Source organism: Pinus tabuliformis, chromosome 4_2 (assembly GCF_031772625.1).
Source record: "Pinus tabuliformis cultivar Carrire ecotype Pingquan chromosome 4_2, CPIR1, whole genome shotgun sequence".
In the NCBI taxonomy this organism is placed as follows: domain Eukaryota; kingdom Viridiplantae; phylum Streptophyta; class Pinopsida; order Pinales; family Pinaceae; genus Pinus; species Pinus tabuliformis.
The window spans coordinates 426893193-427469908 of record NC_142304.1 but is presented as its reverse complement, the minus strand read 5'-3'; the positions used below and the strand labels follow the sequence as shown (position 1 = coordinate 427469908).

Here is a 576716-nt window from a genome sequence, read left to right as displayed (position 1 = left end):
CCTCTCCATTTTCACAAACCTACATCATTTCTCATCGCTCCCATATAGTTAGAAGACTTTGAAGGAAGAAGGAATGACTACTATAGGAAGGCAAAATGCTGCTACAAGAAGGAAGAAAGAAAAAATTGTGCTAAAACCCAAAATGAATGTGCCTAAGAGAGACCTAATCAAAACAGAGAACTCTAAGGCCATTAGGCAACCATCTAGGCCACAAGAGAAAAGAAGAAGGTAACAAAAGGAAATGAGGCATCCACCATCAAAACAAAACTCAAACTGCAGTGATGAAAAGAGACTTTCCAAGAGGTCTCTAATATCTTTCTAGCTTTTGTCCAAGGCCTAAAAGATGTTATAGAAATGGGAGAAAGGAATGAGAGTCAAGTTAAGGGCCTGCCCTAACCTCAGACTATCATTTATGCTCAAATCGAGTTTCATATAGTTTTAACAGGGTTTCATGCAGGTTTCCAAATGGTGGAACAAGGTAGCAAAAGGTTGATAAGGATGTGGAAGACCTTGCCAAACTGAAAAATATTCAAGAACCCATCTAGAATAAGGGGAAGAAAGCAAGCTAATGGTCTCAAGAAATAGTGATTTTTCTATGCACAAATAGAATTTTGGGCTTGTCCTTGCAAAACTTGTAGTCAAGATTCTTAATGCACAAGAGAGAGGCCACTAGGGCCATGAATGAGGCACAATGAGGTCACTATGTTGCTCAAAGGATGAGCAACACTTTCAGCAGGGGGGTATGATGGGCCTCTAAATTAGACATAAATTCTGGCCCATTCCTCTGAATTAAACATAAATTAAGGCCTATGACCATCCTTCAGAACATTAAATCTCTCTTTTTGCATTAGATAATGTATTTTTAACTTTAATATATTCATTAGGAAGGTTTATGAATAATTGCATATTTGTGCCTAATATTATTTATTTTTGTGGAATATTATGAGAATGTTGGGCAGTTTATGTGATCCAAATGGATCCAAGAACACTCTCTAAGTCTTGAAATCTCTCAAAAAACATGCCATAGATCAAAACCATCGTATGATAAGAGCACTTTGAATGGATGACCAGCACTAACGGGAGGTAAAATACCAGAGAAAACCATGAATAAAATAGAGTTTGGAGGCATAGAACCATGGATGCACAGCAACCATTGGATCTGGCCGTTCAACGATCCAGATTTGATCGGCAATCGCAATCGGCATAGGCAGACATCAGGTATCGGCGCAGACCACATGACACTTGCGACAACGATTGGCAGAGTTAATCTAGACCTTCGATCAAGCGCGCAAATCGACGACCCATATTACATCACATGATTGCCATCGAGGAAGGCAGGAGCACATACAACAGCCCAGGGGTTATTGCGATGAGCGATTGCGATATCGCAATTGGAGCAACCATGATGTGCGATTCGATGAACCGGACCTGACGCGTTTATTGGTAATATTCATAAGATCTGAGGTCCGCGGAAAAAGCCAGTTTTAATGTATTTTCACGATTTTTAACACATTTCAAAAATACAATGGGGAACTTTGGAGCAAGGCCGTTGCGACATGCGAGGGCGACTTACAAGCAGAACCGATAGAAGAATAGGGTGGATTTAAGGAATTTTGAAGTCCGATACATTGAGTTTTGGCAGATTTTCTCTATCAAAATACATTTTCACTGTGTAAATAGAGTGTGGCTGTTTCAGGAGTTCCAGAGGCCCGAGACACTCTTAAGTTACGAAATAGGTGGCCACCTCCCCTTTTGCCGTTAAGCAATGATTGTATAATGTTGGAATATGGATTCGAAGAAGATAGAGGCCGAGGAGACCGAGAGACAAGAATCTAAAATGAACAGGTAGCGCAACTTTGGCTTTAAAACCACAGACCGAGAGCGAAGAAAAGGAAGCAGTATTAAAGGCAGTGCCAAGATAGAGTTGAGACAGAGACAAAGAGTGATTTAGAGGGTCTGTGTACTCAGATAAATCTTGAGAGGTTCAAGAAAACTCTTACTATTCCATCTGTTGTGTATTGAGTCTCAAACTGAGCTCACACTATTGTAAAAACTCTGCTTGAAGACATAATAGAGAAGCCACCACTGAAGGCTAGACCAGGAGATGTAGCCCAGAAGTATTGGGTGAACTCCTTATTAAATTTGTTATGTTATGTGTTGTCTACTATGTTTTGTTTATTGCTTCATTTTTTGTGTGTTTCGCAATCTTATCGATCCATTGTATAAAATAACATAGACAAATCCATGCACATGAGTATGTAAAACCTTATTAATTGTCTTAGATCTCATTATCAGATCATTATGAAGATTTGGAGGAGGAGATAATTTAGGGACTTGCTCCCTACTATAGGAAGATCAATATTAAATAATAAATAAACAAAATATTATGGAATTATGGCACAGATTGTGGAACTCCAATGATTGAGAAAATCTAGGAATATGTTCCCTGTCATTTAATGCAGATCCCTAATATGGGAACTAGATCCACTAATCAAGGGATTTTGGTGGGGAAAGCTTCCTTCTTTCACGGGGAATGATTCATATTCATTTTGTGTAAGTACCAAGTCGAATTTTCCTCTAGGGATAGATTTTCATTGGTGTTCTTGTGGAGAGAACTCATATTTCTGTAGTTCCATTGTATTTTCTTGCAGGGATGTAATTGTATTGAAGAAAATAATGAAGATTGGTGTCATGTTCAACTTCTAAATCTTGTTCTCATCCATAGGTCTCTGATTTTACTTAGGCTTGGCCATCCTAGGAACCTCAGATCCCTTTTGTATCATTTTATTTCCTTCTTTTCACTTCTTATTCACATGCATCTCTTATTTTTATTTCTTTCTATTTTTGCATTTAGTATTAATGATTTATTATTGTAGGATTGAGTTAAATGGTTGATGTATGTTCTTTTGCAGGATCACAAGCATCATTTCATCCTTGGAAAATATTTGGAAGGTCATAGTAATCATTGAGCTACTTGGATTAGTCTTCATATTCCCAAATCTAGATTTCTGAACTCCTTTGTGGCAACTAGCAGTAAATTTCTGCTATTTTTTAGAGCATGCTAACGAGTTTCAATCAAGTTGATTCCACTTGTATTAGATCACAAAAACATTCTATTTAATAACAAATTTACCCATTGCATTTTCACTTGATTAGGTTAGGCATTTTATGGATTTACTAGCTCACTAGTTCTCAAACTTTTTATTTTTAGACTAGTAATTTTCTGTTATTTTTTAGCATGGGTTAACAGAGGTATTTTTGAGTGATTCCACATGGAATGGAGACCTAAGACATCCTATTCAATAAATAAAAAATTTCCCACCCAATTTGGATTTTATTTTCTTAGTCATTTGATGAATTATAATTGTGTATAATAAATCTATAACATCCTATAGTAAAACATGGGATCTTGTAGGAGAACTAGGGGATCTTGTAGCAACCTGTTTTAAGCCCGAATTGAGAAAAATCATCATTGAAAATGGGATTAGGCCTCTACTTTACCTCCATCCCATCAAGACCATTTTAACCCTCTTCCTCCATGCCTGTCTCCCCTTCCAAAGAACAAGGAAAGATTAGCATTTGCATTTATAAAGCAAAAAGATTAAAAAATGGGTTCTTTTATATTTACACATGCACACAGAAGTTAGTACTCTCTAAATCATTTCATGATTAGATTAGTTAAAACATCACATGTGAAAAATAGGGTTAAAATAGGGTTCTTTTGCAAGAAAAGTGTGTTAATAAGTAGATAGAGGATTTCATGTTACTTTACAAGCATTTTTAAATTCAGTCTTTCATTCCTACAAATAGGCAACATTTCTTTTCTTTCATGACAACAAAGGAAGGACACATTGTATGCTGCACATATAGTGTCGATACCTCTTAAGTTTGTACAAACCCCGGGATGATAATTAAAGTTGCTAGCCTTGGGAGTTGCAACATTCTTGTTGCAATACCGAGGCTCATCACCTGGGTGCCTTGCCTTTGTGCAAGCATGCCTAAGGAACTTGCATCCATGTTGTGCACACACCACTCCCATGGTTGCACTTCGGTTCATACTTCTGTTTTTCGCCACATTAAGTCAACAAAAATCATTAGCTCATCAGTGAAAACAAAATATTATCATCCGTTAGTATCATGTTGCATAATCAATCAATTATAAAACTACTTTTAACACCTAAACATTAATTTAGTCAATTTTCTAAAAACCATTATGAGACCCCCTTGTGGGAACTGTTCATAGGAAGTTATGGGTTGACCTTGCTTCTTTTGTGTGAGCGTCGCTTGCCAAGTTAGGTTAACCCACCAACTCGTCACATGGGTACCCATGTTGGGCAGGCACCCTAGCATGTCTAGCATGCAACACCCCCATGGGTGCTTGGGTGCCCCACCTTCATGTGATCACACCTAGGGTGCAAGTGTTTTCCCTTCTATGCAAATCAGACAACACAAATCAGTAGCTCATCAATGCCAACAAAATATTATCATTTTCTAGTACCATGATGCATAATCAATCAAATATAAACCATATTACAACACCTAAACATTAATTTAGTCATTTTTCTAAAAATAATTATGAGACCCCCTTGTGGGAGCTATGTGCATGGGAAGTCATGGGCCTACCTTACCTCTTTTGTGCAGTCTCCCCTTGCCAAGTCGAGCTAACCCACAACCTCATTGCATGGGCGCCCCTGCTGGGGGGTCCCTGGCGTGCAACACGCAACATTGCCATGGGCGCCTGGGCACCCCACCTTCATATAGGCGTGCCTAGGGTGCAAGCATTTTCTTTGCCATGCAAATCAATCAACATGAATCATTAGCTCATCAATGAAAACAAAATATTATCATTTGTTAGTAGCATTTAGATTTTAACACCTAAACATTAATTTAGTCAATTTTCTAAAAATCATTATGAGACCCCCTTGTGGGAACTCTTTTTATGGGTAGTCATGGGCCTACCTTACTTATTTTGTGTGGGCACCCCTTGTCAAGTCAGGCTGACCCACTAACTCATCGCACAGGCTTGCCTAATTATCTTTAATTAAACCATATGCTAAATCAATTTCCCTTTTTGTAAGATTGGTATCTCCACTACCTTGAGCTTCTTTGACCAATGTAGACACACCATACCATGATAACCTACCATTATTAGCTTCTTTGCATCGTTCAATCCATACCTTCATCCAATCAAGATTATTTGCAGTGTATAAATGTATTGCATCCCACTCTCGGCTAACTGTATTAAAATAAAACAATTCATATGTATCTATATATATATATATATATATATATATATATATATATATATATATATATATATATATATATATATATATATACCATGTTATACCTTCATAACAATGGATTATGCACAAAGACTAAAAATTAGTACGATATACCTAAAAACAAAAAGGTCAAATGTGCTATAAATATCAACTATCTACTTACATCTCACTTTCCTCATTCTACCTTTCCCTAATAGGTTATCCCCTTCAAACTTTTTCATGGAGTTGACATCTCAAATGTGATCCAATATATTAATACTTTTTCCTATTGCATGACTATATTGATGAATATAGACCATGGTTTGATATACCATTTATGCATATACCATGGAACTCTCAAGACGTGCTATTTTTTTGACCAATGTCTTCATTGATTTCAATTTCCTCTCAACCATCCACATTGATCTTGTGTGTACAAGTCCACACTTTTCAATCTCCTCAACTTGGTGTATGAGGTAGTGTTGTTGTGCATTGAAAAATGCCAGAGGTAGATAATTTTGCATTTCACACATTAGATGAGGAATTTGCTTCTTCCAATATTTTATATCTTCTTTATTGATTTATTTAGATGACAACCATCTACAAATGGAGCAAACAAATCATAGGTTTCAGCAAAGAAATTATATAGTACATGATGACAAATAAAACACATGCAATAAAAAATATACAACAAAACAACTTATTGAACAAATCAAACTTTGCACATAAATCTCCACTTACCTCACTTATTTTCCAAGATCATATATCACTTGTTTGAAATTGTTGTCAAAGTTTTCTGGGAGAGATACAGGTAGAACATATTATAAAAAAAAATAATGATTGATCATTAATTTTTCCCAAATTAATAGAAAAAAAACATCAATTAATAAGATGTTTCACTAATGTATAAATATATACACCAAAATAATTACCTTAATGAATGTATGCCAATCATGAGTTTTTACCCCACCTAATTCACATTTCTTTGTTAGGATATTCTTTATGTTTGAAGAAAATCCAGTTGGAAATTCAATGTTTTCAATAACCTCTTTAACATCCTTACTTTGCTGCTCTATCAATAACCATGGAAGGGCACTTATATTTTGGTCGTCTCCATTGCTATTTGAATGATTTGTACTTTGCAATGCATGGTTGGCCTCCTTAATGTCATTACAAATCATGACAATTTTTTGTTTATCTCTCCTTCCATCTAAGATTTGTCATAAAGTCTTTGTTACATTCTTCCTGATGTGCATTGTATCAAACAAATGAATAAGTTCTATGTCCTCATGGTAGGGAGTAGGGAGTCTATTGAATTTCTCAGGATAAATTTTCATTACTTGTGGAAGTGCCATGGTATTAATGCCTTGATGACCTACATCATGAATCATAATTAAAGATATTATAACAACAATATAACCTCTCAATTAATACAATGAATAAAATTCCATAAAAATATAAAATAATCCAAACATATAATATATATTGATACATAGACAATTCAATCCATACATTGAGAGACACTATTATATTGCAACTTCCTTGCACGAGGTGTCATTGTCTGTGGTCTTAATCCGGTCTCTTCTTTCCCATTGAAAAGATGATTTTGGTACTTTGGTACCTATGGTTCTTAGAAAGGAAGTGCATATACTCATCAAACACCTCCTTTACTAAGCTTCTTGAATGATGAGATTTCATCTTAGGACCACAAACTGGACAAGCAAATTTACCCTTTGTTTGAAGACCTAAAGAGATGTAATAATTTTTATATCAATTATTTTAAGTCTGTACAATGAAGTAACTATTTAAAAAACATACATGAAATGAACTTCATAAAATTAAACACTATTAAATGTGAAAATTACATCTACTGAAATCCTATTGCAACAACAAGAATTATTTCTTCTAATTGTTAATTAATTTAACAATTTATTTTCTACAAAAAATATCTAATAAATCACACTACAATATTCACAAACAAAACGAAGGAAAATAATAGTGTTTGAAACTGAGAAATATTCTATCGCACACATAAAAAAATTAACACAGTTATTTTGGACAAATGTCCCTAGAAAAACCCAACTTGGGAAACCTGGTCCAACAACTGAGGTTTTTTATTTTTAAGCAATAATGAAATAATCTGAGTACAATCTAGATGTCAAAAACTATCAATCCTGCAAAGAAAATAATGGAAAAAATTATCTTAGGGAAATTACCCTCACTCCGAGAAATCCCTGCACTATTTGACCTCTAAAAAGCTAGTTGTCCCGCTTGGCATGCATAGTCTCTGCATCACCTTAGAGCTACCTACCATGCATGCTGCCTAAATCGAATGCCAATCTAGCCATCCTTCTTGTTGCTGACTGGGAAAGTGCTTCTCCAGCCCTATGGAAACACTTCCTAGTCTCTGGAACTAGAAACAGTTTCCCCTCTAGTGAAATTAAACTTCTCTTTTGAGGCTTTGTGCTACCTTTATGCAATCTCCTAGAGAAAACCTCGGCCTCTCTGCAAAGAACTCATGGGATCTAGAAAATATTCCTTTGGCCTCACTGTCCTTGCCCCTCTCTGTCTTTTCTTCCCTTCTAAATCTCAAACTCTTCCAACAACTATTGTTTCTCTCAGGAAATTGAACTACCCAAGGAAACCGATCTCAAGTGTGTGTCTCACAAGTGCGTTCTCCATCTATCCATCAACTTCTTCTTATAATCTTCTGTTAAACCTCCAACAACCAAGATTAAAACTTAATCAAGGGCCCAGATTAATTCCCCATTGATATGTGTGAGTCTCTAGATTATTCACACCTTATCTCAATTAATTCTAATTAATTAATCCATTTTCCTAAGTATGGACTTAGGAAATAATTAAAATAAGCTAATAATATAATTGAGACCCTTCTAGGTGGAATTTCCAAAAATGATTTCTAGGTTATGGAGAGCTCTTGTATTTTAGCCTCTCCACAAAGTTTTGATACTAGAAAACCTCTGATGCTATAGAAACAAACATTAAAGTGCAGGGTAAAATTATAACATACCATAGAAATGTGTTAGTCCCAGGGCATTGTGAATTGTCCATAAAATCATTGCATAGAATCCAAATTCCCTTTGTGCATCTATTGGTATAGAGATATCATAAATAGTGACATTGTTCCATAACTCCACTAATTCATCAATAAGAGGCTCTCTATATACATTCATATTTTTGACCTAGTACTTACCTAATTGATTGAACATACAATACATAATTACTACATATATGAGTAAATTTAAAAAAATATAAGACATAATTGAACATATATGAGTAAACAAATTAATACTTGGAATAACCATTTCCAACATTATGCGCTTCCTCTTTATTGACTTCCATGGAGGAATGTTATTGCTAATAACATAAACAAACCACACTGAGTAAGTAGATATGAGCTCTTCAAATGGATTAACACTGTCAACTACTAATGAAAGTCTAAGATTACGAGGTTCTTCTTTAAACTTTGGCCACCTTTCCTCTATATTCCTAAATGCAGATCCATTTGCAGGCATTCAAATAACACCATATTCACTTCTATTTGTTGCATGTTAATCCATAAGTTGTGTTATGATTTTGCACCTGAACAATTGTAGCAGACGTGGAATTATGGGAATATAACGAAGAAACTTGTGAGGCACTTTTTTGTTACTTTATCGGTTTGATATCTACTCTCATCACATTTTGGGAATTTTTCTTTCGACGCATGTTCTTTATAATAGAGAATATCATCATTAGGACATGCATGAATAGCTTGATACTCCATTCCAATATCTTTCATAATGACATGTAAATATCAATACGTATGAGGTAAAACATTTGATGGTGGTAACAAAAATTCACCTAATAATCTACAACATAATAAAAAGTAGCGCTCGTTAATGTACTAAACAATATTAATCGTACATATTGAATCCAAATGTTACAAATTAATTAAATGATGATTAACATACTAACATTAAAAACAAAGGAAAAAATAATTGCTTTATCATGTATATAGTACTAAATGTCACAAAATATATTACATACCTTACGAGTTGTGTCACACATGTGTTTGATAAATCATTCAGCGCCTTTAAGTTGACTAACAACAATACAACAGAGAGAAGAGATGTTTCCGAGTCTTAAAAGTGACACACTCTAGAGCAAAGATAACATGAAAATTCCACTTATTAAAGTGAAAGCAAGAAAAATCAATAACAGCAAATGTGAAAGCGACACTTGTGAAATAAAAAGTGTGCAAAATACGACAATTGAGAAAACTCACTAAAATAGAAGTACAAACGTAACCAAAGTGAGGAAGGTTGTTAAAAAATGTGCACACTAACTGTTGACATGAGTTGAACATAACATAATCACTGTCTTGATGAATGGTGCTATGCTTGTTTAAGGTCTCATAAAGGAAGTGCACTTTTTTCTTTAGGAAAGGGGTGGGGAACCCACTATATATTGTTTTATAGGAAACCCTTTTTCACTGAGGCATGACGTCAAATATCTCTCCTTCTACATAAAATGGGATATTCTTTCTTTTTGACTACTTATTTGATTTGACCAAAATGTCAAAAACTCACTCCTTTGTACTTAGAAGTAAGCCAATGTTATATAATAAAAACATTGCGCCTACTTCAAAGGACATTCAAAATGGAATGTTCTACCTTGGATGAGTGATAATAAGTAAGATAAAATTGAAAAAAATAATCATTGATGATTTATCAAATATTTCGTTAATCTACCCTTTTCCTAGAAATATTATTGATTTGATATTACTTCAATTAGTTTTCTCACAATTTACAACAAATGAGACCCTTTACTTATCACAAAAAGATACTTTATATAGAGAATTCTTCACTCTATATCACTTGAGCTTAAAAAGTTCATTGTCACCTAAAACATTTTGAAACACCAAGTGTAAGGCTTGTGTCCCATACTTTTTTCCTTAAAAAATGAGAGTCTCTTTTATGAGTGAAATAGATTGTGGTTAGGAACGTAACATTTTAATAAATTGTTGTTTATAAATTTAATCTTTTTAATAAATAAAGTAATTTCTTTATTTATATCATTTTTCATAAAAAATGGTTTTTTATTAATTATCATCTTACCTAAATTAATAAAATGGACTCCTTTTATCTTTATCCAATCATCTTTCTTTATAATAATTTTATTTTTAATCAAATTTTTATTTAATTAATTTTTTAATGATATTTATATTTTATTATTTTGTCTTATAAATTTTATTACAATATATTATATAATTATTTTCTTCTTTCCTATAAAAATGTATTCACTATACCTAACTTTTAAATTATGTGCATAATATACTTTAAAAACTTATTAATAATGCTTCATAAAAACCCATGATTAACCTCTAAATCCTCTAGGTCCTAATTAACCCCCTAACACCTTAACCCCATTCCCCTAAGCCCTTAAACCTCTAACCCCTAAGCCCTTAACCCCTAACCCATAAACCCTTAAACAATAACCCCTTATCCCTAAGCCCATAAAGTAATTAACCCCTAACTCAACCTAACCTCTTGATCAACCCTAATGAAAATAATCAAATAATATTTCTCCACATCAAGATGACAACATAGGTCAACCACCTCCTAAAAGAATATAAAATAAATTTATAATAGAAAGACAATACAAATACATACAATCTAAAATACAATATACATATTAACATTTACAAAAAGAATCTACAATACAAAGACATATAATGAATAACTTACTAATAAATGATATTCATGTCTACCTTCAGCGTGTTCATAGTCTCTACAATGCTTTTTAGCTGATTTGATTAAAATTCTCCTTGAACTCAAGCCCTTGCAATTTCTACAAGGTAAATAACATCTTTGATCCTCATAAGCCCTTGATGTCGATCCCAGGTATCGTTGGTCTCCTTAAAGAATGTTATGTGACATTTTTTGTCACCAAACTTTGAGTGATGATTTTGTTCAAAGGTTAACCTCAAAATAAGCCTACAACCTTTCAAAGAAATTACAATTAATATAGCAACTATGTTATAATCATATAATGTCTGCTTGAGTAGCTAAATTGGCAATGATTGTGAAAATGAAGTCTCACCGAACCGGAAGTCTTGGGTTCAAATCTTGTGCTATCCCCCTCGATCAGGATGAGAAGTTAGACATGATGAAGATGTAGTCCTACCAGGCTTGCAAAAAAAATATTATAACCATATAATATTATATCAATATTAATATATTATTGATATTAATATTAATATATATTAATAATATTATATAAAATTATAATATGGATGTTATATTTATTATATTTAGTTAAACTCGACGTAAAGCGATCACATATTAGACATTGTCAACGGAAAAAATTATTAATGGTGGAATTGAACGTTATACAATGACTAATTTCCATTTGTTAGATATTAGACAACAAAAAATTATTATAATCATATAATATTATATTAATATTAATATATTATTGATATTAATTAATATATATATTAATAATATTATATAAAATTATAATATGGATGTTATATTTATTATAGTTAGTTAAACTCAACGTAAAGCAATCACATATTAGATATTGTCAACAGAAAAAATCTATTAATGGTGGAATTGAATGTTATACAATGACTAATTTCCATTTGTCAAATATTAGACAACACATCGTACATTTTCATATTGGAAAAAACATCGGATATTCAAAGGTAAAAGAACTCCTTTCAGATATTCAACGATTGTCGAGATTATAAAAAAAATACAAAACATCAGATATTCGAGAGGAAAAGAACATCCGTTAGATATTCGATAGTTAAAGAACTCACGTCAAATATTCGATGACTGTCAAGATTTTAAAAAAATACATTTAGCTTCCGACAATTTTTTTGATTTTATCCATTTTGTTGGATTCCATTGCTGGAATTTCACCCAAATGTAGTAGTGACTAGAGAGGATATCCCTATTCCCTTTTGATTGGGGAATAGATCCTTTTTCATGTTCAAGGAGACTGCTTTACTCTCTCTCAAAATTTGAGGAGATTCCATGCTTCCTTTCTATTTTGGAAGTCAACACCACAAGCCTTATAGCTTGTCTCCATAAGAGTGGCTCCCTCTTTCCTTCGCATCTCGTTGTATCGAGCCTTATTCCTTCCTTGATATCATGGAGCCATCTTCATTCTTCAATCTTGTGACATGATCTATGTCATCTATTTTGCACATCACTTTCATCTTATCATCATCGATGAAGGAATTATATTGAGCCTTTTCAAACCTCAAGATGATCATAGCTTCCTCATGAAAGTGATATCCTTATTGTTGTACCAACTTTGCCTTCAAGTTATATTCTCACACTACTACCTCTCAATCCCAAGATGAAAACATCTTCTTCATAATTGCCATATGTCATATGTTGATCTTGTCTTAATATCCTTCATATATACCTACAATATCCTTCCACGTAGCAAAACAAACGTTAACTAGATAACCAATAAAATAAATATTAGACTCACCTCATCATGATGACCTTATCATCCAAGCATCAACATCCTCATGGTTCATCTCCTCTCAAATCTTCCTTTATGCATCAAAGTGCCCAAGGATCAAACTTGATTACCAAGTTATAAGTTTCTTTCGGAAATTACACTGGATGTTAGTCATTATTCTACATAATCTAGGGAAAGTCTTAATTATTTATTCATCCTGAGTAAGTCAAGTTATTTTCTTTAAGCATCACATAATCATACTAAGCATATTACAAGATTTTTTACATATTATCCAAGAGTTACTTTCAGTATGCATTCATATGGTCTTATTCCATCTTATAGCTATATGACCTATAATGAGCCTGCAAACTGACCAATTGCTTGTTTCCATACTATATGGAATGTATCCTAACCTTGTCATAATGTTTATTCCAAGAACCTTCTAATATGATGGTTCTAACAAGATCATGATGATCCAATTTTAGCAAAATGACTACCTCTCACATCATGTTAGATAGTACTTGGATGAATATTATGCAAAAATGGTCCCAATCTTCTCAATTTTTGAAAGACGAGATGATTCCTACAAAGAAACTCAAAGATACTGTCACATGCATTTATCTATGATGCCATATAAAACAAAAACTCTTCTATAGTAAAAAATAATGCATTATATCCTAAAGGAAAGACCAACTTTGTAAATAACCTTTAAGAGAGGATGTCTTCCTTAATAATAAATATCTTTGACATCTTCTTTCTTCGGCTTCTTCTCAGGTTCTCCCATTTCTTCCACTGTGTGAGATTCGCTTCTTTCCTTTCTTTTGTTGTTCTACTCGTTTGGACAGTCCCTCTTAAAGTTTCCATATTCATTGCATCTAAATCATTGAACCTTAAACATATTAGGCTTCTTCTTGGACTTTCCAAACTTTCCCTTCTTAAGCTTATTGATTATAGCAATGAAGGCTTGAGATTGTTCATCTGATTCAATGTCATACTTTGCCTTGATCTTAGTCTCTTCCAATATTCATTGAGCCCACAAATCATCAAAAAGAGTTGAGTATTTTTTAGAGTAGATGCTCATTGAAAAACTACTCCATTCTAGTGGCAAAGCATTTAGTACACATATGGTCATTCCAAAGTTAGAAATTGTCTCCCTAAGCCCCTACAAATGATCTCTTATTTGAGAAATATTAATTAGAAAGGCGGCCATTTACTCATCCTTTTATTTATTCATCTTATATAGTTTATTCCTCAAAGGCATATTTTGCCCCAATGTACCTATAGAGTACGAATTCACTAGCTTATCATACACAGCCTTAGAAGTATTCAAATTAGCAACAAATGGAACAAGCTAATCCTTGATGGAATCAACAATGATCCTTTGTGCCCTTACTCCCCCTTCTTTTATTTTTCTAGTTCTTGAGTCTTGTCTTTTCTAGGATAAGAAATTTCAACACGAACATATTTCATTACTTCATGCTCTATAAGTGCCAGACCAATCCTTTTCTTCCATGCCAAGAAATTTGTTGAGCCAATGAGCTTATTGCTTTCCTTAAAGAAAAAATCCATATGACCTGTAGATTCAGACATAGAGTAACAATATGATACTTGATAACCAAGAGTCTTCTCTTCTCTAGTGAAGTCTCCAACTATCTCGAGGTTTTCAAGATTTTCAAGGAGACTTCAATAATAGCTTCCAAAAGTGATGATACCAAAACCCTTTGATGCTTGCTTTAAAGATGTCTTCTAGTGAGGCTTTGAAAAACCTTCTTGTAATATTCCTCTTCAGACTTTATTTTGATGAGGACTTGACATAGTCTTCTGCAAGTGATTCACCTTAGAAAACCCTTCTTGTGTCCACAGGATGATCCTTCCAGCTACCTTCTCTAGTTCACCTTAGCTCTGATACCATGTTGGAAAATGCAATGTGGCAACTATCAATTCAAATTTTCCTTAATCTTAATATTTTTTTGTGAACTTTATTATTCTTCTTGTGTTTCTTTATTAAATATTTATCATCAAAAAAGTATCAAGAGAAAAATGGTAAAGACAGTGGACATAGATATTAGGTTCCAAGCCAGAGAAAAACCCCTCCAAGGGGAAAACCTAGAAGAACTCTTCTCTTCTTATAGAATCTACTTCAAATGAGACAAAAAAGACCCAAACCCTAGACCAAGTCCTCCTCCAAGTACCAAGTCAGCCCTTACAATACAATTATATCACCACAACTCAATCCTGCATCAACCAATTTTTAGCTACAATTTCAACCACAATTTTGACCCTGCAACTTCGACCCTATAGCTATTCCAAAAACCCTAATTCAACTTCTTCAAGAGATCCTTCTTTGAGCAGGACAAATCCTCCCAAAGTTAATGAGATCAAAACAATATTTCCTCTCCTAGCAACTTGATACTGCAACTCATCCTACCACAATTGGGACCTACAATTTTGCCCTTCTTGGAAGCTGCATAAACCCTAATTCTTCACACATGTGAGAGATATAGAGCCCCAAAAACAAGTTTTCTTCTTTCTTTTCTCCTTCCATATCTTCGCTCTTCTTTTCTTCTTGCTTTCTAGCTATAGATCGAAATTCCTTTCTTGAGATTGAACTTGTGAGTGAGTGAGTGCCAAATGAGGTTGAATATGATCCTTTATATAGCCTTTCCAAGGGGTCAAATTCCCTCCTTTAAGTTGACTTGAAGTTACCACAACCGACTTGTAATTTTGAGGTTTTCACGACCTTCTAGACTCAAAATAAATTCTTTTGCAAGATATATTTTTGCCCGAAAGGGTCTTATAAATATGATGTTGACTCTCTTGACTCATGATGATAAATCTTATGACCTAACAAACCCTAGAAGCACGAAGAACATGCTTTTACCTAGAGGACCATCAATAAATAGCATGAAACCCATGCTTTAAAATAATAAATTTTTCTTTTTTATTCTTTTATTTGTTACATAAGATACATATTGAAATGAGTACATCAACAATTACGAAGACTGAAACTAGTTACATTTCCAACACCCTTTTGCTAAATCTCTTGCAAAAACTTGTTTATTTGCTTGGTTGAGAAAAGCCTTTTCGTCAATTTCCCCTTTAGGGGGACTATTTGTGCAATTGATGTCACTTCCATTATTCTTAGTTCCCCCATATCCTATTCTCTCATAAACAAATCTAGACCATTCTCAATTGTAAGGGAAATCCTCATCATTCATAATAATTTGCAAATCCTTACACCATCAACTATCTTGATCATCACAAATCCATATGAGTCATGATTGGTTCTTTGCAAGGGGTGATTTTAGATGTTCATGGGAATTGTGGATCTTTGGTCATTGACAATTCCTATCCCTAAAATGGATTAAGAACTCATGATCTATTTTTTTTGGGGGCAATCCTAGTCTTAAATGTGGTTTTTCTTAAAAAACACTTGTTTTTCCACAAACTTCAACAATGGTTTTACTTCATGGATTTTTTTGTGGAAATTTCTCCGTTACTTATAAGAATATCATTTTGAATGAGGAACAATGAGCTTAATAGATTCAGTTATATTTTCTTAGGCAAGTCTCAGGCATTTTAGATAAGGAGAAAAACATTAAACTTATATAGGGATCCCACCACAAATTTTAACAAATCCAAAAGTCACAAAATTGGGACAAAAAGTCTTTTTGAAAAAACACACATAAAAGAATCAAAATTTATATAAATATTAAATTAATTAAATTTTTTCTTAATTATATAATTAATTCTAAACCCTTTTATAATAAAATATATTTATAACCATATATTAAAAATAAAAATAATAATGATACTATTTAATCAAATTCAAATTAATAATAATAACTTATACATAATAATATAATCATAATCATATTAATCATTGTTAATATTAATTAATAATTAGTAATTATATATTTTAAAATATATCTAAAAAATTCTTATTCCTTTTAATTTTTACTTTCTATTTATGTCCATAGGTGTTTTGAAATAGGGTTGGAACAAAGTTTCCAAAATTTTAATTTAATTATCAATAATTATTAGATGGATGATAGTGATTTAACAGTGATATACTATTTTGAATATTTTTGGTAGTATTAAGTGGTTATCCTCTTTTTACCTTTTTATTTAAATTTATTAATTAAACAAAAGGTAATATAGAAAAGTATTATGAAAAATAAGAAAACTTTCAGTAAAAATCACATCATCAAAATTTTGTCTACGCGTTTCAAACCATCTAGTGTGATACGTTGTCATTTTTCATAATATGGATCATATAAGCCTAAATTCAAATATGGAAAAGTATTATATGAAATGAATTATGGTTTTTTTGGACATATGGTACTAATAAACTATGATATTGACTTTTTACAAACTATGGTAAAGTAAATAAGTATATATTTCAATCTCATTTTTATTATCTTTTTAATCTTTAACAATTTGATATGTATTTTAAAATAAGTGTTTTGATACTTTTACAGCACTGTTTAAATTTTCATAATATAAGTATTTATCAACCATTTAATTTATATAAATAAAACAGTGTTTAAATTTTCATAGCGTATATATTTTTAAAAAGCTCTATAAATTTTTATATTGTTATATTTATATTATTTTCTGTGTCAGCCTGTGAAAATGCTGATAACGGTTTTAACCCTCACATTTTATGCTTTAAAATGCTGATAACTGTTAACCCTCACATTTTATGATTGTTAAACTTGACATTTTAGAACAGAGATTGAGAATTTCGCGATTGTTAAAGACTTCTGTGACGTATGGATTCGACATCTCGACTTTGAATCCTGTGAATCTTCGTGCATATATCCAACGTAGCGGAGTTGTGTTGGCTGCTGGACTGTCAAATTTCCGTGGGACTTTTATCTGCTCTTTAGTGTTACATGTTTGCAAATTCTTCCGCAGTCAATGAAGATTGAGTTGCAGGTTAGTTTTATTCAAACCTAAATTACACAATGACTTTCTGGACAGTTTGCATCTCTGGTTGTCATGACTCATCAGTTTCATATAGAACTTTCACATTTTCTATTTAATCGACTATGATGTTATATTTTTTAGAAGAAGAATGAATTGTTTGGATGGTCAAAAATGGTTGGAATCTGGATAAAAAAATTCAATTTTTATTTTTTATGGTAAAAGCCATTGAATCATGTTTTTGATCATAAAAATAGATTCAGCACCATCAAAAACCTTTAAAACACTCAAAATAAAAAATCACTAACAAATAATTGATTCAATACTTTTTACTATTAACTTATATCACTAGTAAGAATTGTGTATCTTGAAAAGCTTCTGCTTATTGTAAATGTTGTTGGTAATTACATTTTCTATATGTATTAACAAAACTTTACTTTTTTGTACTTGCATCCATTTTCCATATAGAGAAAGAGAATATAGTGACCTCACCTTCCAAGTTGGTTTTCTCTCAAAAGGGTTTCTTAAGATATATCTTGTGTCAACTGTGATTTGTGAGTTTTTATTTCACTGTTCTCTATTTTACACATAATTATAATTTATATTTGTACACAATAAATGGTAATTAACAGATCTAGAAATCCAGGGAAAAATAAACTCTCATAGTGTAGATTCAGATTTTCTAATGTGTTTTTGTAGATATGTTGTGACAAATTGTATAATGGAATATCCACCGAAGTTTACAAATCATATTGGTATGAAAATAGATTTCTTTGTATATATTATGGGGAGCTATAGAGGATCCATATCAGTTAAGATGAAGTCACAAATCCCCATTCATGTCCGACAAATCTATGAATAACACTCTTGAGCCCTTAGAGAAGACGTTTTCACAGCTAGAAACAAAAGTTCTAGATAAACACTGTATTGTAAGCCTCCTCATGGTGGCCTTGACTAATAAGCTCGGGATATTTGGAGAAGATGGGGGTTTTGACACAGAGGTCCAATTTGAGAGGAGATCAAGAGATCAAAAAAATTCAAAGAATGAGCAAAAGAAAGAACTCGAAAATGATCAACCCAGTTGAAGTGTTGTGAACCATTCACGGTCCCTGTTCAAAATGGAAGAAAAATTCACATCAATTTGTATTAAGGTGAGATCGACACTTTGAAGCTAAATCACTGGTTGCAACAATTAGAGGTTTATTTCAATGTTCATCATTTAGAGGAACAATAGAATATTTCATTTGTGGGACTGAAACTAGAGGGTCATGCCTTGACCTAGTGGGAAAGCTAAATGGAGACCTTGAGGTTGGAAGGAGATCCAACAATTACTAAGTGGAAGAAATTTAAAACCCTCATAAAGCCACGAATTTACCCTATCGGGTATGTATAGGACGAGTGGAGCCGATGTCACTACTTCAAGAGAACACCACATAATTTAGAAAGATGGTCATAATGTTGGGTATATCCCAAAAAATCTAGATATGAGGGTCTACACAATTATCTATGAAAGCAATTGATATTGTTTAAGCCCGGATCAATGGACAAGACTTGCATTAAGGGAATTTTAATGTAAAAATGAGTCTCGAAATAAAAGATGTACTATTCAAATTAACTTTAAAAGAACCAATAGGATTCAAGAAGATGATTTCATCCCTAGGGGAAAATATTTTAGAGGGAAAAGAAGAAAACTATTTTTTTATTGTATTTTTGGGTTATCTCCTTGTAGGTTTTTTCAAATGTCAAGTGTAGACACTTGTTGGATGTGGAATTTCTTCAACATCCAATGGGTGTCTACACTTGACATTTGAAAAAACCTACAAAGAGATAAGCCAAAAATACAATAAAAAAAGTAGTTTCAAATTTTTATTTTTTAAATCTTATTTTATGATTTTCATTATTATTTTATTATTTTCCTTAGAAGGCCCATTTTAGACCTCAAAATTACCCTAATTTGCACATGCATAGTCCCTATAGAACTTAGGCGAAAAGAAAGGGAAATCGAGCAGATCGAAATAGGAGCACTGGGGTGCTTATAAGGAGGGGAAAAAGAAGTGGAAAGGGGAAAATATAAAAAGATGATAACCACAATACACTAGTGCAAAGATCCCAATAACCACTGTAGCATAATGGTCTTATAGAGGAGAAGTGTTAGAAGTTGCATCTGGAGCTTAACTTGGAGAACAAAATAAAAGATTATAAGAAAAAGAATACAATGGCCACATATTCGAGCAGTTGGGTTGAAAGTAGCTTAGAAGTGGATGAAAAGATCATATGTACATCAGTGCAAAAGGTCATGAATCTGAGTAACCTTCAACAATAGGAAGAGAAAGAAAAAATTAGATCCTTGCATATAAAGATACAAGTTAAAAGACCAAGATTGATGTTCAGTTCGACTCAGGATCATGGAAAAATCTCATTACAACAAAGCTAGTCAACAAACTGGAATGAGATGTTCATAATCATCCAAGCCCATATTTGTTGGGATGGGTAAATAAAGATGCAAAGATAAAGATAACAAAACAATGCAAAATTAGATTTGCTATCAGTGTTTATTTTATCGATGAAGTATAACTAGATGTAATTCCCCTTTATGCATGTGGAGTGGTGTTTGGAAGTCCCTATAGGTACATGTGGGATGAAATATTCATGTGGAGATCCAATTAGTACCACCTTATCAAGGATGGAAAATCATTCACCATTAACACATACAAAGGCAAGCCCAAAATTTCACTAGTAAGTGCCAACCAAGCCAAGAAATTGATTAGTTCAAGAAAGAAGTATGTTTTACTATTTTTAAGAGAAAATCAACCTATGGAAGAGTTAGTAAGAGAAAAGTCATCCTTGGGAAGGTGTACTAAGAAACAAGAACAACAAATGAAAGAGTTTCTATAGACATACAGGGGTGTGTTCCAAGACCCTAAAGGATCTACCACCCAAGGGGGGAGTGGAGCATGAGATCCAACTATTGCTGGACTCCCCATTTCCAAGCATTGGATTGTATATAAAGTCTATTATAGAAGCAAGTGAGGTGAAGAAATAGTTGCAATAGCTACTAGAATAGAGTGTCATTTGACCGAGTACACCACCATGTGGGTCACCTATCATCATTATGCCAGAGAAGGATGGGATGTTAATGTGTATATATTACAAGGCATTGAACAAAATTACACTCAAGATCAGGTACCCCTTGCCCAAAATAGATGATATGTTGGACCAATTACAACAAGCCAAATACTTCATCAAGTTGGACTGGAAGTTTGGATAGCACTAGGTTCGAGTAAGAGAAGAAGATGCACGGAAGATTGCCTTCAAAACTAGGCAAGGCATGTATGAGTGGCTAGTCATGTCATTTGGCCTATGAAATGCACTAACTACGTTTATGAAGTTAATGAATGATATACTGTTCCATTTTATAGATTTATTTGTTATTGTCTATTCGAATGATATACTAGTATATAGTGCTACATGGGAGTAGCACATCTCAAATTTGAAACAAGTACTGGAGACATTAAAGAACCACGAACTGTTAGCAAATCTCAAGAGGTTTGAGTTTGCATAACAATCTTTGGTGTATTTGAGGTATGTGATAGGTGGAGAGCTGAAGACAAATCCTACCAAGATGGAGGCCGTCATGAAATGGCTAGTGCTTATTAATGTCTTAGACATCAGGAGTTTCGATGGGGCAACACATTATCTGAGGATTTTCATAGCCTCATTTTCAACAGTAACAACACCACTCCATTTCATAACAACAAGGTGAGAGTGTCTAGTGGGGAAAGGATTAGTAGAGGGCCTTTAAGGAGTTAATGATCCGGATTTAAATAGGAACACAAAAAATTACAGATATAACCATAAATACAAACATGCAGTAGAAATAAAACTTCATTTCATTAATATCAAATACTGAAATATGCTTACAAACAGAATGGAAATAATACTAGCTCGGGCGATGGTAGCTTATCTATGAGAAGAGATGTGATGGCTACATGACTTTGAATTGTGTTACAATGAGGCTCTAAGGCCTATTTATTGTTGAGAAACAATGGAAAACCCTAAACATCCAAAAACCTAACCCTAGGAGATGAAGTGCCAAACTATGGGCCCCATTTGAGTAAATTGGTACATCAACTTCCCGGGGTCGTAACTTTGGCATACGATCTCTGTTTAATGCGCACAATACCTCATTAGAAATATCTATCCAAGGAATACAACTTTTGAGTGAGCAACATCAATTTTTGACTCTTGTTGCTCCCGGTTTTCCCAAAAAACGTCGTTTAGGGCCTCAAAACGGCGCTGAAAGTTCAGGACCCAAAAAACTGCAAAAAATAGTAAATTGTGCTACAATTAAGGAAACTAAAAAACTGAAATAAACAATGGTGGGGGTCCAAGTGGAAAAGGTGGGTGGCCACCAATATCCACCTGGATCATTCCTCCCCCCTTAGGAAGCAATGGTCCCCATTGTGTTGAGTTCCTCCATGAGATGAGGAAACTTCTGTTGAACTTGGTCCCTAGTGAGACACTTGCCCTGGCCCTGATGAAGGAGTTGGCCTACTTTGATAACTCGATATAGTTGGATCCTTTGTTGTTAGGTGTTCTTGATATATGTGTCCATGATCCAATTAGTTTTGGCTTGTTCCATGCAATCTAGATTTAACTCTGTAAGTGTGAGCTGTTTTGCAATGTTTTATGTGTCTAGAAATGGTAGGAAGTATGGTCGAAGGTAGTCCACATTGAACACTGGGTGAAGGCCAAAGAATGGGGGAATGATGAGTTCAAATGCATTTTCTCCCACAACATTGGTAATGGTGTAAGGACCATATCAGAGTGGTCTGAGTTTCAGATAGGCTTCGGTAAGGCGTTCCTTTTGCAAATGCAACCAGACTTCGTCGCCCACCTGAAAGTTGTGTGGCACTTGATGTTGATCATGTTGCTGCTTGTACATGGCATTTGATTTCTCTAGAATGTCGTGGACCTACTAGCAGATATGTTGGATGTTTTCAATGAAGTTGTTTTCCTTATCGGTTTCAAATTGGACATGAGCTGAATATGCATGAGTCGCTGCAAATGGCATGGCCACATCAATGGGATATAGTGGCTGGAATCCCAAGCCCACCTAAAAAGGGTTGTGTCCAGTCGAGCTGTGGAGAGCCCCGGTGATAGTTGTGTTGGACATAGGGGAGGCTCTCATCCCATGTGTGTGGATGCTTTGAGTTGTACATGCGCAAAATGTGTATGATCATCCTATTGACGACCTCTATCTGACCATCAATTTGGGGTGGAAAGTTGTGGACTTAGTGAGCTTGGTGTCCAGCATCGACTAGAGATTGGACCAAAATGTACTGAGGAACATGTTGTCCTGATCTGAGATGATAGACTATGGGATCCCAAAATGTACCCACACTTGTTCAAAGAATATTTTAGCAGTGGCTTCCGCTGTGATATTCTTCTTGCAGGCCACCATAATGGCCATCTTCGAGAATTTGTCGACGACTACAAAACATAGTCATTGCCATGCTTAGTAGAGGGAAGGCCCGGCATGTAATCCATGGAGATGGATTCCCAAGGTCAAATAGGGGTAGGCAGGGGAGCATAGAGGCCTTGCTTCTTAATGGTCAGTTTGGCAATGGCGTAGGCAGTGTAGGATCTGATGTACTTCCCGACATTCTGTCGAAGATTCGACCAATAGAAATACTTTTCCAGTACTGCCACCTTTTTCTCGACCCCAAAATGCCCAACAGACCGATTGTAGTGTGCTCCCAAATCATCTTGGCACACTCTCTTGAAGGAACACAAAGGTGTCCCAGGTGACATAATAGGGCATCCTGGAGGTGAAAATCTGGAACTTGTTGACCCTCCAAGAGCATCTGGTATGTGTGGCAGAATTCTGGGTTTCTTTTGTAGAAGTGGCCAATCAGAAGTCTCATGCCCACAAGAGTTGAGCACGGTGGTAAATGCCATGATTGGTGGTCGGTTGAGGCAATCTGCAACATTATTGATGCTTCCCTTCTTATACTTGATATTCAAATGGAACTATTGCAGGTATGTGGACCACTTTTGGTGACGATCATTCTGCAACCTTCCTTGCATCTATATGAACTTCAGGGGTCGATGGTCTGTGTGGATGACAGTTTCCTTCCCCAAAATGTAATGCTTCCATTGTCGACAGGCCTGCACAATGGAATACATCTCTTTGTCACAAGTGGGATACTTCTAGACTATGTCTGAAAGTGTCTCACTGTGATATGCCACTGGATGCCCCTATTGAGTAAGGACTACCCCAATAGCATAGTCAGAGGCATCTGTCTGGATCTCAAATGGTTGCAAGTCTGGTAATGTGAGCACTAATGCAGAGCAGAGGCAATGTTTCAAATCTGTGAGTTCCTTCTATTGAGATTCAAACCAAAAGAATTTTGCTTTCGTTCCTCCCTTGGTGACTTGACTCAAGGGCCAAGTGATATGATAGAATCCCAACACAAACTTGCAGTAGAAATTGGCAAGACCCAGAAAACTGCGGAGCTCTATCAAACTGGTTGGAGCTGGCTAATCCCGAATGACTTGGATCTTGGTTAGATCCACACGCACCCCTCGTTCATCAATAATGTATCCCAGATACTGAACCTAGGTCATGCCAAAAGTGCATTTCTCCAAATTAGCACATAACTTGTGTTGTCGCAGTGTTTGGAGAACTTGTCAGATGTGGTGGAGGTGCTCTTCCCGACTCTGGTTGAAGTTCAGGATGTCATCCAAGTATACCACTACAAATGAGTTGGTGAATGGACGCAAGATGTCATCCATCAGCCTCATGAAGGTTGTAGGAGCATTCGTCAACCCGAAAGGCGTAACCAACCATTCGAAAAGGTCCTCCTTGGCTTTGAAGGTAGTCTTCCACACATCGGAGGGTTTGATTGGTACCTGGTAATATCCTAACTTCGAGTCGATCTTGATGAAATATTTTGCCCCCTTTTGTTGGTCCAAAAGGTCATCAATCCATGGGATCGGGTACCTATTCTGGACAATGATCTTGTTCAACGCCCGATAGTCAATACAGAGTCTCCAAGTCCCATCCTTCTTCTGTACCAACACGATCGGGCTCCCACAGGGCAATGAACTCTGCCGAATGTGACCTTTTTGCAAAAGCTCCTAAATTTGCCTCTTGATTTTGTTGTTCTCTGGAACAGAGTGCCGATAGATTGGTCCATTAGGCAGCGACGCACCTGGGGTCAGATCGATGGAGTGCTTGACCTGACAATGCAGAGGCACCCCTACGGGGGAGGTGAAGATGTCCTCGTACTCCTCCATGACGTTGTCCATTTGTTGTTGTCGTACAGAGGGGCCCTGTCTGGAGGTCGTGGCCACTGTCTTCTTCTTTCCCTTAGGGCGTATCATCAGGAAAACAAATTTCCCGGTTTTGGAAATGAGCTTACTACATTGTTTTTGAGTAACCAAAGAAATGGTAGTAGGCAGTGCTACCTTCGATATCCTGTACAACTTATTTCCCAAAGTAACAATAACAACACAAGGCCTTGACTCATACATAGCATGTCGCTTCCATAAGTATGGTTGGCCTAATAATACATCACAAACATCAAAGGGATCAAAGTCACATAATACTTCATCTGTGAAGGGCTTGATGTTGTATGGAAGGTAGCTTTGTTGGCTCACGCGAAGATCCCATCCTTGGTGAAGCCACCGATGGTGTACAGTTGTCGATGTGTTGTGGTCAGTAAGCCCAGCCACTTCATGACCTCTGTTGAATGAGGTTCTTTTGGCTCCCGTTGTCAACAATGAACTGTAGCGGGGAACCATTTACCCACATTGAGAGTGGAAGATGCGCTCCTCCTCCTTTGGATCTTCGGGTTCCTCCTTCTGGATCTTCGTGGTGGAAACGGTAGTGTTGGGTTCCGCATCAATAATCTGATTCCCTTTGTCATTCCCCTTGTTAGGTTCTGACTCAGAGTTGGAACATGCATATGATTTCGAAGCCTTTAGCTCGGCCACCAGTGACTGCTTGGCCCAACACTCACTTGTGTTGTGAGTGGAGCTCTTATGGAACTCACACCACTTTCCCGTGTCCTTCTTCGGCTTTGTGGTGTTGTTCTTTGCTTGTGGCTTTGTTGGGTTTTCCTAGGCCGCCCCACCTTGGCTTTGTCCTTTATTCTATGGTTTGGGGGTACCTTTCCCTTGCTTCGGATTCGCAAATCCAAAGTCTCACTTCTTCTGTTTAAACTTTTGCTTGATCTTGACAGCATATCAGTATGCCATGTCGAGCGAGGAGATGTTCAGGAACTCCATCTCGTCCAAGATGTACCTATGTAGGAAGCCAAAATAGTTGAGAACCAAATGATTCTAATAATCCTTGATACCAACTTAGTGCGAAGGGTATGAAAAACATTGGTAAATTCTGGTACATCTTGGTCCCTTCCCTGTCGCAACGTTGTCCACTTTATGTATTTATCCTCATAGATCTCGATAGGGTAGTACTGCTCCTTGATGGCATCCTAGAATGAGTTCCAAGTGGGTGTGACTAAAAACAGTGAGTTCGTACTTTCATCCTTCTGCTCACAGTAGGTTTCCCACCAGTCCTTGATGTGGGGTGCTGCTTTGAGAAGTGAAAAAGTGATCTTTTCCCGACTAGAAAAATCATGAATGGAAAAATATCCTTCTATCATATTTAACCATTTATCTACATCATCTGCATCTATCTAACCCTTAAATATGGGAATGTCAAAGTTAACTTGTACCTTAAAGGGTGTGGCGCTTCTAGAGTAGCTATTGGAAGTAGATGTGTCGCCCTTGGGTAGCCGTTGAAGGATCTAAGTAAAGTTGTCCATCATCGCATTCCTTTGTCGCTCAAGGGATTCTTTGAGAACGATTTTGATAGGATCACCTGCCCCCTCATCTTTATTTTCATCCACTATGGGAGGATGTCAGGATTTGCGAGGCTCGTCTTACAAAGGTTCGACCAGTTCAAGCCCTAACTCCTTATATCCCAACCTCGTTGGCGACATGCAAAGAAAAACAAAGAAAGAGCAAACCGCTCTGATACCACTAATCTGGACTTAAATAGGAATGCAAAAAATTACAGATATAACCATAAATACAAAGATGCAGTAGAAATAACACTTCATTTCATTAATATCAAACACTGAAATATGCTTACAAACAGAATGGAAATAAGACTAGCTTGGGCAATGGTAGCTTATCTCTGAGAAGAGATGTGGCGGCTACATGCCTCTAAACTGTGTTACAATGAGGCTCGAAGGCCTATTTATTGTTGCGAAACAATGGAAAAACCTAAACATCCAAAAACCTAACCCTAGGAGATAAAGCACCAAACTATGGGCCCCGTTTGGGTAAATTGGTACATCAACTTCCTCGAGTCGTAACTTTGGCATACGATCTTCGTTTGACATGCATAATACTCGTTAGAAAGATCTATCTGAGGAATACAACTTTTGAGTGACCAATTACTCTCATTTTTCCCCAAAAAAATGTCATTTAGGTCCTCAAAACGACTCCGAAAGTTCAGGACCCGAAAACTTCCAAAAATAGTAAATTGTGCTATAATTAAGGAATCTGAAAAATTGAAATAAATAATGGTGGGGGTCCAAGTGGAATAGGCGAGTGTTCACCAATATCCACCTGGATCAGTTAAAGAAGAAAATTAGTCAAACATTAGTTATGGCATCATCAAAATTACAGTAGCCCTTCGAATTGGAGAGAAATGTGAGTGGATAACCTATGGGAGACCCCTTGATGTAGGGAGGAAGGCCTGTATACTACCATTTTGAAGTATTTCATGGCGCGGTTCTCAATTACTCTACCTACAACAAGGAGTTCTATGCCTTAGTGCAAGATGTGAAGAAGTGGAATGGGACATGACTACCTATTCGTTGTAGTTAACAAGTTCAACAATATGCGTGATTTGATGCCTTGTAAAAAGACCAACAGTGGAATGGGTACACTTTGGGATACCAAGGAGCATCATTTCAGACAAGGACATAATATTTCTCAGTGCATTTTGGACTACATTGTGAGAGAATATGGACATGAAGTTAGAGGTCTATAACATTACATCCATAGACAAATGGACAAACATAAGTAGTCAACAGGACTTTGTTGCAACTTTTGAGGGGTTATAGTGAAAAACACTCAAGATATGGGATGGAAATATGGTACATATAGAACAATCTTATAATAGAGTAGTCCAAACTTCTACTAATATATCCACATGTGCAACTTGTTTTGGATATTTTCCACCTTCACCTTTGGATATTACATACATGGAACAAGGAGGGGTGAGGGAGGGATCTTATAAGGGATGTGTTAAGTGTAAAAATATTTCTAGAAAAGATTAGGAAAATCCATATATAGATACAGGAGACACTGTAAAAGTCACAGGAAAAATATAAGGCTAAGTATGGTATGATCAACAAAGAATACATAAGTCGTGTGTTGAGAAACCATTAGGCTAGCAAATTAGGGTTGATTTCTATTTCATGATAATTAGTTGTGAGTGTTTGTTGGCTTATCATCATTATGTTATGTTCTTCTTCATCAAGTAAATACCAAAATGTACATGAAGATCACAACAAAACAAAATAACACAATATGTAGGCTCTCCAAGCCAGGTTCAAAACCCCATAAGGGGGAAAACCCATAAAATTTCCTCTTCTTATAGAATCGGATCAAAGTGATATATCCAAGACCCAACATCAAGACCAAGACCTCCACAGATACCCCAATTAATTCCTCCTTCAATCTTTCTTCTTGTTAGTTAAAGCCAACAAAGTCAACACTAGTCAAACCTCTGAATTCTAGCCAATCCCTGAGTTTTTGACCTCCCTAAAATATCAGGCCTATAATTTTGGGCTTCTAATACCATAAAAGCTACCTCAGAAACTCACACATGTGGACAAAAAACTAGGGCAGAAAAATGTAGTATCCCTGATTTTGTGAGCATGGGAATTTTGCCCAATTTTTGTAGTATTAATTAAAAGGGGCAACTAGTATTTTGGATAATGGTGGCAAGTATCATTTTATTGTAGATTGGCAGAAAATTATTATTTTATTAAAATGGTGGAAAAAGTAACTAAGTGGAAAATGGCCCCCACCAATAAAATAATATTAAAAGGAGTCTAGAAGGATGGAGAGAAAATATAAAAGGAGGAGGGACTCATTTTGTGGATCATCTTTTGACTATTACACTTCTGATATTTCATTGTCTCTTGGAGTTGTTTAAAACAAGGGCCAGAGTGATGTTTAGCACCAGGAATTCCAAGCAGAATTCCACTCTCATTTCAAAGAACTTCGAGTGTCTCCCTAGTTAGGAAATTTGGGGAGCTCAATTCAGAGCTTTCATTGCACATCATTGCAGGAGTTTATTTAGTAATGCATTTTTCTTGGGCACAAAGCTATTTTGCAAAGCACATTGTGGGAGAAAGCGTGGGTTAGAGGCTCCAAGATTTTGTTGGGAATTTTCTTATTGTTATACTAGAGTTGGGATAGCGATTTGTCGAGCTAGATTGGAGGCTATTACTTGGGTCAATTTTTCTATCTTTTGGAAAGGGCGTAGAAACTATTGACCAAGTTCTACACAAGGGTTTAGAGAAGTGGAGTCGGAAGAGATAAGGGATGGAGATAGGATGTTTTTATTCAATGGAGAATTTAACCGGAGCTAGAAGAAATTTCCAGTGGTAGATTTGGGCATAATGCAGTAGTATCAAAACTGTGGGACGTTTTTTGGCCAGATTGGGCAATTCACACTTGTTGCGGGTCACGGGGGTTGGAGGATTCAACCCAAACCCTTTATTTTTTTGTGGGTTTATTGAGAGTATCTATGACTAATTTGAAAAAAAATATGGGCGATATTTGGGCCCGAAATCCTCATTCTTATAGTAGGGTGTATTGGTGATTAACTGTTAAATTTGCATCACTTTGTGGGTTCAGTTTTGGCTTGGATTTGGGCCAAACCATTTCTGGGTATTTTTGGGTATGAGGAGTGGAGCTCGTGGCTGAAATTTTAGGGTAATCAAGGCATTATTCGAAGCAAAAAATTTAGTCCCATTATAACAACAACAATAGTAATTTCTTGGGTAGTATGTAGTACCAATTTGGGCTAGTATTTCCTCTAGATCAGAGTTGTCTCACCTAGATTTTGCACAGCTTGCAGTAGCAAGCACAAGTTCCATTTTCCTTACTCACTGTACTCATCATTCTCAAGATTAATAAAATGGATCAGTTGTTCTATTTTATTTTTGTGGTGTTTTGATATGCATGTGCGATATATGTTTATGGTTGTTATTCCTTGTACATGTTTATGTTATTTACTTTAAATTTTCAATTTAGAATATTACAGTGGTATCAAAGCCATGATATTGGCCATATGTGGGCCTTAAGACAAATGATGACAAGAATAAAAAGCTAAGAAATCATGGGATCCAAAGAAAGGTACAACATGGCAGTAACCTTGAATGAGGTGATTGGGATGCAACAAATGGTGATTGATGTGGGGGAACAAATTATTCATTCCACAAGTGGGAATCATGACCATTCTCAATTATACAACAAATCCACTATGCCCAAAGTTATGGATAATGCATCAAGATGACAAGACATGATTGTGACTGATGTGGAGTTGTTGGAAGCAAATTGGAGGGCATACCAATCATTGGGACATGACAATCAGGCACCCCTCTCCTTTTCAAGGTTCGGTGAACTAAGAGACACACAAAATAAATGGGAATTTAGTGGAATTATGCAGGGATGATGAGGAGGGTCAAGGCAGAAGATGAAAAATTAGTTGAAGGGGCCATGGTTGGCAAGGAGAGAGTTGAGCATACACTCGTTGATGAGATGCTGGAATTTGACGAGGTACCGAGTGTTGTAACCGAGTTTTTAGGTGATAACAACACACCACAAGTTGATGAGGTGTCAGTAGACATCTCCACCATTGATGATGAGCTGATAAGTACAATGGTATCTAGATCTATGATAGAGTTTCCATACTAGTGAGGATTTTCTATATGATGGGTTGTCGATGGAGGAGCAGTTGGAGGCTTAAGTTGAGGCTGTGATGGAGGAGGATGTGCAGCCGTCCTTAGGGCTAGACAATGACGAGGAGCAGTGCAGAGAGCACACATTGGGATTTCAGCACAGTTTGCTTCAGAGGCACGCTAATGAGGTCCACAATGTTATTATCTCAACCTTATGCATTGGATTGAGAGAGGCAGAGTTGTCAAGACAGATCATAGGGGATGATTGGGTCAATAGGGGCCAACAACTTGAGTTGAGTATGGCACAACATCAGTATGGAGGGCCTATCCCATACACATGAGATTGTACATTCGATCCCTCCTTTGAGATTAGATTGTAAGAGGTACTGAGCTAGTACCCAATGAAGCAGGTTAGGCAGTTGGGTACATCCATGGCCGCATTTCAACAGAGGTCGTGGATTACTAGAGGAGTATGCATGCCAGATTGTTGTTGGGATCTAGGTGGGATTCCCCGTCACAACATGGGCCTGGTTAGTGATGGTATTAGCAGTGTGATGGATCCAGTGAATGAGTGCCCACACACTTTCTACTCTCCATCAGCACTAGTGTCGGGTTGGATTGGTAGGGGGCAGGTAGACTCCACAAGTTGTTCGGGGATGTTGGGCGTATATGGGACTGTAGGATGTTCAACATACTCTGGCGGGGGCTCGTCGAAGGAGGTGGCATCAATAGGCTATCAGGTAGGGCATTGTATGGAGACAATGCTCTCTTATTGGCATATTGGACACAGGAGCTACTAAGGCTAGGCAAAGTAGTATCATTCTCGTTAACATGTGAGGAGGTAGACTGCTTAGGTCTATCAAGGAAGATGAGGATGTGTAACCCACATCATGGTGGATTCACTAGTAGATTGGATGTATTGACTCATGTGGGATGGTCGAGGATGTAGGGTTGTTCGGTCATTGGTGTAGGTGTTCAGTGGTGCACAGAGTCATGCCACAAAGTTCAGTGTTTTGCAGAGGAGAACATAGATGCATGGAGGAGTGTCATGTTGTGCAGGCTTGCACTATGGAATAGGAGCAGAAATTCACACCACCTCGAAGTTTCGCATGGAATGACAAGTATTTCATCATAAGAGGGATACCAAATGATTTAGGATGATATGGTGGTTGGTAGTGGTGTCAAGAAGTGCAGAGAGGCGTTCAACTGGGTGCAGTTGTGTGCCAAGGGGCACATAGATACATGTTCTTACGCAGGGGAGTGCAGGGATGATTGGCCATATGTAGTGATGTGTGGTTCTTACCATTGGGATTTTAGAGCGTTACCATCAAAGATACCCCCTGATAGAGATGACAAGCATGCCATTGGGTATAGTCCACCTAGGATTGATGAGGACACAAATGGGCACCATTTGATGATATCCATGGGGACTCACGTGCCTCTCTCACTTCTACATTATTTGTAGGCACAGAAGAGTTGGATGTTGTCCCTTGATACCTTCATCATGAGCAAAAAGACACAAGATGCCCACTCGAGACAGTTAGTTGGGACATAAAGTATCCATGGAGAGACTTCTCGATGGTGGCATTTGGTCTGGGCATGAGCTGACGGGTGCAGGCTTGGGGAGGTGACCATGAGTGATATGCAAGGTGCACTATCAACAAGACAACCCGAGGTTTTATGTGAGCATGAGGTACATTGAATGGTAGTCTTCATTGGCAAGAGGATTCCTAGGCTCTAGGCAGTATCCAGGTACATCATCGAGAACTGGGATAGTAGATTTCGTTGTGTGGTCTAGCAAGATCAAAGAAGTTTGTCTTACATGGGAAAGATTCTTGATGCTTGATTCCCATCTATTATATACATACATGGGTCAGAGACGAGGCACAAAGGAGTCCCAATAGCTAGCTACATGTCATTGCAGCAGGCAGTGAGGATTAGGAGTTGTGGACCTCTAGTATGGCTATGGGATCTAGGGATGTAGCTGATTGGTGGGACACTCCATTTATTAGTGATTATGGTCAGGATAGAAGGTGATTTGTTTCATTCTCAGGTTGACACATGGGGGATCATTGACGTATTCATGATATGGCGAGGCATTTTGTTGCTCAGGATTGGGGCCAACCATGGAGTGATAGGCTCTAACATTGCTGAGTCGCTTAGGAAGGTTGGGCATAACCTTGATTGTCACATATTTTATGGTAGAAAGTTATAGGACAAGAGGCTCTGGTACATGTATGCTGGGCATGGGAACTTGGCATCATATTACTTGACAATTAAACTACCCTTAGGGATGAGCTGGTTCCGATAGGGAAAGATCATCCCAATCTTCCATTGGATTTTAGTGATTCATTATTGGCATGGTGGATTTAACCAGTATGGAGGGATGATTAATAAGAGGAGATTAGGGGAAGCTCATGCGAGAGAAGATTCATCTCCAATAGTTTTGTATTGTATTTTCAAGAGTCCACCCATGGAGTGCATGAAATGGATGACGTAGTAGAGTAGTTTCACGATGATTTGATCAAGACTTTATATTATCATGATGCTCTACTTACTGATAGTATGCATAGGGTTTCTAGTGCATGTACCAGGTTGGATAGTGAGTGGAGCAAGGGATGCTTCACATTGATTAAGATGGCTCGGGACCCTATTATCGAGGGAATCCTTCATGACAGGATAGTGTTGGGGATAGGGATGACTCGATGGGACATTTGGGACCCTGAAATCATTTGCAGTAGCCATTTGTGTCAATTGATAGAGAGTGTGCTTGTTCGAGCATTGCTTGAGGACAATAAATCTTTGACAGGGAGGACTGTAATATCCCCAATTGTGTGAGCATGATAATTTTATGGAATTTTTGTAACATTAATTAAAAGGGGCAACTAGTATTTTGGATAAAGGTGGTAAGAATTATTTTATTATAGATTGGTGACAAATTATTATTTTATTAAAATGGTGGAAAAAGTAACTAAGTGGAAAATCGCGCCCACCAATAAAATAATATTAAAAGGAGTCTAGAAGGATGGAGAGAAAATATAAAAGGAGGTGGGACTCATTTTTTGCATCATCTTTTGACTATTACACTTCATATTTCATTGTCTCTTGGAGTTGTTTAGCACAAGGGCCATAATGTTTTTTAGCACTAGGAGTTCCAAGCAGAATTCCACCCTCATTTCGATGAACTTCAAGTGTCTTCCTAGTGAGGCAATTTGGGGAGTTCAATACAGAGCTTCCATTGGACAATCATTGCAAGGGTTTATTTAATAGTGTGTTTTTCTTGGGCACAGAGGTATTTTGTGGAACACATTGTGGGAGCAAGCGTGGGTTAGAGGCTCTGAGATTTTGCGGGAATTTTCTTATTGTTAGACAGGAGTATGGATAGTGGTTTTCCGAGCTATATTGAAGGCTATTACCTAGGTCAATTTTTCTATCTTTTGGCAAGGGCACAAAAGCTATTGACCAAGCGTTGTGCAAAGGTTTAGAGAAGTGGAGTCAGGAGAGATAATGGCTGGATATAGGAGGTATTTATCAGTGGAGAATTTATCCGGAGTGGGGAGAAGTTTCCCATGGTAGATTTGGGTATAATTCAGTAGTATCAAAATTGTGGGGTGTTTTTTGGCCAAATTGGGCAATTCACACTTGTTGGGGGTCACAGGGGGTCAGTAGATTCAACCCAAATCCTTTCTGGGTTTTTGCAGGTTTATTGAGAGGATTTTATGACTAATATTCCATAATTTTCCGGGTGAAATTCAGGCCCGAAATTCTCATTCTTATAGCAAGGCGTATTAGTGATTAATTGATAAATTTGCATCACCTCGTGGGTTTAGTATTGGCTTGGAGTTGGGCCAAACTATTTCTAGGTATTTTTGGGTATGAAGAGTGGAGCTTGTGGCTACAATTTCAGGGTGATCAAGGAATTCTTCAAAGAAAAATATTTAGCCCCATTCTAGCAACATTGGTAGTAATTTCCTGGGTAGTGCATAGTACTCATTTGGGATAGTATTTCCTCTATATCAGAGTTGTCTCACTTGGTTTTTGCATAGTTTGTAGTAGCAAGCCCATGTTCCATTTTCCTTACTCATTTTACTCATCATTCTCGAGATTAAAAAATGACTCAGTTGTTCTGCTTTATTTTCCTGGTGTTTTAATATGCATGTGCGATATTTGTTTATGGTTTTTGTTCCTTGTACATGTTTTGGTTATTTGCTGTAAATTTTCAATTTGGAATATTACAAAAATTGAATTTTCTCTCTCCTTTGACTTCTCTTTTTCTCTTCTTTTAATTTGTTGAAATTTTCCTTCCACATAGAAATCAAAGTGGATGATGGATAATCAAATGATGTCAAATTCTCTTGTATACATAGTTGTCCAAATGGTCAAATGCATGCCTCTTCTAAGCCGAAAGGTCCTGGAGGGCCAACTTAGTCTTGTGGAGACAATTTGACTCTTTTGACTTGATAAAAAATAAATATTTATTTTTCTTACAAAAAGTCCAAATGGAGTTTAACTCAATTACATTTTCTTCTTGACTCAAATGACCCTAAGATCATGAAGAACATGCTTTTACTAGGAAATAGTAATCAAAATAATAATTTTCCTTTTTCTTATTTTATTTTATTTATGAAATATATAGTGATACAAGTACAATGATAATTATGAAGACCAAACCTAGTGACATTTTTCAACACTCTCTCTTAACTAGGGAGACATTCATAATTACACAATAGGATACAATGATACTCTCAAATTAAAATATTCTCATAATAAGAGTTCATATTGATAAGCATCATAATCATAACTAGCATTGCCAATTACAAAATAGCAAGGCTTGACTGATAAGCTCTAACTCTCCACTAATTAGAGAATAATGCTAGGAGGCATACATTTGGAGACCACCACAACCACCTCTCAAGGCACATACCCCATCTAAATGTTCACCAGGTATGTCCTTAAAGGACTATTCTTATCTTGGATTCCTAATCCTCAATAAATATTGATCCTCTTTGAGACTACTCTTGTCTTGGATACCCTCCACTATCCTCAAAAAGTATCGATCATCGGGATTAATCCTATATTGGGTTCCCAATTCTCTAGGAGTATCGGTCCTAGATTCTTATCCAATCCTTCATTCTCCCTACCAGCTCCTTCACTAGACTTATGATTGTCACTCCTTGCTTGGTGCATGACACATGGAGAATACGGTGTCCACCATCACCCCCTCTCAACCCGGGAGACATAATCATAAGTTTCAACTTGTCTTATTCATCAACTACTTATTCTTTTTTGAATATCTTAGTAGTAGCTTGCAAATCTTCTCGACTCCTAATAGCATCACATCATCTCGAACTTCAACCTTCCTGGATCTTGACTATCTTCATGTAACTTTTTCATCAAATGATTTATCTACATTAGGGGATTTTGAGGTCTAAAATGGGCCTCCTGAGGAAATGATAAAATAATAGCGGAAATAATAAAATAAGATTAGGTTACATCATCAAATTTTAGAGGGAAAAAATAAATAATTATTTTTTCAACTTATCTCCCTATGGGTTTATTCAATTTTTGAGTGGGAACACTCGTTGAATGCATAATTTGATTCCTCATCCAATGAGTACCCATGTTGCATAATTTCAATGGACCCTACTACACAAAAAATGAGAAATACATTAAAAACGTGATTGCAATCACATTTTTTCATGTATTTCTCATTTTTCGTGCAGTAGGGTCCATTAGAAGTATGCAACATGGGTACTCCTTGGATGAGGAATTAAATTTTGTGTCCAATGAGTACTCCCACTTGAAATTTGAGTTAAACCTTACGGAGGTAAGTTGAAAATACGAGTCAAAAAAGTAGTTTTATTATTTTATTATTTTTTAATCTTTCTACTTTTTTACTCCGAAAATGGTGAATCATCCCATATGGTTGACATCATCATATTGAATCCTATTTGTTCTTAAAAAAATTGTTTTGGTTGTACATTTTTCTTAGGAGGCCCATTTTAGACCTCAAAATTCCCCTAATGATCATCTTCAAGTAGCCAAACATCACGACTACTAGCACATGCCTTCTTCCTTACATAACAAAATTATGATTGCACGCTCTTCTAAGACATCATCAATGTTTTCGACTCAATCCATGTGCCCCCATATCAAATTAAGCAATTGCTAGTACAATATCATCAAACAAGTTATCTCAACTTCTATCTTTCTAGCTTCTTCACATACTTCTGCAATATGTCCTTTTAGGAAAGCAAACCATCTCCCATCATTATCAGAGTTGCCAAATCACAATAGCTTCTAGTCAAGGTGTAGAATTCTTCAAATTCTTTCTACCTTCTCCCTCTGAGGTCAACATTCCTTTGCATGGTCTATCTTCATATTGTAATAGAGTTTTGCTTCATTCTCTTCAACTTTCAATCATCAATCAATGTACTGTTCCTGGAAAAAACCAATTAGTTGCTGGTACAACAACATCATAACTCTTCAACTTCTTTGCTTAAAGACATTGCCCTAGATCAAATGTCATCTCTTTTTGTCACCAACTTCTTAGGGTTTTCCACCAAGATTTAAATATAATATCGACTAGGGTCTTTACAACTCCCTCTTCCCATCTGAGGTAAGTGAACTTCTTTCCCTCTAATAGACTTCTTTGATGCAAGCTTCAAGTTTCTCCCTTCAGCTTAACCCTTTGCCACATTCTTCCACTTCTTCCTTCTACTAGTCAAGCTTTAGATAAACCTTGTCTTGAACTGCAACCTTTATTAGAAGACAATGAAATTACAAAAAAGACAAGGCACAAGGATGATAAACAAGGAAATATAAATTACCTTTTTTTTTAAAGGATTAGTTCCGTCTTAATCTTGGACATGTTCACCAACCTTGCTCTCACCTTAAACATTGAGGGTTAGATCTATATTAAATAATGAACATGATTAGATAAGTTGTGGCTCTTAGGGTTCTTCTTGATCCAAACTATGAAAGAATTCACAAACTCTAAATTCCAAAATTCTTCACAAACTGCAACTTCTACAAACCCTAGATTCTCAAGGTATTCAAACGATCCAAAAGGATCAACTGCAAAACCCTAGTGACACTATTTCATTTCTTGATCTCAAGACTTAACCTTCACATTCAACTAAATACTTGGAGTTCTACCATATCAAAAATTATATGTCAATGTCTATGTTCTATATTTATGCAAACACTTTTACTATCTTTCAAATGAGCATCATGATCTAGTGAACTTGACACATATAATGAAATGCACACAAAAACTATACATACCTTTACAACCTTACCTTATCTTTTCTTTGCAAATATCTAGTTTTACTTCAAGTGCTGACATTCTTCAACAAATGTTTATCTTCAACAAAGGTGCCTTAGTTCTTTGTCCTTCAAGCTGGGGTATGATCAACAAAGTTCTTTGTTTCTTACAAGATATTGGTCTCTAATGATGTTCTACATAGTTCTGGTCCCTTCCTCAAGTTATATATCACAACAAGGCGACTCAAATTCATTTTGTTTGCAACTATGTTTTATTTATTTCAGGTCACATACAAAGTGAGATCCAATCTTCTATTATGTATGGGACTCGAGACCGTTTCATGTGCCAAATCTACTCAAATATCTTGATATGGTCCTTGATGTTACATGTATTGGTGTTTCAGAGATAAACTTCATAGTTCTGAAACAAGTATCATCACCTTTGCCCAATGCTTCAAAATAAAGTTTAGACCTGCTTTAGGATGTATAATAGAATTCATCCTATACTTAGAGATGATTGTCCATTCTTCTGCCTAGAATTACTTGACCAACCTTAACTTGTATTAGATTCCTCTAGTCTTTCAAATTGATGTAGACTTTCCAAATAAGACTATAGTGTTGTAGAAAATCTCGGATGTATATGATTGACATCATTATGAATGCTTGTTTTGTAGCCTATATTTGCATCAAATTATCTCTCCACAATGAATATTGAAATTATCATAGATAGTTCAAATGTCTCAAAGAGGGCTCAGATACTTCTTATCCACCACATTCTCGACCTTGTCACACGGAATAAGTCGATCTTGCAGACAAGATAGACCTTCCTAGAATCTAAAGAAGACCTAATGACAAGCAAACCAAGCTGGCCTGTAAGTGCGGTCATCATAACATTTTGAAAATGATGCCCATGATCAATGATTATCGCTTGCGGGACACCAAACCTTGCAATTATATGATTGAACACGAAAATTGCAGCTGTCTTGCCGTCTGCCTCAAATGTAGGCATCGCCTCGACCCACTTGGTAAAATAATCTACCGCAAGGATGATATACACATGCCCCTCGGCCGAGTGAGGGTTACATGTAATAAAATCGATACCCCATTTGGAAAAAGGACCAACGGCAGTTATAGGGTGGAGAGGAGCAGGTGGAGCGCGCATCTTTCGATCAAATATTTGGCAGTTGTGGCATTTTCAGACCGTAGTAATACAATCTTTAAATAAAGACGGCCAGAAGTAGCCAGCGCGCAATATCTTTTGGGCTGTGGCATACCCAGACATATGACCGCCACACGCTCCAGAGTGACAGTCATTTAGAACCCTTTCAGCTTCCTCGTGAGTTATGCAACGTCGAAAAACAGAGTCCGCCCCACGGTGATAAAGAGTATCTCCAATAATCCTGTATTGTTGGGACTGGAATCAAATTTTCCGATGTTCTGACCTTGAAATTTCTGGCCGAAAGGATTGGTTCTGGAGATAAACGATGATATCCCCATACCACGGATCTAAAGTACTGATTAGAAACAAGGATTCGTCTGCAATGGGCTCCTCCGCCACAGTTTCCGTATCAGTACGCGGGAAATCTCACATTAACTCCGCAAAGACTAAAGATTTCTTAGACTTAGATTTCTCAAATTCCAAGTTGAACTCGTGCAGGATAACAATCCATTTAGAGTACTTCCCCCTAGCAATTGCTTGGTCAAAATGTAGATCATAGGGTTGCAATCCAAAATTACTTTAGTTTTACGTAGTAAAATGTAGTGATGAAAACATTGGACAGCTTGAACAGCTGCCAATGCCAATTTCTCCACATGTGAGTATTTTAGCTCAGTTGGATTTAAGGTTCGACTAAGGTAATATATCACATGCTCAATTCCAAATTCATCTTCCTGAACTAAGACCATTCCAATGGTGGAATGAGAGGCGGCGAGATACAAGAAGTAATCCTGGTTGTAGTTGGGAGGATTCAATAACGATGCATGGGTCAACGCGTGTTTGAGTGCATCAAAAGATTTCTGAGCTATCTCATCCCAATAGAATGGAGTATTATGTTTCAATAACCGGGTAAAACCCTTTGTAACCTCGATGTAGTTAGGAATGAATCGTCATAAAAAATTTGCTTTCCCTTGCAAACTTTGGAGTTGGCAAAGACTCGAAGGAGGAGGCAATTTGACAATAGCTTCGACCTTCGAGGGATCGACGCGAATGCCGGCTTTCGAAACTACAAACCCTAGCAATCGACCCGTTTCTATACAAAAGACACATTTGTGTGGGTTCAACCGAATCCGATAATGCCTACACCTCATAAATATTGCTCGTAAATGGACGAGGTGATCAGCTTGATCTAATGAATGAGCAGGCAAGTCATCGAGATAGGGTTGCACAATGTGCTTGATGTCATGAAACGCATAAGACATGGCCCTTTGAAAAGTTTCTCTAGCATTCTTGAGCCCAAAAGGTAACTTGCAATAAGAAAATGTCCCCCATGGAAAAATGAAAGCCGTTTTTGGTTGATCGGCAGGTAGAATGTTGATTTGATTGTATCCGAAAAAACCATCCATGAAGGAGAATATTTCGCTGTCGGCACAATCATCAATGATTTGATCGATATAGGGAGTTGGGTAATTGTCCTTTGGATAGGCTCGATTGATGTCCCTATAATTGATGCATATTCTTATTGTTCCCTGCTTTTTGTTAACCGGAACAATATTCGATACCCAATCCGTTAACGGGATCGGATAAATGAAACCTGCTTTGAGTAATTTTTCAACTTCTGCTTTCATTGCAACAGCTTTTCTTGGGTGAATCTAACGCAAACGTTGCCGCACGGGTTTAGCGTCCGGGTAAGTCTTGATCTCATGAACAACAATCGCGAGATCAATTCCTGGCATTTCCTCATAGGATCAGGAAAACACGTTGCCGAATTCTTGAAATAGGGCTTTATATATTTGAATTTCGTCATCTGTACACAAGGCACCTATATGAATGTTCTCAACAATTCCAGGCTTAACCGAAATGTCAATAGGAATAGTTCGAGAGATGTTTCCCAAATTTAACTCTGAATCTAGATGTTTCATTGGATTCTGAGGTTACTTGACATATTCAGTTGTAAAAATTGATGAAAAATCATTTTCAAAATGATCATTCTCGGGTAAAAACGAAGATCTATGATGGAGATCTTCCCATGGTAAATCATCTACACATAGGATTTCACAAATTTTCTCATCAGAGTGAACAAGTTTAGAAAACGTGATCGAATCCGAGCTTGATGTGAAAAGTGATTCTTCACGGACCACATTCATTAGGTCAATTTCGGTTGAAAATGGGTCGGTAAATGATTGCACAGCCTCATATGCAATTTCATATGGACTCAAAGGCATGACATCATCAAATGAGTCTATCTCAGATTCAGAAGGAATGATCCAAGAATCATCATAAGCAACGGTGTCTGACGTAATCATATGAATGGTTGCAAATGAAGATGATGTGTTGATCGGAGGAAAAGGAAAAGTTCCCAGTAAACCGGCATCTTTAACTAGTCCTACTCCAACATCCTTATACGGGATAGTCGTTTTACCGACATGATGAATACTTTCAGAAGAGGCTGGGTCGGATGAAAAGTAAGCCAGTTGGTCTATTGTTACGATCTTTCCATTATGAGGAAATTTTATAACCCGAAAGACCAACGAAACGACCGCTGTCATAGCGTAAGACCAACTTCGACCCAAGAGAAGGTTGTAATCTAGAGGGGCATCAACCACCTCCACATCTAGATTAACGGTTTTTCCTTCAACCCCTATAGGCAAATCCTGTAGAATGCCAAAAGGATGAAACCCACGGCCATCAAAGGCCTTTAGAATTGTCGGGGATTGATTTAGCGAAGGAGAACCAAGCGATCTCCAACACTGTATCGACATAATACACGTTGAGGCTCCCTCATCAATTACAGTCCGATGAATAGGCCTGTTTTTTACTATCACTGGAATTTGGAAAGCCATTTGATGAGGTAAACGCGGTGTACTATTTTCTAGATCGAAAATTATTAGGTTCGAGTCCTGAACGTCAACAGCTCCTATAGCCGACAAAAGTAATTTGCGCTATGCTGGACATGATTGCAGCACCTCCAAAGCCGACATTGCTGAGGGTGAAATAGCTAAATCCTCAACAATGTTATAGTTCTGAGCCGCTCTCGCATGTGGATTGAAAGCTGATTTTCGAAGTATACCCTTGGCGGGCGGTTTGATTACCAAGTCTGGATTAGGTTTCTCGATCTATAGTGGATCGGAACCGGGAGCTGAGGTTGATGGATTAGAATGAGAAGATTCTGCTTCTTTACCATCAACAGGACTTTTACTACCATAATCTTGTGATCGAGTCACAATCCTAACATGGGACATCATCAGTATGGGTTCTTCATTGGCACTCGAGGAAGAACCTATCATCTTACTGTCTTGAGCTGGAAAAGGATCCTTCAAAACAGCAGGAGCTTGGGAACCTTTGACAATCTTCGCAACCTCTGCACGATGAGGGCAGTCTCTTGTAAAATGTTCATCGTCACAAATGAGACAAGGATAACGAGGTTTGCGTTTTTCATCATTGGATTCCGATTTTTCAGGTTTCTCCTTTGAATTTTTGTCCGTTTTATTCTTCTTCTTTCCTTTCTTCTTCCCACCGGATTTTGATTTGGCTGTAGATGACTCTACAACGTGGATATCGGCGGAAATCTCTGCAAAAGAATCTCCTGTTGGGGAATCAGGCAAGGTTATGATAGGAGAAGATCCTTGGAAGACTTCTTCTTACTTTTAGTGTTAACGTACCAATCATACCATCGGCAGCATGAGATCCCGAAGGAGCTACAACGATTTGATTTTGCTTGGGCAGATCAAGGATTTTCTCGTGTAATGTACCTGACTGAGTATAGACCAAGTCAAGGTACTGTGCTTGAGCAATTACTTTCTCTTCAGTAACAACTCCGGCTTTAGCTACATCTTCAGTGATCTTTGGCAACAAAGATTTTACAAACCACTCAGCCAAGATCTGATCCGGAATAAAAACCTTCACTAAACGCCATCGACGTCTCCACTCATGAATATGATCTGAAATGTAAGTGGACGTCGATTGTTTTAACAAAGTTAACAATTCCGTGCCATTGTCATATCGTACTGGCAACTGAAAATGAGTTAAAAACGAGGTAGCTAACTGACTAAAATTATAAAAAATGCCTCGCGGTAACTCAATGTACCACTTGGCTGCGAGACCAATTAGAGTGCGCTGGAAAAGTCTTAGACGGATTGAATCATCTGAAATGGAGTTAGACGCACACCAGAGGTGGTAAGTCATCACATGGTTCGATGGGTCCTCTCCTGATTTACCTTCGAACTTAGGAATGTCACTAGGCAACTTATTCGACATTGGCGGCCAAAATGGAAGATAATTAATGGGATCATTTGTTAGGCGCGACAAGTCAGGCAAGTCCAAAGTTGCAATAAATGGTAACTGACGATTAGGGTCCCTAAAACTCTGGGTCATGAGACCAGCCCCAGGAGGAGTATATCCGAGATAACTAGGAATAGGAATTGCATTTGGGATATTGTATCCTCCCAGAAAACTAGGATTAACCGGACCATACTGGGGTTGCTGAGGTTGTTGATAAGTGTACCCAGGGTACGTTTGATACTGATAGACTGGCTGCTGCACAGCAGGACCGAATTGGTACTATCCCCGGTATGGTTGATAAGTAAATTGTGGTTGACTTGTGACAACCGTACTTGAACCTGGTTGTCCTACAGGCATCTGAACCGAAGTTTGAATCGTAGATCTAGATGGTGGTAAAGATGTCTGAGGAGTAGATACAGGAACAGTAGAAACCGGAGCTGTCGATACTCCGAAAGTAGGTGGGGTATATTGAACAGATGTTGCGGCAGTTGTAGCAGTCGTTTGAGGTGGAGTACGAGGCGTACTAGGCCCAGGCTGAGAAACTACCGAAGGTACAGAAGTTTGAATGTTAGACTAGACTGGTTGCTGGGGTGTACCAGAAACTAAGGGTTGTCCAGTTTGAGATGACAACTGTACATTTGGCTGCAACACCTGTTGAGTTTACGATGGATCCCACACTATATTCATCCCGGGGTACGGACCCATAACAGGTTGAGAATATTGAGGACCATAACCGGGTTGAGGGTAGGATTGATAATTTAAAGGTACATTTCCCGTTCCTTGAACATACGTTTGACCAGAGGGTGGTTGGAAACCTTGGTTCGAGTACTGACCTTGGGGTTGATACCCTTGAGGCACGTACTGATACTGGGGTTGACCTTGAGGTATAAATTGATACTGGGGTTGACCTTGGGGTACATATTGAGTCTGGGGTTGACCTTGAGGAACGTACTGTCCCGTAGGTATATACTGTCCTTGAGGTTGCCCCCCAGACACAAATTGGGTACCTTGAGGTTGCCCCCCAGGCGATAATTGAGGCTGTCCCCCAGGCGGTAACTGGCCACCTTGAGGTTGAGGATTGGGAATAGAACCTGACATATGAAAATGTCTTCTACGCTCAATGGCTTAGTACCATTGCTTCCAGTTAATAACCCTTACTCAATGGGTTGAGGAGATGCTCCCAAAAAAGTACCAGAGATTGACTGATACCCAGAGGGAACAGAAGGACCGTCGTACAAAAAGGATTCAGGCAATTGAGTAAACATGGACAACTGTCTTGACATATTTAATGGAGGATAATAGCCTCTAGGTGTTGGGTGATAAGGAACACGAGTTGGTGAAAAACTTAACCCTGGGTTTTCTAAGAAATTAGTCAAAGAAAGATACCAAGTACTGCTCCTAGGTGGACTGTAAAAAATTGATTCACGCTCCCTTAGTTCAATAACAGGTTGATTTTCAGGGATAGGGATGCCTACTTCTTCTTCCGGAGTAGCAAGTTCTTCAATAGCTATAAGTCCAGAAGGAAGATCTTGGGTGATTACTCTTTCTACCCTAGGTGAACCAGGACCACTAGAAGCTGGAGAAGCAAACCCCGATGTCGGAGTAGCAGCAAATTCACTTTCAGGCTCAGATATTTCAGGTTCCTCACCTATATCACTAGTAGATGAAAAGCTACCAGTAATTTCGGAAACAGACACTGACTGAGGATTATAGTCTGCTACTAACGCTTGAAAATCAGGATGTACTACCAAAGAAGATTGTCCTTCTTCAAGTGACCCAACTCTACTGTCTCTAGGAGTTACGAGGACTTTCAAGCCTTCAAGCTGGCTCCGTGAAAACTCAGGAGGTTGGCCCCGAAGTCTACGGGACTTCCTCGGTAATTCAGCCACAGTTTAAAACTTTTAACTACTTCACACGCAAACAAAGTAAAATCTCAATGAAAACCACCTAAAGCCTCTAAAGAACCAAACAAATTTGAATCACACGCCTAAAGAATCTAGGAGATCAAACACACACAAACAGTAACTTTCCGTACTAAAAACACTAGTTGGTGATGAAATCCAACATCGTAGAGTTCAATATAGAAATGGCGGTTGGAACAGTTACCCCGGCAACCTGCTTAATGAATAGACTAGCACAAGTTCCTCCACTTAACCGTCTCGAGTGAAGAGAACCCCCCAGAAAATCCAAGTGAGTCTAGCCGACGTCTGCTCCAGGTACAGTGGGATCTTCCCACCACTATCACCTCAGGAAGAATCCTAAAGAATATGGCCACTAAGGTTACCAACTGAAACAAATATACTTGGGGGAACAGTCTACGATCTGATACGCACACAAGGGCAGAGTAGCAAGCTCAATCCCCTTGAAGGCTCTTTGACATAATCCAAGGTTTACCAACAAGTGACCCCAGGTTCCTCGACAATGGTTAATCCGAGGTTTACTGTTTTTAATACATGAATATCTGGCGTTGTTCCCAATGAGGAAGGATTGATTCCCACACTGGTTCGGACACGATCTCGTGCTTCTCCTTTAAGAGGAGCTTTCCCAGAGCATAAATGCAACAATTGGATTTCTTCCTTACCACAAGATACAACTACTTGTTTGTTTTTACTGTCTTGGAGAGTTAATTACTCTCCTACTCCAAGACAGTAGCCTAAGCTAAGTTGGTGTATCAGAGCCCTAGAAATAAAAACGTTGCTAGATGAATTTTACTTTAAGCGTTATTTTTATTGGTTTTTGTTTAAGTCAAAAGGGTGCGGAGATGAAACTCGTGGTATGAAGACTCGACTCAAAATCACTAAAAATGCACCTAAGATGATTTAAACAATCTTTTCTCTTCGATGAACTTCTAAACTAAGAAAGAGTTTGAGAATGCAAATACTTTGTAAACACAAATCCTTCTTAACAAACAACTTAAAAGAAGAGCTTTTGTCCTTTCCAATGCACTCAAAACGAGACAACTAGTTATTTCACAAAAATTTCCCTTTTTCGTTTCAAAGCACTCAACCACTACAAAAAACAAACTTTTTCCCAAAAGAGATTTTTTTTTATTTTTTATAAAACACTCAAAACTATGGAAATGACTAACTTTGAGATCTATAAATTATAAAAACCTATTTTAAATCAAAGCCTACAAGATGTATTTTTTAAGGATGTTTTACTTAGCTAGATGTAAGCTAAGGACCAATTTATGCAGAATCACAAATCAATCAAGAACAACCAATTTTGTTTTCTTTTTAAAAATGAAAATCCAAACTTTTAAACACAAGATTTTTGAAGTTTTGTAAAGAGAAAACACAAAGCGGATTCCTCAACAAGGGGAGATTTCATAAATGGTCAGACTCATAAGAAGGTTGGTAGACACCAAGGTGATCTGAGGTCCCTACAACTTCTAAGCTCAGAGCCACTACAAGACAAAAATGAAAAACAAGCCCAACAAGCAAAACTCCTAGGAATTTCACCTAAAACCCTAACACTAATGAAATCAACCTAAGGAAAGCTTCTGACAAGTTATATGCAGGTCTAGGCAGTAGATAATAAATTCTAAACAAAAACTAAGCTGACTAACAGAGGAAATCTTAGGTTTTTCAAAATTTTGACAAGGTCCACATGCCCACAGTTAACACAGGTGCGGTCTCGCTCTGTGCTAAAAGCAAAGGTGCGGATAGGTACGCACTGTGTCAAAAGGCTAGGGTGTGGTCCTCTCCCAAAGCTATGAAAAACAAAAAATAACCCTGGATCTACAAACTCTACCCAATTTTACACACAACAAGCCAAAAACATAAACAAAAACACAGTTTCTCAGGTCAAAGTAAAAACAAGGAAAAAAATCAAGTCCCCAGCGGAGTCGCCATTTTGTCACACGGAATAAGTCGATCTTGCGGACAAGATAGACCTTCCTAGAATCTAAAGAAGACCTAATGACAAGCAAATCAACCAGACACTATCTTTCTCTAAATATGCTTTTATAAATGAAGGCAAATAAGTGTTTTAGGGCCTACCTTAGGTCCAACGCAAGTTTGTGGATGCCCTCGCTCCTTCGATCCAAATAAGCTCCTTGTCGTGAATCTGCAAGCACAAACAAGCAAACAAATTAAATAGCACCTGAAAAGCCAATATCATAAAACATATTTAACATGAAAGTCAAGGAGTTCATGAAACAAATAACGTGAGATACTTGTTGAGAAAAATGAGTTTGATTGTATTAATTCAAAAGAAGAAGAACTTTACAACCTGTGCCTTGACGCTGTACAAGCTCCTCCCAGGGTCCAGCAAGAAGTCTCCTCTACTTTGACAAGTTTATCCTTGAGCTTGGACTTTAAACAAATGATAATAGCAGGTTTATGTAGTAATTTCCTTTGGACCTCTTGAAGTCATCTTATTTATCTTTGAGAGAGAGAGAGAGATGCCTATTGTAATAATGTACTCAAATGTAATTGTTGCAAAAGATTTAATTGTTGTAGGAGAGTCTTCAAATATTCCAACAACATTTGATCTTTAGATCGCCTTCCTTCCACCATAGCTCTAATACCACGTTGAGAAACTATTAGGCAAGAAAACTAGGGTTGATTTATCTTTCATGATAATTGCTTGAGTGTTTCTTGGCTTATTATCATTATGTTATGTTCTTCTTCATCGAGCAATTACCAAAATATACATGAAGATCACAAAAGAAGAAATAAACACAATATGTAGGCTCTTCAAGCAAAGGCCAAAACTCCACAAGGGGGAAAACCTAGAAAATTCCCTCTTATTATAGAGTCACATCAAAGTGAGATATCCAAGACCTAACATCAAGACCAAGGCCTCCAAAGGTGCCCCAAGTCATCCCTCCTTTAGTCGTTATTCTTGCTAGTTAAAGTTAATAATGTCAACACTAGTAAAAAAATATGATTTTTGGAATATCCCCGAATTTTTGGCCTCCTTAAAATATCAACCTTATAAATTCGGGCCTATAAGATGCCTCAAAAAATCGCACATATGGACAAAAACCTAGCGCATAAAAATAAACTTTCTCTCTCCTTTGACTTCTCTTTTTCTCTCCTTTTACTTCATTGAAATTCTCCTCCTCCTGCACAAATATTGAAGTGGGTGACGCATAATCAAATGAGGTCAAAGTCTCTTGTATGTATAGTTGTCCATATGGACAAATGGGTGCCTCTTCGAGGAAAACATGTCTTGGAGAGACGTCTTGGTCTTGTGGGGAAAATTTGACTCTTTTGACTCAATAAATTTGTTTCCTTTCTTTTCCTTACAAAGAGTCCAATTGGAATTTAACTCAATTACATTTTCCTCTTGACTCAAACAACCCTAAGAGCATGAAGAACATGCTTTGACTACGGAATAATAATCAAAATAATTTTTTTTTTTTTCATGAAATACATAATGATACAAGTACAATGATAATAATGAAGACTAAAGGTTGAAGTCTGATTGATTTTCCATGTAAATAAAATAATACCAAGGTCATGGGACACATATTATAAGTTGAATGGTGGTTAAACATTATGGTGGGAATCACCTGTGGATTAATTAATGGCTATGGAATTTGGCAAAGACATTAGCAAGGAAAAGAGGTAGTAAATGACATTTAATTATGAAAATAAAGGAAAATAGGAGGAAAGGAAGGTGAAGAGACACAAATTTTCATGCAAGGGAAGTTAGAGGAAAAATGAATGAAAATGAAGAAAAATGAGACATCAATATTAAAAATGAACCAAAGAATCAGTTGCTATATTTTGATAGCTTTTGGCTTGGATTTTATTAGTTTAGTTTTCGTTCTCTCCTTTCACACTCTCATTCTTCCATACTCTTGCACAATTAGAGTATTCTTGGAGCACTCTAGCATTCACTTGGATTTGGAGAAAGCAATCAAAGGAAAGCAAGGAAGCACAGGGAGACAGTTGGATCAACAACTACAACATACTTACTTTGTAGGTAACGGGTTGAATGTGTGATCTCCTTGCTAGTTTTTTTTATGCATGGTATATGCATGTGGTTCCATGGTTATGTGTTGTCACTAGCATGGAGATTTTTATGGATTGACAGTGGTTTCAACCTTGCCTTGCCATTTCCTAGATATCCATGGTGTAGTGGATTCCTCATTTGTTTTTTCTAATTGGTTCTCATTTTTCTTATCACTGTGGGTTGGAAGAAATTCTCTGGAGCCCTAAAACAAATTGGGTTCCTTGGAGGTTGTGGGTTGTGTTAGTAGTCCCTGGAACCTACAGTTTGGGACAAATGCTTTGGAGCCCTAAACAACTTGGGTTTCCTGGAGGCTATGGGTTGAGATACTAGTTCCTCGATCCCTAGACATCTTGGATAAAGACCGATCTAGTTTGGTATTAGTGATTTCTGGATCGATTAGGTGAAATAACTGTGATTGAGGGTTGAGGTGGTGTGGCCTCTAGAAGCCCTGGTTAGTTTTATTTTGGTTTAAAAAGTATGATCCCACATTCATGATTGGAATATGGCATGGGGGTGATTGGCTGAAAGAGAGATTTGGTTCAACCTAATTTATGGTCGGTTGGTACGTGGAAGTCCATGACTTGGTTGGAATTTTCATATGTGAATATGAGCTATTTTTCTATTGTGATCTATGAGAGCTTGTATTGGTTATTATGGTGATCTTATGGATGATTTTTCATAGTTTCGATTCTAGTTATATGTTGGTTATATGCATGGTATTATGATATGATTTAACTATGACTCTTGTTCATGATTTGATATGTTACTAGTTGGTGGATGAATGCATGGGCTAACAAGTGTTATTATAGCTAGCTTGAGAGGGAATTAAGCCTTCTTGGTGATTCTTATATGAAGTTCAAAATTTTATGACCACATATGCATTCATGACTTGTAGCTTATATGTTTACTATCTATTTGAAAAAATGTATTTCATGCATTAGGCATGTACTGGTCAAGATCTTGCTCAAGTTTTGATTATTTAGCATTGTTATCCTCATTGTTATGATTCTGGAAAGTTACAGGCAGTTATGGGAAGTGGTATGGAGGCTAGCTTGAAAAAGTGGCATAGATCTCATGACAACATGAACAAAACTAGGGATTTTGGGTCATAACCGCATGTAGACAAGCTTATGGGTGCAGTTGGAGCCTCATAACTGCATGCATAGTGTGTCAAAGGTGTGGTTGGAGTGTAAACCTAATGAAAAATAGTTCCATCTCAGGGATTGATCGCTTGGGGTGGTTGGTAGGCTCCTAATTTATTTGTAGTCTCTCAGGGATGTCAATTTGTTTCAGTTTTATAGGCCCCACTTCCATAACTGGAACTTGGAGGTTAGGTCATGGCATAATGACACTCAACTCATGTTTTCCCTAGAGAGTTTGTAAAAGTAGGTAAATGTGGGAGGGGTAGTTACAGATGGTTATTAGAGCGAGCTTACAACACTAGAACTTGGGGTAGATGTGATTGTTATGCATGCATGTCAGTTGTTTATGAATTTATCATGTAAGCATGTTAGCTAATTACTATTATGGATATCATGACCTTATTTATGTATGAGTTGATATGCTTCTGATATTATATCATGCTAATCTGAACTAACTTGTGCAGATGAGATAGCCTCCCCTCAGATACAATGAACTTTGTTTTTTATTGTGATTTCTATATGCTTTATCTAACATGACATGTTTGCAGGAGATAGGATATTAGAGATGAAGAGAAGAATGGTGGACTACAATTCACACGACTCCCCTTATAGGCCTAATGTGAATTCAACATAATGGGACAGGTTAGTTGAGAAACAAGGAGAAGAGTACTCTCCTGATATAGAGGATACACTAAGAATTTTGAAGGTGAAAATCAGAATTTGTATAACAAACAATAGCATGTTGATTGAGGAATAGGAAAGACTTGCTAGAGCTCAAGAAAATCAAGAAAAAGTTAATGTAGAAATCTTTTAGAGTCTTTCCAATTTCCAGAAGCAGTGATAGTTGATGATCAGTCATGGACAGGAGGAAAAGATAAATAGGGCATATGCTAGTAGGTCTCAATCAGGATATACATTGGATAAAGATGATACAGTCAGAGGTGACAAATTTATGGATACACCTGACAGGTGGGCTAACACTCATGGATTTTATTCTGGTTCTGGTTCTAAGAGACATCATCATCATTACTGCCAACATGCTTATAGGAGGAGTGAGAAGCAATAATTTCTATAGGAGTTCAAGAAATCCAAGCCTCCTACTTTTGATGGGGAGTGAAGAAACCAGAAGATGCAAAAGCATGGCTATCTGGGATGAAGAAGTTCTTCAGATTGCACGATTATTCAGAGAGTATGAAAACCAAGATAGCTATATTCGGTCTCAAGGGAAGAGAAGATATTTGGTGGGAAGATGTGAAGCATGTCAGAGGCATCAGGGTAGAGGAGCTGAGTTGGCATGAATTTAAATATCACTCATATACATTCTTAACTTTTTAAAAATATTTGACTACAAAACTTAAATAAATTATTAATTTATTTAAATTTAAATTTCATATATATATATATCTATATATATATATATATATATATATATATATATATATAGATAGATAGATAGATATATATAAAGTTAGAAAAATAATTACTTTTTTTTTTTTTTCGTGAATTGATTTGTATTACTTCATACAAACTTTGAAACAATTACATCATTTATCTCTTCATCATAAACCATAATTAGAGAGGGTGGCCTCAACTTGTGCAAAAGGAAAATAAGTATTTTTGGCCACCTCCCTATCGAATGAGTGTTTTGATACTTAAACATATTTAGTAAAAAAAGAAAATACTACTAACAACAAATATGTCCTAAAACCTCATCCAAAAAACTAACATGATAAACCTTAAGAATAAGAAGAAGTACTTATCAAAGAGATATTATGATGGAATGTCGAAGGAGTTCTATGAGTTGAAGATGGGTTCCATGACAGATGAAGAGTGCATGACTAAGTTTCTTGAGCTATTAAGGTATGTTCCCTACCTCAAGGATGAGAAGACGAAGGTTCAAAGGTTCGTCAATGGATTTCCTTTATCATTTAAAGATCATATTGAGTATGATGAACCTCATTCATTGGAGGAATTCATTAAGAAGCTAAATCATTGTTATGAGCAGTATAAGTGCAAGTCTGAGCATAAGCGGGATTCGAAATGTAATGAGAAGACTAAAGGAAAGTGGGATAAGAAGAGAATACGAACTTAGGACACATGTGACAAGGAGAATGTTACACCTTATAAGAAGTTCAATGTAGTTTTGAGAGTACATGGATTCCAGCCCGAGGAGCAGAATAAAGACAATGGAAGGAAACCTTTGAGGTGTTGGACTTATGGTGGAGAGCATCGTATGAGTGAGTGCCCATCGCGCCAAGTTAGTAGGCCTCAATTTCATAATGCTCAAGAGGCACAAACAATTGGATATTTTAGTTAGAGTATTCCTTGAATTTTTGTAGCAATGGATAATAGGTAGGTTGATCATCAAGCATCCATTATTGAGATGGAAGGTAAGCTTTGTGATCAAGTTGTTTCCATTTTTATTGATATTGGATCAATTATAGTTATATCGATCCTGACCTAGTGGATAAGTGTTGTTTGAATTAAAAAGTGCATGCAGAATCTTGGTTGGTTCAGTTGGCTATAGGGACTAAGATAAGAGTTCATCATTGGGTGAGATCTCGTGAATTTGAGTTAAATGGTATGCTTACATCAACACATCTAAATGTGCTTTATTTGGGATCATATAGTATGATTTTGGGCATGGATTAGTTATTCATTTATAGGAATAAAGTGGAGTTTTATGATAAGGCTATTGAGTGTCTAGATGATGATGGGGAAATGATATTATTGAAGGGAAAGAAGAAATATATATCAATGAGAATGCTTACGGCTATGCACAAAAAGTGTAGTTGTCGAAAAGGATTTGTATTGTTTGTAGTTCATATTTCTAGTGACAAAGGGAAGGATGTTGAAGATGATGAAGTCCTAAAGAGGTATCCTATTTTGCAATAGTTTCAGGATGCGTTTCCTGCAAATATTCAAGAGTTACCACCTCATAGGGAAGTGAAATTTTCTATTGAATTGATGTCGGGAGTAACAATAGCATCTATGAAATCGTATAGGATAATTACTCCATAGTTGGTGGAATTGAAGTTACAACTTAAGGATATGCTTGATAAAAGATACATAAGGCAAGTGTGTTTCCTTGGAGTGCGCCAATATTGTTTGTAAATAAGGACGGTGCTCTCAAATTGTGCATTGATTATAGGAAGTTGAACAAGGTGACTATCAAGAACATGTATCCATTTCATAGGATTGATGACTTGTTTGATCAGCTAAAGAGAGCAATAATGCTTTCAAAGATTGATTTGAGATCAGGATATCATCATGTGCACATCAAAGAGGAAGACATCTACAAGATTGCATTCTGTACAAGGTATGGACATTATGAGTTGTGGTAGTTCCTTTTGGTCTTACCAATGCTCCAACCACTTTCATGTGTTTTATGAATAATGTGTTGTGTCCTTACCCGGACAAGCTTTTTTATTATGCTTATTGGTGATATATTGATATACTCCAAGAATGAGGAAGAACATGCAAATAACCTGACAACAACATTGAGATTTTTGAGAGAACTCCAGTTGTATGCCAAGTGTAGTTTGTTAATTTTTCTTAGGGGTATTTTGTTTTTTTCTTTAGATAATTTCATTTCATTATTTACATATTGAATTCACCCCACAACATCATAAAATTATTCAGAAACAACATCATCATCAATGAAAAAAAATCATCATCAATGTAATCGAACATAAAGGAACAATAGAATAAAAGCATTCACACATAGAGACACCAGGATTGGTCGAAGACTAGGGAAAACCCCCACAAAGGGGAAAACCCCCACAAAGGGGAAATCCCTTTCAAATTCTTCTTCTTATTAGATTATCATTGAATGTTTCAGCAAAAAGAGAGTACAATGATCTATACCTTCAACCACAAAACTATCAAGCAAAATCGACAAATCAATATCTAAGAGATGAACCCAACAATGATAATAACGAAAACCTTGATTTAGAAGCCTACATCAACTGTCGTCAACTGTTAGAATCTGTGATCAGCTGTCAAAACCAAACCCTAGGTTACAACCACATGGAAAGAGAGATGTGCGTTCAACTAAAACCCTCCAACCGCACTTATAAGCTTGTGTGCTTGTGGTTGCAACTGAAAATACCCTGTAGCATCCCTATGGTTGAGAACCCAAAACCCTAATCACACGTGCAAGCTTCAAACCCTGCAACTTTGGACTTGTGTGAACCAACTTTTGCAAACCAACAGACTTGTGTGAGCCAAAACAAAGAAAGAAGAATAATTAATGATCTCCAAATAAGGGTTACTTGACTTGTATTTATAGCCATCCAAGGGTGTCCAATTTCCTTTTGAGCGGACTTGTCCTTTTTGTGCACATGGGGATTTCCATATTAAAATATATTTTTCCTTTACCAAATTAAATTCTTCCAAGGGCTAGGATGGGACTTTCTTGATGAGAAAGACTATTCAAAGGAGGGAATTTGTCCCAAGATGCCAAAAATTAACACTCCCTCTTAGTTAGGGAGAAATTATCGACTGCAACATATATCTTGTCACAAATATTTCGTCATCATCAAATGTATTCTTTTCTCATCTCTGATCATCCCTGCTCATCTCTGCTCTTCTCATATGTTGAACACCCTTGAATCTAAAAGAAGAATCATTTGAAATAGGAGGGGAGCCCAATCTACCACCTTCTATCCAACTGGGAGCCACTTCTAGCACCCAGAATCACTACCAGCGGGAAGCTAACATTGCTACCTTGGAATCTCTACCAGCGTGGAGCCAATGCTATGACCCGAGAAGCTCTTCCAGTGGGGAACCAATGTTGCGACTGGGTAAACCTCTTCCAATGGGGAGCCAATGCTATGACCAAGGAAGCCACAGAAAATAGGATGGATGTCGCTTACCTTAGGAGGTAAGGATTGCACCTATCCCATTGCCTAGTTATAATAGGGGGGATACCACTTACAATAAATGGCAAGGATCACGCCTATCTGTTGATCTTCCTAAATTGTCCCCCAAGAGTCAATGGTATAACATTTGTATCTCTAGCTTAAGCAGGATGCCACTTACAATAAATGGTAAGGATCATACCTAATTCAAGCAGCCAACACCCATTGGCCAGATGGGTGGGAAAGACAAATGCCAACTGGGATATACTCTGCATACACAAGATAAGGGAGCTACATCTTCCACCCTATGGGTAACATATAGGTGTGATACCCTATTGTTCATAGATCTCTCAACCCCAAGAGCCCTACATCTCAATGCCTCACCCAAGGAGCTCATATAGGGGGGAAGAGTTGCCTCAGTGTCCTCGATCAAACCAGACCCTTACTCAGTAAGGTCACATCTATCAATCCATGCTGCTCTCTATAGATTAGAAACATATCAACGTGCTCACATCTGGTACCAACATAACCAACTCACTAAAGAGTTGCCTCAAACATCACCAAGAGAAGTATTCCTCTATTTTCCTATTCATGTAGGACATCAAAATCAAGTATTGTGTTAGAGAAAATATATGCCACAAAGGATACCTTATTCACCCTCCCTCTCATAGAGGCACTAACCACAAGCTTAAGCTTGTCTCATATAAGAACAACTATCTAAATCTATGAATATATTTCTATCCCAATTGGATCCCAGTCTTGTTGTCACAATATGCCACTGTAATATCCAAAACCTGCTCAAATAACTCTCCAAAGAGCTTCCTTAACCAAATTGGCCCACAACTAGCCATGCTAGCAAGAATGTACTTAACCTCGGTCATGCTTAAAGTAATGAAATTTTTTTTCCTTCTCATCCAACATATCATCAAAAATCCAAAGCTAAAGCAATGCCAAATGTGCTCTTCCAAGATCCTTCATCTTGAACTCAGAGTCTAGCTCCCTCTTACACTCGATCATCAGAGGCTCACTACCTTTCAAGAATAGATCGTTAATATATAAAACCAAAATCAAGGGCATACCTTGGAATAACTTAGAGGTTCAAATCAGAACTGCTTCTGTGCTTCACCAGGTAACTATCAATGCAGACATTCCAGGCTCAGGGAGCTTGTTTGAAACCATACAATGCTTTCTTCTCATATAACTATCCATCATCTGTTCCATGTTTATAGGTCTGTCATACTCCTAGTCTCATGAATACAGTTTTAGTTTTTGTATCCTACAGGCTCAACTGCACCGATAGACCTTATTCCATGTGTTTGGGAAGCTTATCACCACATTATTAATCCTTTCTCCCATCGGTTGGGGATTAGACTAGGAGAAACCTTCTCTTGCTCAGATCAAAACTTGCCAAAACCTATTCAACAACATTAGATGGTTATTCATGTCCAAAATCCTTCCTTCAACAAGTAAGTGTCTTCCTTCCAAATAATAATAGGTGTTAAAATCTCATGAAGAGTTTCTTCCTCTAAATGGGAAGCCACTTCATTAATTATCATTCAAAACATAAACCTGTCTAATATAATGCTATCATGCATCAATAGGACTATTAGATCATGAAATAAAACTATATCAGATTCTTAGACATATATGCATCATAGTCATAACATATTAGCATCAACTACTTCATCATCACATATGAACATGACATCAAAATATAATTAGGGCAACTAACAAGTTTATCATCATCATTCAAGGACCATAATCACAACGCCACTTTATCACATTGTTCAATCATCAAGTCAAGGAATCCAATTTTACCACATTGTCAATCTTATCAAAACCTAACAAAAATATCCTTAGTATCCATCTTATTGTTAGCCTTTTATCATCCATGCTTATCACAAGTAGTATCAAGTCACAATATAAAAAAAATGCATCTAGGAAATTCATCACGTATAAAGTGTAAAATACTTGCCAAATATCAAGAGCACCAATATATTACATGTGCCATAAATCAAACTTACTTTCATATGTATGCATGAGTCATTTATGAAGGTGATATTCCATCATACCTCAGGGCTTACCTTGCCATCTAATATTGCAGCTATAATATTGAAACAATGTACTATACATACCAGATACCTTTACAACTTGTAGTTCCTATTTGTCATTGGTAGTTGTAGCAATTTTATATTGTAATTTCCAGATACTACTTTGAAAACTCCCACAATTTTTTCCTCGGGTACTTCTTTCCTTTTCCAATGCCAACTCTTTTCTTCCTGCACTAGCTCTCTTTTCCTACACCTTAAATGATCCTTAAGAATAATCTTCTTATCACATCTCATCTAGAGGTTTGAATTATTCACACACTCAAATATTCATGCAGGAAGTATAAGAAAAACAATAAATCTAGTCAAGAAATAACATAAATCTAAATGGTACTTATCTTTCAACAATAAGTGATCATCTCCCTCTTGAATTAACCTTCAAGAGTCATTACTATCCATTGTCCATATAACAATTTTTCCTTAAAAATATCCAATCGTCTTCAACAACAACCAAGGCTCGATTGAGACTAGACCATCTAGGGGTATATCGAATTTGTCACATGTGCTTGAAAAAAAACTCACTGATTATGCTAGGGTTTCAAAACTGCAAAACTCAAGTCGTTATATTATCCCAGGGTTTCTTTCAGGACCTATCCATCAAACCCTAATAACCAAATTACCTAGGGTTTCCTTCAAACCCTAATATTCTTTTAAGTCTCCTCCATCTTCTCTTTCTCCCATCAATGGTGTCTTCATAGGGGTGATCTTGAACGACTTTTATTCAACCTAGCTCTAATACCATGGTAATTTTTCTTAGGTCTATATTGTTCTTTTCTTTAGATAATTGCATTTCGTTATTTTCATATTGAATTCACCCCACAACATCATAACATTATTCAACAACATATGCAACTATATAAAAAGAATGACATAATCATCAATGCAACGAAACATAAAGGAACAATAGAATCAAACCATTCACACACAGAGACACCAGGATTGGTCAAAGACTAGGGAAAAATCCACAAGGGGAGAAACCCTTTCAAAATATTCTTCTTATTATATTATCATTGAATTTTTCAACAAAGAGAGAGTATAATGATCCATATCTTCAACCACAAAACTATCAAGAAAAAACGACTAAATAACATCCAAGAGATGAACCCAACAATGCTAATAATTAAATTCTTGATTCAGAAGCCAACTGTCAAAATCTGTGATCAAAACTCAAAACCAAACCCTAGGTTCCAACCGCACAAAGAGAGATGTGCGTTCAGCTGAAACCCTCCAACCACACTCATAGGATTGCATGCTTGTGGTTGCAACCAAAAATATCCTATAGTGTCCTTGCAGCTAAGAACCAAAAACCCTAATCACATGTCCGAGTTTCAGAACCTATAAGTATGTACCTCTGCAAACCAATTTTTGTGAACCAACCCCAAACATGTGCGAGCCAAAATAAAGAAAGAAGAATAAATGATGATCTCTAAATGAGGGTCACTTGACTTGTATTTATAGCCATCCAAGTGTGTCCAATTTCCTTTTGGGCCGACCTGTCTTTTTTGTGCACATGGGGGTTTCCATATTAAAATATATTTTTCCTTAACCAAAATAAATTATTCCAAGGGCTAGGAAGTGTATTTCTTGATGAGGAAGACTATCCAAAAGAGGTAATTTGTACATGAGCTTCCAAAAATTAACACAATTTATTTTAGTCTCAGATTCATTACCTGGGACATGTTATTTCCAAGGAGGGGATAGTTGTGGACCCAGAAAATATTAAATCTATCTTGGAGCGGCCAACTCCTAGGAATGTGGATGACATCAGATCATTCATGGGAATAGAGGGTTACTACAGGAGGTTCATCAAAAAATTCTCATGGATTAGCTATCCTATTACATATTTGCAGAGGAAAGGCAAAAAGTTTGAATGGACTAAGGAGTGTGTAGCTAATTTTGAGCAGTTGAATCATTTGCTTACACATGACTCAGTTTTGAAGATTGCAGATCCTAATAAGGAGTTCGTGGTATGTACAGATGCTTGTAAGGAAGGATTTGGTAAAGTCCTAATGCAGGAAGGGCATGTGGTATGATATGATTCAAGGAAGCTGAATGAGCACGAACATAACTATGTGATTTGTGATCTTACTATCATTCATGCATTGAAGATGTGGAGACATTATCTTCTTGGCAGGAGGTTTGTCTTGATGAGTGATCATAGTCAACCGAGGTACTTGCTTGACCAATCCAATCCAAATTCCAAGAAATCTAGATGGTTGGCTACCCTCAGTGAGTTTGATTTTAAGATAAGGTACATCAAGGGCAAGGAGAACAAGGTTGTAGATGCTCTCAGTAGGATAGTTTAGGTGAATCACATTTCAGATGTGAGCTCTTATGGGACAAATTTACAGGAGTGAATCTTGTATGCAAGGCAACATGATGAGAGGTATCAACAACTGAAGTAGAGATTGCAACAACAGGGTGAAGGTGATGGGGATGAGGAGTATCACCTCACGACAAATGGCTTGTTGAGATTTAGGAATAAGATTTATGTGACAAATAATAGTGAGCACAAGAAGCTTATCTTGAGGGAGTTTCATGTCAAGCCGTATTTAGGCCACCCGAGATATCATAAAACTTTGACAGTTGTTAAGAAGTTTTATCATTGGAAAAAATTGAAGAAAGATATGGCTGAGTTTGTTGCAAGGTGTTTGTACTGTCAATAGGTGAAAGCAAAGTGTAAGCATCCAACTGGTCTATTACAGCCTATTCTAATTCTAGAATGGAAATGGGAGGTCATTTCCATGGAATTCATTATAGGTTTTCCAAGGACATTGAAGCAACATGATTCCATCATGGTTGTGGTTGACAGGTTGAGAAAGGTAGCTCACTTCATTACCATGAATTCTACTAATTTAGCTAGTGAGGTAGCTCAAATGTTCATCAGGGAGATAGTGAGGTTGCATGGTGTTCCCAAGAAGATTATGTCATACAGAGATGCCAAGTTCACTTCCATGTTTTGGAAGGAGTTGTTTGTAGGCTTAAGGATAGAGTTAGCCTTCAGTACAACTTATCAGCCACAAATATATGGACAGATAGAGACAGTTAACATAATTCTTGAAGACATGTTGAGGATGTATGTCACACGTTAGCAGAGGAAGTGGGATGAGTTTCTTCCACCGATGGAGTTTGGATATAACAATGGGTATCAAGAATCCTTGAAGATGAGTCCATTTGAGGCTCATTATGGGTGGATTTGTAATACTCCTATCAACTGGAGTGGTCTAGTGAACATAGTGTTTATTGGACCATATGTGTTGGATGAGATGGAGCATGAGATGCATGTTATCAAGAGGAATTTGAAGGAAACAAAAGACATGCAGAAGAGTTATGCAGATCATCATAGAGCATTCGAGGAGTTTTAGGTTGGGGAGCATGTGTACTTGCACATCAATCCCAACAAAGGCTCCTTGAAGATTGGATCATGTGCGAAGCTAGCACCTCGGTATTGTGAGCCTTTTGATATTCTTGAGAGGATTGGACCAATGGCCTATCGAATTTCACTGCTGCCAACAATGAAAGTCCATGATGTTTTCCATGTTTTATTACTTAAGAGATATGTCCAGGATGATGGCAATGTGATTGATTGGTCTGTAATGCAGGTGGAACCATAAGGAGAATTCCATCCAGATCCACAATGCATTTTGTAGTGCAAATCAACTCATGCTTCAAAACCAAACAATAGAGCAGTTTAAAGTGGAATGGAAGCAATTTGGGCTCAATGAAGCTACATGGGAGATGGCTGATCAGATTTAGGATTTGTATCCTTCTTTATTTGCTGGTTGAGTAGATGTATTGGTTTATGCATTTTGGTTATATATTTTTATATGAATGTGTATTGTAAATACTGCAATGATATGTGTTATAAATCTCCAATAAGCAGTATGTTGTAAATATTGCATCGAGATGTATTATAAAGATCCAGTAAGAAATATGATGTTCATGGTTTCAGTAGTTTGGTATGATGTAAATGTTGCATCGAGTTGTGTTATAAAGCTCCATAGTTAGTATTTTTTGCTAGTTATAAGCGTCATTGAACACCGAGGACGGTGTTCCCCCAAGGGGGAGGGGTATGTAAAAACCCCTGGTTTATTTTCCATGTAAATAAAATAAGACCAAGGTCACGAGACACATATTCCAAGTTGAATGGTGGGTAAACATTATAGTGGGCATCACCTGTGGATTCATTAATGGCTATCTAGTTTGGAAAAGGAATTAAGAAGGAAAAGAGGCAATAAATGACATTTAATTATGAAAATAAAATAAAATATGAGAAAAGGAAGGTGAAGAGACACAAATTTGCATGCAAAAGAAATTAGAGGAAAAATAAAGGAAAATGAAGAAAAATGAGACATCAATAATAAAAAGTCATCAGAGAATCAATTGCTATCTTTTGACATCTTTTGGCTTAACTTTTGTCAGTTCAATTTTAGTTCTCCTTTCCCACTTTCATTCTCTCATACTCTTGCACACCTAAGGTATTCTTGGAGCAGTCTAGAATTCACATAGATTTGGAGAAAGAAAGCAAAGTAAGGAAGTGCAAGGAGACAGTTGGATCAACAACTATAGTTGACTTACTTTGCCGGTAATAGGTTGCATATCTTGAAAATGTAACTAGCGTAGAAATTCATAATTGTACTTAAATAAAATTTATTATTAAAGAATAATGACTTATTAAAGCATGGGTTTCATGCTTGGGTCAATATTTTCTAGGTCAAAGCCCCAATTGAGGGTTTTTGTATCATGTAAAAAGAATTATTTTTGAGTCAAAAAAGGTAATTTGTCACCTCCACACCAAGTTGGACCTATCCCCAAGAAGTTGGCCTACATGAGGGAAATTCGACCTAGTAGAAATCCTATATAAGCAGAGGAAATTCGACCTATTTGTCACATTCACTCAACAAGTTTGATCTTCAAGCAAGAGAAGCCAAAAAAGAGTGTGAAGTAGCTAGAAGAGGATGAAGTTGTTGGAAAGACCTAAATCAAAGTTTCTAGGCCATCTATCCCTCACACGTGCGAAGTTTCTAGGCAGTTGCTGGGGTCGAAAATCTGTGTTTACTACATGTATGAAATTTTGTTGCTGAGGTCGAAAATTTGTGTTTACTACATGTCTAAAATTTTCTTGCTGGGGTTGAAGTTATTCTATTGGGGCGTCGAAATTTTGACATAAAGTTGTCACTTCGAGTATTTTGTGAAGATCATCTGTTTCAGGGAATGGCTAACTTGGTGGTTCGAGGAGCTCTTTGCCTAGGTCTAAGAAGTCTGTAAGTGTCTCATCTTGAATTGAATCTACTGAAAGAAGAGTTCTTGACTGGGTTTTCCCCTTATATGGGTTTTTCCCTGACTATGCACCTACATCTTGTGTCTCTTGTTCTTGTGATATTCATACACATATAATTTAGTAATTTCTTGATGAAATATAAACTAATTAAGAAGTAAAAGAGGCCAACATAATTCACATGTAATTATCAAGAAAGAGGAATCAAACCCTAAATCCTACTAGTATTGATTTCTCGACATGGAATCAGAGATAAGGTCAAAGAAGGTTGGAGATCACTTTGTTGTCTTGAAAGAAAAGGTTACTCCCTCTATGACAAGTTACTTGAATATGTGATTCAATATTATAAGAATTGCAGGAGGATGGATTGGAATGATCATATACAACTTATCTAAGAAAGTCAAAAGCGAAGGGTTCTTGGCTGCACTTACAGGTACTCTTGATGATGACAATGCATGGATCATTGATAGTGGAGCATCAAGACATATGAGAGGAGAAAGAGGAAAAATTCATACTCTATCAAAGGAACCACCATCTCATGCAGTGGAGCTAGGAGAAAACAACAGTTATGTAGTCGAGAGCCTTGGATCTACATCATTGAAGCTGGAAAATGGAGCAAAGCAACACCTCAACAATATACTCTATGTTTTAGGTTTGAAAAAGAGTTCACTTTCAGTTTCTCATTTAGAAGATAAAGGAGACAGGTTACCTTTGTAGATGTTAAATTTATAATTTCAGGAAAAGATTCAAGCATTAATAAGGAAAAAGTTATTGGAGTACGTGAAGGAAGGTTATAGAGTTATAACACCATATCCTCAAGCTTTATCTCACATGGAGATCAATCCTATCGAACTATGGCATAGAATATATGGGAATATACATTACAAGATCATTCCCTCTCTTAATCAAATGGTAAATGGAATCCCTAACATCAAGGAAGATCATGAAGGAGTATGTAAGGGATATGCTTTGGGAAAGAATACAAAAAATCCTTTTACAAGCAGTGATACAAGGTCTAAGGAAATATTAGACCTCATTCATTCCAATGTGTGTGGGCCTATGTCTAACAAATATCTTGGAGGCCATCTTTATTATGTGACATTCATTGATGATCACTCTAGAAAGACATGGCTCTACCTGCTCAAGACAAAGGAAAAAGTATTTGAAAATTTTAAGGAGTTTATATCTGAAGTGGAGACCTTAACCAAAAGAAAGATAAAGACTTTGAGATCTGAAAATGGTGGGGAATACACTTCAAAGGAACTAATTGCATATTGTAAAGAAGCAAGTATTAAGAGGGATCCCATTTTTCCCTATAATCTTGAGCAGAATGGAGTTGCAGAAAGAAAAAATAGAACAATTGAAGAATGTATACAAACTATCATATTTGATCAAGATCTACCAAAGTTTCTAAGTGGAGAAGCAACAATGACAACAATATATATACAAAATAGAAGTCTTCACAGAATCCTTGAGAATATGACACTTGTAGAAACATTCATAGGGGAAGAAGATATGCATGGACCATCTATGAATCTTTGGGTGTCCCACATACATCCATGTTCAAAGGACAAGAGAAAGAAATTAGATTCTACAAGCATTAAAGGGATATTTGTTGGCTATAACATTTCTTCAAAAAAAATATATAATCTACATCAAGGAAGGAAGAAAAATTGAAGTGAGTAGGGATGTGATATTTGATGAAAATCATGGCTACAAAAGATCCAAGTATATTTTGATCAATTCCGATTACGAATATATACCACTATTTGAAGAAGAGCATCATGATAAGACAACTACAAACCAAGAAGAAGGAGAAGAAGAAGGACCAAGTGAGCCTATTCAACCTATAATTGTTCCCCAAACAAGGAAGAGGCCAAATTGGTTAAAAGCTACACTTGAAGATGCCAAAGGACATGGAGCTACTAAAGGAACTTTTAGAGAAAGAAAAAGATCAAAGAGATATTCAAGATATGCAACATGTATGACAAAATTGATAGAAGCTGAACCAACTACATTTGAAGAAGCTACTCATCAGGAAGAATGGAAGAAGGCAATGTAAGAAGAATCCAATTCAAAATAAATAATGGAGTCTCAGAAATCGTTCCTAGGCCAAGTGACAAATTAGTTGTCACCTCAAAATGGATTTACAAAATCAAACATGATGTTGATGGAAGTATGGACAAATACAAAGCTAGATTTTTTGCAAGGGGTTTCTCTCAAAAGGAAGGTATACACTATGAAGAAACCTTTGCATCTACTACAAGATATACTAATATAAGATCTTTGGTTTCGCTAGTTGCTACAATGGAATGGAATATCTATCAAATGGACGTAAAAACAACATTTCTGAATGGAACATGTTGTCACCTACTACACCTTTTTGCAATTGTTTCAAATGATGAAAAATGGTGGCCAAAAAGGGATCCCAAGTGCAAAAATGCCAAAGAGGAGAGAAAATACCAGAGGCCGAAATCACGAGGAGGAAACCAAAATCAAAAGCCTAAGTCTCGTAGCCAAAAGGAAAGCTGAAATCCAAAGGGAGGCTGAAATATAAAGAGGAGTGCCGAAATTTGGGACCCGATCACATTAGAACCCTTTTAAATTACTTTACAAAAAAGTTTTGATGAGAGGGGCTTCAATATTATATGGCACCTAGTTATGGAAAACCAAAGGGACCAAGGGTGAAAAACTAGGCGGAGCACCTAAGTGCTAAGATGGAATTTCAGAGGATGGTGGCATTAGAACTTTTTTTTAATTCTTAATTGAAAAGCTTCTGATGAGAGGAGCTTCGATATCATGCAACAACTAGTCATTAAGACTCAAAAGAATCGAGGGTGTAGAGCGGGAAAAACACCTAAGTGCCAAGAAGGAATATCAGAGGTTTAAGGCATCTGAACTCTTTTTAATTCCTTTTTGAAAAACCTCCGATGAAGAGGGGGCTTTGATATAGATAGGCGCTTGGTCACAAAAATACAAAGGAAACCAGTGCAAAACCAAGGACCCTAGGGACCCTTTCTCTCTCCTCAAAACTAGACACATGGTAGCAGATAGTTGGTTTCGAGAAGCTGACATGGAAGATTATGTCAGCATGATGTGGTCGGACAAGGACATGTGGCAGGTGATTTTGGCATTTTGGAGGGCCTAAAGGGACAAATCTGGGTGACACGTGTCACCACTCAGGAGGCACCACGTGGAGATGATGACACCAACATGATGTCATTTCAGAGATCTATATTTCGAAGGTGAGAGAAATCAAAACTCTTTTATAATTAGATTTTGAAAAACTTCCGATGAAGAGGGATTCAATATTATATGGGAACTCTAGAGAACCAAGGGCACAGAGACGGGGCTGAGAACCAAGAGTTATGAGATCATCGGAAGTGCGAGTTTTCATAACTCCAATGTTAATTCTTAATTTTAAAACTTCTGATGAAGAGGGATTTGATATTATATGGAGCCCAGTCATGGGAACTCCAAAAAACCAAGGGAGCAGAGTTGGGGCCAAGCACCAAGAGCCATGATCTCTTTGGAAGTGGGAGTTTTTGTAACTTACATGTTAATTCTTAATTTTAAAACTTTTGATGAAGAGGGATTTCGATGTAGACTGGCACAAGGTCATGAGATATCCATGGAATGCAAAGCCAAGGGAAGATTTAGCACCTAAGTGTTATGGGCCATATTAGGGATGTGAATATCGTAACTCCTGTGTAAATTCTAATTTAGAAAAGTTTTGATGGTGAAGGGGCTCTGATATGTGGTGGCGCTTGGTCATGACCATCCAAAGAACCAAGGGTGAAGCACGAATTACAAAGGGAGATAGGCCCCTGATAGGGTCCCATGGGATAAACAAGAAGAGGGCCAATGGAAGAGGAACTTAAAGGCATTGGAACTTTATGTTTTCATAATGTTATTTCAAATGAAGTTATGAGGATAGAAGGCTCTAATATTGCAACACCTATGCATTAAGCCTTTGGTCATAGGCAGTGGTCCCATGGTTGATAAGTGATAAAGGAGCTTAAGCAAGAGGAGCCAAGGGTGATCAGAGTTATATGTTTTCATAACGATCTTTTATAAGAGTTACGAGATGTATTGGTTTTTGATAGTATAGCCTAGAGTGTATGCAGGTGGATGGGTCGGTAACTATGTCACAGAACATCTTCAACACCACCACACTTGATCATGGCTAGTTCCAAGAGGGGAGATTAAACAGTTATAGTGAGAAAGCGACAGGAATATTGGCTGGTAACCGCGAAGCAACACAGTGGCAGAGACGTGACCTAATCAGAGGCAATTACAAGAATTGGCATGGAGATTTTTTTGTTGTAGCCCTCATTTAGTTTTTCCATGTTTTGTTATTTTGTAATTTCTGCATTTTAAAGAAGGAATCAATCTTTTATGTAATCATTTGAATATGCACACGTTAACATAACTAGTCAATTAAACAACTATAAAATTAAAAGATATTTTATATCTCTTGATTGAAAGCTCCCCCTCTGCCCATAAATATAGGGAAGAAACTCATTTGAAAGGTTCCAAAATCCTGTTCCCAAAGGTCTGAAATCTGTCTTTACAAGTATTTTGAGTTCTATATATAGAAAGATGTTCCAACTCTTGATTTAATGTCTTGTTCATGAGGTGCCAATGCTTATAAAAATGTCAACTATGTTGGACCTATGATATGGACTCCATTTTCAAAGATTAATGAAGCATATCTGGTGATTCCAAGTGGAGTAATGTGTAGTATGTGTTCCCCTTTGATTGTCATTTCATGTATGTTTGTCTTCCTTTGAAATTGTGTAAAGAAGCTGTTGGTTGAACTCTCAAATTATGGATTTACTTATGTTACAGGGTAGCAATGGTACCTGTGTAATTATAGATTTATCGATGTTATATTATAGCCAACAGTACCTGTGAGATCACAGATTTACAAATGTTATTTTGTGACAAAATGTACCCACGAAAATATAGAGCTAGAAACTTTAAATGCACTCCACAATTTCTGCACTTTCATCTCTTTATTCTTCCATAGTTCTTCTCGGATTCGTTGCTTAGGATTATGTGTTATCCAACCCTCTGCGTTGAATTCCTTTCCTTATTTTCTCTCTCTCCATTTTTTTTACTACAACGACAAATATTAAGTTGCATTTTACTGTGTGTCAACCACCATATCAAGACATTTATCCTTGGGATGAGTGATATCTACCTACATATATGTGTGTGTGTGTGTGTGTGTGTGTGTGTATGTTTAAGTCTACCTTGGTGAAGGGTGATTGAACCAAGTTTTGAATCAATCTAATTCCAATTATATTAAATACACAGTGCAACACAAATCTCAGCGAATCCTCAAAACGATCATCTAAGATGTCCTAGGCACTGACCTTACCTCAACCTGGGGGTTGTCTCTAGGAGCTACAATAGAACCATTGATGATGAAGTAAAAAATGAGCAACTGAAAGGATTTCAAATAAATAGCAAGGACACACATGTTTGCAAACTTAAGAGAGCCCTATATGAATTGAAACAAGCTCCTAAGGTGTGGTATTCAATGATGGATGCATATCTCTTAAGAATTGGGTTCATCAAAAATTCTGCAGATCCAAACCTCTGCATCAAGGTGGTGAATGATGAACCATTCATTATACTACTATATGTGGATGATTTGTTTATTACACATGTGGAGCACAAAATACAAAAATGTAAGAAAATGCTAGCAACCCAATTCGAAATGAAAGATTTTGGACTTATGGATTATTATTTGGATTTGGAAGTTTGGCAGAAACCTGGAAATATATATATGGGTCAATGTAAATACATAATTGAGATATTGCATGGATTCAATACCGTGATGGATTCCAAGCCTATGACTACTCCCACGATCACTAATCTCAAGAAGTTGAGAAGCTCTAACTCTAGTCATGTCGATCCTACTAGCTATCGTAAGTTGGTCGGTTCTCTAATGTACCTGGTAAATAAAATACCTAATATATGTTTTGCCGTAAATTTTCTCAATCAATTTCAGTTGGAGACTCATCATAACCATTGGATGGTTGCCAAGCATATCTTGAGATATCTATGTGGCACAATACATCATTGCCTAAAGTATGATAGTAAGAAAGTTAAACTAACAAGTTTTACATATTCATATTGGGGTGGCCATGAGACTGATGGAAGAAGCACTACTGGTGGTTGTTTCAGTTTAGGATCTATAATGATTTCATGGATGAGTAGAAAACAAGATCATGTTGTGATAAGTAGTGCTAAAGCTGAATATGTTGTTGCATATGAAGTAGGAAAGGAAGTTGTTTGGTTAAGAAAACTCTTGTCAGATTTTATTTCGAAAGCCTCTAGATCCTACAATGATAAATTGTGATAATCAAAGTAGCATCAAGATTTCTGAAGACCTCATATTCCATACAAGGAAAAATCACATTAACAAGTACCACTACATTAGGAGCTTCGTACAAGATGGGGTCATGATGCTATGGTATATTCCAACATATGAACAAGTAGTTGTTGTGTCGATGAAGTCTCTTCCGAATAAGAAGTTTGAATATTTTAGAAGCATACTTGGGTTAGTTGATATTACAAATTTTATTCATGGGAAGAGATGAAGCATCCATTGGTGGATGCTTGGGAGCACATCTGGTCGATCTATGTGTTGATGTCTAGATCCCAAAGAGGGAGAGTGGTTTTGGTCAAGGAGCTTTGACCTTGTATACGCACCTAGATCTTTGGGTTGATGGTTAGCAAGTAAGCTTGATGGTACCTAGAGTGGCTGAAAGCTTTAGTCCATCTTGGTCCCACCCAGGTAGATTACCCTGGTCAGGAATCTAGTCCATAACACTGAGTGTGCTAGAACTCTTTGTAGTTCATTTCATTTTGAAAATATTTCATGTACTCATATATGTATGTTATTATGAACCTCTCTAGTAAAGAGGGAGCGTTGAAGAATGTAACTAGCTTCAGTCTTCAAAATTGCACTTAAAGAAAATTTATTATTAAAGAATAATTACTTAGTAAAGCATGGGTTTAATGCTTGGGTTAATATTTTCTAGGTCAACACCTCCATTGAGGGCTTCTAGGATTTGTCTTGAGTCATTAGGGTCATTGTCATTATTGTTACACCCTTCGTGGGCTTTTGTATCATGTAAAAAGAATTATTTTTGAGTCAAAAAAGGTAATTTATCACCTCCACACCAAGTACGCCTACATGAGGGAAATTCGACCCAGTAGAAAGGCTATATAAGGATAGGCAATTTGACATATTTATCACATACAATCAACAAGTTCAATCTTCAAGGAAGAGAATTAGAAAAAGAGTGCGAAGTAGCTGGAAGAAGACGAAGTTGCTGGGAAGACTTAAATCAAAGTTTTTTGGGCTATCTATCCCTCACATGTGTGAAGTTTTTGGGCAGTCGTTAGGGCCAAAAATATGTGTTTACTGCATGTTAGAAATTTTGTTGTTGGGGTTGAAGTTTTGCTGCTGGGGGGGCGAAATTTTGAATTGAAGATGTTGCTGGGGAGGCCAAAATTTTGAATTAAGATGCTGCCAAGGAGCTTTCACTTGGAGTATTTTGTGAAGATCATCTGTTTCAAGAAAGGGATGACTTGGTGGTTGGAGGAGGTCTTTGTCTAGATCTAAGAAGTCTGGAAGTGTCTCATCTTGAATTAAATCTATTGAAGGAAGAGTTCTTGACTGCGTTTTCCCCTTATAGGGGTTTTTGACTGGTGGGTTGGACCTCCTGAGTCAGAACGACAAGCAGTCATTACAACAAGACTTTCTACTCTCTAGGTACTACTAAAAACACAGTTTGTCCCCGAGCCAATAGATGAGAAGAAGCAAATCATTACAGACCTTGCTAGAATGGAACTGAAAGATTTAAAATATCTTGAAGCTTTTGGTCAAGATTTTATGGCCAAAGTTTACAAAGCAAATCTTTCAAATGATTCAGTTCAGAAAATTTATTTTCTTTCAAAATTACCAAGAAATCTAGGAGATTTGATTTCTAAAGATATTGAGCTTCAAAGCAAAACAATAGATCAAATTTACTGAACAAATCTTTTATTGAGGTGTTAAGAGAAAGTCAAATATCTGTGTTGGCAAAAACAGGCACATGATATAACTCCTAGTGCCAATGTTTGTCGTGTTGCTTTGCCATGGACACCATTTAAGAAAAGGAGAAAACATAAAAGGTATGGGAAATTCAAGACCAAGAAAATTGCAAATCCCAAATGACCTTTTAAAAATTTCAGATTTCTAAAGAAGAGGAAACAACCAAGAACCAAAAACAATTGTTGTTTCATATGCAAATAGGAAGGACACTATGCTCGTGCTTGTCCAAAAATCACATCCGGTAAATTGAAAGCATGTGTAGATATTGAAGAATTTTGTGATGATTGGTCTATTGTACAATCAGAAGAAGAACCATCAGATGTATATATGTTAACTTATGCTTCTTTTTCAAAAGACGAAGAATTAGTCAATTCCGTTCAGAAAATAAATATTTGTTATGATTGTTCTACTGATGAATTTTCAGTTGAAGATGAAGAAGAAGAACTTCATTACAGTGAATAATTTGAGACTAACACAGACAAAAAAGTGAAACAAAATCTGTATGTTGGTCTCTCCCACCACAGAAAGACAAAGGAAAATAGGTTATCCCTATTCTCCCTCAGTTAAACTCTTTTTGTCCATATCAGAAAAATATTGGACAAACATCTTCAATGCCAGTTCCTGAATTCGACCCACCAGCAGAACAAACTTTCTTGAAGAAAATGTTAAAAACAAATAATATTTTGTATATACCAGTGTCCGTGCAGGTTAAAAATAGTTGGATAGATCTTGATGCATTTATTGATATCGGTGGCTCAAACAATCTTGCCAGACCATCGTTCTTTAAAGGATTATGGAAACCTCTCCAGGATACCTTGATTTCAGAAACAATCGGAGGTATAGTTAATCATACTCACTATGTGGATAATATTTCTTTAAAAATAAGAGGGAAGATTGTCAAGATATATGTTATACAGCATTACGACCCATCTGCCAGTTTAATTCTGGGTATGCCATTTATCAATTCTGTTTTTCCCATGACTATTAGCGAAGATAAAGTTATCTTCAATTTCAAAAAACAAGCAATCTCTGTTCCAAGATTAAAATTTGCAGACTCTGAAGTAAGAAGAGAAAGCCAGAAGAAGACTAGCACAAGAAAGCCAAAAAATGATTCCAAAGATTGGCAGAAAGTACTGCAGATTTATGAAGAAAAGGGAGCTCTCAAAACAAAAACAAAAAAGCAGCAATAGATCCGCAATGGACTCAGGAACAAATCTCTATATATCAACGGTTATTTAAAAGCTACTCAGAAGACCCTCAGAAGTTTTGGGAAAAGGAGAGCCCCAAGCAAGAAATTGTGACCATGCATGATAATGGAGTAAAAGGTAAGTTAATTCCTTGTACTCCTTCTGATGAACAAGAAATCAAAAAACAGATTGAAGAATTGTTGAAGTTGAGATTGATTGAACCGAGTGTTTCCCATTATTCATGTTTTGCATTTTTGATTCGCAATCATTCCGAAATAGTTCGAGGTAAAGCAAGAATGGTGATTAATTACAAACCATTGAATGCAATCACTCAAAGCTTTCATTATCTCTTACCTCATCAAGAAGTAATAATGCAGAAAATTTAGAAGAGTAAAATCTTTAGTAAATTTGATATGAAATCTGGTTATTACCAAATTTAGATTGAAGAAGCAAACAAACATAAGACAACATTCACATGCCCTGCAGGATTTTACCAATGGAGAGTTGTTCCATTTGGATTAAAGAATGCTCCTGCTTTCTTCCAGAAGAGAATGGATTTTATATTTGGTAAGTATGATTTTATCATAACTTACATTGATGATAATTTAATCTATAGTCCAGATTTACAAACACATTTGGCTCATCTAGAAATATTTTTTCAAGAAGTTCAGGCTCATGTTATTTTCCTCTCAGAAACGAAAATGGTGTTATTCCAAAGTGATTGATTTCCTTGGAATTCATGTAATTGATGGACATATACAGATGCAACCACATGTGCTAACAAAGCTTGCTGAGTTCCCTAATGAACTCAAAGACACCAAAATGATTTAGAGATTTTTGGGTGTTTTAAATTACATCCATAAATACATTCCCAGGCTATTTGAAAAAACTACTCCCATTCGAAAGCATTTAAAATCAGGTTGGTCTAGTCAAGCCACTGACGCTGTCAAAAATCTCAAAGAAGAATGTAAGTCCCTGCCAAAATTGCAACCTCTAGGAGAAGGATTTTTAATTTTACAAAAAAATACCTCAGATGATTTTTGGGCAGCTATTCTTTTTGAAAGAAAGGAGGAAAACAAAGAAGAAGACTTATGCACCTATGCATCAGGAGAATTCCTCCCCAATCAGAAAAATTATTTTGCTGCTAAAAAAGAAACTCTTGCAATATTTAATGGCATTCAAAAATTTGAATTGTATCTTGCACTAAGAAAATTCTTGATTAGGACTAACTCAATTAATTTTAAATATTTTTTGTCAGAAAAATTATCAAGACAGATGGCAAGAGGAAGATTATTAGCATGGCAAATTTGGTTCCAGCAATATGATTTTGATGTAGAATGGATTCCTGGAAATTCTAACTATATTGCCGATGCTCTTACCAGGGAAATGAATAAAGCTCATAGAATTGGCCACAGTCGAATAGAAGTCAAAGGAAGTATTTTTGATATTCCAGATCAGCCGGAAAATCTTGTTACTATGGCAAAAGGATTCAAAATTCTCGAGAAGCATGTTGTAGATCTTTGTCTAGAAATAAAAAAGGTAGTTGGACTCAGGCTTCGAAGAAACCAGTGGATTCAAAAATGTCAAGCCTGGCAATCAAAAAATATTGGCACACTTCTTGCATTGGATTCTGAATTGGTAAAAGTATACTCTTTACCAAATATGAAAGTCAAATTATATTTCAGAACACTTGATGATTTATGGTCCATACAATATACTCAATCTATGATTTGGGTCTTGCAAATTTTAAATTATTATCAGATGATTGGTTGTATTGATTTTTCACTTGAAATTTTTACAAGTGCTAAGATGATGGACCTTGATGATGTTAACATCAAGATAGAAGTTGGTCAGTTTTTATAGACCTTAAGAATTCCAGATCTGTTCGAGGAAATGGAAGCATCATATCTACAAAGAAGAGATCCAAATTATATGCATTCAGATACTTTTCCTCAGTATGAAATCTTCGAGCCCTTTGCAGATTGGGAAATCAAGGACGGATACTGCAAGAAGAAATAGGTTGAAAGACAATCTCAATGTGTAGAAAGAACTCTACAGTATATTAAAATATTTTCAACACCATGGGATTTTAATAGCCCAGAAATAAGAAATGCTATTGAGCCAAATCCCTTTTCACAGGTTTTTGCAAATCAGTTTTCAGAAAGTTCCACATTTGCAGAAAATAAGGATGAAGTAAATAGAGTTTTGGGGTGGTTAAAAGAATTTCCCATGCAAAAGTTGGCTGAAAAAATTCATATTATCAAAAAATTGACCGAATCGCAAGGGAAGTATCCTGTTTTAAAGTTTTCAGTGAATCAAAAGGCACTAATCACAGTTGGAGTAAGTTCAGGAAATTGGACTGCAGATACTATATGTCTAATTAGTCTGTTATTATCAACCAGGGTATGCACAACATTCAATTTTGAGTTTGGATGGCAAGAAAAGGAAGGTGTTAGTGATCAATGCAAAATCTCGGTACAACACACCATCGAAACAACTACTAGTATGTTCCAGATTTTTAAATGGGAATTATTGGATGGAATAGAACTACCAGTGCAACAGATGACAACTTTCTCAAAAGCACATAAAGATTCTTTCTTAGATATTGAGATAAATCCTACATCTTACATCAATAGATGGAGAAAGAAAGATGACCCATTCAAGTTACCCTACCAAAGTCATCATCCCTACAAAGATCGAATAAAGTTGGAAGTAGGACAGTCCTCTAAAGCAGCTACAGCATCTACAACAACAACATCTTCAAAAGGAAAGGACATTTTGTTTTTAGATGTGTACCAAGATGCTCAAGACCCCACCGAGCCAGACTATGAAGAAAAATATATAAAGATAATGGAGGAAGCATATATGCAAGATAATCAATCTTCTGATGAATTCTATGATTATGACTCAAACCGCAGCCCTAAGGGACCATGGTGATAGTCCTTAGATTCCTTGTAAATAGTTGAAAGTTTGAATTATTGTACTGGAATATTGAGTAGACACCATCAGACTATGGCAATGCCGACAAGACCCTCAAATATTTCCACTTTGAATTATTGTCCTTAGTATGCTTTTGAATTATTGTACTGGAATATTGAGTAGACACCGTCAGACTATGGAAATGCTAACATGACCCTAAATTGTTTCCACTTTGTGTCATGTCTGAAAAAAAAAAAAAAAAAAAAAAAAAATCGGCAGAAGAGAAGCACACATTGTTGGACTGAGTGCTTCAAAACTCTGAGATTTCTTGTTTTCATATTGTAATGCTCTGTAAGTTTTCCTTTTGAGTTAATAAAAGCTTTGCGCACCTTTATACTCTAAGTTGAGTTTTTCACTTGATATCTTCTTCTAAGTATCAGTAAGGCTGCAAAGGAGGCATTAGTAAAGCTACTGAGAGAAGTGCCTGAGGGGAGGCCAAGGTGCAGAAGACGTGTGCAGCAAGTGCTAGAAGATGCCATCTCAAGGAACTACTTTTACTTAAGAGGTTGGTTCTCTCGATCTTTTATTTCTCTCTTAAGAAAATGCTTAACTTCAGGTATATACAATTCATTTGAAGATAACATAGGTTGACTAGAAGTGCTGGCTGTTTGGGTAGAGGATTCTGTAGATTCTGAGATTGGTAATGCATATTTTCTCGGATGAATGATGGGTCGCGGGATGGAAGGCTTTTCTTGAAGTATTCTTATTTTACTATTCAGCTATCCCTATTTTCCCTCAATTAAACTCTTTTTGTCCATATCAGAAAAATATTGGACAAACTAGGTTATCCCTATTCTCCCTCAGTTAAACTCTTTTTGTCCATATCAGAAAAATATTGGACAAACATCTTCAATGCCAGTTCCTGAATTCGACCCTCTAGTAGAACAAGCTTTCTTGAAGAAAATGTTAAAAACAAATAATATTTTGTATATACCAGTCTCCGTTCAGGGTAAAAATAGTTAGATAGATCTTGATGCATATATTGATACCGGTGGCTCAAACAATCTTGCCAGACCATCGTTGTTTAAAGGATTATGGAAACCTCTCCAGAATATCTTGATTTCAGAAACAATCGGAGCTACAGCTCATCTTACTCACTATGTGGATAATATTTCTTAAAAAATAAGAGGGAAGATTGTCAAGATATCTGCTATACAACATTACGACCCATCCGCTAGTTTAATTCTGGGTATGCCATTTATCAATTATGTTTTGCCCGTGACTATTAGCGAAGATAAAGTTATCTTCAATTTCAAAACACAAGCAATCTTTGTTCCAAGATTAAAATCTGCAGACTCTAAAGTAAGAAGAGAAAGCCAGAAGAAGACTAGCACAAGAAAGCCAAAAAATGATTCCAAAGATTGGCAGAAAGTACTAGTTTAATAAAATCCTTTTCAACTCTGGAAAGACTGTGGATTAAAATATCATCAATGTAAGTTATGATAAAATCATACTTACCAAATATAAAATCCATTCTCTTCTAGAAGAAAGCAGGAGTATTCTTTAATCCAAATGGAACAACTCTCCATTGGTAAAATCCTGCAGGGCATGTGAATGTTGTATTATGTTTGTCTGCTTCTTCAATCTGAATATGGTAATAACCAGATTTCATATCAAATTTACTGAATATTTTACTCTTCTAAATTTTCTGCATTATTACTTCTTGACGAGGTAAGGGATAATGAAAGCTTTGAGTGATTGCATCCAATGGTTTGTAATTAATCACCATTCTTGCTTTACCTCGAACTATTTCGGAATGATTGCGAACTAAAAATGCAGAACATGAATAATGGGAAACACTTGGTTCAATCAATCTCAACTTCAACAATTCTTCAATCTGTTTTTTGATTTTTTGTTCATCAGAAGGAGTACAAAGAATTAACTTACCTTTTACTCCGTTATCATGCATGGTCACAATTTCTTGCTTGGGGCTCTCCTTTTCCCAAAACTTCTGAGGGTCTTTTGAGTAGCTTTTAACTAACCGCTGATATATAGAGATTTGTTCCTGAGTCCATTGCGGATCTATTGCTGCTTTTTGTTTTGTTTTGAGAGCTTCATTTTCTTCATAAATCTGCAGTACTTTCTGCCAATCTTTGGAATCATTTTTTGGCTTTCTTGTGTTGGTCTTCTTCTGGCTTTCTCTTCTTACTTCAGAGTCTGCAAATTTTAATCTCGGAACAGAGATTGCTTGTTTTTTGAAATTGAAGATAACTTTATCTTCGCTAATAGTCACGGGCAAAACAAAATTGATAAATGGCATACCCAGAATTAAACTGGTAGATGGGTTGTAATGTTGTATAGCAGATATCTTGACAATCTTCCCACTTATTTTTAAAGAAATATTATCCACATAGTGAGTAATATTAACTGTACCTCTGATTGTTTCTGAAATCAGGATATTCTGGAGAGGTTTCCATAATCCTTTAAACAACGATGGTCTAGCAAGATTGTTTGAGCCACCAGTATCAATAAATGCATCAAGATCTATCCAACTATTTTTAACCTGCACGGAGACTGGTATATACAAAAGATTATTTGTTTTTAACATTTTCTTCAAGAAAGTTTGTTCTGTTGGTGGGTCGAATTCAGGAACTGGCATTGAAGATGTTTGTCCAATATTTTTCTGATATGGACAAAAAGAGTTTAACTGAGGGAGAATAGGGATAACCTGTTTTCCTTTGTCTTTCTCTGGTGGGAGAGACCAACATAAAGATTATGTTTCACTGTTTTCAACACTGTCTGTGTCAGTCTCAAATTCTTCACTATAATGAAGTTCTTCTTCTTCATCTTCAACTGAAAATTCATCAGTAGAACAATCATAACAAATATTCATTTTCTGAACAGAATTGACTAACTCTTCATCTTCTGAAAAAGAAGCATCAGTTAACATATATACATCTGATGGTTCTTCTTCTGATTGTACAACAGACCAATCATCACAAAATTCTTCAATATCTACACATGCTTTCAATTTACCGGATGTGCTTTTTGGACAAGCACGAGCATAGTGTCCTTCCTGTTTGCATATGAAACAACAATTATTTTTGGTTCTCGGTTGTTTCCTCTTCTTTAGAAATTTGAAATTTTTAAAAGGTCGTTTGGGATTTGCAATTTTCTTGGTCTTGAATTTCCCATACCTTTTATGTTTTCTCCTTTTCTTAAATGGTGTCCATGGCAAAGCAGCACGACAAACATTGGCACTAGGAGTTATATCATGTGCTTGTTTTTGCCAACAGAGATATTTGACTTTCTCTTGACACCTGAATAAAAGATCTATCCAGTAAATCTGATCTATTGTTTTGCTTTGAAGCTCAATATCTTTAGAAATTAGATCTCCTAGATTTCCTGGTAATTTTGACAGAAAAGAAATTTTCTGAACTGAATCATTTGAAAGATTTGCTTTGTAAACATTGGCCATAAAATCTTGACCAAAAGCTTCAAGATATTTTAAATCTTTCAGTTCCATTCTAGCAAGGTCTGTAATGATTTGCTTCTTCTCATCTATTGGCTCGGGGACAAACTGTGTTTTCAGTAGTACCTCTAGAGTAGAAAGTCCTGCTACAATGACTGCTTGTCGTTCTAACTCAGGAGGTCCAATCCACCAGTCATAAACTATTCCGACCATTCTTTTCTCTGCTAGAACAAATATGGACATATTATTGAGCTTTGTAGTTACTTGCATTTGGTATAACGCTCCGATCCATATTCGAATTGATTCAGCTGGATTTGTTGATTTATCCAAATCCAAAATATAACCGCTAGAATTAGAAGCAAACAGATCTTCTTCTATTCTAGGATATTTTTGGACTTCTTTAACAAAATTTTCTTTTTGGATTGATGGCATGATAAAAGATGGAAACTTAGAAGCTACTTTTCAAAAGTCACTATTTCTGCTTTTTCTTTTCTTGGCTATTCTGGAATAGACTCTATTTTCATTGGTCTAAAAGGTGTTTCAGAGGTGCTAGCTTCTGTTTCTTCTAAATCCCAAAAATTTGGGGTTGACATATCTATAGAAAATTTTGAGCTTTGAGCTGCTTTAGATTTTCTTCTTCTTTCCTTTTTTTGCATCCTTGCCTCTTTCTCGGCTCTTTCTTCTTGTTTTTCATCATGTAAGAGCTTGAGATTGGCTAGGATGAGCTCATTTTGTGCACCCAGATCATCTATAGCATTTTCAACATAAGAACACCATGTGGTAATATAATTACCAATTTGATACAACTGGTCTAAATCATTTGTATTTGAGGAGTTGTGTTCAACTAAAGGGGCACAATCAGCTCTTGTAGGAGGTTGCTTTGAGGAGGACGAAGTAGTACAAAATTTCGTCTTTGGTGGCCATTTGCCTCCTTTCACAAAGCGATGATTAGCATATTGCCATTCTTCAACTAGGGCTATCTGGGAATTAGAAATTCTAAACATCTTATTTACAGCAAGAAACGGCTTAAATTCAAGTATATACAATTCATTTGAAGATAACATTGGTTGACTAGAAGTGTTGGCTGTTTGGGCAGAGGATTCTGTAGATTCTGAGACTGGTAATGCATATTTTCTCGGATGAATGATGGGTCGCGGGATGGAAGGCTTTTCTTGAAGTATTCTTATTTTACCTTCTTGCAACGAAGCTCTTCTTGTCAGGCTTCCTGGTTTCTTTTCATCAACTAAAGACTTGTATTGAAAATACCAGTCGTTTGGTAAACCTATAGAATCATAAGACACTCCCTCTACTTGTGCATTGTTTAAACCAACTGACACACAATCTCTGAGCACTGGCTATTTTAATTTCGGATGGACTGTATTAGTCAACTGGAAGGATGTATGAATTATTACAGATAAAAATTCACTTTCATCAACCATCTGTAATCCTTGAACTCCTACCATAAGTTTCCAACAATCCTTCAGATGAGGATCCGTAAGACTAATAGAGTAATCAGGGAAAATTATTCCATATTGACAACCAGTAGATAGGTTACCAACAATGGTACCTATTCTAGCATGATCATAGTTCTGGTGTTGAGTATCAAAAACTTCAAACATGCACAGAGTATTTAAGCCATGTCTAAACAAAGGGGCCAAACCTATCCTTATACCTCCAAAATGTAAATAGGAATATTTTTTGTCTTTTGCATATTGGCGAATTTTTTTGATTTCTTCAATGGTAAACAAAGAGAGAGAGACACAATCTGTACAGAAGGACCTGAGATTTTGATTTTAACTTCCACTTCTTTTAGAAGCATTTTCTTCTGAAAGATATTAGAGAGAGGAGTTTTATAAACATCAGTTGCATGAAGAGTTGGAGGATTCCAACTTTCAGGATTCTCTACTATCTCTAATTCTTTTTCAGAATCGATTTCCTTTTCAAGAGATCTAGAATCTACTTCAGTAACAACACGTATTTCCAGAGTTGAAAAGGATATGATTAAACTAGCCATTACGAACGTTGCAGGGCTCTGATACCAGAGAGAAATAAAAGATTGAGAGAACCAACCTCTTATATATTGTGCATCCTTGCATATATATTGTGTCCCTTGTTCTTGTGATCTTCATACACATAATTTTGGTAATTTATTGATGAAAGATAAACATATTAAGAAGTAAAAGAGGTCAACATAATTCACAAGTAATTATCAAGAAAGAGAAATCAAACCCTAAATCCCACTAGTATTGATTTCTGAACATGTGTGATCTCCTTGCTAGTTTTTGGATGCATGGTATATGGATGTGGTTCCTTGGTTATGTGTTGTCATTGGCATAGAGATTTCACTGGATTGACAATGGTTTGAGCCTTGCCTTGCCATTTCCTGAATAATCATGGTGTAGTGGATTCCCCATTTGTTTTTTAATTAGTTCTCAGGTTTCCTACAACTGTGGGTTGAAACGAATTCTCTGGAGCCTTGAAACAACTTGGGTTCCTTGGAGGTTGTGGGTTGATTTATTAGTCCCTGGAGCCTATGAGTTGGGACAAATGCTCTGATGCCTTGAAACAACTTGGGTTACTTGGAGGTTGTGGGTTGAGTTACTAGTTCTTAGGGCCCTAGATAGTTTGGATAGAGACTAATTTGGTTTGGTATTAGTGATAATGCACCTGTTAGGTGAAATCACAGTGGTTGAGGGTTAAGGTGGTGTGGCTTCTAGAAGCCCCGGTTGGTTTTATTTTGGTTTCACCCATATGATCCTACATTCATGCTTGGAATATAGCGTGAGGGTGATTGACTGAAATAGAGATTTGATTCGGCGCAATATATGGTCGGGTGGTACGTGGAAGTCCCTGACTTGATTGGCATTTTTATATCTTAATATGGCTATTTTTCTATTGTGATCTATGAGCACTTGTATTGGTTATTGTGTCGATCTTATGGTTGATTTGTCATAGTTTCAATTTTGGTTATAAGCATGGAATTATGATGTGCTTTAGCTATGATTCTTTTTCATGATTTAATAAGTTATTCGTTAGTTGATGAATGCATGGGCTAACAAGTGGTATTGTAGCTAGTTTGAGGGGCTTTGAGCTTTATTGGTGATTCTCATATGAAGTTCATGAGTTTATGATTAGATATGCATTCATGACTTGCAGCTTATATGTTTATTATTTGTTTGACGAAATGTTTGTCATGCATTAAGCATGTATTGGTCAAGTATTTCTCAAGTTTTGATTGTTTATCATTGTTATCCTCATTGATATGCTTTTGGAAAGTTATAGGCAATTCTAGCCAATGGTATGGAGGCTAGCATGAAAAAGTGGCATAGATCTTGCGACTGCGTGCACATAATTGGGGATTTTGGGTCATAACCACATGCAAGCAGGCTTATGGGTGCATTTGAAGCCTCATAACTGCATGCATAGTGTGTCAAGGGTGTGGTTGGGGCATAAACCTAATGAAAAAGAGTTCCAACTTAGGGATTGATCACCTAGGGTGGTTGGTAAGCTCCTGAGTGATCTGTAGTCTTTGAGGGATGTCAGATTGTTTCAAGTTTGTAGGCCCCACTTCCATAACTAGAACTTGAAGGTCGAGTCATGTCATAGTAACACTCAGCTCATGTTTACCCCGGAGAGTTTGTAAAAGTGGGAGGGGGTAGTTACAATATGGTTACAATTAAACAAAGGGAGGCTACAAGGTCCTAGTAAGAAAATTCAAGCTCTACAATATGGTCCCTTTAAGATCTTGGAAAAGTGATGAGCCCCCAAATTGAGTAACTTATTGGGCTCATTTTCCCTAATTGTCCTTGTTCAATCCTCCATTTTTCATAGATTATGCACGTTTTTTAGTATGTTTGTGTTATTTGAACGAATAAGGGTGGTCACTCTACCAAGGAGGCTAATACCTGGTTATTTCAGGATTTTTGGACAAATTTTGGAGCAAAACCAAGCAATCATGGGTCAGCTGACAGCCAAGCTTGAGGGGAGGATTCGTAGGGAGGTTGTCTCTTCAATTAAATGGTCTTCCTCGAAATCTCCACCCTCAACTCCAAGCTCCACAGGCCACCAAAACGAGTTTCAAAGGCAGCCAAGCAGTTTTGGGAAGAGTGACTATTTACTAGCAGTTGGGACAGCCGAGTCCCTTGAATCTAGGAGGGCTGCTAGCCCCCTCATATTGTACAAATAGGAAGGCCTCAGCCTTCGTAGTTTACTTTTGGAACTATTGTTATTTTTGCACTATAGTGCTGTCATTTTGCTCAGCCTGTTTTCTTGTAGCTACTGCTGTACAACTTTCATATGATGGTTATTTTTTAATAATGAGAAGCAGCTTTACTTGGCCACAGATCTGAGTTCTTTATAGGAGCCTGCAGCTCTTGGGGTTGGGCCCAACCCGAGTGCTAAGGCCTCCTTTATGTATTGTTATTTGTTCTTTATGCATTTGCAAAAACATTTCTGTTAAGTAGATTAAAGTTTGTTGATTAACTAGGTCACTGTTATTGGTTAGAAAGACTTTTGAATGCTCAGATTTAGTTGATAGGTTGTTAACAGGAAAAAGCTTCAAGAAAAGGGCCATCAAACATCTCTGGTTTCACCTCTCCTTCAGTAGGATCAGGAGCTGGGATCAGGATAACTTTGCTGCCCACAAAAACACTGATTTTGCTTTGCCATGCAATCACTAGTGTTTGATTTTCATGTGTAGAAGTTGGTTACAAGTTCAGACTTTTGCTTGCTTAGTTGCATGAGTTAAAATACATGGTTTCATCACAAGTCACACTTCTTTTCATTCTCTTTACTGGCAGCTAGCAGATTAGGTCAACGTAATTAGTTTTTTGAATTTACAAGTCTTCGTGGGATCAGTTGGAAAAACGCCTTGCAGAGCGCCTGTACCACTCCTTCATCTGTTTATTCTCCATCAACACCATCCACTCCACCCTCTACTTAGAATCCTTGCCTCCCATTCACCATTTGATCCCATAACCCTAGTTTTGTGTGTAACATTGCCTCAGTCTTCTTTGAACCAAATCCAGCCATCTACACCTGTCCACGACTCCATCCACCGAGTCCTAGCCCATCTCCAACTCTCGCCCTACCTCCACACTCACTCCTTCACCTTTCCCTCTCCATTCATCCACCAAAAATCTCATTTCTGAACATCCTGTAGAAAGTTACAGACATCTTGTAGAAAATCATAGACATCCTGTAGAACCCCTGCAGACTTCCTGTAGAGGCTCACGAACGAGGTTTCATGATAGCCAAACTCGGTGAAACTCTATGGAAGGGTGTTAGGGACCCCTTAGGCCCTCTCTGAACCTTCTTGACCTCCTCCAAGCATTTCTTCTCGGCCATCCACCTCTGCACAGCCAAAAACAGTCAAATCATATGCATAATAGCTCTGGAAACTTATTCAAAAATACAAAATGATGTTTTTTCCAGATGTTACTGTAGAAGTAGCTTAGATGCATGTATTTACTTTTCTAGAAATAAATGGCATCTCCTTCAGTAGCTTACATACTCTTTCTTGCATCGGTAGGGTTAGCTGGTAAAATTAAGGTTTGCTAGGGTTTACGTTTCCTCTTAGCTTTCCAGTTTCTTTCTACAAATAGATCAGCCTTCTTTAAGTTAGATTTCATCCATCAGTTAAAAAGATTCTTCTCAGAGCTCATAGAAGTTGGCTTAAGCCCCTAGTGGACTTGTGCCCGCTGACCAAGTGACAGCTGTGGCAAGAGCTAGTACTTGTGCATACAACACCGTTGCTTCCAAGTCTGTTACGAACTACCGGGTTGATAAAAGTAAAGAAGGGATTCCCAGGAGTTGTAGCATTATTGCTGCAATACTGGAGCTCACCACTCTTTTTGGCGCTGTTGCCGGGGAAGCGTCAGAGTATTTGTGATTGCTGCTTTTCTTCTATTTTCCTGCTCTAACCTTCTGCTAAGTAGTTTATTTCAGTTCCATTTTGCAATTTCATTTCTGCAAAAGTAAATTAGACATTTCCTGCTTTCGTAGATTAACCTTTCAATTTTGCAAGCGTAAAATAGAATTTCAATTTTGCAAGCGTAGTCTAGTATTTCCTTCTCGCAATTTGATTTCAGCAAAATAGATTAGTCTTTTCCTGCTTTCATTTCAATTCCGCATTTTCATTTCTGCAAGATAGATTTTAGTTAGTTGCAATTCCATCTGTTTCAGTTTTGCAGGTACAAGTAGAGAAAAAAGCAAAAGCAACCAAAAATCCTTTCATGCCTCGTAGGAACAGAGATAATACCGGAAAATTCCTACCCAACACCCCCACCACTTCACTGAGTCACCCTTCTCTCTTCTTTGGTGGCAGTGATCCAGAAGAACCTATAGGTGAACCTCCTGAGATATACGAAGATCCTATAACAGAAGAAGAGCAAGAAAACATTCCTTTTTAGACCATGGCTGACAACAGAAATGGTAGAGACGATGACAAGAGAATAGAAGGTACCTTCCCCATCCGAGAGACTAACAGGGACATGAAAATGAAGAACATAAGTCCCTCAACGTTACCTCATTTCCATGGATTGACCATTCAAGACCCTGATACCTTCCTATTTGAGTTTTCTGTCCTTTGTCGAACTTATGACTATACAAAAGACAAGCAAAAGTTGAAACTCTTCCCCTCTACCCTCAAGGATGCAGCATTACGCTGGTTCATGAGGTTACCTGGAAACAGTATCACTACTTGGGCTCAAATGCAGCAAGCCTTTAACAACAAATACCGGGATTACTGTAGGTCGAAGGAACCAAGGGAGAAATCTTTCGGACGACCATGGGAAATGATGAGTCTTTAGAGGACTATGAGGAAAGGTTCCAACTTAGCTATAAACGGGCCAGGTGCACACTTGATCCTGAATCTCTAAAGCTGGTTCTGCTCCGAGGAGTCCCTGAAGACCTTCTAGATACCCTTCACATGCTAGCTGGAGGAGATATTTACCAACTACCTTATGAGGACATAAAGACTGTGTTTAGAAACCACTCTAGGGCAGCCCGGAAAAGAAGTAGGGGGAATCCACTTTTAGCTAGTACTACCTTCTCCAAGCATGAGTTTGCTAATCAGATGGAAGACCTCAAAAGTGAGATGAGACAAACCATTGCCATGCATCTTGATACTTTCCGAATCCAACAAAAGAAAGAGGAAGCTGAGAGGGCTTTGGCCATCTTCTGTCCCAGATGTACGAGGAAGCACCCTAAGAACGAGTGTCCATTGCACTCAGTAGAGGTATGTTTCATTTGTGAGGAGGACCACCCCACAAACCAATGCCCAAACTTGCCCGGATTCAAAGCCATGTACCAAGGGACTGAGGCACCCACTGAACCTCTCTACTTCCTCAACCAAGGGAGACCGCATGGACCCAGACCTTACCAGCAGGGGATGCAAGGGACATCCCAAGCTTATTATAGCCCCAACCAATCTGCTCACATGCCTTCTTGGGGTCCCCCTACTCATCCTTCCCAGTCTGCACCTCCTCCGTGGTCTTATCGACCTCAATACCATACTCAACCCACTACTCATTCGTTTCACTCACATGTCCAGCCACAGCCTCAGTGAAAATGCACCTCAACCAGGGTGGAGGCCCCAATACAACTTTCCTCCCGCCATTCTGCCTCCACCACTGGCTCAACCACAACCATTACCTGCTGCTCCTCCGAGACAACCCTAGATGCCTGCCCAAGCGAACCCGAACCCCAACAATCGACAGGCCCAGTAGGTATACACTGGGGAGACAACATGTCCTACATATGTTGTGGAGATCCAGGAGATCAACTTGCGATCTGGGAAGACCCTTCCAGATCGCCAACCTCCTCCCCCAGAGGATGAGGAAGAGAAACAGGAAAGTGAACCCAAATCCATTCCACCCTTTCCTAAGCGACTAACAGTAACCACACAACCAAACCCAGAGGAGACTGAACTTCTGGGAGAACTGAAACAGTTGTGTGAAAATACCCCTTCTCCAGGCCATCAAAGATGTACCAATATACAACAAATTGATTAAGGAGAAGTGTTTCAAGCACCCAAGTAGGAGGAAGAGAGATGCCTCGACTATCAATGTCATCGGACAACTGTCAGATCTAATGTTGGGGCAAGTAATCTGTCCAAAGTATTTGGACACTGGGAGTCCTGTAGTTGATGTCCACATCAATGGCACCATTATCCCCCATACCTTGATTGATCTAGGGGCTGCCATTAATGTGATGACCAGGAACACCATGCTTAAACTCAACCTTTAGAATTCCTTAAGGAATACCTCGACAGTCCTACAGTTGGCAGACTGCTCCACCGTGACTCCCGAGGGGATTGTGGAGGATGTCTTGGTCTCTGTTGACTCTTGGGAGTATCCTGCGGACTTCTTGGTCCTTCAACCAAAGGCAAAGCTTACTGGATACCCTCTCATTTTGGGAAGGCCTTGGTTAGCCACCGCGGATGCTTACATCAGTTGCCGAGCCGGAAACATGACCATCAAAAATGGTCCTATGTCCAAGCAGCCATTCCTATACCCTCCTGCCCAGCCTCTGCTAGAACATGACTTACCACTCTGGTTGGAAGAAGGAGATGAGAATGAGGTCTACTCCGCACCCTTGTGCACAATAGAAACCACTAGGGGAGGTCCTCAAACAGAGGATGATTTGATTGAGACCTTGATTCAAAATCCACCTCCCAGTGCACTGTCCTTAGAGGAATTGGTAGAGGATACCCAAGCCAGCACCTCAGTGGACCTCTGTGTGACTGATCCAACCTCTCCCAGAGTTAAGAATGTGGAGTTTGGTCCCGGAAGAACTTTAAAGATCAGCTCCTCCCTATCTCCTTCCCAAGAGAAGGAGCTGTGTAGCTTACTGAACAATCATTTAGATGCTTTCGCCTGGAGCTATAAGGAGATGAAAGGAGTCCATCCTTCGGTCTGTACCCATCACATCTACATTAAAGAAGATTGTAAACTGATCAGGCAATCTCAGAGGAGAATGAATCCAGCCCTTAAGGATATCGTCAGAGAAGAATTGCAAAAATTGTTGGATGCAGGATTCATCTATCCTATCTCCGATAGTGAGTGGGTTTCACCTCTAGTGCTTGTGCCAAAGAAGAACGGGAAGTGGAGAATCTATGTAGATTACCGAGAACTTAACAAAGCCACTAAGAAAGACCATTTCCCTTTTCCTTTCATAGATCAGGTGTTGGATGGACTGGCAGGGAAGAAGTTATTCTCTTTCCTAGATGGGTTCAGCGGGTATAACCAGATCCAAATAAGCACGGAAGACCAAGATAAAACCACCTTCACTTGTCCATGGGGTACCTTTGCCTATCGAGTCCTTCCCTTTAGGCTATGCAACGCTCCTGCCACTTTCCAGAGAGCAGTATTGAGCATCTTTTCTGAGTTGGTCCATGATTCGGTAGAAATCTATATGGATGACTTCACTCCTTATGGGTCCAACTTCCAAGAAGCATTGACCAATCTAGGAAAAGTTCTAACCAAGTGCATTGAGATGAACCTGTCCCTCGGTCCTGAAAAATGTGAATTCCTGATGACTGAAGGGACCGTGCTAGGTCATACCATTTCTCAGCAAGGATTACAGGTGGACCCTAATAAAATTGCTATCATCCAAAAGGTCCCACCTCCTCAAAAGATAAGAGATGTTCGGAGTTTCCTAGGCTTAGCAGGATATTATCAAAGATTCATTAAAGACTTCAGTAAGCTAGCCTCGCCTTTGTTTGGACTCTTAGGGAAAGATGTTGAGTTTAAATGGACCGACAACTGTCAAGGGGAACTGGATGAATTGAAAGATAAGTTGGTGTCCGCCCCGATCTTGAGAGGTCCAAACTGGGCCCTACCTTTCCACATCCACATTGATGCCTCGAACAAACCCATAAGGGCAACCTTAGGACAAATTGAGGAGAAACTCCCATATGCCATATACTTCGTCAGCAAAAACCTGTCCAAAGCAGAAATGAACTATACTGTAACCGAGAAAGAGTTCCTGGCCGTAGTCCATTCCCTAAACAAGCTCAGACACTACATCACCGATTATCAAACATTTGTACACACTGATCATGCTGCGATTAGATACTTAATGAATAAGCCTGATGTCAATGCTCGTATTATTAGATGGTTACTTTTGTTACAACAATTTGATTTGACGATTGTCGACAAGCCATGTAAGGAAAATGTTGTTGTTGACTTCTTGTCTAGATTGAACTTGCCTGCAGGTGAAGAAGGAACAGTGGATGACCAGATGCCAGATGAACATCTATTTGCTATCTCAGTACTCTCTGCATGGTTTTCCAATATAGCAAATTACTTGGTCTCAGCACAGTTCCCTCCGCATCTATCCTCAAAGGAGAAGAGCAGAATTATAAGGAAGAGTGCCCCGTTCACTTGGATTGGGGGAAACCTGTTTAAACTTGGCCCAGATCAGATCTTGAGACGTTGTGTTAGGGAGGAGGAAGTCTTTGACATCCTCCTAACCTGTCATGATGGACCTTGTGGAGGCCACTTTGCAGCAAAAAGGACCGCCTTCAAAATTCTATAGGCAGGCTACTATTGGCCTACTCTTCATCAAGATGTCAGAAGATACATCAGTGAGTGTGACCGATGTCAGAGGATGGGGAAACCGACTCCAAGAGATGAAATGCCTCTCCAACCTCAAGTGACCTTTGAGCCATTTGAGAAGTGGGGCATGGATTTTGTGGGTCCTATCAACCCTCCTTCAAAGCAATGATCTTACATCATTGTGTGCACCGACTATCTGACCAAGTGGGCAGAAACAAAGGCAATCAAAGCAACAACAGAAAAAAAGGTGGCTGAGTTTCTGAGGGAAAATATCTTCTACAAGTTTGGCTACCCGAGAGAGTTAGTCACAGATCAAGGAAGCTAGTTCACCTCCAACCTGATTGAAGATTTGCTCGCTCATCACAAGATCAAGCACAAGACTTCCGCCCCCTATCATCCTCAAGCAAATGGGCAGGTGGAAGTCACTAATCGAGCATTGGAAGGGATTTTGACTAAGGTTGTGAGCAGCAGCATAAAGGATTGGGCAGATCGCCTGGTTGAGGCCACCTGGGCCTACAACACCACTTGGAAGACCACAACCGGTTTCACCCCTTATGAGCTGGTCTACGGGAAGAAAGCTTTGCTGTCCATAGAGTTCGAGTACAATACATTGAGGGTGGCAGCTCAGCTGGACCTAGATCTCAGCCATGCTCAACGTGAAAGATTATTGCAGCCGAATGGATTAGATGAACAAAGGATGCAGGCCCTTCTCCACTCAGAGGTAGTTCAACTCCTGAGGAAGATATGGCATGACCGACACCTTAATGAGAAGCAATTCCAGCAGGAGATTAGGCGCTGTTGTATGACTCAAGATACAAGGATTTCAAAGGGAAGCTGAGGACGAGATGGTTAGGACCATATACAGTGGAGAAATGTAATGAAAATGGTTCAGTCCTTATTAGGACCATTGATGAAGAGGCCATCCCCATGCTTGTCAATGGGCATCGACTGAAAATCTACAAGAAACCCCTTTCAAGGCAGGAGTTCATTGAAATTGTGGAAAAATCAGTGCTGGTAATAGAGCAGGGTTCTGCCTCTGCTCCGGCCACACCTTGATCATCAAAGAAAAAAAAGAGGAATAAAAAGAACCCTGGACAAAAACCTCTCTGAGGCGGCCAGGGCAAGCAGTGAGGGTGCAAACCTCAGGGAGGCACCCCTGCTGTCTCTCAGAAAATAAAGAATTTGAATAAAAAGATCCTTGGGTGAAAACCTCTCTGAGGCGGCCAGGGCAGATAGTGGGGGTGAAAACCTCATAAAGGCACCCCTGCTGTCTTTCAAGGATGAGCAACCGATTTAGCAAGGGGGTGATCATGAGTCCCCAAATTGGGTAACTTATTGGGCTCATTTTGCCTAATTGTCCTTGTTTTTCATAGATTATGCATGTTTTTTAGTGTGTTTGTGTTATTTGAACATATAAGGGTGGTCACTCTACCTAGGAGGCTAATATGTGGTTATTTCAGGATTTTTGGACAAATTGTGGAGCAAAACCAAGCAATCATGGGTCAGCTGACTGCCAAGCTTGAGGGGAGGATTCGTAGGGAGGTTGTCTCTTGCATTAAATGGCCTTCCTCGAAATCTCCACCCTCAACTCCGAGCTCCACAGGCCACCAAAACGAGTTTCAAAGGCAGCCAAGCAGTTTTGGGAAGAGTGACTGTTTACTAGCAGTTGGGACAGCCGAGTCCCTTGAATCTAGGAGGGCTGCTAGCCACCTCGTATTGTACAAATAGGAAGGCCTTAACATTCGTAGTTTACTTTTGGAACTATTGTTATTTTTGCACTATAGTGCTGTCATTTTGCTCAGCCTATTTTCTTGTAGCTACTACTGTACAACTTTCATATGATGGTTATTTTTGAATAATGAGAAGTAGCTTTACTTGGTCACAGATCTGAGTTATTCATAGGAGCCTGCAGCTCTTGGGGTTGGGCCCAACCCGAGTGTTAAGGCCTCCTTTATGTATTGTTATTTGTTCTTTATGCATTTGTAAAAACATTTCTGTTAAGTAGATTAAAGTTTGTTGATTAACTAGGTCACTGTTATTGGTTAGAAAGACTTTTGAATGCTCAGATTTAGTTGATAGGTTGTTAACATGAAAAAGCTTTAAGAAAAGGGCCATCAAACATCTCTGGTTTCACCTCTCCTTCAGTAGGATCAGGAGCTGGGATCATGATAACTTTGTTGCCCACAAAAACACTGATTTTTCTTTGCCATGCAATCACTAGTGTTTGATTTTCATGTGTAGAAGTTAGTTACAAGTTCAGACTTTTGCTTGCTTAGTTGCATGAGTTAATATACATGGTTTCATCGCAGGTCACACTTCTGTTCATTCTCTTTACTGACAGCTAGTAGATTAGGTCAACGTAATTAGTTTTTTGAATTTACAAGTCTTCGTGGGATCAGTTGGAAAAACGCCTTGCAGAGCACCTGTACCACTCCTTCATCTGTTTATTCTCCATCAGCACCATCCACTCCACCCTCTACTTAGAATCCTTGCCTCCCGTTCGCCATTTGCTCCCATAACCCTAGTTTTGTGTGTAACATTGCCTCAGTCTTCTTTGAACCAAATCCAACCATCTACACCTGTCCACAACTCCATCCACCGAGTCCTAGCCCATCTCCAACTCTCGCCCTACCTCCACACTCACTCCTTCACCTTTCCCTCTCCATTCATCCACCAAAAACCTCATTTCTGAACATCCTGTAGAAAATTATAGACATCCTGTAGAAAATCACAGACATCCTGTAGAACCCCTGCAGACTTCCTGTAGAGGCTCACAAACGAGGTTTCCTGATAGCGAAACTCGGTGAAACTATATGGAAGGGTGTTAGGGACTCCTTCGGCCCTCTCTGAACCTTCTTGACCTCCTTCAAGTATTTCTTCTCGGCCATCCACCTCTGCACAGCCAAAAACAATCAAATCATATGCATAATAGCTTGGCAACTTATTCAAAAATACAAAAAGATGTTTTTTTCCAGATGTTACTATAGAAGTAGCTTGGATGCAAATATTTACCTTTCTAGAAATCAATGGCATCTCCTTCAGTAGCTTACATACTCTTTCTTGCATCGGTAGGGTTAGCTGGTAGAATTAGGTTTGCTAGGGTTTACGTTTCCTCTTAGCTTTCCAGTTTCTTTCTGAAAATAGATCAACCTTCTTTAAGTTAGCTTTCATCCATCAGTTAAAAAGCTTCTTCGCAGAGCTCATAGAAGTTGGCTTAAGCCCTTAGCGGACTTGTGCCAACTGACCAAGTGACAACTGCGGCAAGAGCTAGTACTTGTGCATACAGCACCGTCGCTTCCAAGTTTGTTACGAACTACCGGGTTGATAAAAGTAAAGAAGGGAGTCCCAGGAGTTGTAGCATTATTGTTGCAATACAGGAGCTCACCAAAAAGGTGGGAGATAATGGCTATAGAATCAATCTACCCTCATACACACACATTTACTCAATTGTGAATGCATAGAATCTAAAACTCTATGAGCCTTCCAAGCCAGATCAAGAAGAGAAATAGGTCTTACCTTCTGTAGAGGATATGGAACCATATGCTTAGGTAGAGATGACAAAATATATAGTTTTGCAGAAGAGATTAAGAACTACAATACATGGTATCATGAACTTTGGTAGATTGGGGTGAAAGGAAAACTTTTAGGCAAGGTTAAATGGTGCACCCAAGAGAAGGTGGGGAAATTTTTTTCTTACTTTATTTGGTAGAATATTTTGGGGACCAAAAGCCTCCCAAAATGAGGGGGTGTGATGCAGATTGGGGTATTATATTGTTTTCCATCCGTCTCGATGCTTTTAGAGTGGAAAAAGTAGAGGAATTAGCTCACAAGGCCATTTTTATCGGCAAGACCTAGTTTGGTAGATTGAGGTCTAAAACCTATCAAGAGTATTTTGAGACATCAAAATAATGTTTTTTAGGTAAAATTTTGCCACTCGTGCCTTTTTTCCTATTCTACACATATAAACCTTTCAAGTCGTGCAAAAATCATTTCAATTAGAGTCCGTATGCAAATGTTATGCCATTCGAAAGTTGACCACATTTTTCCCACCATAATTCAAGAGTATACCATGTCAACCTCCATTATTCATGGAAAATGAGCTAGCCACATGATCATGATGAAGAAGACTCTAGAAGAGTCCATATTGTAACTCTAGTTAAGAGTTGAGTCCGTAAAACTTAACCACTAGTGGGTTATCGAGTTGTGTTATAACTAAACGACTAGGAGAAAAAGGGGCTCCATTCTTTTTGAGTGCATTTTGTTCCATAGATGAGTAGAGTAGCAGAGAGGGTTAAGGAGAGATCACACATAGAGGATTTGTGCACTATAGTAGACCATGGGCCACAAACCTTACTTCTTTGTACTTGCATCCATTTTCTATGCAAAGAAAGAAAAGAGAGTGACTTCACTTTTTAATTGGGTTTTCTCCGAAAATAGTTTCCTAGGATATATCATATCAATTGTGATTTGCGAGTTTTTATTTCTTGGTTCTCCATGTTCTACATAATTATAATTTTCATGCATATGCAATAAATAGTAATTAACAAATCCAAAAATCTAAAGAGAAATAAGCTCTCATAACGTAGATTTTGGATTTTCTAATATATTTTAGTAGATTTATTGTGACAAATTGCCTAATGGAACATCCATGGTAGTTCACTTATCATTAAGTATAATCACTCTTTGAATGTAGAATTAACTTTTGCATTCAACAAGTATCCGTTTTACATAATTTTGAGTAGATCGACATTGAGGTAAAGAAAATATATGTTTTTTTCAATTTATCTTGATGTGGATTTACTTGAAAATTTGCGTAGTAGATGCTTTAAATAAACTCTTTTCACATATTTTCAATTTATCTCGATATTGTTCTACTAAAAAATATACAAAGTGGGTACTTGTTGGATATGGAATTGAATTCTACATCTAACTAGTCCCTACACTTGACATTTAAGTAAACATGTAAAAAAATAAATTGAAAATATAATTAAAATATAGGTTTTTTCCCCTCCAAAAATATTTACCCTTGAGAACGACATCATCATCCTGAATCATGCGACCTATTGGTTTTCTTAAAGTTGATTGATTTTGATAGTCATTTTTTATTACAAGGACCATCTGTATGTCAAAATTTTCCTAATAATGGATGAATTCAACTATGTATTCAACATTTTTCCTTTTATCTTATCTTTTGAAGTTGAAGCATGACACAATAAGCGTGCATGTTGGACTTTCTATTTCCTTCTACTGTAGACATGATCATCAATACTTTTAGATCATCTTTGATACTCATTTTAATCATAAGAATGTCTATTTTAAAGCATACAAATAAATTGTCTAACCAACCAGGTTTTTCTCAATCTATATTTTTCGGTTCTAAAATATGTAGTCTGTATATGTCAAATTATATAGGATTTGAACCATATATCGTAAGTGCTTTTTACGATAACAAGGTTTACACCTACTAATAGCACATGCATACTTGGTTACACTATATCAATACATAAATAATTGTTACTTAGAAAATTACCAAGCAAAGGGTTAGGTGTGAAAGCATTTACTTTAGAAAAACTCCCACTATGGCATCATTCTTCAAATTGGGTGCTTCTAATTTAGAATAACATCTATTATTCATGAAATACTTTGATGAGTAGTGACCTTTTGTTTGACTTTTGATATCATAGATGTACATACACAAAGGTTAATATTCATGAAGGCACTATTCTTTTTTCTTGAGGATACATTGCTATGAAATTAGGGACCTTCTCGTGCTTAAAGGTTTTACTTTTGAGGAATTTATGGAGATTGCAAATTCAATTTATTTGGATAGGGTGAATTTTCTATTGGATGGAAAAAATTACTTTGTCAACAAGAAATTTCCTAATTACAAAGTGAATGTGTACAAGTAAGGATTGAACATCTATTGTGATGTTGATGCAACTTTTTTAGACACTAGACATTTATTATATTCACTTTATTTCAAAATCGAATGAATGTGATATACACACTAGTTTTAATTGAATATCAATACTCCTAATAGTTATAGGGCTCAAGATGTATTATAAAGACTATGTGACTCTTTTTGAAACAAGACTTGAACTTTTGATCTATTTACTTTATTTCAAAATCTAGTGAATGTATTACACATGTTGTATATACAAGTTAATTGAATAATAAATGTGTACTTTTATAGCCATACAATGTGTACAAGTTTGAATACTGATTGTTATGTTGATGCAATTTTTTTAAACGCTAAATTTAAACTTTTATGAATATCTCAAAATCAAAGAATGGATGTGATATATATTATATATACATGCAAATTTTAATTGAATATTTATGCCTCTGATAATTACAGGGTTCATGTTGCACTACAAAGACACATTAAGAAGCATTTCTATCATATTATTTGGTTTAATAATTACAATTATTTTTTCGATAAACTAATTTAACATTCAAGCTCACCTCCACAATTTCCCTTACACCTACTGGACCCAAGCCAAGTAATACCCCTCCCTTGTGTGGCAAGAAAAATGTGCAAAATGCTCTTAATTAGAATTTGCCAATATGACAATGGGCTTATTTTAGCGAAGACTGTTGACTTGTCTCAAGGTTTTAAGAAACTTTGCTAGAGACATGTTTGTGGAATCATGCCCAAATTCCAAAAAAATAAATAATCATCAAGAATAATATAACAAATCGTTGCCACAATTTCTTGCATTGAAAGAACATAAATGCTGTTACAACTTGAGGGGAGAGATATCTTCATGTACAATTGGTGTATTATAAGAATTATATACTTGAAACTGATAGAAATAAAATGGGAAAAAAAAAATTAGTATAAAGTCTGATGTAAAAATAAATTAATGCAAAAAATTAGAAGTTAAAAAAATGAATTTGTATTCCTGCATGTGTGGCATAAATACGTATTTAAAATTAATAAAATAAAATGGAAAAAATTGGTATCTGAAGTCTGATGTCAAAATAAATTAATGCAAAAAAATGAATTTGTATTCCTGTCCGTGCTGCATAAGTATGTATTTAAAATTAATAAAATAAAATGGAAAAAATTGTGTCTGAAGTTTACTGTAAAAAAATCAATTAATATAAAAAGTAAAGATAAAAAAAATAAAAAATGAATTTCTATTAGATGTAGAAATAAGGTGGACCAATAACGTCTGGATATTTGAGTTTGCTTGCATATTTTTCACATTGAAGACAAACTAATTTACTATAAGACCAATATGATATTTCCAATTCCAATATTTACAAGATGTTAAATGGTCACAAGTTAAAAATAATGTTTCAGATCCATGATTTCACAATGGGAAAACGATTTCAGCGGTCACCTCAGTTGCTCAAACTATACATATGCAACTTCATCACTTACCCTTTCACCACTTACTTCGCTACCTTCATTACCACATAAATATTGTTGTATTTCATATAAATGTAGGATGGGAATTGCTCAAATCAAATAAAATCAATTGCACGTGATCTCGCACATCCACCACTATAAAGATCACAGGGGCTGCAACATTATGTAATTCCATGTCATGATCGTTGTTAAAACAGGAATTTGGAAATAATGCGAAGATACTACTCTCCTTAAATAAGAAGAATGTTACACTTGACCATCTATAGATTTCTCAACTTGGCTGGACACTTAGGTGAAAAGCCATGTCCACATAATACATGGGATTTTACAAGATGAACCTACACGAGAGAGTAGTGTATTAGCATGCTTTTAGAAGATCAATCCTGACCTTGGTGGACACTAAGGCTGAAACATCACGTCCACGTAATACATGGGATCTTTCCAGATGAACATGCACGAGAGAGTAGTGTATTACTCTGCTTATAGAAGGTCAATCTTATTTCCTACCAGTGAGAATACGTGAAATTTGCAAGCCTCTACTGAAGGCCTGGTTGAAGAGCAAACGACTCTGGAACTCCGATACAAATGGAAACCAAGCCAATATAGCAACTGGTGTGAAAAGATGGAGTCCCATTACATACTCATAACTACGAGCAAGGGCACGGACAGAATCCCAAAGTCCACAGCACTGAAATAGAGGCCTGCAGGCCAGTGCAATCTACACAAACAAAATCCAGATCTTGAACTCAGCATAAGCATAAACTACTACCAATTTCTATTCCCAACTAGAAATAACTGACGGATAAAGAGCACAACATCAATGCTAACTACCTGCAGGAAAGCCCATCCAGTAGGCATGAATGCAAGGAAACATACAAACAAGTCTGCTATGGTTAAGCCAAAGACAACTATGAGAATAATGAGAACTGATAAGAAACCAATGAAAAGAAGCCCCTTCAGAAGCCGGAACATGAGCTGAAAATCTGCACTGAACCTCCGCCTTCCCATGGATACAACCTGCGGATGCAAAAATTGAAATAAGTGGTATGCAAGAAAGATTTTCCAGAAGATATATTAAAACCCAATTCAAGCAATTTGGAACAAGGGCCATGGCTCATTAATTTATGGCAATGTTTTTTTGTAAATAAGGAAAATAAGAACACAGTCCATACAGAAAAATCAAATTTGGAAATTACTCTCTTCCCAACTTGTAAGATTAAACAAAAATGTTAAAAGCAGGAGGATTACCTTCAATACCAATAAAACGATTGCAATGACAAGCCAAGATAGCCCATATACCTGCAGTTTGTTGGTAAGGCAAACATTAGATTCTCAAAAAACATGTCCCATCATGCTCACTCCAATAAATGATGAAACATACTTTATCAATAATGGTAGCTTATAAGAGGATGTACAAACCATACCAGAACACTCCTGTGTTCATGTGCAATATTTAGGTGATAAACCAATCCATACTGATAGAGGAAAAATCTAAGTGATAACAATATCTCCAAAATCCGTCCCCGCAATCCTGAATGCTTGAGATGATCCTGTTCCTCATCCCACCAGGATTCCCAGCTCTTTTGCTGTAGCACACCAATACCTCCTCGATTGTTGATCCACTTGTTCCAATCTGTCCAGTCATCCACAATTTTTTGCCACTCGAATCCAGAAGGATTGAACAGGAAAGGAGCAAATAGCCATGCCCCAACCATAAACCACATGGAATAAGTGATTAAGATATAGAGAACAGTCTTACGATGTGACTGGCTATAGACAGTGTACACAATCAAGAGCAACATCAACTCGAGTCCTTTGACAAAGTGGCTGCGTGAATAGAAGCGGTAGTTATCTGCAAACTTAGCATGATAGACAACAAATCCACGCCCAGTAGCTCTGTATTTTGCTCCACCATGAAGTAATGTGCGGCCATAATAATGTACCTTTGTCCCAAGAGAGAAAGTAAAGAAAACTGATGCCATCTGCAGCTGCATGATCACAAAGTCACTTAAGGCTTTGCGGAATCCTCGTTCTAGGCCAATCTCCATCACCATAGGTAAGGCCATTAACAAACCAAGCTGGACAAATGATTGTGAAGCAAGGGCTGCTTCCAGAGCAGAATTGTGTTGTATAGCAGCTTCACGTAACATTGCCGTTTCAAGTCCACTCAAAACCAAATACAATCGACCATACAGAAAAATATACACTGTAAGTACAGTCACCTGCAATACATATACCAGAAGTTTTTTTCATGAGAGTGCTGAATCATGCTAATCTGCCAGATAATTCCTATTATTTAAACCACAAACCAATCAATGATGCATGCTCTTGAGATTTAAAATGAGGATGGAAAACCACACTCAAATGACAAAACAAAAACTTTTAGAAATAGGGGAAAAGAAGAGTGCAATTTATCCCTACCATGGAACTGAAATAAAACCCAACGGTAGTAAAATAGCAGGACATCATCCGGAAAAAGTCAAAGCGGTGACCAAGTCGATAAATATCACGACTCAAAGTCTGTTCACCATTCCCATTTGCCACCTTTGCCTCAAATTGTGATATTTGATTGAGTCCCACATCACGACCTTTACCAACTTGCATGTATTCATGATGAGTTATATTTCCTTGCCGTAACGTAGAATTGAATCCTATAAGGAAAAGGATAATGATAGTATTATATATATATTTATATATCTATACATCTGTTATTCAAAATTTAATGCAGCAATATATCAATGTAATAATAGGGAAGCCTTTCATACACATCCCTCCACATACAAATATGTAACTAAATCATAATACATAAATGTAAATAAATATCAAGGGCACAGTAAAAATTAAAAAATAACAGAATACCTACCTGCAAAAATGTCCTCACTTAAGTTGATAACTTTTGAAGCTTTGCTTATCCCACCTCTTGTGAGGTGAAACAATCTATCAAATACATCAGGATGTCCATAATGAAAGCGCACCCTAAACGGACAAAAAGAGGAAATGAGTAATAAAGAAAATATGAATAAGCGTGCATACAATCTCATCTAGCAGTTAGTTGCAATCCTATAATCGGTATGAACTAGCTCTCATCAAAGGAAGACGCATCGAGAATCCAGATTACAATGCTAATATGGTTTTGCAGGAGTCCATACTTGTGAAATTTGAAGACAGAGCAGTGGAAGGAGTGTAAAGGACAGGTGATATAGCAAGGACAGGTAGTCATAACAGCCCTACATGTTACAGAGGCCAGTGTCTGTGTAGCATAAATTTCGTACAACAGAATTGTACAGTATACAGCAGAATAGAGCATGTCAAAAAATGTAGGCTACACAGCAGAAAATACAGGCCAGAAAAGCAGGCATTGCAGTAGAAAAACAGGCCGTACAATAGAAAAACAGGCCAAAAAACAAGCCATACAGCAGAAAAAGTTAGGCTGTACAACCAAATTAGAACAAGAAAAGCCATATAACTAGTTGTATAGGAGAAGAAATGCACCAGCCTCATAAAAGAAGAAAAAGAGACTCAAATTGTATGAGTTGGCATTACAATAGCTATCCTATCATTTCCTCATTCAAGGCAAGATCATACAGAGAACATGTATCCAATAATGGTACTCAACAATTCAAGAAGCATTCCATACAAAGTAAATAGCATCACAAAGAAACACAATTACAGAGTGCAAACACACCCTTCAATTTTTTATTAGCTTCAAGTACAGTTACAACACCTAACTACATAATATTAGTTGAGACCTTACCATTTACACAGGTTGCTTGTAAGAAGATAAGAATGTCAGATGCAAAATTAATTACAATATACATCGGTTACATAGACATTTCATCTTCCAGCACTTCAACTTCCATTTTGACCTCTTCCACTACCTATACAAAATTTTTAAGTATGCTCATTTCATGGTCATAGATTGCACTGCTTCTGACCAATGTTACAAAAACTGACTGGGAAATAGTTCAGTAAGGATCAAAAGATAGGGCTCTGAAGAAAATTCAGACAAAGAAGAATTACTCAGCAAAAACATGGAAAATCAAAGTGGTCTTTCCTCGGAATGCTCCCTCCAAGGCACTATTGAACGATCCATCTTTACTCCCATGGGACTACAACATTGATGCAATCAGCATAAAAAACAAGTCCCACCAAATGCAAGAAAACTAAAAGAAAAGGACCCTTCCAAATCTCAACAGTATTAGAGAAATAAAACTTTTAACTGTCACCATCTCCTCCCTCTCCCACTTCTATATCCCTTCGCTTGATGTTCCCTAGCAATGTTTAGACAATGATATGAAAGAAAAAACATACATTACAATATCAAGAAAAAGATCACATTAATACCCACAAAATTCTAGTCGACCATCAGCAAACATGATAGCAAAACATTATAAGATGCTGTAACAAAATGCACTGTAATTCTCACTATATTCATTAACGTTTTACTTTATGAAGTATCATTTTCAAAAACAGTCAAATTGCTTTATCAGGTTGCGGATGAAACATTCAGTCCTCAACCTCTCATTAATAATAAAAAATTAAGGAATTAATCACAACAAATTTTTAGAGAGCTTACTTAAGCGGGCTTGCTAGCAATCGTTGTCCAATGGTAACAAAACTAGTTTCTTGATTTGACATGAACCAAGCAAGTGATGAAACACTGCACCAATCACAAGAAAGAGAACATATTATTGAATCTGGCAGGTTCTACAGAAAATCAATCGAGCAATTTCTAATTTAAGTTCCTAGCTATATAATTGTATTGTCTGATACAGTTAAATTGAATTGAGGAAATCCTCAACATACTGTGAAACAGATTCTATTGTTCCACATCCAGTTAAACTCCCTTCGATTTGAATCTTGAAATATAAAAAAAGCTTCAGCCTATGAAACTGTAATATTGACATCATAAGAGACTCACCTGCCCGTAAAAATATGTTCTCTAAGGCCAAGTATTGTTGGACATCGTACACCATGTTTCTTAAGAAATTCTTCCAGCAAGTTTCGCATTTTGAATGCTTCTTCTAGATAGTTGTCCTTCAATACGTTGAAGAATTAGAACTTAGTATCCATTGAGTAAGCAATAACATATTTAATATCTGATAATTATAGGGAAGCTAAGCATACCTGGTTCATATCAATTGTTTGAAGAGCTTCTCCACGAGTGAAAATAATGGCATGATTCTGATTTTCTGGCTTCCCCTCACCAAGAATAGGATTACCAGGCAGCTTGATACGGTATATTATCTGCATAACAGCCCCAAAAAAGGAAATAAATTGTAAGTTTGAAGAATCGAAATCTAATGATCTTGTGCATTTTTCCTTCACCAAGAATAGGATCACTAGGCAACTTGTTACGCTATATTATCTGCATACCAGCCCAAAAAAAGGAAATAAATTTTAAGTTTGAAGAATTAAAATATAATAATCTTATCATTTATGCATTGCCATTGGGTTTACTTGGAGACTGAAGTATCTTTTGTATCTTACTAATATGTCTTTAAAAATCAAATTTGAAGAAGACAATTTTTCAATGACATACCATAGTTTAATGGATATACTAGACAACCAAGTTTAGCATTTTCAAAAAAGAAAAAAGAAAAAAACTGCACCGCTTTATGTCCAGGGAAAACATAAAATAAGTGCACGATGGTGTGAAGCTGTCACATGGAGCTTGGTGATATGTTATCATCATTCCAAGCTATATTACCAAGAACTAAGAGTCCTATCTCTTGGAGACCCTACCACTGGAAGAGAAAGGTATCCCTATCTTGCACTTTGGTCCTCGTCCTATCTGTCAGAGACCCCACCACAGGGAGACAGAGGTATCCCTTGTGAAGTTTTCAACTCTATTGCAGCAACTGGAAATTATTCTTTTGACTGATTATTATTAAGTGCAGTTTATTTGCTATGGCAAATAACAAATAAAATCACAACTGCAATTTTCATCATAAAAAACGCTGTGGAAAATAAAATACTGGAACTATGAAATATAGAGCGAACACACAATAAAAATGACACTGTTATTTTTGGACAAATGTCCCCGGAAAAAACCAATGTGGGAAAACTGGTGCAACAGATGAGGGTTTTATTATTATTATTCAACAGGGAAAATTCTGAGTACAAATCTGGACGCCAAACTCGCAATCCTCTCTTGAGAAATCACTGGAAAAATTATCTGAGAGAATTTCTCTCTCCACAAGCAATCTGGCAACCACTCGAGCTTGGCTCTCTAGGACCCCTGCACAGGCCTCTACGCAGCCTGTAACTCGCACTCTTGAAATTTGCCTATGATAAAGATGTCCTGTCTGCTGCTGCCTCTGGAAATGACTCGCTTGGCCTCCTGATGAAAATCCCGACCTCCAACAACTCAATCGATTTCCTCCTTGGCTTAATCGAACTGCCTCCTGTGGAATAACTTTGACCTCCTCTGGTTGACTCTTTTGGCACTGGAAACCTCCTCCGGAATCTCTCTACTACTGCTCCTCAACCTCTACTACTGATCACTGGCTCAAATTCTTCTCTAGCTACTCTCTACTCTCTGACAAATTCAGTCTGCCTTAATCACTGGTGTATCTTCTCCATCCCCATCAAGTTGCACTTATAAGCTCTCGTTGATGAACGAATGGCCATGATTAGATCCCCATCAACGACTAAGATCATCTCTAACTTGATCCATGTGAGTTTCTGGAGAATACTCATCTTTCTCAATTAATTGTTGTTAATTAATTTATGTTCCTAAGTTAGACTTAGGAAACATTTAATTATTGATTAATTAACTTAATTGAGCCATCTCTAGGTGTTTTCTCCTGAAACGTTTTTTGGATTTTGGAGATCTTGTGTTCCTTAGCCTCTCAGACCAAAGTCGAGACTAGAGCATCTGTTTGATGCTACAAAAACTAAAACTCCCTCTTGGCGATGAAGGTGTTCTCTCACTCTATCTCCATAACATTTTCCACACATGCTGTTGATGTCTGACAACTGTGAAAATCTACCACTGTCCACCGTGCCACTGCGAAACTTTGATTCATCTGCCACTCTGAGCTAAACCAACCCTGCATCTATGTTGTTGCTAACACTGCACTGCACAATCTGTACTACTGCCAACATTGCTTTGCGTTGCAACCGATCTCATGCTGCTACTACAACTATTGCAACTGAGAACAAACTCTGAATCAACTGTGTCTCTGCACTGGCTCTGCAACTATCTCTTGAGTCTCTGACTGCTACTAGTCTCCACTGAGTAAATGCCTGCACTACAACTGCTCTACGCTCCTCAGCATCTGACTACAACTAGTACTGTAACTCTCCCTCAAGATCTAACTACACTAACTGACACTAAACCATCTACTACTGTATACTGTGGGCACTTGTAGCCAAGGTAACGATCTAAGAAGAAACACCTATCCCATGCAACCTTCCTTGGACCCTGCCCAAATCTCTGCAACTCTGAGAACTCTAACCTACAAATATTGTTGCTACTACTATCTTTGCACTATTGCAATAACGAGTCTGATCTCCCCAAATCTTGAAGCGCTAGCTTCCACAGGGCTACTCCCTCTGGGTTTCAATCTCCCTATGGGAAATCTCTTTGCAACCTCCTGGCAACTCGTGTTGTCCTCATGCACTAGAATTGGATTGCATAGTTTTGCGTTGGGAATCTTCTGGCTAGAATTGCACCTACATCTTGCAACTGGGCAATTCACACTGCCCATGTCACTACAACTATCTTTCGAGTACTGAATACAACTAGTTATGCAAATGTCTTGATTGCATCCTGCTAACACTAAACCTGCTACTATGATACTGTGGACTGCCGTAGGAAAGGTGATGGTCCTGTCGCAACAACTAGAATTGATCTAATTGGTCTCCTTGCTGCATTTGCATTGAACCCTGCTCATCTTGACACACTGAAGTATCAAGCTCCACCTCCACGTGATCTAGTGCCTTATTATCTCCTATTGAGCCTTTTCCCTTATTGGGAAACTGCTTCGCTATTCAACTCGTACTTGAAAGCTTGCACATCCTCCGACACCTGTCCCAGAAAACTGGAAGTCGATATGCTGCCTAGATCTGCGTTATGGCTAACTCACACGACCTATTCTAGCAATCTCGTACGACCATCTCTAGAAAGCTGCAAAATCTGAGAAACTCAAATAAGCTTGAGACTAGATCTGGAAATCTCCTTCTCTTTCCTACTTGGCCTTCCTTCTGCTACTCACACTCCCTTCTGGAATGCGCAAATCTACCTCTGTCTGCTTGCAAAAGTCCCTTCTCCAGTATTCACTCTGCCTGCTACCTCAACTAGGTAACTCGTTCAACCTTCCGAAAGTCCTTCGGAACCTGACACACAATTTGCTGCTCCTGAAGCTCGCACTGGCTAACTAGCAAAACTGCTACGACCTACTATAACTAAAAATCATGGATTTCCTCTTAACAACTAGATTTGGAAACCCTCTGAGAAATTCCTTTGTGTGTGTCGTTCTCTTCCTTGCCCAACGCCGATTCTGCTACTGCAAAACTGTTGCAAAATCACTACATCCAGATCTTCTCAACAAACTGACTGATCTGCTCACCGGAATTGCTTCCCGGCAACACCACTGCCTACTGGAATTGTTGTTGGCTTGTTCGAACTTTTCTTGCACCTGCAACTGAAAACCGAACCCTCTTCCCAACAATTCAAATTGCCTGCCTGGCCCTCTACACAGACCCAAAAATTGTGCTGTAGAACTCCCTCTGAACTTGCACAAATTTCCTTCTCGATTTTGTGCTTCTAATCTGTCTTAACCACTGCTTTGATACCATGTGAAATTTTCAACTCTATTGCAGCAACTATAAATTATTCTTATAACTAATTATTATTAAGCGCAGTTTATTTTCTATGACAAATAACGAATAAAATCACAACTGCAATTTTCACCATAAAAACGTTGTGGAAAATAAAATACTGAAACCAATAAATACAGAGCCCACACAATAAAAATGACACCGTTATTTTTGGACAAATGTCCCTGGAAAAACCCAATGTGGGAAAACTAGTGCAACGCATGAAGGTTTCATTGAGTACAAATCTAGATGCCAAACTGGCAATCCTCTCCTAAGAAATCACTAGCAAAATCATATGAAAGAATTTCTCTCTCCACAAGAAGTATGGAAACAATCTGGCCACTTGAGATTGGCTCTCAGGACCCCTGAGTAGGCCTTCAGACTGCCTCTACGCAGTCTGTAACTCGCACTACTGAAATTTTCCTCTGATCAACACGTTTTGCCTACTGTTGCTTCCGGAAATTGCTTGCTTGGCCTCCTGATGAAAATCTCAACGTCCAACAACTGAATCGACCTCCTCCTCAGCCTCCTTGAGGCTCTGTGCAAGCCTTGACGTAGCCTCTTGTGGAATAACTTTAACCTCCTCTGGCTGACTCTTCTAACACTAGAAACCTCCTTCGGAATCTCTCTACCGCTGCTCCTCAATCTCTGCTACTGATCACTAGCTTGAATTCTTCTCTTGCTGTTCTCTGCTCTCTGAGAAATTCGATTTGCCTTGATCATTGGTGTATCTTCTCCATCCTCATCGAGTTGCTCTTATAATCTCCCATTGGTGAACCAACAACCATGATTAGATCCCCATCAACAGATAAGATCATCTCTAACTCGATCCATGTAAGTTTGTAGAGAATTCTCACCTTTCGCAATTAATTGTTGTTAATTAATCACTTTTCCTAGGTTAGACTTAGGAAACAATTAATTATTGATTAATTAACTTAATTGAGCCATCTCTAGGTGTTTTATCGTAAAACTTTCTCTGCGTTTTGGATATCTTGTGTTCCTTAGCCTCTTTGACCAAAGTTGAGACTAGAAAACTTGTCCGATGGTACAAAAACTAACATCCCTATCTTGCACTTTGGTCCTCGAAGGCCCTTGCTCTAGATCCTTCTTTAGGTTGGACACAAGGTTGGTTCTCAGAGGCATCTCAACTTCTTCAGTCGATATATCTCTTTCCAGAGAGCTTTCACCCATTCAAATTCTCCCTTGATGTGCCATGCTATCTCTTATTGATTAGACAGGGATTGAACCAGGTTATCAAAGAGGGTATCTACAGATTATACATTCAGGTCACCTAGACCTCCCCCCCAATAGACCTGAGCCCAAAGATGTCCTACTTAGAGAACTTTCTGTATTTGTGAAATAGCATCATTGTCTACCTCCCATATACGTGCAAATATTAGATGCACTCACTCATCTACACTTTGGGACAACTCTAGGTTGTCTCCCATCAACTTCACATAGATAGAGCATGATATACCACGATCTAATAGGATCTGCCACGGGTGCCACCTTCAAGAGCTAGAGATGGAGATGCACCTCATCTTTCGATGTCCCCTATGCTATAAGATCTGAGGACACTATCATTACCTTTATAAGCACTTAGGAGGCTCCCTCTATTTTCTTTTGATAGAAGGACCAAAGATGCTTAGCCCTTTTCATCAGGAATATTTTCAGCCACATATCTAAACTCTTGCACACAATGGCCTGGTTTAGGATGACCAAGTCGATTACCTCATTCTTCCCTATTGATCCTTCATATCATAGAGTCCCAGAATGAATAAGCGAATAGTATGGTGAGGCTTCGGTTTTCTCCTCAGCCTCTCCCTTTGGGAGTCAACCCATTCTCATCAAGACCAATTCGAAGCCAAAATTTCATACATTAAGCCACACATTCTCATATTATCAGAGAGATAAGCTCCAAACGATTCCAACATAGGGCGCCTAACACCCATTAGGCTACCCCCGCAAATCTAGAGGAGCAACCCAAGATCCATGTAGAGTTTCCTTCTTTTGACATTGGATGCTAGGAGTATTCCTCGCTCATACACCCCTTCCAGGTTCACGCAATCAGGCTCTCTGTAGGTTTTAAGCAACTCTGATAACAAGCCAATGCCCATTACAACCCCCATACCCTCATCCATCAGACTTGGGAGTGTGAAAATTCTATCACTGCAGTAACTGATTTACTTTTCCTACTTATTCCACCACAAGTTATTCATAAAATCACTTCAATAAACATTAAAATAAATACTGCTGCAGATATCACATTGTAATACAAAAACAAATATATGAACAAGAATTAACACATTGACACAGATATTTTGGACTAATGTCCCCGGAAAAACCCAAGGGAGGATTTTATTATTCAGCAATTTTTTAGTATAACAGGGTGCCAAACTGGTTTACCCATATATAGACAAATTCTCCAACACTTCTTCTAAACCCAGCATCATCCATGCTGACCTCTGTGTGGCCCGCGTCAGCCTGTTGAGACTCTGCGTAGCCTCTCTGGCCTTCTGCATCACTCCTGCAACCTCTGCGTGGATAATGCTGGCTCTGCGCAATCTCTGTTGCCTCTGCGTGGCTTCCTCTGGCCCTGCGTATGCCTTTTCTGCCTCTGTGTTGATCTCCCGTCTCTCTGTTCCGTACTTGCTGTCTCCTGACTGCTCTCCAGACCACTGGTTCAATTTCTCAGCCTACCCCGCTCCAAAAATTGAACTGATTGGTCTCCCTCAGTATATTCTCCAAGTGACCCTCAAGCCTCCTCTTATACTTTTCTCGTTGACAAATCAAAGGCCGAGATTAAGTTCCTAATCAATGGCTAAGATTAAATTTGGCTTGATCCACGACTTTTGGATCATTCTAACACAGTTTTATATTAATACACATTAATATTTTAATATTTTATTTTCCCGAAGTTTAGACTTAGGGTCATCCTCCTCTACCTCCTTTTCCGCCTTCGTTGGCACTGCCTTGGAGTCAGACACCTCTCCCTTATTCTTCTTCCTCGAACACTGGTTCGCATAATGACCCAGTTCCCCACAGTTGAAGCACCTAATCTTGGAGAGGTCCTTTTTCTTCCACTTCTACTGCTTCCCCGCAGATGCCAAAGTTGCATCCTCTTCCTCTTCCTTCTTGATCTAGACTCCTTTGTTGCTACTTCCCGTCTTGCTTAGTCGTCTGATCTCTTCTTGGCGAAGCACTGCCCCCAATTTTTCCCAGTCTGAAAGATTCGCCTGCCTAAAATGCTCTGGAAAAATGTCTCCCACTCCTCGAGGACTGCATTTAGAGCGGTCCTCACCATCAACTCCTAATCTGACATGGCCCCTATGGAAGTCAATTGGTTCTAGATCTCCTTCAACCTACCGAGAAAGTGATCTATTTTCTCCCCCTTCTGCATCTGGTATAAACGCAGTTGACTCTCAAGTAACATCTTTCTCTGCACAGAAGTATTCTGGGACAACGTCTTCAAGATGTCCCACATTTCCTTTGCCGTATCCTTCTAGGCAATATGCTGGACCACATGATCCTTGACGCCATCAAGGATGATGCATTTCGCCTTGGCCATTGCCTCCTCGTACTTTTCATTATCAACCAGGTCAATTGGGATAGCCACTGTTCTCAAGGCAAAGGCCTTAATGTGATGTCTATCTAGAATGCACAGGATCCTAGCCTTCCAGACCACAAAGTTGGATGCTTCATCCAGCTTGTCCTGATCCCTTAGTCCATTCATGGCCATCTCTCTACTCTTCCTTTCGACTCCTCCAAGTCTCTACTTCCCTCTCGAAGTTCTCTCTCCGACTCCCTCTGAGTCTCGATTTCCCTCCTAGAAATATGCCTACCAATCGTCGAGTCGCACCTCTCCAATCTCCTACGCACCTGCAACACTGATCTGCATTTCTTGGCTAGTTATTTGCCTAGGTAGCGACTGCCTCTACCTTGGTTTTGCCTCGTTAGGTACTGTTCTGTCTCAGCAGCAACAACACCCCACCAGCTTCACTCCCCGCAATCTGCCCACAGCTTCCTATGCCCCAGCAACTAAAGGACTGAGCCTCTAGGCTCTGCGCAATCCTGGCACTGGCTGAAATGCTCCGTTGGCCAATTGTGTCAACCCTCCTGGTCTCTGCGTGGCTCTTCATGAGCCTTTTCTGCCCTCCTCAGCCTCTGCGCTAGCCTCTCTCTAGCCCTAATTGATGACATAGTCCCTCTACGTCAACCCTTCTCTATCGCTTTTTGCAAGGAACATCTTCTGTCACTTGGGACAGTTGTTTCTGCTGCAAATGCTTTGCTTCAGCTGGTGCCTTCAGCTCTCTCGTGATCTGCAACCACACTCTGATACCATGTTGACATTTCTAAGTATTACCCATTAGAAATTTTATCTGTATTCTTTGGTTTATTTCTCCTACTTGTTAATTACGAACAAGTTATTTAAACACATAAATATCGAAATAAACACAACATAGTCTCAGCCATCTATAGATCAACAACTGCAAGAAATAGCAAACACACAAGTGACACCGTTATTTTTGGTCAACTTGTCCCTGGAAAAACCCAACTTGGGAAAACCGGTGTAACAATTTTGAGGGTTATTTTATTATGCAGTCTATCTGAGTACAACTGGGTGCCAAACCGGCTCACCCGACAGAGAAAATAATCCAGCAGTAATGCCTCTCTATTCGGAAGCAAATATTCAGAAAATCTGCCCCACGAAACCCTCTCCACCACAACTGAAGCACTACGTCAGCCCTCCTAGCCTCTGTGTCAACCTGAAAACACCCTATGTCAGCTCTCTGAGGCTCTGCGCAGCATCTCTGGCTCTCTGCATCCAGCAGCCTCTGCGTGGATGAGGCAGGCCCTCCCAACCTCTGCACTGTCTTTGTTGCCTTCTGTGTCTGCCTCTCTTTGCTTTTGTGTTGGTCTCTCGGCACTATCTCTGCTCTGTCTCGTACTCACTGCCCGTCGCTGCAACTGATCACTGATTCAATTTCTCTTAGCAAACCCTACTCTAGAAAATCGAATGACTGATCACTTTAGTGTATCTCCAATTGACACTCAAGCCTCCTCTTATACATTTTTTGTTGGTCCTTCAACGACCCAGATTACATCTCTAATCAATGGCTAGGATTAGATTTGGCTTAATCCATGTCTAAAACTTTTTAACCCAGTTTTATATTAATTACCCATTAATATTTTATTTTTCCTAAGTTTAGACTTAGGAACTCCATTAAAAATATTAGGAACGCCATTGCCTCTTCGTACTTTTCATTATCAGCCGGGTCAACTGGGATAACCACTGTTCTCAAGACGAAGGCCTTGATGCGATGTCTATCTAGAATGGGTAGGATCCTGGCCTTCCAAACCACAAATTTGGACGCCCCTAACAGCCTGTCCTGATCCCTCAGTCCATTCATGGCCATCTCTCTGATCTTCCTTTCGACTCCTCCGAGTCTCTACTTCCTTCTCGAAGTTCTCTCTTCGACTCCCTCTGAGTCTCGATTTCCCTCCTAGAAATCTGCCTGCCAATTGTCGAGTTGCACCTCTTCAATCTCCTATGCACCTGCAATACTAATATGGATTTCTTGGCTAGAAATCTGCCTAGGTAGTGGCTCCTTCTACCTTGGTTTTGCCCCGTTAGGTACTGTTTTGTCTCGGCAGCAACAACACCCCACCAACTTCACTCCTCGCAATCTGCCCACAGCTTCCTACACCCCAACAACTGAAGGACTGAGCCTCCAGGCTCTACTCAATCCCGTCACTGGTTAAAATGCTCCCCTAGCCAACTGCGTCAACCCTCTAGGTCCCTGCGTGGATCTTGTTGGCCTGTTTTGCCCTCCTCAGCCTCTGTGCTGGCCTCTCTCTGGCCCTAACTAATGACGCAGTCCCTCTCTGTCAACCCTTCTCTGCCGCTTTTTGCAAGGAACAGGTTCTGTCACTTGCGACAGTTGTTTCTGCTGCAAATTCTCTGCTTTAGTTGGTGCCTTTAGCTCCCCTGTGATCTGCAGCTGCGCTCTAATACCATGTTGAAATTTCTAAGTATTACCCATTAACAATTTTATCTGTATTCTTTGGTTTATTTCTCCTACTTGTTAATTATGAATAAGTTATTTAAACACATAAATATCGAAATAAACACAATACAATCTCAACCATCCACAAAGCAATAACTAAAATAAATAGCAAACACACAAGTGACACCGTTATTTTTGGACAACTTGTCCCCGGAAAAACCCAACTTGGGAAAACCGGTGTAGCAATTCTGAAGGTTATTTTATTATGCAATCTATTTGAGTACAACTGGGTTGCCAAATCAGCTCACTCGACAGAGAAAATAATCCGACAGTAATACCTCTCTATTCGGAAGCATATATTCAGAAAATCTGCCCCACGAAACCCTCTCTAGCACAACTGAAGCACTGGGTCAGCCCTCTTGGCCTCTGCCTTAGCCGGGAAACCCCCTGCGTCAGCTCTCTAAGGCTCTATGCAACCTCTCTACCTCTCTGCGTCACTCCATCAACCTCTCGTGGATGGCGCAGGTCTTCCTGGCCTCTGCACTCTATGTTGGCCTCTGCGCTATCTCTATTGGCTTTTGCGTCTGCCTCTCTCTGCTTCTGCGCTAGTCTCTCGACACTATCTCTGCCTCTCTGTCTTGTACTCACTGCCCCTCGTTGCAACTGATCATTGATTCGATTCTCTTAGCAAACCCCACTCTAGAAAATCGAATGACTGATCACTTTGGTGTATCTCCAACTGACCCTCAAGCCTCCTCTTATAATTTTCCTATTGGTCTTCAACAGTCGAGATTACATTTCTAATCAACGACTAAGATTAGATTTGGCTTGATCCATGTCCTTTGGAACTTTCTAACCCAGTTTTATATTAATACCCATTAATATTTTTTTCCTAAGTTTAGACTTAGGAACTCCATTAAAAATATTAATTATTTTAATATCTCCTTAACCGAGTAGGATCTGCCCAAACCATTTCTGGGTCTTGGAGATCTCATGTGCTTTAGCCTCTCCACAAATTTTCATGGCTAGAGCACATCCAATGCTACACCAAATCAACAAGAGGAAGGTTTATGTCCTAGTTTTTTGAGTTTCTAGATTTTTGCAGCTCTGCAGGGATGACCGTATGAGCTCACCAGAAGAGGTCGCGTGAGTTAGCCAAAATGAAAATCTGGGCAGCAAATCGACTTCCAGTTGCCAAAAGAAGTGTGAGTTGCAAAGAAAGGAAGGTTCCCAACCACAAACTAGGATTGAAATGAGATAGTGGGGCACCAGATCGAGGAGGAGTATGAGACTCTAGTGTGTCAGATGGGGAAGGTCCAACACAGTTTCAACAAGGAGATCAGTAAAATCAGTTACAGATTGTTGCAATGGGACCATCACCTTTGCTAAGGAGCCCACAGTATCATACTAGCAGATTCAATGTCAGCAAATGTCGTCAATAACTTAGATTATAGCTGCAAATCTAGTTGCAGTTAGTACGCATGAGACAGTTGCAGAGCTAGTTGCAATGACACAGGTAGTATGAATTGCCCAGTTGTAGTATGCAGTGGCAATCTCAGCTAGAAGATTCTCAGTGCAGAGCATTGTAGTCCAATTTCCAGTGCAGGAGGACACTGTGAGTTGCCAAGAGGGAGCAGAGATATTTCCCATAGGGAATCGAGACTCACAGGGAGTGTAGATTCAGAGGGAGCAGCTCTATGGAAGCTAGCGCTTCAGGATCTGGGGAGATCAAACTCATTATTGTAGGAATTGAAGTAGTAGTGTGGAAGTATTAGTAGAGCAGTAGTAGTAGCAATATGATTAGATCTGAGTTTCCTATGTTCGTAGACATACCTCCAGGAGTGAGGTGGGGTGACTTGGTGCTGTAGCCCCAAAGAGCTACAGAGATTGGGCAGGGTCCTTGCGAAGTCCACCTCATGGATCATTACTTGACTACGGGGGCTCACAGTGTTCAGTAGTAGGATGGATCAGTGGCAGTTGATGTAATCAATACCAGAGTGACAGTTGCAGACTAGTAGCAATCAGATGCTGAGGAGCGCAGAGCAGTGTTGACAACAGAGCAGGTGGCTCAATGCAAAGTTGGCAGTAGCGAAGATTCTTTAGAGACAGTGCAGATACTTGTAGCAGTCAAGACTCGGGAGACAGATGCATCACACTGAACACAGTTGAATCAATATTTCGAATGCTTCTTAGTTGCAGTAGTTGCAGTTGCAATAACAACAGATGAGAGGGAGTTGCAATGCAGATGCGGTGTTGGCAGCAGTATGGTAGTGTCAGCAGCAACACAGATGCAACATCAAAGTTGCGCAGTGGTTGGCGGGTAGCAGTAGCTAGACATTAGCAGCGTGACATGAGATGACACTGAGACAAATTGTTGTGACAAGCTATGCAGGACCAGAACATAGTCCTCACTAAGAGGGAGTGTTAGTTTTTGTAGCATCGTATGTGTTCTAGCCATGAAATTTGGTGGATTTGTAGAATGCATGAGATCTCCAAAACCCAGAAATTGTTTCTAGGAATTCCACCTAGAGATGATTGAATTAGATTATTAACCTATTTTTTTAATGTTTCCTAAGTCTAAACTTTGGAAAATTAGTTAATTAATCATAATTAATTAAGTCAAGGTGAAAATAGTCTAGAAACTCACACAGATCGACTTCATGATCATCTTAGCCCTTGATTAAGTTTTAATCTTGCTCGTTGGTGCTCCAACAGAGGAATATAAGAAGTCGATGGGAAATTGGAGAACACACCAAAGACACTTGAGAAATTTGATTTCCTTGGCAGATCGATTTCCAGAGGGCAACAACAGTTGTCAGAGAGCTAGAGATTAACGCAGAGACAGTGACTGGCAGGGACAGTGATCCAGAGGAAGATTTCCAGATCCGGAGAGGCAGCAACAAGAGGTCGAGTTATTCCCAATGCAGGCAACTCGAGTGTGAGTGAAGGCAGAAGCCTAAGTACAGGCTTTCGTGGGAGTATAGGCAGAAGCTCAAGTACGGGCAACTGCGCGAGTATAGGTAGAAACCCAAGTATGAGAAAACATGCGAGTATGGGCAGAAGCGTGAGGACAGGAAGTTACGCGAGTGCAAGCAACGGGATTGCCAAGGTTACTTGTGGAGGAAGGGAAATTCCCTTAGAAAATTTCGGCCATATTTTCCTGCTGTGGACTTCTAGTTTCAGGCATCTAGATTGTACTCAGAATTTCACTATTGCATAATAATAAAAACCCTCAGCTACTGCACCGGTTTTCCCAAGTTGGGCTTTTCCAGGGTCATTTGTGCAAAAATAATTGTGTTAATTTTTTGTGTGTGCTAGATTTTATCAGATTCCAACACTATTATTTTCCACAGAATTTTATTTGTGAAGGTTGCAGTGTGTTTAATTCAATGTTGTCGTAGCAATAAACTATATAATTAATTTATCAATTAGAAAAATTAACACTAGTTGCTGAAATAGGATTTCAGTGGTGAAATTTTCACATTCTCCAAGCTATCCAAAGATGCAAGAGTGAGGAAAAGAGATCAGGGAATGACATTTATCCCCATCTATTCTATCCCTAACTCACCTTAAAACCACCCCAACTCAAGTTAAAGCCACAAAAAGTAAAAATTAAAATTAAAAAGAAGTCGACCTTCGTCATACAGCCCGTCAGCCCTCGAATCCATGCCCGATCCGCCATAAATCTGAGGCAGATTATTGTCTGAAACTGTGGTTTGAAAATCTAGAACCGCAGATCGGGCATGCGCAGTTCCAGATTTCCAGGAACCGATCCATTCACGTGGAACAGTGGACCCAATTTTCGAATCTGTGTTTCTACTAGAGGATTCCCCACAGATCCCTACGGGACGCAATCCTGCACTTGGAACCTTGGTGGGGGGGAAGGATCGTGCAACACTAGTTCGAATTGCTAGGTAGGAGGGTTCGATTTCTTGTTGCAGGTGCAAGAAAAGTTCAAACAAGCAGTGTAGCAGGTAGTGGTATTGCCAGGAAGCGATTCCGATGAGAAAATCAAAGAGTTGATTGAGTAGATCTAGGCACAGTTGTTTTTGTAGCACAAAAATCAGCGCCTAGTGGAGGAGAATAGCACACAAAGAAAGAAATTTCCAGAATTTCTCATAAAGGTTTCCAGATCCAGTTTCTAGGAGGAAATATGAGATTTCTAGTTGTAGTAGGTCGTAGCAGTTTTGCCAGACAACCAGTGCGAGCTTCAAGAGCAACAAATCTTGTGCCAGATTCTAGAGGACTTTCGGAAGGTTGAATGAGTTGTCCAATTGAGGTAGCAAGTAGTGTGAGAGCCAAAGGAAAACAAGAGCAGATCTGCAAATTCCTCTAGGAGTGCAAGTAGCAGAGAGAAAACCCAGCAGGTAATGGAGGGATATTTCCAACAGTAGTCTCTAGATTATTTTAGTTTCGCAAATTTTTCAGCTTTCTAGAGATGGTCATACAAGATTGCCAGAGGAGTTCGTGTGAGTTAGCCAAATGGAGATCTTGGCAACAGATCGAATTCCAGTTGCTAGAGACAGAGGTCAAAGGAAGTATGACTTATCAATTGCGACTTGCAAAGCAAAGAAGGGTTCCAACCAGGGACAAAGCTCGAAAGGAGATAGTGGGACACCAAATTCAAGAGGTGGAGTTTGATTCTCCTGCATATCAGGAGGGGCAGCGTTCAGTGCAAATAAAGCAAGGAGATCAGTCAGATCAGTTCCAATTGTTGTAGCAAGTTTTTGTAGCATCAAAAGTGTTCTAGTCTCGAAACTTTGTGGGAAGGAAAACACAAGAGTTCTCCATAACCCAAAAATCATTTATGGAAATTCCACCTAGAAGTGTCTCAATTAGATTATTAGCCTATTTTTAATTATTTCGTAAGTCTAAACATAGGAAAAGGGGTTAATTAATCAGAATTAATTGAGATAAGGTGTGAATCATCTAGAAACTCACGCAGACCGACTGGGAAATAGTCTGGGCACTTCATTAAGTTTTAATCTTGGCTCTTGGAGGTCCAACATAAGATTATAAGAAGTCAATGGGTAGATGGAGAACACACCAGTTAGACACACACAAAGATCGATTTCCTTGGAGAGTTCGATTTTCCAGAGGCAGTAGCCGGAAGAGTTCGAACTTCAGAAGGGAAGCAGAGACATAGAAGGGCAAGGATAGTGAAGCTAGAGGAATACTTTACAGATCTAGTGAGTACATCAGAGAGAGGCAGAGATAGCCACAAAGAGGTTGCACAAGGGCTACGCACAAGCCTCTAAGAGGCAATTTGATTTTGGTGGGGAAAAGCAAAGTTTCAGTTCCAAATGTAGGAAAGTCATTTCAAAGGCCAAGAGAGACAGTTTCTCAGTGAGCAGTAGACTAGACGGCTTGAGGAGCAGCTGATTTAGGTAGAGCATGGAAGGCATTGTGCAACGGTGACACAAGGCAGTGCAAAGGTTGTTTGGACGACTCACTTGGAGCTGCAATCAGAGCCCAGTTTGTTTGTGGGGGTGAGGAAAATTCCTCACTAGATTTTTGTCAATATTTTCTCTACAGGATTGCCAAATTTAGGCATCCAGATTGTACTTAGATTATTTTACTACTACTTAATAATATAAAACCCTCAACTACTATACCAGTTTTCCCAAGTTGGGTTTTTTCAGGGACTTTTATCCAAAAATATTTGTGTCAAATTTTATGTGTGTGCTAGAATATTTCTTAGTTTCCAACGTTATTATATTCCACAGTGTTATTTGTGAAAGTTGTAGTGTGACTTGATATTTATCATAGCAAATAAATTGTTAATTAACTAACAATTAGAAGAATTAATTCCAGTTGCTGCAATAGTATTTCAGACTTGAAATTTTCACATGGTATCAGAGTGATTTTGATTAGACGAGGAAGCTCAGAACTCGAAGTAGAAAAAATCGTTGTTCAAAGGGAGCAACGGGGCATTTTTCTAGGCGCTGCACAGTGCCTAGCTAGGCAATGCGAATTGCTTGAGCAACTCGATTTTTTAGTGCAGGGTTGCAAAAAAAATTGGCTTCCCAGATTGAGTGATTTCAGCATGCAGAGGGAGCAGCAATCCAGTATTTTAGCTGAGCAGATTCCTTTTTGAGCACAAAAGGGTTATGTAGTAGTTGCTAGAGCAGAGTCAACACCGGGTGGAAGAGAAAAGTGCACCCACAGAGGGAGGAATTTCCTAATTTTTCCTAGATGGTTTCTAGTTCCAATTTTCTATAGGAGATCCATAATTTTACAGTTGCAAAAGGTAGTGCAAATTTGATAGAAGCAGCTAGTTCGAGTTGTTGGGGCTACAGTTCGTGTGCCAGTTTTCTAGAGAAGGGCATTCAGAAAGGCTGAGCGAGTAGTTCGAGAAAGCACCTGAAGGCAGAGTGAAGCAGAAAGAGAAGTTATGTGTATTCCGGGAGAGAGTGTGAGTTTCCGAAAAGGTAACCAAGCAAGAAAAAAAGAAGAGATTCCAGTGTAATTTTCCAAATTTTGAGTGTTGCAAATTTTGTAGCTTTCCAGAGATGGCCATACGAGATTGCCATAGGAGGTTGTGCGAGTTAGACAGAATGCCGATATGGGCATCAGATCAACTTCCAGTTACCGCAAATAAGTTTAAAAGGAAGTATGATTTATCCAGTGTGAGTTGCAAAGCAAAGGGTCCCAACCAAGGACTAGGCTTGAAAGGAGATAGTTGGGCACCAATTCCAGGTGGAGGAGGAGTATGAGATGTTTATTGTGGGTAGCAATGGATGTGCTCTAGCTCTGAAATTTTGTGGAGGGTCTAGAACACATGATATCTCCAAGACCCAAAAATCGTTTAGAGAAATTCCACCCGTATGAGGAGTTATTAAAATAATTAATATTTTTTATGGGTTCCTAAGTCTAAACTTAGGAAAATAAAAATATTAATGAGTATTAATAAAGATATGGGTGAGAAGCTTCTAAGAGACGAGGATCAGGTTTGTTTCAATCTTAGCGCTTGATTAGAAACATAATCTCGGTCGTTGATTCATCAACAGGAAAAGTATAAGAGAAGACTTGATAGTCAGTTGGAGAAACACTAAGCAAATACTCAGTAACCCAAAGGAAATCGATTCTCAAGGCGAAGGAGCTCGATTTTAGAGGGAGAGTTGCAGGATGAAGGAAGAGGAGGGCATCAGCAACAGTCAGAGACTGAGGATGAGGTGACACAGGGCATTCGAGAGATAGCGCAGAGGGAAGAGCAGGGAGACAACACCATTGGTGACACAGTCCTCACGCAGAGTGACGCAGAAGTGAGTGAAGGGTCTCCAGGGTGAAAGAAATTCTCCAGGAGGAGGATAAACTTTGTCTCAAGTGTTTCTCTCAGAAGTGTCTCATTTTTTTGTACAGTCATCCTTGTAAAGCGATTGTTGTTGAAGATTAATAAATAAATTCTCATCTGTTGCACCGGTTTTCCCGCATTGGGTTTTTTCTAGGGACAATTGTCCAAAAACAACTGTGTTGATGTGATTGATTCTTGTGCTTGTATATCACTGTTATTGTCTCTATGTAATTATGTGATAACTGTAGTAGAATTTATTTTAATGTTTACTGAAAGGTTTTGTAAATAACTTATTGTGAGAGATAAGTAGATGAAATAAATCAGTTAGATAAGTAGGTGAAATAAATCAGTTATTGTAGTAGAATTTCGTGTTAGAATTTTTCACATGGTATCGAAGCAGAGATCGGGAAACAGGATTGAAGAATCTGCTGAGTCAGGATCATGATGCTGGGGCATCAACTCAAGGGACCCACGCAAATATCCAGAGAAAGAAGAGAGCACGAAGAACATGGATCACGATTATTCTATGTTAGCTTCCAGACTGGAAGAAGAAGTCGCTTGCCTAGCGAGTTCTGCCTCCTCTGATGTTTGGTATATAGATAGTGGAGCTTCCTGGCATATGACAGGAATACAATAATGTTTTTCGAATTATCAAGAAGATAGGATGAATTTCCAGAGCACCACGGGAAATAAGGTAAAGTGTATCCCCGTAGGAAGAGGTATTGTAGTCTTTCAAACAGAAGGGGATCGGCATCAAGCAACCAATGTGTTGCATGTGATAGGATTGGGGATGAACTTACTCTCTGTATCTCAGCTTCAAAACAAGGGCTATGACTTTTTCTTCATTAAGGAGAAAGTATATGTCAAACACCCAAGTTGGAAAAAGAAGGGACAAATTGGAGTCAGAAGTAACAGGTTGTATAGATTACAGATAGAATCTCCAATGGCACTGATAAGCAGGAGTGGGGAAAAGGATTTGAATGAACTATGGCACACGAGGATGGGACACTTACACCATGGGCCTCTAAGAATTATCGGGAAAACAGTATCAAGAGTTCCAGAATTAAGTACCAAAGGAGATGATGTATGTAGAGGATACGCACTAGGCAAGTATGCCAACGCAACATTTTCCAGAAGCAACAATAAGGCTAAGAGTGTTCTGGGATTGATACACTTAGATATCTGCGGACTCATGTCCACAAAAGCTCTTAGTGGTGCCAAATATTTCATCACCTTCATTAATGATTGTTCAAGAAAGACTTGGATCTACTTTCTAAAAACCAAGGATAAGGTTTTTGGTCGATTCAAAGAGTTCAAGGCTCTAGTTGAGAATTTGACAGGAAAGAAGATAAAGATATTGCGCTCAGACAATGATGGAGAATACATCGACAAGGAATTCACTGATTTTTGCTCAAAGGAAGGAGTGGATAACCCTCTATAATCCGGTGAAGAAGGAGACAGCATCTTGGCACACATTCCCCTGCCATATGCTTCATCGCACCACTGTCCACATACCATCCATCCTCATTGACAGTACCCTCAGAGAAAAGAGAGATCATAGCAAAGTCCTTCTCTTCCAATCTCCTGGCAAGATCATCTATCTTAGTTGAAATGGCAATGCTGGTAGCTTGCATTCTTACTCAAGTCCTTCTTCTGCTTACCCTTCATTCGCACTGCAAGTGCCACATCATCATCAAAAGTCTTCTTCTCTGAATGAAAATCCTCATTTTGCAACTCTTCCTTAACGAAGTCATCCCACAGCCTATTCTAGTATGGCAACTTCTCTCTGAAAACAATCCCTTTGATGAAAGGCTTATATTCCTCGACGAACCCTCTCAAAGCAATCTTCACAATATCTACATCCGAAATAGTCACACTAACGGCAGCAAGCTCATCTTTGACCTGAGACAATCTCGTCAAATACGAAGTCATGCCTTCACCCTTTATCCTCTTGGTGGACTTCAACTTATCCTTGAAGAAATTTCTGTTTTCCCACCCCGGTTTTCAATTTCTCCTTATTTCTCCCATATAGTTAAATGCCCTTTCCCATAACCATACATTTAACAAGCTGAAAAAATAAATTTGCTGAAAACACAAATTCTGGAAATTTTACAGAATGCTGGAAATTGCAGAAATAAAAATCAGCAGTAATAAACAGCCATTAAAACACATTTAAACACTGAGATTTTTGGTCAATGTGACTCTGGAAAAACCCCCTACAACTCTTGGGGAAAACCAGTTTGAGAGTTCTTCTTTATTTCTGAAAATTGCCTTTTACAGTGAGAAATTTTTAGCAAAAAAATCAGCAAGCAAATTTACAACTTATCTCTTTTCACATGCTTCACAACAAACTCGAAATTACAGCAAATAGGACAGCAATAAATGCTGTACGGTCTCCTCGATTTTTGTGCCCACTTTCAGCATTAAATGTTGTTGTATAGCCCTCGTTTTGCGTGAAGAAAAACCAGCAAACTACTCCTCGATTTTTGTGCAAACCTCTCCTCGAAAATCGTGCCAAAATCTGCCTTTCACTGTGTGCTGAATCAGCTGTACAAATCTGCTCAACTGCTGCCTTGGAATGTGTGCCAAGCTGCTGTCTCTTCTCCTCCCTGCTCAGAAATCTCTCTTGCTCTCTTGCTCTCCTTCTCCCAATCTGCTCATGAAAGAATTGAATCGAATGTGATCTTTTCCTCCTTTTCCTCCCTTAATATAACTCCAAATGACTTTTGGGTGACCCAAGTGACTTTTGGGTGATCTCTAAATCCAATGGTTGAAATAGATTTAGATCAATGGCTGAGATTAAATGCTCATTTAAATCTCACTTTTTATTTTTTAATTCACCCCACTTTAATAAAGACCCACTTAGTCATTTATTTCCAAAGTCACTTTTCCTTTCTAATTTTTCATTGACTTTATAAAAGTCACTTTAAAATTAGACTTAGTAACTTTATCACTTAAAGTCACTTTTAAATTAGATTTAACTTTATAAAATTATAAAGTCACTTTAGGAGAAAAATTAAATTCTTTTGGACACTTTTCCCTAGGCCAAAGATCAAAAGCCTAAGGGAACCACCTGTCCTCCGGTACCAAATTCAACACTCCCTCTTACCGAGGAAGGTGTTCCTCACCACACCCATCTTGTCTCTGAAGTACACATGCTTGCCCCGTGGTAAGGCTTTGGTAAGGATATCTGCAATCTGCTCATCAGTGGAAATATACTCAAGCTTCACAACTCCCTTCTGAACATAGTCTCTGATGAAATGATATCTGATCCCGATATGCTTTGACCTGTCATGAAATACTGGATTCTTCGTGAGTTTAATGCAACTCTGATTATCACAGTGAATCACTGAAGGTCTCAACGGCTGACCAAATAAGCCAAACAACATCTTGCGAAGCCAAATAGCCTCACAACTAGCTAGACTGGTTGCCATATACTCTGCTTCCGCTGAACTCAGTGCTACTGACTGCTGCTTCCGGCTGAACCATGACACTACTGCTGAACCCAACCCAAAACAGCACCCTGAAGTGCTCTTCCTATCAGAAGCACAACCTGCCCAATCAGAATCAGTGTATCCTGCCAATCTCACTCCATCTCCCTGCCTGTAGTCCAGACCATAATCCACTGTCCCCTGCAAGTATCACAAAATGTGTTTTGCAGCCACCCAGTGAACCTTCCTAGGCTCACACATAAACTGACTCATCGTGTTGATGGCAAAACAGATATCTGGTCTAGTGTTGACCAAATACATCAAGGAACCAATCAGCTGCCTGTACAATGTGGGATCCACCAACTCGGAATCCGAAGCATGAAGCTTCTTCCAGTTGGTGATCATTGGTGTCGACATGGGTCTACAATCCTCCATGTGGAATCTGCTAAGGATGTCCACAATATACTTCCCCTGCCCCAGGAAGAAATGCCCCTCCTCCTGCCACACCTCCAAACCCAAAAAGTAATGCATCAAGCCGATGTCCTTCATCTCAAACTACGTCGCAAGATCTCTCTTGCAGTGCTCTATGAGTCTCTCTGCACCTGTAATGATCAAGTCATCCACATACAGCACCAGAATGAGAGGCTCCTCACCAATCACAATAAAGTAAAGGTTCGGATCTGCCTCACTCTTTGTGAAACCCATCCCCTGCAAATATGTATATATCCTGGAGTACCAAGCTCTGGGAGCTTGCTTCAGGCCATAAAGGGCCTTCTTCAGTCTGCACACATGGGACTCCTTCCCATGCACCTCAAAGCCTTGTGGCTGCTCAATGTACACCTCCTCCTGTATGAAGCCATTGAGAAATGTGGTCTTCACATCCATCTGGTGGATCTTCCAACCCATCTCTGCTGCTATCGATATAATGGAGCGGATTGAAGTATATCGAGCCACGGGAGCGAAGGTCTCCTCATAATCAACTCCCTCTACCTGGGAGAACCCTCTAGCCACAAACCTCGCTTTGAATTTCTCAATGCTGCCATCTGCAGCATGCTTTACCTTGTAAAGCCATCTGGAAGTAACCACGGATTTGCCCTCAGGCCTCGGCACCACCTCCCAAACATCATTCTTCATGATAGAAGAATACTCCTCCTGCATGGCCTCTCTCCAGACCTGCTGGCTAGCTGCCTCCTCATAGCTAGAAGGCTCAGAGTCAAGGATGTTGGTAACCATCGCCATATAGCTACAAAACCTCTCAGGTGGTCTACTCTCTCTGACCGGCCTCTTTGGCTCAGCAACAGATGTGGCATCTCTCAAGGTGTCCTGAAGCCACTTGGGCTTTCTCTTCCCTGAGCATGCTTCTCCCATAGGAGAATGAAACTCCTCCTCCTCATCACCATCAGTAGCCTGAACTCCTGACTGATTGTCTGCTGTCCTCCTGCCTGCACCTGAACCTGTAGAAGCTGAGGCACCGTGTGAACTGTCATCAATGGACTCCCTAGTGAACTGCTCTGTGAACTGCTCTGCATGCTGCCCAGAGCACCACCCCTCTGGCTCGGCGAGCCATTGCTCACTGACGGACTTGACATCCTCATAGATGTACCTCTGGATCCTCCTGATCCCTGCCCACTGGATCCCTGCGAATGACTCAATTGCTGCTGAGGGTCTGGCTGATCCAGATACTCTAACTCCCGTGACCTCCTAAAGTCCCTGTCCTCCTCGAACTTCACATCCCGTCTGACAACAACTCTCCTCTGTGCAGGAATGTAAATCCGAAAGGCCTTTGAGGTCTCACTGTAGCCCACAAAGATACCCTTCTCTGCGGTGGGCTCTAGTTTGGTCCTCTTCTCCTTGGGTATATAGGAGTATGTAATGCATCCAAAGATATGAAGATGACCAATATCAGGCCTCTTCCCAGAGAAAGCCTCCTCCGGAGTCATGTGCCCCAAGGCACGATGCGGACTCCTGTTCTGCAAGTAAACAGCTGTGTTGCAGGCCTCTGCCCACAAGAACAATGGCAACCCCTGATCATGTAACATGGCTTTGGAAGCCCCTATGATGGATTTGTTCTTCCTCTCCGCAACCCCGTTCTGCTGGGGGTTGTAAGGAACAGTGAACTCCCTCCTAATGCCTGCCTCCGCACAATAGTCAACAAACTCTCCAAGGGTGTACTCTCCTCCATTGTCCGACCTCAAGGACTTGATCTTTCGACCTGTCTGAGTCTCCACAAGAGCTCTGAACTCCTGAAACCGCTTGAAGACCTCACTCTTGGTCTTCAAAAAATAAATCCAGGTCCTCCTGGAGTGATCATCGATGAATAAAACATAGTACTCATATCCACTCAAGGAAACATGAGACGTCCGACTGCTCACATCGGAATGAATCAAATCAAGTATCCCCGTCGCTCTGCTGTCACTGCTGGGAAAAGGGGATTTGGCAAACTTGCCCATCGCACAACCTCTGCAAGTATCAAAGTGATCAGTACTGAAATCTGGCACACCTGTAGTGATCTCCCGCAATGTCCTCAAGGCTCCATGATACATATGTCCCATCCTGCGGTGCCAAATCTCACACAACTCAGAACTGCTAGCTCTGCTGTCGGTACTACTGCTCAATGCCAAAAGGGGCTGGAATGCAAACTTGTACACCTTTGCATGGCGTACACCTATCACTCTAGCTGAATCAATTGGAGTGCCCCTGGGATACATCAACACCTGTCCTCCCCTGAACAATACTTCATATCCTCTATCCTCCAAAGCTGAGACGGATATGAGGTTCTTCCTCATCCCTGGCACATAAAGAACCTCTGACACCTTCAAGGGAGGTTTGGACTCCCTCTGAAATGTCACTGTCCCCACCCCGACTGCTCTAACAACTCTGTCATCACCGAGTACTACCTCAATATCAGTGCCACTCTCTGAAAGCTCTGAGAAGTACTCACGGACTCCTGTCATATGACGTGAAGCCCCACTGTCCACATACCAGATACCTGAAGATGCTCCGCTAATCGAGGGAAAAGCATGCTCCCTCTGAACCTGTGTGGCAGGTGATCCTACACTAGAGGACTCACACGTAGTGAACGCAAACTCTCGGTCAAAACGACCAGCAAAGTCCTCAATCTCTGCTGAAGCTGCCACGTCCTGGTTCTTCCCCTTCTTCTTCTTCTTCTTCGGACACACAACTGCATAGTGTCCCATCTTTTGACAATTCCAACACTTCACCTTGGAATAGTCCTTCTGGGTGTTCCCCTGTTTACCTTTACCTTTGCCTTTGCCCCCACCACTGCTTGTGGAAGCCTGCTTCTTCCCTTTGCCTTTCTTGCCTCCTGCCACCAGTGCTACATCCTCATCCTGCTCAACTAGCTTGGCTGCCCCAAGCTGACCTTTCCTGATCTCTGTTTGAATGCAATCATCCCAAAACCTCTCCCATGTGGGAAGGGTTTGTGCACAAACCCCATCAGCAAAGTTCAACCATGAACGGGGGAGGCCATTCACTGCAATCCACACCAACTCAGTGGGTGGAATGGCCTCTCCAATCGCTGCCAACTCGTCTCTCACATTCGTAATCTTTGTGAGATATCCAGCTGCACTATCATTACCCATCTTAATGTTCTTCAGCTTCTCTTTCAGGACCATCTTCCGGTTCTCATTGGTACTCTGGTAGAGATTGGACAATGCTATCCACATCTCATGGGCATTGCTCTTTCCTCTCACATGAGGAATGCAATGGTCTTTGATTCCGTCTAGAATCAGCCTCTTACCCTTGTTGTTCTTTTTATTATAAGCTGTCAACTGAGTAGCATCAGTAGGCACAACAACAGGGTTCTGTGTGGTATGCACCATGATATCCCAGACTTCTGCCTCCTCAAAGATACTTTGCATTCTCTCCTTCCAAACGCTGTAATTTATATGCCCATCCAGCCTATCCTCCACCCTCAATCCCAATGACATCCTGTTGTCCTAAAACTGAAAAATAACACTGTTGTAGTAAAGATAAAACTACTGTTTATGAAAAATCAGCTTGCTGGAATTTTCTGAGTGAAAAATCAGCAACTGTAATTTTTCCTTTTGCTGTTCCAAACTGCCCTTCAGCACTCAAGCTCTAATACCATGAAGAAATTTCTGTTTTCCCACCCCGGTTTTCAGTTTCTCCTTATTTCTCCCATATAGTTAAATGCCCTTTCCCATAACCATACATTTAACAGGCTGAAAAAAATAAATTTGCTGAAAACACAAATTCTGGAAATTTTATAGAATGTTGGAAATTGCAGAAATAAAAATCAGCAGTAATAAACAGCCATTAAAACACATTTAAACACTAAGATTTTTGGTCAATGTGACCCTGGAAAAACCCCCTACAACTCTTGGGGAAAACCAGTTTGAGAGCTCTTCTTTATTTCTGAAAATTGCCTTTTACGGTGAGAAATTTTCAGCAAAAAAATCAGCAAGCAAATTTACAACTTATCTCTTTTCCCATGTTTCACAACAAACTCGAAATTACAGCAAACAGGACAGCAATAAATGTTGTACGGTCTCCTCGATTTTCGTGCCCACTTTCAGCATTAAATGCTGCTGTATGGCTTTCGTTTTGCGTGCAAAAAAACCAGCAAACTGCTCCTCAATTTTTGTGCAAACCTCTCCTCGAAAATCGTGCCAAAATCTGCCTTTCACTGTGTGTTGAATCAGCTGTACAAATCTGCTCAACTGCTGCCTTGGAATGTGTGCCAAGTTGTTGTCTCCTTCTCCTCCCTGCTCAGAAATCTCTCTTGCTCTCTTGCTCTCCTTCTCTCAATCTGCTCATGAAAGAATTGAATCAAATGTGATCTTTTCCTCCCTTAATATAACTCCAAATGACTTTTGGGTGACCCAAGTGACTTTTGGGTGATCTCTAAATCCAATGGCTGAAATAGATTTAGATCAATGGTTGAGATTAAATGCTCATTTAAATCTCACTTTTTATTTTTTAATTCACCCCACTTTAATAAAGACCCACTTAGTCATTTATTTCCAAAGTCACTTTTCCTTTCTAATTTTTCATTGACTTTATAAAAGTCACTTTAAAATTAGACTTAGTAATTTTATCACTTAAAGTCACTTTTAAATTAGATTTAACTTTATAAAATTATAAAGTCACTTTAAGAGAAAAATTAAATTCTTTTGGACACTTTTCCCTAGGCCAAAGATCAAAGCCTAAGGGAACCACTTGTCCTCCGGTACCAAATTTCAACAATCCTCCAATACCAATACTCGGTTCTCGTTCTTATTCTGGAACAAATTCTGAAGAGCCATCCGCATGTCATGTGCGGTGTTCTTCCCGAACAAATGAGGTATTAGGGCATCCTTCACACCATCTAGGATGATTAATCTCACCCCCGTATCCAAATCTTCGTACACTTCCAGCTCCTTTGGGTCAGTTGGCTTCCTAATGGCTTTCTTGGCGAAATCTTAGATATTGTTGACCTGCAAGACCAACTTGATCATTTCCTACAATGGACTATAGCTGGACAACGCCTCCAACCTGTCCTCATACCAGATACCAGCCCGCAACTTCGACATTGTCACCTACAATGTGACCAATTCCCTCTTACATTGTACTTAGTTGTGCACAACTCTCATTCACTAACTTCCACAGTAGCTCAAACACACTCTAATACCATGTTGATGTTCCACGATCTTGGGTCTAGGAATCTTAAAATCTCTAGCACTACCAAACCAAGAATCTCAACCAGAACTACTTTACAAAGTGGAAAATATAAAGCAGTAGATCACATGTACACAAGTATACACAATTTTAAACAAGTATTGCACAATAATGTACAACCCAATCTTAGTTATATTAAACCAAATCTGAATAATAGAACAGTCTATGGTATACAAGATAAAATGACAAACTTCGTCGCAACTTTGATGTTGTATCTTGACCTATTGGTCCTTCACTCTCGTACTGCTCACTAGTTGCCCCTTAGTCCTTCAAGGAACAACACATTGAGACTTCAAGAGGGCTGCCACCTAACATTGTTGCACGTCAATTCTGTAGCATGTACACAGGCTGATCCAATCTACTCTCTGGTTAGGCCTAATCTTGAGGTCCAATCTTCCAGGTTAGCAATCACCTATGTTCACCAAGGTGCTGCACTTCGGCACCAATCTTCACCCAACCTTCAACTCCCCTTCGTCACTTCAAGATAGCTAGTCTACGGCTATTCTGGCATATCAACACGTTGCCCTCCACTAGACTAATGATGCCCAATCCTTCACTACAGAATCTGCTGCTAATTGAAGTCTTCTTTCCACCCAAGTCAACTCCAATACACGGCTTCCCCACGCTGCAATATCGATCCCAATCTGGTCAACAAACTATGAACCAACATCAAACACAAATGTTGCTCCAACTCACTGTTTAAGGGTCTTCTTGACTACTGCAACTCTGGGTCTGGTTAGGGCACTAAATGCAGTCCTAACAACCCTCATAAAATTGCTGCAACAGACCTCCTTTTGTGTGGATTCCCTTCTCTAGCAAGCCCTTAGCTCCACGCTGCCTGATCTCTGCTACAACACCCTTGAACAGTGTTACTTGGGAGCGGGTGTGAAAGCGGGGAGCAGGAGCAGGAGGGAGTGCGATATTTTCAAAAGCTCCTCGTTTGCGAGCGAATCCAAGAGCGATATATATATATATATATATATATATATATATTATATATATTTGATTTTATATATTTCAACAAATACATGTACAATGATGAATTAAACATAAAAAACATAGATTGATCATTGAACCATCAACCATATAACATCAATCATCTAGAAGTTATAATCTTCATCAACCACGTCCACAAGTTAGTCACATACAACATATTGAGTCTCGTGAATCATGATTCATCAATCTTAAAGTTTCAACTTCAATTTTTCAAAATTGAAGATTCAATATATAACATCTATCATCATTGATCACCAAAGTTGTAATTGTAAGCTAAGTTTAAACTTTAAACTTTAACCATTACAAGAAATAATATCTAACATGAAATGAAATGTTATAAAATGAATTATGAAATGAAATGAAACAACTTTCACGAAGCATCATATTCATAATTCAGAATCATTACCAATAAGTTATAATTGCCAACTTCAAACTTCAAACTTAAATTGTCACAGTCATATATTATTTACAAAAAATATCATTATGATATGAAAGAGTCAAGACTCAACAGTGATGAAAACTAATAGAAACTAGAAAAGACAAGTAAACTGTAAATCTATTATCTACTACTACAAGTGGCCCTTTCCACGAGAAGTGTCTAATGTATGAGCAAGTCTTGGTGGTCTTCTAGGAGACCCCACACAGACCGATGACCAAAACCAGAAGGCACATGCCCTCCACGTGAGGGTGTAGATGGAGGCAGCGACAACAAAGGAACAAGGCTCGGAACTCGAGCACTGCTACTGGATGGTCAAGGTGGCATGGTTGTTGCTTCATCTTCCTCTCTTATAAGTTTTGCTTCCAGTTCTTCAAGATGTATAGTGCCATCCTCCAAATTATCATTCTCTGGGTGGTTGTCCCAAATTTTATATGTTGGATCGTCATAAGCCTGATCACGGTACTGACTCAACAACCTCAAGTTGTAGTGCACATAAACCAAGCTTTCTGCCTGCTTTTCATTGAGTTTGTTTCTTTTCACATTATGTATGAAGCTATAGGTGCTCCAACACCTCTCTGTAGAAGAAGTATTTACAACTTGTGAGAGAACTTTTTTTGCCAATTTTGGCAAAAGTCCATGGCCGCCATATGATTCCCACCATGTGAGAGCATCAAATCTATCTCTATCTTCCATTGCATGAAAGGTACCAAACAAACCAGTGCAATTGAAGTATCTGCCTATTTCAAGATGCACACTAGCACATTCCTCCCTGTCAGGTATCAACTTTTCTAATGCTTGCAAATATCTTGTAGATACCTCTTCATCTATATGGGGTTTGCCCCAACCCCACCCCTTGGTGCAGGTTGGCCCAACCAAGATGTAGAGTAGTATTTTGGTGTAAGGATATACACCAAGCAATGTAGTGGAACATTAAGTTTATCCCACCGTATACACACACAATCATGAATCAATTTGTACAAGTTGGGATCATTGTTATGAAAAATATCTTTTATTTACCCCAACATGGTATCTATCTGCTCATACACCTCACCAATCACTGGTTTATCTATATCTGCAAACCGAATCATGTGATAAATGGACTTGGTGAAATCCAATACTTGCCTCACACATGCCCAAAACATACCATCAAGAGCGGCCTCCTCCACTAGTTCAAAACCTTGCCTGTCAGCTGCATTTGTAGCCCTTTCCTTTACTAACTACCAGTGTGGACTTGATACCATGCTAGCCAATGACTCTCTTACCTTCAAAAGGTGCCTCAAGGTGAGGTAATAGCTACCAAATCTAGTCCTCGCAATCTCCAACAACTCCAATCTTGAGTGACTGCGGAAAAGGCCATGGGTATTGCTATGATTTGTAATAAATTTTATCATTTGTTTGCCTTTCTTGTACAAATCACCAATCCATTTGTATTGTTCGTTTTTGTTCTTAACAATATCATGCATAAAAAGGTTCATTGTGTGAACCAAACACCCAGACCAAAATATGTTGGGGTATTTATCCTCAATAATTGCTCCCGCTGTCTTACAATTTGGAGCATTATCAGTGATGACTTGGATGACATTGTATGGCCCAATACGGTCAATTGTTTCAAGTAATGGTTCTGCAATGTTGATGGCAGTCTTGAACTTGTCTGAGTAATCATATTTTGAAAGAAAGATGGCACCACTAACAGACACAACAAGAACATTTATCAATGGCTTGCCTTTTACATTTGTCCATCCATCAGATACAATGGACACCCCATGGCCAGTCCAAGAACTTCTCATTCTATTCAAAGAATGTGATATTTTTTCTCTTTCATGATCAAGTCCAATGGTTCTTGCCTTGTCATACCTAGGGCTCTTGTATCCTTTAGGGGCATCATTTATGGCAGAAACCATTTTGTGCCAATAAGGTGAACGAAGAACATTGAATGGGATCCCACATGCATAAAGAAACCTGTAAACTTTTGAATCCACATCATTCCTACACCCTTCATCAAGGAAATCTGATATGGTTCTATGCCTTATACCTGGTGACCCTGTGGCTCCATATCCACTGCCTTGGGAGGATGCTAAAAGAGTTCTTTGTGCATGTCAGATCAGATGAGGAGATCTTTTGGTCTACGTAGATCAGATGAGGAGATCTTTTGGTCCACGAAGGTCAAACTTTGGATCTGCAGTTGCAGCTTCAGTTTCAGCAGCTTGCGGCTTCACATGTGTGAGAGAGAGACCCTTTTCTACGCAGTAGAGAAGAGACTCTTTTTTGCGCAGTAGAGAGAGAGAGATGTGATGAGATGAGTGAGTGCAAATGAGAAAAAGTCCTCCTATATTTATACACAACTGTTGATGTTTGAATAGATGCGATTGTTGGGCTTATCGGAATTGGATGATCTTTAGATCAATCCTACACCTCTCGACGAGAGGAATTTAATGAACATATTATCAGCCATGAATAAGATGACCCACATGAAGTTTGGCCCTAGTTGCCAATTTTAACACTCCCTCTCAACTAGGGAGAACTTCATCTGCAATCTGTGTATCGGTTGCTACTATTCATCCATCAAATGCACTGCCCCGTACAACCTGCCCCTTGCCTTGCTCTGCTCTATTTTCCCTGTTCTGCTTTGTCTTGTTCCGCCCTGTACTGATCTGTATGGCTCTATTCTATTATGCTCTGCTCTGCTTTATTCTATTATGCTCTGCTTTTGTCCAAATTCTAAAGAAGAAGAAATGATCGAGGATGTATCATACTGACTCAAAGTCAGTCAGAGTATGTACCACTGGTTCCAGACCAGTGTCAACCAACCCGAAGTCAGCGTCATAGTGAGTACAACTCCTACCACTGGTCCCAGACCAATAACATCCTCCACTGACTAAAAGTCAGTCTCAGAGTGCGTACCATTGGTCCCAGACCAGTAACAACCGACCCGAAGTCAATGTCATAAAATGTACCACTCCTACCACTGGTCCCAGACTAGTATCATTGATCCCAAATCAATGGAGGTCATCCTAGCGTAGGGAGTATGGTAGATACAACAATGTGTCCATCGGTACTACTATGGTCCCTAACTTCATTTCCCTGCTCATTGAACAGATGAGAGGTACTTCCCATGAGTCCCAAACTGCATGGGTAGGATGCCTCGATAGGAGAACTAATCAATCCTGTCCTCACAGGAGAATGCATCAATCCTGCTACAATCTCCATGGAGAACACATCAATCCAGGCCTCATAGGAGAACACATCAATCCTGCTACAATCGCCATGGAGAACACATCAATCCAGGCCTCATAGGAGAACACATCAATCTTGCTACAATTTCCATGGAGAACACATCAATCCAGGCCTCACAGGAGAACACATCAATCTTGCTACAATCGCCATGGAGAACACATCAATCCAGGCCTCACAGGAGAACACATCAATCCTGCTACAATCGCCATGTAGAACACATCAATCCAGGCCTCACAGGAGAACTAATCTTCCTGCTACACAGGAGAGCGAATCATGCTATTCCACAAGAGAGCGAAGCATCTTGTCCCACAAGAGAGCGAATCATCTTGTTCCATTGCGCACCACCAGGGGAGGGTGAGTCACCCTGTGGTCGTATGTTGCTCCAGTAAGAACCCCAAGCCCTCAGAGCTCCCAGAGCTCAATGTATGTAACATGCAAGACCCTTATACAAGGGTTTCTTGACGAATCCAAGTCATTTGGGAAAATCACAGATTAGATCTTTCCTCAGGGCTTTGACAAGGTGTATCGACTTGTACATCATCTTAATGTGATGAAGCCTCCTTGCTCATCAACTTACCATATCCCAGATGATGTCTATCTACTAGAGCAATCGACGAATATGAGATTACTCAATAATCGAATCCCACCTCTGGTCTTTACAGAGAATCATAGTGGTATGTGTTCAAAGAACTCACTGAAGAGCTTCCCTAACCAGGCAGCTTCATACGAGATCATACTCATATATATGTATCTGGTCTCAGCGGTGCTTATGGCAACCGTCTTCTACTTCCTGCTCATCCATTATATCGAAGCAGAATCCAAAGAGAAACAACACTATAAGTGCTCCAATGATCCTCCACACTACCTGCCTAATCAGCATTCGAATAATCATGCAGTTTCATATGTCCGGCAGTGCATCTCAATCCATGAGAGATTGTATCCTGAAGACATCTCAGAAGATTCTTGGCACCAATCTAGTGAGGCTCAAACAAATATGAGCTCACAATGGTAACTGCAAAACATATGTTCGGACGGAGGTTCACCAAGAACAACGATGCGAATGAGTTTTTGAAACTCAGAGGCATTTCCCAAATTTGGTTCGACATCACTACCATATAACTTCTGAAAGTTAATATCCCTGAGGTAGTCAGAGGCTTGCAGTCTGCCATACCAAATCTTTTCAGAATCTTCACCACATATTTTCCTTGAGATAAGAAAATTTCCGTTGGCTTCTGCCACACTTCAAGTCCTTGGTTCTTCATTTCAAATTCAGAAGCCAACTCCCTCTTACATTTGTGAATGAGAGGGTATGCACCTGTTAAAAAGAGGTCATCCACATACAACACCAGTATGAGAAGCTTGTCATCTTCAACCTTAAGGTAAAGGTTAGGATTGGCTTCACTCCTAGTGAATCCCAGCTTCATCAAGTAGCTATCGATCCTCTCATAAACATAACCAAGTTATATGGTAACTGCAAAACATATGTTCGGACGGAGGTTCACCAAGAACAACGACGCGAATGAGTTTTTGAAACTCAGAGGCATTTCCCAAATTTGGTTCGACATCACTACCATATAACTTCTGAAAGTTAATATCCCTGAGGTAGTCAGAGGCTTGCAGTCTACCATACCAAATCTTTTCAGAATCTTCACCACATATTTTCCTTGAGATAAGAAAATTTATTTTGGCTTCTGCCACACTTCAAGTCCTTGGTTCTTCATTTCAAATTCAGAAGCCAACTCCCTCTTACATTTGTGAATGAGAGGGTATGCACCTGTTAAAAAGAGGTCATCCACATACAACACCAGTATGAGAAGCTTGTCATCTTCAACCTTAAGGTAAAGGTTAGGATTGGCTTCACTCCTAGTGAATCCCAGCTTCATCAAGTAGCTATCGATCCTCTCATACCATGTTCGGGGTGCTTGCCTCAGCCCATAGAGAGCCTTCTTCAACCTACATATATGAGATTTTCAATCATAAATCTCAAATCCTTCGAGTTGCTCCACATAGACCTCTTCTCTGATCAAACCATGCAAAAACGCGGTCTTGACATCCATCTGATGTAGGCTCCATCCTTATGAAGCCACAAGCGCTATGATCAAGCGAATGGTCGTATATCTGGCAACAGGTGAAAATATCACGTCATAGTCTATACCTTCCTTTTAGGAGAAACCACGAGCAACAAAACGAGCCTTATACTATTTCATACTTCCATCTGTTGTAGCTTTATCTTGTAAAGCCATTTTGAAGTAACAATTGTCTTGTCCTGTGGTCTGGGAACTACTTCCCAGACATCATTCTCCATAATGGTCATAGCATCTTTCCATACTTGATGCTTGACGACACCTAAGAATGATGAAGGCTCATTTTGTATGATTGTGCTCATATTGGTCAGGTATCCCTGATACTTTTTGGGTTTCTTACTTTCACGGAAGGTTCCTCGGGGTGCAGCATGTCTTTTAGCATCATCAAGTATCCCCCTAAGCCATGAAGGCCTCTTCCTAGAAGAGGCAGGCTCAGGTGGATAAATAGGATCCATCAGTTCTTCCAGATCAGACATTGTTACATCATCTACTCATAGAGACAGCTTCCACAATCGTACGGTGCCACACCATTCTGCTATGGAGCATGTGGTGTAGTAGTCTCCCTCTTAATGCCAACCTCAGGTATGTCTGAGTGAACCAACTGTAATATATCGAAGGTCTTTCTTTAGGCTTCAGGTAGATTTTTGTAATGAAGGTGGGCAAACCTCCAATGCCAAAGTTCAGACTGAAGAGATGTGTCATAAGACATGACACCTACCTGACTTTCATTGACCTGATATAATGAATCAACACGAAACCCAAGAGTAAAGGCATCTTTAACATTATTTTTCGATACACGTACATTGCCATCGCTAAAGGTTACCTTGTCGCCTTTGTCATCCAAAGCCGAGATGGACACCAGTTCTTTCGGAGGTCAGGTGCATTTAATACATCCTGGAATTTCTAGCCTTATTGAATGGTTGTACTCTTCCTTGATTCCTAGGTCTCCTCTTACCTTTACTATTGAATTTGTCATTCCTTTGATTGCCATCAGAGTGATTTTGATCATCGTCCCGATGTGAGTCCTTTCTATCAGGGCACTCCCTTGCATAGTGACCTGCTTTATCGCAGATGTAACATCGTCCTTTTCTTCCACCCTTAGGTCCAGCCTTCCTTTTGATTTAGTCCCAGAATTATTTCTTTTCTTAGCATGAGAAGAAAAGGCAGTAGGAGGACCTTTAGGCATGGGCATTTCTTGCTCTTCTACCCTTGTTTCTTCTTGAATGCAATTGGCCATTAATTCCTCAAAACCAGGAATTATATTATTGTTCAGAAGAGTAGTCCTGAACACGTACCATTCGGATAGTAATCCTCCAAGAGTCGTGAGTGCCATTTCTCTGCCAATAATAGTCTCCCCAATAGATAGCAGATCGTTCTTGATCTCGGTGATTCTTAAGAAGTATGCTTGCATACTCTCATCTTTACCCTTCTTGATTTCCCTAAGTTTATTTCTAAGAAACAAAACTTGATTTGCATCATTAACTTTAAATATACTCACCAGTCTATCGTAGATTTCCTTGGAGGTGTCTAGTTCAGATGAGGAGATCTTCTGGTCCACGCAGGTCAAACTTCAATTTTGCAGTTGCAACTTCAGTGTCAGCAGCTTCCTTCAAACTAGGGGAGTCAATATCTCGCAAACCGTTCGTTGGATCGACTTGATTCCACCACCAAAAGTTGCAGCCTTCAGAGGAGGTTTAGATAAACCTATAGCGCAGATTAGATGAGGAGATCTTCTGGTCCATGCAGGTCAAACTTTGGATCTACAATTGCAGCTTTAGTTTCAGCAGCTTCTGGCTTCACATGTGTGAGAGAGAGACCCTTTTCTGCGCAGTCGAGAGAGAGAGATGTGATGAGATGAGCGAGTGCAAATGAGGAAAAGTCCTCCTATATTTATACACAACTGTTGATGTTTGAATAGATGCGACTGTTGGGCTTCTAAGCCTACATGAGTTGTACGTCAACTTGATAATAATTCCATAATCAACATAAATTCATATCTCCATGAATACTTATCGGAATCGGATGATATTTAGATCAATCCTACACCTCTCGACGAGAGGAATCTAATGAACATATTATCAGCCATGAATAAGATGACCCACATGAAGTTTGGCCCTAGTTGCCAATTTTAACAGAATGGGAAATAGAGAAAAATTTATTTATTTATTTAGGAATAAACATTAAAAAAAATTACTAGACAGTTTATTCAATATTGTAGAGCCTACCTCTTTGGCGTCCAATCTCCCCTTGAAAGCTCTTCAATCTCTCCTTGCTCCTTGCTTTCTCACTCTCTTGCTCCTTGCTCTCTCTTGCTCTCTCCTTGCTCCTCACTCTCTCCTTGCTCTCTCTCACTCTCTCCTTGCTCCTCACTCTCACCCTCTCTCAATCTCCCTCTCTCAATCTCAATCTCATTCTCACTCTCACAATGATGAAATGAAACCCTCCTTCCCTCCCTCCCTCACATTATTTCCAAAAAAAAACAATTCTTTTTCCACGTGTTCCGCTCCCGTCAGTCGCTCTCGTCGCTCCGGGAACCATTTTTATAACCCGGGAGCGGTCAAGAGCACTCGCTCCTTGACCGCTCCCGGGTTATTAAAATCGCTCGTGGAGCGATGCTCCCTGCTTCGCTCCAGAAATAGGCAAGGAGCGCAATTTTTTTTACGAGAGTGTGCTCCCAACCTGCTCCTGAGTCGCTCCTGTCGGGAGCACGAATTGGGATCGGGATCAAGGGGGAGGGTGCTCCCCCGCAACATTGCCCTTGAATAGGCCTTACGACCCTTCTGTCTTGCCCAGAACAGGCCTGCGGTGGCTCTAGAGCTTGCAGCCTCCCAAAACAGGGATCTCCACCCTCAAAACATCCCTTAAAACATTCCCTAAGGCTGTGACTTCTCCAACAAGGGTACTCGACCCTTCTCCAACTCTCAGTCACCCTAAAACAGGCTTCAAACAGCCTCCTCCCACGCTAGTGCTGCCTCTTCCTTGGTACGGCTAACCCAGAAAATACCTTGCCTTCACCGAGTTCTTCACTTGTGCTTTTGTGGCACAAAGGATGATCTAAGTCCTTACATCCACCTTCTATTTATATGCTAAATGAAGGGCTCCACAAATTGATGAAGAGACATGTCTCTTGGACCAAGCCTACATGACTTGACTGTCCATAATTAATTGTCATCTTCAAAATTCATATCTTCATTTCTAGAGCTCTGATTTGAGTGATCTTTGGAGTGTTGAAATCAGAACGCCAAGCTCTATCACCTCAAATTTTCGCATGCTCAAAGTCTTCATGGTTTTGGCCCAAATCCCAATGGGTGCAAAACTCCTACCTTGGGTTCCAAGCCCAAAAGTGACTCTTGCGATGCTTTGTCCTCCAACCCCTGAACCCTAGGGCTTGGAGTACCTCCCAAGCTACTAAAAAATCAACATGATGTAGGCCTATGTAGAGGCTGTTTGGACGGATCACTTGGAGCTGCAGTCAGACCCCAGATTGTTTCTCAGGGTGAGGAAAATTTCTCACTAGATTTTTGCCAGTGTTTTCTCTACAAGATTGCCAATTCCAGGGATCTAGATCATACTTAGACTATTTCACTGTTGCTTAATAAATAAAACCCTCAATTGCTGCATCGGTTTTCCCAAGTTGTGTTTTTCTAGAGACATTCGTCGAAAAATAATTGTCAAATTCAATGTGTGCTAGAATATTTATCAACTGCTAATGCTATTATTTTATGCAGTTTTATTTGTGAAGGTTGCAATGTGATTTATTCAATATTGGTCATAGCAAATAGATTGTTAATTAATTAACAATTAAAAGAATTAATTCTAGTTGCTACAATAGGATTTTAGACTTGAAATTTTCACACATTACCCTTGCTACAGGGGCCCACAGTTTTTGGTAGCGTTGGATCGCATTATTCAAAATGACGCAGTTAGATCTTGAGGGAGAGTTGCAGAGCTAGTTGCAATTAGATTTTGAGGGGTGCATAGGAGTTGCAGCGCAAACAATTACTTAGTGGACAAAGCAGAGCTAGTTGCAGTCAGAGACTTAGGAGATAGTTGCAGAGCTAGTTCAGGGACATCATTGATTCTGAATTCATTTCTCAGTTGCAGTAGTTGCAGCAGTAGCAGCAACATGAGATCGGCAACAATGTAGTGCAGAGTTGGCAGTAGTACAGGTGGTACAGTGGAGTGTCAACAGCAACACAGATGTAGGGTGATTCAACTACAGAGTGGCAAATGAATCAGAGTATGCGCAGTAATTGGTGGGCAATGATAAGTTGTCACAATTGTCAGACATCAGCAATGTGTATGGGAGAATGTTATGAGACAGAGAAAACACCTTCCTCGCTAAGAGGGAGTGTTAGCTTTTGTAGCATTGGGCAGGTTTTCTAGTCTCGACTTTGGTCAAAGAGGTTACGGAACACTAGATCTCCAAAACCCAGAAAAAGTTTTAGGAGAAAACACCTAGAGATGGCTCAATTAAGTTAATTGATCAATAATTAAATATTTCCCAAGTCTAACTTAGGAAAAGTGATTAATTAACAACAATTAATTGAGAAAAGTGAGAATTCTCTAGAAACTCACATATATCGAGTAGAGATGATCTTAGTCATTGATGGGGATCTAATCATGGTCATTAGTTCGCCAACAAGAGATTATAAGAGCAACTCGATTGAAATGGAGAAGATACACCAGTAGAGCGAGTTCCTTGGCAGATCAAGCTACCTAGTTACGAAGATTGAGCAAGGGAGAGAAGTTCGAGCCAGAAGGGACGCAGAGATAGAGAGGGAGCATAGCCAGCTTCAGTGAGGTAGTTTGATTGGGTTGGGCAAGACGTCGATTCAGTTGTCGGAGGCCAAGATAATTTTCCAAAGGATCGGAGAATCACTTCTAGTGGTAGCAACAGGCAGGATGACTTGATCAAAGGTAGATTTCAGTTGTGCGTGTGCGGGTCTGCGCAAGCATTGTGTACAGGCCTGCACAAGGGTTCTTGGAAAGAGAGAAATTTCTCTCTAATAACTTCTGCCAGATTATTTGTTGAGGATTGCCAGCTTAGCATCCAAATTGTACTCTAAAATTTCACTATTGTATAATAATAATAAAACCCTCATCTGTTGCACCGATTTTCCCACATTTGGTTTTCTGAAGACATGTGTCCAATAATAACGGTGTCAATTTTATTGTGTGCTCTATTTCTTAGTGTTACCTCCCTGGGTAGGAGTGGTTAATGAACGACCCTATTAGGTGCTTTCAACATCTAAGGGAATGACAAGTCCAAGGTACACCCTTCAAATGGCAGGTGTCATGTGAAATAATGATGGAACGGAATGGGGACAAAGGGAGGGCTCCAAGCCACATGCCATGGTACAAGGGTAGCTATGATGAGGAGGGCCCATACCTTGGGTATATGAATATAGGAGGGAGAAATCGTGGTACATGAGTTACTCTAACCTTTGTTTTTCCACCCTTCTTCATATGGCTTTTGCGTTTTATTGAATTTTTTTTATTTTACTGCTAGGGGCTCAAGATGATGAGAGCATGATATGTAAGATATAGTAGTGATTACCCCTTATGGTGGGGCAATACATCACCCACCAGGGATTGGGACATTCATGGGTTCCTTAATGATGCAAGGGGCACTCATAGGGGCCCTAGGAACTAGGTTGATGGCCATAATGATAGGGGGTAGAGCCCATGTTTGGCATTTTCCCACGTGCTAAAATTTTATTGTCATGGCCAACTTTTGCATTTTGTGGTACATTTCCTGTTGTATGTGGCCATATTTTATGTTTTATCTTTTTTTAGTTGCATCAACCTCCAGGGCGTCGTTTCAAGCCTGACCCAAGGTGTGGGCAAGGGGCAGGGGAGGCTAACACCTTGTGGACCCGATGGGAAAATGTGGACCCAGATAGGGAGAATGTGAAAAGGGCTTGTAATGAGCGGAGGGGAGTGAGCTATATGGTATGGGGAAGCGGGACCATATAACCAAAATCGGGACTTCCCATGTGGTGTCATTCCTAAAGCTAATAGCCAATAAATGAAATCCCACGGAACTAGAATTCATGATTAACCCCCCGCCCATTAAGGTAAGGGAACAAGAGTTTAGTCAAAACCCTTCCTTCTTCCAAGTCTTCCTGTAATCCTTGCCCAAGTGTACCGAAGAAAAACAAGCATAAACACCCAATTACATAATGAAAAATCATACATTTGGGATTGGATGGCCCACCTTCAAACATACGATCATGACAAATGAGCAAGGGTACACAATGGTCGGCTGAGGCGACGAAGAAAAGTAGCACATCAAAGCTATCAGGTGGCTGGCACAGGCTGCTCGCGGTCGGTTGAAGACAAATCTAGGAGAAAATATCTCCTATGGAGTCACCCATTGGTGATGGGTAACAAGTTCTACACTTGCTCAAATATGAACTAATGCCTAATTGAGACTTGAAATGAAATGAAATTACAATAATGTCCACTAATGACAAAAGTAAGGTCAATAGGACTCAAGACTACAATGATACAAATAGCTTTATAAGGAGTTCCTAGTGCATTTTTTTAAATAGTAACACTTCTAGGCTAACAAAAATGAACAAATATAAGTGAAGGAAAAAGAGAAGGGTTTTTAAAACAACATCCAAAACCCTATATTATGTTGATTTGAGGTAGCATTAGATGTGATCTAGCCATGACAATTGGTGGATAGGCTAAAGCACATGAGATCTCCAAGACCCATAAATGGTTCGGAGAAATTCAACCCAGTGAAGGAGATATTAAAATAATTAATATTTTTAAAGGGTTCCTAAGTCTAAACTTAGGAAAATAAAAATATTATGAGTATTAATATAAAACTGGGTCAGAAGGTTCTAAATGACATGGATCAAGCCAAATCTAATCTTACCCATTGATTAGAGATGTAATCTCGGTCGTTGAAGACTTAACAGAAAAAGTATAAGAGGAGGCTTGACGGTCAGTTGGAGAGACACCAGAGTGATCAGTAATTTCAACTTTCTAGAGCGAGGTTTGCTAAGAGAAATTGAACCAGTGATTAGAGTTGCAGTGAGGGGCAATGAGTGCAAGGCAGAGAGGTAGAGACAGTGTCAGAATACTAGCGCAGAGGCAGAGCAGCAGACACAGAGCCAGAGGGAGCCATGCAAAGGCTAGTAGTGACTGCGCAAAGGCCCAGAGGGCCTGCGTGATTGACGCAGAGGCTGCAGAAGTGACGCAGAGGGCCAGAGAGGATGCGTAGAGCCTTAGAGGGCTGACACAGAGGGTTTCAAGCTGACGCTGAGGCCAGGAGGGTTGCCGCAGTGCCTCAGAGAAGTGTTGGAGAGGGTTTTGTGGAGCAGCCTTTCAAAATATGTGCTTCCAAAGAGAGGTATTATTGCCAAATCGAGTGAACCAGTTTGGCACCCAGTGTACTCAAGAAACGCTGCTTAATAATAAAACCCTCAGAACTACAGCACCGATTTTCCCAAGTTGGGTTTTTCCGGGGACAATTGTCCAAAAATAACAGTGTCCCTTGTGTGTTTGTCTATTTCTTTCAGTTGTTGATCTGTAGATGGTTGAGACTGTATTGCGTTTATTTCAATTTTTATATGGTTAAACAACTTGTTAGTAATTAAACAAGTAGAGAATATAGAAATATTTATAACAGGTAATACTTAGAAATTTCAACATGGTATCAAAGCGTTGCAGTTCACGGGAGAGCTGAAGGAACCAGCTGAAACAGAGAATTTGCAGCAGAAACAACTGTCTCAAGTGACAGAAGTTGTTCCTAAATAGAAAGCAGTAGAGAAGGGTTGATGCAGAGGACCTACATCATCAGTTCGAGCCAAAGAGAGGTCAGCACAGAGGTAGAACAAGGCAGAAGAGGCTTACGAAGAACCACGCAGAGACTAGGAGGGTTGACGCAGTTGGCCAAGGGAGAAAATCAGCCTTCCCGAGATTGCACAAAGCCTACAGGCTCAGTTCTTTTGTTGCTAGGGCATGGGAAGCTGTGGGCAGATTGCGGAGAGTGAAGCTGGTGGGGTGTTGTTGTTGTCAACGCAGAAAAGTACCCAACGGGACAGAACCAAGGTAGAAGGGGAGTCGCTACCTAGCGGATTTCTAGCCAAGAAATCCATATCAGTGTTGCCGGAGCATAGGAGACCAGAGAGGTATGACTCGACTATTGGCAAGAGGATTTCAAAGAGGGAAATGGAGACTCAGAGGGAGTCTAGCAGAGAACTTCTAGGAGGGAAGTAGAGACTCAAAAGGAGCCGAATAGAGATCTTCTAGGAGAGAAGTAGAGACTCAGAGGAGTCGAAAAGAAGAGGAGAGAGATGGCCATGAATGGACTGAGGGATCAGGACACACTAGACGGGGCGTCCAACTTTGTCATTGGGAAGGCTAGGATCCTGTCCGTTCTAGATAGACATCACATCAAGGCCTTCGCCTTGAGAACTGTGGCTATCCCAGTCAACCCAGCTGACAATAATGTAAACTTTGAAACGGGAACTATAAATTCAAAACGGGAACTCTGGCCCAAAAACCCCGAAAAAAACATCAAAAACAGTGCTAAAAACGAAAAGTGTGTATACTAGAACCATGGTTTCTTTTTTTTAGGGTCAATTTTGAACATGTTTTAAAAATGGCAGTGAAAATGAAAATTTTGTGCAAAAAACACCCTGAAAACGAAAAGTGTTGATATTGGAACCAAAGTTTTTAAAACCGCTCACAAAAACCGGTTACCGGTCCAACCGGCCGGTTAGCTGGCCTGCCGGTCGGAACCGGCCTAAAAACCTGGTTAACCCTGCCTTGTGACCGAAATTTAGCCCTAACCGGTCAAAACCGGCCGGTTTAGGACGGAACTGGCCGGTTCCGTCCTAAACCGGCCGGTTTATGGCAAGCCCATCGTAACTTATGAAAAAGCGGAGGCAGTTTGTGGTTTAGGGGTTTTGGGGGGGAGGGAAAGGTATTTTCCCTCCAAAAAGGCCCTCTCCAAGCTATAAGAGACCCCTCTCACTCTCATTTGTCTCACACAACTGATTTGGAGTGTTTGTGAGTGTTTGTGAGTTTGTTTGTGAGCTTGGAGAGTGTGGAGTTTATGCTGAAGTAGTCATCTTGGAGTTGGAGTTGGAGCTATTTTGGAGAAAGTGTGTAGCTGTCAGTGGAGTTGTCATCTTCAAGAGGAGGCTAAGGGAGCTAGTTTGCATTTCCAGGTAAGGATTTGCACTTGATAATTCCTCATTTGAGTCTGTTGTCCATGATTTTTTTTTTTGTGTTATAAACTTCTCACTTCTATCACTATGACCTACCATCCAGGGAGTCATCATGCCTCCAAAAGCCGAAGATACTGCATGGGCTCATTGTGATATGATTGATGGCAAAATGATCTGCAAATATTGCCAAAAATCCATTCAAGGAGGGGGCATTAACAGGTTCAAGCAACACTTGGCTGGGATAGGAGGCCATGTAAAGCCATGTGGAGCACCAAATGAAATAATAGGGCATATTAGGGCAGAATACCTTCAGAAGTTTGAGACTCAAGTCACTGAACCAATAGAGAAGTTTGTGGCTACACAGTTTGGGAGTCGAGACTCAACCAACTGAGTTTGATCATGATGACTGAGACTCATGAGAAGTTTCAACTTCAAGTGATAATGTTGATCACTATTATAGTATTACTATTATCATATATGTAGAGTCTAGACTGAAGTCTTGTAGTAGGCCACTGGCCCCATAGTTTGTAGGCTTTATTTTTGCACTCTAGTGGCCATTTAGAGCCTCATTGCTTATGTATTTTGTCGATGATATGTATTGCACTCGGTGCCATTTTGATATATTCACCTTTAAGGCTTTACATGGTATATCAATGAGCAATCTTTGCATATTTTGTCTCTATTGGCTTGGAATCATGGTTTTAAATCTTAAAAATAGTTTTTTTCATTAAAAAATAATTATTTAATGTATTTTTCTAAAACCGGTTCATTTAGACCAAACCAGTCCCGGTTAGACCGGTTCCGGTCAGTAAACCGGTTCATTAGGTGGACCGGTCCGGTCACCGGTTCCGGTTTTAAAAACTATGATTGGAACGATGGTTTTTTTTAGGGTCGATTTTCAACATTTTTAAAAAATGTTAGTAAAACCGAAGTTTTATGTGCAAAAACACAATTGTTTACGAGGAAAAAACACACTAAAGTTTTTGGTAGAATAACATTTTTCTTTCCTAAGTATCAATTCAACATGTTTTAATAATGACCATAAAGATAAAATAATGGGATCTAAAATACATTAAAATTCTATTAGCATAGGAATCACCCTGCCCTCCACACCACCCTAGCGGCCCAATGACCCGCGTGGGTGGTGGGGTGATTCCGGGAATCACCCCGCCCTCTGCCCCACCCAGGCGGCCCAATGGCCCATGGGGGTGGTGGGGTGATTCCGAGAATCACCCCGCCCTCTACCCAACCCAGGCGGGAATCACCGCCACCCGTGCGAGTCATTCGGCCGCCAGGGTGGGGCGAAGGCTAGGGGTGGTGGGGTGATTCCCAGAATCACCCTGCCACCCCCGCAGGCCGTTGCGCTACCAAGGTGGGGCGGAGGCTGCCCACCTTGGCGGCCAAACGACATGCGGGGATGGCGACGTGAATCCGAGAATCACCCTGCCTCTGCCCCACCCCGACGGCCAAACGTCTCGCTGGGGTGATTCTGAGAATCACCTCGCCCTCCGCCCCACCCCGGCGGCCCAATGGCCCGCAGGGGTGGCGAGGTGATTTCGGGAATCACCACGTCGTCTGCCCCACCTCGGCGGCACAACGGCCCGCGAGGGTGGCGAGGTTATTCCGGTAATCAACATGCCGTCCGCCCCACCTTGGCGGACCAATGGCTCGTGGGGGTCAATCACCCCGCCCTCCACCCCACCTCGGTGGCCCAACGGCTCGTGGGGGTGGTCGGGTGACTTCGTGACTCAACCCGCCCTCCGCCCCACCCTGGCACCCCAACGGCCCATGGGGGCGCGAGGTGATTCCGGGAATCACCACACCCTCCGGCCCACCCCAATGGCCCAACACCCTGTGTGGGCGGTAGGGTGATTCCGGGAATCACCTCGCCCTCCACCCCACCTCGGTGGCCAAAAGGCCCACGGGGGTAGCGGGGTGATTCCAGGAACCACCCCGCCCTCTGCCCCACCCCGGCAACCCAACAGCCTGCGGTGGTGGCGGGGTGATTCCGGGAATCACCCCGCCCTCCTTCCCAACCCAGCAGTCCAACGACCTGCAGGGGTGGTGGGGCAATTCTGGGAATCATCCCGCTACCCCAGCGAGCCATTGGGCCGTCGGGGTGGGGCGGAGGACTGCAGACAGCCTCTGCCCCACCCCGGCAGCCAAACAGCCAGTGAGGGTTGCGGGGTGATTCCAGGAATCACTCGCCCTCCGCCCCACCCCAGAGAGGGTGGCAGGGTGATTCCGGGAATCACCCTGCCCTTTGCCCCAACCGGGCAGCCCAATGGCCCGGGCGGTGGCATGCTGATTTTGGGAATCACCCCGCCCTTCGCCCCACCCCAGTGGCTCAATGACCCGTGGGGGTGGCGAGGTGATTCCGGGAATCACCACGCCCTCCACCCCACCCTAGTGGCCCAACGGCTCGCGTGAGTGGCGGGGTGATTCTGAGAATCACCCTACTCTCCACCCCACCCTGGTGGCCCAACGACTCGCGGGGGTGGCGGGATGATTCCAGGAATCACTCCACCCTCCGACCCACCCCGACAACCCAACGACTCGCGGGGATGGTGGGGTGATTCCGGGAATCACCCTACACTCTGCCCCACCCCGGTGGCCCAACGGCCTGCGAGGGTGGCGCGGTGATTCTGGGAATCACCCTACACTCTGCCCCACCCCGGCGGCCCAATGACCTGAGGGGGTAGCGGGGTGATTCCAGGAATCACCTCGCCCCCTGCCCCAACCCTGGCCGCCCAACGGCTTGCGGGGTGGCAGGGTGATTCCGAGAATCACCCCGCCCTCCGCCCCAACCTGACAGCCCAACGACTCGCGGGGGTGGCGAGGTGATTTCGGGAATCACCCCGCCCTCCGCCCCACCCCGGCGACGCAACGGCTAGCGAGGGTGGCGAGGTGATTTCGGGAATCACCCCACCCTTTTCCCCACCCCGGCAACCCAAGGGTGGTAGGGTGATTCCGGGAATCGCCCCACCCAGGCAACCCAACGACTCGCCGCGGTCACGGGGTGATTCGGGAATCACCCCGTCCTCCGCCCCACCGGGGCGGACCAACGGCCCGCAGGGCTGTCAAGGTGATTCCGGGAATCACCCCACCGCGGTGGCCCAACGACCCACGGGCTGGCGAGGTGATTCCGGGAATCACCCCGCCCTCCGCCCCACCTGGGCAGGCGAAAGACACGCAGGGGTGGCGGGGTGATTCTAGGAATCACCCCGCCCTCCACCCCCCTGGGCGACCCAACGGCCCGCACCCCGACGGCCCAATGGCCTACGGGGGCGGGGTGATTCCAAGAATCACCCCGCCCTTCGCCCCCACCCCAGTGGCCCAACGGCCCGCGAGGTTGGCGAAGTAATTTCGGGAATCACCTCGCCCTCCGCCCCACTGCGGTGGCCCAACGGCCCACGGGGGTGGCAGGGTGGTTCCGGGAATCACCCTGCCCTCCGCCCCACCGAGGTGGCCCAATGACCCGCGGGGGTGGCAGGATGATTCCAGGAATCACCAGCTATCTGCCCCACCCCAGCAGCCCAACGGCCCACGTGGGTGGCAGGGTGATTCCAGGAGTCACCCCGCCCTCCGCCCCAACCCGGTGGCCCAGCGCTCGCGGGAGGGTGGGGTGATTCCAAGAATCACCCTGCCCTCCACCCCACACTGGCGGCCAAACAAATTGTGGGGGTGGCGGTGTGATTCTGAGAATCACCCTGCCCTCTGCCTCACCTTGGTGGCCCAACGGCCAGCGGGGTTGGCAGGGTGATTCTGGGAATCATCTCGCCCTTTGCCCCACCCCGGCGTCCTAACGGCCTGTGGTGGTGGCAGGCTAATTCCAGGAATCACCCCACCCTCCACCCCAAGCCTATGGCCCAATGGCTATCGTTGGTGACGAGGTGATTCCGGGAATCACCATGCCCTCCACCCCACCCCGATGGCCCACGACCCGTAGGGGTGGCAAGGTGATTATGTGCTTTCGAAGAGAGGTAATATTGCCAAATTATTTTCTCTATCAGGTGAACCAATTTGGCACCCAGTGTACTCAAGAAAAGCTGCTTAATAATAAAACCCTCAGAACTGCAGCAACGATTTTCCCAAGTTGGGATTTTCAGGGGACAATTGTCCAAAAATAACAGTGTCCCTTGTCTGTGTGTATTTCTTTCATTTGTTGATCTGTAGATGGTTGAGACTGTATTGTGTTTATTTCAGTTTTTATATGGTTAAACAACTTGTTAGTAATTAAACAAGTAGGCGAAATAAACCAGAGAATATAGAAATATTATATAACAAGTAATACTTAGAAATTTCAACATGGTATCAAAGCGTTGCAGTTCACGGGAGAGCTGAAGGAACCAGCTGAAACAGAGAATTTGCAGCAGAAACAACTGTCTCAGGTGACAGAAGTTGTTCCTAAATAGAAAGCAGTAGAGAAGGGTTGATGCAGAGGACCTACATCATCAGTGCGAGCCAAAGAGAGGTCAACACATAGGTAGAACAAGGCAGAAGAGGCTTACGAAGAGCCACGCAGAGACTAGGAGGGTTGACGCAGTTGGCCAAGGGAGAAAATTAGCCTTCCCGAGATTGCACAAAGCCTAGAGGCTCAGTTCTTCTGTTGCTGGGGCAAAGGAAGCTGTGGCCAGATTACGGAGAGTGAAGCTGGTGGGGTGTTGTTGTTGTCGACGCAGAAAAGTACCTAACGGGACAGAACCAAGATAGAAGGGGAGTCGCTACCTAGGCGGATTTCTAGCCAAGAAGTCCATATCAGTGTTGCAGGAGCATAGGAGACCGAAGAGGTACGACTTGACTATTGGCAAGAGGATTTCCAAGAGGGAAATGGAGACTCAAAGGGAGTCTAGCAGAGAACTTCCAGGAGGGAATTAGAGACTCAGAAGGAGCCAAACCTAGAACTTCCAGGAGAGAAGTAGAGACTTAGAGGAGTCGAAAAGAGGAGCAGAGAGATGGCCATGAATGGACTGAGGGAGCAGGACAGGCTAGATGTGGCGTCCAACTTTATCATTTGGAAAGCCAGGATCCTGTCCGTTCTAGATAGACATCACATCGAGGCCTTCGCCCTGAGAACCGTAGCTATCCCAGTCAACCTAGCTGACAGCAATGTAAACTTTGAAACGGGAACTATAAACTCAAAACGGGAACTCTAGCCAAAACACCCCGAAAAAACATCAAAAACAGTGCTAAAAACGAAAATCATGTACACTAGAACGATGGTTTTTTTCTTTTAGGGTCAATTTTGAACATGTTTTAAAAATGGCAGTGAAAATGAAAATTTTGTGCAAAAAAACCATGAAAACAAACAGTGTTGATACCACTGTTTTACAAACCGGCCGTTTCGAAACTGACTCGGCCGAGTCGAACCGTTTCAATAGCCTGAGGGCTGACCCGGCCAAGTAACCGGTCCGGTTGACCGAGTCACACATGACTCGGCCAAGTCATCTAATGACTCGGCCGAGTCATCCAATGACTCGGTCGAGTCATGTGTGACTCGGTCAACCTGGCCGGGTCCGATATGACTTGGCCGAGTCACAAGGGGACGGCTGGGCAGCGTAAAAACATAAAAAAATTCATTTTTTTGGTATTTTTTCAAATGTTTAATGCAGTTTTCAAGTTTTCATGTTGTCTAAGGTAGGAAATCTACTCTCTAGCCATATATTTTCTTAGAAAACTGACCAGACATTGCCCAGTAAATGAATGTATGTGTGTTTGTTGCGTAATTGTTGTGAAAATGCCCGCGTGTTATTGTTCTATGTCTGAGATATTTTGAAAGATAAGGGTTTTTATGTAATGCATTGATATATGTCCAACATCACCAATCAGACAAAATTTAAGTTAGTTTGACCTAATTTCCTTTCTATATGCCCACATTTCCAATTTGGCATGTGAAAAGGGTTGTCAAAGCAATGGATATTTCCCAAAACCCAAAAGTCATTAAAACTTTATGAAAAACATGTTAGTTAGATCTATTTATCGCGCTTTCACCCCACTTCATTGTGTTATTATTTCTTTAATTGTACTATCCAGTGTTGCACGAAGCGCCCCCCCACCCCCCCCCCCCCGGTTCCAAGCCCCGAAGCGCGTCCCGTACGGAAGCGCCTAGGAAGCTTGGCCGGAAGCGCGCTTCCGAAATTTTTAGACGCTTCCTGGAAATTTGGAAGCTTTGGCGCTTCCGAAGCGCGCTTCGTACGGCGCTTCCTAGACGCTTCCCAGACGCTTCCCAGGCGCTTCCCAGACGCTTCCAGAAAAGCTTCCAGAAAAGCTTCCGGAAAAGCATTTAGAAAATCGTTTTTTTTTCAATTTTTTTTTTAAATTTTAGGTGAGTTTGCTTGTTGGGGGTGGGTCCACCTTGGGTTAGGGTGACAAATGAAAGCAAAAAAAAATATAAATATAGCAGATGCTCCATCATGGTAATGTTAAATTCTTAAAGTAAAAGTGACATTCTCCTTTATTTTTCATTTTCATCCTTTTACTTAAATTTTTAACATTACCATGAAATGACTCAGAATGTTTGAGAGTGGTTCCAGCCTCATTGGACTTCATATGGAGAAAATAGAATTTCATATCCTATTCAAAATTCAGCAGACTTAACAGTTTTCATGTATTCAGGATCAATGGGATTGTGGCATTTCATTAGATTATATCAAGTATGAAGGTATGCGATTAGCATTTAATCAAGAGCACCAAGCCCTATATGTACCCTGGTGTTGGTGGTGTTAATTGTTGAACTCCTTTGTCACGCGGCACACCCTTAGCAAAAAATTACCTTTCAATCAAGTCAAAATCATCGATCAAACATGTTAAGCTTTTTCTACCATATTTTAAGTCTTGAATTAGGTAGTTTGATCAAAATTGGGCAATGTTGACTAATATCCCTAGACAATCGAGGTAGAGGCAAAGGCTAGACAAGAGGAGAAGAATCTAGATTCTAGATCATTAATGTACAATGGATGTTATATCTATCTTGATTTATGCAAAAATATGCATGTTTTCATGTCTTCTACAATTAATTTGGTATTTGGAATGTTTGTTTTGAGTATAAATGCAAAAAAATATAAAAATATATATATATATATAGCAGACGCTTCCGCGGACGCTTCGCTTCCTAGATTTTTGGAAAATGACGCTTCCACGCTTTCGCTTCCGCTTCCGCTTCGCTCCCGCTTCGTGCAACATTGGTACTATCATTCAACAACTTTTCCACATACCTAGTGTAGGCACAAGATCAAAGTTGAAAGGTTGTGTTGCACCTTATATAATCAGATGGAAATCCCAGGGAGAAAATGAAAAACCAAGGGAGGAGAGGTGGTTCGTTTTGAGACTAGAAGTTTAGAGATGGTAAATGCTGACCCTACAATCTAACTAGCATTCAAACATACAGGATGCATAGCTTTATGTGGAAAATTCAAACACATGGCCACCACTTTCAGCTTGCCAGTTTGTTTTCCCTCAGTTGTAAAGGTGACAAGGTCAAGGTCTCTATTTATACACAATTTGTTGCTTGATTAAAGGGACACGTCTCTGGAGGTCGCCGACTATGTATTGCCATTGGGTACCATTTTGATATAGTGGATTGGTTCATGAGCCTACTTTGATCATATGTTGTCTTCGATCTATATTATAATGTTGTGTGTTTGGAAACATGAATGAAAATCTTTAAAATTATGTTTAAAATATTTAAAATTATGTTTTTTAATAAAAATAAATAAATATTTAATGTATTTTTTACAACGACCGAGTCATTGAAATCGAGCCGGCCGAGTCATTACCGTTTCGGAGTCGGAGTCGGAGTCGATCCTCGGCCGAGTCGGAGTCGGAGTCGGAGTCGGAGTTTTAAAACATTGGTTGATACTGGAACGATGGTTTTTTTGTAGGGTCAATTTTCAACATTTTTAAAAAATGTAAGTAAAACCAAATTTTTATGTTCAAAAAAACAATTGTTTATGAGGAAAAAAACGCACTAAAGTTTTTGGTAGAACAACATTTTTCTTTCCTAAGTATAAAATTCAACATGTTTTATAATGACCATAAAGATAAAATAATGGGATCTAAAATACATTAAAATTCTATTACCATAGGAATCACCCCGCCCTCCTCACCACCCCAACAGCCCAACGACCTGTGTGGGTGGTAGGGTGATTCCAGGATTCACCCCGCCCTCTGCCCCACCCAGGTGGCCCAATGGCCTACGGGGGTGGTTGGGTGATTTCGAGAATCACCCCACCCTCTACCCAACCTAGGCGGGAATCACTGCCACCCGTGCGAGTCATTAGGCCGGCGAGGTGGGTGGAGGCTGGCGGTGGCGAGGTGATTTCCAGAATCACCCCGCCACCCCTGCAGGCCGTTGCGCTGCCAGGGTGGGGCGGAGGCTGCCCACCCCGGCAGCCCAACGGCATGCAGGGATGACAGTGTGATTCTGGGAATCACCCTGCCCTCTACCCCACCCCGGCGGCCCAACAGCTCTCGGGGGTGTCAGGGTGATTCCGAGAATCACCTTGCCCTCCGCCCCACCCCGGCGGCCCAACAACCCACGGGGGTGGCGGGGTGATTCTGGGAATCACCATGCCATCCGCCCCACGCCAGCGGACCAATGGCCCATGGGAGTCAATCACCCCGCCCTCAGCCCCACCTCGGTGGCCCAACGGCTCATGGGGGTGGTGGGGTGACTCTACGACTCAACCCACTCTCCGCCCCACCCTGGTAGCCCAACGTCCCGTGTGGGTGGCAGTTTGATTCCGGGAAACACCTCGCCCTCCACCCCACCTCGGCGGCCAAAAGGCCCGCGGGGGTGGCGGGGTGATTCCAGGAACCACCCCGCCCTCTGCCCCACCCCGGCAACCCAACGGACCGCTGGGGGTGTCGAGGTGATTCCGGGAATCACCCTGCCCTCCTTCCCAACCCGGCGGTCCAACGACCCGCGGGGGTGGCGGGGTGATTCCGGGAATCATCCCGCTACCCCCGCGAGTCATTGGGCCGCCGGGGTGGGGCAGAAGGCTTCAGACAACCTTTGCCCCACCCCGGCGGCCAAACGGCCTACGAGGGTTGCGGGGATATTCCGAGAATCAACCCGCCGTCCACCCCACCCCGGCAGGGGTGGCGAGATGATTCCGGGAATCAACCCGCACTTTGCCCCACCCCGGCGACCCAACGGCCCGGGGGGTGGCGTGCTGATTCTGGGAATCACCTTGCGCTTCGCCCCACCCCAGTGGCCCAACGGCCCGGGGGGGTGGCGGCATGATTCCAGGAATCACCATGCCCTCCACCCCACCCCGGTGGCCCAACAGCCCGCGGGGGTGGGGAGGTGATTCCGGGAATCACCCTACTCTTCGCCCCACCCCAGCGGCCCAACAACTCACGGGGGTGGTGGGGTGATTCTTGGCCCCACCCCGGCAACCCAATGACTCACGGGGATGTTGGGGTCATTCCGGGAATCACCCTGCCCTCCGCCCCACCCCAGCGGCCCAACAGCCCACGGGGCTGGCGCGGTGATTCTGGGAATCACCCTACACTCTGCCCCACCCTAACGACCCAATGACCTGAGGGGGTGGTGGGGTGATTCCGGGAATCACCTCGCCCTCCACCCCAACCCCGGCTGCCCAAAGGCTCGCGGGGCCCTCCGTCCCAACCCGACAACCCAACGGCTCGCGGGGGTGGCAGGGTGATTTCGGGAATCACCCTGCCCTCCGCCCCAGCCCGGCGAACCAATAGCTCGCGGGGGTGGCGGGGTGATTTCGGGAATCACCCCGCCCTTCACCCCACCCCGGCAGCCAACGGCTCGCAGGGGTGGTAGGGTGATTCCCGGAATCGCCCCACCCTTCAACCCACCCACGCGGCCCAATGACCCGTGGGGGTGGTGGGGTGATTTGGGAATCACCCCGTCCTTCGCCCCACCCGGGTGGACGAACGGCCCGCGGGGCTGGCAGGTTCGCCCCACCTCGGTGGCCCAATGACCCGCAGGGGTGGCGAGCTGATTCCGGGAATCACCCCGCCCTCCGCCCCACCTGGGCAGGCTAAAGACACAGGCGTGGCCGGGTGATTCCAAGAATCACCCCGCCCTCCGCCCCACCCAAGCGACCCAACGGCCTGCGGGGGTGGCGGGGTGATTCCTGGAACCACCCCGCCCTCTGCCCCACCCCGGGCACCTGACGGCTCACGGGGGTGGCGAGGTGATTCCAGGGGTCACCCATCCCTTCGGCCCACCCCGGCGACCCAACAGCCTGCAGGGGTGGCAGGGTGATTCCAAGAATCACCCCGCCCTATGCCCCACCCCGATCCTGGAACCACCCCGCCCTCTGCCCCACCCCGGGCACCTGACGGCTCACGGGGGTGGCGAGGTGATTCCAGGGGTCACCCATCCCTTCGGCCCACCCCGGCGACCCAACAGCCTGCAGGGGTGGCAGGGTGATTCCAAGAATCACCCCGCCCTATGCCCCACCCCGATGGCCCAACAACCTACGGCGGTGGCGGGGTGATTCCCAGAATCACCCCGCCCTTTGCCCCACCCCAGCGGTCCAATGGCCCATGGGGGTGGCGGGCTGATTCCGGGAATCACCTCGCCCTCCGCCCCACCGCGGCAGCCCAATGGCCCGCGGGGGTGGCGGGGTGATTCCGGGAATCACCCCACCCTCCGCCCCACCGAGATGGCCCAACGACCCGCAGGGGTGGTGGGGTGATTCCGGGAATCACCCTACTATCCGCCCCACCCCGGCAGCCCAACGGCCCACGTGGGTCGCGGGGTGATTCGAAGAATCACCCCGCCCTCTGCCCCTACCCCAGTGGACCAGCGCTTGCGGGGGGAAGCGGGCTGATTCCAGGAATCACCCTACCCTCCGCCCTACCTTGGCGGCCCAACAAATTGCGGGGTGGCAGTGTGATTCCGGGAATCACCTTACCCTCCGCCCCACCTTAGCAGTCGAACGGCCGGCGAGGTTGGCAGTGTGATTCTGGGAATCACCTCGCCCTCTATCCCACTCCAGTGGCCCAATGGCCCGCGGTGGTGGCGGGGCTCGACCCCACCCCAGTGGCCCAACGACTATCGCTATTGACGAGCTGATTCCGGGAATCGCCATGCCCTCCACCCCACCCCGGTGGCCCAACAGCCCGCAAGGGTGGAGGGGTGATTCTGGTAATCGCCCTACCCTCCGCCCCACCTCGGCAGCCCAACGGCTCACATGATTGGCCGGGTGATTCCGAGAATCACCCAATTCTCCTCCCCGCCCCGACAGTCCAACAACCCGTGGAGGTGGCAGGGCGATTCCGAGAATCGCCCGGCCACCCCCATGGGTCGTTGGGCGGTCAAGGTTATTGTTATTGTCAAGCTTCAAGGGGAAAACAAATTCAAGGATGCAGCTTACATGGTAAGACTTTTAAAATGTATATTTGATTAATGTTAAAAATTCATTTATGTACAAGTTAATTGAACTTTTACTATTTCATATTACAGGCAAAAGTCAAATCTTCTTAATTGTGAAGATCAACTATTTATAAATGATTTTGAGTTCATCCATATTGATAGTTGGGCAAAAGATGATAGCTATATGTCTATGATTTTTAATCGGATAGATGGAAAGAGTCATAGCCAAATATTGACTTACGAAGTTGTTGTGAGAAAACTAACATATGAAGACAAAAAAACAAAAGGAGAGATAGTTAACATTTATCAAGAATCACAGTTATTGATCAGCTATCTTATAGATAGATGTTCAAATGAAGGAGACTGGGTTTTGTATTTATTTTCTGGCTCAGGTAAGTTTTATTATATGGAATTGAATTTCAATATGTTATTTTTTAATTTATATGTCATTATAATAATTTACTTCATTATTTATTTTGTGCTTGATAATTAAGTACAACACTAGCATGTTGCCTTCACAAAGGAAGAAATTACATTGCCATTGGAAAAAGATCCAATACAGTGCAATTTATTCAGCAAAGAATTAATTCTCTTCAATTTGTTCCAGATGCAATGCAAGAAATTGGGTTGAAGAAAGGGGACTTTGGTGAATCACGTGTGGCAAAAAAGGCAAAGGAACCCCAACCACCATTACACGGAATGATTGGAAAGGCATACATTGGGAGATTCGTAGACCTCAAAGATCCATTAGAAGAGGAAAATGAGCAAAATGAGCAAAAAATATTGTGGAAGAAGACAATGATGAAACTCTAGACGACTAAGAGTTTGGATTACGTGACATTGTTGATTAAATTTAAGATATGCTTGGAAATCAAGCTCAATTTTTGTAACTATTAATTAGCTATACTTGTAATGTTTTCACTTTGACATTTTATGAGAAGAATAAGCATTCAATTAAGGTTGTTATGCATTCAATATTTGTATTATGTGATTTTCGTACTAATTTTTATTTTGATCATTATTTTTTGAAAAAAAACAGTGGTTATTATTATACTTTTACATGAAATTCATCAAATATATATATATATATATATATATATATATATAACCATTTTTAGTTAAAATTTTCCTATAAAAATTGTGATTTTGACATGTCATTTCTAGCAAAAAATTACAAAAAATTATCAAAACGTGTAGTTTTTTAGTTATATTTATGTTAAAAATGGTTATTTTTATGTCAATTGTTAAAAATTATTGTTTTTTAGAGACAATTATTTCATGTGGATTGAAAAATTAATTAACGATGTATAAATATGTAGAATATCGAAAATTCAAAATATCGATCTTCTTTAAATATGCAAAACAATAAAAACCTCACTACAAAAAAAAAATTAAAAATAAAAAAATAAAAAATAAAAATAAGAAAATATGAAGAAGAAGACCACTTCAAAAATTATCAAATTTAGAAAATAATTAGTTACTTTTCATATATTAGAAAATTTAATATCAAAAAAAAGAGCCTGATGCAGAATTACCACTTTTTTAAATCAGCATGAAAATCACTACCATTTTAAAATGCAATGTACATAAAAAAATTTAAAGTGCCAAAATCTATGCTCTAAAAAAAACGTGTGTTTGGCATCACCCCTTTTCAAAATCGGGTCACTTTTTTGCTATCTCTACGAAACTGGGAACAATATTAGTTCCTGTTTCAAAGTTTACATTGTTTGACAATGAAAAGAATGAGGATGCGATGGCCAAGGCGAAATGCATAATTCTTCATAGAGTCAAGGGTCATTGGTCCAACATATTGTCGAGAAGAATACGACAAAGGAGATGTCGGACACCTTGATGACATTGTATCAGGGCACTTTCGTGCAAAGGAAGATGCTACTCGAGAATCAGTTGCAGTCGTATCGGATGTAGAAGGGGGAGCAGGTAGATCACTTCCTCAGCAGAATGAAGGAGATTCAAGACCAACTGCCTTCCATAGGGGCCACGCCATATCAGGAATTAATAGTGAGGACCGCCTTGAATGTAGTCTCCGAGTAGTGGAAGACATTTGCCCAAAGCATTTTGGGCAAAGAGCATCTTCCAAATTGGGAAGAACTATGGGCGGCTCTTCGTCAAGAAGAGATCAAACGGCTAACCAAGGTGTGAAGTAGTAACAAAGGAGCTCGGGTCAAGGAAGAGGAGAAAGAGGATGCAGCTCTGGCATCTACAGGACAGCAGGGGAAGAGGAAGAAAAAGGACCTCTCCAAGATAAAGTGCTTCAACTGTGGGGAACTGGGCCATTATGCAAACCAGTGTCTGAGGAAGAGGAATAAGGGAGAGGTGTCCAACTCCAAGGCAGCACCAGCACCAGCAAAGGCGGAAAAGGAGGTAGACGATGATGACGATTGTGCCATGAGTGCTCATGTACCTCTAGAGAAGAGGTGGGGAGACATCGAGCTGTAGTCAGGAGGTCTACAGACGATGAGGGGAAGGATCCCTGAGGTATGCAAAATCTTCGATCATACCTGGCTACGGGAGCCATAAAGTGACAGTAGCAGGATGGCAAATTTTGGTAGAAGTGGATGCAGATGGAGCGGCAGAAGAGTGCTAGAGTGCAGTGGTCCCTGGCAGCGCAGAGAGGCTTGTAGCAGTGCAAGAGGCACAGAGGAGGTTGCAGCAGTGCAGGAAGGCACAAAGGTGCTTGCAGCAATGTGAGAGGCACAAAAGTGTTGCAGCAGCGCAAAGGCAACAGAGGGAGAATAGGATAGCGACAGAGAGAGGTTCAGCATCGGGAGGATTCCTAGCCTGACAAGGATGTTAGTAGTTGGGTGGATCAGTTACTTACTTCCCAGTAAATGAGTTGTAGTGTAGCAGTAGCAGTAGTAGTCCTATGGGCAGCACGATGTAGCATGATGAGAGAGAACTACAGTGCAAATGCATTGTTGGGAGAAAGGACCAACAACAGCACAGATGCAAAGGGAGTTGACGTATAGATGTAGCAGTGGAAGAGGTAGGGCCATGGGCAGCGGTACAGGATGCAGTGCTGCAGAGGATGTTGGGCAAGAAGGCCTAGCATCAGCACAGGTACTGGTGTCGTATAATCAGGGCAATTCTCAGTGGTGGAGTATTACTAGAGCACATTCCACGCTAAGAGGGAGTGTTGATTTGAGGTAGCATCGGATGTGCTCTAGCCATGAAAATTGGTGGAGAGGCTAAAGCACATGAGATCTCCAAGACCCGTAAATTGTTTGGGGAAATTATACACGGTGAAGGAGATATTAAAATAATTAATATCTTTAATGGGTTCCTAAGTCTAAACTTAGGAAAATAAAAATATTAATGGGTATTAATATAAAACTGGGCTAGAAGGTTCTAAATGACATGGATCAAGCCAAATTTAATCTTAGTCGTTGATTAGAGATGTAATCTCTGTCATTGAAGACTCAACAGAAAAAAGTATAAGAGGAGACTTGAAGGTTAGTTGGAGAGACACCAGAGTGATCAGTCAGTTCGGTTTTCTAGAGCAGGGTTTGCTAAGAGAAATCGAACCAGTGCTTAGAGTTGCAGCAAGGGGCAGTGAGTGCAAGGGAGAGAGGCAGAGATAGTGCCAGAAAACTAGCGCAGAGGCAGAGAGGCAAACGGAGAGCCAGAGGGAGCCACGTTGAGGCCAACAGTGATTGTGCAGAGGCCCCGAGGGCCTGCGTGATTGACGCAAACGCTACAAAAGTGACACGGAGCTAGAGGGAGCCACGTAGAGGCCAACAGTGACTGCGCAGAGGCCCAGAGGGCCTGCGTGATTGACACAGAGGCTGAAGAAGTGACACAGAGGGCCAAAGAAGTTGCGCAGAGCATCAGAGGCTGACGCAGAGGGTTTCAAGCTGACATTGAGGCCAAGAGGGCTGACGCAGTGCCTCAGGGAGGTGTTGGAGAGGGTTTCATGGAGCAGACTTTTAGAATATCTGCTTCCGAAGAGAGGTATTACTGTAAAATTATTTTCTCTATCGAGTGAACCAATTTGGCATCCAGTGTACTCAAGAAAAGCTGCTTAATAATAAAACCCTCAGAACTATTGCACCAGTTTTCGCAAGTTGGGTTTTTCCGGGGACAATTGTCCAAAAATAACGGTGTCCCTTGTGTGTTTGTCTATTTCTTTCAGCTGTTGATATGTAGATGGTTGAGACTGTATTGTGTTTATTTCAGTGTTTATATGGTTAAATAACTTGTTAGTAATTAAACTAGTAGGCGAAATAAAGTAGAGAATATAGAAAATTTTCTAACAGGTAATACTTAGAAATTTCAACATATTATGTATAAGAGAATAGTTAGGAAGAATAGGAATGCATTGAAGAAAACAGACTAGTCTTGGAATGACCCACTAGAAAAATCTGTAACATTGTGCATCAGTCGCTAGATGAATACCCATTTCTCGTAGATATTTAACAGAATACTCCCTACCCCTTCCTACTTCATGATAGTTGAATATGGTTTTGCTACCTACTTAAAAAGTTAAACATAATAGCCCAAAATATAAAATGCATGATTACATGCAACAAGAATAGTTGGAACAAAAAATGATTCCATAGAAATTCATAATAAAGGTCCTCAAGAAGAAGAATAGGCAAACAATCATGAGAAAAAGCAATATTTCGTACCATTGTCAGATATAGGATTGAACTTGGATAATTGCCTAGGCAGAAGCAACTCAAGGCCCCAAATCATGGCATCTAAAGAAATTATATTTCATTGCAATCAAGACTTTCCTTGGTAAATTTATATCTAACTTGTATGTGAAATATATCACGTTTCTAACAGGATCCAGCTAAATAGAGGCTTCAAAGTCAGGAGGAAGAAGCGATAACTGAATTTAAAGTCAAGTACCAAGCCAATGACAATAAAGAAGGCCCCCACCCTAAATGTGAACAATAAACAATTATTCTCCATTACGGTAAAGGGAGTCCCTAAATAACCAGGAATGCTGGATGGAAAAAAATAATTAACAAGAAAGGAGAGTTTTAAATGTTCTCTGCAGTGTTACCATTCTATGGAAGTATGAGACATCTTATCAAATTCAAGACTGGTAGAATGCCAGTCATGATCAAGTCATATCCTTGCACACACCAGGATAAGATGAAGTTGTTTGGACTTGAGATCAGATGCAAACATTCCCACTAAAATATTTTTGGCTGCTTAAGTAATCCTGGTACAAAAAAAGGATGCTTCCCTTTTGAGTTTGGATCAATTATCAAGTGCTATAGAAAGTCGCTACAAAAATAGTTATCCAATACCAATAATTCCTGATCATCTCTGAAAAATAAATAGGCTGCCTTCTCCAATATTATCTACGATCCAGATAACATCAAAAAAAGAAAGGAAGAACACATCCAGAAACAAACACAACAACAACAACATTATAAGTTCAACGTCAACTCATTTAGTTTGACAAAAGCTTCAAAACATCTCAAGCAAACCCGAAACAAACTCTTAGCACCATTCTTACTAAAATCACTGTTATTGTTCAAAGATGATATTATACACTATGAAAAAAAAGGAAAGAATGCCACCAGAAGGTAGATAAAGTAGTTCTAAAGTGGTTCAATTTTAGACCAAAATGTCCAAATGTAATTTTTTCCAAAAACTAACCACACATCATTTTGAAGGAAGGACTATAATTGTATGCTAAGAAAATTTCCAGTCACCAAATAGCTGGCACCAAAAAATCTTAAAATTTATAATGATCCCTCAGACTCACAAATGCCTTGTTATTCTCATTGAGGATCATAAGTTAGAACAAATCTGCATGAAGGTAAATTACCTGATCAAGGCCATTATATGCTTTGACGAGGATAGAGTAATAAACCCTGAGAGTTTTATCCTTCTCTCTCTCATCTACTTGATCAATGTAGGCCACGCGTAAAGATGGGTATCTATAAAAACCATCAGGTATTTTAACCAACCAATGATTCAAATTAAATACACTACAAAAGATGTCCTAAAGCCAATTAGAATCCAAAGAATGGAGATATTCCGACTTACGTAACCATAAGATTTAAAATATCAGATGCAAGTGGATCACCACGTATCTTTTGTGTACCATACAGTTGGCAAGAGATGACATATGTAAATTTCATGTCAGCGATAGCCTGCAATTGTGCAGCCAATGATCGCTGGCTCCTCCTCTGCTCATCAGTCATTGATTCAACCACTGATCTGTAGCCCTCCAAAATTTCTGCAGAACCAGAGCAAATTCACAAAAAACAAGTGCCGAAGAAATATTTTAAAAGCATGAGATGCAATTTTGCATAACAGAACCAGATAAGATGACTACAGTATCACTTTCATTCCTGGGAACAGTTATCAAGCAAATGTTATTTCAAACCTATCAATTAACACAAGATTCCACAGCTTCAAAAACATTTGTGTACCTTCTTCTTTGGCCATATCTAGAAAGGATTGGAGTTCCAATGCTTTTCTATAATACATCATTCCTCTAACTGCCAAAACAAGAGTATAAATAACCATATATGCATTCAGGAAGCAGCAAATAGACTGCATCTACCATATTATTCAAGACTATATATAATACCAACTATAATTTCAAATTTTCAACTTCACTAAAAATTTGTTCATGTTCATCTCCCAAACCTGTCCTGGTCAGGGTTTGCCCTCGATAAGATGCCCAGTGACGAAGTTCCTTCTCTTGGGATCGCAGGACCTCGTCCTCAAGATGTTTCTCATGTGCTCGCAAGACCTGGTCTTCAGTATCAAAGACACGTTGCAGAAAATTTTTCCATTCATCTGTTTAACAAGAAAAATAAATAAATAAATGTGAGACACTTGATCTGCATATGAAAGGGTCAAAATCAAATAACTTTCCAAAAAATGAAAAGTATAGTAGATACCCACCTGGATAAATTTTCTGCAAGTAGAAAAGAATAGAAACCCCATCTTCATTCGGTTCCTGAAGTTCTTTCATTGAATAAAGAACATCTTCTTTATAATAAGGAGTCATCACACTGCGGGAAAATAGTCGAACAGAAATTATTATGTCCAATTTTCAGACAGAAAAGACTCATTACAACTGGCAAAAATTCATTTCACCAGAGATGCATCTTCTTTACTCTTTTGGATAAATTCACTTGTCATAGAAAGATAACCATGTATTACAAGGCTATGTTAGTTATCATACGCTTTATCATAAAGACCTGAGCATAACCAGCTTTACTAGTGAAAATACACAGTACACAAATTTGGATTATTAGATGGTCATAACAACCCAATAAACCATAAACTCTATAACAATGCATTATTCAACAAGAGAGAAAGAAATAAAGAAAATATATTAATAACTTGAAATGACCAAAAGAGGAAATTGGACTCAAAAGCACTACCCCACCATAGTACCAATGCAAGAGTTACAAAGGCGTCACTTCAACAAACAAGAAAAACATGACATAATAAATTATACGAAGTGTTAAAGCCTGTAATAGATGTTGGGATTGATTCTTTGTAAAAACACAGACAGTAGTCTGCCATCATCAACAAAAGTGAAGGTACCAATGCAGTGCTGAGAAATCTAGGGGCAGCTACATTAGGTGATTTCTCTTGCTTTGATAATTGCTTTTTATGTATATTTACTTAACTTGATTAGCTTTTTATTTCACTTGATTATTATTAGTATTCTCTTCATTAAACAGCTACCAAACCATAAAGAATAATAAGACAAGAGGACACAAGCAGTAGGCGAACAGCCAGGGCCAAAACCTCTCCAACTGATGAAAACCCACAAGAATTTTTCTCTTCTTATAGAACTTCAATTGATGAATTCCAATACCTATGACCCTTGACCAAGACCCCTCCAAGACCAAGTCAAACCTTTCTTTGATGAGTTTTCCTTCCAGCAACTTTGTCCTCAGCAACTTGTGCAATTTCGATCCCCAACAAATTCTTCTGCAACTCCGACCCAGCGGTTTCTTCTAGAACTTCGACCCAGCAGTTTCTTCCCAGCACTTTGAATTGCCCAACAATTGTAGAAACCCTAACACGAGAAAGAGAGAGGCCCAAAACTTTGATCTTCTTCTTCTTCTTTTTCGTTCTTTTTCAGCTTCTATCTTGAGGAGATCGAACTTGCTTGAGTGTGTGCCTATATGAGGTTGAGTTCCTTCTTATATATAAACTTTTGAGGGGTACGGATTGCTATCATTAGGCTGACTTGTCCCTTCATGTAGGCCGACTTGATCATTGCATCATGACGAGGTCTTGGAGGGTCTTTCGACTCAACTTTGACTCAAATAAATACTTTTCACAATATGTAACATGCCCAAATGGGTCTTTCATACATGACAATGAATTTCTTGACTTGTAGACTCAATGACAAACCCTAGAAGCTCTCAATGGGAGCTTGACCTATAAAATAAATTTCCTTGAGCATGAAACCCATGCCTCAAGAATAACAATAATAAATTTATTTTTCTCATTACATCAAATACATAAAATTATGATTACATATATCACCATGAAGACTGAACCTAGTTACATATTTCAACATGCAGAGCCTGAGAGTCATCTAGGGAAAGCGCTAGCCTAAAAGGGCCACAATGGATTATCTTGGGGAAAGTCAGGTGCCCCTGGTTGAAGCTATCCTAACATCCAAGACCCATGAGTCCCTAGGAGAGCATAAGAACATGTTAATGGAAACTTATCTGCTCTACATAAAACCCTATATTATGATAATCAAAAGAAATGAAGCAATGTTCACTTGCCTCTTAAGGTGGGGCAACCTTTCATTGAGCAAAGCTCCAAATACAACATACAACAAAACATTCCATAGCCCCATATCTATTTAAATAGATTCTCAATAGGAAAACACTAACTACTTGTTCTTCCATCACTAATGGATACCAACTACCTAGTGAGCCTTATAAAGTGGACCCTTTTACATTAAATGACCATCCACTACTATCTAATAGGTCTTATTCAAAGAGGATGCCCACATACATTAATTGACTAACTCTTGGGCAGCCTAAACTAAGGAGGTTAGGGAAAGACCCTAACATGCCCTTCCCCGCTTCAAAAATAGTGTTGTCCTCAAGGATGAAGATGAGGAAACTACTACAGAACCACAACTGGTATCCATGTGGCATCTTTGAGCTGCATATCTTTCCACTAGATGAGTACTTCACAGACCATGCATTGGCACAATTGACGCTCTCTGCTATACAATACCAGTTCCGACAGCAGCCAAATGGAGTTCTCTTCATCCAGTTCTAATATGTCCAATTGCACCTTGCACGTCGATCCCACAACCTTCTCCAGACAAGACACATGAAATACTAGATGAATTTTGGAGTGGGCTAGAAGAGCCAACTTCTAGGTGACTTGTCCGATATGTTGGATGATCTCATATGGTTCATAAAAATTTGGTGCTAATTTTTGTGTTTTGTCTTTGAGTGATATTACATATAGGGATGAAAACGAAGAAACACCTAATCCCTACTACATAAATATGATCAAGGCAATGTTGTTCTACTTGTCGATTCATTCTATTTTGGGCCATAACCAACTAGTCCTTAAATCTATGAAGAGTGGCATCTCTAGTGTGAAGTGCGTTATCCACTTCTTGAACATTGGAGGTGCCTAGTAAATAGGAAGTGACAAGGGTTTTGGGCAATAGACAACTCCATAAAGAGTCTTTCTAGTAGCTAGATGATAATAAATATTGTACCATCACATCGAAGGGAAGCAATTGTTCCCATTGGTGAGGTTCTTCAAAAGCAAAGCATCACAAATAGGTTTCTATGCACTTGTTGAACAATGTATTTCGACCATCTATTTGGGGATGATATGCAATGCTCGTGTTTAGCTAGGTACCCTCATGTAGTGACCCATCATTAATATAGAGAGCACGAGAATATTAGCATGCATACGATGCATGCATATGATAGCTACATATGCATGTATCGCATGCACTGCACTAGTAACTATATTCTAAATTACCTAAAATATTAAATATCCTGACACTCCTTCAAATAGAAAAGTCACATTCACCCATCAGCGCATATTACTTAATGCCTCATGATTAATGAGCGATTACCAATGATATTAAGTTTAAAAGTATAAAGTAAAAGGGTTATAAAGAAAATAGATGTAAAGAATTATGTGAATTCTTAAAAATCAAGTTATATAATTATCTATCTCAGAATTTTAATAAAGTATGTCAATAAATTATTAAAGGGATAAATTAAATCAAAATAAAGTTCCTATGTATGAACTTAGGACATTTTAATTAAACAAATAAAATTTTAATCAAAGCAAAATCACACATGTCAGTATATCCTTAAAAGAAAGATACGACTCAGGACATTGAGGAGGTGTCGCTGAGAAAGGAAGCGGTGGGCTCGTAGGTGGAGAGAGCGACCACCGCTAATGAACAGTACATAAGGAGAGGCCGAAGCGGAAGACGGGGGCAGGAGGAAGGAGAGGAAATTTATACATACTGCTTATAATTCGGAACTATTGAGCCTTGCTTGTTTTGAAGTTTCTGGGCACGGGGGAACGGTATGCATCGGTTGAGAAGCATACTGGATTGAGTATCTAGGTATACTCGGTTTGGCTGGGTGGTTTTTGGTCATTCGGTAACGAGAGCGCTGGAGAAGTTCTGAAGCATCCTCATCGCAACATCCGTAGCAGACCAGGTAAGTACTTCATCAAATCAATTAATACAATTTCAAACTCTTTCAGTAATCTTTACAGTTTCACAGTTTCAGTAATCTTTACAGTTTCAGTAATGGCTCTTTAACTTAGTACGGTCTCTACACCTCATGTTTAAACCACTCCTACCTATTACCCCTCATGTGAACAAGGGTACATCTCAACACTTTCAAGTATTTATCAACACCATTGTAAGCCGAAGGTCACAAGTCAAAAACAATGTAAAAAATCATGTGAGGCCCTGTATTAGGTATCCTAAACATCTTTATTGAATTTGTATCTTGTTTTCTTGGTCGAACCATGGCTTTGGTCCCTTGAATTTTTGCTTCGGGTTATTCTTATCCTATATAGGATTGGACGTTCCTAGGTCAAATTTCTTTAGGACTCATGGTTTTATGGGAGACTACCTTTGTACGGGTAATCACTAGTGTATGGGCTAGTCCAACTCATGTCAAGGTGCACCTAAGTCATTCCACATGGTCATGGTCTATGGAGTCTGAATGTGGACTTGGCTTTCGTGTAGTATTCTTCAGATAGCTCTCAAAGCATGGCAATCTCATTTAACAACTTTTCACGTTCCCTGAGCTAGTTCACAATTCCCAATGCAAAGTGGTCCTGATGATCAAAAAGTAAACATGGTCTCAAATTATACAGTTTGATGAGAGGATTCCAGACCAAGTTCCAGTTTTCGAATTAGAGGTGGCAGTGGCTAGTTACAATTTGGTCAAACTTGGTCAATAGATCAAGCAGGTTTCCAAGTAGCAAAAGAGGGGGAGCGTTGTGTAGAATTATACGTGTGTTGCCACACAATCTAACAGGGCCATAGGAGGGGAACCTATAAGACAACTACTAGACCAAATGACAACAATGGGACAAAGATCCACTGTCACCTCAGTCAATGCCCCCTTCTCTTTACGGACTTTCATCGAGAGAGGGATCCCAGTATGAGGAAATCACTTGTAATGATAATGTCAATGACACACTGTGAAGCGATTCCCAAGGACCATTCAAGGAGAGAGTCAATTAGGGCTCAATGCTTCAAAGAAGCTAACGATTCTCTAGGAAAGACCTAGGAGGGAAATCTAAACTTAGGGCTTGAGATAGTAAACGATGATGAGTATGCCTAAGGTCAAGACTTTAAATATGACATAGGACCTCTCAAGATGCTATGAAAGGTGATTGGATACCTTAAATGGGCTTTCGCTCTCCTTGAGAGACCTAATTTAGGGCTTACGCTAGACCTGGGGTTTTTAGGATATAAATGGGAAGAAATTCCCCCAAAGTATTTACTAGGTCAAGGTAAGACATAGGAAAGGGTCTCTTAGGGTTTATTCCACTGAATGCAAAGTTCATAAGATGCTCAAGAAAGCCACTTATCCAAGATATTCAAACTAGGTTTCCCTTCTAGGGCACACCAAGAGTATCAAAATTTATTAACAATCTCTAGAGAAAACACCAAGGAAGAATCCTATCCAAACAGATTCCCAAAATTCCTTCTCCAATGAATTTCACAGGATGCCCTAGCTAGCCATCTAAAGGAGAGGGGCTAGAAATTTAGAGGAGAGAATAGAAAGAGAAATGAGGAGGTGATCACCAATGTTCATAGACCAGTGCCTAATTTCCTTGGCTAGGGAATCTATGATGATTTAAGATTTGCCAAATTCATCCTTAGGGAGGCTAAATATGGATGCCCTAGCAACTAAGCTTTAGCATTTACCCACCCAAGATCTATGGACTTTCATCGAAGAAAACAAATTTGAATCCACTAGGAACATTCATCTAATTGTCATACAATGAGTAACATCTGCAATTTACAACCAAACAGCCTTTTACATTGATATTCAACAAATTAGGCCACAATAGATTTCGCTAGTTGCAATAATTCCACACATTAAACAATATTCCAAGAAAAATCTTCAATAAAATAGCACTTACAAGATGACAAGAGATATATCCAACATAGATCAAAGAAGTAGCTCCAAGAAAGATAAAGATCTAGCTTCCAAAGATATCGAAATGCATCAAAGTTTTTCCAATTCATCCAAGAAAAGAAGTGAGAAATTCTTTTTTACAAGAGAAGTCCAAGTGATGATGATGCTCACTCACAATGAGAACAATCTCTATTTATATAAGTCCATCCTAATTTGAAGTAGCCTAATTAGCCCCAATAATTATAAAATAATGTGCAAATAACAAATCTTGGAGACAAGCCCACCAAGTAGCTAATAAAGTAATGAAGGAGCCAACCATAAGTAATTTGAAATGATGAAGTCATGATGTAGAAGGGCCATTGAAGGGCCTCATTGAGTCCTCAAGGTGCCATGATGAGGGAGAGTGCTCCAAGAACAATGGACAAGAGGGTGGCCCCTAAATCTATATGTAAATCATCATGTGGTGCTCCAAAGTGGCTCTGTGGCAGAACTATTGGTCTCATGGGTCTCTTGACGAAAAATAAGCCTATAAATTGTTTCAAAATGAGGGCACTAATGTTGATGCTTGCCCTCCCATGTCTCAAGGATGAGACAAACCTCCTCTAGCCCTTGGATCAGCTACCAATCCATGTGTACACTACTAAGCACGCAAGGGGCAATGTTGGTAACTTGGTCCAAGTCAATGTTGCACGACTCATACTCGTATAAGACTCATCTGGCTATTGACTTGGCGACCCGTATAAGACACGGGAATGACTCGTACAAGACTCGGCACAATATAAAAAGAAAAGTTAAAATATGTTAAATTTTAAGCACAAAAAACAAAAAAGAAAAAAAAAGTCAAATTTTGAGGGTCTCCGCGGATGTTATTTGAGTCATATGCGGTTCTTCACGGGTTCAATGCATGTAGCTGAGTTTTATGCGGTTTTGGCGGGTAGCAATAGAAACCACGGGTACTCGTGGGTCTTATGAGAGTTGTGCTACACTATTCCAAGTGCATCATCTCGTGAATAGTGTGGGACAATGAACAAGTTGTTGAAGGCACTATTTTAAGATCCGACCGACTCGGATCCGACTCGGCTGAATTGGTCCAAGCAGGAAAAAAAAATGACCCGGCAGAAAAAACCGGTTCGGGAGGCCAAGTCATCACTGACTCAGTCAACCCAGCCGGATCCGCATTTACTCGGCCGAGTCAATAAATGCGTCTAGTCACCCAAAAAAAACTGTGATTTTTCTAATTTTTATTTTTTTAACATTTAGCTAATTGTTGGGGACTCCAAGGTGTTTTATAAATTGGTTAAGTGTTATTTGGGGTCCATTCCCCTCTCCCAAACCCTATTTAACCCACTCAAATGCTCTCATTCTCTCAAAGCCATCTCAGGCATTTGAGCAGCAGTGAGGAGTCTTGGGCAAGCATTATAGTTGGAGTGAGGAGCTTCTTGGGCAGCCATTTGGAGCAGCATTGAGGAGTTGATTCTTGGAGCAAGCTTGAGGAGACAGTTTGTGCCTGGAGGTATTTTTTTTCACTTGTACAAATCTATTTTTGCTTATTAAATTTTAGGTGCATATTTAGAAAGCCTAGAGAGTGTTTTTTGTGAAAGAAATGAACATTGAATGTTTTTAAAATGGCACCTAGAGTGAGAGATCCTGCTTGGGCATATGTTGAAATGGTTGATAGTCAAATGCATTGCAAATTTTGCCAAAGGAAAATTAAGGAAGGTCCTGGGACCATTAACAGGCTGAAACAACACTTGGCGGGGATTAGAGGCCAAATTACTCCATGTACCTCACCAATAATTGGGGAGATTAGGAAGTAATTGTTAACTAGCTTTGAGAAGTTTACGGAAGATAAGGCTAGGCAAAAAGAGTTAGAGGCTAAAATTGGGAGGAAGAGGGAGATACAAAAAATGATGGCTACCAACCCCCATTATGATTTTGAGGGTTCTTCCTCTATCCCTCATATTGATGCATCCAACCCTTTCCGATATGTTCCTCCCTCTTTTGGTTCTGTTCAAGATAAGGGAAAGGGTAGAATGAAAAAGGGTGATATGACTATCAAAAGTTATTTCACTCCCTCCTCTCCATCAGATGCACATGGTCCTCAAGCTAATAAAAGTCAAATGCAACCCACTTTAGATGACCATTGGAAGAAAGAATTGAGGGAGACTGCTTGTGATTACATAGCTAGATGGTGGTATGATGCTGATATCCCCTTCAATGCTTCCTGTTCACCATATTATGAGCCTATGTTTGATGCCATACATGCTGCTAGAAAAGGCTTCAAAGGCCCTACTATGCATGAGCTAAGGGGGTATCGTTTGCATAAAAAAATTGACTCCATTAATGAGTATTTGAAAGATTTCAAGGGCTCATGGGCAAGAACAAGATGTAGCATCATGTCAGATGGATGGATTGATCAAAGAAATCGTACCATCATAAACTTTCTTGTCTTCTTCCCACGGGGAACCATGTTTTTAAAATCGGTTGATGCATCTAATAAGGTAAAAGATGGGCAATTGTTGTTTCAGCGATTGGATCAGGCTGTTGAGGAGGTGGGGGTGGCTAATGTTGTTCAAGTCATCACAGATAATGCCTCTAACTATGTTCTTGTTGGTAAACTGTTAGAGGAAAAACACAAGACCATCTTTTGGACCCCATGTGCTGCACATTGCATAGACCTCATGCTTGAGGATATTGGAAAAATAGATTGGGTCAAAAACACTATAGATCATGCCAAAAGCATAACAAAATTTATCTACAATCATTCATTGATTTTGAGCCTCATGAGGAAACACACTGGGGGCAGGGATATTATTAGGCCTGCCATCACTAGATTTGCTACTCACTTTTTGACATTGCAATCTATGCTTTCCCAAAATAGAAACTTGCAAAAGATGTTTTCCAGTGATGAATGGAATCAAAGCAATTGGTCTAACATACCGGACGGCAAAGAATTGAAAAAGAAAGTTAACGAAGAAACTTTTTGGAGAAAGGCAACAGAGATTGTGAAGCTTGCTGAGCCACTGGTTAAGGTGTTGTGGTTGGTGGATGGGGAAACGTTGGCTATGGGCTTCATTTATGAGGCTATGGATCAAGCAAAGGAGCAAATAAAGAGGGCATACAAGGATAGAGTGGCTAATTATGGGCCCATTTGGGCAATCATTGATGAAAGATGGAACAATCAACTCCATCGCCCTATACATGCAGCTGGGTATTTTTTGAACCCATGGTATCATTATAAAGCTAAGGAGTCAAGAGCTTTGAGGGGGGAGGTCAGAGATGGATTGATTCACTGCATTGATCACATGATCCCATTGGAATCTGATCAGCAGGAGATACACTGACAGGTCACGACCTTCAGCAATGCCTCGGGTACCTTTGGAAAGAACCTAGCAAAGATTGCAAAAGAAGCAGATGAGCCAGGTAAACAAAAATTTCAATTTTCAAATTCTTAATAGTTTAATTTTTTTTTAATTTTGTTAAATCATTTATAATTTGAAAATTGGATATAATTTGTAATTTTGTTGAGCTAACTCATTACACTCCTATATTTTTTGCAACACAATGGTGGGAGGCTTTTGGTGGCCATTGTCCTGAATTGCAGAAGTTTGCAATTCGTATTTTGTGTCAAACTCGCAGTGCTACTAGGTGTGAGCGCAATTGGTTTGTCTTTGAGAGGATTCACACAAAGAAAAGAAATCGTTTGGATCAAAAACGGTCAAATGATCTAGTCTATATCCAATACAACCTCCGGCTCAGACGAAACCAATTGCTGAACAAAAGCCCTGATTCAGATCCCATTGTGTTGGAAGACATTGATCCAACATCAGATTGAGTAGTGGAGAGTCATCCAGTAGAGTTTGATCTTGATGAGGATCTTGATTTAGATTTAGATATCGAGGCATCAGTCGAACATGATGTTCAGTTGAATGCAGATCCCGATCCACCTGTACTACCAGCCTTAGTCTCACAGCCAGCAAGGACTCCAGTTGCAGGCACTTCCTCTGCTCAGCCACGACAAAAGTGCAGCCGCATATCTTCTCTATCTCAGCTTGCATCTGCTACAGTTGCACATCTTGCTAGTGGTACCACTTCTACAGTTGCAGTTGGAGATGATGATGAGGAGGAGGAGCCATGGGGCCCCCTGTCTGACTCTGATGATGATCCAGAGATTGATCGACATGATCTTGGCTCCTCTGGCAGTAGCTACTAGCCAGTAGTAATAGAGTTTGGTCACAGTTTACTTTTGTTGTAGAGGCCATTTCTATCCTCCTTGGTTATGTGCTTTTTGTTTTGAATCTTTGATCATGTATGTATTGCCATTGGACAGTGCACTAGGTGCCATTTTGATATAATGGATATATTCATGAGCCTACTTTGATCATATGTTGTCTTCCATCTATATTATAATCCTGTGTGTTTGGAAACATGAATGAAAATCTTTAAAATTATGTTTTTTTTATAAAAAAATAAATATTTAATGTATTTTTTACAACGACCGAGTCACTGAAATCGAGCCGGCCGAGTCGATACCGAGTCGGAGTCGGAGTCGATCCTCGGCCGAGTCGAAGTCCAAGTCGGAGTTTTAAAACATTGGTGGCATGGCATTCATAATTGGTTGTGGTCATTGAATAGTCAATAATTAATAATATTTTTTTTCTTCTAAAATCCCTCCAATGTTCACTTGTTTAGGACCCTCTCAACTCAAGACATTCATATAAATAATGACCCTCATATCCTCCTCTAGTAGGGATTTTGTGGCTTCAAACATGGCATTGTGGCGATTTCTCTATAACCTTTTTTTCTGTGAAACTTCACAAGCTAAAGTTAAAATCCATTTGAGCTGAAACCTTGATGAACATCGTGACCGAATTTCAAATCTTGGTTCGCTTTATTTTCAGAGATACGATCTTAGGAAGTTATGGTTTTTGCAGGCTCTCGAATTCCATGTCAAACACGTGACGTTGGGAAAATCGTCATAAATTTCTCTCTAAGCATTGGATTTGAATTTTGTAAATAGTCACAGAAAGAGAACAAACTGTGGTTTGTTCAGTAGCATTTTTAGGGCCAAAGGTCGCAATAGTGACACGTGGCACTTCGTACAAGTTCTCTCTACTGAACCAGTCTATAATCAGGTCATCATGGGAGATTGGGCATAACTCTTTCTTGAAGAATCCAATCTTGATTAGACTAGTGGGGTTGAAAAGAAGACTCAGAGGGCTACCATAGGACGAAATTTCAGACCCTGGAGATCCGAAATTACATAGATACAACATATTCAATATCGAGCTCCTAGAAGGCAAGAAAAAGCATGCATTCAAGGATCACTGCAGTAAGGACCACACATCAACAGTCGAGGGTAAGTCTCCTACAGCAAGGTATGTATGATTAATGTTTACATTTGAAATATGAGTATCATCTCTAACATATGTTTTTGCAGGATATATGTAAGTACATACAAGGTCTCAGTTATATCTCTATGACTCTATATGTTACAGTTAGCTTTGATACCACATTTCGGATGTCCCATTCTTGATACTACACATTTGATGTTGCATATTCTTGATGCTACACCAAGACTGCTAAATCTATATGATGTTGTAAGTTCATGTTACTTGTCTTGTCATAGTTGATAGAATGGTCTCTATTGTTGTACTTAGACCTTGGTCCATCACAAGCGTAGGGCTTGTCATTAGTTTTTATTGTATATATCTTTAGGTCAGTTTTGGATATAGTCTTGCAAAGAGTCCAGGCCTATATCAAGAGTGGGAGTCTTTGTCTACTGCTGCAACAAGTCAACAACAAAAGTGACAAGCACACTTCAGGTACGCATTGTAATTTTAATTTGTATTTATTCATTATTATGCACTTACATGTGTTTTGCAGACAGAGGTAAGTTGAAGGGTATTTTGTTTTGTTTTGGGATTGGTTTCACCGGGAAAATTTTGCATGCATTTAGAAGAAGATTCAAGTACAAATTCAAGCAAGAATTCAAGAGCAAAAGTGTCAAATCAAAGGAAGCATTGTAGCGGGACATCCTTTGAAGACATGACAACCATCTGTGTATACTGAAGAAGTGTCAAGGCCAAGAGTCATCATTGCAAAGTTGTAAAAGAGTCATTTGTAAAAGTGTCATCAATTGAAGAGTCATTATTGTAAAAGAGTCAATCTGCCAAGAGTCGAAAAGGGATTATTGGGAGGTATAAGAGTCTCTGTTGGGATGATGTCATGGTTGGGTTGCAGGTCATAGTCTGATTGGGTGTTCAGTCAAAATCATTGTAAATCATATTGTATCGTGGATCGTTTTCCCTGATACGGGAATCCACACTCTTGTCTCATTTTAGTCATTATAGGGTGACAGGGAGGGGCTAGGCTAGTGCATGAAGTCGCCTACAAGTTGGAGCCTGTGAACACTTCAGGGTGGTAGGTTGGTCTAGGATGTCGGGGCATCCATTCAGTTGACTACTGAAGAAACCAAGGCATTGGGGCGTCCTTCCAGTGGGCGCTGGAGAAGAATGCTTTTCTAGAATTATAGGAAGTTTTTGCTTTCATTTCAGTTGGGGCTGAAGATTAAAGAATTTATTAGAAAAGCGTTCGGTGGTTTTTGACCCGGAGGGGGTTTTCCACCTAAAATTCTTGTGTCTATTGTGTCCTTTTATTTACTGTTATTATTGCATAAACAGTAATAATAATTGAAGCCAAACTAATGCTCTAAAAAGATTTGAAAGTGCTAATTGCTAAGCAATACTAATTCACTCCCCCCCTAGTGTTTCCAACAGCATTGACTATTGTTGACTTTGACTGAAAATTGCATAATTGTTTGACCAAATTTGACTTTTATGCTCAAAATTGACTAGATATTGGTTGGTTGACTTGGTTGGTCCAGTCGTTGACCTTTGACTAGTTGTTGATGTACTTGGACTATGTATGTCTTTTTTGAGCATTTAATGACAATCTAATAGAGGAAGAATTTAGGAAGGGTTCCCCCCTTGCGGGGTTTCTCCCTAGTCTTTGATCAAAAATCTCGGTGTCCCTATTGTTCCTAGTTGTCTTTTGTTGTGCATATGGTTTTATGTTCTATCTACAATTGTTTATTATATTGGGTGATTGAAAATTTATTGGATAATTGATTGCTATTGGAAGAAGAATTGTTATAAGTGATTGTTACATGTTAGATAGAAACATTAACACTAGGAAGACATGGGCCTACTTCATGAAGACCAAGGATGAGGTCTTCAATCGAATTCGGGAGTTCAAAGCTCTTGTAGAAAACCAGATTGGGAAGAAGATCAAAGTCCTTACATTGGCCAACAGGGATGAGTACACATCTAATGACTCAATGAGTTTAGGGACTTTTGCAAAGAGGTTGTAATGTCCCTATTTTCAGTTTCCCTTATGATGCAGCCAGGATGGACTTCTAAGTAGTGGCATCGAATTTACAATAGTGAGATTACATCAGCAAAGGACTTGGAGGGATTTGGAGGAGTTTTATAGGATATAATGGAGTTCACTTGTTGTATTTCACCATCGGGGGAAGTTCTGCACAGTTCGTTCTTGGTTCCAATGTATTTTAATGAATCCCATAAAACTGGATTATTATCAGAGTATATTAATTAAAAACACTAAAGGTGTTGTGAGGAGGGGATTATTTGGAAAAACACCTTACTGTAATAGCTCGTTGAGACCAAAATCAAGAGATCTAAAGGATGGGATGGTGAGAAGCAATTTCTAGTGGTCAGAGAAAGTATGGTGGCCAATTAATCATTTCACAGGGTTACAAGTGTGAAAACTCCAAACAGGAATCCTATTGCAGCAACTGACATTATTTCTCCTAATTGTTGATTAATTAACAATTTATCTGCTACGACAAATATTGAAATAAATGCATTGCAACCTTCACAAAAAAATCATTGCAGAAAAATAATGTGCTATGCTAGCGCACACATAAAAATAACATAGTTATTTTTGGACAATTGTCCCCGGAAAAATCCAACTTGGGAAAACCAGTGCAGCAAATGAGGGTTTTATTATTAATTTTCAGCAGGGTTTTATTATTAATTCTCATCTGTTGTCACTGCAACTGAAAAGCATCCAAAATATTGATTCAACTATGATCAGTATAATGCATCTGTCACCAGAGTCTCTAACTATTGCTAGTATTTGCACTATCACTGAAGAATCTGCATTTTGCCAACTATAGTGTTGCCAACTTTACACTGCGCTTCCCAGCATCTGACTGTAACTAGTCTCTGCAACTGTCCCTCTGGCATGTGATTGCATCAACTGTCACTAATCCATCTTGCTACTGAATATTGTGGGCCCTTGTAGCAATTTATTGATCCGTGAGGTGGAATCCTCAAGGATCATGCCCATCTGTAGCACTTTGAGGCTACAACACTAAGTCACCCACCTCACTCCTAGAGGTATATCAGCAAACATGGCGAAATCTTCCTCCAACCTGGAGGAAAGCCTATTGATCTCTGCTGAAGCTGCCTGTTGGTCCTGCTTCTCCTCCTTGTCCTTTTTCCTAAGAGGACACTAAGTATTCTAGTGACCGAGTTCACCACACCTAAAACAGTTGACCTTCGACAGGTCCTTCTTCTTCTTCCTTTGCTCCCCCTGTCCCTGACATGGACCCTTAAATGTGAGGACCACATTCTCCTCCTCCTTCACCTGCTTCTGTCCACTGTTGCTGCCACTGATGGAGCTCTTCAGAAGAGCTCGCCTCAATTCCTCTTGCTGCAAGTCAGCCCACATCATGTCGAAGTTTGGTAACTTGTCTCTGCTCAATATGCTTTGGACAAAGACCTGCCAATCCTTGGAGACATTGTTGAGTGCCAATCACACAAGCTCTGTGGGTTGAGGCATTGCCCCAACAGCTTACAACTGGTCCCGAACCTCCTGAATCCTGGTGAAGAAAGGGTTTATGCCTTCCCCTTTCTGCATCTAGATGAGTCTCATCTTCTCCTCTAGGTACATCTTCTGCAGCTCGAAAGTACCCTGATACAACGTGGCTAGAGCATCCCACATCTGCTTGGTAGTGTCTTTGCCAACTATATGTGAAACAACATGATCTCGGACTCCATCTAGGATCAATTTTTTCGTCTGTGCCATCTCCTTTTCGTACTCCTTCAGCTGATCTGCATCCTGGAAAACTGCTACGACTGCATCAATATATGTTTTCAAGCCAAACTCATCTAGAAGGAACGGCATCCTTGCCTTCCAGATGACATATTTGAAAGCCCCATCCAACCTATCCTGATCATGATGCCCAGCAGTGGCCATCTCAACAAAATGTCGAAAATCTCCTCTTTCCTTCTGCTTAGCTACTACTCGCTATTCACACTCCCTTCTAAAGGGAGAAAATATGCTCACAACGACTGTTGATCTGCAATGAAAAATTGAACTTCTTGAGACTAGAAGTTCCCCGAGGAAAATTTTCCCTCTGTGTGTGCTCTTCTTCCTTCCATCCGACATTGGCTCTGCTCTAGCATACTGTTGCAAAACTTCTGCATCCAGCTAGAGATCTACTCCACAAAAAAATTGGAGTTTCTCCCTCTCCCTCTGGAATAACTCGATCTAGAAAGATCGAATTTTTCTATCCCCCACTCAGAAAAATTGAACCTCCACTAGTAATTCAGCCTTCTCGCAGAATGGTTGCACTGCCCTTGGGAATTTCAGCCTGTTGCCCACAAAGAGCACCGAAATTCCTTCTCTCTTTAGCTCTGAGCTCTCCGACTGATTAACTACACTCTGATACCATGTGAAAATCCCAAACTGGAATCCTCTTGCAGCAAATGATATTATTTCTCCTAATTGTTAATTAATTAAAAATTAATCTGCTACGGCAAATATCGAAATAAATACATTGCAACCTTCATAAATAAAATATTGTGGAAAAATAACGCGCTGGAAACTGAGAAATGCTAGCACAAACATAAAACTAACACACATATTTTTGGACAATTGTCCCCAAAAAAACCCAACTTGGGAAAATTGTTCCAGCAGATGAGGGTTTTATTATTAATCTTCAGCAGCAATTCTGAGTACAATAATTTAGATGCCCAATTGGCAATATATCTGAGGAAAATACTGGCAAAAATATCGTGAGAATTTTCTCTCACCCCGCAGCTATTTTTAGCCTCTGAAATTGCCTCCCTAGCCTCTGTGTTGAATTCCCTGCGTAGAGCTTACGTTGGCCCTCTGCAAATTTCGGCCTTCCTTCCTTTGCCTCATCTGGGGATTGGAAATCTTCCTCCCGGAATGTTGCTTCCCTCCTCTTCCACCTGCTACTCACCCTTTGGCTCTATCTTCTCTGTTGAGCTGCTACTATTGAGAAAAACGAACTGCCCAGGCAACTGAGTATTTGCACTAGTGTTTTCTCCATCAACACATTGACCTCCTCTTATAATCCTTTGTTGGAGCACCAATGGCCAAGATTAAAACTTAATCAATGGAAAATATCATCTCTAGATTGATCCGTGTGAGTTTCTAAATGATTCTCGCCTTGACTTAATTATTATTGATTAATTAACCATATTCCCTAAGTTTAGACTTAGGAAATATTTAAAAACTGGTTAATAATCTAATTAAGTCATTTCTAGGCGGAATTTCCAAAAATGATTTAAGGGTTTTGGATATCTCATGTATTCTAGCCTCTCCACAAAATTTGAAGGCTAGAACACATCTGATGCTACAAAAACTAACAAGAAGTGATTTTAATTAGTCACTTTATTAAATTAGAAGAAAAGGGGAAAGATGCTTAATAGGAGAAAAATGCCTAAAAGGGGAAAGTGACTAGAATAAAATAAAAAGTCACTTAAAAAACAATAAGCGGGAGAAGCTTCTAGAGTGGCAATAAAATATGAAAATAAATACTTCTAGAAGGTTGGAGAGCCATCCATCAAGTCTTTAAAAGGAGGGGAAGCAAATCACTTTGGGACATCTTGGATTGGAGTATTCTTTGTGGAGAGGTTTTGCGAACGTAGTTCTCAATTTGAATAAAGCCCCAAAACGAAAACCCTTGGGTTTCTTTGTGTGAGTTGGATGAAAACCACACCCACTGTTCAGTGATTTCATCCAAAAATTTCACGGAGCCTCACCGTTATCAGAGGATTGGATTGGGAATCATTCAAATCTCCAATTTGGGCATATTTCTAGTTCAGAATCCAGACTCGAGGAGGCCAGATTCAATATTGTAGCAGATATTTTGGGAGGTCAGATAAAGTTCGCAATAGTTCAGAGGATTCTATCTTAGCTACTCTCTAACTACTTGTATGGGCATGTAAATCAGTTTTTATATTACTATAATAACGTTGATATAAATAATGTTGATAATAACATGTATTTATGGAGATATGAATTTATTTGTGTTATTGACAATTTGTCAAGGTCGGCCAGCAAGCAAATTACCCCCAGCTCAACCTCAACGTTGCATTATAAATAGAGGTGACCTCAATTCATTTGAGGCACTCATCTCTCATGGTCTCTCTCCACTCATTTGAGTTTGGTGGAAAGAGAGGTCAAGAGGGAGACCTTGGATCTAGGTGGAGTCCTTGAGTGAAGCCCTAGTCGCTGCCATTATGAAGCCTAGCCGCAGTTGAAAGAAAGATCTAGCAGCAGTCTTGTGAGGAGGTCTGGCCATAGTTAAAGGGAGACATCTGGCCGCAGTCAAGGAGGCCTAATATGCAGCAAAGGGAAGGCTCCATTCTGCAACAAGGAGACCCTATACGCAGCAAAAAAGGGATGCCCTAGCTGCAGTTAAGAGAGGTTCCTTATCCGCAGCAAAAGCAAGATGTAGCCGCAGATTGAAGGGAGATCTATTCACTGTCTAGGGGAGCTTCAACACCCAGCAAGGAAGCCGTAATCCGCTGACATGAGGAGGCCTAAATCCACAGTCAAGGAGCCCTAGCCACAGCAAGAAGGAACCCTATAACAGCGTGAAGAAGCCTAGAAAGAGCAGTGTGGAAATCTCTATGACAGCGTGGTAAATAATGTTGTTCTAGGGCATGGTTTAGGTATATTTGGAAGCCGCAGCCACAAGGTTAGTAAGCGTTGAAGACAGGGCTAAATATGAATGTGTTTGGGTGCTGGCAAGTACAGTTAGCTAGGCCGAGTTTATGAAGAAGGCAACGCCGCTGGTTAGGATTGTTTGGGTATCATTTGAGAAGGCCTAAAGCTACAGTAAGTTGTTGTGCTAGGCCGCAGGCCATAGCACACAGCTGAAGGTTGTATTAAGGGATGTCAAGCGTGGACAGCACCTTTAGAAGGCAGCATCATATAAGAGAAAGGTCTCCAAGGTAAACCTCAGTCCTAAAAGGACTTATCTCCTGATTGCGTGGTGGATCTAAGGCTACAGGACAGCTAACCACTGTACTAACATGTTGCAGCAGTATTATGTTTAAGGCTTCTAGATTGATGATCTCCAAAAAGGGTATGCATCAGCACTCTTAGTGATTGGTTGAAGACTGTCATGAGAATTCAGGGCTGCATCTTTGAACAGTCATCATTAGCAGAATGGACTTTCTTCTGCTGTCATAAATATCAGTTTGTATCTTTGTACTATATCTCTCTCTGCTGAACTATTGAAGAATATAAGAAGAATTGATCAAGGGTTTCCCCACATTGGGGTTTGTCCCTGGCTGGTGCCACATCTTGTGCCCTCTTGTCTTGGCTTGTCTTCTACTATCTATGTTTATATTCTATCTGCATTTTACTATCATGATAATGTGATTGCTAAATTGAACATTGATATTGGGCTAACTAAGAAATTGAAGTAAATTGCTCTTAAGCATAGAACACACCAAAAATTAACAATCTTATTGGGATAAATTTATTTTAGTAGGCCGAAATTATTTTGATGAACTAAAATTATCTTGCTGGGCCAAATTTATCTTGTTGAGTTGAATTTTTCTTGGAGGGCCAAAATTATTTTTCTAGGCCAAGTTTATCTTGTTTTGCCGAAATTAATCTGTTGGGCTGAATTTATCTTGTCGTGCCAAATTTCTCTTACCAAGCTGAATTTCTCTTGTTGGGTTGAATTACTTTGCAGCAGTTGAATTTATTGGTGTAGTAGCTGATTAAATTTTCCAAGTCAACAAAAGAGAGAGAGACAGAGACAGAGATTCTTCCTCAGTAATACTAAGAAATTTGGTTGGTTTTTTCTTGTTGTGGCATTTTTCAATAAAAAAAATCGTGATTCATCGACTGTCCAATTTTTGCTAGAATTTATTAAAATTTCGGCAAAATTACTTCCGAAGATTTTTTGAAGAAATTTTATTTGTTGAGGCTGTATTATTGTTCCATTTATTGTAATTTATTTACCAGAAACATATTTATCTAGTGGGGATGAGTTTATTTGTTGGGCTCAATTGATTTGCCAAAGCCCAGTTTATTTGTCGGAGTCAGATTTATCTAATGGGGGCGATTTTATTTGTTGGGCTCAGTTTACTTGTCGGAGCCAAATTTATTTGTTGAAACCCGAATTTTACTGGACCGAGCTTATCTGTTGGGCTGAGTTACTTCTTGAGACGTGTTATCACTTCATAAGGCCGAATCGGACTACTATATTGCTAGAGTTTTGTCAGATTCCTCAAACTCATTTGAGCATTGTAATTCTCTCAAGCATTTGCCTCTCATATTTTTTTGTCTTATAAGTGTTTCCACTTTATCTGCAAAGTGTTTGACGAAATTACTACTTGATAATTGTTTGTTAAATTCCAAAAAGAATTGAGGTAAGGAATTGGCTCTTTCCACTTGGGTCAGATTTTAAGAACATGAAAATGTCCAAACACTCTCCTTAATATGGAGAGACTAGATTCACACCTTTCTAATGTGATCCAATCAAATTTGAGGGTTCTAAAATTGGGCACTAAAACCAACAATGCTTGCCTTGATCTAGCAAAGATTCTTGGACCACCCTTGTGAAGGGGTCAGACTTATAGTTGCCTCTTGTCTCGGTGAGATTATCAGAATAACTTCACCTATGCTTCTTTAAAATGATGACTTTGTTAATCAAAGTTGTCATTCATGTCAATATGGCATTGTCGAGATGGAAAATATTCTTGTAATAAATAACCCTAACCCTAGACTATTTTACCCTAACCCTAAAACTATGAAACCCGAACCCTAGACTATGTTACCCTAACCCTAAAACTATGAAACCCTAACCCTAGCCTTGTTGGCAAACCCAAACCCTAGATCCTAAGCACGTGAAACCCTAGCTAATACCCTAACCCTAATTTGGCATTTGAGGGATGACCAAAATGAAGGAATATACCAAAGACTTAAAAAAGGGGGCCAGAAGTCACTAGACATATATATACATATATTTATATCAAATATAAATATATATGTTATATTTATATGATATACAATATATAACATAAAAATGTATTTAACATATATATACCTGCTCTTTGTTGAATGAGATGGTCCCCACTCCTCTTCAATTTACCATATATATATATATATATATATGGGACATTAACAGGTATATATATGATGTTCATCTAGGTCCCTACCTATCAACGACTCTCATCAAAATTGTATGGGTTAAAATCACGCACAAGTTTTTTTCACTACAGCTAGGTCCACTTCAGCGTCTTTAATGTTGGCTCCATACATGACAATTTGAACCAATATACACACACACACACACACACACACACATGAAGATCATCTCATTAGACCATTAGAGATATTATATATTAGCATTGTCTTTTTAGTGAGGAGATTGTTGGAAGGTTGGATTAGCTCATCATCAATTTGAATCGAAAAAGGACTGAATTGGAAAGAGTGAAAAACAGGGAACTAATGGTCTCATAGACTATTTTTAGTCTCGTGGACCTTAGAATATCATTTCATTTCATTTATAACAAATAAAGTTCACATCTCAGAAAAGCGTGAAGGGATTCAGTTGTCATGTAAATTTCTATGAGAATCCACAGTACATTTGGTGAAGCGTAGAAGTTCACATCTCGTGAACTAGTTGAAGGAAAAATATCATTTGCAAGAAACCACCTTGCGGATCTGTGGAAGTCGAGGAGGACAGAAAATCTCAAACCTGTGAGTGGAAAAAATTGTGGAGCACGGACTTAGCATTCTTCTCGGACCTGTAGCATTAAACACCTTGGATCTATGGCATAGAAACTACAAAACTGTAAACAATCACCTGTGCTGACTCAGATTTGCAAGTCTGTGGAGCTCGGACTACAGTACAGACTTGGGGAAGAGTCACATTACAGCTCGGACCTATCATTTCCTCAGATCCGAAGCTTGAGGGACCAGACTCACTTGAAGGATTATATCACAGTAAAAAAGTTGAGTGTATTGCTCGATCTATTAACCAGTGAGAAGCTCATCGACTTGTGGTGAATTGTTTTTAAGCTCAAATTGCAAAATTTCTTAAGGTCAGATTATATATCAATTTCTGGAGGAATTGTAGCACAAATATGTGGCTTCAGGGCTGGAACTTCAGATCAGAGTCTAGTATCTTGAGGAGGCTCAGAGTTACAGTCTTCTGGATGCTCAGCTATTGAACTCGAACCTATGGTCAGTCACTCGGATTTAGGAGCTTGGACCTTTACCTCAGAACTGTGATTATAAACTCTTACCAGTAATGAATTTGGAGGTGTGAATAGTAAAGGACCAATGAAGGATTTGAAGGCTTGAGCAATACACTTGAAGAAGCATTGATTTCGAAGATCTTGAGCATCATTTGAAGATCTCCATGAGCAGTCATATAGTAGCACTTTTTAGAACAATTTGAGGGTTGATTGAGTTGAACTAGTATCATACATTGGAGCATTTCTGGATAGCAAAGAATTGGAAACCTAGAACAGTGATCTTGGAGGCTTGCACAAGTAAAAAGCTTGAAAATTTGGACAGTGGGCATATTGGAAATCTGAAGAAATCTTTGGAGAATCATTGAAGTAGTACCTTGGTCAAGCAACAGGTCTCTAGACAACAGATAGTTCACATACCTTGAAGCAATAAAAGTATTTGCACAGTGGAGGAGATCTTGGGGTAGCATATTAGAGACACTTTGAAGATATCTTGAAGACAATTTGAAGACACCATTGAAGACCATGATGCATCACTAATGTCATCATGAGGTGACTTGGAGAATTTCATTGGGTACCATAAAGGACAGCGGAGACACCTTCATGTGAAGAGATCAAGGTTGTCATTGATGATGTAACGTAGAGACCAAAGTGAAGACTAAGCGAAGATTGACAGGACTTGTTGAAGAAGACATTGGGAGTCGTGAAGTATAACCAAATACATCTTGAAGAACTAAAGTGAGGGTTGGAGCCTCAAAAAGACAAGGTTGGTGCCTTGGAAGATAGGGTTGTAGCACTAGAGGATCAGAGTCCTCAAGAAACCAGGTCGGAGCCTGAACCAAATATAGGGTTGGAGACCTTGAGGTTGGTGCCTCAAAATTTACAATGTTGGAGCCTTGGAAATCCAAGTCGGTGCTTGGCAAATACAGGTTGGAGCCTGGAAGATTGAAGAACGGTGTCTTCAACTAGGGTTGGAGCCCTACATATATAATACTTAATTTATTGAAGAAATTAATAAAAGCATTTATTCTTATTGATCATTTTGTGTTCTAAATATAAGTGATCTAACTGGTAAGAGTAACAATTGAAAAGAAATATTGATTCACCCCCCTCTCAGTATTTCCAATAGTTTTGCCGAAATTATTTAGATGGGCCAAAACCATTTTTCTAGGCCAAATTTATCTTGATGGGTTGAATTTACCTTTTTAGGTTGAAATTATTCTATTGGGCTGAAATTATCTTGTCATGCCAAATTTCTCTTACTAGGCTAAATTTCTCTTGTTGGGTTGAATTACTTTGTAGCAGTTGAATTTATTGGTGTAGTAGCCGATTAAATCTTCCAAGTCAACAAAAGAGAGAGAGAGAGAGAGAGATTCTTCCTCAATATTATTAATAAATTTGGTTGGTGTTTTTCCTGTTGTAGCATTGTTCAATAAAAAAATTGTGATTCACTGACTGTCCAATTTTCAATGGAATTTATAAAAATTTCAGCAAAATTACTTCCGAAGATTTTCTGAAGAAATTTTATTTGTTGAGGTTGTCTTATTGTTCCATTTATCGTAATTTATTTACCGAAGACAGATTTATCTATTAGGGTTGAGCAGAGTTGCAGGGGAGTGCTCCCCCCCCCTTCGAACCCGCTCCCAATCCGCGCTCTGGGCGGGAGCGGGTCGGGAGCGCACTCCCGATAAAAAATTTTCCGCTCCCTGCGAAAATTGGGAGCGATATCGGGAGCGTCGCTCCCGGAGCGAAAATTACAGCTCAGGAGCGATCAGCGAGCGATTGCTCCCAAGCATTAAAATTTCGCTTCGGGAGCAATTCGAGTGACGCCGAGAGCGTTCCGCGCGGAAAAAAAAATCGCAGACGCGAAAAAAAAAATAATTTAAAAAAAATTATGTTTTAAAATCACATTGGGGCAAAAAAAATTTCATTATCACTTGAATGAGTTGAGTTTCACTGGAGAGCAAGAGCAAAGGAGCGAGGAGAAGCGAGGAGCAAGCGCTAAGGGGCAAGGAGCAAGCCTGCAAAGAGGTTAGTAACTTAGTAATTTAGTATTTTAAACCTTAGTTAGGTAGTAATTTAGTTTAGTTTAGTTAGTTAGTTTAATTTAGTTTAGTTTAGTTTATTAACTTTATTTAGTAAAAAAATCACGAATCTAAATTAAATTAATTAATCTAAATAAATTAAATTAATTTTTTCATTCATATTCCCATTCCCATTAAATTTTGCAGATTCAGAAGCCTACAAATATCAAACATCATGGACCTGGTATATTTCTTGTCATTTTCCTCTTCTTGGTCCCTTTTATGGTTATTATGGTGTTGGAGAGTAGGAAACGAAGGGGCCAAAATGAAGAGGGGGATCAAGAAGCTGGAGAAAGTGGATTTGATGAAAACGTCAGTGAGGAGGAGCTGGAGGAGGGTGAACGTGACTCTCAAAAAACTAAACAAGACCAAACCCCATTGTAGAAATATGTTAACAAGCCTGAAGCAAGAAGAGGGGGTGGAACCACTAAATTTCATTGCCCCCATTGCAACAATAATTATACAGGTTCATACACCCGTGCCAGAAAACACCTTTGCGGGAAAAGGCCATGGGATGGAGATATACAAATAGGTATCAAAACTTGTCCAGCGGTGTCAGCAGCAAATAGAGCCAAATACGAATCTAAAAAATCAAGGGGTTTCTTTGAACCAAGCTCACAATCACAAGCACCTCCTTCAGCATCCGCCCAAGGCAGTGGATATGGAGGCACAGGGTCATCAGCTTTAAGGTGTAGAACCATATCAGATTTCCTTGATGAGGGGTGTAGGAATGATGTGGATTCAAAGGTTTACAGGTTTCTCTATGCATGTGGGATACCATTCAATGTTCTTCGCTCACCTTATTGGCACGAAATGGTTTCTGCCATAAATGATGCCCCTAAAGGATACAAGAGCCCTGGGTATGACAAGGCAAGAACCGTTGGACTTGATCATGAAAAAGCAAAAATATCACATTCTTTGAATAGAATGACAAGTTCTTGGACTGACCATGGGGTGTCCATTGTATCTGATGGATGGACAAATGTAAGAGGCAAGCCATTGATAAGTGTTCTCGCTGTGTCTGTTCGTGGTACCATCTTTCTAACTGCACATGATTACTCAGACAAGTTCAAGACCGCCATCAACATTGCAGAAGCATTACTTGAAACAATTGACCGTATTGGGCCATACAATGTCATCCAAGACATCACTAATAATGCTCCAAACTGTAAGGCAGCAGGAGCAATTATTGAGGATAAATACCCCAACATATTTTGGTCTGGATGTTTGGTTCACACATTGAACCTTCTGATGCATGATGTTGTCAAGAACAAAAATGCACAATACAAATGGATTGGTGATTTGTCCAAGAAAGGCAAACAAATGATAAAATTTATTACAAATCATAGCAATACCCATGGCCTTTTCCGTAGTCACTCGAGATTGGAGTTGTTGAAGATTGCGAAGACTAGATTTGGTAGCTATTACCTCACCTTCAAGTGCCTTTTGAAGGTAAGAGAGTCAGTGGCTAGCATGGTATCAAGTCCACATTGGCAGGTATTAAAGGAAAGGGCTACAAATGCAGCTGACAGGCGAGATTTTGAACTGGTGGAGGAGGCTGCTCTTGATGGTCAGTTTTGGACAAGTGTGAGGCAAGTATTGGATTTCACCAAGCCCATTTATCACATGATTCGGTTTGCTGATACAGACAAACCAGTGATTGGCGAGGTGTATGAGCAGATGGATACCATGTTGGGCAAAAAAAAGATATTGTTCATAACAGAGATCCCGACTTGTACAAACTGATTCACGATTGTGTGTGTGAACGGTGCAATAGACTTAATCTTCCACTACATTGTTTGGCGTATATCCTTACGCCAAAATACTACTCTACATCTTGGTTGGGCCAACCTGCACCAGGGGGTGGGATTAGGACCAAACCCCATTTAGATGCAGAGGTAACTAGTGGATATTTGCAAGCATTAGAAAAGTTGATACCTGACAGAGAGGAATGTGCAGCTGTGCACCTTGAAATAGGCAAATACTTCAGTGGCACTGGTTTGTTTGGTAACATCCATGCAATGGAAGACAGAGATAGATTTGATTCTCTCACATGGTGGGAAACATATGGCGGCCAGGGACTTTTGCCAAAATTGGCAAAAAAAGTTCTTTCACAGGTTGTAAATACTTCTTCTGCAGAGAGGTGTTGGAGCACCTACAGCTTCATACATAATGTGGAAAGAAACAGACTCAATGAAAACCGAGCAGAAAGCTTGGTTTATGTGCACTACAACTTGAGGTTGTTGAGTCATTATTGTGATCGGGCTTATGAGGATCCCACATATAAAATTTGGGACAATCACCCAGAGGATGACAATTTGGAGGATGGCACTATACATCTTGAAGAACTGGAAGAGGAACTTATAAGGGATGAAGATGAAGCAACTGCAGCAGCCATGCCACCTCCACCATCCAGTACCAGTGCTCGAGTTCCGAGTCTTGTTCCTTTGTTGTAGCCACCTCCATCTACACCCTCACGTGGAGGGCATGTGCCTTCTACTTCTGGTTGTCGGTCTGTGTGGGAGACTCCTAGAAGACCACCACGACCTGCTTATACTCCTGGAGACTCTCGTGGCAAGGGCCACATGTAGATTTACAGTTTACTTGTCTTTTCTAGTTTCTATTAGTTTTCATAATTGTTGAGTCTTGATTCCTTGACTCTTGACTCTTGACTCTTTCATATCATAATGATATTTTTTGTAAACAATATATGACTGTGACAATGAAAATTTGAAGTTTGAAGTTTGAAGTTGGCAATCATAACTCATTGGTAATGATTGTGAATTATGAATATGATGCTTCGTGAAAGACTAAAGTTGTTTCATTTCATTTCATTATTCATGTTTCATTTTATAACATTTCATTTCATGTTAACATTTAGAAGTTAGGACTTAGAAATATCTAAGATATTATTTCTTGTAATGGTTAAACTTAGCTTGCAAGTACAACTTTGGTGATCAATGATGATAAATGTTATATATTGAATTTTCAATTTTGAAAGCTTGAAGTTGAAACTTTAAGATTGAATTTGATGAATCATGATTCACGAGACTCAATATGTTGCAGTTGTAATATGTATTTTACTAACTTGTGGACATGGTTGATGAAGATTATAACTTCTAGATGATTGATGTGATATGGTTCAATGATCAATCTATGTTTTTTTATGTTTTTTATATCTAATTCATCATTCTACATGTTTTTGTTGACATATATGCATCAAAAATTAAAAAATATAAAATATATATATATTTTTAAAAAATCGCTCCAGGATTCGCTCCGGGATTCGCTCCAGGCAGTCTGAGGCATCATCTTGCAACAAAATAAAAGAATTAGAGGGCTTAAAGTGGTATGTGTTGAGTCAGCGACCAAGCTGTCTAGTGTTGAGGAACGACTAAAGTCCCTAACAAGGCAACAAGAGCAAAGTATTTGGGAGTTTAAACTTTAAAGGCATCCCTCTTCATGCGTACATTAATAGGGCTTGCAATGGCCCATCTGTATACATTGAAGAGAAAGGGGCAAAGATTTCTAGATAGATTTTATTGGTTGATCGAGCGGAGCAACATGAGTTGAGCATCGAGCAGCATCGACATGGCGAACTTATTCTATGTGTAGGTATTCATGCATTTGATCCTTCCCATGGGACGGATTGGTGGGAGATTATGAGTTGGTATTCTATTGATGGGAGGATTGTTAGGAAGATATTTTTGTTTGGGGATATAGCACACCAAGAGCCCATAGGCATGGGCAATGATGATTACCATGGTGCCATTAGGATCCAAGTGGATCTATTGAAAGCAGGATGAATCAGAGATTGGTTTGGGGTCAAGGCATTGAGGGATCCATTCATGGTTGGTTGGCACGGAGACATGGTGTAGCACAATGGTTTGTACGGGATCCTAGTATCGGTGTATAAATGCCTCTACAGTGGTCATATGTAGATTGCTTGAGGGAAAGCAATCTTGGGGCGAGAGAATTTGTAATATCCCCATTTTCAGTTTCCCTTAAGATGTAGTCAGGATCAGTGTTACGGGGGAGCACCCCCCTCCCTCGCTCCCGCTCCTGATCCGCGCTCCGGGCGGGAGCGACTCGGGAGCGGGTCGGGAGCGCGCTCCCTAAAAAAAATTTCGCTCCCTGCGTTTTCGGGAGCGTTTTGCCTTTTTTGCATTTTTTTTTTTGTAGTAATGTTCGAAATGCAATTTTTTTTGAAAGAAACAAATAGTTTTTGAGTGGGGCAACTTAATGATCAAGTCTAGGCCCTAGTATTGATATGCTATTCATGGTAATGTTAAATTCTTAAAGTAAAAGTGACATTTTCTTTAATTTTCATTTTCATCCTTTTACTTAAATTTTTAACATTACCATGAAATGACTCAGGATGTTTGAGAGTGGTTTTGTCCTCATTGGATTTCATATGGAGAAAGTAGAATTTTAGATTTCATTCAAAATCCAGCAGACTTATCAGTTTTTCAGGATTTCAGGATTGGGGGATTGCAATATTTCCATTGAATTTTGTCATGTATTAGGGTATGGAACTCATATTTAATCAAGAGTACCAATCCCTCTATGTACCTTGATGTTAGTGACATTGGTTGTCGAACTCCTCTATCATGACCCTTCTAAAAATGTACGCATCACTCAAACAAAATCTTGACTTGACATGCTATGCTTTTTCTATCTTATGTTAATGCTTAGAGGGTGATATTAATGACAAAGATCCCTATACAGATACAAAGGTAATGACAAAGATACCTATGGATATTAATGCTTGGAGGGTGATATTAATGACAAAGATCCTGATTTTGCAACAAGACTAAAAAATTAGACATTTCTCGTGGTGGCAAGAGGCCCAAGCATAAGAAATAGATAATAGATTTACTTCTCTTTAGCTTTTATAACTATTGACTCTTTCATATTTATTATGATATTTTTTTAAACAATATATGACAATTTAAGTTTGAAGTTGGCAATTATAACTCATTAGTAATGAATTATGAATATGATGCTTCATGAAAGTTGAAAGTTGTTTCATTTCATTTCATTTTATAACATTTCATTTCATGTTAGATATTATTTGTTGTAATGGTTACACTTAGCTTACAAGTACAACTTTGGTGATCAATGATGATAAATGTTATATATTGAATTTTGAAAGCTTGAAACTTTAAGATTGATGAATCATGAGACTCAATATGTTGTATATTACTATGTTACTAACTTGCGGACGTGGTTGATGAAGATTATGACTTCTAGATGATTGTTGTTATATGGTTCAATCTATGCTTTTTTATGTTTTTTATATCTAATTCATCATTCTACATGTTTTGGTTGACATATATGTATAAAAAATTAAAAAATATAAAATATATATATATTTTTAAAAAATCGCTCCGGGATTCGCTCCCAAACCGGGAGCTTCTGAAAATGGTCGCTCCCGCTCCCGCTTCCGCTCCCGCTCCCCGCTTCCGCTCTCGCTCCCAAGTAACATTGGTCAGGATGGACTTCCAAGGTTGGTGGCAGCCAGTTTATAGGAGTGATATTACATCAGCAGAGGGCCTGGAAGGTTTTGGATGAGTTTTATGGCATCCAATGGATTTCGCTTGCTGTATTTCACCATCGGGGATAGTTTTGCACAATTCATTCTTGGTTTGTTTGCATTCTGATGAATCTCGTAAAATGGAGTTATTATTAGCATAATTTAATTAAAAAAGTTAAAAGTGTTCTGTGGAGGGGAGTATTTGGAGAAACACCTCAGTATAATAACTTGCTGGAACCAGAAGGAAGAGATCTACAGGATGGGATGGTGAGAAGTTGTTTCCAGTGGTTGGAAAACATATGGTGGCCAATTAATCATTTCCCAGGATTAAAAGTGATTTTAATTAGTCACTTTAATAAATAAAAAAGGGAAAAGATCCATTTTATTTTGAACTTACAGACGAAGAGAGGAGAGAAGAGGCGGAGCGGGAATGGAGCAGGTGTGGGTTTCAATCCTTGGTCTGATAACGGAACCCCGAATAGGGTTTGGATAGGCAGATGAGATCTGTGGCCCTGCACAGTTGCCGTCACAGGAGCTTTTCCTTCAGCTGATGCAACTGGCAGATGTAGGTTAACCGGGCTCTGGCATTTTATATTACTCGGTAAGGTAAAATATCATTACCGTCAACTGTTTGTTTGTTTCCGTTCACATTGGTCTGTCGGTGGTCATATACGTTGGAAGTTTTCAACCATGGTAAAACCTGCCGAATTTCTAGCACTGGACCCAGACGTTGAAGATATTCTTTCCATGTGGGGGAAGGAAATAAATTCACAGAATGTGGATTTTTATTTTGGGTCTGTAGAAAGTCCGCGACTGGAGTCTATATCGCAGGTGAAAACCCTTCAGGTATCATCCCCAGACAAGGGTCCGGACAATGATATACAGAACGATGGTTCAGAGGATGGCGCTTTTCATATAGAGAAAGAACCCGAATCGAGAGGGACAAATACGACCAGTTTGCCCACGGTCCCACAGGGCAATGCTCTGAAAACCAGGTTATCAAACCCAAAAGGGCTCGAAGAAATAACCCAGTTAGGGCTTCCTACAGACATTGAGAATCCTAGATTCCCAGGAGTTTCTACCTCGCTTTCAAGGATTACCCGGCCAAGAGAGAACCAGGGCCAACTCGAGACCAATACAATCGAGTTAGGCGACTTTTCAACAGGCGGGCAGGAAGGAATTGATGGATTGGATGCGGGAAATTTGTTATCTGGAAAAGACGCTTTGGGAATATCAGGACAGATCCCGTCTTTGTGGGAATCAGAAACCCTATTGGGCTCAGCACAGATAACTCCAGATAATAACGAGGTTTGTGAAGGAAGCAGACCGGCGGTGGAAAACTTAAGACAAATAGGAGCGACAAGAAAACAGAAACGGCCCATTGGTACACAGGTCATAGCGGACAATTTGGTTTTGGGGATGGAGGTGTCCATGATAGAAGCTATAGCGGTTGCTGAATGTACTTTGGTAGGCAGAGTCAGAGGTAAGCCATACACATCTGAATTTCTTCAAGAATGGGGTGAAAAAAGTTTCACGGCAGAGAGACCGGTGCATTTCGAAGCCCTTGTTCTAGCAAAAGGATGGTTCAAACTCAGATTTGATGACAAAGAATCGGCGGATTGGGTCTTGCAGCGTATATGGCATATTGATAACATACCTGTTCTGTTAAAAAAATGGTCCCCTTTATTTGACGCTATCAAGGAACGCACGGATGTTTTTCCTGTTTGGGTGCGTGCTCCGGGGTTACCATTTTTTCTATGGACTGAGGATGTATTCAAAACCATCGGTAACAGGTTGGGGGCATATATGGATGCGGATAGGTCCTTCCTAACAAAGAAAAATAGGGCAATTGCACGAATTCTTGTCATGCTCAAACCGAGTGGGGGTTTGGCACAAAAAATTAATCTTCAGTTCCATGAATATGTTTATGAACAGATTTTAGACTACGAATATTTACCTTTCAGATGCCATTGGTGCCACGAGTATGGGCATATGGCAAAAGTTTGTCCACATAAGAGAAGGAGAAGACATTTTCGTAGGACAACAACTCACAGAGTAAATGAACAAGAAGATGTTCAGATGTCGACGGAGCAGGACATGACGGAGACGCTTGACCCTATGAATCTGGAGGCAGAGGAGACAGAGAAAGGGCCAGCGGAGGGAAGCGATCATTATAAGGAGCCGGCGGAGGAAGCGGGCAAAGATCAAGAAGCTGTAGAAGGGGTCGTTGAGGAGATAGCAAAAGACAAGGAAGCTGTGAAAGGGATCGCTGAGGAAGCAACCCATGAACAATCCGTCGAAGCTGAGAAGGGTAAGTGCTCAGGGACTTCTATTTCCTCATTAATCTCTCCTGAGCATCCATATATAAATCATAATATTACTTCTTCGTCATATAAAGAGCATGAAAATTGTAATGATGATAAGATGGAACAAACAATGTTAAATCTGGATGTGGAAACATTAGCTGAAACCTTACCACTTCTGGATATAAATTGTGAAGATAAATGGCCTCCTCTCACTCACCCTGTGTCCCGGACTCCTTGTCCTTACAATCTGAGATCTTTGGGTGGGAACCAAGTGACTCAAGGGTCTTTAGGTGGGTTGGGGCTGATACATCCATTGATCAAATCCAAAAACAAGCGTGGCCGGAAATCTGATATGTCTAAAGCAAAACTTAAAGCGAAGATGGATGTTGCAGACGGTAAACAATTTTCCATTCCGGGGGTTCTTAGAGCAGCTCATCCCCCTGAGGGAGTAATCAAATGATCCTGACGTCTTGGAATTGCAGAGGTTTGGCCAGCAAACCTAAAAAACTGGCCTTAAAAGAATGGATTTTCAACTCGAAAGCAGATGTTATTTTTTTGCAAGAAACATTGGGGAAGGCTTATGAGATAGAAAATATGCTTAATACCCTTCTGCCTGGGTGGTCTTTCAGTGCTATGGATGTCTTTGGACATTCGGGGGGAATTGCTATTGGGTACAAAAAAGGGAGGATAAAAGTTCTCAATAATTGGGGGATGAAGAATGTTATGGGAATGGAGATCACATCCCCTGATTTCAGTTTTCCCATCAACATAGTAAATATCTATGGACCATGTCAAGGCAGGGAATCTTTTTGGGATGAATTGATGTCAAAATCTGTTATGAAAGCTCCTGTGATGATTTTGGGAGGCGATTTAAATTTTACTTTGGGTAGGTTGGAAGCTTGGGGCCCATCGGCTAGAGAAGATCCTCTTACAGATTTTTTCCATAATCTTATCACAGAGAATAACTTTATTGATCCTCGACCGATCAAGCTAAAGCCTACTTGGAGGAATCGAAGGATAGGAGCAGACAGGATTGCCAAAAGACTAGATCGATTCCTGCTGACGGACTCTTTGTCTTCCAAAGCTCCCTTGATCAGACAGTGGGTTGAGGAAGTTGGGAACTCGGATCACTTCCCGATTTTCTTAGACATATCAATCTCTCCTCATAAACCCCCTGCACCCTTCAAATTTAATCCTGCATGGCTACAAGATCCAACGTTCAGCAAGTTGTTTAAAGAAACTTGGATTCATCCTGAACACAATGCAGGTGAGGAGAAAAGTTATCTGTTCATGGACAATTTAAAAAGATTGAAATCAGCTACAATTTCCTGGGCAAAGGATAGGAAATTGAAACAAAATGAGGAAATGAACATCATAAGGGAGGAGTTGAAACAGATGGAGGGTTTGGATTCAGATGGTTACTCATCTCAAGAATCTAAAGATAGAATCCTTCTATTGGAGAAAAAGCAAACAAAAATACTTTTGGAAAGGGAAGAAGAATGGAGAATCAAGAGCAGGGCAATTTGGCTTAAGTCTGGGGATGAGAACACAAAATTTTTTCAAAATTATGCAAAAGGAAGGAAATCTATAAACACTATCTGGCACCTTAAAGATGAAGAAGGAAGAGATGTCAGGTCTTTTCCAGAGCTTTCTGGTTTAGGGAAAAGACACTTTCAAAACATTTTTGCAGATCAGGGAGAGGCTACTATAGCAGAAGTCTTTAAAACTGTACAATGTTTTCCTAGATTCATTGAGGAAGATGAAGATGAAGATCTTACAATTCCGGTCACAAAGGGGGAGATTGAAGCAGCTATGAAGCTAATGGGTAAAGACAAGAGTCCAGGCCCTGATGGCTGGACAATAGAATTGTTTCTATATTTTTTTTATCAAATTGGAGATGAGATAACTGAAGTTGTTGAAGAGTCTAGGTTGAAAGGAGAAATATATAGACCTTTTAATTCAACATTCATTGCTCTCATTCCAAAAAAGGATGAACCGGAAAGTTTTGAAGATTTCAGACCAATTTCTTTGTGTAATTGTATATACAAGATTATTTCAAAGGTTATAGCCCTCAGATTAAATCCGATCTTGTCCAGGAACATCTCTATGGAACAATTTGGGTTCCTGGATGGTAGACAAATCCATGAAGCTATAGGGGTCACTCAGGAGGTAATTCATAGTGTCAAAACAAAGAAAAAGAAGGGTGCTGTTCTTAAAATAGACCTTTCCAAAGCTTATGATAGGATCAGCTGGCTCTATCTTCGAATGATTCTTACTCATGTGGGATTCAGCTATCCTTTTGTCAGCTGGATTATGGGGTGCATAACAAACGTCAGCTTTGCAGTATTTGTCAATGGAGCGGCATCCCCATTTTTTACTAGTCAGAGAGGCCTCAGACAAGGGTGTCCCTTATCCCCTCTCCTATTTCTCCTTGTGGCAGAAGGGCTAAGTAGACTGATACATAAAGCCAGAAGTGAGAATAAGGTAAAAGGTATTGAGGTAGCAATAAATCTCTACATCACCCACCTGCTTTTCGTTGATGATATATTAATTTTTTCTAATGGTAATTACAGCGAATTAAAGGAGATAAGATGCATTTTTGATCTTTTTCTAAAAGCAACTGGAATGCAGATAAATTCTGGGAAATCTCAGGTTTGTTTGGCAGCTGTAGACAGGAGGGAAAGAAATCAATTGATTGATCTTTTTCCGTTTCCGTGTCAACCTCTGGATATTCCCTTTAAATACCTGGGGTTTTGGTTAAAACCAGTTGCTTACAGAAAAGAAGACTGGAATTGGATCATAGCAAAAATTGAAGCAAGAATTTCACATTGGAGTTATAGATGGCTGTCCCGAGCAGGTAGGTTGACTCTTATTAAATCAGTCTTGTTAGCCATCCCAGTTTACTGGGCTGCCCTAACCTGGTTTCCTAAAGGTGTAATAGAGAAAATTAGAAGGATATGTTGCAGATTTTTATGGGCAGGCTCTAAGGAATCCTCCGGATTACCATGGGTGGCCTGGGATAAAGTGGCCAGACCAAAAGAGTGGGGAGGTTGGGGGATTAAAAGACTCCCTGAGTTCAGCACCTCGTTAGCAGCAAAGTCAGGATGGAGGCTTATAACTATTGAAAATCTGTGGACAAGGGTGGTTAAAAGGAAGTACATTGATCCAATGCCTTTGGATGATTGGATTCGGAGTCAGAATAAGAAGGCAAAAAACTCTTCTGTAATTTGGAAGGCAACGGTGGAGGCTTTCTCAGTAATTGAGCAAGGGTTAGCATGGAAAGTGGGAGATGGCAGACAAATCAGGATTGGCAGGGACCCTTGGGTTGGGTGTAATGAAGCATATGCTTTATCACCAGGACTTCTTCGACATCTTGAGTCCAAAGGTATCTCCTATATATATCAGGTTGAAAGAGTAGGGCAGTCTACTATTTGGGGACAGGCTTGGAAGGACGATGAAGAGTTAGGACTAAATGCTAGATGGAAGAATGAATGGACAGGCTACATCAAAGAACTTAATCGATCCAATGTTAGGATAAAAGAGGAACCTGATAGATTAATGTGGGCTCACAGCAAAACTGGGGGGTATACACCAAAAGAAGGATATTCTTATCTAATGGGAAAGATAGGTTGGGGAGAACCGGAATGGTGGGCCAAAGATATATGGAAACTTAAAAGTCCTGCCAAATCCAAACTCTTTCTCTGGTGTATTTTAAATAGGAAGGCACCAACGTGGGAAAATCTTCAATCAAGATTTTTAGCTGGTCCAGGGCGATGTCCTTTGTGCAAATCTGAGGAGGAAACTACAAACCATCTTTTCACCACATGTTCTTTCTCGAGGAAATTATGGGAGGAGGTCATCGGTTTTCTTAAGGTGACTGCACAGTGGGGAAATGAATTGCTGGGTGATACTTGGAGGAAATGGTGGCAAACATATTCGGTTGGGAATATGAGGAACTTGCCAATTATCTACTGCTGGGGTGTGTGGCTTGCGAGAAACAAGAGTTTGTTCCAAGATCAAAATACACCGATTTCTGTTATTGCATCTAATATTATTGCCATTTACTCTGCTCTACCTCCCCCTGAGGAAAAAAAATCCAGACCTAAACAAAACAACATCATCATACAGGAGGATATCCCTTGTGGTTATTTTGACGGGGCATCACAAAACAATAGGGCTGGTGCAGGCATGTGCATACATATCAACTCAGAACATACTCTAAAAGCCTCGGTTGGGTTGGGTACAGGAACTAATAATTTTGCGGAACTCTCTTCCTTACGTCTCCTATTATGCTGGCTACAACACAAAAACATCAACACCATTCAGATTTTTGGGGATTCTCTTAATGTTATAAATTGGATCAATGGTTTAGCTGCTTGTCAAAATCAAATTTTGATGACAATTGTTGAAGAGATTCTATATCTGAAGACATACTTTAACAGGTTCTCACTATGCCATATCTACAGGGAGAAGAACGAAGAAGCAGATCAGTTATCTAAGGCTGGTCTTCAACAGGATTCGAGCAGCTGGGCGATAGAAGAGATATATCAGGGACAGTCTCACCGAACAGAACAGCCTCCTTATGAGCAGCAACAGTAATGACAGATCTTGATTGGCTCCATTTTTGTCGGCAAATATTACAGTTTTTCTATATTTTCTGTTTACTTTTTGTACATATTTATCCATAGCAGGGTGAACTTTCGGCATTTAGATCATAGCTTACAGACCTCTATATTTTTTTTTTTTGGCTCTAAAATGACTGGTGGACATACTTGACAGAATGGGGTTGTTTTCTTTCTTTGAAGGAGACCCCGGGTATCACATGTATTAGTGTACTTTTGTTTTATGGTTTTAATTCCTCCTTCCGGGAGGAAGACATATACAGGACAGACTCCGCAGAAAGCTCCCTGAGGGTTGAGCTGTGATTGTAAAAATGAGCCCAGCATGGCTTAAGAACAATTGTGTAAAAACTTTTTATCACCATAATAGAAAGTTTTGCTTTTTTCCCCGGAAAAATAAAAATAAAAAAGGGAAAAGTGCTTAATAGGAGAAAAAGGCCAAAAGGGGGAAGTGACTAAAATAAAATAAAATAAGGAGGAGAAGCTTCTAGAATGGCAATAAAATAATAAAATAAATACTTCTAGAAGGTTGGAGAGCCATCCATCAAGTCTTTAAAAGTAGGGGAAGCAAATCATTTTGGAACATCTTGGATTGGAGTATTCTTTGTCCAGAGGTTTTGGGAATGTAGTTCTCAACTTCAGTAAGCCCCAGGAAGAAAACCCTTGGGTTTCCTTGTGTGAGTTGGACAAAAACCCAACCCAGTGTTGAGGGGATTTCATCCAGAAATCTCACAGAGCTTCAGCGTTATCAGCAGATTGAAGTGGGGATCATTCAGATCTCCAATCTAGGCATACTTCGAATTCATATTCGAGGAGGCCAAATTCAACATTTTAGCATATATTTTGGGAGGTTGTATTATCCCTAGTGGGAAGTATTAAGTGATAACAACCAACAAAGCATAAACATGTAACCATAAAACTAACACACTAGAATAATGACAAATTGCACCATAAATTGTATCGGGAGCTAAGCCATTTTATTAACTGAGAAAACAAGGTACATATAAATGAAGAAGAGAAACCCAGGCTTGCTACAACAAGCTATACAAGTCCCAAGTGATAATGGAGTTGCTCAAGTGCTGGAAACCGCTCTCCCCAAGTCTCTGCACTGACCCAATAAATTCTGCTACTGCTGGTTGCTGACTAGAACACTAATTTCTACCAGAAATACTACCTAGAAAATTCTATGAAATTAATCTCGGACCCCTCTCACCAAACCCACAAAAACCTAGAAAGGTTTTGGGCTAAATCCACCGACCCTCGATAGCCCCCAACAAGCGCAAATTGCTAAATCTGGCCAGAAAACACCCCAAAGTTTGATATTACAGAATTATGCCCAAATCTACCACTAGCCAAATTCTCCCTTAGGGTTTACTTCCAATCTTCTACCCTTATCTCTCCACTATACTTCTCCCTTCTTCCCTTGGGCAAGCTAAGCCAGAAACCCCTACGCACTTCCAAATGAAGAGAATTTCATCCCACAGATTTGTTGCTCTCTATTCCTGCAAAATTACCACAAAATTCTCAACTCCACTAGGAAAATATTCCTGCAAATAACCTAGATTCCAACTCGCTATATGTTGAACCACAATGAATAACTCGAATTGCCTCTATGCCCGGAAAATAGGAGAGTTGGAAATATTGTCGTCAATGAAGCTCTATGAAGCCCAACAATGGACTCTCTGAATTCCCAACAAGGGTGGCACTCGAAGTCCTTCGAAGATGAGGTGGAATCCTGCCTGGAATTCCTATGCTAAACAACACTCTACCCTTGCGCTAAACAACTCCAAGAGGAGATCAAGTGTTAACTGTAATAGTCAAAAGATGATCCACAAAATGAGTCCCTCCTCCTTTTATATTTTCACTCGATCCTTCTAGACTCCTTTTAATATTTTTTTATTGGTGGGGGTCATTTCCAATTTAGTTACTTTTTCCACCATTTTAATAAAATAATTATTTTCCGCTAATCTGCAACAAAATAATACTTGCCATTTTAATAAAATACTAGTTGCCCCTTTTAATTAATGTGACCAAAATTGAGCATAACTCCTGTTGACCACTACCGGTCAACTACCCATGCAGTACACCCCCTCTTTTCTTGGCAGAAAAGGGTAGCACCTGAACGACGTGTCCGTGCCAGCCTACAGTCATTAGCAGCTTGATCAGCTTAATTGTAAACCCAGTCTGCATGTATGAAATGTAAATAATCTTAGCAGATCAGAGTCATGTATGTAAAGTTGCCTAGGTGGACCTGACTTTCTAATGATAATCTACGTCCCGGAAGGTTTTTCGTCTCACCGATCCATGATCGACAGAGTTTTCCTTCAACCTGACCCCAAAGCCGGGATGGATTTTGTCATTAGAACTTTAGGAGAATCCTAGTGTGTTAATCTGCTAGATTATAGTTGTGTCGCAGAAACTGGATGATTTGTGAGGGTCTGTATTAAGTGGGTTTGTCCCCTTGAGATGTAATTTGTAAAAGTCATGATGTAATGTGTCTTGAGGGTTAGAAATGTTTTAATCCCCCTCATGAGTCCTAAGTCCTAGGTCCTAGGTGATGTTTCCAAAGGCTTAGTTCGATGATCCATTTAAAAAACGAATTAAAAAATTAAAAAATAAATAAAAATAATAAAATAAATAAAAATTAAAAAATTAAAAAAATGAAATAAATAAAAAAGCAAAAACCCTAAAATAATAAAATAATAATATTTTAAGTGAATGCATGCAAAATATTATTTTTTAATAATTCGACGGATGAGATCAAGAGACGTCTTGATCCTCATCAACGGTCGAGATCATTTCGCCATGGATCACTCGAACTAGCCGTTGGGATCATTTCCTTTATATAGGGTCTTAGGGGGTCATTTCAGATCATCTGATCTGTGAGTCTTGTATTGAAGAAGCTCTCTTGTAAATCTGTTTCTGGTTAATAAAAGAAGACTTTGGGGTCCATATCTTGCTGGTGTTACTCTCTTGAAATGCTGTGAGATTGTTTAATTTTCTGCATATTTTATTTTCAGCCATTATTTTTGAGACCTAGCAGCATTTTTGCCCTCTTTACTGATGGTTGTTCTGAGCTGTGCAGAAAACCCTTATCGAAGAAGATTTGTGGGCATTAGGGGAAGTTCTCGGCTGAACCAGCCAACTCCCGCCAGCATTTTTTGCTGAGCCCAGTTGGATTGGATCCTGGGTCTATCATTCGGTTTATTTTTTCTAAGTTGCATCAGAGATTTTCTGAAGTTCTTCACAGTGAAAACCTTAAAATTTTATTCTTTTAAATATTTTTGTGCTCATTGCTGAATCTGGCTGTTAAGGGGCCAAAATCTGTAAATTAAATTAGCTGTTCTAGGGTTTTAATTTTTTGCTTTATGCAATTTTCATTAGGGTTTTGTTTTCTTTTTTGTTTGCAGGCATAGGGTTTTGATAAATTTCTCAGTTTTTCTGGAGCGAAATGAAACTGAAAATTTTTTGAGCTCTTCATTTGTCGAAAACTGATACATCGAAAGTCTGTGCAGGCAGCTCATCGGTCTAAAACAGTGGCGCATGTGTACACAGGCATAAGAGATAAACGCGTGTGCATCCATCAGCGTATTCTCAGAATCGATCCACGATCGCCACGACTTGGACAGCAGCTTTCAAAGCCCTGATTCAGCATAATCATCTGCGTGCTGGATTAATTTCGCTTGGTATCATTGATCTGTACAGCATAAAAAACTGTTACGGTTTTGTATGAATTGGGTCATCAGCCTGAAACTCGCCCACGCAGAGTGTCGCTGTCACCCGTGTTTACTTAGAATATTCTTCATGTGTCCAACTTTTCCTTTGCCGTTGAGACTGGGTCACGATATTGCCTTCCTACGTTGGTGATGATTTTATCTTGCAGTATATGCATTTACGTAAGATTCGATTTAGAAAGGCGATCTAAACCTGCTGATGTCAAGGGTATCGCAGTCCTCAGTATGAGTCAGTTTCCAGGTTTGATGGTGTGTTCAAAGTCGTAGAGCTCAAATCGAAAACGCCAGGGTCACGTTTTCAGGTAAATCACGCTCAGGTGTATGGTTTCCGCGTCAACTCCGATCTATCAACACGCAGAAATCAGGATTTCTAAAAGCATGAGCGTATGCATCGCCGGGGTGATGGTTCTTTCTTTCTCCATTGAGCATCATTGCAGCCGTGCACCAACTGTATAAAAGGGTTACTCCACATCGTCTTCAAGCCGCCGACAGCATCAGAGGAAGCGTGCTCAATCCAGACGAGGATACCCTTCAGCGTAAGCGTAAGCTAAATTTCTGTCGTTACACGATTTTCTTCCACGCAGAGGTGTGAAATCATTCATGCATTCAGGTAAATTTAACACAGTTGCATTTCATGTTTGGTTAGGGTTACGACTGGCAGCTCGAAATCCTTTTGCAGTTTACGTTTATTTTTTTTAGTTTTAGATTTAATAATTTCAATCATATGAAAATTAAAATGCGATTTGCCTTTTAACGTAGATTTTAAATTCATATAGTTTGTTTTATATTTTAATTAATGTTTAGATTTAGCTTTTCTTAGATTTTAATTTATGTTTTAGATTTTTGTTTTAATTAGATTTTATTTTGTTTATTTAGATTTGTTTTAATTAATTTTTAATGTGTTAGCCTTAGTTTTATTTTATAGTTAGAATTCAGATTTATAATGTTTTAATTAGATTTGTACAAATTTTAATTTTAAATTTTTTTTCATAATATAAAAAATAAAAAATAAATTTTTTTTTTAAAAAAGAATTTTATAAATTTTTAGGTTTTTAGTTTAGATTCTTTTAGGGTTTAAATTTTTTTTATTTTATTTAAAAAAAAAATTGAAAAAATATAAAAATATTGTGGAAATTTTCAGATCCAGTTATTTTCAGGAATTTTCATGTTATATCTTTCATGCTGAGATCTAAATTTTCAAGTCGAGATACGAAATATGATATCTGGTTAATGATTTATGATTCTCGTGGTGGTTTAAAGCATTCATCTCTTTAAAATTCTCGGTTGCTGGATATCGTTTTGATCATTCTATGAGCATTGTGATTTAGCTGATTCCTTTGATGACAAATGATTGCTGTTCTCGGTTTATGTTTCTATATCATCAAACAAGTAATCGTTTTAAAAACAATCTCTTAAGGCACTGGTCTGCTAAATTAATCAAATCCATCTAGTGCTTATCATATCGTGTCTCGTGTCTCCCAACCAACTGGTCGACAGTTGGTCTTCATCATCTCACAGGGTCTACCCCCCTTAGCCGCGGGAGACAGGCTTAAACGGAGGGATCGGGGATTAGGGTGACAACCCCCGGTCTGAGGGTTGTCGTGTCAATCCGCGCGACAACAACTCCCATGCTCACAAAATTGGGGATATTACAATCCTTCATGCCAAAAATTGCTTGTCCTCAAGCAGTGCCCGAACAAGCACTCTCTCTATCAACTGACCCCAAATGGCTACTACAAACGATATCGGGGTCCCAAATGTGCCACTGAGTCATCCCTATCCCTAGCACTATCGTGGCATGGAGTCCCTAGATGCCAGGGTCTCAAGCAATCTTGATCAACGTGTAGCACCCCTTGCTTCACTCAATTGTCCAACCTGGTACAGGCACTTGAAGCCCTCTGCATATTGTTAGTAAGTAGGGCATCATGATAATATAAAGTTATGATCAACTTGTTGTGCATATGCTCTACTAAGTCATCCATCTCATGCACTCCAAGGGTGGACTCCTGAAGACACAATCCAACCCCAATGGAGACGAATCCTCGCCCCCATGAGCTTCCCCTGATCTCCTCCTATTGATCATCCCTCCATGTTGGTGAAATCCCCCACGCCAATAGTGAATCACTGTGGAGCCCTAATTTGGGAAATTAACCAATTTTAACAAAAAAATTGATGCTCAAAATTCAGACAGGATAGTGATATTTTAAGGCAGAGTTTAAAAATTAATTACACAGATACATACCTGCCTTCCACGTTTGAAGTCAATCTCGAGCTGTCGTAGCTCCAATTTTGCCCCATTACCAAAATGACCAAATCATCCTTGCCAAACTGGGCACAAATTCAATACCCAGATCGAGAATACTTCACAATTGAAGTACTCTAGCCCGCATTCCCAAAAGCTTCAAGAACAATGAAGCTCAATCTTCCTCTGTGGATCTCTCTTGTAAATTCCTCCTCTGTCTCCCTATGTGAAAATTCCTCCTCTATCTCCCCGTGTAAAATTCCTCCTTTGTCTCCTTGTGTAAAAGGTCTTCCCCTGCTTGTGTGTTTCACCTTCTTATACATCTTTATACCACCGTCTCAATTTCCCGCCAAGCCATCTATCTCCTTTTCCTTCCAGTACATGGATATCCAGCTTAGTCATTTGCCTTCTCCATGGCTCTAAAGAGGCAGTTCCCTTTTATAAGGTTATAGAATAGTAATATATATAGAATTTTTTTTACTCCTTGAATTATTCACAGTTTCAAATTAAACTTTTATAAAGTAACTTAAGATTTTAATTTAATTTTTATTTGTTTAATTTACACTTTTAATAAGTTTTTAATTTAACCCTTATTTTAGAGTTTAATTTAATTATTATTTATTTATATTTAATTTTATAAATTTATTTGTCCACGAGGTCTTGGATAGACGGTGATTAGGTACTTTGTTAAGACACTCCTTAATGTGAAGTAACCAGTTCAATTCCCCACCTCAATCGGGGTGATATATTGGACATGATGAAGATGTAGTCCTACCAAGCCTACCAAAAAAAAAACTATAAATTTATTTTATTTATAAAATTAATTTAGTTCACAATCTTGTATATCTACTTTATTATTAAATAATGTATTAATTATATTTTATGATGGTGGTATACATATTAAGTATCTCGCTCGACATATTATTCATACTTTGGTGAGTTTAGCTATTTACTTCACAAATCAATCCATTACCCTATACCTATACATGTTCAATATTGGTTAGTAGGTATACTAGTGTAGTAAATGTGTTGCATGCATATGTAGTTATCATATGCATGCCTTGTATGCATATTAATATTCACATTCTGTTTGTAATTGTAGGTGGGTCATTACACACACCATCCTTCTGAAAACTTTGTCTCGAAGTGAAGGTTTATATAGTATATCAACAATTATTTAGTGATTAGTATCATTACTTAAGAATTGTGTTTCAAAATTGAATTTTTGTTTAACATGAGGGCACTTTAAAATTTGTTTTGAACATTTAAAATTTTACAACCATAATAGTCAGACTGTCCTTGTCGAGTTCCCAAGCTATTCTAGAATCATCATATCTTTCATAATCTCTTCCACTCCTATCCTATCCGTTCTCTACTAGAGTATGCCATGGCATCACCTATACTCGCTTGACCACTCATAGACCCTCAGGATGACAGTGTCGACTATATCAACCTTATTTCCCAATAGGCATCCGGCAGTCAGCATCACACGTCTAGGGGAGTGTGACTCGCACAGTCCTCCCATGAATCCGGGTTTTGGAGGAAAAACGATGGGAAGTACTGACAGGACCGTAAAACAGATGTAAAAACAATAAAGGATATTTTATGCTGAACCTGTAATTATTTCCCTGAACTCTTACAAAATTAATTAAAAGATTATCTAACAGCGCTGTTGAGGGTACCTACCTGCGCCCTTGCAGTTGATGATGCCTCCAACTCCCTGCTTCGATTACCAAAGGACCAAATCCACCCAGCCAAACTGAGCAGAACCTGGCTACTCAATCCAGTAAGCTTCTTAGTTGAAGCCGACTGTTCCCCCATGACCAAAACCTCAGAACAATTCAGGCTCTTCCTGTGGATGATTTCCCGTAGATGATGTTCCTCCTTCCAATTTTCTTCCATCTGTCCCCCGTAAACTTCTGCTCAGTGGCCTTTATCTGATTTTTTGGCGGTGGCCGCTCTTCCACCAACAGGCCACCGCTTAGTCTCCTCGTGACGCCCTCCCATGTCATGTATCACCTTCTTTATCTCTTTTTATGGTCACGTATAGATATATATATATATATATATATATATATATATATATGCTTTATGATTTAGTAAATGGCATTTCTTTATGTTTTTATTAAAGTAATTTTTTTTTAAATATTAAAATTATAACATTATTTTAAGTACTTTTTTAATTAATTTCTTATATATATTTTTAATCATTTAATTAATTTATTAATATAACTTTTATTAATAATCTGAGATATATAATTTATTAGCCATCTTTTAATATTTATCCATACATTACGCAATATGGGTGTTGATAGATGAGTAGAACCTCTATTCGAAGAAGTGTCATGGTATTTAGTACTTATAGTTAATTTAGTATATAAATACTAGTGCGGTGTATGCGACACATGCATATGTAGCTATCATATGCATGCATCGTATGCCTGCTATTATTCTTGCTTTTCATCCCGAAGTTAGAATTTTTATTTTTTATGATTACTTGTGATAGCAATTAGTTCATTCCTCTTAGGATTGTGCATTGAGGTTGAATTATTATTTAATGTTAAGACACTATAAAATTGGTGTTTTTTTTTAATACTTTTAGGTTTACAACTTTAATGAACATGTCTTACTTCAATTAGGTCCCCAAGCTATGACAAAATCACCCTATCCTTCCTAATCTCTTCCGCTCCCATCCTATCCGTCCTCTACTGGAGTATGTCATGGCGTCAGTTTTACTGACCTAACCATTTATAAACTCTAAGGATGACAGCGTCGGTTATACCGACCTGATTCCCAGTAGGCATCTAGCAGTCATCATCACACGTCTAGGGCAGCGTGATTCGCACAGTCCTCCGATGACTCCAGGGTTCAGAGCAATGTTGCACGAAGCGGGAGCGAAGCGGAAGCGCGGAGCGCGGAAGCGTCATTTTCCAAAAATCTAGGAAGCGAAGCGTCCGCGGAAGCGTCTGCTATATATATATATATATTTTTATATTTTTTTGCATTTATACTCAAAACAAACATCCCAAATACCAAATTAATTGTAGAAGACATGAAAACATGCATATTTTTGCATAAATCAAGATAGATATGGCATCCATGATTCCATTGTAGTTACTAGTATGTAGTAATGTACAACAATCATCTATATTCTAGCTATTACAAACATACATCAAATTTTTAAGCATATTATAAAACATAAAACATTTAAGCATATTATAAAACATAAAACATAGAGCATATTATGATTTATCTAGCAAGTGAGCAACTGTCAACATTTGTCATGTCCAAAATTCAAATAATAATGTTTACAAAATATGTCACTTGAAACTAAGGCAAAGTTATATGGTATGTTTATAAACCATATCATAAAAATGTGAAGTCGGAATTATTTCAAAAAAAAAAAACCTTAGTGCAAAGGTTGAAATGGATGTCGCATTTAAAAAAAATCATATTCAAAGTTTATATGACAAACTACATGTTGCTAAGGTGGGCGCATTTGTAAACCTTGGTGGCAAATGTATTCAATACATTTTAATATGGCATATAAAGTGTATGCTATAGAATTTTATTATGTCGCATTTAAAAAAAATCATATTCAAAGTTTACATGGCAAACTACATGTTGGTAAGGTGGGTGCATATGTAAACCTTGGAAGCAAATGTATTCGATATATTTTAATATGGCATATAAAGTATATGCTATAGAATTTTATTATGTCGCATATAAAAGCCATTGTAATGAAGGCAACTTGAAGGTTATGTAAATATATGCAACGGTTATCAACGGAACAGTTATTGGTCCACGACAGCCCATTCAGCGTCAGTCAACATTGCCATCGGGGACGGCCATTGTTACGTCTACATCAACAGGATTGCAACGCAATCCACAGAAGGTTTTCCACGTAACATGGCATCGTTGTTTATGTGGAAACCAACGCAGAAAAATCCAACGCTGCACAGTTTTGGTTATGTGGAAGCCAACACAGAAAAATCCGTTGCAAATCCAGTCGTATCACGGAGATTTACGAAATAGATCAGTCGAATCAACAATCCATGCAGGAACAACGAAGCCAAGGTGGCTACAGAGCAAAGATAAATCCAACAAGATTGCATATGCATCCATCCACAAAATGAAGCTCGATCATCGAGGAAGTACGAATTACAATTAGCAATTTAGGTTCCAATTCCAGGAATCGTTTAAAAAAACCGGAATCGCGCCACCTCAATTTCGGAATCGCGATTCCTGTGGAGATTCCGGAACGCTTCCGCACAGGTCGCGGTTCCGGGTTAGGATCCGGGGGGGGGGCGATTCCTGCAACCCTGGTTCAGAGGATAAACGATGGGCAACACCTCCACCCCTCCCACTAGAATTAGGGTTAATAACCTATCATAGAATCTCTTCGAGCCTTAATTGTTCTGAGGTTCTGTCATCACGTGGTCATTTTGGTAACAGATATTATTTGCAATCATACACTTGTCCATGCATTTATAAAATGTGCATTAACATATTCAAAATAACTTACGTATAATTCACATATGTCAACTACAGTATAACATATTTTGCCATATTCTATTCATGTCATTGACTTTCATTTAAAACGTAATTATTCTTTGATTTCTATCCCTTCAATCATATTGATATGCATAAATAAAACAGAATTATAATATCTTAATTCCCATTAGAAGTAAAATCATTTAAATGTCTTAAACTTTACTTTGACAACTATAATTTAGTAAGATCAATAACATATTCCGTCTTGGTATCCATGTACCAACGAAATTTAAACAGAATTTGTCATAAAAATTCACGTTTATATATGATCATTCAAAATGGTTCTGAGTCTCTGATTTGCAATAAGTAAATCTATACAAAAAATAGTTTAACATTCTTCAAAATTGACACAGATTAGGGTATTTTTGACATATGTCCTCTGTATCTTGCCAAGTAGCTGATCCAGGACTATACTTGTCCCACTGGACCTTAACTTGGTCTACCAGACGATTCTTGAGCTATCGAACCCTACATTCCAGTATACGTAATGGTTCAACCGATATGATTCCCTTGTCTGATACCTGCAGTTCCTTCCATTGAAGGTTATGAGATTGATCAGCTATATAATGTCTTAATACAGATACATGAAATACATTATGAATTTTATGCAAGTGAGTTGGCAGTGCAAGACGATAGGCGACAGGTCCAACTCTTTCTATGACTTTAAATGGTCCAATAAATCGGGGTGACAACTTTGTCCATTTTCTGAATGAAAACCTGATCCCCTACTTCATACTTCCTATCAGTTTTGTGAGCATCAACATAACTCTTTTGTCTATCTTGTGCTTCCTTTAATCGTTGTCTAATTTGTCTTACCTGCTCTTCCATTTCTTGGATTAATTCTGGTCCTATTATCACTCGATCTTCTAACATGTCCCAATTTAACGGTGTTCTGCAAACTCTGCCGTATAATGCTTCAAATGGAGGCATTCCAATCGAACTGTGGTAACTGTTATTGTATGCGAATTCGACTAAGGGTAAGTACTTTACCTTAGTGTGATTGTTGATCCATAACATACATTCTCAACATGTCTTCAAGTACTTGATTTACCCATTCTGTTTGCCCATCAATCTCAGGATGGTAAACGGTGCTCAAATTTAGTTGAGTTCCTAAGGTTCACTGCATGCAAGTCCAGAATCTTGACGTGAATCGTGAATCTCTATCGGATATAATCTTCTTAGGTACTCCATGAAATCTGATAATTTCATTTATGAATACTTGCGCTATGTCAACGACTTCATAAGTATCTCTTACGGGAATGAAATGGGCGCTTTTTGTTAATTTATCCACCACTACCAAAATGGCATTGTGTCTTTGAGAAGTAAGAGGTAGCTCAGTGATAAAATCCATAGAAATAATCTCCCATTTGGTCATAGGAATGTCGTGAGGTTGTAAGAGACCTGCTGGATGACAATGATCTGCTTTTACTTGTTGACATTCCAAACATTTTGCAACAAATTGAACGATATCACGTTTCATTCCCGACCAAAAGAAGAGTTTCTTCGTATCGGTATACATTTTCTTTACTCCGGGATGTGCACAATATACTGCTCTGTGGGCTTCCTTAAGGATAGTGTCTTGAAGATCCTTATTACCAGGAATATACATCCTTCCTTGGAATCGTAAGATTCCATCATCTTCTAGTTCATATCTTTCCAACTTAGATTTTTTTGGCTTTTTACCCCCAAGACTACATCTCACCTTTAAATACCTTTTATCAGATATTCTAGTACTTGTTGCCTTAAGTCTACTTTGATAGGTATGAGAGAGAATATCCGAGGTCTTCTGCTTAAAGCATCTGCTACTACATTTTTGTAATATCCCTAACCTGGAATATTCCTCAAACCCCAGCAAAACTCTAACCAAATACGTGCAAATCATATAATAACCAGGAAGCTCAAAATGACAAAATAACAATGGTGCAGCATATAATAATGTAAACAGGAAATATAAGAAGATACTCAAGAAATGCAGCGAGAAATGCTAAGTCGTTTTATTATACTGAGCAATAAAATGAGTACAGGAGGTGATCAGAAAGATGGCACCTCCACTTACACAAGGCAAGTGAAGAAATACACTCAGAATAGCAAAGAATGGCCTCACTCAGAACTGCGTGGAAGCTGCTGGAGAACTCGTGCTATTGTTGCTGCTATAAAACAAATAATGATTTGGGGCTACTCCCCTCATCGGAAAATGTTGAAACTCTGGAATCAGAATCTACTCAAGAAACTTAGAAAAACCCAGAAAGCTTTCCTGGAATAGCCGACACCCGAAAATCACCTCCTTGGGGTTCTGCGCAGTTCCTCAAGGCTTTGCACTGCCACTGAAGAAACCCCTATAGAACTCTGCCTGAAACTCAGCCAAAATCCTCCAATAGGCAAGGGCTAGTTCCTTGCTCAACTACCAGCATAAATCCTCCTGCAAAACCCCAATCCAAAACTGCTGCCAGAAAGAACTGCGTCATCCCTCTCAAGACTGCGCAGTCATCTATAGTGCTCAATCCTCCTGCCAACTACCAACGAAACTGCTGCAAAAATACTGATGGAACTACCTTGCCCGAGCAGGCACTCGAAGTCCCCCGGGGCTAAGGGTGAGATCTCCGAACGGAGACACTCAATGCACTAAACAGTGTTGCAGACTAGCTAAACAGCCAGCGTGCTCATAAGTCGAAACGACTAGCTCAAATGCACATAACTGAATGATCCAAATGAGGGGACTCCTCTCTCTTTTATAGCCTTTGCCTCTCTCAATCCCAAGGCTCACCTCCTCCTGCGTGATTCCCCTCTTGCCACGTGTTTCTCCCCTCCTGCGCAGTCTCTCCATGTGTCTGCGTGGGCTCCATTTCTGCGTCCCCCTTTGGCCCCCCTTGGCTCCACTTTAAGTCACAACATTGTGCTACTAGGGAAAGACTTTTTATTCTAAAAAGTGAGTTATGTCCCCCGTCCTCACTTTTTTATTTACAAATAACTATAGAAGGAAAAAATTGAACAAAATCGAATATTCCAATTAGCCATGGCTAATTAGGAATATTACAATTTTCTTTTCCCTTAATATATGATATTGCAAAGTCATATTCACTTAAGAATTCACTCCATCGTCTTTGTCTGGCATTTAAGTCTCTTTGGGTGAACAAATATTGTAAACTTTGATGGTCGCTTTGAAGTGTAAAACTTCGTCCCACTAGATAATGTCTCCAGATCTTTAAAGCTAGTACTACAGCGGCTAACTCTAAATCGTGAGTAGCATAGAGTTCTTCATGAGGTTTTAACTTTCTAGAGGCATATGCTATCACTCCTCTATCCTGCATCAATACTGCACCCAACCCTTGTTTGGATGCATCAGTACATATCGTAAAATCTATGTCCATATCAGGGACTTTTAGGATTGGTGCACTGGTGAGTAGACTATTGAGTTCAGAGAATGCTTTATTACATTCCTCAGTCCATTCATACTTAACACCTTTACGCTGAAGGGTTGTAATCGGCTTTGCAATTTCTGAGAATCCCTCCACAAATCTTTGGTAGTAACCGGCTAAACCCATAAAGCTTTGTACTTCATGTGCGTTTTTCGATATTGGCCATTCCATGATTTCTTTTACCTTCTCAGGGTCCACTGAAATCCCTTCACCTGATATGATATGACCTAAGTAATGAATCTTTTCCTGAAAGAATGAACACTTGGATAATTTTCCATACAACTGATGTTTTCTAAGGCAGGACAATACTATCTGTAAATGATCTTCATGTTCGTGCTTATTCTTGAAATAGATGAGAATATCATCTAAAAAGACTTGTACAAATTGATCAAGATATTCGCGAAAAACATTGTTCATAAGATTCATGAATACTGTTGGTGCATTTGTTAATCCAAATGGTACAACAGTAAATTCATAATGTCCAAAACGTGTCTGGAATGCAGTCTTAGAAATATCGTTTTCAGAAATCCTTAGCTGATGATAGCCCGATCGAAGATCAATTTTTGAAAAGACAATAGCTCCTTTCACTTGATCAAAAATATCATCGATTCGAGGTATATGATATCGATTCTTTACTGTAGCTCGATTCAAGTCTCGATAATCTATGCATAATCTTAAGGATCCATCTTTCTTCTTGACAAAAATTACAGGAGCGCCCCAAGGTGATATACTGGGTCGAACACGTCCTATATCTAGTAGTTCCTCCAATTGAATTTGCAATTCTTGAAGTTCTGGAGCTGTCATTCTATAAGGCGTTTTAGAGATTGGTTGAGTACCAGGTTTCAATTCAATAGTGAGATCTAGCTCTCTTACAGGGGGTAAACCTGGTAGTTCCTTTGGAAATACATCCGAAAATTTGGTTAACACCGGATATTGTTCCAAGGATGGCGTTTTTTCTTTACTTACTTCTTGAATTACATATGCTTGACAACATTTTCTTAAGCAACGCTTCATTTTCATTGTGGATATATAACGTAAAGATACTTTTCTTTTGATTCCTTGAATTTGGATTGCTTTTCCTTCATCATTTATACCTCGAATTCTTTTCCCATAAGAGTCTACCCAAGCTTGATGAGCTTCTAGCCAATCCATACCTATGACAAGATCATAAGTTCTTAAAGCTGTGACATAAACTTTCAGTTTAGTCGTACAGACCCCTAGGTCAATTTTGCATTGATCCACACTTAAGTCTACGGATTGGAGTTTTCTTGAGGCCATTTCTACCTGTCTGAAATCATTTTGTCTGCGAGCTGCCAACCCACATTTGTTTAATGCATATGACGAAATGAAACTATTTGTGGCACCAGTATCAAATAAGATTTTGAGTTTTATACCATTAATAATACCTAAAGATTCCACTACAGTGGATTGATGTGCTGCTTTGTCATTGTTGATTAATGCATGAATTCTATGATTGCCTTGGTTGTTTGATATTGGTTCCTTTCCAGTCCTATGCAACATATTTGATGAAGTTTCAGGGCAATCACGTTGAAAATGCGGTCCTCCACATCCCCAACAATTAACCTGTGTTGGTCCTCTTGAATCAAGACGTGAATCTCTAGATAAAGAGCTTCGTCCTCTCATGTTGCTTCCTCTCAAATTTCTTCCTCTATTAGCAGTTCCACAAGATTTCCATGGGTTGGTGTTTGATGATTCAGCAGCTATAGTGTTAACTGCCATGGGAGCTCTTGTTCCTACATTTCTTCGGGTAAATCTATTACCATAGGGTGGCCTTGAGCTACCTCCTCTGAAGAGATTTCCGGGAGTCTTTCGTGGAAATCCTGATTGTAAAGGTTCTACTGGCCCTACATCTTTTTTGATTCCTAGATGTTCTTTTGCATAACGACCACATTCTACCGCCTCAGCTACTGATGATGGTTTCCACATGCTCACCAAGGCCCTGATGCGAGGATTTAACCCAAATATGAAGCGTTCAGCTTGACGTTCATCAGAATCTAAGTAGTGAATGTATTTTACAAGCTCCATAAATCTTATCTCATATTCTTCCACTATTTTATTACCTTTAACTAATGTATGGAAGGCTCTGGCTTGCTGTTGTTGAAAGTATGGAGGTAAATACTTTGCGCGGAATCTTTCCTCGAACAATTCCCAAGGGACATTATCTGATGTAAGGTGCAGTTGCTTTTCCAAATTTCCCCACCAAATCAAGGCACTTTCATTTAATTGAAATACAACAACTTTTGTTTTTGCAGAAAAAAAATATTCTCTTAATCTAAAGCATCTACTCATTCCTTCTAACCATGCCTCAGCGCGTTCAGCTGCTCAATCTCCTGAAAATTCTAGGAGTTTAATTTTCTGAAGCTCCCTAGAAATATCTTCTTTTGATCTTTTGTGCTCAAAATTCTTTGGTTCCGCTGAATTGGTAGCTAAGGGTTGAAGTTCTTCTTTGGTCTTAGCCATAGTTGATTCTTTTAATGTTTCCAATAAGGCTTCCAGTGAGTTCACTATTACGGTCAACTCCAGTGCTGGAGTGATTGGTGTTGATAATGGTCTCAGTGGAGACGATAATGATGGTGGTCGGCATCGCTCATATGTCCTTAACATTGTAATGTTTCCTGTACACATAATAAAATTTTGTAAAAATATGAGGTAGACATTCGGTTTTAATATACAGTTTCTTTCTTCTTCTTTTTTCTTATTTTTTTGCAATTTCACATTTATAAACGGGTATAGCTTTTTTTGTTATTTTTATCTACTAAGCAAATCTTGTTGGTACCGAGGTCAAGGAGGGTGGTCTCGCAACCTCCCTGTCCTAATGCAAGGTATTCTATCCTAATATGAAATAATGCAGAAGCGTATGGTTATTAAATCCTAAGGTAGATCATCAAAAATTAATTACTAAGTAACATTCAAAAAAATTAAAATATTAAATGCCTCGTTATAATGAACATCAGCAACATACCCATCATACCTCAAATTGACTATTACTTCTAAAGAAGGGCACACATAGCTATAATGTTGAATATGTTACTTAGATGTATACTATCAAAATTTCAATTATAACTATAACATATTCATTGCAATTTCATAAAAGAACTTTAAATTATTTTCATAAAGATTATGGTAGGCTGGTAGTTTATATATTTCTATAAAATAAATATAAGGGTCAAATTCTAGTAGAACCAAGTAACTTAGATGATACCGATTAAACAATCTAAATATCATTTCTATTTGTCCAACATAATATTTACATTATCTTATTCTTCTATCAAATTTTGAATTATAATTGATTAAATAATTTGTAACGTAATTTTTTTTTCAATCTAACCTTGTTATTCATTCATGTGGTTACTTCGGCCTTCTTATTCAATCATGTGGTTACTTCGGCCTTTCGACCCATAGTTTCAAACGCACTATTATATGTTTGGAAACTCACACGGGGTAATTGTGATATTTCCTTCTAAATGTATATACCATGATTGTATCTCTTATGTCATGAATTCAATTACGTCCACCATATGTATTAGCAGATCAGCATATCATTTTAATTAGAATTTCGAATTATTATAACTATAACTATAACTATTACGCATGTTGATTAGAGTTTCAAATTCAAAACAAAACTTATGGTCATAATAAGGTGATGTATCACTATTTTCTTTTAATTATTATTATTTTTTTCAACCCAAAAGAAGATTTGCATGCAAACATGCGTGAGTGTGTAGAGTCAAAGTTCAAGGGGTTGTAACTGCGCCGGCGAAAGAGAGCACGCAAGCTAGGCATCCAACGTCCGCGATCAGGCATTCATGTGGGCGATGATGAGAAATAGCACCAAAAGGAGGTTTCAAGTTACCTTGAAAGTCAGTGCGATGTTAAAACTGATATCCGTGTGTCTGAGTCCATGAATAAAGTATAGATATAAGGCCATCCTATTTATAAATAATTTATAATTATTATTATTTGTAAACATTTTAAAGTCGTTCAGGCATTTTTTATAAGATTAAAATGAAATAATGTTACATTCACACACCCATATTTATCAGGCATTACGCGGGCACAAATATAGCAATAATATTGACACGATAACACTAGCAACTAAGACGCCCGACACGCGGGTCGTAGGTTCGAAACTCGAGGCGGGGATCCCTTCTCCTCCCACTCCAGCTGGAAGTGACCTTTGAAAAGAAACATCACCAGGACAGTGTCGTGTCGAGGATTTGCACCCTTGCTTTCTTCCAGGGCTTTTTTCATATCTGCAGTCATCGTGGGTAAGAAGCGGAAGGAGGGTTCTCCTCCCAGCAGAGGTCGTCCCATCTTGGTGAGTTGGAGTTTTGAACGAGCTTCGTCTGTGCCTGATTTCAGTTGAGAGCATAGTTTTAAAACTCTGACTCGGCCGAGGATCGACTCCGACTCCGACTCGGCCGAGGATCGACTCCGACTCCGACTCGACCGAGGATCGACTCCGACTCCGACTCCGACTCGGTAATGACTTGGCCGGCTCAATTTCAATGACTCGGTCGTTGTAAAAAATACATTAAATATTTATTTATTTTATAAAAAAACATAATTTTAAAGATTTTAAACATAATTTTAAAGATTTTCATTCATGTTTCCAAACACACAGTATTATAATATAGATGGAAGTCAACATATGATCAAAGTAGGCTCATGAACCAATCCATTATATCAAAATGGTACCCAATGGCAATACATAGTCAACTGTCATACATGATCAAAGACTCAAAACAAAAAACACATAACCAAGGAGGCTAGAAATGGCCTCTACAACAAAAGTAAATTGTGACCAGACTCCAGTACTAGTACTACAGCTACTGGCTAGTAGCTACTGCCAAAGGAGCCAAGATCATGTCGATCAATCTTTGGATCATCATCAGAGTTAGATAGGGGGCCCCATGGCTCCTCCTCCTCGTCATCATCTCCAACTGCAGCTGTAGAAGTGGTACCACTAGCAGGCTGTGCAACTACAGCAGATGCAAGCTGAGATAGAGTAGATATGCGACTGTGCTTTTGTCGTGGCTGAGCAGAGGAAGCACCTACAACTGGAGTCCTTGCTGGCTGTGAGACTAAGTCTGGTGGATTGGGATCTACATTCAACTGAACAGCATGTTCAAGTTCAATTGATGTCTTGATATCTAAATCTAAATCAAGATCCTCATCAGGATCAAACTATGTTGGACGACTCTCCACTACCCAATCTGATGTTGGATCAATGTCTTCCAACACAGTGGGATCTTAATCAGTTCTTTTGTTCAGCAAATGGTTTCGTCTGAGCCGGAGGTTGTATTGGACATAAACTAGATCATTTAACCATTTTTGGTCCAAACGGTTTCTCTTCTTTGTGTTACTTGGGAGCAGGAGCAAAAACGGGAACGAGAGCGACATTTTCAGAAGCTCCTGGTTTGGGAGCGAATCCCAAAGGAGTTCTACAACCAATGTCACTAACATCAAGGTACATAGAGGGATTGGTGCTCTTGATTAAATACGAGTTCCATACCCTAATACATGACAAAATTCAATGGAAAGATTGCAATCCTCCAATCCTGAAATCCTGAAAAACTGATAAGTCTGCTGGATTTTGAATGAAATCTAAAATTCTACTTTCTCCATATGAAATCCAATGAGGCCGAAACCACTCTCAAACATCCTGAGTCATTTCATGATAATGTTAAAAATTTAAGTAAAAGGATGAAAATGAAGATTAAGGAGAATGTCATTTTTACTTTAAGAATTTAACATTACCATGAAATTTGAATAGCATATCAATAGTAGAGAGCATTTGAGTGTGTTAAATAGGGTTTGGGAGGGGGAAATGGACCCCAAATAACATTTAGCTAATTCATAAAACACCTTGAAGTCCAAACCAATCAGCAAACCCCTTAAAATTTCATTAAAATAATGTTAAATCGTTGTTTTAGTGGGTTACAGGCCGCTGTTTGTGACTCGGCCGAATCAGTACAGGAAACGGCCGAGTTGGCCGAGTCAGCCATGACTCGGTTTGAATGACTCGGCCGAGTCATGGCTGACTCAGCCAACCGAGCCGTTTTTTGTACCGAGTCACTCCGGAGGGCAATGGAACGGACCAACTCGGCCGTTTCCGTTTCGAAACGGCCGTTTTTTAAAACTATGGAACTTGAGAGATACCCCTTAAACAAATTGTTATATAAGACCCCCAAGTGGCCTCGCAGGCGAAGATCTCGCAGGAGAAGCCTTAGATTTTATAGTTATAGTTGTTCAATGAGCCTTATATTTAAAAGGGCTTTGATGGCAGTGAAGTTAAATTCTATATCTTCATCTTCTGATGATTCTCTTGCAAAGAGAGCCTCTACTACTTCTTTTGCTTCTCCTTTAGATCCAGTTAAGGATCAACGAAACCTTCTAAGAAGAATGAGTTGTCCCAAAAGCATACTGGAAGAAAGGTTCCAAATAGTAAAAAAAAAATGGAATTTGAGGCAAGGTCTGCAAGAGATCAAGCATGGTATGATGTTCCTGGTTTCCTTACACATGAATGTTGGAACTAGATGATCCAAAAATCAACAAAGGTAGCCAATCTCTATAACATGGGCATCGAAGTTGCACTGCGTCTGAACGGAGAAGGGGTTTAAAGGTCAAGAAATTCAGTGGATTCAAAACTATGGAGCATCCATGAATAAAATACCGGAGAAACCCCATCAAAGCAAGGGCATGGAGAATAGCGTATTGGATGAATTACCAGTTCATAGTGAATTACCCGTTTAAATACAGTGAAGTTTCTCCTAACTTAAAGAGTTCTCTCGAAAGAAAGAAAATGACTCCTAAAAATTTTACGCAGCAGTTCAACAGAAAATTACACGATGCGTAGGGCCTGTGAGGTCAAAAGGGTTTAAACTGGCTCTGATACCAAATGATAGGACCGTAAAATAGATGTAAAAACAGGAAAGGAGATTTTATGCTGAACCTGTAATTATTTTCCTTTCCTGAACTCTTACAAAATTACTTAACAGATTATCTAACAGCACTGTTGAGGGTACCTACCTGTGCCCTCGCGGTTAATGATGCCTCCAACTCCCTGCTTTGGTTACCAAAAGACTGAATCCACCCAGCCAAACTGAGCAGAACCTAGCTACTCAATCCAGTAAGATTCTTAGTTGAAGCCGACTGTTCCCCCATGCCCAGAACCTCAGAACAAATCAGGCTCTTCCTGTGGATGACTTCCTGTAGATGATGTTCCTCCTGCTTCCGATTTTCTTCCCTCTGTCCCCCGTAAACTTCTGCTTAGTGGCCTTTATCTAATTTCTTGGCGGTGGCCACTCTTCCACCAGCAGGCCAGCGCTTAATCTCCTGGTGACACCCTCCCATGTCACATATCACCTTCTTTATCTCTTTTTATGGTCACATATAAATAACTATATATATATATATATATATATGCTTTATGATTTAGTAAATGGCATTTCTTTATGTTTTTATTAAAGTACCTTTTTTTTTAAATATTAAAATTATAACATTATTTTAAGTACCCTTTTAATTAATTTCTTATATGTATTTTTAATCATTTTATTAATTTATTAATATAACTTTTATTAATAATCTGAGATATATAATTTATTAGCCCTCTTTTAATATTTACCCATACATTACGCAATATGCGTGTTGATGGATGAGTAGAACCTCTATTTGAAGAAGTGTCATGGTATTTAGTACTTATAGTTAATTTCGTATATATATACTAGTGTGGTGTATGCAACACATGCATATGTAGCTATCATATGCATGCATCGTATGCCTGCTATTATTCTTGTTCTCTATATTTATAGATAGGTCGTTACAAGTACCTCCACCCCTCCTAGTAAGACTGGGGTTCATAACCTATCATGGAATCTCATTGAGCTTCAATTTTTCTTGGAGCTTTTGTCATCACGTGGTCATCTTAGAAATGATGTTATCTGCAATGTAAGCACTTGTCCATACATTATAACATATGCATCAATATATTCAAAACAATTTGTATTTTAATAACAATTTCTGTGTAATTCATATATGTTTCTATATACGATACAACATACTTGGCCATGTTTAGCTTTCATTATTAAGTAGTCATCTAGTTATTTCCATCTTAGCAATCATGTTGATATGCGAAATAAAATAAAAATATAGATATCTCATCCATAATTTAGATTTCATAGCAAGGTTAATCAAATACTAAATTTCGTATTGGTATCCATATTACAACAATGTTAATTAAATAACACATTTCATATTGGTATTTGCATACCAGCAGAGTTAAGAAAATAGCATATACCATGTACCAGCAAAATAAAAATTCATTTTTACATGTGATAGTTCAAAATGATAGTCTTAACTATCTAACTAAAATAAAATATTCATATGCAAAATAAGGTTTTAATTTCGTCAAAATCAACACAAGTTGGGGTACTTTTGACATATGGTCACTGTGTCTTCCCAAGTAGCCAATCCTGGGCTACACTTGTCCCACTGGACCTTAACTTGGTCTACCAGGAAGTTCCTGAACTGTCGAACCCTACGTTCCGATATACGTAATGGTTTGACTAAAATGGTTCCCTCGTCTGATACCTGCAATTCCTTCGATTGAAGGTTATGAGGTTTGTCAACTATGTACTTTCTTATTACAGATGCATGAAATACAGTATGAACTTTATGCAAGTGGGGTGGCAGTGCAAGACAATAGGCGACAGGTCCAACTTTTTCCAAAACTTTGAATGGCCCAATAAATCGGAGTGATAACTTTGTTCCTTTTCCAAACCAGATGGTTTTTTTGTTGGGTCTAATGCGCACGAAAACTTGATCTCCTACTTCATAATTCATATTTGTCCTATGAGCATCAACATAACTCTTTTGTCTATCTTCTGCCTCCTTTAACAATTGTCTAATTTGTTTTACTTGTTCTTCCATTTCATGAATTAATTCTAGCCCCATTATCACTCGGTCCTCTAATATATCCCAACTCAACGGTGTTCTGCAAAGTTTGCCATATTGTTGAAAAATCTAGGGCAATCAGAATTAATGAGATTCTTCTTAGCATGATAATGATTTGTGAAGTAATTTTTCAATTTTATCTTAGCTTGATCTTCTTCTTATTATTAGTATGTGTGTTTGCTTCATCAAACTGCTTTCAAAAACAAAGAGACAAGAACACAAGATATTTGGATTTTTGCCAAGGCCAAAACCTCTCCCTCTTGGAGAGGAAAACCCGCACAAAATTCTTCTTATAGAGATTCCAATTGACGAATACCAAGACCATGACCCTTGACCACCTAGGCCACTCCAAGACCAAGACATCCATCCTCTTCTTCATCACTGCTGAGATCATCATCACTGCCATTGAAGTTTGAGGTCATTACTACTGCAACATTGAGGCCTTCACTACAGTACCACTAAGATCATTTACTATTGCATCTTTGTTGCACCTTCTTCTACCGAGATCATTGCTACACCACCAAGACAATGAGATCTCTACACTGAGATATGAGAGTTATACCAGGATCAAGATCATGACCTTATAACTACCATGATTACATCTATGCCAAGATCAAGACTGCATCTAGAATGTATGCCGAGAACATATCACAGAGATCCTCTTCATCACAAGTGTATCAAGACTGTGACTATGGTTAATATGTTGAGACGGTGATCACCAAGTATGTGATTGCATCTAGAATGAATGCCGATATAGTATGCTATTGTGAGATCATCGAGATACATATATGCTGAGGCTGCTAGGAGACAAGTCTGAATCCTTTTCACTATGATATCCACCAAGACTTTACTTTTCACAACTATGCCGAGACTGTACCTCTACGGTACCATCTGAAAGAGCATAGATATTAGGGATTTGCGAAGTCTTGGGACTGTGGTTACTTACTGTAATCACCACCGTCATGTCGAGACTATTTTGCCCTCCTTTAATACAGATCTCGGACCTTGTACCCATCCGAAAACTTGAGAGAAGTGTGAGTTCTCGTTCTTACTTTTTGCGTTGACACTGACTAGGTATTTACAGTGGTTTGCCCATGTATGCAAGCCGACTTGAAAGTGTGAAATGATGTGTCTATTTACTGAGCCGACGTGACTGTCCTTTAATTATTTAATTCAATTTGAGGCCAACATGACTGCATTCTTCAATGTTTTGCCTGCTTCCTTCTTCAAGAGGATTGTGCTTGTGTTTGGAGGGTTTCTACACATTTTTGTAGACTTGTATACATTACACATAGGCTCAAGAAGAGTCGCTTCATACATGAGTTGACTCTTTGACATTATGAAAAATCCTAAAGACATCAAGAAGAAGTCTTTGACCTATGAATGACACTTCTTTCTCATGAAACCCATGCAACAAGGCATACAAAATAAACTTATTCTCTTTTATTACATTATTTACAAAGATCATGTCATTATGAAGACTGAACCTAGTTACACTTTCTTCAACACATATAATGCTTCAAATGGAGGCATTACGATTGCACTGTGGTAATTGTTATTGTATGCAAATTCAACTAAGGGAAATTACTTTTCCCAGTGCGTTTGTTGATCCATAACGTGTTATGAAACTAGCTCAAGAAAAGATAGAAAAGATAGATCAACGCCTTAGAATTCAGCCTCTTCGAGGGGGAAACTTCCTTTACATTACATAAACGAACAATTCTTCGATGATACAAATGAAAAGACCTCCTTTCTATATATACGAGTCTAAGGGGTCATAACATAATGAGAGCCGACATAGCAATAATAATGTAAGGTCACAATAATAACAATAGTGGGCTCCTATGTGGCACAATAGTAACGACATGGGCACTACATGGGTACATCAATATAATAAGTGGGTTGTACTAATAACAATAAGGGGTTACACTAGTAGTATAGGGGCCTAACATGCCCCTCATTCAAAAAGAGTTGTCCTCAACACTTGAGTAGTTCTTGATGCTTCTATATAAAATTCTTGTCCTCCCATGTGGAATCTTCAGCGGGTAAGTTCTTCCACTTGATGAGATACTCTGAAATTGATCGATTTCGTAGCTGTCAGGTTCTTGTTTCTGTGACTGCTCCAGGTTCCAATATGATTTTTCCTTCCTCTTCAATTTCTGGCAATATTGTTTGAATTGGGATCTTTTGCAACTTTTGAATAAGTGGCCATACTTCTTCGTCCTTCTTCCATTCATTACTTGCTTCGTTTATCCAATCTGGTTGGATAATAGAAATAGCACAAAACAATGCTTCCACATCCTCATCCTTGAAGAGTCTTCCCATTCGGTAAGGTCGCCATTTTTTAAGTTCATGTAGTATTGCCAACATTTCCTTCTCGTAAATATCTTGCTTGAGATGTAGCAGCAAAAATACCCAATCACCTACATCAAAACATTTTTCACTACGATGTTGATCTACCTGTTGTTTCGTTTGATTTTTCACTGAAATGGCTTTATCCTTTAAAAGTTGGAGAACTTGTTGTTGATGCTTGATGTGATCTTTCTCTGCTTGAACCTTTTTCTTCTTGATATATCCTTCTATCTCTAGAGTTTGAGGAGTGGTAATTTCGACCAATGAATTACAAGATATGGTTGGATTCATTTCTTCTTTCTCGATGTGATCTTTCACTTCTTGCACCTTTTTCTTCTTGATATGTCCTTCTATCTTGAGAGTTTGAGGAGTGGTAATTCTTGCCACTGCTTTACAAGATATGGTCTGATTCATTTCTTCTTTCTCTGGGGTGGGGTCCTGGCGTATATCCTCTTCTTTTGATGTTTCTTGATACTTTTCTTCCTCCTCTTCGTATTCTATGTAAAATAATTTCTTCTCAACACACTTATGACCTTTGGTGCATTTGCTATCACAATTGTAACAAATCCCTTTTTCTCTTTTTTCTTCCAATTGTTGTGGTGTAATCCTTGTAGGTTGTGGAAGGCTGGGAGAAACAACACTTCCATCTTTATAGTTGTGAGGGGTATGCTTCCTGGTTTCCATAATTTTGCTTTCCAGTATGTCACAAAGCCCTTTTACTCTTTCCAATTGTTGTGGTGTTGCTCTAAAGAAGGTGTTGCTCTTTGTATCCTCATAATGTGCTATCATTTCCTCCGTGAAAATTGACCACGTAACAAGTTGTTTACGAGAACAAAGCCCTTCATACAATAAAAATTGATCCGGTTCTAAATATGAAGATGCAATACATACCTTTTGTAACAGTGGTACACCATGTAGATCAAAATATTGCTCCATCTGAAGTATCCAATTTACCGGATCCTTGCCATCAAACTTCTTCATCTTTCTTTTTCTTGATTTTAGGAGCTTGATCTTGAAACAACTATAACTCTGTACTTTCAGATCTTTAAGTTCTGAAATTACGACCTGTAGTAGCCCTCTGCGTCCTCTTTCCAATGCCACCAGTCTGATCCAAATTAGATTTTCCAAGAAAGAGATATGCACAATCTCCCAAGATGACCTGATTATAGACCTTTTCAAAACAGTGAACTTTTATGAAGTGCCACGTGTCACTGTTTCAACCTTTGGCTCTGAAAAATATATACAATAAACTACAGTCCGTCCTCTTTCTGTACCTTCTTACGAAATTTCAATCCAATGCTCAGAGAGAAAGTTATGACGATTTTCCCCAGGTCACCTGTTTAGAATGTAATTCAAGAGTCTGCAAAAAGACCAACTTCCTCAGATCATATCTCCGCAAATATAGCGCGAAAAACTCTGAAATTTGGACCCAAACTTCAGCGCAATGTCTTCTCAAATGGGTTTTTTTTTTTAGCTTCTGAAACATCGTAGAAAATAAGTTATAGCGAAAACGCCACGATGACCTGTTTGGAGCAGCGAAACCTTAGAATCCAAAGCTCTGATACCAAATGTTATGAAACCAGCTCAAGAAAAGATAGAATAGATAGATCAACGCCTTAGAATTGAGCCTCTTCGAGGGGGCAACTTCCTTTACATTAAATAAATGAACAATTCTTCGATGATACAAATGAAAAGACCTCCTTTCTATATATACGAGTCTAAGGGGTCATAACATAATGAGAGCCGACATAACAATAATAATGTAAGGGCACAATAATAACAATAGTGGGCTTCTATGTGGCACAATAGTAACGATATGGGCACTACATGGGTACATCAATATAATAAGTGGGTTGTACTAATAAAAATAAGGGGTTACACTAGTAGTATAGGGGCCTAACATAACGTACATCCTCAGCATATATTCTATTACTTCGTTCACCCTTTTTGTTTGTCCATCAGTGTTAGGATGATAAGTTGTGCTTAAATTTAATTGAGTTCCCAAGGTTGATTGCATACAAGTCCAAAATCTTGAAGTGAATCGTGAGTCCCTATCTGATATGAGCTTCTTAGGTACTCCATGAAATCTAATAATTTCATTTATAAATATCCGAGCTACGTCAACAACTTCGTAAGTATCTATTACAGGAATAAAATGGGCCCTTCTCATTAATTTATCCACCGAAACCGGAATGGCATTCTGCCTTTGTGGAGAAAGAGGTAGCCCGACAATAATATCCATAGAAATCACCTCCCATTTGGTCATAAGAATGTTGTGAGGTTGTAGGAGACCTACTAGATGACAATGGTCAACCTTCACTTGCCGACATTCGAGATATTTTGCAACAAATTGGACAATATCGCATTTCATGTCTGCCCAAAAAAAGAGTTTCTTTGTATTAGCATATATTTTCTTTACACCAAGATGTGCACAATACAATTCTTTGTGAGCTTCCTTAAGTATGGTGTTTCAAAGATCTCCACTATTAGGAATATACATTCTTCCATGTAATCATAACAATCCATCATCCTCTACTTCATATCCCTCAAACTTAGGTTCTTTTGGATTTTTACTATCAAGCCCGGATCTCACTTTTAAATACCAACTGTCTTCTAAGAGATGTCCTAGTACTTGCTTCCTCAAGTCCACCTTGATAGGTATGAGAGAAAAGATCTTTGGTCTTCTATTTAGAGCATCTGCCACTACATTTTCCTTCCCTTTAATGTACGAAACTCCAAAGTCATATTCACCTAAGAATTCACTCCATCGTCTTTGACTAGCATTCAGGTCCGTTTGGGTAAAACAAATATTGCAAACTTTGGTGGTCGCTTTTAAGCATAAAGCTTCTCCCTACAAGATATTGTCTCCATATCTTTAGCGCTAGTACCACAGCAACCAATTCTAAGTCATGTGCGGCATAGAGTTCTTCAAGAGGCTTCAATTTTCTGGAGGCATACGCTATTACGCCTCTACCTTGCATTAATACCGCACCTAATCTTTTCTTGGATGCATCAGTACATACCATAAAATCTTTGTCCATATCAAGTACCGCAAGATTGGTGCACATAGTTAACAATCTTTCAAGTTCAGAGAATGCTCTGTAACATTCCTTGGCCCAATCATACCTAACTCCTTTACCCTGGAGGGTTGTGATAGGCATTGCAATTTTAGAGAATCCTTCTACAAACCTTCCATAGTAGCCTACTAAACCCATAAAACTTCGCACTTCATGTGCATTCTTTGGTATCGGCCATTCCATGATTGCTTTTACTTTCTCATGATCTGCTAAGATCCCTTCACCAGATATAATATGACCTAGGTAATGAATCTTCTTCTAAAAGAAGGAACACTTGGATAACTTTCCACATCACTGGTGTTCCCTGAGGCAAAATAATACTATCTGCAAATGTTTTTCATGCTTTTTCTCATTTTTGAAGTAGATGAGAATATCATCTAAGAAGATTTGTACAAATTGGTCGAGATATTTGCGGAAAACACTATTCATAAAGTTCATGAACATTGCTAGTGCATTGTGTTAGCGCTTGAATTTGGCCTCAGGCTGAAAAAGACAAAATCCAAGGCAACATCAAACCACTTAGCCTCGTAGCTAGCCCTACGGGGCAGGAGAGGGCTCTCTCCGGGTCTATCTCGGCAAAAGGTCTTCAAAGGGCGGAGATGACCAATAAAGAACACTGATTTTAGGCTAGTAAACTGATAGGGAAAGTTTGATTTTAAATTTTTAGAGTTTTGGTGGAAAACTGAGCACAGCAATTTTGGGTGCGGGGATGAGACACAGTTTTTGCAGAGGTCTTTTTGGGGCAAGGTAGGAGATTGTCTTGATGCCTTTGAATTAAGTGAATGGATAGAAATGACCGGTGAGGAGCTAAAGAGAGCAAGAAACTTTTGACAATTCTCTTTAGACAGAGGAAAACATAGATATTAAGCAAACTTAAAGGCAGAGCATATAAATTATGAATTCTACCTTAACACTTCATTTACTTAATGTGCAGAAAAGAGAAGTAGGAAAATGATACACATAACACACTTACAAGTACATGAGAGAAGCACACCATCAACACAAATAACCACAGGAATCCCAAATAGTGTTGCAAAACCCTGGTCTTTCCTTTGCCAAAATTGCAGAGATACAAAGAGTAATACAGTCTAAGCTTATCCCTCAAGAGTCCAACCATGAAAATGACTAAGCAAATACATAATATAGGCAAGCTAACACACTTCCTTGCCTCTAGGGGTCGAGCTCATCATCCTAGGAGCTGTTTCAACCAATTCTAAACTGAGCACTACAATCTAGGCAATCAAAACAACTTGCCTCTATAAGTTAGGAAACCAATTCATTCATTAATTTTTTGCCATTTTATGAATGAATCTTCTAGAATAAGTAAAAGGTGTCATGTCAATCATCAAATTACATCAAATACATCAAGGGGGATGAAAAATCCAACCAAAAAGTCAAAACTAGTCACTGCTGCGTTTTCCTGTGCTGAAGATGCAAAACTGGCCAATTTCCCCAACGCGTAGCGCGCCATTTCTCAACGCGTAGCGCGCCTTTCAGGCCACTTTTGAGGCACTTCCCGGCATCCAAATGAGGCACAAGTGGGCTTGTTGGAAAGGTCTGGATGTCTACTCTCCAGCCCAAGTGGAATTTCTCAATTTGGTGGCCATTTGCCCCTCCAAAATTGCAATCTCCCAAGACTGCTTCTTGTGTGTCCAAAAAGTGGCAGAAGGTCATTTTTTACTTGTTTTTTTACCTTTTGGGGGCTCAAATCTTCATGAAATTTCTTGGCAGTGGCTAAGCAAGTGTATTTTGCCATGACAAATACAAAAATGTTGAGTTTTCCTGAAATGGACCTCCCCAACTTAAGGGTAGCGCGCGGCGCGCTACGTGTTGAGGGCAAAAACCTGTGTGTGGCACAAAAACGTCAAAATTGACCAAAATTGCTCAAAATTTCCTGAAATTTGAGCTGGAATTGTGTCATTGAGCACCATGCTCCCCCAAGGTGGCTTCAACCAAAATTTGAAGCGGATCGGACCTTTTCCTCCGTTTTATTGCCTTGGCCAAGCGTGCTTTAAGTACCTTCATTTTTGCTTTGCACACGTGCATGCGGGCCCAATAATGGTTCTTCATGTGGCGGAGCATGTCTTTGTCCCTGTTTGCCTTTGCTATCAACCTCTCTAAATGTGTGTTCACCTGAATGAGCATAGAGCTTTGCTCCTTAGGTGTCAAATCACCAGGTCTCTTGCGAGCCAAGTTCCGGTCTTCTCGGATCCTCCGCAACTCATCAAGAGAGTGTTCATCCTCTAATTGCTTGTTGCGCTGCTCTAAATATGTAATTGTCCAGTTTGCCATCTCCAACTTTTGCTGCAACAAGTCATTTTCAGCCCTTAGTTGTTGGATGATCTCCTTTGACTCTAGGCTAAGAGAAATGATATCAAGGTCAACAACATCTATGCCTGGAACACCTGATGGCCCCTCATCAATCTTGGGCTGCTTGCCTCTCTCTTGTACCTGTGCTCCTGTCGAAAGCGAGACCCCTTCCACCTGGTGTGGAGATCATACTCGCCATGCAAATGCAAATAAGACCCTGTGGCCTCTCTGATATGTAACATATGCTGGAGGAATGCTGACATGCTCTGGCTCAGGAATATCAAACCGCTGTGAAGGCCCTCCCTCATCACGGACAACCTCGGGAGGTGGTTGTGGCACCATGAAGAAATCACGAGAAATGAAATCCTCCCAAGCAATACCCTGCTGTGCCAACTGATGCATCACTATGATCTCAATCAATGCATAATGATATATACTTTTGAGCTGCTGTGCGGGATTCTTCCTTTACACTACGGACACCATCTTCTCTATATTTCGGCACATGAAAAATGGAATGTTCATCATTCGTACCCGGGTGAAATGCATCAACAAACGGATATGGTACGAATATAAACGTGAAAATCTGCCCTCACAAGTGAAATAGCGCATAATGAGCCTCATCAAGGGTGCATACTCATCCCTTAGGAATCTGAAAGGAAAGACAGCAGTAAGGTGCCTCATGCATCCAAGTTTGATGTATGGTTGATAATGAAATTTGTCTAGCATCTTGCGCTTGGTCCACTCTTCCCCAACATTTGGTATCCCGATGGCTTGAGCAACCATTTCAGGTGATAAGGTGAAATCTACTCCTGCAAGGTTCACATGGCCATTGTGCAAATGTAGGACAAACAGGCGGACCAACTCTCTATGGTGTTGAATTTGTGAGATCCTCTCACAATATCCAAAGCATGATTGATATCGAAAACATGACATTGCAAGTGGACAAGCTTGCAAATGAGCCAATGAAGTGGGCTCCTCTCTGACATGCCGACCACCCTTACCACCCTTATGATGCCTCCTTGGCACTTCTACCTCTGGTGATGTATCACTGTCATAGCTCTGCTCATAATCTGACTCTGTTTCTGACATGGTTATGAAGGCAAGATGACTGAAATATATTGCTGACTTGGCACCCAATTAACTGCTCTTTGACTTTTCAAATGCTGTCACCAAGGGGACATAAATACAAGGGAACTTGTTAGGGATAGGGGAACATGTGGGAATTAGGGAGAATAAACACAAAGGAGGAATTTAGGGAAAACAAACATGGGAAATTACCAAATTATGGGATTTTAAAGTGAAGTAGGGTTTTAGGAATTAAATATGCTTTTAGGAATTTTAAAGAGGAGAATGATGAAATTTCAAGGAAAATTTGAGGGAGAAAAGTGATGAAAATTAGGGAAAAAGGAATTTACAAAGGACAACCTTGGACAGCAAGAGAAATGTAAAACCCTAGTGCCATTGAAACTTTAAATTTTCCATAACAAGAGAGGGTTTTGATTTGTCATTTACATAGCATTTGAACACATTAATTCTCTTTTTCATTGTGCAAAACCAAATTTAGGCATAGAGGAGAAGCCTACCTGCACTTTGCCTGAGAGAAAAGTCGTTTTGATGACTTGCTGGCAGGTTTTTTGAGCTGAATCCCCAACGCGTAGCGCGCCCTGCCCAACGCGTAGCGCGCCTCCAACGCGTAGCGCACTTGTAAATTAACACTGGAAAAGTCTGCCTGACGCGTAGCGCGCCCCTGACGCGTAGCGCGCCTCTCCTGACGCGTAGCGCGCCCCTGACGCGTAGCGCGCCTCTCCTGACGCGTAGCGCGCCCCTGAAACTGCTCAACTTGCTCAAGAACTCCTAAAATCGCCTTTGCAAGATTACACTTAGCTTGTGAGAGGCAGATGAGTTTGCAAATGAGGAGTGACATGCTTTTATAGGCTTCCTTTTAATTTTTACTTGCCCAAAACCCACTTTGTAATGTTTTGAATGTTGACACTTTTTTATTTAATTGGCTCTGACCTTTAATTTCATTTCTTTGAAAAATTGGTTGAAATGATGATTTCTTCTGAAAATTTTTGCAGGGATAGCTTCTAGGATGCTCTGGCAAAGGAGACCAAGGCTGCACTTCGACGTTTGAAGAATTTGAAATTTTGAGAATTTTTACAAAATGAGATAATGACCTTTCTTTTCAAAAATAGAGTTTTTGAGAACAAAGTGAAAATTTAGTTGTACAATGATAAGAAATGTTTAATGAAGGACATCCCTCCGGCCTGCTGGTCCTTTATGACCTCTCAAGACAAAAATAGACTCAACCCTAGACCTAAGACCTTAAAACCTAAAGCAAAATGAATGACCCTTTTGAGGATTTTATTTATTTGAACAAACCTGAACCAGCAGTACCAAACAAGAGGGGAATAAAGACACAAACCCCCTCCACCAAGATTATGGCATGCCTAACGGAATGCAACATGATCACACTGATGGGACACCTAATCATGAAATGCAAAAAGCTTTGATCTCCGGTGGAGGGCTACTAGACCGACTCTAACACATTGGTCAACCCAAATGGTACTACTGTGAACTCATAAAGCCCAAAGCACATTCGGAATGTAGTCTTAGAGATATTATTTTCCTTAATTCTTAGTTGATGATAACCTAATCGTAGATCGATTTTTGAAAAAACAGAAGCTCCTTTCATTTGGTCGAAGAGGTCATCAATTCGAGGCATTAGATATCATTTCTTTAGTATAGCTCGATTTAAATCTCGATAGTTTATGCATAGCCACAATGAACCATCCTTCTTGACAAAAATTACAGGTGCACCCCAAGGCGAGGTACTAGGTCGGATATGTCTTATTTCCAGTAGTTCCTTCAACTGGATTTGTAACTCTTAAACTTCAAGAGTCGTCATTTTGTACGGTGTTTTAGAGATTGGTTCTGTACTAGGCTTCAATTCTATTGTAAGATCAAACTCCCTTTCCAAGTATTGCTCTAAACATGGTCCTTTCTCATTGTTTACTTCCCGGGCTGCATATACCCGACATCCTTTCCTTAAGCAACGCTTCAGTTGCATTGTTCAGATGAAGCGTAAAGATACCTTCCTCTTAATACCTTGGATCTGGATCGTCTCTCCATCATTTATGTAGAGAATTCTTCTCTCGTAACAGTCTACCCAAGCTTGATGAGTTTCTAACCAATCCATCCCTACGATGAGGTCATAAATTCCTAGGGTTATGACATAAACTTTTAATTTAGACGAATAGACCCCTAGATCAACTTTGCATTCATCAACACTTAAATCTACGGATTGAAGTTGTCCCAAAGCCATTTCCACCTGTTTGAAATTGTTTTGCTTGCAAACTGCAAACCCACATTTTTTTAATGCATATGATGAAATGAAACTATCATTCGTACTAGTATCAAATAAGATTTTGAGTTTTATGCCGTTAATAGTACCTGAGGATTCCACTACAATGGATTGATGTTCTACCTGGTTGTTATTGACTACTGCATGGATTCTATGATTGCTTGGGTGTTTGATGATGCTCTTTTCCTGCTCCATACATTACACTTGACGAAGCTTCCGAACAATCACGTTGAAAATGCAGTCCTCCACATCCCCAACAATTAACCTGGGGTGATCCCCTTGAGTCAGATTGTGAGTTTCTAGAAAAGGAGCTTTGTCCTCTTGTGCTACTTCCTCTCGCGCTTCTTCCTCTATTAGTAGTTCCTCGAGATTTCCACTAACTTGTGTTTGATGATTCAGCAACTACAGTATTAACTGCCATGGGAGCTCTTGCTCTTACTCCTCTTGGGGTAAATCTATTACCATAAGAAGGTGGTCTCGAGCTACTCCCCCTGAATGTGAAAATTCGGAAACCCTGAATCTTATTGCAGCAACTGATTAAGTTTCTTCTAGTTTTCAAATAACTTGAACAAATTATTTACTGCGTTCTACAGTAAATATCGAAACTAATACACTGCAGCCTTCACAAATACAGTATTGCGGAAAAAATTGTGTTGGAAGAATAGAATCACACACACATAAATAACACTGTTATTTTTGGACCAATGTCCATGGAAAAACCCAACTTGGCAAAACCGATGCAATAGCTAAGGGTTTTATTTATTATGCAGTGGTAAATCTGAGTACAAATCTATGGAAGCACAAACCTATCTTTCCATACAGAGAAATAATTGCCAGGAGATCTAGTGAGAAAAATCTCATCCCACCGATGATCTGACACTGACCTTGGCTCAAGATGACTTGCCCCTTGCTGCCTCTGCGCTACCTTTGCGTCAGCCTACGCAAATTTGCGTCCAACAACTCGGACCATCATCTCTCTCGACTTCTCCTCAGAAAAATACGGATCTCCCTCTGAAGCCCTGTGTTGCCTCTCTTCTCTACGCTGCCTCTCTATGGCACTCACTGCCTCTCTGCTATGCACTCACCGGAATGGACAAACTTTCTTCCGGCCTTACTATCCCTGCCCTTCTCTCACTACTTCAACTTTATTGAATCACCTCTGGCAACTCACAGTTGCTACTCTGTAAATCGATTTCCCAGCAAAATCGAATTTCTGGTGGCTCTAAGTGTGTTCTCCAACCCCCATCGAATTTCTTCTTATAACCTCTCGTTGAGGCATCGACGGCCAAGATTAAAACATAATCGATGGCTAACATTAACTAGAACTCGATCCATGTCTTCTTCTACAAGATTTTCACCATGACTTAATTAATACCCTTTAATTAATTAGTTTTCTTAAGTTTAGACTTAGGCACCATTAAAAAAACATTAATTATTTTAATTTAGTTGTCTCTAAGCGAAATTTCCAGAAATGATTTATGAGTTTTGGAAAACACACATAGTAACACGGGTACCACTCCCAAGCATTGGAGAGAACGTACCCCACACTCCCACGCTCCTAGGATCTTGGGAGCTGGTAGGAAACTTTCCAAAATCACCAGGAGCTTCAAAGAGTACTTTGGAGCTTTTCAGGAGCTACACTACAATTGATTTTAACATTTTGGGTACCTATTTTGAGCAAATTTTCACCTTTCAGGTACCTATTCTGAGAGAAAGTACCATTCGTTTATTTTCTAAGTGATACATGACAGGTCAGGGGGCTGGACTGCATGGGCTCTATAAAGTGACAAAGACGTGGAGATGTAGCAAAGGTTTCAACAAAATATAGACAGTTGTCAGTCATTCCTTGGCAATGTCTATTGCAAATCTTGAAGTTCAACAATTGCAAATAAGTCTACTTTCTTGAAGTCTATCTTGAAGCTTTAATGATAAGATTCAACAAATTACAGTGATGGTCAGAAAGAGAAAGAGTAGCGTGTTAGTCAGTTTCATTTTATAAATTTCCAAACTTGAATTTCGAAGTTGAATATAATATAGCATTGCATGAAATCACATAATAATCAAGTAATAATAGCCTTTTTCTTGCGTTTGGGAGTTCCGCATGTTTCTTTGCCGGAAAGGAATTTCATTGGCAAATTATTGATGGATTAATATTTTTATTTTTTCTGGCAGTGTTTCAAAGTTCAATCTTTTACATATTTCATTGCAAGATGGAAATTAATTGGCAAGTTTTTGATGGAAATAAATTAAATATTTCTTTATTTATTTTTAATATATATTAAATTTTAATATATTATATTATTGTCGCTACCAATTTAACATTTCCTGTAAATTTAGGCAAAACTTCTAGCAGTACCGGATATTTTTTCCCTCGTACCCGAAGTACCTGTGTACCAGAAACTTGTGCAACATAGAGAATACATGTATTCTAGCCCCTCCAACAAATTTCGTCGCTAGAACACAAGCGATGGTACAAAAATTAACACTCCCGCTTAGCAAGGAATGTGTTCTAACGTCTAATGTTGCAACCTACTAAAATAACACCCTGTCTCTGCACCACCTCCTGTTACGTTGTTGATGTCTGGTTGTTGTTGCCCCTGCTACAAGGCCCATCTATGTATATCTGAAGAGGGTTGCTTTGATGCTCTAAAGTGCACTCTAGTTGTACCATTAGGGAATCCAACTGTTCCCCAAAGAAAGTCAATTTGCCCATTGACTAGGAACAAACCAATCTCATGCCCTCCAACTCCTTGTTTTGTTGTAGAATGGTCTCTTGTGTGCTATCGTGGCCTTCTCTCTCAATGCTATAAGGTCGGCCTAGAATTGATGAAACTGCAGTGGGTATCTATCACCTGCAAATTCGGTCACAGCTCTCGATATCTCAGCAACTATCGGCATCTCAACCATGGGTGGCACCTCCTTAACAAATGGCTCTATGTGTGTAGGCTCTATCCTCTCCACCAAGGTGTCAACTGGGGCTATCAAAGTGGTCTTGAATAATGGTGACTCTTGCGCCACACCGAATAGATCGATGTGCATCCTGTGGGCTCTTAGCATCATGCTCAACCCAATGTTACAGTAATCGTTATCGGAATAATATGAGCGAGGGAAAAAGTCGGAAAAAATCGTAAAAATCGGGAAATAATCGAAAAATACAAAAATATTCATTTTTTCACTTTTTTTAATATCTAAAGCATCTACAACATAAAATAAATACATTGACACATAAATATGATAAAATAACTAACATATAAGATGTGCAATATCATTTCTAGTGCTACATTACACATAACAGAGAATCATGTCCTGAATAGTCAGTCCTGACTCTTGAGTCCCACCTCAGCCTCAAAATATCAACAAAAAATATAATAATGTATCTCATATCCTGAGTCATAATGTCATATACAATGAAATGAACCAAATAACTAATACCATTGATTTCCTCTGCCCCTCTTGAGAGAAAATGCAATAGCTTTCCCTCTAGATGTAAATGCCGGTGGAATTGGCAGTGGACTCTACTATGCTTTAGAAGTTGAAGAACTAGGAGCTACAGGAGGTAGACCACGTCCTCTAGTGGTGACAGGGGTATCCTGGGTAGGTTGTGTCACCTCCTCCTCCTATTGCTCCTCCTCCTCCTCCTCATCAAAAAATTGGCAAAATTTGAAAAAAAAAATCAAGATTTTTTCATAATAATCGCGATAGTTTCAAGTTATCGCGATTATTTCGTGATTTTTTGCGAATATAAAGAAAAAAAATCACGTAATAATCGGGCAATAATATCGTCATTTTCAAAAAACCGCGATTTTTCAATATTATCATGATTTTCGCAACACTGGCTCAACCTCCTCCTTAGGCTCCTGATATCTAAAGCCAAGTCTCCGCCAACAAAAGCGACCCCTGGTCTCACCTTCTAACTGTCCCTGTCTTGCCTACTCCTTTTCAAGAGATCTTGTGACCTAATTCTGTCGACTTTCCCCACCTGATGTAGATGGTTGCACCCCCATAGCCTCCTGCTCACCTCTAGCATCTTTGTTGCAAGGGAGAGAGTGGGTCTGGTCTGTCACCCTCCTCAACTGGGCCAACCACTCATCGTCCCAACGAATTCCACCCCAAAATTTCTGCATACTAGATTTCCCTTGAGCCATGGGTTTGTCTCTAGTTTCACCTATCACTGGGCACTCATACCCAAATCTCCCATGCTCTTGTCGGCTACACACAACTGGGCCAAGATCAAGGCTCTGATACCATTGTAATGTTCCAAACTAGGAAAAATAGTGTTATGCAAAGAAAACAATAAAAACAACACCATAAAATTGAAACATTCAATGCACACCCATAAAAAGTCCAGGAATAACCATTAGTTGAGCCATTTTATTATCATCTAGGAGCAAAGTACAATAATGTGGAAGAGGCCTAGGCTTCCCTCAATGGAAAGTGTGATCAAGCCCAGGTGGTAATATGTCAAGCCCAGATGGCACAATTAGCTGCTGTAATGATGCCCTGCGCTACCCTTGCAAAACTGTGTTGTCTGTTGCCAAGATGTTGTTGGAAACCCCACCATTCAGTGCTCAAAAAATTCCGGAAAATTAACTTCGGCCTCTCCACCAAATACCTAGAATAACCCATGAAGGAATTGGCCAAATGTTGACCTTCAAATTTCGGCCCAAATTCCCCGAAGCTCCTCTAGTTGTTGGATGTGATGGGAACCTTATTTAACCCCTCAGATCTGCCTAGAAAATTCTACAAAATTAGCCCCAAGCTACTCAACGAAAACCCACCAAAACCCAGAAAGGGTTTGGCCTAGTTCTAACCTCCAAAATTTAGCCCCCAAATACCACATCCTCCTCCAAGTGTTGGCAAATAAAGCCTACCTGTAGCTCTCTGGAAAAGCCCCGCCACTCTCAAAGGCTGAGATTCTCCTCCCCAAGGTTTCCCTTATTTGTCCAGCAGTCTCCAGCTCTTCAACTCATCCCTCAAGCTCCCACGTGTGCCCATTGAAACCTCTCTTGGCAGGCCCCAGGAAGCTACAAATCGTGTTGCCCACTAGCAGCAATATCCTACTCCGAAACTCCTCCAAAATGTTGATCCTCCACTAAAATTCCAACGCCGAAATTCTCCCGGCAAATGTTGCCCGGAAGATTCCCAAAACAACCCTTGCATGCTCCCTTCCTATATCCTCCAAAAACACACACTAGCTGAGCCAAACGCTGAAAGATGAGCTCTAAAATCCCTCCAGCTCTCCTCCAAGGTCGTACGATTTGCCCTCCTATGGTGGCACTTGAAGTCCCCCGAAGAAAGGTTGAGTTCTCCACTTGGAAAACTCAGTGCTAAACATCAAATAACCCCGCTAAGCAGTTCGAGCAACTAAGATTGAGTTCAATATGTCAAAAGATGCCAAATGAGGCTGAGCCTCCTCTATTTATAATTCATGGGCCTCTTTTCCCATGTGGGCCCCCTCCAACTAGCAATTTGACTTTCCCTCCTTAGCCATTCGAACTTCCCTCTAAGGTGGTGTGTATTTCTTCATGTGGGTGGCCCCCACGCTATGCCAACAAAACATTTCAGCCCCTTTTTCCTTCCTAAGTCTTTTCCAAAAATCACATGGGTCCCATGGCCTCCAAAATTGTCAAAATTGTAGAATAGATAAACATGTAACAATTTAATTTAGGAAGGGGCATTACATTCTCAGAGCCTAAATTGGGCAGACGGCTTGATAAGTTGTAGTTCCAGGCAAAGCGTCCTAGTCTCTGTGCAGATTTTATGTAGAGGTTGACGTAGGGGTTTTGTGGAGCCCATTTAGAGCCTATTTCAGAGTTAGATCAATGCCGAGTGAGACAAAATTTGTCTCACTAAATTTTGTGGCCAATTTTCCTGTAGTGGATTGCCAATTTGTGCATCCAAATAGTACTCAGATAATTTCACTATTGCATAATAATTAAAACCCTCAATCACCACACCGGTTTTCCCAAGTTGGGTTTTTCAGGGACTTTTGTCCAAAAATAATGGTGTCATTTTTATGTGTGTGCTAGCATTTATCAGTTTACAGTATTTTTATTTGTGAAGATTGCAGTGTGATTAATCCGTTGTTGCCATAGCAATAAACTGCATAATTTAATTAACAATTAGATGAATTAATTCTAGTTGTTGCAATAGGATTTCAATAGGTGAAATTTTCAAATTCATCAGGGAGATATTCAGACGCAAATCTCAGAATCAGATCCTACATACGCCACCTCATTCAGGGACAATTGAGACGATCACATCATACCTTCAAGTTGATCCAACTGATAGGAGTAACAAGTGGTGCGCTTTCTAGAGTATTTCAGAGAGTAGAACAATGAGACCTTGGGTCTGCCCTAAGCCCCCCCATTTTTGGAGGCCAACTGGTATCCTCAAGACTGTTGTGGAAGTGTCCAACAACACATCAATTCAATCACACCCAGATTGTCAAAGGGATTAGTTCCAGACGGTTCTCAAGCAAGGTCCACAAGGGGAAACCACATCTCTAGGAAGATTTATACCATAGTTGGAGAACTAATCAATGACCCCATTTTACCAACCAACCAAACCCTTGCTGACATATACCTAATGAATTTTGCAAATTTTTATTTCAATTTTACATTTATTTCATTTTTTTTCAGTTTCTTCCTTGTATAAAAATTATCCTCCAAATTCAACCATCATGCAATACTTAGCCAACAATATACATTGTCTACATTGTATACCTAGAAATACAAAAACTGGAAAACTTTGGTATCAACATATGAAATTGAAATTGATTACTCTCTTCACATAATTCCATTTGAAATAGAATTGTTCCCACAAACTCACCATTTTCGTCATACGTGCCATTTTTCTTACAAAAAAATCCCCCTGTTCTTATTGAAAACTGAGTTTTCTTGAAGAAGAATGTTTAATGAAAATAAATTCAAAGGCTGAAAAAAGGATAAATTTCAGCATCAAGAATGTAGTGAAACAAAGAGATGCTATTTATCCCTTCTCTACTAAGGTATGTCTCTCTTTGGCCATGGGTTGTAGGTATAACAAGTAGATAGTTATTTCATAAACAGGCAATCAATATAGAGTCTAGACAGCTAGGCAACCAGAAATAGTTATTACCTGAATGGCAGCATATTTCGGACTTTAGGAGCATTGGGCATATCCATAAACAGAGAATTCGTAAAGAAGGCAATACGGCGCCGTGCTTCTAAGTTGGATGGAACATCCATAGCAGATTCCTTGACTGTTAGTAGCAAATGAAGCCTCTTGATCTGTCAAAATATACAATTGCCATTCTTTTAGGGATGAATTCCTCCTATGTGTTCAACATTAACCAGTCAAAAATAGTTACCTGCTCTTCCCATGCATCATCAGGCGGGAAAGGATAGCGTACAGCAGATGCAAATAACTGGGGCCTTTGATTTTGATTCATTGTGGTTACCTCTTCTTGCACTGAATCCACAATTCTGTATTGTACAATCATATGAGAATTGATAAAAATACATGCATGGTTTCTAACCATTTAAAGAGAAATGATTGGTGGGTAACTCGCCTATAGCCATCTATCATAATATCTTCAGTAACCACCTCTAGCATATCTTGAAGAAGAAGAATAACTTTGTCTCTCGCGGTTTGTTCAGCATCTTTTTTCAACTGCAATGTGCAAATGGCCGAATAAAAATTTTGAAATCAACTGTTCAACTTAGTTATAAGTATGATATGAATAAATGTGATGCAATATAAAATGAAATCACATATACCAGATAATCTACAAGCTCCACAAACTTGTTGTACAGCAAAGGAAGCCCGCTCATCTTGAAATTCTCCAGCAGGGTTCCCGCTTTAATATTATCATCAACTTCTTTAATTATGTCATTGATGACCCTGAGAAGATAATGCAAATCATGTGGGTAACTAAACTATGTCCATAAACGTTAAAGAAACAAAGTCACAGCATACTGCAAGCCATAGACATTTAAGAAAAATCTACCTGCATTCAAAAGAAAAGAAGTAACAATTTTTAAGAAAGAAAAATCTATTTTATGAAAGGAAGCAGGCTCAAATCATCAAGAAAGCATCAAAAGAAGAGTATGATGATCTTTTCATGCAAAATCATTAGATGCCCATACCTTTTCTCTCTGTTACCATCGACAATGCTTCTAAGAACATGTTTGAATGACTGGTAGCATTCTTTTACAGCACATTGCATGTATTCATCAGCATTGATCTTTTTCTCCAGAGCTGCATCCTTTCCTCTGAAATCTTTGGCCATGTCCAATGCTATAGGTATCTGAATTTGCATAGGGAAAAGGCATAAGAAGAATGAAAATGATAGGAAAGAAATGTTTTCAGTAAGAAAAACACTGAGGAAACAAAGTTACCTTGCTAGCAAGTAAAAATGGTGGCCACTGAACAAGATGTAAACTGGGATCTGAAGAATATGGTACAACCAAGAGATCCATCTCCCTGAACAAGTAAAATGTAATCTGGTCAACTCCTTATCAATTTTGGTTACTAACTCTTAATTCTAAATTCTAGAAACAGGATGTCACCTATTGTTTATCAAATCCTCTTCACGAAAACTAGCAATAACTTGATTCCATAGCTGGGCAAACTTTGCAGCCTCTTCCCTTTTCCCTGGCTCGACCTGCAACAACCAGAATGTAATTCATCATAAAAATAATATCAATAATCCAGTTGATGTCGAGCACATATAATTCCTTTATATATACATATATAAAAAAATACTGATGCAACAGCCTATTTGCAGGGAATCTCAGAGGTTCTTCAAAATTCTCCTTTTCTTTCCTGGCAATAATGACCAGGCCAGATCTGATTCAAACCTGTGAAACATTCACAAGATAATTGATGAGGAAGCTAATTCACTGATTCAGCCAACATAGTGTCAATTTTAACATATACTAATCAGGTCTGCACTCTGTAAAAATAAGATTCTATGGCAGTGTTGACCACTGAAGTGACACCTAATGATTATATGAAGACTTCATGCCCAAGGATGTACCAAAGGACATTTGTACCAACAGATGTATCCAAAATACCAGATTTTTTAAACTCTACTTTTTCTTATCATTTTCTTCTTCAGTCCTCAGATTCCGCAGCCCTACGAGGATATTATATAAATGTCACTAGCATTATAAATAAAGCCATGTAACAGGACTAGGGTGTCAGGACTCGATCAGCAAGCGAGTACACGTTGGAGTGCATTTTTTACTTAGTTAATTATTCTTGTTTTTTGGCGGCGAATTATTTTCTAAGTTTTTTCACTCATTGCATTACCCCAAAGCCGGAGTGAAAGCTTGAAGGTTGAGCCCCTAATGCATCTTAGTGCCTAGAGTCAATGTATATTACAATGCTATGTCATCTCCGAAATTTCGCAGAATTTGATTAGGTCTGAGTAGAATTTTTTAATAATAAAAAATTTCCCGCAAAACGGGAATTTTTAATTATTTTCTATGTAATGATGTGAACAAGTGGCCTTGGAAAATGTTTGAGGCGTGTGACTACTCGAAATTTATCCTCAAAGACCTAGCATTATCTTAGGACCCACGTTGGATGTCAAAAAACGACTTCTAGTCCCTCAAAAGCCGATTTTCCTAATGACAGTAGCAAAAATGAGGAAAAATCCAAAAAAATGAATAATTGAAAAAATTTAGAAATTTTTCCAAAATCAAAATAAGTCAAAAAATGGACATGGAAAGTAAGTGGCAGTTTAAATGATGATTGGGCAGCCTAGGGTGCACCAATCCAAATGGCAAGTGAGCCAACTCAACAAGCAGCTAGGTGGGCCCACAAATTTTCAAGTCATGAGGCAAAGTGGAAGCACATGAAATTTATATCAAGTTGAATTAATTTAAAGTACAAGCCATATTAGAAGGTGGAAAGTATAAATTAAAATGAGTGGGAAATGGACCCACCTCACCTCTCCATAGTGTACGCATAGTTATCGAGATCTACACACATGCTAAAATGAAATATCCATGTTGGCCTAGTGAATGCAGCATCTACAGCAGCACATTGGAAATCAGTTTTACGTGGAAGATAGTTAACAACTCCTATGCATACCCAGCTAGAGAAACCTCCACACAACAAAGATGTCTCCTAGACACACACACCTCTAGTTGGCAGCTTCCACACAGTCTACTTGAGCTTGTACATAGAACTGATTGATAGCTCACACGTGGATCATGTATAGAAATTGTTAGCAGTCTGTTGTACTTATTTTTCAGAGGTGTCAACAGCAGTTTTAGACTCAGTTTTACGTGGGAGTTGGGACGCAGTGTTATGTGGGAGTTTGCTCCCCCATGCACCTACCATCAATCACACATGGAAACTCACAGATGTATGCACAATGGAAAGATATATATGCTAGCCTGAACAGGAGAAAACACTACCACATTTCAGATTTAATCTCACATATATTTTGGTCTATCATACACTTGGAGTTCAATTTGGCTTTGTGATCTCCACCATTTTTACACTTGTCACTTACATTTTCACTGGGCTTTCCTCCCAAATTTGTATAAAGAGACGCATTGGGCTCTCATTCTAAATCATGTAAGACGAGCTTTTGGACTTGAAGAGACGCTGCAGAATTGTATTCACTACTTGCAATATAACACAACAGTCTTTGGGATAACTGGTGATGGTGTTCTTCTCCTTGCATATGTTGTAAATTCTTGACTTGTTGTTATGCTTTTATTTATTTCTTCATGCTATTTATTTATTCATACTAATTCCAAGTTAGTTAGTATACAGCTATCTCATAATAGCATAAGAATTACTTAATTGCTTTAGGAAAAGAAATTTTCTAGTTGATGTCAAATATATCTCAAGGAATTCCTTCCATTGCACATATTTAATTTCATGTGGATCTAATGAGTTGTGGTGAAGCTTATAGAGGAATCATTTTTTGGTCAAGCTTTCAAGCATGAGGGGAAATTCTCGAATGAACCAACTCATTCTAATATTCAAAGAAAACCCACATGCATTAAATTTTAAAGTTTCATCTATTTCAATTTGTCTTGTAGGCTTGTTTTTAAGTTTTAGGCTCTTATTTACTGTATCAAAATTACATTAAAAAAATTATTTTTCATATGTTGTGCTTCATTTATCATATCTAGCTATTTCAAAGAGCTATGTCATGGCTACTCAAACAGGAGAGTTTGCGCATACTCTTTGGCCTAGCCTCTTGTAGATTATTTTGTAACATACTTTGTAGTTTCTTGAGCTAACATTTGTTGTTGTAGATTATCTCTAACTTGTTGTCTTGCAGCCACTTGCAGGGTTTATCTTCAAAAAACTACTTACAAGTTTGCATGCAAGACCTTAGGGCTCCAACTTCTAGATCATTTTTCTCCCTTGATCATGACCATTAGAGGACATTTCTTTGACAAAACTGAGTTCTTCTTAGGGGAGGCCAAGTTCATTTTGGGCATCTATTTCTCTCTCTTGGCCGTGGACATCAAAGAGGTTTTGCCTCTCTTCTCCTCCCTCGAAAAATCTGCATTTTGTTGAAACTTTGTGGGCTTCAAATTGCAGAAATTTTCAACAAGGAAAGGTCTATGGCTCAACCCTAAATTGTGAAGACTTTCCTTGGATTCTAGATAAGACTTCATAGTTTTTGTTTTCCTGTAATAACTAATAAAATTCTTGATTTTGTGAGCATGGGTTTTACCTATTAGTATCCCTATCTCTCCATCTTTTGGAGAGGATTGGTGTTGTGATTTTGTTGGTTTATTTTATTTTGCATGCATATCATCTAATTGGGAAATTAACACAACATGCATCACACTCATTTTGCATGCACTTTAATTTAATTTGCTACAAGTTTCAAGTCTTTTCACTTTCATAGCAAGTTCAAACTTTTGCATGCAAGAATTTTTAACTTGAATCTAATTTGTCATGAATTTTGTTCCAAGTCTACTTAGGCTTCACCTTTAAGTACATCTCACATGCAATCAAGTTTTTGGGCAAAATCTAAAGCAACATTTTACTTCATGTCAAACAAATAGCTTTCAAGTTAAAAGTTAGATTTCCATTTTCTTGTTAGTTTACTTTTATTGTACAGGCCCCAAGCCTCACTAAAATTTACCTCCAACTTAAATTGGTTGAATAGACATTTTTAGGGACCCTCTACCTCTATGGACTCCTCACTGTGAGACCCAAATCTTTGGGCGAGGGTGAGGTCTGAAGATTAAGAGTTCAATTGCAATCTTGCTTTAGAGTTTAATTAATAAAATAAACCAAGAACATTTTTCATCACATTTACCTTACTTGCAAGTTTCAAATTTTTGTTTTCTTGATGGTTTAGAGTCTCACATGCAACATCATTTCCTATTTTCAAGAAGCATTTCCTTTCATGAAAGTATTGTAATCTCCTTTGCAACAAATTAATTTTCTTGTACTTGAAATATTGTCTACTTTAGCAAGCTCCATTTCATGTTTAATGATTGTCATGTTCATGAATGGTTGATGAATCTCATTTCCTTTTCAAGTACTCTTATTTCATGTTGCAAGGCTAATTGCATGTTGGTTTAACCTTCAAGTCTTTCTATCATCTTGTTTATATTTAGATCACTAATTGTGAGTATTTTAGCAAGATATCTTCACATGCTTTGATTCATCAATTTGTTTATTTTAAAACATTTGTGTGTTTTGCATCTTGTGCTAACAGTTCTTGTTTCATTTTTCAGGATTACTTTTGCTTTTCATTTCATTTAAGCAATTTTCATTTTAAAGCAATATTTTGAAGGCACTAGTTGTTTACATGTTTCATGCTTATCTCATATATTGATGGTTATTGCTCACATTCATTTTGCTTATAAATCTCAAGAAGTAATCTATCTCACTTTAACAATTCTCCTAGAACCTCACATTTTTAACTTAGTTTTTCTTTAGGGACCACACCCCATAGTTAACATAGGAGATAGCTTAAACAGAGAGAGTTGGGATTAATGTGGAGGTCCCTTCTCTGAGTTCCCTGCCACCAACCACACCTCGCGAGGTTGAAAGCTTTTCTCACTAACCTATAGGTAGGTGTAGGCAGTAAGTGATAACAGACAGAACTAAACAGATAGCTACACACCTATTAAAACTGCCAGATCTGCACCTACAGAATTTGAGATTCGATTGTTCAAAAGTGAAGACACAGCATATCATGCGTTTGATTCAAAACAGTAACCAACTAGCAGTTGGTTCTAATAGAGACGAAGTCAAGGAATAAAAAAGCATGTTATAAATCTTACAACAATAACATCTTACCATTTAACTACAAAAAAAAAGGAATACTATATCAGTAGTTGATATGACACACAAGTACCCACTAACACCCACTCAGCTCAGAGTTAGAAGAAAACACCCACTAACAGTGTTTAACAGCAATGCACCCTCCCCTCCTTATAGAGTGAGAGAGGAGGGTTTGCAAAATGCAAGCTAAGACTAGCAAAGAGGTGTGTCTCACTCCTTATCAATGCTGTCAGAAATTTCCCTCTATGTTGCCAAGAGTAGGGTGTAACTCCCACCATCACTATATAGAGACCAGTGCACCTTACTTGGCAAGTGTAACCTCTATGATAAATGCACCTTGTTTGGCACAACTCCCAACGTAATAAGTGTGTGCTCCTCTAAATGGAATCTTCGTAACCACTCATTGTTACCCAATATGACGCATAACCATGCTTCTAAACACTTTACATTGCAGATAGTTACAAGTGTTCAAGAATCCAGATAGTTGATTGATGTTATATAGGTATATATTATGGAAGTACACATTTTTCTTAGCATTACTCTTAGGGTTACGAGGCTCATGAACTGACCACCGTTCAAAGGTTGGTTACTTTGATGTTTAGAGAAAAGTGCTTATTGCAAAATGACTGGTTCATGTCCCTATGTACCTATGTTATGTTCAATTCTTTCAGATTCAGCATTCCGATGATGGTTTTATTGGTCATTGTTTAGGAAGGAACATATCACATTGTCCCCTTTCTACTATATCATCCGGCATAATGGTCGTTCACTGCAATGTTTGATGTAGGTTTAGACCTCGTTCATAAGTGCCCTAGCCTATTTCATGTGTATATGTATATGCATCTATTCACTTGACTATCATGAGTACTACCATTTTAGAGGAGCGCTCCCCTTGTGCACACATGTTGAGGGTGATTTTGTTGATTTAATAGTTATCTTCACATCACTTTATTGGGTTGAGACCTCTTACCTTGTAAACCCTGTTCCCAATGTGGTATCTCACACTTACTATGGTGCATCATGATGATTGAGGAAGTTATTATGTGGAGCGCTCCCTTCTTGCACACATGCTGAGGTGCGCAACAGTTTTTGTGACTATTTTATTGCTAGTCCACAACACCATTCCCTCTTATTCACATATGATTTCATTCCTAACGACTTTTGCACATGTACTCGTATGGTTATCACCCCTCCTCCCTTGGATATAGCCAATGGCAAATTTTGAGGAGGTTTGCTAGATTGGAGACCATGCCATTGAGTTGGTCATGAGGTTGACTTGGCTTTGGAGGTTATCTTTAGCATGGATCTACACTTGGCATCATATTTCTCTCTCGTTTTGGAGGTTGACTTGCTTTATGAAGACTTTTTCCACACCAGTGGGTGTTTTGGAGGCCCACACATGCCACATGGGGATTGTTTTAGCACATTTTTCCATAGATCAACTTCTTTGAAGAAGCATAAGAACATTGGAGCCTTTTGGTTATTTCTCACATGATTGGGGAATTTGCCCCACTTCCTTGGGACCCATCTAGATGGAGATTTGTAGATGTAGCATAGCAAAACTCATATTTTAGTCCTTCTATGATTTGTTCAAGGAGTTACATGATTAATATTACATGTTTACGTTAATGTTTTCACGACAGCGAACAGACATTCTCCCATGGGATCATGTTGATTTCACCAGGGTAGGATGATACATTCACCCATGGGGCCATGTCGATTTGGCTAGGCATGAATGGCCCAAGGGCAATCTTTCTCTCATGGGGCCATGCTAATTTGGCTAGGGCAAATTGGTCCACAATTCTCACAATGTTTGTTCCAAGATTGAGATGATATATTTTTTATAGAGCAGGTTTGACTTTTTTAATTAATGGGAGGAATAAACAATTCTAGTCTTTAAGTTGTAATGTAGGCTCCGTAAGTGAAGGGGTTTCTTGTGATGAGGTGCCTCTTTTGTTGGAATTTCTATGTTTAATCCGTTAGAAATTATTCCTGTACTATCTGATTTATTTCTTCCTACCTGTTCAATTACTTAACAAGTTATTTACCATGTAATCACTAAAAATAAATACAAGTACAATATCAACATCTATAGATCATCAACTGAAAGCGAACAAGCACACAAGTGACATCATTATTTTTGAACTAATGTCCTCAGAAAAACCCAATGCGGGAAAACTGGTGCAGCTATTTAGAGGGTTTTATTATTATGCAGTTTTCAAAATACAACCAGGGTGCCAAAAATGGCTCACCCAACAGAGAATGCCCATGGCAGTAGTACCTCTCACTCGGAGACAGATATTTCGGCTGATAAATCACCGGATGAATGATCCCACAGCAATAATTGCAGCATTTGCTACTCTACGTCACTCTAATAGGGACTGTGTCACCCTATCCAGCTCACCAGCTCCCGGTCTGTCCCACGAAATCCTCCTAGCGCTGCCTCTAGGCCTTGTGTCAACTCTGCTAGCCTCTGTGTCAGCTTCTAGAGCTCTGCGTCAGCGCCTAGACCCTCTGCGTCAAACATACAACGTCTCTGGTTCTGCGCAGCACCTAGCTGCCTTTGCGAAGCCTCCAGCTACCTCTACGTCAACCTCGCTGGGCTCTGCGCTGCCTCTTTGGCACCAACTCTACCACTTTGCTATGTATTCACTGCCCCTCAACTACAACTCAAATAACTCATTCGATTTCCTCATCAAACCTTGCCCCAGAAAATCGAATTTTTTATCTCTTGGTGTGTTCTCCAACTGAGCCTCAAGCCTCCTCTTATACTTTTCTCGTTGGTCCATCAACGGCCAAGATTAAATCTCTAATCAACGGCTAAGATTAGACTTGGCTTCATCCATGACTTTTGGACCCTTCTAACCCAGTTCTATAATAATACCCATTAATATTTTATTTTTCTTAAGTTTAGACTTAGGAACTCCATTAAAAATATTAATTATTTTAATATCTCCTAAACCGGTTAGAATCTACCCAAACCATTTCTGGGTCTTGGAGATCTCATGTGTTTTAGCCTCTCCACCAATTTCCATGGCTAGAGCACATCTGATGCTACCCCAAATCAACATCTTTATGGGTCTCCACTCAACATTAGTTCTATATAAATGGACAAGCATGTGGGGAGACAAATCATCAACATAGCAAGCTCATTGAATCTTTTCTAGTAGAGGTGAAATTCAGCCAAGGAGAAATATGTTTGTCAAGGATCAACTTTCATATGTCCTCAACATACTATCTCTCTCTTGGAGGTTGTATGTGTGAGGAGGACAAGTTTAACCACCATTTTAGTCGTAGCCGCATGTGTGAATTGTTGACCGTAGTTTACCAAGTTTGACCGTGGTTGTTTGATCAAGTTTGACCACAAGACCACACATGCGAGTTGACCTCAAGGTTGCATGTGCAGGTTGACCGCAAACAATTTGACCACAAGGCTAAGCTTGAGACTTCTAATATTTTACTGGTCTAACCAATGTTGACTAGCAGCAGTTTGACAAGGTTTGACTAGTGATTTAACTTCAAAATTTGACTAAGATATCTAAACAAATTTCTGATTTGTAAACCTTACTAAAAAGACAATTTCTCCTCAAGAAAAGATTGTTGGGTTCTCTCCCAAGGTTAGGTTTCCCATGGCAAACAAAATTGCATCTACTGTGCATGGTTGTCTTTCTATTATCTTTAATGTTTTTGGTGCATTTACTGTTGAGATTTTCTATGTGTAATAATTCAATGATATCAATGACTTGAGAAATACTGTTTGAAAATCATTAGGAAGTAATTATCAGATCATAAAATTGTATTCTACTGCGCATGCTATATAATTTCGACATGGGATCAAACCTTTGTTGAAGCTTGGCCATTGATTTCAGCCTTAGATTTCAGTAGGTAGTGCAGAATTCAGATCTCTTATCAAGATGTTGCCCAGTCTCAGACTAGAAGACAAATTGGATTGTGCTACAAATTTCAGATCTTGGAAGACGGAGATATTCCTTCTCTTGGATGAAAATGAGAATGAGAATTATGTAAAAGAAAATGTCTCAAAACTACAAGATGTTGAGGAGAAAGCCAAGTATAAGAAGGATTAAGCAAAGGCTAAGAGGATCTTGATAGATTCCATAAAGGACCATTTGATCCCACACATTGTTGAGTTGAAGATTGCCAAAGAAATGTATGATTCCCTGGTGGGATACTTCGAGAGTAAGAACATTAACAGGAAATTAGCCTTAAGGCATTAGCGTTGTAGTATCATGATGTCCAAATCAGATTCAATTGCCACTAATGTCATGAGAGTCTCCTAGATAAGATATCAACTTAGAGAAATTGGAGATAAAATTGATGATACGGAACTTGTCATAGTCACTCTTAATGGATCTCCCCCTTCCTGGGATCCATTATACAGGGTATTTGTGCATCAGCTAAGTTGCACTATCTTGATCAATTATGGACTAATTGTGTCCAAGAGGCCAAACTGTTGTCCAAGAATAGCTTGCAGAGACCTTGGGACGACAAAACCCATGCATTTGCACCTCATGCAAGGAAGAAAAGGAAGAAGAAATGTTGATAAGAAAAATACAAATGGAAGATCAGCGCCAGTTCAGGATTAGAAGAAGGATCTTTCGAAGATCAGATGCTTCAAGAGTCATACATTTGGTCACTATGCCTTCGAGTGCCCTCAGAAGAAAAGGAAGGGAAAGCAGCATGCATCAACAGCCTATGTTGATGAAGATGATGAGCATCTACCACAGAAGAAAACAAAGGAATCTAAACTTGATGACATTGCAGATGGACTTCAAAAGGAATATCTCTTTGTCTCCTCTCTTATAGGCACTATGACAGACAGTATTGATATATGGTTGGTAGACAGTGGTGCTTCTAGGCACATGACTGATTCACAAGATGAGGAGGTAGCCTTCATGAGGTCTAGAGAGTCTCATATGGAGATTGATAGTGAGGAGCAAGAGATGCTAAAGGATGTGGGTACAGATCCCTTTAGTCCTGTTGCTCATCTTTTAGACTATCAAGAGGAGTCAGTAGAGCCCGCAGAGCTAGTGGACCTGCCTAGAGATGTTGCAGTGACCAAGAAGAGGTCGTCATAGCTTCGTGACACTTTATAGGATGCAAAGAGACATGCAACTCCCAGTCGTACTTTCAGGGAGAGCCAAATTTTTAATTTTCACGATTTTTTGCTGATTTTATGATTTTATCGTGATTTTTTCACAATTTTTTGGCGATATTTACGATTTTTGGTGATTTTTATGATTTTATCGTTTATTTTTTCAAAACGAAAAAATCGTTGATAACATCAGCCAATTAAATCACCATGCAAAAAAATCACAATTTTTTCTAATCGTCATTTTCACAACACTAGCAAAAACAATAAAGATCATAGAGAGACAACCATGCACAGTGGACATAATTCTTTACCTTCAGAAACCCAAACATGGGAAAAAACCTAACAATCTTTTCTTGAGGAGAAATTGTCTTTTCCGCAAGGTTTACAAATCAAAAAATTGTCTAAAAATTTGACCCAATTTCCAAGTTAAATCACCAGTCAAACTATTATTAGTCGACACTGGTAAAACCAATAAAAACTTAGAAGCCAATCTTAGTCAATGGCCTATAGCCAGAATTGGCCTGCAATCAACCCACATGTGCGACAATGCAGTAAACCCACATGTGTGGCCCATCAGTGAATTGTCTGTGGTCAAACTCAGTCAAACAACCATGGTCAAACTTGGTCAAATGTGATCAATTATTCACACGTGTGGTTACGGTCAAAGTGTTGGTCAAACTCATCCTTCTCACACGTGTAGCCTCCAAGAGAGAGAGTAATGATGATGGAAGATGAATGGTGATCCTACAAAGAGTTCACACGAAGGCTCATAGTGAGATTTGACTAGGAGGACACCAGACCCCCTCAAAGGGAGAGGATAGGATAGTCAGAGGATGAGACCAAGAGGAATTTTTGCTTCACAGGTCAAGAGCCATGAACCCCAGGGCATAGGTACACCAAGGGCATGGCCAACTAAATGGTGGGACTTCCTGAGAGCGAGTCCAAGGAGGAGGTTGAGCATGAAACAAATAAAACCTGTGGTGGTAAGGAGGGCTTAAATCTGCCTAGTGTGACTCAGGAGTCACCACCATTGGAGAGCCTAGTGATAGCGCAGGTTGAGATAGTGGCGGAAAGAGTGGAGCACATGCCCATAGGGCCATCCATTGATGAGGTGTCAGTAGGCACAGAGACACCCAAAGCCATGCCAGAGTTTCCAGAGAACAGCTCCCTACTATTGAATGGTAATGATGTTTTGCATGATGGGTTGTTTATGGAGAAGCAGTTGGAGTCTCAGGTTGAGCCAATGATTAAGGAGGATGCACAACCATCATTTGGCATAGCTATTTATGAGGAGCAGCAAAGAGAGCACATGTTGGGACTTCAACATAGATCACTTCAGACACATGTTGACGGGGCTTTCAGCATTACTAGCCCACCTCTATACATTGTGATTGGACAGAGAAAGACGAAGTTATCTAGACAGACCATAGGGGATGACCAAGTTAGCAGCATTGAGCGCAGGATCAGCATGGATAGCTTGTTCCATACACGAGATTGTGCATTCAATCCCTCCCTTGGGATAGCATGGCGAGAGGTATTGAGTTGGTACCGAGTGGAGCGGGCTAGGTGTCTGGATATATTCATGGCCAAGGGCATAGTTCAACAAGGGTCATAGCTTACCAGAGGAGCTCAAGGGCCAGACTGTTGTTGGGATCCAGGTGGGATTCCCATCACATAAAGGAGTCAATCGGGGTTGGTAGCATTAGTTTTTGTAGCATTGGAGGTGTTCTAGTCTCGAAAATTTGTGGAGAGTCTAAAACACAGGAGTTCTCCATAACCCATAAATTGTTTATGGAAATCCCACCTAGAAGTGTCTCAATTAGATTATTAGTTTATTTTTAAAGATTTCCTAAGTCTAAACTTAGGAAAAGGGCGTAATTAATCAATATTAATTGAGAAAGGTGTGAAACATATAGAAACTCACACTTATAGAGACAGATATGATCTTAGCCAACGAATAAGATTTAATCTTGGTCGTCGAAGGTCTAACACAAGATTATAAGAAGTCGATGGGTAGATGGAGAACGCACACTTGAAATCGATTTTCCTTGGGCAACTCATTTTTCCATAGAGCAGCAATAGTTGTCGGAAGGTTCGAGCTAGAGAAGGGAAGCAGAGACAGAGAGGGGCAAAGACAGTGAAACAAGAGAAATTCTTCCATATCTGGAGAGTCAGCAACAGAAGGGTCGTATTTCCCAGAGAAGTTACACAGAGGCAGCGCAAATAGCTTAAGAGGAAGATCGATTTTGTTGAAGGGAAATGAAATTCAGATGTTATTGGTATGGAAAATCTCCAAAAGGCCAAGCAAAATTCTCCCAAAGGAAAAGTCATCCAGGACGTCATTTTTCTTGCAATTTTGGGCTTAGCGAGTTGGGTTATGCGCAAGCATTGCGCAGAGGCTCACGGAGAGGTAAAATGACTAGCTAGTTTGGTCAGTTTTTGGCGCAGGATCAGGCATGGTGTTGAGGTATTTACCAAACAAATATTTCTGCTAGTTTATTTTGTTGATTGGATTGCCAGTTGGGCATCTATATATTGTACTCAAAATCTCACTATTGCTTAATAATAAAATACCCTCGGCTACTACATCGGTTTTCCCAAGATGGGCTTTTCCAAGAACTTTTGTCCAAAAATAAGTGTCATATCTTTATGTGTGTGCATATTTCTCAGTTTCTAGTGCTTTTATCTTCCGCAAAATTTATTTGTAAAAATTGCAATGTGATTATTTTGTTGTTGTCGTAGCAATACAATGTTAAACTAATTTACAGTTAGAAGAAATAATTCCAGTTGTTGCAATAGGATTTCAGTGGTGAAATTTTCACAGGTAGTAGTTGTGTGGTGGGTCCAGTGACTGAGCGCACACACTTTTAGATGTCCATCAAATTCTCGAACAGTACTAGTGACAGGTTGGATTGACGAAGCAGCTGACAAACCTCATGAGATGACTTGGCATATTGATTTTGCACAGGGCTGCAGGATGATGAGCATACTCTGGTGGGAGCTAGTAGGAGGCGGTGACATCGGCAGGCCACCAGAAAGGGCATTCCATGGAGATGGTGCTCTCTCATTAGTATGTTGGACATGGGAGCTACTGAGGATAGGCATAGTAGTGTCATTCTCATTAGCATGTGAGTTAAGTCGCTCAGGTCTACCAAGGCAGATCACGAGGGGTAGCTCACATTAGGGTAGGTTCACTAGCAGAGTGTTGAATGCATTGACGCACATGGGATGGTTGATGATGCAGGGTGGTACGATAGTGGACATTGGTTTCTAGTGGTGCACCGAGTTGTGCCACAAAGTCGGTGTTATGCAGAGGAGTGCATGCCTACGTGCAACAGTGATATTGTCACGCAATAGGTTGTTACAGTATTTCCAATGGAGAGATGTCCTAATGATGACATCAAGAACACCATTAGATTTGGCACACCCAGGTTTGGAGTGCGAGATGATCATAGGGTCGATTGTGGACTTCCATACAAGTCCTTCGATAATACCCATCGGAGTCCACTCTCCATCATTGCGCATTAACACAGGGTACTTGGGTATTGTCTCTTGATGCTCTTATCACAGGCAACAAGACCGGAGAGGTTCATCTAATCTGGCTGGACAAGACACAATCAATTAGGAGGGAGGCTTTCCAGCTGTGGCATATGGTCAGTGCACAAGTTGGCAAGTACAAACTTGGGGATGGTTCGATCTTCTACAAAGGTAGCATGTGCTCCACACTGCAACCCACACTTAGGGATATGCAGGACCTATTTTGGGCGAGACACTCTAAGGTGTCTCACGGGCATATACAGCACTTGGTGGACCTTTCTTGCAGTCGGATGTTTAGACTCTAGGCAGTATTGGGGAGCACCTTCAGGAGGCAGGATAGCAGAACCCATTGTGTGGTATGGCAAGCGCAAGGCAATTTTGCACACACTAGATTGATTTGTGATGTATGGAGTCCATATACTAATTGCATGTAGGAACCTGAGATGTAGTATTGGTTGGTGCTAGCAATTGTCAGGACTATGCCACAGTCGATCTGACTATGGGATCCAGGGATTCGGTTGGTTGATTGGTCACTCCATTTCGTGATGAGCGGGATAAGGGAAGAGAGTGAACCAACTCACTCTTGGCTTGTCATGTAGGGGAGCATTGAGGCCTTCGTCACATGCAAACATCGGTTTTCCTTGTTGTTGCTCTAGATCAGGGTTAGTGTGGGATGGGTAGGCCTTGACATCGTGGAGATGCCTGAGCCAGATGTGTTGGGACTCTATAGACATTTTGCCATCAAGGTCCAGGAGAGGGGGATACAGCTTGCGCACGATGGGCAGACAGCGATGATCAGAGTGGCCCAGCAACAGCATGGTGACACAGTTTTGAGACTAGCATGGGATTCAGGCATCACAGAACTTGGCAATTCAACTACCCTTAGGGATGAGTTGGTTTCTACTGGGGAATATCATGCAAATTGTCCATTGGGCTTTAGTGGTAGGCTAATGACATGGGGGACTTCACTAGTGTCATGTCCCCAATTGATAATTTTTCAAAGGAAATCCTCAATTTTGCAATTTTGGGGATTAATACAATATTTGATAAATAAAACTTAGGAAAAATAAGTTGTGGAGGCTCAAATTGAATTTTGATAAGAAATAAAGGTTAAAACTTAGGAGAAAAGGGGAAATTAAATAATGATAAGTTGTGGGGGTCACTTAAGAGGGGAAATCAAACTCCCTAGGAGAAATCGAAACACATGAAAGAGGGTTAAGAAAGGGGGTCGAATTGGTGGAGCCCACAAGGAAGGTTGAGCAGCAATTATAAAAAGAAGGGAAGAGCTTCACTTTGGCATCATCTTAGCATTTCTTTTTCAGAATTGGAGAGTTTGCTTGAGCCACTTACACAAGTCAACCAATGTGGATTTCGAGACAAAAATTCTAGCTCTTCTTCATGGGACTTCGCGTGCCACTCAAGGAGTGATATTGTGGGGATATTTCAGTATCTTGTGTGGGATTTTTCCAGTATTTACTTCAGCTTGTGCGAGTTTTTTAGGCTACAGTGGAGGATTTCGCTGGGGTTTGAGGAGCTAGCATTTGTTGTCTTCCGGGCTAGCTATTTTGTGGATATTTTCCTTGGAGGAGGGCAAGTTGATTTCGGAAAATTTCCAAGCTGGAAGTGTTGGAGTTTCGTGAGCCAATTTTCTTCCTCTTTGGGCATATGTTGGAGTTTAATGGTTATTTTCTGTGCAAGGGTTGAGCAGCATTGTTGTACTAGATATTGGAGCTAATTTTTGGCCCAGAGTTTGAGGAAGGAACTTCGTTGGGTTTTGGAGGAGTTTCTCTTTGGGAAAATTATGCATTTTGCTATAGATTGATTTTGGTAGCTCACTGGTAGACTGAGAGGAGCTACATGCAGTTTATGGGGCTTCAATGACCGGTGGATTCACCTTGATAGTTTTACAGTGTTCCATGGGGACGCGTCCCCCGGGGTCGGGTGCGAGCACCCCTCGCACCCCACGCACCTGGGACGGGGGGGCTTCTAGGGAAATGTTTTCCCACGTCCCCCATTTGGGGAGACACAGCGAGACACAAGGGGGGACATTTCCCCAATGTGGAGGACACAACACCCCAAAAGGGGGACACCTGAGCATCCCCCCTCAAAATGGGCTATGCGTCCTCCCTTAAGTTTGCTTGTAAACAATGATTTATCACAGAGAAAACCTACTATTTGACCATATTTCCCTAATAATGCTATGCAATTCATGGTAATGTTAAATTCTTAAAGTAAAAGTGACATTCTCCTTTATCTTTCATTTTCATCCTTTTACTTGAATCTTTAACATTACCATGAAATGAATCAGGATGTTTGAGAGTGGTTCCGACCTCATTGGATTTCATATGGAGAAAGTAAAATTTTAGATCTCACTCAAAATCCAGGAGACTTAACAGTTTTTCATTAATTGAGGATTCGATGGATTGCAGTGTTTCCATTGCATTTGTCATGTACAAGGGTATGGAATTAGTATTTAATCAAGAGCACCAAGCCCTCTGTGTATTTTAGAGTGACTTTTAGACTCATCACTCCATTGTTTTTGAGTTTTAACTATATCAATTTACTATTCTAGAATTTAGATTTCAGTATCTATTATAGTCTATTTTTCTTAATACTAATTAGATTCTAGAATGATGAATGAAGAATTTAAATTTTAAATCAATTTAGAATCTAGAATGATGAATTTAATTTTTAAATCAATGTAGATTCTAGAATGGTGAATAATGAATAACAAATATGGATAAGAGTATTTCATTATTTAATCTCATGGTCTATGGATGAATCATGTATGTATTAGTAAGGATGATGAGTATGGATCAATGTAATTCAAATATGTATGTATTATTGTATTTATGTTTTCATTAGAGAATATAAATTTGATATATATCTATATATATTAGAAAGGAAAAAAATTATATACCCCGACGTCCCCCATTCCCCCTAAATTTCCCTAAAATTTGAGGGTACTACGACACATCCCCTTTGTGCATCTCCCCGAACCCACATCTCCCCGTCCCGAAGTCTTGGTGGAACATTGGATTTTTAAGGGTTTTGTTGGATTAGATGTGAGGAGACTTCTCCTAATTATTTAAATTTTTTGGAGAATTATTGAGGAATCATTTCAGTGTTTGCCTCCAGCAGCAGCAACAACAATTTTTTGGGCAGTGCGTTTGGATTGGTTGGACCTATTACAGTTGGATTTTGCATGGATATTCACCTGCATATTGCATGCTCGTAGTATGTTAAATTATGGTATGTTCTATGCTTAGAGAAGTTTACTTCAAATCTTATTATTAGCCACTGTTTAGCAATCACATAAACATAAACTAAAGTGTAAATAGAACATTAAAAGATCAACAGAAAACAAGCCAAGACAAGAGACACCAGAATGTGGCAGCTAACCAGGGACAAACCCCAATGCGGGGAAACCCTTTGATCAATTCTTCTTTAATCTTCAATAGTTCAGCAAAGAGAGAAATAGTACAATATATCAGATCTGTAATTTTTATGACAGCCGTAAAATATGCCCTAACCAGCACTTGCAAAGTGGATCAAATGATTCACAAATAATCTAGGATCAGCCTTATTCAACCCAGCCTTCAACGGAGATGAAAGACAGCCAGAAACAACTCAAGAAAAATGGTCAAATATCGTCAACGTTCAGGCAGCCCTAACCAGATTTACGCTGGTCACTTCGTGGTTAGTTCAGCCCTCCGAACAGCTGATCTGAGTTGCGGCTTGCTTGAGGGAGACTCCCCACAAAAGGCTGCAGTCAAAGGAGGCTTCACGCTGGTCTATGCTGCCCTAGCTGCACCCTAAACAAACTTGTGTCCCTTCCTTTTGCTGCATCCTCCTCTTATGGCTGCGTCCTTCTTCTTTCCCTAGTTGCTCCTTTGTTAACCCAAACAAGAAAGGAGAGTGAGAGAGAAAAAGAGATGATGAGATGAGATGAGATAATGACTCAACCTCTCCTCTATTTATATGCAATGCTGGGCATGTGTGCCACACACTTAACTACTGGCCGACCTTGACAATTTGTCAAGAAATTAGAAATAAATTCATATCTCCATAAATACTTGTCAGAATCGAATGATCTTTAGATCAATCCTACACCTCTCGATGAGAGGAATCTAGGAAAAGTATCAACTGCCATAAATAAGGTGACCCACATGGAGTTTGGACCTAGTTTCCAATTTTAACACAGTAGCAAGCCTAGGTTCTATCATTCTACTCTATTGAACTCAACTCCAGAGAAATTTTAATTAAGTTGCTTAGATTTGTTGTTGCTATTCTATGGTTTATTGATCTATTCCTACTTGTGTAAAATTTGTGTTTGCATGATTGTATTTTCTTGTTATAGCTTAGTTCATGTTTTTTATATTCATTGTATTTCCTAATTTTGGATATTACAGTGGTATCAGAGCATGTTCTTGGCCAACTGTGGGAACAAGAGCAGTTGACGTCTAGACCCTTGTTGATTTAGTTAACAATGGTGTGTTATATGCTTAGCACAATTACTTTAATGTTCATTTAGTAGCCCAATGACAATTTCCAATTTAGATTTCCAATACCAATCACATTAATTATAAATCCCATTGACAATAATTGTATATAGAACATAAAATAAAATGCAAAAGACAAGACAAGACAATAGGACACCAAATTTGGTAGATGTCAGGGAAAAACCCCAATGTGCGGGAAACCCTTTGATTAGTTCTTCTTATTATTATATCAAATGTTCAGCAAAGAGAGAGAGTACAAAAATTCAAAGTTGACTTGCCAAATCAAAGTCATAACAACCCAGTTAAATCTGCAGTCAAATTCAGCCCTAACCAGAAAATCAAAGATGGTCAACACAATAACAAAACTCCCGCTTTGAAGCTTGGTCAAAGGCAATCAAACTCAGCCTCTAGCAGTGGTCAAAGTCAACCCAAAACAGTGATCAAATCTATGGTCAGACTTGGTCAACCTGAAGTTATCCCTACAGTCAATGCAGGAGAAATAGTCCAAACAATCTCGGTTTTTGTGCTAATCAATGCAGCCTAGTTAAACGGAGTCAATCCCTCCAAAATCATAGTCAAACTTGGTAAAATAGTCCATGGTCAGTGAGAAAACCCTTCAACCCCACAACGTGTGGTTGGTGGCAAGGAACTAAGAGAAGGGGTTGTCACACTAAATCCCTTCTCTCTCCGTTTAAGCTATCTCCTAATTTAGTTATGGGGGTGGTCCCTAAATGGAAAATTAAGTTAAAAGAAATGTGAGTTTCTAGGAGAGATGTTAAAGTGAAAGTGGATTACTTTTAAGAATTAAGAGCAAAATATGATATGAGCAATAAAAATCATTATCATGATAAAACCATAAAACCAGTGCCTTAAGATAAATTTCTCAATAGGAATGAAAGATACATTTGTTCAAAACAAATGTAGAATGCTTCCAAAAATGAAAGCAAAGCAATCCTGGAGTGGAAACAAAAATGTTCGCACAATAATCAATACAAAATAGAAAATGCTTTAAAAATATAATCTATGCCTAAATCAAAGCATACAGAGATATCTTGCAAAAGGAAAAGCAATTATTGTTCTACTTGCAAAAGAAAAATGAAACAATGCTTGCCAACATAAAATATTCAATAATGACAAGTAGAATGGACAATTGCAAGTAAAATCATAAGATGTATTAGCATGAGATGCACTTATACTAAAATTTGAATGCAATTAGTCTTAGTTATTTTTAATCTAAATGTCTAATCTAAGTGAGAAGTCCTCATCTTGATCTCTTACCAAAGGGTAAAAATTGGGATGACTGTAAGAAAGAAGGGATGAGGGCACAGAGGTGTCATTAACGATACCTATCCTCTGAGTTTTACGAGCCAACCCATGCCTTCATTCTTACAAGGGGACAAGCCACCTTCATAACTGCAAGGTCACAATGCTTTTACCTTACTTCGTACCTGATGGGAGAACTTTCCAAGAAAACCTTTTTCCCTATACTTTCTATCAACCAAGCTTATGCTTGGAGGTTATTTTTAGTGAGGCTTGGAAGTCTTCCTATACTAAAATACCTAGATGAGAGTACATATGGTGTTAGTTCTCCAATTAAAATATATTTACATGCAAATGCTTCATAAATGGAAAATGAGATAGCTTGTAAAACTTAGAGAATTTAGCATGTAAATGAACTCATATGTGCTTGCATGGAAAACAAGCAAATGAGGTAGATTGTTTTAAAGCTACGATTGTTCCAATAGAAATGTTTCAAAAGTTACCAGTGTATAATTAAAAAAGTGAAGCATGTACTTGAAAGAATAATCAAAACTTGCCACCATGTTGAATGCTTGCACGTAAGAAAAAATTTTACTCAAAATTTATTGGTTGAGACTTATGTATGTGAGAGATTTACAATTAGGAAAAACTTGTATGTGGATTGAAATGAGTTAATTCTTATGCAAGAAATTAAGTGTTTAGAAGTTGAGAAAACTAGAAGCAAAAAAACAATCGAACCATAAGAATTCCTCCTCAAATGAGGAAGGGAGATGCCATGGGAAAAATCCCAAGCTTGCTCAAAACAGAAATTTTATTTTATTAGAAAATGGGGCCCTCTTATAGAAATGAGAGGTTTGGAAAGAGCTTACAATATGCACTTTAAACTTACTCTTTCCCAAAGTTATAAGTGTAAGATTTTAAAGATTTATTTGTGAGATGCTACAAAGTAAAGGCATAAACCCTTGAGGTGAAAAATGTGTAACTAGGCTCAGTCTTCATAAGTGTGAAATATATTCTTGTAAATGTAAAATGAAAAGAAGTTATTATTATTATTGAAGTATGGGTTTCATGCTCAAGTTCTTTTATGTTATAGGTCAAGCACCCATTGAGTGCTTCTAGGGTTTTTCGTAGGTATAAGAGTCATTGTCATATATTGAAGACCCTATGGGCACATTGTAAATTGTAAAGAAAAATTTATTGTCTTTAAACTGTCAAAATACCTCCAAGATCAAGTTGGCCTAATGAGCTATCAAGTCAGCCTACATGAAGAACCACGTCCACCCTTGAAGAATCCTATATATAAAGGAACTCATCCCCCACTTAGATCACTCACTCACTCATCTCTCATGCGAAGAAGCAAAAGAAGAAGTCGAAGAAGGAAGTGCGAAGAAGAGGAAGTCGAAGAAGCCGAAGTGTTTCCAGGCCTTATCTATCTCTCTTGGGAAGATCAAAGTTAGGGTTTATGCGTTGGGATCTCTTGTGCTTCGATTTTGGAAGCAGAAGAGAAGGGAAGGCAAGCAAAGGTCTCTTAGGGCATCTTAGTAGCCCTAAGACTCAAGACAAGGCAAGCGAAGTCAAGAGTAAACCTATTAGAGGGAGATCGAAGTCTCCTAGAGAAATAGCAGCAACTGATGGGGAGCAGAATTTTGGATCTACTGGGAGGTCGAAGATATTGCAGCAGGAGCTCGTGGTAGACTTGAACTTGGAGGGTATTTGTCTGAGTCATGGTATTTGTCAATTGAAAGATCTAAGCAAAGAAGAGATTTACAGGTTTCCACATCAAGGGGAGGGGTTTTGGCCTTGGCTTGCAACTTACATACTATGTCATTGTTCTTACTGTTTTGGTAGTTATTTGATGCATTGCACATTGGAATAATAACAAACAAAGCTAATAAGAAAAAGATAACACAAATAGTTATCAAGTTAAGAGAATTAACATATTCATTGCCCTATTGAATTTTCAACATCTTTGACCAGGCACATAGATTCTATATGCCTTTGAATTTTCACTATAGCCCAAAAATGTACCTTTCTTCCTAGATGCTTCCAACTTGTTTCTTTTCTCTTTAGGCACATGAAAATACATGGGACAACCAAATATTCTAAAATGAGAAACATCAGGTTTCTTACCAGTGAAGACCTCCCCAGGGGTCTTCAAATCCAAAGCTTGATGTGGGCTCCTATTTACAACATACACGGCAGTGTTGGCAGCGTCTCCCCATAAGAACTTTGGTAGGCCTTGATTATGGAGCTTGGCACGGGTGGCTTCCATGATTGTTCGATTCTTCCTTTCAAAACCTCCATTTTGCTCGGGAGTGTATGGAATGGTTGTCTTCCTCTTAATGACAACCTCTCTGCAAAAGTCATTGAATTCATTTGATTCATATTAATTCCATTGTCGATCCTCAATATTTCAATCTTCTTCACTATTTGATTTTCCACCAAGGCTTTAAAAGAATGAAACCATTTGAACACTTCATCCTTCTTCTTCAAGAAATAGATCCATGTTTTAAGAAAGAATTCATCCACAAAAATTGAATAGTATAAGTATCCTCCCAACATTGTTACGGACAACATACCAAATAGGTCAGAATGGACCAATTGAAGAATATCGGTAATTTGGTTTTCACAAGAAGGGAATGATCCCCTTGCAAGTTTCCAAGTTGCACAACCTTGAAAAACTCCTTCATGATTAATGTTGAACTCGAGCATACCTATGACCATCTTCCTTACCCCAGATAAGGCTTTGTAATGAAGGTCAGCAAATCTCTGGTCCCATAATTTATATTGAAAAGAAGTAACGCAAGTCAAGGCTCCCAAAGGAATTCCTCCAACTTGATAGAGACCATCAACCTAAAACCAAGTGTGAATGCATCTTTAGGGTTTCTTTGCCAAATACATAACTTTCCTTCAATGAATGCTACCTTAAAGCCTTTAACTTCTATCACAGAAATAGACACCAGGTTATTTTTCAAATTGGGCACATACAACACTTCTTGTAGATGAATGGTTTGACCTTGATTCAAGTGAAGAGTCGCAGTACCTATCCCTTTCACGGGGTAGGTACCATTATCTCCAAGTATGATCTCCAAATTAGTCTTATTTTCAATCAAATTTGAGAGGGCCTTGTTGACCATTGGAAAACAGCATAATCACAGAAATTTTTCTCCTCCTACTTCAGAATTAAATTTTGACTTGGGCAATTGGGTTAATAATGCAAAAGTGTCTATCCCAGTGACAGAACTTTTAAAGATACCATCTCAAAGGGCAAAGTTACTAAGTGCCATTGAGGTTACTCAAAGGGAAGAAAAGCCTAATGATGAACCAAAAGATGAAGAAATTATATTGAAAAGTATGAATTGTTATGTGGGGAATCAAGATCATCTACCATTTTATGTTTCTTTGATAGTGAATGATTGTCTTTTACACAACTGCATGGTTGATTCATGGGTTTCATCAAATGTCATGACCAAGAAAGTCATGGAGCAACTGAATTTAAAGGTATTTAGGCCCTATCACAACATACGTTCAATGGATTCTAAAAGAATTGAAATGTTTGGGATAATTAAAGATTTACAGGTCTTCCTAGTTGCATACCCGAACAGAATAATGATGATGGATATTGTTGTAATAGATGTACCTGATGCATGGGGAATGCTCCTATCAAGAAAATGGGCATCGAATTTAGGTGCTAGCCTTCAAATGAGTTATCATATGCCACCATCCCCATGCCTAATAATACCTTTGGCATGCTCAATCGGGAGCACTGTTTTAAGAATCCGCATGCTCAGAACCGACTCAGCCGAGTTGGTCCAAGTTAAGCCCTCACCTGGTCGACTTCGCCATCGAACTGGTTCAGTCGGCCTGGTTATTACCGAGCTGACCGAGTTGTCTAACAACTCAGTCGGCTCGGTAATCACCCGGCCGACTCGGACTCTGCGTCTCAGTGACAGTGGCCCGAAAACTCAAAAAAACAGCGATCCTTTTTTTTACTTGCTTTTTGGGGACCCCAAACAAATTTCTAATTTGCTTATAGGTTATTTGGAGTCCATTCCCCTCACCTAAACCCTATAAAACCCACCCAACCCCTCTCATTTCCTAAGTGCTCACAGCCATCTCATTGCATTTGAGTGAGAATTTGAGTGAGAGTTTGCGAGGAGTTGTGGAGTTTGTTTTTGGAGCAGCAATGAAGAGTCTTAGGCAAGCATTGTAGCAAGAGTGAGGAGCTTCTTGGGCAACCATTTGGAGCAGCATTGAGGAGTTGGTTTGTTGGAGCAACCTTGAGGAGGTAGTTTGTGCATAGAGGTATTTTTTTTCACTTGTAAAAATCTGTTTTTACTTATTAATTTTTATGTGCAAATCAGGAAATTGAAAAGAGTGTTTTTTTTGAAAGAAATGAACATTGAAGCAATGCTATTTTTTTTGTTTTCATTTTCAGATTTTTTGCTTTCATTTCCAAGTCAAAAAATGGCACCTAGAGTGAAAGATGTTGCTTGGGCATATGTTGAAATGGTTGATAGTCAAATGCATTGCAAATTTTGCCATAGAAAAATTAAGGAAGGTCTTGGAGCCATTAATATTTGGCGAGGATTAGAGGCCAAATTACTCCATGTGAATCAGATGAAATTGGGGAGATTAGGAAGAAATTGTTAGCCAACTTTGAGAAGTTTAAAGAAGAAAAGGCTAGGCAAAAAGAGTTAGAGGCTGAAATTGGGAAGAAGAGGAATATACAAAAAATGCAGGCTACCAACCCCCATTTTGATTTTGAGGGTTCTTCCTCTATCCCTTGTACTGATGCATCCAACCCTTCCGATATGTTCCTCCCTCTTTGGAGTCTATTCAAGAAAAGGGTAAGGGTAAAATGAAAAAGAAGGTTGATATGAATATCAAAAGTTATTTCACTATCACACCCTCCTCTCCATCAGATGCACATGGTCCTCAAGCCAGTAGAACTTTGCAGCCCACTTTATATGACCATTGGAAGAAAGAACTGAGGGAGACTGCTTGTGATTACATATGTAGATGGTGGTATGATGCTGATATCCCCTTCAATGCTTCCCGTTCACCATATTATGAGCCTATATTTGATGCCATATATGCTGCTGGAAAAGGCTTCAAAGGCCCTACTATGCATGAGATAAGGAGTTCTCGTTTGCAGAAGGAAATTGCCTCCATTAATGAGTATTTGAAAGACTTCAAGGACTCATGGGCAAGAACAGGATGTACCATCATGTCAAATAGATGGACTAATCAAAGAAATAGTACCATCATAAACTTTCTTATCTTTTGCCCACAGGGAATCATGTTTCTAAAATCAGTTGATGCCTCTGATAAGGTAAAAGATGGACAATTGTTGTTTCAGCTATTGGATGAGGTTGTTGAGGAGGTGGGGGTGGCTAATGTTGTTCAAGTCGTCACAGATAATTCCTCTAACTATGTTCTTGCTGATAAACTGTTAGAGGAAAAACACAGAACCATCTTTTGGACCCCATGTACTACGCATTGCATAGACCTCATGCTTGAGGATATTGGCAAATTAGATTGGGTCAAAAACATTATAGATCATGCCAAAAGCATAACAAAATTTATCTACAATCATTCATGGATTTTGAGCCTCATGAGGAAACACACAGGGGGGCGGGATATTATTAGGCCTACCATCACTAGATTCGCTACTCATTTTTTGACATTGCAATCTATGCTTTCACAACATAAAAACTTGCAAAAGATATTTTCCAGTGTAGAAAGCAATCAAAGCGAGTGGTCTCAGAAACAGGAAGGCAAGAATTGAAAAAGAAAGTTAATGAAGAAATATTTTGTAGAAAGGCAGCAAAGATTGTGAAGCTTGCTGAGCTACTGGTTAAGGTGTTGCAGTTGATGGATGGGGAAAGATTGGGTAGCAGGTCCACAGGTTTGGAACAACCGAGGAGTTTGAGATTCATGATCGGGAATCTCATGTATACAGCTAGCAGAAAGCCCTATATGACTTGAAGTAAAATACCCCGGGCGTAGTATGAGAGGATTGATAGCTGTCTGATGCAGTTGAGATTCACTAGGAGTGAAACTAATCCAAACCATTGCTCGAAGGTTGTGGATGATAGACCTCTCATACCAGCACCTTCTAAGGATGACCTATTTTTGGCAGGTGCAAACCCTTTCTTTTGCAGAAGTAAGAGGGAGTTGGATTCCAAATATGGAATGGTAAACTGCAAGCCCATGACTACCTCGAGGATCTTAACTTTCAGAAATTATATGGTAGTGATGCTGGACCAAATTTGGGAAATGCCTCTGAGTTTCATCAACTCATTAGTGTTGATGTTCTTGGTGAACTTCTGTACGAACATATGTTTTGCAGTTAGCATGATGAGTTCATATTTGGTTGAGCCTCACTGGATTTGTGCTAGGAATCTTCCGAGATATCTTCAGGGCACAATCTCTCATGGATTGAGATACACTGCCAGAAATGTGAACCTGCATGATTATTAGAATGCTGACAGAGTAGGCAGTGTCGAGGATCTCAAGAGCACTTCTGAGTGTTGATTCTCTTTGGGTTCTACCCAATATCTTGGATGAGTAGGAAGCAGAAGACGGTTGCTTTGAGCACTGCTGAGACTGAATACATAGCTACGAGTATGACCTCGTGTGAAGCTACCTCGTTGCGGGAGCTCTTTAATGAGTTGTTTGTACACATGATGGATACCACCACGATCTTCTGTGTCAACCAGGGCGGGGATTCGATTGTTGAGGAATCCTGTATTCTATGATTGCTCCAACATATAGGCATTAGATACTACCTTATCTAGGATATGGTACATCGATGACCGAGGAGGCTCTATTGCATTGAGACTGATGTACAGGTCACAGACATTTTGTCAAAGCCCCAGGGAAAGGTCAAATTTGTGACTTTCTCGAAAGACTTGAAGTCATTGAGAGACCCTCTTATGAGGGTCCTGAATGATGCATGCATTGAACTCTAGGAGCTCCAGGGGGCTTGGGGCACTACTTGGAGCAACAAGCAACCATAGGGCGACTCACCCTCCCCTAATGGTGCGTTGTGTACAGGGTGAATGGTTCAGCCTTCCCCTCTGATACCCTGTGGCGACTTAGGGACAGAACGAGTGGTTCTCCTGTTGAGGCATCCTACTCATGCAGTCTGGGACTCATGGGAATTACCTCTCATCTGGCCAATGAGCAGGGAAATGCGGTTAGGGACCATAGTAGTACTATCGATGGACGCATCGTTGTATCTATCGTACTCCCTATGCTAGGATGACCTCCATTGATCTAGGATCAATGAAACTGATCTGGGATCAATGAGTGGTTTGAGACACTCTCTTATGATATTGATCTAGGATCAATGAAATAGATCTGGGATCAGTATGAGTGGTTTGAGACACTCTCTTGTGATATTGATCTGGGATCAATGAAACTGATCTGGGATCAGTATGAGTGGTTTCAGACACTCTCTTGTGACATTGATCTAGGATCAATGAAAATGACTTTGGGTCAGTAAGAGTGGTATGACACACCTTCTTCATATGGAACTGAATTCGGATCAGTAGAGAATGGTATGAGACATTCTCGATCAATTCTTCTTCTTCATGGTTCAGCAGTGCAGAACAGAACAGAGCAGAGAAAAGCTCAGCAGAACAAAGCACAGCACAGCACAGCACAGCAGTGTAGGGCACTGATGGCAGAGATAGTAAAGTCTGGCAGATGGATCAATAGATGGAGTTCCCCCTAGTTGAGAGGGAGTGTTAAAATTAGAAACTAGGGCCAAACTTTATGTGGGTCATCTTATTTATGACAGTTGATCTTTTTCTTGGACTCCTCTCACTGAGAGATGTAGGATTCATCTAAAGGTCATCCGATTCCGATAGGTATTCATGGAGATATGAATTTATTCGTGTTATGGGACAATTCGTCAAGGTCAGCCAGCAAATATCTGCCCCCACTTGTGCTCCACGTTTTGGTATAAATACAAGTGCTTTGCAAGTCATTTGTACACACACCTCTCTTGACATTTCTTCTTCTCCACTTCTTTTGGGTTTTAGTGGAAAGAAGAATCTCTAAGGGATAAATGTTGTCCTAGAAGATGCCCTAAATGCAGTCCTAGATGATGCCCTAGCAGCTCTATGGATGACCTAGACCTAGGACGCTGTCATATTGTGAAGAAAACAACCTTAACCTCTACGTTGTCAAGGAAGATAGCCCTCACCTAATACGTTGTCCCAAGGGTGACCCTAACCGCAGTTATGGAGATGCCCTAAATACGCAGCCATGGAAATGAAGGCAGAAACCCTAGTCACAGGTCTACGAAGAAGAGATGCCCTAAACTTAGTTGCTACGTTGCCTAATGAAGATGGCACCTAAACGTTGTCCTAGAACTATTCTACACATGGAATTCCCTTGCTGTCATGAAAGGAAAAGCCCTTATCCTGTACGTAGTCATGAAAGGATTACCATTGTTGTCATGGAAGGATGCTCTCACACATAAACATTGAGATAAAGAAGTTGCACCTTCAGCTATCCTTAACGTTGTTCTAAATAAGGATGCTCTATCTGCTGTTTGGATTGGATCACGGTCATGAATGATAGATCCAAGCCTTATGATGAATGTTGTAACATTATAGACAACATAGTATATGACATCAAATGTATAGTGCAACAATGGTACAGCAATGGGATAGCAAAGGCTACATGGTGCAGCAATGGTGTCACAATGGGACAGTTATGCTACATGGTGTCGTAATGGTACAGTAATGGGATAGCAGCAAGGTATGGCAAGGCAAAGTGGGACAGCAGCTGTGACATGGCAGCAAAGGCACATGGGTCAACAGCAAGCATGGACAGCATGGAAAGCATGGACAGCAAGGAGAACATGGCAACCATGGACAGCATGGATGGCAGTGGCAAGCATGGTTCTGCTAGCACATGAGACATGTATGACAACATGGTTCAACAATGACACATGGGACAGCAATGCAACATAAGGTGCAGCAGTATGATGTGTACAGCATGGTCATGAGGTCCAGCATTGTGACGATGGGTGCAGCACGGTGAGGTGCCGCATGATGACGAGATGCAGCACAATGATAGGTGAAGGAGTCACCTTGGAGAATCAGTTGAAGTAGCATGTCTTCAGCTGATCTCATGTATCATCTTCCTAGAGATGATCTATGCTCTTATCTAGATAAGTCAAAGTGTTGACTTCTGTTATAAATGTATTATCTCTATCTCTCTCTCTCTCTTGAACTATTGAAGAACATATAAGAAGAATTGATCAAGGGTTTCCCCACATTGGGGTTTTTCCCTGCCTAGCGCCACATCTTGTATCCTCTTGCCTTGGCTTGTCTTCTGCGATTTATGTTTATGTTCTATCTGCAGTTTACTTTAACACTGATGTGATTGCTAATCTAGAAAATTTATTGAGCTAACTGTGAAAATTGAAATGAATTGCTCTAAGCATAGAACATACCTAAAATTAAAAAGATGCCATCAAGGACCACTTATTCCCTCATGTGACCGGGATGAGATTTGCCTACCAAATGTGGGAGTCCTTGGTCACATTACACTGGAGTTCCAATGAGAACAAGAAGATGGTGATGAGGCAAAATCCAGGAAACACCAAGATAACCAAAACCAACAGTGTGGCATCATATCTCACCAGGATCTCACAGTTGAAGGATGAGTTCGCTGTCGTGGGAGAGGCTATTCCAAAGAACCAGTTGATCAAGATTGCATTGGATGGATTCACAGACAATGGGATGGATTCATACATGGCATTGTGGCCAGAGAGCACCTTCCGAATTGGAGGAGGATGTGGGACGATTGCATCCAAGAAGAGTGCTAAGGTTGGTAGCAAGAGTGGTTGGGGAGGTGAGGAGGAGAATGTCACCCTTGCAGTGAAGGGCAAGAAGAAGTTCAAGAAGGGGTCTTCTAGTGGAGCAAAGAAGGAGAAGGGGAAGCAGAAGGAGAAGGAGAAGGACATGAGCAAAGTGAAATGTTTTCCTTATGGGAAGATGGGTCACTATGTTGTTCGGTGTCCCAACAAGAAGGCTAAGAAGAAGCAGGGAGATGTAGCTTAAGCAGATGTGGACGATTTCACTTCCAGATTTTACACAGAGTTTGCCTTATCAGCTGAGGTGGATGAGTTTGCCTTGGTAGTGAGTTTATCCACTCATGTTGCATCTTCTCGTGCATGGTTTGTTGACAGTGGAACATCTTGCCATATGACCAAAGTGAGAGAGCACTTCACGAGTCTCTCAGAGGATGATATTGACTTGCAAGTTGTGCTTGGAGATAACTCCAAGGTCAGAGCAGCAGGAGTGGGGACAATATCATTTCAGAGGGATTCTTTACCTCCTTTGAAGGTGACAGATGTTCTTTATGTTCCTACAATATACTGTGAAAATTTCTGAATCTAACAAACCACAAAATCCTACAAAAGAAAACTGATTTACATTACCTACTTGTATTCTTCATTTAACAAGTTATTTTCAGAAATATTCAGAAACTATTAATGTAACTACACTACAGCCTACACCACTATATAGATCAAGTACTGAAAAATAAATGAGACAAATATGCAAGGGACACACTTATTTTTGGACAAAACGTCCCCGGAAAAACCTAATGCGGAAAAACCGGTGCAACAGCTCTGAGGGTTTTCTATTATTAAGCAGAAGTTCTGAATACAAATGTTGGTTTCCCTCCCAGCAAACCAATGATAGAGAAATACAATGGCGGAGAAACTGGTTGGCCTTGGCTATAACTGCCGCCCCTTCGCAATAACTACCTTAGCCAGCGTGGAGCTCTATGAGGCTTTGTGTCAACACTTCTTCCCACTGCATCAGCTTTCCCAGTTGTCCTGGGAGTTTCTGATAGCACCCCTGCCTTTTGCGTGGAAGATAGTGTTTCCTCTGCATTGGCCCTCCTGGCTCTGCGTCAAGGCTGCGTGGGCATAGACTGGCCCAGTGTAAGATCTCTCGGCTACTACACTGCCTCCACAAGCTTATCTCTGCTTCTCTGTCTATATTCCCAAAATATCACTACCCCTCAACTGCAAGATCTCCCTAATCGATTTCCTTTCTGAGAACTTCTCACCTCAGAAAATCGATTTCCTCAATCTCTCTGTGTCTTCTCCAACTAACCCCAAGCCTCCATTTATACAATTCCTATGAGAAATCAACGACCATGATCTAATCTCTAATCAACGGCTAAGATTAAATTAGACTTGATCCTCATCTCTTAGAAGCTTCTCACCCATATTTTCATTAATACCCATTAATATTTTAATTTTCCTAAGTTTAGACTTGGAACTCCATTGAAAATATTAATTATTTTAATAAAATTCAATTCGGGTGGAATTTCTCCAAACGATTTTTGGGTCTTGGAGATCTCATGTGTTCTAGCCCCTCCACAAAATTTTGGAGCTAGAGCACATCCAATGCTAACAAAAACTCAACACTCCCTATTAGCGGGGAATGTGGTCTAGCAATACTTCCCAGTAGAAGTATCACACTGATCCATGACATTGGTCCTCTACATTGATGATGCTCGGCATGCTGCCCACGACACTGCATTGTCATTGTTGCATCTGCACTGCAGCTCCCTCTCAATATGTTGCATCATGCTGCCCATAGCACTACCATTGCTAACTTTTGCAGTGCAACTCACTCGCTGAGAAATAAGCAACTAAAAAGCCACCCAAAAGCTGACATCATGGTCAGTATGGATGCCCCTTGACATTGAAGCTACCTCTGCTGCTAATATGTGTTGACCCTTGATGCCACTACGCCACTGTTATATCTACTCTGTGCCTCCTGCACTGCTTTAGACTTTGAGCACTCTAGCTCTGCCACTGTTGCTCCATCATCACTTGCACCAACTGAATCCCGTCATTCTGCTACTGTCATTAAGGGCTCCCATAGCCGTATGTGATCCAAGAGTTTGGGCACCTCAAGGATCCTACCCTTTTTCATGTAGTCCTCCCAACTACAACTCAATATCGCCCCACCTCTTCTCTAGAGGTGCATGAGCACTCATGGCGCAATTCTCATCATCGTCCTCTTTGTCAGCTTTCACTGGAGCAGCCTTTGAGTCAGACTTCTCTTCCTTACCCTTCTTCCGAGGGCACTGAGTGGTGAAATGACCCAGTTCTCCACATCTAAAGCATCTGACTTTGGATATATCTTTCTTTTTCCTCTTATGCTGCCCTTGCTGTCCCACTGATGCAAGAACTGCATCCTCCTCTTCCTCCTTGGCTCTGATCCCTTTGTTGTTGCTTCCCGCCTTGGTCAACTGTCTAATCTCTTCCTGTCAAAGAGTTGCCCACATCTCCTCCCAACTGGGGAGAGAAGCCCTACCCAAGATGCTTTGGACAAAGGTTTCCCAGTCTTCAATGACTGCATTCAGGCCAGTCTTGACCACGAAGTCAGGATCTGGTGTAGACCCTATGGAATTTAGCTGGTCTTGGATCCCTTGCAACCTGAGAATGAAGGGATCGATTTCTTCTCCCTTCTACATCTAATATTGTCTTAGCTGAATCTCAAGCAACATCTTCCTTTGAACAGAAGTTCCCTCGTACAAAGTGGTCAAGCCCTCCCACATTTCCCTTGTTGTGTCCTTCTCAGCAATATGGGAGATCACATGACCCTTGACCCCGTCCAAGATCATGCACTTCGCTTTTGCTTGAGCCTCCTTGTACTTCTCGGGAGGATCAACATCAACCGGAACAGCAACCGTCTTCAAGCCATAATCCTTGATGCGATTTTTGTCCAAAACTGCCAGGATCCTGGCCTTCCAAATGACAGAGTTGGATGCTCCATCCAACTTCTCCTGATCCCTCAAACCATTAATTGCCATCTCTGCTCAAATGAGTGTTGAACTGGTTCTCTTCTCCCTCTTTCGTTGCTGCCCCAACAAAACTCGGATCTGGATTTCTTTGGCGCTAGAAATCCTCTAAGGAACAAGCTCCCTCTGAAGTTTGATTTCCTTCACGAAAATCCTTCTGCCAACAACTGTCAAACCACCCCTCTCTAATCTCTCTTTGCTTCTACTCAGCACTGGATCTAGATTTCCTGGCAAGAAATCTTCTGAGGAACTAATTCCCACTACTTTGCTTCTACCCCACTAGGTATTGTATTGTTCTACAACCGAAAAACGAGACTCAACAATCCTTGTGCTAGCCAAGCAATCATTTTGTTGCCCTCTGCAGCTACAGTGTCACACAAATAGGTTGACGCAGGCTCTGCGTGAGCCTTCCTTGGTGACTGCGTCACCCATCCTCTGCTCTCTAGGCTAAAAAATTGTGTTGTCTCTTGGGACAGCTATCTTCAACACAGATTCTCCTCCGTCCTGTTGTTGATGGCTTCAATCCTCCTTGATCTGCAATCGCTCTAATACATTGTGAGAATTTATGAACCTAACAAACTAGAAATCCTGCTACAAAAAACTGATTTACATTACCTACTTGTATTCTTCATTTAACGAGTTATTTTCAGAAATATTCAGAAAATGTTAATGTAAATATATTGCAGCCTACACCACTATATTAATCAAGCACTGAAAAATAAATGAGACAAACATGCACAACACACATATTTTTGGACTAAACGTCCCCGGAAAAACCCAATGCGGGAAAACGGTGGAGCAACTCTGAGGGTTTTCTCTTATTACGCAGAAATTTTGAATACAAATGTTGGTTTCCCTCCCAGCAAACCAGTTGACAGAGATATGCAATGGCGGAGAACTTGAGTGAGTTTTTTACCTCACTTCACCCAGCAGAATCTGGCTGATCCGGCAGAAAAACTGGTTGGCCCCGAATACAATTGCGTTGCCCCTTCGCAGTAACTGTCTGGGTGTGTGTGGAGCTCTCTGAGGCTCTGTGTCAACACTTCTACCCACTGCGTCAGCTTTCCCGGTTGTTCGGACAATTTCTGGCAGCTCCCCGGCTTTCTGCATGGAAGTCAGCTCTTCCTCTGCGGTGGCCCTCCTGCCTTTGCGTTAAGGCTATGTGGGCCCAGACTGGCCCAACGTCAGCTCTCTTGGCTATTGCGTTGCCTCCACAAGCTTCTCTTCACCTCTCTGTCTGTATTCTCGAACTATCACTGCCCCTCAGTTGCAAGATCTCCCCAATCAATTTCCTTCCGGAGAAATTCTCACATCAGAAAATCGATTTCTTCAATCTCTCTGCGTGTCTTCTCCAACTAACCCCAAGCCTCCACTTATACTTTTCCTATTGAGAAATCAACGATCGTGATCTAACCTCTAATCAACGGCTAAGATTAAATTAGACTTGATCCTTGGCTCTTAGAAGCTTCTCACCCATATTTTCATTAATACCCATTAATATTTTAATTTTCCTAAGTTTAAACTTAGGAAATCCATTAAAAATATTAATTATTTTAATAAAACACAATCCAGGTGGAATTTCTCCAAACAATTTCTAGGTCTTGGAGATCTCATGTGTTCTAGCCCCTCCACAAAATTTTGGAGCTAGAGCACATCCAATGCTACCCAAAAACGAACATATACATGATGGAAAATTTAACAGTAGATACCATAAATGAACTTGGACAGCAAAATAATTGCAAATAAACACACAACCAACAATTTGATGCGCAAATAAATGCCAATAAAATCACTAAGCCATTTTATTAATCCACTGGAAAGAGTACATCAACATGAAGGGATAGTGGAACCTGAGCTTGCCAAGCTAGAAGAGCAAAGCCCAAAAAAAGATCTTTGACCCAAATGATGAATGACCCTGGCAATGATGTAGATGGCCCGACGAAGGGACTGTTGCAAACTTGCTCTTGCAAAACTTCTCTCTCCAAAACTCAAATGAAGCACCATGAAATTTCTGAGTGAAATCTCCTCGAGTGTTGGGTATTTGTCCAACATCCATTAGCATACCTGAGGGTTTCTGTCTTGAGGCTATAGAAGTTGGGAACTAGGTTCTCCAAACCTCATCAACAGAAAATATCAACAATCTAAGATGTCCCCCAAATGGCCTCCTCCTCCTCTTGTATAAATCTAATGGACCCCTTTAGAACCTCCTATTTTATTATTATTTTAATCATTGAGCACATTTCCCTTTTTACTTCAATTAAAGTAATCTTTTTAATGTGGGAAAATGGTAAATTGACCACCATGTCGCCTCAGGTCAATGAAAATAGCTTCTAACCATCCCATCTTGCAAATCTTCTCGTTCCGGTTCCAAGTTCCAACGAGATATTACACTAAGGAGTTTTGTCAAGTATTCCTCTCAGAATGCCACCTTAATCATAATTAACTAAGCTAGGCCCAATAATAAGCTTGTTTCTCGAAATTTGTCAAAATGCAACGGAATGAAAGGCAAGTTGTGCAGATAATGGAATATGCCAAGCGAATGCCATCGAATCCCACAGAAACTCCTCAAAACCGCATGAAACATCTCCAAAAACCCCTGCGCCCACTGATGAAGTAAACCTACACCTGAACCTGCACCTGTGACATGTCTGCCTCCAACCCTAAAAATCCATCCATAAGGAACACCAAAAAACGGAACATCATGGTTCTGGGGTTGAAGAAGAGCTTGATATTAGTCTCTAGTATGGAGGATAGGGGGTATGAGGTGTTTTTCCAAAAGGGACATGTATTGATATATCCCAGAGGATCCAGTATCGAGTTTGCTCGTATGATTGGAGTCTGTAGTGGGAGACTTTACAAGCTTATGTTTCAGCCTATTAGAGCCTTGGTGGCACAAACCAACAACAGTGAGTTGTGCGAGTTATGGCACAGGAGGATGGACCACTTGCACCATGGAGCTTTCAAGATGTTGAGGGAGATGGTTGCAGGTTTACCGGAGTTCAGCACTGATCATCATGATGCATGATACCATAGTTCACCTTTCTTGAGCAGTGACAACAGAGCTACAGGTATCCTTGACTTGGTACACTCTAATGTTTGTGGTTCTATGTCTCATGACTCATTGATTGGATGTGAGTATCATGTGACTTTCATTAATGACCACTCCAGGAAGATGAGGATTTTCTTTCTGAAGACCAAGGATGAGGTCTTCAAGAGGTTCCAAGAGTTTAAGGCTCTTGTTGAGAACCATACAGGGAGGAAGATAAAGGTGTTGAGATCTGATAATGGGGGCGAGTTATACCTCCACAAAGATGGAGTTTTGTAGGAGTGTGGGCATCAAGAGGGACTTCATAATGCCTTACAAGCCCTAGTAGAATGGGGTAGCAGAGTGGAAAAATAGGGCCATAGTGGGTGCAGCTAGAGCTCTGTTGCATGATCAGTGTTTACCATTCTTCTTGTGGGTTAAGGCGTGTAACACTGCAGTATATTTGAAGAACAGGAGCCCACATAGAGTCTTGGGGAGAAAGACTCCTTAAGAGGTGCTTACCGGCAAGAAGCCAAAAGATGGGGACATCAGGATCTTTGGGTGTCTTACATATTCTCACGTCCCTAAGGAGAAGAGGATGAAGTTGGAACCCACTACAGAGAAGCATATTCTTGTGGGTTACAGTGAGACCAGCAGGGCCTACCATATATTGATTCCCACACTTAATAATGTTGTCCTGACGCAAGATGTGAGATTTGAGGAGGCAAGGACTTTGAGGATGTCTCGACATGTTGCAAGTTGCGAGGCATTGTGGCTTCGCAAGACGTTACTTGGTTTATTTGGTCAGAGGTTGAGACCAACTACGATATTCTGTGATAATTAAAGTTGTATTAAACTCTTTGAGCATCCAGTATTTCATGACCAGTCAAAGCACATAAAGATCAGGTACAACTTCATCAGAGACTGGGTTTAGAGGGGAGTTGTAAAGCTTGAGTATATATCCACTAATGAACAGGTAACAGACATTCTCACCAAGTCATTACCAAAAGGAAAGCATGTATTCTTTAGAGACGGGGTGGCAATAATGAAAAAATCAAGGTCGGGGCACCTCATGCACCACAACTGCTCCCTCCGATACATTATATACCCAAGTGTGTGTTGGAATTTTTGAATCTAACACATCAAAAATTCTTCCTACACCATCTGGTTTATTTCTCCTACTTGTTTAATTATTGAACAAGTTATTTAACCATATACATACTGAAATAAACACAATGCAGTCTCAACCATCTACAAATCAACAACTGAAAGAAATAGACAAACACACAAGCGACACTGTTATTTTGGACAATCGTCCCCGGAAAAATCCAATTTGGGAAAATCGGTGCAGCAGTTCTAAGGGTTTTATTATTATGCAACTTTTATGAGTACAACTGGGTGCCACATTGGCTCACCTTACAGAGAATAATCTAGCAGTAATACCTCTCTTCAGAAGCAGATATTCTGAAAGTTTGCTCCACGAAACCCTCTCCAACACCTCTCTGAGGCACTGCGTCAACCCTCCTGGCCTCTGCACCAACCTGAAACCCTCTGCGTTGGCCCTCTGAGGCTTTCTGCAGCATCTTTGGCCCTACGTGTCACTTTTGCAGCCTCTGCGTCACTCACGCAGGCCCTTTCGCCCTTTGCACAGTCATTGCTGACCTCTGCATGGCTTCCTCTGGCTTTGCGTCTACCTCTACACTGGTCTTCTGACACTATCTTTGCCTCTCTTCTATGCACTCACTACCACTCGCTGCAACTAATCATTGGTTCGATTTCTCTTAGCAAACTCCGCTCTAGAAAATCGAACTGACTGGTCACTCTGGTGTATCTCCAAGCCTCCTCTTATACCTTTTCTGTTGAGTCTTCAACTACCGAGATTACATCTCTAATCAACAACTAAGATTAGATTTGGCTTCATCGATGTCATTTAGAACCTTCTAACCCAGTTTTATATTAATACCCATTAATATTATTATTTTCCTAAGTTTAGACTTAGGAACCCATTAAAAATATTAATTATTTTAATATCTCCTTCACCGGGTAGAATTTTCCCAAACCATTTCTCGTTCTTGGAGATCTCATGTGCTTTAGCCTCTCCACCAATTTTCATGGCTAGAGCACATCCAATGCTACCCCAAATCAACACTCCCTCTTAGCGAGGAATGTGCTCTAGTAATACTCCACCACTGAGCATTACCCTGATCATCCAGCACCGGTACCTGTGCTGATGTTTGGCCTTGCTGCCCAACATCCTCTGCACTACTGCATCCTGTACTGTTGCCCATGGCTCTACCACTGCCACTACTACATCTGTACGGCAACTCCTCTATAGTTGTGTCGTTGTTGGTCGTTCCTCCTAACACTGCATCTCCACTACAGCCCTCTCTCATCATGTTGCATCGTGTTGCCCATAGCACTACCACTGCTACTGTTGCACTGCAACTCAGTTACTAAGACAATGGTAACTGATCTACCCAACTACTGACATCCTTGCTAGGCTAGAAACCCTCCTGATGTTGAAGCTCTCTCTGTTGTTATCCTGTGCTCCCTCTGTTGCCTTTGCGTTGTTGCAACAAACTTTGTGCCTCTGGCACTGCTGCAAACACCTGTGTGCCTTCTTGCACTATTGCAACCTCCTTTGTGCCTCTCGCACTGTTGCAACCCTTCTGCGTTGTTGCAGATCCCTGCAGTCTAGCACTCCCTGTCACTCCATCTGCATCTGCTTCTACCGACATCTATCATCCTGCTATTGTCACTTTGGGGCTCCCGTAGTCGGATATGATCCAAGAGTTTGGGTACCTCAAGGATCCTGCCCCACATCTCCTTTAGTCCTCCTAACTACAGCTCGATGTCTCCCCACTTCTTCTCTAGAGGTACATGAGCACTCATGGCACAATCGTCTTCATCCTCTACCTCCTTCTCCGCCTTAGTCTGCGTTGCCTTGGAGTCAGAAGCCTCTCCCTTATTCTCCTTCCTGGGACACTAGGTGACATAATGACCCAGCTCCCCACAGTTGAAGCACTTAATCTTGGAGATGCCCTTCTTCCTCTTCCCTTGCTACCCCACAGATGCCAAAGTCAAATCCTCTTCCTCCTCTTTCTTGACCTGGGCTCCTTTGCTGCAACTTCCCACCTTGGTCAGTGATCTAATCTCTTCTTGGCGAAGAGCTGCCCACAATTCTTCCCATCCCGAAAGAGGCGCTCTACCCAAAATACTTTGGACGAATGTCTCCCACTCCTCGAAGACTGCGTTCATGGTTGTCCTCGCCATTAACTCCTCATCTGGCGTGGCCCCTATGGAAGTCAGTTGGTCCCGAATCTCCTACAACCTGCTGAGGAAGTGATCTATATGCTCCTCCTTCTGCATCTGATACGACCGCATTTGATTCTCCACTAGCATCTTCCTCTACACGGAAGTGCCTTGATACAATGTCGTGAAGGTATCCCACATATCCTTTGTCGTATTTTTTTCAGCAATATGCTGAACTACATGATCCTTGACCCCATCAAGGATTATGCACTTTGCCTTGGCCATCGCATCCTCATACCTTTAGTTATCAACTGGGTCGACTAGGATAGCCACGATTCTCAAGGCGAAGACCTTGATGCGTTGTCTATCCAGAACAGACAGGATCCTGACCTTCCAGATGACAAAGTTGGATGCTCTGTCCAACCTGTCCTGATCCCTCAGTCTGTTCATTGCCATCTCTGTTCATCTTTTCGACCCCTCTAAGTCTCTACTTCCCTCCTGGAAGTTCTCTTCTAGAACCCCTCTGAGTCTTGATTTCCCTCCTAGAAATCCTTCTACCAACAGTCGAATCGTACCTCTCCAATTCCCTTTGCTCCTGCAACATTGATCTGGATTTCTTGGCTAGAAATCCGCCTAGGTAGCGACTCCCTCTACCTTGGCTATGTCTCGTTAGGTATTGTTCTGCCTCGACAGCAACAACACCCCACCAACTTCACACTCCACAATCTGCCCACAACTTCCTCTGCCCCAGCAACTGAAGAACTGAGCCTCTAGGCTCTGCACAATCCCAACACTAGCTGAATTGCTCCACAAGCCAACTGTGTCACTCCTACTTGGCTTAGCAGGATGACGTGGCTCTTCGAGAGCCTCTTCTACCTCTCGCTGCTTCTATGTTGCCCCTTATCTGGCTCGAACTGATGACGCAGGCCCTCTGCGTCAACCCTCCTCTGCAGCTTTCTGCTTAGGAACAACTTTTGTCACTCGGGACAGTTGTTTCTGTTGCAAATTCTTTGATTCAGCTAGTGCCTCCGGCTCTCTTCTGATCTGCAGCGCTCTGATACCATGTTGGAATTTCTGAATCTAACACATCAAAAATTCTTCCTGCACTACCTAGTTTATTTCTCCTACTTGTTTAATTACCAAACAAGTTATTTAACTATATAAATACTAAAATAAACTCAATGCAGTCTCAACCATCTAAAAATCAACAACCGAAAGAAATAGACAAACACACAAGGGACACTGTTAGTTTTGGACAATCGTCCCCGTTAAAACTCAACTTGGGAAAACTGGTGCAACAGTTCTGAGGGTTTTATTATTATGCAGCATTTCTGAGTACAACTGGGTGCCAAACTGGCTCACCCGCCAGAGAAAATAATATGGTAGTAATACCTCTCTTCGGAAGCAGATATTCTGAAAGTATGCTCCACGAAACCCTCTCCAGCGCCTCTTTGAGGCACTGCGTCAACCCTCCTAGCCTCTGCGTCAGCTTGAAACCCTCTGCATCAGCCATCTGAGGTAATGGGCAGCCTCTTTAGCCCTCTGCGTCACTCACGCAAACCCTCTACACAGTCACTGCTGGCCTCTGTGTGGCTTCCTTTGGCTTTGTGTCTACCTCTCTGCCTCTACACTATCTCTACCTCTTTACTATGCACTCAATACCCCTCACTGCAACTGATCATTGGTTCAATTTCTCTTAGCAAACCCCGCTCTAGAAAATCGAACTAACTGATCACTCTTGTGTATCTCCAACTGACCCTCAAGCCTACTCTTATACTTTTCCTGTTAAGTCTTCCACGACTGAGATTACATCTCTAATCAACAGCTAAGATTAGAATTGGCTTGATCCATGTCATTTAGAACCTTCTAACCCAGTTTTATATTAATACCCATTAATATTTTTATTTTTCTAAGTTTAGACTTGGGAACCCATTAATAATATTAATTATTTTAATATCTCCTTCACCGTATAGAATTTCCCCAAACCATTTTTGGGTCTTGGAGATCTCGTGTGCTTTAGCCTCTCCACCAATTTTCATGGCTAGAGCACATCTGATGCTACCCCAAATCAACAATGTGGGTTTCCCTTTTATTAGCTACCCTTGCACCCCAGCATGTGGCCCAGGGATGCCCCTTTCATTCCCTACATCTCTAATCAATGGCTAAGATTAGATTTGGCTTGATCCATGTCATTTAGAACCTTCTAACCCAGTTTTATATTAATACCCATTTATATTTTTATTTTCTTAAGTTTAGACTTTGGAACCCATTAAAAATATTAATTATTTTAATATCTCCTTCACTGAGTAGAATTTTCCTAAACCATTTCTGGGTCTTGGAGATCACATGTGCTTTAGCCTCTCCACCAATTTTCATGGCTAGAGCACATCCAACGCTACCCCAAATCAACAGTGTGGGATTCCCTTTTATTAGCTACCCTTGCACCCCAGCGTGTGACCCAAGGATGCCCCTTTCATTCCCTACTCCATTCATCCTTTATCACATGTCACCACCCTTTGAAGGATGTACCTTGGACATACTATCCCCTTTAAAAGTAGAAAACAAGCAATAGGATACTCGGTTAACCCGATTTGGAGCTTAGAGACATTAGCACATGCCAAAGCCCACTATAAAAGGACATGCCATTATGAAGTGCCCACCTATAGTCCATGGTTTGTAAGCTCTTTAACTCAATTTCCTTGGATGACTTGTTGTACTGGAAGGCTAGGGGACGCATTGGACCTTATGGAGGATTAAAGATGGTCTCTATTTTGGGTTTGGTTTGCATATACGCGGAGCCATGGGCCTCCACAGCAATAGACAACAGTCCATGGGTCCCCATAGATGTTCAGAGACTCCTCAAGATTCACCTATTGGACAAGGAAGATGCATCTGGTTCACGTTTTCCTAGCCAACCCCACAATTGTACCATGTGTTCGAAATAATACTGAGAGGGGGGGGGTGAATCAGTGTTATCAAATTCTTTTCAATATACCCTCTAGATTTATAATTTAATTTATTCTTCAGATGTTGACCATTAATTTGAATCACAGTACCATATAATAACGAACAGGAACAAGAAAAATAGACAGTCACACCAAATAACACCAGATATAAGGTGGAAACCCAATGTGGGTGAAAACCACCTGCTGCAATGTGTCTCTATCTTCTTTCAATTAGAAACTTCTTTTACAATGATTCTGTACTGGAGCAGTCCTTTACCGGTACGCAGGTTGCAACCTGCAGAGAGCTACAACCCCCTTAGCTCTTGTACTAGCTGAGCTACTAGTACGTAGGTGCTCACCTACTGAAGGCTTCAACCTTCTCTTTTCTTCCAGGGACCACGTTTCATAAATTTTCAAACTGGATCCAAGAATCTCAATCAGACATCAATTAGATCTGCAATCAACCAACTTCCTTGTGCAAGAATTGAATTAATAACTTCTCAGAACACAGTACCAATATTCAGACACCAATTCAGAACCCTGAACACAGCAGTGATAGACAGAAGCAGCTAAAACATATATCAAGAGAAAAGTCTGCAAATTCACCAAGAGTGACCTGCAAATGTCCGCACTTTCTTTGTCAGTGGCCTGCGTACCTCCGCACCTGCGCTGTCTGTGCTTAGCGCACCCCCGCACCTGCACTGTCGGCTGCTCCGCGCACCTCCGCACCTGCACTGTTGGCTGCTCCGCGCACCTCCGCACCTGAACTGTTGGCTTCTCTGCGCACCTCCGCACCTGGTGCGTCTTCTGATTTGCGCACCTTCGCACCTGCGCCCGTGTCTAAACTGCACACCTCCGCACTTTCCCTGTGGTTTGCCTGCGGTCCTCCAGATGGAGCCAAATTATCAGTCCTCCAATATTTCCCAGACTGTTAGATCCACAGATCTGATCATGCGTCAAAGTAGATTGTCCTTCTAACGCTCAGATCTCTCCTTGATTTAGCTATCATTCACCAACTGATTTCCAGAAATTCAGAGCTTGATTCTCTTTAGATATTCAACACACGAGTGCCTAGCCAAATGATCTCCTTTCCTTTTTATAGGCAAGCCCTTACTCAAACCATGGACCAAAACCATAGAATTCCAATACAAGGGACCCAAAACCTGGATTCAATACTTTAGGATGCAAAACCACGGACCAAAACCATAGGATCAACAGCGTCGGACTAAATACCATGGATCAATCATAAAAATTCCCACGTGTGCGCGCTTCTCTGCATCAAAGTGAGTGAATTTGACATCCGCACCTTTTATTCGGAGAACCTGCGGGTATGTCCGCACTTCTTGTTCGAGGCACCTGCGGGTCCACAGCTTTTGTTAGGCGCACCTGCGGGTATCTCATTTTCTATTATTTTGAGAGCCTAAACAATGATTTGCTACTTGAGTGAGTTGCCATCAAGGACAACAACTGTGCCATAGCGCCAAACCTGAGTCATAATGCCAACAATCTCCCCCTTTGAACTTGATGGCAACCCCAAGATCCTCAAAGTCATTCTCCCCCTTTGTCATCAAGGGCAAAGGGTTATGCCTCCCTTGAGAACATGCTGAAAACTCTACTCTGCTATGTTGATCGTGCTCCCCCTGACTGTAGGCCAGATCTGCAAAAGAAATTTTCTTCAAGAAGAACCATAATCCACCATACACCATAAATGACCTTCCTATCACCAAAAGACTCTATACATACATTCATCACCCAACCAAGTGGGGTTACATCAGAAATTTACATATGACAACCAAGTACATTATATCATTCATCCCAGACATAGGTCGTTACATGACCTTGACAAAAGAAATATAAGACATAGAGACAAAACATTAGCAGCAATATTCAGATCAGCATCCATGTTCTCCTTCTGTACTTGCTCCTCCAAGATCTTCTACAATAATGCCAACAATGCATTATTAGAAGAATATATGCTCCCCCTGAACCTGTGCCATTTGGTCTTTGACCAATCCATAAACCAACGAATGTACACGTATACCCCATATGAAACTCGCGTACAACCAACAATCTCTGAAACAGACAAGATTCAACAGCAAGATGATGCATCAACTACCCCCAGCTTTTGCCTGAGGTATTCAAAGGTCTCCCTGGGTAGCGGTTTGGTGAGTATATCAGCAACTTGTTCCTTAGAGGGAACATACTCCAACTTGATCTTTTGTTCAAGCACTTGTTCCCGAAGAAAATGATATTTGATAGGTATATGCTTGGTCTTTGAATGCATGACTGGGTTCTTTGAAATGCTGATAGCACTTGTATTATCACATAGGATGGAGATAGGTGGAGTACAAGTGATTTGAAAGTCCTGCAAAGTTTGCATCATCCAAAGAAGTTGTGTGCAACAAGATGCAGCAGCCACATACTCTACTTCAGCTGTAGATAATGCTATTGAACTTTGTTTCTTGCTGAACCAAGATACTAATCTGGAACCCATGAAGAATGCACCACCACTAGTGCTTTTTCTGTCATCCACGCTTCCGGCCCAATCTGCATCTGTATAAGCATGAAGTGTGAGATCTGTATCTCTAGGATACCATAAGCCATAGTTTTGAGTTCCTTGAAGGTACTTGAAGATTCTCTTAACTGCCTGAAGATGAGTTTCCTTTGGATTTGCCTGAAATCTTCCAACTATTCCCACTGCATGCATGATGTCTGGTCAGGTACCTGTCAAATAAAGTAGACTTCCAATCATGGATCTATAGGTTGGTTGATGCACTGCTGCTGATTCATCATTTGCACTGAGGCTGCATCCTGTAACCATAGGGGTACATACTGGTTTCGAATCTTCCATGCCATATTTCTTCAAGATCTGCTTGAGGTACTTGGTTTGAGATAAAATGATACCGCCTTTATTTTGTTGGATTTGTAGACCAAGAAAATATGTCAGCTCTCCAAGCAATGACATTTCGAATTCTTTCTGCATTACCAAGGCAAAGTTTTGACTCATAGCTTCTTCATTGCTGCCAAAGATAATATCATCTACATACACAACAAGTATTAGCAATTTGTCATTTTCAATTTTTATATAAAGATTGCTCTCTGTTGATCCTTTTGAAAAACCTTGTTGATGAAGGTATTTGTCCAAGCGATAGTACCAAGCCCTTGGAGCCTGTTTAAGACCATAGAGAACCTTTTTTAGTCTGCATACAAGATTTGGATCATTCCCAAGGATGAAACCATCTGGTTGCTCAATGTACACTTCTTCTTCTAAGTCTCCATTCAGAAAGGCTGATTTCACATCCATTTGAAATACTTTGAACTTGTGAAAGCTAGAGAGAGCAAGGAACATTCTGATGGCCTCAAGTCTAGCAACGGGAGCAAAAGTTTCTTCAAAGTCTATTCCTTCCTCTTGAGCATACCCTTTACAAACAAATCTGGCCTTGTTTCTAATTACTTCCCCATTTTCATTCAACTTGTTTTTGAAGATCCATTTTGTCCCTATGACATTCTTATCTTTTGGTCTAGGAACCAATTCCCAAGTGTTGTTCTTTTCGATCTGCTCAAATTCTTCATCCATTGCCTTGACCCAGCATTCATCTTTGCATGCCTCTTTTACATTTTGTGGTTCAGCGAAGGAGAGTAATGCCAAATAGCTTGAAGCTTCTGCAATTGTTCTTCTTGTTTGTATACCTGCCTCCTTTTGCCCCAGAATTTGAGATTCTGGATGATTCTTTTGAACATACCTGGATGGAGTCTTTTCTTCTATCCTTATCTGTTCCTCTGGTGCCTCATGGGTTTCTTCTTAATCATGAATCTGATTTGATGTTGATGGATAGTCCTCATCATCTTCAAAGTCTTCAGATCTTACCTGTTTGGGAGTGATTTCTTTTTCATCCACCACTACATCAATGCTGTCGACAATTCTTCCAAGCCTTTTATTGTAACATTTATATGCTTTTCTATGAGGAGAATAACCAAGGAGAATTCCTTCATCTGCTCTAGGTTCAAACTTGCCAAGATTTTCATCATTATTTTTAATATAGCATTTGCTTCCAAAAATTTTGAAATGTTTTACCGAAGTCTCACCATACCAGAGCTCATGGGGAGTTTGGGTGTTGTTCACCTGGATATTTGTCTTGTTGAGAATAACAACTGCAGCAAATGCGGCTTCACCCCAGAAGGTTGCGGGAGTTCCAGACTCATCAAGCATAGCACGAGCCATTTGTTGAACCATTTTGTTCATCCTTTCCACTACTCCATTTTGCTAAGGAGTCCTAGTTGTAGAGAATTCCCTTCTTATTCCATGTTCTTCACAAAAATCGAAAAATTCATTCGAGGTAAACTCCCCACCTCTATCAGACCTGAGGCATTTGATTTTGTGATCTAATTTGTTCTCCACCAAGGCTTTGAATGATTTGAACTTTTCAAAGGCTTCGTCTTTGTGCTTCATAAGTCCTATCCAATACATCCTGGAAAAGTCGTCAATGAATAATATGAAATATTCTTCTCCTCGAGGTGACCTTTTCCTAGATGGACCACATACCTCAGTATGGACAAGTTCAAGTGGCCTGCTAGCTAATCCTTCCTTCTCAGGGAAGTTAGTTCTGGTTTGCTTACCAAACTGACACGATTTGCAAATTGTATTGTCTGGAATTCTGATGTCTGGAAGACCACGAACTGCCTGGTATTTACATGCTTTCCTTATCTGTGAGAAGCTAAGATGCCCCAATATTCTGTGCCATAACCAGTGTTCATCGTTCTTGCTTAGATAGCATTGATGTTGTCCTTCTTTGAATATGTATAAATTATTTGGAGTCCTTATGCCTTTGATCACTGTTTTTCCTGTATCAAGATCATGAACACTACATCCATTTGATCGAAATATTACCTCCGTTCCTTGATCACACATCTGACTAACACTCAATAGATTATGCTTTAAGCCATCAACATACATAACATTTCCAGCTTTGACCTTTTCTTTCAACTGAACAGAACCTTTACCTTTTATGAGCGCAGGGGTGTCATTTCCAAATGAGACCTTCTTCTCCTTCTCTAAGGCACTATATGACTGAAGTTTTCCTTTATCACCCGTCATATGTTTCGAACATCCACTGTCGATGTACCATTGATTTTCTTGCCCTTCCGCATATAAGGCTATACCACATCTTTCTGGTTGCGGTTCTTTCATTCTCCATGTTTTGGCATTTGAGGCTTGTTCCTTTGTTTGCCGAAACCTGCTCCTGCATTCAGAATCTTCATGACCGAAGTTGTTACAAATAGAACATTCAATTTCATTCTCAAGGGCAGAAAAGTTATTGTAGGTTCTTTTCGTGATCCCAGTCATACTTCTTTGTTTTTGAGCTTCTCTAGTCATGATTGTCTTATAGGCAACACATTGAGCTGCTTTGTGACCAAAGTTATGACAAGAAAAACATTGGCCATTGAATAAACTCCTGCGATTATCAAATCTACCAACCAACCGATTGTAGTTTCTACTGACATCCATTCTTGAGGCAAATTGGGAAGATTTTACCTGTGGCTGGTTGTAGCTTCTGTTCATCCTTAAGGTGGATTGCCCCTGATTTACCTGGTAGTCTTTGTTCATTCTTGAGGTAAATTGTCCCTGATTTACCTGGTGATTTCTATTTGACCTTTGCTCACTCCTCCTTGCTGCATCAAGATAACTTTTGGAGGTGGATGGTTTCTGCGCTTGAGATGCTTCTTCATTATATCCCAGACCTGTCTTGATTAGTGGAGAACGCTGCACATTGATAATCTCATCTAGAGTTTCAAATCCTTTAACAAATCTAAGATTAAGAGCTTTTGTTTTCTCAATCTCTTTTCTAAGACCAACAATTTCACATTCTAATTTTTCATGAAGTTTTTCCTTTTCAGCCAGTTGGAATTGCAGAGTATCAATAATCATATTTTTCTCTTCTAAACAAATTTTGAGTTTAGAAATCTCTTCATACAGACCTTCTTCATCTATAGCATCCATGAAATCATCATCTTCAAAAGCCATTAAAAGTCTATAATTGTTACCTTGTTCATCTTCATCACTATTTGAAAGTCCATCACTGTCTTCATGAGTGTAATAGCTTTTCTTATTTACATTCTGTTTCTTGTTCCATCTGACAGGTTCCTTACCTTTATCAAGCTTATCTTTATGAGGACACTTTGCAGCATAGTGACCGACTCTTCCACAAGCAAAGCATTTGAAAGGTAACTTACCTCTGAATCTTCCAGCACCCCATTGAAGGTTCTTGACAAAATTTGATTCTTCCTCTTCTTCTGATAGATGTCCTGACTCATAGTAATCTCCTTTGCCTGAAGCCTTGAATGCAGCTTCTCTTCTGTCTGATGGTCCTCCTTTCCTCATTTCGTAAGCAGTTAGAATTCCGTGCAGCTGTGACATGGTAAGTTGCTGTAGATTTTGTTTTTCTTTAATCGCAGAAACTTTTGATTCAAACTTAGAGGACAAAGATCTTAGTACCTTTTCAACCACAACAGCGTCTTTTATTTCTTCACCCAAGTTTTTCATACAATTAACAATCTCATCTATACGTAGAAAATAGTTAGCCACACTTTCATCATTGTACATTTTGAAATTTTCATACTGAATTCTGAGGGTTTGAAGTTTTGCTCATTTTACCTGTTCATCTCCTTCATAGCTCAGAACGATCCTATCCCATATTTCTTTTGCGGATTTGTACCGCATAACCTTGACGAACTCTGATTGAGATAGACATCCTAATAGAGTATTGACAGCCTTTGCATTTGTTTCACATTGCTTCTTACCAGCTCGATCTGTAGGTGTTGCTGACGGAAAAGTGTACCCTGTATCTATGATATCCCAGACTTCTGTACCAAGAGATTGAAGATAGGCAGTGACTCTTACCTTCCAATATACAAAGTTTGTCCCATCAAAAATTGGTGGTTTGATCGATGCTTCTCTCTCGTAGTTGCTCATGCTGATAGATCTTCCTTCAAGCGATCAAGCTTCTTTTGAAGGACATGCTCTGATTCCAATTGTTGGAAATAACACTGAGAGGGGGGGGTGAATCAATATTATCAAATTCTTTTCAATATACCCTCTAGATTTATAATTTAATTTATTCTTCAGATGTTGACCATTAATTTGAATGTCAGTACCATATAATAACGAACAGGAACAAGAAAAACAAGCAATCACACCAAAGAACACCAGATATAAGGTGGAAACCCAATGTAGGTGAAAACCACCCGCTGCAATGTGTCTCTATCTTCTTTCAATTAGAAACTTCTTTTACAATGATTCTGTACTGGTGCAGTCCTTTACCAGTACGTAGGCTGCAACCTGCAGAGAGCTAAAACCCTCTCTCGTTTTCCAGACCCTCCTGGAAGGGAGCTACAACCCCCTTAGCTCTTGTACTAGCTGAGCTACTAGTACGTAGGTGCTCACCTACTGAAGGCTTCAACCTTCTCTTTTCTTCCAGGGACCACGTTTCATAAATTTTCAAACTAGATCCAAGAATCTCAATCAAACATCAATTAGATCTGCAATCAACCAACTTCCTTGTGCAAGAATTGAATTAATAATTTCTCAGAACACAGTACCAATATTCAGACACCAATTCAGAACCCTGAACACAGCAGTGATAGACAGAAGCAACTAAAACATATATCAAGCGAAAAGTCCGCAACTTCACCAAGAGTGACCTGCGGATGTCCGCACTTTCTTTGTCACTGGCCTGCGTACCTCCGCACCAGCGCTGTTCGTGCTTAGCGCACCCCCGCACCTGCACTGTTGGTTGCACCGCGCACCTCCGCACTTGCACTGTTGGCTACTCCGCACCTGCACTGTTGGCTTCTCTGCGCACCTCCGCACCTGGTGCGTCTTCTGATCTGTGCACCTCCGCACCTGCGCCCGTGTCTAAACTGCACACCTCCGCACTTTCGCTGTGGTTCGCCTGTGGTCCTCCGAATGGAGCCAAATTATCAGTCCTCCAATATTTCCCAGACTATTAGATCCACAGATCTAATCATGCGTCAAAGTAGATCGTCCTTCTAATGCTCAGATCTCTCCTTGATTTAGCTATCATTCACCAACTGATTTCCAGAAATTCAGATCTTGATTCTCTTTAAATATTCAACACACATGAGTGCCTAGCCAAATGATCTCCTTTCCTTTTTATAGGCAAGCCCTTACTCAAACCATGGACCAAAACCATAGAATTCCAATACAAGGGACCCAAAACCTGGGTTCAATACTTTAGGATGCAAAACCACAGACCAAAACCATAGGATCAACAGCGTCGGACTAACTACCATGGATCAATCATAAAATTCCCACGTGCGTGTGCTTCTCTGCATGAAAGTGAGTGAATTTGACGTCCGCACCTTTTGTTCGGAGAACCTACAGGTATGTCTGCACTTCTTGTTCGGGGCATCTACGGGTCCGCAACTTTTGTTAGGCGCACCTGCGGGTATCTCATTTTCTATTATTTTGAGAGCCTGAACAGTGATTTACCACTTGAGTGAGTTGCCATCAAGGACAACACCTGTGCCATAGCGCCAAACCTGAGTCATAATGCCAACACCATGCACTTAACAGATGACCTAGGACTTGTATGTTGATGTGGCATCACTTACACCATCATCTGAGCCCTTATAGATGGTCTACATGGATCTTCGACTTACTTGGAGATCCATGATGTCACTTGTGTGCTCTCAAACCCTTTGGAAGCACCAAACATTTATTATGTGGAGAACAAGGGGCCACCCCTTGTCCATTACTTGTGGATGTCCTATTCATCATTATGGACTTCATCAGGCTTCTTAAAGAACCCAACGATATGTATTACTGATCATTTGACCTCTTGAGAGGCTTGATATTTTGTTTATGAGCTAGTTTGGTGGGTTTGTCACCAACAGTTAGTTATTTGCACATTATTTTTATTTTAGGGGCTAATGTAGGCTCAAATAGCTAAACCGAACTCACTAGGAGTGTATAAATACAAATATGAGAGTTCATTTTTCAACATCACTTGGTTTGGACTTGTATCTCTCTTGAGATTTTCATTATTCCTTCTTGGCAGATGAAATTTTGGAACATGGATGAATTTTAATGTATGGAATGTCTTTTCTTATCTTGAAGCTTCATGTTTGGCAAGTTTATTAGTGGTTGGATATATTCTTTTACATGTAAGTACAAACTTAATGCTATCTATTCTTTTACTTTGTCACATGCATTGATGATGAGATTTTCGCTATACGAGGGCTAGTTGTTGCATGCATTTACTGCAAAAATGTGAAATTATGTTTTTATATAGCATCTCCCTATCTATGGGCCATGTATGTTGAACGAATTCGCCTAGGGATAATTCTATGGTCAAATTTATCTTGAAAAGCCACCTTACCTTGCAAAACAAAGTATAAACGCTTTTAAGGTCACTCTCCTTTGCCTTAATTGTTGGAATTTCTAAGTTTAACCCGTTAGAAATTCTTCCTGTACTATTTGGTTTATTTCTTCCTACTTGTTTAATTACTTAACAGCAGTGTTACTTGGGAGCGAGAGAGAAAACGAGAGCGGGAGTGACATTTTCAAAAGCTCTCAGTTTGGGAGCGAATCCCAGAGTGATTTATATATATATATATATATATATATATATATATATATATATATATATATATATAGATATTTATATTTTTTATATTTTGATACATATATGTCAACAAAAACATGTAGAATGATGAATTAAATATAAAAAACATAGATTGATCATTGAACCATATAACATCAATCATCTAGCAGTTATAATCTTCATCAACCACATCCACAAGTTAGTAACATACATATTACAACATATTGAGTCTTGTGAATCATGATTCATCAATCTTAAAGTTTCAACTTCAAGCTTCCAAAATTGAAAATTCAATATATAGCATTTATCATCATTGATCACCAAAGTTGTACTTGTAAGCTAAGTTTAAACTTTAAACTTTAACTATTACAAGAAATAATATCTAACATCAAATGAAATGTTATAAAATGAATTATGAAATGAAATGAAACAACTTTCACGAAGCATCATATTCATAATTCAGAATCATTACCAATGAGTTATAATTGCCAACTTCAAACATCAAACTTTCATTGTCACAGTCATATATTGTTTACAAAAAATATCATTATGATATGAAAGAGTCAAGACTCAAGACTCAAGACTCAACAATTATGAAAACTAATAGAAACTAGAAAAGACAAGTAAATTGTAAATCTATTATCTACTACTACATGTGGCCCTTGCCATGAGTAGTGTCTAATCTATGAGCAGGGCGTGGTGGTCTTCTAGGAGTCTCCTGCACAGACCGACGACCAGAACTAGAAGGCACATGCCCTCCACGTGAAGGTGCACATGGAGGTGGCGACAGCAAAGGAACAAGACTCGAAACTCGAGCACTGCTACAAGTTGAGATCATTGTTATGAACAATATCTTTTATTTGCCCCAACATGGTATCCATCTGCTCATACACCTCGCCAATCACTGGTTTATCTGTATCTGCAAATCGAATCATGTGATAAATGGGCTTGGTGAAATCCAATACTTGCCTCACACGTGCCCAAAACATACCATCAAGAGCGGCCTCCTCCACCAGTTCAAAACCTTGCCTGTCAGCTGCATTTGTAGCCCTTTCCTTTAATACCTGCCGGTGTGGACTTGATACCATGCTAGTCAATGATCCTCTTACCTTCAAAAGGCACCTAAAGGTGAGGTAATAGCTACCAAATCTAGTCCTCGCAATCTTCAACAACTCCAGTCTTGAGTGACTATGGAAAAGGCCATGGGTATTGCTATGATTTGTAATAAATTTTATCATTTGTTTGCCTTTATTGTACAAATCACCAATCCATTTGTAATGTTCATTTTTGTTCTTAACAATATAATGCATCAAAAGGTTCAATGTGTGAACCAAACACCCAAACCAAAATATGTTGGAGCATTTATCCTCAATAATTGCTCCCGCTACCTTACAATTAGGAGCATTATCAGTGATGACTTGGATGACATTGTATGGCCCAATACGGTCAATTGTTTCAAGTAATGGTTCTACAATGTTGATGGCGGTCTTGAACTTGTCTGAGTAATCATATGCTAAAAGAAAGATGGCACCACTAATAGACACAGCAAGAACACTTATCAATGGCTTGCCTTTTACATTTTTCCATCCATCAGATACAATGGACACCCCATGGTCAGTCTAAGAACTTGTCATTCTATTCAAATAATGTGATATTTTTGCTTTTTCATGATCAAGTCCAACTATTCTTGCCTTGTCATACCTAGGGCTCTTGTATCCTTTAGGGGCATCATTTATGGCAGAAACCATTTTGTGCCAATAAGGTGAGCGAAGAAAATTGAATGGTATCCCACATGCATAGAGAAACCTGTAAACATTTGAATCCACATTCCTACAGCCTTCATCAAGGAAATCTGATATGGTTCTACGCCTTAAACCTGGTGACCCTATGCCTCCATATCCATTGCCTTGGGAGGATGCTGAAAAAGTTCTTTCTGAATGTGATATTGAGCTTGGTTCAAAGAAACCCTTTGATTTTTTTTATTTGTATTAGGCTTCCTCCTCTTCCCTTATGTATTTGGCTCTATCTGCTGCTGACACACCTGTACAAGTTTTGATTCCTATTTGTTTATCTCCATCCCATGGCATTTTCCCGCAGAGGTGTTTTTTGGCACGGGTGTATGAACCTATGTAATTATTGTTGCAATGGGGGCAATGAAATTTAGTGGTTCCACCCCCTTTCCCGACTTCATGCCTGTTAACATATTTCCACAATGGGGTTTCGTCTTGTTTAGTTTTTTGAGCTGAATCATGTTCACTCTCCTCTAACTCCTCCTCACCAGGGTTTTCATCAAATCCACTTTGTCCCCCTTCTTCATCCCCTTCTTCATTTTCAACCCTCCTTTTTCTACTCTCCAGCACCATAATAACCAGAAAAGGAACCAAGAAGAAGAAAATGCCAAGAAATATAACCATGATGTTTGAAATTTGAAGTTTTGAATCTACAAAATTTAATAAAATGGAATGGGAATGGGAATGGGAAACCGAAATAGAGAAAATTTATTTATTTATTTAGAAATTAGGAATAATTTAATAAACATTAAAAAAAAATTGCTAAACATTCTATTCAATATTGTAGAGTGGCGAACCTACCTCAAATGCGTCCAATCTCCCCTTGCTCCTTGCTCCTTGCTCTTTCCTCACTCTCTCCTTGCTCCTTGCTCTCTCCTTGGCACCTTGCTCTCTCTCAGTCTCACTCTCTCCTTACTCCTTAGTCCTCACTCTCACCCTCTCAATCTCAGATTCTCAAATGAGCCTCTCACTCAACTCTCACAATCACAATGAAACCCTTTTGCCCCTCCCTCCCTCAATTTATAAAAAAAAATCAATTTTTTTACCAGCGGAATTATTTTCTCAATGTAAATCGCTCCCACCCGCCGTTCTCATCGCTCCAGGAGTGAATTTTATAACCCGAGAGCGGTCGAGAGCGATCGAGAGCGATCGCTCCCTAACCGCTCTCAGGTTATAAAATTCGCTCCCGGAGTGACGGAAGCGACGCTCCCTAATCCACTCCCGAAATTGGCAAGGAGCGCAAATTTTTTTACTGGGAGTGCGCTCCCGAGTCGCTCCCGCCTGGAGCGCAGATTGGGAGCGGGATCCGAGGGGGCGCTCCCCCGCAACACTACTTAACGAGTTATTTACCATGTAAATACTGAAAATAAACACAAGTAGAGTATCAACATCTATAGATCATCAACTAAAAGAAAACAAGCACACAAGTGACACCGTTATTTTTGGACCAATGTCCCCATAGAAACTCAATGCGGGAAAACCGGTGCAGCTATTCAGAGGGTTTTATTATTATGCAGTTTTCATAATACAATAACGGTGCCAGAAATAGCTCACCCAACAGAGAATGCCCTCAGTAGTAGTACCTCTCCTCGGAGACAGACATTCCGGTTGATTAATCACCGGGTGAACGATCCCACAGCGACAATTGCAGCTTCCACTGCTCTGCGTCACTTTGATAGGGACTACGTCACCCTACCTGGCTCACCAACACCCAGTGTGTCCCACGAAAGTCCTCCCAGTGCTGCCTCTTGGTCGTGCATCAGCTCTGCTAGCCTCTGTATCAAACCCACTGGCCTCTCCTAGCTCTGCATTGCTCCCAGCGGCCTCTGCATAGCACCCAGCTGCCTCTACATCAACCTCTCCAGGCTCTGCACTGTTTCTCTGGTACTAACTCTATCTCTCTGCTATGTATTCACTGCTCCTCGTTGTTGATCACTAATTCACTTTTTCTTAGCAATCCCGCTCTAGCAAAATGAATGACTAATCACTCTAGTGTATTCTCCCACTGAACCTCAAGCCTCCTCTTATACTTTTCTCATTGGTCCATCAACGGCCGAGATTAAATCTCTAATCAACGTTGGGATTAGATTTGGCTTGATCCATGACTTTTGGAACATTCTCACCCAGTTTATATTAATACCCATTAATATTTTATTTTTCCTAAGTTTAGACTTAGGAACTCCATTAAAAATATTAATTATTTTAATATCTCCCAAACCGGATAGAATCTGCCCAAACCATTTCTGGGTCTTGGAGATCTCATGTGCTTTAGCCTCTCCACCAATTTTCAAGGCTAGAGCACATCCAATGCTACCCCAAATCAACACTAATGACAAGCAAAGCTGATCTTAGAGCCTCCTTGACCTAGAAACGAAGCCCATTTTCATATTCGTCTTGACTCCAATCTCCCCAAAGGATTAGGCATTGGTCTACCATAAGGTGATCATCTAAAGAAATATTTGTCTTCGCCTTTATTCTAGGTCTAATGACATTAGAACTCCTAGGGCATCATTTTCCTCACAAACCATAGAAAAACTTTGATCTCTTGGCCTCTACTGCACTAGTGTTTCTCCTAGACCTTCAAATTTGAGGGAATTCCAACGGTGAGGTTGTGAGATATCCCAAGCCTTAGCCTCGAGATTGGTTTTGCCCTAAGTTTCCCTAGGCTAGTTCCTCATAAGGGATCATTTTCCAACTTTGAGTGAAAATCACTTATTTGATCCCCCTCTCCTTGTTTAGATCAAATCTATCATTGGTTGCTAAACTCCTTCCTCTTGACCTAACCTGGGTCCACCTGGTCCTGTGTGGTCCTATACCTTGTCGAAGTCAACTCTTCAAAAACCACTTGGAAACCAAGTTCAACAAGGGATTTAGGGTTTGGGAAGCTCCCTTAGAATTCATATTCCTTAAAGCTAGCCCTTAAGTCCTCATCCCCTTCTCCTAGAAAGCCTTGTACCTTGCTTAAGAAGCAAGCAAGTCCCAATATTGAGCCTCCCTTAGGAAAGGATCCCTGAGATCACTTCGCACCCATCTTAGTTGATCTATCCTTCATAATCGATTCTCTATATATCGAGTCTCCTCCCATCAGTGAAAGTCTGTAAAGAGTAGAAAGCTTTAGCTATGGCGACAGTGGGCTTTAGCTTCATTGTTCCTCTTGACATAGCAATTGCCCCTCTAGGACCCCCTACTAGTTTGAGCGGTAACAGGAGACACATTAATCACCTTTTGTCTAAGTGATATTATGAGTTTATTAATATCAAGGGCGCTAATGTACTTTTTATGTGGAGATGTACTATGTACTTTAAGTTATTAAAGTCACATGTATTTTAAAAGTGACTTTACGTGTAAAGTACTAAAGTACACTTTATATTATTAAAGTGACTTATGTTTTAAAAGTCACTTTATGAGAAAAAGTGACCATGGTACTAAAACATTAAAAGTACTAGGAGTCTAATTAATAAAAAGGGGGACTACATGAGGAGGGGTCGAGTAAGGGACAAATTTGCACCTTTGATCTAAATAGTTTGAGATTAAATCTCAACCATTAGATCTTAGGGATAGGGTTCCCATCTTATGGAGAAGATAGAACAGAGGGAAAAGGAGAAAGAGACTCATTATTCTCATGAGAGCATTGAGGAGAGGAGCAAGGAGAAAGGAGGAGAGCTTTGGAGTTATACAGAAGAGATCATTAATCCATCACCTACAGCAGTTCGAAATTCCTCTAAGGGCCGAGTTAAAGTCTTCGGGGGGGCTTGAAAACCAAGATTAAGGGCAGAGATATTGGCTGCTGCAGGTTATGGACTGCTTTAAGGGTGGATTCCAGCATGTAGGAGGCTGCATTCCTACCCTGTGTCAGTCACATTCACTCCCGAAATTTTTGGGTCTGCCAGCATAAAAAATTGGACCAGCTGAGTGCAAACTTCGAGGCTTGTCTCTTCAATTAAACAGTCCAAAATTCAAGGCAGAAGAGGGTCAGTTCAGGTGTGTGTGTTATCAACTGAAACTAATCTGAGTTACAGCGAACAATGAGCCTGCGTTCATGGCCATTTGTAGCAGTCAAATTGGTTTCATTCCCTGTGTATGAGTAGCTGCCAAGAGACCCAAATCTTTGCTGGAAGGAGAATGATTGTGTGAGGAAATTATCAGTCTATAATTTCAGTATAAAAACAGGATCTCTGATCAGCATCTTCAAAAGGGAAGAGATAAGTTAATCTCTTATTGTTCTTTTCGTTGTAAAATTTCCCTAAGAAGCAAAATAAGAATCCTCCTTAGAAGACTGGTTTTCCCCAACTGTAGCATTTTCCCAGGGTCTTGTTGACCAAAATAATTGTGTCAAAATTGTGTATGTGCTTATTTCTTGTTCATTGTATTAGCTGAAAGTAGAAGCACTCTTTATGTTTCAAATGAATGCTTGAAATTTTATATTAACATGTCAAAACATGTGGGTTGGGCTTGAAAAACACTTGCAAAGTTTGTAAACTGGGAAAGGGCGCAAATCGTTAAATTCTCTACACTATAAAGGGGAAAAAACCCCAAAACACCTACTATTGAGGCATGTTTTGGGGCATCTGGGCGAAGAATCCCAAAGTTGGGGCTGGGAGTAAAGTTTACTCAATCAGATTTGAAGAAAATACCCCTCTAGGAAATCTATAAATATGAGAGGGATAAATTCATTTTGGATCATCAAATGTGGATCAATTCATTTGTTCTTGAACATTAGCTCTAAAGGTTTTAAGACCTCCTTCTCCTTTATCAATTTTAGTCATGAAAGATTCCACCATTGTTGACATAAATTCATCCTTTCTCATTATGTTCTGGCACAAGAATACCTTTTGGAGACAGCAGAATTTACTCTTGTTCGTTCTTGTTCTGGCCTCAAGAAACCCTACCAATTCGTCTTATATTTTGGGGCAGCACAAGCAGTCTTGGTGGGTGATTTTCTAGGAACATCAAAGTTCAGGGATGTGTGACAAATCGTATGAGGTAGGACGTCATCTCTGAAGCTAAGTCTGGAGCTATTTGGACGGATCTGAAGTCTGGGAAACCCAAGCATAAGTTCAACATATTTTGTGTAAGGTCGAGTCATCTTGAGGGTTTCGGTGACATTACTGTGGAATGATATTCCTTTTCTGTGGATCTCTAGAAGAGCCGAGGCTGATTTAAGACCCTTACAAAGGACCAGAAGTGGGATGAGGAACCTAAATACCATCACTGTTGGTGAAGACAGGTCTTGAGAGCTGAATGCACTGATTAGAAGACCTTGTTGTGGGTTGAGACAGGTTTGGACTAGCCGATTTAATCGGCCGACTTTTTGGCGATTTTTTCCCAGTTGAAAAAGTTGGGATTAAATCGGGACGTTTTCCAAAAAATCATGAATGAGGTAGTGTCTTTAATGATTTTTTAGATTATTTTTGAAAAAACGGGATTTTACTGAAAAACTCGGGATTTTATTGAAAGACTTTGGATCTTTTTAAAAATGAATATTTTTGTATTTTTTTAATTTTGCTGACTTTTTCAAAAACCTCCCGACTTTAACGACTTTTTCAATTTCTGGACCCTTGCCGATTTAATCCCGACTTCGACTTTTTCCACATTGAGATGAAGTGATCAAACCCTTGCTGAAGGTGGAGACATGGTCTGGGGGGTTCCGGCAAGCAGAATCAGTAATTAAATACTCACATCTTCACTCCTAGCCTGGACAGATTAGCCGCAGAGAAGAACAGGGTCCGATCTGTAGTTAGAATCTAAGATTCTAGACCGATCTGTATTACACAGTATAGTTGAAAGTGTTAAGAGTAACGAATCCTGTTAAGTTTCAGACTTCAAGAACAATTGAATTTTTATTCAGGACTGGTTGGATTACCTGGATATTAAACTCAGTTAAGGTTGTATTTGTTTCGCTGAATTGCTTTGTTATGTCATACTATTGACTGTGGATATATTTTGCACTGAAGTTGTGTATTTTGTAAATTGCAAAAAGAAATGTTGGATAAGACGTAGCATTACAGGAAACCCTAGGGCCAAATTACCCTAGTTTATTACATAGTATGAAAAAGAGATACATTTGAAGTAAAGCGCTTTTCCTATGGAGATACGAGTTTGACCCATTGAAAAGATGTCGACCAATAAAGAAGCCTTTAAGTAAAGATTGTCCCAAGATCAAAGATAAGCATTAATGGGTTGTATTTCACTCTTTATGGATGTATCAGCATGATAAAAGACGATGCCCAGCATAAAAAAGATTGTTATTTATGTTGGAGGTATGCCCAGTTTTGAAGCAGATTAATGAATGCATCAAGCACATCTTAGAAGGAGGGGAGCATCCAGTCCAAGGTTACTTGGGAGCAGGAGTGAAAACAGGGAGCGGGATCGAGAGCAGGAATGACATTTTCAGAAGCTCTCAGTTTGGGAGCAATTCGGGGAGTGATTTTTTATATAATATATATATTTTTTATAATTTTTAATATTTATATTCTGATGCCTATATGTCAACAAAAGCATGTAGAATGATGAATTAGATATAAAAATCATAAAAAACATAGATTCAACCATATAACAACAATCATATAGAAGTTATAATCTTCATCAACTACGTCCACAAGTTAGTAACATAGTAACATACAACATATTGAATCTCATGATTCATCAATCTTAAAGTTTCAAGCTTTCAAAATTCAATATATAACATTTATCATCATTGATCACCAAAGTTGTACTTGTAAGCTAAGTGTAACCATTACAACGAATAATATCTAACATGAAAGGAAATGTTATAAAATGAAATGAAATGGAACAACTTTCAACTTTCATGAAGCATCATATTCATAATTCGTTACCAATGAGTTATAATTGCCAACTTTAAACTTCAAACTTATATTGTCATATATTGTTTACAAAAAATATCATAATAAATATGAAAGAGTCAATAGTTATAAAAACTACTAGAAACTATAAAAGACAAGTAAATCTATTATCTATTGCTAATGCTTGGGCCTCTTGCCGCCATAAGAAATGTCTAATTTTTTAGTCTTGTTGGAAAATCAGCATCTTTGTCATTAATATCACCCTCTAAGCATTAATATCCAGAGGTATCTTTGTCATTACCTTTGGATTTGTATACGGATCTTTGTCATTAATATCACCCTCTAAGCATTAACATAAGATAGAAAAAACATAGCATGTCAAGTCAAGATTTTGTTCGAGTTATGGGTACATTTTTAGTAGGGTCACGATAGAGGAGTTCGACAACCAATGTCACTAGCATCTGTTGATTTCTGGTAGCTTTGATGGGCTCTGAGTCTCAAAAATTGCAGGGAGACTTAGACATATGCATTCTCCAATACCCAAAATCGTTTTGGGAAATTCCACCCGGAGACAATTTTATTAAAATAGTTAATTATTTTTAATGAGACCCTAAGTCTAAACTTAGAAAATTAAAATATTTAAAGGGTATTAATATAAACTGTGGGTGAAACTTCTAGAAGAAAGCAGAGATCAAGTCAATATGATCCTAGCCATTGATTAGAATCTAATCTAGGTCATTGATTGATCAACGAGAGGATTATAAGAGGAGGTTTGATGGGCACTTGGAGAACACACTAGAGGCAAATACTCAGTTAACCGAGTTGTTAAAATTGGAAACTAGGGCCAAACTCCATGTGGGTCAGCTTATTTATGGCAGCGGATATTTTTATTGGATCCCTCTCATCGAGAGGTGTAGGATTGATCTAAAGATCATCCAATTCCAATAAATATTTATGGAGATATGAATTTATTTTGATTATGGAATTATTATCAAGCCGACCAACAACTTGAGTAGGCTCAAAAGCCTAATAGACATGCCTATTCATCATCTACATTCTAGTATAAATAGAAGAGGATTTGAAGTCATTTTCGACACACTACTCATGTGATCTCCTCTCCACGTCTTTGGGTTTTTGGAGAAGGAGAAACGCTGAGAGTATATGCTAGTGTATGATGCCCTAGCCGCAGTACAATGATGCCCTAATCCAACGCAGGTCAAGAAGACATCTATCCACTGGCAAATGAAGAAACCTAATACGCAGCAAGAAACCATGATCTCACAACCTAAGAAGCACAAGAACTCGCATGGAAACTCGTGCATGAAGGAACAGGCTGATATTAACATAATGAAGCATGCAGTGATAACGTAATGAAGCACACAGATTCATAGAAGCCGCAGTGACAACATAATGAAGCACGCAGGTTCATAGAAGCCGCAGTGACAACGTAATGAAGCTCGCAGGTTCATAGAAGCCGCAGTGACAACGTAATGAAGCACGCAGGTTCATATTAACGTGATGGAAGCCGCAGTGAATTAATATAGTGGAAGCTGCTGAAGCACGCAGGCATAAAAGCACACTCAGCCGTTGTCATAAAATAGAGCCGCAGTCAAGGGTTTGACTGCACCGCTATAGCAGTCATAAACTCAGGTGAATTACATATGTATCACCGTGTATCCTAGCAACCTCAGCATATATATATATATATGATAGCACTCAACGACAAGAGAGTGTATCTACTTATTACGTTGTACTTATTCACTACTCTAGGAGGCCACTATACATTGGTCTTAGAGAATTTGGAACATAGCCTAGCTACTTTGCTAGGCAGAAAGCCATAGCAAGCAGCTAAGGCTGATATACATTTGGCAGTGAAATTGTGTTGCAGCATGATAGATGAGATCATGGGCAACATGATGAATGGGAAGCATGATAGATGAGATCATGGGCAGCATGATGTATGAGATCATGGGTATCATGATGCATGGGCAGCAAGAAGCATAATGATGTATGGGCAACATAGTGATCATGAGCAGCATGATGATGCATGAGCAGGGTGTAGGGAATGTTACCCCTAAATTGAATAAGGGTAACTCGATTCATTTACAAAATCTCTTTTATGTACCTGATCGTAAGAAGAACCGGGTGTCCATCTCAGAAATGGAAGTCAAAGGTTTCAGGGTGGCACTCATCAATGGAAAAGTACGTAGATTTTTCAAAGATGTTTTTGAGTTAAGGGTTGTATCGAGTTGCAAGAAGTCCACTAGGGACCATGTCCATTGACACAGCACCAGAAGTTTATGAGTCAAATGGTGAGAGAGATGCCTGAATTCAAAAAGAGCATGAAGGTACATGTCTAAAATGTACAGAAGGAAAATGTTACAAGGGGACCATTCCCCTCATATAGCAAGTCCACAGGTTTGAAACAACCCGAGGAGTTTGAGATTCATGATCGGAAATCTCATGTATACAGGTGGAAGAAAGCCCTCTATGGCTTGAAGCAAAACACCTTGGGCATAGTATGAGAGGATTGATAGTTGTTTGATGAAGTTGAGATTCACTAGGAGTGAAATCGATCCAAACCATTTGTTGAAGGTTGTGGATGATAGACCTCTCATACCAGCACCTATGTCTGATAGGTGCAGACCCTCTCATCTGTAGGAGACAGAGGAAGTTGGATTCCGAATGTGGAAAGATAAACTGCAAGCCTATGACTATCTTGAGGATCTTAACTTTTAGAAGTTATATGGTAGTGATGTCGGACCAGATTTGGGAAATGCCTCTGAGTTTCATAAACTCATTCGCGTTGATGTTCTTGGTGAACCTCCATCCGGACATATGTTTTGCAGTTAGTATGGTGAGCTCATATTTGGTTGAGCTTCATTGGATTGGTGCCTAGAATCTTCTGAGATATCTTCAAGGCACAATTTCTCATGGATTGAGATACACTGCCTGAAATATTTCAAATGTTGAGTGGGCAGGCAGTGTGGAGGATCACTAAAGCACTTCTCAATGCTAGTTCTCCTTGGGATTCTACTTTGGTTGTTATAAGTACCACCGAGACCAGATACATAACTACAAGTATGACCTCGTATAAAGTTGCCTGGTTGTGGAAACTCTTCAGTGAGTACACATGATGAATACCATTGTGATTCTTTGTGACAACTAGAGGTGGGATTCGATTATTGAGGAATCCCGTATTCGATGATTGCTCCAGTAGATAGACATCAGATACTACCTTATCTGGGATAATGTTAAGTCAATGAGCAAGGAGGCTCCATTGCATTAAGATGTTGTACAGGTCGCTACACTTTGTCAAAGCCCCAAGCAAAGATCAAATTTGTGATTTTCCCGAGAGACCCTTGTACAAGAGTCCTTCACGTTGCATACATTGAGCTCTGGGAGCTCTGGGGGCTTGCGGTTCTTACTGGAGCAACATACGACCACAGGGTGACTCACCCTCCCCTAGTGGTGTGCACTAGGACAAGATGATTCGCTCTCTTGTGGGATAGGATGATTTTCTCTCCTGTGGACAGGATGATTCGCTCTCCTGTGAAACAAGATGCTTCGCTCTCTTATGGGACAGGATGATTCGCTCTCTTGTGGACAGGATGATTCACTCTCCTGTGGACAGGATGATTCTCTCTCCTGTGAAACAATATGATTCGCTCTCTTGTGGGACAAGATGATTCGCTCTCTTGTGGCACAGGATGATTCACTCTCTTGTGGCACAGGATGATTCGCTCTCCTATGTAGCAGGATGATTAATTCTCCTGTGAGGTCTGGATGATGTGTTCTCCATGACGACTATGTAGCAGGATGATTAGTTCTCCTATGAGGCCTAGATGATGTGTCCTCCATGGCAATTGTGTAGCAGGATGACTATTTCTCCTATGAGGACAAGATTGATTAAGTTCTCCTGTTGAGGCATCCTACCCATGCAGTGTGGGACTCATGGGAAGTACCTCTCATCTGATCAATGAGCAGGGAAATGAGGATAGGGACCATAGTAGTACCGATGGACACATCACTGTATCTACCGTACTCCCTATGCTAGGATGACCTTCATTGATGTGGGGTAAAATTATAAATGATACTGGTTTGGGACCAGTTGTAGGAGTTGTACCTACTATGACGCTGACTTCGGGTCGGTTGAGACTAGTCTGGGACCAGTCGTACATACTCTGAGACTAACTTCGGGTCAGTGTACGACTGCTCTGGGACCAGTGAGAGTGGTACATACTATGACACTGACTTCGGGTCGGTTGAGACTAGTCTGGGACTAGTGGTACACACTCTGAGACTGATGATACTCGTCTAGGACTAGTGGTATAGGAGTGGTACCCATTATGACGTTGACTTTGGGTCGGTTGAGACTGGTCTAGGGGTTGAGACTGGTCTAGGACCAGTGGTACGCACTCTAAGACTGACTTCGGGTCAGTGGAGAATGGTATGAGACATTCTCGATCAATTCTTCTTCTTCATAGTTCAGCAGAGCTAAGTTGAGCAGAGCAGAGCCAGCAGAGCTGGGCAGAGCTAAGCAGAGCAGAGCCAACAGAGTTGAGCAGAGCAGAGCAGAGCCAGCAGAGCTGAGTAGAGCAAAGCAGAGCTAGGCAGAGCAGAGCAGAGCCAGCAGAGCTAGGCAGAGCAAAGCAGAGCCAGTAGCGCTGAGTAGAGCAGAATAGAGCCAGCAAAGCAAAGCAGAGCCAACAGAGCTGCGCAGAACCAGCAGAGTTGAGCAAAGCTGAGCAGAGCTGGGTAGAGCAGTGCAGGGCTCTGATGGCAAAGATAGTACAATCGGACATATAGATCAGTGGATGGAGTTCTCCCTACTTGAGAGGGAGTGTTAAAATTGGCAACTAGGGCCAAACTCCATGTGGGTCAGCTTATTTATGGCAATTGATATTTTTATTAGATCCATCTCATCGAGAGGTGTAGGATTGATCTAAAGATCATCCGATTCCGATAAGTATTTATGGAGATATGAATTTATTTTGATTATGGAATTATTATCAAGCCGACCAGCAACTTGAGTAGGCTCATAAGCCCAATAGACATGCCTATTCATCAGCTACGTTCTAGCATAAATAGAAGAGGATTTGAAGTCATTTTCGACACACTACTCATGTGATCTCCTCTCCACGTCTTTGGGTTTTGGGAGAAGGAGAAACGTTGAGAGTATATGCTAGTGTATGATGCCCTAATCCAACGCAAGTCAAGAAGACATCTATCCGCTGGAAAATGAAGACACCTAATACACAGCAAGAAGACCTGATCTCACAGCATAAGAAGCACAAGAACTCGCATGGAAACTCGTGCATGAAGGAACAGGTTAATATTAACGTAATGAAGCACGCAATGATAATGTAATGAAGCACGCAGTGATAACGTAATGAAGCACACAGGTTCATAGAAGCTGCAGTGACAACGTAATGAAGCACGCAGGTTCATAGAAGCCGCAATGACAACGTAATGAAGCTCCCAGGTTCATAGAAGCCGCAGTGGCAACGCAATGAAGCACGCAGGTTCATATTAACGTGATGGAAGCTGCAATGAATTAACATAGTGGAAGCCGCTCAAGCACGCAAGCATAAAAGCACACTCGGTCACTATCATAAAATAGAGCCGTAGTCAAGGGTTTGATTGCACCACTATAGTAGTCATAAACTCGGGCGATTTACATATGTATCGCTGTGTATCCTAGCAGCCTCAGCGTGTATATATATATATATATATATGATAGCACTCAGCAATAAGAGAGTGTACCTACTTATTACGTTGTACTTATTCACTGCTCTAGGAGGCCACTATACGTTGGTCTTAGAGAATCTGGAACATAGCCTAGTTGCTTTGCTAGGCTGCAAGCCATAGCAAGCAGCTAAGGCCGATATACATTTGGCAATGAAATTGTGTTGCAGCATGATGAACAAGCAGCATGATAGATGAGATCATGGGCAACATGATGCATGGGCAGCATGATAGATGAGATCATGGGCAACATGATGCATGGGCAGCATGATAGATGAGATCATGGGCAGCATGATGTATGAGATCATGGGCAGCATGAAGCATAATGATGTATGGGCAGCGTAGTGATCATGAGCAGCATGATGATGAATGATGCAGCATGATGGTACTACACAATAAGGTGCAGCAAATGGACGAGATGCAGCAGTCACCTTAGAGAATCAGTTGAAGCAATATGTCTTCAATTGATCTCTACAGATATCAAAAGTCAAAGTGTTGACTTCTATTGTAAATGTACTATCTCTCTCACTTTCTCTGCTGAACTTTGAAAAACATAAAAGAAGAATTGATCAAGGGTTTCCCCACATTGTGGGGTTTGTCCCTGGCTAGCGCCACATCTTGTGTCCTCTTGTCTTGGCTTGTCTTCTGCAATTTATATTTATGTTCTATCTGCAGTTTACTTTAATGCTGATGTGATTGCTAACTATGAAAATTTAAATAAATTGCTCTAGCATAGAACATACCTAAACTTAACACGAGTAAGATCGATTTTCTCACTGGTCGAAGTTCGGCAAGAGAAAATCAAATCAGAGGGAAAGTTGAAGGTGAGAAAGAGACAAAGGGCATTAGCATCAGTCGGGACTACAAGGCAAGAAGACGTAGAGCAAGGAGAGCCAACGCAAAAGTGTGATGCCAAAAGAGACAACGCAGCGCAAGTTAACGCTGGGACTGCTTGAGCAATCTGACACTGGGCCAGCGTAAGTAAAAGTGACGCAGGAAGACGCAGAAGGATTCAGAGGACTGAGAAGCATTTTTCCTGGATTAGAGATTTGTCAGGAAGTGTCTATAAAGTTTCTCACTTCTACCCAGATGGTTCTATATTGTACAAGAGATTTTTGCTGAAGAATAATAAAGAAACCCTCATCTACTCCATTGGTTTTTCCAGGGACGATTGCCCAAAAATAATTGTGTCATTGTAGTTATTCTTGTGTTGTTATTGCATTCGCTTTCAGAATTTTATTTGTGAAGTCTGCAATAGAATTTATTTTGATATTCACCGTAAGAATACATTGAATAACTTATTTCTGAATTAATAAGTAGAAGAAATAATATTATCATTGCAATAGGATTTCTATTTTGAAATTTTCACAACATCAAGGTACAAAGAGGGATTGGTGCTCTTGATTAAATATGAGTTCCATACCCTAATACATCACAAAATCCAATGGAAACATTCCAATCCCCCCAATCTTGAAAAACTGATAAGTTTGCTGGATTTTGAATGAGATCTAAAATTTTGCTTTCTCCATATGAAATCCAATGAGGTTGGAACCACTCTCAAACATCCTAAGCCATTTCATGTTAATGTTAAAAATTTAAGTGAAAGGATGAAAATCAAGATTAAGGAGAATGCCACTTTTACTTTAAGAATTTAACATTACCATGAATCGCATCTCAATACTAGGGCCATAGGCTTGATCATTAGGCTACCCCACTCAAAAATTATTTGTTTCTTTGAAAAAAAATTGCATTTGGAATGTTATTGCAAAAACAAATTGCAAAAAAGACTAAGGAGCTCCGCCAATCGCTCCCTAAAAACCAGGGAGCGTTTTTTTAAAGGAAGCACACTCCCAAAATCTCTCCCCCTTCGAGAGCGCGTTCCCGAGTAGCTCCCGAGCAGAGCACGAATTACGAGCAGTTCGTGGGAGGGGGTTAGGTGGGGGGCACTTCCCCGCAACCCTGATCTCGCCTTAAAGGAAATCTCTAGGAATGTTTTTATCACTTAATATTTCTTTAAGTGGTGGATATAGAAACTACCAATTATGAGGAGCTTTAATGATGCAAAGTTTATCGATTCTTGCCAGGCATCACATCTATGGAGTTTGTTACATGGTCAAAAGGTCACTATTGAAGGAATCTTTCCCCTTTTAAGGAATCTTTCCCCTTTGGCTTATCCACACAATATTATATAATTATCTCTTGGAGAAGCTTGTGGATCTAGAAATTGTCAGACAAATCTTATGTTATTCATTGCAGAAAATCAGGGATCTTGAAGTACTTCATATTTTATTGCTTTCTCTTGGAGAAGTTTGTTGATCTCAAAGCCACAAATTAGCCAGCATAATTGAAAGCAAGCTGATTCTAACTAATTGGCATTGATCCACGGATGTAAGTGATAAATAAGCAGGTTATAACTTATGATCGATGTTATCGAAACACTTCCCTCATCCAGCTACTGTAAGGAGATGGATTTACATCTTTATATAAGGACTAGTTCTCTCCATTTGCAGGCATGGTATGATTGGTAGGGAAAGCCCCTCTAAGCCTAGTTGAACATCATGTAGGAGGAGGAAGTGAAGGCACAAGCAAATATATATGAGGCATCCATCATCCTTTTCTTTTGAAAGATTATGGTATCATGCTAAAGTGGATAGTGATTTTATTGCTGGCAATCATCTCTTTTAAGGCAAGTGCTTGCATATGAGAAGGGATTAAGTGTGAAGTTCCCAACTCTCCTTCACCTTTGATGTAATCTTGGATATTGGGGAACTTGGAAGCTTTCAGCTGTAAGAAAAGATTTGATGTTTGCACATGTTAATCGCTCAGTTAATCCTATGAGATTCTTATTGAAGATGTTATTTGTAGCTTGGGCTGTCCATTCCTTTGGAGGCTTTCTTGTTCTTTTTTGTTATAATTTCATGTTATGGTTCTTCAATATTTGAGTTGCACATTATTCATTGGCTTTGAACACATTTGTTGTGATGGTAGATCTGCTGTTAGAGTACTCACTCTCATATAACCTAAAAATCCATTCGGAGTCTGGACTATTCATTGGCACAGTAGTGTATGCCTTGACTACATCTTCTCCATATCATTCTAAGCCCTCTTTGTTTGTATTCCTCGACTCCATAACCCATGGATTGACACTGGTCTTACCAAACCACCATCCACTTAAATCTAAAGTTCATCATATATCATCTAGGGACACTCCCCTTGTGCCAAAGGAGAGCTGGCCTAAAGTGAGAGAAGGAGCTCCTGTGGTGACAATGGGTAGCCCCTTTTAGTTCCTCTAGAGCTGCACTTGTGTTTTAGGATTTTACGGTTTACCACTTGAACTGCAGCTTTGGGAGGAAACTGGCTTATAACATCGCTATAAGCAATGCTTCTGAAGTTTATGTCAGTATAAAGCATTACTAAAAAAGGGTAAGTTTCCAGACAGTATGAATCTAGATAGTTAAAGTAGGAGCTCCTAAACATCTTGCTGTCATGGCAAATATGGGTGTACTGTGTCACCTGAAGGTGACCTCTTGATTATCAATGGATGCTTTATTTTAGCAAGAAAAAACATTTTTGTATATATAAACAGCAAGACCTCACCTGCTCAAACGTCTGTGACAAGAATGTTTTCAAGCCCTTTTTCTTCTCTTTTTCCTTCATTGGTGGCACTAGGCGTGCATTGAAAGCTCCAGGCAAAGATTGGAATCGAGACCTTAGCATCCCCAATGTTCGTATCTGAAAATGAAAGCCACAAGCAGAAAACAGGGCAGCAAAGAAATCAAGCATGCATCTAAAAGAGAGAAGGAAGGGCATGCTATAAACTTGAAATAATATTTGTCCTCTAAACAAGTTACTGCAATGATTAAGATTTAATTGAAAGACTAAACATGATTTAAAAGAGAAACACACCTCACCAAGATGACGAAAGGCACCATAGATACCTCCAACTATAGTTGAGAATATGGAATACCAAATTTGAGTATCCATGAAATAGACCTAAATCAATAGCATAATTACATACCCTAATGAGGAATATTCATAACACATACACAACAAATACTTGAACAATTTAGCACCATAACAACATAATTTTGAGATTCAATTTCCGTGCTCACAAGAATTATTGGAGACCATATGGAAATCACCACCCCAATGTTCTTTCTTGCTGCAACACGGAGGAAAGCCACATTAGAAACTCTACATTGGGCGAAATGAATCTTATAGGCAACTTATAACGGTTAGTACTCTCACCTTGTGGAAAAAGCTCATGCCATTCATAGTTGCCAATATTCATCCGCATGATCTGCTTTGTAGGCTTAACCAGTGGCCTTATCTGGAAGAAAACATGTGATGAATTTCAACCAACTGACATTTAAAATCTAATAAAAAAATGTGTAAAGTAAAATAATTTTTCCCTTGTGTAATTGATGTTGCGGTGTTATAATTTATATTTAACTACTGCATCTTGTTTTCCCAATATTTAAATGAATACTATTTCCCCTGTACCTCTCTGCTCAAATTATATATAGAATCATTTTCTTGAAAGTAAAATCTGCTCAAACAGGATATGGTTTATTACCTCAATGTAGTAGCTAAAAGCTAGCTTGCTTATAAGAAGTAGAATCCAAAACATTGTGTACCTGGAAATTTACCAAATAAGCTATCAAAAAGATATAAAGATGAAACATAAATATAAAACGCAATCTAGAATGTCGTCTTGTTAATTTATTTGGCAGCTTCGGGAAGAATTTCCAAAGTGAAAATTCAAATTGATTGGCAAAAGTTTTACTTTGGAAATAATTAAGAAGGTGTCTATTTGGATTATTAATGCCTCCGGCCTAAGACATTCAAAGTCGACTTCAATATGTAATTGGAGGGAAATATTTTATTTTTAAAATTCAAATTTAAAGGTTGGCTTCAAGATCAGCTCACCCAAGAGATGCAACCTTTCAACTATGTCAAAGCACTATATATACCCCATTGAGGTGCTCCTCAAAAAGTGCAAAGTTGGTTCTGCAATTTCAGATAGCTACCTTAGGAATTTCGAATGGTGTTCTCTGTGGTTTCCTCGGGATGGCTCTTGTTTCTCTGTGGTTTGATGACACTGTGCCTCTGCAATCTCTGTTGATCGAGAACTCGCACTTATGGCACTTAATTTTGCTTCTCATCAAATCTTTATGATATGGGGACTCTCTCCTAGTTAGGCTGCAGCTTCAAGGTGTTCTTCTCAAGCAGGCGGCAGGCCTAATCTTGCTGATCAGGGGCCGAGATACTTCAGAAAGATAACCACATGACTTGAGGTAAATTCTGTACAGTTTGAATAAGCAAATTTGTTCTTGCGACCTGGAAGGCAGACTGAATTTGTGTTTGGGCTGAAAGTCTCTCCTTGAGAGGCCACACTTCACAGCAGTCTCTTCAGGATAAGCCTCAGGTCTGTACAAGCCTAGATGAGGGGAACGAGAGGCCTGATTTGGGTACAGACAAGCCCTGAGGGCCAGTGAAGGTCAGCATCTTGTTTGCATATAAGAGCTGCAGTTGAATGGAGGTGTTTTGGAGCTGTTAGGTAGGACAGCGATGGAGGGAATGTAAACCTAACCAGATCAAGCTTCTACAGCAGTATGTCATCAGTTTAAGAGGGCACAATCTGTCTGCTCATGAATTGCAATTTTGGACCATCTATTTGTCTAAGGGCAGTGATATTGGATCTCCAAATTGGCAAGTCAATTTTGACTTTGATCTCTTGTACTCTCTCCCTGCTGAATATTTGATATTAATAATAAGAAGATTTGATCAAGGGTTTTCCCCATCTTGGGGTTTTTCCCTGGCTTGAGCCATATCCTTGTTTTCTCTTATCTTGGCTAGTCTTCTGTGTGTATCGTTTATGTTCTTTCTTCAGTTACTCTCTATGTGATATTGAGTTATGTGATTGCTAATAGAAATGAAATGGAAAGATAAATGGGCTATTATAGATCACTGAAGTAACTGTCCCAAGCAAGGAACATGTTAATTAAAATTAGCACCTCAACCATGTCATTCCTAGAATTCAACTACAATTGGCAATAAGGTCCTAATGAAACTTACTTGAAAAGGGATGAGAAGCTCTCATGCATTCCCCGTCCAACATAGAGTCGTGGCTGCAAATGACCAGAACGAGATTTGTTCATGTGTATTAAAATACTGCTACTACAGTGATGGAAATTGCAATCATTACATAATGAAGGTGGCTTATCAACCAAGCTGCACTGAGGATTCAGATTTTAATAATATACTATGACAGCTGGTAATTTAAATTTATATGTTATCAAATTCAACAAAAGAATCTTTTTCTCAAAGACCATAGGAGTTGCTTTTCCTAGGTTAAGAAAATATAATAAACATAGAAATATTGCAGAGCTGAATAATTTTCATAGGACACTAAAATTCCAGATCCAGTTTTATAACATGCACACCTGTTGCCACCATGTCAGAATAGTACAAATGCGCCAATTTGACCTTTCAATACACCGCTTCAGCATGGGAAACATGAACAGGACTGCTGCAAGTGCATTAGGTAACAAATATATTGCAACAGCTAAGATATACAAGGAAGGGAAATTCCACCCGCTAGCCCAGTTCTGGAAAGTTTTGACAAGACCAGTAGGATTCTCCCAGGTGTGGACATAACAAGCTGGAAGAATGATGACCCATGCAGCAGCAACCACAGCCTTCAATATATATCTCAGCATCTCTCTATATTTCATAGATTGTCTTGCTTTCCAGCTAAAAATTATATCAAGAATCGCTGCAAAGATGAAAATATATTAAATTAGAATTAAACTGCATGCTGTGCAAGAATAAAGTACAGTTAAGTCACTTTCAGGCACCATCTACTAGAATTCCTTTTATGTCATGGCTGCACATATTCAACTGATATTTACCAAATAATGCAAGTTAGGTGCCAAGGAAAGGACCTTAGCTCTTCAAATAAGCACAACAATCAATAGCTATGCAATCCATCAAATGTTAATGTAATCCAAAGGTTGTTGCACCACAGCCAGAGGTGGTTCTATTCAGTTCTATGATAACTACGTGACCTTTCACTAAGGATCAATGGATCTGCAAATGGTGCTCTCACAAGAAATAGGATGAAAGGATCTGCAACAGTGTCATTGCATACCTGCACCATTGAGGATCATATTACAGTTACGCTCATACAGGATTGATGCATCGAGACCTAAGTTAGTGGATATGGCTAGCAAGAGCTCAAGATAAATTGTATCCTGTATTTAGTAACAGTCACTAATCAGACATGGCATCTATACAACCCTGATACATGACCATATTGTGGTTAAAAACTGGATACAATCAGCATGCATACACAATACAGCCATGATCAATCACGATCACTATCTTGTACATCTTTTAGAAAACAAACTTACAAGTATTTTCTCATATGCCTTGTTGAAATATATTTTGAGAAAAAGGGAGTCTTGACAGGATTCTCTAGCCCTTTCCATTGACTCCCAAGCCGCAATGACAGCATCCTAGATCAATCTCCTTGTACAAAGCTTGTTTGTTCGAGCATGACAATCCAGGAGACAGCCCTTTGGCTTTCAAGAACAAGAACCTTCAGAATGGGAAGACCTTGAGTGGGCTAAAGCACTAGGCAAAAGGTCCACCTTTTTTGGATAAAGCTTGTGATGGAATTGAATGGAACTCCATCCTCAACATGTTAGCTTGGATGGGATTTGCCTTTGTCTATCATCAATCTATAGACACTCTCTTTTCACTGACCTGGGTACAAGTCAGTGTGAACACCATGCTATCAAAATATATTGCATTGCAGCATTCCATCCAACATGAGCATGCCTTGGCACCATATATCTATGTGATTGTAGCCAATTCTCTAGGTTACCTACTGCAAGCGGCAAGAATAGAAGGGCAAATTGGATGTTTATAATTATCAGACGGTAATCAACTCCTTAATGTCCGCTTTGCAGATGACTTAGCTCTAACACCAGAATTGAACCAACATATTGTGGAGGGCACAACGTTATATTGGGACGCTTATGCAGAAGTAGCTAGGGAAGTTGTTAGTAAGGAGAAAACAAAGGTTTTTCTTAATGGACAAGACGATCCTTCACACTTGTGATCAATCAGTATTTGGGCATCCACTTTGGCATACAAGCTTCTCTTGTGGATCAATGGAGATGGATCATGGGTCAAATCTAAAAGAAGCTTCATCTTTGGTACATTCTCAACTTGCCACTTGTTGACCACACATGTGTCATCTGTTCCAAGAAGCAGAATACCTCTCAGAGGGATAAATTTTTCAAAGTCATTATCACCATGAAGCTTCCAGTTTGTCAAAATAATCTAAAATTCTGCTATTGTAAAAATGATTCTAGTGTGACTATGAAGCCGTGTAACAACACCTAGCTAAGCCTATGATTCTTCTAGAAGGTTTTCACTCTAGGAAGTTTTTTAACCTCACCAAATTACCTGTGTTTGTAAACACGGATAATTGGCAGAGTTTTTCTCCCAGATATACCCCAAAGCTAGGGTGCAACTCATTGGGCAGACGCTGAGGCCAGGAGGGCCCACGCTGAGCATCAAAGGTTGCTGGTGAGGGTTTCGTGGGTCAGATTTTCTAAATATATTGCTTCCGAATAGAGAGGTATTACTGCCGGATTATTTTCTCTGTCGGGTGAGCCAGTTTGGCACCCAGATGTACTCAAGCATAGACTGCGTAAAAAAATAAACCCTCAGAATTGCTGCACCGGTTTTCCCAAGTTGGGTTTTTCCAGGGACAAATTTTCCAAAAATAACGGTGTCACTTGTGTGTTTGCTATTTCTTTCAGATGTTGATCTGTAGATGGTTGAGATTGTATTGTGTTTATTTCGATGTTTATATGTTTAAATAACTTGTTTGTAATTAACAAGTAGGAGAAATAAACCAGAAGAATACAGATAAAATTTCTAAAGGATAGACTTAGAAATTTCAACATAGAGCATCCTGAGTCGAGCAAGGAACCATATCAGCCTAGTAGACTTGTTCCTTACACCGGTGTCCATGCATTGGATTGGCGAGAGATCATGAGTTGGTATCCTATTGATGGTGTGATAGTCTCAGTTAGAGCGTAGTAGAGCGGGGACCCTTAGACATGTTGGATACTACATACCCCAGTTCGCAGTGGGATACAAGTCGACAGCTCTTCAACATTCCATCCCAGCATTAGGAGAGTGGGATTGACATTGGATTGAGTCGGGGGTTGGACTGGAGAGAGGTAATGAGTTGGTATGCAGTTGATGGGGCAGGATTCACAACCGGAGTTGTAGCACAGCAAGAGCCATGGAGCATTGATGCTTGTTCTTGGTGGCACTGGGATCCAGAAGGATTTGTTGATGACAGGTTTAGTCAAAGAGTGGTCTGGGATTTGGGCATTGAGGGGTTTGTTCATGGTGGGTTGATACAAAGGCATAGCATCACCCAGTGCTTCGTATCGGATCCGAGCATTATGTCTCAGTTGCATTGGGCCACCAGATTGGTCCATAGGTATGGATTGCTTGAGGGCAAGAAATCTTGGGGCAGGAAGACTTGTGATGTTCTTTTCTCTAGTGTTCCTCATGGCATGGTTAGGATGCAATTTCAAGGTTGGGGGCAAACAGGTCACAATTGTTGGTTTACTCAATCAGAAAGCCCAGGGGCTTTCGGAGATGTTTCATGGGGTTTTGAGGAGTTTCTATGGGATCTGATGGCATTCTCTTAGCGTATTCCATCATCTGCACAACTTGCCTTTTCTTTCGTCGCATTCTGACAACTTCCAAAAAACAAGGTTATTATTGGGCTTAACTCAATTAATTACGCTTAAGGTGGCATTCCAAAAGGAATATTTGACGAAACACCTTAGTGTAATAGCTTGTTGGAACCAGAACGAGAAGATCTACAGGATGGGATGGTTAGTAGTGATTTCCAATGAACTGAGGAGGCATTGTGGCCAATTTACCCTTTTCCCATATTCAAAAGAATATTTTAAATGGAATAAAAGAGGGAAAAGTGTTCAATGATTAAAATGATAACAACATGGGAGGTTCTAGAGGGGTCCATCGGATCTATAAAAAGAGGAGGAGGAGTCCACTAAAGGACATCTTGGATTTGATATTTCTTCTTGTATGAGAGGTTGAGAACCCGGTTCTCTACTCCATTGGCAGCCCCATGGTAGAAATTGTCAGGTGATTCAGTGAGATTGGGCGAATACCCATCTCCCCTTTGTGAATTCATCCAAAATTCACAGGTGAGCTCAGTGGTAACATTTCAGTTTAGATTTGGAGGGTCAACACAACATTGGAGCAGATTCTTGAGGCCAGTTTTCCATCTCAGCTATTTTACTGTACCAACATGTAAACCCTAGCTCTATTATAATAAAAGTTGAGATTATTTTTGCTTATCGTGTTATTGAATTGCATACACTCTATTTGTTTAATTTTTATGGAGTAATTCTAGCAAGGTTAAATTTATGCATAGTTAGATTTCTGCAAAAATATCTTGTTTGGGATATTACATTGAGAGAGAGAAAGAAATGTATTTCATCCTCCTTGAACTTCTTTCCGTCCTCTTAGTCGTTCTTCTCCTTCACTTGCTTGCCCAAAATAAACTTGCTGGAGAGATGCAAATTGTTGCCTTGAGGAGGAGATCATGCTACCTTTATATAGAGATTAGTTGGGTTGAATGGGTGTGACTCTGCCTAATCCAACTTGACTTGGAGGAAGGCCGACTTAACAAACTTGGAGCCAAAAATTTCAATTCAAAAATTTAAATTTCCTTCTTTTAAAAGTCCAAGGAAGGTGAAAAACGAATTTCAGCAAGGGTGAAGAGGGACTTTCTTCTAGAGATCAACTCAAGGGTGGAGAGTGCAAGCAAATTGCAACAAGAGGAAGATAACCCAACAACTGTGAGCAGTCGGAGAGGACCGTACAACAGTAAGGCGACTATGCATAGGCTTGGGCAACACTATACAATAGTCAGGCATATACAACCGCACGACAGTCGCAGTAGGTCGTGGACAACCTACAAACAACTGCATGTAGAAATAAAGTTGCATGAGTAATCGTACAAGGCCGCAGATAAACACACAATCGTGTGGGAAACCTAGAACAAGGCTCAGGCAAGTCATACAGCCACGCGGGCAACAGATTGGGCAAGCAAAAACTAGGTTTTTCTTCTAGTGCAATTTTCCCAGTTTTGTTGTAACTTGTTATTTTTTCAGTGGCCAAATTATTTCGAGTACTGAGAAACCCTTGTATGTTGTAAAAATTTATTAACTAACAATAGATTAGAAGGGCGAAAAATTGTGCGTGCGCATGTGCGACATTGGCTTTTTTTGTTCAACTGATTTTATTATTTACTACTAAATCCCAACAGTGCAGTTTATTTAGTTAGCTAAAATTCTAGTTAATTTACAACAATGAAATTTACTAGAATATAAATTTGCCAATTGTTGGGGTTGAGGAAACTTAACAAGTATATCTTCAACACTGAGGTTAGTTTCATTCATTCATTCTATATGATTTGGCACAAAGGGGTATGTGTTAAGCTTCACAATAGTGTTCTACAAGGACGCGTCTCCCAAGGTGGGGTACATGCTCCCCATGTTTCCCATGCACCTGAGACAAGGGGACGCAAGAGGAAAAGGGAAACATTGTTGAAAATGTAGCGAAGAAAAGTCTTCTTGCTTTTGCCTCAACCAGTAAAGAACTCGAGTTGTCTTTCTCTAGGATGAATGTGAATTCATAAGATAGACTTCAGAGTGATGAGTTGATGCGCACTGTTGGAGCTTCAGTTCATTGGAGTCTTCTTCAATTAGACTACAGGATGAGGTGGCAAAGACAAGTCCAATTAGGACGAGTCAAGACTGCAGAGACAATTTCAGTTAGGACGACTTAAGACTTCAAAGACAAATGAAGAGACGACGAGTTAAGTCCTCAACTAACTCGATTCACAACTAGACATAATCAAGGAACAACTCGAGCCAGTTAACTGAGAGCTAGTCCAAGTATAACTGAGACTTGCTCCACTTAACAAGAAAAAGGAACTCATTGCACTTGTGTGAACAGCCATTTGAGGTCAGCCTCCTTGCATGCATCAAAGATATACTTAGCCAGATAAGGACGAAGGCACAATGTTAGATTCATTGTTGTTGGCACAGCGCATTGTTTGAGGAACTAAAATCAGAATTCAAAGCGCAGAAGTCGAGCCTAGGTTCAGTAGGAAACAATTATGTGTGCAAGCCGAGATCAAGAGGAAGGGTTGAGAGCACCCTCTCAAGGTCGAGAGCAATGATCAAGGAGCGGGCCCAGAGCAATTGTGCAGCTGAGATTAGTTTCTCAAAGGCTATTTGTTGGTTGTAGTAGCAGCATACTAAATTTGTAAAAGATTTATTTGCTCAAAGAACAATAACTAAAAGGCCCATAACAAAGAATATAGGTTTTCCCATTTGGGTTTCCTAGGTAAAACACTGGTGTCAATTTTATGTGTGCATGTGTTTTTATCTCAATTATTTTTCGTTTCATGTTGAATGTTAAGAAACTCTGCATCTTGGTGAAAGTTAAACATGGTTTAAGTTTTAGTTGTCTTGACTCTTGATTTTCAATAGATTCATCTAAGTAGTTGCAAAGTTTCAAGAAAATTAACATGGTATCAGAGCCACGCTGTGTATAAAATCCAGCACCAGGATTGTTCAGTCAATGAAGAGCGCAATCAGTAAGTAGGCTTGCACTAGAGTTTGAAAAGCGTTATTTTGGATAGCAATATGTCATTCCAAGGACTATGGGCATATCACTGTTTAGAGGGAACCTATAATTTCTGCTCATGGAGGGAGTGGATTTCAGTAGTGGTTGAAGATAATGGGGTGCTAGAATTTGTGAAGAACCCACAAACTGCACCTACAGATGCCCCACAATTCATCCAACATAACAAGAATGACAACAAGGCCAGGAGGATCATTCTTGAGGGGATCAAAGACCACATCATCCCTCATCTCCATGGGAAGATGACAACAAACGATATCTAGAAAGCCATCTCGGCCTTGTATCAGGGATACAATGATGCCAAGAAGCTTTCCTTGAAGGACAAGATAAGAAATATTTGGATGAGCAAAAGGGAGCCCATCATTATGTAACTTTCCAAGTTCACCCAGGTTCGGGATGAGCTAGCTAGAGTGAGTGATATTTTAGAAAACAAAGACCTTGTGATTCTTGCGCTATTGGGATTTCACGATTATTGGGAGAATTTCTAGGATGCAGTCAGTGGCAGAAAGAATCTTCCCAACTAGGAAAGGTTGTGGGGAAACTATGTCCAAGAAGAAATCCATAGGGGGGGCAAGAGCTAGAGTTTCAGTGAAGACAAAGGACAAGGAGAACTTAGCCTTGGCAGGAAAAAGGAAGCAAGGCCAAGGGAAAGAAGAGCTAAGGCAAGGTTGAGTCCCGAAAAAAGAGCGAGAAGAAGAAGAAGGGGTCTAATAAGGATCATGTGGCTGCACCACACGAGGTAGATGATTTTACTTCTCAGTTCAAGAAGGATTTCTCATTGACAGCTTGCATGGAAAGCTCAGTGGGCAGCAGTGTGTGGTACATTGATTCTAGAGCATCGTTCCAGGGACAAAGAATATTCTTTCCAGTTGAAGGAGGACATGCAGTTTCACAATAAGCTAGGAGATGATGGCAGGTACTTTACCAAGGGCATGGGGACTGTCAGTTTTGAGAGGGGTCTCATAACCCTCTCCATCCCAAGGATGTCCTCTATGCTCCAAGCCTTAAAAAGAACGTTGTTTTTAGGGTTATGATGTCATTTTTAGCAGAGGAAAGGCCTACCTCAAGCACTTAGAATATGGAGCCATGAAGTAGATTGGTGTGAGGGTGAAGAACCTTTACACGCTGCAGGTTTGAGACAAACACAGAGACGCAGGGGAGCTTTGGCACAAATGCATGTTGGATTTGCATCATGGGGCATTGAAGATCCTTTAGCAGATAGCCACAAGGCTACCAAAGTGTAGCATTGACCAACATGAAGTGTGCAAGGGTTGCACACTTGGCAAGTATGCCAAGTCATCTTTTCAAGGCCAACATAGCAAAGCCAAATGGATTTGGAGTTCGTACATTCAAATGTATGTGGGCCCTTCTCTTCTCCATCCCTCATGAGACACAGGTACTATGTCACTTTCATAGATGACTATTCTTGGAAAACATGGATCTTCTTTATGAAGAAGAAGGAGGAGGTCTTTTCCAAGTTCATGGAGTTTAAGGCCTCGGCAAAAAACTAAACCAGGAAGAAGATCAAAGCATCGAGGAGTGACAATGGCAAGGAATATGTCTCCAATGCTTTCAGGGAAGTGTCTACCAAGGAGGGCATTAGGAGAGAGCTTATAGCACCCCATAACCTTTAGCAAAATGAGGTGGCTGAGAGGAAGAACCGCAGCATAGTTGGAGCGTCCAAGGCCATGTTGCATGACCAAGGGCTCACCATGTTCTTGTGGGAAAGACATGCAACACTATGGTATTTCTACAGAATATGAATCCCCATGGAGTGCTTGGACAAGTTACACCTAAGGACGCTTTCACGAGCAAGAAGTTTGATGTTTCTCACATCTGCATCTTTGGGACAAGAGTTTACTGCCATGTGTCCAAACTCAAAGAGAAGGAAGAAGTTGGAGCCCATAGCTGAAAAAGGAATTTTCGTGGGTTATTCTAAGACAGCTTAGGCATACAAGGTGTACGTACCATCCCTCAGGAAGACAGTTATCAAGCGCATCGTAATGCTTGCGGAGTACAAAGCTTTGAGTGAGTCCTTGGAGTGAGAGAAGGTTGGAGTACCTAAGGAGGAGCTTCTCGCTCCCAAGTAGGAGCCTCAACTAGTACCACAGGCTAAGTCTCAGCCAAGTGGGAAGCAGGTCGTACAACAAGATGAGAAGGAGTCATCGCAACATGAGAAGGATAGGCCAAGAAGAGTGGAGGAAGCCACTCAGTCAATGACTTCCAGCACAAGGAGGAACAAAGCCAAGTGGGCCGAGAGGTTCATTCAACAGGCCTAGGAGCGGTTTGAGACTCCTAACTCTACATTCAGGTAGAGCAAGCAGTTCCAAGGTATAGCGGGTACATGGCATTGATGACTGAGCTGTTAGACTCAGAGCCTTCTTTTTACAAGGAAACGGCCTCTCAGCAAGTTTGGCGGCATGCCATAGTGGAGGAATATTCCTCCATCATGAAGAATGATGTCTCGGAAATTTTTCCATGCCCAGAGGGCAAATCAATGGTAGGCTCACACTAGGTGTACAAGGCAAAGCATGGAGCAGATGGGTGTGCAGAGAAGTACAAGGCTAGGTTTGTGGCCAAGGGCTTCTCGTAGGTTGACAACATTGACTCAAAGGAGACGTTTCCTCCAATGGCTCGTTATTCATCCATCAGGATTATTCTAGCACTTGCAGCTTAGATTGGGGTGGAAGATCCATCAGAGAGATGTGAAAACAACATTCCTCCACGAGGTGTGTGAAATTTCCACGATTGTAGCTACTTGATAATATTCTCCTAACTTATGCAGTTTATTTGTCTTCTGTAAATTTATTGCAACAAATATCGAACAATCCACTACTGCCATCCTCATAAATAAAAAACAGTGCGGAAAATAAAATACTAGAACTGAGAAAACAAGGCGCGCACACATAAAAATAGGACACCAATGTTTTTGGACAATCATCCCTAGAAAAACCCTAAAGGGAAACCCAGTGCAACAGACTAGGGTTTTATTATTATAACTTCCACAGCAATTTGAGATTACAATGATCTGCTTGCCTAATACTGGCAAAGCTTCGACAAATATTAATCTCTACTAGCCAAATTAACTGGAGACTCAAAGTCTCCCTCTAGAACTCAAACTAGCCTCTCCCAAGCCACTCGCACTCCTCCGTGGCACTCGGACAGCCTACCAAAAATGCGCACTGCCTACCCCAAGAAATTTATATAGCCCCGGGAATGCCTCCCTGCAAGTCATTCTTCCTCCAGTGCTGCTCTTAGCCCACTCGCTCTACCTTTGAATAATACATTTGGCACTAGCTCACTAAAACGAGCTCCTCTGCCACTTGCACTAGCAAACTAGCTCGCCTCCAACCTATTAGTTTTTGTAGCATTAGATGTGTTCTAGCCACGAAATTCTGTGGAGAGGCTAGAAAATAGGAGATCTCCAAAACCTAGAAATCGTTTCTAGAAATTTGGCTTAGAGATGGCTTAATTAGATTATTAGCCGATTTTTAAATATTTCCTAAGTCTAAACTTAGGGAATATGGTTAATTAATCAGATTTAATTAAGTCAAGGCATGAATGATCTAGAAATTCACATGGATCGACTTCAAATTAATCCTAGGCATCAATTAAAATTTAATTTTGGTCAATGGAACCCCAACAGAGAATTATAAGAAGTCGATGGCCACTTGGAGAAGACACTTGAGAGGTTCGATTTCATGAGCAGATCAATCTCCATAGTAGCAATAGTCAGTTGTCAGAGAGACAACCAGTGAGATCGAAGCAGTGAGTGAGGGGCAGGGAAAATGATCCAAAGGAAAGGTTTTCCAGATCCGAAGAGGTAGCAACAAGAGAGCTGAGTTATCCCAGAGAGGCAACGTTGAGGGACTGCGCAGTTGCTTCAGCAAGACAATTCGATTTGGAGGAAGGAAAAATTGTTCTCAGTCCAAGAGGTCAGGAAGAAGTCCCAGAGGGCTGGAGAGACGATTTCCTCAGCATCCGAAGGCAGAGTGACTTCATCAAAGCCCAGCCCAAAGCAAGTTGTCCAACCAGCTACACAGAGCAATGCAAGAGCTGATGCAGACCTCTAGGAGGCCAAGTTTTGGTAGGGAAAGCCAAGCCAAAGATTGCTTGTGGGAGAAGGGTAATTCCTTTCAGTATTTTGCCCAAATTTTCTTGTTGTTTGGATTGCCAATTGGGCATCCATAGATGTACTCAGATTTCGCTGTTGCATAATAAAATAAAACCCTCACTGTTGCACCGATTTTCCCAAGATGGGTTTTTCCAAGGACTTTAGTCCAAAAACAACTGTCTTATTTTATGTGTGTGTGCTAGCAGTTCTTCCAACGTTTATTCTTCCGCAGTTTTATTTGTGTAGAGTGCACTGTGATTTATTCAGTATTTTCTATAGAAAACAGTAAATAAATTATTAAATTAAATTAACAATTAGGAGAATAATTTCCAGTTGTTGCAATACAATTCTGAGTTTCGTAATTTTCACATGGTATCAGAGCACAGTTGATCAACCAGAGAGCTCAATAGCGAAGACAGAAGGAGTTTCGTTGTTCAGTGTGGGCAGCAGATCCAAACCCCAAAGGCAACGCAATTACTTCACCAAGAGGCCAAGTTTCTTGAGGAGATTCACTTTTTCTGAGTGGGGTAGAAAAATTCGATATCTCTAGATCGAGGTATTCCAAAGGCACAGGAAGCAACCATGTATTTTCGCAGAGCGTATCTCTAGCTGGACGCAGTAGTTTTGCAACAATTTGCTAGAGCAGAGCTAGCGTCGGGTGGAAGAAGAGCACACACTAAGGAAAAGTTTTCCTCAAGGAACTTCTAGTCTAAAGAAGTTTGATTTTCCTTGCAGACCAGCGATCGTTGTGAGCAGAATTTATCACTCCAGAAGGGAGTGTGAATAGCTAGGCAGCAGCTGAGCAAAAGGGAAGAGGAGATTTTCGACATTTTGTTGAGATGGCCACTGCTGGACTTCGTGATCAGGATAGGTTGGATGGTGCTTCCAACTATGTCATTTGGAAGGCAAGGACATCCTTCCTTGTGGATGAATATGGCGTGAAGTCATATATTGATGGAGTGGTAGCAGCACCCCAAGACGTAGATCAACCTAACTAATACAGAAAGGAGATGGCGCGGGTGAAGAGGTTGATCCTAGACAAAGTCTAGGATCACATTGTTTCACACATAGCCAACGAGATGAGGGAGACTCTCTCCACGTTGTACCAAGGCACTTCCTGAGCAGCAAAAGATGTACTTAGAGGAGAAGCTGAGGTACATCAGGATGTAGAAGGGGCAAGGGATAGAACCCTTCCTCGCCAAGATTCAAGAGGTCCAAGATCAATTGTCAATTGTTGGAGCAACGCCTCAACCCACAATGCTAGTGCAATTGGCACTAAACAGTGTCTCCGAGGAGTGACAGGTATTCGTCCAAAGTATCTTGGGCAGAGATAGCTTCCGAAGTTGGGACAGGATGTGGATTGATTTACAGCGCGAGGAGTTGAGGCGAGCTCTTTTAAAGAGCTCCATCAATGGCAGCAACAATAGACAAAAACAGGTGGAGGAGGAGGATAACGTGGCCCTCGCACTGAAGGGTCCCAATCAAGGACAGGGGGAGCAGTGAAAGAAGAAGAAGGACCTATCAAAGGTCAAGTGCTTCAAGAGTTGCGAGTTTGGCCAGTGCAGTACCCAATACAAGACAAAGAGGAGAAGCAAGACTAGGCGGCAGCTCATGCCGAGATTGATAGGTTGTCCTCCACGTTGGAGGAAGACTTTGTTATGATCGCCAACATACCTCCTGGAGTGAGGTGGGGTGACTTGGAGTTGTAATCCCAGAGTGCTCCAGATGGGCAAGATCCTTGAGGACTCCACCTCTTAGATCAATACCTTGCTATGGGGTCCCACAGTTTTCAGTAGCAGGATGGATCAATGACAGTTGATGCAGTGAGATGCCAGAGTGATAATTGCAGAGTCTAATAGCAGTCAGATGCTGGGGAGCGCAGTGCAGAGTTAGCAACAATGCAATTGACACAGTGCAGAGTCAACAACAATGCAAATTCTTCAGTGACAGTGCAAATACTAGCAGCAATCATCAAAGACTCGAGTGACAAATGCATCATATTGATCACAGTTGATTCAATATTTAGGATGCTTCTCAGTTGCAGTTGTTGTAGTTGCAGCAACAACAAATGAGAGAGAGTTGTAGTGCAAATGTAGTGTTGGCAGCAGTATGGTAGTGTCAGAAGCAACACAGATGCAGCATATATCAAAGTTGCACAGTGGTGGGGGGGCAGTGTGGCCAAACATTAGCAGTGTGACAGGAGATGATGTAGAAACAAGGTGCTACTATAGGGTGTGTAGTAGCATTCGAACACATTCCAAACTAAGAGGAAGTGTTAGTTTTTGTAGCATCAGATGTGTTCTAGCCACGAAATTCGATGGAGAGGCTAGAATACAGGAGATCTCCAAAACCCATCAATCGTTTCTAGAAATTTGGCCTAGAGATGGCTTCATTAGATTATTAGCCTTTTAAATATTTCCTAAGTCTAAACTTAGGGAATATGGTTAACTAATCATAATTAATTAAGTAAAGGCGTGAATGATCTTGAAACTCACACAGGTCGACTTCAAGTTAATCCTAGCAATCAATTAAATTAAATTTTGGTTGTTGGAGTCCCAACAAAGGATTATAAGAAGAAATCAATGGGCACTTGGAGAAGACACTTGAGAGGTTCGATTTCATGAGTAGATCGATCTCCAAAGTAACAGCAATCAGTTGCAAAAAAGAGAGCCAGTGAGATCTAAGCAATGAGTGAGGGCAGAGAAAATGATCCGAAAGAAAGATTTTCCAAATTCAGAGAGGTAGAAGCAAGAGGGTTGAGTTATCCTAGAGAGGCAAAGCTGAGGGACTACGTAATTGCTAAAGCAAGGCATTTCGATTTGGAGGAAGGAAAAATCGTTCTCAGTTCAAGAGGTCAAGAAGAAGTCCCAAACGGCGGGAGAGGCGATTTCCTCAGCATCCAAAGGCAGAACAACTTCATCAGAGCCCAGTCTGAAACAAGCTATCCAACCAGCTATAAAGAGCAGCGCAGAGATTGACGCAGAACTCCAGGAGGCAGAGTTTTTGTATGGAAAGCCAAGCGAGAGATTGCTTGTGGGAGAAGGGTAATTCCTTTCAGTATTTTTCCAAGATTTTCTTGTTGTTTGGATTACTAGTTGGGCATCCATAGATGTACTCAGATTTCACTATTGCAAAATAAAACAAAACACTCATTGCTGCACCGGTTTTCCCAAGTTGCGTTTTTCCAGGGACTTTTGTCCAAAAACAATCGTCTTATCTTATGTGTGCATGCTAGCATTTCGTCCAACGTTTATTCTTCCGCAGTTTTATTTGTTTGTATTGCAGTGTGATTTACTCAGTATTTGTTGTAGCAAACAGTAAATAAATTGGTAAATTAAATTAACAATTAGGAGAATAATTTCTAGTTGCTACAATAGGATTCTAGGTTTCAAAATTTTCACACAACCATCAAATAATAGAGATTGGAGTCTGCTTCGCTCTTCATGAAGCCCATCAGCTGCAACTAGGTGTCAACCTCACCATACCATGCCCTCGGAGCTTGTTTGAGCCTGTATAGTGCTCTCTTAAGCCTGCAAACATGTGTGCCTCTCTCATTCGTCTCGAATCCCTTTGGCTATTCGATATATATCTCACCCTCTATCACCCCATCCAATCTGCTTTGCTAGACATATCACTACTCGAATGGAAATATGTCTGCCCATTGGTGTGAAGGTCTCCTCATAGTCTATCCCTTCCTTTTGCGCATACCCTTTGGCCATGAAACTCGCCTTGTACTTCTCTACACAGCCATCTGCAATGTACTTGATCTTATAGATCCATCTGGAGCTTGTTGCGGACCTATGTGTAGGTCTAGGCACGACCTCTCATACATCGTTTGTCAAGATGGAGTTGTACTCCTCCACCATGGAATCCTACCACACCTAATGTTGTGCACCCTCCTCATAACTGGAAGGTTGCATGTCAACAACATCTGTCACCAATGCCTTGTACATGTCTGGCTATTTGTGCTCCCTCTTGTTCGTCCTAGGAGTTCCCATAAAATCCCATGCATCCTTCAATGTCTGACAAACTTCTTTGTTGGTTCTACCACTTGTGGTGGATGGTTCTACCATCTCCTCATCCTGCCTTTGTTGCTCCGTACTTCGAGCTTTTGCTAGCTCACTTTGACCACTTGTTGGCAAGTCGAGAGATCTCTTGAAGGGCTTCTCTTCTATGAACTTCATGTCCTGTCTCATGATGATCCTCCTACTGCTTGGAATGTAGATCCTGTATGCCATGGATGTTTCGTTGTACCCAATGAAATATCCCTTCTATGCAGTTTGATCCAACTTAGTGTGTTTCTCATCCAACACATGACAGTATGTTATACTACCAAAGATTCTGAAGTGACCAACCTCTAGTTTCATGCCTATGAAAACCTCCTCTAGTGTTATCTTCCCCAATGCTCCATGAGGAACCCTGTTTTATATGTACATCGTTGTGCTACATGCCTCTGCTCATAAAAACTTGGGCATATCATGGTCATACAGCATGGCCTTCGTTGCCCCAACTATATTCTTGTTCTTCCACTCTGCAACTCCATTTTGTTGTGGATTGTACGGAGCTATCCACTACCTCCTGATGCTCTCCTTTGCACAAAACCCCGTGAATTCACTATCTGTGCATTCTCCTCCATTGTCTATACAAAGCACCTTAATATTTTTCCCTATCATGCTCTCCACAAGAGCCTTAAACTCTTCGAAGCGACAGAAGACCTCATCCTTGGTCTTCAAGAAGTAGGTCCAAGTCTTCCTGGACTAGTCATCTATGAAGGTGATGAAGTACTCATACCCTCTGAGAGATCTAGTGGACATCAGACCGCAACTATCTGAACGTACAAGTTGCAACACGCGATAAGTTCTATTGTCACTTCTTGGGGACTTTGCCTTAGTGAATTTGCCAAGCACGCACCACCTGCACACATCATCATGTTTTGTGCTTAATTTTGGAACACCTGTCACTATCTCCTTGAGCATCTTAAGTGCTCCATGGTGTAAATGTCCCATTCTCCTATCCACAATTCACCCGTCTCCATCACTGCTACTGCTACAGCTAACTGGTGCCTTTAGAGAATTAAGATACAACTTATATAATTTGTTGCTTCAAACCCCAATCTGCTTCACCTTCGCCTATCAACACCTTCTTTCCTACAAAGTAGATATCATATCCCTTATCCTGTAGTTCAAAAACAAAAATCAAGTTAATGCCCAAGCCTAGCACATGCAACACATCTGTAACACTGGTGCTTGCACTTGATGCCCTTTGAATGTCGATGATACCTCTCCCAACTGGAGTACATTTTGTCTTGTTTCCCATCTGTATCTGGAAGTCCATCTCCTCCTTCCTGTAGTTGGAGAAGTAGTCTCCAACCCCTTATTAATCAAGGTTGTCATTGATGTTAATATGGCACTGTCGAGATGGCAAATATTCTTGTGATACATAACCCTAAACCTAGACTATGTTACCCTCATCCTAAAACTATCAAACCCTAACCCTACCTTTACTAAACCCTAAAGGTGTGAAACCCTAATCCTATGTGCATACACTACAAGGGATCCCTACATTTGAAGCCCTAAAATAAGAAACCCTATACTACATGAAACTCTAGCAAGAATAAAAATGAGCAAAGCCTAGCCTTTATTAATAAAACCCTAATGGCTAATGAAAACCCTAATATGCTACAGACCTAAAACACTAACCCTAAAGCACATTAATAAAAGGGTACACTAATGAAAGAATGTTGATGGGTTATAAAGACATGAATAAATAAAGAAAAGCATGTAAAAAACCATTATATACTATATTTATATATGACATCCATTTCATGAGTGTGGTCCCAACAAATCCATACAACGGTCCCCACACAATACACGCACATTTGTCTCCCTTAGGTGGATTCACTCCACAATGGTCACCACATCATGATGAGGTCTGCGTTGATTCGCTCCAAAACAATCAACGAAAGTGGCACAGGAGCTAACTGCTATGTTTGACCTCAAATTGGGTCAACACACACAACGTGATAACATTGGCAAATCGTATTGGAATTAAAATGTGTGGAGGAAGCCCCACTGTCTTTATAATATTGTTTTTTAAATTAACTCAAACTGCTCTGTCGGCCCTCTTATTTAAAAAGACGTGATTGGTCGCCTCCACCAATTCAGACATGATTGTTCAAAGTGGCAAATGCGTATATATATACATGGCATGAGCTCATTCGTTTATTCGATCATCTCAACGAAGACAACCACAGGAACAGAGCAAAAGAACAGTTCACATCTCGTGAACTAGACCATCGAGGAAGCTTCTAAAGGCTACATTTGCTTGGGTTAAAATTTATAAATAGCCTTTTGACCTGTGATAGCAAATCTACACCTCGGACTCACTATAGGACTGCAGCTCGAATCACCTACAGCACTTCGGAACTATGAAGCCTGGACCACCAACAGTCACTCAGATCTGTGGAGACCTATATCTGTGATAGCTCTGTTTTGTGGGTTTCAGATTTTGATTACAAACTTTGCAAGAACCTGTGATATCTCACCTGTGGAGTTCGGATCAAGATAGTTACCTGTGGAAGCCAACATACCTCAAGAAGCAGCCCATTAACAATTGTTGATGTAAGCTACAGTCTAGCGTTGACTTTAAAGTGAAGAACTCAGAAGCCTTGAGACAGTGGAGTATTAGGAGTCTTCGAGGTTATTTGGAAAGTGAGGAATTGGAAGCCCAAAATAGTTATCTTGGAGGCTTGTACAAGTAAAGAGCTTGATAATCTTGGACAGTGGGAATATTAAAATCTGAAGCAGTGTTGTGGTGAAGATGATTAGTTGTTGAAGTCTTTCATACACTATATTTGTTAAAAATTGAAGGATTGGTGTCCTTTGGGTAGGTGCCCATAAACACAAGGTTGGTGCCTTAGAGAAGATAGGGTCAGAGCCCTAAAGGTGGGAGCCTCATTAAGTCCAAGTTGGCGCTTGGAAATAGGTAGTTGCCTAAATTTTTGAAGGGTTGGACCCCTCACATCTTTTTGTACTCTTTCATTTTATAAAAGAATTTTTATCCTCCTTGTCTCTATAATAAGATCATTCATTTGCAGATTTTAATTGTGTAGAATCTAACTGGACATAATAACAATTGAAAAGAAATATTGAGTCACCCCCCTCTCAGTGTTTCCAACAATTGGTATCAGAGCCAGCTTCTTCATAATCAGCCTAACAACTGGAAGGATTCTTAGTCACAATGAAAAATCAAGAAGTGTCAGGAAGGCTTCCTTTGTTTGATGGCACAAATTTCGGTTTTTGGAAGAAAAGGATGTCCTACTACTTAATGTCCCTTGGATCTGAAGTTTGGCATTCTGTTTTGAATGGGTACACTGCTCTTTCCACTCTTCCAACTGATCAAGATGAAAGGAAAGCTTACATTGCAAATTCCAAAGCTTTAAATTCCATCACTAATGGAATCACTGACTCTGAATTACACAAGTCATGAATTGTGACTCAGCCAAAGAATTTTGGGACAAGCTAATTGCCTTATATGATGGGGATTCTAAAGTTAAAAAGGCAAAGCTTCAAACTCATAGAAGACAATTCGAAAGTCTTAAAATGGATGACGAAGAAGATATTGCATCATACCTTCTCTGTGTGACTGAAGTTGTCAACTCCCTTAAAGGGTTAGGAGAAAAAGTTGAAGAAAGTACAGTTGTTCAAAAAATTCTGAGATCTCTTCCTGACAGATTTGACTCCAAAGTGAGTGCTATAGAAGAAATGAAGGATCTAGACACTCTCAAGATGGATGAACTTCATAGAATTCTCACTACCTATGAAATGAGGAAAGGAATCCAAATTCCAAAGAAGCAACATTCAAAGCCTCAAAATCAATAAGAGGATGAAAAGGATGGAATACCAATAGTGATGAATCCGATGTTGAAACTGAATTAGCACAATTTGTACGAAGACTCAAGAAAGCATCCAAACTAAAAGGTAAGTACCCTCTTATTTGTTTCAATTGTGGAAGAATAGGTCATTATGCTGCAAAATGTCCTCGTAAACATGATAATGATGATGAGGAAGATTCTAGAAGGATGGTATACAAAAGGAAAGGGTTTAATAAGAAGAATTTCTTCTCTAAGCACGATGAGTCTGATGAAGATGAATTTGTAATCATCAAGAAGAAATCAGCCAAAAATTTCCCTCATCACAGAGGAGGTAAGGATGAATTAGATGAAGAAAATGACTATGCTGGAAGCCAAGAAGTATGTTCATGGCAATCACAAATGATGATGATTCAAGACCAGAAGGAAATGTAGATGAATTGTTAATAAGTGACATTAAATAAAATGAGAAATTACGAAATAAGATCATTTCTCTCAAGGTAGAAAAGGAGTAAGGCAAAAGAAGGGAAAACCTCTTGAAAAATAAGTTAAAAGAAAAGGAAGAAATCTGTGAAAATCGTGAAGCCGAAATAACAGTCAAAAAGACTTGGCAAAGCTCTCAAACACTTGACAATATCCTTAATGCTCAAAAACCTCAATATGACAAATTTGGGATTGGTTTTAAAGGAGAATCATCAAGTACTAAGGATAATGCAAGAAGCTAGGTCGACATACTTTTTAGCAATCCAAAAGAAGAAAAGTCATCTCATCCAAGGCCCATCTCAAATCCAAAGAATGAAGAAAGAGTAACTCCAAGGAAGAATGTTGATTCAAGTCATGGCTATTACAACAGGTATCAAACTATCTTTTTTGGGCATTGTTATTATTGTAAAAAATTTGGTCCACGCTAAACATTGCATGGCTCGTAAGAATGAAACACCAAGATTGAAGGATCAAACAAATAAAACACATGGTCTCAAAGGGAAAGAACAAATCAAGACCTACAACTCATTTGATCCTTTGACCAAGTTTGATCCAATTTTCTCATTATGTAATGATTATGGACATAACAAACAAAATTGTCCACTCAAAAGAAGAGAAGCAAGAAGGGAGAATCTCAATACGGATAAATGTGGCCTAGCTCTATGTGCTCATAGTGATGCAAACCATTGGTTTGTGGATAGTGGGTGCTCAAGACATATGACAGGTGACAAAAAGAAGTTTGTCTCATTGAACAGTAAGGATGGAAGTCTATCCTTTGGAAGTTGATCTGCTAAAATCACTGGAAAAGGGACCGTTGCCCTTGTTAATGGAAAAGGAAAGGCTCAAAATGCTTTGCTGGTAGAAGGACTCAAACACAATCTCTTGAGTGTTAGCCAAATTTGTAATCAAGGACACAATGTTAGCATCAAAAATTGTGAAATAAGAAACTCATCCTTAGGAGAAATTGTGGCTAAAGGAGTAAGAACACCAGATAACGTTTACATCCTGAGAAAAACCCACGAAGATAAAAGTTACTTGAGTCAAGCAGATGAAAGAGAACACTAGATAACGTTTACATCCTGAGCACAATCCACGAAGATAAATGTTACTTGAGTTAAACAGATGAAAGCTGGTTATGGCACAAGTGACTGCGGCATATAAGTTTTGATAAGTTGATCAATATTAGCAAAATTAATGCAGTAAGGGACATTCCAAACATGTTGAAACCAGATCAATTTGTATGTGGCCCATGTCAACATGGTAAGCAAACTAGAACAAGCCACAAGACTAAGGAGTTCTCAACATCAAAACCTCTGGAGATCATTCATGCAGATTTATGTGGGCCAACTAGAACTCCAGCGCTCCAAGGTGAAAGGTACTTTGCTTTATTTGTTGATGACTATACTAGAATGATGTGGGTATATTTCATAAATATAAATCCGAAGCATTTGAATGTTTTAAGAATCTTAAAGCTCTTGTAGAAAATGAAAAGGATTCTAAGATTAAATGTCTTAGAACGGATAGAGTGGGAGGATTCACATCAAAAGAATTTGATGAATTCTGTGAAGTACATGGAATTGAAAGAGAACTCTCTACTACTAGAACACCCAAGCAAAATGGGGTAATTGAAAGAAGAAACTGAATCGTTCAAGAAATGGCAAGGACAATGTTACTAGCAGTTGACTTGCAACCAAAATTTTGGAGAGAAGCAGTGGGGACAACAGTTTATACCTTGAAGACTCCTTAAGACCAAATAATGAGAAGACTCCTTATGAATTATGGAAAGGAAGACCTGCTTCTGTAAAATACTTCAAGATTTTTGGAAGCAAATGCTTCATAAAGATCAATGATGACTTACTGGGAAAATTTGATTCTCAGGTTGACGAAGGAATATTCCTTGGATATTCTACTAGGAGCAAAGCTTACAAATGCTACAATAATCGACTACGGAAAATAGTGGAAGGAATTGATGTGAAGATTGATGAAGCGCTTCCAGAAAAGGAAATTGAAGATCATGAAGTTGACCTCTTCATTGAAGAAAACGAAGAAGAACCTGAAAAAAGAAGAAAAAGATCAAGAAAAACAAAAAGAACCATCTCAAACTCCTTCAAAAGTGAAATTCCTCCAAAAACATCATCTAAAAGAGAAGATTATTGGCAATGTAGATGAGGGAATACAAACCCGAAGAAGGATGACAAGTACACCAAGGAAAGATGATGTTGTTGTCGTATCTCTAATAGAACCAGAAACTTTTACTCAAGCAAGGATCCTCACTGGATGGAAGCCATGGAAGAAGAAATGTCTCAAATCGAGAAGAATGAGACATGGGAGCTAGTACCTTGTCCAAAGGATAAAAATATAATTGGAACCAAGTGGGTGTTCAAAAACAAAATGAATGAAGATGGACAAATCATCAGAAATAAGGCAAGGCTTGTTTGTAAAGGTTATTCACAAATTGAAGGAATTGACTTTGAAGAAACCTTTGCACCGATAGCTCGTATGGAAGCTATAAGGATGTTCTTGGCATTTGCTTGCTCAAAAGGATTCAAAGTCTATCAAATGGACGTAAAATCAGCATTTCTGAATGGGGAACTCAAGGAAGAAGTCTACATGGAGCAACCAGAAGGGTTTGATCTAGTAGAAGGAAAAGACTTTGTATGTAAGTTGAAAAAGGAATTATATGGGTTGAAACAAGCTCCTAGAGCTTTGTACGCAAGATTGGATCACTATCTACAACAACAAGGCTTCAAAAAGGGGGTGGCAAGAAGTAATCTATACATGAAGATGGACAAGGATAAATTACTAGTCACTCTTGTCTATGTTGATGGTCTTATTTTTGTAGCAATGATGATGAGATGAGCCATGAGTTTGCTCAAAATATGTCAAAAGAGTTTGAAATGTCAATGATTGGTGAGTTATCTTACTTTCTTTGACTACAAGTATCCCAAACCACAACAGGGATGTTCATATCTCATGCAAAATATCTTAAAGACATGCTTAAAAGATATGGGATGGAAGACTGTGCACCTATGAGCACACTGATGACCACAAACTGCAAATTGAGCAAAGATGATGAATCCCCCTCGATAGATGCAACTCTTTACAGGTCAATAATTGGAGCTCTCCTATACTTAACTACTACAAGACCGACATTATGCAAGCAGTGGAAATGGTGAGAAGATTTCAATCAGCGCCTAAACAATCCCAATTGTTGGTTGTGAAAAGAATTCTCAGATACTTGAAAGGAAATCCTAATTTTGGTCTTTGGTATCCCAAAAGCACAACTCTTACAATGACAGCGTACACCGATGCTGATTGTGCTAGAAGCGTGGACGATCGAAAAAGTACTAGCGGAAATGCATTCTTCATGGGAGATTGTCTAGTATCTTGGCTCAGCAAAAATCAATCATCTATATCTCTTTCCACAGCTGAAGTCGAATATATAGCTGCTACATATTGTTGTACACAGATATTATGGATGAAGGAAGCTTTGAAGGATGTCAACATAGAAACTAAACAGCCAATCACCATCTATTGTGACAACACTAGTGCCATCAGTCTCTCAAAGAATCCAGTCATTCACTCAAATACCAAACATATTCCAATCAAATATCACTTTCTCCATGAACAGGTCGTTGAACAAAACATCAAGTTGCAGTACATCAATACAAAATAACAAATCGTAGATATCTTCACAAAGCCTCTTCCACGAGAAGCATTTGAACACCTTCACCAAACGATGGGGGTTATTCCTCTTGCATCACACTAAATAATCATCTTCACAAGAGTAGGGCACCATGACAGGGGGACAATGTTACTTGGGAGCAGGAGCGAAAGCGGGGAGCGGAAAACGGGAGCAGGAGCGACATTTTTAGAAGCTCACAGTTTGGGAGCGAATCCCGGAGCGTTTTTTATATAATATATATATATATATATATATATATATATTTTATATTTTGATACATATATGTCAACAAAAACATGTAAAATAATGAATTAGATATAAAAAAACATAGATTGAACCATATAACAACAATCATCTAGAAGTTATAATCTTCATCAACCACGTCCACAAGTTAGTAACATAGTAACATACAACATATTGAGTCTCATGATTCATCAATATTAAAGTTTCAAGCTTTCAAAATTCAATATATAACATTTATCATCATTGATCATCAAAGTTGTACTTGTAAACTAAGTGTAACCATTACAATAAATAATATCTAACATGAAATGAAAATGTTATAAAATGAAACAACTTTCAACTTTCATGAAGCATCATATTCATAATTCATTACTAATGAGTTATAATTGCCAACTTCAAACTTAAATTGTCATATAAAGTTTAAAAAAATATCATAATAAATATGAAAGAGTCAATAGTTATAAAAGCTACTAGAAACTAGAAAAGAGAGGTAAATCTATTATCTATTTCTTATGCTTGGGCCTCTTGCCACCATGAGAAATGTCTAATTTTTTAGTCTTGTTGGAAAATCAGGATCGTTGTCATTAATATCACCCTCTAAGCATTAATATCCAGAGGTATCTTTGTCATTACCTCTGTATCTGTGTAGGGATATTTGTCATTAATATCACCCTCTAAGCATTAACATAAGATAGAAAAAGCATAGCATGTCAAGTCAAGATTTTGTTTGAGTGATGCGTACATTTTTAGGAGGGTCATGATAGAGGAGTTCGACAACCAATGTCACTAACATCAAGGTACATAGAGGGATTGGTGCTCTTGATTAAATACGAGTTCCATACCCTAATACATGACAAAATTCAGTGGAAACATTACAATCCCCCAATCCTGAAATCCTGAAAAACTGATAAGTTTGCTGGATTTTGAATGAAATCTAAAATTCTACTTTCTCCATATGAAATCGAATGAGGCTGGAACCACTCTCAAACATCCTGAGTCATTTCATGGTAATGTTAAAAATTTAAGTAAAGGGATGAAAATGAAGATTAAGGAGAATGTCACTTTTACTTTAAGAATTTAACATTACCATGAATAGCATATCAATACTAGGGCCTAGACTTGATCATTACGCTGCCCCACTCAAAAATTATTTGTTTCTTTCAAAAAAAATTGCATTTCAAACATTACTACAAAAAAAAAAAATTGCAAAACAGACAAAACGCTCCCGAAAAGGCAAGGAGCGAAATTTTTTTTAGGGAGCGCGCTCTCGACCCGTTCCTGAGTCGCTCCCGCCCGGAGCGCGAATTGGGAGCGGGATTGAGGGGAGGGTGGCGCTCCCCCGCAACACCGCAGGGGGAGTAACATACCTATGAAGAACTACTATTGATAAGAAGCAGCTTGACAGGGGGAACACTTGGGCACCCCGTTTGCCATTGATGTCAAAGGGGGAGAGACTGTTGGAAGGGCAAGAATATTGCCATCAATGACAAAGGGGGGGATTGTTAATCAAGGTTGTCATTGATGTCAATATGGGATTATCGAGATGGCAAATATTCTTGTGATACATAACCCTAAACCTAGACTATGTTAACCTAATCCTAAGAATATCAAACCCTAACCCTACCTTTACTAAACCCTAAAGGCGTGAAACCCTAATCCTATGTGCATACCCTACAAGGGATCCCTACATTTGAAGCCCTAAAATAAGAAACCCTAGACTACACGAAACCCTAGCAAGATTAAAAATGAGCAGAGTCTAGCCCTTATTTATAAAACCCTAATGGTTAATGAAAACCCTAATATGCTACAAACCTAAAACCCTAACCCTAAAGCACATTAATAAAAGGGTACACTAATGAAAGAGTGTTGATGGGTTATAAAGACATGAATAAATAAATAAAGGAATGTAAAACACCATTATATACTAAATTTATCTATGACATCCATTTCATGAGTGTGGTCACAACAAATCCATATGACAGTCCCCATACAATACACGCTCATTTGTCTCCCTCAGGTGGATTCACTTCTCAATGGTCACCACATCATGATGAAGTCTACGTTGATTCGCTCCAAAACAATCAGTGAAAGTGGCAAGGGAGCTAATTGCTATGTTTGACCTCGAATTGAGTCAACACACACAACTTGATAGCGATGGCAAATCGTATTGGAATTAAAATCTGTGGAGCAAGCTCCACTGTCTTTGTCTATTATTTTTTAAATTAACTCAAATTGTTTTGTCGGCCCTCTAATTCAAAAAGACGTAACTGGTCGGCTCCACCAATTCGGATGTGATTGTTCAAACTGGCAAATGCATATATATATATATATATGCATGTGCCATGAGCTCATTCAGTTATTCGATCATCTCAGCCAAGACAACCACAGGAACTAAATAGAAGAACAGTTCACATCTCGTGAACTAGACCATCAAGGAAGCTTCTAAAGGCTACGTTTGTTTGGGTTAAAATTTATAAATAGCCTTCTAACCTATGACAGCAAGACTACACCTCAGACTCACTATAGGAGTGCAGCTCGGATCACCTACAGCAATTCGGAATTGTGATTGGTGAACCTCGGATCACCTACAGGCTACAACACTTCGAAACTATGAAACCTGGACCACCAACAGTCACTCAGATTTGTGGGGACCTATATCTATGACAGCTATGTTTTGTGGGTTTCAGATTGTGATTACAAACATTGCAAGAACATGTGATATCTAACCTGTTGAGCTTGGAGCAAGACAGTTACCTGTGGAAGCCAGCATACCTCAAGAAGCAACCCATTAACATTTGTTGATGTAAGCTACAATCTAGTGTTGACTTTAAAAGTGAAGAACTCAGAAGCCTTGAGACAGTGGAGTATTAGGAGTCTTGGAGCATATTTGAACAGTGAGGAATTGGAAGCCCATAATAGTGATCTTGGACTCTGGAGGCTTGTACACGTAAAGAACTTGATAATCTTGGATAGTGGGCATATTGAAATTTGAAGCAGTCTTGTGGAGAAGATGATCAACTATTGAAGTAAGTCTTTCATACACTTTATTTGTTAAAAATTGAAGGATTGGTGTCCTTTGGGTAGGTGCCCATAAACACAAGGTCGGTGCCTTGGAGATGATAAGGTCGAAGCCCTAGAGGTCAGAGCCTCATTAAGTCCAACTTGGTGCTTGGCAATAGGTTGGTGCCTATATTTTTGAAGGGTTGGAACCCTCACATCTTATTGTACTCTTTCATTTGATAAAAGATTTTTTATCCTCCTTGTCTCTATGATAAGATCATTCATTTCTCAGATTTTAATTGTGTAGAATCTAACTGGACATAATAACAATTGAAAAGAAATATTGATTCACCCTCCTCTTAGTATTTCCAACACCCCTATCATATGTGTTGACGCTCCACTGACTATATACCAGACAATTTGTGAAGTCAAGCTAGAGAGGCAAGCGATATGAGTGAATTCATCTTCCAACCTGGAAGAAAACTCCAAATTATTTTGGTCTTTGAATTCTTCTGCAACCATCTCTAAAAAATTTGCAAACTTAAATACACAAGATAAATCAATAAACTAGGTTATAAAACCCTCAGGCTTTCTCTTCCAGGCCCTGCGTTGATTTACTCTTGCAAAACCCTTTTGCGGAAAACCATTTGTGCTAGATTTTCTTTGTGAAATTCGATCTGCCTCTCGAAAGCATTTCCGACAACCTCACTCCCTGTTGCTACTAACTGAGACAACTCACACTTCCTTCGAATCACCTCCGTGGACTGGAAATCGAACTACTGCCTCTGAAACATGCACTGGTTTACTAGCTTGCATAGATCTGTTCTTCAATGCACTAATCTCTCTAATTTTCACCAACCTCGCCATAGTTATTCTTCGATCTATCTGCTTTGATACGATGTGAAATTTCCACGATTGCAGCTACTAGGTATTATACTCCTAGCTTATGCAGTTTATTTGTCTTCCACAAATTTATTATGGCAAATAACGAACAATCCACTAGTGTCGTCTTCAAAAATTAAAAACCCTACGAAAAATAAAATACTAGAACTGAGAAAATAATGCGCACAAACATTAAATTCGACACCAATATTTTTGGACAATCATCCCTAGAAAAACCCCGAAGAAAAAAACTATTGCAGTAAATGAGGGTTTTATTATTACAAATTCTTCAACAATTTGAGAGTAGAATGATTTGCTTGCTTGATACTGGCAAAGCTCCGACCAATAATAATCTCTACTAGCAAAATTAACTAGAGAGTCAAAGTCTCCCTTTGCAACTAGAACTAGCCTCTCCCAAGCCACTTGCACTCCTCCCTGGCACTCGCACAGACTGTCAGAAATGTGCATTTCTGTAAGTCGTTTTGCCTCTAGCACTGATCTTGGCCCACTCGCTCCACCTTTGGATGATACAACCAACACTAGCTCACTGAAACTCGCATTGTCAAACTAGCCACTCAGACTAGTTATTTTCAGCCTCTTCTTCCTGTCCCTGAGACACTGGAAAATCTGAGGAAATCCTCTCTAGAATCCTACTCCCAAATCTCTGCTAAAATCCTACTATCAGTGTCTCCCTTTGCTTAAACTGCGCCCTTGTTGAATCAATACTACTAGGTAAGTCGAACTACTTAACGCTCTTGTTCATGTTTTTCTTCTCCAAACCCCATTGACTTCCTCTTATAATCTCTTGCTGAGCAACCAACAGCCATGATCAAATCTCAATCGATGGTTGAGATCATCTCGACTCCATCAACTCAATTTTTCAAAACTCTCTAGAGAAAAATCAACTTCCCTCCATTAATCTAATTGAATTAACCAGTTTTCCTAAGTTAGACTTAGGGCATATTTAATAATTAGCTAATTAATCTCATTAAAATGCTTCTAAGGATTTTCTCGACAAACCTTTTCTAGTTTTTGGAGATCTCGTGTTCCTTAGCCTCTTAGACACCATAGAGACTAGAACACCTGTCCACTACCAAAAACTAATAGGGTGGTTGAGGACGAGATTTATATGGAGCAACCAAAGTGGTTTGAGACGTTCAGCAGAGACACTCATGTTTGTTTGTTGAAGAGAACTCTTTACGAACTCAAGCAGGCACCAAGAGCATGGTACACTCGCATTGACAGCTACCTTTAGGGATTGGGCTTCACTAAGAATGAGGCAAATGTCAACCTGTACCACATCATGGTTGGAGGGCTTCCACTCATTCTAGTGCTCTATGTTGACAATCTTGTTTTGACTGGAGCAGACAGCTTGATTCAGGATATCAAGGAAAATCTTGCAAGAGAGATTGAGATGAAGGACATATGGCTATTACACTATTTCATTGGGTTAGAGGTATGACAAGGTAATAGGGATATCTTCTTAGGGCGGGATAAGTACACTATAGAGATTCTCAAGAGGTTTCATATGCAGGATTGCAAGCCCATATCCACGCTTCTAGTCCTAAACTAGAGGAATGTGAATGCTAGTAGAGCAAAGCGAGTAGATGCCATGTTGTACAGGAAGGTCATTGGGTCATTGATGTACTTAATCAACACATTGCCTGACATATGTTTTGTAGTAAACCACTTGAGCCAATTCATGATGGAGCCTACTAGAGTTCATTGGGTTGCTACCAAACATGTCTTGAGGTATCTTAAAGGCACAATAGATTATGGACTATGGTACAAACAGGTTGATGGATGAGGCTTGAGGGCTTCACAGACGCAGATTGGGCAGGGAACTCTGTTGATTTGGGGTAGCATCGAATGTGCTCTAGCCACGAAATTTGGTGGAGAGGTTGGGGCATATGAGATCTCCAATACCCAGAAAGAGTTTGGGCAGATTCTAAACAGATCAGGAAATATTAAAATAATTAATATTTTTAATGGAGTCCCTAAGTCTAAACTTAGGGAAAATAAAATATTAGTGTGTATTAATATCAATCTATCTTAGAGTGGTCCAAAAGACATGGACCAAGCCAAATCTAATCTTAGTCGTTGATCTCAGTCGTTGAGATGTCAACAAGAAAAGTATAAGAGGAAGATTGAGGGTCACTTGGAGATCACACCAGATGATCAATCATTCTATTCTCTAGAGCGAGGTTTGCTAAGAGAGATAGAATCAGTGATCGGGAGAGCAGCTGAGGGGAATTGAGTACAGAGAAACAGAGAAGGCAGAGATTGTGCCGAGATAGCAGCGCAGCAGCCAAGAAGGGTGATGCAGAGCCAAGAAGGGCTCACGCAGAGGCAGCCAAGTGTTGCGCAAAGCACCAAAGGGGCCAGCGCAGCTGACGCAGAGGCTCCCAGAGCTGACGCAGGGCCTCCTAGAGCTGACGCAGGCCAAGAAAGGCTAATGCAGGGCCAGCGTGAGACGGAGAGGGTCTAACGCAGTCCAGTTTAGGCAGACGCTAGGGTTGCAGAGCAGTTTTGTGTTGAGGAGTTGTCGGAAGGATTTTCCGGGGTTTCAGCCAGGAGATTTCTCTCAAACTGTGAGGTATAGCTGCTAAGGAAATTCTCTATTGGGTATGCCAGTTTCGGCACCTAGATTGTACTCTGATATTGCTTAATAAGAAAACCCTCAAATAGCTGCACTGGTTTTCCTGCATTGGGTTTTTCCGAGGACATTGGTCCAAAAATAATGGTGTCATGCGGTGTGTTTGTTCTTGTTTCTTTTAGTTGTTGATCTGTAATATATTGAGCATGCACTGGTGTTTATTTTCAGTATTTACATTGTAAATAACTTGTTAAAGAAAAATAACAAGTAGGTAGGAATAAATCAGAAAAATTGCATGAAGGGTTTCTAAACTAAGTAAACTTAGAAACTTCAACAAACTCCATAGATCGAAGAGTAATTCAAGTTGAGTCTTCAAAATTGGGTCAGCAACTATTTCCTAGTTCAGCAAAAAGCAAAGATCAGTTTCTCTCAGTTCAGCAAAAGTCGAAGACATGGTGATAGCTTGGAAGCACGTGAAGCCATCTAGATGAGGAAGTTGCTTGTGGGTATTTTTAGGTAGAAGTTTGATCCCACCGTGATTTACTGTGACAATCAAAATTGCATTAAGCTCGAAAGAGTACTTTAAGTTGAGTCTTCAAATTTGAGTCAACAATTGTTTCCAGGTTCAGCAGGAAGCAAAGATTAGTTGCTCTTATTTTAGCAGAGGTCGAATACATGGCTACCAGCTTGGAAGCATGTGAAGCCATCTGGATGAGGAAGTTTCTTGTGGGTCTTTTCAAGAAGAAGTTTGATCCCACCGTGATTTACTGTGACAATCAGAATTGCATTAAGCTCTCAAGGAATCCATTTTTTCATGACCGCTCCATGCACATTCAGATCAGGTACCAACATCTCAGGGATTGTGCAAAAACGGATAGTAAAGTTATCGTACATTCCCACAGATGAGCAAGTTGCAGATATCTTGACAAAGGCCTTAGTCAAAGGCAAGTTCGTCTTTTTCAGGGATATGTTGGGAGTTCTACAGAATCCCTTCCTCACTAAGAGGGAGTGTTGAAAATGTAGTGAAGGAAGGTCTTCTGGCTTGCGCCTTAGCCAGTAAAGACCTCTAATTATCTTTCTCTAGGATGAATGTGAATCCATAAGATAAACTTCAAAGTGATGAGTTGATGCATAGTGTTGAAGCTTCAGCTCGTTGGAGTCTTCTTCAATTAGAATACGGGATGAGGTGGCAGAGACAAGTCTAGTTAGGACGAGTCAAGACTGCAGAGACAACTCTAGTTAGGACGAGTTAAGACTTCAGAGACAAGTGAAGAGAGTGTTAGCGCTTGAAATTTCACCTCAGGCTGAGAAAGGTAAACCTCAAGGCAACATCAAACCATTTAGCCTCGTAGCTAGCCCTACGGGGCAGGAGAAGGCTCTCTCCGGTCTATCTCGTGAAATCTTCAATGGATGAGATGACCAACAAGGTAACACTGATATTAGGCTAGTAAACTGATAAAAAAGGTTGATTTGGGATTTTTTGGGTTTTTGGTGGCAAATTGAGGAGGGCAATTTTGGGTGCGGGGATTTGACACAGTTTCTGCAGGAGGTTCTTTGGGGCGAGGTAGGAGACCGTATTGATGCCTTTGATTGAGGTGAGTGGATGGAAAAGACCGGTGAGGAGCTAAGGAGAGCAAATAATACTTTGAATTCTCCTTAAACAGTAGAAAACATAGAAATTAAACAAACTTAAAAGCAGAGCATGGAAAGCATGAATTCTTACTTTAACACTTCATTTGTTTAATGTGCAGCAGTAAAGGAAAGGAAATGATTCACATAAACACACTTACAAGAACATTGAGAAACACACCATCAACACATGAGTCCACAAGAATCCCAAAGAGGACTGCAAAACCCTGGTCTTCCTTAGCCAAAAATTGCAGAGATACAGTGAAATAATACAATGATAGCTTCTCCCTCAAGAGTCCAACCATGAAAATGAGCAAGAAAGTACATAATATAGATGATCTAACCTCTTTCCCTGCCTCCATGGGTCGAGCTCACTATCCTAGGAGCTGTTTCAACCACTTCTAAACTAAGCACTACAATCTAGGCAGTCAAAACAACTTGCCTCTATAAGCTAGGAAACCAATCCATTCATTAAATATTTACCCTTTACATGAATGAATCTTCTAGAAGTGTTAAACAAGAGTAAAAGTGTCTTAGAGTTACAATAATTACATCAAAGATAATCATCTTCCACCCCAAAAAGTCAAACTGGGTCAAAACTGCGTTTTCTGGGCTGTACAATGCAATCTGGCAAAAACTGCCTGACGGGTCGCGCGCCCCTGCCTGACGGGTCGTGCGCCTTTGGAGCGATGTTTGAGGCACTTGCAGGTGTCCAAATTGAGCAAAAGTGGGCTTGCTGGAAAGGTCTGTGAGTCTATTTTCCAACCCAACTGGAATTTTTGAATTTGGAGGTCATTTGCCCTGTCAAAACTTAATTCTCCCGAGACTGGTTTCTGCAACTCAAAAAAGGGCCAGAAAGTCATTTTTTGGTAGTTTTTTGACCTTTTGGGGGACCAAAACTGCACAAAATCTCAAGTCCATCCATGGGCATATGTAACTTTGCATGACAAATCTAGAAATGCTGAGTTTTCGCCAAAAGGAGTTGCCATGATGAAGGGTCGCGCGGGGGGTGAGACCCGTTAATGGGAAAAACCTGCAAATTGCCTGAAAATGTCAAAATTCACCCAAAATTCTCAAAAAATTTTGGGTTTTGTGCTGTGGCTAGGCTAATTAGTGCCTTGATCTTTGAGGGAAGCCTCAGCCAAGATACAGAGTGGATTGGTTCTCTTTTTTCGTTTAAGGGCCTCGGACAACCGCCTTTGAAACATTTTCATCTTGGCCTTACACACATGCATTCTTGCCCAGTAATGGTTTTTCATGTTCCTCAGCAATTTCTTCTCTTGGTTGGCCTTAGCCAACAGCCTCTCCAAGTGTGCGTTCTCCTGGATGAGCATGGACTCTCGGTCAGCGGGCAATGGATCACCGGGTCTTCTTCGGTTCAAGACTCGGTCACTACGAATCCTCCATAACTCATCAAGTGCCTGCTCATCTTCCAACTGTTTGTTGCGCTGCTCAAGGTAGGTGATGGTCCATTGTGCCCCCTCTAATCTCCTCTGCAAGGCATCATTTTCAGCTCTGAGATGCTGAATGATCTCCTTTGCCTCTTGGCTAGGAGAACTGGCCTCAAGGTCAACAAACTCAATATCGGGAACTCCTGATGGACCCTCATCAATCATGGGTTGTTTGCCCCTCTCTGGTACCTGTGCTGGTGAAGAAAGCGAGGCCTCTTCCACCTGATGTGGAGATAACACTCGCTGAGCTGATGATGAAGGCGAGACCCCTTCCACCTGCTGTGGAGATAGTACTCGCCGAGCTGCTGCAAACAAGGCCCTCTGGCCTCTCTGATAAGTGAGCTGAGGTGAGGAACTAACATGTCGAGTGACCGGAATATCAGGCTGCTGAGATGGTCCTCCCTCCTCCTGAATGACCTCAGGATGTGGCTGGGGTGGTGCTGTGAAAAACTCACGGGAAATGAACTCCTCCCATGAGATGCCCTGCTGAGCCAACTGATGCAAGACTACGAGCTGAATCAAACCATAATGACATAGGCTCCTGTACTGCTGGGCCGGGCTCTTCCTCTGCATGACGGAGACCATCCTCTCAATGTTCTGATAAAAGAAGACCGGGATGTTCATCATCCGCACTCGAGTGAAGTGCATCAAGAGGCGAATGTGATATGAGTATACCTGGGAAAATCTGCCCTCACAGGTGAAATAAAGCATAATGAGTCTCAACATGGGGGCATACTGACTCCGGAGGAACCTGAAAGGAAACACACCGGCCAAATGTCTCATGAATGGTGGCCGGACAAAAGGCTCAAAGTGAACTGTATCCAATACCTTACGCTTATTCCAAATTTCCCCGACATTTGGAATCCCTGTAGCCTGTGAAATGATCTCGGGTGTCAAAATGAAATCCACCCCAGCAAGGTTAACATGTCCCTCATGCAAGTGCAAGACAAAGAGGCGGGCCAACTCTCGGTGATGTTGAATCCGAGAGATCCTCTCACAAAACTCATAACAGGACATGTACTGAAAGCAAGAAACTGCCAAAGGACAAGCTTGTAGACCTGCCAAACAAGTAGGCTCCTCTCTCCTGTGATGGCCACCTTTTCCACCTCTATGTGGCCTCCTCTGTACCTCAACCTCTGACACTGATGCTTGGTCATCACTCTGCTCATATGTTTCGGTTTCTGACATGTTTGAGGAGCAGAGTGGACAAAATGTACTGTTGTTTCTGCTTGTAAAAGTGCTGAACTCTATGCTGTTTCAAGGGGACAATGACATGAGGGAAATGTTAGGGGAGGGACCTCTTGCACAAGGAATTGGGAATATATATATAAAACAGGGATTTTAGGGAAAAAACCTTGCAAAATCATTGTATATGCATCATTATATACATTTGCTAGGATGTTATGGGAGGTAGGGTTCAGGATTTGATTTTTGATTTCTTTATATTTTTTGGTAGGGAAATAAATAACAGTGATAAGGGAGTAAGAAATGAGAGGTGGGAAAATATAGAAAAAAATAGGAATGAAAAGGGATACCTTAAAACAGCAAAACAAACCCTAGCAACTTTGATATTTTCAAAAGCACATGGAGTCTTTACTTGCAAATGAAGGCTCTTAAAAATGTTATCAAGATCTCCTCAAGCTTTAGCAAACCATAATTTACATGATTGAAGGCCTACCTGACAAGCTTGAATGATTTATGGTCACTTGGCAGCTTGCTGGTAAATTTCGGTGGAGGAAACCCTGACGGGTCGCGCGCACTGCCCAACGGGTCGCGCGCCCTCAACAGGTCGCACCAGTGTAATTTTTGCACTAGAATGGGCAGCCTGACGGGTCGCGTGCCTCTGACGGGTCGCGCGCCAGGCTCAACGGGTCGCGTTTTGCAGGAGGTTTTTGGAGGCCTTCACGGTGTCGAAATCGGGCGCAGGATAGCTCGTTGGAAAGGTCTTTGAGTCTACTTTCCAACCCAACTGGAATTTTTCAATTTGGAGTTGATTTGACTTGTCAAAAATCAAATCTCCCAAGACTGGTCAAAAAGTGCCAAATGAGGCTGCCTCAAGGAAGAGTGTTGTTGCAGTCAACTTTTGAATGCCTTCCTCAACCCCAAATTGAGCTCATGATAGCTCATTGGAAAGCTCTTTGTGTCTAGTTATCATTTTACCCATCAAGCAAGTCATTTGACCAACCAGGCTAGGAGAAAACTTGATTTTCCCAAGGTCACTTCAGAGGTGCCTTTGATTCTCCTGAGGCAACGGTATTTTTGACATTTCTCTCAAACCATGACACCTGTGTAAAAAGTGAAGGATGTTTTTCTTCCTTGGCATGTTTTGGACAAAAACCTCTCTCAGTTTCCCAAAATTCATCTTTGATTTCTCTAAAACATCATTTGAGTGAAACTTGCCCCGATGTGTGAAACAAGGAATTTTGTCGAAATGAAGCGAAATGAAGGGGATAAGGGGCTTCTAAATTCTTGGGGAAATTTTTGGAAGTAGGGAGGGATGTTAGGAAGCAGGGGAAAGTGGAATCTCAGAAATTGAGTGAGGGGAAGGGGTCCAAAAGGGCAAAACACAGGCCCAACCTAGAAAATTGCCAGGTTGTAGCTAGAAACTAGGGTTTGTGCAAAAATGAGGAATTTGGGGGATCTCAGTGATGGGAAGCATTTGGTAAGGTATTTTAAGGATAGGGGAAGGTGTATGAACATCAGGATACAAGTTTTGCCGATGACTTGACTGTCCAAGAGATATTGCCATCAAAACCCTAGGAGAGGGAAATGAGCTTGTCTAGGTGCAACTGAAGCATGAATAAGCTGTGAAATGACCCAATGGAATTTGACATGATGATAACACCCCTCTGAATGAGGATACACTCAGCTGAATGATGACATGGACTGACATTTGGGCAACTTTGAAAGGAGTGAAAACAAACCCTAGACCTAATGCCTAGTGACCAAATTTTGCTTGAAGACTCACTGAAATGACAAAATTTGACCTTGACACTCTAAAATCACTTTGTAAGAGCATATTTGATCACTGGAGGAAGGCTGGAAAGACTGACACTAACAGAGAGGACAAGTTAACTACTCAATTAAATCAATTCACAACTAGAGATAATCAAGGAGCTACTCGAGCTAGTTAACTAAGGGTTAGGCCAAGTGTAACTGAGACCTGCTCCAGTTAACTAGCAAAAGGAACTCGTTGCACTTGTATGAACAGCGATTTAAACTTGGCCTCCTTCCATGCATCAAAGATCTACATAGGAAAACAAGGACGAAGGCATAGTAATGGATTCATTGTTGTCAGCATAGCACATTGGTTGAGTGAAGATCAAAATTCAAAGAGCAGACGTCAAGCCTAGGTTCAGTAGGAAAAAATTGTGTGTGCAGGCAGAGATCAAGAGGCAGGGCCAAGAATAGTGATCAAGGAGTAGGACAACAGAAATTGTGGAGTTGAGATTAGTTTCTCAGAGGCTATTTTTCGGCTGTAGTAGCAACATGCTGACTTTGTAAAAGACCTATTTTCTCAAAGAACAGTCAATAAAAGCCCATAGCAACAAATGCAAGTTTTCCCATTTGGGTTTCCTAGGTAAAACACTGGTGTCAATTTTATGTGTGCATGTGTTTTTATCTCAATCATTTTTTATTGCATGTTCAATGTCAAGAAACTTTATATCTTTGTGAAACTTAAACTTGGTTTCAGTTTTAGTTGCCTTGATTTTCAGTAGATTTATCCAAGTAGTTAAAAAGTTTCAAGAAAACTGACAAACATTTCCCCATGTTCCCCTTTAGGGGAAACTAAAGGAAACGCAAAGGGAAAATGTTTCCCCAATGTGGAGGGAATTTTTCCACCAAAGGATGTTTGTGGGTGTCCCCCCTAAATTTTGCTTGACAACAATAATTTATAAGTGGGTAAAGCTAATATTCAACCCTAGCGCCTTACTAATGCTATGTAATTAATGGTAATGTTAAATTCTTAAAGTAAAAGTGGCATTCATTTCATCTTCATCATTTTACCATTTTATCTTTAATGAAAGATAAAGGAGAATGGTAAAATGATGAAAACGAAATATCAAGAAGAATATCACTTTTACTTAAACTTTTAACATTACCAGTAGTTGACTCAAGGTGTTTGATAGTGGTTCCTATTGAGAAATCTATATGGCAATGATTAGAGTGATTTCTCTTTACTTGATAATTGCTGGTGATGACTTTTTACTTATTAGCTTTGTTGCTTATTATTATGTGTGTGTATCATCAAACAACTACCAAAACAAGAAGAATAGGAACATAGAATACAAGCTGCAAGCCAAGTCCAAAACTTCTCCACTTGAGAGGAAAACCCGCAAATCTCTTCTTTTCCTTATAGATTCTTCAATTGACAAATTCCAAGACCTTAAGACTAAAACCAATACCCTCCAAGACCAAGACCAACCTCTCTAGATGATGTGCTAACCTTGATCCAGTCAAACCTGGTCAAATCTCGTCCAGTCGCACTTCTTTGACCTCCAACTACAAAATTTCGGCCTCCACTGCAAATCTAAAATTCTCGGCCCCCAGCAGTCGGTGCTACCACACGTGTGAGCCTCAATTTGCCTTATGAGCCTTCCTTTGACCTTCCATTTCCTTTCTCTGACTTTTGGAGCTTGAGGATGACCCTTGGTGACCTTCGCTGCAGAAACCCTAGTCCTCCTTAGCACGTGTGAGAGAGAAATAGCCCAAACAAAATTCTCCTTCCTCCTCTTCCTTCTTCGCTACCTTCTTCTTCCTCCTTCACTAGAATGAGAGATGGATGAATGTCTCAAGGAGGTCGAGTTTCCTCCTATATATAGACTCTTCAAGGTGGACGTGGCTCTTTCTTTTAGGCCGACTTGCACTTGGAGGGTATTTTGACTCTTTTAATGACAAAAATAATTTTCTTTACAAGTTACAATGTGTCCTGAGGGGTCTTCAACTTATGACAATGACTCTTTTGATTTCTTGACCTAAGACAAACCATAGAAGCACTCAATGGGTGCTTGAACTATAAAATAAAAGACCTTGAGCATGTAACCCATGCTCCAAAAACAATAATAATACTTTTCTTTCATTTTACAATTTACAAGAATCAAAAGTACATTTCATATTTATGAAGACAAAACCTAGTTACACATTTTTCAACAATTCCAACCTCACTAAATTTCATATGGAGAAAGTGGAATGTTAAATCTCAATCAAAATTCAACACACTTTACATTTTTCAAGATTTCAAGATTTGGGGGATTGCAACATTTCCATTAGATTCTATCAATGTATGAGAGCATAGAACTAACATTTAATCAAGAGCACCAAGCCCTCTATGTACCTCGATGTTCGTGGCATTGATTGTTAAACTCCTCTATCATGACCCTCGTAAAATTGTACCTATCACTCGAGCAAAATCTCAATTTGACTTGTTAAGCTTTCTCTATCCTATTTCAATGCTTAGAGAGTCATATTGATGATGAGGATACCAATATATGCAATTTTTTATGATATGTAGGTATTTATTGTAGCATGATTTTTTTTCGAGTATAGAGACGATCTAGAGCCCCTTTGTTGATCTATTTTCGATTCAAATATAGATTGCACTCAGTGTTGTTTTGGTTATATGCACCCTTGCTATATATATGAGAAACTTGCACATTTGTGTATAACGGTTTGAACTTTGGATTCATATTGATGCACATGAAAATTTACATATTTTTTCAAATTTTGAATATTTATGTAATTTTTGGTCGAACGGTTTTTTGTTCTATTTTTTTATCTAGTTCCTAGCGTCGAGGTCGATCGGTTCGATCACTAGTCTAGTTTTGATAACAATGGTTAATTCTCTATTGTTCATCTTTAGTTAACTTTCAATTCCTAACTCTAGATATTGATGATCTTAGACCAAGTCTTTGACTCGTCACGTTTTACTATTTTTCAATGTTAGTAGAACTTAATCTGGGACCGAACCAAAAAACCTTGTGGATCAGGAACCGGTAAAAAAACTCGACCAAAAATTTGATTGACCAAAAACACATAAACATTCAAATTTTAAAGAAAAACATATATATAAATGCACATTCATATGAATCCAAACCATTTATACACAAATAAGCAAAATTTATCATTTATATAGCATGTAAGGATGCACATAACCAAAATAGCATTGAGCGCAATCCATTTCTGAACCAAAAACACATCAACAAATAGGCTCTAGGTGGCCTCTAGCATCCAAAAAAACTCATGCTACAACAAATGCCTACATATGTTAATTTTAGGTATGTTCTATGCTAAGAGCAATTTATTTAAATTTTCATAGTTAGCTTCATATCTTTTCCAGATTAGCAATCACATCAGCATTAAAGTAAACTGCTGATAAAGTATAACATAAATCGCAGAAGACAAGCCAAGACAAGAGGACACAAGATGTGGTGCTAGCCAGGGAAAAACCCCAATGTGGGAAAACCCTTCATCAATTCTTCTTTTATGTTCTTCAAAGTTCAACAGTGAGAGAGATAGTACATTTACAACAGAAGTCAACACTTTGACTTATCTAGATCTAAGCATAGATCATTTCCCATAATGATGATACATGAGATCAGTTAAAGACATTCTGCTTCAACTAATTCTCCAAGGTGATGGCTTCACCTATCGTAGTGTTGCATTTCATCCATTTGCTGCACCTTACCGTGTAGCACCATGTTGTACCATGACAGTGCTGGACCTTGATGACTAAGCTGCTCTCATCTGCTCTCATCATCATGCTGCCCATTATGCTGCATCTTCCATCATTATGCAGCCCTATTCATCATCATGCTGCCCTTTACTAAAATGCCTATGATCTCATTCATCATCATGTTGTTGCTCTAGCTGTGACTGCTTATTAGATAGGTTACCTTAAACTGTCCTCATGAACAGCCTCATCACTACATTGGTTGGGGCACAAACTCTATCTACTACAGCACCCTATTTACACCAATCAGATTCAACACAGTCTCTTGATCAGGCATAATAGACTGCGGTATTATCTCCCCTTCTAGCTGTTGTCAAACGTTGGAATATAAGGCTAGAACCAGCCCCTATACACACCCTACAGCCTACTAAAAGGCTCAGTCCATCCGCAATGTTTTCTGTGCAATCCACTGCCCAAGACAGAGATGAACCTTGCCACAAATGTCCTTATAAACAGCCCAGAAGTAGACTCCTGTAATGTGGCCTTAATGTTGTTCATTTGCACTTCAAAACAATCATGAGAATGACCCTAATGTACTTCCCTTTTTCGCTGAAGTTACCCTAACCTGCGGCCCTAAAACAGAGACCCATCTTCTTGCCTTAAGGCTCCTTCTCGTGCTGTGGATTAGGGCCTTCTTGACTATGGCTAGATATCTCTTTAGACAACTAGGACCTGCGTTTAAGTCTCCTCTTGACTTGCGTATAAAGTCCTCCTCTGTGTTGTGGATTAGGCTCCTCTCAACGGTAGTTAGGGCCTCCTTTAGTCAACGGATTAGAGCTTCTTTATACTGCGTATTGGAGCTCCCCAAGATAGATGATAGATCTCCTTCAATTTGCGGCTAGAGCTCTCCATTTGGCTGCGGCTGGGGCATCATCCTCTCTGCGGTTAGATTCACTGTGGCTAGGGCATCATACTGCAGCTAGGGCATCATCTTAGGCCAACGTATACTCTTGGTGTCTCTCCTTCACCAAAAACCCAAGACGTGGAGAGGAGGAGATCACATGAAGAGTATATGTGTGTGTCAAATGACTTCAAATCCTCTTCTATTTATAGTAAGACGTAAACGATGAATAGACATGACTATTGGGCTTCTAAGCCTACATAAGATGTTGGCCGACTTGACAGTTTGATTTATAACACAAATAAATTCATATCTTCTTAAATACTTATCGAAATCGGATGATCTTTAGATCAATCCTACAGCTCTCAATGAGAAGGATCCAATAAAAATATCAACAGTCATAAATAAGATGACCCACATGGAGTTTGGCCCTAGTTGCCAATTTTAACACTCCCTCTCAACTAGGGAGAACTCCATTCGCTAATCCATATGTCCAACTGTACTATCTCTGCCATCAGTGCCCTGCACTGCTCTTCTTAGCTCAGCTTTGCTCTGCTCTGCTAGCTCTGCTCAGCTCTGTTGGCTCTGCTCAGCTCTGCTAGCTCTGCTCTTTGCTGAATCATGAAGAAGAAGAATTGATCGAGAATGTCTCATAACATTCTCCACTAACTCGAAGTCAGTCTCAGAGTGTGTACCACTGGTCCCAGACCAGTCCTCTACTGACCCGAAGTCAATGTCATAATGGGTACCACTCTCACTAGTCCCAAACCAGTATCATTGTTCCCAAAGCAATGAAGGTCATCCTAGCATAGGGAGTACGGTAGATACAACGATGCGTCCATCGGTACTACTATGGTCCCTATCCTCATTTCCCTGCTCATTGATCAAATGAGAGGTACTTCCCATGAGTCCCAGACTGCATGAGTAGGATGCCTCGACAGGAGAACTAATCATCCTGTCCACAGGAGAGGGAATCATCCTGTCCCACAAGAGAGCAAATCATCTTGTCCACAAGAGAGTGAATCATCCTATCCACAGGAGAGCGAATCATCCTGTCCCACAAGAGAGCGAATCATCTTGTCCACATGAGAGTGAATCATCCTGTCCACAGGAGAGCGAATCATCCTGTCCCACAAGAGAGCGAATCATCTTGTCCACATGAGATTGAATCATCCTGTCCACAGGAGAGCGGATCATCCTGTCCCACAAGAGAGCGGATCATCCTGTCCCACAAGAGAGCGAATCATTTTGTCCACAGTTGCCACGGAGAACGAATCATCCTGGCCCACAAGAGAACTAATCATCCTATTCCATAGTCGCCACGGAGAACGAATCATCCTAGCCCACAGGAGAACTAATCATCCTGTTCCATAGTCGCCACGGCGAACGAATCATCCTAGCCCACAGGAGAACTAATCATCCTATTCCATAGTCGCCACGGGGTGTCAGTGGTCACAGGGGAAGGTTGAACCTTTTATCCTGTACAAAGTTGCCATGGAGAACGAATCATCCTGGCCCACAAGAGAACTAATCATCATGTTCCATAGTCGCCACGGAGAACGAATCATCCTAGCCCACAGGAGAACTAATCATCCTGTTCCATAGTCGCCACGGCGAATGAATCATCCTGGCCCACAGGAGAACTAATCATCCTGTTCCATAGTCGCCACGGGGTGTCACAGGGGAAGGTTGAACCTTTTATCCTGTACAAAGTGCACCAACAGGGGATGATGAGTGTCATCATATGTCGCTCTAGTAAGTACCCCAATCCCCCAGAGCTCCCAGAACTCAATGTATGCAACATGTAGGACCCTTTTACAAGGGTCTCTTGACGACTCCAAGTCGTTCGGGAAAATCACGGATTTGATCTTTCCCCGGGGCTTTGACAAAATGTTTGCAACCTGTACATTAGTCTCAATGCGATGGAGCCTCCTTGCTCATTGACTTACCATATCCCAGATAAGGCAGTATCTGATGTCTATCGGCTGGAGCAATCATCGAATACGGAATTCTTCAATAATCGAATCCTACCTCTGGTTGTCACAGAGAATCACAGTGGTATTCATCATGTGTACAAACAGCTCACTGAAGAGCTTCCTCAACCAGGCAGCTTCATACGAGGTTATACTCATAGTTATGTATCTGGTCTTGGCAGTGCTTATAACAACCGACTTTTGCTCCCTACTCATCCATGATATCGAAGCAGGATCCAAAGAGAACCAGCACTGAGAAGTACTCTAGTGATCCTCCACACTACCTGCCCAGTCAACATTCGAATAATCATGCAGTTTCATATTTCCGGCAGTGTATCTCAATCCATGAGAGATTGTACCTCAAAGATATCTCAGAAGATTCTTGGCACCAATCCAGTGAGGCTCAACCAAATATGAGTTCACCATGCTAACTGCAAAACATATGTCCGGACAAAAGTTCACCAAGAACATCATCACCATATAACTTCTGAAAGTTAAGATCCTCGAGGTAGTCACGGGCTTGCAGTTCACCATTCCACATCCGGAATCCAACTCCCTCTTACTTATACAAATGAGAGGGTTTGCACCTGTCAGAAATAGGTCGTCCTCATAAGGTGTCGGTATGAGAGATCTATCATCCACAACCTTCGAGTAATGGTTTGGATTGGTTTCACTCCTAGTGAATCTCAGCTATCAATCCTCTCATACTACACCCGGGGAGGTTTGCTTCAAGCCATAGAGGGCTTTCTTCTACCTGCATACGTGAGATTCCTGATTCTGAATCTCGAACTCCTCGAGTTGTTCCAAACCTGTGGACCTTTCCATCAAAGAGTGCCACCCTGAAACGTTTGACTTCCATTGCTGCAATGGACACCAGGTTCTTCTTGCGATCGGGTACATAAAAGAGATTCTGTAAATGAATTGAGTTACCCTCATTCAATTGAGGGATAACATTCCCTACACCCTTTCCGGGATAGGTGGCATTGGCTCCAAGTATAATCCCACGATTGTTTCCATCTCTACCAAATTAGAGAGTGCACCTTACTATCCGATGAAGTGCCTTGAAGCACTACAATCAATAAGCCAGATTCCCAAATAATCTGAAGGAGAGGGCCAATACAAAATAATGCTTCTTTATCTTACCAGAAACAACATTTGATTCTTCATACCTGGGGTTCCTTGCTTTCTCTGAAGAGTCGGTCGTTTCCTTGATGACCTGCATTACATGTCATTCCTCTAATCATTGAAGATGTCCCTGGAATGATTGTTATCTTCATCAAGAGATGTGTCTCTGCCATTTAGACACTCCTTCGCACAATGGCCGAACTTATTGCAACCAAGGCATCCGCCTTTCCTTCCACCCTTAGATCTGAACTTCCTAATGAAGTGATCTTTAGGTAGGCCATTAGAAACTTCTGTTGCACCATTCTGATAATATTCTCTGCTTCCACTCCACCCTCAGTGAATTTGAAGAGGGATGAGGAACCCATTGATCCTTTTGTCCTTTCCCAACTGTCTTCGATGATTGTTCTTTCACTCTTGCTTGGGCATTGTCTTCACCTCAGCTCTGATACCATGTTAATTTTAGGTATGTTCTATTATTTATTTAAATTTATTTATTTTAGGTATGTTCCATGCTAAGAGCAATTTATTTAAATTTTCACAGTTAGCTTCATATCTTTTCAAGATTAGCAATCACATCAGCATTAAAGTAAACTGCAAATAGAACATAAACATAAATCGTGGAAGACAAGCCAAGACAAGAGGACACAAGATGTGGCGCTATCCAGGGACAAACCCTAATGTGGGGAAACCCTTGATCAATTCTTCTTTTATGTTCTTCAAAGGTCAATAGAGAGAGAGATAGTACATTTACAATAGAAGTCAACACTTTGACTTATCTAGATCTAAGCATAGATCATTTCCCATAATGATGATACATGAGATCAGTCGAAGACATTCTACTTCAACTGATTCTCCAAGGTGACAGTGTCACCTATCGTAGTGTTGCATTTCGTCCATTTGCTGCACCTTACCATGTAGCACCATGCTGTACCATGACAGTGCTGGACAATGATGACTGAGCTGCTCTCATCTGCTCTCATCATCATGTTGCCCATTATGCTACATCTTCCATCATTATGCAGCCCTATTCATCATCATGCTGCCCTTTACTAACATGCCTATGATCTCATTCATCATCATGTTGTTGCTCTAGCTGTGACTGCTTATTAGATAGGTTACCTTAAACTGTCCTCATGAATAGCCTCATCACTACACTGGTTGGGCCACAAACTCTGTCTACTACAGCACCCTGTTTACACCCATCAGATTCAACACAGCCTCTTAATCAAGCATAATAGACTGCAGTATTATCTCCACTTCTAGCTGTTGTCAAACATTGAAATATAAGGCTAGAACCAGCCCCTATACACACCCTACAGCCTACTAAAAGGCTCAATCCATCTGCAATGTTTTCTGTGCAATCCGTTGCCCAAGACAGAGATGAACCTTGCCACAAATGTCCTTCTAAACAGCCTGGAAGTAGACTCCTGTAATGTGGCCTTAATGCTATTCATTGCACTTCAAAACAGTCATCAGAATGACCCTAACGTCCTTCCCTTCTACGCTGAAGTTACCCTAACTTGCGGCCCTAAAACAAAGTCCCATCTTCTTGCCTTAAGGCTCCTCTTACTGTGGATTAAGGCCTTCTTGACTGTGGCTAGATATCTCTTTAGACGACTAGGACTTACGTTTAAGTCTCCTCTTGACCTGCATATAAGGTCCTCCTCCGTGTTGTGAATTAGGCTCCTCTCAACGACAGTTAGGGCCTCCTTTAGTCAACAGATTAGGGCTTCTTTATACTGTGTATTGGAGCTCCCCAAGACAGTTGATAGATCTCCTTCAATTTTCGGCTAGAGCTCTCCATTTGGCTGCGGTTGGGGCATCATCCTCTCTGTGGTTAGATTCACTGTGGCTAGGGCTTTGTACTGCAGCTAGGGCATCATCTTAGGCCAGCATATACTCTTGGTGTCTCTCCTTCACCAAAAACCCAAGACGTGGAGAGGAGGAGATCACATGAAGAGTATATGTGTGTGTCAAATGACTTCAAATCCTCTTCTATTTATACTAAGACATAGATGATGAATAGACATGACTATTGGGCTTCTAAGCCTACATAAGATGCTGGTCGACTTGACAATTTGATTTATAACACAAATAAATTCATATCTTCATAAATACTTATCGGAATCAGACGATATTTAGATCAATCCTACACCTCTCAATGAGAGGGATCCAATAAAAATATCAACAGTCATAAATAAGATGACCCACATGGAGTTTGGCCCTAGTTGCCAATTTTAACAACATATCATCAAAACGATTGCCTATATTCGGATCTTCGTCATCAATATAACCCTCTAAGCATTTAAATAATATATAAAAACGTAACATGTCATGTCAAGATTTTGTTTGAGTGATGGGTACATTTTTTGTAGAGTCATGATAGAGGTGTTCGACAACCAATGCCACTAACATCAAAGTAAATAGAGGGCTTGGTTCTATTTATTAAATACTAGTTCCATACCCTCATACATGGAAAAATCCAATGGAAACGTTGCAATCCCCACAATCCTAAAACCCTGAAAATTTGTTAAGCCTATTGGATTTTGAGTGAAATTATACTTTCTCCATATGCAATCCAATGAGGTTGGAACCGCTCTCAAACATCCTAAGTCATTCCATGGTAATGTTAAAAATTTAACTAAAAGGATGAAAATGAAAGATAAAGCTTAGGCTGAAAGCCATAGGCTTGAATACTAAGCTGCACTGAAATGGATACAGGAACGGATACGAAAACGGGGTTTGAAACGGATACGACAAATTTTCAAAAAATATGGATACGATATGGCAAGGAACGACATATATATATATATATATATATATATATATATATACAAAACAAAATAAAACTCTCATATTACCATTCATCTTTTAGAATCTGGATTCTATATTTAAAAATACATAATCATCATCAAGAAATCCACATAAACAAGTCATCATAAACATTGTAATCATCATTAGTGACTATCATAAAATTCAACATATCATCAAGTTTTTTTTTTCAATTTCAATTATCAACATCACCAAAATTAGTAATGCTATATGCACACTACATAGTGCAAATTACAAAATGAACTATGATTGGCACTCTACTATCATATGACATATTACAGTATTCAATGTTCAAAAGTTTAAAGCGTTACAGTATTCAATGTTCAATGTTCAAAAGTTTAAAATGTCATCATAAATTACATTTACATATCATTAAATATGTCTTCATCCATGTAATTAACATCCACATCATCATTTGGATCCTCTCCATGAGTGGGAGCATTGTTCCCATGTCCACTTGAAGCTGCAATTATTGGTGCCTCCTCATCAAACAAAGTGATATGAGACATGGCATTCAATGTCATATCCAAGTCAGGAAACTCTGGAAATGGATCCAAAACCCTTAAAAATACCTGAAACGTTTCAAAAATAGCATTCTGCATTTCCAAAAAAATGGAAACCTTTCAGAAAATAGGATCCTGCATTTCCAAAAAACTAAAAAGTTTCCTTGCCGTTTCCATGTCGTTTCTGTCCCGTATCATACACATTTCCATTTCCAAACGGCGTTTCTGGGGTTTTCGAGGGACGTTTCTGGTAACTTAGCTTGAATATTACGCTGCCCTAGGGGAGAATTAGAAGTGTCCCCACCAATTGAAAAAATTAAAAATTAAACAAAAAAACCTTTTTTACGTTGGCCCGCGCCAGTACAAACCACTCAGAACCGATCTTGAACCGGTCGGTTCAGTGAAATAGGTCAGTTCAGTACCAAACCAACCAGTTCCATTACAGAACCAGACAGTTTAGTACCAAACCGACCTATTCCAATTCCGAAGCCCTAACCGGACCAGTTTTGGGCCCAAACCGGTTGGACCGGTCAGTTCCAGTGCATTTCTGATAACATTGCTATTTTTAAGTTTGAGTAATTTTAATTTACTACTCTAGTTTTCGGACTTTAATATCTACTATTTTGCTTAGTACTAATTAGATTCTAGAATAATAAATGATAAATTTAAATCAATATACATATATATATATATATATATATATATATATCCCGAGATCCCCCCTGAATTTCACTAAAACTTGGGGTTGCTCCAACATGTCCCCCCTGTCCATTCCCCCATCCCAGAAACTTGGTGGAACACTGCTTCACAATCAGGGTTTTCTACTTATTAGAGATGCAAACGCTCTAGAAGCTTTTGCTTATTCTGATTTGACTTCGACTGAATTCTCTTGTACTGTTCCTTGTATATATCTCTGTTTTATGTAAATATTTGTTTTTTAATAAAAGAATAATTTTTCAGCAAAAAACCTTGTAAATTCTAAAAGTAGATCACATCCGGTTACTATAGAGCACAAAAGGCATGTCAAGTATATATGGTAGTTATTTTAATAAGGCAGTGCCGTTGAATATTTAATCTGGCATTTCCAAAGCCTGACAATATTGAAGGCATTCATAGAAAACATAAAATAAAATTGTGAAAAATGTATCAAGAAACATTGAAAAATATGCAATTTTTAAATTTTTGGGATAGTTTGAGCACTCTCGGTGTTTTGTGAAATAAGGATATAAAGCTCTTACAGAAAAAATTAAATCCTAGAGATGAGAGAAACAAATACAACAATAAGTACTTTTTCTGTGGCTTCTAATTTCTTTCTTAAATAGGCAGAAGTGACTGCTACTAAGCGAAGACGAATAATATGTACCTTGCAAGAACTTGAGTATAGAAGACGTTATAAAGACACTCAGAACCTCTTTAAAGACAGAGCCATTGAATATTTCAGTTGGTGAGCCTGTACCATGCCATGATATAATTATCATTGCCTGAAAATCCAAGGAAAGATTACAATTTCAGTATTAGCTAAATCAATGTGAAAATTGTGGAAGGTAACATCCTGGATTGCTTTCACATAAAAATATAAGAATTTCAACTCTACCTGTAGAGCCAATATAAAAAATGTCCACATCCTATCGAAACTTCTAAAAATATGCCAGAACGATCGACTTTCAACAAAATTTGTCTTTGCCATCCATTTTTTTCGGTGCCCCTGCCTCTGTGCAGTCTCCTAGAGAAGATAAAACAAAATAATCATAGACCACTCACAAAAAATGTAAGGGTATGTGATAGAACACGTCTAAGATCACTTCTATGAACATACCAAACTCATGTTTCCAGCCATGCATTCATACATGCAGGCAAGTTTTTGTAACATTATTCATGTATGTAGACCAGCACGAACATATGGACATTAGGCATGTGATAATGCAAAGAAAACTACTAAAATATAAACTCACTATGTCCTGTCTCTCTATATTGCAGAAAATAAAGACAAGTGCATAACTACTAATAAAGGTTAACAATTAATAGTAAGCTTTGATTTGACTACTGGATCGAGCAGTCAACAATGAGCTACGACATTTGAAAACTGAGATTGACTACTGTCTATATTTGTATGACAGCTATTAAACAATGAACTATGATCTATGAAACTGAATCAACATTCAAACAATCAGCATTAAGGATTCATCTCTAACAAAATATTGTTAATATCTGAACAGTAGACATCGGGCATTAACATGTAGCTGTGAAAGACAATAATAGGCTTTGAACAATGAGCATTAAATGATATGCTTAGAGGATTGAGCATTTCATCATCACATAGATCCCCTGCCCACCAAAGCCTTTGATGATATCAAAGTTCATACCAACAGCATTCTTCAGACACAGCAGACACCACCTCATACAGTAAGCATTTACTAGGACTATGGGAAGCTGGTGAATATATTATTCTTAACAGATCACATTGTCTCCCCAACTCAGGATACTATATTTGTTATCCACATGCAGGCCACGACTCACACTAGTGTCGTTGATTATTTCTGTGTAGATCACACTAGTGTGTTCCATATTATTATGGATTCTTCTTCTTTGAAACACGATGCTCAAAGATATGTTCTCCAAGGGAGGTTAGTATGCAATGTGCCTAGTAAGACATTACAGGAAAGTGGTGATCAACCAGAAAACTACACCCTCATGGCGATCAACAAACCTCCAATGCATCCAAATCCAGTGCTGCAGGAACTGTACCCTGCCACACACTAGTCCCTGGAACCATGCACCATGGGGAACCGCACTTTGTGATGGATTTGCACGGTTCCTGGAATTTTGTAACTGCTATTTGAGGAATCGTGCTTCCCACACACTCCCAAGTGTGAAAATTTCTAAACTGAAATTCTATCACTGCAGCAAATGATTTATTTCACCTACTTATTATTCTCAATAAGTTATTTACGAACATTCAGCAAATATTAAAATAAATTCTACTGCAGTTATCACACAATTACCCAAAGAAAAAATACATGCACAAGAATCAATCACATCGACACAGTTATTTTTCGACAATTGTCCCTAGAAAAACCCAATGCAAGAAAACTGATGCAGCGGATGAGGGCTTTATTAATCTTCAGCAGCAATTGCTTTTACAAGGAATGACTTTTACAGAGAAACTAAAAGAAAACACCTAAGACTTTCCCTCTGAGACTATCTGACACTTTGCAGACCCTACTCCCACTTCTGCGTCACCCCTGCGTCACTCTGATTGACCCAATGTGGCTCTGAGTGGCTCTATATCCCTCTGCGTCAACCTGCGTAGGCCCTGCGTCTCTCCTCTGGACTGTGTCTCTCTTTGTGCATTGTCTTCCACTACCCCTGCATCACCTCCTCCTCGGTCTCTGCTTGTTGTTGAAGTCCTCCTCTTCCTCCACCCTGCAACTCCCTCTGAAATCGATCACCTCTTCCTTGAGAATCGAATTTCCTTGAGATACTGAGTATCTGTCGATGTGTCTCCAGATGAGCCTCAAGTCTTCTCTTATACTTTTCATGTGGATGAATCAACGGTCGAAATTAAGTCACTAATCAACAGCTAAGATTAAAACAAACTTGATCCTCGTTTCTTAGAAGCTTCTCATCCTTATCTTTATTAATACCCATTAATATTTTTGTTTTCCTAAGTTTAGACTTAAGAACCCAAAAAAATATTATTTATTTTAATAACTCCTCATCCAGATGGAATTTCTCAAAGCGATTTCTGGGTCTTGGATATGTCATGTGCCTTCGCCTCTCCTCCAAATTTCAAGGCTAGAGCACATTTGATGCTACCACAAATCAACACTCCCTCTTAGCAAGGAATGTGCTCTAGTAATGCTCCATCACTGAAACATCACACTGATCCTCTGCACCGGTACCTATGTTGATGCTTGGCTTGTTGCCTTACATCATATACAATGTTGCTTCCTGTATTGTTGCCCATGACACTGCCATTGCCACTACTACATCTGTACTGCAGCTCCCTCTCAATTTGCTGCATCATGCTGCCCATAGCACTGCCACTGCTAATTGTTGCACTGCAACTTCTGATACTTATCCATTATTGAAATGGATTCTTTACCATCCCCATCTTCTCCCTAAAATGAAAAAACTTTGTTCTTCCTAGAGCCTTGGTGAGGATGTCTGCCACCTGTTCTCCTGTAGGACTGTACCTCAACTATATTGCCCCTCGTTGGACATAGTGTCTGACAAAGTGACACCTGATATCAATGTGCTTCGACCGATCGTGAAATGCTGGATTCTAAGAGAGCTTGATGTAACTCTGATTATCACACATGATCCTAGTCGCCTCTATCCTTCTCCTGAATAGAGTCACAAGCAATTTCCTAAGCCATATGGCTTCACACAAAGTTGTGATAGCTGCCATATATTATGCTTCAGCTGAGCTCAGAGCCACGGATTTTTGTTTCCTACTGCACCAGGAGGTCATTCCTGATCCAATGTTGAAACAGTACCTAGTTGTACTTTTCCGATCTACTGAACTTCTAGCCCAATCTGCATCAATGAACCCACTCAGCCTAATATCATTGCCTCTGGTGTACAATAGTCCATGCTCGATTATTCCTTGTATATACCTAAGAACATGTTTGGCTGCTGCCCAGTGCGCCCTCTTAGGTTCTACCATGAACTGACTGAGGGTGTTGACAGCGTAACAAATGTCTGGCATGGTATTGACCAGATACATCAGTGACCCTATGAGTTGTCTGTACAAGGTGGGATCAACATCCTTATCTTCTGATGCATCAACCTTCTTCCAGTTCGTGATCATTGGAGTAGCCATAGGTCTACAGTCCTGCATCCTGAATCTCTTCAAGATTTTTGTAGCATATCTCCCTTGTCCCAGGAAGATCTCACCCTTCTGCTGCCAAACTTCCAACCCTAGAAAATAATGCATCTGTCCCAAATCCTTCATGTCGAATTATATGGCTAGGTTCTTCTTGCAGTCTTTGATGATCCTGGATGGTCCTGTCAGGAAGAGATCATCCACATATAACACTAGGATTAAAGGCTCATTCTCTACAACTAGAAAGAAGAGATTAGGGTCTGCGCATCACTCTTGACGAACCCTAGCTTTTGCAAGTAGCCATCAATTCGATCGTACCATGCCCTAGGTGCATGTTTCAACCCATACAAGGCTTTCTTTAATCTGCATACATGAGATTTTTTCTCATGTGTCTCAAAACCTTCTGGTTGTTCGATGTACACTTCCTCTTCTATTACCCCGTTCAAGAATGTCATCTTGACATCCATCCGATGGATCTCCCACCCCATCTGCGCTGCAAGAGATATCACAGTCCTAATAGAAGTATAACTGGCTACTAGGGCGAAGGTTTCTTCATAGTTTATCATTTCCTTCTGAGCATGCCCCTTAGCCCTATATGTACCCCAATGTTGGTGGCATTGATTGTTGAACTCCTTTGTCATGGCCTTAGCAAAAATGCACCCTTCACTCAAGTCAGAACCATTGATCAAGCATGTTAAGTTTTTTCTACCATATTTTAAGGCTTGGATTAGGCAGTTTGATCAAAATTGAGCAATGTTGACTAACGTCCCTAGATAATCGAGGTAGAGGCAAAGGCTAGATAAGAGGAAAAGAATCTCGATTCTAGATGGTTGATGCTCAAATAATTAATCATTAATGTACTATGAATGTCATTTCTATCTTGATTTATGTGCAAGAATGATTGCTTTGATATATTCAGCAACTAAAGTATGCATACTTTGATATATTCTGCAACTAATTTGGCATTCTGGTTGTTTTTTTAATATAAATGCAATAATATATATATATAATAGATGCTTTTGGGACACTTCGCTTCCAAGGAGTTTTGGAAAATTACGCTTTCAATGCTTGGCTTCCAAAAAACACACCCACTTTGTCCCTGCTTAGTGCAACATTGTCCAAAAATCACATTGTCTAGCTAACTATTATGTGGTTCCAACATATCGTATGCGCTTTCACGCAATAATCAAATAAGACAAGGATCCATGAACAAGAGAACTCAATCATAATTCACAAAAGCTTTCAAAATCCCTGGACAAAAACAACAAAGTAAAACAATCACAAGAATCATAATTCACAAAAGCTTTCAAAATCCCTGGACAAAAACAACAAAGTAAAACAATCACAAGATTCACAACCTCCCATCACATACCTCACACTTGACAATAAGAAGAGTCGTTGTCCCAAGATACAAAAGATGAGTAATAGCATTAATAGAAGATGTACAAACATAAACTTTTATCCCACACTCTTAGCCCAATAACTAAGGCTCGTGATGCATGTTACCTTCAACACCTACACTCGAAGGTATTCAAGTCCTAAAATGAAATGCAGAACTAGACACACTTAGGAAGGTTGCCCACATTCATTACAACAACTCATCCTCACACTTTAGGCCGGTTCCTTTTACAACACAAAGGGAGAAATCTTACAAATAAATGGATGATGGATTATCAAAACTAATGTCTATCCAATCAGGTAATAAAATCAATATCAAAGAGTAAGAGGGTTTGAACATTAAATATTATGGAGATGTAATTGAACCACTCACTAATGTGCCATAGTCCAAAAAATATTTTCAGATTATGCAAGAACAAGTGAGAGCCCTTATACAAGATGCACCATTACAATTATAAAATAACAGCCAAGAATATTGTGCAATCAATGAACAAAATGGAGCAACCAAAATATGAAACCCTAGATGAAGTAAGCATAGTAGGACAACCTTCTTATTGAACAAGCAACGACAATGATTCCAATCAAATTTACCACAAGATCAAGAGAACCTGAAGGTGCCACACCTAATCTTTCACCTTACCTAGGGCAGCCATGAAAAACAGACTAAACAGCCATAAACAGAAAATTACAACAACAAATATCCTTAAATAATTCCAATTTACAACAAGGATTAGGGGGTGTTACCCCTAATTCTACCAAGGGTACTTATAGCCATATTTTCTTTTTGGCAACACCACTGTACAACTATAGAATGCAAGTTTAAAGTTGTGTAGGCCATGTGATGGTTATAACTTATGTATTATGGTACTAGGCTTAATATAGTCGACCATGCCCCATCCCTCTAGTACACGCCTTCAATTCCTTTCATCCTTAATAGGATTGGATGACGCGGGGTGTGTTACCCCTTTTTCTATTGATTTGGGGTAGCATCGAATGTGCTCTAGCCACGAAATTGGGCGGACAGGTTGGGGCACATGAGATCTCCAATACCCAAAAAGGGTTTGGGAAGATTCTAAATAGATCAGAAGATATTAAAATAATTAATATTTTTAATGGAGTCCCTAAGTCTAAACTTAGGGAAAATAAAATATTAATGTATATTAATATGAATTTGTGTTAGAATGGTCCAAAAGACATGGATCAAGCTAGATCTAATCTTAGCCGTTGATTAGGGACTTAATCTCGGTCGTTGATATGTCAACAAGAAAAGTAAAAGAGGAGGGTTGAGGGTCACTTGGAGAATACAACAGAGTGATCGGTCATTCTATTCTCTAGAGCGGGGTTTGCTAAGAGAGATAGAATTAGTGATCGGGAGATGTAGCTGAGGGGCATTTGAGTATAGAGAGACAGAGAGGCAGAGATAGTGTCAAGAGAGCAGCGAAGTAGCCAAGGAGAGTGACGCAGAGCAAGCAAGGGCTCATGCACGCAGAGGCAGCCGAGAGTTGCGCAGAGCCTCAAAGAGGCCAGCGTTGCTGACGCAGAGTGCCAAAGGGCTAATGCAGGGCTGACGCAGACCCATCCAGGGTGACACAAGGCCAGCGTGAGGCAGAGAGGGGCTGATGCAGTCCAGAGAGAGATTGACGCTGGGGTTTCTGGGGTAGATTGGTGCTGAGTAGCTGCCGAAAGGATTATTTGAGGTTTCAGCCAGGAGATTTGTTAGAAACTGAGACGTATTACTGCCAAGGAAATTCTCTGTTGGGTAGGCCAGTTTCGGCACCCAGATTGTACTCTGACATTGCTTAATAAGAAAACCCTCGGATAGGTTCACTGTTTTTCCCACATTGGGTTTTTCCGAGGACATTAGTCCAAAAATAATGGTGTCATATGGTGTGTTTGTTTTTGTTTCTTTTAGTTGCTGATCTGTAATATGTTGAGCATGCACTAGTGTTTATTTTCAGCATTTACAATGTAAATAACTTGTTAAGGAAAATAACAAGTAGGTAGGAATAAATCAGATAAACTGCATGGAGGGTTTCTAACTAAGTAAACTTAGAAACTTCAACATGGTATCAAAGGGTCATTGCAGATCACAGAAGGACTAATGGACATCAGCCGAGCGGAGCAATAGCAGCTGAAAACTGATATCTCAAGGTGACAGAAGTGTTTCTAGCAGAGTAGCAACAAGGAAGGGTGACGCAATGCCTGCGTCATCAAGGGTGAGCCAAGAAGAGGCAGCGCAGAAGCTAAGGAGGCATAGGGAGCCTCACGTAGAGCCACGCAGCAGTTGGGAAGGCTGACGCAGTTGGCTGAGGAGGTCAGGTTGCTGGTGTCGGGATTGCGCAGAACCTAGGAACTCTCACCTTCAGGTTGTTGGGCTTTAGAAGGCTATGGGAATATTGCAGAGTGGAGTTGGTGAGGTACTATAATCAGAATAGTACCTGACAGAGCAAGGCCAGAGGAGTTGCTACCAAGGGTTTCTAGCCGAGGAACCCGGATCAGTGGTGCAGTCACACAAGACGATCAGAGTAGGGGGCATCTCGACAGTGGCAGAAGGATTTCCAGGAGGGAAATCAGGACTAAGAGGAAGTCCAGAAGAGAACTTCCAGACGGAAAGTAGGAACTCAAAGGAGTCGAACAGACAACTTTCAGGAGGGAAGTAGAGGAGCATCATGGCACTACACGGAGTAAGAGACCAACACATTGTACAGGAAGCTCACTGGATCGTTGATGTACTTAATCAACACATTGCCTGACATATGTTTTGCAGTGAACCACTTGAGCCAGTTCATGATGGAGCCTACTAGAGTTCATTGGGTTGCTACCAAACATATCATGAGGTATCTTAAAGGCAAGATAGGTTATGGATTATGGTACAAACAAGTTGATGGATGAGGCTTGAGGGCTTCACAAATGCAGATTGGGCAGGGAGCTCTGTTGATTTGGGGTAGCATCGGATGTGCTCTATCCACTAAATTTGGTGGAGAGGTTGGGGCACATGAGATCTCCAATACCCAGAAAGGGTTTGGGCAAATTCTAAACAAATCAGGAGATATTAAAAAAATTAATATTTTTAATGGAGTCCCTAAGTCTAAACTTAGGGAAACTAAAATATTAATGTGTATTAATATGAATCTGTGTTAAAATGGTCCAAAAGACATGGATCAAGCCAGATCTAATCTTAGTCGTTGATTAGGGACTTAATTTCGATCGTTGATATGTCAACAGGAAAAGTATAAGAGGAGGCTTGAGGGTCACTTGGAGAATACACTAGAGCGGGGTTTGCTAAGAGAGATAGAATTAGTGATCGGGAGATGCAGTTGAGGGGCATTTGAGTACTAAGAGAAAGAGAGGTAGAGATAGTGTCAGGAGAGCAGCACAGTAGCCAAGGAGAGTGACGCAGAGCCAGCCAGGGCTAATGAAGGGCCACGCAGAGGCAGTCGGGAGCTATGCAAAGCCTCAGAGAGGCCAGCGTTGCTGACACAGGGCCTCCCAGGGTTGACGCAGACCCATCCAGGGTGACGTAGGGCCAGTGTAAGGCAGAGAGGGGCTGATACAGTCCAGAGAGAGGCTGACACTGGGGTTTTTGGGGCAGATTGGTGCTGAGTAGCTGCCGGAAGGATTATCCAGGGTTTCAGCCAGGAGATTTGTCAAAAACTGATAGGTATTACTGCCAAGGAAATTCTCTGTTGGGTAGGCCAGTTTCGGCACCCAGATTGTACTCTGATATTGGTTAATAAGAAAACCCTCAGATAGCTACACCGGTTTTCCCACATCGGGTTTTTACGGGGACACTAGTCCAAAAATAATGGTGTCATATGTTGTGTTTGTTTCTGTTTCTTTTAGTTGTTGATCTGTAATATGTTGAGCATGCACTAGTGTTTATTTTCAGTATTTACATTGTAAATAACTTGTTAAGGAAAATAACAAGTAGGTAGGAATAAATCAGATAAAGTGCATGGAGGGTTTCTAACTAGGTAAACTTAGAAACTTCAACATGGTATCAGAGGGTGATTGCAGATCACAGGATGACTAAAGGACATCAGCCGAACGAAGCAATAGCAGCTGAAAACAGTTGTCCAGAGGTGGCAGAAGTTGTTTTTAGTAGAGCAGCAACAAGGAAGGGTGACGCAGTGCCTACGTCATCAATGGTGAGCCAAGAAGAGGCATTGCAGAAGCTAAGGAGGCAAAGGGAGCCTCACGTAGAGCCACGTAGCAGGTAGGAAGGCTGACACAGTTGACTGAGGAGGCCGGGTTGCTCGTGCCGAAATTGCACAAAGCGTAGGAGCTCTCACCTTCAGGTTGCTAGGGTTTAGAAGGCTGCGGCAATATTGTAGAGTGGAGCTGGTGAGGTACTATAGTCAAAACAGTACCTGACAGAGCAACGCCAGAGGAGTTGCTATCCAGGGTTTTTAGCCGAGGATCCTGGATCAGTGGTGCGGTCGCACAAGACGATCAGAGTAGGGGGCGTCTCGACAGCGGCAGAAGGATTTCCAGGAGGGAAATCAGGACTCAGAGGGAGTCTAGAAGAGAACTTCCAGACGGGAAGTAGGGACTCAGAGGAGTCGAACAGACAACTTTCAAGAGGGTAGTATAGGAGCATCATGGCACTACACGGAGTAAGAGACCAGGATAGACTGGACGGAGCATCGAACTTTGCAGTTTGGAAGGCCAAAATCTTATCCGTACTTGACAAGAATCGTGCCAAAAACTTCGCCTTAAAGGTAGTAGCTATTCCAGTCGACCCCAATGATAATGACAGGTACAAGGAGGCGAAGGCGAGGGCCAAGAGCATTCTCCTTGACAGCGTCAAGGATCATGTAGTACCACACATAGCCGAGAAGGAAACGACATTTGAGATGTGGGAGGCTCTCAAGAAGCTATACCAGCATACTTCTGTGCAAAGAAGAATGTTGCTTGAGAATTAGTTGAGGTCGTATCAGATGAAGAAGGGAGAACTGATTGACACCTTCCTTAGAGGACTAAATGAGATCCGAGATCAGTTGACTGCAATAGGGGTGACATCGGATCAGAAGTTGATGGTGAGGACAGCCCTGAATGCTATCTCAGAAGACTGGGAAGTATTTGTCCAAAGTATACTGGGCAGAGAGAAACTTCCACCTTGGGACAAGATGTGGGCAGCTCTTCGCCAGGAAGAGATCAGACGACAGTCGAAGACGGGTAGCAGTAGCATGGGGATCAAAGTCAGGCAGGAGGAGGAAGATGTGGCCCTAGCATCTGAGGGAAAGCAGGAGAAGCGGAAGAAGAAAGATCTCTCCAAGATCAAGTGCTTCCACTGTGGGGAGTTGGGTCATTATGCGACCTAGTGTCCAAGAAATAGGAGTAAGGGAGAGTCTTTTGAGACTAAGGCAGCGCCAACACGGGCAGAGAAGGAAGTTTTGACAAACGATGACTGTGCCATGAGTGCACACGCTCCACTTGAGCAGAAGTGGTCAGACATCGAGCTGTAGTCAGGCAGACTACAGGCGATGAGGGGCAGGATCCTCGAGGTACCCAGCGTCTTGGATTGGACCTTGCTATGGGAGCCCCAAAGAGGAGTAGAAGGATTGGTTGAGTCGAGTAGAGACGGATGCGGATGGAGCAGCAGAGAGAGCTATGGTGCAGGAGTCCCGAGATAGTGCGAGGCTAGCAGGCTGCAGCAGTGCGAGAGGCACAGGAGTGTTGCACCAGTGCAGGATGGCACAGAGAGGTGTGCAACGGTGCGAGATGCAGGGAGTTGTTGCAGCAACGCAAAAGTCAGACATGGAGCACTTGTTACCGGCAAAGGGAGCTTCAACATCAGCGGGTGTCTCTAGCCCAACAGGAGGTCAGATTGGGAGATTAGTTACTTACTTCTCAGTAACTGGGTTGTAGTGCAACAATGGGAAGCGCGATGCAACGTGATGAGAGGAGGTGCAATGCGGATGCAGTGCAAGGAGAAAGGACCAGCAGCAGCACAAATGTAGAGGGAGTTGTCGTACAAATGCAGCAGTGGCAGTGGCAAGACCATGGGTAGCAGTACAAGATGCAGCAGTGCAGAGGATGTTGGGCAGGAAGGCTTAGCATCAGCACAGGTACCGATGCCAGATGATCAAATTAATACTCAGTGAGGAGTATTGCTACAGCACAGTCCTCGCTAAGAGGGAGTGTTGATTTGGGGTAACACGGATGTGCTCTAGCCCACTGTTTTACAACCCGCTCGTTTCGACTCCGACTCGGCCGAGTCGAACCGAGTCATTACCCTGAACATTGACCCGGCCAGCTACCCGGCTCGGTTGACCGAGTCACATATGACTCGGCCGAGTCATCCAATGACTCGGCCGAGTCATATGTGACTCGGTCAACCCGGCCGGGTCCGTTATGACTCGGCCGAGTCAATGTGTCTACGGCTGGGCAGCGTAAAAGTTGAAAAAAAATCACTTTTTTTGTAATTTTTGAGAAAGTTAAATGCAGTTGATGGATTCCAAAGGGTAATAGTAATTTGTTTAATGCTTTTGGGGTCCATTTCCCCCTCCCAAACCCTATTTAAGACACCCAAATGCTCTCATTCACTCACAGCAGTCTTATGCATTTGAGTGAGAGTCTTCTTTGAGAGTTAGTGAGCAGTTCTTGAGCTTGTTTTGGAGCAGCAGTGAGGAGTCTTGGAGGAGCATTGTAGCTGGAGTGAGGAGCTTCTTGGGCAGCCAATTGGAGCAGCATTGAGGAGCTGATCTTGGAGCAAGCTTGAGGAGGCAGTTGGAGCTTCTTGGGCAGCCAATTGGAGCAGCATTGTAGCTGGAGTGAGGAGCTTCTTGGGCAGCCAATTGGAGCAGCATTGAGGAGCTGATCTTGGAGCAAGCTTGAGGAGGCAGTTTGTGCCTGGAGGTATTTTTTTCCACCTCTATAAATCTGTTTTTGCTTAGTAAATCTTAGGTGCATATCAAGAAAGCTTAGAGAGTGTTTTTTGTCAAATAAATGAACATTGAATCAATTTTTTTTTTTTCATTTTAAAATTGTTTTCCTATTCAAAAAATGGCACCTAGAGCAAAAGATCCTGCTTGGGCATATGTTGAAATGGTTGATAATCAGATGCATTGCAAGTTTTGCCATAGGAAAATTAAGGAAGGTCCTGGGGGGATTAATAGGCTGAAACAACACTTGGCAGGGATTAGAGGCCAAATTACCGCATGTACCTCTGATGAAATTGATGAGATTAGAAAGAATTTGTTGGCCAGCTTTGACAAATTTAAAGAAGATAAGGCTAGGCAAAAAGAAATACAGGCTGAAATTGGGAGGAAGAGGGAGATACAAAGAATGATGGCTACCAACCCCCACTATGATTTTGAGGGTTCTTCCTCTATCCCTCAAACTGAGGCATCCAACCCTTTCCGTTATGTTCCTCCCTCTTTTGGTTCTGTTCAAGATAAGGGAAAGGGTAGAATGAAGGGTGATGTGACTATCAAAAGTTATTTCACTCCCTCCTCTCCATCAGATGCACATGGTCCTGAAGTTAGTAAAGGTCAAATTCAGCCCACTTTAGATGACCATTGGAAGAAAGAATTGAGGGAGACTGCTTGTGACTACATAGCTAGATGGTGGTATGATGCTGATATCCCCTTTAATGCTGCTCGTTCACCATATTATGAGCCTATGTTTGATGCCATACATGCTGCTGGAAAAGGCTTCAAAGGCCCTACTATGCAAGAGCTAAGGGGGTTTCGTTTGCAGAAAGAAATTCAATCCATTAATGAGTATTTGCAAGAGTTCAGGGACTCATGGGCAAGAACAGGGTGTACCATCATGTCAGATGGATGGACTGATCAAAGAAACCGTACCATCATAAACTTTCTTGTCTTCTGCCCACAGGGAACCATGTTTTTAAAATCAGTTGATGCATCTAATAAGGTAAAAGATGGCCACTTGTTGTTTCAGCTATTGGATGAGGTTATTGAGGATGTGGGGGTGGCTAATGTTGTTCAAATCATCACAGACAATGCCTCTAACTATGTTCTTGCTGGTAAACTGTTAGAGGAAAAACACAAGACCATCTTTTGGACCCCATGCGCTGCACATTGCATAGACCTCATGCTTGAGGATATTGGAAAATTAGATTGGGTCAGAAACACTGTAGATAATGCCAAAAGCATAACAAAATTTATCTACAATCATACACTGGTTTTGAGTCTCATGAGGAAACACACTGGAGGCAAGGATATTATTAGGCCTGCCATCATTAGATTTGCTACACATTTTTTGACATTGCAATCTATGCTTTCCCAACATAGAAACTTGCAAAAGATGTTTTCCAGTGATGAATGGAATCAAAGCAATTGGTCTAACAAACCAGAAGGCAAAGAATTGAAAAGGAAAGTCCATGATGAAACTTTTTGGAGAAAGGCAGCAGAGATTGTGAAGCTTGCTGAGCCACTAGTTAAGGTGTTGCGGTTGGTGGATGGGGAAAGGTTGGCTATGGGCTTCATTTATGAGGCTATGGATCAAGCAAAGGAGCAAATAAAGACAGCATACAAGGATAGAGTGGCAAAGTATGGGCCCATTTGGGCAATCATTGATGAAAGATGGAACAATCAACTCCATCGCCCTATACATGCAACTGGGTATTTTTTGAACCCACGGTATCATTATAAAGCTAAGGAGTCAGGAGCTTTGAGGGGGGAGGTCAGAGATGGACTGGTTGATTGCATTGAACGCATGATCCCATCGGAGTCTAATCAGCTGGAGATACATCAACAGGTCACATCCTTCAGCAATGCAACAGGTACCTTTGGGAAGAACCTAGCAAAGATTGCAAGAGAAGCAGATGAGCCAGGTAAACAAAAATTTCAATTTTCAATTTCTTAATGGTTTTACAGTTTTACTTTTTTTATTAAAGACTAAAGTTTGTTAAATCATTTATAATTTGAAAGTTAGATATAATTTGTAATTTTGTTGAGCTTCAGCCTTCATCTAACTCATAATTCATTACACTCCTATGTTTTTTGCAGCACAATGGTGGGAGGCCTTTGGTGGCCAGTGCCCTCAATTGCAAAAGTTTGCAATTCGTATTTTGAGTCAAACTTGCAGTGCATCTGGGTGTGAGCGCAATTGGTCTGTCTTTGAGAGGATTCACACAAAGAAGAGAAACCGTTTGGAGCAAAAACGGTTGAATGATCTAGTTTTTGTCCAATACAACCTTCGGCTCAGACGGAACCAATTGCTGAACAAAAGACCTGATTCAGATCCCATTGTGTTGGAAGACATTGATCCAACATCAGATTGGGTAGTGGAGAGTCGTCAACCAGAGTTTGATCCTGATGAGGATCTTGATGAACTTGAACTGGAACATCCACTTCAGCCTGTTCAGTTGAATGCAGATCCCAATCCACCAGCCTCAGTCTCACAGCCAGCAAGGAGTAGGACTCCAGTTGTAGGTGCTTCCTCTGCTCAGCCACGACAGAAGCGCAGCCGCATATCTACTCTATCTCAGCTTGCATCTGCTGCACAGCCTGCTAGTGGTACTGGCACCCCTTTTACAGTTGCAGTTGGAGACGATGATGATGAGGAGGAGCCATGGGGCCCCTTGTCTGCCGACTCTGACTCTGATGATGATGATCCAGAGATTGGTCGAGATGATCTTGGCTCCTCTGGCAGTAGCTACTAGCCAGTAGTACTAGTATTGGAGTCTGGTCACCATCACAGTTTACTTTTGTTGTAGAGGCCATTTCTAGCCTCCTTGGTTATTTTTATTTTGTTTTGAGTCTTTGATCATGTATGACAGTTGACTATGTAGTATGTATTGCCATTGGGTACCATTTTGATATAATGGATTGGTTCATGAGCCTACTTTGATCATATGTTGTCTTCCATCTATATTATAATGTTGTGTGCTTGGAAACATGAATGAAAATCTTTAAAATTATGTTTAAAATATTTAAAATTATGTTTTTTTATAAAAAAAATAAATATTTAATGTATTTTTTACAACGACCGAGTCACTGAAATCGAGCCGGCCGAGTCATTACCGAGTCAGAGTCGGAGTCGGAGTCGATCCTCGGCCGAGTCGGAGTCGGAGTCGATCCTCGGCCGAGTCGGAGTCGGAGTCGGAGTCGTAAAACATTGCTCTAGCCACGAAATTTGGTGGAGAGGTTGGGGCACATGAGATCTCCAATACCCAGAAAGAGTTTGGGCAGATTCTAAACATAGGAGATATTAAAATAATTAATATTTTTAATGGAGTCCATAAGTCTAAACTTAGGGAAAATAAAATATTAATGTGCATTAATATGAATCTGTGTTAGAATGGTCCAAAAGACATGGATCAAGCCAGATCTAATCTTAGCCGTTGATTAGGGACTTAATCTCGGCCATTGATATGTCAACAGAAAAGTATAAGAGGAGGCTTGAGGGTCACTTGGAGAATACACCAGAGTGATCAGTCATTCTATTCTCTAGAACGGGGTTGCTAAGAGAGATAGAATTAGTGATCGGAAGATGCAGCTAAGGGGCATTTGAGTATAGAGAGACAGAGAGGCAGAGATAGTGTCGGGAGAGCAGTGCAGTAGCCAAGGAGAGTGACATAGAGCCAGCCAGGGCTCATGCAGGGCCACGCAGAAGCAACCAGGAGTTGCGCTAAGCCTCAGAGAGGCCAGCGTTGCTGATGTAGAGGGCCAGAGCGCTAACACAGGGCCTCCCAGGGTTGACGCAGACCCATCCTGGGTGACGCAGGGCTAGTGCGAGGTAGAGAGTCTTGACGCAGTATAGAGAGAGGCTGATGCTGGGGTTTTTGGGGCAGATTGGTGCTGAGTAGCGGCAAGAAGGATTATCTGGGGTTTCAGCCAGGAGATTTGTCAGAAACTGAGAGGTATTACTGCCAAGGAAATTCTTTGTTGGGAAGGCCAGTTTCGGCACCCAGATTGTACTCTGATATTGCTTAATAAGAAAACCCTCAAAGAGCTGCACTCATTTTCCCACATTGGGTTTTTCCGAGGACATTAGTCCAAAAATAATGGTGTCATATGGTGTGTTTGTTTATGTTTCTTTTAGTTGTTGATCTGTAATATGTTGAGCATGCACTAGTGTTTAATTTCAGTATTTACATTGTAAATAACTTGTTAAGGAAAATAACAAGCAGGTAGGAATAAATCAAATAAAGTGCATGGAGGGTTTCTAACTAAGTAAACTTAGAAACTTCAACACTTTCAGCAAGGGTACTCCAAAACTTCAAGGCCACACCATATAAACCCAAAGGATGTGCCTTAAACCTTTGTAAGGCCATGTGGGTGCATGTTATCTTGTGAAAGTGACTCATAAATCCCCGTTGATGTGCACGCTCATGGCTACTCCTGATGTTGTTTGTTTCGTGATATGTTTGCCTCTATTGAATCGTTGACCTCCCCCTGATGGGTGGTAACTCCCTACCTTGACAGGTATCCTTATACCTTGGTATGGTGTTGCGAGTATCATACATTAGGCATTAATAGGACTCATGGTTTAAGGGAGCACTTCCGTCAATAAAGCCTTGTAAGGGTAATCATCATATGTACTTTTCCCTAACATTATCCCTTATGATCCTAGTGCACCCCCTTACCCACATGTGCCATGTTCCTTATGTATTTTGCACTTCCCTTTGGCCTTAGCTATCCATCCTGATAGTATCACAGTTCCCAATGCATTTGCCTCCTAAGGCATCATACTACGTCTTATGATCACTTTAAATTGAGATGACACGATATCTCACATTATTCACCCTTCTCTCATAATGAAATATTATATCACAATGTGCATTTATTTTGTAGTCTTCTACTTCCCAACTATCTCATCCGATTGTGCTCTCCTTAGAGATTTAGGCAATAGCCCTTCCTATAACCCTCATGCTGACATCATTCATTACTTTGCACTTGGGGAAGTTATTCTTATCGGGGACTCCAATGCCCATACCAAGACCCAACATGTCTACATGGAAGGTCAAAGGACGCTTTCTAGTTGCAGGAGATCAGGCAGCCTTAAATTGGCTTGCCTAAGTTATTAGATAATGCATAGGTTATCAAACTATGTCCTAGACAACCAAGCTATGCTTCATTATTGTCAACTCTCTACTACCCAAAACATATCACCAAGCACATCCTCCTCTCCTTTTCCCTTCATTCTAACCCTCCCCCATGTACCATCCTATACATTATGGATGAGGACTAAGATGTCTACATTGTCCGCCTTCACGTGTTACTTACCCCCCATTCCAACATCGCTACCTCTATAGTGACACGGGAGGTTCCTTCTAAACTTTCTTCTAGTACAAGGACCGCAAATGTTTAGCACTCTTCATCGCGAAGATTTCAACCATAGGTATTAGCTCCTACATACCATGCCCCACACTAGGATGACTAGGCCGATTACCTCATACTTCCCTGTCATTTCGTCAAATCAGAGCAACAAATGGCACGCAAAGTTCCAAAGTGCACCAAATAGTTGAATGGTGAGGCCCTCAATTTCTCCTCAACCTCCCGCACCAAGAGACCACCCAATATTACTAAGACTGGTTTGGAGGGGTCACTTCATACACCAGACGCATTCTCAAAGCATTAGAGAGATCAACTCTAGCTGGATCCAATGTAGAGAACCTCTCACCTTTCAAACTACCTCCCAAATCCAGAGTAGCAACCAAAGGTCCATTCAAAGTTTCCTTCTTTCAACCTCAAATGCTAGGAGAAACCCTCATTCATACACCCTCCCTTGGATTCTGCAACTAAGCTCCCCGATGATCCTATACGACTCTAACAACAAGTTAATGCCCAATTCACCCCCTAGCAGACGCATTCTCAAAGCATTAGAGAGATCAACTCTAGCTGCATCCAATGTAGAGAACCTCTCACCTTTCAAATTACCTCCCAAATCCAGAGTAGCAACCAAAGGTCCATTCAAAGTTTCCTTCTTTCAACCTCAAATGCTAGGAGAAACCCTCATTCATACACCCTCCCTTGGATTCTGCAACTAAGCTCCTCGATGATCCTATAAGACTCTAACAACAAGTTAATGCCCAATTCACCCCCTAGCAGACGCATTCTCAAAGCATTAGAGAGATCAACTCTAGCTGGATCCAATGTAGAGAACCTCTCACCTTGCAAATTACCTCCCAAATCCAGAGTAGCAACCAAAGGTCCATTCAAAGTTTCCTTCTTTCAACCTCAAATGCTAGGAGAAACCCTCATTCATACACCCTCCCTTGGATTCTGCAACTAAGCTCCCCGATGATCCTATAAGACTCTAACAACAAGTTAATGCCCAATTCACCCCTAGCCCTCAACCATAGACTCAAGAGACCTTGACATCATTAGCATTATTGCTCTCTCTCTCTCCCTCTCTCTCTCGACGAGTTCTTGAGTTGGGTTGTCCACCTTTCTAGTCTTGGACAAACTCATTCAATATTTTGTACCATCATACCTCTATCATGGTTTTATACATGTGTTTTGATGTTGTGTATGTTTCTTTTTGTATTATTATTGACATTTTATAGCAGTTGCACTAGCACTTCTACATTATATTCATATTGGTTGTAGTCTTTAGCCCCATTGACCTACTTTTGTGGCCATTTGTCAACCATTCTAATGATAGTGTCAACCATCCATTGCATACATTTCCAACAAAAGAATCCAATGCATCGAGCACATGCATTTGAATTGCTCTAGGAAAAGATAGAAAGCAAATGAAAGTTGGCTCTCAATGGTTTAATTCAGTTCAAGTAACTAGATTAATGTTTTGTATGGGTTAGTCTTCTGCGAATTTGACCAAAGTGATCGTACCTTATTTACATTTACTTGTTAGCAATATTAATCTTATATGCATTGAATGTTGTGAGTGAACTTGACATTTCAGTGAAACTTGACCACATCTGTTGACTTGTTGAATACCCTTTGCAAACTAAGCCAAATTTGTTCAAATTTTCAAGGAGTTTTATCATCACGTTCAAGATTTATCTAAATTTGAACCCTATCTTTCAAATCTAGCAAACCTTGTGACTTAGTTGGGATCCATATAAAGTCATAAATGTATTGGGGTTATTTTTGCATCAACACATTCAACCAGGGAATGGTTGTCTCCTTCATAATCTCTTCAATTTCATACTCCATTTTGCTAACAATGTGGTCCCTTTAGCCTCCACCCTTAACAGTCTATCGTAATGTCATCAAAACTGAACTAGTCATTAGACTTATCGACCCCATAAAAAAAATCGAATTGTAACTGGAAAAAACCAATTGACCAAAAAAAAATCTAAATATTCAAATTTTGAAAGAAAACATATATATTCATATGCATCCATATGAACCCAAACCATCATATAGAAACATGCAAAGTTTCTCACGTATATAGCAAGGACGTATATAACCAAAATAGCATTGAATGCAATCCATCTCTAAAACAAAAACACATCACTAATGGGGGCTCTAAATGGCTGCTAGAGTCCAAAAAATCATGCTATGACAAATAACTATGTATCATCAAAATCATCACCTATAATGGGAACCCTTGTTGAGAAATGTAACTAATATCGGTCTTCATAATTGTGTTTGAATCATGATGTAATTGTCAAAAAGAAAGAAAAGAAAATTTATTGTAAACAAAAATTATTTATAGCCATGGGTTTCATGCTTTATTTAATGTGTTTCTAGGTCAAATCTTTATTTATTTTATTGAAGGCTTCTAAGGTTTGTGTCATAAGTCCTTGTCCATGTCGTCATACAATAGACCCTTCTTGGGCTTTGTATGTCAAGAAAGAAATTTATTTTTGAGTCAAAATTGTATTTTATGCCTCCTCCACAAAGTCGGTCTGCCCTCCAGTCAAGTCAGCCTCATTGAAGGAATTCAACCTCATAGAAAGAATATAAAAGTAGTGCCATTCGACCCATTTGAGCATCCACCCAATCAACAAGTTCGATCTGCAATCTGAAGTGAAGAAAGTGTGAAATACGTAGAAAAGGAGAAACCCTAGCGAAGGAGAAGAAGACATCTATCAAAGCAAAAGGAAGCCAAAATTCTCTCTTATCCGCCACACGTGCTAATTTCTGGGTTGTTGTAGGAGGGCCAAAATTTTGTTGCAGGGGGACGAAATCTAGGTTTGTTGCAGTGTTCAAGAAGGCTAACTCTTGTTGGCTACAAGTTGATCTTGATCATCATGGAAGAATCATATTGTGTAATATTCATAATAGAAATATTAAGTGATGACAGCTATAAAATGCTCACATGCAACCAAAAATCAAAACACAACATAAATATCAGCACACCAACAATTTACTCCAAAGAAGCTGAGTCGTTTTATTATATGTTACGGTAGGAGTACAATGAGTAAGAACAAGTGCACCTGGGCTTGCCAAAGGCAAGCTAGACAAATCCCAGGTTAGAAAACAAGGTGCCTGAATGTTGGAAAGTGACTCCTCTAGGCTCTGTGTTGCCCCGGAAATTTCCACTGATGGATGGAGAGTGACCACTATTTGAGGCCTCTAGGTTGCTCAGAAAATTCCACAAAATTAATCTTGGCCTCTCCTCAATAAACCCATAAAAACCCAGAAAGGGTTGGGCCTAGTTCCAACCTTCCAAATTTACCCCCAATTAGAGTGACCTCCTCCACCAACTGGGAAATTCGTATCATCCAGAAATCTACTACAAATTCCCTCCAAAGGTTGTTGATCGACCCCTCCAAGGATTCTCTTTATGCCCCCTAGCACAACACACCCTCGACTCCGGTCTATCCTCCACAATGAATGTTGTTCCTCTAGTGACCACTTTTGTGCATGTCGAGGAAGAGAATTTTGGCCTGAACTACTGCCATCAAATCAACCTATAGGTCACCTGCAAAAATGTTGTCAAATACTCAGGAAATGAGCCTTTAATTCCATGAAGCAAACTCTACCCTATAGCTCTCTCCTTCGACAAGTGCGTGCTCTTTTCCTGTGCCTAGTCGACTCCAGAATAGCTCGAATTCCCTTGTAGAATCCCTCTGTTATAGCCTCAGATGTGTAGCAAAGGCTCCTGTAGGGTGGTACTTGAAATCCACCAAAGAAGGAATTGATACTTCCCTTCGAAAATCTCGTGCGTTGAATAGCATTCTATTGACCTAGTTAAGCAGCTTAAGCAAACAATAGTTCAAACGTCAAATGAGAAAAAAGTCCCAAAATGAGTGTTTCTCCTCCTATTTATAATTTCTGACCTTTTCTTCCTTTATGGACTCCACCCCATCAAGCTTCCTTTTTCCCTACTCTCTCTCAAAGTCGAATTCTCCAAGGGGTGTTTCCCTTTTTTTTCTCTACAGTGGGGTCCCTCTTTACCAAAAATTAAATCTTCTTTGGCTTTACCCACTTTTCTTAACTTGTGGGCGAAAATTTAATATAGCAAAATTACAAAATTGGTGTAGTTGCTTGGCAATTTTAAGTAGAGGGGATATCACATCTTGGGAGGCTGACTTGGCGGATTGGTGGAGATCTTAGTCTTAGTCAAAAGCTCTTGATCATCTCACTTGATTTGGTTCTAAAGAAGAGAATACTTTTTATAGGTTTTCCCCTAGAAAAGGGGTTTCATCCTTGGCTAGGAGACTACATCCTGTGCCTTTGTTGCGTTAGTCTTCATGTACTTATGTTTTGGTAGTTGCTTGATGATAAGAAGATAATAAGAATTCAAAGATAATCACAAGTAACTATCAAGATAAGAAAATATTTTTGCCTATATGATTTTCTAACATGGTATCAGAGCTAAGGTGAAGAATAAGGGAAAAAGGCAGCCTTCACCTTCTTCACTTTCCAAGGGGAGATTTTTGAGCAAATGTCAGGAGTGGCTATGGGATCACCCCTTTCACCTATTGTAGCCAATCTCTTCATGGAAAAGTTTGAAAAGAAGGCTCTTGACACCTACCCATTAAAACCTAAGTTTTGGATCAGGTTTGTGGATGACACCAGTGTGGATTGGCCCCATGGTGAGGACGAACTTAAAAACTTTTTAAACCATCTCAATAGCATTTCCAAAGACATCAAATTTACTATGGAAATTGAAGAGAATAATTGCATCTCTTTCCTGGACATCCTCCTCATTAGAAACAAGGATGGTTCTATAGGTCACAAAGTGTTCAGGAAAAAGGCGCATACTGATAACTATCTCCACGCAGATTCCCACCACCACCCAGCCCAAAAAATGGGGGTTCTTCAAACCCTCTTCACTAGAGCCTGTAGAATTTCAAATGAAAGCCACACTGAGGAAGAAATCACTTACTTAAAAAGAGCTTTTTCCAAACTAGGATATAATAATAAAGATATCTTCAAAGCCATTCAAAAAGCCAAAACTGGAAACAATAAAAACAAAGCTAACAATTCCCCAGCCTCTAGTGCCTACCTTCCGTATATTCATGGTGTAATTGACAAACTAGCCAAAATTCTCTTAAAAAGAATATCAAAACCTCATTCAAACCCTTGACAACTATTATACAAAGAATGAAATCAGTCAAAGATATCCCAGAACATCTCCAGCAAAAAGGTGTTTATATTATCAATTGTTCCTGTGGAGAACAATATATCGGGGAAACAGGTAGATCAGTCAGTATCAGGCTAAAAGAACATAGTGCAGATATCCATAGGGAAAGAACCCGTTCCTCAGCTTTAGCAGAACATGCAGGTAAGACAAACCACCATATATGCCTTGAAAACACAAAAGTCATTGCAAATGAAAAACACTATTTCAAGCGAAAAGTCCGAGAAGCTCTTGAGATCATAAAACACCCTCATAACCTCAACAGGGATGGGGGCTTGGAAATTAGTAGGAATTGGACCTCACTCCTCACCCCCTTGGATTAAATTGACCCTCCCTTTTTCTCCTTACCCTCCCTTCTTTAGATCAAATCAGCTCCTCTCCTAGCCAAAAAACTTTGTTTAAAACACTATCAAGCTTATATAAGCTTAGAAACTCAGCATGAATAATACATCAACTTCCCAAGTAACTAAGAAACTTGCTAGAATTAAATAAATTAAATAAAAATAAACTAAAATAATCGAAATTATTATAAAATTACAATTATATAAACAATGCAACTCAAGTAATCAATTAACAACTATAATAATTATATACATGTATAAAACTTAATACATAAACAATTCAACTCAAGCAATCAATTAACAACTATAATAATTATATACATGTATAAAACTTAATACATAAACAATTCAACTCAAGCAATCAATTAACAACTATAATAATTATATACATGTACAATAAATAAAATTAAAAGAACTTTAATTTATCAAAAATTATAAGAATATTAAAAATCATCCTAACCAAAAAACTTTTTAGGAATACATTAACAAACATATAAGCTTAGAACTCAACATTAATAATACATTAATCTCCTAAGTAACTAAAATCTTGTAAAAAATAATTAAACAAATATAAACAAAATTACTATAGTTACAATTAATTAAAACAAAATCATTAAGATATATTATTAAATAAAATAAAATAAAAAACTTATTACATAAATAATTCACTTAAATGCAATTAATAAAAAACTTTAATAATTATATCCATGTATAATAAATAAAATTTAAAAAGAGCTTTAATATATTAGGACAATTATAAAAATATTAAAAATCTAGTTAATTCAAATCATTAGGTTGGTCGGCCCTCAGACTGGACATCTCAACCTAACCTTATTTATCACTACTGTCTCTCTCCTTTGTAAAAACAAGTCCTGATGATGAGTCTTGGTCTAGACTTGCAACGTCGACAAAGCAAAGATGAAAACTGTGGAATATCCGAGTTCAGATTCTAAAAAACCAAACCACAGAGATCTACAATCCATTAGAAAAGTCCATTTTGAAAAGTAATTGAAGGTTGCGAAGCTATCTAATTTTTCATCAAAGTACACCTATGGCCTCATCAATGAAATCTAAGAACAAGCTTCAAGGAGCCTCTAACTACAGAGCATGGAAGACAAGGATGGACCTCATCCTTGGAAAGAATAAGGTATTGGATTTCATACTAGGAAAGGTCAAGGAACCGTCAGATGATGCAGGAATGGAGAAGTACAAAGAAACTGATATTCTTGCCATGAACTTAATAGTGGATGGAGTCAAATACAGCTTGATTCCCTACATATCCACACTAGACTCTTCAATAAATATGTATGATGCTCTCCCAAAGCTATTTACAATCAAGAATATTGGGCAAGTAGCAAGTCTAGAGAATGAACTCGAGTAGTTAAGATGACAAAGGATGACACAATGACCTCATATTTTGTAAGAATTTCCAGTATTAGAGATGAACTGCAAGCAATCGATGAAGTAGTCCCTTAAAAAGAACTTGTGATTGTTGCTCTTATAGGACTACCAAAGTCTTGAAATACCTTTGTAGCTGGAATTAGTAGTTGGAAGAACTCTCCATCGTTCGAAGACATATGGTGTACACGTATACAAGAAGAAAATGTTGCAAATGCCTACTTTGCTCATGTCAAGAAGAAAGGAGGGGATAGGAAGTTTAAGGGGCTAAAGAAAAATTGTGGAAAGATTGATCTATCTAAAATAGAATGCTATCATTATCACAAGATGGGAAACCATAAGAATCAATGACCCGACAATCCTAAGAACAAGAAGAGAGAAAGGGACCAGGCTACAATTGCTACCGATGATGATCCTCGAAACAAGTCTAAATCTAAGGACCTTGAAGTCAAAGACTTATTCTATTAAGTCTAAATCTAAGGACCCTGAAGTCAAAGACTTATTCTATTAAGTCTCATAAATCCTTCACTTATAGTTTAGGCTATTGTTTTTAGTTCTTGAAGAATTTCTATTATGAATCAATCTTTTGATTCAAGGGTTTATAAATTCAATATGTTTTGTTCTTGAATTGTTTTGATGAATTAAAGGAATCCCTCACAAGTCTAGGTTGATGTAAGATCAAGACAGGGCTTCCCCACCTTTTTCACAAAAGATAAGTATCTTATTCTTTATTTCTTTTCATTATTAATTCCCTCTATTTGTCCAAGTTTCATTTGTGGTTGTTTATAATACTCTCTCTTGTGTTTTCCTTGGAAGGAAAGTTTGCATGAACACTTTGAAATCAAGAGGGAGCTTGCAAAAAGGATTATAGCTAGTTTCAGAGGGAGACTCCAATAAAAAGAGGAAAGAAGCTTTGATGCAAAGGGAGCTATTCAATAAGAAAGTCCTAGAAGGTTTGTATAAGGAGCAACTCAAGGTATGTTTAAAAGACCACATGATTTATAATTAGTCCTCTTCATATAAAAGAGTACGATCTTTTTAAAATATGTTTTACATTACTAACTCTCTCATGTCTAGGGTTTTGAATCATAAATATTCTTAATTGTTAAGGTGATTAATCTCTAGATTAAATCAACCCTTGTCATACTCTCTATCTTTTGTTCACTTTGGTAAAACCCTAACCTTTAGGGTTCACTGTAAAACCCTAGCTCTTTTGATGTTTAGGGTTTGTTGATGTTATGATGAAACCCTAGCCTCTTAGATTTTGTTGTTGGTATATGATGAAACCCTAGATTTTCAAGGTTTAATAAATTGGGGTTTATGATAAAACCCTTGTAAGAGTTAATGTAAGAGTCTAGGAATGAAACCCTAGGTGTATATGTTTTCGTATGAAATCCTATTTCGATCTAGTTATTGTATGTCTAATATTAAAATTTTGATGATTATATCTAAGGTTTATAACAAAACCCTAGTAGAGATTAATATAAGATTCTAGAAACCCTAGATGTAAAGTGTTTTTGTTATAATTGTAATTAGTTATTAGTATCTAAGGTTTAGTTTCGATAATGATATCTAGGGTTTGTGACAAAAACCCTAGCAAAAATTATTGTGAATGTCTAGGGCATGAAAGGTGTAACCCTTGTTGATTACAAACCTAGCCAGGTTTAGGTTTTGGATTGATTTCTTATTTGATAACCCTAGATGCTCCATGCTAACCTTATATTGATAAAGTTAACTTCATTCTCTTGTATATTTTTGCTTGGCTATACTTCTTGTTAAATATTGCAAGTACATAATCTTCTACATGTTCAACATGCTTACCTATCTCATACTTGATGATGACCTTGTGATGATACTTGTTGATGACTTTGATAAGCATGATGGAAAGAGGGCATTGTAAGAATCTTGATGGCATTCAAGATGACCTGGAAGGTTGAAATTCTCTGATGATATGATGATACGAAAGAAGGAGCCTGTGTGGCTAAAAAAATGAAATTGTTGATGAAGGAGATTGGATAAAGGAAAGTGTATATCTCTCTAGCTAAGAGGGAGAACAAATTGTGGCAGTTATAGTAAAGACTTTGAAGAAAGAATGAGATCAGAGAATGGCTAAAGCAGTAGAGATGGTTATTCATGATTGATGAAATTGTGAACAGAATTGATGTTTTGAAATGTGTTGAGGCTAAGCTTGGCGCAGCCGGAGAAATTGACAAAGGAAGCTTCTGTCAAAAATGTGTTTGGATATTGTGATGACCTAAACAACATTAAAAGAGTTAAAGACCCCGGAGTTTTGTGCTAGCATACAAAAACATATACATTGGAAGTTTGACATTAGTTGGGGTCGTGAAGCCACAATACGTGCCAACAAATGAACAAGAAGTTGATGTGTTCACAAAATCTCTTCCCAAAGTTAGTTTTAGGAGCATGCTTGGATTGGTGAATGTGTTGATCTCTTCCTAAAAAGTTGGTGTATTGATAAATGTCTCTGATTTGGTTGAAAGGAAGAAATGAAGTACCATAAAACTCTCTGCACGATGGTACTTGGGTGGACATCTTGGCCTAGTTAGTATCGAGATCTGAGTTGATGTCTAGATACCATGAGGAAGGGTATTGAGTGCAGCTCCGGTTTAGTGTTGATATCTGGATCCCTGTAAGGGTTGGTGTCAAGGCATGGAGACCTAGATGATATCTATATCTTGCCGGATGCATACCAAGGTTGTAGCCTGATGGTACCTATAGTGGCAATTGCCTAGATGACACCTTATTCCCTGTTAAAAGGATACCTTGGCAGTGAGGGTATCCCTAGGTGACATCTACAACTCTCTTTTGGTAGCCCTGTGTTAACCCAACTAGATGATTTCAAAAATAAAAAATGAACATCAAATCAAAATTACCTTTTTATGATGGCCTTTTGTCATGACATCAGCTTCATGCAACATCAGCATCCTGCACATGAATGACTCCATCTCCAAGACATTCAATGTCAAGGGTCTTCCTTCCTTTACAGACTTTATCGAGGTCTTCATGCCTTCTCCATGGAAATGTCATGGCTAATTCTTTTAGTTATCGGATGTTGATCACTTATCTTATGTGACAATGGTTGCATCATTCACAAACTCTTGTTCCTTTCTTCACATATAGCTTCCTAGGAACTTCTATACATAGTTCCTTCATCATAGGAGCCAGGATTGTCAACCACCTCATATTCTATATGAAATCATATTATGTTGATTTCATCTTATCAATATGAAGAAGAGTTCAAGGCACATTATCTATATGCCTTCATGCTTCATTCTAATGGAAGAGATCCTTCTTATTCAATCATGCTCATGAGATAGAGCATTCAACCATTCTTTCTACAACCATGTGATGACATGACTTTATCTATCAAATATACATACATACCTCTTCCTTCTTTTGGTCATCTAAACTTCCTTCTAATAGCTTCCTTTCCTTGCTTCAAGATGAAAGTACTTCAAACAATTCAACATGTTGCACATCTTTGTCATCATACCTTACCAGTGGATCCCACACAAGGTGGACCGTAGACTATCAGTGAGACACACGCTTCTTCCAAGTAGAGGTGAACCTTCTAATGAAGATTCCAATGGAGGATCTTGATTATCCTCATCCTGCAAATGCTCCTTCCCAATGATGATGATGTATGATGACTTATTTATCTTCTATTATGCTAGATGACATTATCCAATCATATAGATTGCTACTTCAGTTGTCCTTATATGTTTGTTGGGCATGGAATCCCCCCAAGGCATGTTTTGGGGCTTAAAGCCCCAGTTTTGACCAAATCCTCTGTAAAAGCTCCGCGAGTAATGGGTGCGGAGCGCGAAGTCATAATAGAGTCACAGGGTTATCCGCCCTTGTTTTTGTAATATAATGTTGGCTTGATAGACCTACCCATGGTCCACGGACCATGGGATTGTATAAATAGGACCATGGGATTGTATAAATAGAGCAAGGCTCTAAGTATAAAAGAGGGCGTAGCTAGTAGAAGCATGATGAATCTAAGAGATTGAGTTGAAGTGTAAAGTGTGTCTTGGGTCGTAGAGTAGGAGAAGGCTCTGCAGCTGAGTGCGCAGAGGCCTAGTAGTCCGCAGCTGAGTGCGCGGACCCCTGCAGCTGAGTGCGCAGGGCACGTCGAGTGTGTAACTGTTGGAAGAATTAATAAAGAGAAGTTTACCATATTTCTCTGTATCATTTCCTGTTTAAATGTACTATTGGGTATAAATTGCAAGTGAGTTGTTTATTTGTTGCGCGGAATTATATGTGTAGTATAAATAAATATAACGTAAGGCATCCATTTACGCGAAGATAATTAACTGGTAGAGGAAGATAAGTAAGATCTCAGGTGTGACTTAGGGGAATAGCGCAAAGCGCTACTCCAACAGTGTTGAAGCTCCACAACCCCTGGGTAGGGCAGAGCGAAGGCCAGGGAAGCGCGCGAAGCAACCTGCATGAAGGGACTCATAGTTGGACCAGTTCAACCTCTCATACATCTTAAGGGTGAAGAAACCTGGTTCCAGCACCCCCCCATACTACTTCGGGTGAGACCACAGTCCGCGCTCCACGAACTGTTGCCGAAAGGGCCAGTAGTACAGGGATTTGTTTGGCTAATTAACTCTGAACCTAGGTCAGGCCCCAACAAGCCAACAGATGGTTCCGTTGCCGGGACCGGAATATGAATAGAGATGTCTGATGTCGTATCACTAGAATCCGACAAAGAAAGGAATTGAAGATTGGTTGGATAGGAAGATTCACGAGTTCGCGGCACAGGAAAACAGGAACCCGTGACTATCAAAAGAAGAGTGGTTAGACTGCTACTTATACACAGAGATCCACGAAATTTTCTTCGCATCTTTCCCTACTGAGCTATACAAGTGGATCATGAAGCTAGCAAATAGCCAAGGAAGGTGTAAGCTCGACAAACCTATTGTGTGGACTCCAGAATTGGTGCGTAGATTGGAAGCATAGGAGGATAAGATCGTGCGCGCTATTGATCATTGGCTCAATCGAATTATAGAAGGATTCATCACCGAGTTCGCGATAGATACTTCAGTCAGCTATAGCGAGGTAGAATGACACTTCCTAAAAGGGTCGCGAGGTAAGTACGGTAAATCTTTAAACACTTCGATTAAAATGTTACTGTGTGAAAAACGGGTTATGCGAATAAATTGATGTTCGGGGCTACGTGAAGTGGGAGAATCTACAGAAACGAAGGTAGTATGGAACTAGAAACTAGCCCCTTGATTTCACCTCCGCGAGGGGGCGAGGAAGGGCTCGCGCAGGTCTCCCCAAGAAGTGCGATCAATTTGATAAGGCGGAGGATTCCACGCATACCACCCCCACCCACACCGCCGCCAATTTTACCGTCTTCACTCCCATCTTTGCCCATACCACCTCCGCCACCACCGCAAAGCCAAAACGCGAGCGCGATAAAGTTTCCAGTGTTCAAGGGAGTAGGGAATGAGGATCCGAACCAGTTTTGGTTCGTGATAAAAGTTGTATGGGAAGCGCAGGGAGTCACAGACAATATAAAGAAGGCAACGTTGGTCAGCGCTCTACAGGATCGTGCGCTGACCTACTACATTAAGCATTCCAATGACAATCTAAATGCGGGGATCGCAAATATCCAAGCTGCGCTAAACAAAGAATTTAGCAGGCCAAAGTCAGAGGCGCAGTCGATCATTGGGTTCAAGGAAATCACAATGCTACCAAGCGAGACCCCTTGGGAGTTGGATCAGAGACTAAAGTGCACAATTCGCGAAGCTAACATGACATTGACGGATGGACAACACCGTGAATGGTTTGTAGCATCGTTAATGCCACATCTAAGGAATGTGTTGTCACAACAAAGGCTAACAACTCAGGCCGAGGCCTTGGAGGTCGCAATGAGATTGCACGAGACTCCGATACAGGATCCCAACCTGGGAGTTCAGCAGATTCACGCACAGTTGAAAAACTTGTGCCTTGAGATGCAGAGTTTGAAACAAGACAGGACAACTCGCCCAGAAGTGCGCAATGAGGTATGGTGCGTAAAGTGCAAGGGTCAGGGACATGACAAGGACCACTGCCCAGTGTTTGCGAATTACCTCGCGGGAGGAGGGCCAATGCCATTAAGACCGGAGGCACAAGCAAGACCGAGCACGGCACCTGCATTATGGTGTGCGATTTGTCAGATAGGAGGAAAGCATGCTACAGATAACTGCCATTTATTACAAAAGTACACACATAATTCACAGCAGTTGTTCCGTAATTTCTGTAGATCAGTAGGCCATGATGAGTGCACCTGTAGAAGTTACGAATTGATGATGGATCGAACTCCTACCTACATAGTTCAGGGCGAAAAGCGGCCCCTTGACCAGAACACAATAATGGCGCAAACCGGATTCCATGGACGAGGACGCGGCCGAGGTGGAGGAGGACCAGGAAGAGGTCGCGGACAGCTGATATGTTACAATTGCGAAGGGCCAGGGCATTATGCCTACGATTGTACAAATCCAACGCGGCCATCATGCTTGTATTGTACATTGTTTGATCATGAGACAGAGGATTGTCCCACGCTGATAGCAAGGTTGCACGATAAAGCAACACTCCAACCTTCCCCGACTCAGAACTTGCAAATGATAAGGTCTGAGCCGCGCAAGGAAGCACCTAATGTGAATATTGTGCTCTAAAGTGGAATTACGACAGGGAATGACAAAGGCAAGCAGCCTGAAGAAAGTACTTGGGTTCACAAGGCTCCAATGAAGCAACCAAAGTTTGATTTGGAGTGCATTAAGGAAACCTTCATGGAAGCCAAGAAGAGCTTCGTTGATGCCTCCACTTCAGGAAGTAAAGATAGACTTGAGCCAGAAATGGATCCATCAATGCTCATCACATTCCTTGAAACATGCATGAAGCTACTACGCGGCAGCGAGGCTATAAAGGGGCTACAGGAACTCATAAATAGATGTGCTGGGACAGTGCAAGGAGAACCACGCGTAGTCCCGAAGCTCGAAAAGCACACGACGCGAACGGGAAGGGAGATAAGACTGACCGCGCAAATTGGGGAATATGAGATGGACCAAGTGATTCTGGATCTAGGGTCAAACACGAATGTCCTGCCAAAGCAGACATGGGAGTGCATGGGAAGGCCTATGCTACAATGGTCTCCTATCCAACTGTGAATGGTGAACCAGCGAAAGATCCTACCTATGGGGAGATCGCAGGGAATCACAGTAGATATCGAAGGAGTAAGCGCGCTAGCAGATTTCGAAGTGATAGAGATTATTGATGACAGCAATCCCTACCTCGCGCTATTAGGAATAGATTGGACCACTAACATGAATGGGGTGATAAATCTGAAGAAGCGCAAGATGATTTTTGAGAAAAAAATATTTGCGCGTAGTTGTACCTTTGGACCCTGCAAAAGAATCGCACTACACAGAGCCGATGCACGACTACGACAGCGACGACGACTTGGACTGCATCTACAAGATAACCGTGTGAGAGCAATACTGGGTGAATCCAACCACGGATGGACAAATCTCATGGGAGCGCGAAAGCTCCTGCACATCGGATTCGGACGAGGAAATAGAACGAGGGCAGAACCAATTACACGAGGTAACCACACTAAACTGTAACATGATGACGAGATCATTGTGTTATGTATCGATGGAGGTAAGGGATCTACCTACGTATGATGGGTTAAGTGAAGTAGATGACTTCCTGAACAAATTTGAAAGTGAGGTGTCGGAACAACAACATTTCGAAGCTTTGAAATGGGTAGTGTGCGCTACGCGTGTGAGGTGGTGGGTACGCACCAAAGCAGCTTTGAGGACTGGTGCGAATGCAGAAGGATGATGTGCATGCAGTTTGAGAAGCCTCAGATACGAGTAACAAACAAGATTGTTGAGCGAAACGGTCTACGCACCCACCTATCTAGATGGGTGCAGGCATATGGTGCGAAACCTGCGCAAATGTACACAGTCTTCGCGTTAGGAGACGCGGTCAGTAAGCAGGTGCGGGCGAGGCCATGGCACGAACAACCCTTCTGGTTGGAATCACGGAGTATGGAAAGACCAAGTGCGCAGAAGGTTATCCACGCAGGGGCCTTTAACGAAATATGCGAAGCCCTGAACAAGGTCCACAATGCACAGCGACCAACTGGGACCTGCGCGTACCAGCGATTTTATGGACTTATAGGACCACGTGCAAGGAACTGACGGCGCAGGCACCTCTGAGGCTTGAATATGGCGCGAACACTACAATCCCCATGGAACATAAAATGCCCAGCCTGCGCATGACAGCACCAGTAGATACGACGATTTGCGGAACCTTGGAAAAAGGAATCACACAGCTGAATGAAGCGGAACGCTTGGGACCTAAGGAAGAAATCCAACAGGTCAATTTTAGGCTCCAAGAACTTGAGAAAGAAAGGGTGTGATTAAGGAAGAAAAGCGCTCTAGTAGAAGCGGAAGTCAAGAAGCTGGAGGACGAGATAAAGGAAGAGTTTCTCGATAAGAAGACCAGGGTGATAAAACAAGGTGCACACGATCACGCTAACAAGGTTGAGGACTATCGTCGCAAATTGATTAGTCTGATGCCTTGGCTTAGCCCACATATTACTAAGTGAATCAACTAGGGTGGCACGCTGCAGATGATAAAATGCGCAACGCCACCAGGTCGGTATTTTCCAAGAAGAGTGAAGGATGACCGGAGGAATTCATATACAGGTGGCGCCGCCACCTGTCAAGCCGAGGATAGTACAATCTTAGCACTCCAGGCAATTGAAACGAGGCGCGGGACTATAAACTACTCTACCCGGGAGCTGCGCGATGGCGGAGTTGCGCGTCGAAGCAAAGAGCCACAGGATCCGCGACCGCGCAAGGGGGGTTGCGCTGCCGTGCGGGTTGGCCAGAAACTGACTGTTAAAGTCACTATTCACGATGTGATGCTCGACTTGAGACCAAATGGAGCGGGCGGCAAGCATTTAAGACATGATTTATGGGCAAGATTTGGGAAAATCTGCCGCCAAGAGAGCATTAATGAACCGGATTTGGGGGGAACGGTCGAATTCAAATTCAAAAGGCGCTATAAATTACAAAGGGCTTCTCAACAAACAACACTTGGTCATTTGCAAATTGAGCAGTTGTATACCATGCGTAGTCTGAGCAGAGCCTTGTTTGACTTGTGTAGAGCGTTAATTGAGCCCCTGAATACGCGAGTGATAGATTTTTGGTCGAACACGATGGCAGCATCTGAGGAAGTTATGGAGATTACAGAGAGGACCGTCGAAGAGGCCACGCAGGCCCTAACTGTGGGAGATGCTCCTGAAGGCACCGAGATTGTGGCAGAAATCCCTAAATCACCACACACGCCAAGACCAAAGAAAGACAAACAGGCTAAGTCACCTGACACGGGGATTCGGGATTCGTAGGATTCGAGTGTCGGATTCGAACACGTTGACCCCCCGGAACAGGACACGTAGGATTTGTTATATATTATTTTATTAAATATATATATATATATATATATATATATTAAAAATTAGATATTTCATACACAAATTCTAATTAATGATACAAATTCATTGATTTCAAACATAGATCTTCATCTATAGCATGCATAGTACATACAAAATTCAAATACATGTCAGTGGTCACATAAATCATGATTCATAATTCATAAATGAAAGACAACTTACAACTACAAGATAGTAAGATAAAGATACTGCAACTGTAGTTTTCTCATTAAGTCATTAAATCAAAATGTGTTACATAGGTAGTGCTGGTGCAATGCCAATGCCAAATAGAAATATAAAATATAAAACAACTACAGGTATACAAGCCTCAAGGCAATAGGTAGTCATCAATCCTCAGAGTCATCATTAGAATCAGCATCAAAGTCCTCATCATCATGGTCACCACTGCTCTCCTCTGCATCCTCCTCGTCCCCTGTATCCATAATCGCCTCTGCATCTGCTGGTGTGGAGGATGACCCCTCAAAAATATCAACGTCATCTCTAACAGGCTCTCGCACTGGATCATTGAGATCCCTGTTAGCCAATGCCAACTCAACACTGCTGTCTAGACCCATATCATCAGGAAAGACATCCCACATCTTTGTCTTTCCCCTCAACCACTCTTCCCTCTGCCTGTAAATCAATGTTTTTAAAACCAGAACTGGTGACCGGACTGGTCCACCTAATGAACCAGTTTACTGATTGGAACCGGTCTAACCGCGACTGGTTTGGTCTAAACGAACCGTTTTAAAAAAAATACATTAAATAATTAATTTTTAATGAAACAAAACAATTTTTAAGATGTAAAACCATGATTCCAAGCCAATAGAGACAAAATATGCAAAGTTCTCTCATTTATATACCATGTAAAGGTGAATATATCAAAATGGCACCGAGTGCAATACATATCATCGACAAAATAGCAAAATACATAAGCAATGAGGCTCTAAATGGCCTATAAAGTCCAGAAACAATGCTGCAAGCTATGAGGCCATTGGCCTACTACAAGTCTACAGTGTACACATGATCAATCATCAAGTTCATCACCACTACTAGCCACAAAACTAAAATGATTAAGCACGTTATGTGCAATTACAAAGTCATCATAACGTTTTGAGATTTTATTGTTGCTTAGTACAATATTCTCTTTCTCTCTCCTCTTCATTGGACAGGGGTTGTGTTTGGGGACAAGTGGATGATCTGACATGCTAGTTGGAGTATCTGGGGTATGTTTTAGACTAAGAGTCACCTCTTTCTTGTGGAAATGTCATTGGCCAGAAACTTTTCAATAGGTGAACAATCCATTCAACATGAGATAAGTTTCTACCTTAGACCAAATTTGGCTCTCCAGATTTCAACCACGAATGCCAGTTCTCGGGAAGATATAGATACTCTTCAAGTTGGAACCAAAGGATGTATGCTGGCTCTCTCCTTGCTTATGCAAAGAAGTAAATATGGTGTTTCCATTTTATGGCAGCTCCTAGATGGGTCAATCTTGATGTACACGTATGCTGATTTCTACTCTAATACATGCAGTGTATTCAAAAGGAAAAGAAATGATATCAGTGAGTTGCCTTCTTTTCCAGTTAATCACATTGATAAAGAGAGAACTAGAACGAACACGACAATAATGGGAAGGAAAGACATTAGTAGGCAATACCCAGACAATTCACGTTGTGTATCCATATAACATAAAGATTGCAAAGGACCATGTCAATCAATTTTCCTATTTTTTAAAATTCCTCATGTTTTGACCTTCTAGGCTAAATTTTTACCTGTTTTGTAAATCCCCATCACAAATTACCAAACAGCAAGCCGCTTTTTTGAGTTGACGGTGGGCATGCCTCTAACCAGCCAGTTTAGGACGCAACTGGCCGGTTTGCTAAAAACCAGAGGATTCCATCCTAAACCGGCCGATTAGGACCGTTTATTCCAAAAAATGGCGAAATGGGTGACCTGACCGGGTTTTTTGGCCAGTTTTGACCGGTGGGTCTGCTAACCGGCCGGTTAGACCAGTAACCGCTCAGCAAGACCAGTTTTGAATACTATGTTGTAAATAAGACGAAGGTTGGTGTGCACATACACCATTGTCTCTGCCCTGGACTGCTCAAGCCTGCTCTTCTTCACACTATACAAATTCCCATATGTGCTCCAATTCCTCTCGCAACAAGAGGATGAAGTCACCTGAGAGAGGAGCCTCATGGCTAACTGCTGAAGAGGAGGGCTTGTTGCTCCATGATTTTCCCACCAAGAATAGGGCTTCTTAGCCCCCCTGTCTCTAATCACATCATATCCTGCAAATCGACCAGTGCCAGTGGAAAACTTTGCAAAGGCATCCTCCACCTCATCAAGCAATGCACTATCTTGAAAAACCCGCCTGAATGCCTCTTTCCTCCCCTGTGAGATTTCAACATACATGTGAGGAGGGAATCTGCGGGAAGGTCCACCATTCAACCACTCATGGCTATAGTATTTTGGGTTCAATGAGTGAGCCAAACAATGTAAAGGTGTACAATTCTTGTCCCATCTACTGACAAGAATATCTTGTATAGTATCACAGAAGGCCTCTGGTGATGTCTCATACTCGGGGCACTCACTCTGTAGAATAATGCTCCTCATAGACTCAATCATGGAATCCCATCCCTCATAAACCTCTCCTAGGATGGGTTTGTCTGTATCTGCAAATCGAAGCAAAGAAATGATAGGGTCCATGATCTGAATAATTAGATCTACCCTCTCCCACCAAGCATCATCTAGCACAGTGTCCTTCACTCTTTTAGAGGCTACCTGATCTGTCTTTCTCCAAAAAGACCAAAACTCATAAATAACAATGGACCCAAGAGCGGTCTTGACCTCCCTCCACCTCTTCAACTTCATGAATGAAGAGGCAAACCGTGTATCAACAATCTTCAACAATGATATATCGGTGTACTCCTTGTAGATAGTGAGGGCATTTGTATGATTTTGCACAAAGTTACGGATATGTCGTGCATCCTCAATAATGTTACCAATCCAAAGCACATCAAAAGCAATGGATTTCAGCGCTAAGTTCAATGAATGGACAATGCAAGGTGTCCAAAACACTTGTGAATATTTAGCTTCCACAATCATGCCAGCAGCCTTGCAAACAGGTACATTATCTGTAATGATTTGCACACAAGAATCAACACCTACATCTTCAATAACTTCAATAAATAACTCACAATAAATTGTGCATCCTTGTATTCTCCAAGTGTATCCACTGCCTTCAAGAAAACTGGACCATTCAAGGAAGACACCATGAAGTTGATGATTGGGTGTCATGCTGGATCTGTCCATCCATCAGAAACAATGCTAACCCCAGATGTTGGCCATGATACTAAAAGAGGCTCAAGCATTTTTTGCACCTCTTTTTTTGCCTTTGTCAACAATGTGGTTCTAAGCTTCTCTGAACCAGGAGGCACATACCATGGTGGAGACTTGTGAGTTAGAGCTCGACACATCTCAATAAATAAAGGTGAGCGTACAACATTAAATGATATGAAGTTTTGATAGAAAAAGAAGGCAATGGTGAGATCAAGCTCTTCCTGTTTCTCTTTTTGAAAAATCTTGTCCATTGGACCAAGTGTAATTGCTCTTCTTTTTGCTGCTTGTCCCCCAATAGAACTCTCAAATGGAAATTTTGTGGTGCCTTTCCTCAAAAATGGAAGGGGGTCTTCATTCTTGGTTTTTCTTGATTTTGCAGCCACATTTTCCATACCAACAGTGGACTCCTTTTCCATTTCTTTCCTCTTTTGTAAAGGAACAACTTTACAAGCTCCAATTCCACAACCCAGTAAAGCCAACAAATGGTCTTTCACATAGAAATATGTGCTTTTGAAAGCAATGTGACAAAAGTTGCATCTCCATTGCACATTGCCTCCTCCTTTCCCCTTGTTGCTTGTCCCATCCTCTCTTGTGACATATTTCCACAAGGGATATTTCTCAATGTTGTCTTTAGGTCCTCCTCTTCCCTCAACATTACTTGCAGCAGACTCTGATGATATTGGGGGAGGATGGGCATCTCCAATGGAGACATTCTTCCCCTTCCTTTGCCCCCTAACTGCTGCTTTTGGTTGAGCCATGAATACTGTAAAAAAAATGAACAAAACATGCACAAATTTGTAAAAAAAAATCATATACAAACTGTTGTAATAGAATAAGAAATGCAAAATAATGGAGCTGAAATGCACTTACCTGGTGCTTGAATCTCCTTGCCGAAAGCTCTACTCCCTTAGCTCCTTGCTCCAAACCCTTAGCTCCTTACCCACAGCTCAAACTATGCAAAAGTGAATGAGAAATAAGGTGAAAACAAAAAAGAACAGCGTGTTTTTAAGTCTGCAGAAGGCATATTTAGGGGATTCGAATCCCAGAATCGGGATTCGATGTGTCTGTACGGGATTCGTAAGGGATTCGTACGAACACGTCGAATCCTATTCTAGGATTCGAATTCCTAGCGAATCGTATCCGATTCGCAAGATTCAGATTCGCAGAGGGGTTTGGACAAATCTGGTTACTTAGCAAACAGGCGATGGTTCCCGTCAGTGTGTCCCTGCGAAACCCATTGTGCACTAGGCTGACGATGGAGGAGAAGGGGAAAGTTGTTACCATAGAAACCGACGAGGTGGACAAAGACCTGAAGGGCCTTATCATCGAAGAAGACGAGGACGAAGGCATGGAGGAGGAAATTGAGCCTGCGCACCCTCCAACAAAGTTGCCCGCCTATATCCCCCCGCGGAAGGGGAAGGCTAAAGTGCCCAAGGATCTTGACGAGAGCAAGAGCTCTCTCTAGACCCCGCTCCTCCCAGACAACATCATTTTTTAGGGCACGCACCTGGGATGGGTGCCTAGCTTAAAATTTGAAGATTGGGACCTCGCTGACCACGAGAAGTTCCCTCACCTAGAGACTGCACAGCTCATGAAGCCTAAGCAGAACACCGCGGCAGGGGTTACCGAATTAGAGCCACGAAAGTGGTTGCACAGAGTGGAAAAGGCAGGGTTACTAAACCTGCTTTGGGTGCCACATTTCCACCGCGCCCCAATAACAATTTTCGTCATCAGACAGCTACTTTGCTTGGTGCATGGTGGGTGTTTATGGCTGGAAGAGGCCATCCCCATCATGGCACACTTGATTCACCGCATTACCCGGTTCCCATGCAAAGGAGAGGACCCCGCAGATATCTCGGAGGGGAAAAGCAGTGACTTGGCCATCGCGGAGGCCATGAAGAAGAAATATAAATTGGAGAAGAAGAAAAGGGGCTACGCCATATCCAGCATCAACGACAAAGCAATAAGAGTGGCGACCCAAATTCTGGCAGGTAAGGTTATGCACAAGTGCCGCGTGGATGAGGTACCCGCGCCGATGGTAGCACTTGCTGAGCAGTGCGCGGAGGGGGTCCAGTTTAACTAGTCCGAGTTCCTCTGCAAGGAATTCTTGGAGAATTGTTGCGAGGCTCAGGAACAAGGCAAAACGTTCCACTATGCATGGCTTCTGCTGTCCATAGTGCTCGTGGTAGGGGAATTGCTGGAGGACAGTCAGTTCCCCACAATTGACAGGGATTTGTCGGAGGCCGCAAAGTATGCTTCGCTCTAGGCCACAAAGGATGCAAACCGGATCCACGACAGTAAGATATTCTAGGTGTTCATGGAGATGAACCTCAGAATGGGGATCAACCACAAGCCGCGGTTATCACCCATTGTTTACAACAGCCTGCAAAGTTTTGCAGAATTTAAAGTGAACCTCCACAGCATATACATCAGAGCGTGCAAGGACCCGACCAAGCAATGGAGAGAGCTACCCTTTGTAGCCACGGACGATGTAATCTTTAATGTACTGGAGACATGGCCGCCGGAGTGGTGCGCTCTAGACATCGCAGCAATGAAGAAGTTTGTGGCACAAAGGAAGAAAATGGAGGCCAAACTACAGATGGCACAGCTGGCAGAAAAGAGGAGGAAGGAGGCAGCGGCAACAAAAGCGCAAGAGGCACGGGATGCTGCACAGACAGCAGCTGAACAGAAAAAAGGCCACAGGAGCAGCACAAGAGGCAGCTAAAAAGGCGCGTGTGGGCCAAAAGTCACCTTCACATGGGCAAGAAGCAGAGGAAGAGGAGGGAGGAGCGAACCCACACACCACGTCAACATAGCTTAAGCGCCAGCACCCGACCGAGCGGACGGGGCCACGCAAGAAGGTCAAGGCATCGAAGTTGTCTATTGACTCGATCACCCTTACTAAGGGTGATCTGCACGACATTGGTGAGACAGTGCGCAATGTCACCTTCGAGGCCCTCCAGCCGTGCAAGAAGGTCAAGGCATCGAAGTTGTCTATTGACTCGATCACCCTTACTGAGGGTGATCTGCACGACATCGGTGAGACAGTGTGCAATGTCACCTTCGAGGCCCTCCAGAATTTTATGCAAGAGAACCAGATTGTGTTGGGGGCCCTCAGAGCGTAGCTACAGGAGTTGCAGGTGTGCACTCCTCAAGCTGGTACCCTTTCGACCAGCCTCGTAGTAGGGACAATTGCAGTAGAACAGATATTGCGCACTCGGGTGACAAATACAATAGTGTTGCCGGAAGGAGCACTGGTGACAACAAATGAGGCCGACAGGCCTATGATTAGCGCACTGAAGAATATCGGGATCAACATGGTTGCACTCCCGCGGGAAACTTTATACGTTTTGTAGGATGCGATTACTGCAGAACTGCGGGCTAGGGAGAGCCGCACACTGCAAGTACTAAGCGAGCAAAAAATCAACATGGAACAGTTGATCTTGCAGCGCGACGAAGTGGTGTCATAGAATTGGTAGCTGGTACAGGTACTAGACGAATCTTGTCAAAGCATCCCTGAGTTGGCCATCCCAGCAGACACACCAGTAGAGGCGCACATCCACAAGCTAGCAATAGGGGTGCGCGAGGCACGGGGGGAAATGACAAAGGTTCAGCTGGAGCTGAACCTTCAAATCGCAGAGCTGCGGTTGAAGGCGCAGCCATCCACCCCTCCGGAAGTAAGAGAACAACGTGCCAGCACTATTATAGTGGGACTAGACGAGATCGCCAGTGCAATAAAGGGCTGCACCAGAATGTTGGAAAAGTCATTTGAGGTCCTCATGAATCTGCAGGAGGACCCCAACATCCAGCCCTTAGAAATAGAGGCGCGTGAACTCCAGCAGCAGTATAACAACGTCAAAGGAACTGCACAGATGGTCGCCCTCACTCAGAGCCTCGCACAGATGCAATAGGCCAAAGCGCTAAAAGAACAGGTGGACACGGCATGACACAAAGAAGCAGTCCTGAAGGCGCGTGTTCAGCCTTGGATCGACGAGGCCTTCACCATCATAGCAGCAATTGAAGGCAAGCTCGCACAAATGCAAGGGACACAAGCACAGATGCAGGGAAGCAGTTCCGACACCACGGTCTCGAAACAACGCGTACAGGAGATCCAGCAGGCAGCTGCTCAGTGCATTGCCGACCTTGCAGCAGTTCGAACAGAGTTGGAGGGACTCCACGCGAAGATCTCCGCGCCGACAGAGTGACTCGAGGGCGAGTCACGATGTTTTTGTTGGGGGCCTATTGGGTATGGAATCCCCCCAAGGCATGTTTTGGGGCTTAAAGCCCAAGTTTTGACCAAATCCTTGGTAAAAGCTCTGCGAATTATGGGCGCGGAGCGCGAAGTCATGATAGAGTCACAGGGTTGTCTGCCCTTGTTTTTGTAATATAATATCGGCAAAATAGACCTACCCATGGTCCGCGGACCATGGGATTGTATAAATAGAGCAAGGCTCTAAGTATAGAAGAGGGCATAGCTTGTAGAAGCATGACGAATCTAAGAGATTGAGTCGAAGTGTAAAGTGTGTCTTTGGGTCGCAGAGTAGGAGAAGGCTCTGCAGCTGAGTGCACAGAGGCCTAGTAGTCCGCAGCTGAGTGCGCAGGGCAGGTCGAGTCTGTAACCGTTGGAAGAATTAATAAAGAGAAGTTTACCATATTTTTGTGTATCGTTTCTTGTTTAAATGTATTATTGAGTATAATATTATTGGGTATAAATTGCAAGTGAACTGTTTATTTGTTGCGCGAACTTATATCTGTAGTATAAATAAATATAACGTAAGGCATCTATTTACGCGAAGATAATTAGCTGGTAGAGGAAGATAAATAAGATCTCAGGTGTGACTTAGGGGAATAACACAGAGCGCTACTCCAACAGCGCTGGATCCCCATAGCCCCTGGGTAGGGCTGCGCGAAGGCCAAGGAGGCGCGCGAAGCGACTCATAGTTGGACCAGTTCAACCTCTCAGACATCTCAAGGGTGCGGAAACCTTGTTCCAACACCCCCCCATACTACTTCGGTGAGACCTCAGTCCGCGCTCCGCGGACTGTTGCCGAAAGGGCCAGTAGTACAGGGATTTGTTTGGCTAATTAACTCCGAACATGGGTCAAGCCCCAACAAGCCAACAATGCTTTCAATGGAGATGCCATGAGCTACTTTCTTTCTATCATGATGATTGCTATAACCATGTAGACTTTCTACTTCCGCTATACTTCCATGCTTCTATGATGATGTCATCTCTATTTCAGCTCTAATGCATCCTATAATTCTTGCCATGCTTCCTATCATGATAGCTATCTTTTACAAAACTAAAAAGAACTAAGTGAAGGAGATTATTTCATTCATAGTAGAGATCTTTCAGTGCCTCCTGCTTTGATTTTTTCTTTTCAAATTCTTCCACTTCTTCGGTGACATGGGCTTCATTGTTTTCTTTCCTTTTCTTGTTGCCCTTCTTGAGTTTAGGACAATATCTCTTGAAATGCCCATATTTCCAACATTCATAGCATTGGATCTTTGACATATCGATCTTCTTCTTTTCCAGAGGACCAAACTTCCCAAACTTTCCTTTTCTCCTAGCCATGGCCGCAAATGCCTGAACTTGTTTGTTTGATCCAACATCACTCTTTTCCTTCAACCTAGTTTCTTCAACCTTACATAATGACAAAGTTCAGTGAATGAAGTAGCTTCCTTCTTTCCATGGATACTTGATACAAAGTTACCCCATTCATCAGGTAGTGCATTGAGCACAATGGTGGTCATTTCTTTGTCGGACATTATTTCCCCTAACTCTTGTAGTTGATCTCTTATTTGTGACACCCTCATAAAGCATGAAGCTATCCCTTCTTCTTTTGATACCTTCATTTTGTATTAGCTTAGTTCTCAAAGATATCACTTCTCCTACAGTGCTTACAAAAAACAGTTCTTGTTTCGTGCTTTATTGGGAGTCTCCTCCTGCATAGTCAAATGGCCTTGGTGCTCTTGATTAAATACAAGTTCCATACCCTAGTACCCTAGGTGCTCTTGATTATTGGGAGTCTCCCCTACATAGAGGGCCTAGTGCTCTTGATTAAATACAAGTTCCATACCCTAGTACATGACAAAATCCAATGGAGACATTGCAATCCCCCCAATCCTGAAATCCTAAAAATTCCACTCTCCATATGAAATCCAATGAGGTTGAAACCACTCTCAAACATCCTCAGTCATTTCATGGTAATGTTAAAAAATTAAGTAAAAGGACGAAATGAAAGATAAAGGAGAATGTCACTTTTACATTATAAACATTACCATGAATTGCATATCAACACTAGGGCCATAGGCCTGAACATTACGCTACCCCACTAAAATAATAATTGTTTCCAATCTTTAATAGCTCCCTCTATCACTCCTGAATAGGCAGGGAGCGACAAAAAAAATTAGGGAGCGAATTTCGAGAGCGCACTCCCGGGGTCGCTCCTGGCCGCTCCCTCGCAACCCTGCCTTAGAATCCAAATACACAAAATTGCATGCTAACCTACTAATCTTCTATATATATGAAGTTGAACTTGTAGCACGTAAAGAGACTGGGCCATAATAGATATGGTATGAAGTGATGGGGCAGAGGCTGATCATACAAATAATGGAGATTTACCATGAAACATGACGTAATTGGAGTAATGGACTTGCTGCCAAGTGAAGTTGGTTCCAGTACAAAAGGGAATCATGCTATGTTGTTATTCTTATATGATAAAGCAGATAGGAAGGGCTTAAGGAAAGATAGATCTCCAAAAACACTAAGCTATACAAGCAAAAAATTCCTACTGAGACAAGTTTAGCTTGGATATAATCTTGCCCTTTGCCCAGAAAATATCCTCCAACTATAATATGTTGTATTATAATTTGAATGGAATAGTTTGTAACTCAAAATAAACAGATCCGTACAACTAATCTAGTAATCTTTTTTCTATATCACTGTAATGATTTCAAACATGGGGGAGAATTATTACTCAATTGTTATTAAAGATCTTATGCTATTTCCAATACAATATGTTTAGAAGATATTATTCACGAATATAAAAATATTGACAAGTGTTGCTACCTTCACGGATGAATGTTTTTCAAATTCTTTTGGTACATAAAAAAAATCTGCATCTGCACGCATTGGCCAGCCAAGGCGAAAACAATCAACTGACCTGTTAATGAAGATAGTCATCGTTTAGCATAGCATTCAATTATAGAAAAACTCGCATGTATAGAAATTCTGGGTAGCATGTTGAAAGTTTGAAACATATCCCCCATACCAGAAAAATTCATTCAGATCATCATAGTTCCTCCATTGCGAGTGTTTGGCTGTTCCGTTTCTATTTCTCTTGACTTCCTGTTCAGAAAAAGCAAATAGCCATTAATGTGAAGATACATGTATATACTATCAACTGCTCATCATTATAGAGACCAGCATACATAATCAATAGGATGTAAAACTACATGCAGATGAGAACAACATACATAATCGATAGGATGTAAACTACAAGCAGAAGCTAAGTACCTCTGAAATAACATTATATATTGGAGTCACAACTTTTTTAAGGAAGGATTCCTCCTCACCACCATATGCTGGCTTTATATTTTCCCCAGTCACAGTGCTCACAGTGCCACCTAACAACCCAAAGAGTTCATATGCCATCTGCAAAAATCCAAAATCAAGGTTACACTGGAAGTCCCGGAAGAACCTGAACATCTGAGACAGAAGATGAAGAGAATTTGAAGAAAAAAATATGTTGATCCGATAGAATATATAATGATGATGTTTGCAATCAATATAAAACATTAGAATTGCTAGGATTGTCTATATGCTATATTTGCTAGAACATTCTTCTGAAAAGCAACAAAAAAGGTTAGCAACTAGCTGTAAAATGGTAACAATATTATGAGTTCCCCCAGGATAGCCACCAATGCCTTTGTTCCCATCTGAGACACATGCAGAGACCAGCACATCTACATGGATTTCAACCTTGTCACTAACCTCAGGAAGCTTTAAAAACCAAAGTTCTCAAACTCAATTGGTCTAATCCACCATAAATGCTAAGACTTCACTTTTTTACAAGGATGGCCAGATACAGTGTGGCGTTTTCAGCATAACTTCATTGTGACTACAAAACTGGTTGAACCATTTCTTTCTTTTATGGCAACTAAACAGGACCCTTTGACATTTAAGATGTAACTTAAATAGCATTTCACGAGCCTTTTTAACATACATGTTTTGGGAGCAATAATTAGAAGTTCGTGACAAGCCATTTTAATCTCAATTCTTTCAATGACAAGATTTAGGCCCCCTTCCATTTAAAATGCGTAACTGCTGCTGTCCATTGTTGCCCATAAACAACTGTTCCAGACTTCAAATTCAACAGAGGTAAACTGTCTTCTACTCCAAGTGACTGCCATCGACAGTCAAAACAGTGAAATAATGGATTAAGCCTGTTTGGTTATAGATGACTGTTGCAAATATTGGCAATATATGGTGATACATTCAACTTGATGACACGAGACAAAAGAAAAAAAAATGCAAACATTATAAATCCTTGAAAATATCACAAGATATTGAAAATAGTTCAGTATTTCATCAAAATATTCCAAGTCGATGCAGTTATCAGTGGCGCTGTGATTTATTCACTATAAATAGCCACAGTCACATTTTTGCTCATTTTGCAGAGGAGAACTAGGGGAATGAGCGCAAGGAACTTACTCACCATATTCCATCAAATTTAGGAAGGGAAAACTAGTGTTTTCATTGCGATTATCAAATCTATTGTGAAGTGGGGACCGCTTCCCATCTTACTGTTTTCATATTTCCAGATGTGTCAAAATTTCAGCTTGTACCTTACTTTGACAAGATTTAAGATATGATGTTGTTGCTTTAGTTTTTTTTTTAAAGACCATCTTAGTTTACTTTAAGTTTGTCAACATTTTCCGACATGTCCAAACATTAAGTTTGAGGACCCTTGGTGATTTATTGCTGATTCATGATAAAACCAGCATTGATTGATGATATGTGGTAATCTATGGTTGGTATCTTAACTGTTTGATGCCCTCATTTTCAATTTATAGTTGTTACTTGTTACAAATTATTAAAAAAGCTGAATTTATAGTTGTTACAAAGCAATGAAAAATATAAGTTGAATTTTCTATTCCTATTCAAGTCTGGCAATTACAGCCCAATAATTTAATGTGTATGTATTTTTTCCTATCTTGCAGTTTGCACCTGTTAATGTCTATCAAAAATATTTTCTGTGAATGAAAGGGAAAAAATTATATGATTATAATGGTTGCTAATTTACAGACTAAGTTAGGACTCCTGGATATGGGTAGGATTATTGTTCAAAACTGAAGTCATGTAAAAAACCTACGGGCAGGGATGCTATTAAGCCAACAAGTGGTTGCAGAGCTTTTCATGTTCAAAAAATCTCATGAGGGTAAATTGTTGTTGAACAAAGGAGCACTGTAAAATTCAGCTTCAGCAAAAGACCCCCTCTGAAGCAGATTGTCAATGAATCAATGTATGGCATCTGGATGATTACAGAGTCCATGCAAGCACAAGATATTAAAAACACTGACACTTTAGATGTTATCAAACACCAAGTTGAAACCATTATTCTTCAAATAATACATCCTGTTTGAAATTTTAATTTACTTTGACATGTTGAATGAAGTCATCTAATTCCATTTACTCAATGCTGTTAGATTTATCCAAACCCAGCACCCGGTATTGAATTCCAAGTAATAAATCACTGAAAAAACACACAGCTAGATTCCTAACAAATAATATTCAGTGGAAACAAATTACAATCTGAATCACATGAATCATAAACAGATTTCCGCCCAACAAATCAGTTCATCAATAATAAAACTCAGAACCTACTTGGGCTCCTGCCCTGGGATAATGGTCCAACTGAAGAATTACATATACAGCAATAATCCAGTTGATCAAGCCCTAGATCTATCCTTCGATCTTCCTCGCTGATCTGGATCTATCTCCCTCGCTATTCCTTGCACCGTCTTCGGAACTAACACACAGGGGTATCACACTCCTTCTGAGGCTAGTGACATTGTATGGTGTCTCTCTCCTCTCCTAGCCTTGCTTTTATAACTTTACATTGAGCCAAAACCCTAACCCTAACCCTAACTTCAAAGTGATTGAAAGCCGAGATTAGATCTCGCCTCACTTGAAATCAATGGCTAAGGTTAAAACTTGTTCGCTAAAGTTAATTACTTTACTTTTCCTAAGTTTTGTTAGCTCAATAAGCCAACATATTAATATGTGTTTTTTCCCAAGTTAAACTTAGGCTAAGTTATATTAGCAACTTGCTCAACCTAGAGTAAGTGTTCTAAGGATATGTGGGTGGCTTCTGCACACCTAGACACAAAGCCTATGAAGAAGTACCTGCCCAAGCTACAAATTTAAACACTCCGTCTTAGCGAGGTAGGTACTTCTGAAAGAACCTTCTCCACCTGGATCTGTCTCCAATCCCACCACGTCATCCGATATTATAGCTACTCCCTCTGGAGTTTAAACTGGAAGACTTCCCTACTACCCGCTTCGAAATCTAATCTGAAGACCTGTTTCTCCCAACCATGCTCCTAGGATCCTACTCCTGAGCATCCATCAATGTTAGCTCATACCAACTAGTCCTGACAAATCTAGAAGAGGCCTCCTACCCATCTTCCAGATTAGAAAGTTGAGTCCCAAGTACCAACTCAGTCTTCAAAGCTTCTCGCTTAATCTCTGTCACCAACATCAATCTTGTGCTAAGTCTTTCTAGCACTACTATGGGTCTTTCTCGCTCCTTTCAGACACCCATGAATTATATTGCCAATCCACCAATTGGTATGATCTCCCTCTCTCCCTTTGATGGCTGACCTTTGCCAATCTCGTTGGTTGTTCGTATTGTCCCTTGCACCTACATAGCCAGCAGAACCCTATCGCACCTCTACTCACAGCGTATCACGGAAAATTCCGATAGGGTAGCGAGTAGGGTAGGAGATGCGCGTGGAGTTGGGCGGCTTTGTGGGGCCCGCGGATGGTATTTTAAGGTGGTTTTGTCCAAACAATGGGCGGATTTCCTCCAAAGTTTCTCCCTTACAGTTATAAAAGCAAGCCCAAACTCTCATTTGTCTCACACAATTCATTTCAAATGTTTATGAGAGTTTGAGAGCTTGGGCAGTGCTGCAACAGCCTTGAGCTTTGGAGCAACAGCAGCAAGTTTGGATGTTCTTTGTCATCTTGGAGGAGCTTTCTAGTGGAGTTGGCATCTTTGGGAGGAGACTTCATCAACTAGTTTTCATTTCCAACCTTTCAGGTATGATTTTTCCCTAAAAATATTCCAAGTTAAATTGATCTTTGTTTTTTAATTTTTTCCCCTTTCAAGTTAAAATGCATTAAGGAAGAAGGATAGTAGTTGATCATAGGTTTTGACTTTTCCTATTTTATTTGCAGATCACTTTCATTCAAAATCTGCAATTTCACCATCCATTATGGCCCCAAAAGCCAAATATGTTGCACGGGTTCACTGTGATGTTGTTGATGGAAAAATGTTGTGAAAATATTGCAAGCACCCAATGGGAGGAGGGGGTAATTATAGGTTGAAACAACACTCGGCTGGTATAAGAGGCCAAGTAACACCTTGTGATGCACCAAATGAAGTCATAGGGCCTCTTAGGAAAGAATACCTTGGAAAGTTTGAGAAGTATCAAGAGGCAAAGGCTAGGGAAAAGGCTATAAAAGATGAAATTGCAAGGAAGAAGGAACTTGCAGAAGTTATGGCTAGGAGAGAGAGAAGCAAGTGGGTATGATGATTTTGACTTTAAAGACTCCTCCAATCCCCAAGATGTTGAAATTTCTAAGTCTGACATGTTAGAAATCCCTACTGCATTATCTGGTTTATTTCACCTACTTGTTTATTCCTTAACAAGTTATTTATACATATAAATATTGAAAATAAACACAAATGCAGCGTTAACTCATATACAGATCAGCAATTGAAATACTAGACAAACACACAAGGGACACCATTATTTTTGGACAATCGTCCCCGGAAAAACCCAATGCAGGAAAACTAGTGCAGCAACTCTAGCTACCTTTGCGTCAGCCTCTTTGGTCACTGCGCTAACCCTCTGGCACTATCTCTGCCTCTCTACTATGTACTCACTGCCCCTCGCTGCAACAGATCGCTAATTCGAATTTCCTTAGCAAGCCTCGCTCCAGAAAATCGAACTGGCTGATCAATCTTGGTGTATCTCCCACTGACCCTCAGGCCTCTTATACTTTTCCTATTGAGTCTTCAACGGCCGAGATTAAGTCTCTAATCAACGACTAAGATTGGATTTGGCTTGATCCATGTCATTTAGAACATTCTCACCCAGTTTTATATTAATACCCATTAATATTTTAATTTTCCTAAGTTTAGACTTAGAACCCCATTAAAAATATTAATTATTTTAATATCTCTCCAACAGGAATGATATTTCCCCAAACCATTTATGGGTCTTGGAGATCTTATATGCCTTAGCCTCTCCACCAATTTTCATGGCTAGAGCACATTCGATGCTACCACAAATCAACACAAGACCCCTTTCATTATGTTCCTCCCTCCCTTGGTCTCAACCTCAAGGCCAAGCCAAAGGTAAAAAAAGGATGAACATTAAGAGCTATTTCACACCTTCCTCCACCTCAGCCTCTGCTAGTGCCACTGCCTCCCAACCAAGTCTAAGTCAACCCACCTTGGATGCTCATTGGAAAAAGCAATGCAAAGATGTTGCTTTTGAATACATTGTCAGATGGTGGTATGATGCAGATATCCCCTTTAATGTTGCTCGCTCACCTTACTACCAAGTTATGTGGGATGTTGCTTTTGTTGCAGGAAAGGGCTTCAGAGGCCCTACTATGCATGACTTGAGGGGAAGACTTTTGCAAAAAGAGATTGCATCCATTGGAGAATATTTGAATGAATATAAAGAGTCATGGACCAAAACAGGTTGTTCCATCATGTCAAATGGATGGACTGATGGAAAAAACTGCACTATCATAAATTTCCTTGTCTCTTGCCCTCAAGGAACCATGTTTTTGAGATCAGTTGATGCATTTGATAGGGTGAAAGATGCCAACCTATTATTTGAGCTTTTGGATGACATTGTTAAATCAATGGGGGTACATAAAGTTGTGCAGCTCATCACTGATAATGCCTCAAATTATGTTCTTGTTGGAAAGATGTTAGAGTCCAAATACAAGACCATATTTTGGACCCCATGTGTTGCACATTGCATAGACCTCGTGCTTGAGGACATATGAAAAGTGGAGTGGGTGAAGAACATTGTAGAGCATGGCAAGAGTATCACAAAATACACTCATGGGTGTTGAGCCTAATGAGGAAGAACACTAGGGGCAAGGAGCTTGTTAGGCTCGCCATCACAAGATTTGCAACTCACTTCTTCACATTGCAATCTCTCACTTCCCATCAACAAAATTTGCAGAAAATGTTTTCCAGTGATGAATGGAATTCATCTCGATGGACAAGCAGAGCAAGATGGAAAAGACACCAAAAGGAAAGTTTTGGACAACATTTTTTGGCAAAAAGCAGCAAAGGTTGTGAATTGGCGAGGAAGATGCACCTAGTTCACTTTTGCCCAACCTACCCCACAGTTGTACTGTGCACTTGGCAGATGACCTAGGACTTCTATGCTGATGTGGCATCACTTCCACAATCATCTGAGCCCTTACAGATGGTCTACAGGAATCTTCGACTTACTTGGAGACCCATGAAGCCACTTGTGTGCCCTCATAGCCATTGGGAGCACCACAAGTTTATTATGCAAGGAACAAGGGGCCAACCCCTTGTCCATTACTTTTGGAAGTCCAACTCATCATTTTGGCACATATGGACTTTATCAAGCCTCTTACAGAGCCCAACAACATACATTATTGATTATTCGACCTCTCGGGAGGCTTATTATTATATCTGCCACGGCCATGGTATAACGCATTCAGTTTTGCCTTTGACTAGGTATTAGTTTGTTTTTGACCAAAAATTTATGGGCATTAGTTTGTATTAGTTTGTTTTTTTAATTATTTAAATTTATTTATTTGTAAGGTGATTGGTTGAGGTCTTATTATGGGTTGTTTAATAACTTCCATTTCTATTAGTTACAAATTTTTTGTTTTTAGTTGTATTTCCTTTTTATTTAACTTTGCGATTTTTTCTTTTTCTTTTTTCTATTATTTCTATTTTCATAAATTATAATTTTTCACAATATTTTCAATTTAAAATGCTTTATTATTATATTAAATACATATTTTCATAAATTTAATTATAAACAATTAAATATATTAATAATAAAAAAAACAAACACACACAGATATATGTATGTTAACATAAACAATATTCATTAATCATATTTCTTAATTTTTGGTGATAACATTCAACAGTGCAATATTTTATTAGTTGTTTTATTTTTGTGATGAATTTTTTGCCTTTGTTATTTTTTTATTTAATTAAACTATATTTAAGCTAAACGGCAAGTGCTAGCTACGATGTAGTCTTTGTTTTATTTATGAGCTAGTTTGGTGGGCTTGTCACCAATAGATAGTTATTTGCGCATTATTTTAGTTGATGGGCTAATGTAGGCTCAAATTAGGAAATTTGAACTCCGAATGAGTGTATAAATAGGAGAGACATGAATTCATTTGTATCATCACTTTGGATTGGATCATTCTTCTTGATTCATCCTTCACAAGTGACTCTCCATATACTGAGTCTCCTCCCATCAGTGAAAGTCTGTAAAGAGTAGGGAGTCTTAGCTAAGGTGACAGTGAGCTAAGTCTCCATTGTTGCCCTTGATCTAGTAGTTGTCCCTTTAAGAGTCCCTTTTACGCCCCCCACTAGTTTGAGCGGTAACAGTGACCACAAATTATTGAATGGGATAGCTTTCTCCTCTTCATAGGCCTTTCAACAATGGTAATCATTTCTTTATCGAATATAATCTCTCCTAGATCTTGAAGTTGATTCCTTATTAGAGATGCTTTTGTCAGACATGTAGATATCCCTTCATCCTTTGATGCTTTCAATTTGCATAGATCAAATCTTAGTGATATGATTTTTCTTGTCGTGCTTTTAGAGAATAATTTTGCTAGCCTATCATACATCCCTTTTGATGTCTCCAACTCTGCTGCATATGGGATGAGGCAATCCTTGATGGATTCTATAAGGATCCTTTGAGCCCTTAGATCCTTTTTCATATATTTACATAGTACTTTCCCTTTAGATAGTTTGGATACTTTGCTATTGACATGATCGATAACTTCATTTTCTTTTAGGACTAAATCTACCCTCCTTTTCTATGCAACAAAGTTCGACGACCCAACCAACTTGTTGATCTCTTTGCAAAATGAAGTCATTTTATTAAATTTAATTTATAGGAATAAAGATACTTACTTTTCAAGTGAACATGAACTCTTCAACTTGACCCCTTTGATGATGATGATTGATGACTTCTTGATGATGTCTTGATCTTCTTGTGTGATCTTCTTCAAGGATAAGGATTTTCTTTTGAGATGAAATCCTTTGCTTCAGAGAGAAGGAGATTGCCTTGATATCTTTGATGATGACAACACCCTTGATCTAGCTACCCTTGGATGAGCCAAGTCCTTCCTTTCTTGAGTGGAAATAGGGTCTTTGAGGTCCTTTTCTTTGATGATGACTTGAGCAAGAATCCCAAAACTTCTTTTGTTGAAGACTTCTTCTTTGATCTACGGTTTCGACACTTCTTTGTAGATCTTGACTTCAAGATGATCTTCTAGATTCGCTTTGATGCCTTCCTCGAGATTTGGTCCTTAAATGCTTGAGTGTCACTTGATGTGATTCCCTTTCCGGTATTTTGTCACCTTAGCTTTGATACCATGTTGAGAAATCTAGGGCATAGTGATTAGGTGATTTCTCTTCTAATGATAACTGCTTGTAAATGCTTTTTACTTCTTAAGATTAGGATCTTCTCTTTAGTTGGATTATTATAGTGTTCTTCTTCATCAAACAGCTACCAAATCAAAAACAATAAAGAGACAAGAGACACATTATGTAGGCGATGAACCAGGGCCAAAACCTCTCCAACTTGAGAGGAAAACTCAAACGAATTCTTCTTCTTATAGAGACTTCAATTGATGAATACCAAGACCGAAACCCTTGACCTATTTGCCTCTCCAAGACCAAGTCTCAAGACCTTAATGTTTCTCCTTCTTGCCTAAGTCAACACAAGTCAACTTGCCTTACTGCACTTCTCGGCTACCCTAAGTTTTTGGCTTCTTTCCACAGACCTGCAATCCATACCTCTGCAATTTCACACGTGAGAGGATTTGGAACGAGCTTGGAGGTATTTCCCTTCTTCGCTATACTTGGAGACTTCTCTAGAGTCTAGACGACCTCGGCTAGTAATGGAGTTGATTTGGAGACCCTTTTGGTGACTTCCTCTTGGATTTTGACATTACTGCAAAAAACCTACTTTTCTGCCACACGTGAGAAGATACTAGCCCAAAACAATGTTAAACCACTTCAATAAGATACCTCCTTCCTTCGCTTGGTTCTAGGCTTCTTTCTTCATAAACTCCCCACTTCTTTTTTGCCTTTTACCCTTGATCGAAAAATATTTCTCTAGAATGAAGGTTGAACTGCCTATTTATAGTGTTTTGTCCATCAAGAATAAGCCGACTTGAACTGGTGCCTAAGACGACATGCTTATTCTAGAATCATTCTTAGGCCGACATCAAGGAGTGTTTGTGACAAGGTCTTGGAGAGCTTGTGACACAAATAAATTCTCCTTTACAATGTGTAACATACCCAATGGGTCTTTCATCTTTGACATTGACTCTATAGACTTTTATGACATGACGACTAATCCTGATTCCTAAAGGCTTACAATGGGAGCCGTAACTAAAAATAAAATTCCTTGATCATGAAACCCATGATTCAAGCATTACAAAAATAAATTTATTTTTTCTTCTTTACATCAATTATAAAAAATCATAATTACATGACGACTAATCCTGATTCCTAAAGGCTTACAATGGGAGCCGTAACTAAAAATAAAATTCCTTGATCATGAAACCCATGATTCAAGCATTACAAAAATAAATTTATTTTTTCTTCTTTACATCAATTATAAAAAATCATAATTACACATGTCATTATGAAGACGGACCTAGTTACACTTTTCAACATATTCTTCTTTTCTCAAGTTTAAAGTTATTTTGCAAAGCTATTGTAGGCATCAATGTTATCTCAATTCATTTTCAAAGCATTGCAATTTACAATGACAAAATTTACATGTTTTATTTGCTCATTTTGCAAGCACATACATTCCAACCTTCATTTGCTTTAGTTTGTTATTGGTTCATCATTTATCTTTAGCAACTCACAATTTTAATTGTTCAGGAAGCTTATGCATCTTGTATTTACTTGAGCAACTACAGAAGTGATCTTGTGGAGCACATTTACTTGAAGCAATATCTTTTACATAACACTTGCAAACTCACTTGCATATCATATTAGGCATTCTAATTTAGTTTCATTTTAAACAAATTAACCTCCAAGCATAAGCTTGGTTGATAGAAATCATAGGAAAAAGACTTTCTTGGAAAGTTCTTCCAATTGGTACGAAGTAAGGTAAAGGTGTGTGACCCTGCAATTATGATGGTGGCTTGTCCACTTGTAGGAATAAAGACACACGTTGGCTAATAGGACTCGGGGGAAGGGTATCGTTAACGGCGTCATCATGTCCTCAACCCCTCTTTCTTATAGTCACCCCAATTTTTACCCTTTGGCAAGAGCTCAAGAGGAAGATCTCTCACCTAGATTAGGCATTTAGATTAAAAGTAACCAAGATAATTGCATCCAATTTTAGTTTAGGTGCATTTCATATTAACACATCTTATTGTTTTACTTGCAAATAATCATTACACTTGTCATTTATGAATATGTGTTGAATTGGATACTTTGGGCAAGTATCATCTCATTGTGCAAGTAGAATTCTAATTGGTTTCCTTTGCAAGATATTATTTCCTTGTATGCTTTGGATTAATAAGTGATCATATATCTTGAAAGCATTTTAATATCTTGTATTGATATTTTATTTTGCTAACACCTTTTGTTTCAGTTTGAAGCACCTTACTTTATTTTGAGCTAGTATCATTCATTTTGAGCAATATTTTGAAGGCACTAGTTTTACATATGCTTATTATTATCTCATGTGTTGATGGTTATTGAAGTTGATTTTAGCTCATATTGTTCATATTATATTTGCTTGTAATCTCAAAAAAGTAATCCATTTCACTCTAACATCTCGTAGAAACCTCACATCTTTTAACTTACTTTTCAATTTAGGGACCACCCCCCTTAGCTAACCTAGGAAATCGCTTAAACAAAGAGAGTTGGGAATAGGTGACAGCCCCTTCTCTTAGTTGTGCCACCAACCACACCTTGTGGGATTAAAACCTTTTCTCACTAACTAGTAGGTGTGTGTGACAAGCGGTAGCGACATGAACGATATTTCTAGGGAAGCTGCAAGGCGAAAATTCAACCTCTTTGACTGTTCTTGACCAAGAGGAGTAGAGGCTAAAATTCTGCCTGTTTGACCAAATTTGAATAGTTGTACAAAACACTGATTTTCTCTCTCCTTTGAACAAGTTTGAATGGAAAGTTGTGCGAACAATTTGACAATATTTTCACTCAAAAATTCAGACATACATTTGATTGAATTGTACAATTTCTCCTAAGAAAAGAAAAGAGAACAATCTCTTATTTTATTTACATTATTTTCTTAATTATTTCAATACTAAAAAAAGAAGAAAGAAAAGATCAATCTCTTATTTTATTTTCTTTATTTTCCGTAAGTATTTCAATCCTTTTTGTATTATTAATTATTATTAAACAATTTAATCATTTTCACATTATCGATATCCCTTTTTTAGTTTTAATTTTACATTAATATTATTCTTTCATTGACTTCATCTCTTCCCTTATTTAGTCATTTATTTAAAAAAAAATGGTTTATTTTAATTAGTCATTTTTATTTTCTTTATTATATTTATTTTTATCTTGATCTTGATTTACTCATTCTTTTAACCTATTATTTTAGATTCTTATTAATTGGATTAATTCCTTTAATTCCTTAAGTTGAAAAAAAAAATATTTTGATTTTTATTTTTATTTTTTTTATTATTTATAATTTATAATTTATTTATCGTTATTATTTTTTTTAATATTTTTATTTCATTGGTAGTTTATCACTTATTATATTAAAATATTTTTAACGGTTATATTCTAACAATTAGATTTCTCTATTCAAAACTAGATGTTATTTTCTGACCGTTATAATTAATTGTTCTCTACATTGCTCTCTTTATTTAATCTGGTGCCATGATCTGATTCTCCATTTTGTCCTCACAATGAACCACAATAGATGGTTCGAAACACATTGACAAAATATTTTTGATGTGATTATTGCCGAAATATTTCTAAATATTAAAATATTGTTGGGTTGTTCCCTGGTTTGGGTTTTCCTGGGATAAACTTTTGTGTCTTTTGTGCATCATTGTTTCACTATGATCTCTACTACCCTACTGCATTTATGGTTGAAATTTTCAGAAGTGTAATTGCTTAATGATGTAGATGTAGAAATTTCTCATTTCCCACCCCGGTGTTCAGTTTCTCCTTATTTCTCCCATATAGTTAAATGCCCTTTCCCATAACCATACATTTAACAAGCTGGAAAAAATAAATTTGCTGAAAACACAAATCCTGGAAATTTTACAGAATGCTGAAAATTGCAGAAATAAAAATCAGCAGTAATAAACAACCATTAAAACACATTTAAACACTGAGATTTTTGGTCAATGTGACCCTGGAAAAACCCCCTACAACTCTTGGGCAAAACCAGTTCGAGAGCTCTTCTTTATTTCTGGAAAATGCCTTTTTACAGTAAGAGAAATATTCAGCAAAAATCAGCAAGCAAACTTTTACAACTTATCTCAGCCTTGCTGAAAACTCAGCCTTGCTGAAACTCCGCCTTGCTGAAACTCCGCCCTGCTGAAACTCCGTTGTACAGACTTGCTAAAACTCAGCCTTGCTGAAACTCCGCCCTGCTGAAACTCCGTTGTACAGACTTGCTGAAACTCCGCCCTGCTGAAACTCCGCTGCTGAAACTCCGCTCTGCTGAAACTCCGCTGCTGAAACTCCACAGCTCACTGTCCAGAAATCTCCCTTGCTCTCTTACTCTTCTTTTCTCAATCTGCTCATGAAAGAATGAATGACCTTTTCCTCCTTTTCCTCCTTTAATCTAACCCCAAGTGACTTTTGGGTGATCCAAGTGACTTTTGGGTGATACCTAAATCCAATGGCTGAAATAGATTGAGATCTAAAGCTGAGATTAAATGCTCATTTAAATCTCACTTTTTATTTTTTAATTCACCCCACTTTAATAAAGACCCACTTAGCCATTTATTTCCAAAGTCACTTTCCCTTTCTAAATTTTCATTGACTTTATAAAATTCACTTTAAAATTAGACTTAGTAACTTTATCACTTAAAGTCACTTTTAAATTAGATTTAACTTTATAAAATTATAAGGTCACTTTAGGAGAAAAATTAAATTCTTTTGGACACTTTTCCCTAGGCCAAATATCAAAGCCTAAGGGAACCACCTGTCCTCCGGTACCAAATTTCAACACTCCCTCTTACCGAGGAAGGTGTTCCTCACCACACCCATCTTGTCTCTGAAGTAGACATGCTTGCCCCGTGGTAAGGCTTTGGTAAGAATATCTGCAACCTGCTCATCAGTGGAAATATACTCAAGCTTCACAGCTCCCTTCTGAACATAGTCTCTGATGAAATGATATCTGATCCCGATATGCTTTGACCTGTCATGAAATACTGGATTCTCCGTGAGTTTAATGCAACTCTGATTATCACAGTAAATCACTGAAGGTCTCAACGGCTGACCAAATAAGCCAAACAACATCTTGCGAAGCCAGATAGCCTCACAACTAGCTAGACTGGCTGCCATATACTCTGCTTCCGCTGAACTCAGTGTTACTGACTGCTGCTTCCGGCTGAACCATGACACTACTGCTGAACCCTGACACTACTGCTGAACCCAACCCAAAACAACACCCTGAAGTGCTCTTCCTATCAGAAGCACAACCTGCCCAATCAGAATCAATATAACCTGGCAATCTCACTCCATCCCCTTGCCTGTAGTCCAAACCATAATCCACTGTCCAATGCAAGTACCGCAAAATGTGTTTTGCAGCCACCCAGTGAACCTTCCTAGGCTCACACATAAACTGACTCATCGTGTTGACTGCAAAACAGATATCTGGTCTAGTGTTGACCAAATACATCAAGGAACCAATCAGCTGCCTGTACAATGTGGGATCCACCAACTCGGAATCCGAAGCATGAAGCTTCTTCCAGTTGGTGATCATCGGTGTCGACATGGGTCTACAATCCTCCATGTGGAATCTACTAAGGATGTCCACAATATACTTCCCCTGCCCCAAGAAGAAATGCCCCTCCTCCTGCCACACCTCCAAGCCCAAAAAGTAATGCATCAAGCCGATGTCCTTCATCTCAAACTTCGTCGCAAGATCTCTCTTGTAGTGCTCTATGAGTCTCTCTGCACCTGTAATGACCAAGTCATCCACATACAACACCAGAATGAGAAGCTCCTCACCAATCACAATAAAGTAAAGGTTCGGATCTGCCTCACTCTTTGTGAAACTCATCCCCTGCAAATATGTATCTATCCTGGAGTACCAAGCTCTGGGAGCTTGCTTCAGGCCATAAAGAGCCTTCTTCAGTCTGCACACATGGGACTCCTTCCCATTCACCTCAAAGCCCTGTGGCTGCTCAATGTACACCTCCTCCTGTATGAAGCCATTGAGAAATGCAGTCTTCACATCCATCTGGTGGATCTTCCAACCCATCTCTGCTGTTATCGATATAATGGAGCGGATCGAAGTATATCGAGCCACGGGAGCGAGGTCTCCTCATAATCAACTCCCTCTACCTGGGAGAACCCTCTAGCCACAAACCTTGCTTTGAATTTCTCAATGCTGCCATCTGCAGCATGCTTTACCTTGTAAAGCCATCTGGAAGTAACCACGGATTTGCCCTCAGGCCTCGGCACCACCTCCCAAACATCATTCTTCATGATAGAAGAATACTCCTCCTACATGGCCTCTCTCCAGACCTTCTGGCTAGAGGCCTCCTCATAGCTAGAAGGCTCAGAGTCAAGGATGTTGGTAACCATCGCCATATAGCTACAAAACCTCTCAGGTGGTCTACTCTCTCTGACCGGCCTCTTCGGCTCAACAACAGATGAGGCATCTCTCAAGGTGTCCTGAAGCCACTTGGGCTTCCTCTTCCCTGAGCATGCTTCTCCCATAGGAGAATGAAACTCCTCCTCCTCATCACCATCAGTAGCCTGAACTCCTGACCGTCTGTCTGTTGTCCTCCTGCCTGCACCTGAACCTGTAGAAGCTGAGGTACCGTGTGAACTGTCCATCAGTGGACTCCCTAGTGAACTGCTCTGTGAACTGCTCTGCATGCTACCCGGAGCACCACCCCTCTGACTCGGTGAGCCACTACTCACTAACGGACCTGACATCCGCATAGATGTACCTCCTGATCCTCCTGATCCCTGCCCACTGGATCCCTGCAACTGACTCAACTGCTGCTGAGGGTCTGGTTGATCCAGATACTCTAACTCCCGTGACCTCCTAAAGGCCCTGTCCTCCTCGAACTTCACATCCCGTCTGACAACAACTCTCCTCTGTGCAGGAATGTAAATCCGAAAGGCCTTTGAGCTCTCATTGTAGCCCACAAAGATACCCTTCTCTGCGGTGGGCTCTAGTTTGGTCCTCTCCTCCTTGGGTATATAGGAGTATGTAATGCATCCAGAGATATGAAGATGACCAATATCAGGCTTCTTCCCAGAGAAAGCCTCCTCCAAGGTCATGTGCCCCAAGGCACGATGCGGACTCCTGTTCTGCAAGTAAACAGCTGTGTTGCAGGCCTCTGCCCACAAGAACAATGGCAACCCCTGATCATGTAACATGGCTTTGGTAGCCCCTATGATGGATCTGTTCTTCCTCTCTGCAACCCCGTTCTGCTGGGGGTTGTAAGGAACAGTGAACTCCCTCCTAATGCCTGCCTCCGCACAATAGTCAACAAACTCTCCAAGGGTGTACTCTCCTCCATTGTCCGACCTCAGGGACTTGATCTTTCGACCTGTCTGTGTCTCCACAAGAGCTCTGAACTCCTGAAACCCCTTGAAGACCTCACTCTTGGTCTTTAAAAAATAAATCCAGGTCCTCCTGGAGTGATCATCAATGAATAAAACATAGTACTCATATCCACTCAAGGAAACATGAGACATCCGACCGCTCACATCGGAATGAATCAAATCAAATATCCTAGTCGCTCTGTTGTCACTGCTGCGAAAAGGGGATTTGGCAAACTTGCCCATCGCACAACCTCTGCAAGTATCAAAGTGATCAGTACTGAAATCTGGCACACCTGTAGTGATCTCCCGCAATGTCCTCAAGGCTCCATGATACATATGTCCCATCCTGCGGTGCCAAATCTCACACAGCTCAGAACTGCTAGCTCTGCTATCGGTACTACTACTCAATGCCAAAAGGGGCTGGAATGCAAACTTGTACACCTTTGCATGGTGTACACCTATCACTCTAGCTGAATCAGCTGGAGTGCCCCTGGGATACATCAACACCTTTCCTCCCCTGAACAGTACCTCATATCCTCTGTCCTCCAGAGCTGAGACAGATATGAGGTTCTTCCTCATCCCTGGCACATAAAGAACATCTGACACTTTCAAGGGAGGTTTGGACTCCCTCTGAAATGTCAGTGTCCCCACCCCGACTGCTCTATCAACTCTGTCATCACCGAGTACTACCTCTATATCAGTGCCACTCTCTGAAAGCTCTAAGAAGTACTCACGGACTCCTGTCATGTGATGTGAAGCCCCACTATCCACATACCAGATACCTGAAGATGCTCCGCTAATCGAGGGAAAAGCATGCTCCCTCTGAACCTGTGTGGCAGGTGATCCTGCACTAGAGGACTCACACGTAGTGAACGCAAACTCTGCTGAAGCTGCCACGTCCTGGTTCTTCCCCTTCTTCTTCTTCTTCTCCGGACACACAACTGCATAGTGTCCCATCTTTTGACAATTCCTACACTTCACCTTGGAATAGTCCTTCTGTGTGTTCCCCTGTTTACCTTTGCCTTTGCCTTTGCCCCCACCACTGCTTGTGGAAGCCTGCTTCTTCCCTTTGTCTTTCTTGCCTCCTGCCACCAGTGCTACATCCTCATCCTGTTCAACTGGCTTTGCTGCCCCAAGCTGACCTTTCCTGATATCTGTCTGAATGCAATCATCCCAAAACCTCTCCCATGTGGGAAGGGTCTTACGTGCACAAACCCCATCAGCAAAGTTCAACCATGAATGGGGGAGGCCATTCACTACAATCTGCACCAACTCAATGGGTGGAATGGCCTCTCCAATCGCTACCAACTCATCTCTCACATTAGTAATCTTTGTGAGATATCCAGCTGCACTATCATTACCCATCTTAATGTTCTTAAGCTTCTCCTTCAAGACCATCTTCCGGTTCTCATTGGTACTCTGGTAGAGATTGGACAATGTTGTCCACATCTCATGGGCATTGCTCTTTCCTCTCACATGAGGAATGCAATGGTCTTTGATTCCGTCTAGAATCAGCCTATTACCCTTGTTGTTCTTTTTATTATAAGTTGTCAACTGAGTAGCATCAGTAGGCACAACAACAGGGTTCTGTGTGGTATGCACCATGATATCCCAGACTTCTACCTCCTCAAAGATACTCTGCATTCTCTCCTTCCAAACGCTGTAATTTGTATGCCCATCTAGCCTATCCTCCACTCTTAATCCCAATGACATCCTGTTGTCCTAAAACTGAAAAATAGCACTGCTGTAGTAAAGATAAAACTGTTGTTTATGAAAAAAATCAGCTTGCTGGAATTTTCTGAGTGAAAAATCAGCAGCTGTAATTTTTCCTTTTGCTGTCCCAAACTGTCCTTTAGCACTCAAGCTCTAATACCATGTAGAAATTTCTCATTTCCCACCCCGGTTTTTAGTTTCTCCTTATTTCTCCCATATAGTTAAATGCACTTTCCCATAACCATACATTTAACAAGCTGGAAAAAATAAATTTGCTGAAAACACAAATTCTGGAAATTTTACAGAATGCTGGAAATTGCAGAAATAAAAATCAGCAGTAATAAACAGCCATTAAAACACATTTAAAAACTGAGATTGTTGGTCAATGTGACCCTGGAAAAACCCCCTACAAATCTTGGGGAAAACCAGTTTGAGAGTTCTTCTTTATTTCTGAAAAATGCCTTTTTACAGTAAGAGAAATATTCAACAAAAATCAGCAAACAAACTTTTACAACTTATCTCAGCCTTGCTGAAACTCCGCCCTGCTGAAACTCCGCAGTACAGACTTGCTGAAACTCAGCCTGGCTGAAACTCTGCTGTACAGACTTGCTGAAACTCTGCCCTGCTGAAACTCCGCTGCTAAAACTCCGCTGCTGAAACTCCGCAGCTCACTGTCCAGAAATCTCTTTTGCTCTCTTGCTCTCCTTCTCTCAATCTGCTCATGAAAGAATGAATGATCTTTTCCTCCTTTTCCTCCTTTAATCTAACCCCAAGTGACTTTTGGGTGATCCCTAAATCCAATGGCTGAAATAGATTGAGATCTAAGGTTGAGATTAAATGCTCATTTAAATCTCACTTTTTATTTTTTAATTCATCCCACTTTAATAACGACCCACTTAGTCATTTATTTCCAAAGTCACTTTTCCTTTCTAATTTTTCATTGACTTTATAAAAGTCACTTTAAAATTAAATTTAACTTTATAAAATTATAAAGTCACTTTAGGAGAAAAATTAAATTCTTTTGGACACTTTTCCCTAGGACAAAGATCAAAGCCTAAGGGAACCACCTGTCCTCCGGTACCAAATTTCAACAATAGAATGTGCTAAAGATATAATTGTATCATTGAAAGTAATTATTTAGCAAAAAATTGTGTTTATCTTAATTACCTTTAAAAATCAACAAGAGTCTCAGGTTGAAAAAGGCCTTTTATGGGTTGAAGCATGCACGACGTGCATGGTACGCCAAGATTGATGGATATCTTCTTGGTTTGGGATTCACCAAAAGAGAGGCAAATTCTAACCTGTACTTTGTACTTTTTGAGGGTGGGCCACTCATCTTGGTACTTTATGTTGATGATTTTTTCTTGACAAGATCAGAGAAGCTCATAGGGATGTGCAAGGAGGGCCTTGCTTCGAAGTTTGTAATGAAGGATGGGTTTCAAGCACTACCTTTTGAGATTGGAGGAGTGGTCGCAACCAGGAGACATTTTCCTTAAGCAGGGCAAGTATGTAGTTGAGATCTTGTGTAGATTCATGGTGGAGGAATGCACGCCTATGTCTATAACGATGGTCACCAACTTGAAGAAGTTGAGTGTCGTTAGGTCCCTATAATATTAGTGATCCCCCCATTACTATTGTCATTGTATCTCTTATTGTTATTATTGTGCCCCTATTTTCCCCATATTGTTATTATTATGCCCCATTGAATCCCTTTATTGTTATTTTTGTGCCTTTATATTATTATTGTTAGGTCGGCTTGGTTATATTGTGACCCCGTAGACTCCTATATATAGAAAGGAGGTTTTGTCATTTGAATCATCTAAGAATTGTTCATTTGTGTAATGTAAAGTAGGTTGCCCCCTCGAAGAGGCTTACTTCTAAGGCATTGATCTATCATTTCTATCTTTTTGTGAGCTGGTTTCATAACATTTGATATCAGAGCTTTGGATTCTAGGGTTTCGTTGTTCCAAACAGGTGATCGTGCCATTTTCGCTATAACTTTTTTTCAGCGACGTTTCAAAAGCTAAAAAAAACCCATTTCGGCCGAAATAGTTCTGAACTTTGGGTCCAAATTTTAGAGCTTTGGATCCAAAAATCTCCAAATGTTTCTTTGTAATACAAGAGGTGGAATATCTGGGTCATATTGTATCTCATGAAGGTGTTAAGGTAGACCCTAGCAAAATTAAAACCATTAAGGAATGGAAAATCCCCACATCCATAAAGCATCTACGAGAATTTCTTGGGTTGATAGGGTATTATCGCAAGTTTGTTAAGAATTATGGGAGAATAGCAACACCTCTAACAACATTATTGAAGAAAGATGCATTTTCATGGACTCCAGAAGCAACGAAGGCCTTTGAACATCTTAAAGAGGCAATGTGCCAAGCACCAGTCTTAGCTACACCAGACTTCACAAAAACCTTTATTGTGGAATGTGATGCCTCAGGAAATGGAATCGGTGTTGTTTTAATGCAAGAAGAAAGACCCATTGCTTTCGAAAGTCGTCCAATCAAAGGAAAGTATTTACACAAAGCTATTTATGAGAAGGAAGTGTTGGCAATACTACATGCACTTAAGAAATGGCGACCCTACTTAATGGGAAGAAAGACACTTCAAGGTAAAAACAAATCATGATAGTCTTAAATACTTTTTAGAACAAAGATTATCTTTAAAAGAGCAACAAAAATGGGTCACAAAGATGTTGGGTTATGACTTTGAAATCATCTACAAAAAAGGGGAGCAAAATGTTGTGGCAGATGCACTCTCAAGAAAGGATGAGGATGTGGAAGCATTCCTTTGCGCCATTTCTATTATCCAACCAAATTGGATAAACGAAACAAGGGATGAATAGAAGAATGACGAGGAAGTGTGGGCACTCATTCAAAAGATACAACAAGATCCCAGTGCGTCTGAAAATGATTCGTTATGGTACAAGGATCAGGTATACCTATGTAAGAATTCCCAACTCAAACAAACGATTCTTAGGGAATTGCACACCTCTCCCTTAGGAGGGCATTCTAGATTTCTAAAAACCTACCACAGGGTTAAGAAGGATTTTTTTCGGGATGGCCTTAAATCAGATATTCAAAAGATTATGGCGGAATATTTGGTTTGCCAACAAAATAAAGTTGAAACAATTAAGACACCAGGACTATTACAACCTTCATCCATTCCAAGCCAACGTTGGGAGGAGGTTTCAGTGGATTTTATCACAGGTTTACCCAAGTTTGAAGGCAAGAGTGTTATCATGGTGGTAGTGGATAGACTTACCAAGTATGCACACTTTTGTGCATTATCTCATCCATTTAAAGCGATTACAGTTTCTACTACATTTATGGAAACAATTCAAAAGCTATATGGAAACCCAAAGATTATTGTAAGTGACAGAGATCCCATTTTCACTGGAAATTTTTGAACAGAATTATTTTCTTGTCTTGGTACTCAGTTAGCTCATAGCTCATCCTATCATCCTCAATTTGATGGGCAAACTGAGACAGTAAACAAATGTTTGGAAAGATATCTTCGTTGCTTTGTATCTGATAAACATACACAATGGGTCAAATGGTTCCCTCTGGCTGAATGGTGGTATAACACTTCCTTGCATACTGCAACAAAAATGACCCCATTTATGGCACTTTATGGATATCATCCACCATCCATCACATCATATTTAAGAGAAAATTCTAAGGTTCAAGCAGTGGAAGATCACATCAAGCATCAGCAACAAGTTCTCCAACTCTTAAAGGATAACCTCACCTTGGCACAAAATAGAATGAAATAGCAGGCAGATCAACATTGCAACGAAAGAAGTTTTGATGTAGGTGATTGGGTATTCCTACGGCTACAGCCATATAAACAAATGTCCCTCAAGCAAGCTAAAAAGGATAACAAATTATCACCAAAGTATTATGGTTCGTACAAGGTGTTGCAAAAGATAAGTACTATGTCATACAAATTGGAGCTTCCTGCAGCTTCTCGAGTGCACCCAGTTGTCCATGTTTCATGCTTAAATAAGGTTATAGGTGACAAGCTTCCAGTTCAGACAATATTGCCAGAACTTGATGAGGAAGGAAAAATCATATTGGAACCTGAAGCAGTCAAAGAAACAAAAACTCGACAGCTACGAAATAGATCAATTTCAAAGTATCTCATCAAGTGGAAGAACTTACCCGTTGAAGATTCCACATGGGAGGATAAGAATTTTATACAGAAGCATCCATAACTACTCAAGCGTTGAGGACAACACTTTTTTGAAGGAGAGGGGCATGTTAGGTCCCTATAATATTAGTGATCCCCCCATTACTATTGTCGTTGCATCCCTTATTGTTATTATTGTGCCCCTATTGTCCTCATATTGTTATTATTGTGCTCCATTGAATCCCTCTATTGTTCTTTTTTTGCCTTTATATCATTGTTGTTATGTCGACTTGGTTATATTGTGACCCCGTAGACTCCTATATATAAAAAGGAGGTTTGGTCATTTGAATCATCCAAGAATTGTTCATTTGTGTAATGTAAAGGAGGTTGCCCCCTCGAAGAAGCTTATTTCAAAGGTGTAGATCTATTTTTTCTATATTTTTGTGCGTTGGTTTCATAACAAGTGCTTTTGAGAGCGAATTGGTGGAGCCCACACTATATAGACAATTGATAGGTTCTTTGATGTATGTGGTCAACACTAAACCAGATATTTGTATTGTTGTTGTTAAAATTGGCAACTAGGGCCAAACTCCATGTGGGTCATCTTATTAATGGAAGCTGATATTTTTCTTGGATCCCTCTCATCGAGAGGTTGATCTAAAGATCATCCGATTTCGATAAGTATTCATGGAGATATGAATTTATTTGTGTTATGGGACAATTCGTCAAGGTCGCCCAGCAACCAAATAAACCCCACTTGTGCTCAACATTTTAGTATAAAAAGAGGTGGCCTTCAAATCATTTCAACACACTTGGGATCTCTTCCTCTCTACTTGTCTTTGGGTTTTAGTAGGAGGAGAGATCCTAAGGGATAACATTGCCCTAATCTAGAGGGCAAAAGCCGAAACTGTCGGAACTGCCGAGAAAAGCCGGAACTGCCGAGAACTGCCAGGAATAGTCGGGAATAGTCGGAATTTCCAAAACTGCAGGAACTGCCAGGAATAGCGGGAACTATCGAAACTGTCGGAACTGCCAGGAATAGTCGGAATTGCCGTAACTGCCAGGAACAGCTGGAATTGCCGAAACTGTCGGAACTGCTGGGAACTACCGGAACAAACAGGAAAGCTGACGTAGAGGGTAGAAGTCGGAACTGTCAAGGACAGTCGAAATTTCCAGAATAGCCGGAACTGCTGGAACTGTCGGGAATAGCCGTAATTGTCGGAACTGCTGGGAATAGCCGGAACTGCCAGGAATAGTCGAAATTGTTAAAACTGTCGAAACTGCCGGGAATAGCCAAAACTGCCGAGAACAGCCAAAATTGCCGGAACAACCGAGAAAGCTGACGCAAAGGGCAGAAATCGGAATTGCTAGGAAAAGCCGAAACTGCAGAGAATAGCCGAAATTGTCGAAACTGTAGGGAACAGCTAGAAATGCCAAAACTACTAGAATTGCCGGGAACTGCCGGAACAGGCGGGAAAGCTGACGCAGAGGGCAGAAGTCGGAACTGCCGAGAACAGTCGGAATTGCCGGAACTGCCGAAATTATCAGGAACAGCCGAAATTGCCGAAACTGCTAGAACTGTCGAGAACTGCCAGAACAGCCAAAGCATCTGTCTCCGAAGGAGAGCAACATGCAAGGGACAACTAACTAACATTGGGACAATTGTATGGTACTTAGTAGCAAATACACCAAACATGCAATGTTACAGCCAGCATGCAACAACAAGCATGCAAAGGACAACAAGCAAGCAAGATGCAACGAGTACATAGGTCAGTATGGCAACATGGTGCAGCAATGGCACATAATGTAGTATAGTGATGAGTACAGTCATGATTAATGAAGCATGATGAGATGCAGAATAGTGATGATGGGTTCAACATGGTGCAGCATGATGAGGAAATGCAGCACAACGATAGGTGAAGGAATCACCTTGGAGAATTAGTTGAAGCAGCATGTCTTCAACTGATCTCATGTATCATCTTCTTAGAGATGATCTATGCTCTTATGTAGATAAGTCAAAGTGTTGACTTCTATTGTAAATGTACTATCTCTCTCTCTCTCTGCTGAACTATTGAAGAACATATAAGAAGAATTGATCAAGGGTTTCCCCACATTGGGGTTTGTCCCTAGCTAGCGCCACATCTTGTGTCCTCTTGTCTTGGCTTGTCTTCTGTGATTTATGTTTATGTTCTATTTGCAGTTTACTTTAATGTTGATGTGATTGCTAATATGGAAAAGATACTGAGCTAACTGTGAAAATTGAAATAAATTGCTCTAAGCATAGAACATACCTAAAATTTAACAGTTGTGAACACACTTAACTATTTAATGGTGGAGCTGAGATAGGTTGATTAGGTGGCAGCGAAGCATGTGTTGAGATAACTGCAATGTACAGTGGACTTTAGGCTAAGATATGTTGGAGTTGGTGGCGTAGAGTTGCAAGGGTACACATTTTCTAATTGGGTTGGGAGTGTTGTGGATAGAAAATCCACGACTAGATTTGTTTCAGCTTGGGATCAACCATAATCTCATGTAGTAGAAAGCAACAGCTAGTGGCACTTAGCTCAACATAGTCAAAGTACATGGCAACGAATCTAGCGAGTTGTGTAGCCATATGACTTCACAAGATGCTCACAAGGCTATTTGGTCTTGAGATGGGGCCAACGGTGATCTAGTGTGATAATCAAAGTTGCATTAAGCTCTCTAAAAACCATGTGTTTCATAACAAGTCCAAGCATATCGAAATCATTTATCACTTCATCAGAGGAAGTCCAAAGAGGTGTTGTGAGATTGTAGAACATTTCCACGAGGGACCAAGTGGGAGATATTCTCATTAAGGCTCTAGTGAAAGGGAAGTTTGTGTTTTACAAGACAAGCTTGTAGTAGTTTCGGAAGGTCTTCTACATGAGCTTGGTGTTTTAGCATGTAGGAGATGGCTAATTGCCTCTTTAGATGCTTGCTTAGTGAAGTAAATGATTGTTAAAGAGTGCAACTAGGGGTTAATTCTGTTCAACACACATGGACAGCAAACAATATGAAAGATAAATCAGTGAATTCATTTTTTTATTAACATAAGATACACATTTATAGTACACATATGTGACTCTTGGGATTCACAGGTCCCAAGGTCTCTTGGACTGTTTTTGTCCATTCGAATTCCACACTAACCCTTTAGGATTAGGTGTCCAACATTCCCCCCCTTAATCCGAAGGGTTATGTATGAGTCCAAGAAGAGAGCTGTAATACAACATGGGCAAAAAATGCATGGCAGCACTAGGCTGAATGTGCTCTATGAAATGTTGGTAAAAAAGGGCGGTGGTTTAAGGATGACCACCAACACTAGAACGCTTAGTGCAGTTCCCGGAACTCTTCCAAAACTGGCAAGAAACTGAAGTTTTCTGCTAGAGGAAGTGATCCTATTGTTTTAAAGAGGGAAACCTTCAACCATAAAAGGGAGGTCTCACCCCGCATAAAAGGTAAAACTTCAACCTGAAAAGGGAAGTCTCAACTTGTGATGGTTTAAGGATAACCAACAACTCTGGAATGCTTAATGCAATTCCTGAACTCTTCCAAAACTGGCAAGAAGCTGGTGTCTTCTGCTAGAGGAAGTGTTCTCAATCTGTTCACGGGCATCTTTGTCTCTGGCTGCAACTCTGAAACTGGTGTGGCAGGTTGTGGCTCAGGCTCGCTTGATGTGACTTTGAAGCTTGTAGATGATCATCATTTCCCCCCCTGTCAGGTACAAGGTGAGAAGATGGCGAAAACTCAACTGCAAGACTGTTCAATATTCTAGAACAAGTTCTGACATGTGTTTGGAATATCTTCTTGGCTGTTGATGCCCATTGCCAAGAAGCGATCCATCCAAGATGAATCTTTGTTCTTGCAGGACGTTTGTTTCTGAAGCATCTATGTGAAGAATGGTTGGTTTTATGACAGTGCTCACATGGATGAAGATCAAAACAGTGATCTTTCAGATGGCCAACTCGATCACAGTGTTGGCATTTCATGATCTGTTGTTTTTGTTGTTGTTGTTGTTGCTGTAGAAGAGGGGCAGAGTCTGGAATAGCTGAAGCTGAACTGTCATGAGAAGCAGGTGAATCCAGCACTCTGAAACTGAATGGGCTTTGAGTAGTCTGGAATATGAAAGGACAGGTCCTTGTCATATCCAAGACCAGTTTTGTGCTTGTTGTGGACAAGCTGTTCCCAAGGTCCGATGATGGGCTTGGGAAGTGCAGACTGAACCTCTGCATCTGCATGTAACTTTGCTGCTTTATCTGAATGAACTGTAACATTATTGACTTGCTGTTTATGGGAGTCTGCTTCATTGTTCTGAACAGAAACAGGTTCAGAATGATGACTCCACTGGTGTAATTCTTCCTGCTGTAGCTTTGTTTCAAGCTGCAAAAACTCAATATTCTCATGTGCAGTTTGCAGAGAGGTTTGGATGTCAAAGAGAGTTTCTTTGTTAACTTTGACCATCTCATCAACAGTGGAATGAATTAGGATATTCAATAACTTTAATGCATCTTCAAGTCTGACCATTTTTCTTCAATGTCACTTAAAAAACACAACTGAGGCAACAGCAACAGAAAAATAATATTGTACTCTTACTACAAGATATTGTAAGGGTTTATCAAGTGGCAACAATGTCGCGAAAATGGTTGATGGAGCAGGACCTGAGTAAGCTGGATGTTACCAAGTTAAACTACAATAATCATTTCTCGTCAAGCTACAATAAACATTGGTACAATTGGGCACATGGTAAATCAACAGTCCACAGTTCGTTTCAAGAATGAACTGGAGCATAACATCACCAATGCAAAAAATATATAAATGTGAAGATGAGCGTTGTCCTCAACTTCAAACTTCAGAGCATCTAGCTGCTATGGAAATCATGCAAAATCTTTACAAGAAACTGCTCCAAAATCTCTACAAGAAACTGCAAAAAAATGACTTCAAAAAGTGTCTTCAAAAATGCTTCAAATTCACTTCACAATGCTGATAACTTCTCCACGAATCACTTCACTCAGAGGTTGTTTCAAATTGTTCCATGGACAACACCAAATCTGCTTCGAGGTGGCTTCAATACTGCTCTTAAAATCTGCTTGAGCATGTGCCAAGTCATAAAAAAATTGTTGGTCATTGGAAGATCAACCCAACAAATCAGATCTGCAACAAATAAAACTCCTTCAAGGCAAACAATCCAGGTAACAATCCGAGTTCGAATCTGAACAAGTGCTCAACAGAATATTCACCTCAACAGAATATTACTTGAAAAAAGATGACTAAACTCAGAGATAGTGAAACCTGGTATACACACTGCCCAGAAAACTTCAACTCCGTGTTTACTTTAGCAACAGAGGTTCGACACTTTGTGCTATTTAATGGATAACAATAGACTTCACTGGAATTTCAGTCCCACTTCATTGTATTAGTATTTCAAGTCCCGCAATTTCAAAAGCCACTTGCAGCCAGGTCACGCACAGATCATAAAATAAAGCACAAAATTTTTGAAAAAATATCTGTCACTGTAATTCGAAACCAACAATCCCCGCAGGCCAAAACTTAAGTACTAAAACTGAACTTAAACGTTTACTTTCTCACAGAGTGCATACAGTAGAAAACCCCTTTACCGGGCAGCGGCTACCATGGCGTGAAGCCCCTCCAGGATACCACAGCTGTACCAATGACATTTGAAGCCCCCACAAGAGCACTTGCCGCAACATCAGAAGCAATACCAGCACTCCGAAACACATTAGTGGAGTAATAAACAACCGCATTTAAAAATCTCAGGTAGAAGTAAAGCTGGTACAGGACCAGCTCCCAAAGGAAAATGAAATGACATACATGACAATCTCGAGAACAGTCTTTAAAAAACGCAGCGATACCAATTCTATCAATTACCACAGTCTTTACAAAAAAAACGCAGCGGTTCAAATGCACCAGGTTACCATGTCTTTTGAAACATCCTGGATTTCCACCTTTGCTCGCAAACGATATTTCTTCAAGTGGTCAAGAAGCTCATATAGGAAATGAATGTCGACGTCAGCGAGCAGGGCAGGTTGATGTGGATCTCCGCCCGAGCCAGAGCCGGTCCCGTCGAGCTTTTCCCCGGTCCGGATGGGGCGATAAACGAACAAGTCATACAGAAATCTTCCCTGGGGAGTGAGAAACGCCGTATAGATTGAGCCGCTGAAGACTACAGGCTGGTTCGGCGTTGGCACAGGTTACGATAGCTTCAACTCATCAACGCATCAAGGTATCTCTTCAACATATATCACTTCGATATATATCAGTGCAAAAAACTGTTAAAGCATAATATATATCAATGCAAAAACTCCGCTCCAAGCATAATATTTTATACTATAATATGAGTCATACAATAACTTTTTCCGCTGCTAGCACATTACAAACGTAAACAAGCCTCAAAACACCGTCAGGCATCACACCACAACCTCAAAACACCATCAGGGAATACATGATACCATAGAAGTTTAAAATGCCAACGAGAGGGCGTTAGGTGGTCTCATCAACAAACAGGCCCAAAAGCATACAAAAACTCAGGCAAGAAAGCATACACAACTCGCATTACTCCGCATCTCCACAAACAGGCCCGATCTATGGGATTTGTTTTTCGACAGTTGTAGGTTATGCCACCATTACAAAAACGCAGAATCTTGAACGCAGTCTTCTTGCGTTGCTTCAACCAGCCAGATGCTTCTAAACCTCAACCAAATCAGCGTACAGAAAGGGGTAAGGCTTTAATGATTGATGAAAACTGTAAATAAAGAGATGACAGCCAATTTTCCTATAGTTTTACTTTTAAAACTTCTTAATCAACCTCTCTATTCGAGAAGCATCTTGCACAACAACGAGCACAGCGATTGCTTCATTACCATGTCACTGCTCTTCTCCTCGCTGTCCAATACCACCTCGCTGCGGAACAATGCGAAAGACTGCTGTGGAACTTTCAGTTCAACAATGAAAAAGACTCTTCGAACTGTGAGATCTCTGGGGAAAAAGGCAGCAGCGTCTTGAATGAAAAGGGCGCTATTTTGGATCTGAGACAGTTCGATAGTCCACGAACGGGTCGATGGCGTTCACCTACAGTTTGCATAGCTATATCCCTAAAAGAGCTTTCGCATCAAATGCAGGTCATGGCCTTCAGGTGATGTAGAATATGCAATTAGTGTTTCAAAAAAAAAAAAAACAAAAAAGACCAGCGGAAAGGGAGGGCGCAGTCTCTGGCAGTCAGAGAGCGCAGGGCGTTCAATATCAATCTGAAACGCATCAACGTTCATAGCTCAGGAAATACATTCAATATCAAAACGCATACCAATTATTCATGGTTTGAGGGCGCAGTCTCCATGTCAGGACAGAGGGCGCAGTCTTCAGCAGTGGCAGCGCTATGTCAGGCATATGCGCAGAGAATATTGTGGACAGATGCGTTTATGCAGACAAAGGGCCAGGATTGACATGCACATAACAGGCCACAGAAAACAAGTGGCTCTGATACCATGTTAAACACACATGGACAGCAAACAATATGAAAGATAAATCAGTGAATTCATTTTTTTATTAACATAAGATACACATTTATAGTACACATATGTGACTCTTGGGATTCACAGGTCCCAAGGTCTCTTGGACTGTTTTTGTCCATTCGAATTCCACACTAACCCTTTAGGATTAGGTGTCCAACAAATTCCCCTTCATAGAAGCCCGTTATGAATAAAATATATATAAAAATAATATAAATAACTATAAATAATAATCATAAATAAAGAATAATTAACTAAAAATTAGTGTTGAAGGGTCATTTATCTAAGGACATGACCATTCGTGAATGGTGTGAGAATTTTTGAATCTATGCATCAGAAACCCCTATTACAATTATTGCTTTAACATTTCCTACTTGTTCTTTGCATTAACAAGTTATTTAATTACATAAGCATCGACGAAAAACGCTATTGCAACCTACACATATATAGATCATGAATTGAAATAAACTGAGACAATCACACAAGGGACACTATTATTTTTGGACAATCATCCCCGGAAAAACCCAATTTGGGAAAACCGGTGCAGCATATAGAGGGTCTGTATTATTAAGCAAATTCTTTAATACAACTAGGGTGTCAGATATGGCTCACCCAACAGAGAATAATCTTGGAAGAAGTACCTCTATCCGGAGACAGAAATTTCAGTGAATCCACAACTGGATGATGAAACCCCACAAATGACAACTATTGTTCCTAGTGTTGGGCAACGATGGCTGCTCCAAGCTCTGCGCTAGAACTACATCACCTCCTCTAGGAGTTGTCACCCTCTCAGTGAGCCTCCCTTGCTCAGAAAGTAGATATGCTTAACTACTCCCTATATGCCCCACAGAAAAACCCCAGCACTGCCTCTAAGGGCACGTATCAGTCTCTCGAGCTTCTGCGTCACTTGTGTCAGCATCTATAGCCTCTGTGTCACCCTCTATGGAGCTGCGTTTTCTCTCCTGGTGTTGCTCTAACTCTCTGTTATGTATTCTTCGGCCTTGGACTGAAGTCCCTCTGTCGAACTACCCCTCACTGCAACTCAAGATCACTAGCTCGATTTTCTCAGCAAACCTCGCCCCAGAAAAATCGAACTCTTTTTGATCTCTTGGTTTATCTCCAACTGACCCTCAAGTCTCCTCTTATACTTTTCCTATTGACGAATCAACGATCGTCATCTAATCTCTAATCAACGGCCAAGATTAAAACAGGCTTGATCCTCGTCATGTAGAACCTTCTCACCCATACTTTTATTGATACACATTAATCCTAAGTTTAGACTTATGAACCCATTAAAAATATTAATTATTTTAATAACTCTTCATCCGGGTGGAATTTCTCCAAACGATTTTGGGTTCTAAAGATCTCATGTGCTCTAGCCCCTCCACAAAGTTTCAAAGCTAGAGCACATTCGACGCTACCCAAAATCAACTCTCCCTCTTAGCGAGGAATGTGCTCTAGCAACACTTCACCATGGAAGCATTACACTGATCCACTGCATCGGTCATCTGTGTTGTTGATGCTTGGCCTGATGCCCTTCATCCACTGCGTTGTTGCTTCCTGTACTGCTGCCCATGACTCTGCCACTGCCACTACTGCATCTGTACTACAGCTCCCTCTCAAAATGTTGCCCATAGCACTGCCATTGCTAACTGTTGCACTTCAACTCAGTTGCTAAGAAGTAAGCAACTGAAAACTCACCAAAAAACTGACATCCTGGTCAATATGGATGCCTCGTGATCCTGAAGCTACCTCTGTTGCTAATCTGTGCCGACCCTTTGCTGCCACTGCGCTGCTGCAAATTGCTATGTGCCTCTCGCACTATTACAACATCCACTGTGTTGCCTCAGACTTTGGGAGAAAGCACTGACTAGAGCATAAGTGGGGAGCTCTGATGTAAAGCTATATGTGGGCCATCATAGGCCTACAAGATGGCTGGATGTCAAATGACAAGAAAACATTTCTTCTATGCGTTACCAACTTTTGGTGGGTAACAGACCCCATATAAATACCTAGGCGGGTGCCCTTTCAATAAGAGTCGTATCCTTTCATTGAGGTGTCTCTTCATTATATATATATATATATATACACAATTATTTCTTTTTGGTTTTTGAAAAACGCATCCTATATTTATAGAAAAACATTTATGAACAGCACAAAAAAAGTGGAAGCATATATACATTGCACATCATGACAACTTCTATAATGCTACTAATACTCAGATAAAATCGGAGTAAGCTATGGAATCTAGAGATTGAGCATCTTTGATCAAGAGAGCACCCTTAGCTAGGAACTAATGTTGTATCTCATCCAGCCACATACAACAAAAAGCAAACAATGAGCTAACATCATGTTGAAAAACAGACTTACACCTGATCATCCATAGAATGAATAATGTCGAGACTCGAAATCCACAAGCACTGCAATATACCAGAGAAGGCACTCTGCATCACTCAGAGGTTTCAATAATTCAAAGGATTTGGTTTTAGAATCCTTTATGACTCGCCAGTGATGATCTGTCCTGTCAGTGATTTTACTTTTGTAAAATTTTCCTTGCACACAATGTTTTATTAAAGACAAAATCAAAGTATATTTCAGAGTCCAAGTAGCCTAGGCCCTATTCTAATCACCCTCTATCCTTGGATGTTAATTATTGCTATTACCAACCAGTAGACAAAAACCATATGCACTTTTTAACATCTCTAATTGGATTTGTTAACATCACAAAGAGTGAGTTCAATAAAACTTTATTGATTGGATCGTTCCACTTATCTCCCAGCTAATCCTCCAATCATCTAAAAAGACTTGGGCTTTTGAGATTCATTTACTGTCTAATCCTTAATCCACAACGTATGCATGAATGAGATGGATCATCAAATTCTCTTCTAATCTAGTGCCCTAAAATAGCTGGTGAGTAATTAGTTGGACAGTTTATGACGTTGCCAATTTAGACTAGTCATTGCCCATATAAAGAGGTATATACTTAAGGATGCAAGGTACTTGTTGCCTTGGCAGGTTGTACATTAATGGCTACTTTCCATGCTACTACTTTATGCCATTAGAGATCAGTAATTCCTTGTGTATGGTACGTAATCCTTTCAAGGTGACCAGTAAAAGTTTAATCCTAGATGTAACAACCTATCAAGTAGAGTGGTTGGTCATTTCACTAACTCGGGAACAGCAATTTGATGTATGGTCATTATTGTCGATCAATTATATGCTATGCGTTGCTCGTTTCCAGTTAACTTTTATGTTTGAATTGCTCAATATTTTGACAAATAGAAGGTACTCACATACTTGCACAACCAACCGTTTGCTTGGGTGTACCTTACCTCAAGTTATCAAAATAATTCTCTTATAAAGTTTTCATGGCCTAAAAGGCATTAAACTTGTCGATCTTCTTTTACTTGCATGTGGATGAAACTCAATGCTATGTTATAATTTACAGACTGTGAAAGTCCACACAAATAGAATCTACAAGCTTAAATTTTAAGTGTAAAGATTTAGTTTTAATTCAATATGACCAAATACTTTTCTAGAAAAGAAAGATGCTAGCAAAAACCATCTCTTGCATACATGATGGTAAATATAACAGAGGCATTCTGGCATAAACCGTAGATTTGCAGCTTCTCCCCAAATAAGAAGATAGAGTCCCATATATAAAATTTTACGTTGTTGCACATCCTGCTGTATAGAGGGCAACCTGTATTTGACAAAACCAGAAAAACTAAACTTTTAGTATATATTATCAGAATTAACTCCAAAACTACATCTAGGACAAAATGCCAGCTATCACCACACTGTGCAACACAATGACAATAAACGTGGATCAATAAAAACATTGTCATATCACAAGATATTACCAAAGGCTGCTTTTGCGACCTAAATATTTGCACCACTGCTTGTAATTTTTGAACAATTTTTTCATGACTTCATTGAGAGCTTCAGCATCCAACTGTCAGAATGCACGATAAGAAAAAAAATGGTTATTCAAGTATCCATGTTCCCATCCTTCATCTGCAATGGAAATTTTTTCAATAAAATGGAAAACCAAGACTATTTTAGTGGATCACCTTTGACATTTGCTCCATTGTAGGCTTATTAATTTTATGAATTTTCCTTATGTTCACATTTGCAAGCAACAAAATTAAGTGCTCCCTTTGATTGGCCACATTGTCTTTCTGCAAAAGTTAAAGCATTACCATCAACTTGCTTGGCTCATATTTCATGGTTCCATACAAGACTTCATAGATCAGTTCATGTCTATTCAGGGATCCATAGTTATGTCAATATGGAATCAGAATAATTATTTAGGAGTTTGAATATATAGATGCAGTGGGAAAAAGACAATGTATAAACAATTCTCAATTAGGTGCTCCAAAAAACTAACTCTGAGCCTCTAGCTGTAAATACCTGAAATCCAAATATAGCTTGGAGCCAATCAAGAAGATCTTGGTCTGGCTTTTGATTATTTTCAGGCCATGGCAGGGCACGAATGTCGCGCAGAGCTGTTACTGCAGCCTTAATCTGAGATCATGAATGAAGTACAAATAATTTTCCAAGAGTGTAAACAAATAATCAAATGCTAAAGTTGTGTTAATAACAAGTGTAAGCATCAACTATCATTTTCTGAAAGAAAACATACAAATTATACATTCAGAATGTCGATGGACACTGGAAGCATTGAGAACATGAAAGTTATTGGGAGTTTCTTGCACAGAACAGGAACCAATCAACTTAATTGACACAGCAACTAACCTCAGGAAATTTCATGATGGCTTGATGTGCACCAGCTGGATCAAGAGGCAGAATATTATAGGGCACTAACATCTTCGTTTTTTCCTTGACATCTTTACTGGCTGCCAGAATCTACAAGCAAACCAACAACCAATCAAAAACTTACAACTAAAAACAATTCATCCTATGTTTTTATATGGTACTGTTCATAACTTGAAGTGCGGCTATAGCTTTTTCTTGACCATAGCAATAAGAAACAATCCTAACCTCAGGAGCAACTTCAGCAGACTCTGTTTGCGTGACAGCCTTCAATACGTCAAACAGTACACCAGCAGTTTGGTATGCTTTTGCTAGTTCTGCTCTGAGGAAGATTCAACAACCAGTCAGCGACCTCTTAGGGACAGCTTCATCAAAGAAGAAAACTAAATATAAGAGTGTTAAAAGGTACATTTTTCTGGAAAGTTAAGCGTTCATTTTAGTTATAGAATTAACCATAAGTTATCGCATGCATTTTCCACGCTTAAGAGAATGGACGAAAGTGCTATCCATCTGAGTTTTTGGTCTATATAACTGACATAAGCCTATAGAGCTCAAAGAAGAACCAGAGAGAGTAATCATCATGTAAAGGATACAAAAGAAAGTATAAGAAGAAAAAATAATAGTCCAGTTTTTTTCTAATGATAGGTGTACCGATCTGTTTCGTCAGCTGTTTGAGCAAGCGCCTTAACATAGTTCTCATAGTACTGCTGATAAAAGCTCTGAATCTCTCTTGCATCACTTTTTTTCTTCCTTAAACGAAGGGTTGGTTCGGAATCCTGCAGTTCAATAAACTCCATGAAATTTATATACACTGTCAAACGAAAACACAGAAATTCTATGGATTCCTGTGATGTCATAGAAAAAAAGATTCTCTGACATTATATATACATAAAATTCATCAAAATTTGGCTAATCAAGACTGACATTCTCAAGTACGAGAACAATATGTAAATTCTTTTGAGATCCACGTACAAACTTTTAAATGAGGACAATCACCGAGCATGGAATATCATACCTGGCAGCAGTTGCATACACTTTAACAGCAACCCAAGCTAAGTGGGAAAAATAAACCTTTTCTTAAGATCCATTTACAAATAGTCAAATGAAAAAGAATAACGAAGCATCTGAAAATATGCCCACTAGCAGTTTCACACATTTCAAGGGCAACCAAAGCTGGGCAAGTAAAATGAGACTTTAAGTGGATTTTGCAACCAAATTAGTAGAGCTTGGGAAATATAATTGTTGAAGAAAGATAAATTAGGAACTGTTAACAGTAAAAGCTAACACAGATAGCAAACTATCATTGCCCAAGCTCCATAAAATCCAGAACTACAATTCGCAAAATATTTAGATGCATGAATCTCTAAAAGGCTCATACAAATGGTGGGTTATGTTTTTGTATTCCTAGAGGCTAGGAGTTTTTCTTAAAGTACACTGGAAATTATCAACTAGGTTTATCTCCGGTGATTAGGAGGAACAATAGTTATCCTCCCCACCAGCTTCAATTCTCACAAGTGACATGATGAGCTCCTATCAAATATATTGTTGTAATAACTTTGGGCCTTGTTGTTGAATCACTTTGAGCCCTGAAGAATAGTTTTTCTTAAAGTACACTGGAAATTATCAACTAGGTTTATCTCGGATGGTTAGGAGGAGGAACAATTGTTATCCTCCCCACCAGCTTCAATTCCCACAAGTGACATGATGAGCTCATATCAAATATACTGTTGTAATAACTTTGGGCCTTGTTGTTGAACCACTTTGAGCCCTGAAGAATAGCTGGATGGTGGGGTGCTTTATTACATGAAAAAAAAGTACACTCAATTAAATCATGTCAATTGATACGGGAGAAGGGTTCTATGTGCAAAAAAATTTGAAGAACAAGTCATAAAAGAGAATAGAAATTTTCAGACAAGAAGAAACAATATAACTTTGCTAGGGTGAGTGTAGTACTCCCTTTTAAATTTCATTACTATGTCTGACAAATTCCTTCAAAAAAATTATCGTAAACCCTCGGCAAATTAAATTGCAAAAGAAACTGGAAATATTCCCTTTTAAATTATGATAATTTCTGGACAATTGGTTCAACGAAAATACACCATAAAATTCGCTAGAAACAAATAAAATTTCCAGCCTTTAAATTGCCAATTCAAAAAATAAGGCGAAACCCCAAAATTTATTTATTAAATAATCTTGAGAGGGGATTATGATAATAATTCTTAGGAAAAACCCGGTACCAAAAATTCTGTTTGTTCCTTTTGGATTCCACACAATCTTCAAACACCAGCAACTAAGTTACCAGGATTCGGATCCGGATGCGGATACGGATCCGGATCCGCCAGATTTTTTAAAAGCCAGGATCCGGATACGGCGGGAAACGACACGTATATTATATAATATGGAAAAGGCTACAGTATTCATGGTTACTGGAGGTTATGGTTACTGGTCTAACCTCTGTTGATACAATTTGAATATCTCAGCATGCAGCTACATCATTATGTGTAGACAAAATTGGCCATCTAAAATTAACTTGTATGTGGTATGTAATAGGGGCAACTTCCACCCTCACAAGATACTTTTAGGCCTTGAGCCATTAATATGTTTCCTTACTTTCAAAGAAGATAAACATTAGCAATTATAATTTGTAAAAATACAAAATTTTAAATATATAATTATATTTTATGCGATATTTAATAATAAATATATATTTTCAATATATGATATAATAAACTAATATATTTGATTTAATAGATATATATAAATTTTAATATTTCTATTTATAGTGCAATATATAAATTATAATATAAATATAGAACTTAATTCTAAATTATAATTTTTTTAAAATCTAAGTTTGAATCTTATATATATAAATTTAATTTAGAAATTAAAATATAAATATAAAACTTAACTTTAAAATTTATAAATTTAATTTAGAAATTAAAATATAAATATAAAACTTAACTTTAAAATACTAAATTTTAAAATTTAATTAATATATATGAGCTTACAATATTATAAATTTTAATTTGTATAATATATCTGTATTATTATTATTATATGTTATAAATTACATAGTTGTTAATATTAATAAGTTATAAGCTGAGTTCATTAATAAATGAGCTTACGATATTATAAATTTAATTTTTTATAGTATTATCTAATATTATTATTATAATATGTTATAAATTATATAGTTATTAATCTTAATAAGTTACTAGTTGAGCTCCGACATCTGAACGTGAATAATCTCTAGAACATTAATAAATTTTCCGTAAGTGTTTCCAAATGCCCCCATGTTCCAACGAATGGTTAGCCCTTGGTTTCCGATACCATAGTTTTTCTAACATCACTGATATGTTCCACTGGTGACGGAATGACCCAGGGAGGGTGCCCGCCATGGTGGCTACAAGCAACCCACCGAATGCATTTTGCTAGCCAGGTATTAAGCTAAGTATTATTTGGGAAATAACCTCTTCCGTGAGCAAATAGACCCGAAGCTAGGTATTTATTCAGCGAATATTAATAGTGTGTTAATTCAACAAATATTAATAGAGTATTAATTCAGCGAATATGAACTTCTCCCGTTAACAGAGTATTAATTCAACAAATATTAATAGAGTATTAATTCAGCGAATATGAACTTCTCCCGTGACCAAAGGGACCCAAAGTTAGGAATTAATTCAACGAATATTAACAGAAAATTAATTCAGTGAATATAGGTATTTTTGTGTTGTAAAAATCCCAAATTGCAGGAACGCAGTTTGAATTTCGGGGTGCACATTATCGTGAAGAAAACATTTTCATATGGGTCCCTAGGCGGATCCAAGCGAATCCGGATCCGGATCCGGATCAGATCCGGGGATCCGCGAATCCATCCCCCATGGCTGACGGATCCGGTAACATAGACCAGCAACTACCTCGATCTAATTCAGCCTTCATAAATTTGCCCTCCTCTAGCGATGTGCTATGACCAATGTTTTTAAAACCGGAACCGGTGACCGGACCGGTCCACCTAATGAACCGGTTTACCGACCGGAACCGGTCTAACCGAACCGGTTTTAAAAAAATATATTAAATAATCAATTTTTAATGAAACAAAACTATTTTTAAGATGTAAAACCATGATTCCAAGCCAATAGAGACAAAATATGCAAAATTTGCTCATGTATATACCATGTAAAGGTGAATATATCAAAATGGCATCGAGTGCAATACATAACATCGACAAAATAGCAAAATACATAAGAAATGAGGCTCTAAATGGCCTATAAAGTCCAACAACAATGTTGCAAGCTATGAGGCCAATGGCCTACTACAAGTCTACAGTGTACACATGATCAATCATCAAGTTCATCACCACTACTAGACACAGGATCATCATCAGGAGCTACATAGACATCATCTGGTTCAGAGTCTGAGGATGCCTCAGCCTGATCTACAACCTCAGTATCAATGCCACCAATGACAATAGAAGTGGACCTAATGGAAGCACGAGTTTGTCGACCTGCATGACTAGTGCCTTCCATTGGTTCTTTGCCTTTCCTTGATGCCGCTACTGATCCTGGTTCTGATGCCACCACATAATCTGCTTCATCCCCCGCTAAAGCCATGTCGATATCAAAATCAGCGTCAAACACAGGTTCTTCAGTCTCCTCCACCCATTCTGATGTTGGATCAATATCGTCCAACACAATGGGATCTAGATCGGGAGTTTTGCTCATCATTTGGAGCTCCGATTGCATTTATTGTTTACCCCCAAACCATGAAATCCTGAAAACCATTAAGTCTGCTGAATTTTGAGTGAAATCTAAAATTCTAGTTTCTCCATATGAAATCCAATGAGGTCGAAACCACTCTCAAACATCCTAAGTCATTTCATGGTAATGTTAACAATTTAAGTAAAAGGATGAAAATGAAAATTAAAGGAAATGTTACTTTTACTTTAAGAATTTAACATTACCATTTATTGCCAACATTGTTAGGGTTGAAACACCCTTAGTTTCCCCCCAAAAACCCTAAAACACAGTCAGAAATATGTTTTTTTAACTTTACAGTGGGCGTGCCTAAAACCGGCCGGTTTAGGACAAAACCGGCCGGTTTGATACAAACCGGCCGGTTCCGTCTTAAACCGGCCGGTTTTCACCGGTTAGGGCAAAAAATTGGAGAAATGGGCATTCAAACCGGGTTTTTTGGCCGGTTTAGACCGGCTGGCTTGCTAACCGGCCGGTTAGACCGGTAACCGGTTTTTAAAAACGGTTTTTAAAACATTGGCTATGACTAAACATGGCCTCCTCCTTTCTCTTAATGAGCACTACTGAAGAGCCTAAAGTGGTTCTTCATCTTGACTAGCTAGGGTGGAATCCTTCACCACTGAAACTAATCACCGCCAACTAGAGTGCATCTCTCAACACCGAGACTGGGATACAAGGGTTTTCCCCTCACACGATAAGCTACTAGAGTTCCCAAATCCAACTCACAATAATCCAAATCTTCATGTCCTCAAATGATCCTCTGTCTTCCTTTATTGTGATGGTTGTCAAAATACCATGGGTCTTCCGAAAACCATGGGTTATTTTCCTTCTTTTAATAAAGTGACTTTTTAAGGGTTATTATTTAATTAGTTTTTAAGTCACTTAATGATCACTTTTATTAATTTAATTACTCAATATTACATTAGAGATGACATTAACTAATTTAGTTAGTTAGTTGGTATTTTGTTCTCAAAAAGGGACACTACAGTCCTCCCTTCCTAAGATTTCTTGTCCCCAAGCAATTCTAATCTGTAACTCTGGAGTCTTGGATCCCAACTAACTCTGATGATGGCACTGCTCAACTTCTGCTACATCAATGGGACATGACAGAAGCCTGTAACTACTACTACTTCTCATCTAGGGTGAAGCAATACATCCAACCCAAAAATTCTTAGATCCCAAACAAGTATGTGGAAGGCTTCAGCACATGTTTGTTGTATCATCTTAGTGCTACTAAACTCTACATCCTAGTCATTATCTGCCATGCAATGGAATGACCCACCTGGATCCCACTATCAATTAAGGAATCTGACATCCCAGGTAGTAAAATCCTCTTATTGTGTTGTAATCCTGGCTAAAAGTGTTTTCTCATAAATTCCCCACTCAATAAGGTACCAGTTCATAATCTCTTGCCAGTCTAACTGCCATGAACTTCTGCCATAAGATGTGTCAATGTTACCCAGAAGACCTCTGAAGTTCCCGAGAATCTCTCTACCACTAGCTCATGGAAACTTCTAAAAATATCCACCATGTTGATGCTACACTACTCTCATTACAATTGGGATGTTCCGATTACTCTGATTACCTGCCTACATCCCCATATGCTTGTCTTCCTGTAAAAGCAATTTGTAAGTTTGATACCATCCATCCATGCCACTCTCGAAATCTACTATGTGTGGCCTGAAAATCTACTCAGGTGGACCCTTGTTGTTGTGTTACGACCAAAGATCGTATACTCAGAGGAATGCTCTAATACCAATGTTACAAACAACGTTCATTATAGTGGGTTAAACACTTCAAAAGACTTGGAATATGTAGATATTCATTGAGGATAGAAGAATATATATTAAAATGTATGCATGAGAATATGATACAAATGAGAGTGAGGGCCTGCTTATATACCCTAGGCAAGCGTCCCTTTATGAATGGTCATGTCCTTAGGGACATACCTCTTCATTAACTAATTAATCATTATTTATGATGTGTTATTGTTATCTATATTTACATTATTTATATCTATATTTTATTCATAGCATGTTGCATGCCTTGTCTATGTATGTCTGAAGAGAGCTACTCCACAATTTATGAGCGTACTTTTGTTGCGGCCCCACTAACAACTCTCACTGCCCCCCAATTCGGATAAGATTGGCATTTTTCCTAGCACTCGTAACCCCTAAGGCCTTTAGTGCATACCTTGTTATAGTATAGGCTCTTTTAGTGCCTTGGTTCTCTCCTTTATTGCTGAAAGGCCTTCTTTTATTTCTTCCTGAGTATGGATGTCCCTTGGAAGCTGTGGAGGAGATATTTGTGAAGTGGTACTATCATCCTCACCTGTGAGGGCATCCATACAAATCTCCTCATCCTTTTCCTCTGCTTCCACCAACTCCTCATCAAACAAGTGAAGTTTCAGTTTCCCTTCACATTGTCTGACAATACTGCATACCAAATTCTAAGCAATTGTAGAAATAACCTATTGTTGTTTTAGTACAACCACTAACAAGGACATAATGGGCTGGGAAATCTCGTCACTCTCATTAATAATGGTAATCATGATATCTTTTATGTGATCTTGGATGGCTATGTCATGGGCTTCACTGATAGTATCAAGAAAGTGATGAAACATTTGCAGAATAAGATCATCACAATCTAAATCAAGCATGATGACACATGATTTTACCTTTGCCATCAACTCTTACTGAACGAAGGACCTCTAATGTCACTTAACCCACAAAAAATTTCAACAATCACATGCAAGAGTTCCCACATTTTATCATTCATCTATTAATTTTCTTAGGGCTAGATAGTTCTTTGCTTTGATAATTGCAATTCATTATTTCCATATTTACATTCACCCCATAACATCGTAACATTATTCATATTATTCAACAGCATATGCAATTATATAGAAAGAACAACATCATCATCAATGTAGCGGAACATAAAGGAACAATAGAAGAAAAGCATTCACACATAGAGACACCAGGATTGGTCAAAGACCGGGGCAAAACCCACTATGGGGAAAACCCTTTCAAATTCTTCTTCTTATTAGATTGTCATTGAATGATTCAGCAAAAGGGAGTACAATAATCCATATCTTTATCCATACAACTATCTAGCAAAACCAACTAAACAACATCCATGAAATGAACCCAACAATGCTCATACACAAACCCTGATTCGGAAGCCTGTAATGAATGTCATTGTCTGCGGTCCACTGTCGAACACTGCGGTCAACAAGGGAAAACTTCGGACAACTGAAAAACCAAATCCTAGACTCTAGTCGCATGGAGAGAATGTCCTGCATGCGACTGAAACCCTGCAGTCGCATGCATAGCTCTATTAGTTTTTGGTAGCATCAGAAGTGCTCTAGTCTTGAAAATTGGTAGAGAGGCTAAGGCACATGAGTTCTAAAGAACCCAGAAACCGTTTGGTGAAATTCCACACAAATTGTATTTTATCAAAATAATTAATAATTTTAATGGAGTTCCTAAGTATAAACTTAGGGAAGTTAAAATATTAATGGGTAATAACCAAAATATGGGTGAGAATGATCTAGAAGGCAGATCAGGTCATGTTTTAATCTTAGCCGTTGATTAGAGATTTAATCTTGGTCTTTGAAGACTCAACAAGAAAAGTATAAAATGGAGGCTTGGGGTTCATTTGTAGACACACGGAGAGATTGAGGAAATCGATTTTCTGAGGTGAGAAAGTTCTCAGGAGGAAAATTGAATGTGGAGATCTTGCAGTTGAGGGGCAGAGAGAATCCAAGAGAAGGACTTTCCGGAAAATACAAAACAGAGAGGCGGAGAAAGCTTGCAGAGAGGCAGCGCAATAGTCGGGAGTCCTGACATTGGGTCAATATAGGCCCACACAGTCTTGACGCAGAGCCAGAAAGACTAGTGCAGAGTAGAAAAGTTGCCTATCACATAGAATCCAGAACTGTCGGAACTAACAGGAACTAACAGGAACTGTCGGAACAGCCAGGAGAGCTGACACGGAGGGAAAAAAAGGTGATGCAGGGCCTACGCAGGGCAAGCGCAGAAATAGTTGGGGTTAGCCAATCTTGTGCCCAATCAACCGGAATTCTGCCTGGTGAAGTGAGATAAAACTCACTCAGATTTTCCGCCAGTATTTTCTCTGTAAAGGATTGCTAGATGAGCATCCTAGATTGTATTCAAATATATACTGCCAATAATAAGAATCCTCGGGTCTGTTGCACCGATTTTCCTTCATTGGGTTTTCCTGGGGACGATTGTCCAAAAACAAGTGTGTCAATTTGATTGTTCATATGTTGATGTTTCTCTTGCCACTTAATTTTCAGTTCTAGTTTGTGAAGTCTGCAACTGAATTTATTTTGGTATTTACTGAAGTATTAGTAAATAACTTATCATAAATAAGTAGGAGAAATAAATCAATTATTGCAGCAAATTTTCACATGGTATCAGAGCAAGGTTCAGGCAAGATGGAAGCAAAGAAAAAGGGCATGGAGAACAGTAGGGATCAGAATATTTCTGAATTAGCTTCCAGGCTGGAAGAGGAGTTTGCTTGCCTATCAAGTTTTGCATCAGTCGAGGACTAGTACATTGATAGCGGGGCTTCAGCTCATATGAATGGAGAACAAGAATATTTCTCGAGCTATCAGGAGGAATAGATGAACTTTCAAATCACAATGGGTAACAGGACGAAGTGCACCCCAGTAGGAAAAGGACCCGTTATATTCCAAACAGTAGTAGGAGATAGTCTTTGGGCCACGAATGTACTGCATGTGCCAGGTATAGGAATGAATTTGATTTTTGTCTCTCAACTACAAGATAAGGGATATGATGTATACTTCATTGGTAATAGAGTATATGTCAAGCATCGAAGGTGGAAAAAGAGGGCCTAGATTGGAACTCGAAGCAACAAGATTATATAGGTTGCAACTCGAGTCTCCTATGGCACTAATAAGCAGTAATGTCGATGGAGAAAAAGAACTAAATGATTTGTGGCATAGGAGGATGGGACACTTACATCATGGGGCGTTCAGATGCTAAAGGACATTGTTACAAGGGTTCAGTGCTTACTACCAAGCATGATGATACATGCAGAGGCTGTGTGCTAGGTAAGTACACCAAAGCAGCATATTCCAGAAGCAACAATAGAGCTAAGAGTGTATTAGGGTTAATACACTTAGACATTTGCAGTCCAATGTCTACAAGGGCCATCAGTGGCGCTAAGTATTTTGTTACCTTCATAGATGACCATTCCAAAAAAAAATTGGATCTATTTTTTGAGAACCAAGGATGAGGTCTTTGATCGGTTTAAAGAGTTTAAGGCTCTAGTGGAAAACCTGACAGAAAGGAAGATCAAGGTATTGCACATAGACAATGGCGGAGAATACACGGATAAGAACTTCACTGATTTCTATGCAAGAGAAAGGATCCGAAGAGAATGGATAGCACCCTATAATCCAAAATAGAATGGAGTCACAGAAAGGAAGGACAGAACTATTGTTGGAGCAACAAAGGCAATGTTATATGATCAGAATCTACCCAAGTTTTTATGGGAAGAAGCATGCAGCACAGTTGTACACATTCAGAACAGGACTCCTCACAGGACTTTAGGAAAGAAGACACCAGAGAGAGTTTTGACGGGAAAGAAGTCAAAAGTAAGCCACCTCAGGATATTCAGAAGTGTAGATTATTGCCATATTCCAAAAGAGAAGTGGAGCAAGTTAGAGCAGACTGTCTAAGTTGGGTATCTGGTAGGTTACAACGAGACTTCAAAGGCGTAATGTATCTACATTCCGAGCAGCAAAAAGATTGTAGTAAGGCGGGATGCGAAGTTCATGGTAGATAGAGCCTTCAAGAAATCTCATGAGATGCCATTTGAAGAATAGGATGAAGATGCTCCTCTAGTCCAGCAACAGGGATCAGATCTGGCAGGAAGACAAGCATCTGGTTCAAGCACGGTAACCAGTACTAGCATCTCCTCAAGAGAAGAGGAGCCAGGAGTGTCACAGCAGGTACAGGAAGAGGAACATATGGAACCTCCCACCACCAGTGGAAGAACTAGCCAAGAAGTACAATAGACTCTGAGGGACAAAGAGGAATTCGTTGGAGCTCTTAGAGCCGAGAAAAGGCAGCGTAGACAACGTGACAAGTACCAAGCATTGGTAGCTCAGGTCGAAGAACCCTCTAGTTTTCAAGAAGTCGTACAACCCCAGGTATGGGTGGATGCCATAGTAGAAGAGTACAGTTCCATCATGACAAATGATGTCTAGGAAATTGTACCACGACCAGAGAACAAATCAGTTGTAGGTTCGAGATTGATCTACAAGATAAAGTAGGCTGCAGATGGCAACGTAGATAAGTACAAGGCTAGGTTTGTCGCAAAAGGATATGCGCAAAAGGAAGAAATAGACTATGAGGAAACCTTTTCCCCGGTAGCTTGATATACCTCTATCAGATCCATTATATTCCTTGCAGCACAGATGGGATGGGAGATTCACCAAATAGATGTCAAGACAGCGTTCTTGAATGGGGTGATAGAAGAAGAGGTATATATCGAATAGCCAGAAGGTTTTGAAACACACATGAAAAGAGAACTCATGTGTGCAGGTTGAAGAAAGCCTTGTACAGGCTAAAACAAGCACCCAGAGCTTGGTATGGTCGAATTGACAGCTACCTACAGCAATTGGCTTCATCAAGAGCGATGCCAGTCCCAATCTTTATTATCTGCTAGTAGAAGGTGAGTCGTTGATTCTGGTATTGTATGTGGATGATATACTTTTGACAGGATCATCTAGACTCATAGAGGATTGTAAGAAGAACCTAGAAACTAAGTTTGATATGAAGGATTTGGGGCTAATGCACTATTTTATGGGATTGGAAGTTTGGCAGCAGGATGGTGAGATCTTCCTTGGCCAAGGAAGATATGCATCAGAAATTCTGAAAAGATTTAGAATGCAGGATTGTCGACCTATGGCTATGCCTATGATTACCAATTGGAAGAAAATAGATGCTTCAGGAGACAAGGAAGTGGACCCCACCTTATATAGACAACTCATTGGGTCACTTATGTATCTGGTCAACACCAGGCCAAACTTGTGTTATGTTGTCAACACCCTTAGTTAGTTCATGGTGGAACCAAAAAGGGCGCACTAGGCAACAACAAAGCACATTCTCAAGTATGTGCGTGGAACAGTAAATTTTGGATTAAGGTACACCAAGGGCAATGATATCGAATTGAGTGGATTCATTGATGCAGATTGGGTAGGAAGTTCAGTAGACAGGAAAAGTACCACTGGGTATTGCTTCGGTATTGGATCTGGGATGACCTCCTGGTGCAGTAAGAAGCAGAAGTCTGTAGCTCTGAGCTCTGCTGAAGCTGAGTATATGGCAGCTAGCAAAGCAACATGTGAAGCTATATGGCTCAGGAAACTGCTTGTAAATCTATTCAGGAGAAGGATGGAAGCGACAAGGATCTTCTGTGATAATCAGAGTTGTATCAAGCTCTCTGAAAATCCAATATTTCATGATCGCTCCAAACACATCGATATTCGGTGTCACTTTATCAGAGACTGTGTTCAGTGTGGAGCAGTACAGTTGGAGTACACTCCCACAGGAAATCAGGTGGCAAATATACTCACCAAGGCTCTAGGAAGTGCCAAGTTTGTTCAATTTCGGGAACAGATGGGTATGTTGGAAAATCCCTTTCTATAGAATGATTTAGAGTTTAAGAGGGTCTTGTAGTACAGATGCAGCAATGGCAATGTCATGGGCAGCAGTACAGTAGCAGTAGTAGCACAGTGTTGGTTGCAGCAGCAGTGCAGAAAGGAGGTGCTTCAGAAACAGAGCAGCATGAGGGTGGACACTGTTGCTAGAGCATTTTCCTCGCTAAGAGGAAGTGTTAGTTTTTGGTAGCATCGAAAGTGCTCTAGTCTTGAAAATTGGTGGAGAGGCTAAGGCACATGAGTTCTAAAGACCCCAGAAACTGTTTGGTGAAATTCCACCTGGATTGTATTTTATTAAAATAATTAATATTTTTAATGGAATTCCTAAGTCTAAACTTAGGGAAATTAAAATATTAATGGGTATTAATCAAAATATGGGTGAGAATGATCTAGGAGGTGGATCAAGTCATGTTTTAATCTTAGCCGTGGATTAGAGACTTAATCTCGGTCGTTGAAGACTCAACAAGAAAAGTATAAAATGGAGGCTTGGGGTTCATTTGGAGACACACACAGAGACTGAGGAAATCGATTTTCTAAGATGAAAAGTTCTCAGGAGGAAAATCGATTGAGGAGATCTTGCAGCTAAGGGGTAGAGAGAATCTGGGAGAAGGACTTTCCGAAAAATACAGAACAGAGAGGCAGAGAGAGCTTGCAGAGAGGCAGCGCAGTAGCCGGGAGTCTTAACGCTGGGCCAATCTGGGCCCACGCAGTCCTGACGCAGATCCAGAAGGGTCAGCACAAAGCAGAAAAGTTGCATGTCATGCAGAATCCAAAACTACCAGAACTGTTGAAACTGTCGAGAATTGTCGGAACTGTCAAAACAGACGGGAACTACCTGAATTGTCGGAACAGACAGGAACTACCGGAACTGTCGGAACTGTCGAGAGCGCTGACGTAGGGAGTAGAAAAGGTGACGCAGAACTTGAAAGGTTGATGCAGTGCCTACACAGGGCCAGCGCAAAAATAGTCTGGGTTAGCCAATCTTGTGTCGGATCAGCCAGAATTCTGCGGGGTGAAGTGAGGTAAAACTCACATTTTCCGCCAGTATTTTCTCTGTAAAGGATTGCTAGATGAGCATCCTAGATTGTATTTAGATATTTAATGCCAATAATAAGAATCCTCAGATCTGTTGCACTGGTTTTCCCACATTGGGTTTTTCCAAGGACAATTGTCCAAAAACAAGTGTGTCAATGTGATTGTTCATATGCTCATGTTTCTCTTGCCGTTTAATTTTCAGTTCTAGTTTGTGAAGTCTACAACTGAATTTAGTTTGGTATTTACTGAAGTATTGGTAAATAACTTATCATAAATAAGTAGGAGACATAAATCAATTATTGCAGCAAATTTTCACAATGCCTGCATGCCAGCGACTAAAGTCGAAGATTGCCTTTAACAAGCCTACGATTGAGACCCAAAACCCTAGAAACATGCACGCGCTTGGGCCCTTGTAATTTCTCCTTCATGCGAACCAAATCTACGTGGGCGTGTCTCAGACCTGTGCGAGCCAAAACCAAGAAAGAGAATAGAAGAATATATCATGATAATATCCAAATGAGGTTGAGGTCACTTGTATTTATAACCTTCCAATGGTGTCCAAATTTGCTTTAGGGCTGACCTGATCAAATATGCACATGTGGGCTAGTAATTCAAAAATACACTTTCCCTTGTCCAAATTGAGTGCTTCAATAGTCAAGAATGGTCCTCTCGAAAAGAAGAATCTCATCCCATGGTTGGAATTTGTCACTGAGCTGTCAAATTAACACTCCCTCTTAGCTAGGGAGAAATTCCAACTATATCATGTAATCATCACAAGTATCGTATCATCAAATCATATCTTGTCTTAGGTATCTCGTCACCAAATGTCATCGCTGCTCATTTATGCTTATGTCTTGATTGTCTCTGCACATATGTTGAACATTCTCGAATCTAAAAGAATAAGAATTTGACATTAGAGGGGAGCCTAAGTTACCACCCTCTATTCATTCGGGAGCCGCTGCAACCACCTGAAATCACTACCAGTGGGGAGCCAAATCTACAACCCATATCAACATCAAAGAGCCTAGCTCAATCCGGAACTTGAAAGGGATGCAAGTTACTCAAGATGAAAGAATGTGAGTTTTTTGAAGCCAGCAGTCTGCAACTGTATGCGAGTTTCCATGATGTTCTACAAGCTGAAGAAGGAAGGTATTGATTTTTTATGAAAGACAGAAGAGGACTATAATGAGAGCTATACGAAGGATGAAGTATCACTATGGGACAATGCATCATGTGACAAACCAGTTGATCTGATTGAAGATGAATCGTGACAGAGAATGGAGGGTTGACTTGGGGATCTTCTGGAGGTATTTATCTTGGTCTTGGGTCTTGGATATCTCACTTTGACCTGACTCTATAAGAAGAGGATTGACTAGGTTTTCCCCTTGGAGTGTCTTTGCCCTGGCTTGGACACTATATCTTGTGTTCTTGTGATCTTCATGCATTTTATGTTTTTGTAATTGCTTGATGAAGAATAAATAATAAAGTAATAAAAGGCCAACAAATCCTACAAGTAATTATCCAATAAGGGGAATCAACCTTAATCGACAATTACCTTGATTCTCCAATACATATCGACTATCTAGTACAATTGGATGGAGAGAGGCATGCAACATATGCCCATTTATCAGAGTATTAAGAAGAGATCAAAAAGACACCTAATCACAAAGCTAAAGGGAAAGCTTTCAAAGTTGGTGATCTAGTATTGCGATAGGACAAAAGAAACGAAGGACCAAGAAACCATGGCAAGTTCAATAGTCTTTGGTGTTGAAAAGTGTAACTAGGTTCGGTCTTCATAATGACATGTAATTATGATTTTATGTAATATGATGTAAAGAAGAAAAATAAATTTATTGTATTGCTTGCTTCATGGGTTTAATGAGAAAGAGATTTTATTTTTGAGTCAAGACTCCCATTAAGAATCTTTAGGAATTATTTGTCATCTAGTCATAAAATGGAGTCATTGTCATGTAATGAAGTCATGTCACACCTCGTAAAAGGTCAATATTGTCTATGTAAAGTATCCTCCAAGACCTTGTCACTTATCCTCTTCAAGTCGGCCTACAAAAGATGGAAGAACATGCTAGAAGAAGGCGGCCTCACTACTTGTCATCATGTCGGCCTAAGGGTCATGGGTTGATGTGTATAAGTAGCCTCACTCAGGCTCACTTAAAGGCAAGCAACTCAAGAAGCATTCGGTGAAGAAGTCCGAAGATGAAGGCTACAAAGAGAAGAGTGAAGAAGTGATAAGGAGGATTCTTCTGGGCAAGCGAAGAAGGTTGTTAAACTTGGCAACTAGGGTCAAACTCCATCTTGGACAACTCATATGATGAAGCCGATATTTTTATTGGATTCCTCTTTTTGAGAGGTGTAGGATTGATCTAAAGATAATCTCATTCTGACATGTACAAATGGAATTATGAATTTATTTCTTTTATGGACAAATTGTCCAGGTCGACCAACAAACTAATGTAGGCTCAAAAGCCCAAAAGTCATGTCTTTTCATCCTCAACATTGCATATAAATAGAAGAAGCATCCACCTCATTTGGACACTCATCATCACTCACATATCTCTCTCTCTCTCCTCATCTAATTGGGTCATATGGATTTTTGGGCAACTTTTCACCTCCACACGTGTGAAGGGTTGACTGTACTTTTATGTTTTTACATTGACCAAGTTGCAACAAGTTTGACCAGCATTGTCCAGGTAGCAGTTGACCTTGTTTGACTGTATTTTTCTTGGGAGAAATTTTGTTTGGGGAAGCCGCATTTCTTGGCACAGATTTCGAGGTTTTCTAGGTTGTTTGACCAGCGTTGACCGCAGGGAATTTGACTGCAAGTTTGACTCTGCGTTGACCGAGTTTGACCAACTTTTTCTGGACTGTTTTGGGCTAATTCGAACTGTTCTTGGAGGTCAAGTTGACTGGGTTTGACCGAGCTACTTTGGAGGAGTAATTATGCTAAGCTGACAAGCGTTGACTTTCTAGTTAGAGCATCCTGTTGACTGCAGTTTAAGTGGAAAGATTTGACTATGTTTGGGCAAGTGAATTTTGTATATTGTACTCTCTCTATTGAACTTTTGAAGAATAATCAGAAGACTTGATCAAAGAGTTTCCCAACAATGGGGTTTTTCCCTAGCGTCCACCAAATATTGTGTCTTCTTGTCTTGGCTTGTCTTCTGCTTTTTATTTATGTCCTCTCTGCATTTACTGTCATGTTAATGTGATTGCTAATCTGGAAATTGATATTGGGCTAATAAGAAAAATTGAAGTAAATTGCTCGTAAGCATAGAACATACCATTATTATCCAAAATTAACATGGAATCAGAGCTGAGGTGAAGACAGAGCCCAAGCAAGAGTGAAAAGAGCAATCACTGAGATTTGTTGGACAAGGACAAGATTCAATGGCCTCTGCATCTTACTTCAAACCTGATGACAAGCTCAATGATAAGTTTGATTATCATGCATGGAAGATGTCTCTTGATTTGACTTTGGAAGAGCAGGATGTTAAGGACTATGTGCAAGGAAAGATTACTGAACCTCCTTCAAATGCACCCACTGCTGCTAAGACAAAGTACAAGAAAGGTGAATTCAAGGCTAAGAAGATCATCAGGGATTCTATTAATAAGCATTTGGTTGCATACAACTCTGATTTGAACACATCCAAGGAGATGTATGATAGGTTGGTTGGCATGTTCAAGGTTAGCAACGCAAACCAAGTCCTCTTTCTCAAAAGCAAGTCAAAGGACACAAAAAAGGGAAGAGATGAAGATATCCTATCCTACTTCATGAGGATTACTGAGATCAAAAATGATTTATGTATTCAGGATCTGTGATCCATAATGAATTAAGAAAAGTCTTTTGGTAGAAATCACATAAGAGAAATTTTTGGCTGACGCGTTTCGAACCAACAAGTGTGGTTCATCATCAAAAATGATCTTCTTTCAATTGGAGAATTATTGCTGATAAGAAGCTCACTCTCATTGCCATTGGAGGTCTCCCTCGTGAATGGCATGTGTTCAATACCACTATCCTCAATAATGACAGGATTCCAAGTTTTGATGAATTGTTGACTAGATGTACTCAAGAAGAAACAAGGATGATGGAGAGATACATGTCTTCAAATAGGAATGAACCTATTGCATTCTCCACTCATGCTAAAAATAAGAACAATGCATGTTCAAAGAAGCAATGTCAAGGAAGACTGGGATTCAAAGATGGAAAGAAGGGAAGATGCTTCATTTGTAACAATTTTGGCCACTATGCTAGGGAGTGTCCTAATAAAACGGATACACCTTGGGATGATGAAAACAATAACAACAATTTCAGGGGCAACAACAATCAAAGCAATGGCAGATTCAACAACAAAAGAAAAAGGAATGCTCCTGCTACTCAACATAAAAATGGTCAACCTCCCAAAAGATCAAGAAACTCCAGGTATGATCAATCTAATGTTGTAGATAACAAGCCAAAAGAGTTTTATCTTATATCTGCCCTCTCAACTGCTTCTCCACCGGACACCTTGGGATTGATAGTGGTGCCTCAAGGCACTTTACTGGGTATAAGGAAGCTCTTTCAAATTTGGTTGAAAACGATACAAATTTGGAAATCATTCTTGGGGACAATGCCATCTATCCCGTAAAAGGAGTTGGGAATTTTACTCTTCAATTGAATCAAGGCAACACTATTCATCTACAAGAAGTACTATATGTACCTGATCTAAAGAAGAACCTGGTATCTATCTCGGCGATGGAAGACAAAGGATTCAAGGTGGCATTAATTGATGGAAAGGTACGTGTTTGGAAAAGGAATTTCAAATAAGCATTTACTCTTGGATTCAGGTTTGACATCTTATATCAAGTTGGAGGAAGCCCATTGGGAGCTATGTCTTGCGACAAATCACTTCAATCCGAATTATGGCACCGGAGGTTTGCTCATCTACATTATAAGGCTCTACTCGATGTGAGGAAGATGGTGACCGATATGCCCGAATTTAAAGTAAAACATGAAGGTGTTTATCAGGGATGTGCCAAAGGAAAACATGCAAGGGGACCATTCCCCTGAAGTGATATCAAGACTACCAACATTTTGCAATTGGTTCATTGTAAATTGTAATCTATCTGGTATGTTGCTTGTGACATCCTTGGAAGGATATTTATATTATGCTATCTTTGTGGATGACTTCTCTCGCAATTTGTATCAAGTTGCAGGATGGTCCATTGGGGACCACATTAGTTGACACATCTCATCTACTGCGTCGGAAGTCTACTTATGGGGCCCTACCCGATGTGAGTCAGATGGTGACAGAGATGCTGAATTCAAGAAGAGCGTGAAGGTACATGTCTAAGATGTACCGAAGGAAAATCTTATAAGGGGACCATTCCCCTCATGTAGTAGGTCCACAGGTTTGGAACAACCTGAGGGATTTGAGATTCATGATCGGGAATCTCATGTATGCAAGTGGAAGAAAGCCCTCTATGGCTTGAAGCAAAATACCCCAGGCTTAGCATGAGAGGATTAATAGTCGACTGATGAAGCTGAGATTCACTAGGAGTGAAGTCGATCCTAACCATTGCTTGAAGGTTGTGGATGATAGACCTCTCGTAATGGCACCTTCTGACGACGACCTCTTTTTGACAGGTGCAGACCCTCTCATTTGCAAAAGTAAGAGGGAGTTGGATTCCGAATTTGGAATGGCCAACTGCAAGCCCGTGACTACCTCGAGGATCTTAAACTTTTAGAAGTTATGTGGTAGTGATGTCAGACCAGATTTGGGAAATGCCTTTGAGTTTCATAAACTCATTTGCATTGATATTCTTGGTGAATCCAAATATATGTTTTGCATTTAGCATGTTGGGCTCATATTTGGTTGAGCCTCACTGGATTGGTGCCAAGAATCTTCTGAGATATCTTTGGGGCACAATCTCTCATGGATTGAGATACACTGCTGAAAATGTGAAGTTGCATGATTATTCGAATGCTAACTGGGCAGGTAGCGTGGAGGATCGCAAGAGCACTTCTGATTGTTGGTTCTCTTTGGGTTCTGCTTCGATATCTTGGATGAGCAGGAAGCAAAAGTCGATTGCTATAAGCATCGCCGAGACCATAGCTACGAGTATAGCCTCTTGTGAAGCTGCCTGGTTGTGGAAGCTCTTCAAATGAGTTGTTGGTGGATACCACCATGATCTTCTGTGTCCACCAAAGGGGGATTCGATTATTGAGGAATCTCGTATTCTATGATTGCTCCAGCATATAGACATCAGATACTACCTTATCTGGGATATGGTACATCGATGAGCGAGAAGGTTCCATCGCGTTGGGACTGATGTGCAAGTCGCAGACATTCTGTCGAAGCCCCGAGGAAAGGTCAAATTTGTGACTTTCCACAACCACTTGAAGTCGTTAAGAGACCCTCTTATGAGAGTCTTGCATGATGCATGCATTGAGCTCTTGGAGCTCCAGGGGGCTTCGAGTACTTCTTGGAGCAACAAGCGACCATAGGGCAACTCACCCTCCCCTAATGGTGCGTTGTGTACATGGTGAATGGTTCAGCCTTCCCTTGTGATACCCCGTGGCGACTTATGGACAGGATGAGTGGTTCTCCTGTTGAGGCATCCTACCCATGCAGTCTGGGACTCATGGGAAGTACCTCTCATATGACCAATGAGTAGGGAAATGGGGTTAGGGACCATAGTAGTATTATCGATGGACGCATCATTGTATCTACCGTACTCCCTATGCTAGGATGACCTCCATTGATCTAAGATCAATATGAGTGGTTTGAGACACTCTCTTTTGATATTGATCTAAGATAAATGAAACTGACTTCGGATCAGTAAGAGTGATATGACTCACTCTCTTGGAACTGATCTGGGATCAGTAAGAGTGGTATAACACACACTCTTCATATGAAACTGACTTTGAGTTAGTAGAGAATGGTATGAGACATTCTCGATCAATTCTTCTTCTTCATGGTTCAGCAAAGCAGAGCAAAACAGGGCAGAGTAGAGCAGTGCAGGGCACTAATGGCAAAGATAGTACAGTCTAGCAGATGGATCAACGAATGGAGTTCTCCCTAGTTGAGAGGGAGTGTTAAAATTGGAAACTAGGGCCAAACTCCATGTGGGTCATCTTATTTATGTCAGCTGATATTTTTCTTGGAACCCTCTCATCGAGAGGTGTGCGATTGATCTAAAGATCATCCGATTTCGATAAGTATTCATGGAGTTATGAATTTATTTGTGTTATAAGACAATTCGTCAAGGTCGGCCGGCAACTAAATAACACCCACATGTGCTCAACGTTTTAGTATAAGAGGAGATGACTTGAGAGTCATTTTACACACACTTCACTCTTGATTTCTCTCCCTTGTTTTGGGTTTTAGTGGAAGAGAAATCTAGGAGGATGAAGCCCTAGTAGTAGTCAAAAGGAAAAGGCTTTATACTGCCCTAATGGAGATTAGATCACAGCCATGGAAGGGACCTTTATGCTGCCCTAATGGATGTCAAATCACAGCTATGATAGATACGCTAACCTAGAGGAGCCCTTGCCTCTAACGCAGTCATTCTAACACAGCTATGGAGGAAACCTCAACAAGATATACGTTGCCTTATACGTTGGGCTAGGATGCCCTAGACGCAAGCCTATGATGCCTTAGACGCAGGCCTACGAAGCCCTAGATCAACTTGCCAAGAACGTTGGTGGTTTGAGGGACCGAAAGCCTAAACAGGAGGGTTGTAAGTGGTGTAATGGACAGCGAGTAGCGAGGATTTGTTTGGGAAGAAAATCCGCAGTCCTGGAAGCTTAGACGGCCAAGTTTTAGGGTTGTAACAATGGTTACAGTCAACCCTAACCAGAGGAACGAGATTACAGAGGAAGGTACAAGGAGGATAGCAAATTTTTGATAAGCAAGGTATGGTTGTTCTATTGTTTTGATGCTTTTGCTAATGGATAGACAATCCTAGTTTTAGGAAAGATTTGAAGGACTTCTTGAAGGTCTATTGGAGGGCAGTAGTAAGGTGTCTTTGCAGCCCTAGATCAGCTTGCCAAGAAGGAGGTGGACAATTGTGCTAGGAATGTGACAGCGAGGTGACCCATGAAGTTTGAATGCATGATAGTGCAACAAGATGCATGGGCAGCATGATAGCAATGATGACATGCTACAGCAATACAACTGAAACAGCAGCAATACAATTGGGACAACAGTATGGCCAACATGGAATGGCAATGTCACTAACAGTGGGACAACAATGCTAGTAGTGTGCAAACATGGAATGGAAATGTCACTAACAGTGGGACAGCAATGCTAGTAGTGTGACATGGAATGGCAATGTCACTAATAGTGGGACAACAATGCTAGTAGTGTGGCAAGCATGGTGCAGCAAGCACATGGTACAGTATGGCAAACATGGTGCAGCAATGACACATGATGGTACATGATGCAGTACAACGATGGGTACAGTCTTGATTGATGAAGCATGATGAGATGCAGCATAGTGATGATGGGTGCAGCACAGTGAGGTGCGGCATGATGATGAGGAGCAACATAATGATAGGTGCAGCATGGTGATGGAGTCCCCTGGGAGAATCAGTTGAAGCAGCATGTCATCAATTGAGTTCAGCTACCTCATGTATCATCTACTTAGAGATGATCTATGCTCTTATTTAAATAAGTCAAAGTGTTGACTTCTGTTGTAAATGTACTCTCTCTCTCTCTCTCTCTCTCTCTCTCTCTCTCTGTTGAACTATTGAAGAACATATAAGAAGAATTGATCAAGGATTTCCCCACATTAGGGTTTGTCCCTGGCTAGCGCCACATCTTGTGTCCTCTTGGCTTGTCTTGTCTTCTGCGATTTATGTTTATGTTCTATCTGCAATTTACTATTATGTTGATGTGATTGCTAATCTGGAAAAGATATTGAGCCAACTGTAAAAACTGAAATAAATTGCTCTAAGCATAGAACATACCTAAATTAACAGGAAAGCAGGGAGAACCGCAAGATGAGCTGATGCTTGATGTTGAAGGACCGATGGATCCCATTGATCCACCTCCTCATCAGCCCTCCTCCTCAAAAAGGAGACCCTCATGGTTTAGGGAAACTCTCAAAGATGTCAAGAATCATATTTCTCCAAGGGGACTTTTCGTGAAAGTAGGAAGCCGAATAGGTACCAAGGGTGCTTAGCTACCATGAGCACCGTTGTTTAATCTGAGCCTTGCACATTCGAAGAAGCTGTGAAGCACCAAGTTTGGAAGGATGCTATGAACAAAGAGTATGAATCAATTATGAAGAATGATGTATGGGATGTGATCCATAGACCCAAGGACAAATTTGTTGTCACCTCGAAATGGCTCTACAAGATCAAGCATGGAGATGATGGAAGTGCTAAAAAGTTCAAGGCCATGTTTGTTGCTCGAGGCTTCTCTAAAAAGGAAGGTGTGGACTACGATGAGATATTTGCACCGGTTACTCTATATACCACCATCTGTTCGATTATAGCCCTTGTTGCCTCGCAAGGATGGAATCTACACCAGATGGATGTGAAAATCGCCTTCTTGCATGGTTCAATTAAGGAGGAAGACTATGTAGAACAAACCGAGGGGTTCGAAGTTCAAGATCTTCAGACACATGTATGCAAGTTGAAGAAAGCCCTTTATGGGTTGAAGCAAGCTCCCCGAGCTTGGTATGAGAGGATCGATAGCTATCTGATGAAGCTAGGTTTTACAAGAAGTGAAGTTGATCCGAACCTTTATTTTAAGGTTGAGAATGACAGACCTCTCATCTTGGTACTTTATGTGGATGATCTCTTTCTGACAAGTGCAAACCCTCTCATTCATCAATGCAAGAGGGAGTTGGCTTCCGAGTTTGAGATGAAGGACCTAGGACTAATGCATTATTTCCTAGGATTGGAAGTCTGGCAAAAGCTAGGTGAGATTTTCCTTTCTCAAGGAAATACATTGTGAGGCTACTTGAAATATTTGGGATGGTGTATTGTAAGTCCATGACTACTCAGATGGAACTTAACTTCAAGAAGTTATGCGGAAGTGTTGTTGGGCCCGCTTTGGGAAATCCCTCTGAGTATCGTCAACTTGTGGGGGGCTTGATGTTCTTGGTGAACTCCTGTCCAGACATATGCTTTGTAGTGAATACATTGAGTCAATTTATGGTCGAGCCTCATCACATACATTGGATTCCTGCCAAGAATCTTCTGAGATATCTTCAGGGCACAATCACCTATGGACTAAGATACACTGTTGTGAATGTGAGGCTCCATGGTTGTTCTGACATTGATTGGGCTAGCAGTGTGGTGGATCGTAAGAGCACATCGGGATGTTGCTTCTCTCTAGGTTCTGCTTCGATATCCTGAATGAGCAGGAAGCAGAAATCAGTTGCTTTGAGCACCACCACGGCCGAATATATCGCTACTAATATGGCCTCCTGTGAAGTTGTCTGGTTGAGGAAGCTCTTTAGTGAGCTACTTGGACATGTGTCGGATACCACCGTGATCTTTTGCGACAACCAAAGTGGGATTTGTCTTTCTGAGAATCCCATGTTTCATAATCGCTCCAAGCATATTGATATTAGGTACCACTTTATCTGGGATATGATACAATGGGGAGCAATAAATCTCCATCACATTGGTACTGATGATCAGGTCGCAGATATTCTTACGAAGCCCCTGGGGAAGGTCAAATTCTTAACCTTCTGTGAACGACTTGGAGTCGTGGAGAAACCCTCTTATGAGGGTTCCATTTGAGTTGGATATTGAGCTTTGGGAACTCCGAGTGGCTTGGGGTACTTCTTAAAGCAATGAGCGACCATAGGGTGAGTGGTTCACCTTCCCCTAGTGGTGCGTTGTGTACAAGGTGAGTGGTTCACCTTCCCCTGTGATACCCCATGATGGTTGAGATATGCATAGGATGAGTGGTTCACCTTCTCCTATGGCATATGAGCAGGATGAGTGGTTCACCTTCTCCTGCCAATACATCCTACCCATGCAGTCCGAGACTCATGGGAAGTACCACTCATCTGGCCAATGATTAGGGAAATGGGGATAGGGACCATAATACTACCAATGGACACATCGTGTACTACCATACTCCCTATGCTAGGATGTTTGATATTGATCTGCAGTCAGTGGAGAGTAGTATGACACACTCTCGATCATTGGAGACTGACTTCGGGTCAGTGGAGAGTGGTATGACACACTCTCGATCATTTCTTCTTCATTATTTCTTCATGGTTCAGCAGAGCAAAGTATAACATGAATGTCAGAGATGGTACAGATTGACGGATGATTTGGCAGGTGGAGTTCTCCCTAGCTGAGAGGGGGTGTTAAAATTGGCAACTAGGGCCAAACTCCACCTTAGACAACTCATATGATGAAGCTAATATTTTTATTGGATTCCTCTTTCCAAGAGGTGTAGGATTGATCTAAAGATCATCTCATTCTGACATGTACAAATGGAATTATGAATTTATTTCTTTTATGGACAAATTGTCAAGGTCGGCCAGCAAACTAATGTAGGCTTAGAAGCCCAAAAGTCATGTCTTTTCATCCTCAACGTTGCATATAAATAGAAGAAGTATCTACCTCATTTAGACACTCATCATCACTCACATATCTCTCCCTCTCCTCATCTGGTTGGGTCATACGGATTTCTAGGCAACTTCTCTCCTCCACACGTGTGAAGCGCTAACTGTACTTTTCTGTTTTCTGCATTGACCAAGTTGCAGCAAGTTTGACCATCGTTGACCGAGCAACAGTTAACCTTGTTTGATTACATTTTTCTTGGGAGAAATTCTGTTTTGGCAAGGCCGCATTTCTTGGCACAAATTTCAAGGTTTTCTGCGTTGTTTGACTAGCGTTGACGGCAGGTTTGACTCTGTGTTGACCAAGTTTGACTGACTTTCTAGACTCTTTTGGGCTAATTTGGATTATTCTTGGAGGCCGAGTTGACTAGGTTTGACTGAGCTAATTTGGAGGAGTAATTCTGCTAAGTTGACTAGCATTGACTTTCTACTTAAGGCATCCTGTTGACCGCAGTTTGACTGGACAGATTTGACTATGTTTGGGCAAGTGAATTTTGTATATTGTACTCTCTCTGTTGACATTTTGAAGAATAATAAGAAAAATTAATCAATGGGTTCCCCACATTGGGGATTTTCCCTGACATCCGCCAAATATTGTGTCCTCTTGTCTTGGCTTGTCTTTTGCTTTTTATTTATGTTCTATCTGCATTCACTGTCATGTTAATGTGATTGCTAATTTGGAAATTGATATTGGGCTAATAAGAAAAATTGAAGTAAATTGCTCTTAAGCATAGAACATGCCATTGTTATCTAAAATTAACAAGGTTTCTTATGGGGCAGTGAAGGAGATTCTTCTAGGTCAGCGAAGTAAAGTTTCTTATGAGATAGCGAAGGACAGATTCTTCTGGGGCAGCAAAGAAAGGATTCTTCTAGGGTACTTGTTCTAGGTAACCGAGATAGAGATCTAAAAGGATTCTTCTGGGGTACTTGTTCTAGGTAACCGAGATAGAGATCTAAAGACCGAGATTCTCTAGAGGAAGCTAGTAAGATCATAAAGACCGAGTTTCTCTATAGGAAGTCGAGGAGAAGCCAATGTGAAGGATAGAAACAGAGTTTCTCTAGAAGGAGCTGAGGAGAGCAGTTCGAGATCAAAAAGTAAGTCGAGATAAGGAAGAGGCAGAGCATCAAAGTTTGTGACAAGGTTCTTAGGAGGATACTAGAGTCAAGGGTCTTTGTCATGGTCTTGGTACTCATCAATTGAAGATCTAGTAGAAGAATTTTGATCGGGTTTTCCTCGCTGACAAGCCTACATACAGTGTCACTTGTCTTTTATTGTGCATATTGGTAATTGTCTTGATGAAAAGAACACAATAATAACATAACAAAGAAAAGACTATAAGCTAAGAACTAAACGTATATCACAAGCAATTATCAAGCAAAGAAATCTTTTAACTACTCATGCCCTAGATTTTTCAACATGGTATCAGAGCTTAGGTGTTGAAGTCAAGAAGGGGCATTCAACCAAGTAGACACACGAGAATCAAGCTTCAAAGAAGGATCAAAGCAAGTCAAAGAATACCTAGCAAGAAATTGGATCTACCAAACCCTAGATCGAAGAAATATACTCTAGCAAGAGTCTTGAAATTATCTTCAAGAAGGAAGCAGGAAGAAAGACCGAAACCCTAGAAGCGCTTCCAGATCATCACTCATACATCACCAAAAAGGTGGAAGCTCTTCAAATCTAAGAAGGTTAGATCGAAAGGCAATCTTCTCTGAGTATTGGCACGATTTTCCTCTCTCTCTCTCTCTCTCTCTCTCTCTCACACGCGTGCGCAAACACACACATTTCTAAACAAGTTTTCTAATCTAGCGGATTGGTTTTGTGTTTGGTCTCTGCAATGCAACCAATTCTTTGATTAATGCACAATAAAGATGTCTTATGCTTGATTTTCAGCTTTTCAATCTTGCTAATCTCTTATTTTAAATTGCAAACCTGAAACATTGTTTTTGCCATGTATTTTCACTTATATTAAATCATCTACAGGCATCTCTTCCTTATAACCATTCCCACTTCTAGCAGCTGCTTCTCAAGTGAATTTCTACCTGTCAAATTTTAACTATTTTTCGAATTTTCTTTGGCAGTTTTGTAACTGTCAAATACAGACTCCTTGTGCTGTCATTGTAACTTGATTTTTTCACATTTAAAGAAGTACAAGGGACAGATTCCCCCGGACTGACATGCACCAGTCCAAAAGAAGAGGATCTGTACTGATTATATAAGGCAAATTTCTTCTAAAGTTTGTAGCTGAAATTTATCAATTTGGTTTAAATTTCTACCAGTTTTTCGAGGTGCAGTTTCAGGTGCAAACAATGCATATATTGATAACTTTGTACTTTTAGTAAATATATATGGAGCAAATATTCAGTCACAGGTGACCAAAATAAATTGATGGACTTCAAAGTACAAAAAATAAGAGCTTCAGTGACTGATGAATTGAATTCATTTCCTTGGTCACTGAGTGTGTGACACTCCTTATTCAGAAATTTTATATGCCAAGGGCATTGTTGCTTGGTTCCTTGCAGTGCTTATATAGGACTTGAGTTTCTCTAAGAGAAACTGAATGCTTATTTAGGATGCTTGTTTTCCTGGAGTGCCTATATAGGACTAAAGTTTGTCTGTGAGAAATTGAATGCCTATTGATGATTGATTCGTCACTCCCGAGTCCTAATCATCCCTTTTATCACCATTTTCCTTATAGAAATAACCTGTTTTCATCCATTTACATCCATTTATATTCCACTTATTCATCATAATTAGAGTGATTGGACCCAGTGGTAATGAACAAGTTTTTTATAATAAGTTAACAATTTTGCATGCCCATGTGTATATTGGTTGGTTATGTGTTTTCCGGTATCAAGCAGGACACCCTTTTATGATTCTAGATGTGAAAAGGGCAGCTGCAGAAATCCTCGTCAACAACCACGAAGCTGAGCAGATCTCTTGGACAGTAACTACACTGAGGATTTTTCCTACAGCATTAATGTCCATACCAATCTGCATAGCCATATTAAGAAGATTCTCTGCAGCCAAAGAGTTTTGAAGAATAGAGACCATTGTTGTTGAAACTTCCGTCAGCAGCAGTGCGTTTTTCCTCTTGTAAATATTTACTTTTTTGTACTGTTATTATTTTATCCTGCCAGCTCACCCTTACGAATTTGTCTCAAACCACTTCAAACTTTTAACCCCACAAGCCTCAAAAATAAGCTAAAGAAGGGCAACTCAGGAAAAGTAAGTAGTTTTTTTTGGATGCGTGATGTTTTGAGATACCTAACTGCTATAACTAGAAATGGTTGCCTCCTCTATTCTTGGCAAGAACCACTGAAAAGTAGCAACCAGTTGTGTCAGTTAGAAAGATCCTTTTGTATAAAAACCATGAGAATCAAAATCAGAGGGTTTGATTTTTTGGCTATGTTATTATCATTTTCCTTTAGAATCAACTATTATCTATTCCTGTGAGTGCGTAAGACATTGCACGTCAACCCACCAGCAGACTGTTGAGCAAGAGTCACTCTATAGCCATGGTGGTTATTTTCTCGCTGGTATAAATTCCTACATATTCCTGTGAATTAATTTCTTTTACTGTATATATTTTCCATTGTACACATTTACTTATCTTTATATTTAGGACATATTTCATCCACTTTATTAATGCAAGAAATCATTTTCTATATTTATTTCAGCTTCACAGTGTTCTTTTTCAGCAGCATACTCTATTTCTTGTTCTTTTGCATTTTAATTTTATTTAGTCATATTCTGTTTTTGTAACAGCACTTTAGTTGGATTTATTTATTTTCAGCACAACAAATAGTTAACATTGCTGCAAAATACATTAGTTTCATTGCTGATAGTCGATTTTCTTTCCTATTAGTTAGTATTGTTGTAGTTAGTTTTATTTAATTACTTAGAAAAGCTTTCACTCGTTAGTTTCATTGCTGATAGTCGATTTTCTTTCCTATTAGTTAGTATTGTTGTAGTTAGTTTTATTTAATTACTTAGAAAAGCTTTCACTCGTTTTACTTTTGAATTTAAGTAGGAACTAATTCAGAATTTCAACTACAATGGTTTGTACAGTTTCTTTTGTAAATAAATGTAATTATTTGTAAATAACTATATATAGTTCTCTCGCCATCTCAAGTTATGGAATGCATAAAGCCCGGAATGCATATATTTTGCTGAGAGTTTTGTAAGTAAAACAACCCTGGATTGATATTAAAGGCTTATATGAGTACATTGCAGGAGCATGTCACCTATATACAATGATCATTTTCTTGGAGTGCTTATGTAGGACTCAATTTTCTCTGAGAAAAACCAAATGCTTATATGGGATGCTTGTTTTCTTGAGTGCTTATATAGGAGTTTAGATTCTCTGAGAGAAACCAGATGCTTATAGGGACAAATTATATTCTTGGAGAGCTTATATAGGACAGAGAAATTGAAGTCCGATATAAGAACTCCAAGAAAACCAGCAACATTGCCTTTAGCATACAAAATTTCCAAATTTAACAATGTCGCATGCTAAAGAAATGAATTCAATTTCTCAGTCTTTGAACGTTATTTCAGACACACATCTTTCGCCATCCAACTTATAAATAAGTGCATATGCAAGATTGTTTGAGGTCTGCTTAGTGAACTAAAAGACCTGTTCAAAGGGAAAGTGTTAATTTTAGGTATGTTCTATGCTTAGAGCAATTTACTTCAATTTTTTATATTAGCCCAATAACAATATTCAGATTAGCAATCACATCAGCATGATAGCAAAGTGCAGATAGAACATAAACATAAACAGCAGAAGACAAGCCAAGACAAGAGGACACAAGAGATAGCACCAGCCAGGGACAAACCCCAATGTGGGGAAACCCTTGATCAATTCTTCTTATATTCTTCAATAGTTCGGCAGAGAGAGAGATAGTACAAATATACAAATCTGAGATTTTATGACAGCAGCAGTAAGTCCATCATTCTGCTAATGGTTACTCATCTAAGATGCAACCCTGGCAACATTCAATAAGAGTGATGTTGCATTTCCCCTTTTGGTAGATCATGAATCCAGTAATCCTCCTTACAGCTCCAACATTCAACGGATAGCTTGCAGCACCTACATCCTACAATTATACTTAGGGCACAAGAAGAAGCCCTTTAACCTTCCAAGTTGTTAGACAACTAAGCCCTTCAAGGGCTGCAGTCCACCTAGGAGAGTCTCTCCTAATCCATGCTGCCACCTGTACTCAATGTATACTGTAACACTGCCTTGGAACAGCCTTAGTTGCTTGCTATGGCTTGCAGCCTAGCAAAGCAGCTAGTTGTAGCTTCAGATTCTTCCGACAGCCCCATGTAAATCCTTAACACATGCCTAGTCATAGCCTTTAATACAACATTGTCACCTTCAGTAATTTATGCTGCAATAGGACTCCTTTCGTTGTGGCTAAGTGTCTCTCTTAACAGTGAATAAGGGCCTTCCTTAGCTGTGGTTAGAGTTCTTCTTGACAGCAGATATGAAGCCTTCTTAACTGCATATAGTATCCTTCCCTTTGACTGCGGCTAGGGCAGATAGAAGCCTCTTGAGACTGCGGATTAGGGCCTTTTGACTGCAGATTAGACTGTGGATTAGGGGACCTTTTAAGCTGCGTATTGAAGCTCCCTTTTACTGCGTCTAGGGCTAGAGCTCCCATCTAGGATTGCGGCCAGATCTCTCCATTACCTGCGGCTAGGGTAAGGCTAGATTCCTCCCATTAGGATTGCGGCTAGCTGTGTGAAGAACCCTTCTATTCTCTGCGGATAGGGCATGGCTTGACCCTCCTTTCTTTGCGTCTAGATGTCCCCTCCTAGGACTGCAGTTAGGTGACCTTACTTGGACAACGTATAGGTCTCCTTCATGACTGAAGCTTGATCTTCATTAGGGCAGCGCATCCTCCATGACTGTGATTTGATCTCTTTAGGGCAGCGTATAAGACTTCTCCATGACTGTGATTAGGGCACTCCCTCTAGATCTCTCTTTCACCAAAACCCAAACAAATGAAGAGAGAGATCACAAGAGATGAGTGTGTACGAAATGAATTGAAGTCCTCTTCTATTTATAATAAAACATTGAGGATAGGTTGGGGTAATTTGGTTGCTGGCCGACCTTGACGAATTGTCACATAACACAAATAAATTCATATCTCCATGAATACATGTCGAAATCGGATGATCTTTAGATCAATCCTACACCTTTCGATGAGAGGAATCCAAGAAAAATATCAGCTGCCATAAATAAGAAAACCCACATGGAGTTTGGCCCTAGTTGCCAATTTTAACAGAAGGCCATGACATCCAATAGCTTCTGAAAACGTAAATGAAAACGGAGTGTATTTGAGAGAAACCAAAAGAGAAAAGCAAAATGTATTCAAACATATTCATAACAATGTGTTTTTTGTGTACAAACTTTCAGCCTTTTGAATTTGTGCAGAAAAATGATTTTACATGGAGTATGTTCAACCCTTGGATGGTCCGAGATGAATTGGCACATGAGAGATAGTCCTTGATAGATTTGCACATTTGTGTAGCTTCGTCAATGGATGCTTGACATTATATAGTTATTGGCTTAGTATTCCTCCTTTAGGCATTGGAGTTCTCTTAAATGTTTGGTGGACACTCTTCACTGAAGCCCCATGGAGGATCCACTCGCTTGGAGAGAACCCTACACGGGATAAGGATAACTAGGGCCAAACTCCATATGGGTCACCTTATTTATGGCAGCTGATATTTTTCTTGCATTCCTCTCTCCGAGAGGTGTAGGATTGATCTAAAGATCATCCAATTCCGACATGTATATATGGAGATATGAATTTATTTATATTATTGACAATTTGTCAAGGTCGGCCAGCAAGCAAAACAGTGATTTTCACCCCCAACTTAACCTCAATGTTGCATATAAAAGGAGGAGACCTCATGGCATTATTTCACCATCTCATCCTCACATCCTTCTCTCTCCTCTCTTGTTTGGGTACGCATATCTGGAGCAGCTTCTCTCACATGTGCGAAAGGAAGGAGACCGGTTTCTGTTTAGGGCTGCATTGACCGAGTTTGACCAAAGCTGCAGGAAGGCTATTTGGACAGCGTTGACCCTTCTTTGATCGCGGATTGGGTTACGCTACCTCTCCTTGGCCGCAGTTTTAGACAGCCACTTTGACACTGTGTTCACCAGCGTTCACTGTGCTAGGGCTGGCCACAGGCTTGACTACAGTTGACCAATGTTTGACTGGGATTTTTGGATTGTTTTGGGCTGATACTTCTTGTTGTTTGAGGCCGAGTTGACTGAGCTTTGACCAAGCTTGATTGGAGGTCAAATCTGACATGTTTTACCAACTTTGATTTTGCTGGTTAGGGTTTGTTGTTGCTGTCATAAAATATTAGTTTTGTATATTTGTACTATCTCTCTCTCTGTTGAACTATTGAAGATTATAAGAATTTATCAAGGGTTTCGCCACATTGGGGTTTGTCACTGGCTGGTGCCACATCTTGTGTCCTCTTGTCTTGGCTTGTCTTCCACTGTTTATGTTTATGTTCTATCTGCATTTTACTATCATGCTGATGTGATTGCTAAACTAGAAATTTTTAATGGGCTGATAAGCAATTGAAATAAATTGCTCTTAAGCATAGAACATACCAAAAAATAACATAGTATCAGAGTTGAGGTGAAGACAAAGCCCAAGCAAGGGTGAAAGAGAAATCATCGAAGACAGTTGGAAAGGACAAAAAGGCTCAATGGGTTCCTCATCCCACTTCCCAGCTGGAGACAAGCTCCGTGAAAAGTCTGACTATCACGGATGGAAGATGTCTCTTGATCTGAAATTGGAAGAACAAGAAGTGTTGCACTATCTGAAGGGTAAAATCCCTGAGCCTCCATAAAATGCACCGGCTGCTACAAAGAACAAGTACACTAAAGCTGAAGTTAAAGCGAAGAAGATTATCAAAGATTCCATTGACAAGCGTCTGGTGGCCTACATGTCCGATTTCAACACCTCCATGGAGATCTACGACAGATTGGTAAGCATGTTCAAGGTTAGTGATGCAAATCAAATTTTGTTCCTCAAAAATAAGTTGAAGGATATTAAGAAAGGCAAGGATGAGGATATTCAATCCTACTTCTTAAGGATCACTAAGATCAAGAATGATCTTCTATCGATTAGAGAAGTCATTCCTGACAAGGAACTTACTATCACTACCCTTGGAGGGCTCCCACCCAAGTGGTATATATTTAGAACCACTATTCTCAATAATGATCGAATTTCGAGATTTGAAGAATTGATGTCAAGATGCATTCAAGAAGAAACAAGAATGGTGGAGCAAGAAATGCCTTCTAATAGAGGCAACCCCACTGCTTTCTTCGCTCATGCCAAAAGTAGAAATAATGCAGGGTCTAAAGGTCATTTCAATGGAAAGTCGAGATCTAAGGGTGGAAGGAAGGGCAAGTGCTTTGTTTGCAATAAGTTTGGCCACTATGTGAGGGAGTGTCCAAATAGAAGGGACACATCACATGATGATGATCACAATCACTCCAGGGGCAACTTCAACAACAACAATCAAAGGAATGGCAGGTTCAATGGCAAAGGAAAAAGGAATGCGAGACATCATGGAAATGGTCAACCCTCCAAGAAAGCAAGGAACTCCAGGTATGAAGAATCAAATGTTGTTAACAATAAGCAAAAGGAGTATTATCTTATATCGGCCCTCTCCACTACCTCTCCTCCAGACACTTTGGGGAATTGGCTTATTGATAGTGGTGCTTCAAGGCACTTCACCGGATACAAGGAAGCTCTCTCTAATTTGATAGAGAAGGAGACAAACTTGGAGATTATTCTTGGAGACAATGCCACCTATCCCGTAAAGGGTGTAGGGAATGTTACCCTTCAATTGAATCAGGGTAACACGATTCATTTACAAGAAGTTCTATATGTACCTGATCTCAAGAAGAACCTAGTGTCCATTGCAACAAATGGAATACAATGGTTACAAGGTGGCATTCATCGATGGAAAGGTACGTGTTTGGAAAAGGAATTTTAAAGATGCTTTTACTCTTGGGTTTCGGGTTGACACTTTATATCAAGTTGGAGGAAGTCCATTGGGGGCCATGTCTTGCGACACATCTCTACAATCTGAACTATGGCACCGGAGGTTTGCCCACCTTCATTATAAGGCCCTACCCGATGTGAGACAGATGGTGACAAGGATGCCCGAGTTCAAAGTAGAGCATGAAGGTGTATGTACGAGATGTACCGAAGGAAAACTTACAAGGGGACCATTCCCCTCAAGTAATAGCAAAATCACAGATATATTGCAATTGGTTCACTCTGACATATCTAGTATGATGCCCATAAACTCTTTGGGAGGATATTTATACTATCTCACTTTTACAGATGATTATTCTCGCAAAACTTGGATCTACTTCTTGAAAAAGAAGGATGAAGTGTTCACCTGGTTCCGTCACTTCAAAGCCATGATCGAAAATCAATCCGAGAAGAGAATCAAGATATTGAGGACTGATAATGGGACCGAGTATGAATCCAATGAATTCCATGACTATTGCAAAGAAGTTGGCATTAAGAGGGAGACCACAATACCATACACTCCTGAGCAAAATGGTGTGGCTGAAAGGAAGAACCGTACTATTATGGAAGTTGTTCGTGCCATGCTTCATGATCAAAGGCTTCCGAAGTTTCTATGGGACAAAGCTATGAATACCACCGTGTACGTTCAAAATCGATGCCCTCATCAAGCATTGGACTCCAAGGCTCCCGAAGAAATGTTCACTGGTAAAAAACCCGATGTCTCTCATTTTAGAATTTTTGGAAGTCTCGTATACTTTCATGTGCCAAAAGAGAAAAGAAGCAAATTGGGTGCATCTGGAAAGAAAGGAATCTTTGTGGGCTACAGCAAAAATTCTAAGGGCTATAGAATTTATGTGGCTGGTCTGGGATGTGGTCCCTAGACCCCAAGACAAATCGGTTGTCACTTCTAAATGGCTTTACAAAATCAAGCATGGAGTTGATGGGAGTGCAGAAAAGTACAAGGTTCGCTTTGTTGCTCGAGGCTTCTCTCAAAAGGAAGGTGTAGATTATAATGAGATATTTGCACCTGTTGCCCAATACACCACCATCTGCTCGATCATAGCCCTTGTTGCCTCGCAAGGATGAAACCTACATCAAATGGATGTCAAGACCGCTTTCTTCCATGGGTCGATTAAAGAGGAAGTCTATGTGGAACAACCCGAGGGGTTTGAGATTCATGATTGGGAATCTCATGTATGCAGGGTGAAGAAAGCTCTCTATGGGTTGAAGCAAGCACCCCGGGCTTTGGTATGAGAGGATTAAAGTTGGAATTCACTAGGAATGAAGTCGATCCAAACCTTTACTTTAAGGTTGAAGATGATAGACCTCTCATACTGGTGCTTTATGTGCATGACCTGTTTCTAACTGGTGCAGACCCTCTCATTCACAAATGTAAGAGGGAGTTGGCTTCTGAATTTGAGATGAAGGACCTAGGATTGATGCACTACTTCCTAGGGTTGGAGGTCTGGCAAAAGCCAGGAGAAATTTTCCTATCTCAAGGAAAATATGTTGTGAAGGTATTGGAAAGATTTGGGATGGTGGACTACAACATGTGACTACCCCGATGGAGATTAACTTTAAGAAGTTATGCGGTAGTGTTGCCCGACCTGAATTGGGAAATGCTTTTGACTATTGTCAACTCATAGGAGCACTGATGTTCTTGGTGAACTCTCGTCTAGATATATGTTTTGCAGTTAACACATTGAGCCAATATATGGTTGAGCCTCATCGCACACATTGACTTGGTGCCAAGAATCTTTTGAGATATTTTCGGGGCACAATCACTCATGCACTGAGATACACTGTCGGAGATGTGAGGTTGCATGGTTATTCTGATGCTGACTAGGCAGGCAGTGTGGTGGATCGCAAGAGCACTTCTGGGTGTTGTTTCTCTTTGGGTTCTGCTTTGATATCCTGGATGAGCAAGAAGCAGAAGTCGGTTGCTTTGAGCACCGTTGAGGCTGAATACATAGCTACGAGTATGGCCTCCTGTGAAGCTGTTTGGTTGAGGAAGCTCTTCAGTTAGTTGTTTGGACATGGTTGGATACCACCGCGATCCTCTGCGACAACTAGAGTGGGATCCGATTATCAAAGAATCCCGTAATTCATGATCGCTCCAAGCACATCGATATCAAGTACCACTTTATCCGGGATATGGTACAACGAGGAGCAATAAAGCTCCATCATATTGGGATTGATGACCAGGTCGTCGACATTCTAACGAAGCCCCTGGGAAAGGTCAAATTCTTGACTTTCCGAAAACGACTAGGAGTCGTGGAGAGACCCTCTTATGAGGACCCTGTGTGATATGGACATTGAGCTTTGGGAGCTCCGGGGGCATTGGGTACTTCTTGGAGCAATGAGCAACCATAGGGTCAGTGGTTCAGCCTTCCCCTAGTGGTTTGTTGTGTACAAAGTGAGAGGTTCAGCCTTCCCCTGTGATAACCCGTGGCGACATGTAGGCAGGATGAGTGGTTCATCCTTCTCTTGCTAAGACATCCTACCCATGCAGTATGGGACTCATGGAAAGTACCTCTCATCTGGCCAATGAGCGGGGAAATGAGGATAGGGACCATAGTACTACTAATGGACGCATCGTGTACTACCATACTCCCTACGCTAGGATTATATTGATCTGGGATCAATTAGAACTGACTTCGAGTCAGTAAGAGTGGTATGATACACTCTCTTTATTGGAACTGACTTCGGGTCAGTAAGAGTGGTATGAGACACTCTCTTTTGTCTGGGACTGACTTCAGGTCAGTAGAGAATGGTATGATACATTCTCAATCACTTCTGCTTCTTCATAGTTCAGCAGTGCAGAGCAGTGCATTGATGGCAGCTTTAGTAGCAACTGACAAATGGATTAGTAGATGGAGTTCTCCCTAGTTGAGAGGAAGTATCAAAATTGGAAACTAGGGTCAAACTCCATATGGGTCACCTTATTTATGGCAACTAATATTTTTCTTGGATTCATCTCTCTGAGAGGTGTAGGATTGATCTAAAGATCATCCGATTCCGACATGTAAATATGAAGATATGAATTTATTTATATTATTGATAATTTGTCAAGGTCGGCCAGCGAGAAAAACAGTCATTTTCACCCCCAACTTAACCTCAATGTTGCATATAAAAGGAGACCTCATGCCATTATTTCACCATCTCATCCTCACATCCTTCTCTCCTCTCTTGTTTGGGTACGCATATCTGGAGCAGCTTCTCTCACACGTGTGAAAGGAAGGAGACTATTTTCTGTTTAGGGTTGTGTTGACCGAGTTTAACTGAAGCTACAGGAAGGCTATTTAGACAGCGTTGACTCTTCTCTGATTGCGGATTGGGTTAGGTTGCCTCTCCTTGGTAGGCCGCAGTTCTGGACAGTCACTTTGACCCTACTTTGACCCTGCGTTGACCAGTGTTGACTGTGCTAGGGCTGGTCGCAGGCTTGACTGCAGTTGACCAATGTTTGACTAGGATATTCAGACTATTTTGGGCTGATACTTCTTGTTGTTTGAGGCCGAGTTGACTGAGCTTTTGCTAAGCTTGATTGGAGGTCAAATATGCCCTGTTTGACCAACTTTGACTTTGCTGGTTAGGGTTTGTTGTTGCTATCATAAAATATCAGTTTTGTATATTTGCACTATCTCTCACTCTCTCTACTGAATTATTGAAGATTATAAGAAGAATTGATCAAGGGTTTCCCCACATTGGGGTTTGTCCCTGGCTGGTGCCACATCTTGTGTCCTCTTGTCTTGGCTTGTCTTCCATTGTTTATGTGTATGTTTTATATGCATTTTACTATCATGTTGATGTGATTGCTAAACTGGAAATTTATATTGGGCTAATAAGAAATTGAAGTAAATTGCTCTTAAGCATAGAACATACCAAAAATTAACAACATTGCAGGAGCTTGTCACCCATATACAATCGTCATTTTCTTAGAGTGCTTATATAGGACTCAATTTTCTCTGAGAAAAACCAAATGCTTATATGGGATGCTTGTTTTCTTGAGTGCTTATATAGGACTTTAGTTTCTCTGAGAGAAACCAAATGCTTATAGGGACAAATTATATTCTTGGAGAACTTATATAGGACAGAGAAATTGAGGTCCTTTATAAGAACTCCAAGAAAACCAGCAAAAGTGCCTTCAGCATACAAAATTTCCAAATTTAACAATGTCACATGCTAAAGAAATGAATTCAATTCCTTAGTCTTTGAACGTTATTTCAGACACACATGTTTCGCCATCCAACTTCATAAATAAGTGCATATGCAAGATTGTTTGAGGTCTGCTTAATGAACTAAAAGACTTGTTCAAAGGGAAGGCCATGACATCCAATATCTTCTGAAAACGTATTTGAGATAAACCAAATGAGAAAAGCAAAATGGATTCAAACATATTCATAACAACGTGTTTGTGTACAAACTTTCAATCTTTTGAATTTGTGCAAAAAAATGCTTTTACATGGAGTATGTTCAACTCCTAGATGGTCCGAGATGAATTGGCACATGAGAGATAGTCCTTGATAGATTTGCACATTTGTGTAGCTTCCTCAATGGATGCTAGACATTATATAGTTGTTGGCTTAGTATTCCTCCTTTAGGCATTAGAGTTCTCTTAAATGTTTGGTGGACACTCTTCACTGAGGCCCCATGGAGGATCCACTCGCTTCGAGAGAACCCTACATGGGATAAGGACAATTGTGCAACTTGGAAGAGGGCATAAGGGCCTAATTGACATGTGCAGCTTGGTTTCCTATTCGAAGGATTGGAGATGGCTCTGAGACATCTAAGGCTTTGATATTCTGCAAAGGCAACTAACCCAATGGAGTGCATGCAGCATTACTTAAGAGGATCGATGGAGTTTGTGAAGGCTTGTGATGGAGGGATGTGGACTTGCCTTGCATAGCTACATCACCTTGGACTCTAGAGCCATTATTGTGCACCACATCACCTTTGAGCATGACACATGTACTTTAGAGTGTAACATCTCACTTGTGTTGACCTACAACTACTCATTATAAGTTGCAGGGGCTAAGTCTCACATTATGTTGTTGGCCATCCTTAATTCTTATGTAAATAGATGAAGGAGAGAGTTTTTCCATTCATATATGTTCATTCACACACTTATATTCACTCTTATGATCGGATGTACCCTGGAGAAGAATGTGCGCTAGCCCCTCTCTCTATCTCTCTCTGCATTCTTCACATGTGCTCTCTCTCTCTCTCTTGGGTCGCTAGCATTTCTTGGTCTTCTTGGAGTATCTTGGAGGTCTTGGGTTAGGCTTTATCCCTTAGAGTTTGGAGATTAGAGTTTTGTGACAAAACCCTATTGTTAAATTGTGAAGAAGAAGCGGAGAGGACGTCTTGCCTTGGAGGATATGTTGGAGAGATTCTTGCATATTGATCTTCTTGGTTGCTAAGGTTTTGTTGATTTTCCCTAGCTAGGGTTTCAAGCATGGAGAGGATTTGTAGTAGCCTTGAGAGAAGGCTATGGTATTTGCATGTACTTCATCTTGGGAATATTAATGAAGTTTCCAGCTGTCAAACACTTGTGAAATTTTTAGATTTGATTTTCAGCTATATACGTTCTTTATGCATTGTTATTATAGTCATATATGTCTTGTTGATTTGACATAAGTAGAAGAACAATTGTTAATTGATTCGACATCTACGTGAAGAATATAAGTAATTAACACTTCTTTTAATAAGGAATTATCCACAATAAATATGCCCTAACATGAAAAAATGAAATGATTTTCCTACATAACAATAGATATTGATTGTCAATTAGGTGTAGCTTGAATGGTTGAAAGTCGTTATCCTCCTCCACCCATGTTCAAATCCACACTATGGCATGCTTACTCTTTCCATGGGCCAATTGTTGACTGTTGAATTGGTTTAAGCCCTAAGAACCCAATTTACCATTGGTACCATCCTCAAAATGAGGGGAAGTACCCGATGGGTTTGCTTGGGAAAGGCATTACGTAGGATAAAAAATAAACATTGATTAAAGCATTTGCATCTCCTTGTACATCCAAAAATAGATAATTGTTAAGTTTAGGTATGTTCTATGCTAGAGCAATTTATTTCAATTTTCACAGTTAGCTCAATATCTTTTCCAGATTAGCAATCACATCAGCATTAAAGTAACTTGCAGATAGAACATAAATATAAATCGCAGAAGACAAGCCAAGACAAGAGGACACAAGATGTGGCGCTAGCCAGGGACAAACCCCAATGTGGGGAACCCTTGATCAATTCTTCTTATATGTTCTTCAGTAGTTCAGCAGAGAGAGATAGTACATTTACAACTGAAGTCCACACTTTGACTTATCTAGATGAGAGCATAGATCATCTCTAAGAAGATGATACATGAGATCAGTTGAAGACATGCTGCTTCAACTGATTCTCCAAGGTGACTCCTTCACCTATCATCGTGTTGCATCTCGTCATCATGCTGCACCTCACCGTGTTGCACCACGCTGCACCCATCATCACAATGCTGGACCTTGTGACTACTGCACCTAATGTTGTATTGTTGTCCCATGTGTCATGATTGAAACATGTTGTCCATGTTAGCTGTCCCATTGCTTGTTTGTTGTCCCTTGCATACTTTCTATACCATTGCATGCTTGGTGTACTCGCTGCTAAGTACCATACAATTGTCCGAATGTTAGTTTGTTGTCCCTTGCATACTGTTGTACCATTGTGCCACTGCTGCACAATGTCATGGTTGTCTCGTTGTGCTTTGCCATACCATAACAGCACCATGAATTTGCTGCACTAAATACTAGTTGTCCCATGTTGTACCATTGTACCATTGTTGTCCCGTTGTGCACTATATGCCATTGACCATTGTTGTCCCATTGTTGTACCATATGCTGCACCATACTGCACCAAGTTGCCTTTGTTGTCCCATTGCTTATCATTGCAGCACCATGTAGCATTGTTGTCCCACTGCTGCACCATACTTCACCAAGTTGCCTTTGTTGTCCCATTGCTTATCATTGCAGCACCATGTAGCATTGTTGTCCCACTGCTGCACCATACTTCTTGTTGTCCATACTGTTGCACCATTGTTGCACCATACATCTTGCTGTCATATACTATGTTGTCTATAATGTTACAACATTCATCATAAGACTTGGATCTATCATTCATGACTGTGATTCAATCCAAACGGCAGATAGAGCATCCTTATTTAGAACAACATTAAGGATAGCTGAAGGTGTGGCTTCTTTATCTCAACGTTTACGTGTGAGAGCATTCCTTCCATGACAGCAATGGTATTCCTTTTATGACTGCGTATAGGAACAGGTCTTTTCCTTTCATGACAGCAAGGGCATTCCATGTGTAGAGCACTTCTTCTAGGACAGCGTTTAGGTGCCATCTCCATTAGGTAGCGTAGCAACTAGGTTTAGGGCATCTCTTCTCCTTAGACCTGCGGCTAGGGTTTCTGCCTTCATTTCCATGGCTGCGTATTATTACTTCTTCATAGGGCAGCGTTAGGGCTTGCTGTTAGGCCTCCTTCACCGTGCTAGATCTCCCTTTCCTCCTGCGTCTAGGGCTTCTTCATTAGGGCAACGTAGAGCCTAGGGCACTCCCTCTAGATTAGGGCAGCATTATCCCTTAGGATCTCTCCTCCTACTAAAACCCAAAGACAAGTAGAGAGGAAGAGATCCCAAGTGTGTTGAAATGACTTGAAGGCCACCTCTATTTATACTAAAACGTTGAGCACAAGTGGGGTTTATTTGGTTGTTGGCCGACCTTGACGAATTGTCCCATAACACAAATAAATTCATATCTCCATAAATACTTATCGGAATCGGATGATCTTTAGATCAATCCTACACCTCTCGATGAGAGGGATCCAAGAAAAATATCAATCGCCATTAATAAGATGACCCACATGGAGTTTGGCCCTAGTTGTCAATTTTAACACTCCTCTCAACTAGGGAGAACTCCATCCACTGATCCATATGTCCGATTGTACTATCTCTGCCATCAGTGCCTTGCACTGCTCTACTGAGCTCTGCTCTGCTGAATCATGAAGAAGAAGAATTGATCGAGAATGTCTCATACCATTCTCTACTGACCCGAAGTCAGTTCCATATGAAGAGAGTGTGTCATATCACTCTTACTGACCCGAAGTCAGTTTTATTGATCCCAAATCAATATCACAAGAGAGTGTCTCAAACCACTCATACTGATCCCATATCAGTTTCATTAATCCTAGATCAATGGAGGTCATCCTAGCATAGGGAGTACGGTAGATACAACGATGCGTCCATCGATAGTACTATTATGGTCCCTAACCCCATTTCCCTGCTCATTGATCAGATGAGAGGTAATTCCCATGAATCCTAGACTACATGGGTAGGATGCCTCAACAGGAGAACTAATCATCCTATCCCACAGGAGAACGAATCATCATGTTCCAAAGTCGCCACGGGGTATCACAAGGGAAGGTTGAGCCATTCACCCTGTACACAGTACACCATTAGGGGAGGGTGAGTCGCCCTATGGTCGTGGGTTGCTCCAGTAAGTACCCCAAGCCCCCTCCAAAGCTCCCAAAGCTCAATGCATGCAACATGCAGGACCCTTATAAGAAGGTCTCTCAACAACTCCAAGTCATTTGGGAAAGTCACAGATTTGACCTTTCCCCGAGGCTTTGACAAAATGTCTGTGACCTGTACATTAGTCTCAATGCGATGGAGCCTCCTTGCTCATCAACATACCATATCCCAAATAAGGTAGTATCTGATGTCTATCTGTTGGAGCAATCATCGAATACGGGATTCCTCAACAATCGAATCCCCCCCTGGTTGTCACGGAGAATCACAATGCTATTCATCATGTGTACAAATAGCTCACTGAAGAGCTTCCACAACTAGGCAGCTTCACACGAGATCATACTCGTAGCTATGTATTCGGTCTCGGCGGTGCTTATAGCAACCGACTTCTGCTTCCTTCTCATCCATGATATCGAAGCAGAATCCAAAGAGAGCCAGTGCTGAGAAGTGCTCTAGTGATCCTCCACACTGCCTACCCAATCAGCATTCGAATAATCATGCAGCTTCATATTTCCGGCAGTGTATCTCAATCCATGAGAGATTGTGCCCTGAAGATATTTCAGAAGATTCTTGGCACCAATCTAGTGAGGCTCAATCAAATATGAGTTGACCATGCTAACTGCAAAACATATATCTGGACGGAAGTTCACCAAGAACATCAATGCAAATGAGTTTATGAAACTCAAAGGCATTTCCCAAATCTGGTCCGTCATCACCACCATATAACTTCTGAAAGTTAAGATCCTCGAGGTAGTCACTGGCTTGCAGTTTACCATTCCACATCTGGAATCCAACTCCCTCTTACTTCTACAAGTGAGAGGGTCTGCACCTATCAGAAATAGGTCGTCCTCAAAAGGTGCCGGTATGAGAGGTCTATCATCCACAACCTTTAAACAATGGTTTGGATCGGCTTCACTCTTAGTGAATCTCAGCTTCATCTAACAGCTATCAATCCTCTCATATCAAACCCGGGGTGGTTAGCTTCAAGCCATAGAGGGCTTTCTTCCACCTGCATACATGAGATTCCTGATGAATCTCAAACCCCACAGGTTGTTCCAAACCTGTGGACCCACTACATGAGGGGAATGGTCCTCTTGTGATATTTTCCTTCGATACATCTCAGACATGTACCTTCATGCTCCTTTTGAATTCAGGCATCCCTGTCATCATCTGACTCACGGACCTCCGATGTTATGTGTCAACTGACATGGTCCCCAATGGACTTTCTGCAATTTGATACAAATTGCCAACCCTGAGCCCACGAGTAAAAGCATCTTTGAAAATTCTTTTTTCAAACACGTACCTTTTCCATTGATGAATGTCGCCCTGAAACCTTTAACTTCCATTGCCAAAATGGACACCAGGTTCTTCTTGCAATCAAGTACATAAAAGAGATTCTGTAAATGAATCGAGTTACCCTCATTCAGTTGAGGAATAACATCCTACACCCTTTTCGGAATAGGTGGCATCGGCTCCAAGTATAATCCCACAATTGTTTCCATCTCTACCAAATTCGAGAGAGCACCTTCCTATCCGATGAGGTGCCTTGAAGCACTACAATCAATAAGCCAGATTCCCAAAGAATCTGAAGGAGAGGACCAATACAAGATAACGCTTCTTTATCTTATCAGAAACAACATTTGATTCTTCAGACCTGGGGTTCCTTGCTTTCATTGAAGCGTTGGTTGTATCCTTGATGACCTGCATTACCTGTCATTCCTCTAATCATTGAAGATGTCCTTGGAATGATTGTTATCATCATCAAGTGATTTGTCCCTGCCAGGAGACACTCCTTCGGATAATGGTCGAACTGCCTTTCCTTCCATCCTTAGATCCGGACTTCCCATAGAGGTGATCTTCAGGTAGGCCATCAGAAACTTCCACTATGCCATTCTGATAATTTTCTCTGCTTCGACTTCATCTTGGTGAATTAGAAGAGGGGTGAGGAATCCATTGATCCTTTTGTCCTTTCCCAACTGTCTTCAGTGATTGCTCTTTCACTCTTTCTTGGGCTTTGTCTTCACCTCAGCTCTGATACCATGTTAAGTTTAGGTATGTTCTATGCTAGAGCAATTTATTTCAATTTTCACAGTTAGCTCAATATCTTTTCCAAATTAGCAATCACATCAGCATTAAAATAAACTGCAGATAGAACATAAATATAAATTGCAGAAGACAAGCCAAGACAAGAGGACACAAGATGTGGTGCTAGCCAGGGACAAACTCCAATGTGGGGAAACCCTTGACCAATTCTTCTTATATGTTCTTCAATAGTTCAGCAGAGAGAGATAGTACATTTACCACTGAAGTCAACACTTTGACTTATCTAAATGAGAGCATAGATCATCTCTAAGAAGATGATACATGAGATCAGTTGAAGACATGCTGCTTCAACTGATTCTCCAAGGTGACTCCTTCACCTATCATCGTGTTGCATCTCGTCATCATGTTGCACCTCACCGTGCTGCACCATGTTGCACCCATCATCACAATGTTGGACCTTATGACTGTTGCACCTAATGTTGTATTGTTGTCCCATGTGTCATGATTGAACCATGTTGTCCATGTTAGTTGTCCCATTGCTTGTTTGTTGTCCCTTGCATGCTTGCTGTACCATTGCATGCTTGGTGTACTTGCTGCTAAGTACCATACAGTTGTCCCAATGTTAGTTTGATGTCCCTTGCATGTTGTTGTACCATTGTGCCACTGCTGCACAATGTCGTCATTGTCCCGTTGTGCTTTGCCATACCATAATAGCAACATGAATTTGCCGCACTAAATACTAGTTGTCCCATGTTGTACCATTGTACCATCGCTATCCCGTTGTGCACTATATGCCATTGACCATTGTTGTCCCATTGTTGTACCATATGTTGCACCATACTGCACCAAGTTGCCTTTGCTATCCCATTGCTTATCATTGCAGCACCATGTAGCATTGTTGTCCCACTGTTGCACCATACTTCACCAAGTTGTTTTTGTTGTCCCATTGCTTAGCATTGCAGCACCATGCAGCATTGTTGTCCCACTGTTGCACCATACGTCTTGTTGTCCATACTACTACACCATACATCTTGTTGTCATTTACTATGTTGTCTATAATGTTACAGCATTCATCATAAGACTTGGATCTATCATTCATGATTGTGATTCAATCCAAACGGCAGATAGAGCATCCTTATTTAGAACAGCATTAAGGATAGTTGAAGGTGTGGCTTCTTTATCTCAGCGTTTACGTGTGAAAGCCTTCCTTCCATGACAGCAATGGTATTCCTTTCCTGAATGCGTATAAGATAAGGGCTTTTCCTTTCATGACAGCAAGGGCATTCCATGTGTAGAGCACTTCTTCTAGGACAGTGTTTAGGTGCCATCTCCATTGCACAGTGCAGCAACTAGGTTTAGGGCATCTCTTCTCCTTAGACCTGCAGCTAGGGTTTCTACCTTCATTTCCATGGTTGTGTATTATTACTTTTTCACAGGGCAGCGTTAGGTCTTCTCCATAAGGCAGCGTTAGGGCTTGCTGTTAGGCCTTCTTCATTGTGCTAGATCTCCCTTTCCTCCTGCGTCTAGGGCTTCTTCATTAGAGGAATGTAGAGCCTAAGGCACTCCCTCTAGATTAAGGCAACGTTATCCCTTAGGATCTCTCCTCCTACTAAAACCCAAAGACAAGTAGAGAGGAAGAGATCCCAAGTGTGTTGAAATGATTTGAAAGCCACCTCTATTTATACTAAAACGTTTAGCACAAAAGGGGTTTATTTGGTTGCTGGCCGACCTTGACAAATTGTCCCATAACACAAATAAATTCATATCTCCATGAATACTTATCGAAATAGGATGATCTTTAGATCAATCCTACACCTCTCAATGAGAGGGATCCAAGAAAAATATCAGCTGCCATTAATAAGATGACCCACATGGAGTTTGGCCCTAGTTGCCAAATTTAACAATAACACATTTTTAAATAAATCCCTATCAAATACCCTTCCCTTCTACAACACAAAATAAACTCCTTTCTATCCCAAAAAACAAGTACCGTCAAAAGGGTTTATAAAAGCCAAAAAAACATTTGAAATAGGTTGTGGGCAATAGTGAAATGCAGTCATTCATACAATGGATTGGATTGATCTATTAGCAAAGGTTTTGTTTGCCCTAGTTGAAACCTTGAAAAACCTAAATCAATGGCACCAATGAGGTGGCAATTATGCAAGATTGGGGGAAAGAAAAAATATAACTCTGCTAAAATCCATAAATAAAAAAGTAGTGTTAAACATAACATTTCAATGAAATTGAAAATAGATACAACAACTTGTTCTACCTAGACTTGAATATCAACAATTGTAGTGGCATGAAGTTGCCACACTAATTAATCATCAACCCCCATTCTAGTATTATTCTTCAATATCCCCTTGACTACCTAGGTAATGTTAAGGGTCGGGATAACATCAGTGCACCAATTGGACGATTTTTCTCTAGAAATGGTAACATTCAATGTGTAAAGTTATCCATATTGGAATGAGAATTTAGCAATAACAAATTAGTAAACCATGCCCCAAAAGGATATACACCCGCTAGTTATGAGAAAATAAGATTTGTTGAATTCACCCATGGAAAGTAATGCATGGAGACAAGATAGCATGACATTAAAGATAAGTAGAGGGATCTTGTAGTCTCACTCGTGTTAGATGGTAGGACAACTATTAATCATCTACCCTTTGTTAACATATCAATTTTATCCCAAAGAAGGCAAGTTTTTGACCGGTCAAAGACACTGACATGAAAGTAAAGCATGTTGCATATTTGATGGGCAATGTGAGGGAAAACAATAATAAATAATGTTGCCAAAGACATACTTGCATATATCTTTTTACTCCTAAACTTGTTCATTAGGTCAACATCCTTCTTATAGCCATTAATAGGATTACTTAGGTTGTGAATACTTCGAGTAAAGAAAAAAAACGATTTGAACATTTATTATTAACCATTCAACATCCATAAAACTATAAAGGAAATATGCCACTTTACAGCTTTTTTGGCATACCAGATTACATTTGCGTCCACATTTTTTTTCTCAAGTATCTTGTAAAAGTGCATCAAACAATTAGAGATAATGGTTTCCATTTAATGGCATAGGTGACCTCGTAAAAATGCATCCATCACTCTACGATTGGCGATATTGCAAATGTTGGGGACCTTACGATTAGCTCTTCATGCAGTGATTTCATAAGGATGCAAAAGCATCCGATGACCATAACTAATTATAATGGATGTCCTCCATGTTTTTTACAATGACCAACCATTCTTAGGGAATGTTTATAAGGGCATGGCTAAATGGGGAGAGGGTTCAAGAGATCTTATTCATGAATAATTCCAAATTGACTTGATAGTAGGCAGAAGGTGTGAGATATTAGATTACAAGGTGGAAGATGTTTAACATCATTATTTATTCAATGACATTTTTACTCAATCCAGTTTCATAAAAAACCAAAAAAAGGCACAGGACATGCAAAATTGGAATAGCTTTATCAACATGTGTTATGGTCCTGATGATCGAACAACCTAAGCTTGGGAAATATTTGAGACTATAACTTAATTTGAAGAAGGGTATCGCAGTTACAATAGGACTCAATTGCCCGTAGAATTTTCCCTATAGAGTAGTGACTCCGTTGTTACATTAGTGAGTAGGTTATCCATATGTTTTCATGTCTTAAATTTGAATTTTATATTTTGCTTTGAATTTTTTTATGAATTTTTTATTATTAAATTTTAAAAACAAAATTTTAATATAATTCGCTTTCATAGATTATTGGTTCATTAGCATGTGGGCTCAATTGAAGTGAATATGCATTTATCCACTTTGCTCAATGGAGTCACCTTAGCTCACTAAAGGTACAAGCTTCGGTGTTTGTTCATAGTACATACAAATGTTTGCTTTTTATCTTAACAATAGCGAACAAACAATACTAAGTTAGCCCACCCGAATGTCCAAATATAATGTCTCGTGAAACGATGGTGATGATGACCTCCTTTAGCATCTTCTATGACAGGATAGATAGATTGCCAAATGACTTCACCCAAGTTGATTATGGTCAACGTAGTAGTTTAATGAGCACTCTACAAACAACAGACGATCAAGTAAGAGACCACATGGATCCAAGTAAAATTGATTATTAGTCCCAACACTCCAGACCATACCATGAACAAGACACCACACAGATCCAGATGAATTTAATTACAAGCTTATTATGCCTTGTCCAACGTTTAGTGCCCACGGTAAACAATTCTCTATTATCACTATGTTCCTCTAAATTAGAAATTTGCAAACGGAATAACAAAAATAATAAAAATGTGCACATTATAGTAAATCCAGTGATATAGAATATATTATGACATGGATGTAAGTTGTTTTATTATGTCTGAGGTTTTCAAACTTGCGTTGATGTGATTCATTGTCTGTGTATGATGTGAAATTGTGAATCTATTTTGATGTGCAACATTTTTGTAGTATATATAAAGTTTTATGGCTAAAGATTTCCGTTACAGATTATTATTTATTTATTTATTTTATATTTTTTTTTTGAGTTAGTATGAACGAGTGATTTTTTTTGTTGTGTATATTTGAGTTTTTATTGGTAAGTTTTTGGTTAGTATGAACAAGTGACTGAGGTGTTATATTTTAAATTTAATATTGAGATATAAATGTTCAGCCATACCATAAAAGTTTTGTTGGGCTAAGAAGGCATTAACGAAGGGACTGGTGCCCACACGCACAAGCATATGATTGTATGGATTTGACTTCAAGCTCATAACAACACCCCGCTTACATTAATTTGACAAACGATTATTAAATGTGGTGTATATTTTGAGTTATTAATGTATTCACTAAATTATTATATTGAAGTGTTTTAATCTCACTCATAGTCATCAACCAAAAGCATATATAGAGGCTAATATCTTTTGGAGAGCCAAAATTCTTATTGCTCAATTAAGGACTAATTCTCATCAACTCCGTTGTGAAACAGGGTGCTCGAAAAGGTCAAAGAAAGTGTGAGAGGAAAGAGTATGCATTTTTTGTTTTGCCAGAAAAGTGGACGCAGAAAAACATTTCATTTTAGAATGTGAGGCCTTCAAAGACAACAGGGAAAGTTATGCAGATATGCTGGCAGCTAGCTCTTGGGATAATCTATTTAGCGAGGGGTTTGTCGAGAAGCTGGGAGCATTTATTTTGAAGATTCACAGAAAAGGGCCAAATACATCAAGCAGACGAAGAAACAATCTGTCCCATAGGCTATCTTTAGCCTTAAAATACTTACTTTCTTTCTTTCTTTCTAAATTTCTTTCTTTCTAAAGTGGACACAGAAAAACATTTCATTTTAGAGTGTGAGGCCTTCAAAGATAACAGGGAAAGTTATGCAGAGACGCTGGCAACTAACTATTGGGATAATCTATTTAGTGAAGGGTTTGTCGAGAAGCTGGAGCATTTATTTTGAAGCTTCACAGAAAAAAACCGAATACATCAAGTAGATGAAAAAACAATCTGTCCCCTAAACTATCTTTAGCTTCATAGATACTTTCTTTCATTTATTCTTTCTTTCTAAAATTCTAAATTAATTTCCTTCTTTCTAAATCGTTTAATATCTCGAATAAAGCATTATGCATGTTCCACGGGGAGGAGGGAGATAAAATTGGCCCTTTATCTCATTCGGTTTCCCGTTTATGGTATTGTAAAGAGTTGCATAATTTGAGATCTTGAAATGTGTAAGAGTGGGACTGAAACGATGTGAACAGGTACACTAACATTTTCAAACATTATTCATTTGAAGATTTCTCTTAGAGTTGCTGTCAGGAAACTTTGACGATAAAGAACAGTTTTTATTAGATGTTTGGTAGCATAGTCATACCCTTTCGAGTCTTTGCAGGAGAGCCGTCTTGAACTGGCGAACACCTCTGCCGCTTGACGTGGGATCGAGCTTATGGGCTCTTTCGAATGCATAGAACCGGCCTGCAGTAAAGTAACGCATACACGATCAAGGACAAAACCTCAAATACAGAGAGATAAAGTGAGAAAAAAGAGGATTAGGGCAAGTGACACATACAGAGGAATGCAACTCGAGGTCTTTCAGGCTCAATCTCATTCGCCACACGAAGGATCGTGGCGATGTCGCGGAGCTTCGGAGGGACGACTTCACTGTCAATTGCCGATTCAGAAATGTTCGCCATTGTGTTCGACCTCGCCAGAGGCCGAGGCGGCTGCTCGCTCGAACTTGAACCAATCGCCGCCATTTTCTTCTCTTCTCTTCTCGACAAGAAGCACTGTGAATCAACCCTACTCTGCTACTAAATACTGGGCTGAATCCGACCTTCAGTCATTTTGCACGGAACATTCATTCACGTGATATACCAAAAATGGGAGAGCCACCTGTTTACCTGTGCGAAGTAGCAGCAGCAAAGCAAACGAAAGCAACGTATTGCAATGTGCTGCGGTAGATAAAGTAATTGATTCCATTGTCCTTTTCCACACATTTTCATTTCTTCTTTTGGTCCCACAAGAAGCCACCGTATAGGATCTCCAATTCCAATTTTTGTTTCGCTCATTGTTCTCTCTCGCAAGCAACGAATATTAAAGTACGGGACATTCAAGATTGGTCTCGAACACTGATCAAAGCAGATACCGACCATACGATAGGGACAGACAGCTTTATGTTCACTAACCCACCCCCCTCAAATACCAGCGAAGTCCTCTGTGTATTTGTGTACATTATACGCCAATCTTTACTTTATTTGCCCTATTTCCCCTGACCATGAGAGCCCACAACCCACTTGAAACCCTTAAAATACGGCCACTTCACTTTAATCAACATTTTACACATTTAAGATGCTTTGCTGCTCAAGCAAGCTTCAGATTTTAAACGAAAACCTTTTTCATTGTATATTAATTCTCAACCCAGCCATAGGATAGTTAAGATTTACTTAAAGCTTAGAGCCTGAGTGAAGAAGTTAAGATTACGAGCTGCTCGACCTCTAAGTCAAAATCCCATGGACCATGACCAAGAGATACAAACTTCAAGAAGGAAGACTAATCATATGAAGGAAGACTACCTAAAGGCATTGCTTTCTTAGCTAAAAATGTAAGAGAAACAAACTCGGGATTATGGAAAGTATTAACAAATTTAGATTCATCTCATTCTTGATTTGGGAGAAATTGAATTGATGGAGATGTAAACTTTTCTTCACATTATTAATCCAAAATTATTAAATATAATAATATTAATATATATTAGTATTAGATGAAATAATAATAATAAAGTTCACTATGGAGCAGGGATTGAGGGATGTCTACTTTTTCTTGATGTTCTCATTTCGAAAAGTGATGACGGTTTTTTCTCCCACCAAGTGTTTCGGAAGAAAACTCATACTCAGCAGTATTTGCATGCCAGTTCCCATCATTTCCCTGTTCAAGAGCTGGGTGTTCTCAACACGCTAGCTACTCATGCCTTGAGAATCTCCGATGAAAAGAACCTTGATAAAGAAAAGGGTCATCTCCTTAATGTTTTTGTTAATAATGGTTATAGTGGGCACCAAGGTCAGAAAGCTTTCCTTAAAGCCAGAAAAGTTCCCTTGGTTAAGAAAGACCCTAAAGATCGAGTCTCAGGGGTTCATCTCCCTTTCATCCAAGGGACAACTGACAAGATTGCGAGGGTTCTGAGAAAGCATAATGTTCCCTCAACCTTTAGATCCCTTAACACAATCTGTAGTTCCCTTAGATCGGTAAATGACTGTGTCGACCCCAAGGACATGAAAGGTGTCTATGTTACTCCATGTTCTTGTGGGACCCCCTATGTTGGTGAGATTGGTCACTCTATTAACCAGAGGATTCATGAGCACTCAGCTGACATAAAACATGGGAGGACCCGGTCTTCCGCCCTGGCAAAACATGCGGATAAGACTAAACATCACATATGTATTGAGAAGACCAATGTTATTGCAAGGATTGCGCCTTTTCATCACCGGAAGTTTAGGGAGACCTTAGAAATTGAAAAAACGTCGAATAATCTCAATAGGGATGATGGCTGGAAAGTTGGCAAATGTTGGATCCATGTCCTTTCTTCCTAGCCCCCGTCCCCTTCCCCTCTACCCCCTTTGTTGTTCCTTACATTGTGATTTTTTCTGGTCCCTCTCCCCCTTCTCCTCTGGTTTGTTTTCCATTTTATTCCTTTGCTTCTCATTGATTTTTATTCATTAATTTATTCTACTCTATTTTATCCTAACAAAAAATTAAGAATTAGATGTTTTTAATGGGTATAAGGAAATAATTTTTTATTTTATTTTATTTTATGTTAAAGCCTTAATTATTTAACATAATATTTAAATAAATTAAAATCTTTCATACCTAATCATAGATAAAATAATTCTAAGAAAATAAACCAACCATTCCCGATATAACCTTGGTTAACCATATAAAAATATAATTAATAATTGAAAATGAAAAGAGTTATAGTTTACCATAATTCTCTGGTCCCTCTCCCCCTTCTCCTCTGGTTTGTTTTCCATTTTATTCTTTTGCTTCTCTTGATTTTTATTAATTAATTTATTCTATTTTATTTTATCCTAACTAAAATTAAGAATGAGATGTTTATAATAGGTCTAAGGAAATAAATTTATTTCTTTTTTTTAGCCTTAATTAGTTAAAATAATATTTAAATAAATTAAAATCTTTCATACCTAATCATAGATAAAATAATTCTAATAAAATAAATTAACCATTCCCTATATAACCTTGGTTAAACATATAAAAATAAAATAAATATAATTAATAATCGAAAATGAAAAGAGTTGTAGTTTACCATAATTCTTCATTAACTTTTTTTTATATAAAAAAGGATACATGTTTAATATAATTAACTAATATAATTAACTTTATTGGAACTAGAATTAAGTCATAGAACTGACCAACTAATTAAGTTTTCTAGTTATTTATCATTTATTATTTCTTATAATAATAATAATAATATAAATCTTTATCTAGTTTTTGAAGATTAAAATATAGTAAATAAATATAATAAAACAAACTAATTAATTAATTAAGTATTTATGTGTCCATTTCCTATTCTCTTGATCCCCACTGTTACCTAGTTGTTTTCTGGTCAAATGTAGTCGTTCCTAGTCAAATATAGGCATTGGATGATCTACGCTCCTTATTTATCCTACAACCATGATCTGGTTCTTCAACTTGTCCTGACGATGAACCACACTTGTTGGTTCGAAACGCATTGGCAAATGAATTATGATGTGATTTTCGTCGAAAACTCTTCTAAATAAATAATAATAATAATAATTCAATATTAATATTAGATTCAATAATAATAATAATAATTCAATATTAATATTAGATTGAATGACGTATTTTACATGGTATGATAACAAAATTTATAGTAAAACTATATCAAATTAATATTTTCAAATATTACAACTTTGACATGGAAATATTTATGTCTTTAAAGATTTTAATATATCCATAAGATATGGTTTTTCTTTAAAATTCATTTTACAAATATTTAATTACAAGAAATATGAAAAAATTTGTATTGTAGTTTTTTAATTTATATGGTTATTTTCATTTTTGTTTTGGGTGGATATTAATTTTTTTTTATTATAATATTATTGGAGACATGACATACTTACACATCACCCTCAAACTGGGTTGTAGAATGTGCCTCTTGGCGCAATGAAAGATGTGAAGTGTTTAAGCACACATTTTTTAGGTTGATACATATACATTCATGATTAAGTAATTACCTCTCCATTGCTTTTTTTTTTATTTATTATTCCTCCAAAGGCATGAGGGGGAAAGGGTAAAATGATTAAGGAAGTCTACCCAAAGGCAATGCTTTCTTAGCTAAAAATGTAAGAGTAACAAACATGGGACGAGATGATACAGCTCCCATGGAAGGTATTAATGAAAGATGTGAAGTGTTTAAGCACACATTTTTAGGTTGATACATATAGATTCATGATTAAGTAATTACCTCTCCATTGCTGATTTTTATTCATTATTCCTCCAGGGTCATGAGGGGGAGAGGGTGAAATAATTAAGTAATTCCCTCTCCATTGCATGTTTTTTTATTCATTACTCCTCCAAGGGCATGAGGGGGAGACAGTGAAAACAACACGAGTAAAAAAAATCAAACTAGGAAAGGGAATCTACCTTCAACCAAATTAAATGAGCTAATACAATTAACATTGTTGAAGACTCTAATCACCTCTAATTAATATGTTTGGATAGAAATAAAATAAAATAAAGGAATAAGTGTTAACCCCGACCAATCTTTGAAGCATTGTTACACCCCAAGAACACTCCCATGAGTTAAAGTGTGTCGTGATGTCTAAGCATGCGGTACCAGTGTTCTTTCTCAACAATGGCACAACCGGCTTGTGAGTACAAAACCTAGACTACACCTCTACTTTGTACTTGTGATGTTTTTAGTTAATGCTTGTAGCAAAATTACAAGTGATCAAATTCGCAAGCACCACATGACGTTATTATCCAATCATATAGAGTGCATCATGAATCATCAACCTCATAAATCATGTAACATTACATTCATATACATAGTATACGAGGTGGAGGGTTGTAAACTCCAAATGCTTATAATTAGTTCCAATTATACAACCAATTTACATATCTTGGTTACAACATCATAAGAGGAGGCTTGGATCACTCCCCTACTTGACCTCAGCAAAAGACTACACAAAACTAACCTTTAATCCCACTCGGGTCACTCCTCGAGTGAGATCGACCTAACCTATCGACCCGTTAAGTGATAAACCCAACTCGCAGACCTACGCTCAAACCTGCACTTAGGTCTACACCTCAAACCTACCCCCAAGTATCTCAGACTAACGGTACTCCTTTCTTAGCTCTACCAACAAACCTTGTTTCCACCTAAAGAGTTCCCCCATCCAACCTCACCCTATGCAGGTAGGAAGGACTCACCATCTAAAGCAACCTCAATTCTTGACCTTGGCCAAGTGAATCCCTTGCTTTGTCTTCAATTATACTCCTTCATTCAGTTCTTCTCTTCTTTGTGTTGTTATCTTTGTTGTGGTGTTGTTTTTCTCCTTGTCCAACCTCTTAGTTATATATACACGAGCTTAGTGGATGGTCATGAAAGGTTGCGGCCCTTCCTCTCCTTCGGCCAACATTGTGGTTGTCTCAACTCATCATGCAATATGCTCTGTGTGGCCCCCCTACACCACACCTGCTCACTCTTGTGACTTGGCCAATTGGTTCAATGGTTGCTCTCAGTTATGTGCACTCGGTCACGTGGTTAGGTCGTAGTGCATCGTGCAATGTAAGCGTGTCCACTCTTGGGGGCACTTGTTCCTCTTGTATCGCCTCGATCATTGTGATTGGTAAACTCAAAATTTCTTTCTTCTTCGTCATCAAACTACAAAGTACACTAAATACAAACACTTCAATGAACTACAAAATGGTTTCTTCGACAACCTCTAAATTTTGTCTTTTCTGCAACTCAAATATTATTTTTCATCATTGAACCACAAAATCCACTTTAGCAAAATATAAAATGGTTTATTTAGTGGACTCAAAGTTTTGTCTTTTTGATGAACTCAAAAATTATTCTTTGTCATCAAACTACAAATTGCACTTCGATGAACTACAAAATGGTCTTTTGCTTGATTAAAATTTGTGTTTTTCATCGAAGTCAAAAATTCCTTTCACTTCACTATATTTCATCAAACTTTAGATTTCTTCTTTGCTGAGCCAAATAATTTCCTCACTTTTTTGAATTTCGTTTTACTTCAAAATCTTCATCAACAAATTAAGTTTTTCTCACTTTATCAAATTTCACCAAACTTCATATTTCTTCTTTAGTGAACTAAAAATTCTCCTCACTTCCTAGAATTTCACCCAACTTCAAATTTATTTTTTAACCCAAAAATTTTACTCACTTTGTTGAACTCCAGAATTTTTTAATGACTTAAAATTTTCTTCATATATGAACTTGAATATTTTCTCTTTGAAATAATTTTTCTTCATTGGTGAGCTTGTTTTAGACATTTTCATCCACGTCCAAGATGAATTTGGACTGTTGATCTCAAGATCAAATATGATTTGGGATGTAGGATCATCAAACTTCATGTTACAACCCTTTCCTTCTACGACTATAGCATTGCCACGATGAATTCGATTAGTCCATGTCATGGGTACAGTCTAAATCATCAAGTATACAAAATTTCTCCCAAAACATAAAATTTCCCAAAAAAAATCCAAAAACAATTGACTTTCAAAATTTCCCTTTTTTCCCATTCACCATGGAAACTTTTAACTTAGCCTTGCATGGTCAATTTCAACCTTAAACCCTTGAAATTGATTATGGTATCCATCAATTCAATGCTCTTAGAGAAATTAAACTAAAAATTTTGCCCAAAAATTGGGGATTTTGCCCCCAATTTTACTGTTTTCCCTAATTTCAACATAGGTTGAAACTATACAACCATGAATTTGTCAAATTTGCATTGATCATTGGCTCATATAGCTCCAATGTTGAAATCTTTGCTCTGATACCACATTTTAACATCCCTGACTCCCTTACTAGGCCACATTACTACAACTTGACTCGACATATCTCTAATACCATTTTAAAAATGCATGCATCCAACATGTTGGATAGGTTTGTGCAATTAACCATGAAAAAAGTATATAGATGTAGACCATCTGAGCATCCACAACCACATTTGACCATTTAAAATACAAAATAAAACACAACATGTAAGTATAACACTAACATAATAAATAAATATGGTGACCCAAAACACTTATCTCATAAGAAAAATTCAACAACTATTTGCATACAAGGGACATTCCTTCAAAACATAGACTTTGTTGTTCCATTTCTCTCAACAACAAGCCACCCTCGAGTTGGAGCTATGAGTCCATAAGAAATATTTACTCTCATGGTTGACCATTGTCCATACAACAACCCAATACCTATTTTACTAACTTCTACAACAACTCCAATCCACAAATTCTCTTTCCCTTTGGCTTGCACAACCTAGGGAATAACACAAAAAGGGAATATGCAAAGAATTAGGTTTACATTTATAATTCCCAACAACATTCTTGACTACTCTAAATCACCCTTCCTCCCTGACCTACTTTCAACTCCACGTCTTATCCTTTCCTCTATTGGAATATGTTGGGGCATAAACTATGGTGCTCTAACCCTATATAGAAATTGTAGGTGGAAGTGTCAGCTATCTCAACCAAGCTTCCTTAGTAGGAAAATCATAATCACAATCACATGTATAAGGGTATAGTCACCATCATCACTTCGAGTTTCAGAGGATTGTGATAGAAAATATCTCCATCCCTCCAGGGCCTACACCTTATCATTGACCATATTTATGCCATTATTATTGTCCTTAGATCTTTGTTATCACGTAACCAATTTAGGAAACTATCCTTCTTATAAATCCTACACTTGCTCAAACATCATAGAAATGTATTAAAACAATAATTAGATAACAAAATAATGCTTCATAGCATGCTATTTCTCTCTTGATGTCCACAACATCTAAGTCATTTTAGTATCACACTTATATGGCTATCACTTAGCCCATTCAACAACTAGGTTTACCAAAACTCAAGATCTTGGATAACCATATAACCATCTATATGTGATTACTATGTTACTCGCCTATGAACAATGTAAACCAATTAGTTTATTTATCATATGTGTTACGCTTTAGATCCTCTGCAGTCTACCCTACATTTTTTTCATCAGATATGATTATGTCGATAAGCCTAAAGTTTGGATATTTTCTTGTATGTGGTGTTGGGGGATGACTTTATGTACAAGTGTTGTCATGGCAAGTGCTTTTAGTCTTGTTTCTCAAGGTGATTGGTTTTATTGCTCCAACCAACTATCCCTTTGTGGTGGTAACTCCCACCATGTCAAGAATTTATGTCTTATGTATGTATTTCAACATCTAGGGATGGATCTACTAGGACATATGATTTATGGGAGCCCTGTCTACTCACTTATTTTTATTTCTATGTAAAGGTAACCACACTTTGTAAGGATTTCTACACCCATGGTTTAAGACACTTTTTACTTTCCCCACATGGACCTCCTCTCTTGTTATTTATTTTCCACACTTTGGCCATGAGCCCTTGGAGTTGATTCTACTAATGTTTGTACAATTTCATGCTTCCCAAGGCAATCTCAAAAAATTTGAGGCATTGGTCACATTATCCAAGGAACATATGGAATAATTACATCCACAGAGCGCCCCTCTACACACGCCATGTGATCTGTAAACTATTGTGTATCTTCCATTGGGCAGTTCATCACAATAGATCTATTAAAATAAACCAAAATCTATATTATGAAGGGTTAATTCCTTTAGATTCTAGATCTATTGTTTATGCATGCAATAGATAAAATGTAGAAAATAGATAAAAATTAAATAAAAACACACACCAATCAAAATGAACACCAAGATATGCTTTGGGAAACCCTTTCAAGAGAAAACCTAGCTGGAAGGTGAAGCTACTTTACTCTCTTTTGTCTAGCAAAGAAAAGATGCAAATACAAAGGAGAAGGCACTCTTTATTGAGCAAGCTGAGACCTATGTCCCATGGGTTGCTACATAACACAAATACCCTCTATTATACTCTCTCTCTATCCTCTCCTAATCACTATGCTCTAATGTGGAAAAATGCAAGTCTTGGACGAAATTGAACTCCTTTTCCTCCCAATGGCCCAATTATAACACATCTTGATAGCTAATTAGGGGTTAAGTTTGACTCATTCAATTCTCAACTAGAGTTAGAACTTTAAACCTTCTAATTTCCTCTTCATAGTCTCCATGTGGCTAACCAAGAATAATGGGGGTTTACCTGTCATCCTTACGAATTATGGTGGTCAATCATGTAGGTCAAATTTCGAGAGGCAGAACTATTGCATTCAATTTCTAATTGATGTGATTCTTACTGTTGGAAAGGTCTTCACGTGTATAATAGTGTCATGAGGTCCTACACTTAAGTGAGAAAATTTTACTCCCTAAAAAATCCTTTAAGGCCTTAAAATGTCCCTGGAAAATTTCAGACCCTAATTATCTACATTGGGTCCCATCAATAAAACTTCTCCTATAAGTTGGTTCCTTCACTTTTTCCACTATGAAAGCATTGAGATGGATGACAAATTATATAGTATTCCAATACAAATCACCATGTGTCACATGGTAGATCACCTTCCTCTTATACATTGTTTCAAGATGATTTTTCGTCATTATGGAGAGCCAAGCTACACATGTGGGCATGTATGCTAATTGTGGGGGTTAATTTATGAATTTTTGATGATGCCAATCACACTTAAGTGAATTGTCACCTCATTAATATGAAATGTCTCTCACTTAAATTGGTTTTATGATGTTCAATTAGGTTTAGCTCAGATGGTTGGGAGAAATGTTGTTATCCTCCCCACCTAGGTTCAATTCCTGCATGTGACATGTTGAGCTCATAACGAGTATTTCTTGTAATAACTTCAAGTCTTGTTGTTGAGCAATCCGTTGAGGATCAAAACATGTATATTCATCATATGGAATATAAAGATATCTCTCATGGATGAAAAAATGGAAATAAAAAGCTAGTTTTATGATGAAAATAAGACTTAAAAGAATTGTTTGAAGATTAACTAGCTCAAAAAGGAAATCCAACCACCTAAAGAGGGATTTATTTCACTTGTGGAGTGGTTTTTGGACTTATTCTAGCTAGACATTGGAATGAATTGGACAAAGGGGCATTACTTAAACCTAAATGAAGCTTCCCAAGTGCATTAAAAGTGAAACATTACACTCCTAAAGCAAATTGGTCATCTTCTAAGTGTGATGTTACTTTTCTTGTTGGGAGTTTTATGACTTATTTTTGGACTTGGAAAGTTAGTCCCATGCTTCATGGAAGTTCCTTGACCTAAGTATGGCCACAAGCCTTCATTTGAGGCATATTTTGAAGTTCAATAAACACTATTTGAGGTTTTTATAGAGCTATTTTGGAGGAGCAACCCCCTTTAGAAGATTTTATCACCTCTTTTGTGGGGGCTTCAAGCATGTAAAAGCATCATTTAATTACATTTTCACTTAATCTCTATTTTGTTTGGATGACAAGTCACTTTTGAGTGATCCCTTAAGCTAGAGTTAAGGAATAAAGAATGAGACAGAGTTGTGAGCCTCGTCTACAAATAAAGCCCCTCTCTCATTCCAAGTTGTTATGAATTGTTAGAGAATATTTTTGAAGAAATTAAAAGAAGATATTTATTTGGTGTTTTGTTGTCAACTCCCTTGAGGTCTTTCTATCTTCTTTATTTTATTGGTTCATTAAAGACATTCTTGCAGATGATTTAAGACTTTACTAGCTAGAAAACTCGATCCATTCAGGGGTGACATTTTGTCACTTGGAAAGAGGAAATTTAGGGTTTGTTACTCAAACATTCTCCTTAGTTAGTGTGGTAAGTGTTTACTCTCTTATTTTTCTTTTCTTTATGCTCATTGACAAGGGTTATGGTATTCTTTTCCACTCTATTGTTGATTTTATTGGTAAAGGCTATTCCTTTTGAGGAAACCCTTCTTGTAATGCTTTGGTTTTCACAACTTATCTTGACTAGACAGCGACTTGGCCTATTTATAAGTTAATCCCTTACTCTAGGCATAAAAATACCAAACTTGGAGGGGTATCTTACTTGACTCCATAATTTTTAAGTGGAGATAAGTTTTTTGTTTTTTTCCCTCCAAGAAAAGAAATCGGCCTCACTCTTAGCCTGAAGGTAAGAGTGAGGTTGTTTGTATCAGGATGTTGAAATATGTAACTAGGTTTAGTCTTCATAATGACATATGTAATCATGACTTTATGTATTTGATGTAAAGAGGAAAATAAAATTATTATTGTTGTTCTTGAGGCATGGGTTTCATGCTCAAGGGTATTTGATTTATAGGTCAAGCACCCATTGAGTGCTTATAGGGATTATCTTTGAGTCATTATCATGTATGGAAGACCCTTTTGGGCATGTTACATATTGTAAAGAAAATTTATTTGAGTCAAAGACCCTCCAAGACCTTGTCATAGTGCTACAAACAAGTCAGCCTTCAAAAGGAGCAATTTGGCCTACCTAGAGGGATGATTTGACCTATTAGGACACTCAAGGAAGCCTATATATAGGAGCATTCAACCTCATTCAAAGACACACATATCCAGCATCAAGAAGTTTGATCAAAGCAAGGAGAGGTGACCTAAAACCAACAAAAGAAGAGAAGACTTCAAGAAGGAAGAATCTAAACTTTTGAAGATTGTTTTAGGGTTGAAATTCCTCACATGTGTGAAGAAGTCTGGGTGTTATTTGTTGCAACAAAGATCGAATTATTGCAGCCACAATAGGAGGCCGAGAACAAGAGTAATATAATCCATCTTGCAAGCCAAGTTGTGGAAGAAGAAGCCATTGTCCAAGTGAAGAAGAGAGAAGGGTGAAAACACTGCATTCTCCCACATGTGCAGGAACTAGGGTTTCTACAGTAGACCAAAATTGCAGGTTGAAATTGCAATCTAAGGTTGTAGGTATGAAGTCTAGGTTGAAGGAGATATTGCAGTTGCTACAAGGAAAATGTTGACTTGGTTTGGATTTGCTAGAAAAGGAAAAGGTTGACTTGGCCTTGGAGGAGTCATGGTCAAGGGTCTAGGTCTTGGAATTCATCAATTGAAGGCCTATAAGAAGAGAAGAGTTCTTGTGGGTTTTCCTCTCAAGAGGAGAGGTTTTGACACTGAATGATAGCATATATCTTGTGTCCTATTGTCTCATTATTCTTTATTGTTTGGTACTCATTTTATGATAAGAAACACTAATTATAATCAAGTGAAAGAAGAAGGTAATCAAGATAAGTAAAAATACATCACAGACAATTATCAAAGTAAGCTAAATCACCTAATATAGTTGCCCCTATATTTCTCAACATAGGAAAGCCCACATATGCTCACTTAAGTGTGCTTTTATCAGGCTCTAATCCATTATTGGGGATTGGAACCTAGGTGGGGAGGATAATGATCGTTCTAACTAACCACTCAAGATAACCACAATTAACGAGGCATTCAAGTTTACTCCCAACAACTAGCCAACAAACCCTAAATTTATTTCTTTTATTTCTTATAAAATATAAAAGTACAAAAGCATATAAAAATTAAACCATTGAAAACATTTATTTATTGTCTGGAATAAAGTTCATGGATTGTTTTCTTAATCTACACATTATTGTCTAAGAGTTTACATTTAATTGTTCATTTATAACTCTGATTGTGCAATTTCTCATAAATTTGTGTTAAAGGTTTTATCTAACATATTTTGGGTGATTTAAGGATTTTACTAAAATTGGAAATTAATTAGGACAAAACAAATCAGATTTTGTGAAACACTATTAATTTTATATAACAATGGTATGTTCTATGCTTGCAACAATTACTTGAATGTCCCTTTATTAGCCTAATACAAATTTCACTTTAATTTCCAATAACAATCACATTGACAATAAATGTAGATAGAACAAGGATTTTTAAATTATTTTCGAAGTGCTTCCATTTCCCCGAGCTCTGCAAACTGTTGCATGATCTCACGGGTTGGTTGGCCGCGCTAGGGCTGCGTCCCCTCTGGCATGGATGAGTTGGGCTCGTCCCAGGCTCCTCCCATCTGTCTTCCGTCCTCCCTTAATGCTAAAGATGTCGCATTCAAGACTCTTCTGGCTTCGATGCTAGCCAAGAAGAAACCGATTGCTTCGAAGTTTGTTAAAAAGCTGGAAAATATACCGGAGGTCTCCCTTCCTCCGGAGGGGCCGATCAAGGTAGCTTTGTCACTGGTGGAGAGGGCCCTGGTAGGACAGTTCACTGGCCTTTGGCCTTCTCCCAAAGCCACAGAAGCCTAGATCTGCAGGAACTGGAGACCGTTAATCAAGCAAAGTGTCACCTCGTATTTTCTAGGGCGAGGCTATTTTCTGTTTGAGTTTATTTCAAAAGAAGACAAGGATCTAATCTTTAGGAATGGGCCCTATTTTATGGGCCCTCAAGGTCTCTATTTGAACAGATGGACTCCCGATTTTGATCCAGCTGAAGATGTTTCGTCGGCAGTTCCAGTGTGGGTAAGACTTCTGAATCTTCCTGTACATTGCTGGAACTGGGATTCCCTCCAACATATAGGCAATGCGTTGGGAAAATTCATAGATCGCGCAAGTACCAAGGATCAATATGACTGCGCTAGGATCTGTGTCGAAGTGGATCTAGAAGTGGGGCTGCCGGAGGCTATAAAGATAAATGTAGGAAGTTGGACTCATGTGCAAAAACTTGACTATGAGCAGCTTCCTTTCAAGTGCCGCAAGTGTCAGGAATATAGACACTTTGCCAAGAACTGTACCAAAAATGAAGAGGCGGCGCAAGGAAAGGAAGAAGGATGGAAGCAGGTCAAAAGATCAAGGGCTAACCCTAAACCCTCAAACCCTCTTGGAGCTTCAAAGGGAAAAGGGCAGCAACCTTCTTCTAGTGGCCAAGGACAGCATCCAAAGGCACAAGAGAATGCATTTGCCCCCCTTTCCTCAGCCTCAATTGAAGTGCAAGAAACAGAACAACAGCAGAAGGAGGCAAATGAGAAAGAGATTCTCAAAAACTCCAGGCAAGGCGAGAGTGCAGCAGTAAGCCCTAATGGAAAGGCTACAGGTATGGAAGATGAAGACCAAGATTCAGAAGGATCTGAGGAGGAAGGAGAAATAGGTGACTCCCAAACATTGTCCCGCAGATCGACAAGAGGAAGGAAGTCTAACCGGGAAAAAAGAGAGCGAGAAACATATAAATACAAACTCCAAGGCAGTCAGCCAACGTTGGAGAAGCTGCTAGCAAAAACACCAAAGATTACAAGAAGTCATGGACAGGGGCCACCCAATCTCAGAAAGGTAAATAATGAATATTATCTCCTGGAATTGCAGGGGGTTGGGGAGCAAGCAAAAAGAGGAAGCAATGCGAAGTTTGATTAGGATAGAAACCCCAGATATCCTACTGATCCAAGATACTAAGTTGGAGGAGAAGAGATTCCTCCAAGTAAGCAGGAACCTTTGGAGAAAAAGTGGAGGGCAGGCTATCTCAGCCCAAGGTGCATCGGGAGGGCTGGGAGCTCTCTGGAATGAAGCCAAGTTGGAATTGGTCAATGGAAAGTAGAATACTCACTAGTAGCTTATGCAATTCATAAGCCGAGAGACAAGGGAGACCTTTAGTCTCTTTAATGTTTATGTGCCGGTAAATGCAGGGGAAAAGAAGCAGTGTTGGGACTCAATCAAACTCATGGCTGAGGAAGAAACTCTGGGAAATATTATCATCACAGGGGATCTGAATATAACTTTAAGCTCTTCCGAGAAGAGAGGTGGCAGCATAGTAAGGGATCCAGCGAGGGAATGGGTGGAGGACATCATGCAAGATTGGGATCTGCTCGACATCAAGCCCTTGAAAGGTAAGTATACTTGGTCAAATAAAAGAATGGGTCTTGGCCATATTGCTGCATGATTAGATAGATTTCTTGTTCAAAGGTCCTATCTTCTCCTTGGTTTAGAAGCTAGAATGATCATTCTTCCATGCAGCGTTTCGAATCATAAACCCATAAGGTTGGAGCTCTCAGCACACAAATTTTGGACCCATTCCTTTTCGATTCAGTCCTTTATGGATTAGGCACCCAAACTTTATGGATAAGGTTAAAGAAAGCTAGAATCGGCCCGTCACAAGGTCTCCTTTCTTTGTATGGGAAGAAAAATTAAGAAGAGTAAAGGTTGTTCTAAAGAGCTGGGCTAAAACTCTTCCGAATCTGGCTGATGAAAGGAAGATGGCCCATGCCTCCCTCGAGAAGCACCAACTGCAGATGGAAGAGGAGGACCCCTCGGAGGAATCTATAGTCATAGAAGGAAATCTGCAGCAAAAATTCCACAAAGCTTGTTTGCAAGAGGAAGAATATTGGAGATAGAAATCCCGTAGTCTGTGGTTGAAAGCGGGAGACAGGAATACCTCCTTCTTCCACAAGCAAGCCCAAGCTAGAAGGTCCTTCAACACAATTTCTGAAATAAAAGAAGATCTTGTTACCCACAAGGATTTCACAAGTATCAAAGGGGTTGCCTTCTCCCACTTTGAGAAACTCTATAGTGAAGTCGAGGTAATGAGTCAGGACACTATGTTCTTGGATGTTATCCCCTCCAAGATCTCTTCAAATATGAATCATCAGCTGGAAGCTAAAGTTACCAGAAAAGAAATAAAGGTTGCACTCTATGAAATGGAGCCGGACAAAGCCCCGGGTCCGGATGGCTTCACAACCAGATTCATCCAAGTCTGTTGGAAAATAGTGAAGAAGGACCTGCATAGAATGGTTTCAAAATCTCAAAATTGCCAGAAAATTGGAGGCAGCATGAATTCTGCCTTTCTCGCCCTCATCCCAAAGGAGAAGGGAGCCAACACTTTTAACAGGTTTCGTCTGATTTCGCTATGCAACATTGGTTACAAGCTCATAACAAAGGTGATTTCCAACAGATTGAAGGTCCTCTTGCCCTCCATTATACCTGAAAATCAAGGGGGGTTCGTTCAGGGTAGGCAGATCGTGGACAACATAATCCTCGTGCAAGAGGCTATTCATTCTAGCTTGCAGCGGAAAGAAAAAGGTATGGTGGTCAAGCTGGACCTAGCTAATGCGTTTGACCGAGTTCATCACAATTTCCTCTTTGATGTGATGCACAAGTTTGGGTTTGGTCAGGAGTTTATTAAATGGGTCTAGGCTTGCATCTCTGAGCCCTAGACCCTCTAGTGAATGGAAGAGTAACGGAGTCCTTTAAAGCCTCCAGAGGGCTGCGCCAGGGCTACCCTCTTTCTCCTCTTCTTTTTGTTTTACAAGCTTCAGTTCTGAGTTTTTATTTAGAAAAGTGTCAAGTGGATCAAGAGTTTATGGGTCTTAGGATTGCTAGAGGTGTCAAGGATATTAATCATGCATTGTTCGTTGATGATTCTCTTCTGCTGGGTGTTGCCTCCGTATACTCTGCCTCCAGATTTAGGAAAGTGTTGGACGACTTCTGTGGTACTTCGGGCAGTAAACTAAATGAAGGGAAATGCCATTTTTATGGTTGGAATATCTCCAACAACGATCTTTCCTCAATTTCCAGATGTTTGGGCTTCACTGGCTCTGCTTCTTGGAACTCTTTCATCTATTTGGGCCTTCCTATCTTCCAAAGGAGGCACTCTAGTAAATATTGGCTCCCAATGGTTGAGAAATTTAAGAAAAAAAATTCAGTCTTGGGGTTTCTCGTGGCTGAATCTTGCTGGGAAGACAGTGCTTATTAAGTCTGTTCTGACCAGCCTGCCTATCTTCCAATTCTCGGCCATGTTGGCTCCCACCAGCATCCTCAAGAAGATGGAGGAGTGGATTCGAAGGTTCTTTTGGAAGGGCGGCAAGCAAAATGACAGGAAGATCCCCCTTGTCAGTTGGGACAAAGTTGCTAAGCCTCTGCTAGAAGGAGGTTTGAACTTCAAGGACCCGAGGACACAAAATATCACTATGGGGGCTAAGATTCTGTGGAAACAAATAGCCCCGAAACTGGGCTGGGCTCAAAAGGCGCTATGGAAGAAATATTTTAAGGGTCAGAGATTACAAAGCTTGGATGACCTCACCCCCACCATTAAAGGTTCTCAAATTCACAGGTTTTGCATGCAGGCCTTACCACTAATACAAAATCATTCCTTTTGGATCCTGGGTAATGGCAAGCTTGTTAATATCTGGACTGATAAAATTATGAACGAAGAACCTTTAGGTGATGTCTAAGAGCTCGCTGAGCTTCGAAGCTGGACGTTGAACATCGACATCAAAACTTTGTGGGATATCTGTAGTTGGAAGGTTAATGCGTGGGCAGGCTGGAAGAAACCTCAAATTTCGATTACTCTAGATCAGGCGTGGTCATTCCTGTTGACTAAGCTGAAAGGAATGAGCCCAGTTAACATCAAAAAACAAGATAAGAGAGGTTGGGGCTCTCTAATTGGTTCTTATACATTTGCACAAGGCTATGCATACCTCAAAAAATTCCCCATGTTCCTTGCTGCCCTGCGACTTGAAGAGGACTTTGGAGGCAGAAATGTGTGCCAAAAATCGATTTCTTCAACTGGCTATTGTGTCACAACAACATTTTAATAGAGGACAGGCTCAAGAAGAAAGGCTTCTTGGGCCCTTCCAGATGTGCCCTTTGCCTGGAAAATGAGGAAAATGCCTCTCATTTATTGATTGAATGCAGGTTCGCCAAGAGTATTTGGGTACAAGCGTTTTTCCCATGGGGATCCATTGTTAGTCTGCCTAACTTGATTACTAGTTTCTTTGTCGATTGGGCTCACCTCTATCCCAGAAAGTTCCCTAAAAACAATTGGTTCAAGGCAGCCTAGCTGGCCTATCCGAAATTCATCTTCTGGAAAATTTGGATTGAGCATAATCACAAAATTTTTCAAGAGAAAGCGTAGAAGGGTAACCTTGTTTTGTCAAAAGCTAACGACCTACTCAAGGAATTTCTCGGTGAGAAATTTGAGAAGCTAGAAAATAAAAATTTAAGTCCTCAAGAACTGGCGTGGGGGAGCAAGCTTGGCCTCCAGTATTTTGATGATGAGAGACAGTGAAAAACTATGAAAGACTGGCAAATCAGGCTTGCTGAGGGCGAATTCCACATGTGGCTCCATAAGCGTGATAGTTCCTCCTTGTTTTTTGATGGGGCTACCAAAGGCAATTCGGGAATTGCTGGGGCTGGAGGTGTCATTAGGGAAGCCAATGGCAGCATAGAGAACAGGTATGCCTGGGGTTTGGGTCATAGTACCAACATGCAAGCAGAGGCCATGGCCCTGTTGCAAGGCCTTAAGCATTTACAGGGTCTTGGTATTGAGAAAGCCATTATTCTTGGTGACTCCCAATCCTTGATTCGAATTCTAGTGGATAACATGTCCTCTAGGGACTTTCGGCTAGCAAGAGTGGTTGCCAAAATAAGGAAGCTAGTTGGCTCCTTTCTTCAGCTGAATTTTTTCCACGTTTTTCGGCAGAATAATAAGGAAGTGGATGCGGAAGCTAACAAAGTTGTCCTCCTTCCTGTTGGCATTCGGATAAGAGATGGATTGAAGATTGGGATCCAATCCCTTAATTTTGTTTCTCATGTTTTACTGTCTTTTACTTCAGAAGTTTGTCTGTATTCACAAGCATTGGGAAATTCGGGAAATCGACTCGTCTAACGAAGTTAAGAAGATCCAGAACTTTAGGGCTACGATGTTAGTTTATCTATATGTTGAGGACAACCGGTTCTTGGGCTTCCTGAATGTAACTGGCCAACATGCTTTGACTTTCTTTTAATACAAAGTATAACTGTTCTCGTTAAAAAAAAATGTAGATAGAACATGAACAATAAAAATGCGGAAGACAAGCCAAGACAAGAGAACACTAGAATTTGGCTAATGCCAGGGAAAAACCCCAAGATGGGGAAAACCCTTGATCAATTCTTTTTATTATATCAAATGTTCAACACATAGAGAGAGTACAATAATTCAAAGTCAAAGTCAAAGTCAAAATTAACCTGCCAAACACTGTCCAAAACATCCTTTTCAAAATATGCAATTATGCCCCCAGTCAACAACAGTCAAGTCAACCCTAACCATAAAGTCAATAACAGTCAAAGCATGGTAAAACTTCTCCAAAATAACTTGGTCAAAGGAGAATGGAATTCGACCTCTCTTGCTGGTCAAAGTCAGCCCAAAGCAGTCATCAAAATAACATTCAAATTTTGTCAACCCAAAGTCAATCCTACGGTCAATGCAGGTCAAAGTGCTTATTTTACCTTGCTTTCTGTCCCCAAAAACTCAGCCTACCCAAACATAAATTCTCTCAGAAAATCGAAGTCAAAAACTGCCAAAAAAGTCAAAGTCAACATTGGTCAACGCTGGTCAAAGTTGCAGACAGGTTCAGATTTTCGGCCTTGTAATTTTCTTCCTCCTTCTCCTTCATACATGTGAGAGAAAGTTGCAATCTTTGAGTTGTACGAACCAATTAGATGAGGAGAGAGAGAGATATGTTGAGTTGTGATGATGCCAAATGAGGAATGAATTCTCTCTTATTTATATAAGTCAATGGGGGTCAAAAGACATGTCCATTGGGCTTCATCAACCTACATGATGGTGTGTTCGACCTTGAAAAATTACACATGTGCGGGCTTCACTTCAAAAAATATCTCCATCAAATGAGTTGTCCAAATTGGAATTTGGCCCTAGTTGCCAACTTTAACAAACCTCAAAGCTAGGGTTTACCTCATAAAAAGTGTAATTTAACCCTACCCTAACTCTTATTTCATTGTTATATTTCACTCAAGATTATTTAACACATTATAATTGCGAAATTTATCTTCCAAGTAGCTTACATTACATATCTTTTAATATGGAGAAATTTGAATGAAACCCTCGGGGGATTCAACCCTTTTCATACAAATTTGTGCTAATTGCAAATTTGATTATCCTCAGAACTTGTGATTTATCATTTCTAGGATGTTTTCATATGTATATTTAATTCCTTAGCAGAGGCATCCAAGATCCAACATTTTAAGTGCTTTTAGGCACTCTTGGGTGATTTTTCCTTATCTAAAATATACAATATTCTATGTTTTCTGTCATAAATCAGATTCTAGAAAGTTAGGACGGTAGAAAACTTGTTCTATTGACAAGACATAATCAAGAGTTAATCTTATAACATCATTTGTCATTGGTTTGTGCAATAATTTCTCACTCTTGTGTAGTGAAAGATATATTTTCTCTAACTCAAAGAGTGAAATCATTGTGTTGATTTGAAGTTTCGTATCATATCATAGAATAGTTCAACACTTAATAATTAGCTCCTGCCCCTCATTTATAAGTGGTGATCGATTCTCTAACTTTTCATTGAATAATCTTAAGGTATTATCACTACTCTATCTAACTTGTAATGAGTTGTTTGTTGGCAAAGTGGATTTTTCAACGTTTATAATGATATACTTTATAATTCATTTCACAGTTTGGGATACACCCATGGCTTCAAGGAGCTGGTTTGAAATTAAGGGGAAATTTTGCTGACATGATAGTGGTATGGTTAATCTTGTAGCACCACGGTCAATACTTTCGAAAAGGGTACTAGTTTGAGTGGTGACATTTTCTGATAAGATTTGGTGAAAACTTAAAGTTGGGATTTACCTCAAAAAGGTGCATTCTAACCCTATCCTAGCTCTTATTTCATTGTTGTATTATCACTCAAGGTCATCTAACACTATATGATGGTGAATTTTGTCTCTTAAGTGGTTTACATTGCTTATATTTTAATTTGGAGAATTTCAGGTGAAACGTTGGGGGATTTAAACCCTTTATGTACAAACTTGTGCGAATTTTATATTTACTTATTGTTTGAACTTGTATTTTATCATTGCTAGCATGTTTTCATATGTATATTCATTTCCATAACCAAGGCATCTAAGATCCAACATTAAAAGTGCTTTTAGACACTCTTGGGTGGTTGTTCTTCCTCCTAAATCTTTTCATTTTCTTTGTTTTCTATCATAAATCAGATTCTAGAAAGTTTAGACAACAACAAGCTCGTTCAATTTATTGCACAAAATCAAGAGATAATATTATAAATATCATTTGGCATTGATTTCTGCAGTAATATCTTTCTCTTATGTGGTGAAAAGTATATTTTCTCCAGCTTAAAGAGTGGAACCATTGTGTTGATTTATATTTCTACCATAACACCTTGCATAATTGATTTGAGCACTTATTAATTAGCTCCTAACCCTCACTAATAGGTGGTTTTTGATGCCCTAACTCTTCATTGAATAATATGAAGGTATTATATCACTTGATTGGCACTGGTCTATCTAACTACATATTGAGGTGTTTGTTGGTGAATTGAATTGCTTAATGCTTACAACGATATAATTTACAAGTTCATTTCATAGTTTGGGATACCCCTTGTGGATTTATGGAGTTGGCCTAAAGTGAAGGAGATATTGTGTTAAGGTGACAATGGTACATTTCTCAATGTGTTTACCCTCATAACACCATTGTCGAGACTTTGACAAATGGTGTTAATTTGAGCAGTAATAATGTGCATTGCACGTATTTATTCATTTCAACATATGATATAGTATATGGTATCCACATACTATATCTTTCATTTAAATCTTGCATGTTGGAAGTAAACCATACAATAGTCATCATTAATCGCACAAAGAATAACTATACATAACATTCACATATAAATAGGTCCACATGTCCATATAATAAAGATTCGTTGTTCTAACATAGTTCCATAGATAATAAGTAAATAAATACAGAATAGGTTGTAATGCAATTTAGCTACTTATGTCAAAATGGGGTGTTACATACATCCACCCTTCATGAAACTTTGTCCCAAAGTTATGGTCATAGAAAAATGTGGGATGATCATGATGCACGGTCTTTGCATCCTCCTAGGTAGTAGATACTAAGCTATATTTGTCCCATTGGTCCGTCAATTGGTCCACCAAGTGGTGCCTAAGTTATCAAACCCTACAATCCAATATGTGTAATGGTTCCCATGTCCAAAAGCTGCAATTCCATCCAATTAAGTTGATAAGATTTGTCAACTACATAATGTTATAATACAAATACATGAAAAAATCATGAATTTCATGCAAGTGGATGGAAATACAAGACAATAGGAAACTTGTCTAATTTTTCCCAAATTTTAAATGACTTTATAAATAAGGGTGATAACTTTATCCCTTTCTAGACTGCATGGTACTCTTATAAGTCCTGGCACTTAAAAATCTTGATTTCCTACATTATAACTTTGGTTAGTCCTATGTGTGTTGATATAAATCTTCTGTCTATTTTGTGCTTTATTTAATCGTTAGTTGATCTAATTATTTGTTCCTCCCTTTTTTGAATCAATTCTAACCATATTATGACTTAATCATGTAACCTATCCTAACTCAGTCATGTCTTGTATGGCCTTCCATAGAGAGCTCAATAAGAAGGCAACCTGATTGAGCTATGGTAATTGCTATCGTAAGAAAACTCCATCGAAGGTAAGTACTTCTCTCAATTGGTTTGATTATCCATAACCTAATCTAATCATGTCTTACATCACTTAATTCACTCTTTCCATTTTCATATCCATTTCAGATGATACCCTTTTCTCAAGTTCAACTAAGTCCCCAATGTTGAATACAAACTTGTCCAAAACTTAAACATAAATTGTAATTAAAAAACTTTACTACCTCTTTTACTTGCTTATAACTTATATACATATATTATATATGCTCTCATATCTTGATCATACTAATGCATATTAGTTATAATACATTCAATTTATTGCTTATGTAGCGCACCACATTATTCTTAATTGACTATTATCATGATGTTACTTGGATATACTACATCATATTGCTACTTCATGCATTCATGGTTCTTCTTAAATTATACTATATTTCTATATTTAACCCCACATACTTAAAACATGGTTATATTTCCCAACCATTCGTGTCATATCCTTCACATATTTGCTTTAATATATCACCTTACATTCAACATCTTCACTCATTACAAACTCATGCACCATTACAATTTATATTCCATTCAACACCTTTAATCCATGATGATCTCAATTATTGTGCATCTTATATGCCCTAGCTACTTGTTCTCTTGTACACTTGATTTATTCATTATCTTGTTATTTTACCATCTACACTTTAGCCTGTAATCCTATATTTACACTTGTATAATCCTTTTTTCCTTTTATAATTGGTTTTTGTTTTCTTTCTAGATAGGTAGATTTATAGGTTTAGGTCATGTGAGTTGGTTCTTTCTAGAAACTAATTTGCATAATAACTAATTAACTATTTATTTATATATTTATTTTGGTAAATGATTTAAGGTTTTGTTTTCATAATATACATTTATTTAGTTCTCCACATATATATATATATATATATATATATATATATATATATATATATATATATATATATACTTTGTAGATCCTTCATTTGTGCTTTTTAGATAGACTATTTTTTTTTTTTTACAGAAACGGTTATGGAGCTTTTATATTAATCTTGGGCTGAATGCCAAAATCTGATTACATTATGAGCTTCTTTGTCCTGATGCATTCCTTTGCTAAGGATGTAGCTGAAGCTTACAAGTTTCTTCCTTGGATAGACCCCCACAGAGTTAATTTCAGAGATTTTCCCCCACTTGAAAATACAAACAAATTGGTTTAATAACAGACAGTAGAACATGGCAGCAGTCTATTTATGGAATGGGTTCCCATGATTCTTCTTCCTCTTTCAGCTTGACCCCAGCAGAGAGAAGGGCAGCTTTATTGGCTTCGATGTCCGCCTTTTTATTATGAGTTCTCAACACGTGGTAGTACTTCAAGTCCTGCAAGTTGTTTTCCATACCTTTGATCCTAGTAATCAGCCTTGCTAGATTGAGGTCCGATACTGGAATATTTGAAACCATAGCGTTTATAATGACCTGAGAGTCGCCTATAACAATTGCTTCATTTATATCAAGTTCTTTAAGGGTCTTGAGTCCTTGGTAGAGGGCCATGGCCTCAGCTTGAACGTTGGTAGTGTAACCTAGTCCCCAAGCGTAGGAGTGAATTTTTTCCCCAGATTGATTTAGAGCAACACCTCCTGCACCAGCTTTGCCCGGATTTCCCTTTGCTGCTCCATCAAAGAAAAGGAAGTGCTTTGCTTGCGCTTTAAGCCAATCTTGAAAGTCATTCTCTGGTTTCCTTATTTGCCATTCTTTGATAGTGGGGGCCTTTTTGACTGCTTGATGAAATTGAAGTTCTAGCGTTGATCCCCATCCTATGTCCTGTTGACTGAGGTTGGAATCATCTTTTATATCTGTCAAGCACTCCGTTATGTGACATTTAATCTTGGTTTCTAGGACTTTGTGGCTCTGTTTTGTATTTCTAAATATTCTTCTGTTACGCTCTATCGATAACTGCCAACATATGATCTTTGGGAGGACAGCCCATGCTGCTTTGATAATCAGATTTTTAGGAGGAGGACCTGGAAATCTGTTTGTCCATTCAGAGAAAAGTTCAGAAGTGGAGCAAGGGATAGTGAAGTTAGGATCCAGATCATGAGTAAAGAAGGACCAGATCTGCCTGGAGAAGCTGCATTCTAGAATTAGGTGGACTGCTGTCTCAGCGTTGTTATTGCACAGTGAACAGATGGATGGACCATGGAATCCTTTCTTCTGCAAGTTATCATAAGTTAAGATTTTACCGTGACAGTAAACCCAGGCAAAGAAATCAACCTTGGGCCATGAGGGCAGGCGCCAAACGCCTTGCCAAGGAGCTGGATCCGGAGGAACGTATGGTCTCTCGATCAATTTAGCATATCCCAGTGAGACTACGTAACCTCTGGCTTTTGGCCCCTAGCCCATCTCATCTCTCTTCCTCAAATGCGTGGGTTCCAATCCATGGAGGGCGTCGAGCAGCGTGATCCATTCAGTGTTCAGATTGTCCGGCACCTTTAATTGCTTCCAGCCTGCCCATATCGAATTGTTCCAGCATGAGATGTCCCACAAAGTTTGCATTCCTTCTCGGTCCATCCAACAGCGCAACGAATTAATGGAGGCTCTGACCTCTATTGGCTCCTTGTTCATGATTTTGTCCGACCATATATTGATTTTTTTCCCGTTGCTGGTATCCAGTAAGAGTGGGCGATGATGAGAGATGCTGCTCTGTCATAAATTTTGAGGAATGTCGAGTTTGGCAAATGAATCACTTTTTCTAAGCATCTGGATCTTGGACCTCTGAAATATTTTTTCCAAAGCACCTTTTGGGCCCAGCCAGGATTGGGTGCAATGATCCTCCAAATGATTTTTGCAGCCATTGCCATGTTCTAATGGCGAAGATTTTTGAAATTTAGGCCACCTTCCCACAACGGCTTAGAGATGATATCCCAGCTGATGAGAGGGATCTTTTTTTCATTTTGTTTCCCTCCCTTCCAGAAGAACCTCCTTATGTATTCCTCCATTTTGTTTAGAATGGATGCCGGAGCGAGGAGCCCTGCGAATTGAAATAGGGGCAAGCTGTTGAGGACAGATTTTATTAAGACTGTTTTGCCTGCAGTATTCAACCAGGAATATCCCCAGGCTTGAATCTTTGCCTTGAATTTTTCTAACTGTGGGAGCCATTCTTTGCTAGTTGGTCTCTTGTGAGATATTGGGAGGCCCAGGTATTTAAAAGAAGACCAGGAGGTGGAAGCTTCAAAGCCCAAACATCTGGAGATGGCAGATAGCAGTCTAGGCGTAGTATTCCAACTGAAAATATGACATTTTCTCTTGTTAACAACACTGCCTGAAGCTTCACTAAACTCATCCAGGACCTCTTTGAACTTTGTGGCAGAGGGAATAGAGGCAGGACCCAACAGCAAAGTGTCATCCGCAAACAAAGCATGGTTAATATTTTTGGTCCCTCTTGCAATACACAGTCCATTGATTTCTTGTTCATGCAACTTTTTATCTAGCAGGAAGCTGAGGGCTGAGGCCTGGATGAAAAAGAGCAGGGGGGATAGAGGGCACCCCTGCCTGAGTCCTCTCGAGGCTTTAAAGAAGTCTGTGGCTCTTCCATTAACAAGAGGAGCTATCCATGGCTCCGAGATGCATGCCCGGATCCAATTAATGAATTTTGCTCCAAAGCCAAACTTACACATAACATTTAAAAGGAAGCTATGATTTACTCGATCAAAAGCATTTGCTAAATCAAGTTTGATCACCATACCTTGCTCTTTTTGAAGTAGACTTGAGTGAATTGCCTCCTGTACCAGTAGAAAGTTGTCCACGATCTGCCTACCATGGATGAAGCCTCCTTGATTCTCTGGGATTATTTTGGGGAGGATAAACTTCAATCTGTTTGCAATTACTTTGGTGATTAATTTGTACCCTGTATTGCATAGAGAGATCGGCCGAAATCTGTTGAAGTTATTGGCACCTTTTTCCTTGGGTATGAGTGCTAAAAACGTAGAATTAGTACTGCCTCCGATTTTCTGAATATTTTGGGATTTTTGTACCATTTTGAGTAGATCTTTTTCAATAATCGGCCAACAAGCTTGGAGGAATATAGCAGAGAAACCATCCAGCCCAGGGGCCTTATCCGGGTCCATGTCGAAGAGAACCTTTTTCACCTCCTCTTTAGTGACTTTGTCCTCCAGAGATTCATTGATCTGCTAAGAAATTACAGAGGGCATATTTTCTAACAGCTCAGGATAGTGGCTTGGATCCTTGTCTTCACTATATAAGTTCTGGAAATGGGTAAACGCAGCTCTCTTTGTGTGATCAAAATCCTTATGGATATCTCCCTCTTCTTTAATCTCTGAGATGGTGTTGAAGCATTTCCTTGCCTGGGCTTGTTTGTGGAAATAAGCAGTGTTCTTATCCCCTGCTTTAAGCCAGAGGTTCCGGGATTTCAATCTCCAATGCTCTTCTTCAGCTAAGCAGGCTTTGTGGTATTGCTGTTGTAGCTGGGTTTCTTGTTCTAATAATTCTTTTGTGGGCATTGCGTTTTCCATACCATTTTGATGAGAAACAAGAGCAGCTTTAATGGATTTCCTTATTGTGGCCGGGTTGGACAGCGTTTTGGCCCATCTTTTTAGAGCTCCTTTCACCCTTCTGAGCTTTTCCTCCCAAATATAGAATGGCGATCCTTTAACTGGCCGGTTCCAACATTCTTTGACAGTTTGCATGAACTCAGGCTCCTTCACCCATAGAGGGCTAAATCTAAATGGGATGGGGCCCAGATCATGATGAGCTAGGAGATCTAGCTTTATGGTCTTATGATCAGAGATGTTGTTGGCAACAATATGCATTATGGGCTCTAATCCTAACAACAGATAAGAACTTTGAATGATAAATCTATCTAACCTGGCAACAATGTGACTAGGACCCAATCTTTTATTAGACCAAGAGTACTTACCTGAAGAGGGTTTGATGTCCAACAAATCCCAGTCTTGCACTATGTCCTCCACCCATTCTCTAGCCGGATCTCTAACTATGCTGCCTCCCCTTTTTTTTGATGGGTGCAGGGTAAGGTTGAGGTCACCAACAATTATTATGTTTTCCAGGTTTGTCAAATCTGCTTGATGTCTTATAGAGTCCCAACAGTCTTTTTTTCCCCAACGTTGACTGGAGAGTAAACATTGAAAAGGCAGAACGTTTCCTTAGTATCCAGGTTCTACATTTTCAGCAGCAACCAATGGGTGTTCCTGGCCTCGTATAGGACTGTAAATTTATTGGCATTCCACAGAGTGCCTATCCCTCCTGAGGCACCCCGGGCGGAGATTGCTCTTGCTTCGCTTTTATTCCAAAGTTTCTTGCTTGTTTGAAGGAAGACTATGTCTTCCAGCTTTGTCTCCTGGACGAGAAGTAGATCTGGGGTTTCTGTCCTGATTAGACTTCTGATGGCTTCTTCTTTAGCTTTGCTCCCCATCCCTCTGCAATTCCAGGAGATGACCTTCATTATTTATGTTTCTGGTGGGCTCCCTTGGAGCCTTGGGGCAGATTTTTCAATATCTTTGGCTTTGTGGCTAGCATTTTCTCCAAGGTTGGTTGACTTCCCTGAAGTTTCTCTTTGTAAGTCTCTTGCTCCCTTTTTTCTCTATCAGTTTTCCAGCCTCTTGTTGATCTTCTTACCGGGGTGTGGGACTCTCCTATTTCTCCTTCCTCTTCTGATTCTTCCGTTTCCTGCTCTTCTTCTTCATCTTCTATGGTCATGTCTTTTGGATCTTCAGCACTTATTCCTTTGAGAGAGGCTAAGGGAGTACCTTTGCTTGTGGGTTGAGCTTCGGTCTCCTGTGTTGCTTCTACCTCCTTTTGAGCTTCGCCCTCTTGTGTGCTCTCTGGATGCGAACTCAGGGGATCAAACTTGTTTTCAGAATTGGATTTGGAGAGGATCTGATGAGCAGTGGGTTGCTGGGTTCCTTTGCCATTAGGGAGTCCTTGCTTCTGATTCTTGGGGTAATTTCTGGATCGCTTGACTTGATTCCATCCATCCTCTTTTCCTTGCTCAGCCTCTTTGTTAGATGGGCAACCTCTGGCGAAATGTCCGTAAACATGACATTTTCGACATTTGAAGGGCAGCTGCTCATAGTCCAGCTTCTGCATGTGCGTCCAGCTTCCGACATTTATTGTGATTGCCTCTAGTAGTCCCACCTCCAGATCTACTTCTACACATATCCTGGTACAGTCGTATTGATCCTTGTTGTTCGCACGATCTATGAATTTTCCCAGGGCGTTTCCAATGTGTTTCAGCGAATCCCAGTTCCAGCAGTGCACTGGGAGGTTTGGAAGCCTGACCCACACCGGGACTGCTTTGGGCACATCTACTGCCGGATCGAAGTCCGGAGTCCATTTGTTCAGATATAGACCCCGAGGGCCCATGAAGTAGGGGCCATTTTGGAAGATCAGGTCTTTATCTTCTTTTGATGTGAATTCGAAGAGGAAATAACCTCTCCCCAGAAAGTAAGAGGTGACGCTTTCTTTGATCAGAGGTGCCCAATTTCTGTTAACCCAGCTTTCTGTGGTTTTTGGAGACGGCCATAGCCCAGTGAACTGGCCGATGAGAGCCCTTTCAGCCAGTGACAAGGCAACTTGGATTGGGGTTTCTGGAGGGAGGGAGATCACCGGTATATCGTCCAATCTTTTGACAAACTTCGTAGCTTCAGTGTTTTTCTTCTTTGGCAGACCTGCCAAAAGCCTGTTAAAAGCCTCAGAAGGTGAGGACGGCGGAGAAGGCAGAAGAGGCACATGAGGGGCGCCCAGCCCCTCCATGATCACAATCTCTGAGCGGCTCTGTCAGTCTGTTGAGCGATCCATGCAGGCAGACCGCAGCAAGCAGGAGGCTCACCAGCGGGCGGATCGCAGGAGCCGGGCCAGCAGAGGGCGGGGGCTCGCTGTCTGCAACTCGCGGGGGATGCAGATCTCAATTTGCAAGGCCGAGGGTTGCAGAGATCTCTGTGTTAATTTAGGCAGTTCTCTCAGATCATATACAATACTATTTTAGATAGACTATTAATAGGTCAGTGTCTTGTGAGTTAATTCTTACATTTTATGTCTATGATATTAATAATAATTGAAACTATTTTGCATAATAGCTTATTGACTATTTATTTATATATTTATATTAAATTAGGAAGGTATATTATTGTTTTTGTTTTATAATTATTTCATAATATACAAAATCATTTAATTAGCATTCCTATGAGTAATTTTGAGTTAGCCAAAAAACTAACTTCCTTAATGATTTACTAACCATTTATATATTTTTATTATAATTGGAAAACTAATTTATTAATTTTTAAAAATTTTGAATACTAACTTTACTTTTATTCAAAAGCTCGTAATATATATAACAATAATTTTGATAATAATCATTACTTTAATAACTTTTCCTCTCCCTTGGTCCAGTCAATTTGGCCAGTCAAATTTAACCGTTTCTCAGTCAAAATAATTGTTTCCTAGTCAAATATAGCTGTTGGAAGATTTGCTCTCCCTATTTAACCTGTAGCCATGATCTGGTTCTTCAACTTGTCCTGATGATGAACCACACTCATTCGTTCGAAATGCGTCGACAAAATTTCTATAATGTGATTTCCGTCGAAAAATCTTCTCATTAAACTTATGGATCATAGAAGCTTAAATTCAACAAAAGATAATAACTATTCCACCCAACCAACTAAAATAGTTCCAATAGAGAGAGAGAGAGATTGTATTATTAACAATCGACATAAATCCATCTTAATTCCAGATCTATCAAACATTGAAGGGAATCAAATCTCTTGGGGTGCAAATCTTTCCTCGAGTTTTGCACTCAATAAAGAGATTTCCAATTTGAGAGATTTGATTCCTCTCAAATCTTGGTAAATCCAAAGTTAAAATTGTTGAAATATGTCACCAGGTTCGGTCTTCATAATGACAAATGTAATCATGATTTTAGGTATTTGATGTAAAGAGAAAAAGAAATTTAGTTTACCTTAGATTTCTCAACATGGTATCAGAGCTAAGGCGATAAGACAAGAAGAGGAAGGTTGAAGATCACATCATTCAAGAAGGATACATAAGGGCTAAGCACAAGGAATTCATTATGGAGGACTAAGAAACACCAAGAAGGAGTACTCATCTCAAGGATCACATCATCAATAGAGAAGAAGACCTGAAGGACCATACCTCCACTCAAAGAAAGAACGACTACATATTTGAAGCATCTTGAAGTCTCCATATTCTACATTTCTACATCCAAAGGAAGCAAGAAGAAGCATTGCCATCAACATAAAAGATATCAAGGTGGTCTCCCTAATATTGAAGTAAAGATCACATCTCAAACATCCTTGAAGAAGATTATTGAGGAAGCAACATCATCAAGAAGGTATCAATTTGAAGACATCATCATCTAAGAGCATATTTACTTCAAAAGTAAGTAACTTTATATCTATGTTTGAATCTACTATCAAAATTACTTCAGTCTACAAGAAAAGTAACAAACTAGTTGGGTCATTAAATTTCCTTGCATGGAATAAGAGGATATATTTGATCCTCATAGAAAATGAAGTTATTGAATATGTAAAAGGCTCCATCACCAAACCATCTCAAGAGCAAGCTCAAGCACTATCGAAGTATATGAAAGGGGAAATAAGGGTTCAAAGAATCCTCTTAGAATCAATCAAGGATTCACTCACCCCCTATGTAGCAAAGATGGAGACAATGAAGGAAATCTATGAAAAGTTAGTAGAAATGTTTTCCATAAGCACTCAGGAGAAGTTATATCATTGATAACCAAATTATACAATATTAATGTATTTAAGGATGAAGGGATAACCTCATACCTTATGATGGTGTCACAAATAAGAGATAAACTTCAAGAATTAGGAGAAATAATGTTTGATAAAGGAATGACCACCGTTATGCTTAATGCACTACCTAATGAATGGGGCAACTTTGTATCAAGTATTTATGGAAATAAGGAAGCCATTCCATTCAGTGAACTTTGGTCATGATGTAAGATTGAATACATTCCATTCAATGAACTTTGGTCATTATGTAAGATTGAAGACATTCCACTTAGTTAACTTTGGTCATTATGTAAGATTGAAGAAACTAGGTTGAAGGCAAAGAGCGATATTGGATCAAATGAACAAGTTCAGGCATATGTTTTTTTTTTTTTTCTAGGTAAAGTCTAATCTATATTAAAGAAAGAAAATATTTACAGAGGTTACATCATTCGAGGGGAGCATTGCCCTGCCCTCTACCAAAAACAACTGATTCCAGTGATACCCCATTACATGATTTTGTCCATTTGTGTTCCTTGGACAACAGATATACATAGACCAGATTCTTGTATAGCAGACAAACCAAAAACAAACTTTGAAGAACCTGAAGACCCTAACCATTGAAACTATAGTAACAGTAGACATACTTCCATGATTCGACAGAGGAGAGAAACTGATATCAACCAAACTATGAACCGATAGAGACATAGAAGACATAAAGCCAAAACCTGGAGAAAACAGTCCAAGACGACTCAGGAAGGGTGACTGGGCGGGCTGGGCGTATCAAGCCTGATCACCATATCTTCGTCCCATTGCATCTGCCCGTCTGAACCTGGCTGAACAAAGACATGGCTTTCCTCTCTGTCCTGAGTGAACTGAACCGGAGGTGGAATTTCCTGCACTGTGGAAGCCATAGTCGAATTCTCCTGAAACTGGGCTGGCGGAGGCTGACCAACCGGTGCTACAGCAGCTAAGGGACGGGGCACGCGATAGACCCTCCCCTGCATATCCCCCAACAAGATTTCATTGGAGTGAAGTCTAGCAGAGGCCTGCGAAGAGGAAGGGTTGTCCGCAGGAGCTGCTTCAGATAGGTAAATCGACAAATTCACAATGACGTCCGAGCATAGAAGCCACCCCGGGATTCTGAGACGAATTGGCTGGAAGGAATTTGGCAGAAGCAGAAATTCCTGCTCCGAGCTGGAAGAAGAATGGGCCGAGTCTTCCATAGGCGCCACAGAATTCACCTCTTCATCATCCAAAACCATGCGAGTGCCTAATATCCCACCGCGGCGAGGCACACCTCGTCTGCGCATCCTGAAACCAAATTCAAAGACAATAAGGCTCTAAGTTCAGGCATATGTTGCCATGGCCAGGAGAAAAGGAATGTTTAGAAAGTTTGATTCTCAGAAAAAGAAGAAGATCGATATGTCAAAGATACATTGTTATGAGTGTAATGAATTTGGGCACTACAAAAGGAATTGTCCCAAACTCAAGAAGGACAACACAAAGAGAAAGGAAAGAAATGAAGCCCATATCACCGAAGAAGTAGAAGAACTTGAAAAGAAGAAATCAAAGAAGGAAGAAGTGAAAGATCTCTACTATGACTGATATAATCTCCTTAGATCTTTTAAGTTATAAATGAGAATATAAAGCATCACAAGTATGATAGGATGCATTATAGCAAGATAGAGATGACATCATCATAGAAGCATGGAAGGATAGCTGAAGTAGAAAGTATACATGGTTATAACGATCATCATGATAGAAAGAACATGTCCATTGGAAGCATATAAGGGCAACCGAAGTAAAAATATACATGGTTGGAAGAAATCCATCTAGAAAGATAGGAGATAAAAGAAAGGTCATCATACATCATCATTATTAGAAAGGAGTATTTGCATAATTAGGATCATCAAGATCCTCCACTAGAATATTTATAATAAGGTTCACCTCTACTTGGAAGAAGCAAGCGTCTCGTTGATTGTATACATTCCACCTTGTGTGGGATCCATTGTTTAGAAGGATGATGATACAAAGGAGTGCGACATGTCAAGTTGGTTGAAGTAATTTCATCTTAAAGCAAGGAAAGGAAGTTGCTAGAAGGAAGTCTAAATGACTAAACATAGGAAGATGTATGTATATATTTAATAGATAAAATTCATGTCATCATATAGTCGCAGATAGCGTGGTTGAATGCTCTATCTCATGAGCATGATTGAAGAAGAAGAACATATTCCAATAGGAAGATGCACGAAGGCATGTAGACAATATGTCTTGAACTCTTCTACATATTGATAAATATGAAATCAACATAATATGACCTCATATGGAATATGAGGTGGTTGACAATTATGGTTCCTATGATGAAGGTACTAAGTATAGAAATTCCTAGGGAAGCAATATGTGAAGAAAAGGAGAAGAGTTCATGAAAGATGCAACTATAGTCATGTAAGATAATATATGTGATCAACATCCGATAACTAGAAGAAGTAGCTATGACATCTCCATGGAAGAAGAAGGTATGAAGACCCTGATATGGATACTGCAAAAGAAAAGATCTTGGCAATGAATGTCTTGGATATGGGTTCATAAATGTGCAGGATGTAGATGTTGCAAGAAGTAGATATCATGGCGAAATGCCATCATAAAAAGGTAATTTTGATTTTTTTTTCATTTTTAATCTTTGAAAACATCTAGTTGGGTTGAAACAGGGCTACCGAAAGAGAGTTGTAGATGTCACCTACAACTAGTACTCTTGAGATTGGATGGAAGATCCTGAAAGAAGATTAACTTGGAGGAGCTAGCTGTATGAAGGAAAGCCAAATGTGGACTAGAAGATCACTTTCTGATGAAGAAAAGGATTCCATGACTATTGTTTCAATCCTCTGGTTCATTAAAGGAAAGTGATGGAGAAGATGGTTGATGCCTTACTAAGAATATATAGACAATGAAGGGTTAATGATGAAGAAATTGAAGTTCATGAGATCGAAAGGAGGAGCCCAACTAGTAGTTGATAGTACCATGGTCTCCACTAAAGAGTTGATAACCGATGTTGGAAACAAGTCCCTAGTTAAGAGGGAGCTTGGGCAAGTTCCTAGGTAAGAAGGAACTTGAGTATATTCCTTTTATAAGAATGATTATATCCTCCCTAGTTGAGTGGGAGAGATAGACACATCATTTTGGTCTTCATGTTATGAAGAAAGAATGGAGGATTGGCTAAGCATTTGGTTTCTAATACTCTTTGAGGATGCATTAGGGTATCCAATAGGTAAGAGTAGTCGAAGAGGAAATTCATTGAGGATGTGTTATTCCAAGACATGAATTGTCCTAAAAGGACATACCTTGTGAACATTCGGGTGGGGTATGTTCGTTAAGGGACAATGATGATGGTATTTATCAGTCATTGTTTCGCCAACATTGTGCTCTGATCTTGTGGAGAGATAGAGTTGTTAATCGAGGCCTTGCTATGTGACAATGCTGGTTGGTATGATGAGATGCAATGAGATAAGCTGAAATAATAACTGATGAAATGACTTACCACTCCGACTCTTCTTATGATAATTCTTCAGTATGAGAATGTCTAAGTACCTAGTTAAAAGGGAGTGTTGAAATATGTAACTAGGTTCAGTCTTCATAATGACATATGTAATCATGATTTTATGTATTTGATGTAAAGAGAAAAATAAATTTAGCTGCCCCTAGATTTCTCAACAAAAATGGATTTATGCTAGTAATTAATGTAACATTGATAATTTACTATTATTATTATTACACTTATTCATTATACATGAACTATATGTCAACATGTTATAAAATAATTAATATTAATAAGCATTGTTATTTTTTCTTCGATATGGTTGATGGACCTTGAAGATTGTTGACCACTACATCCATGAAATATTTGTACTAGACAAATTTATCCGAAGGAATCACTTCTTGTCAGCTCAACCACAAAGCCTGACTTTGAGAATGTTGAGAGAATTGAAACGACGATCTCTCAATAACAAAGGTGTTTTAACGACGAGAACTCAACCAATAGAGCTAACCCTGAAGGCTATTAATAACCATTGTTATATTATTCATTTATTAATTTTTTATGAAGGTTGGGATTATAGCTATGGTTTACTCATTAACTTTGCATTAATTATATATATATATAGACAGACACACACACACGATATATTATCATTATTTTATAATTTTATAGAGAGATAGTATTGAAGTTTTAGATATGACTTTTATAAATGTTACTAATGGGCCTGATGCAACATTTCGTTGGAAACTCTAACCCATGCAACTCACAAAACAAATTATTCGCCGAACCACTCAAACTAAGATCCTTTGATAATGCTAATAATAATAATAATTTGATATATATTTATTTTATTTCTTATAATATTAATAACTAATATATATAAGGATATGAATATATTTAATTTTTAAAATGATATCCATATTTAATTTATAATTAATAACTATTCTTATAAATTTGCTTTCAAATTTTTTTTCCCTTAAAAATAAATATTTCAATTGTTTTTTTCCTTAAAAATATATATTAACTATATTAAATTGTTTTTTAATGATAATACTAATTTTTATATATATATATATATATAAATATAATTTTATATTATACTACTTTATTTATTATATATTTTTAATATTTTTATTATATATACGTTCACATTTATCTATATGTTATCATTATCCATTTTGCTCTTTGCTATGACTTTTGATATAACATATTTCAGGTCATTATCTTGCTCAACCGTTTTATTTCATTAACCTTTTTTCATCATTACGACAATTTATTTTGCATTTTCCTTTTTTAATAATCATTTGGATTGGGGCATCTCAACTATCGTTACCATTATCATTCTACAACAATCACGTTTTATATAATTATGATATACATGGTATATTAAATTATATATAAATTTTTTTTGATAAATTTCCTTCACACACTATTATATTTTAATATATTAACTAAACTGTAGCTATATTTTAATATACTAGCAATTGTCCCAAAAGGTACAAAGAGAGGCCGATAGGATTATTAAATTAGAATTGTTGAATTTCTCTAGAAGAGATGTTGGTTCAAGTCTAACGAATGAGCATTGAAGTCTGGACACCCCCTCCTGCAGGTTGCAGCTTCTTCAAATCCACTAACAATGAACGGGACTGCAATGCAATGTAATGAATAACAAGAATCGAGTTATTTAAAAACTCTAAAATGTCTGAACACTCGCTATGGAGATGACTGGCTGTTAATTAAACTCATAAAATGTAATGTGAGAGAAAACTAATTTGTAGCTCATGATATTTTGAAATAAAAATTACAATGTGTGATCGTATAAAAAAAATACATTTTCATATATCATATGATAAATGGGAAATCACTATAAATTTGCTACTGTAATTTTTTTTTTTCCAACCAACCCTAAAACAAGTCTTACTATTTGTTTCATTGCCAATATGAGTAGAAAAAGAGATATTGTAACCTTTATAGAGATACAAGGTTCATCTTATTTTACCTTAAATGTATTTCTTTCAAAAACCCAATAAAAAATGGTCAGAACAATTTTTTTAATTATTTGGTTATATTGTACCTTTATTCTCAAACAACTTTGTCTTTCTAACTTACCAAATTATGAAAAACTCTATATATTTTGAAATTTCAATTTTTAAATATCAATGAATGAGATCTTCTTTACTATAGGTTGCTTTCTAAACATTTTCACACCTATTACTTTTTTATTTTCAACAATACTTCTTTCATAAAATTATATGATACTGTAAAACAAGAATTTATTTTAAAATGTAATAGAGGCAAGTAATATTTTTTTGATGTATTAAACTTTGCTTTTACAAAAAAATCTATTATAAAAAATTATTATTAAAAAACTATATAAATAACTAAATATTAAAAAATTCTAAATTAATATTAATTTTAAAAAATTGATTATACATACATAGCCAAAACTATAAATGAGACCATAAATAAAATCCTAATATATAATTGTTTCAATTAATAGAATATTTTATATGGTTAAAAATATAGAATAGTCATAAATTAAATTAAATAGTGAATAATCTTTGTGGAATATTTTAAAACAATTTTTAAAAGTTAAATTCTTATCATTTGTCTCATAATTATTGATAAATAAATTAAAATTTTGAAAATCTCATTTAATTTTAAAATAAATATTCTTATAAATATAAGTAATTAATAAAAACATGTTTTTCCTAAATCAAAAAAAGGTAAAGTATGTATACATGGAAGTGAATCCCTTATTTCACGAACAAAAAAAAGATAATAATAACAATTAAGTAATAATATTTTTAATATTTTAATATAATTTAAATATTAATATTTCTTACCAATTATTTATTTTATATTAAAATATATAATAAATAAATAAATAAATAGTAATAATCATCTACTTCCGGTCACTAATTGCAGCTCGCAAAAACCATCTAACAACGCCGTTAATTAGCTACATCCAGTAGCCGCAAAAAACTATCTAACAAACACCGTTAATTACCTACTTGGCCCATCAATATAAAACACTAAAAAATTGCAGAGGGTGCCTGCATTCCAGATTTTTTTCTCCCTTCCTGTCAAAACAAGTCATTTTGAAGAATGATTGGGAATTGTTAGGGCGATATGCGTGCGGAGCTCGATAGTGAGCTTGGAGGGCTCGGCTGCTTCAGCAGTACAGTGGGAATGGGCCTCGAAAGTCTTGACAGATGCTCTGCAACCACCTGTTCGGCGAGCCAGTCGAGCCTCTCGGCGTTGCTGAGGGAGAGCTTTCGTTTTCCTCCGAAGGGGAGAGACTCCAGGCTCTTTTGCTTCAATATGCCGTCTGCAAAATTGATCAGCATCTTCACATTTTCTTCGCTCGGATCATGGGCATCGCCCATGCATTTCTCCGGGAATCCGCTCCCCTGTTAATACCCAAAGCACGATCTTGTTCAGAAAACAAGAAATGGGTATAAATTAAAAAAAAAAAAAACGCATCTTGAAATTTGCTGTTGTTAGGACAATTAAGTTACAATCTACTCCAGTTTTGATTTCTTGATCTTTTCACAGAACCTCTACAGTAACGTGAGACGTGCAGTTTCAGGTTACCTGAATCCTGACGGAGTTGCGCCTGCTTTGCCCGAATGCCATGCTCATGGCGTGATCAACATTGTCTGACACCGCATCGCCCACGATTTTGAAGATGGGCTTAGCCCAGTGGGCAGCCCCCCATCGCTTCACCTTGTCGTAATCGTATGCCCGATCGAACTGCCCGGTTCCGATTGAAAGCACCAGCAAATCCTCCACGCCTCCCACAGACGGAAACTCCTGCTTCTTATGCAGAACATGGGTTATGGCCGCGGCGGTGGGATTGTTCATCACCAACCCAGCGTCGATCGCCGTGCAGGCGGTCTGCCCGTCGTCTGCTCCTTTTACTTAACTGAATAGTAATAGAAAGATTCATGAACATTTAAAGCTCGCAGCAAAAAGCCTAAAAGTCATAATAGAAACGGTTCTTGGGTCGTCCTCTGCAGCGGTAAAACCCCAATCAATCTTATAAAACCTCAGTGGTCCAGAAAGCACCTAGATGTCAGAACCCTCGGTTGGAATGGCTGAGGAAGTGCGCTAAGCGTTTCGGCACCCATGCTGAGCCAAAGAGTCACCTGCCGAAAGACCAAAAATGTAATATTAATACTCATAGGCAAAACAAACTGCAGCGTAACAGAGCAATAGAGTTTGCAAGAGAGAAAATTAGTCAGTAAATGATATAAATTGTGGCTGCCTACAAGCCTGTGAAATAGATAGGAAAACTGTGGGAAGCTGCGACCAGTAAAACAGTAGAATGCGAAAGGAAATAATGAGTAAAATACAGAGAACAGAGTCATATTGTATTTAGCAGAAACAGAAAAGAGGAGCATCAAAAGAAAACCCTGTTAACGCAGAAAATATACCTGTTAAATGAACCCTGAAAAATAATCAGCTTCTGAGTGGATATGGTGTCAAAGCGGACACGTTTACTCTGGATTTCCAAGTTGAAGAGGTCGTCGGAACCCGCTATGAGCTTACTGTGGACAGAGGAGTTTGCAGAGCAAAACCAAAAGCCAGGGAAGAAGAACAGCAACAACAACTCACACGGAAAAAGCAGTAAAAATATTTTCATGGCAGGCAAAAAGCAGTAAAAATATCTTCAAGAGTGACATAAAAGAATGGGAAAAAGCAGTAAACAGCTCAACCGATATTTAGAAAAAGCAGTCACACTTCAAATCAACGGTTGAAAGTGTCTCACCTGATCCAACGGAACAGGATAAAAGTGTTGACGATTGTTGATGCATAGGAAGGCCTATCGACCTAATTAACTAAACAAGAGCTACAGAGTGCTATGTCATTATTTTTTTGTATAGACTTATTTTGTGTATATAGTTTTAGTTTGTCTAGTTAAAATGAAATGGTATTCATGTAAAGAAGAGAAGTGGTGTAAAAAAGCATGTCTTTCTTAATTTTTTTTGTCACACCAAAAAATGAGAAGGCATTCCATTAATAAGAATAAGAAATTGTCTTGATTGAGAATAGGGGAGAATGTAAGGAGCTTTGAAAACCCTTGTGAATTGTCTCTTGTGCAATGAGCAGTGCATCATGAATTTGTATTCCTTTTAAAAATCCAAATTGTTCCTTCAAAATAATGACACTTAATATTGGTTTCAGACATAAATTGATAACTTCTGTCATGAGTTTGTAAATGACATTGCAACATGATATTGACTTGTAATATGCAAGCATACATGTTCCCATCTTGCTTTTTGTGAATGACAACAATATGAGTTTTATTGAGAGAACCCAACATAATCTTAGAGCTATGCGACTCTCTAATCACAAGCAAGATGTGTGCTTTAATCATATTGTAAATTTTGGTATAAAACTCCAAGTTTGAATAAAAGTTGGTAGAAATGTTAGGTGTCATTTTGTTGACATTTTCAAAAGAAAAAAATTACTAATTTCATTTCTATCTTAAATTGTCAAATTAAAAAATAATAATAAAATATTATAATAAAATTAAGGAGAATAAACAAAAATTATAAAATATTATATTTAAAAACATTAAATATCATAAATAAATAAATTTAAAATCCTTACAAAACAATTAATAATTTTGTATTTATCTTAAAATTACTATAATAAAATTAATAATAATAATAACTAAAAATAATTATGTTATATTCATGATTTCAATAGCTCTAGTAAGTAGAGACATTTTTACTATGCTAACATCTGGTTTGGTCTTTGCAGAAGTCAAATCGATGAAAGAAGGGGGAGATGGGTGCACTGTGTTAGTTTGACCTTTTTGGCATTCTAACATTACGACTGGGTTCATTCTCCACCATGTAATCTATGTCTTCATTTCTCCGAATTACAACAAATGGCACTGGGCCAGATTAAAACAAATTCCAAGAAAAGCACATAAGGAAAACTATAATCAATGGAAGCAAGAGAACTAAATTCAAGATGAAAAACTCAGATTCATTTCTAAGAAATTTCAAAAAAGGAATGCCATATAGTTAATCTATCATATGGAAAGAATGGTTTATTTCATTTGTTACAGTGGCTTTACGTAAGAAGTACTTGGGTCCAGATGCCTGGGATTGACAACAGAAGCGTGCCTAATCTTAATATTTTCTCCACGTCTAGAAAGGAAACGATGCAAATACAAAGGAGAAGGCACTCTTCATTGAGTAAGCTGAGACCTATGACCCATGGGTTGCTACATAACACAAATACCCTCTAGTATACTCTCTCTCTATCCTCTCCTAATCACTATGCTCTAATGTGGAAAAATGCAAGTCTTGGATGGAATTGAACACCTTTTCCTCCCAATGGCCCAATTATAACACATCTTGATAGCCAATTAGGGGTTAAGTTTGACTCATTCAATTCTCAACTAGAGTTACAACTTTAAACCTTCTAATTTCCTCTTCATAGTCTCCATGTGGCTAACCAAGAATAATGGGGGTTTACCTGTCATCCTCACAAATTATGGTGGTCAATCATGATAGGTCAAATTTCAAGAGGCAGAACTATTGCATTCAAACTCTAATTGATGTGATTCTTACACTGTTGGAAAGGTCTTCACGTCTATAATAGTGCCATGGGGTCCTAGACTTAAGTGAGAAAGTTTTACCCCCTAAAAAATCCTTTAAGGCCTTAAAATGTCCCTAGAAAATTTCAGGCCCTAATTATCTGCATTGGGTCCCATCAATAAAACTTCTCCTATAAGTTGGTTCCTTCACTTTTTCCACTATGAAAGCATTGAGATGGATGACAAGTTATATAGTAATCCAATCCAAATCACCATGTGTTGCATGGTAGATCACTTTCCTCTTCTACATTGTTTCAAGCTGATTTTTCGTCATTATGGAGAGCCAAGCTACACGTGTGGGCATGTATGCTAATTCTGGGGTTTAATTTATGAATTTTTGATGATGCCAATCACACTTAAGTGAATTGTCACCTCATTAATATGAAATGTCTCTCACTTAAATTGGTTTTATGGTGTTCAATTAGGTTTAGCTCAGATGGTTGGGAGAAATGTTGTTATCCTCCCCACCTGGGTTCAATTCCCGCATGTGACATGTTGAGCTCATAATGAGTATTTCTTGTAATAGCTTCAAGTCTTGTTGTTGAGCAATTCGTTGAGGATCAAAACATGTATATTCATCATATGGAATATAAAGATATTTCTTATGGATGAAAAAATGGAAATAAAAAGCTAGTTTTATGATGAAAATAAGACTTAAAAGCATTGTTTGAAGATTAACTAGCTCAAAAAGGAAATCCAACCACCTAAAGAGGGATTTATTTCACTTGTGGAGTGGTTTATGGACTTATTCTAGCTAGAAATTGGAATGAATTGGACAAAGGGGCATTACTTAAACCTAAATGAAGCTTACTTAAACCTAAATGAAGCTTCTCAGGTGCATTAAAAGTGAAACATTACACTCCTAAAGCAAATTGGTCATCTTCTAAGTGTGATGTTACTTTTCTTGTTGGGAGTTTTATCACTTATTTTTGGACTTGGAAAGTTAGTCCCATGCTTCATGGAAGTTCCTTGACCTAAGTATGGCCACAAGCCTTCATTTGAGGCATATTTTGAAGTTCAATAAACACTATTTGAGGTTTTTATAGAGCTATTTTGGAGGAGCAACCCCCTTTAGAAGATTTTATCACCTCTTTTGTGGGGGCTTCAAGCATGTAAAAGCATCATTTAATTACATTTTCACTTAATCACTATTTTGTTTGGATGACAAGTCACTTTTGAGTGATCCCTTAAGCTAGAGTTAAGGAATAAAGAATGAGATGGAGTTGTGAGCCTCGTCTACAAATAAAGCCCCTCTCTCATTCCAAGTTGTTATGAATTGTTAGAGAATATTTTTGAAGAAATTAATAGAAGATATTTATTAGGTGTTTTGTTGTCAACTCCCTTGAGGTATTTCTATCTTCTTTATTTAATTGGTTCATTAAAGACATTCTTGCAGATGATTTAAGACTTTTACTAGCTAGCAAACTTGATCAATTGAGGGGTGACATTTTGTCACTTGGAAAGAGGAAATTTAGGGTTTGTTACTCAAACATTCTCCTTAGTTAGTGTGGTAAGTGTTTACTCTCTTATTTTTCTTATCTTTATGCTCATTGACAAGGGTTGTGGTATTCTTTTCCACTCCATTGTTGATTTTATTGGTAAAGGCTATTCCTTTTGAGGAAACCCTTCTTGTAATGCTTTGGTTTTCACAACTTATCTTGACTATACAAGCGACTTGACTATTTATAAGTTAATCCCTTACTCTAAGCATAAAAATATCAAATTTGGAGGGGTATCTTACTTGACTCCATAATTTTTAAGTGGAGATAAGTTTTTTGTTTTTTTCCCTCCAAGAAAAGAAATCGGACTCAATCTTAGCCTGAAGGTAAGAGTGAGGTTGTTTGTATCAGGATGTTGAAATATGTAACTAGGTTCAGTCTTCATAATGACATATGTAATAATGACTTTATGTATTTGATGTAAAGAGGAAAATAAAATTATTATTGTTATTCTTGAGGCATGGGTTTCATGCTCAAGGGTATTTGATTTATAGGTCAAGAACCCATTGAGTACTTCTAGGGATTATCTTTAAGTCAACAAGTCAAATTGAGTCATTATGATGTATGGAAGACCCTTTTGGGCATGTTACATACTGTAAAGAAAATTTATTTGAGTCAAAGACCCTCCAAGACCTTGTCATAGTTCTACAAACAAGTCAACCTTCAAAAGGAGCAATTCGGCCTACCTAGAGGGACGAGTTGGCCTATTAGGGCACTCAAGGAAGCCTATATATAGGAGCATTCAGTCTCATTCAAAGACACACATATTCAACATCAAGAAGTTTGATCAAAGCAAGGAGAGGTGACCTAAAACCAAAAAAAGAAGAGAAGACTTCGAGAAGGAAGAATCTGAACTTTTGAAGATTGTTTTAGGGTTGAAATTCCTCACACATGCGAAGAAGTCTGGGTGTTATTTGTTGCAGCAGAGATCGAATTATTGTAGCCACAATAGGAGGCCGAGCACAAGAGTAATAGAATCCATCTTGCAAGCCAAAATGTGGAAGAAAATGCCACTGTCCAAGCGGAGAAGAGAGAAGGGTGAAAACACTGCATTCTCCCACATGTGCATAAACTAAGGTTTCTATAGTAGACCAAAATTGGAGGTCGAAATTGCAATCTAAGGTTGTAGGTATGAAGTCTAGGTTGTAGAAATTTCTGTTTTCCCACCCCGGTTTTCAGTTTCTTCTTATTTCTCCCATATAGTTAAATGTCCTTTCCCATAACCATACATTTAACAAGCTGAAAAAAAATAAATTTGCTGAAAACACAAATTCTGGAAATTTTACAGAATGCTGGAAATTGCAGAAATAAAAATCAGCAGTAATAAACAGCCATTAAAACACATTTAAACACTGAGATATTTGGTCAATGTGACCCTGGAAAAACCCCCTACAACTCTTGTGGAAAACCAGTTTGAGAGCTCTTCTTTATTTCTGAAAATTTCCTTTTACAGTGAGAAATTTTCAGCAAAAAATCAGCAAGCAAATTTACAACTTATCTCTTTTCCCATGCTTCACAGCAAACTGGAAATTACAGCAAACATGACAGCAATAAATGTTGTACGGTCTCCTCGATTTTTGTGCCCACTTTCAGCATTAAATGCTGCTGTATGGCCCTCGTTTTGCGTGCAGAAAAACCAGAAAACTGCTCCTCGATTTTTGTGCAAACCTCTCCTCGAAAATCGTGCCGAAATCTGCCTTTCACTGTGCGTTGAATCAGCTATACAAATCTGCTCAACTGCTGCCTTGGAATGTGTGCCAAGCTGTTGTCTCCTTCTCCTCCCTGCTCAGAAATCTCTCTTGCTCTCTTGCTCTCCTTCTCCCAATCTGCTCATGAAAGAATTGAATCGAATGTGATATTTTCCTCCGTTTCCTTCCTTAATATAACTCCAAGTGACTTTTGGGTGATCTCTAAATCCAATGGCTGAAATAGATTTAGATCAATGGCTGAGATTAAATGCTCATTTAAATCTCACTTTTTATTTTTTAATTCACTCCACTTTAATAAGGACCCACTTAGTCATTTATTTCCAAAGTCACTTTTCCTTTCTAATTTTTCATTGACTTTATAAAAGTCACTTTAAAATTAGACTTAGTAACTTTATCACTTAAAGTCACTTTTAAATTAGATTTAACTTTATAAAATTGTAAAGTCACTTTATGAGAAAAATTAAATTCTTTTGGACACTTTTCCCTCGGCAAAGATCAAAGCCTAAGGGAACCACCTGTCATCCGGTACCAAATTTCAACACTCCCTCTTACCGAGGAAGGTGTTCCTCACCACACCCATCTTGTCTCTGAAGTAGACATGCTTGCCCCGTGGTAAGGCTTTGGTAAGGATATCTGCAACCTGCTCATCAGGGGAAATATACTCAAGCTTCACAACTCCCTTCTGAACATAGTCTCTGATGAAATGATATCTGATCCCGATATGCTTTGACCTGTCATGAAATACTGGATTCTCCGTGAGTTTAATGCAACTCTGATTATCACAGTAAATCACTGAAGGTCTCAACGGCTGACCAAATAAGCCAAACAACATCTTGCGAAGCCAGATAGCCTCACAACTAGCTAGACTGGCTGCCATATACTCTGCTTCCGCTGAACTCAGTGCTACTGACGGCTGCTTCCGGCTGAACCATGACACTACTGCTGAACCCAACCCAAAACAACACCCTGAAGTGCTCTTCCTATCAGAAGCACAACCTGCCCAATCAGAATCAGTGTATCCTGCCAATCTCACTCCATCTCCCTGCCTGTAGTCCAGACCATAATCCACTGTCCCCTACAAGTACCGCAAAATGTGTTTTGCAGCCACCGAGTGAACCTTCCTAGGCTCACACATAAACTGACTCATCGTGTTGACTGCAAAACAAATATCTGGTCTAGTGTTGACCAAATACATCAAGGAACCAATCAGCTGCCTGTACAATGTGGGATCCACCAACTCGGAATCCGAAGCATGAAGCTTCTTCCAGTTGGTGATCATCGGTGTCGACATGGGTCTACAATCCTCCATGTGGAATCTGCTAAGGATGTCGACAATATACTTCCCCTGCCCCAGGAAGAAATGCCCCTCCTCCTGCCACACCTCCAAACCCAAAAAGTAATGCATCAAGCCGATGTCCTTCATCTCAAACTCCGTCGCAAGATCTCTCTTGTAGTGCTCTATGAGTCTCTCTGCACCTGTAATGATCAAGTCATCCACATACAGCACCAGAATGAGAGGCTCCTCACCAATCACAATAAAGTAAAGGTTCGGATCTGCCTCACTCTTTGTGAAACCCATCCCCTGCAAATATGTATCTATCCTGGAGTACCAAGCTCTGGGAGCTTGCTTCAGGCCATAAAGGGCCTTCTTCAGTCTGCACACATGGGACTCCTTCCCATGCACCTCAAAGCCCTGTGGTTGCTCAATGTACACCTCCTCCTGTATGAAGCCATTGAGAAATGTGGTCTTCACATCCATCTAGTGGATCTTCCAACCCATCTCTGCTGCTATCGATATAATGGAGCGGATCGAAGTATATCGAGCCACGAGAGCGAAGGTCTCCTCATAATCAACTCCCTCTACCTGGGAGAACCCTCTAGCCACAAACCTCGCTTTGAATTTCTCAATGCTGCCATCTGCAGCATGCTTTACCTTGTAAAGCCATCTGGAAGTAACCACGGATTTGCCCTCAGGCCTCGGCACCACCTCCCAAACATCATTCTTCATGATAGAAGAATACTCCTCCTGCATGGCCTCTCTCCAGACCTGCTGGCTAGCTGCCTCCTCATAGCTAGAGGCTCAGAGTCAAGGATGTTGGTAACCATCGCCATATAGCTACAAAACCTCTCAGGTGGTCTACTCTCTCTGACCGGCCTCTTCGGCTCAACAATGGATGTGGCATCTTTCAAGGTGTCCTGAAGCCACTTGGGCTTCCTCTTCCCTGAGCGCACTTCTCCCACCGGAGAATGAAACTCCTCCTCCTCATCATCATTAGGAGCCTGAAATCCTGACTGTCTGTCTGCTGTCCTCCTGCCTGCACCTGAACCTGTAGAAGTTGAGGTACCGTGTGAACTGTCCATCAATGGACTCCCTAGTGAACTGCTCTGCATGCTGCCCGGAGCACCACCCCTCTGGCTCGGCGAGCCACTGCTCACTGACAGACCTGACATCCTCATAGATGTACCTCCGGATCCTCCTGATCCCTGCCCACTGGATCCCTGCGACTGACTCAACTGCTGCTGAGGGTCTGGCTGATCCAGATACTCTAACTCCCGTGACCTCCTAAAGGCCCTGTCCTCTTCGAACTTCACATCCCGTCTGACAACAACTCTCCTCTGTGCAGGGATGTAAATCCGAAAGGCCTTTGAGGTCTCACTGTAGCCCACAAAGATACCCTTCTCTGCGGTGGGCTCTAGTTTGGTCCTCTTCTCCTTGGGTATATAGGAGTATATAATGCATCCAAAGATATGAAGATGACCAATATCAGGCTTCTTCCAAGAGAAAGCCTCCTCCGGAGTCATGTGCCCCAAGGCATGATGCGGACTCCTGTTCTGCAAGTAAACAGTTGTGTTGCAGGCCTCTGCCCACAAGAACAATGGCAATCCCTGATCATGTAACATGGCTTTGGCAGCCCCTATGATGGATCTGTTCTTCCTCTCCGCAACCCCGTTCTGCTGGGGGTTGTAAGGAACAGTGAACTCCCTCCTAATGCCTACCTCCGCACAATAGTCAACAAACTCTCCAAGGGTGTACTCTCCTCCATTGTCCGACCTCAAGGACTTGATATTTCGACCTGTCTGAGTCTCCACAAGAGCTCTGAACTCCTGAAACCGCTTGAAGACCTCACTCTTGGTCTTCAAAAAATAAATCCAGGTCCTCCTGGAGTGATCATCAATGAATAAAACATAGTACTCATATCCACTGAAGGAAACATGAGACATCCGACCGCTCACATCGGAATGAATCAAATCAAGTATCACCGTCGCTCTGCTGTCACTGCTGGGAAAAGGGGATTTGGCAAATTTGCCCATCGCACAACCTCTGCAAGTATCAAAGTGATCAGTACTGAAATCTGGCACACCTGTAGTGATCTCCCGCAATGTCCTCAAGGCTCCATGATACATATGTCCCATCCTGCGGTGCCAAATCTCACATAGCTCAGAACTGATGGCTCTGCTCTCGGTACTACTGCTCAATGCCAAAAGGGGCTGGAATGCAAACTTGTACACCTATCACTCTAGCTGAATCATCTGGAGTGCCCCTGGGATACATCAACACCTGTCCTCCCCTGAACAGTACCTCATATCCTCTGTCCTCCAAAGCTGAGACGGATATGAGGTTCTTCCTCATCCCTGACACATAAAGAACCTCTGACACCTTCAAGGGAGGTTTGGACTCCCTCTGAAATGTCACTGTCCCCACCCCGACTGCTCTAACAACTCTGTCATCACCGAGTACTACCTCAATATCAGTGCCACTCTCTGAAAGCTCTGAGAAGTACTCACGGACTCCTGTCATATGACGTGAAGCCCCACTGTCCACATACCAGATACCTGAAGATGCTCCGCTAATCGAGGGAAAAGCATGCTCCCTCTGAACCTGTGTGGCAGGTGATCATGCACTAGAGGACTCACACGTAGTGAACACAAACTCTCAGTCAAAACGACCAGCAAATTCCTCAATCTCTGTTGAAGCTGCCACGTCATGGTTCTTCCCCTTCTTCTTCTTCTTCTCCGGACACACAACTGCATAGTGTCCCATCTTTTGACAATTCCAACACTTCACCTTGGAATAGTCCTTCTGTGTGTTCCCATATTTACCTTTACATTTGCCTTTGCCCCCACCACTACTTGTGGAAGCCTGCTTCTTCCCTTTGCCTTTCTTGCCTCCTGCCACCAGTGCTACATCCTCATCCTGCTCAACTGGCTTGGCTGCCCCAAGCTGACCTTTCCTGATCTCTGTCTGAATGCAATCATCCCAAAACCTCTCCCATGTGGGAAGGGTCTCACGTGCACAAACCCCATCAGCAAAGTTCAACCATGAACGGGGGAGGCCATTCACTGCAATCCGCACCAACTCAGTGGGTGGAATGGCCTCTCTAATCGCTGCCAACTCATATCTCACATTAGTAATCTTTGTGAGATATCCAGCTGCACTATCATTACCCATCTTAATGTTCTTCAGCTTCTCCTTCAGGACCATCTTACAGTTCTCATTGGTACTCTGGTAGAGATTGGACAATGCTGTCCACATCTCATGGGCATTGCTCTTTCCTCTCACATGATGAATGCAATGGTCTTTGATTCCGTCTAGAATCAGCCTCTTACCCTTGTTGTTCTTTTTATTATAAGCTGTCAAATGAGTAGCATCAGTAGGCACAACAACAGGGTTCTGTGTGGTATGCACCATGATATCCCAGACTTCTGCCTCCTCAAAGATACTCTGCATTCTCTCCTTCCAAACGCTGTAATTTATATGCCCATCCAGCCTATCCTCCACCCTCAATCCCAATGACATCCTGCTGTCCTAAAACTGAAAAATAGCATTGTTGTAGTAAAGATAAAACTGTTGTTTATGAAAAAATCAGCTTGCTAGAATTTTCTGAGTGAAAAATCAGCAACTGTAATTTTTCCTTTTGCTGTCCCAAACTGCCCTTCAGCACTCAACCTCTGATACCATGTAGAAATTTCTGTTTTCCCACCCCGGTTTTCAGTTTCTCCATATTTCTCCCATATAGTTAAATGCCCTATTCAATAACCATACATTTAACAAGCTGAAAAAAAATAAATTTGCTGAAAACACAAATTCTGGAAATTTTACAGAATGCTGGAAATTGCAGAAATAAAAATCAGCAGTAATAAACAACCATTAAAACACATTTAAACACTGAGATTTTTGGTCAATGTGACCCTGGAAAAACCCCCTACAACTCTTGTGGAAAACCAGTTTGAGAGCTCTTCTTTATTTCTGAAAATTTCCTTTTACAGTGAGAAATTTTCAGCAAAAAATCAGCAAACAAATTTACAACTTATCTCTTTTCCCATGCTTCACAGCAAACTGGAGATTACAGCAAACAGGACAACAATAAATGTTGTACGGTCTCCTCGATTTTCGTGCCCACTTTCAGCATTAAATGCTGCTGTATGGCCCTCGTTTTGCGTGCAGAAAAACCAGCAAACTGCTCCTCGATTTTTGTGCAAACCTCTCCTCGAAAATCGTGCCAAAATCTGCCTTTCACTGTGTGCTGAATCAGCTGTACAAATCTGCTCAACTGCTGCCTTGGAATGTGTGCCAAGCTGCTGTCTCCTTCTCCTCCCTACTCAGAAATCTCTCTTGCTCTCTTGCTCTCCTTCTCCCAATCTGCTCATGAAAGAATTGAATCGAATGTGATCTTTTCCTCCTTTTCCTCCCTTAATATAACTCCAAGTGACTTTTGGGTGATCCAAGTGACTTTTGGGTGATCTCTAAATCCAATGGCTGAAATAGATTTAGATCAATGGCTGAGATTAAATGCTCATTTAAATCTCACTTTTTATTTTTTAATTCACTCCACTTTAATAAGGACCCACTTAGTCATTTATTTCCAAAGTCACTTTTCCTTTCTAATTTTTCATTGACTTTATAAAAGTCACTTTAAAATTAGACTTAGTAACTTTATCACTTAAAGTCACTTTTAAATTAGATTTAACTTTATAAAATTATAAAGTCACTTTAGGAGAAAAATTAAATTCTTTTGGACACTTTTCCCTCGGCAAAGATCAAAGCCTAAGGGAACCACCTGTTCTCCGGTACCAAATTTCAACATAGGTTGAAGGAGATATTGCAGTTGCTACAAGGAAAAGGTTGACTTGGCCTTGGAGGAGTCACTGTCAAGGGTCTAGGTCTTGGAATTATGCCCCCAGTAAACAACAATCAATTCAACCCTAACCATAAAGTCAATAACAGCTAAAGCATGGTCAAACTTCTCCAAAACAACTTGGTCAAAGGAGAATGGAATTCGACCTCTCTTGCTGGTCAAAATCAGCCTAAAGCGGTCATCAAAATAACATTCAAATTTTGTCAACCCAAAGTCAATCCTATGGTCAATGCAGGTCAAAGTGCTTATTTTACCTTGGTTTCTGTCCCCAAAAACTCGGCTTGCCCAAACAGAAATTCTCTCAGAAAATCGAAGTCAAAAACTGCTAAAAATGTCAAAGTCAACATTGGTCAACACTGGTCAAAGTTGCAGACAAGTTCAGATTTTCGGCCTTGTAATTTTTTTCCTCCTTCTCCTTCACACATGTGAGAGAAGGCTGCAATCTTTGAGTTGTACGAACCAATTAGATGAGGAGAGACAGAGATATGTTGAGTTGTGATGATGCCAAATGAGGAATGAAGTCTCTCTTATCTATGTAAGTCGATGGGGGTCAAAAGACATGTCCATTGGTCTTCATGAGCCTACATGATGGTGTGTTTGACCTTGAAAAATTACACATGTGTGGGCTTCACTTCAAAAAATATATCCATCAAATGAGTTGTCCAAATTGGAATTTGGCCCTAGTTGCCAACTTTAACAAACCTCAAAGCTAGGGTTTACCTCATAAAAGGTGTAATTTAACCCTACCCTAACTCTTATTTCATTGTTATATTTCATTCAAGATTATTTAACACATTATAATGGCGAAATTTATCTTCCAAGTAGCTTACATTACATATCTTTTAATATGGAGAAATTTGAATGAAACCCTTGGGGGATTCACACCCTTTTCATACAAATTTGTGATAATTACAAATTTGATTATCCTTAGAACTTGTGATTTATCATTGCTAGGATGTTTTCACATGTATATTTATTTCCTTAGCAAAGGCATCCAAGATCCAACATTTTAAGTGCTTTTAGGCACTCTTGGGTGATTTTTCCTTATCTAAAATATACAATATTATGTGTTTTCTGTCATAAATCAGATTCTAGAAAGTTAGGATGGTAGAAAATTTGTCCTATTGACAAGACATAATCAAGAGTTAATCTTATAACATCATTTGTCATTGGTTTGTGCAAAGCTCTTGTGTAGTGAAAGATATATTTTCTCTAACTCAAAAAGTGAAATCATTGTGTTGATTTAAAGTTTCGTATCATATCATAGAATAGTTCAACACTTAATAATTAGCTCATGCCCCTCATTTATAAGTGGTGATCGATTCTCTAACTTTTCATTGAATAATCTTAAGGTATTATCACTAGTCTATATAACTTGTAATGAGGTGTTTGTTGGAAAAGTGGATTTTTCAATGTTTATAATGATATACTTTATAATTCATTTCACAGTTTGGGATACCCCCATGGCTTCAAGGAGCGGGCTTGAAATTAAGGGGAAATTTTGCTGACATGATAGTGGTATGGTTTCTAAGTATGGTTAATCTTGTAGCACCACTGTCAATACTTTTGAAAAGGGTACTAGTTTAAGTGGTGACATTTTCTAATAAGACTTGGTGAAAACTTAAAGTTGGGATTTACCTCAAAAATGTGCATTCTAACCCTATCCTAGCTCTTATTTCGTTGTTGTATTATCACTCAAGGTCATCTAACACTATATGATGGTGAATTTTATCTCTTAAGTGGTTTACATTGCTTATATTTTAATTTGGAGAATTTCAGGTGAAATGGTGGGGGATTTAAACCCTTTATGTACAAACTTGTGGGAATTTTATATTTACTTATCATTTGAACTTGTAGTTTATCATTGCTAGCATGTTTTCATATGTCTATTCATTTCCATAACCAAGGCATCTAAGATCCAACATTAAAAGTGCTTTTAGACACTCTTGGGTGGTTGTTCTTCCTCCTAAATCTTTTCATTTTCTTTGTTTTCTGTCATAAATCAGATTCTGGAAAGTTTAGACAACAACAAGCTCGTTCAATTTATTCCACAAAATCAAGAGATAATATCATAAATATCATTTGGCATTGATTTCTGCAGTAATATCTTTCTCTTATGTGGTGAAAAGTATATTTTCTCCATCTTAAAGAGTGGAATCATTGTGTTGATTTATATTTCTACCATAACACCTTGCATAACTAATTTTAGCACTTATTAATTAGCTCCTAACCCTCACTAATAGGTGGTTTTTGATGCCCTAACTCTTCATTGAATAATTTTAAGGCATTATATCACTTGATTGGCACTAGTCTATCTAACTAAATACTGAGGTGTTTGTTGGTGAATTGAATTGCTTAATGCTTACAACGATATAATTTACAAGTTCATTTCATAGTTTGGGATACCCCTTGTGGATTCATGGAGTTGGCCTAAAGTGAAGGAGATATTGTGTTAAGGTGACAGTGGTACATTTCTCAACGTGTTTACCCTCATAGCAACATTGTCGAGACTTTGACAAATGGTGTTAATTTGAGCGGTAATAATGTGCATTTCACCTATTGATTCATTTCAACATATGATATAGTATATGGTATCCACATGCTATATCTTTCATTTAAATCTTGCATGTTGGAAGTAAACCATACAATAGTCATCATTAATCACAGAAAGAATAACTATACATAACATTCACATATAAATAGGTCCATGTGTCCATATAATAAAGATTCGTTGTTCTAACATAGTTCCATAGATAATAAGTAAATAAATACAAAATAGGTTGTAATGCAATTTAGCTACTTATGTCAAAATGGGGTGTTACATACATCCACCCTTCATGAAACTTTGTCCCAAAGTTATGGTCATATAAAAATGTGGGATGATCATGATGCACGATCTTTGCATCCTCCTAGGTAGTAGATAATAAGCTATATTTGTCCCATTGGTCCGTCAATTGGTCCACCAAGTGGTGCCTAATTTATCAAACCCTACAATCCAATATGTGTAATGGTTCCCATGTCCAAAAGCTGCAATTCCATCCAATTAAGTTGATAAGATTTGTCAACTACATAATGTTATAATACAAATACATGAAAAAATCATGAATTTTATGCAAGTGGATGGAAATACAAGACAATAGGAAACTTGTCTAATTTTTTCCCAAATTTTAAATGACTTTATAAATAAGGGTGACAACTTTATCCCTTTCTAGACTGCATGGTACTCTTATAAGGCCTAGCACTTAAAAATCTTGATTTCCTACATTATAACTTTGGTTAGTCCTATGTGTTTTGATATAAATCTTCTGTCTATTTTGTGCTTAATTTAATCGCTAGTTGATCTAATTATTTGTTCCTCCCTTTTTTGAATCAATTCTAACCATATTATGACTTAATCCTGTAACTTATCCTAACTCAATCATGTCTTGCATGGCCTTCCATAGAGAGCTCGATAAGAAGGCAACCTGATTGAGCTATGGTAATTGCTATCGTAAGAAAACTCCATCGAAGGTAAGTACTTCTCTCAATTGGTTTGATTATCCATAACCTAATCTAATCATGTCTTACATCACTTAATTCACTCTTTCCATTTTCATATCCATTTTAGAGGATACCCTTTACTCAAGTTCAACTAAGTCCCCAATGTTGAATACAAACTTGTCCAAAACTTAAACATAAATCGTAATAAAAAAACTTGACTACCTCTTTTACTTGCTTATAACTTATATACATATATTATATATGCTCTCATCTCTTGATCATAATAATGCATATTAGTTATAATACATTCAATTTATTGGCAGCTTATGTAGTGCACCACATTGATATTAATTGACTATTATCGTTATGTTACTTCGATATAGTACATCATATTGCTACTTCATGCATTCATGGTTCTTCTTAAATTATACTATATTTCTATATTTAACCCCATGTACTTAAAACATGGTTATATTTCCCAACCATTTGTGCCACATCCTTCACATATTTGCTTTAATATACCACCTTAGATTCAACATCTTCACTCATTACAAACTCATGCACCATTACAATTTATATTCCATTCAACGCCTTTAATCCATGATGATCTCAATTATTGTGCATCTTATATAGCCTAGCTAGTTGTTCTCTTGTACACTTGATTTATTCATTATCTTGTTATTTTACCATCTATACTTTAGCTTGTAACCTATATTTACACTTGTGTAATCCTTTTTTCCTTTTATAATTGGTTTTTGTTTTCTTTCTAGATAGGCAGATTAATAGGTTTATGTCACGTGAGTTGATTCTTTCTAGAAACTAACTTGCATAATAACTAATTAACTATTTATTTATATATTTATTTCGGTAAATGATTTAAGGTTTTGTTTTCATAATATACATTTATTTAGTTCTCCATATATATATATATATATATATATATATATGTACTTTGTAGATCCTTCATTTGTGCTTTTTAGATAGACTATTGATAGGTCAGTGTCTTGTGAGTTAATTCTTACATTTTATGTCTATGATATTAATAATAAATGAAACTATTTTGCATAATAACTTATTGACTATTTATTTATATATTTATATTAAATTAGGAAGGTATATTTTTACATATCTTTCCTTACTATATTATTGATGTATTGTTTTTGTTTTATAATTATTTCACAATATACAAAATCATTTAATTAGTATTCCTATGAGCAATTTTGAGTTAGCCAAAAAAACTAACTTCCTTAATGATTTACTAACCATTTATATATTTTTATTATAATTGGACAACTAATTTATTAATTTTTAAAAATTTTGAATACAAACTTTACTTTATTCAAATGCTCATAATATATATAACAATAATTTTGATAATAATCATAACTTTAATAACTTTTCCTCTCGCTTGGTCTAGTCAATTTGGCCAGTCAAATTTAACCATTTCTCAGTCAAAATAGTTGTTTCCTAGTAAGATATAGCCGTTGGAAGATCTGCTCTCCCTATTTAACCTATAGCCATGATCTGGTTCTTCAACTTGTCCTGATAATGAACCACACTCGTTGGTTCAAGACGCATCGACAATTACTATAATGTGAATTCTGCCGAAAAATATTCTCATTAAACTTATGGATCACAAAAGCTTAAATTCAACAAAAGATAATAACTATTCCACCCAACCAACTAAAATAGTTCCAATAGAGAGAGAGAGAGAGAGAGAGAGAGAGAGAGAGAGAGAGAGAGAGATTGTATTATTAACAATCGATATAAATCCATCTTAATCCCAGATTTATCAAACATTGAAGGGAATCAAATCTCTTGGGGTGCAAATCTTTCCTCAAGTTTTGCACTCAATAAAGAGATTTCCAATTTGAGAGATTTGATTCCTCTCGAATCTTGGTAAATCCAAAGTTAAAATTGTTGAAATATGTAACTAGGTTTGGTCTTCATTATGACAAATGTAATCATGATTTTAGGTATTTGATGTAAAGAGAAAAAGAAATTTAGTTTAACTTAGATTTCTCAACATGGTATCAGAGCTAAGGTGATAAGACAAGAAGAGGAAGGTTGAAGATCACATCATTCAAGAAGGATACATAAGGGCTAAGCACAAGGAATTCATTATGGAGGACTAAGAAGCACCAAGGAGGAGTAATCGTCTCAAGGATCACATCATCAATAGAGAAGAAGACCTCAAGCACCATACCTCCACTCAAAGAAAGAACGACTACATATTTGAAGCATCTTGAAGTCTCCATATTCTACATTTCTACATCCAAAGGAAGCAAGAAGAAGCATTGCCATCATCATCAAAGAAATCAAGGTGGTCTCCCTAATATTGAAGCAAAGATCACGTCTCAAACATCCTTGAAGAAGATTATTGAGGAAGCAACATCATCAAGAAGATATCAAGTTGAAGACATCATCATCTAAGAGCATATTCACTTCAAAAGTAAGTAACTTTATATCTATGTCTGAATCTACTATCAAAATTACTTCAGTCTACAAGGAAAGTAACAAACTAGTTGGGTCATTAAATTTCCTTACATGGAAAAAGAGGATAGATTTGATCCTCATAGAAAATGAAGTTATTGAATATGTAAAAGGCTCCATCACTAAACCATCTCAAGAGCAAGCTCAAGCACTATCGAAGTTTATGAAAGGGGAAATACGGGTTCAAAGAATCCTCATAGAATCGATCAAGGATTCACTCATCCCCTATGTAGCAAAGATGGAGACATTGAAGGAAATCTATGAAAAGTTAGTAGAAATGTTTTCCGTAAGCACTACAAGAGAAGTTATATCATTGACAACCAAATTATACAATATTAATGTATCTAAGGATGAAGGGATAACCTCATACCTTATGATGGTGTCACAAATAAGAGATAAACTTCAAGAATTAGGAGAAATAATGTTTGATAAAGAAATGACCACCGTTGTGCTCAATGCACTACCTGATGAATGGGGAAACTTTGTATCAAGTATTTATGGAAATGAGGAAGCCATTCCATTCAGTGAAATTTGGTCATGATGTAAGATTGAATACATTCCATTCAATGAAATTTTATCATTATGTAAGATTGAAGACATTCCATTTAGTTAACTTTGGTCATTATGTAAGATTGAAGAAACTAGGTTGAAGGCAAAGAGCGATATTGGATCAAATGAACAAGTTCAGGCATATGTTGCCATGGCCAAGAGAAAAGGAATGTTTGGAAAGTTTGATTCTCAGAAAAAGAAGAAGATCGATATGTCAAAGATACAATGTTATGAGCGTAATGAATTTGGGCACTACAAAAGGAATTGTCCCAAACTCAAGAAGGACAACAGGAAGGGAAAGGAAAGAAATGAAGCACATATCACCGAAGAAGTAGAAGAACTTGAAAAGAAGAAATCAAAGAACGAAGAAGTGAAAGATCTCTACTATGACTGATATAATCTCCTTAGATCTTTTAAGTTATAAATGAGAATATAAAGCATCACAAGTATGATAGGATGCATTATAGCAAGATAGAGATGACATCATCATAGAAGCATGGAAGGATAACTGAAGTAGAAAGTATACATGGTTATAACAATCATCATGATAGAAAGAACATGTCCATTGGAAGCATATAAGGGCAACCGAAGTAAAAATATACATGGTTGGAAGAAATCCATCTAGAAAGATAGGAGATAAAAGAAAGGTCATCATACATCATCATTATTAGAAAGGAGTATTTTCATAATGAGGATCATCGAGATCCTCCACTAAAATCTTTATAAGAAGGTTCACCTCTACTTGGAAGAAGCAAGCGTTTCGTTGATTGTCTACATTACACCTTGTGTGGGATCCATTGTTTAGAAGGATGATGATACAAAGGAGTGCGACATGTCAAGTTGGTTGAAGTAATTTAGTCTTAAAGCAAGGAAAGGAAGTTGCTAGAAGGAAGTCTAGATGACCAAACATAGGAAGGTGTATGTATATATTTAAAAGATAAAATTCATGTCATCATATAGTTGCAGATAGCGTGGTTGAATGCTCTATCTCATAAGCATGATTGAAGAAGAAGAATATATTCCAATAGGAAGATGCATGAAGGCATGTAGACAATATGTCTTGAACTCTTCTACATATTGATAAGATGAAATCAACATAATATGTCCTCATATGGAATATGAGGTGGTTGAAAATTATGGTTCCTATGATGAAGGAACTATGTATAGAAATTCCTAGGGAAGCAATATGTGAAGAAAAGGAGAAGAGTTCATGAAAGATGCAACTATAGTCATGTAAGATAAGATATGTGATCAACATCCGATAACTAGAAGAATTAGCTATGACATCTCCATGGAAGAAGAAGGTATGAAGACCCTGATATGGATACTGCAAAAGAAAAGATCTTGGTAATGAATGTCTTGGAGATGGGTTCATACATGTGCAAGATGTTGATGTTGCAAGAAGCAGATGTCATGATGAAAGGCCATCATAAAAAGGTAACTTTGATTTTTGTTTATTTTTAATTTTTGAAAACATCTAGTTGGGTTGAAACAGGGCTACCGAAAGAGAGTTGTAGATGTCACCTACAACTAGTACTCTTGAGATTGGATGGAAGATCCTGAAAGAAGATTAACTTGGAAGAGCTAGCTGTATGAAGGAAAGCCAAATGTGGACTAGAAGATCACTTTCTGATGAAGAAAAGGATGCCATGACTATTGTTTCAATCCTATGGTTCATTAAAGGAAAGTGATGGAGAAGATGGTTGATGCCCTACGAAGAAGATATAGACAATGAAGGGTTAATGATGAAGAAATTGAAGTTCATGACATCGAAAGGAGGAGCGCAACTAGCAGCTGATAGTACCATGGTCTCCACTAAAGAGTTGATAACCGATGTTGGAAACAAGTCCCTAGTTAAGAGGGAGCTTGGGCAAGTTCCTATGTAAGAAGGAACTTGAGTATATTCCTTTTATAGGAATGATTATATCCTCCCTAGTTAAGTGGGAGAGATAGACACATCATTTTGGTCTTCATGTTATGAAGAAAGAATGGAGGATTGATTAAGCATCTGGTTTCCAATACTCTTTGAGGATTTGTTAGGGTATCCAATAGGTAAGAGTAGTCGAAGAGAAAATTTGTTGAGGATGTGTTATTCCAAGACATGAATTGTCCTAAAAGGACATACCTTGTGAACATTCAGGTGGGGTATGTTCCTTAAGGGACAATGATGATGGTATCTATCAGTCATTGTTTCGCCAACATTGTGCTCTGACCTTGTGGAGAGATAGAGTTGTTAATCAAGGCCTTGCTATGTGACAATGCTGGTTGGTATGATGAAATGCAATGAGATAAGCTGAAATAATAACTGATGAAATGACTTACCAATCTGACTCTTCTTATGAGAATTCTTCAGTATGAGAATGTCTAAGTACCTAGTTAAGAGGGAGTGTTGAAATATGTAACTAGGTTCAGTCTTCATAATGACATATGTAATCATGATTTTATGTATTTGATGTAAAGAGAAAAATAAATTTAGCTGCCCCTAGATTTCTCAGCAAAAATGGATTTATGCTAGTAATTTATGTAACATTGATAATTTATTATTATTATTATTATTATTACACTTATATTCATTATACATGAACTATATGTCATCATGTTATAAAATAATTAATATTAATATGCATTGTTATTTTTTCTTCAATATGGTTGATGGACCTTGAAGATTGTTGACCACTACATCCATGAAATATTTGTACCAGACAAATTTATCCGAAGGAATCACTTCTTGTCAGCTCAACCACAAATCCTGACTCTGAGAATGTTGAGAGAATTGAAACAACGATCTCTCAATAGCAAAGGTGTTTTAACGACGAGAACTCAACCAATAGAGCTAACCCTAAAGGCTATTTATAACCATTGTTATATTATTTTATTTATTAATTTTTATGAAGGTTGGGATTATAGCTATGGTTTACTCATTAACTTTGCATTATATATATATATATATATATATATATATATATATATATATATATATATATATATATATATATATATAGATATATAGACACACACACACGATATATTATCATTATTTTATGATTTTATAGGGAGATATATTGAAGTTTTAGATACGACTTTTTATAAATGTTACTAATAGCCCTGATGCAACATGTCGTTGGAAACTTTAATCCATACAACTCACAAAACAAATTATTCGCCGAACCACTCAAGCTAAAATCCTTCGATAATACTAATAATAATAATTTGATATATTTATTTTGTTTCTTATATTATTAATAACTAATATACATAAAGATATGAATATATTTAATTTTTAAAAAGATATCCATGTTTAATTTATAGTTAATAACTATTCTTATAAATTTGCTTTCAATTTTTATTTTTTCTTAAAAATAAATAATTCAATTTATCTTAAGTGTTTTACTTATTTTATTTTAATAAAAAATATATTAACTATATTAGATTGTTTTTTAATAATAATACTAATTTATTAATATTTGCATATATATATATACACTATTTTATATTATACTACTCTATTTATTATATATTTTTAATATTTTTATTATATATATACGTTCACATTTATCTATATGTTATCCTTATCCATTTTGCTCGTTGCTATGACTTTTGATATAACATATTTCATGTCATTATCTTGCTCAACCGTTTTATTTCATTAACCTTTTTTTCATCATTACGACAATTTATTTTGCATTTTACGTTTTTAATAATCATTTGGACTGGGGCATCTCATCTATCGTTACCATTATCAGTGCCTTATAATGGTATACTACGCATTCTCATTCTACAAAAATCACGTTTTATATAATTATGATATACATGGTATATTCAATTATATATAATTTTTTTGATAAATTTCCTTCGCACACTATTATATTTTAATATATTAACTAAACAAGAGCAACAGAGTGGTATGCCACTATTTTTTTGTATAGACTTATTTTGTGTATATAGTTTTAGTTTGTTTAGTTAAAATGAAATGGTATTGAGAAGTGGTGTCAAAAAGCATGTCTTTCTTAATTTTTTTTGTCACATCAAAAAAATGAGAAGGCATTCTATTAATAAGAATAAGAAATTGTCTTGATTGAGAAGGGGAGAATGTAAGGAGCTTTGAAAACCCTTGTGACAACCAATGTGATGACGATTAGGGTGAAATCTTAGCTGTCCAATCTTTGCTTTGTTTGTGTAGATTTTCTATAGATCTCTTCTGCAGATCGTTTAATGGTGAATCCCTATGATTCAACAAAAAAGTCAGTTTCTTTTGCAGATATGGTTGTTAGTCAAGCTAGCTCTTCTTTGGTTATGTACAACCCTATGCTGAAATTTGGTTATGGTCTTCTGATGGTTCAAGAAATTCCTTTCCTCAATGTTCCCGTGGATCTAGAATCTTTTTCTTGTGAAAATTATTTTTTGGAGAATGGCTTGGTTTGAGGTTTAATGGGTATTGGCTGCGGTTGGCCAATATGGATATTTGAGTCATGGAAATCCCTTTTGGCGGACAAACTGAACATTTTCCCTATGGCTCAAGGTTTCTACGTTGTGGTTTTTTATAATATTGCAAACAAGAAGGTCATTTGCGACACTGGGTCGTGGTTTAGGGGTAGTGTTGGTCTATTTATGTAGCCTTGGACTCCCACTTTTGATCCGGTAATGACATCAATCTCCACAACCCCAGTTTGGGTAAGGATTCCAAACCTTCCCTTGCATTTCTGGAATCTTACATCGCTTTCCTTCATTGGGTTTGCCCTGAGAAAAAAGTATTGCCATTGTTCTGAAACATAGTAGTTTTACAAGAATACTTATACCCACATTTGTGTGGAGATGGACTTCAATGAGAGTTTTCTTGCCAAGATTAATTTAACAACCCCAATCTATGTTTATGTCCACAAGCTCGACAACGAGAATATTTCATTTCTGTGTAGAGCATGCTATGAAACAGGGCATGCAATTAAAAACTGCCCCAAACGTTCCAAGAGTAGAAAAGAATAGAAAAAACCTTGAAGGCATAAATGGCGGGAAGGAGCACAAGGTGATCACTATATTGTATACAAAGAGGAAGAGCTTCAGGATAAAAAAGAACCAAAAAACAAGACAGACGCAGATATGGCCAAAGAAATTGCATCTACGGCAACATAATCTAAGCAGGAAAAATCACATGTTAATATGGGTCCTTCGTTTGCTAGTAAGGATTCGCCAGACACAATGTTAGTGGAAAAGAAGTAATCCCTCGTGGAAAATGGATCTCCTCCATAAACCATAAGGAACACTGTTGAAAAGGCAACTTCTTGGGCAAATCAAATGGATGAGGAAGATCTCAAGAATATTATTGTGCATTTTTCGAACAATGATTGGCCGAATTTGCAGAAAATGTGGGTTGGACTCAAGTTGGGAAGAAAAAAAGAAAAAATTCACCAAGAAAAATAGGAAGTTGGACTAGATCAAAATAAAATTAGTGAAAAACGAAATGCAAATGTGTTTGGATATTAGGGGGTTTTTGGAAATTTACTTGGAAAAAGACTGAATTTTTTGTGTCATGGGGAACTTGCTTGAGGGTTTGAATTGAGCCTCCAAGCTTAATCTCAAATTTACAAGCCTTGGATATCTCTTAAACATGTAGTAAATGGTTCTGGTCATGTATCCAGTTGTTTTAATATAAATACGATATGTTCCATTTAAAAAAAAAAGAACAAGAAATCGACTAATTGGAGGCACCCCATGATCCAATTAACCACCTATAGTGCAAAGCCCACTTTGATCAAGACCAATCTCATAAATGTCCAACTCACCCTATCATATGCTTTTGATAAATCAATCTTCACTACCATCCCAGATCTTTTACTGGTTTTATCTATGTGAATGGTCTCTTGTGCAATGAGCAGTGCACCATGAATTTGTATTCCTTTTAAAAATCCAAATTGTTCCTTCAAAATAATGACACTCAATATTGGTTTCAAACATAAATTGATAACTTCTGTCATGAGTTTGTAAATGACATTGCAACAGGATATTGACTTGTAATATGCAAGCATACATGTTCCCATCTTGATTTTTGTGACTCTCTAATCACAAGCAAGATGTGTGCTTTAATCATATTGTAAATTTTGGTATAAAACTCCAAGTTTGAATAAGAGTTGGTAGAAATGTTAGGTGTCATTTTTTTGATATTTTCAAAAGAAAAAAATTACTAATTTCAAATCTATCTTAAATTGTCAAATTAAAAAATAATAATAAAATATTATAATAAAATTAAGGAAAATAAACAAAAATTATAAAATATTATATTTAAAAAAATTCAATATCATAAATAAATAAATTTAAAATCCTTCCAAAACAATTAATAATTTTGTATTTATCTTAAGATTACTATAATAAAATTAATAATAATAATAACTAAAAATAATTATGTTACATTCATGATTTCAATAGCTCTAGTAAGTAGAGATATTTTTACTATGCTAACATCTGGTTTGGTCTTTGCGGAAGTCAAATCGATGAAAGAAGGGTGAGATGGGTGCACTGTGTTACTTTGACCTATTTGGCATTCTAACATTACGGCTGGGTTCATTCTCCACCATGTAATCTATGTCTTCATTTCTATGAATTACAACAAATGCCACTGGGCCAAATTAAAACAAATTCCAAGAAAAGCACATAAGGAAAACTATAATCAATGGAAGCAAGAGAACTAAATTCAAGATGAAAAACTCAGATTCATTTCTAAGAAATTTCAAAAAAGGAACGACATATAGTTAATCTATCATATGGAAAGAGTGGTTTATTTCATTTGTTACGGCGGCTTTACCTAAGGAGTACTTGGGTCCAGATGCCTGGGATTGACAACAGAAGCGTGCCTAATCTTAATATTTTCTCCACGCTGGCCTTCACAATTTTTCTTTATGAAATTTCACACATTCCAAGTAAGATTATCTCTGAAAAAAATAATAATGGACAACTATTTTTGGGTGTGTGTTATATTCTTTCTACGAGGGGAAATAGGGGGAGCGATAGCCCTCCCCCCCTGTTTGTTGTGTCGGGTGCAGTGGGGGGGTCACAGGCCTCCCCCCCCCCCCCCCCCCCCTGCTGGGGGGATTCAGGGGGGGGGGATTCAGGGGGGTGGGAGCCCCCCTACACGGGTTCTGGAGCAGTATCCTGGGAATTTTTTTTTGGACCCTATACTAGGTGGGCGGACCTACCTATGGTTTTGTGCATGAGTTTCGCACATGGTTTTGCACTTGATGGTTTTCTGCCCATGGTATTTTGTAGATTCGGTCAAAAGAACTACGGTTATGTTCTGATCCAGGGTTAACAGATTAGGGTTTATGAATTCTTCGACATGTATATATACGTATTGTAATATTAAAATGAACATAATGAAAAATCAATCTGGTAGTCCTGGTTTTGGGATCCAGGGGAACATCTTTGTGTATAACTCTTTTATGTTTTATGTTCTCACCATTGTTTATTTTCTGTTTTTAGAATTCATATGTAGGAAATTTCTGTACAAGGTTAAAACCTACATTTGGTGTCAGAGTTGTTTCAACTTCAAGGGACACCTTTACTGCTGAGAGGTTTTGCTCAGGCTTGTGGTAGACCCTATTTAGTGGGATATCTGTGGGATCGATTCTTGGGGTGAAAGAAGATGGTGAGGAGTGGAAAGATAGAGATCGAAAAATTTAATGGTTAGAGTTTTGAGTTATGGAAGCTCAAGATGGAGGATCCGATGGTGGATAAAGATTAGTGGATTGTGGTAGATTCAGATACTAAACCGACGACAATGTCAAATAAAGACTGTGGGATGTTGGATCGGAAATCAAAGAGCACAATACGATTGTGTATCTGAGATTCAATATTCCTGAATGTATCAGGGGAAGCTATAGGGAAGGCTTTGTGGGACAAGTTAGGGACTTTGTACCAATCTAAGTCTCTGGTGAACAAACTGTTCCTACAGAAAAAGTTGTATAACCTGAGGATGATGGATTGAGACTCGGTGACAGAGCATCTAAATGCCTTTAATACTCTGGTAAGCCAGTTGTTATCTATTGATATTAAAATTTCAGATGAAGATAAGTTCATCAGTTTGTTGTGTTCTCTACCAGTTTCATGGGATAGTTTGGTTGTTGCAATAGTAGCAATACAACTACCTTGAAGTTTGATGAAATAGTCTCATCCTTGCTTTCGGAGGAGATGAGACGAAAAAATATGGAGGGCCATAATGGAGATGCCTTTTTTGTACGAGGACAGTCCTAGAACAGAAACAAAAATAAGTCCTCGAGTGGGAGATCTAAATCTAGAGGGAGATCTAAATCTCCAGGAAAGCCTATAAAGGTGTGCAGGAAATGCAGAAAGGAAGGACACTTCAAAAATGACTGTAGATCTAAAGCTACTAAGAAAGAAAAGGGATCTGATGACGCTCCTTCTACAGAGGTGAAAACCACCTCAGATGAAAGTGGGGATGCGTACTTGTCTTCTTCTTCAAGTACACATGTAGATCATGAGGCATGGTTGATTGAATCAAGTGCATCCTTTCACTTCACTCCCCATAAGGAGTGGTTCTGCGAGTATGAGAAATATGATGGTGGTGATGTCTTCTTAGGGGATGAAAAGAAGGCCAGAATCATCGAATGTGGAAAAGTCAAGCTAAGGTTGAAAGGTGGAAGGATTAGAAGACTTCTGGGTGTTTTGCATATTCCTGCATTGGCCAGAAATCCTATTTTTGTAAGCAAGATGGATGATGCAAGTGTAAAAATAGTGTTTGATAAAGATACTTGCAAGATGGTTCAAGAAGCACTGGCATTGATGCGGTGAGTTCAGATTAGAACTCTGTACAAGCTTCTGCGTAGCACTGTTATTAATGGGTGCAACAATTTTGTGGTTCCGGAAAGGAGCAAAAAATCTAGTGGTCTTTGGAGAAAAGACTATGTTATGGCATCAAAGGCTTGGACATAGTGGAGAGAAGGGCCTTCAAATACTTCATGGTAATAGTATGGTAGAAGGTATGTCTAATTGCTCTCTGGATTTTGATTTTTGTGAACATTGTGTCTATGGGAAGCAAAATCAGGTGAATTTTTACTCTGGTGCTAAAAATGTGAAAGGGATATTAGAGCTTGTGCACAATGATGTGTTTGGACCTGTGTCGGTTCCATCACTGGGTAATTATGTGTACTATGTATCATTTATAGATGAATTCTCAATTAATACATGGATATATTTCCTTAGAAAAAACTCTGAAGTCTTTGATAGGTTTAAATAATTTAAGACTCTGGTGGAAAGCCAGACAAAGAAGAAGTTAAAGGTGCCGTGGAGAAATAATGGCGGAGAGTTCTGCAAGAAGGATTTTGAAGAGTGTTGTAAGAAGTATGGTACAACACGATAGAAGACTACTCCATACACACCTCAACAAAATGGAATTGTCGAAAGAATGAACAAGATGTTGATCGAAAAGGCAAGAAGCATGCTTAGTGGTGTCGGGTTAGGACAAGAATTCTAGGCAGAGGTGGTGGAGACTGCATCTTACCTGGTCAACAAATCACCTTCATCAATGTTGGAAGGTAAGACTCCACATGAGGTATGGACTAGTAAGAAACCCTGTCTTTCACATTTGAGGGTATTTGGTTGTGATTCATATGTACATGTTTCAAAGGAGAAAAGAACCAAGTTGGATAGTAAATATGAAATGTGCATCTTTATTAGGTATAAGGATGGTTTAAAAGGTTATAAGCTTTGGAACCTAGAAACAAGGAAGGTTGTGTACAACCGAGATGTGGTGTTTAGAGAGGTGAAAGTTGTTATTAAACATGAATTCCTACCAAAGGAACATGATAAAATAGAGTTTGAGCTAATGGAGGAAGAATCATACTCTATAACAGAACATGAACCAGAAGATGAAGAGCCACAAACTCTAGCTGTGATAAGATCAGTTCGAGAAAGAAGGCAACCAGAAGTATATAGTACATATGCTTTCTGTTCAAATTTCACTTTATCTATTATTGATGATGATCCCAGAATTGTCAGGAAGCAATAGAATCAGAGGATGGAAAACTTTGGAAAGAGGCCATGGTTGATGAAATGTCATCTTTGGACAAAAATGAGGCTTGGGATATGGTGGAGTTTCCGACTGGAAGGAAACTCATTAGAAGCAAATGGGTGTTTAAGAAGAAGATAAATGCGTAAGACAAGGTGGAGAAATACAAAGCTTGTTTGGTAGCAAAAGGTTATTCCCAGGTGTCGGGAATTGATTTTGGTGATATTTTTTCTCCTATTGCCCAAGTAGCTTTTATTAAATTACTTTTATCTATTGTTTCTGCTTTTGATTTTGAGGTAGAACAGATGGATGTGAAGACAACATTTCTTCACAGGGATCTAGAAGAAGAGATCTACATGAAGCAACCTGAAGGCTTTGCGGTGAAGGGAAAGAAAGAATTGGTATGCAGGTTAAAAAAGTCTCTGTATGGGTTAAAACAATTACCAAGGGTGTGGTATCAAAAATTTGATACATTTATATGGGGACTTGGCTTCACCAAAAACAAAGCGGATCACTGTGTGTATTTTAAATTAACTGGTGACCGTGTTATTTATTTGGTCTTGTATGTTGATGATATGTTATTGATTGAAAATGACAAAGAAATTATCCAAGATTTGAAGACCCAATTGTCCTCCAAATTCGACATGAAGGATCTTGGTGTTACAAACTATATACTGGGCATGGAAATTAAATGAGATCGAGCAAAGAAGAAGCTCTGCTTAAACCAAAGGAAGCATGCCGAGACAATATTGCAAAGGTTTAATATGAAGGATCGTAAATTGGTGAAGGTTCGTGTCCCTGTAGGTGTAAAGTTATATGCTGAACAATGTCCCATGACACAAGAAGATGAAGAGGACATGTCTCGTGTTTCATACGCAAGTGTAGTCGATAGCCTGATGTATGAAATGGTTTGTACTAGACTAGACATTGCACATGCAATGGGAGTATTGAGCAGGTTTATGTCAAAACCAGGGAATGAGCATTGAACAACAAAGAAGCGGGTTTTCAGGTATTTGCGTGGCGCTAGTGATTATAGTTTGTGCTACCAAGGAAGACCAGGATTGGACAGAGTTTTGGAGATCCGTGGATTTGTTGATGCAGACTAGGCTGGAGATCTGGATCAGAGAATATCTACAAGTGGGTATGTGTTTAACATATTTGGAGGTGCAGTCAGTTGGATGAGAAAGAGACAATTTGTAGTGGCACTTTCAACTACATATGCAAAATACATGATAACCACTCACACAAGCAATGAAACAATTTGGTTGCGAAGATTGTGTTCAAGTATGGGGTTAGTACAACGAGTTATAAAGATAGACTGTGACAACCAAAGTGTAATTTTCATGGCAAAGAACCTTTCTTATCATTCAAAGACAAAGCACATTGATGTTCAGTATCACTTTTTGAGGGAAATGGTTGAGGATAAAAAGATGTTGCTGGTAAAGGTGGACACTTTGAAGAATGCTGCAGATGCATTGATGAAGTCTGTGAGCACTTAGAAGTTTTCTTGGTGTAGAGAAACAAGGGGTGTTGCAGGGCTAGATCAATGACTAAGCTCTCTTGTGATCCCCTGTGTGTAAAAGAAAACAACAAGTGGAAGGATGTCGGGTGTGTGTTATATTCTTTCCATGACTAGTCGCATGCGCTCGCGGCGAGGGGGGGGGTTAGTTTCCCCTGTTCGTTGTGCCAGGGGCAGCAGGGGGCTCACGGGTGGGCGAGGGGTTCAGGGGGGCGGTAACTTTCCTTACCAAAACTACTTCCGAAAATCTAGTAACTTTCTCAAATAATCCAGGGATCACGACGAGAGTTGAATCACAACGAGAAATTAGAATTTCTACGAATTTCAAAGAAGCCGAAAGAAAGACGAAAGACAACTACAAACCTCTGATCTAGCCACTTTATCAGGAAAAAATTCCACAGGAACACAAAATGCTAGTGAAATTTCACTGTATTTGCACAAGATTTACTAAATATCTATCTCAAGAAACGCCTTAGGCTCTTGATTTCACCACCATAGCGAAATCCTTGTACAAATGCACGAAATTAACCTAAATTGCAACAAGAATGGGCAAAACGAAAGAACAAATTTACCTTATATCGCCAATGGATGTTATCCCGGGTGGTTGGGAGGGTTTAATAATAACCTCCTCATTCGGGTTCCAATCACTGTTGTGACATGAATGTTGACGTCAGATGACACAACCATATGTAACATGATGTAAATGATGGGACTAATATGTTCCATGCTTCTTTCAGCGGTCGCCCCTTTTGAATTTTTATTTTTTATTTTTTATTTTATTATTATTATTATTATTATTTTTTTTTTTTTTTTTTTACCTTATATCGAATTTTGACCAGAAAAAGAGCCAAATTGTGGCTCTTTTTAGTTCACTTGACCGGGTCTACAAAATACAATGGGCAGAAAACCATTTTACTCCAATTTTACTCACATAGATAGCTCAATATAATATGTATACAACCGAGTCTACAAAATACAATGGGCAGAAAACCAAATTGTGGCTCTTTTTAGTTCACTTGACGGGGTCTACAAAATACAATGGGCAGAAAACCATTTTACTCCAATTTTACTCACATATATAGCTCAATATAATATGTATACAACCGAGTCTACAAAATACAATGGGCAGAAAACCATTTTACTCCAATTTTACTCACACATATAGCTCGATATAATATGTATACAACCGGGTCTACAAAATACAATGGGCAGAAAACCATTTCACTCCAATTTTACTCACATATATAGCTCGATATAATATGTATACAATAGGGTATGTAATGTATAAGTGTTGTTTGGTTCAAGTTTTGCTTGATAATTGATAGATTTAGCAATATGTAAAATATAATATGTAATATATACATGGTGGAATTTAATAAAATATATGTCAATTGATAAATAATAGAAAATTGTTAGGATTGGAGATTTAGTTGCAAAAAATGTATGTTAGATTGTAAGAACTAGAAAAACAAAAAAGAAATAATCAACTGAAGGAGCAATGACTAAAGAAAATCATAACCTTAGGGACAAGATTAAAGAATTAGAAGAAAAACTAATGAACAATTTGGTCGTAAATAGTTCAAAATGTAACTTAGATTTCAAACCCATCAAAGAGGAAATGAATTAGCTGATAGAGTTAGACCATGAGAGAAATAAAAGATCTTTGAATCTCATTATTTTTGGTATAAAAGAGCAGAAAGATGAGGAAACTCTTGCAATAGTGAAGGAAGAATAGAAATACAAATCACAAATGGGGACAACTTGTCTCATAGAAGGAAAGAGGTTGGGAAAAATAATTGAAATAAAGATAGGTTGATTTGGGTTAAGATAAGTTCTTTGTAACCATAAATATGGTATACTCAACAAAACCCAAGCTTAAAAGAGTCGAGAATATTTATAAACAAACACTTCATCCTAGAAGACCAAGCAAAATTAAGAGAGGAAGTTCAAATGCTAAAAGAAGCTAGGAAGGAAGGAAAATGGGAAATAATTAGGAACATGGAAGATGCTATTAGAGATAGAGACCAAATATAATAATAAATAGGAATTTGGCACACTCCATATTATATTTTGGAATTGTTGTGGTTTTCATGGAGCAAAGTGCCTATATTAAGTTTAATCCTTAGTGAAATTGATATTGTATTTATAGTTGAAACTTGGGAGCATGAAGAATCTAATGTCCCTAACATTGTAGGATTTGTATTATGGTCAGCATGGAAGAAAAAATTCGCTTGTAGAGGGATTGGAGGCATCACTTGCTACATAAAAATGAACATTTCTCACATTCATCTTCATGTGAAATACCCTTTCAATTAATGCATTAGGATAGAGATTTCGAATATAAATGTTAAGAAGATTTATATAGCAATTTAGAACTTTGTGCCTACCAATTCTACTTTCTATAAACATTGTACCTACAAAAACTTAGAGCAAGATATTTAAAGCCTAAGAAATGAAGGTAGTATCCTCCTGCTAGGATACTTTAATGCCATAACCATAACTAATCAACCTATTCTTCTAAGAAATTATTCCAAGCCTAATTATCTTTGGCTATATGAAGACCTTAATTAGCTAATAGGTACAAAAGTAACTCTGAAGAACCGATTGATAAGTTATTTGGTACGGATCTAATCAAGCTTTGTAGTTCTCAAAATATAATAATTTTCAAGGGGCTAATAAAGCGACCAAATTCTAACTAGATGACTTGTATCCATGGGCCAGATACTAGTGTCATGGAATATCTAATATCAGATATCTCAATATATAACCAAATAATAAATTTTGACCTTTTAAGTGATAATGAGCTTTACTCCAACCATAAACATTTATTCCTAAATTGAAACTTTTGTCAAGCACAAAAGCTCCATTGAAGAAAAATATGATAATCAAAGGCACTTGGATTTTGACAAAAATAAAGCCGGTCTTCTCTTAAAACACTTTAAAGGTGAATTAATCTCCTATTGTATAAGAACAATAATAAAGACCCCTATCATAATTTTATGACAACCCCCTCTACTTCCATTAACTAATTTTCTATAATGTCTTATGTAAAAAAAATAACAGGATGACCAACCCTTGGAATGACAATGAGTATAAAATCATCAGAAAAGCCATTAGGGATGCTTTTAATGAATCGTTAAAATTGGATAGCATAAAAAGATACAAAGCCCTAATTAAAAGGAGAAAAATGAACTACATAAATAGAAGGCAAGTGAAGCTTCTGCACCTATCAAATCTAGACCCCATGAGATTTTGGAGGTAAATTTTGACTCTAAAACTAAAGGCAATAACATGATTTCCTTGAAACACTGGAACTCATACCTCAAAATATTTATGAATCCCCTATTATTGTAGAGGATGAAGTGTTTCTATAGATGCCATAAAGTTTTGGGTTCAACAAATTGTAAAATGGAAAGATAAGGACATTGAAGGCTATTAAGACGAGATCCTAAAACTTGGAGAGCCTATCCTTATACCTCACATATACAAGCTCTTCAATTTGTTAGCCAAGTAGGGATTCCCTAAACCTAGGACTCAAAGCCTAATTTATTGTTATCTTCAAAAGTTGGATAGAAGTAATCACCCTAATTATAGGACCATGATTAGCCCCACCTTAGGTAATCTATATGGAAGTATTTTGTTAAAGAAGATAAGCATATGGCTTGAAATCCATGGAAAAAGAGCTAAAGGCAAAGTTGGCTAAAGATGTTATCATCAATCGTAGACCATCTTGTTACACTCGAGATCATTTTACAACAGTGTCATAATAATAAAACTAATCTCCTTTTTTGTTTCGTTGCTTTTAGAAAATCTTTTGACACTATATTAAGGGACCAATTTTTGAATGGGTTAGAGGAGCTGAAAGTGCCTTTTCAATTTGGTGCTAGTATCACAATAAGGCTTTATGATAGTGTTATTGCCAAGTTTAGGAACACGAAGGGTTAGCTAGAAAAAACGAATTATAATATAGGAGCCAAGGAAGGTTGTCCCATGTCCCCTACCCACTTTGGCATATACATTGGTAAGTTAGAATATTGGTTGTACTAGCTTGACTCTTGTTGGTATAGTAATCATTCATCTTTTTTTATGCTAATGATATTTTTCTTATGGAAATGAATCCATGTGAACTAGTAAGCATCTAAGAATCCTTAAGGACTTCTACTCTAGTATGGGTATCACTATGAACATCGAAAAAACAAAAAACTATGATAATCAAATGCAAAATGATCACCCATGACAATTTCATAGATGACAACAATAACTTGGAGGAAGTGTATTTATACAAATATATTGGAATTAATATTTATGACAAGCTCAATTAGAACTATTATGTTGGGAAAAGGAGAAAATGGGGGTCAAAATATTTATTATGGACTCGAAAACAAGTGTAAATTAACAAACCTTTGACTACGGGATAAGAAAAAACTCCTTTTGATACTCTTGACACTCTTATTACCTTATATGAATGTGAAGCTTTGGGATGTAATATCTCTTAAGAATCCTAAAGAATGAAAAAATAGATCCAAAAGAATTTTATAACTCATAATCTCAAAATTAAAGGCAATACAACCTGTTTTATCCTTCTCATAAAAGTGATCCTTGTGCTCGTTGAGTGCATGTCCATGATTAGTTACTTAATGTACAAGAACAAGATAAACAACATGGATAGTAAGAGGCTCCCAAAAATTGCTTCAATCCAAAAGAATTTTATAACTCATAATCTCAAAATTAAAGGAAATACGAGTTGTCCTATCCTTCTCATAAAAGTGATCCTTGTGCCCGTTGAGTGCATGACCATGATTAGTTACTTAATGTACAAGAACAAGATAAAAAACATGGACAATAAGAGGCTCCCAAAAATTGCTTCAAACTATAGCCAAAAGCTCCAATGGCTCAAGGGAGGATGACATCAAGGTGCAAGTCCTGGCTAAAACATTAGGGAATATAGGAAGATGTCATTCCACATCATACTGATACTATTATAAAATACTATTAGTTCTAAATTTAAAGAGAATCTATGGTGTATTAAAAATTAGAAAATAAAAGGAAGCTAAGATATTGAGAAGATCAAAAGTTTCTCTTACAACTAGCTAGCACAATGAAGAAAATCAACATTGTTAAAGTACAAACCAATTTAGAGGAGTTACATAATGAAATTATGCATTGTACAATTTTCAAAACACTATGCGATGAGAAAATCTATCATCTTTATTATACTAAGAGGGTTGAAGATGACATGACTTTTTTCTGGAGTGCCCTGTGTATACTAAAACTAGATTATAATTTGAAAATATCTGTCATAATATTGATTTCTTTAACCTCCTAAGTCATCAAAACTATGGTGATTTTGGAACACTTCTCTTAATGTTTTTTAAGCACAAAAAGGATTCTAGAGAAATCTAAGTAATCTCTTAACTTTATTAAGGTTTGGTAGACCCAATATGATCTCAACGGACATTAATTATCATCACATTCATTCTAACGCCCCTATATCTATATATATATATATATATATATATATATATATATATATATATATATATATATATATATATATAGATAGATAGATAACACAAGTGCGCACACACAAATATCATGTATGTAAACCATATTTTCATTTAAATTTAATATAATAGTAAAATTATATAAATTATTTAATTAAAATTAAAAAAAAAATTAGATACAACTTAAAATACAATACATACTATAAAATATAAGATGAGGTCCATATGTCTCCCACTTGGACTACTCTATGATTAAAAAAATAAGGAACCTTGAGAAACAAAGCCCCACTTCCCTTCATCACTCCTTATTTTCCAATTTCTCCATAGTGCTCCATGTCCTTCCTTTGGATGTAGCATGGTCAAGGATATCACATGGTAAATATTTTTCGAGTTTAAAGGGTGTATCCCCCATCTAATTGCTTGAATGGTTTAATGGGGCATGCCCACAACTCTATGTTCAATTACTAAGATGGTGCAACCATGGCTACCATGGTTGACCCCTTGGGGCTGAATCATGGCTACAATGGACTACTCTCAAGAACAACAATGCTCTTCATAATATATTTTAATAGGGTCAACCTCTCCCCTCTTGACAATAAACGATTAACCTATATAGAGATGTGCGTTTCCATTTTTTTTTAAATGCAAGTTCAGTCTAAAATCCTATAATCATTAGGTTTTAGGTCAAAACCCAAATCTAACTCTTTTTTAGAGAAGTTGAAAACATATTCCTGTTGATATGGACATGGATTGGGAAATTTTGTAGTGTAAAAGTGTGTTAGAATGGATTTTGATGATTAAATGGCCTTGAAAAAATCATATGTCAAAAAAAGAACATTGTATACGGAAATTATGTGAGAGATAGTTTCACTAGAGGAGGCCCTGACTCTAGAGAAAGAGTTAATCCTTTTTTTAGCTTCAATGAGTTTGCTCGAAGCTTTTGCCACAATTATAAACAAGAGTGGGGATAGGGGGCATCCTTGATTTGTTCCTCTTGCAGTTCAATGAAATGCAAAGGGGACCCATTTATAAGCACAAAGAAAGAGACTGACTAGAGGCATATTATTATCCAATTAACCATGAGAAGAAAAAACCTCATCTTAAGAATAACTACTTAAAAAAATTCAACCAATGTTGTCATAAGATTTGGACAAGTCAATCTTAAGAACAACCACTACTTTCTTTGTAGTCTTGACTATGTGAATAGCTTCTTAGGAAATGCCCTCCACGTCATGGTTTTGCCTACCTTAAAGGAAGCTGAATTGTTCTTCTTATATGACTTAACTAAGGATTGGGTTTAAGGGAATAGCTATGAGTTTGCAATGACCTTGCAAATAACATTGCAATAGGAAATAAGCTTAAAATTTGTGAAGGAGATACTCTCCTACTTCAAGATAAGAATGATGTGAATCTTGTTTAGGGAGCCAAGAACTTTGTCGAAGTTCTGTGATCCCCTAATCATCATCAAAATATTATATTTTATCAAATCGAAAAAAAATGGTGTAAAACTCGGCAAGATATTTTTTTGGCCCATGGCACTTATGTTTTTGCATAGTGTAATGTATATGTAACATCTCCACTTCTGAAACTTCAACCACCATATTCAACTTCATTTCCTTTCAAATAAATGAGGGGATGCGGTTAACAGCTTCCAAATTCTCTTGAAAGGGACAACTTGTAGGTTCCTTAAACATGGAGCTAAATAACCTTATTCCTTCATCCGCTATATTAAAGAATGAGTGTAAAACCCAATTATTTGAATGAGTATATCAGATAGTGTTTATTTTTTCGGTAGTTGGCATACTTGTGGAAAAAATTGGTATTGTTGTCCACTTCCTTTATCCAAATGGTGTGCCTTTTCAAACACCATTTTGTCTTATCATATTTTAGCAAAGATTGTCTGAAATCCTCCAAGGCTTGAAGTTGTGAAATGTTAGGACCATTTAGGGATGTAGCATTGACTTTGTCATGATGAAAAGTCAAATTCGGTCTTCTGTCTCCTTCAAGGCTGCTTTAGCTTTGGATTTGTAGTCCATGGCCCACTTTATTGACACTGCATGCAACTTACTCAAGTTATCTACAAATTGCATCATAAGAGTCTAGGAGGAGGCTAAGAGAGGGGCCTCCACTGCTAATTCATCATGTATCAAAATTCCTCCAAAACAAACCAATCACAATTCAATTTGAAAAGGGAGGGAGGCTTAAAACATCTAGAGTCAATCTGAAGGAGAATGTGAAGATGGTTAGAAAGACCTCCTATAGACACCCATGACCTCAATGAAAGATTTCCTTTTACCCAACCATTGCTAACCATGAACTTGTCTAGTGTTTTAGCCACAATTTCTTCATTAGTATGATAGTTTCTCCAAGTATCTGTCATCTTCATTTGTTCAAGATCCCGAAGTTGTTTTTTCTAAAAAGCAATTGAAAATAGTGGCAGAGAGAATTTCCGCAAGACCCGATGCCCCAAATTTCCTTTTGAGATAGTGTGAGGTTTGAATCACCCCCAAAAATTAGAAAGGGAGTATCCAATAATGTTGCAACATCTAATTGTTTCTAGAAAGGTTCCTTGTCAAAACATATACCATAAACATTGAGTAAATTCAATTGAAACCCAGATCTTTCTTGTTCTAGATTAATATGAATAGATGAGTGTGGGTAACGACCAAAATTTGTATACGCAACAAAAATATTTAAAATACTTCAAAGACATAAATATCCATTATAAGACATGTAACTAATATTGAATATTGTATATTGAATTGATATAAGATTATTACAAATGAGAATTAGGGTCTGCTTATATACCCTAGACAAGTGCCCTTTCATGAATGGTCATGTCTCTAAGACATGCCTCTTCATTACAAACTAACTAACCATTAGTTAATTAATTATTAATTATTATATTTGTATTTATTATTTTTATATGAATTATATTCATAACATTGTCTCTCTCTTCAAGAAACAATGTCCCCAGAGCTTACTAAGAATATCTTCTTGTCTCCGAACTTTCATCTTCGTTGATACAACATGATATGATGTTCTGAGTGATAGGCAAAATTGTCGTACTGAGAATGGATCAGACCATCCTAGATTAATCTTCCATGGAATCTTCTGATCTCTAGAAATTGGTGATGAGTAGTTATCGTAGGAATGGATCCTGCAAACTTCAGTGTTATTGGGAACATAAATTTGCTGTTTATGTTTTGATTGATACTAGTACGTAGATTGATTGGAAAGTCTACTCTTGTGATTCAGATGTCGATAAATAATTCTTTTAGTTGGACTTTCCCTTATCATGTTAGTGGTTGTTTCTTGATTTCCTTCAGGCGTTGTTGTTGTTGAGTTGGGTACTGAATCATCATTTGGAATGTCCATCGTTTGAACTGCAATTTCTACATGTGTCTTAACTTCAATAGGTTTATCCTCTGATTGAGTTACGATTTTGAGTGGATTGGTATTTGTTTCTTTATCTTCATCTTGGACCAAAACGACTGGTTACTTCTATACTACTTCTTGAAGTTGTTCTAACTTGTCATTTAGTGATTTCTTGTCACTTGTAAGCTTCTTTATTTGCGATGTAAGGCTTGGTTATGATTCCTTCGACATGAAAGTTCACCATTTTCTGAATTGTTGACTTTGTCCTTAATATCTTTCTTTTTAGCTTTTAATTTTTTTATTTGCTCTAATAATTTTTTATCAAGGGTTTTTAGGCACAAAATTACCTTTTATTTTTCTGATAGATTCTCCTTTAGTTCCTTATCAGAACTTTCATTTTCTTGTTTTAGTCTTTGTTTCTTAACCTTGGAATTTTTTATTTGTGAAAGTTATTTCTCTTTGTGGTCCCTTGGATACCAAATTTTTTCGTTGTTTTCTGTTGATTTTTCATAAAACTGATTTTCGAGATCTTTATATTTCTTTTCTGATGCTTCGTTCTTTTGTTAAAGTTTTGCGATTTATTCCTTTAATATTTTTATTTGCGTCTGGATATTACATTGATATTCTTCCAAAGTAAACAAGCTTCGACATTTTGGACAAGGTATTGTGTGATTTTTAAAAATCGGCAAATATTGATCTTTTGTTCGATAAAATGGACATCTGGTCCAAAATGTAGAGTTATGTATGGAATCCATAGTTTCTTTGTTCATCTTCGAATTAGACTCCATTTGTTTTTTTCTTCAAAAATAGACTTATTTTGTGTTCGTCAATGAGCTTAGGGTTTCATGATAATCTCTTTTTCTTTAGTGAATTTAAACACCTTTATGGATTCTAAAAAAAAATTCTCTAATTTTTATTTTCATTCTCAACAATTTTTTTTTTTTTTTTCTTATTTTATTTATTTATTTTAACTTTTTTTTCTTCTATATATATTTATAATTTTTTGTTTGTTTGAAAAGTTACAACCCTAGTGAAATGTGGCTATTCACCTCTATAGGGTATAATATAAAATATATGTCCACTTATGTGCTTTTGACTTGGCTAATTTTCTCCACATAAAATGTAAAACTTACCATTCACATAAAGAGATTTTGTATTCCTTTTGTTCTTCTTTTACCTTGAAAATACCATGGGCAATTACCATGGGTTGCTAAAACCATGAGCTTGTAAACTACTTAATGAAGAATCAAGATAATGTTATCTATTTTTCCTTCTCTTACATATAGTTTTAAAGATAGTTGGAATTATTCCCTTTTGACTTTATCATGCATTTTTTTTAATCAATACTGCAAAACCTTTTAATATATATGAATGTCCTCCTTCAAAATTTACATCGAACTATTTTTTTTTACTAGAATCATTGAAATGTCAATGACCAAAGGCCTTATTATTCTTTTAATTGAATAATTTTGTTGTTGTTGTTGTAAGTGTCTAAGGGCCTAACCAAAAATGGAAAAACTCCAACTTGTGTAGCGAAACACTTTAGTTGCAATGACAAGTTAATGGCCAAAGGCCGAGATCTGCGTGAATTTGATACCAATGTAACAAACAAAAGTCGTATACGCAACAAAAATCTTTAAAATACTTCAAAGATGTAAATGTCCATTATAAGACATGTAACTGTATATTGAATATTGTATGTTGAATTGATGTAAGATGATTACAAATGAGAATGAGGGCGTGCTTATATACCCTAGGCAGGTGCCCTTTCATAAATGGTCATGTCTCTAAGACATACCTCTTCATTACTAACTAACTAACCATTAGTTAATTAATTAATTAATTATTATTATTATATTTATATTTATATTTATTATTTTTATATGAATTATATTCATAACATTATGTAATGAACAAAGTTCGTATACTCAGAGGAATGCTCTAATACCAATGTAATAAACAAAGTTCGTCTACTCAAATGAATAGTCTTATACCACTGAAGCAACAAAACTTATAACTTGGTGTGATTTAAATGTAAAATACACAAATGTATTTGTAAGTAATATTTTTATTAATAGTCCCAAGGGTTAGCTCAGTTGGTCAAAAACTGTGCCTCGCTATCGGGAGGTCACAGGGTCGAATTTTGCTCGAAGCCCTTGGGGTTAGGTCTTGCCAGTAGGCCGAGGGGCGATTAGCCCAAATTTTTCTGTGGACATAACGACCACTCACTGACCAGGGTGTTCGTGAACCACTATATATATATATATATATATATATATATATATATATATATGAATGTACAAGGATGATTGAATGTTACAATGAGGGCCCACATATATACCTAGGCAAGTGTCCTTTGATCATTAGGCATGTCTTTTCATTAAACTAATGGCTATTAAAAACAATCACTACTTTGATTATTTATTTATTTTTTTTCCCTTGGAAAAAGTCGTAATTTCTATTAATGATGAGAAATTACATTCTGTAGATGTCGTAGCATATGCATATTGAGGCTGGTTGGCCTCACCATCTGTTTAACAAAAAACAAAAAATCTAGATTCTCCACGCAGGGAGTACATTTGAAAATCTCAAAATTGAACTGTCACTTAACAGTTATAGCTATAAACCTTCAAAAGAGTAAATTGTCTCTATGGAAAGAGAACTTGCAAGAGTATACGTTCAAATTAAAACAACATACATAATACTAGATAGACAAAAAATATAAACAGTGTGCTTATATCCCCTGTGGCATATGAAGATCTATGAAAGGTCTGTGATAATACTAATGGAAAGTTCCATCAATTTCTTCTTGAATTAACCAGTCCTCTTCCTGCTGGTGCACTGCCTCCTTTGATAGGAAGTCTGCCCCTGTGTTGCGCTCCCTGAAAATGCGATGATAGACAAAAATATCAAAGGATGATATAAGTCTGTGAGCCTCAGCCAAAATGTGCCTCAAAAGAATGCAGAGCAATGAGATGTTCTATTTAACCAATTGCAAACTAGTTTGGAATCCCCAAACAGTTGGAGATGAGTGCATTGTTTTTTGAGGGCAAAATGGAGGAGGTGTTTGATGGTGGCTAGCTCAACATAGTTGTTTGTGCCTCTTCCAAGATTCATTTGGATTTTGTAGCAATGGGATTCGCTCAGGAATAGAATGCCCACCCCCCACAACCCTCCTCTTGGGTTGATCCATCAAAATAAGCCCAAGGGATTGATTTATCAATATGCTCAGGTTGAATGTCCCTAGAGGGTAAGATTCTTCATCAGGTAATAGATCAAAATCTGCTATCACCCTGGATCTAATAGAGAGCCAGTGGGGTTCCTTGTGGTCAAAAATGGCTTGGTTCCTAGCTGTCCAGAAAGCCCAACACATCAGTAACGACATGTTCCTGTCCTTTCCCTTGTGTCCGCTGAGCCAGTTGATCCAAGCCTCAGATAAGTTTCTCCCTCGCTAGGCTTGAAGTGAGGGGTAATGAGCAGAGATGATGTTCCATTGATTTGTGATGATAGGGCAGTCAAGGAAGAGGTGTTCAGTACTTTCCTCGTTGCTTCTGCAAAGGTGACATCAAAATGGTCTATGAAAGGATCGCTTTATCAAGTTTAGACCTATTGGGATGTTGAAAAGAATGGACCACATGAGCAGGCGTGATCTGGGAGAAACTTTTAGTTTCTAGAGAGCTTTCCACCAAGGCTCAATATGATCTGGTTTTGCAAAGTCCATAAGCTTCAGATACCCATCCTTAGGCGAATATCTCCCATTTTTTGCAAATGCCCACACTATTTCATCCTCTCCCTCTGATATCCGAACATGTGCTTGAGTAAGAGCCTCTGTAAAATCGTGCCAGGCCTAATGCCATTGTGCCAGAAGATGAATGTCTAGGGCCGATTTCCAAGCCTGTTGAAAAAGAGAAGTGTTTATTGGATCAGCTATATGACTGAGATGAGTATAGCCTTGATCAGATAAAAGGCCAATCACTTCAGCTGGTAGCCTATGGGCATTACTGCAACCTATCCAGGGATCAACACCGATACGAACTACATTACCATCATGAATTCTCCACGTTAGACCCTCTCGAATGAGGGAGATAGAGTTTAACACCGCCTTCCATATGATGGAGATGTTGTTGCTGTTCCTATGGTCCTGCCGGATCCAATCCATCATATTTAAAGGGGAGATATACTTTGCATGAGCGACCTTTGTCCAGAGACTTTGAGACGTAATTAGCTGCCAACCCAGTTTTGCGGCCAGTGCTTTGGCGAAGATGTCCAATTTTTTTATGCCCCAACCCCCCCATTTCTTGGGCCTTGCAATAGTATCCCATTTTACCCAGGCAAAAAGGCTCCCCTATTTGTTTCCTTTCCACAAAAATCTGCTGCAAATATTTTTTAATCTGGCAAGAATACCCCTAGGGATCCATGCCAAAGTCTTCTAGTACATAGGGGTCGCTTCCAGGACCGCTTAATGAGGACAAGCCTGCCCGCTCGAGAAAGGTATCTATGGTACCATATGTTCAAACATTTCTCAACCTTTGAGATGAGCCAGGTCCAATCAGCTATTCTGTATCCTTAGGGTTTCAGCCTGAAGCCTAGATATTTCAGCCCATCCTCAAGAGAGTGGAGGGTAAATGGGAACCAACGCAGAGCAAATTGCACTTCAGTTTGAGAGCAGCTAGCTGCTGTCAGAGTGGATTTATGAACGTTGATGACCATACTGTTGCCTTCTGAAAGGGATCAAAAACATTCTGTAGGGCAGTTGTGTCTCGAATACTTCCATTCAAGAAAATGAGGACATCATCCACAAACAATAAGTGGGTTAAAAAATAGTTGTCCATGATCTTAATTCCCACTATTCTGCCCCTTCTGTGCTCAGCGCTTATAATTCTGCTTAGGCCTTCCATAATGAGGAGGAAGAGCAGGGGAGAGAGAGGGCATCCCTGCCTTAGTCCCCTCTCAGCTGAGAAGAACAGAGTAGGGGCACCATTTAGAAGAACGTTGTATGAGACATTGGTAATACAACTCATGATCCATTTGATATATATAAAAGGAAAACCCAGATGAGTAAGCAGCAGACGGATGTATAGCCAATTTGCCCTATCAAAAGCCTTAGATAAGTCAACTTTAAGGATCATACCTTTCAGGTTCCTTAAGTGCACAGAGTGAAGAAGTTCTTGTGCAGTTCTAATGGCTTCATGAATTTGACGATGCTGGAGGAAAGCAAATTGCTCAGGGGAGATATGGGCCGAGAGGATGGGCTTGAGTCTGTTAGCAATGATTTTGGCCATAATTTTATAAAGGTAGTTGCACAAAGAAATAGGGCGGAAATCATTAAAGGATGAGGGCTTATCAGACTTGGGAATGAGGGCAATGAATGTAGACTTGATTGCCGGAGACATCCTCCCAAATATGCGGCAGTCCTCCACCACCTTTAGCAGGTCATGCTCGAAAATGTCGAAGAAGGCGAGGTAAAATTCTATGGTCCAACCATCTGGGCCTGGGCTCTTGTCTTTTTGGAAGCCTTTGATGGTGGCCTCAAGTTCCCCTAGAGATACTTCCTTGGAAAGCTCCTCCGCTTCCTCCAACTCTACAAAACGAGGAAAGAGTTCTGCTATACGCATGATCTCTAGAATGTTGGCTTCTTCAGGGGCCAAATAAATGCCTTTGTAATGTGAGCTGGCTAAGGATGCCAACTCTCTGGAAGTTTTAACCACTTGTCCTTGATCATTCTGGAGTTCCCAAATAGTGTTTATAGCCTTTCGTCCATTTGCAAACTTATGGTAAAACTTTGTGTTTTCGTCTCCTTCATGTAGCCAAATCGCTCTGCTCCTGAGTCTCCAACTTTCCTCTCTGTCTTTAAGAATTTGGGATCTTTGTTTGATGAGGAAAGTGTTGTGCTCTTTTTGCTCCAGTGAGGTGAAGGTGCCCTCAGAATTTTCTTCAATAGCTGAGATGGCATGTTCCGCTTGTCTTAAATTAATGTCATCCTGTTCCCTCTTCTTGTGCGCCCACTCTCTAGAGATGCCCTTTAGTTCCTTGAGATTGCGGACAAATCCCCTTGCAGGGTCTTCCTCCTCAGAGATCGGATGGGATTGCCAGAAATCAGTGATCAATTTGATATAGGAGGGGTCCCTGAGCCAAGTTGAATTGAATTTGAAAGGAGATTTGATCTTGTGTGAGCTATCATCTAGCTCCAGATATATAGGACGATGGTCCGAGATTCCTCCAGTGCCAACCCATTGCCTGATACGAGGGTGATGGACATGAAAGGCTTCCTTAATGAGGAAATGGTCCAATCTCCTGGCCAGACTTTGATCTCCTGTATGGTTGTTTTTCCAGGTGTGCTGGATTTTGGCAGATGGGATGTCAATCTAGTGGTGATCCTCCAGCATGTTCACAAAAACATCAGATAGCGGGTCTATCTGAGCCATTTGGCCCCAAAATTCCATGAATCCCAAGGAGAAGTTTAGATCCCCTCCGAGGATAATGTTGTCTGCCTGCAGGAGAGAGTTGCTGAATAGCCTTCTCCAAAATATCTCCCTGTTCTGGCAGGGGCCATAGACATTTATAACTCTGATTTCGGCCTCCAAGGCCTTGGAATAGATGTCAGCTCCAATGAAACCTCCTCCGCCCTAGATGTTTCTTAGATCAATTGTCCGGTTCAGGAAACCAATTGCAAACCCCCCCAGATCTCCCAGAGGCATCCAGAGCATGAAAGGTCCAGCCCGGCATCCATGATTGCAGTAAGGGGATGATCAAGTTAGACATACATAGGGTTTCTTGTAAGAAGATCAAATCGACCGTCTCGGTTAGGAAGAGTCTCTTCAGGGCTAATTTTTTCTCAGGGCTAGCCAACCCTCGACAATTGAAAGATAAAAGCTTCATGGAGGGGGAGGGGGGAGGGCATCCTTTGCTCTAAGAACCCTTTCAATAGTCTTCTGTTTTCCCTGGGCTACCTCTTCCCCAGCCTGAACAATCACTTTGTTGAGGTTAGAGGGTCGGCCCTTTGATGGTTTGGGGGAGACCAGGGAGATATCCACATCCAGGCCGACTGCATCCGACTCTCTCTCTCTCTCTCTGGTTTTGGATTGAGTGGAGTATCGTGGGGCTGAATTAACAGAGGGGGAGGGAGGCAGATGAGAGGGGATCGGGATAGTGGAAAGGGAACAGGAGGTGAAGATGGGAAGAGGCACAGGGAGGGAGTAGGACATATAAGATTGCCCTGCCAGAGGGGGGAAAGGGGGGATCCTGGAGGCCGGAAAGGGGGCAGAGGGGAGAGGGGAAGGGGAAACCAACAAATGATGGTGCAAATGAGAAGAGAGAGATGAATGAGATGCAGAAACATTAGAAAAAAGAGACATACTCGATGAGAAGACATCACCCTTGGCAGCCCTAGAGTGCGTCAAAGGAGGAGAGGGAGGCTGAATAGTAGTTTTGCCTCGCCTCTTCTGTGTTGGTGCAGGAGGTGCTTCTACCGTATCTGAAGTCTTGATTTGTTCAATCGTCTGGGTCTTAACTGCAGGAGGAGGAGGCTGTTCTGCAGGGGGGTCCTGTTCCAAATCTTGAGAATCCTGTTTGTGTTTCCTTAGGAGGGGGCATGCCCTATAAAGATGACCCACCTGATGACATCTTCTGTAGCGATAGGGGATGCCTTCATAGTCGAGCAGTTGTTTGCGCGAAAAATATCTCCACTGAATCGTGATGTGTTCCTAAAGACCTCCTCTAGTGTCCAAATGAACAAGAATTCTTGCATATGCCATCATGCCAGTGGTCTGGTAGGATTTATCGTACTCCATGAAAGTGCCCAAGGAATTCCCAATCCTTCTGAAGATGTCCTCAGACCAATATTGCAGAGGCAAGCCTAGAAGCCTAATCCAGACAGGGCCGACTCCAATTTGCTCAGTCTCGGGGTCGAAAAGAGGCGTCCAACGCTTAAGGAGCACTGGAGCATGTTCAAAGTGCCAAAAAGATGAGAGGACCCAACTCGTGTGGTCGGCCCTTGCAAATCGCAACGCAAACCATCCTCGTATGAAAGTTTGGACAAAGGGGATGTCCACCAGGTGCTGACCCCAAATTTCCGTAGCCCATGTCTTCAACCGGGCGGCCGAATAGCTTCTGCCTCTGATTCTACCCACCAGAACTCTATCAGCATAATCCATCATGTCCCCCCACTGGATATCCTCTTCAAGCCGGAGAATGACGTCTGCAGCCCGAGACTTAAAGCACTTTTGTTTCTTCAGGGGACGGGTCAACGGATATTGGGGTTTGCAGAAACCCTCGCTGCTTCCGGAACCTCAGAGGAGGGGCTAGGGTTTGAGTGAAAATTAGGGATGGCCTCAGAAAGAGGGGGAACAGAGGAGAAACAACCTGAGGGTATAGCATGAGCGGAGGACGAGATGGGGTCGACAGGCGGGGGAGCATCAGAAGGGGCTTCTGTCAAAGGCACAGATGAGAGGGCCGGCGACACGGATGATGGACCCGCTATATCAGGGGATGGGATGATACAGTCAGAGAGAAAACCTAGGGTAGCCGGGGACGGCACGGAGAAAGGCGGCCAAGACGAGGGTTCCTCTGGCAGCATAGAGGCGGTGTGAGCAGGACCTGAGGGCTGAGGAAAAACTTCAAAATTACCAGAAAACCCTTCGCTGAAATGTAACATACCTTCAGAGGCGGCATACGTGGACTGCCAGATGGAGCCCTCCTCCAGTGGATCCTCCGAATAATCCACAATGTCAATATCCATGCCGACAGCTGCACTAGGAAGTGGCTAAACGCCTCGAACAAGCTGGCCGACGGAAAACCAGCATCGACAAAGGAAACGGTAACAGTAGAGTGAAAACCCCGGGGAGCAGGGTCCGGTGCTTGGTGAGGGTAACAGGAGAAAACCACCGGGGAAAATGAAGAGTTGAGAGCGACCTGTGAGCGTAACCCTCCACAAACGAAAAACTAAGCAAGGTAAAAACGCCGGATCCGTAAAAGAGAGGAAGTAAAAAGGAGAAGGGCGGTTTCGAGTTCCGAGGTGCTGACGGGGGTAGCTGCAGGTCAGGTGACTGACGGCTGTAGTACCCTGTACCCTTTAGGCATTCTGTTCAGTCATTTTCCATCACTTTCATTCCGTTTATAAACCCTCCACCGTTCACTTCAGAGCTTCATTCCGCCTCGAGAACTTTTTCCCCCTCATCTATTTTCCTTTCTTGATTATTTATTATTTACATTTATTTTTATTTATTTTATTTGTTATGAAATATATTCATAATGTTGTCCCTTTGTCCTCAAAGCTTATTCTCTGACAAGTTCTTCACCTTGCCCACTTATTTCAACAGATGTAAGTGGTACTGTTGAGCTTAATCCATTTTCCTCTCGATTTTTTTCTTTCTTTATTATTAATTTTTAAATATTAATTATTATTATTATTATTTAAAGTGACTTTATAAAAAATTATTATAATATAACTTTATAATTTAATAAAGTTAAATTATAGTATAAAATAACTTTATAATTTGTTAATGTTTATATATATAATATATTTTGTATATATGCCAATAGTTGCCATAGGGATTCATATGGTCATGACTAGTGGCTTGTTGATCGAAACAACATAAATGGTTGGAGAGTAACCAAAACCTAGTGGACCTTTTGGAGTTCCATATATAATCTTGTGCAACACTTCACTGACGGTGTAAGTAATGGAAACAAGAAATGCAAAAAGTTACTGAATTGACTAGAGCATCAATGTAATAAAACTCTAAGTAGATGTGAGTCATTCGATTTTTCATCCAGGCAACATTCAAGATTTCCATCATGTTGTAGAGGTCTTCATTAGCTATATCACTGAAATTCTCATGTCCTAACATATACAGAGTGATGTTGACAGTAGAAAAGTAGAAATGGTTGAGCCTAGATGTCAGAATATTTTCAATGTTCAAGTCATAAAACATCCGACGATAAATTCTTAAAACCATGCTCCGATTTCAAATCATTGCATCATGAAATAAGGCAGCACAAAATGGTAGAAATCCCGGACAAAAGGTTCAAAGGGAATTTAGTATCATTCAAACTAATGAGATCCACGAGCCACCCCACTTCTTTCAACGACATAAATAAAAAAAACCGCCCATCTACAATCCGCGACAAGTAATCGTATCCTTTGATGGAACAAAACACATTCCTATTTTTTGGTCGATATTGACAATAAAGATGGAACAAATTAAAATTTTCCACAAGCCCTTCCAGTAATTCTCTTTCTGCACCTCTCTATCTTCCTTATCAATGTTTACAAGACATTGATAAACCGAAATCAATTCCATCATGAAATTTTTCATATCTGGTTAGCTCAAGACTTGAGTATAGTCAGGAATGACATCTAAACTTTGGGTTAGGGTTGAGTTGTTGACTATGCATCGTTTCATTTCTTGTCTCATCTCATCCCGGGGAATAACATTGCTAATGTCGAAGGGCTGGTGGGTGAATGGGATTACGTGCTTCATGTTTGGTATCCCAAATATTCGCCAACGTTCGATGGTTGCAGAGAATATGAGCCAAGTCTTTCATAGGTGGTAGTTGAATGAAATCATATGAAACTAATATGAAGTTGTGTATGGGTGCAAAAGCAAAACATATACAGTTATCTCAATTGGGTAGGCAATAAATCTTATGATAATATCTGATACATAAATGGGCACTATATTC

At 39.5% G+C, this 576716-nt stretch overlaps 2 protein-coding genes across 2 annotated transcripts; both read right to left on the bottom strand.

The window, feature by feature from the left end:
• Positions 1 to 76498: 76498 nt before the first annotated feature.
• Positions 76499 to 77617, bottom strand: LOC149169785 (uncharacterized). Its single transcript, XM_089425340.1, has 3 exons — positions 76906 to 77617; positions 76745 to 76785; positions 76499 to 76603 (listed from the first exon to the last, which is right to left on the bottom strand). Exons 1-3 carry the CDS (start codon positions 77615 to 77617, stop codon positions 76499 to 76501), a joined length of 858 nt encoding a protein of 285 aa, XP_089281466.1.
• Positions 77618 to 96216: 18599 nt separating this feature from the next.
• LOC149169784 (callose synthase 3-like) lies at positions 96217 to 489148 on the bottom strand. Its single transcript, XM_089428814.1, has 42 exons — positions 488771 to 489148; positions 488576 to 488676; positions 438577 to 438701; positions 438154 to 438247; positions 437908 to 438018; positions 437563 to 437676; positions 437223 to 437330; positions 437013 to 437104; positions 436726 to 436852; positions 403984 to 404121; positions 403739 to 403815; positions 403537 to 403630; positions 359751 to 359879; positions 359520 to 359637; positions 311863 to 312194; positions 311495 to 311547; positions 309993 to 310053; positions 309665 to 309746; positions 309529 to 309578; positions 309323 to 309409; positions 309014 to 309148; positions 240250 to 240344; positions 240079 to 240163; positions 239827 to 239987; positions 239458 to 239581; positions 239250 to 239350; positions 239049 to 239163; positions 238817 to 238968; positions 161830 to 161939; positions 161569 to 161721; positions 161349 to 161417; positions 160960 to 161152; positions 160739 to 160850; positions 101495 to 101614; positions 101289 to 101404; positions 100944 to 101027; positions 99231 to 99343; positions 98789 to 99018; positions 97792 to 98589; positions 97616 to 97666; positions 97199 to 97384; positions 96217 to 97085 (listed from the first exon to the last, which is right to left on the bottom strand). Exons 1-42 carry the CDS (start codon positions 488955 to 488957, stop codon positions 96864 to 96866), a joined length of 5805 nt encoding a protein of 1934 aa, XP_089284940.1. The 5' UTR covers positions 488958 to 489148; the 3' UTR covers positions 96217 to 96863.
• Between the last annotated feature and the right edge of the window lie 87568 nt (positions 489149 to 576716).

Excerpts from the sequence above, each read along its gene's own strand:
- LOC149169784 (XM_089428814.1), bottom strand. The coding sequence starts at position 488,957 with ATGGCGGCGATTGGTTCAAGTTCGAGCGAGCAGCCGCCTCGGCCTCTG. Across the intron at positions 438,019-438,153 it reads CTGCTGAAGTTGCTCCTGAG|ATTCTGGCAGCCAGTAAAGA; the intron begins GTTAGGATTGTT and ends GTTTGCTTGTAG. Across the intron at positions 97,086-97,198 it reads CTGGATGGGCTTTCCTGCAG|ATTGCACTGGCCTGCAGGCC; the intron begins GTAGTTAGCATT and ends TTGTTTGTGTAG.
- LOC149169785 (XM_089425340.1), bottom strand. The coding sequence starts at position 77,617 with ATGCCAGTTCCTGAATTCGACCCACCAACAGAACAAACTTTCTTGAAG. Across the intron at positions 76,786-76,905 it reads GCATGATAACGGAGTAAAAG|TTCGCAATCATTCCGAAATA; the intron begins GTAAGTTAATTC and ends CTGCATTTTTAG. Across the intron at positions 76,604-76,744 it reads TTCGAGGTAAAGCAAGAATG|ATTGAAGAAGCAGACAAACA; the intron begins GTGATTAATTAC and ends TACCATATTCAG.